The 475,484-nt window shown below is 40.7% G+C and overlaps 4 protein-coding genes and 2 non-coding genes across 7 annotated transcripts; 3 read left to right on the top strand and 3 right to left on the bottom strand.

Moving 5' to 3' along the window:
* The first annotated feature begins 45,955 nt into the window (after nucleotides 1-45,955).
* FOCAD (focadhesin) lies at nucleotides 45,956-357,029 on the top strand. Its single transcript, XM_044265592.1, has 44 exons — nucleotides 45,956-45,997; nucleotides 81,627-81,715; nucleotides 85,055-85,129; nucleotides 87,788-87,942; nucleotides 106,005-106,109; nucleotides 123,834-123,935; nucleotides 131,477-131,681; nucleotides 135,398-135,604; nucleotides 144,223-144,310; nucleotides 147,617-147,819; nucleotides 156,266-156,523; nucleotides 198,988-199,092; nucleotides 199,464-199,565; nucleotides 200,295-200,425; nucleotides 202,336-202,462; nucleotides 242,076-242,210; nucleotides 246,565-246,615; nucleotides 247,401-247,484; nucleotides 254,580-254,718; nucleotides 259,273-259,458; nucleotides 262,563-262,684; nucleotides 276,677-276,769; nucleotides 284,422-284,510; nucleotides 287,765-287,809; nucleotides 292,518-292,626; nucleotides 296,123-296,239; nucleotides 298,767-299,005; nucleotides 302,427-302,516; nucleotides 309,264-309,411; nucleotides 311,347-311,466; nucleotides 313,359-313,481; nucleotides 313,956-314,033; nucleotides 314,702-314,773; nucleotides 315,982-316,084; nucleotides 318,254-318,334; nucleotides 332,935-333,063; nucleotides 335,578-335,693; nucleotides 338,179-338,439; nucleotides 339,193-339,282; nucleotides 343,049-343,226; nucleotides 345,029-345,126; nucleotides 352,163-352,414; nucleotides 354,588-354,663; nucleotides 356,630-357,029. The coding sequence occupies exons 2-44, from the start codon at nucleotides 81,659-81,661 to the stop codon at nucleotides 356,701-356,703; spliced, it is 5,418 nt and encodes a 1,805-aa protein (XP_044121527.1). The 5' UTR covers nucleotides 45,956-45,997; nucleotides 81,627-81,658; the 3' UTR covers nucleotides 356,704-357,029.
* On the top strand, nucleotides 146,345-146,446 carry LOC122917893. The gene has a single exon (XR_006386514.1). It is a non-coding gene; the product is annotated as a U6 spliceosomal RNA (small nuclear RNA).
* LOC122917917 lies at nucleotides 153,073-153,201 on the top strand. The gene has a single exon (XR_006386530.1). It is a non-coding gene; the product is annotated as a small nucleolar RNA SNORA30/SNORA37 family (small nucleolar RNA).
* A 7,290-nt stretch (nucleotides 357,030-364,319) lies between the features above and the next one.
* HACD4 (3-hydroxyacyl-CoA dehydratase 4) lies at nucleotides 364,320-414,570 on the bottom strand. 2 transcript variants are annotated; one of them, XM_044265589.1, is made up of 8 exons: nucleotides 414,288-414,570; nucleotides 401,315-401,467; nucleotides 399,863-399,966; nucleotides 397,491-397,618; nucleotides 384,197-384,309; nucleotides 378,716-378,822; nucleotides 366,446-366,571; nucleotides 364,320-365,588 (listed from the first exon to the last, which is right to left on the bottom strand). In XM_044265589.1, the coding sequence occupies exons 2-8, from the start codon at nucleotides 401,341-401,343 to the stop codon at nucleotides 365,506-365,508; spliced, it is 690 nt and encodes a 229-aa protein (XP_044121524.1). In that variant the 5' UTR covers nucleotides 401,344-401,467; nucleotides 414,288-414,570; the 3' UTR covers nucleotides 364,320-365,505. The 2 variants fall into 2 exon arrangements, with proteins under 2 accessions (XP_044121524.1, XP_044121525.1); XM_044265590.1 differs by lacking the exon at nucleotides 401,315-401,467.
* Nucleotides 414,571-441,110: 26,540 nt separating this feature from the next.
* IFNB1 (interferon beta 1) lies at nucleotides 441,111-441,671 on the bottom strand. Its single transcript, XM_044264325.1, has one exon. It carries the CDS (start codon nucleotides 441,669-441,671, stop codon nucleotides 441,111-441,113), a length of 561 nt encoding a protein of 186 aa, XP_044120260.1.
* A 22,919-nt stretch (nucleotides 441,672-464,590) lies between these two features.
* Nucleotides 464,591-465,148, bottom strand: LOC122916937 (interferon alpha-2-like). Its single transcript, XM_044264324.1, has one exon. The coding sequence runs from the start codon at nucleotides 465,146-465,148 to the stop codon at nucleotides 464,591-464,593; it is 558 nt and encodes a 185-aa protein (XP_044120259.1).
* Between the last annotated feature and the right edge of the window lie 10,336 nt (nucleotides 465,149-475,484).

The raw sequence follows: 475,484 nt of genomic DNA, 5'->3' as shown, positions 1-475,484 counted from the left end.
TACAGCAGCTTTTTTTTTTTTTTTTTAAGATTTTATTTATTTATTTGACAGACAGAGATCCCAAGTAGGCAGAGAGGCAGGCAGAGAGAGAGAGGAGGAAGCAGGCTCCCTGCTGAGCAGAGAGCCCGATGCGGGGCTCAATCCCAGGACTCTGGGATCATGACCTGAGTCGAAGGCAGAGGCTTAACCCACTGAGCCACCCACGCGCCCCAGTATACAGCAGCTATCTTTAACTTCATTTCTTCCCCGTACTCCAGTACTTGATTATATTGGTCACTTTTGAAAAGCTGCTTTGTGTATGGGCAAAAACCTTGAAAAATTAGGTCTGAAGGTAATTGCTGAGGCCTCATTATTTGATTTTACATGTTTGGAGTCAAGAGTTCATTGAACTCATATGAATATATATGAAAAATGCTACAAAGCAGTACTAAATCAATCTCAGCAGACTTTTTTCCTTTTAAAAGTGTTGACCTAAATGTAAATTGGCTAAACCATTCCTTAATGTCAAAGATAAGATGATTTAACTCTTGAGTATAAGCAAGCCCACTTGGCAAAACTGAGGAGCATAAGAAATTGTGAGCCAAGCACATTTCTCAAAAAGGAAGTTCTTTGACATGGAGAAGTTGTCTCCAACTGGCAGAGTTCAGGAACAGCAGACTTTCCCAAAATAACAAATTTGAGACATCTTATTCTATTGTAGCAAGAGAAAAAGTAATCTTTCATTGAGTTAATAGTATATAAAATATATTTAAATTAGGAATAAAGGTGGCCCCAAAGTAACTGTTAAACCAAAGGTGAAAGAAGTATTATTAAAACCCCCAAATCAGTTCACATTTTGTTTTCCAGGGAGTACATGTAGTTTTCCAAGTACTCATTCTCCCTGAAAAAAAAAAAAAAAATCACAGTAAAACGAAAATAAGTCTGGCCTTGTTGAGTCATGATAATTCTCATCCACCAGTTACTTAAAAGCCATTTTCAGGAAATACGTTTTCACAAATAACAAAACCACCAAAAAAATGGGAGAATTATATAAAAACTGGGGAAAAAAGAATTAGTAATTGAAATTTTTTAGAAGATTATTTATTTTAGTGAGAGAGAGCAATCAGTTGAGCATGAGCGAGAGGGACAGTGGGAAAGACTCTCAAGCCGACTCCACACCAAATGCGGAGCCCTTTTGGGGCTCAGGAGATCAGGACCCAAACCCAGACCAAGAGTCAGATCCTCAAATGACTGGGCCACCCAGGAGCCCCAGTAATTAGAATTTTATTAATTTTTTTTAAAGATTTTATTTATTTATTTGACAGAGAGAGATTACAAGTAGGCAGCGAAGCAGGCAGAGAGAGAGAGGAGGAACCAGGCTCCCTGCTGAGCAGAGAGCCCGATGCGGGACTCGATCCCAGGACCCTGAGACCATGACCGGAGCCGAAGGCAGCGGCCCAACCCACTGAGCCACCCAGGCGCCCAAGAATTTTTTTTTAATTTTTTTAATTGGAAATTTTAAAATAAAAATTTGAACTCCCTCTTCTTCTGTTAAAAAAAAAAAAAAAAAAGGTCAGAAGACCTGGGTACACAATGCTCACATACCTGAGTGCCACCTCCGCTGACACAGAATCCAGACTGCTCCGTTAGACTAGGTAACCGTTGTTCAATTACTTATAGTATTGCCCGTGCTTAGAAATAAAGTTTTATTGGAACAGGGCAAAGCTCATTAATTTTGATTTTGGGCGACCAGGGCAGAACGGAGTTACTGTGACAGAGACCATGACTCATGAAGCCTACAATATTTTCCATCTGGCCCTTTACCCGAGACAGTTGCGGACTCCTGATGTGGAACAGGACGGTTTCAGGATGGCTCTTCTCTTAGTGTCCGCGGTTCTTGGTCACGCCCCTTCGAGGAACGAAGAGGTAGACGCACGAAGTGGTGGACGCACTAAGTGGTGGGCAGCAAGGAAAGGCTCGCTGACCACCAGCACGCAAGGACCCCTGAGAGCGTGGGCCTCACAGTTTCTAAGCCACGGGGGTTTTATGAGATCAGCCTGGAGAGCTGGGCTGTTCACTCTGATTAACTCTCCACCAGTCGGTGAGCCAATCAAGTTTTTGTCCACTCGCTCATCTACCTATGAGGTAGCTGTTCACGTGGGACAGGGCGGGAGGGCGCCTTCCAGGGCTCCTTTCCTAGCTTCTGGAAGCTGGAGGGTAGTGGCTGTCATAGCCCTAAGGCACGCTGGAGGCCGCCAGATAAGCTCTTTGTTTAAAATCCCACTGACCCTTGAGCCAGCCCCTTGGGCCTGGGTTGCCCAAGGCCATTCCTTTACTTTCTGTAAAGCCCAGACCTGGGTGGAGTCTTTTCCTTGCAAGGATAATTTCCTCTTAGGTCGGGGGTCCCTTGCCCCCGCCTGCCTTTCTCCTCACTATTTTCCATTAGTACTGTCCAATGGAAAGGTAATGTGAGCCACCTATGTCATTTTAAATGTTCAAATAGCTGCATTTTTTTAAAAAAGACGTATTTATTTTGGTGCGGGATGGGCAGAGAGAGAGAATCTGAAGCTGACTTCCTCCTGGGCATGGAGCCCCTCGCAGAGCCCAATCTCACAACACGGAGATCACGACCTGGGTGGAAATCAAGAGACACTGAACTGAGCCACCAGGGTCCCCGAGACCTTGTTATTCTTAAATATTTAAGAGTGCATTAACTTTTTGCCAAGAGCACTGTTCTAGATTTGAACTCCGAGGGTTAAAGCTTCAAAACCTTAACCAGTATTTTGAAGGAGGGGAGTTTTTAGTCAAAAGACTGAAGGTGACAAGAAAAATCTAGAATCCGGTCCTCCTTTCATTACCGTAGAATACGGGAATGAATACCTCTTGTTCCCCTGTAGTGGAGGAGAAGTGGCCCTTCTCATGGGTGCGAGTCTGACACTCACAGTCCTGTCATTTGTGGTGGAAGGGTACAGGTGTTAGCCACATGGAAGCACCATGTGTAGAAGTAGACCCTACAAAAGCAACCCTGAAATCTGGGCCCACTACAAGATGCTCTTCATGGAAAATTTGCCTTCACTTCATCTAGTCGGCCAGTTAACACTCCAGAGTGAGCTGGGGTTGTTCACATCTGTGGCTTGTGATGGAGAACAGATATGGCAATTGCTGAGTCTCCAGAAAATGAGGCAGGGGGAAGATTGGGAAGCTCGGGAAGCTCTCTGCGGAAATAGCAAAGGAGAAGAGTCTCGTGCTTTGCAAATGAGTTCGATGGAGACCTTGAAAAGTCCGTAAATCCAACTGGGAGCGCCCTGTATTGTTTCCTGCTTTGTCTGACTGTTTTCTTAAGTTTCTGTAGCCCTGGCCATTCAGGAAACTTTCTTTTGTTTGCGTCTGTCGGCCTTTTCCTTTCAATCATCGTAACAGCCTTATTGTGGAAGCACCACACTAAAAAAGAACTTCTGTCGGGGAAGGGGGACCAGAGGACAGAGAAGAGGAGTGGGTTGTCCTGCAGACAGATGGGGAAAGATATGCCCAAAAGCTCCTTCACCTGGGGAAGGATGCTGGTGGAAGATAGGAAGCGCCATCAGCAGAACACGAGTCCAAACTTCAGCCTCCCAATCAATCCCACACTCAGCTGAGTGGGATTCTTTTCTTGTTTCAGAAGAACTTCCAAGCAGTGTCTTTTTCTGCTCTGGCATCCCAAGAGGAATGTCCCCACTCTCTTTTCTGCTCCTTCTTTGGCCAAAACCAAGTACAGAAAGAGTAAAAAAAGGAGTAGGATGCTTTTCTCTTTCCTGGCATCCCTGTACTCCTACACAAAAATACAGGGAGAGGAAGGAATCATAAATGCCAGTTTAAAAAAAAAAAAACTATTGTGTTTGGTTTCTTCCAATGAGATTGTGTATAAAATTGCTTGATATGAAGAAAAGTTTAGGAAAAAATGGGCTTGGGGCACCTGCGTGGCTCAGTTGGTGAGGCATCTATCTGCCTTTGGCTCCAGTCATGATCCCGGGGTCCTGGGATCGAGCCCCACATCAGGCTCCCTGCTCCAAAGGGAGCCTGCTTCTCCCTCTGCCTGCTGCTCCCCATGCTAGTGCTGTCTCTTTCTCTAATACATAAATAAAACCTTTAAAAAAAGAATAGGCATAATCCAGTTTTAGAAATTCAAACCCAAGAAACAAGAGACACACCCAGTCTGTGAAAGGAGCTCAGGGAAGGGGTGAACAAGCAGTTTATGCTTGAGATGAGACGGAAAGATGACAAAGAGTTTGTCAAAGAGACAAGGACAAGGGACATTGGGAGGAAAGATTTAACAGAGAAGTCTTTTCCTCTTTCAGGGCAGACACAAGGCAGGGTGGGGCAGGAGGTACTGGAGAGAGCTCAGTAGCCTGAGGGAAGAGTGAAAAGAGATGAGGAGCCAGTTCCTGAAGGGCCCTGAGTGTCAAGCTAAGAAGTTTCCCTTCCTCAGTGCTGACGATGTGCTGTGCGAGGAAAGGAGTAGCAAAATCAAATTTGCATATTAAAAGGATTGCAGGAGGAGAATATTTGTCCCATAGTCTTAAGGAATGTGCATGAGAAGACAGGACGAATGGTAAACTACTCGTTAAATGGATCAGAAGAAGAAAAAAGAGTGGAAGATCATAATGATGCAAAGATTTAAACTTATCAAAGAAAATAGAAAGATTTTAAGCCACTTGAACCAGCACTGTATTTAAAGATGAAGAAGAGAAAGCTTACCTAATGAAGAAGTTCTTGACCTCATCCCTGATCCAGGCAAGATTAGGGAAGTTGAAGTTGCCACTCAGTCTCCAGAAACAGCAAGTAATGGGCAACACTTGGGCATTGTAAACCAGTTTTTTATAATACATACAAAAATCATGAGAACTGCTTAGTAGCCTTTGAGTACCTCACTGAAGCATGCTTTATCCTTTTTTTTTTTTTTTAAAGATTTTTATTTATTTATCAGAGAGAGAGGGGGAGAGAGCGAGCACAGGCAGACAGAATGGCAGGCAGAGGCAGAGGGAGAAGCAGGCTCCCTGCTGAGCAAGGAGCCCGATGTGGGACTCGATCCCACGACGCTGGGATCATGACCTGAGCCAAAGGCAGCTGCTTAACCAACTGAGCCACCCAGGCGTCCCTGCTTTATCCTTTTTAAGAGATCTTTCTTTCCACATAATAATCACACAGCCATTTATTTGCATATAGGTTTCTTTGTGAATGTGTGTCCATGAATTTCTTTCTCTTTTTTAATACATGATTAAAAAAATTTTTTTAAAGATTTTATTTATTTATTTGACAAAGAGACAGCGAGAGAGGAAACACAAGCAAGGGGAATGGGAGAGGGAGAAGTAGGCCTCCTGCTGAGCGGGGAGCCTGATGAGGGGCTCAATCCCAGGATCTGATCTGAAGACAGACAACAACTGAGTCAACCAGGTGCCTCCCTCACCTTTCTTTCTTTTTTTTTTTTTTTTTTTAAGATTGATTTATTTATTTTAGGGAGAAAGAGCATGAGAGGGAGGAGCAGAGGGAGAAAGAATCCCAAGCAGGTTCTGTGCAATGGGGCTTGAAGTGGAACTCAGTCTCACAACGCTGAGCCAAAACCAAGAGTGGGCTGCTGAACTGGCTGAGCTACCCAGGTGCCCCCTGTGTACATAGATTTCTAATAGAGGAGGTAATATTTTGTTTTGTTTTCAATTTTAAAATGTAGAGGGAGGAAATTTGTTTTAATCCTCAATATATATTTTATTAGACATTTTGTAGGTTATTGACTTTCAAATTTCAATCTTCTCATTCTTTCCTAATGCTTATGTCATGGTTTCTTTTTCTTTTTCTTTTCTTTTTTAGATTTCTTTCTTTCTTTCTTTAAGTAATTTCTCCACCCAATGTGGGGCTTGAACTTACAACTCTGAGATCAAGAGTCACATGCTCCACTGACTGAGCCAGCCAGGCAACGTACCCAACAGTTTCTTCTCCAAAACTTCTCTTTTCTCTTTTCTTTTCTTCTTTTCTCTTCTTCTCTTTTTTTTTTCTTTTCTTTTTAAAATGAGTTCTACACCTAATGTGGGACTCAAACTCATGACCCCAAGATCAAGAGTTGTATGCTCTACCATCCTGAGCCAGCCAGGCATCACTCCCCTCCTCTTTTTTTTTTTTTTTTTTTTAAGTAACTGATATTTTCTATATAGTTTTATTTGGTTTAATAATCATTCATTGACAGGGGCACCTGGCTAGCTCAGTCAGTGGAACATCTAATACTTGATTTCAGGGTCATGAGTTCAAGCCCCATGTTGGGTATGGAGCCTACTCAAAAAAAAAAAAAATCATTCATTGACATTTTTTAAATGCCTTTTTCCCCCCTTAGCCCATGAAGAACCAATGATTGACAAGATGGACAAATCTGGCTGCTGCCCTTGTGGAGATAATTGCTGTCTAGTGGCAAAGCAAAAAAAAAAAAAAAAAAAAAATGTTGATATGTACTAGGAATATGGCAGAAACTCACTTTGCCTACCTAATATCTATTTACCACATCTTTCCTGCTTAGAGAACCCCACTTTTGTTAGGGCCAGGCAATATGCCCAGTTGCAGGTGATTATTATTTCCCCCAAATGGCCACACCAATATCTTGATCCTACATGCTCTTCCCAAACCTTGTCACTGCCACATCAAAAAGTAGAATTGATTTCCCCTCCCTTTTAACCAGGGGTGTGTCTTTGTGTTTGCCACAATGACCAGAGTACAGCTCAAGTCATGATGTATGACTTCTAGGCCTTGGTCATAAAAGACAACATGGTGTCCACCTGGTCTCTCTTGTGACCCTCACCCTTGGGACTCAGCCACTGTGGTGTGGGAAACCAGGCAGCCACATGAAAAGGTCATGTGTAGGTGTCCTAACCACAGTTTTCACCGTGTGAATCTTCTTGGCCGGCAGCCAGCATCAGCTGCTCCTGTATTGATGTCAAGGGCAACACAGACAGGAGGTTCCTGTTGAGGTTTGCCCAAATTGCATATTTGTGAAGAACAAACAACAACAACAACAACAACATGTTTTTATTTTAAGCCACTGAGTTTTGCGTCAGTTTGTTACACGGCAGTGGATACCCCGAGCACCAACATTAAAAACTGTATGCCACAATCTTCCAGGTAGATTAAAGTGGCCTCGTGACATAATCCTTTCCACTAAATTGTAAGCCATGGGATGAGGCTTTGGAGAAAGAGACTCAACAGATGCACGACTTCAGGACCTGGATCTTTAAAGATTTTATTTATTTATTTGACAGACAGAGATTATAAGTAGCAGAGAGGCAGGCAGAGAGAGAGGGGAAAGCAGGCTCCCTGCCTAGCAGAGAGCCCGATGCGGGGCTCGATCCCAGGACCCTGGGATCATGACCTGAGCTGAAGGCAGAGGCCTTAACCCACTGAGCCACCCAGGCGCCCCAGGACCTGGATCTTTAGCTCTTCCTTCTGCCAGGGTGACAGCTAGAGCTCCAGCAGCCATTTTGTAAGAATGAGAATGTGGGCCACACCCTAAGGATTCCAGAATAGAAAACTAGAAATGCTGTTCAGCAATTTTAGGCAATGCAATTTAAAACTACCATGAGATACCATTCCACACTTCTAAATGACAAACATCTGGGGTGTCTGCTCAGTCAGGTAAGCATCTGCTTTCAGGTCAGGTCATGATCCCAGATCCTGGGATAGAGTCCCACATCAGGCTCCCTGCTCAGGAGGGAGTCTGCTTCTCCCTCACCCTCTGCCTTTCTCCACTGCTCATGTGCTCACTCTCTCTCTCTCTCAAATAAATAAAGTCTTTTTAAAAAATAAAATAAAATGATGAACATTGGGGTGCCTGGGTGGTTCCGTGGGTTAAAGCCTCTGCCTTCGGCTCAGGTCATGATCTCAGGGTCCTGGGATCGAGCCCCACATCAGGCTCTCTGCTCTGCAAGGAGCCTGCTTCCTCCTCTCTCTCTCTCTGCCTCTCTGCCTACTTGTGAGCTCTCTCTGCGAAGTAAATAAATAAAATCTTTAAAAGAAAAATGACGAACATTAAAAAGACTGACAAATGCCAGATTTGGGTGTGAACTGGAACAACCAGAGGCATTTCTAGTCGGTGCGTGAAGTGGTTACCAGCACTTTTGAAAACTAATTACAAAACTTAATTACAAAAGTAAAAATACACCTATTCTATGATCCATCTATTCAACTGGATTTTATTAAATTTAGATTTTTATTACATTCAAGATATGAAAGTATACATTTATAAAAAGACATATGTAGGAATGCTCCAAATAGCCAGAAACAGGAAACAATCCATAAGTTCATCAATTAAATTGATAAAATGGATAAACAAGTTACAATATATATGCTATTTGGGAATACTATTTGGCAAAAGAAAAGGAAAAAAAAGTGACTCATATATGCAACAATGTGGGAGAATCTCAAAAACATAGATTGAGGGCGCCTGGGTGGCTCAGTGGCTTAAAGCCTCTGCCTTCCCCTCAGGTCATGATCTCAGGGTCCTGGGATAGAGCCCCACATCGGGCTCTCTGCTCAGCAGGGAGCCTCCTTCCTCCTCTCGTTCTGCCTGCCTCTCTGCCTACCTGTGATCTCTGTCTGTCGAATAAATAAATAAAATCTTTTTTAAAAAGTTTTGAAAACATAGATTGAGCCAAAGAAGCCAAACTTTTATAAGTATATGTATATGATTGTACTTCTATGAATTGTACTTCTATGAACGTGTAGATGAATGGACTGTGATAGAAATCACAACAGTGGCCGCCTCATGGGGAAACTGACTACAGACATAAAGAAATTGACTTGAGAAATCAGAGACATTAAAGAAAGAAAAGGGGCGCCTGGGTGGCTCAGTGGGTTAAGCCGCTGCCTTCGGCTCAGGTCATGATCTCAGGGTCCTGGGATCGAGTCCCGCATTGGGCTCTCTGCTCAGCAGGGAGCCTGCTTCCCTCTCTCTCTCTCTGCCTGCCTCTCCGTCTACTTGTGATTTCTGTCTCTCAAATAAATAAATAAAATCTTTAATAATAATAATAATAATAATAATAAAGAAAGAAAAGTTCTGCATTTCAACTGGGGAATTAGTTACCCAGGTATATTCAGTTATCAAAACTCATCAAACTCACACGTTACTAAGGTGTGTCTATTTACTTTAGGTCATACACTTCAAAATGGTCAAAAATAAATAGGAGCTTGCCTTGCAATTGTTTATTTACTCCTAAGAACCACTCAGAAGAGCTAAGGATTCAATATTTTTTTTGAAGATTTTATTTATTTATTTGACAGAGAGAGATCACAAGTAGGCAGAGAGGCAGGCAGAGAGAGAGGAGGAAGCAGGCTCCCCGCCGAGCAGAGAGCCCGATGCGGGACTCGATCCCAGGACCCCGAGATCATGACCTGAGCCAAAGGCAGCGGCCTAACCCACTGAGCCACCCAGGCGCCCAAGGCTTCAATATTTTTGATTTGCTGCTAGAGCTAATTTACAGTAGCATTGTTTAAACTAATATTAGGAATGAAAATATTTTTGTGACCAGGTCTCATTGACCAGTAAAATACTATCTCTAATTCATTTACCCAAACCAATATATTCCAAATAAAAACATATTCAGCGTGAGTTTTCTTCCTCCTTTTCCCATGCTAAGATAACTCTAACAAACATTTTTAGGCAAATCCCCATAACAGCAACTAAGAGGGTTTCTTGATAAAAAGTGATGGCTCAACTGAGATCAGAATCACAGCAGAAATGGCAAGGAAAAAAAGAGGGGAAAGGGGAGGTGAGGTCCCAGAGGCAAGAAAAAAAAATATACGGTTGTACATATACGTATACATATATACATACATATGTGTATACATATAACATAGAGAGAGAAAAAAATTGAAAAATCATCAGTGAATTTATTGCAACACATGCAACCCTTGAGAAGGCTGATATAATTATCTAAGCAGAAGAAATAATGGTTGACTGGGAAGAGACACAGAATTTTGAAGGATGTCTGAATCTAGATGGTGCTTCAATAGGTCAGTACATATGTAAAATTCATTAAGGTTTAACATGTAGGGCGCCTGGGTGGCTCAGTGGGTTAAGCCGCTGCCTTCGGCTCAGGTCATGATCTCAGGGTCCTGGGATCGAGTCCCGCATCGGGCTCTCTGCTCAGCAGGGAGCCTGCTTCCTCCTCTCTCTCTCTGCCTGCCTCTCTGCCTACTTGTGACCTTTGTCTGTCAAATAAATAAATAAAATCTTTTTAAAAAAATCAAAAAATAAAAGATGTATGTGTCGTATTATACACACACACACACACACATATAATATTTATTCAACTGTTTACTCATCAGTTCTGAATTTCAGAAGAGAAACCTGGGCTAAAGAAATATTTAGTAAACATTGATGTATATAGAAGGTGTGTTAGAGTGTGCTATCTTTCTGTATAATACAGGTCTAGATGGATACATGGCTCCCCAGATAGAAACTCTATGTCTCAGCCTCCTTTCGAGTTAACTGTGGCCATGTGACTGGGTTCTCTTTCTGACATTTAGCGGAAATGATGTTTGCAACTTCTAGCCATGCTCTTTATAGGAAAGAAGCATGTCCCCCATTTCCGTGAACTTGAATGTCAGTATGGTAGTAAAGTAACTGAGACCACATGGATGAGGGCCATATCCAAACAGATGTCATAAGTTAAAAGGATAATGGGTTCTCTAACCACCAGACCACCATATTATTCCTGGAGCACATATGCAAAAAATTACATGAGAAATAATTATCTTGTTTAAGTAATTTTCGTCTCTTGTTACAAGACTCTAGACTTTATTTGAACTAACCCAACTATTATTTAAGCCCAGGGGAGAAGGCAAAAAATAAGAAGTGCCAAGAGAGTGGAATTGTGAAGACTGAGGCAAGAGACAAGAAAGGAATGGTCAGGGCGCCTGCGTGGCTCAGTCCTTAAGCATCTGCCTTCAGTTCAGGTCATGATCCTAGGGTCCTGGAATGGAGCTCCCCATCAGGCTCCCTGTTTGGCAGGAAACAAGCTTCTCCCTCTCCCACTCCCCCTGCTGGTGTTCCCTCTCTCTCTGTGTCTCTCTCTCTGTCAAATAAATAAATACAATCTTTAAAAAAAAATTTTTAATTTTTAATTTTTTAAAATTAAAAAAAATTTTTTTTAAAAGATTGTACTTATTTATTTGACAGACAGATCACAAGCGGGCAGAGAGGCAGGCAGAGATAGAGGGGAGGAAGCAGGCTCCCTGCTGAGCAGAGAGCCCAATGCGGGGCTCGATCCCGGGATCATGACCTGAGCTGAAGGCAGAGACTTTAACCCACTGAGCCACCCAGGTGCCCCTCTTTTAAAATTAAAAAAAAAAAAGAAAGAAAGAAAAAGAAAGGAGAGGTCAATTGTGTCAAAGGCCTTGATACATATGGCAAGGAAAGGATTGTGTTTCAATAAATGTTAATGTAATCACTTAACCACAGCACCCCCATGAACAAGTCTTATCTCTCTAACTGGAACTAAATCCAGTAAATTTCTTCTAATTTTTGCTTCTGTTCTACTTGGTCTAGTAAACATTGCTTTGTCTCTGTTAAAAATCTCACCAACATTTCTCATCCATGAAGGATTTTGTCAGTCTAATATTGTGTTTAGGTAGACACTCTGGAAAGTGCCAATATTGGATCCATTTTAATTTCAAACTAATTAAGCTTGGGCCAGAACCAATTACCATGACTCAAAGAAATCAGTACTCTTACCAAAAATTATATGGAATATTAATCTAGCAGAAAGAAGCTATATCCGCTTCTGCCAAAGTAGTTAAGTTAGTCAATAGTCTTCTTGCAAGGAACAGAAACTAAGGTGGGAGGTGGGGGAGATGGGTCAGGGAAGAATTCAGTGCAAGTTTCCTGAAATGGTTTACAGTTTCTGAAGGGAACAGAGCTGTTCTAGGAGTCTCATCGGGAACCGAAGGGCTCAATGCCACTCCTTTCTTTTCCTCCTTCCTCTATCCCCCCCGCTGTCAGTTTTATGCTTACATCTTCAAAGGCAAAAGCTACATTTTGTGCTTTTATTTGATTTTATTTTTACAGTTTGTGCTTTTAGTAATCATAGTGGGCTAAAGAAAAATGATCATAGTAGGCTAGATCCCTAGAAAGGGAATTTGGAATAAAGAGTATGGACCTTTTATAAACTTCTTGTTGGATGTTGCCAATTACATTTTCTAAATAGATATTGTATATCTATATATCTATATAGATAAATCAATTTAGACTTATAATAGGAGTGTATGATTTGGCTTATTTCTGAAACAACTTCATCAGCCTCAAACTTTATCAATTTTACAGTTTTCATTTTTTGATGGTATACAATGATATGTCCTTGATACCTTGTTTTATAACTGTTAACTGTGAATTGTTTCACTTGATATCTCTGCTTCTGAGATTTGTCTATACATTGTCATTGCACTTTATCCCACTGAAGTTTCAGATTTTCATTATTGATTTAAACTACTACTTGCTTTTTGTTAGATGTTTTTCCTTTATAATTTACTTTTCAATTTCTGACGATTTCTTTTAAATTTCTCATGGAGTTAAGTCTTCGATTCTTTTTTATTTCAATTGATTTTATGCTTAGACAATTTTCCCCTCAACTCAAGAACAAGTAAATAGTTTCCTAAATGCTCTTTGGCTCCATCCCAGGGCTCCGAGATCATGACCTGAGCCAAAGGCGGATGCTTTACCCACTGAGCCACCCAGATGCCCCTCAAGTGTTGTTTTAATATCTTTTGATACATTGTGGTGCAAATCCTTGCATTAGGAGACTTCTGGTTACAACTAACAGAAATCTGGGACTCCTGGGTGGCTGAGTTGGTTAAGCGTCTGCCTTTGGCTCTGGTTGTGATCCCCGGGTCCTGGGATCAAATCCCACATTGGGTTCCTTGCTCAGCGAGGATCCTGCTTCTGCCTCTACTGTTCTCTCTTCTTGTGCTCACTTTCTCTCTCTCTCTCTGACAAATAAATAAAACCTTAAAAAAAAACTAACAAAAATATATTAAAATTACTTTAAGCAGAAGGGAGAGTATCTATGGACCAATCAACTGGGCTCAGAGGTCAGGATTACTTTGAACGGGAAAGGCAGACACTGAGCCACTGTTATTAAATCCTTTCAGCTGGGGAGGACACTCTGTAGGTACTCATTGTTCCCCTCATCCATTTTCTTTTTAAAAAAATGTCTTGGCTCGTCTCTATTTTTTCTAACTAATCAATTTTAGAATCACCGTTTCAAGCTCCAAAAGATATTCCTATTTGGATTTTGATTGGAGTTGCATTAAACCTATAAATTAATTTGAAAAGAACTGACATCTTTATAATAGTCATTGTTACCTAGGAACATGGTAGGACTTCCCATTTATTTAAGTCTTCTTTTATGTTCTTCAGTAAAATTTTGTAGTTTTATTTATATCGTTCCTGTCCATTTCTTATTATGGTTATTCTGAGGTGTTTTATATCATTCGTTTTTAAACCAATTACAATCTGACTTCTACCTATTAATCTTCATTCTTTTGTTACTAAAAAAAAAGAGGGAAGCAGTAGAAATTATTGGAAGGACATTGAGGAAACTTATAGAATTAAGAGAAGAGAATTAAGTTTCAGGAAAAGGAGACAGGGCTGCTATCGGGGATGACAGGATCCCTGGGCTGAAACACCCATATGCTTCTTTCAGGCTCTCTTTCTCACGATTGCTTGTCTCTCATCTCTACACATCTGTGTATTTTGACCTCACAGATTTCCATTTTCTAAAAGAAAAGAGGATGTTTTTGCCCACTTGTTCCAGATAGTAAGATCCTAGGCAAATGACCCATAAACATATAAAATAATGTTTGCTTCATCTTATTCACAAAAACAGAAATGCAATTGAAAACATCACTTCTAAATTATCATATTAGCAAAGATCTAAAGGTGAGTTTAGACAATTTGCTCTCGTATATTTCTAGTTGAGTATAAATTGACAATTTGGCACTATCTCCCTGAATTAACAGTGCAACCCAACAGGTCTTCCTCTGGGAATTTATCCCAGCCTTTATGCACTCATGTATGAAATGATATATGAAATAGATTACTCATTAGAGCATTGTTTGCAAAACCAGATGATGAAATCAATAGATGGTATACCTGATGACTCATCTCTCTGTTGGGATACAGCAGCTATGATGATGCTCTCTATGTGATACGGACTGAGCTCCGTGACCCAGTGTTGTTCAGAGAAATCAGGCTATGGCACGCCTAGCTTGCTATCCTTTGGCAAAAACAGGAGGAAAAAATAAATGCAAATCGTCTTTTCACATAGGAATGATCTCCAGAAAGATACCCAAACGCTCTTTGTACTGCATGCCTCTTAAAAATGAAACAGCATAGCTGGGAAGTAGATGTAGAGAAGAGCTTTCTCTTGTGTACCCCTTCATACTTTCTGTGTCATGTGAATATACCACCAATTCTAAAGTGTCACCACAACTAGATTTCAAAATGTTATTTCCCATTTCTCACTTATATAGTAGTATTTGCTTGCTGTTGAACTGACAAAATAAGTCCAAGACTCAATTATGATTCTTTTCTGAAGGCAAATTTGAACCTCGTGTGGACTCACAAGTTGGCAGTGCAGGTGAAAAGTTCCAGAGAGGGGCGTCTAGGTGGCTGAGCCATTAAGCCACTGCCTTCAGCTCAGGTCATGATCCTGGGGTCTGGGATCAAGCCCCATATCGGGCTCCCCGCTCAGTGGGAGTCTGCTTCTCCCTCTCCCACTCCTTCTGCTTCTGTTCCCTCTCTCACCGTCTCTTTCTGTGTCAAATAAATAAATAAATAAATTAAAGTCTTTAAGAGAAAGAAAGAAAAGGAAGGAAGGAAGGAAGGAAGAAAAAAAAGAAAAGTCTAGTCCTGGAGAGCAGGAGTTGAGGCAACTGGTGGGTAGAACAAAAGGCTTTGGACATTCGTCTCCTGTTTAGAAAGTCTAACACATTACCTAATGTTCCAAATATTAGTTTATCTTCAGAAGTTGTTTAACTGGGGCACCCAGGTGGCTCAGTCGGTTAAGCATCTGACTCTTCATCTCTGCTCTAGGTCTGGATCTCAAGGTTGTGAGTTCAAGCCCCTCAAGGGGCTTCACCCAAAGTATGGTGCCTTCTTGAAAAAAAAAAAAAAAAAGTTCTAAATTAAATTAATGCCTGGCATGACTGTTGTCACATCCCTGAAATAGAAACATGATACAGTTCTATCTTCCCACATCTGCCACCACTGTGCTAAGCTGAATTGCTGTTCGTCACAGCGAATTTCCTCAACAGTATCAGATTTCATAACCATCATTTCCAGTCATTTTCAATTACTAAAACCAGTCCCTTGAGGATGAAAAGTCCTGCTCACTTTATTTATTTTACAGTATCTAGAAGTCTTTTTGTACCACATGACTCGTACCTAAAGACTCTGGAGTAAAGAGACTTCTTTCCACCCCTTACACCCAGGACCTTCCTTCCCTCTTGGTTATGCAGGTTATATACTACACCATTTTAGCCGTCTCTAGTCTCTGTCATTTAACGCATTAGGAAACACCTGGAGGTCTTCCTTAGCCCAAGGTCACCATTCAGGAAGAGCAGGATAGGAACTGAGATTCTGCCTTTCCAATAGGTTCCCAGGTGATGCTGATGCTGCTGGTCTGTGAACCACATTTTGAACAGCATGGTCTTTTTTTTTTTTTTTTTTAATATAGTTTGAGTTTTGTTCTGAACACTTTTTTTTTTTTTTTAAGATTTTATTTATTTATTTGATAGACACGGCAGGCGAGGGAACACAAGCAGGGGGCGTGGGAGAGGGAGAAGCAGGCCTTCCTCAGAGCAGCGAGCCCACCTTGGGGCTCGATCCCAGGACCCTGGGATCATGACCTGAGCCAGAGGCAGACGCTTAATGACTGAGCCACCCAGGCATCTGAACAGCAAGGTCTTATGTGATTGATGCCCCAGATATATAACCTGTGTGGCATCACCTAGAAGCCTTGCATTGTCCATTTCCCCTAAGGTTCCCAATTTTAAAATGTCCTTTCAGATATGCTGTATGTGTATGCAAGCATAAATATAATTTTGGGGGGAAATGATAGTGTTTTACATACATCATTCTATATGTTCCATATGTTGTCTTCCCCCCCAACTTACTATGTCTTGAAGCCTATCGGTACACATAAAACTGCCTTCTTTCTCTCTCTCTCTTTTTTAAAAAAGTTTTATCCATTTATTTGAGAGAGAGTGCATAAGCCAAGGGGAGGGGCAGAGGGAGAGCGAGAAGCAGGCACTCCCCTGAGCAGGGAACCTGATGTGGGACTCTATCCCAGGACCTAAGCCAAAAGGCAGATGCTTAACTGACTGAGCCATTCAGGTGCCCCTGCCTTCTCTCCTTTTTTTTTTTTTTAAAGATTTTATTTATTTATTTGACAGAGAGAAATCACAAGTAGACGGAGAGGCAGGCAGAGAGAGAGAGAGGGAAGCAGGCTCCCCGCTGAGCAGAGAGCCCGATGCAGGACTCGATCCCAGGACCCTGAGATCATGACCTGAGCCGAAGGCAGCGGCTTAACCCACTGAGCCACCCAGGCGCCCCTAGAGTGTGTATCTTGACAACTGGATTAATTGCCTTTTCATATAGTCGGTAGTTAAAATTAGAGAAGAACACTGAAATCCCTTGTAGAGAAGATCTCCATAGAGTTAGAAGTGAAGAGGTAAAGATAAAGTCTGATAAAACACTAACAAGTAGGGCATTAGCAGAGAAAGAAAACCCAGGTCAAGTAGGGCATTAGCAGAGAAAGAAAACCCAGGGGCACCTGGCTGTTTCACCTTGGTTGAGCATCTGCCTTTCGCTCATGTCATGATTCTGGAGTCCTAGGATGGAGTCCCGACTTGGGCTCCCTGCTCAGCGAGGAGTCTGCTTCTCCCTCTAACCCTCCCCCTTCTTGTGTGCACTCTCTCTCTCTGTCATTAAAAAAAAGAAAGAAAGAAAGAAAGAAAGAAATGAAAAAGAAGATCCCAAGCAGACAGTAACAGTTTGTTCAGAATGGGAGAAGGGAGACCAGGGTAAGACCATGTGGTCAATAGTGTCACTGCCACAGGGATGTCAATTAACAGAGACAGAAAAGTGTTTGCTGCATGCAAAAAGCAAGAGGTAACCAACAGCCCCAGCTAAGGTCCTTTCAGTGGAGTTTTGGGGTCAGAAGTCTGTGATTTGAGAAGTAAGCCTGAAGACGAGCATGCAGAGCAAAAAGTGAAGAACCGTGGCTGGGCGGACTATGAAAGGGTTCAGAACAGACTAGAGGGACATGTGAAAAAACGGCGACATAAAGAATGAAGTGGTTGAACGTGTTCATAGATAGACCTTGGGAGATGAATCAGCAGAAGGGGGAAGGTTTAAGACAGTGAGGGAAAATTCCATAGCAGAGATGTGTTTGAAGAGACTAGAGAAGGAAAATTCAGGAACACCTTGGTGGCTCAGCTGGTTAAGCAGCTGTCTTCGGCTCAGGTCATGGTTCTGGGTCCTGCGGTCTTGGGATCGAGCCCCGCATCGGACTTCTTGCTCAGTGGGGAGACTGCTTCTCCCTCTGCCTGCTGCTTCCTTTGCTTGTGCTCTCTCTTTCTCTGTCAATTAAATAAATAAAATATTTTTTTAAAAAGAAGAAGAAGTCCTATTCAGAGCACAGCTGGAGAGTCTGACAATAGCAGCTGGAAGTTGGTGGAGTAAAGCTTGATGCTCTTGGTCTTCTCTAAGAAGTAAGCAGGTAGTTATCTAATAACTGTGATGTGAGGACAGTGAAATCAGAGCCAAGGAGAGCCCTATGAGGAACAGCTCTAAAGGGCAGCTTTGGCTCCTGAGCTCCCGGACAGGCTGGCGGGAGATTTCGTCAGGCTAGCTTTGGGTTCCACTCTTCCCTCTGTTCAATTCCGCTTCCTGCCCTGACTTTTGACCAGAGTTTATCCTTTATAAACCTCTTGCACTGTGAACATCTTCTCAGAGTCAGCCCTTGGAGATCCTAATCTGTGAAGCACATGTATTTGGTAACATCCAAAGATTTTATTTCCAACGGGAAAGATACGTAACAGCAAACCCAAGAAGTTTACACTTAAAGGAATAATTAAAATAGCATCATATTTGTAACCCATCATATTTCAACATAACCTCTCCTCCCTTTCAATTTGACTTAGTATTAGTTTCAGGTGTACAAGATGGTTCAGTATTTATATCTATTGCAAAATGATTAACACGATAATCTAATTAACATCTGACCGCATGTATAGTTATATAATTTTTTTTCTTGTGATAAGGACTTTGCAGCTTCCAAATACGGATTAATACACTTCCAAATATGCAATAAGAGTCACCACCCTCTACATTACATCCTCAACATCCTGAACATAACCTTTTATTGTAACTATTCTTTTTTTTTTAAAGATTTTATTTATTTATTTGACAGAGAGAAATCACAAGTAGGCAGAGAGGCAGGCAGAGAGAGAGAGAGGGAAGCAGGCTCCCTGCTGAGCAGAGAGCCCGATGCGGGACTCGATTCCAGGTCCCTGAGATCATGACCTGAGCCGAAGGCAGCGGCTTAACCCACTGAGCCACCCAGGCACCCCTTTTGTAACTATTCTAATAACAGCACATACAATGTATCTTGTTCTCAGCAAGCAAAATAACCATGTAACAAAAAGTTTTTTGTTGTTGTTTTGTTGTTGGAACAATGGCTGCTTACAAATGAAAGTAAATTAAAAGGAACTCCTTCACTTGATGAAATATTATACCAACTCCTTCACTTGATGAAATATTATACCAACAGTAAAACCTTACTTATCACATGTTCATACGTGTGTATGCACACAGACACAAACACTAAATTGATCCCTTGGTTTGGTTTGAAATCTCTCATCCACCATGGACTTAATCATTCAATAAAAATTGATTAAGGGTGCCTGGGTGGCTCAGTGGGTTAAGCCGCTGCCTTTGGCTCAGGTCATGATCTCAGGGTCCTGGGATCGAGTCCTGCATCGGGCTCTCTGCTCAGCAGGGAAACTGCTTCCCTCTCTCTCTCTCTGCCTGCCTCTCCGTCTACTTGTGATTTCTCTCTGTCAAATAAATAAATAAAATCTTTTTAAAAAAATTGATTAAATGTTTTGTGTCAGAACTGTTTTAAGACACAGGTCCTGTTTTCTAAGAACTCACAGTCTAATCAGCATTTGAATAGTATTACCAGAATGCTTTTAAAATTGTGGTTTGGGGGCGCCTGGGTGGCTCAGTGGGTTAAGCCGCTGCCTTCAGCTCAGGTCATGATCTCAGGGTCCTGGGATCGAGGCCCACATCGGGCTCTCTGCTCAGCAGGGAGCCTGCTTCCTCCTCCTTCTCTCTCTACCTGCCTCTCTGCCTACTTGTAATCTCTCTCTGTCAAATAAATAAATAAAATCTTTAAAAAAAAAATTGTGGTTTGGGGGCATCTCAATTGGTTAGGCATCCCACTCTTGACCTCAGCTCAGGTCAACATCATCTCAGGTTGGTGAGTTCAAGCCCTACGTTGGGCTTTGCTGGACTTAGATCTTACTTAAGGAGAAAAGAAAGAAAAGACCACATGAAATTGTGGTTTTGAAGAGAGCAATGAGTAAACTCAAACCTGAAAATCCCTTAGCTATCAGCATTTACGGAAAAAGTTTTCATTCAGGCTTCCATATTTTCTATTTTTCTAAAACACATTTAATGTTAAAAATCATCTCAAGTATTCTTAACCAAATTTATTTTGTATGATATTTTCCCCTAAGCTTCATACTGGAAAATAAACATATAGGAATTTTATATCTTTCCAATTTTCATTAACATCATAAAGTAAATCAGTTGTGGATTGTATTTTTAAAAAATTTCATAGTTACCTCTTTGTGTTGTTATTTTATCTTGATGAGATCAGATGAGACAATAAATTTCAAAGTACTTCTTAAGCAGTAAAAATATTATCATTGCTTTTATTATTAATTATTAATGAAATAAGATAGGAAACCTTGTTTTTTCCTTTGAGATTCTGAAGAAAATGTAATTTAAATTCCACAGAAGTATGTTTTCTTTTCTTTTTTCTTTTTTTAAAGATTTTATTTATTTATTTGACAGAGAGAGATCGCGAGAAAGGGAACACAGCAGGGGCCATGGGAGAGGGAGAAGCAGGCCTCCCTCTGAGCCTGATGCCGGGCTCGATTCCAGGACCCCGGGATCATGTCCGAGCCAAAGGCAGACCCTAATGACCGAGCCACACAGGCGCCCCTGTTTTCTTTTCTAAAAGTTCTTTTAGGGACACCTGGATGCCTCAGTATGAAAAGCATATGACTCTTGATCTGGGGGTCATAAATTTGAGCCCCATTTTGGGTGTAGAGATTACTAATAAAATAAAATAAATTCTTTTTTATTTATGTATAGGCCTAGGAGAATAAAATGAAACTTTATTTATTTTATCATATTACATTCCACCTATGATGATCATAGAAATATCTACTTTATTAAATGAGGAAAAAATAACAATAGCACAATTAGTACAAATTCTATTTAAAGATTCAGAAGATCAGGCCTCAATAAAAACAGTTATTCTGGGGCGCCTGGGTGGCTCAGTGGATTAAGCCGCTGCCTTCGGCTCAGGTCATGATCTCAGGGTCCTGGGATCGAGTCCCGCATCGGGCTCTCTGCTCGGCAGGGAGCCTGCTTCCTCCTCTCTCTCTCTCTGCCTGCCTCTCTGCCTACTTGTGGTCTCTCTCTGTCAAATAAAATAATAATAATAATAATAATAATAAAAACAGTTATTCTTTTTGAGTGTGTATTATTTATAAAGTACTTTGAACATTCCAAAGACAAGTAAGACTCCCTCTGTCTTTCTAAAGAGTTTATAATATGGGCACTTGGGTGGCTCAGTTGATTAAGTGTCTGCCTTCAGCTCAGGTCATGATCTTGGAGTTTCCGGATCAAGCCCCTCGTAGGGCTCCCTGCTCTGTGGGGAGTCTGCCTCTCTCTCTGTCCCTCACCCTTCTCTTGCTCTCTCACTGTCTGTCTCTTTCAAATAAATAAAATCTTTAAAAAATAGTTTATAATATATTCAAGAAGAATAAGGCAAATAAGCACTAAGAGTCAAATCCCATAAAGATGAGGTCATATAGTACCAAGCTTCAAATGCCAAGATAATATCTGAATTGTGATGATGGATTCAAGAGTGTATATGTATGTCAAAACTTATTGAATTGCACACTTTAAGTATATACTGTTTATTGTATATGACATCTATCCTAATAAAGCTATTTTTATTTACTTTTCATGTATTTACTTCTTTTAAAAAAAAGATTTTTTAAAAAATCTTATTTTAGGGGCGCCTGGGTGGCTCAGTGGTTTAAGCCTCTGCCTTCGGCTCAGGTCATGATCTCAGGGTCCTGGGATCGAGCCCCACGTCGGGCTCTCTGCTCAGCGGGGAGCCTGCTTCCCCCTTCTCTCTCTCTGCCTGCCTCTCTGCCTACTTGTGATCTCTATCAAATAAATAAATAAATAAATCATTAAAAAAGAATTTATAAAAAAAAATCTTATTTTATTTATTTATTTGACAGACAGAGATCACAAGTAGGCAGAGAGAGGAGGAAGCAGGCTCCCTGCTGAGCAGAGAGCCCAATGTGGGGCTCGATCCCAGGACCCTGGGATCATGACCTGAGCCGAAGGCAGAGGCTTAAACCCACTGTGTCACCCAGGTGCCCCTTATTTACTTTTAAGTAAACTTTGCCTTTAATGAGGGGCTCAGACTCATGATCTCAAGATCAAGAGTCACATGCTGTCCTGACTGAGCGAGCCAGACACCCCAGAGCTATTTTTAAAACACCAAAATGAGAAGATTTTACATGATGCTATGCATAATGTAGAATACTGCATTTTTTTTTAAAGCAGAAAAATGATAAAACTGATACTCTGCTTTATGAAGTGTGAACTGGTGACAATGTTAGTTAACTAAATTACAAAAGGAAAGTGATAAAGTCTGGCGGAGTATCCCAATATGAGGTATTCTGCTAGATTGGGTAGGCATATTGATTGCTAAAGGTTCAGTAGACCTTGAGTTACTGGCTTAGGGACTGTTAAAGAAAAAAGAAAACCTTACTTGTAGTTTTATTGAGACTGAGAATGACTCCTAAGAGGTCCAAGGGCCTAGGATAATTGCACAGTTCTCCCAGTAGAAGACTATGATAGTAATGATAGACATAGTAGCAAAAAACACAAACAGCAGGGCGCCTGGGTGGCTCAGTGGGTTAAGCTGCTGCCTTCGGCTCAGGTCATGATCTCAGGGTCCTGGGATCGAGTCCCACATTGGGCTCTCTGCTCAGCAGGGGGCCTGCTTTCCTTCCTCCCTCTCTGCCTGTCTCTCTGCCTACTTGTCCTACTTGTGATTTCTCTCTGTCAAATAAATAAATAAAATCTTAAAAAAAAAAACACAAACAGCAAACTTTTACGTTTCTTTTCTCTGGGAGGTTATAATTAATATTGCACTGACTCACATTGGCTCAAGTCAATAAAGCCCAATTCTTCATCTTCAGTACATGTAGAATCAACTAAGTTATCTCTTCACCTTATTGGAGAATGTAAGGATGGCAGGACAGTCAAGGTACTTCCTCAGAATTGTCGTTTCTGTTGTGCCAGCAGAAGATCAAATACATGTGTATATGCTTATGCTGTGTGTATAAAATTCATTAATTCCACAAACATGAGAGTAAAAGAAAGAAAACGAGTATGTATGCTGGTAAAAGGTGTGGAAAAAAAAAGCTTAAGCAGGAGAAAGGAATAAAAATTATTTTTGAAGCGAAGAAATGTCTATTCCATTTGCTTTTCCCAAGTCCTCATCTGCCATTATCTAGAATAGAATTGAAATATATTTATTTCATTTTCTTTCATTATTTTTTAAGATTTTATTTATTTATTTGTATAGAGTGAGTGCATGCATAAGCAGGGGGAGCAGCAGGCAGAGGGAGAAGCAGCTCCTTTCTGAGCAAGGAGCTGGCTATGGGACTCAATCCCAGAACTTGGGATCATGACCTGAGCCAAAGGAAGATGCTTAACTGACTTAGCCACCCAGGTGTCCCTGAAATATATTTTATTTATTTAATTTTTTAAAGATTTTATTTATTTATTTGACAGACAGAGATCACAAGTAGGCAAGAGGCAGGCAGAGAGAGGAGGAAGCAGGCTCCCCGCTGAGCAGAGAGCCCAATGCGGGGCTCAATCCCAGGACCCTGGGATCATGACCTGAGCTGAAGGCAGAGGCTTTAACCCACTGAGTCACCCAGGCACTCCTGAAATATATTTTAAATAAAATATATGCCCTCAGTAAGATGAAATTCTTTCCCCACAATTCTCTTTTGGATTAGAATGAATTGCTCTATATTTAAGTTTTTATAGTTTCTTGTGTTATATAAAACTTGTCTCAATCATGTCACTTGAATTAAAAAGCACTTTTTAAAAAAGATTTATTTATTTATTTGAGAGAGAGAAAGCACAAGCAGGAGGAGCAGGGAGAGGGAATCTCAAGCAGACTCACCATGGAACATGGAGCCTGACCTGAGCTCAATCTCACAATCCTGAGATCACGACCTGAACTGAAACCAAAGGCACTTAAACGACTGTACCATCCACATGCTCCAGCATCCATTTTTTTTTAAATAAAGGCTTGTTTACTTATTTGAGAGAGAGAGAGAGTGCATGCTCACAAGTGGGGGAGGGAGAGGGAAAGAATCTTTAAGCAGACTCCCCACTGAGTGTGAAGCCCAACATATGGCTCAATCTCACAAACCATGAGATTACAACTGAGCCAAAACTGGGTCAGATACTCAACCAATTGAGCCACCCAAGTGTGCATGTTTTTTGAAGTGCCATTGGCTTATAGTTACTTAAGTAAATGCTAATTTGGGATCCTTAAAGAAGTCAGTACCAGGGTAAGCTTAAAGTTAAAAAAAAAAAAAAAAAAGAGACCAAGAAACTTAACCAGATTTGCCAAAGTCATTATTCCTGGTGTGGGAGTGTATGACCCCAAATTGAAAGCACTGTCATTTAAAACAGACTTTTTAAAATAAGATCTCCTTTAAAAAAAAAAATACAGGTTTCCTGTTCAATTTGAGGGAGCAAAGACATGAATTTTTCTATGCCATTTCCAGAAAACACCAATGGAAATGGCAGTAAAGGAATAAAATGGTATATAAAAACCACAAGGGCAAAACACAGGAGAGGTGAGGACAACAGATCAGAGATAGCAATAACATTTTGAGCACTGAAAAATGGGTGAGTAGTATCTCATACAACAGAACTGAACCGAGAACGCCAACACGTAAGTGGATAAGCCAAAAAAGAAAAAAGAAGAAAACCACCCCAAAGACAGAAAATTCCAGAGTTATTCAGAAGCTGGAGGCAGTTGTACATTGGAACAAACAAACAAAAACAAAAAATAACTGAGAGAACTAAAGATAATTCAGAGAGAATGATAAAAACAATCATGCAATAAGAAACATTTCAGAGAGGGCGCCTGGGTGGCTCAGTGGGTTAAGCCACTGCCTTCGGCTCAGGTCATGATCTCAGGGTCCTGGGATCGAGTCCCGCATCGGGCTCTCTGCTCGGCAGGGAGCCTGCTTCCTCCTCTCTCTCTCTCTGCCTGCCTCTCTGCCTACTTGTGATCTCTCTCTGTCAAATAAATAAATAAAATCTTTAAAAAAAAAAAAAAAAAAGAAACATTTCAGAGAGATAAATTATTGTATTCATAAAATACAAACAGGATATAATAAAAATACTGAGAGAATTAAAAAAAAGACTCAAAAAGTGAAAATACCAAAGCAGAAATTGATTAGCCCTATCTGTAGGCTCCCAAAGTTCTATACCTAGCTAAACTATCAGTCAATATAAGAAAAATAATATGTAATATTTTCAGAATGCAAGATTGCAAAGAATTTACCTCTGAATCTTTCTTTCTTTCCTTTTTTAAAGATTTTATTTATTTATTTGACAGAAAGAGAGAGAGCACAAGTAGGCAGAGTGGCAGGCAGAGGGAGAGGGAGAGGGAGAAGCAGGCTCTCTAAGGAGTGGGGAGCCCAATGCAGGATTCGATCCCAGGACCCTGGGTCATGACCTGAGCCAAAGGCAGCCACTTAACCAAATGAGCCACCCAGGTTCCCCCAATCTTTCTTTCTGAGGAAAGCTGGTGAGAATGGAGACTGAGAGAGAGCATGTGGGAGCAAGAGAAAAGATGACCCCCAGGAAGAAAGAAGTGAGAGGATGATGATGATGATAATGCTAATGATTCAGGATGGCAGCAGTTCCCAGGATGACATTGTACAGCTGGTGTAGAGAGAAATCAGGACAATAAAGAGATTCAGGAGGGATTTGTCCCCATAAAAAATGACACCTATAGATTACCTGACACATTTGGATATACTAAACAAGGATTTACAATTTTCTAAGAAAAGATTTACAGTTTTCTTTGAGAGTTTGAGGATGGATTAGTAATAGATACAAGGAAAAGTGAGCAAATGAAAAGAAATGAGGCAATCATTAGTGCCAGGAAAAATGTAAATATTACACAATAATGAAATTGTTGCTCTAGTGAAAACAGTATATTCTATATAGATTCAGCTGTGAATGATGTTAGTAAAATTGGATTAATATAAAAGCTGAATGTTGATTTACCTGCAAATTGGGATACAAATACATTGTAAAGATGGAAATAAGAGAGAAAGAGCAAAAGAACATTTGAAGGAGGGGACATATATAGGAGAGATTAGTCCTCATTTTTCAAAGTAGGATGTCCATGGATATGATCTAAAACTTTTCTTTTCAAAAATCAAGAAATATTGGTATAACCTATTTAATATTTGGAAGGTAAACAGTAGGAGGAAAAAACCTAACAGACTTGAACATGGTGGTGAATAGAGATCTGGAATCAGAGGTAAGGACGGTTAGGTCATAAGGCTGCTACTTTTTTTTTTTTTAAGATTTTATTTATTTATTTGACAGACAGAGAGAGAGATCACAAGTAGGCAGAGAGGCAGGCAGAGAGAGAGGGAGAAGCAGGCTCCCTGCTCAGCAGAGAGCCCGATATTGGGCTCGATTCCAGGACCCTGGGATCATGACCTGAGCCCAAGGCAGACGCTTTAACCCACTGAGCCACCCAGGCGCCCCAGGCTGCTATTTCTGTTGTTAAAAAACCTGCACTATTTACTTTGTGTTTAAATTGTTTACCTGTATTATTAAGCTTTTAAGTGATTACTTGGTGGCGATCATGAATATTACATATAGCATGAATAAAAATAACAGATTTAATCTTACTTAAATACTTATGGTTTAGAAGAAAATTTCCAGTTAGAGCTCATATAGAGATTCAGTAAATACTTAGTCTTGAGCAACCTAGATGAAAGTAAAGATGGTGTGTTGAAAATTTTATGATTTTAAAAAGTGGTTTTAGGGACGCCTGGGTGGCTCAGTTGGTTAAGCAGTTGCCTTCGGCTCAGGTCATTATCCCAGCATCCTGGGATGGAGTCCCACTTCGGGCTCCTTGCTCAGCAGGGAGCCTGCTTCTCCCTCTGCCTCTGCCTGCCATTCTGTCTGCCTGTGGTCTCTCTCTCTCTCTCTCTTTCTCTGACAAATAAATAAATAAATAAAATCTTTTTTAAAAAGTGGTTTTAGTGATGACAAAAATACTGATGTTGGAGGGGTGCCTGCCTGTCTCAGTTGGTAGAGTGTGCAACTCTTGGTCTCAGGGTTGTGAGTTTGAGCCCCACATTGGGTAGCGATTACTTTGAAAAAACAAATAGGGGTGCTTGTTGGCTTAGTCAGGTAAGCCTCCAACTCTTGATTTCAGCCAAGGTCATGGTCTCAGGGTTGTGAGATGGAGCCCCATGTGGGGCTCTATTCTCAGCGTGGAGCCTGCTTCAGATTCTCTTTCCTTCTGCCCCTCCATCTGCTCGCATGTGTGCTCTCTCCCTTTCTCTAAAAAAAAAAATAAACAAAATCTTAAGAAAAAAAATCGATGTTGCAGATACCCATGAAGACTTTGAATAAAACTGTAATGAATATATGCAAATAGGAAAACATATAAAATAATACTGGATAACATTTTAAATATGTGTGTGTAAAAAGTTGAGTATTTTTAAACTATTTCTTCAATGTTCCTTAAATAATATGCATTCTATTTGGCAAAACAAATAAAGAATATATATATATATATATATATATATATATATATATATATATATATATAAAATTCACTGAAAGAGGACTTCAACTCACCATTTTGACCTCAAACTTTCTAATTGATTAAGTCTTCTTTCCTGTTTATCTCTGAACTCAGGCAAAAGACCCTGTGGGCAAAGCATCCCCTGATGGAACCAAAATTACCCCCTCAGGCAATAAGGACTGCCCTGAGCCAGCAAGACCCCCTTCTGTGGTTAACTCCAAGACAATGATCAACCTGATATGTACCCACTGATCTTTGTACCACATATGTACCCATCCATATGTACCCTGATATGTACCCATATCATCCCATATGTACCCATATGCATCCATATGTACCCTGATATGTACCCATATGTACCCTGATATGTACCCATCCATATGTACCCACTGATCTTTGTACCACATTTTCTTTATGCAAACCTGGAAGTATTTTCTTTTCTTTTCTTTTTTCAGACTTTACTTAGAGAGTGAGCGAGCACAAGCAGGGGGAGTGGCAGAGGGAGAGGGAGAAGCAGGCTCCGCGCTGAGCAGAAAGAACCTTGTGGGACTCCATCCCAAGACCCCGAGATCATAACATGAGCCAAAGGCAGACACTTTATGGACTGGGCCACCTAGGCGCCCCAAACTGGATGTGTTTTCAACACTTTGGAAACAGTCTTTGAGATGCTAGTCCACTGTCTTCCCAGTGTTAGTCTCACTGAAATAAATTCTTTTCTTTTTTCCCCACCAATCGCCTCTGCCCTTGGATTTTGTCAGTGGCAAGTGGCGGAACCTCATCTGTTTGGGACACCCCCCTCCACGCCCACAGGAGGCAGGTGCTCTCGCATTCCTGTGCCTGGCTACACCACTACTTCTGTATCTTCTCATTAGGAAAATAGGATTTTGACTTAAATGTGAGATCACTTTATGTTTAGGCAAATTTGGTAGTTATTTCCTCCGTGGTTCTCTGCAGCTACGATAATTCCATTGAAATCAACATACTCTACAAATAATTAGTTTCTCTTTCTTTGTCCATCCTATACAGTCCCTGAAGACATGTTTATGTGAAATGGACATGTGCCATGTCTAAAAATCATTCACTTGTTCATTTGAGATTGAAATTGTCTTACATAATTCTCATTGATAAGTGCTTAAGGTTAAAGAAAGATCTACATATTTATTGACCCAGAATGGAGAAACTAAATGTGTGCTATATAATTTTATAATTGAGAATTTAAATTGTAAAAGAAAAAGTACCCAATAAATGGCTCATCTCCTGAGTTTTAACCCCATCAAAATTAATCCCACCCTTTTGGCCACTTCCCTGACAATGGAGTCTTTCATTCTAATTCCACAATGCTAGCCTGGGGTCCAGGAACATCCCTGAGAGGACAAAAAGGAATCACCTAGGAAACCACTACAGAAATTCTGAGTATGTTTTAGGTGCTTTACAATGGACTACGGAAGACATTTTGCACATGGTCACTGTTGTGATAGAAAGTACTGCTTCAGAGTCGGGCTAAGGAAAATGTGCATGTGGAAAACCTTGGACTTCCAAAGAGTAAATAAATCAAAAACCCTTTGAACAACAGTAACAATCAAACCAGAATAAAAACCAAACTATGCATCTTCCTAATAAAAAAGGAATTCTTCCTTAATTGCATTCATCAAAATGGCCATTCTGTTGTAGACAGAGGTAATAGGGCTAAATTGTTAATATTTTTCAGTTGTTTATAAATGCCAGTAAGAAGGTTTAAGTGTGTTTAGACAGGGAAAAGGAAGTGTAACTTTTTCTTCTGTATCTCTTCCTGGGAGAGCCAAATCTCTCTAATAACTTCTGACTGAAATATAATTTAATTGTGTATTTTTTGTAAATAAATACATTTCCTTATTCAACATGGTAGGAAATTCATTTTTATTTGCATCTCTTTTTAGTGTTTTTTAGAATTAAACATTAAATCGTAATCACCAAGTTACCTTTGTTTTCTCCCATTTGAGAGTTTGTTACTGAATACTTACAATCTTTAATCATAAGGGGAAAATATGATCCCAGAATTATCTGATCTTTAATGACTTCATTTTAACAACTACATACAAAAAGGGAAGCAAGATGAAGGACGTCCTCTCAACCTATTCAGATGGAAATGTGAATCAAAAGGAAACATTTTATGAATGTTCATTGATACAAACAAAATTGCCTTATGTGCCAGGCAGCATTATTACACTCTGCAAGAAAATACTCTTGGTGATAAGTAATTGTTAACAGCTAACTATTGTTTTCATATTTCTATTTTTTATGTTCTGATATGAAGCAACATCTATAGAACAAAAATACAGGGGAAGGAAAAGGAGAAATATTAGGCTAGGCTGTAAAGGTTGTAAAAATCTTAACTGGTGTGATTACAGGGCATGATGGCCATTGAATAGATCCATTAGTCATAATTGAAGCTGTCAGGAACCAGTTAAATGGCTGTCTCTGAGGAGGTCACCTTCCACACACAAGCTGGCTTACACTGAGCGTTAGGCTTGTCAGGAGGATGAATCCTGACTCATCTGGACAGACCTTAAAAAATGCTTTGTTTTGTTTTGTTTTGTTTTTATTATAGGAATAAAGAAACAAGGCCCAAAAGTAATTTAGCGTTTCTGGACTAGACTTTAGTCATAGTACATAGCAAACATAGTGGCAATCACTAGATAAGTCACTTGTCTGCCTGTCCTGGTCCCAACCTGTGCTAGGTTGTCTCTGTTTGCCTCTCTTAGCCTTCTGGTTGGGTTGACCTCTAGTGGGTGCTTTGGAAGGGGTTCCTTGCTTTCTGATTTCCATTTGGACTCAGTCAGTGAGATGTCCTATTGGTGACTAGAGGATGAAAGAGATTGCATTTTTAATTCCCTACTCTTGTATATTTATTAATTCCCTGGTATCTTCCTTCTTGGGTTTTGTGCTCCATCAAAGACCACAGCAGGGTCAAATAGGTCTAAGATAAGTGAGGCCTTTGGGGTACAAAATTTAGGGAGATACCCACTCTCAGGTTTGTACAAGGCAGAGTGCCCTCCTTAAATTTTGATGAACAATTCCTTACATTAAGCCTTCCTTTAACTGAGCTGGTTTGAGACAATTCTATTCCTTACAGTCAAAGCAACATAGATTAAAATAATAAAGTGAACAGGAGCCTGAGAAGTAGCTGGAGATCACCTAGTTGTTCTAAAAGAATTCTGGGTTGTAGGGCCCTGGGCGGCACTGGCTACATAATTTATAACGCCCAGTGGTAGTGGGCAGAAAGGTAGAATACAAAAGCCAAGAACCAAATGCAGAGCCCTTCTTGAGAAATTACTGCAAATTTCAAGAAAGCAAGAGCAAAGCATTAAACCAAATACAAGTACTTCCCGAGAGTGAGGCCCTGCGTGACTCTGCAGGGCTGGGCTATCTGTCAACGAAATGGTTAGCCTTTATGGAACTGTGAAGACTTGGAAAAATATTAGAAAATAAAGTTAAAAGTCATCTGAAAAATCTTGCAAGCCCTGTGATGGCTTCATGGGTTTCTTGTGCACCTCTCCAGCCTATGGTGTTTGTTAGACACGTAATGAGAACCTAACAGCAACACTAATAACCAATATTTATTGAACTCTTATGATGGACCCAAGGCCTGATGCATAGTAAGTATTTATACTTCTTGGTGCAATGAATGGATACATACAATTTAGAAATTAGCTAAGGGTTTTGTGGGTTTTTAAAAAGATTTTATTTATTTATTTATTTATTATCTTTTATTTTATTTTAGAGAGAGAGAGCATGCGCACATGCACCGCAAGCCCCTAGGGAGGACATAGAAAGGACAAGCAGACTCTAAGCTGAATGCAGAGCCTGGCAAGGGGCTCAATCCTACAACCTTGAGATCATAATCTGAGCCGAAATCAAGAGTTGGATGTTTAACCGACTAAGCCATCCAGGTGACCTTGGGTAAGGGTCCTACATGAATGAGCACTTAATCCTCAAGCAACTGTTAAAAGGTGATATTAGTTTCCCCATTTTGCAGCAAAGGAAATGATACCGAGAGAGTCAGAACAATTTGCCCAAGATCACACAGGTGGTTAGCCTCTGGGATTGGCACCAATAATTTCTCTCATTTCAAAGTCTGAACTACTATGCCCATAGTAGGCACTTTGGAATCACAGATTGGTTTGGGGATTATCTTTGGTATTAATAAAGGCATAACTCTAGCAACTTTATTAACTTCATACCAGAAAATAATGATTATTCAAAACCTTAAAAATTCCAACTAGTGGGGCACCTGGGTGGCTCAGTGGGTTGAAGCCTCTGCCTTCGGCTCAGGTCATGATCCCGGGGTCCTGGGATCGAGCCCCACATTGGGCTCTCTGCTCAGCAGGGAGACTGCTTCCTCCTCTCTCTCTGCCTTCTTGTGATCTCTGTCTCAAATAAATAAATAAAATATTTAAAAAAATTCCAACTAGTATATACTAACTATACAAAGGACTCCGCTTATATACAGGGCTTGCTCAAGTAGCTAGATTTACAAACTTATTTTTCATTAGCCTTGTGATCTTCTGTCAGAGGGCAATGAAATTACTATGTCATGAATATGATATATATGTTACACTGTATCATGGATACTTACAATCTTACAAGTGTGTCAGGCCAATTAGAACTCTACTCTTATCTCAAAATACACGTGAAGATAAATTACATAGATACAAAAAGCCACACATCCCAATTCTTGGTGATAAATTTCAAGGAGTAGACATCTTAAAATAAAGAAGAAGAAGCTCCTAAGAATGAAATACACCGGGACGCCTGAGTGGCTCAGTGGGTTAAAGCCTCTGCCTTCGGCTCAGGTCATGATCCCGGGGTCCTGGGATCGAGCCCCACATTGGGCTCTCTGCTCAGTGGGGAGCCTGCTTTCTCCTCTTTCTCTGCCTGCCTCTCTGCCTACTTGTGATCTCTGTCTGTCAAATAAATAAATAAAATCTTTAAAAATAAAAAAAAGAATGAAATACACCTGGGGCGCCTAGGTGGCTCCGTTGTTAAGCACCTGCCTTCAGCTCAGGTCATCATCCCGGGGTCCTGGGATCGAGCCCTGCATTGGGCTCCCTGCTCCATGGGAGGCCTGCAAATCCCTCTCCCACTCCGCCTGCTTCTGTTCCCTCTCTCACTGTGTCTCTCTCTGTCAAATAAATGAATAAAATCTTTTAAAAAAGAATGAAATACACTTTAATATTGGTGAAAGCAAATCTTTACTTGTCGCGTCATGTTATGGAAAACCTTATCCTCCAGTACCAGTCTTCTAAAATCCACAGGCTATAGGAATGGCTCCAAGTCTCGGAGCAGCAGGACAAGCCTCCTCTTAGGCAGTTGCAACAATCTCTGAGCACCTCCATGTATAAGCAGAAGAGCATATCTTTGAATTCATGGGTATGGTGACTGCTCAGTTTCCCATCTAATGGCCATCCTTGTAAGAGAAGAACCACTCATTCACAGAAGCAGTTCAAGGGAAACAAACCTGGTGGTTTGAAGAGGCACACACACCCCAGTGTTTATAGCAGCAATGTCCACAATAGCCAAACTATGGAAAGAACCTAGATGTCCATTGACAGATGAATGGATAAAGAAGAGGTGCCACCCCCACTAGAATACTACTCATCCATCAGAAAATGAAATCTTGCCATTTGCAACGATGTGGATAGAACTAGAGGGTATTATGCCAAGCCACATATATCAATCGGAGAAAGACAATTATCATATAATCTCACTCATATGCGGAATTTAAGAAACAAGACGGAGGACCATAGGGGAAGGAAGGGGAAAATAAAACAAAATGAAATCAGAGAGGGAGACAAACCATAAGAGACTCTTTCTATAATTTTTTTAAAAGATTTTACTTATTTGAGAGAGTGGCAAGCAGAGGGAGAAGCAGGCTCCCTGCTGACCAGAGAGCCCCATGCAGGACTCCCAGGGCCCTGGGATCATGACCTGAGCCAAGGGCAGATGCTTAACTGACTAAGCCACCCAGACATCCCTATTTTTCATTTTTTAAAGATTTTATTTATTTATTTGAGATAGAGAGCAAGCGAGCATGTGGGGAGGGGCAGAGGGAGAGAGAGAAGCAGACTCTCCACTGGCCAAGGAGCCTGACGCGGGACTTGATTCCAGGCACTGGGATCATGACCAGAGCTGAAGGGAGACCCTGAACCAACTGAGCCACCCAGGTGCACCAGAGACGCTTAATCATAGGAAACAAACTGAGGGGTTCTGGACGGGAGGGAGGTGAGAGGATGGAGTAACTGGGTAATGGACATTAAGGAAGGCACATGATATAATGAGCATTGGGTAGTATATAAGACTGATGAATCATTGACCTCTACCATATAATAATACATTATATGCCAATTAATTGAATTTAAATTTAAATTAAAAAAGAAAAGTAGAAAAAAAGAGAAGATTTTATTTATTTGTTTGTTTAAAAAGAAAGACCATCTCATCTGCAATGATGATTTTACTTCTCTTTTTTTTTTTTTTTTTAAATAGACTCCATGCCCTGATCTTCTATAGCCTAATGTGGGGTTTGAACTTGGGACCCTGAGGTCAAGACCTGAGGACAGATCAAGAGTCAGACACTTAACCAACTGAGGAACCAAGTGGTGGGGAGCAGCAGGGAGAGGGAGAAGCGGGTTCCCTGTTGAGCAAGGAACCCAATGAGGAACTCAGTCCTGGGACCCTGGGGTCACAACGCAAGCCGAAGGCAGACACTTAACTGACTGAGCCACCCAGGCATCCTGCTGTAAAATACTTTTAATGTGCTGTTGAATTTAGTTTGGTAATATTTTGTTGAGAATTTTTGCTTTTATATTCACCAGGGATAGTGGTCTGTAGTTTTCTCATAATGTCTCTATTTGGCTTTGTTGCAGGGTAATGCTGTATTTCTTAGTGTTCCTCCTTTATTAAATTTTGGAAAGAGTTTGAGAAAAATTGACATTAATTTTAGTTTATATGTTTGGTAGAATTCATCAGTGAAACCAGTGCTCCTGGGCTTGTCTTTTGGTGATGTTTTTGATAATTGGTTCAACCTCCTTACTCATTATTACTGGTCTGTTCAGATTTTATATTTCCTCATGATTCATTCTTATAGGTAGTATGTTATAGGAATTTTTCCATTTCTTTATGTTATTCAGTTTGTCAGAATATAATTGTTGATAGTATTTTCTTATAATCTTTTGTATTTCTGTGGTATTGATTGTAATGTCTACTCTTTTATTTCTGATTTTGTTTATTTGAGTCTTCTATTTTTCCCTAATCTACTGGCTAAAGATTTCTCAATTTTATTTCTTTTATTTTTTCTTTTTTAAATCAGTTCTTAATTTCATTAATCTTTTGTATTGCTTTTCTTCTTTTTTTAGATTTCTGCTCTGATCTTTGTTATTTTCTTCCTTCTGCTAATTTCCAGCTTAGTTTATGTTTTTCCAGTTCCTTGAGGTACAAATAGTTTATGTTTTTCCAGTTCCTTGAGGTATCCAGTTCCTTGATGCCAAATTGTTTATTTGGCATCTTTCTTTCTTTCTATTTTTTCAGATTTCGTTTTTAAGTAGTCTCTACACCCAAGGTGGGCCTTGAACTCACAGCGCGGTGATCAAGAGTCACATGTTCTGGGCTCCTGGGTGGCTCAGATGGTTAGGCGGCTGCCGCCTGCTGGGGTCATGAACTCAGGGTTCTGAGATCAAGTCCCACATCAGGCTCTCTGCTTCTTGGGGAGTCTGCTTCTCTGCTGCCTCTCTCTCTCTCTTACTCTCATGAATAAATAAGTAGAATATTTATTTATTTTTTTTTTAATTTGACAGAGAGAGATCACAAGTAGACAGAGAGGCAGGCAGAGAGAGAGGTAGAGGGAAGCAGGCTCCCTGCTGAGCAAAGAGCCCGATGCGGGACTCGATCCGAGGAACCTGAGATCCCGACCCGAGCCGAAGGCAGCGGCTCAACCCACTGAGCCACCCAGGCGCCCCATAAGTAGAATATTTAAAAAAAAAAAAAGTCATATGTTCTACCAACTGAGCCAGCCCAGCACCCCCTTTATATTTTCTTAATGTAGACATTTACTAGAAACTTCCTTCTTGGAAATGCTTTTGCTGTATCCCGTAAATTTTGGTGTATTGTATTCCTACGGACCTGGACAGGCAGTGGTGGTGGCTGGAACCAGTGGTGTGCATACACTCGACCATGAGGGTCAGCTGTAGGTGCCCGTGCGGTGGCAAAGCCTAGTTACAAATGCAACCAGAGATTTCGCGGTGGGGGCCACGGAAGCAGCGAGGGTCGGTGTGAAATCACTGGCCGCTGTGGGGACCCTGTGTGTGGGCATGAACTCCACCGCAGGGTGTGGTACATGGAGGCTGGGGCTTACCATAGACCCACAGCAGTGGAGGCTGGTGCTGCGGGCTGGGCTGGGGCTCACATGTACTTAGATGAACAAAGTGGTGCCTGCCAGTGACTAAAGACGGGGGCTTATGTGGTCCCACAAGCAGCTGTGTGGGTCCTGGCAAGGGGTGCACGCACCACCTCTCCGCACATGCACAGTCTTCCCCTGCAGGTGTGTCCTTCTGTGGAGTCTGGTGACGGCTCGCAGGGCAGTTCCCTGGCTCTGGCGGGTATGCGGGTGAGGGAGGGATCTGGGAGGGACCCAGGTGACTGGCCTCTGTGACCACGAAAACCTGGGGGGTGAAATCAGCGGGAAGTCTGCAGGGCTCTGCCGAGGCAGTGCCGGCTGTTGGTTTCTTCAGTATTGGAACCTGCTCACTTTGCAAAGTAGGTCACTTTGAACTGTAATTGATCCAGCTACGTGGCTGCTAGTGGCAGCCCCTGCTTTTCTACTTTGTCTCTGGCCATCTTGGGGTGCCTCTGCTTTGCTAGTCTGGGTTGAGTGAAAATGAGGTGGAACATTTTTGCCCTGGTCCCAAAAGGCTGAGACAGTTGGGTGCTCATCCTGCTCTTCCTTTCCTGGGGAGAACTCTTCGTAATTGGGAAATGTCCTCTCCAGCAGGGAAAAATGCCAGCCTGGGGGATGGGATGATGCAGGGAAAGTACAGTTAGTCTTCCCTCTTTTCGTGGGTAGTTATTGTTGCTTTTTTGTTCTGTGTTGCCGATGCTTCTTTCTTTTTTTTAAATTTTATTTATTTATATTTGACAGATAGAGATCACAAGTAGGCAGAGAGGCAGGCAGAGAGAGAGGGAGGAGGAAGCAGGCTCCCCGCTGAGCAGAGAGTCCAATGTGGGGCTTGATCCCAGGACCCTGGGATCATGACCTGAGCCGAAGGCAGAGGCTTTAACCCACTGAGCCACCAGGTGCCCCTTGCCAACGTTTCTTAAGTGGACTCCAGAGCTGTCCCAGAACCATTTTTGTTAACCATTTTGTTAATGAACCATTTTTTTAAATTGTTGATTTCTGTCGGGGAGCAGAAGCTGGGCTCGCTTTCCCTGACATTTTGGTGACATTGCTCCCCTTTCACATCACGGTTTTAAGGCGCAATGAAGTGTGGATTACTTTGTTATCCAATTAGATGGCAAAGTATGCATGAATGGTACAGTGACACTCCACCTGTGCTAAAAGGTTATATAACACAATATACGTTAAGGTTCCCAGACTCATCACAATATCCCAAACTCATAGGAAAGCGATGATAAGAAAAATATGATTTAAGATATAATATCTCATCACAGCAGAATTTCTTTACAAAAAATGGAAAAAGCTGTAACCAGGGTAAGTTTCCGAGGAGTTCATTTGTCAAGCAAGGAAAGCTGTTTGCTGTCGGTGAGTTAATTAAATCATGTTTGATTGCAGCCGCTAAAGAAATGTTTCTGCAGAAAACACACTTGTTCAAGACCATTAGCCTTTCAGTGAGAACAGTTGCTTAAAGAGTTGAGGACACTGGGAGCACCATCAATAGTTAATTAAAAAACGAAGTAAATGATTTGGAGTGGTTTTCCTTAGCTCTTGATGATTTGACAGATGTTCCCAGGACTGATCACTTGTATTCAGCGAGTCAGTACTGAGTTTGAAGGGACTGAAGAAGCAACTATGAATTTTTTTGCCCAAAACAACCATAGGTGAGTAGATTTTCAGAGAAATTGAGAAAACTTTCATTCAGTACAACCTGAAGTGGAATCTGCTAAGATCCTTTAGAACTGATGGGGATAAACATATACATGGAGCAGAAAACTCTTATTTGAACACATTTATAGAACTTCTGAAAATGTAGGTATTTACAGCCTGTAATTTATCACTGTGCTGTTTCTCAGCAGGTAATTTGCAGAAAGCATTTGAACTGGTTCTGCTTTTGACCCAATAGTCTCCCCGGTGAACTTCATGTGCTCTCATGGATTTAAGGATCATCAATTCTGTGAACTTTTATCAAAGACAGGAGCTGGATATCCTAACTTGCCTGAACCCAAAGAGGTTTGATCGCTTAGTGGTGGTGAAGTTTAATTGCAGTTTTTGAACTCAGGGTTGAACCTGAATGTTTTGGAATGAGAACTTCTTTCAGTCACATTTATTAAACACTGAATGGCCTTGGAAATTAGCTTTAGCTGCCGACTTGATCATGTGTCCCAATATAAAATTACAAGGCAAACAGTGCTTATATGTAAACGTTACACTCTGGTAAGTCATTTTAACAACAATTAAAGTTGCTTGAAATGCAAGTGATGCCAAGCTGTTTAATATATTTTTTGTGCTATCAAGGCTTTTTTTGAAAAAAGCAAATCTCCGGGGTGCCTGGGTGCCTCAGTCAGTTAAATGGCTGCCTTCTGTTCAGGCCATCAGGGTTCAGGGTTCTGGGATTGGGTCCTGTATCAGGCTCCCTGCTCAGTGGGGAGTCTGTTTCTCTCTCTCCCACTGCCCCTGCACCTGCTTGCTTGATCTTGATCTATCTCTCTTTCTCTCTCTTGAATAAATAAAATTTTTTAAAAAGTTAAAAAAAAGCAAACAAACAAGAAACACATCTCCATTCCTACAAAAATCTGCAGAGGATATACTTTCTAAGCTCAAACTGCAGTTCCAATAGCATTTTTGGATCTCAGGGTAAGTGGAAAGGAATTTTCCATATTTCAAAATGCATTTAACTTTGCAGTTGAGGATCAATTGCAAGTGATTAATCTGCAATTGGAAGTGATTAATCTGCAATATAATGATGTCGTAATTGGCAAATATCAAGAGAAAAATCTAACAGGATTTTGTAAATTACTTCCAAGTGATAAATATGCTCAATTAAAATCATACTCTCATAGGCTGATATACGTATTTGGCCATTTCTGTGTGAAAAGATGCTCTCAAAGATGAAATGCATAAAGTCTCATAGATCAGCCTTCAGAGGTGAACATTTGCAATTGATTTTGGTGATAGAGTACTAATTTTGAACTCCAATTTAATGAACTATTATCCCCTAGCAAAGAATTCTGTTCTTCTCCTTAGTAGATCTATATTGGAAATGATTGTACTCAATTATTATACTTTGGATTTCATCAATAAAAATTCTGTGCAAATTTTTTTTCTTGTTATTCAAGTTTCTGTATATTGTACTCTGTTTTGCCTCTTGACTCCCAAACCTAAAATATTTACTTTCTGGTTCATTATAGAAAAAATGTGTTGACCTCTGCTTCAGATTAATCATGTTCCATCCACTGGGGCTGGGAATATTACAGAATCAAATAAAAATTGGGATTGTTTTAACATGGGAATTCCATTGAAATAATGTGTCTTGATATTAGCAAGGATTTGATAGTGTTACCAGGTGAATTGGGGAGACTCTGGGCCCAGAAGCCTTGATCCAGCCCATCCCAAAGATGTTGCCAAAGGTTCTGGGTCTCATCAAAAGAAAGAATTAAATGACATACAATGCAGTGGACAAGTGACACAGCAGGAAAGTTTATTAAAGTGAAAGTGTTCTCTGGAGATGTGAAACTGGGTGGGGGAGAGAAAGAGAAGAGGGAGAGTGAGTAAGTGCATGTGTACAGTGTGCCCGTGAGTGCACAGAGCCTGAGTGCAGGTGAGCTTCTGCTGTGCCCTGAGGTTTGGGATTTTTTTTTTAAAGATTTTATTTATTTATTTGACAGACAGAGATCACAAGTAGGCAGAGAAGCAGGCAGAGAGAGAGGAGGAAGCAGGCTCCTTGCCGAGCAGAGAGCCCAATGCAGGGCTCGATCCCAGGACCCTGGGATCATGACCTGAGCAAAAGGCAGAGGCTTTAACCCACTGAGCCACCCAGGTGCCCCAAGTTTGGGATTCTTTTATTGATTAGTTGTTAACACGGGGATGGAATAGTAATTACTTGGTGTGGGGAATTCTTTTTTTTTTTTTTTAAAGAATTTATTTATTTATTTGACAGAGAGAGAGAGTAGGCAGAGAGAGAGAGGAGGAAGCAGGCTCCCTGCTGAGCAGAGAGCCCGATGCGGGACTCGATCCCAGGACTCTGTTATCATGACCTGAGCCGAAGGCGGTGGCTTAACCCACTGAGCCACCCAGGTGCCCCAGTGTGGGGAATTCTTGAAAGCAGGGTTTTATGTCTTTTCCTCTTTGGTTGGGTTTCTGGTCAACTTTGTTGACCATCTTGGGCCTGTTGAGTTTGATCTGGCTTCCTCTGACTTTCTCAATAGCTGGCCATGACTTCCTCTTTGTGGGCCTCCAGATACGTGATAGAGCCTTACTAACTGCCTACTCGAATAATAGTGTCTGACAAGGAAGAAAAGTGACTGCTGGCGGTCAGTAGAGATACACTGTCACATCATCCCTATCATCCCACCTGACATGGAGCAAACTCCCAGCCATGTGAATGAGGCCATCCTAGACCAGTCAAGCTGCCAGCTAACTGCAGACATACAAGTAATTTCAGGAGGGACCCGCAAAGCCAGCCTATATCAAAACTGCCTTGGCAACTTACACAATTCTGAGAAGAGATAGACGTCTGTGATTTTAAATTTTTTTTTTAAAGATTTTATTTATTTATTTGACAGAGAGATATCACAAGCAGATGGAGAGGCAGGCAGAGAGAGAGAGAGAGAGAGAGAGAGAGAGAGAAGCAGGCTCCCTGCTGAGCAGAGAGCCCGATACGGGACTCGATCCCAGGACCCTGAGATCATGACCTGAGCCGAAGGCAGCAGCTTAACCCACTGAGCCACCCAGGCGCCCCTAGACATCTGTGATTTTAAAGCCACTAAGTTCTGGGATGGTTTGTTACACAGAAGAAGCTGACTGTATGGCTCACTGAGATAAATGTGCTGGATATCATCTACCCCTTTACTGTTCCCCAGAAGGCTGACCTATATGAATTGTGTGAGGTTCCCTTGCTTCAAAAGATCCAGAAGGAGAAATGAGAATGACAGAGGTTATGGGATAAATTCCTGGTCTCTCTCCCTGTTGGGTCACTGTGGAGTGTCTGTGTTCCTTGACCAATGGTCCCAGTTCCTGGCAGTAAGTCCCACAGCCTTCTACATGTTTGTTAACTCCTCCCCACCCCCCAGCTCTTTGAAGTACAAGGGTGATTTTGGAGTCCCCTTATTACTGAGTCTCCCTTATCACTTCTTTATTTCTTGACCACACCTTTATGTATAGGCCCTTACTGAAGTCTCTTCCAAGGACCTGGGCTGATCGAGTGGGACTTACCCAGAAGGTAACATCTTGGCAGACTTGAGTGATCCAACCAAATGAGTCGGGACAGTATGTAGAAGTGCCGAGATCCTGCAGCAGCAAGGGGGGCAGGGTGATGGGAGTAAAATGAGTGGAGGAGGAATGTGGACGGCAAGGTCAAAGATGGAAATGGTATGCATATGGAAGGACATGGTACAGGAGAGGCAAATCGTGTATGGGCTTGTTGGCTTTTGTAAGGAATTTGGCTTCTGCTCTGAAAGAAATGGGAAGCCATTAGAGCCACATACTCACATCTAATTAAATCTAACAACATTACTTTCTGTTAATGTGTCGACAGAGGAGCCGGGCGACTCCGTTTTCAATTTCTCCTCCCAGTTTCGTGCCTGCTGATGAATGCGTGGGTGTGTTAAGCTAGCCCAGCATGCTTGGGCCTGAGTTCAAGGCTTTGTGCCTCTCCTGATGCTGTGGGTGACATGACCTTCCCTTACAGTACAGGATTCGGACTACAGTGTCTTTCTTTGTTAGCATATTCTTTTCAGTTCAGTTAATGATTTGGGAGTGGACACATTTTTCTTACTCTCTTTCTTTTGTTGTTGTTAAAGTCAATAGGCCCTTCTATACTGACTTCAAAAAGTGTACTTATCTAAAGGTTCTGGTACAATAGAGAACTGCCTAACTACTTCAGGGGAAATAATACACGAAGGTTAACAGAGAAATGCTGTCTGCCTGCTTACCTCTTAAAGACAGTGGTTTGTCTGGGATAGTTAAAAGGCAAAGAGTTCATTTGCATTTACATTTTAAGCCTTTCCAGAAAAATAATGTACAAATTTGAAGCCCGTTTTAATCCTTCAATTGAAAAGTCCATCTGTCCTGGGGCTTTCGTTATTAAATCTAGATCAGCCTCTGTACAGGGTGAATGAAGTTGACCCTCATCCCCTTACTCCTGTGAGTGTCCTGCCTTTCCCTGCCCTTTCTCAAAAAAATCTCTCTCTCAGTGAAACACTTGCATAGGGCTCCAAAAATTCCTATCAGATGTGGGTGCGGCCTACTCAATCAAGCAGACCTTCTTAGGTCTTACCTCAATCAAAATGTAACTGCCAGTAGTAGCTGTATTCCCTCAGGCCCCATCTTTTGCTTTCAACTCAGAAGGAAACCAATCTACTTAGCTAATCTGATTAATTAAGCAGGCAGGAGCCTTTTCCTCCCGGCTAACATCACAGCTGGCCTATCGGAACCAGTTCTAATCTTTGTTGTCTAACCTTGACCTTGATTTCTTTTTCAGTTTGTTAACACTTAAAAAAATTTCTAGCCCTGGACACAAAATGGGCTGTTTCGGGGGGTACCTAGGAGAAAGAGGACTGGGCTTTGTTCCTCTGGAATCTTTGTTTCCCTCTCTGTACATTAACAGGGTTAAAAGAAATCCATAAAAGATCAAAAAATTTTGAGAAACAACATAGGTGCTTTAAGATCATTAAAAAGCCCCCAACAAATATAATGTATTCATTATTTCATACAAGAGAACTTTACCACCACCACCACCACCACAGCAGCATAATCTCAGAAAAAGAACAATTCTTTAAACTGAATCTATTTTTATGAAAATTCAGTACATGTCCTTATTTATCTGTTTTTCATCTCAGCACTTGTTAGTGAAAACTTGGGCATAGGCTAGCAGCTTCTGAGACCTCTTCTAGTTCTAGAAGTCTGTACCTCTAGAACAAAAAACAAATCGATACCTCTAGTCTTGCCCAAGTAAATCTGACTTGGCCTCCAGGATGAGCTGGCTTCCTGAGGCTCTGATTGTGTCTTTCATCCTCACTCATATCTAGCACAGTTCCTGGGATAGATGAAATAATTTAAAGTTTGAAATGATCCCTGCTGAACTACACTCATCTGTGGAAGGAGTATATCCTAGAAGTTGGGTCGAGTATATCCCAGAAGGGGGTGAGGTGTACTTTCCAGCCTAGTCTAAGATTTGTAGCAAGCAGTCAGATTAGTTCTAGGCTTTAGAATTAACAACCTAAACTTTTCATTCCAGCCCCAAATTTGAATCTAAATTTTCTTTCTTTCTTTTTTTGAAGATTTTATTTATCCATTTGACACAGAGAGACAGAGAGAGAGAGAGAGAGAGACAGAAAGCACAAACAGGGAGTGGCAGAAAGGAGAGGGAGAAGCAGGCTCCTACTGAGCAGGTATCCCAAAGCAAGGCTCAGTCCCAGGACCACAGGATCGTGATCTGAGCCGAGGGCAGAGGCTTGACCGAGCCACCTAGGTGCCCTGAATCTGAAGTTTCACAAAAGTGAAAAATCACAGGGGCATCTAGCTGGCTCAGTTGGTAGCGTTTGAGACTCTTCAACTTGGGATTGTGAGTTTAAGTCCCTTGTTGGGCATAGAGCTTATTTAAAAAAAAAAAAAAGGTAAAAAAATCACAGAGTAAACAGCATTCTTCAAAAGGACATTTCCTCACATATTCCTAAAAGCCACCCCTTTTATAACAGAGGCAGTAAAGTTATTTATTGAGAGCCAGGGTGCCTGGATTCAAATTTTGGTTTTGCCACTAACGAGGTACATGTGGTCAAGATGCTTCCCATTCTGTGGCTAAGATTCCTTACTTAGAAAATGTGGGTAAGAACTGTAACAGCTTCATAAGTTGTTTTCTTGATTAAGTGTGTTGATGTACTTATAACAGTGGTATTCATATAGTTAAGTGTACAATTAAAATTTTGACTAATGTGTCTCAAGAAATGGAGATACTAGAGCTTTTAGTTGTATTTATTTATGAGAGAGAATGTGCACAAGTAGGGTAAAGGGCAGGGGAAAGGGGAGAAGGAGAAGCAGACTCCCTGCTAGTGTGGAGCCTGACTTCGCGTTCAAGCACAGAATCCTGAGCTCTTGACCTGAGCCAAAGTCAGGCATTTAACCAACTGAGCCACTCAGATGCCCTTTAAGGTTTTTAAAAGTAATCTCTACACCCAATGTTGGGCTTGAACTCATGACCCTGAGATCAAGAGTTGCAGGCTCTACCTACTGAGTCAGTCAAGTACTCCCAAGGGAATAGAAGATGAATTTTGTTTTTAAACACTTTTTAAAGATTTTATTTATTTATTTGACAGACAGAGATCACAAGCAGGCAGAGCGGCAGGCAGAGGGAGGGGGAAGCAGGCTCCCCGCTGAGCAAGGAGCCCGATGCGGGGCTCGTTCCCAGAACCCTGAGACCCTGACCTGAGCCTAAGGCAGAGGCTCTAACCCACTGAGCCACCCAGGTGCCCCTAGAAGATGAATTTTAAAAAAGAATTAAAATGGTCCTAAAAGAAGTTCTGATGCATTTAGAATTATGAATACCAAAGGGGACTATCATCTGTGAAGATTAATTCAGGAAAACTTTGCTATACTGGACTTGAGATGCTTGAAGGGGAAGCTGGTAGGAAAAGCCATACCCCTTAATAGCAATTACAAACCTAACAGAAAAATCTTCAGCAGGACAGGATCATCAATTACAGGCTCCAATAGGGAAAGATGTATCTTTGCATCTCCTACAAGAAATTGACTACCCCTGAAACTCAGCAAGGAGAAACCAACATCACTCACAACTCTTTGCTTTTCTCCAATGGGTTTTCATTCAAAACAACCCCTCTCAACTTCATTCTTCTTCTCCATAGAAAAATATTCCTCTTCTTTGTTGGACTTGCCTATGGTTTTGCTGTAGCTTGATTGTCCTTGATTGCCATTCTCTGTTATTCCTGTTTAAAGCCACCTTTTGCTGGTAAAATTTAACTGGCAGTTTATTTTTAAGGTTAACACATCAAATTCCAGAAGATCAAGAAGGCCATTATAAACCTTATAATACTACTTTCTCTCAAAGGATAACAGAGAGTGAATATAAAAGTAGGTTCAAAATTAATTTAGATGAATTCCTACAGAAGGAATGCATAATAGGTTATTGAGAGAGCTGAAATGGCCTGTGGCATGTAATTGTTTTTCTAAAGTAGAGTATAGGGAACCAAATCCTTCCTACAAATGAGAAGTAGAACTCGTATCAGCACATTAAAATGACTTTGGAAACTTAAGAGTACCAATGCCAAGGACTCACAGTAGAGCTACTAAATTGAGACTCTCTAGAGACGGAGCCCAGGGACCAGTATTTTTTAAAAAGCTCCCCACTTCTATATATACATACTTCTAAAGATATACCAGAGTTTGGAAAGGGCTGGATAAGTCAATTCTCTAGAGCGACGTGTCTTAACTCTTGTATATAATTTTTACACAACTTGAATTCCATTCCTTTTTTACTTGCTCATTTCTTTTTCTTTCTGCTATCTCCTTTAGCTTCTGTTTTACCGTGACCCGTACTGTACAGCTTTCCTGTGGAAATGAGTGTGCACAGGTGGACACGCAGTAAGTATTAGACCAAAAAAAAAAAGTAACAGTGATGTGTACCTGCTGTCCCCAGATTAACTGAGCAGAAATATCCAGGCTATAACGTCCTGTAGGACTGTCCAACAGGTGGATGTACCAGTGTAGGTAGCATTGAGAGCTGCAGTGTTCTGTGTTGGCCAAAAGTACGAAGCAGCAACTACAAGGGGCAAGGGGAAGAACGAAGTGGCAGGTCGAGTGTCTGCATTACATTTTCTGAATCCTGTGGCATCATGATCCTCCAGTTATCGGGATTATTGTTTTTGGGGCAACAAAATCTCCAAACACTAAGAAGCTGCTTTGCATCGCCAAAAGCTGCATAAGGGCAGGCTGCCAACAGGACTACCCAAGCACGGCGCAGTGGCATTCCTAAACAAGTTCCTTCAATCGGCTGTCTCGTGGGCTAATCCCCACTGCGGTGCAACTCCACAACCCCCACCTGCACGCGCCTCTCTTCCTGCCCCCGGGTCCCTGCAGAGAAGCGCTCAGCAGTGCACGCCACCCTCTAGCCGCAGTGCGCGGCCTTGGCCTTGGCCGTTGCGCGCGCGCGAAAGCAAAGAGGGGCGGGCCGAAGCCGGAGGAGGCGGGACACACGCTTGCAGTCTGCAGTCCATTGGTTCTCTCACCGTAGTCTCCGCCCCCAGGCGTTCGAGACGGCGGGGCGGGCCACGTCAGGCAGCCGGAGCGGGGCTGAGCTTGTGGCAGAAGGGAGGTAAGCGATGCGGGGTGGCAGGCGGCGAGCTGCGGGCCGCTGTCCCCTGCTTTGAGGCCGCTGGATCGCGTTCGCCTGTGGCCTGTCTCAGCTTGGCGTGGAGGGCGGCTGAGGCCCTGCGGCCCTAGGGCTGTGCTGGAAAAGCGGGAAGGGGAGCATGTGGTGGCAGGGCCGCGCTGTGGCGTGGGTGGCCAGGAAGGGGATAGGTCTTGCTCTTTGCCCGCGTCCTGTCCTGTCTGGGCTCTGAACTCCTGCAGGACGAGGCCTTCTGCGTAGGAGCGCTCCGCGATGCCGGGTGGGGCCGGCTCCCGTGCCTGCGGTGGGGCTCAGCGGGAACTTGACTCGGAAACGGATCAGCGCGATCCTTGCATATTAACCGGCAGCAGGTTGCAGTTCCTCCACTCTTCCCTGACCCGTTCCCTAGTTAAAAGGAGTGCAGGAGATTCCGGGCCGGTTTCTGGCTGGCTGGGGAGACCGTCTTATCGCCAGTGACTCACTCAGATCTTGTCCACTTGAATGCAAAGGCTTGTGGGTGAGCAGGGCCTGTTTTCAGACTTCTCGATTCTCTGGCTCTATCCTCCCTTGCGGGAATTACCTGACCAAAATGGCATCTGTGTATGAATGTATGTATGTTTTGAAACACCTGCAACAGCTCTGCGGAGATTTGCAGAGACCTGGTTGTTGTATTTCACATAGGAGTTGTTTGTTGCACCGTGAGTTTTAATTTCGGCGGTGGCATCATGATCCTCCAGTTTAGCTCCTGAAATTAGAGCTTCTAAAATCAGTGAAGTCATCCTATCAGGTATCATGCAATCATTCATTCATCCGTTCAACAAACTTTTTGGATGAATTCCTTGATGGTCAGGGTCTTAGGTCAGAAACTAAAATGGACATTCCCTGCCTTTTCTCTCATTTTATCTGCCAGTTTTATTGTCTAGATTTGAGATGTAATTTTGTTGTTGTTAATGATGGTTCAATTTCAGATTCCAGATTTAGGTACAGAAGCTTATGATTCTATATCATAATATAGAGCTGTTCTGAGACCTCATTCGGTTTTTCTTACTCTCACCTCTAGTAAGCTTCAGACCACGATGACTAGAGGTTTTGTAATTCTGCTAACTGTACAATGACCCCAGGTCTCAGGTGCCTATCTGTAAAGTGAAGGGATAGGATTAGAAGTATTCCGTAACTTTTAGATATTCAAGAAGAGGGAGGGCAATTGGTGTGTTTACTGAACTGGGTTAACAGTTGGGAAGTGACCGTTTTAAAAACACAATGTGTATTATGATTATACGTTTTAATCTTTCTGAATCTGTCCACATGTCTCTTTGACTAGCAAGCAAGTGCAAATTTACAATTTTGATTTATATTCAGTTCCTGCATACAAAGCACTATGACTCATCTAAATTTGGAAGTGTAATAATCGAAACCTTTTTAGTGTTATGTTTAAAGGTATGATGTAAAAACTATTGGGGGCACTTGGGTGGCTCAGTTTGTTAAGCGTCCCACTGTTGACTTGGCTCAGGTCATCGTGCTCTGTGGGGAGCCTGTTTGAGATTCTCTCCCCTTTCCATTGCCCCTCCCCCACATATGCTTATGGTCTCTTGCTCTTTCTACAAGAAATAAATCTTTAAAAAATTGGGTAAGTATACAATTTTCAAAGTATTTTGAGTTGCAGTGGTAGGTTAGTGGTAGCCAAAACCTCTGCCTTGGTTATCATGCTTATACTTTGGTAAAATATTAGGTAGTTACCATCACCTGGCTAATACCTATCAATATCATGTCTATGTTAGCATTTATTTTATCAAGCTAAAATTTACTGGATTTCAGTTGACTGCTATTTCCACTTGAGAAAGTGGAATACTCATGGTTATTGATAACCATAAATAAATCATTAGTTTGAGAATGAAAATGTCCATAGAGATATACTAATAGCTTTTCTTTCCTTTCTTTCTTTTTTTTTTTTAGATTTTATTTATTTATGTGAAAGAGAGAGAGAGAGCCAGCAGGAGCAGGGGGAGGGGCAGTGGTTTTTCCGATAAGGACTCATTGCTGAGCATGGGCTGGATCACAAGACCCTGAGATCAGGGTTTGAGCTGAAGTCAGATGTTTAACCATCTGAGCTACCCAGGCACCCAGTAACAATAGTTTTTCACTTGCTGTTTGGTTGATGGGACTTGCAAATAAATTGTTTGGCCTTCCTGCTGGTGTAAAATAATTTCTAAAATACTTCTGAGGCATAATATTCATAGACTTGTGATAGTTTTTGGATGTTACCCACAAACCATTATGTGAATTGTTTATGTCACAATTAGGGGTTTGGAAAGTTTAAGGAAATACAGCTTTCCAAAATTTTTCTTTTGCTGTACCTTTCTAGTTATAGAGATGGACCAGATTGAGATGGGAAGATTGAAGAGAAATGCAAAAACTAAGGGAAAAAAATCCAAGAGGAGGCTTTTTTTTTTAAATTGGAGGAGAAAAAACAATGAAAAATACAATTATAACTATATTTAGAAGAAAAGTAAGGAACTAATAGTGTCAGGATTATTGGTAGGTCTGTAGCACAACTTGATTTTTTTTTTAATTGAAGTATAATTGGTGTACAGTATCCCTATTAGATTCAGGGGCATATCATAGTGATTTGGTATTTTTATATGAGTCTAGTTATGGAAAATTCTTACAATCTTATTTGCTCTATTCCCTAGGCTGTACTTTACATTCCCTTGACTTACTGATTATGTATCTGGAAGTTTGTACCTCTTAATCCCTTTCACCTATTTTGTGTGCCTTCCAGATACTATCCCCTCTGGTAACTAACTGTTTACTGTATCTGTGACTTTGTTTCTGTTTTGTTTGTTTGTCTTCTTTTTTGGATTCCATCTATATAGGTGAAATCATATAGTGTCTTTCTCTATCTGACTTATTTCACTTAGCAAAATACTCTCTAGGTTCGTCCATGTCGCAGATGGCAACATTTCATTCTTTTTTATGGCTGACTAATATTCCCTATGTGTGTGTGTCTGTGTAAATGTACCACATCCTGTTTATCCATTCATCTATCAATGGACATCTATTAATGGTTCTTAAAAAAAGAAACCCAGTGTGATAATTTAAACTTCGATCACATTACATGTGGGTAATACATTTTTTTTTTAGGAGATAAGAAATCTATATTGTGTGTGTATGTACATGAATATATGTTTTTAACTTGTATTTAAGTAATCTCTATAGCCAACATGGGGCAGGAACTCATGACCCTGAGATCAAGTTGCATGCTTCTCCGACTGAGCTGGCCAGGAACCCCTATATTGTATATTTTTTTTAAGAAGTACTACAGGTCTAGATATGAGTAGTGTAATAAAATATGGTATAGTTATGTAAGTATAAGTCTGTGATTCATAATTCATGATAAATTGGATCGAGGTAGTGTATACTTTTTTTCCATAATATTTTATTTGTTTATTTGAGAGCGAGGGCAGAGAGAGAGTACCAGTGAGCACAAGCAGGGGGAGTGTCAGAGGGAGAGGGAGAAGCAGGCTCTTCATTGAATAAGGAGCCCAACACGGGACTCGATCCCAGGATCCTGAGATCACAACCCAAGCTGAAGGCAGATGCTTAACCAACTGAGCCACCCAGATGCTCCACTCTGTATACTATCTCCACGTGATAGGAAACAAGATTTGCTAAGCTTATAGGACAAAGGATGTTTATTGGTTTTTCTCCCATTTAAATTATTTGAAACAAACTTTGAAGCAATGGGAAAGATCCCATCTATTTTCTTTCTTTCTTTTTTTTTTTTTTTAAAGATTTTATTTGTTTATTTGACAGACAGATCACAAGTAGGCAGAGAGGCAGGCAGAGAGAGAAAGAGGAGGAAGCAGGCTCCCTGCCGGGCAGAGAGCCAAATGTGGGGCTTGATCCCAGGACCCTGGGATCATGACCTGAGCTGAAGGCAGAGGCTTTAACCCACTGAGCCACCCAGGCGCCCCGATCCCATCTATTTTCAAACAACAGATTGAACATTGTTGTTTTTATAGCTTGGGTCCCCAAGGCACTCCTGGCTTCATACTTTTTTATCCTATTTCAAGTCACATTGGAAGTAGTAACATTGCATTTCTGATTTTGAAATTTTGTTAAATTTATATTTGCTTTTGTTCAGTTAGAATTATTTTAGTTTTTATATTTGAAGATGTTTAAAATCTTTGATATTAAATACCATACAGTTTTCCATTGTTCATGAAGAGAAAACTTTAGGCCCAAGGAATTTGAAAATCCAAGCTGCATAGATAGTCAGTTGTTATTATTATTATTTATTTAGAGATTTATCTTTTCATTTGCCTGGGGAACCAATGAAGCAGTCCACCCAGGCTTCTAAACTGGAGATTTCAGTGCATTAAACTGTATTTTTATTTTGTATTTTTGTCAAACAAATGACTTGTATGCTAATTTGGTTGATAAGCATGTTGAACAAATGTTAAAATTGTGGATATTGTAACTGTAGTTTTGTTAAGTTTTCTGGCTGCCAGCATGTACTTTTGTCTCTTTAAAAATCTTTTTCCTTTGACTTAGCTGCCCTCAGAATTAAAAAAAAAAAACAAACCAATTATTTATTTATTTGAGAGAGAGAGTGAGAGACAGCAAGTGCCCACAGGAAGCGGGGAGGGGCAGAAGGAGAGGGAGAAGCAGACTCCCGCTGAGCAGGGAGCCGGCTGCAGGGCTCCATCCCAGGACCCTGTGATCACAACCTGCACCGAAGACAGATGCTTAACTGAGCCACCCAGGTGCCCTAACTTTCAGAATTTACTGTAAATTTTACTCTATTTAACCATCATTGAACAGGTTGGTTTAGGTAATGAAACCATTAGGTTTTAGTATATATTAGGACACGGGGAGGGAGTGGAGGAAACTTTGTATTAAAATTTGAATGCTTGAAATCTGTAAGTAAATTGAATTTTAAGAGTCATAGATATTAAATACTGTATGTATTTTATTTTATTTTTTTCATTCAATAAAGAGTATCTGCTCTGGTCCAGGCCCTAACTTTCCTTTGAGGAACTTACACTATTGAATGGAAGCTCTGGAGAAGGCCAGAATACAAAGAAATAAATTACTATAGTTAGATGCATGCTTGGAGTACTGTGGGGACAGAGGAAAACTGTATGTGTGTCAGATTTCAGGGGATTCAGACGCGGCTTTTTGTTGGAGTGTTTGCTTGAACGGAATTTTGACAGCAAGTAGAAGTTAGCTGGTGAGGATGGAGGATAAGGCATTCTAGGCACAAGAAAGCCATGAGGCTAAATCGAAGGATGCGAGACAAAACAGATTCTTAATGTATTAAGGGGAGGACAGAGAGATGAGGGTGAATATGTAAACAATGAAAGGCCCTCTTTCTTTCTGTGTTAAAGGTTTTGAACTTGACCCTTGAGGCTGTGGTGATCTATGGGTAAGAGATTCAAGTTGAAGATCAGTTTCATGTGGCAAGGTGAGACATGAATTGTGGTGGAGTGCGGCCTGCTTGATAAAGCTCCACATTAGCAGTGGGGCTTGAGAGAATAGGATGGATCCAAGATAATGTCAAGATGATGAAACTGGTGTCCCGTTTGATATGTGGGTTGAGGAAAAGGTGGAGTCAAGATGCTTCCCAACTTTATGACTTCCCACAGTAGGAATCCCATCTGGGTTAGCAGGTGACTAAGATCAGTCTTGGATATGTCTTTGGGTCACACAGTTGGTACTATTCCGTGGGTAACTAGCTGCACTGCTCTGGGGATGAGAACAGGATTTTTTTTTTTTTTAAGTGTTATTTATTTATTTATTTTAGAGAGCATGTGAGATCAGGGGTTGGGAGTTGGGAGAGAGGAAGAGGGGGAGAGAGAATCTTGAGTGGACTCCTCGATGATCCTGGAGCCTGACTTGGGGCTTGATCCCATGCCCTGAGATTGTGACCTGAGCTGAAATCAAGAGTCCCGTGCTTAACCAGCTGAGCAGCTGAAGCACCCGGAGGAGAGGATTTTATGCAGTATAGAGATTAGGATGCTCTTAGCACGTAGGTGATAGTTGAAACAGGGTATATATATGGCTATAGATAACCTAAGAGAGTTTCTAGAATAAGAAAGAATAAAACAGGGATGCCTGGGTGGCTCAGTCAGTTAAGTGACTGCCTTTGGCTCAGGTCCTGGGATGGAGTCCCATGTACGGCCCTCTGCTCAGCAGAGAGCCTGCTTCTCCTTTTCCCTCTGACTGCCTCTCTCTCTCTCTCTTTCTCTGTGTGTGTGTGTCAAATAAATAAATAGATAAAATCTTAAAAGACAAAAAGCTAGAGAAACTCTGGGAAGCACCATCACGTAAGGAAGATGGACCAGTGAAAAAGAATGAGAGGGAACAGCCTAATGGACATTGGAGCTCTAGAAGACAAGGAGGTGGGGAATTTTAGGGGAGAATGGTGAACTGTTGAACACCATGGAGAATTGAAGAGAGAGCTCACTAGAGGTCTTAGGAAGGTCTACCAGATAGGCAAGAATCATTAGTTTAGGGGTGCCTGGGTGGCTCAGTTGGTTAAGCATCTGACTCTTGATTTCCACTCAGGTCATGATCTCAGGGTCCTGGGATAAAGCCCCATTCGGGTTCTGTGCTTAGAAGAAGGGAGTCTGCTGGAGGATTCTCTTGCTTTTCCTCTGCCCCTCCCCCATCCAAGCTCGCTCTCATAAATAAATCTTAACAAAAATTATCATTGGTTTGTAATTTTACTAGCTTGTATAATTGTGTGACTTTCTGTAGCAAAAGTCAGTAGATCCAAAGATTCTGAATAGTTGGAATGATCCAGTATTTGGATTTTGTTAAGTACTTTGAGCTCAAAGGATTAGCAAGACAATGGTTGAAGTGATGGAATGTGAGGTTTGGACTGAATGGAGGTGGGGACCAAGCAGGAGGAGGCTGAAAGAGTGAAAGAAAGTAATTGGTACTGGGGTTCTTGGCTGGCCCAGTCAGAAGAGCATGCGACTCTTTTTTTTTTTTTTTTTTAAAGATTTTATTTATTTATTTGACAGAGAGAGATCACAAGTAGGCAGAGAGGCAGGCAGAGAGAGAGGAGGAAGCAGGCTCCCTGCTGAGCAGAGAGCCCGATGTGGGACTCGATGCCAGGACCTTGAGATCATGACCTGAGCCAAAGGCAGCGGCTTAACCCACTGAGCCACCCAGGTGCCCCGAGCATGCGACTCTTTATCTGAGGGTCATGAGTTCAAGCTCCACGTTGGGTGTAGAGATTACTAAAAAGATAAATGAATTGAAAAAAAAATTGGTTCAAGAGATTAGAAGTCTGGGCAAAGTAAATACATAGGTGTATGTAGGCATAAGGGAGATAGCTGTTAGAATATTCTGGATTCAGAGAAGAATATTAGAATTTAAAGTTTTTTTTTTTTTTTTAAATTTTATTTATTTATTTGAGAGAGAGAGAGACAGTGAGAGAGAGCATGAGCGAGGAGAAGGTCAGAGAGCGAAGCAGACTCCCCATGGAGCTGGGAGCCCGATGTGGGACTCGATCCCGGGACTCCAGGATCACGCCCTGAGCCGAAGGCAGTCGTCCAACCAACTGAGCCACCCAGGCGTCCCTAGAATTTAAAGTTTTAAGGTGCTAATGGAATATAGGGTTTGGCCATGGATGTAGATTGCTAAAATGGAGGTGACACGGAGATATTCAAGAGCAGTGAGACTGGTGTGTTGGATGAATCACTCACCTTGGACGTGGACCTCAGAAGATCTTGGTACCCAGAGCAGAGAGGTAGACAATGGTTTCTGAGGTTTTAGATCATGGATAGTAGTTATCAGTATATATGGGAGATAAAGATACTTGGGTGGCATGCCCTTAGAAGTATGGGGGGGTAAAATGGTAAAGAAATGTTCTTCTGGGCATTGGAGCTTGGAAGGATGATTAGCTTTCACTGAAGTGGCCACCAAAGAAGCAGAGTATAGTTTTCATTAGGTCTAAGAAGTAGGGGGACACCTAATGAAGATGCTGAGCATCTAATAAGAAAGTTTGGTGATCATGGTATCAGAGTGCAAGAGGTGAGGACTGGTTAGTGTTTAATGAAGAGGAAGGCAGATGAGGAAGAGGTTAGACTTGGGTGTGAGCAAGGCTGAAGCATATGAAAATTTTAGAGTTACAAATAGTTTGCATGTTGGGGTGCCTGGGTGGCTCAGTGGGTTAAAGCCTCTGCCTTCGGCTCAGGTCATGATCTCAGGGTCCTGGGATCAGGCTCTGCTCTCTGCTCAGCATCGGGCTCTCTGCTCAGCGGTGAGCCTGCTTCCCCCTCCCTCTTTCTCTCTGTCTGCTTGTAATCTCTGTCTGTCAAATAAATAAATAAAATCTTTAAAAAAAAATAGTTTGCATGTCAAGTTCAGATGAAGCTTGTCAGCTTTCACCCATCAAATTGTACTAGTTTCTGTTTAGTAGGACAGCAGATAGAGTTCTCTTTTATTTTTTTTTTAAAGATTTTATTTATTTATTTTGCAGACAGAGATCACAAGTCAGACAGAGATCACAAGTAGGCAGAGAGGCACAGAGAGAAGAGAGCGGAAGCAGGCTCCCTGCTGAGCAGAGAGCCCAATGGGAGCTTGATCCCAGGACCCTGGGATCATGAACCAAGCAGAAGGCAGAGGCTCAACCCACTGAGCCACCCAGGTGCCCCTAGAGTTCTCTTTTAAATTTTTTTTTTTTTTTTTTAAAGATTTTATTTATTTATTTGAGAGAGAGAGACAGTGAGAGAGAGCATGAGCGAGGAGAAGGTCAGAGAGCGAAGCAGACTCCCCATGGAGCTGGGAGCCTGATGTGGGACTCGATCCCGGGACTCCAGGATCACGCCCTGAGCCGAAGGCAGTCGTCCAACCAACTGAGCCACCCAGGCGTCCCCTCTTTTAAATTTAAGAATAAAAACCTGTCACCATTGAATGTTTGTTATTTGTCAGAGGAGAGGCAATGGCCTTTTTGCTTTTCGGACTTCTTTTTGAACTTTGGACTTCCAAAATACTTTTCATCACATGGACTGGCTCTCATATATTATTAGTGGTAGGTGGGCATACCTGTGTTTTCTGTGGTTTCCCTCCTATTATTTTAGGACTTAGAGTCATATTGAAGAGTCTCTCTCTCTCTCTCTTTTTCTTTTTTTAATACTTTATTTATGGGGTACCTGGGTGGCTCAGTTGATTAAGCGACTGCCTTCGGCTCAGGTCATGATCCCGGAGTCCTGGGATCGAGTCCCACATTGGGCTCCCAGCTCCATGGGGAGTCTGCTTCTCCTTCTGACCTTCTCTCCTCTCATGTGCTCTCTTTCTTTTTCTCTCTCTCAAATAAATAAATACATAAATAAATCTTAAAAAAAAAAAAGACTTTATTTCTTTGACAGAGACACTGTGAGAGAGGGAACACAAACAGGGGGAGTGGGAGAGGGAGAGGGAGAAGCAGGCTTCCCTCTGAGGGAGGCTGATGTGGGATTTGATCCCAAGACCCTGGGATCATGACCTGAGCCATAGGCAGAGGCTTAATGACTGAGCCCCCCACTCCCCACTACTGAGTCTCTTTGTTTCAAGGACAGCTCCTCACTCATGCATAATAAGATCGTATTCCTTTCACCTACTCAAGGCTTTGGCTCCAGTAGCTCTCTCTCCTGCAAGATTGCATTTCCTCATTACTAGATTATTCCCTTCAGTATGTAAACATGTGCTTATTTCTCCTATCTTAAAATAATTACCTTTTGGGGCACTCGGTGGCTCAGTTGTTAAGTGTCTGCCTGTGGCTCAGGCTCAGGATCCTAGCGTCCTGGGATCGATCCCTGTATTGGGTTCCCTGCTCAGGGGGAAGCCTGCTTTTCGCTCTCCCACTTCCTCCTGCTTGTGTTCTCTCTCTCACTGTGTCTGTCTCTGTCAAATAAATAAATAAAATCTTTAAAATTATTTTTTAAATAATTACCTTTTGATAGGGGTGCCTGAGTGGCTAGGTTGGTTAAGTGTATGAGTCTTGACCTCAGCTCAGGTCTTGGTCTCAGGGCCATGAGTTCAAGTCCCACATTGGGCTCCATGCTGGGTGTAGAGCCTATTAATAGTAATGAGGTTTTGAAGCCCCTTGCTGGCTCAGAAGGTAAAGCATACAGCTCTTGATCTTGGGGTTATAAGTTTGAGTCCCACGTTGGATGCAGAGATTATTTAAAAATAAAATCTTTAAAGGTGCCTGGGTGGCTCAGTGGGTTAAGCCTCTGCCTTCAGCTCAGGTCATGATCCCAGGGTCCTGGGATTGAGCCCCACATCGGGCTCTCTGCTCAGCAGGGAGCCTGCTCCTCCCTTTCTCTCTGCCTGCCTCTCTGCCTACTTGTGATCTCTGTCAAATAAATAAAATCTTAAAAAAAAATCTTTAGGGGCACCTGGGTGGCTCAGTGGGTTAAGCCGCTGCCTTCGGCTCAGGTCATGATCTCAGGGTCCTGGGATCGAGTCCCGCATCGGGCTCTCTGCTCAGCGGGGAGCCTGCTTCCTTCTCTCTCTCTCTCTCTGCCTGCCTCTCCATCTACTTGTGATTTCTCTCTGTCAAATAAATAAATAAAATCTTTAAAAAAAAAATCTTTAAAGGTTTGGGAGGCTGACTCAGTTGGAGGAGAATGTGACTTTTTAATTTATTTTTAAAAAATTTTTAAAAATATTTATTTATTTATTTTTCGATTTTATTTATTTATTTGTCAGAGAGATAGAGAGGGTACAGGCAGGCAGAATGGCAGGTAGAGGCAGAGGGAGAAGCAGGTTCCCTGAGGAGCAAGGAGCCCTATGTGGGACTTGATCCCAAGACCCCGAGATCATGGCCTGAGCCGAAGGCAACTTAACTGACTGAGCCACCCAGGAATCCCCCCCACCTTTTTCTTTCTTTCTTTCTTTCTTTCTTTCTTTCTTTTTTTAAGATTTTAGTTACCCGTTTGTTAGAGAGAGAGAGAGAGGGAGCGCACAAGCAGGGGGAAATGGCAGGCTGAGGTAGTAACAAGCTCCTCACTGAGCAGGAAGCCCCGTGTGGAACTTGATCCCAGGACGGTGGAATTCAATCCCAGGACTGGGATTGCGACCCAAGCTGAAGACAGATGCCTAACCCACTGACTCACCCAGGCATCCATGAGCATGTGACTTTTGATCTCAGGGTCGTGAGTTTGAACCTTCGTTGGGTTTAGAGATTACTTAAATAAAAACTTAAAAATATAAAATCTTTAAAAACAAAATTTCCTGTCTTTACCCCGTTTCCTCCTAATGCACTCCACAATTTCTGTTTTCCACTTTGTGGCAAAGCTTATACTCATGTGTCCAGTAATTTTCTTCTTCTTCCTCAGACCCTTTCTACTTGGCTTCCCTCACCGCTCTGAAAAAATGTACTCTTCTTAAAGTGACTAATGACTTTCATCATGCTGAATCCAAAGGTCTGGTTTTCAATCCTCATCTCTTACCTGGCCAATCAGCATTTCCACCCCAATTTTCTTGAGAGATAATTGACCCATGACATTGTGAAAGTTTAAGCTATGCAATGTGTTGATTTCATACATTTGTAAATTGCAGAATCGTTACCACCATGACTAGATGCCCCCTTTAGCCTGTCATATAGTTACCATTTTCTATCAGCATTTTTTTTATTTTTTAAGATTTTATCTATTTATTTGACAGAGAGAGATTACAAGTAGGCAGAGAGGCAGGCAGAGAGAGAGAGGAGGAAGCAGGCTCCCTGCTGAGCAGAGAGCCCGATGCGGGACTCGATCCCAGAACCCTGAGATCATGACCTGAGCCGAAGGCAGCAGCTTAACCCACTGAGCCACCCAGGCGCATTTTTTGAAACTGTTGATCATGTTCTGCTTCTTGAAACCCTTTCTTCCCGTATTTCTCAAAGGTGCCACAATTCCTAGTCTTTCTTTTACCTGACTGCCCCCTTTCAGGTCCCTCCCTGGTTTTTTTCTTACCTCTCTGACCTCTTAACATTAGAGTGCTGCTGGGCTCGGTCATTAGACCTCACAGTCCCTCAATCATATCTTAAATCAGTCTTAAAATACTGGTAATACTCTATTAGCTGCTCAGTTTATATCTTTAGCCTGGGCCTTGTTCTTTGAAATCCAGACTCTGCGTATCCGGATACCTACTCTGCATTTCTATTTGGATGATCAGTAGAAATCTCAAACTTAGCTCCTGAGATCTGCCCTGTACCTGCTTCATCTGTGGACTTTCTCACCTCAGTTCATGGAAACTCCTTCATTTCTTTGACTTTTCCCTTTCACAATCCTCACATAAACTATTAGGAAAGCTTGTTGGCTGTACCTTCAGAATGTCTAGAGTCTGAGTACTTCTCACCCGCTGCCCTCAGTCTCTGTGTGTGATGTTTTAATAGCCTCTATATTGGTTAGCTGTTATGACCCGCCTTCAAAATCTGGTATGGTAAAGTCACCATCATGTTTTAGCTTATGATTCTGGGGTTGGCAATTTGGGTTGGGTTTGAGGTGGGGGAGGGGGCACTTCTTTTGTTAGTCTCACCTGGGGTCGCTCATGTAGCAAATGGGGACTAGGTTTGGAGGCTTTGTCTGGGATGGCGCGTCTCTGTTGCATGGGCTTCCAGCAAGCAGCCCCATGTTGCTTGTGGGACTCGATCCCAGGACCCTGGGATCATGACCTGAGCCGAAGGCAGAGGCTTAACCCACTGAGCCACCCAGGCACCCCTGCCCCATGCTTCTTAACATGGTGGTCTAATGGAAGAAACAAGAAAGCAAGAGGAAGCAGCATGGCATTGGGACTAAAAGCCCACAACGTCACTTCCTCTGCTGCTGATTAAAGCAGTGACACGGAAGCCCAGATTCAAGGGGATGGAGAAGTAGATGACTTGATTATGAGAGGAGCAGTGAAGTTACTTTGTAAAGAAATGTGCACACAGGAATTGGGAAGAATTTGGGGGCATTTTTTGCAATCTACTGTAGTCTTCTAATTGCTCTATTCTCTCTTTGCCCCTGAAATACTGTCAGCAGAATACCCAAAGTGATTATTTTTAAAACATACATAAAGATTTCTCCTCTTGGGATGCTTGGGTGGCTCAGTCAGTTAAGTGTGTGCCTTCGGCTCAGGCGATGATTCCAGGGTCCTGGGATCGAGTCCTGTTTTGGGCTCCTCGCTCTTCAGGGAGCCTGCTTCTCCTTCTCCCTCTGTCTGGCGCCCCCCCTGCTGTGCTCATGCTCTCTCTCTGACTCCCCCACCCCCAAAATCGATTTCTCCTCCTCACTTTTCCAGAACCCTCTAATGGCTTACCAAAGTAAAAGACAAAGTCTTTGCAGTGGTCTTTGAGGGCTTCCGCCATCTGACTCCTTTGTTGCTTCCCTAACTTCATTTCCAGCTACTCTGTGCTCAGTCAGTAAACCTGCTCTATTAGCCTCATTGCTGTTCCCCAGACCTTAAGGATACATTTTCCCATGGTGATTTTTGTACTGCTGCTCCTTCTGCCTGGAATCCTTTTCTTAGAGACGGGACTCCTTTACTTCAGTTAAATCTTTGCTTATGTGTGAGCTTCTCACTGACCATTTTTGTAAAATTAGAACCCCTTTCTATCTGTCCCCCTTTCCTGCTTTACTTTTGTGTATAGACCTTATCTTATAAGATGCTATATCATTACTGTTTTCCTTATTTTTGTTTTGCCTCTGTTAGGAATGTAATCCCTTATAAAAAGGTAGGGACTTTTGTTTTTTATTTTTAATTATTATTATTATTTTTTAATTTTAGAGAGAGGATAAAGAGAGGGAGAGAGAGTGCATGCGGTGGGGGAGGAGAATCAGACTCCCCACTGAGCAGGGATCCCAATGTGGGGCTTGATCCCAGGACCCCAGGATCATGACCTGAGCTGAAGGCAGATGCTTAATCCTCTAAGCCACCTGGGTGCCCCAAGGCAGGGATGTTTGTATCTCCAGTACTTAGGAGAGCATCTGACACAAGGTAGCATCTAGTAAATATTTGTCAAATGAATGAAATGTAGGTTTTTTTTTTTTATTAAAGATTTTATTTATTTATTTGACAGACAGGTATCACAAGCAAGTAGAGAGACAGGCAGAGAGAGAGAGGAGGAAGCAGGCTCCCTGATGAGCAGAGAGCCCGATGTGGGGCATGGGGCTTGATCCCAGGACCCTGGGATCCCAACCTGAGTCGAAGGCAGGGGCTTTAACCCACTGAGCCACCCAGGCCCCCGAAATGTAGGTTTTGTTACTGAACTTTTTTCAGGTATCTGGATATCTCTTCCATGTTTTATGGAAGAGCTCTTGAAACAGATTCTGGCTATTACCCAAGGAAGTTTGTGGCCTCTTCTTGCAAGTATATATGTATGTATGTATGTATGTATTTATTTTTGCAAGTACTTTTGTGATCCTGTTTTTTTAAGAGCCAAATTGTTTTTACACATCCAAGCTCTTTATTCTTTGAAAGAACAGTATCTTGTTCTCGAATCAGCTGCACAGAATACCTGTTCTTTTTTTTTTTTTTTTTAAAGATTTTATTTATTTATTTGACAGACAGAGATCACAAGTGGACAGAGAGGCAGGGGGAGGGGGAAGCAGACTCCTCGCTGAGCAGAGAGCCCGATGTGGGGCGTGGGGCTTGATCCCAGGACTCTGGGATCACGACCTGAACCGAAGGCAGAGGTTTAACCCACTGAGCCATCCAGGTGCCCCCAGAACACCTGTTCTTTAGGTACTTTCTAGCTGCCTCTTCACTTTGAGTTGTAAATCCATAACATGTTTGTTCAAAGTGAAGCTGAAACTTTATATGTGAAAGAGACAGTCTGAGATAGAAAAATTTCAAACCTTTTCTTGAACAGTTGGACCTTTTTCTTTTGATACCTTCAGGAAAAAGAGGTATTTTTTCAGTTGAAACAGAGTTGCATTAAATTCTAATTTATAACATAGTCTTAAATCATTCTGACCTGGGAAGCATGAGCTTAACTTTTTTTTTTTTTTTTTTTTAAAAGATTTTTTATTTATTTATTTGAGAGAGAGAGACAGTGAGAGAGAGCATGAGCGAGGAGAAGGTCAGAGAGCGAAGCAGACTCCCCATGGAGCTGGGAGCCCGATGTGGGACTCGATCCCGGGACTCCAGGATCACGCCCTGAGCCGAAGGCAGTCGTCCAACCAACTGAGCCACCCAGGCGTCCCAACATGAGCTTAACTTTTGAAATTAGTGATTATGAATGAAAATGATAATCTCTTAAGTGCCTCAGCCTCCAGGTTATTTTTATTTTTTTTTATTTTTTTATTTTATTTATTTTTTTTAAGTCCAGGTTATTTTTATATTTTGGTTTTGTTGCATATTGTCAAGGAAATCTTCATTCATATTGATTGGCCGTTGCAAGCAATAATAATCTTTTTTCTCTTCAGTTCATTGTAATCTTACAGTCTCTGGTTACCTTGTTTTCCTGTGGAAAATTTTGAACACACACATAAATAGGGACTATAATAAATGAACTTAAATGAAATTAATATTTTGTTGATCTTGTTTTGTTTCTCTAACATTTATTTTTCCTCCTTCAGCATTTTCTGCAAAAGTGATTATTTTTAATTAATATCTTAAGTTAATTAAAAATTACTATTAACTATAACAATTTAATTTTACTCTTTTATTTTAAACATAATTTCTGTGTCATTATCATACCCCAATTTCTCAAGATTATCTTATACTCAGTCCCTCCCTATTTCAGAATTTCTTGGTTATGCCAAGAATGTCTTATTACAGTTGTTTTGTTGGAATCAAAATCCAAATAATGCCCCCAGATTGTATTTGGTGATTAAGTCTCTTAATCACTTAACCTGTAATAGTCCCTCCAGCCTTTCTTTTTCGTATGTCATTGAGTTGTTGGAGAATCCGTCACTTGTCCAATTAAATGTCCCAAATTCTGAGCTTATTGTCAAAATTCCCTGGTTTTTGTTTACTTTGTTCCTCTATGTCTTGAGTTTTCTATAAGTTGGTGGTTAAAAATGGAAAGCTGTATGGGGTGATTTTTGAAATGCTTTAGGCGGGAATATTCTTAGAGGGTTCCATGTATGTCTTCTTATCCTGTCACAACAGGAGGACGCAGCGTCTGGTTTTCTTACTTTGAGTGATGCTGACATGAATGAATGGATGCCGGTGGGGTCATCCTGATCCCTTTAATAATGAAGTTCCCATCCTCCTGTAACCTAGGAGTTTCAGCAACGATTGATGTTTCGATCACAAATCAATTATCTATTAAATTGACTTCATATCTTTAAAGTTTTTTTTCTTTGAAGAAATGAATACTTCCAAATTTTCTTACATTTCTGTTCACAGTATCACTTTACAACCAAATTTTTCCCTCCCCCGATTCTAAATTTATTCCCATTTGCCATGGTTTTAGAATGTCTAGGACATTTAACATAAAGCTCGGAAAGAGATATAAAGTAGAAGGGACAGGGAAGGCTGGGGGAATGGGGCAGTAAGGGGTCTCTACCCACCTACCTGCTGGATAACCTGTCTTCACTCTCTCCTTTGGGCCTGGTGGGCCACAGAGGCCTAATGGGGTTTGGAGAGTGGGTGGGACTGGGGCAGCGTGGACAGCAGCCTTGATATTGGATATGAGCCGAGTGTAAATAGAAGCTGGAGCTAAGCATACACATTTGTTGTTGTTGTTGCTTATTAATTTTTACTTATTTTTTAAAATTTCTTTTCAGTGTCCCAGAATTCATTACTGATGCACCACACCCAGTGCTCCATGCAGTATGTGCCCTCCATAATACCTGCCACCAGGCTCACCCAAACCCCCATCCTCCCCTCTCCAAAACCCTCAGTTTGTTTTCAGAGTCCACAGTCTCTCATGGTTTATCTCCCCCTCCGATTTCCCCTAACTCACTTCTCTCCATCTCCCCATGTCCTCCGTGTTATTTCTTAAAGCATACACATTTTAACATTTATTGTGTATAGTCAAGATTGGCCTCAGATAAAATTGAGACATATACAAAGCTTCTACTTCGTGTTTTGCACCCTTTATCATGTAGCCTTTCCTTGCTGGGATGGACAGAAATGGTACCCTCAAGGACGCAGGAGACTTGTGCATGGCTGCCTTGTTTTATTTATTTATTTATTTGAAAATATTTTATTTATTTATTTGAGAGAGAGCACATGAGAGGCACGAGTAGGGGGAGAGGCAGACAGGGAGGGAGAAGCAGGCTCCCCGGTGAGCAGAGAACCCCTATTGGGCTCCATTCCAGGATCTCAGGATCCTGGCCTGGCCAAAGGCAGACATTTAACTCACTGAACCACCTGGGTGCTCCTGCTGTATTGTTTTTATTATTTTATTTTTTAAAAAAAATTTTATTTATTTATTTGACAGAGATCACAAGTAGGCTGAGAGGCAGGCAGAGAGAGAGAGGAGGAAGCAGGCTCTCCACTGAGCAGAGAGTCCCATGCAGGGCTCGATCCCAGGACCCTGAGATCATGACCTGAGCCGAAGGCAGAGGCCCCAACCCACTGAGCCACCCAGGCGTCCCTGACTTCTTCTTTCTTGTGGTTGTCTGAACTAAAAACATTGGTGTCATCCTCTGCTCTTCTTGCCTTCCACATTCTATCCATTAGCAAGTGTTGTCAAGAAAGTCTGACCTAGGGGCTCCTGGGTGGCTCAGTGGGTTAAAGCCTCTGCCTTCGGCTCAGGTCATGATCCCAGAGTCCTGGGATCGAGCCCCGCATGGGACTCTCTGCTCAGCGCAGAGCCTGCTTCCCTTCCTCTCTCTCTGCCTGCCTCTCTGTCTACTTGTGATCTCCGTCTGTCAAATAAATAAATAAAATCTTTAAAAAAAAAAAAAAAAGAAGAAAGTCTGACCTAGTCTCACCATTTCTGCTGCTGTTCTTCTTTAAGGCAACCTGGTTTCTCTCTCAGATTGTTGCTGTAACTACCTCACTGGTCTCTGTTTTTCCATCCTTGCCCATTCTTGGTCTGTTCTTCAGAGAAGCCAGAATGATCTTTCAAATGGTAGTCAAGTCGGCCATCCGTCTGTCCCAAACCCTCTTCGCTTCCGGTCTTAACTCAGGAACCCCACAGGCTTATAGTGTCCTACAGAGATTTAAGTGATCTGGGACCCGGTCACTGTCCTCTGTCCCCCGGCACAGCTTGCTGACATGCACCAACCGTGCTGGTGTCCTTGGTCTTCCCTGAAGTTGCTAAGCCTGCTTCTCCCTCAACATTGTTGCCTTGAGTATTTCCTCTGTCTGGAGTGGTCTTTTCCTTCTGGTCTCTGTCTAAAAGCCTATTCTTTTAAAAAGGCTTTTCTTTATTCTTGGGCAGGTGCCGGCGTGGTGGGTTAAGCCGCTGCCTTCGGCTTAGGTCATGATCTCAGGGTCCTGGAATCGAGTCCCACGTCGGGCTCTCTGCTCAGCGGGGGGCCTGCTTCCCTTCCTCTCTCTCTGCCTGCTTCTCTGCCTACTTGTGATCTCTGTCTGTCAAATAAATAAATAAAATCTTTAAAAAAAAAAAGTTTATCTATGGATGATGTCATTTTGGGGGGCGGGTAATATGGTTGTATATGCGTTTGGAAAATTAAAAGAAAATAAACTCTGTACTATAGTCGAAGCAATTAAAAGTACTAACTTTTATAAACTTTCAGTTACACTAGAATGAGTAAGTTCTAGAGATCTACTGTACAATAATATGGTATTGTGCACTTCAGAGTTTGTTTATAGAGTAGATATCATGTAAAGTTTTCTTACCACAAAACCCAAACCAAAAGACACAAGAAGACTCTGGAAGGTGTTGCATATGTATTGCCTTGAGGTTGCTGATGGTATCATGGAGGTGTTACGTATGTCCACCCTCATCACATTGTACACTTTAAATGTATATTTCTTTGTATATCTATTACTATACAATAACTTAAAAAAAATACCTGCTCTCTCAACTGAAGCTAACATACTTGATTGAAATGAGATGGGAGAAAGTTGAACACAGTGGAGGACATGTAATTTTTTTCAGGAACAGATGGATTAATTTGCTGGCAAACAATGTAGAATCAAGGTAATTCTGTTAGCTTACTTATTTGGAACTCTGTAGGACCATTACAGCTTCTAATAACTCAAAGGTGTGACTTTCTCATTAAATAGCTCTTAATAAGCAGTGTAATTGGATCAAGTGAGACTTTTATCTTGGTGTGTGCTGTGGCGAAACCAACTCTTTAGACAGTGATAAAAGACCATGGGTGCAAGTGAATAAGTAGGATCACTGATTTTTTTTATTGCAACCCCAAAATTGACTGTATGGTTTTATTTGAAGAGGATTAATAATTTTTACTTGGTGTAAAAAAAGTAATGGATACCCATTCCGGGGGGGGGCAGAATTAAATGTAGCAGATATAAGGAGGGATGTGATAGGTTGTGATCTCGTGTCATCCTATTCTCTGGAGAGGAACTTTAATATTTTCCCCATTCACTTTTTTTTCTTAATCTTATGTCTTTATATATATGGTTTAAACTTGGTTGTGTTCATGATTGTGTGTAATAATTTCTTTTTCTCTATGGTAAGCATTCCTTTAGTAAAACTCCTTGTAAATGTATTTTTCATAACTGATCGGTATTTTATCTGCATGTTTCTTAGCTTACTTTTTTGATCAGTGAATAATTTTACACAAAAGGTGGTTGCTTTTAAGCCTTTTGTATTCTCCTACTTTTGAAATGGGAAGCGAATAGGACTTGACTACTCTGTGCCACACTTTGGGTTGTAGCTGAGAAATGCAGACAGGATACTCAGCAGGTGGTACCTGGGCTGTCCACTTCCACTTCCAGACTTACATACAGAGTGGGTTAGTTTCCACCCACCTCAGACTTTCAGCTTCACTGTGCTAAGTTCCTCTGGAATTGAGTTTGCTGGGTGGGACTTAGGGAGACTTTTCCGGTCCTGGGCTCTGTGCTGGTTCTCCCGTATTTCTTTGGCTTTGAGGACTTTGGCATCAGTTTGGAGGTAAGCCTGGTTGGGAGCAATTTCATAGTTTTTGCATGTGGGCTGGGAGGCAGAAGTAGTCTTCAAGGTTGAGGGGCACCTGGGAGGCTCAGTGGGTTAAGCATCTGCCTTTGGCTCAAGTATGATCCCAGGATCCTGGGATTGAGCCCCACATCAGGCTCCCTGCCCGGCGGGAAGCCTGCTTTTCCTTCTGCCTGCTATTCCCCTTGCTTGTGCTCTCTCTCGGTATGTCCCTTTCTGTCAAATTAAAAAAAAAAAAAAAAAAAAAAAGAAGTCGTCTTTGAGGTTAAAATGAAGCTCTTTGAACATTGGCTTTCTTGTGAGCTGTGGTCTGTAAGAACGGCTACTGCTGTTCACATAATCCATCATATACGTCCAACACAGTGTTGGAAAGTTCCACTGAAACTACAGAAAAAATTGTAGGTATTGGTTTTAAAACTTGAGAAATTGAAAAAAAAATCTCACAAGGAGCTACATGTTCCCCTTCTTCCTCCTCCACCTGTACAGAAAAAATTGTAGGTATTGGTTTTAAAACTTGAGAAATTGAAAAAAAATCTCACAAGGAGCTACATGTTCCTCTTCCTCCTCCTCCACCTGCTCTCCTCCTCCTCTTCTTTGTTTAAATATGATCTTAAAATTAACTCTCTGAAAGACGTTCCCTGCCCTGTACTCTGCCAGCTGGATATCAGCATTTTCCAGGAGCCTCTTCTAATTCTTGCATATGCTGCTTGGTGTGTCCGTGCTAACATGAAATGATTTACTAATGGGCTTCTGCCCAGGACGGTTGTGAAGGTTAACTAGTCTCTGATTATTAAGCACCCTACAAATAAAAACAGCCATGAATAATGCTGGCTATGTAAGAGAAAATTAGTAAATGTTACTTCGTTGGGTAATTACATGCTTAAAATGCCTTTTGCCCCAGTGGGAAATCCACAGAGGTGATACTGTGGGTTTCTAACGGGTTGTAATACATAGCAGATTATGAGCATAGCTATGATAAATAATAGCTGTCAACCGAAGCGTTCATGTAAAACTTACGATGTATTCAAGTAACAAAGACCCATTTTCTGTCTCTATTAGATTCAGCTGTAAACAGTGAAGAACGAGTCTTCTGAGCTTTTGCATGTGGTCTTTGACCTTCCCCCTCCTTTTTAAAAGAAAATGTACCAAAATGAATAACAGTGTAATAAAAGCTCACTAATCTGGATTCTGCTGATTTAAGGTTTGGACCTGATATATCTTTATACTACCTATACAAAAATTATTTGCTCAGTTAAAAAAAAAAAAGGGGCACCTGGGTGGCTCAGTGGGTTAAGCCGCTGCCTTCGGCTCAGGTCATGATCTCAGAGTCCTGGGATCGAGTCCCGCATCGGGCTCTCTGCTCAGCAGGGAGCCTGCTTCTCTCTCTCTCTGCCTGCCTCTCCATCTACTTGTGATTTCTCTCTGTCAAATAAATAAAATCTTTAAAAAAAAAAAAAAAGCCCAGAGGAAGGGCTGTGTCTAAAAGGAATGAATTATTTTCAAATCCTGAATGTGATGGTAAGTGAATTCAGGTTACTGCGTTAATTTGACAATAAAGTTGTTTACATATTTATTTTTCTCCTTCTGGTTCGTATTAACTTACTTAGGGTCTTTGTTTTGGGAGTCTTCATTAGTGGGAAAGATTGCAGATTCTTTGTTTCTCAGTTTCTGTTTTGGAAAGTTGATTGGAAAGCAAAAGAAACAGCAGAATTCTGATTCTAACATTTTTTGAGTCTGTTGTGTATTCGCTACTGTGCTCAACACAGCAACTCAAAAACACTGACTAACTGCTTATTGCACTCTGGGCCCAGAGGTGGTGAACAAGACCCAGCTGTTTCCCTCAAGAAACCCAAAAGTCCGGGGGGAAAAAAAGGCAGCAGGCTTGGTCAGTGAGGAACCCTTCCTGCCTGACTTCTTCACTAGTGTGTGAGCAGGTCCAGCGGCTGTGGGCGTGGAAGCTAAACCCCTCTGTGATGAGATCTACATCTTGAGGATGGCTGACGATCTTCGCAGGGCTGGAAGGCACATAGAAATTGTCCGAGTCTAGCTCTGCCATGTAGCCCCCACTCTACCTTATCCTCTTCTCCTTGCCTGGAAGGTGATGCCAACTTGTAGTTCAAGCCCTGTTTTGTGAGACAGCTATGGGAACTGAGAAGGAATACACAGTGGTTTCCGTTTGATCTTTTCAGAACATTCCACCATTATTTCAAACTCTGTGTTTTTACAAGTGAACTCATCTGCACAGAACTTTCCATGTCTTGTGGAGCTGTGTTTTGACCCGTCACATGGTGGGGCTACGTGCCAGCCAAGCATTCAGTTGTGGAACGGTGGCCATCTGTGTCTGTGTGGTAGTGTTTGAGCACTCATTTTCACAAATAAGTGCTTTCATCTATTTAAATGAATATTGACTTATTTTTAAAAAATGGAAAAAAAATTTTTTTTTTTTTAAGATTTTATTTATTTATCAGATAGGTAGGGATCACAAGCAGGCAGAGAGAGAGGAGGGGAAGCAGGCTCCCCGATGAGCAGAGAGCCCGATGGGATGGGATAGGATGCGGGGCTTGATCCAGGACCCTGGGATCATGACCCAAGCTGAAGGCAGAGGCTTTAGCCCACTGAGCCACCCAGGCGCCCTGGAGAATGGTTTTTTAACAAATTGTGCATGCTGAAGAAAGTCGGGGGAGAAGTAAATAGGGAAGTGTTGTTATCAGCGGCAGGAAGCATGGACTGAACTAAAGAAGATCTACACTAATTATAGTGACAAAAAAAGCCAACCTTTATTCCTCATTTGTTGCCCATTGTACTTAAACTCAGTGGGTATTGATGAAAATATAAAATCAAGAACACATACAAACGCGGGAGATGGACTGCAGGTGATGGTACCACAGGAGAGGGTAGTCTTAGGTGGATCATTTTTGTGTTTTGTGGTCGGCGTTGGACTCTTCCTCCCCTCTTTTTTAAAAAGAGGGTGGCTCAGTGGGTTGAGCCGCTGCCTTCGGCTCAGGTCATGATCTCGGGGTCCTGGGATCGAGTCCCGCATCGGGCTCTCTGCTCGTCAGGGAGCCTGCTTCCCTCTCTCTCTCTCTCTCTGCCTGCCTCTCCATCTGCTTGTGATTTCTGTCTAATAAATTAAAAAAAAAAAAGTTTTAAAAAGATTTTATTTTTAAGCCATCTCCACACCCAATGTGGGGCTCAAACCCACAACCCTGAGACTGAGAGTTGTGTGCTCCACCGACTGAGCCTGCCAGGCGCCCTGGGACACCCTTTTTTAAAAAAAAAAAAAATTATTTTTAAAAAAGATTTTATTTATTTATTTGACAGAGATATATCACAAGTAGGCAGAGAGGCAGGCAGGGGTGGGGGTGGGGTGGGAAGCAGGCTCCCCGCTGAGCAGAGAGCCCGATGTGGGGCTTGATCCCAGGACCCTGAGATCATGACCTGAGCTGAATAGCTGAAGGGAGAGGCTTAACCCATTGAGCCACGCAGGCGCGACTGGGACATCCCTTTAATATGGAACTTTGTGTGTTAGACTCCCTTACTTGTTTTTAGGCTTGCAGTAGATACAAAGATAAAGATAGGTTTGCATATGCTGATTGGCTACTTTGCAACCCTGATTTAGCAGGTAGATCCATACCCACGTTTTCTTTTCTTTTTTAAAAAAATTTTCTTGCATTAGAGATTTGCTTAGATATACTGTTCTCTCTCTCTCTTTAAAGATTTTATTTATTTATTTGACAGAGAGAGACACAGCGAGAGAGGGAACACGAGAGGGTCAGTGGGAGAGGGAGAAGAAGGCTTCCCACTGAGTAGGGAGCCCGATGCTGGACTCCAGGACGCTGGGATTATGACCTGAACTGAAGGCAGCTGCTCAACGACTGAGCCACCCAGGTGCCCCTAGTTTTTAAAGAGAGGTTTGATTCCCTGGGGTGCAGCAAGATGTAATAGAAAAAGCAAGGTGTTGGATTCAGACTCAGAATAGTAACGGATAACATTTTAAAAGTGTTTGTTGTGTGCCTGGTTATGAGGGAAGCGCTTTAATGGACTCTTAGTTTTACAAACACTCTGTGTCAACGCTCTTTTCTCGAGTAGCAGTTAAGAATGTGAGCTCTGGAGGCAGATTGCACGGTTCATGCTCGTGCTCTGCTTCTTACATAATTAGGCAATTAATTTTGACCTCTCTTTGCCTCCTTTGGTTTTTCACATGAAAATGAGGATAATAATAGTACTCATGTCATGGGGTTGTTTTGAATATTGGGAGCGAGAAGACACGGAAAGAGCTTCGACAGTGCCTGCCTGGCACATGGTAAAGCTCAAGAAATCCCGGCTGTGAATGCAACTGTAGAACCCTGGGCAAGAGGCTCTCTCTCTGAGCTCCTGCTTTCTCCTGTGGGAAGTGGGGGGTAGTAATACCTACCTCAGAGTTACTGGGAAGAGCCAAAGGGATTAGTTATTTTTAAAGTGTTTTGTAGAGTGCTTGACCCCTAGAAACTGTTTGGTCCACCTTGGCCTTCTGAATCCTAGGTCTGGCTGTGGTTAGTCAGTGCATCTGTATCGATCAGGTTCTTAGGTGCTGAGGTTACAGTGGTCCAAAGAGAGACCAGGTCCCTGCCTGCAAAGAGTTGGCCTTTCACTGGGAGGCACGTGGGGCTCTGCACTTAGCATGGAGCCTGCAGAAGATTCTTGCTCCCTCTCCCTTTGCTCCTCCTGTTCATGCTCGCTCGCTCTCTAATAAATGTATCTTAAAAACCGAAACCAAACCAAAACAAAACAGAAATTTAATTCTCATAGTTCTGGAGGCTAGCAGTCTGAGATTAGGGTGTCAGCATGATTGAATGAGGACCCTTTTCCTTGGTTCTTAGACAGTGACTTCTCCCGGTGTCCTTATAGGGTGGAAGGCCTCAAAAACTTTTTTTTTTTTTTTAAGATTTTATTTATTTATTTGACAGAGAGAGATCACAAGTAGGCAGAGAGGCAGGCAGAGAGAGAGGAGGAAGCAGGCTTCCTGCTGAGCAGAGAGCTCGATGTGGGGCTCGATCCCAGGACTCTGGGATCTTGACCTGAGCTGAAAGCAGAGGCTTTAACCCACTGCGCCACCCAGGCGTCCCAGGCCTCAAAAACTTATGGAAATTTTCAAACATACATAAAAGTAGAATAGTATTATGAACTTGAATGTACTTGTCTGTTATCAACCTTTAGACATTCTTGTGCCCTTTTGAGGGTAAGTGAAGTATTTTACAGAAAATCCCTAATATCAGTATTCCTAAATACTTCACTTTGTTCCATGTTGATATTTGTTAAGAAGTAAATTATTTTAGAGAACCAGTGCACAAAATTAAGAGTCATTTTTGAGGGGAGGAGATTCAAGTAAAATACCTGCAAAATACATTCTGTGATGGTGCTTTAATAAATTTTAGTTAACTGAATGATATTTGAAGTAAGATTATGACTATGGAGATTTTAGCTATTTAGATTAGACATTTATTCAGTGAGACTTTATAATGATTGGTCTCTGTTTTATTACAAATGTACCATTAGGATTATTTTGATTATTTTATATCAACATAAAGTATTTATTTTAAAAATGTAGAGAGCAATTCAAGTATTCTTTGGTGGAGAGATATTTAAAAATTGTAATAGAAAAAAATCATCTGGGGGCACCTGGGTGGCTCAGTGGGTTAAGCCTTTGCCTTCAGCTCAAGTCATAATCTCAGGGTCCTGGGATCGAGCCCCTCAGCAGGGAGCCTGATTTCCCCCCACCCCCTCTCTGCCTACTTGTGATCTCTTTATCAAATAAATAAATAAAATCTTTTAAAAAAATAATCTCAAAAAGGAGCTAATTCAAAGACTTTGGAAGACTTAGATTGGATACTATAAAAATTCTAGATAAGTAAATCTTTAGATTTCTAAAAATAGCTTTTCATTTATATTCCCTATTTAACACATATATGCATACACATATATGACACTTAAAAAAGATTATTCGAGAATAATTGGAGAAAAAATTGTAAAAAATTAGGCATTGTTCAAGGAGGTAGTTTTTTTTTTTTCTTTAATGCCTGGTTCTCCTGGACAGCAGTCAGTTCTAACTTGGAATTTCCTGCCTTTGGTCTTATTTTAGACTCCCATTTCAAAATCTGTGAGTAAGTAGCATGTGACATAAGTTCAGAAAGAACTAAACTATAAAGGCAGGAATTTGATTGCAACTGGATATATTTCAGTAAATTGCAACCGGTGAGATCATCAGAACTCACAGTAACCTGAATTTGGTCAGCGCTTGAATTCTAGATCCTAAAACTCCTGGGGCATGGCCAGTATTGGAATGTGCTGGTCACGCCTTATGTTACTACTGGTGGTCCAGGGATACGCTGGCTCTGAAGTGAAAAACCTCCCTTTTCACCTAAACTGCCTGGCTGGTTAGCCTTTGTGGCAAGTTGCTTAACTTCCTTGACATTGAGTTTCTTCATTTCTCTAGTGAAAAAAAGATACGGAAGGGAGATAGTCTCAGGTCTACTGTATTATTAAGGAAGTCTTATCTACTGTAACAAAGAAATCCCAGAATACCCTAGTTTGTACAAAGTAGAAAATTCTTTCTCATATAATAGCTGGAGTTCCAGGTATGTAGTTCTGCTTCTTGTTATTATCTAGGGATCTGGTTCCTGTTTCTTCAACGGTGAACTAGTGGCATTATCTTCATGCAGAAGAGTGGAGGAAGCAGGCGGTAGCCTGAAAGGGCCAAGTCATGTTTGCTAAAACTCTCTGGAGAGAATTTGATCACACACGTGGTCATACCTAAGCGTGCTTGAGGCTAGGAAATGTGATGGAGCTGGTTAGGCTACCATTTTACTGATACAGAAGAAGGAGAACACAGAGAGTGAAGGATAGTTCGCTATCTCTACCACATCTATGCTGTTCCTGCTTTCTCTGATTATAATTTTTTTCTTTTTTAAAGATTTTTATTTGTTTATTTGCAGAACTCGATCCCAGGACTCTGGGATCATGACCTGAGCTGAAAGCAGACGTTTAACTGATTGAGCCACCCAGGCGCCCCTCTGATTATAATGTTGACAACGTGTCTTCATCACACCACCTAGTTGCCCTCTACCTTGGGTTGATTTTGAAACTACTCATTAATCTGAAAGTATTTTCTATTCTTTGCTTAATTTTTTGATGACTTAGTGGTCTCTCTCTTTTTTTTTTTTTATACTTGCTCTGTAGTATTACAGACTTCCATTGTGATTTCCCCATGATCTTGTCATTTTTAAGGATCTTACCTTGAGGAGGGCCCTAACTGTCTTGTCCTGCTAATTTGAGAGTGCAGGTGGCGGTTGGATTTCAGAACTTTTGAAGCAAGAACTGGGACTAAGCTTGATTTTTAGCAGGTATCAGGATTTGGTACAAGGTGAATGAAACAGACTCCAGCTGCCAGATTCTGGAGAGCATGTGGAGAAGCAGTTAGGGTCCAGGAAGTGGTAGGTGAGAAGCTGTGCAGGCAGAAGGACAAGGAAGACATAAGTACTGGATTGCAGAGCAGGGTGGGTGGTTGAAAAGAATAGATGGGTTCTCCCCGCCTTTTTTTAAGGTTTTATTTATTTATTTGATGGAGAGAGACACAGTGAAAGAGAAGGAACACAAACTGGGGTGATTCGGGTCTCAATCCCAGGACCCTGAGATCATGACCTCGAAGGCAGTTGCTTAATGATTGAGCTACCCAGGTGCTCTGTTTCTTTCCCTCCTTTAAGAAGTTGGACAAAGTAACTAGGAGAGACAAGAATATACCCATAAGCCATAGTCTTGATAAACTTACAAGATCGGCTCAAAGTTACTGACGACACCATCAGCTTTTGTGTTTCTGAAACAGAGGTCCCCGTTAGTGAATGAAGTATGTATTTTTATCAGTCTGCTAATGTAAGTTCTTCATAGCTTTGACTTAGCGGCTGTAGATTGCTTCCCCGAGTCCTTCCTATAAAGGGATTTGGTGGTCAAGGGTGCTCCAAGTCCCGCTTTCTCTGTGATTATCAGACACTCCCTCCAACATCCCATCCCCATCTACCCCGCATAATCCTGTGCTGGGGTCACGTAGCGAGTGGGAATGTGAGTAGATGGATCTCTTGTTTTCCAGATCGTGCACTTCGTTGGAAGTTTGGCACCAAATGCTTTTGTGTGATGTATGGTTGTGTATTTCCATATCCCAGAGAAAGCTGAAAAACGGAAGCGTGCTATCTATCTGCTGCTCCTTTATTATCTCTAGAATGCAGGTGATAGGTTTATGTTCTTGGAAATATTCTTAGGGTGCTGGAGCATCTTGGCAGATAAGGTGATAATTGCTCAAGTTAAACAAATGCTTTGATTCCCTTGGAACTTAAAGGCCTCATTAAAAATTCCCTTTCTGATTTAGGTGTAGACAGTCAAAAAAGGCACCGTGACAGGTTGGAAATAAATCTTTAAAAATCAAACACTTTTTTGTAACAAGCGGTTTATGGAGCGTATTGTGAGTGTTCTCATTCTTTTGTAAAAAATGTCATGGGAAGAAGTAATACATAAATTGTTTTCTTTAATGCATGAAATGCCCAAGGGAAGTTGAGATTAGAAATAAAGTAGGACAGAAGCTAGACTGCCAATGCTAAAGCAAGCATTATGGATTCTTTTTTTTTTTTTTTTTGAAATTCCCTAAGAGAATATGATGTTCTGATACCTTGAAAGGCCAAATGGTTGTGATTAACCTTGAAGTTTAAGTCTCCAGCAGATGAAAGACAGTTGCAGTTTATAGCCCAAGGATAGCAAATCAAGGGTGATATCAAATCATAATGCAGCTTGGGGAATGGTTTTTAGAATGCTTTGTGGCCATTTATTTGAAAGGTTGAGTGGTTTTACTTGAAAAAATGTACTTAAAAATGTATTCATTGTCTAAAGTGTCACATGGATCTTGGGGCTGTCTTTTGTAAACTTAGGTGTTTGTCACCTGTACTCAGGTAGTTTTTTTTTTTTTTTTAAAGATTTTTATTTATTTATTTGATAGACAGAGAGATCACAAGTAGGCAGAGAGGCAGGCAGAGAGAGAGGGGGAAGCAGGTTCCCCGCTGAGCAGAGAGCCCGATGCGGGACTCGATCCCAGGACCCTGAGATCATGACCTGAGCTGAAGGCAGAGGCTTAAACCACTGAGCCACCCAGACGCCCCTCAGGTAGTTTTGATGATAATGGTACTCTTACTCCATTGGCCTCCTTCTTCGAGACAAAGTTATTCTTTTTTTCTTTTTCTTTTTTATTAACATTTTAAAAAGATTTTATGTATTTATTTATTTGAGAGAGAGAATGAGAGAGAGAGAGAGCATGAGAGGGAGAAGGTGAGAGGGAAAAACAGAGTCCCTGCTGAGCAGGGAGCCCGATGCAGGACTCGATCCCAGGACTCCAGGATCATGATCTGAGCAGAAGGCAGTCGCTTAACCCACTGAGCCACCCCGGCACCCATAGTCATTCTTTCTGTATGGTTTGGCTTTTTCACTGCACAGTAAGCTATTAGCCTAACCAGCTGCTCCTCTGTCCCCAAAGCATTTTGGAGTTCCACCATTCTGGGCCTGGATCCGAGAGCATAACCTCGCATTTTCTTCTCTTTCTCTCTATCACTGTTGACATTTGAGTGAGTCTCTCCTGTGATATGTTTATAAGCATCTGCTACCCTGGAGAGTCTGAAGTCTCCTTTTTACTGAGTTAGATTAGATCATCAGAAAACTGTCCTTGCACTCCATTCGCTGAGGCTCTTTTGCTGAATTACATGGTATGTTATACCCAGGGCTTTATCCCAGGGTTTGTTTAAAAAAGTTGTATGAAATTCCCTTTAGCTTATGTTATTGAGAATGTTGCTTATTATACACTCTGTATTCCATATGTAAAGGCTAATCTGAGAAATTTCCTTCAGAGGTTAGGGGCACAAAAAGCTTGTTTTCTTTGATGAAAGGTGCTTCTCCCTGCACCCTCCCATTTTTATTAGATAATAAAAGATGTATTATTTACTATATATATATATGCCATGTAATATATGTTATAAATATTATATATTATATAACATATGTTATGAATAATATAACATATAATATATATAATATAATACTATAATAATATGTATATTTATTTATTTACTTTGCTTGGGAGCACAGGGCCAAATTTGGATGTCAGTGTTAGCAAGTATGTCAACACATTTTATAAATTAATTAAAAAAATAGTCACAAATTAAACCAGGAGTCAGCAAACTACTGCCCAGCCTCCTCCTGTGCTTTTCAGAAAAGTTTTATCAGGGCACAGCTATGGTCCATCACTCAGGGCTATGGCTGCTTGTATGCTACGGTAGTAGATTGAGTAGTTTGCTGTCTGACTCTTTGGAAAAAGAAGTAGTTCCATTCCCAATGCAAATAGTCACAGGATGGTATGTGCCAGCCAAAGCACTGAAATAATGTAAAACAAGGTGACTTCTAGAAAATGTGGCTACTTGGAAAAGGCTTAGCAGCAAAGATGGTCTATGAAGGAAATTTCATCTTTAAATAGAGGGAACATAGAAGGGCATTTTATGGGGGCAAAAACAGCGTAAGCAAAATTCCCTAGGAATGAGCACATTTTGAGCAACAGGGGACTAATTTGAAAGCCACTGTAGCCCGGCTGAAATCAGACAGTGGTGACGATGAAGCCGACTGGGAGAGATGCTTGATGGAGGGCTTAAAGGTGAGGAATCAGAATGTGCCTTTAATCTGACAGGCTAGTGAAACCTCTGAAGTCTTCGCAGGGAAACAATGTGCTGGAAATTGTGCTTTAGGACAATTCGTCTGATGGCAGTGTAGGGGATCTGCTCATGCTTGGAGGTCCCCGGGACTAAGCAGTTACTGAAGTGAGCTGAGCAGAGGAGCTGGTCTGAGGAGGGTAGAAATGGGGAGGAGAGGTCGGCTCTCAGGTGTGGGGAGGGATGAAAGTGACTTTGTGACTGAATGGCTGCAGAGGAAGCAAGAAACTCTTGAGAGAACTGGGAGCAGTGGAACCAAAATGCTAAATGTGTTTGTGAGAGAAGATAGGTTCTCCTTTCTTCCCCAACTCCCTTCCTTTCTTCCTATTTAAAGATTTTTTTTAACTTATTTTAATTCAATTAGTTAACATATAGTATATAATTACTTTCAGAAGTTTAGTTTTTTTTAACTTATTTTAATTCAATTAGTTAACATATAGTATATAATTACTTTCAGAAGTTTAGGTCAGTGATTCATCAGTCTTATATAACACCCAGTGTTCTTTCCATCATGTGCCCTCCTTAATGTCCATCACCCAGTTTCCCCATCTACCCCTCTCCAGCAACTTAGTTTGTTTCCTATAGTTAAAAGTGTTTGTCTCCCTCTCTGATCTTGTCTTATTTTTACCCTCCCTTCCCCTAATGATCCTCTGTTTTGTTTCTTAAATTCCACATATGGGTGGTACCATGTGATAATTGTCTTTCTCTGATTGACTTATTTCCCTCATCGTAATACCCTCCAGTTCCATCCACACTGATGTAAATGGTAAGATTTCATCTTTTTTGATGGCTGAGTAATATTCCATTGTACGTACATACCACATCTTCTTTATCCATTCATTGTGGATGGGCATCTGGGCTCTTCCCACAGTTTGGCTGTTGTGGATATTGCTGCTATGAACATTGGGGTGCAGGTGCCCCTTCAGATCACAACGTTTGTATTCTTTTTTTTTTTTAAGATTTTATTTATTTATTTGCCAGAGACAGAGGGAGAGAGAGCGAGCAAGCACAGGCAGACAAAGAGGCAGGCAGAGGCAGAGGGAGAAGCAGGCTCCCCGCCGAGCAAGGAGCCCGATGTGGGACTCGATTCCAGGACCCTGGGATCATGACCTGAGCCGAAGGCAGCTGCTTAACCAACTGAGCCACCCAGGCGTCCCACAACGTTTGTATTCTTTGGGTAAATACCTAGTAGTAGTTTCAGCATTTTGAGGAACCTCGGCACTGTTTTCCAGAGTGGCCGCACCAGCTTGCATTCCCACCAACAGTGTAGGAGGGTTCCCCTTTCTCTGCATCCTCGCCAACACCTGCTGTTTCCTGACTGGTTAATTTTAGCCTTTCTGATTGGTGTGAGGTGGTATCTCATTGTGGTTTTGATTTGTATTTCCCTGGTGCTGAGTGATGTTGAGCACATTTTCATGAAGGTTTTTTTTGTTTGTTTGTTTTGTTTTTTCAAGCACTTTCTGTATCTAACATGGGGCTCCAACTCACAGTCCTGAGATCAGGAGTTGCGTGCTCTTCCGACTGAGCCAGTCAGGTACCCCAATATGCGCTTCCTTTTTGACATCTCCAATCGCTGGCTTTATAAAAGAGAGCAGGGACGGGTTTGGGGGTATGGGCTGGGCTCTGGGAGAGTTTCCATGAGGGGAGAGAGCAAAAAGGGAACTTGGCAGCCGTAAGGAAGATGGGGTGCAGGAAGTGGAATGGACAGAGGAGTTGGAGTTGGTAGAGCAGTTTCCCAGTGTGTGTCCCAGGAAGCGCTGGTTGTATAGACTGTTACCAGATATTTCTAGAAAAAAGGGTGCCATGATCAGATAAATTTGGTAAACTCTGAGTTAAGCAAAGTTAATCAGACTTCTTGCTTTAATACCTCTCAGATTCTATAATTAATGTGCATTATCATTTATATCTTTAGCTAAAATCTGTCTCTTCAGTTGTAGATTCATGTATTCAGCTTTCTACCTGACCTCTCCTTTTGGATATCATTTAAACATCTGAAACCTGCCAGTTTCAGATGAAATTCCCAGCTTACCCCCACAAAACTGGTTTCCCTCTCTCAGTTGATGGCAACTCCGTCTTTTTCTTTTAGTAAAACATCCATGGTAAGTGATATATAAATTGTTTTGTTTAATGTATAAAATGCCCAAAGGAATTGACATTAAAATTAAAGGTGCTCAGATCAAACACTTTGGAGTCATCTCTGACCCTTTCTTCTATACTCTCAACCAGTCATCAGCAACCACATTGACTCTACCTTCAAATGTATCTAGAATCTGAGCACTCTTCATCTCAGGTGATTCTGTTAAAATCTTACCACTCTTTTTCAGTACCAGCTTACCAGGTCACTGGGGACAGATGTATTAGTCCTTCTGGTGACCTGCATGGCGTTTTATAAACTTCTTCTGCTTCTTTTTTTTTTTTTTTTTTTGAGATTTGATTTATTTATATGTGAGTCGGAGAGAGGGCATTAGCCGGAGGAGTGGCAGGCAGAGGGAGATGCAGGCTCCCTGCTGAACAAGGAACCAGATTTGGAGCAACTCAGTGCTGGGACACTGGGATCGTGACCTGAGCTGAAGGCAGATGCTTAATCTCTGAGCCACCCAGGTGTCCCTGTGATCTGACTTCTTACTGACTTTCTGATTTTCCATTTTGTTCTTCCTTCATTCAGTTTTTTTAAAGCTTTTATTCATTTATGAGAGAGAGAGAGAGAGAGAGAGAATGAGTGAAGGGGAAGGAGTAGAGGGAGAGGGAGAAGCAGGCTTCCCGAGGAGCTGGGAGCCCGACATGGGACTCGATCCCAGGACCTCAGGATCATGACCTGAGCCAAAGGCAGACGTTTAACGACTAAGTTGCCCAGGTGCCTCTTTCACTCTTGGCTCCTTTCTTTGTTCTTTTCAAGCCCTGGCCTTAAGCACTTGATGTGCTTTGGGTTTTTCACTCACTGTTCACTATGTCTGTGATATCTTCCCCCAGACATCTGTATGGCGACTCACCAAATGTCATCCTCTGCAGAAGAGACTGACCCTGGTTGCCATATTTAAAACAGAAAGCGTTTCTGTAATACCCTAAGCTCCATGAGTGTAGGGATTTTTGTCTGTTCTATTCCTGGAAGTTGCCTAAGCACACTGAGCAGTGCCTGACACCCAATAGGCAGCTAGTAAGTATTTGAGTGAATGAGTGAATGAACATTAAGGTGCCAATATATATTCCCTACAAAACCTCTTACCCTCGTGGACATGTCTTCATCCTAGGTTTCCTGGGGACACACTTTGGGAAATGGTGTTCTGATATCTTACAGAATTCCAGGGAGCAGAAAATTCCAAGAAGGAGGAGATGGACACATCTGGAAAGTTGAGCAAATTTTGACCTGCATAAACTACCGAGTAGATTTTGCTAGCAGACATAATTTGCAGTCTTTGAAGCTGTTTCAGTGCTGCGAAGTGTCAAATTCAGGGGAGTAAAGTTGGCCCTAGATATTGAAGAAGAAGGCTAGGATGAATGATCCATTCAGAGAGTGTAGTTTTGGAGGAAAGGGAGGAAAGTAGTAGAACCTTGCGTTCAACACAAGTCACCTCCATTTGTGAGAGCAGGAGAGCTATTTTTCACTGTGTATTATTTATATAGGTTAACCTGGACTACCTGGAATTTTTTTTTAATATATATGTAAATTTTTTTAAAAAAAGATTTTATTTATTTATTTGACAGAGAGAGAGATTACAAGTAGACAGAGAGGCAGGCAGAGAGAGAGAGAGAGAGAGAGGAAATCAGGCTCCCTGCTGAGCAAAGAGCCCGATGCGGGACTTGATCCTAGGACCCTGAGATCATGACCTGAGCCGAAGGCAGCGGCTTAACCCACTGAGCCCCCCAGGCACCCTATATGTAAATATTTTTAAGTAGACTCCATGTTCAGTATGAAGCCCAACACAGGGCTTGAACTCCCTGAGATCAAGAGATTAAGAGTGGGATGCTTAACCCACTAATAGCACCTTATTTTTTCAAAGTAGTATAATTTGGTGGGTTCAGGGCTGCATGGACTGGATAAATTGAGGTCCTTAGGAAATCCTTTCAGTATTTCAGAGCCTTCTCTTGACCTTGCCCTCCTCCATCCATTTTGCATACTTGAAAACATTTTTCTTTCTTTCTCTTTTCTTCTCTTGTCTTTTCTCTTGCCTTGCCTTGCCTTTCCCCTTTCCTTTTCTTTTCCTTTTTCCTTTCTTTTTCTTTTCTTTCTTTTCCTTTCCTTTTCTTTCCTTTCTTGACAGCCCAGTAGGAATGAGAGGTGTGATGGAAATATTAAAAGTTGGTGCTAATTGTTTCCTCTTTTAGAAGACAAGCAATCTGTTTCAGTGTGTGAGTTTCTAGGTCATTTCTCTACCCCCTGAAAAAAGCTCACCTAGGCTTCACACTTGTCACCAGCAGTTAGATGAGTGTTTAAATGAAAGCTTGTACCCAGACTGTGGTAGAGTTTAAATAATTTTGCGAAAATGTGATTCTTTCTCTCTTAGAAGTTTTGATCTTTGAAAGAGTTTCTATTTCAAACATGCGGTTGAAGTTTTAAAATCCTGTTATTTAGGCTGGAGCTTTTGGGATTTTTTTGGGTGTTTCCATAGTGTGAATTAATCTGTTCCAGAATTTGCTCTAATGGGAAAAACCAAGAGTGGTTGAGCATTTTAGTTTATTTATCAGTCATGGCATTTGTGGGCCGGAGTGGTTGGTGATCGTACGCCAGCAATTATGGGGCAGAGCCCTATGCTTTATTTCCGTTGTTGTCTTTGGAATGAATTACTTTTATGTTATTTGAGGAATAATTGGTTTGAAAGCCTTTTCCAGACTAACAAATATTCTTTTCTTTTGATTACAGAGTCGTCTTATATACATGTAAGAGGAGCAAAAATGTCAGATGATATCAGGAAAAGGTTTGAATTTCCAAATTCTCTTATCCAATCACAGGTAATTTTTATATATTTAATTATTTTTGCTTCATGGTAACGAATGCAATGCTTTGGTGGATTTTTAGTAGAACTTTACAGTTTTAACATTAAGTATTTTATTTTACATAAAGGATTCTGCATACTTATTGCTTTATTAACTTTTATATTAGTTAATTTGAAAATTTATGTTCGAGGGGCACCTGGCTGGCACCTCATGTGGGTGTGCATGCTAATCTTGATCTTAGGGTTATAAGTTTGAGCCTCACTTTGGGTGCAGAGGTTACTTTATTTTATCTTTTTTTTTTTTTTAGATTTTACTTATTTGTTTGAGAGGGAGAGGGACAGAGAATCTGAAGCAGACTCTGCACTGAACACAGAGCCCGACATGGGGCTCGGTCCCATGATCCAAGTGGAAACCAAGAGTTGTCTGCTTAACCGACTGAGCCACCCAAGTGCCCTCATATCTTGTAAAGATTATATTAAAAAATTAAATAAAAAACGCTGAAAATTTATATGTGACATAGGAAGGTGAATATTTGAAATTGACCAATCTCAGCTTCTTCTTCTTCTTCTTCTTTTTTTTTTTTAGAGATTTTATTTATTTATTTGAGAGAAAGAGAGAGAGAGGGAGAGCATAGAGGGAGAAGCAGTCTTCCGGCTGAGTAGAGAGCCTGATGTGGGGCTTGTTCCAGGACCCAGAGATCATGACCTGAGCTGAAGGCAGACACTTAGCTGACTGAGCCACCTGGGTGCCCCCAGTTTCGGTTTCTGTTTATATCATACTTTTCTTCTTAGACATAATAAAACCTTGATTAATTAGGAGGCCCTTAGATCTGTATTTTTTTTTAACTCTACAGTGAATTTTGGGGAATAGAAATAAATGGTTACACATCTATGGAGTATGAGCAATTGATACTTAAAATGGTCTATTTTACCCCTGTACAACTATAAAGAGTAAGGGATTTTTACTGTAATAACCAACATTCAGTAAGTAAAATAGCCTGGATTTAAAAAAAAAATTGATGTATATAGTAACACAGGCAGGGCTTGGTGATAATTTATTTTGAGAGCTTTTTAGTTATTAGGATTCAACCAAAAGTGGTTTTCTGGTTGGCCTTGCACTAACTAGAAGCATTCTGGTTGGTCAAGGTGCCATAATAGCTTGCTGTCTTTTCTTGTGAGAGTGAAACCAGGTGACCAGCAGAAGCCAGCTCCAAGACCGAACAGCGTATACAGCCTGTTGGATGCTTTCAGCAAGTTTTCTCCGGAGATGCCTGCTGTGGGAATTGACCTAGCTGGGTAGTGGGGAACCCTTCCATGAGGAGTAGAACACTCCTTATGCAAGATTCCCTTCTACCTGACTGGGTTGGAGTCCTGTCCTGTACAGCACAGGTCCTTACCGTGAAGAGGAGGATGAAGAGGATACTGTCCACAGTTTCTATTTTCTGTGCCCGGAGTCCCTTCATTAGCATAGATAACTGAGAAGTGCCTATGTGTGTTACTGTTAAATTAAGTGAGAAGTGTACATGTATGGGTTCATGGATGGAGAATGTCTCTTTCAGCTATTGTATTATGGAAAACTTAAGTAGCAATACAGGGTCACTTATCCTTGGAACTTTGTGCTTTAAAATCAGTTTAGCCTGTATTCTCTGTATTCTCTGATTTGTTAGTAGGATACACAGAAAGGCAAACTGGAGAAGTTGGATCTGGTGGGGGGATGTTTGTCAGTAAGCTGATCTTCTTTTAGTCCTTTTTTTCCTAAATATGAATGGGAGCTTTTTCTTTTTTTTTGGTCCCTGTTGTGTTTCATACTGGTTTTATGTGGTTCTTGCAATTGTGCCCTGTTCTCTCTGAATACTTATTGTTCTTTTGTAACTGTTGCTCAGTGTTAGCACCATATTTCATTGATTCACACACATTTTTTCCACATTTTAGCATCTTTGAAATTGGGTTGCATCTAGTAATTCGTGGCAGCAGTTCTTACACAGCTGGTCTTGCCTGCACCATTGTGAACTTGGCCGTGATTTTTGTTTTTTTTTTGTTTTTTTTTTGGCCGTGATTTTTCTAAAGGAACTCTTGCGCTAATATAAAATCAAAACTCTAAATCATAAGGCACATTATGTAACATAGGTTAATGGGCAGCCTTTCTTCCTTAGTAGTAGAAATAAAATAATGGTGCCTCTCGCTGTTGATGGACAGTTGCATTCAATGAAATACGGTGTATTTTGTAAACAGCCACCAAAGCTGTTCACTGGTCTTCAGTTCTTGTTAATTTCCCTTGAACTAGGATAAGAGACAGCTAATTGATCTAAACGTAATATTCATGTCATTGAGTGATTTATATTACAAAACTGAGATCATCAAGCATCGAGGTCTTAAAGCATTTCCAAGGTGTGAAATACAAAAAGAAATGAAGTGGGGGGAGATGCTTTGTTTTTGTGTGAGCTTTTCTGGAGACTACAAGACTGACAGCAACCCCCAGATGTATCATATGTCGGTCCAAGTGCAGGATCAACACTTGGTGCAGTGGGAGAGTTTTTTCCAGCCCATACGCAGGAGGACTGTCATTGTTGCTGGCCTACGGCTCTAAGGCAGCAGAGCAGTGCTGGGGAGGGGTGAAGAACCAGGGGAATGGAGTTGAAGTTGTAGGAAGGAATGATACTTACGTATTTATGTCATCAACAGTCCCCTAGAAATAGAGTCTTAGAATTAATTTTGGGCTTTTTGACCAAAGCAGGATATGGGAACATTTTAGAAATTTATGAGACTAAAAGCTTATGCAAGGGCTAAAACCTATAAGAAAATAATAAAGAAATTAAATCATAGGCCTAAGCGAGAGAGAAGGGTTGTGGTACTGGCTCAGATCTGTATGGGCTATGGTCATAAAAATGGGGATGAGTTTTCTCCATCTTCATTAAGGGCATGATGAAGCATGATGGATTTCATTTAGATGCAAAAATGATTTTAAAAGCTGTGGAGTTTCTCATTTGTCTCCCGGTTTAATGGATGAAGCAATCTCACATTATCTTCTAATACTAAGTGACAGCAATTTGAACTGAAAATCTGGCAATTTTCTTAACATCTATGAACTGTAGTTTGCTTATTGGGATAAAAATGCCTACCTTGAGAGTTGTTATGAAGCTAAGAAATTATGTATGTAGAATGCCTAATTCAGTGCCTTCCACAGAGCACACTCTCAAATGAATGGGAATTTTATTACCACTTGACTGGTTGGCACACTCATACTCCGATCACCTAGTATTTTTTTTTTTTCCCCATATCAACTTGTATTGACAGGAGTTGCCTTCAAATGCACTAACTGGAGAGATCTGTTGATTTTTTTTTTTTTTTTTTTAAGGCTGTGGGTCATCTTATTGCTGCAGTCCTGAAGGAAAATGGTTTTTCAGAAAAGATCCACCAATCGACAAACCAGGTCTGTATCACCTTTGTGCTTGAGTTCTCTTCAGATAACTGCTCCCAGCTGCACGTAGGCATGCCTTCTGTTTCAGGTCACTGTAGAAATGATCTTGAACTGGTTTTGTTTGTTTGTTGTTTGGTTTGCCAAGTTCTTCTTCTGAATTCTTTATAATTTAAAATTGGTTACAGCAGACTTGGGGAGTGAGATATGGAGGGGGTGAGGAGGGGGAGTATTCTGTTACTTTAGTGAAAAGGAGCATGGGTGGGATGAGGGTAGGCATGCCTTAGACAAGGTTGTTAGGATTACCTCTGAGGGAATCTTTTTGTTTAATGGAGAAAGTGAACATAGCAGCTTTCTGCTATGGAGGAGATTTCTCCTACTTTCCGATGGCCCAAGTATGAGTTCTGAGTTGGAAAGGTCATGCTTTGGAACTTGGAGCTGAAGGAAAATTACCGTGCATAGGGCAGAGAATGCTAGGATTGAAGCAGTACTCCACTTCTGAGATGCAGACCACTTGGGTTTTGGTCAGCCAGTGTTGTAGATTTTGACCTGCTGGTTGGAGACTCCACTTGAGTGGGTGCTCCCACGTAAACTCTGTCGAGAATGTAGATGATGGAAATAAGATTTTTTCTTTCCCAACAGAAATAATTGATTTCCTTTCTCTCACATTGCTTTTTTTTTTTTTTTAACCCCTTCACATTGCTTTTGATTAGTTACTCCCAAGTCACATCTCTTTCCAGCTTCTGCTGCCATGTTGAAATCAGTGTAGAGGCAAATTTCACTAATTGGCATTTATCTGGTATTTGTATGTAGTCATATAAATTAGGTTTTCTGAGAACCCTCATCTTAATCCTGTCTATAATCACATTATGTACTCAGAGGTGATCTAATGGTTTTACTTAAACAGCTGGGATTTACTGAATGTCAAATTCCTATGACTTAACTGTTTTCTCTTCTATTAGTAAATGAATGCACACTTCCACGAGGGCATAGTAATACCTGAGGCAAGGGTTTTTTTATTCATTTATTTTATTTTTCTGGTTTATAATGGAGTAATGACATATGGAACCCTTTGATATTGGCCATACAGGTAAATAAAATTTCCTTCTGAGTAAAAGAACAGAAATATAAATATTTATTTCCTGTACTGACTGTTAACTGTATTGTTCTGTTATAGTGGGATCCTAAGATTGAAAAGGCTCTCAGAGCCAGCTACTGTGGGCAAGTGGGCACAATATGATGTTGATTTTCACTCTTTATTCTGTGGGAGATGAGGAACTTTGTTTTTTTCCCTCAAATTATATATTTTTCTAATAACTTATGTCAGGAAGAGGGAAAAATAGCTTCATGATGTTCTTTAAAAAAACAAAAGAAAGCAAAATAAAACCTAAACCACATGTAAATATAAATGGACTTCACTAACCCACAATACATTCAAATACGGTTCATCATTAGTCATGCTCTTCTGGTGGGGTGGGTTATGGATTCTTGAGGATGTTCTGAAAGGTAGAAGCTCTGCTTTCATAGGATTTTTCAAAATAAAGATCTTACATTTACTTATGTTCCCTTCTGGTACTTCTCTATCAAACATGACAGATTTATGGTCTGAGCGGGCAAAAAGTCAAGTTTCTTTCTTTCTTTTCTTTTTTTTTTTAGATTTTTATTTATTTATTTGACAGAGAGAGACACAGTGAGAGAGGGAACACAAGCAGGGGGAGTGGAAGAGGGAGAAGCAGGCTTCCTGCTGAGCAGGGAGCCTGATGTGGGGCTCGATCCCAGGACCCTGGGATCATGACCTGAGCTGAAGCAGAAGCTTACCTGACTGAGCCACACAGGTGTCCCAAGTCAGTTTCTTTCTTTTAAAGATTTTATTTTTTTAATTTATTTGACAGAGAGAGATCACAAGCAGGCAAAGAGAGAGAGAGGAGGAAGCAGGCTCCCTGCGGAGCAGAGAGCCCGATGCGGGACTCGATCCCAGGACCCTGAGATCATGACCTGAGCCGAAGGCAGCGGTTTAACCCACTGAGCCACCCAGGCGCCCAGTCAGTTTCTTTCTTGACCACAGCAGTTTTCTAGGCATTTGTTGGAAACCATGGAAATAGCAGCTTGCTGTTCCCCCTTTACTATCTTTCCTCTGGACTCACATTAGACTTCAGTAAATTGAGGCAGGGGCATTGTCGGGGACGTGGGGTGCATGTAAGTGGTAAAGATTGCTGGTAGGAGAACAGAAACACTTTCTAGAAATGTTGTTGCATTTTGGGCTTAAACCACAGGCATGATTGGGACGGGGTTCAGCCTAGACTACCTCGTATGCTGATATTGACAGTGTCTGGTTCAAGGGCTTGGTTGGAGCTCTGTGTGAGAGCCGGGCCTTTGTTTTGATCCCCTGTCAGTTTCCTTGGGTTGCTCAGACTCAAGTTATACCCCTGTCTGCAGCCAGCCTTATTCTGCAGCCGGGACACCAGATGGGTGAGAGTGGCTGTATCAGAACACATCCATTATCTCTCCCAGAAAACTGACTCTAGTTTATTCTACAAATGGTGGGACAACAGCATCATCTTTGTATGGGAAAGCTAGCCCACTGTGAACAAATTACGCTTCGATGAATGCCTGGGGCTGTCCATGCCTTTGCTGCTCATCGGTTGTGTCTTTTGATCACTGGTTTGTTTTCAGACTCCAGCTTTGAACTTACTGTGGGAGAAGTGTTGCAGTGATAATGTGGTGGTTCGAACTGGCTGCTGTGAGGGCCTGGTGGCCCTTGTCGCTCAGGATCACGCAGAGTTTGGCTATGTGCTCAATGGGATACTCAACCTGATGCCATCGACCAGGTATTCTTTCCTTCATGTTTAATCAGTAAAACACATTTTTAGGAAAAAAAGTCACTGATTTGCCATTAAATGTCAACATTCACTCTACTTGCCAGTTGTTTTTCTTTCCCTTAAGATGTCATGCAGTTGATATTTTGTATGTGCCAATTTAAACTCTATAGTCTTGGAATTTGTGGTCATTTGCTGTAGTTAATCCTCCAGTGCTTTCTGAGGCACCATTCTTTTTTTTTTCCCCCCCCTTAAGATTTTATTTATTTATTTGACACAGAGAGAGAGAGTTTAAGTGGGCAGATCAGCAGGGAGAGGGAGAAGCAGGCTCCCCAAGGAGCCAAGAGCCCCATGCGAGACTTGATCCCAGGACCCTGAGATCATGACCTGAGCCGAAGGCAGACGCTGAACCAACCAAGCCCCCCAGGTGTCCCTCTCCTTGTGGTTTTTCTTCTTCTTCTTCTTCTTCTTCTTTTTTTTATCATAGTGTCCTCAGAGGTGGACACCTAATCTTTTTTTTCTGCTTTCCATGGAGAAGGAATACAGCTGTCATGGTCCTATCTGTGGAAGATGGCATCCTGGGCTTAGAGTTGGCTAAGTTGAATAACCTCTGGCCTTTTCATCTTTCTTCACAAATCTTACTTTGTTCTTTTAGATTCTCTCTGTGTATCTTTTAGGAACCTTGAGTTTTCTTTGTAGTGTGCTGTCTCTAGTCAGAAACTCAAACCCTTTAGCGTGGTATACTTGCCCTTTCCCAGACTAGCTCCAGCCTTTTGTTCAGCCTGTGTTTTCTGCCGTGAACCCTCTTCTCTAGTCATACGCAGCCCTTCCCTGTTCCTGAGCCTGTGCGTGAGCTCCACTTCTGCATGGAGGGTTTCTTCCTGTTTTCTGACACCATCTCTTTCATTCTTCAAGGTTCAGCTCCATGTCACCTCTCCTGGCCAGATAAGATCTCTCTTCCCAGCGGGGCTACTTGATCTTTCACAGTATTTTTTTTTAAATCTATATTTTCATATTGAGCACATTTTTGGACAGTAATTAGATGACCAAATATTTCTGAATAAGTAAGAATTTGATCATGTCTAAAAACTTAATCATTTTCTGTCTTTTTCTTTGTGTGCAGACCCACACTTGTGCACCTGTTCACGTGTGCACACGTGTGTACACATACTTTTAAAAAAGTAATTTTGAAGAAGCTTTTAAAATGTTAAGTTTTAATGTTCTTCTCTTTTAACTTATTGGTTGATTTTATTTTATTTTATTTTATTTTTTTTTAAAGATTTTATTTATTTATTTGACAGACAGAGATCCCAAGTAGGCAGAGAGGCAGGCAGAGAGAGAGAGGAGGAAGCAGGCTCCCTGCTGAGCAGAGAGCCCGATGCGGGACTCGATCCCAGGACCCTGAGATCATGACCTGAGCCGAAGGCAGCGGCTTAACCCACTGAGCCACCCAGGCGCCCTATTGGTTGATTTTAAACAGGCCATGTAGATTTTGCCTTCTGCCCTTTTTTCAGATGCAGGTGTTAGTATTTGTGTCCCCCTAACTAGTTTTCAGATGCCTTAGAATTCATAAACATAAACATAAAATCTACTTGCACTGTGAAGTTGTATTATTTATATTCAGAAGTAAGTATCAACAGGGTGTTGTCTCTGTCTCTGTAAGGAATAATTAGAGCAGGTTATATTATACCTTTTTTTTTTTTTAAAGATTTTATTTATTTATTAGAGAGAGGGGGAGAGAGAGCAAGCACAGGCAGACAGAATGGCAGGCAAAGGCAGAGGGAGAAGCAGGCTCCCTGCCAAGCAAGGAGCCCGATGTGGGACTCGATCCCAGGATGCTGGGATCATGACCTGAGCCGAAGGCAGCTGCTTAACCAACTGAGCCACCCAGGCGTCCCCCTTTTTTTTTTTTTTTTAAGATTTTATTTTTGGGGGCGCCTGGGTGGCTCAGTGGGTTAAGCCTCTGCCTTTGGCTCAGGTCATGATCCCAGGGTCCTGGGATCGAGCCCCACGTTGGGCTGTCTGTTCCGCAGGGAGCCTGCTTCCTCCTCTCTTTCTGCCTGCCTTTCTGCCTACTTGTGATCTCAGTCTGTCAAATAAATAAATAAAATCTTAAAAAAAAAAGATGTTATTTTTTTGTAATTTTCACACCTGACACGGGGCTTGAACTTAAAATAGCCTTGAGATCAAGAGTTGCATGCTCTACCAGCTGAGCCAGCCAGGTGCCCCAGATTATATCTTTTAATTCCAGAAGGTAGTGTTAGAAAATTTTGCTGTGTAGGATGTCCTTCACACATCAGTATAAGTCTGTCATTACTATTGTAAACTGAAAAACAGGCTGGAGCACCTGGTGGCTCAGTCAGTTAGGCGGCTGCCTTTGGCTGAGGTCATGATCTCTGGGTCCTGGATCCCTGTGTCGGGCTCTTGGCTCAGTGGGGAGCCTGCTTCTCCCTCTGCCACTTCCCTCTGCTACTTCCCTCTGCTTCTATTCTCTCTGTCAGATAAATTAAAAAAACAAAAAAAGAGTGAAAAGCATGAGCCTTGTGGATAGTGAATCAGCATGTCATCTGTATATGTTACAATTTGTCAGTAACCTTAGATTTTTTAAAATTTAAAAGCATATATTTTGGAGGGGTGCCTGGGTGGCTCAGTGGGTTAAAGCCACTGCCTTCGGCTCAGGTCATGATCCCAGGGTCCTGGAATCGAGCCCCGCATCGGGCTCTCTGCTCAGTGCGGAGCCTGCTTCCTCCTCTCTCTCTGCCTGCCTCTTTGCCTACTTGTGATCTCTCTCTGTCAAATAAATAAATAAAATCTTAAAAAAATGCATATATTTTGGAGGTGCCTGGGTGGCTCAGTTGATTAAGTGTCTGACTCTTGATTTCAGCTCAGGTTGTGATCTCAGGGTTGTAAGATTGAGCCCTTCATCAGGCTCTTTGCCCAGCTTAAGATTCTCTCTCTCTCTTTCTGCTCACTGTCTAAAAAATTAAAGTAAAAAAATGTATTTTTCAAATAAGCAACACAATCACATGGAAAAATTCCAAAAGGGTATAGGAGGCAAGGTGTCTGTCTTACTCCTATATTTCAGTTTTTTTCCTCAGAGGCAAAAGTCTTACAAGGTCTTATTTTTCTTATAAATGTGTTTATGTACATATAACTGACAATTTACCTGTTTATTTTTCCTTAAGAAAAGAAATAGCCTATTAGACACACGGTTTATTTTTCATTCTTAAGTGAAAATATGTATCTTGGAGACTGTTCTTTAACAAAAATGAAGTGCTTTCTGATTTTTTGGAGCTGCATAATATTCCATTGTATGAATGTGCCATAATTTACCCAATTCCCTGTTGTTTTCAATTTTTTTTTTTGCAAGTATAGGTAGTGCTTCAGTGAGTAATCTGATACATACAGGTGACTGTTAGTTTTCAGGGGTCATCAGAAACATGGTTACAATATAGAAGAAAGCCTTGTATTTTATAGTAAACCTATATAGGAATTTTAAAAAAAAAGATTTTATTTATTTATTTGTCAGAGAGAGCACAAGCAGGCAGAGGCAGAGAGAAGCAGGCTCCCTGCTGAGCAAGGAGCCTGATGCGGGACTTGATCCCAGGACACTGGGATCATGACCTGAGCCAAAGGCAGCTGCTTAACCCACTGAGCCACCCAGGCATCCCACCTATATAGGAATTTTAATGATTGGAAGATCCTGGGGGAAAATTTTTTTTTCAAGTTTCCTATCTGAGAATGTTCTTGACTAACTTACAAGCCTCGGGGAGATGGAGACAGGGTAGACCTTGAAGCGAACCAGTTTAATTTTTGAATCAATTTGATGATGAAATGTGTTATATAAGTGTGACATTTTCTTTATTATTGCCAGTAGAGATAATAATTATGTGTGAAGAATTTTTTCATTTGCTTGACTTCAAGTAGCAGAGCTTTGTGGTTTGTAAGGATTACCAAGACTCTACTTTGCATTGTTTCTGTCATTAGAAAAAAAACAAAATGAGAATCAAATTTAAGAAATTTAATTTAATTTAATTAAAAACAGGAGGCCCAAACAGCCTTCTCCTTCAGATGCTGTGCAGGGAATTTTCTGACACAGAAAACCATCTTTTCACCATGCAGATGGAAGAAGAAAGAAAACTGGGGCGGCCATCCTTACATGGCACAAAACAGCCTTTGAAACAAAGACTGTAGCAAGACACAGAGAAGAACTCTATACAAAGATAAAGGAGACAATCTAACAGGAGGATATGACAATTTTAAATATTTATGCACCCAGCACGGGAGCACCTAAATATATAAAACAACTATTGATAGACATAAAGGTAGAAAACCGTAATACAATAATAGAAGACTGTAACACCCCACTTATATCAATGGACAGAACACCCAGACAGAAACTCAACAAGGAAACAGGGGTTTTGAATGACGTGTTGGACCAGATGGACCTAACAGGATATATCCAGAACATTCCATCCCCAAATAACGGAATACACATTTCTTTTCAAGTGTACATGGAACGTTGTCCTGAATACCTTACATGTTAGGCCACAAAACAAATCTCAATAAATTTAAAAGAGATTGGAATCACATCTTGCATCTTTTCTGTCCACAAAAGTATAAAACTAGAGATAAAAATCAAGCAAACATTCCCTCCTCCCCCACTCCCCCCATCTTTATCTTTGGGATATAAAAGCAGGAATGACTTGTCATTTCCCTGTGCTTCTTGACTGAGATATTTTGCATCTTCAGTTTCCAGCATTTAAGTTTCTACTTGTCTCTGGATTTCTCTTCAAAGAGAGATTTATCAGGATCTAGAGGCACCCTGGGAACAGAGCCACACAGTAATTGCTCAGCTTTGACGTAGAACAATAATTCTAAAGTGTAATCTTTTCATTTTGCCTACCCACTAGCATAGCATCTTTCAGGAACTGAGGGAGAGATTGAGAGAGGGAGGGAGGGAGCCATAGTGAGAAGCAGCCTTCTGTAGAATGGTAGCTTCGGGTGCTTTCTCAGCATTGCAGGAAATGTTGAAAGGCACAAGGAAAGATGGAAGGAAAGGTCTGTGAGGTCATCTCCCCTAGCCTTACAACCTGCTTCTCAGCTCTTTGTAAATCTAGTCTATAAAATTCTCTTGGAACGCGAATGGGAGCCCTCTCCCCAGCCTGGGCCATTCAACCTGCAATTTGAGAAACAGTGGTCTAGAGCCTGCTACACTGTATAGTCTAACTTTGCAAAAGACTTGACATTTGCAAAGCTCTGGTTGTCTAAACTTCAGGGCGTGGCTGGGAAAGTGTCTGGCTCTGTTTGAGAGACTGTTCCCTTCAAAGGAATAGTTTGATGTCTAAGAGTGTTCTTGGTTCAAAGGCAACATGAAACAATTGTAAACTAGTTTTTATAGCTTCTGTAAACAAAGAAATGGATTTAAGAGGTCTAAAATGTTCTTTTAATCAGTAAGGAAATTTAAAAAAACATTATTCCCTAGGGAGGGTGAAGGAAAGAAGGGGGACCACAAAGGAAGCACAGTAAGGAAATCATTATCACCAGTTAAAATGTGAATTTTGAAATTAAACAAACTGAAATTCAAGTGCATGATACATGGTAGCATGTACTTTTTTCATTTCTTAAGGAACTGCTTGTTTTAAGTTTAGATAATTTTAGATTTTGTTTATTTTTGTTTTTACATTAAATTTATCCTGAGATAATAATTCCCAAAGCAAATTTTTCCATTTTTCTGTTCTTAGATTCCGCACCCCCTCCTTTACTGTGCCTGCTTCTAGGAAGCTCTTGCAGCCATTGTTGTAGTTGCTTAGTAACGGGATTGTGCACAGAAAGTGTACTCTCCTGTGGAACTAGGTATTCCGTTTTCGATACTGAGATGTCATGACAGCCTGTAATTTCAGTTCAACTGCTTCCCCAACCCCTTCCTTATTTTAAAAATGTGTTTGGGAAGATGGTCCTGTGCTAGATAAACCAGACTAGCTCCTGATTTGTGTGCCTTTTTTGCTTTTAAATAGGGGAGAGACCTGTGATTTATATATTTGGAGAAAATAATGTGTGTTAAGGTATGAGAGATTGAAGTCTGTTTTCTGAGATTCCTAAAGGAAAGCCTACCTTTTATTTATTTATTTTTTAAAAAAAGATTTTATTTATTTATCTGACAGAAATCACAAGTAGATGGAGAGGCAGGCAGAGAGAGAGAGAGGGAAGCAGGCTCCCCGCTGAGCAGAGAGCCCGATGCAGGACTCGATCCCAGGACCCTGAGACCATGACCTGAGCCGAAGGCAGCGGCTCAACCCACTAAGCCACCCAGGCCCCCCCTACTTTTTATTTTTATTTTTAAAAGATTTTATTTGTTTGAGAGAGAGAAGGGGTAGGGGGAGGGGCAGAGAGAGAATGCTAAGCAGACTCTACACTGAGCACAGATCCCAGTGCAGATGGGGCTCCATCCCAGGACCCCGAGATCATGACCTGAGCTGAATCCAAGATTCGGATGCTTAACTGACTGAGCCACCCAGGCGCCCTTAAAGCCTGCTTTTTAATGAAATCTTGCATAGACTATTAAAAATGCCCATAGTGGTCCTGACGAAAGCTGATGGATTCAGTGAGTCTTTGATTGTGAATTGATGAAGGTCCAATTTGTTTAAAAATGACTCGAAGAACTATTGGGAGTTGACATTTAGGGTAATTTAATGAGAAAATTTTTTGTATTTCAGGCTCTTCTCTTTTATTGATAACTGTTCCTTGTGGACTTGTTTTGTTCTCTTGTAGGCGATGGCTAGCAACTGAGGAGACAGTGTATTTATATCTTGTATTATTGAAGCTTTTCTGTACTATTTAGTTTCTCCATTTTTGTTTTATTTGGCAGGAGAAGAAGTGTCAAGGAAGGATGGCTTCATGGGTTTTCCCCAAGATTTAAGGGGTCCGGTCATAGCATGCTTTCATCTGTAGTTGGGGTGTCAGTATCTTTTTTTCTTTTTTAAAGAGACATAGCGAGAGAGGAAACACAAGCAGGGGGAGTGGGAGAGGGAGAAATAGGCTTCCCGCTGAGCAGGGAGCCCCACGCAGGGCTGGATCCCAGGACCCTGGGATCATGACCTGAGCCGAAGGCAGACGCTTAACGACTAAACCACCCAGGTGCCCCATGGTGCATCAGTATTTTTCTTGAACTTGAGAGATGGTTTCAGGGTTGTATCTACATGGGTATCATTGCTTATTTCACTCTTCTGAGAGTGACAGAATTGTTAGACCATGCCAGTTTCCCAATCTTCTCTTCTAAATACTCCTGTAAGCTGTTTAGCTTGTTTCCAAATGTTCTCTTTTTCTTTTCTCCAATCCTTTTTCGTTCCCCCCAAATCCCAGAACATCTTTCAGCTTGCAGCTCATAACCAGAAAAGTGATTCCAGGCACTTTTGCCGTCTAGGACATTCTGCCCTATTTCTTTTCAAGTTCCTTGATCTGGTTGAAGGCTTTGTTTGTCTCAAAATCTTCCATTGTAAGAGCCATGTATTTGTACTAAGATGTTTCTAGGTGATTTAGGAAAAGCAATTACTGAAATCCATGTTACTTTTATAGTGGGAAAGGCTTCAGAAGAAATCAGGCTGTTTTCTGGGACTGAGAAGATAAATGAGTATGTAGAACTTCCCCAAGCAAGCAGTCAGTAGTATTATATTTCTTAGATTTTTTTTTTAAAGCTTTTTTTTTTTTTTTTTTTGTCATTTATGTAGGCCTGGGTTTCCCAGAACTGTTTTTGATTTCCTTCCTTTCTTCCTGGTCTTCTTTGTCTCTCTCTCTCTCATAATTTTATAATGAATTTTGAAAATGATTTGATCATTAATCTAGTGTTTTACGTTCCCTTATTTGCTGGTGACTTACTGTTTTTAAGGCTGACCAATTATCCCTTCTGGTGAAAAAAAGACTTGGCCGCATTCATACCATTTGTTCCCATCATACCCAGGGATGCCCCCTCCAGAGATAATTTGTGTCATTCTCTTCAACCCAGACACTTGGTAATTCTCATCCCTGGTCCAAAAAGTAGTATGGGTACTTCCTTGTATCTCATATTTGGAATATTTCAAAAGCAAAGAACCAAGTATTATTTGAGGTCTTTCCAAAAAGAGACTGAGCATACATGAGTTTCATGTTGTAATCCAGTCACCCCCAAACAAAGGAAACCTGACGCGTGCTATTCATACGCACAATAGTAACTGTGCTATATTTACCTAGAGAAAAGCAATTTCGTGGGTGGTTTTAATTACTGGGGTTTGTACAGCTTGACCAAAAATGTTTTCTCTTTGGTCTTACTTATTTATTTCCTTGGAACACTCAGTATCATTCCTGACCTGCAACTCTCTCTCATGTTAAGATCTGGGTCTTGGCTCTTAGGCCCAGGGAAAACTGAGGTTTCTTTTCGCGTTGCCTCTTGCCGCTCTGCTTGTAGCTGAGGCCTGAAGTCTCTGCTGCTCTCACTGAGAGGCTTCTCGAGTCAAGTCCGCTTTTTCTGGATCCTTCCCAAGGAAGAACTTGTTCCAGCTGATCTTCACTGAAGGACTTTTGGCAGCAGGTTACTGAGTGTGTTAGCACTCTCTGGGCTACGAGTTACAGAAACCCACTTGAACTAATTTGAGCCTCAAAGGGTGCTTTTTATTTTTTTGGTAAATGGGTGTCCCCTAGGACCCAAGAACAGAGATGCAGCCAGGCCTCAGAAATGAATTGGATACAGATTGCATGTTTCTCCCCTCTTGCCGCCGACTGAGTCTTTCTGCTACTAATCCACAGGGCACCACCTGCACCTGGGCTAATTGCTCTTCTATCTAAGGGACAGCCAGACTGAGCTTAGCCATGATTACAGATTTCCAAGGACCCGTGTATGTGTGAGATGTTCACTCTGGACCAGTCAGGTCTGCCAGAGGCTATGTGTTAGTCTCCTAAGGCTGTTTCCACAGAATGACCACAAACTTTGTGGCTTAAAATAACAGAAATTTATTATTTCACAATTCTGGGGTCTAGAAATCCCAAACCAAGGAGGCTGCAGGATTGGTTCCTTCTGGAGGCTGGGAGCACGTGTTCCATTTCTCTCTATTAGCTCTTCTCTTAGCTGTTACAATCCTTGGTATTCCTTGGCTTGTGGCTTTGTAACTCTGTCTTTCTAGGCCCTCCTTGTCTGGGTGTCTGTCTATGCTCTCCCTTCCCTTTCTCTTAGAAGCACACCAGTCATTGAATTTAAGGCCCATCCTGGATGAGCTGATCTCAGGATCCTTAACCATATCTGCAGAGACCCTTTCCATATAAAGTCATGTTCATGGGTCCCAGGGGACAGGACTTAGATGTATCCTTCTGGGAGACACAGTGTAGCCCTCTAGAGGCTGTGTCTTCACTGTGTGAACATATGTGTGCTAGGTTACACATGAACCACATGAATGGGGAAAGAATAGCAAGTCCCCACGCAGGAGACGATTTCCAAGGAGTCTTCTGCACTGGGATTGAACTTGGAGGAAAGCCGTGAGTTGGGAAATAGGTATCTTTCAGCCCCTCTGCTCAGCTATAGCTTTGAACTGTAACTATGCCTATGTGACTGATGTCAGACCTGTGTTGGTCCGACAGGGCTAGGCCAATGAGTGGATAGAGAGTTGACTGGATAGAGAGTCATTGTCAAAAGTAATGTAACTATGTTCCTGTGCTGGTGAGATGCTGCCATGTTTTCCATTGTCATCATCTTCTGGAATGTTCTTTTGAAACTTTGTATTACCTCTCCAAACAGTAGCAATGGCAGTAACAATGTCAAAAGCCAGGGCCCCTGGGTTGCTTAGTTGATTAAGTGTCGCCTTCTGCTCAGGTCATGATCTCAGGGTCCTGGGATCGAGTCCCACATGGACCTGGGGTTGAGCCCCATGCTCAGTGGGCAGTCTTTTTGTCCCTCTGCCCCTTTCCCAGCTCCTGCTCTCTCTCTCTCTCTCTCTCTCAAACTAATAACATCTTTACAAAAAAGAGAAAAGAATGTTAAAAACAAAGGGAGAGTGGTTTGAGATGAAGCTGGGAAGGTAGGTAGGGGCGAGAGAAGGCAGTTCACAATGGCTTATCTTGAGCATTTGCATCTTTATCCTGAGTGTCAGGGAATCTACCCAAGTATTTATCTCGTGGGTATCAGGGTTTCAAAAAGGCCTCTCTGGCTTCAATATGCATGTAATATTAAAAGTGTTGGAGGCACCTGGGTGGCCCAGTTGGTTAAGCATCTGCCTCCAGTTCAGGTCATGATTCCTGACTCCCTGGATTGAGCTCTTCTCTGTGGGGAGCCTGTTTCTCCCTCTCCCTCTGTCACTCGCCCTGCTTGGGCTCTCTCACTCTCTCCATCAAGGAAATAAAATCCTAAAAAAAAAAAAAAAGGCTTGTGTTTTGGGTAGGCAGATAGAATGGATATAAGGAGATGAGTTTGGGTGGCACTTGCTGTAGATCAGGAGAAGGAAGATACCTGCTTGCACCAGGGAGGGAAACAAGTGGATTTGGGAGCTATAGAAGGGGTGAAGTTGGGCCACTTGGGTGATGCAGTCAGTCAAGCATCTGACTCTTGGTTTCAGCTTAGGTCATGAGCTCAGGGTCATTAGATCAAGCCCCATATTGGGCTCCACGCTCAGTGTGGTGTCTGCTTAGGAGGACTCTATCCCTCTGCTTCTCCACCTGGTGCACTCTCCCTCTGTCTCACATAAATAAATTAAAAAGAAAAAGAAAAAGAAGGGGTGAAGCATTGAGGTAAGTTACATATGAGGATGACTGAATGGAATATGTCAAAGGTGACACCTTGATTTCTGACTTGCCTAACAGTAGATAAGGAACAAGGAGAGAAAAGGTGTGTGGGAAGAACAAGAGTTAGATTTTAGACGTGTTGACTTTGAGACAGATGTTGACTTTGAAACAGAGTTCCGATGTTGTTGTGGGAATATCTAGTAACACATAGTCATAATATGTAACCAGATCTTTTCTGTCCTGATTAAAGCCTTCACTTGGTCTCGTTAAAGAACTCTTCCGTGTATATATGTACATAGAGAACCTGCTTCTCCAAGGGCTAATTCCAATATCTGAAAATGTTCCTTAGAAGTCTCCTTTTTCATATGAACATGTTTCTGTGTCTGTGCCAAACTGTGACTACCATAGGTTGTAAATAAAAGATACTGTGATTATTTTACTTAAATTTACTTAATTTTACTTAAGTTTACTTTACTTATTATTTTACTTAAATTTACTTAAATTCCTGCTCTTATTACCCATCTAGGGGATCAGATTTCCTCTTCTATTTGTGTTCAGTGAGTCCTTCTTCACCATGAGATTATAAATCTCTTCTACCCCCCCTTTTTTTAAAAAGATTTTATTTATTTATTTGTCAGAGTGAGCACAGGCAGACAGAGTGGCAGGCAGAGGCAGATGGAGAAGCAGGCTCCTGCTGAGCAAGGAGCCAGATGTGGGACTCGATCCCAAGACACTGGGATCATGACCTGAGCTGAAGGCAGTGGCTTAACCAACTGAGCCACCCAGGGGTCCCAACCCTTTTTTTACTATTAGAAAAATAAAAGTGGCACATGCTTTTTTGAAAACCCAAACAATGGCACTTGTAGGTAGTGAAAATAGTAAATGGTATAACTTTTCATTTTTGTCATCTTCTCTTTTCTTCTTTTTTATTTTTTATTTTATTTTTTAAATTTTATTTATTTATTTATTTAATATTTAATTAATTTGTTTGTCACAAGAGAGAGTGAGAGCGAGCGAGCACAAGCAGGGGGAGGGGCCAGCAGACGGAGAAGCAGGCTCCCCGCTGAGCTAAGAGCCCGAGGCCAGACTCCATTCCAGGACCCCGGGATCATGACCTGAGCTGAAGGCATATACTTAGCCAACTGAGCCACCCAGGCGTCCCTTATTTTAATTTTTTAAAAGATTTAATTTATTTGCGAGAGAGAGAGAGAGAGAGAGAGAGAGAGCGCGAGCATGAGAAGGGAGAAGGTCAGAGGGAGAAGCAGACTCCCGGAGGAGCTGGGAGGCTCACGTGGAGTGCGATGCCAGGACTCCGGGATCCTGATCTGAGCCAAAGGCAGTCGCTCAACCAACTGAGCCACCCAGGCCTCCTCTCTTTTTTCTTCTTTTTTAAAAATTCAGTGTCTTTTTGGGCTCTGGTGAAAACTGGAAATTAGAAGACTCAGGGCTCTTAGTGTGTTTCAGGGGCAACTTCAGATCTGCACTTGGTTCCCTCTGCACTACAGAGGGAGCTGGAGTGGTGATCTGTAGTCAGGACCAGGCACTTGGAATCACTTCACTCCAGTGAAGTTGGAGCCCCATGTCTAAACCTATAAAGAAAGTATTTATAATTATGGACACTCCAAGTGTTTTAAAATTGGGTAATCCATTCCTATGTCTTATACATAGTTCTAAAACTTTGTGTTTTTCGCTTAATAGGTATAGGATATTGTTCCATACATCCATTGTCTCTTTGTTAACAGCTGCAGAGTATTCTTTATTATGAATGTATCATAGTTTATTTTATTGTTACTATTAAAGATTGTATCTGTTTGAGAGAGAGAGCGTGCACACACGGGAGGGCATGTGCACACGAGGTACGGTGCAGAGGGGAGAGGGGGACAAGCAGACTTCCTGCCGAGCCAGGAGCCCAAGGTGAGGCTTGATCTTAATTCAGACTGAGACTATGGGGCGCCTGGGTGGCTCAGTGGGTTAAAGCCTCTGCCTTCAGCTCAGGTCATGATCTCAGGGTCCTGGGATCGAGTCCCGCATCGGGCTCTCTGCTCAGCGGGGAGACTGCTTCCTCCTCTCTCTCTCTGCCTGCCTCTCTGCCTACTTGTGATCCCTCTCTCTGTCAAATAAATAAATAAAATCTTTTTAAAAAAAAAAAAGACTGAGACTATGACCTGAGCTGAAACCAAGAGTTGGATGTTTAACTGACAGAGCCACCCAATGTATTTTATGTATGAAGACAGAGCCACCCATATGCCCTAAATGTATCATATTTTAAACACTTGTCTATTTACAAACATGTTTTTCTTCTATTTTTAAGGATAATAAATACAGCATGAGATCTTCTTTTGACTATGTAAGGGTATTTCTGTATGATGGGTTCTTAGAAGTTGAATTTATGGATTTAAACATTTATGAATACGGCCGTTTGCTCTCCATAAAGACTGAACCTGCGGGGGTACCTGGCTGGCTCATTTGGGAGAACATGTTACTCTTGATTTCAGGGTTGTGAGTTCAAGTGCTGTGTTGGGTGTAGAGATCACTTAAAAAAAAAAAGACTGAACCAATGTATACTCAACCTGAAAGTGTTTATTTCCCCATTCACTCATCAACACTGGATATTTTGAACCTTATTCTTCTGTAATTTGCATATCTATGTTCTTCACTCTCGTGCTATTACATGATTAGCCTTATTTTGTGCTTTTCTTGTTTTTTGGATGGTAACGCTTTGTCTGTCTTATGTGTTGTTAAGTATTTCATCTCAGATAGCCGCTTGGTCTTAATGTTTTTTCTGCCCTGAAAAGCCTCCCCACTCACTTTGTTAAAACTATCTGGAATTTTATTTATAGGTCGTGTTTTTCTCTTGTTCTTTTTCACATTCTCCCCTCTCCCTCCAAATCCTCTCTGAACAATTGCTATAAACTTACAGGCACATTTGAAAAATGGTAAAGACTTGAAGATAAGTTCTTCTAGTGTTCATTCTGACCAGTTCTTTGTGGTTTATCTTTTTCTATTTTGTCAGTTCTTTCTTATGCTTTATCTTTTTCTTTCTTCCTTTTTTTAAATAACAGCTTTATTGAAATAATATTCTCAGGGTAGAAAAATCATCACTTGAAAGTAAATAACTCAGTGGTTTGGGATATATTTATAAAATTGTGCAGTTATCATGTATTATCTTTTAACTGGAGTACTTATTTAAGAATTTCGGAGTGTTGGGGCGCCTGGGTGTCTCAGTGGGTTAAAGCCTCTGCCTTCGGCTCAGGTCATGATCTCAGGGTCCTGGATTGTTATCGGATCGGGCCAGATTGGGCTCTGGATCTCAGGGTCCTCATCGGGCTCTCTGCTCAGTGGGGAGCCTGCTTCCTCCTCTCTCTCTCTGCCTGCCTCTCTGCCTACTTGTGATCTCTCTCTCTGTCAAATAAATAAATAAAATTAAAAAAAAGAAAAAGAATTTCGGAGTGTTATGTCTGAAAGTATTTCTTTTGTCTTCATACATTAGTCTTAGTTATTTTGGGGGAGGTTAGACTTATTAAGTTATATAAACCTTTCTATTAACATTTTATTTCCATATATATTTCTTCATTTAGTGTTATAGTTGAGAATTCTTTTTTTTTTTTTTAAAGATTTTATTTATTTATTTGACAGAGAGAAATCACAAGTAGATGGAGAGGCAGGCAGAGAGAGAGAAGCAGGCTTCCTGCTGAGCAGAGAGCCCGATGCGGGTCTCGATCCCAGGACCCTGAGATCATGACCTGAGCCAAAGGCAGCGGCTTAACCCACTGAGCCACCCAGGCGCCCCCTATAGTTGAGAATTCTGATGACAAATTAGAAATGATGTCAGTCTAATGGTCTTTGCTTTTTAATTATTTTTAATGGTCTTTATTTTATAAATTTTATTTTATAAAATCTGAGAGGTCATAGGATTTTCCTTTTATCTTTGGATTTGAGAAATGTCAGCGATTTTTTTCACATCTTGTCTAGCCCTTGATAGCCTTTTGAATTTGAAGACATAGATTCAATGAAAAAATTTTCTATCTTGTCTTGACAAGATAGAAAATTTTCTCTTATATCACCATTTTAATTTTCAGGACTAATCAAACTACTATGTATTTATTTAAAAAAATCTTAAAAAGATTTATTTATTTATTTATTTGAGAGAGAAAGCAAGAGCGAGAGCGAGTGCACAAGCAGGGGGGAGGGGCAGGGGGAGATGGAGAAGCAGATTCCCCGCCAATTTGGGGTTTGATCCCAGGACACCTAACTGACTGAGCTACCTGGGTGCCCCCAATCAAACTATTATTGTAACCTTTTTCTGGAATCATATAGAATTCAATAAAAATTTAGTTATTTTTAATTTTTTTAAAAGATTTTATTTATTTATTGGACAGAGAGAGATCACAAGTAGGCAGAGAGGCAGGCAGAGAGAGAGGAGGAAGCAGGCTCCCTGCCAAGCAGAGAGCCCGATGTGGGACTCGATCTCAGGACCCTGAGATCATGACCTGAGCCGAAGGCAGAGGCTTAACCCGCTGAGCCACCCAGGTGCCCTAGAAATTTAGTTTTTAAAGAGCAGATCTTGGATACTGAGTAACAGTTGCTTAAAAACAAGAAAAAGAAGGTTTTTCAAGGAGAGATGGAAAATACTAGAAATTAGGATAAGTTTGGGTTTGTAGGTAGTTTTAGGGACATTCTAGTTCTGAGCATTTATGAACTCTGATGCTTGTACAAGTTTGCATAGTAGCCTCATCTGTAAAGAGGGAAAAACATTATAATCTTGGTGGTACAGTTACATGTATTAGATTACCAAACTTTATTGAAAAAATAACCAGGTGCTTTACTGACACATTTGTATTTATTCTTTATAACAATACAAGAAGTGGGGCTATTATCATGATTCTAGATTATATAGATGAGGATGTTGTGGCTTCTAGGTGTTAAGGGCCTTGGCCAACATTCCCCAGCTAGTTAGAATTAAAACAGGGGTTTAAATAATAATTAATCTGAAACTGTCCCTCTCAGCCCCCTTGAAATATTTAAATAATCTAAATAATTATTCAATTGAATTTAACTGCTCTCTGAATGGATTTGTTATTTGATTGATGCCATCATTTTTCAAAACTTATAATCTTCTTATGCTGCACTCTCACTTAAAATATAGTACACTTAATTATTTACACATTAAAATCTGGTCTACAAATAAGGCCAAATAAGACCGGCTTTAAAGTTTAGAAAACTGGGAGTTCAGGGGCACCTGGCTGGCTAAGCAGTAGAGCATGCAGCTCTTGATCTTGGGGTTGTGAGTTCAAGCCCCACTTGGGTGCAGAGATTGCTAAGAATAAATAAACTTAAAACAAACAAACAAATAATTCAAAATAAATAAATAATTTAATAATTTGAAATTTTCAAATTTTCAAATAATTTTGAAGTTAAAAGTTAAACAGGTGGTGTTAATTTTAATTATATCCATTATGTGCCCCATGTATTGAAAATAGTATTTCCATATACAATCAATATAAAAAATTACACATAATATTTAATATTCTTTTTTGTGTCCTAAGTCTTTAAAATCCAGTGTGTGTATGGGGCGCCTGGGTGGCTCAGTGGGTTAAGCCGCTGCCTTCGGCTCAGGTCATGATCTCAGGGTCTTGGGATCGAGCCCCGCATCGGGCTCTCTGCTCAGCAGGGAGTCTGCTTCCCTCTCTCTCTGCCTGCCTCTGTCTGCTTGTGATCTCTCTCTCTGTGTCAAATAAATAAATAAATAAATAAATCTTAAAAAAAAAATAAATAAAATCCAGTGTGTTGTACACTTCTAGCACATCTCAGATTAGCCATATTACATGTGCTTAGCGGTCACGTGTGGCTGTTGGCTGTTGTATTGGACAGCGTGGGCAAACCATAATGTCAGTTGGAAAACTTCCAGTATTGTAAAAGATACACTAAATAACACTTCACATAACTGCTCCAAATGATACCACTGAATTAAGTCCAAGTCTTGTCCTAGCCTAAAAATAAACAGTGATTTGTAACTTACTATATTTTGGATAGCAAATGACAATACATGTTAAGCACTTAAGGAAGCACATAGCTTACAATGGATGCTCCTTATGTATTAACAATCATGATTTAAAAAATAATTCCTTTTTTTTCCCCATTTAACATGCAATATATATATTTTTTATTTCTAAGATTTCTTTTTTGTTCCCAGGGAGAACCTTATATAAAAAGGGCAGGCTAATTTGTGACAACATAACCTTATATAAAAAGGGCAGGCTAATTTGTGACAACATGGTTGAGCCCGGAGGGCCTGATGTTAAGTGAAATAACCCAGAGAAAGACAAATATGAGTGATCACACTTATATGTGGAATAAAAAACAACAACAACAACACAAAAACTGAACTCATAAAAACAGAGTGGAATGGTGGTTGCCAGGGGCTGGGGGAGACATGGGGAGAGGTGGATCAGAGGATACAAACTTCCAGTTAGAAGATGAGCAAGTTCTGATGTGGAGCACGTTGACTAGCATTAACAATACTGTGTTATATACTTGAAATTCCTGTGGATAGAACTTTAGCATTTTGACCCCCCCCACCCTCCAAAAAATGAAATAAATTATGTGAGTTGATGGATGTGTTAATTATAAAATGATTGCCTGTAATTAAGTTAATGCATGCATATATCATATTGCACACTAAAATATACTGCAATTGTGTTTGTCACTTTTACTTCAGGAAAAAAATTCCATGTCACAATTTAAAAAAATCAATAATGAAGTCAATCTTTCTTTCTTTTCTTTTTGTCTCTTTCTTTCTTCCTGTATATTATCTTCCTACTTCTTACAGAGAATAAAGAAAAAATTTAAGGTTTTTCTCCCTACTCCCATTAACTTTATTTTATTGGGGGTTATTTGCTCTGAGTGGTCCTCTTGCCCACTTTTTTGAGTGGCGAATCCATTTCATATGTCTGGTTATTATTCATGGTCTACTAATATTTATAAATGAAGGACTTAATTATTCAGTATGGATAACTGATGTGGTCACCACCTGCAATTATGTGGGCTAATGTTTATTTTTTCCTGATTGATACCCCCCGAGTGTAGAGAGGTGATTGATAGGTTGGTGGTTTGATTCCTTGGTTCCACTTCTTCTCTTTTAAATGTGTGGGATGAGAGCTGTCTACCTTCAGGCCTCTTGGCTGCGTGGTAGAATGAGGGGGCTGTATATGGGTGGTTACTGTTCAGTGTGGGTGGCAAGTGTTCAGTTATTTAAAAATGGTAGATGTAAGTACCTGATTAGTATATTCACTTTATATCTATAGCATTTAACATGTTGTTGTATTTCTTTACAGGAATACACATGGCCTGATAACAGCCATTATGAAATTATTACAAATGCAAGCTTTTAAGGAAGGACAAGGAGGGGAGAAGAATATTCGGAATTTGTATACTATTAGGTATGCTGTTTCTCCTTTAAAACAATTGTGTGTGTGTGTGTGAATTATTAACAAAGTTATGAACAGATATGCTAGTCAATGACGAATTATTTAATTCAACAGTGATGGTGAGTGTTGGACCTCTCAGGAAGTTAGTAATTCAAAGACATAGAAGATGGAGATAGAGTTGAAAACATGCTGATATCACCATTATGGATTTCAGGTTTGCTTCCTTGGAATTGGAATCTGTTACCCCACATTCTTTCTGCTCTGGGATATTTATAACCATCTTCCCAATACTATGAAAACTGAAGAGTTAATAGAGCAGATGTCCTGAAAGCAGGAGGGGTTTAGGTTAGGTAGGAGGGTACTATAAATAGTAATAGACTATTTAAGGGTTAATACTCACGACAAGCTTAGTAGGTAGGAGCATTGATTTGTCTTTTCTTTGTCATCTATATAATGTAACATGGTAGAGTTATGTTAAAAAGAAAATACCCATAAAAAAAAAAAAAGAAAATACCCATAGCAACAATTTTATTTTTTTTTAAATACATTGGATTTTATTGAGAAGTTTGGACAAGGGAAGGCATTGTACTTACTTTTGAAGTTGACCCTAACCATTGCCTTGAAGGTTCCAGAAAGCCGTTTGTTAAGAGAAGGGCTCCTACTTAGTGAGCAGAGTGCCCCAGAAATGCCATGTAATTAGTGTATGTGGTAGAATCCTGAGATCAAGCCCTGCTCAGCGGGGAGTCTGCTTTTCCCTCTGCCTGCTGCTCCCCCTGCTTGTGCACTCTAGTGCTCTCTCTCGCAAATAAATAAAATCTTTAAAGAAAAAAAAAGATTTTATTTATTTATTAGAGAGAGGGAGCACATGAACGGGGGAAGGGGGAGAGGGAGAAGTGAATTCCCCACTGAGCAGGGAGTCTGATTCGGGGCTCGCTCCCTCTACCCTGGGATCATGACCTGAGCTGAAGGCAGCTACTTAACCAACTGAGCCACTCAGGTACCCCTATTTATGATCTTTTCTATTGAGTACATTATTGAGAGTTGAAGCTGACTTTTTAATAAGGGAAGATTTTCATTTTATGTATTTTTTTTTAACTTTTTTTGAATATCTTCAAACAAATTTTGGAAGAATGTAGTACAATGAATTAGTTAATTCATTGTTAACTTATTGGTTAATTCAAAAATTAATTTATTTTTGAATTGGGAAGCAAAATGAAAATTATTTTTTTGAAAATACCCTGGAGGGGCACCTGGGTGGCTCAGTGGGTTAAGCCTCTGCCTTCGGCTCAGGTCATGATCTCAGGGTCCTGGGATTGAGCCCCACATTTGGCTCTCTGCTCAGTGGGGAGCCTGCTTCCCCACCCCACTGCCTGCCTCTCTGCCTACTTGTGATCTCTCTGTCTCTTTCTGTTAAATAAATCAATAAAATATTAAAAAAAAGAAAAGAAAAGAAAATACCCTGGAGACTCGGGGTATGTGGAGTAAACTTTTCCAAAATGATAAATATGCTTTTCTTTCCTTTTTTCCCTTACATATTGTGGTGCTCTGTGACATAACAAGGTTTTCATTTCAGCTTTCTCTCTCATCCATTGCCTTAACCAGAACTGAACCTATGAAAAAGATCATGGATATATTTGTGTGCGTGTGCGCGTGTGTGCCTGTGTGTGTGTTTTAAGAATTTCAAACTCTTGGGCCAGAGTTCCAGGATAGAGGATAAATCCAGGGTCGTCTGGGTGACTAAGTCGGTTAAATGTCCGACTCTTGGTGTTGGCTCAGGTCATGATCTCAGGGCCCTGAGATGGAGCTCCCCTTGGAGTTCAGCTCAGCATGGAGTTTACTTAAGATTCTCTCCCCGCACTCTGCCCCTCCCTTTGCTTTTGTTCACTCTCTCTCTCTAAAAATAAATAAATAAAATCTTCAAAAAAAGAGAGGGAAAAGAATTCACTGTATTGTTCAGTGGGAGTTATTTATTTTAAAATAGGAACACCGTTGAGGTTTTAAATTTTATATGTTTTATTGAGATATAATTCACATACCACAGGACTGAGCCATTCAAAGTATACAATTCAGTGGGGTTTTCTTTTTTGTATATTCACAGAATTATGCAACCATTGCCATAATCAATTTTAGGACATTTTCACATCCCCCCAGATTCCTTGTCCCTCCCAGTCACTCCCTATTTCCGTCCTCCCAGTGGGGTATTTTTAATTCAGTGGTTCCAAACATTAGCCACTTATTAGAACCACCTGGGTGTGCTTAAAAACAAACATCAGAACGATCAAATGCACCAGGTCAACTGGATCAGAGTCTCTGCCCTAAGGTCTGGGCTTTTGTAGTTCTTAAAAAGATCGCAAGTGATTCTGATTCAGTGAGTGCAAGACGGTATGTCAGCTGCTCTAACGTGCATGCTAATGGCCGGGGACCTCGTTGAATGGCCGACTCTCTTTCTTTAGGGCTAGGGTGGGCCCAGGATTCTCGTGCAACAAGCTCCCAGGTGATGCTGACCCTTCCTTCCCCCACTACATTATGGGTATCGGAGCTCTGCCTCGGCGTCGGCGGTACCAGGAGCCTGTTAGGAGAGTGGGGTCTCAAGCTCCAGCTCAGACTACCTGTGTCGGCACCCGAGTTCCTTTTAGATTTTGCAGGTAATTCGCAGGCACCTTAACGTTTAAGAAGCTTGGTTTAGATGTCGCTAAAGGGAGATTTTCTGCCAACTGAAGGGTTAGAGTTACCCTCCCTTTCCCAGTGATTGTCCTTACCCTGTGTGAGTACCAGGCCTTCAGTCGGCTGTCACGTTGCACCTGTTTTCCTGGTTTATAATTCATTTTCTCTGCTAGTTCTTTAGAAGACAGTGGGTACAAAGTGTGGAGAGGGAACCCAGTTTGAGGAGCTGAAAATCATACCGGGTACATAAATTGTGTCTTTAGAGTAGCGGCACATCGAGAGGTCCAGAATCAATCACCTGAGTTGGCATAATCCGGTAATGTTTATGGAGAGCCCTTATGTGAATGGCTGTTTGGCACTATAAATCAGGAGAGTGTAATTGAGTGTGTAAGAGCCTTAAGTTCCTCCAAGAGGGGGATCATGGATGCCGGGGACAGAGGAGAGGTGAGCCTGAAGAGCAGACCCCCCTCAAGGAGCTGTGATTACCTGAGTCAGGCATGAAATTGTCATGCTGTTTTCGAATCTTCTTTGCGGCGTGTTGGTTGGCAGTACCCTCCAGCTTTGGAGAAGCAACTGAGGAGCTGTGTGTGAAAGCATAAAAGGATTGTGAGAAGCCCAGAACTCCACGGAGAGGCGTTTTCTGATTATGCTAGAAGGTAAATTTCCAATGGAAGTAGTAGGACAAATAATTGGAAACTTTTTGGGAATGAAACTCCCCTGTGTTTTTTATGGTACTAAGGACCTGGTTTGCATACAATTTTGGAGTTTGCGCATTTTCCACTTCTTCTTGGCCTGATAGCTAATTAATTTGAATTGTAGTACAATAGAATGTGTGGTTATTTTAAATGGATTGGTGCTGAATTTGCTTACGTTATGCCAGAGTGGAAGGGAAGGGAGGGTGCTGTGAGGACCGGAAATGAGAGCCTGAGCCCGTGGCTTCCTCTGGTTCCTGTGAATTTCATGGAAGGAGCTCTAGAGAGGGTATTCTCTTTGTTGAACCTAGAGCTCAGCGGTTTTCAAACGTTCTGTGCCAAAGAAGCGCCTAGGGAGCTTGTTAACAGTACAGATCTTATTCAGTGGGCTTTGCACCAGACTTAGGAATCAGCATGTTTACCCAGCTGCTCAGTGATCTGGATATAGGTCAGTTGTGGTTCACAATTGAGAAATCTTGCTTGGGGCTGTGGGAGCTTAAAGGTACCACATATAAGCCGTAAGAAGCCCCTCGGGGATACACTAGGGGGGATATTGAGGGGCTTAATCCTGTCTCCTTGCCTCTGTTCCCTGTTGCAGGGTGGGGGGCCAAAAAGCCCGTTTCCCACTAAGCACCAAGACACCGAGTTCATCAAACCATGTCTGCCACGGACAATAGAGAGGTCAAGATCAGAACCAAAGAGTATTTTTAAAGGAAAAATAGCCTAGGGAGGGCAAGCCAAGTACAAATGCAAGAGACCATGTAAGAGATTTAAACTTCATCACTCTGTTCAAGGAAATAATTCTGTGGCCCCCGCAAGTGATTATTCTTCATGGTCATATGGTGGATGCTTGTCTGAGGCAGGAAAGGAAGAGAGCCCTCCACAGCTCTCTTAAAAAAGCAACACTGGTTTTCAGTGTTTACCGTGCATCAGGAGCTCATGCTGAGAGTTTATGATGTGTATGTCTGGAACATGACCGGAAACCTGCATTTTTAACGAAATTGAGATGCACAGGTGGTCAATTGTGCTTTGAAATACGTTAGACTAGAGTGTGTATGGCTGATAAAGTTCATATTGCTCAGCTGTACCATTCTTTAGTTTTGTGACTTAAGATTAAATGGGGATGTTTATTTTATTTTTTTTAAAAGATTTTATTTATTTATTTGACACAGAGAGTAAGAGCAGTAGTAGCCGGCAGAGGGCCTCTCTGCGGCTTCAACTCTGATGATTTTTAGGTTGGGGTTAGCTGGAGGAACACCACAGCACATTTATACTTAGCATATGCCATGTGTGAAACTCTAGGTGCACAAGTCTTGACTGTGGCTTCACAGTAGGACCTTTGAGGGGTTTTATTTTATTATTATTATCTTTTTAAGATTTTATTTATTTGAGAGAGAACACAAGCCGGGTGGGGTTGCTGGGGTGGGGGGAGAGGAGGGGCAGAAAGAGAAGCAAACTTCCGCTAATCAGGAACTTCCGTAGTGGTTCGATCCCAGGACCCTGGGATCATGATGCGAGCCGAAGGCAGATGCCCAAGGGCTGAACCACCCAGGTGCCTTGAGGGGCTTTTAAATGTACAGGTGCCTGGGCTTTTCCTAGAAGGACTGGAGGGTTTGCCTGAGGCATTGGTGGTTATTCAAAGCTTCGTAGGTGGTTTCCAGTCTGCTGGTAGGAGGGAGAACTGTTGGCCAGTGGTTGAAATGAGGCAATAGGGGTTCATTGTTGCTAGACCTTCAGATCTTTCAGTATTAATAACATTTGATATGAAATCTCCTGACCACTGAATGCTGGAAAACAATTCAGATTTTTAAAAATACAGGGTAGGCAGACAAAATACATCTGTTCACAGGAGGCAATCCAAAGGGCACCAGCTTTGTGACCTGTTTTAGGCATTTAATCGTTTTCAAAATCTTAGAAGCTCTTTTCTACCTGTGAACAATTTTTATAATAATTGCCCTTTTTAAAGGTTTATTTATTTATTTTTGTAATCTGTACACCCAATGTGGGGCTTGAACTCTTGACCCCAAGATCAAGAGTTGCATGCTCTACCGACTGAGCCAGCCGGTGCCCCTCCCTCTATCCTGCCTTTTAAAGACTGCTGCTAATGTATCCACTAGTTTAGGCTTACCTTTCTTCTCCCCCTTTTGTTTGGTCTGGATTTTCTGTTGATCAGCTTGAACTCCATTTTTCTTCCTCCTTTTCTTTCTATTTCTTTTTTGTTAAAGATTTTATTTATTAGAGAGAGAGAGAGAGAGCGCACATGTGCACGACACGGGGGAGAAGCAGACTTCCTGCAGAGCAGGGAACCCCATGTGGGACTTGATCCCAGGACCCCAGGATCCTGAACTAAGCCAAAGGCAGACGCTTAACCAACTGAGCCACCCAGGAGCCTGAACTCCATTTTCCTGTAACACGGTTATATTTAAGGTACTTAAACATTCTCAAATATTGGGGTGCCTGGGTGGCTCAGTGGGTTAAAGCCTCTGCCTTTGGTTCAGGTCATGATCCCAGGGTCATGGGAGCCTGCTTCCTCCACTCTCTCCCTGCTTGCTTCTCTGTGATCTCCGTCTGTCAAATAAATAAAATCTTAAAAAAAAAAAAAAAAACCCATTCTCGAATATTGACCATAGAGAAAGCACAGCAGAGAATGGATCTGCAGCAAGGATTTCAGTTTTGAGAAAGAATAACTAAACTGAGTTTTTACAATTCATGGAGGCTCATTTTCTTAGCTGTTTTGTAATATGCTGTCCCCCCAATTTTATCATGTGCTTTTCTGCCTTTCGTTTTTCCTCTGCATATTCATATTACGGCAATCTTTTCAAGATCTCTCTTCCTTTTGCTGAAGTGAGGAAAGAGCTGTGAATTCATGAGCAGTGACTGCTTGTTCCGGAATGCGTGCACCATTCCGATGTGCCAGACGGTGGCTGACATGTACACATAGCAAATGTTACGAATCTTATTTGTGGAAAGGTTTGGTCTGATCAACATCAAGCTGTACTTTCTGAAATGAGGGAATATTAAATGCTTTTGGCAGATGGTGTGCTCTGAATGGGTGGAGAGGCCAAGGGTAATGGAGGGTTATACCCTGAGCGGATTAGTGAGGCACACTCTAGCTCTTCAGGCAGTGTTAGGTAGTTTATTTAGATAGTTCATTTTTTTTTTTTTAAGTTTTTTTTTTTTTTTTTTGACAGAGAGAGAGAGATCACAAGTAGGCAGAGGTGGGGGGAAGCAGGCTCCCTGCTGAGCAGAGAGCCCGATGCAGGGCTCAATCCCAGGACCCTGAGATCACGACCTGAGCCTAAGGCAGAGGCTTTAACCCACTGAGCCACCCAGGCGCCCCCATTTTTTATTTTTTTTTTAAGATTTTATTTATTCATTTGACAGGAGAGAGAGAGAGGACAAGCAGGAGGAGCAGCAGGCAGAGGGAGAGGAAGAGGCAGGCTCCCCACTGAGCAGGGAGCCCGATGTGGGACTCCATCCCAGGATGCTGGGATAATGACCTGAGCCGAAGGCAACTGCTTAACCAACTGAGCCACCCAGGTGCCTCTGGAGAGTTAACTTTAAGAACGTAAAGTTGTGTGTCCTGAAAGCTGAAGTACTTTGTAATTCATACTGATCTTTTTCACTCTGTTCTTAAGGCAAACACATTCCTCCCTCGGTCCATAACAAAGAAAAATGAGAGTCCTCAGGGAAGGACTGAGACGCAGTGGGCTAAGACCAGTTTGTAGCTGAGGACATAAAAATGTAGCCTTGGTTTTAATTTTGATAACTAGCTTTTTCTCAGCAAGAAACTCCTTCTGCGTTTTCTCTTCTACCCATTTTGAAGAATGAGATGGAGGCAGCCGTGGGAAGAGCACAGGAAGGGTGTTGCGGATCTGGGTGGGGGTAGGTGCCTCCCTGCTGTCTGCTGTCGTGAGGAGAGCTGATGTGTGGGAGGCCCAGTGGCTGGAGACCAAGCTCACGGGAGGGAGAAGCCAAGATGGAGGCCAGGAGAGGGGGTGTGGCCTAGGATACACAAGATCACATCAAAGACTTGGGGTTTTAGTTAAAGAGTAGTGGGGAGTTTTGAAGGTCTGTCTTTTTAACTTATTTAGAAATAATTTCAAAGTTCCAGAAAGATTGTGCAAATAGTACAAAAGACTCCCATATACCATTTACCCTGATTCATGAGTTTAATACTTTGCTACATTTGCCTTATCATTCTGTCTATTCTGTATAATTCTTAAAAAACATTGGTGAGTAGATTATATGTCTTTAACAGTGTATTTTCTAAGAACAAGGGTATTCTCATATAATCAGAGAATAGTTATCATACCGAAAAAATTTAACATCTATATAGCAATCTATGATCCATATTCCAGTTTTGTCATAGCATCCTTGTATACATTTTACCTTTTTATTTTTAGTGTGTAAGATCTAATTTAGGATCACATGTTGTGGTCTTTTAGTTGTCCTATCTTTTTAGTCTTTTAAATTCTGGAATAATCTCTTCCTTTCTTTTTCATGACATTGACATTTTGGAAATCTATAAAAGTGATGCCGTGTCCATCTCTGAACATCTCTGAACATCTGGAGGCACTGATGTTCATCTCATCCCTAACCGGTGGTTTTAATTAAAAAAAATTATTATTATTATTTTTTAAAAATAAACTCTATGCCCATTTTGGGGCTTGAACTCATGGCCCCAGAATCCAGAGTCACATGCTCTACTGACTGAGCCAGCCAGGCATCCTTCAGTGGTGACTTTAATTTTGGTTACCCGTCGGAGTGATACGGTTTCTCTTCTGTAGAGTTAATCATTTTTCTCTTGTAACTAATATGCAATCTGTGGAGAAGACTCTTGGAACCATGCAAATATACTGCTCCTCATTACGCCCCCAACCTCTCAACTGATTTTCACTGTGATACCTTCAAAATGGTGATTTCAGGGCGCTTGGGTGGCTCAGTGGGTTGGGCCGCTGCCTTCGGCTCGGGTCGTGATCCCAGTGTCCTGGGATTGAGTCCCGCATCGGGCTCTCTGCTCAGTGGGGAGCCTGCTTACCCCTCTCTCTGCCTGCTTGTGATCTCTCTCTCTCCGTCAAATAAATAAATAAAATAAAATAAAATGGTGATTTCAGTGGAGAGGTGGAAATGCTAGGAGTCCCCGGAAATGCACTGGATGTATAGATTCTGATTTAGAAAGCTTGGGTGTCATCCACTGTGCGTACCTAGAATCTCTATATTTTTTAAAAAGTCTCCAGGGATTCAGATGTGGAAATAGGTTGAAGAATCATTGGATGAAAGGCTAAAATAACCAAACATCATCATGGTATTTCATAGTGATTAGAAAAAGATACAACTCTCTTGCCCCCCACATCTGCATTTTTAAGAATGAGTGTAATTGTGGCACCTGGGAGGCTCAGTCAGTTCCGAGTCTACCTTCAGCTCCGGTTATGATTCTGGGGTTCTGGGATCGAGTCCCACATCGGGCTCCTTGTTCGAGGGGAGTCTGCTTCTCTCATTCCCTCTGCTGCTCCCTATGCTTGTTCCCTCTCTCTCTCTCTCTCAAATAAATACAATCTTAAAAAAGAAATGGGTGCAATCAACCAGGTGTATTGAGATAATAAATGAGATTCTGATTTGAACTTTCTTCTTTTGTAAGGGAAATTCAAGTTAGTTTGTTTCTGGTGATGGTGTACTTCACAGGATACACATGAATTTTTTTCTAAAATCAAGAATAGGGTAACTAAATTTATGATAGTATGTGGCTGAATTAAATTTGAAATTTTTTTTAAAAAGATTTTATTTATTTATTTGAGAGAGAGACAGTGAGAGAGAGCATGAGCGAGGAGAAGGTCAGAGAGCGAAGCAGACTCCCCATGGAGCTGGGAGCCTGATGCAGGACTCGATCCCGGGACTCCAGGATCATGACCTGAGCCGAAGGCAGTCGTCCAACCAACTGAGCCACCCAGGCATCCCTAAATTTGAAAAATTTTTAATGTTTTATATATATATATATATTTAATGTTTGTTTTATTTAAGTAATCTCTGTACCCTATGTGGAGTTCGAACTCATGAGCCCCAAATCAGGCATCCCCTGCTCCATTAACTGAGGCAGTCAGGCACTCCTGAAATACTTTTTAATGCATTTTTTTGGAGATATAACTTATACGCCATAAAATTCATCTTTTTAAACCATACAGTTCCATATTATATCCACTAAGTTGTCTAACAATGATCACTATCTAAATCCAGCCCATGTTCATCCCCCCCTAAAGCCTCATTAACAGTCATTTCCTAGTATTCCTCACACCCAATCCCTGGAAAACACTAGTTTTTTAGTATCTGTGGATTTGTCTCTTCTGGACATTTTATATAAATGAAATCCCTACGATATGTGTCCTTTTATGCCTTTCTTTTTCCACCTAGCATAATATTTTCAAGGTTCATCTATATTGAATAGTTGAATATTATTCCATTGCATGGATATACCACATTTTATTTATTCTGTAGTCTTTTTGTATGCTTACCAAGTCAAGTGAATTTTTAGTGGTTTTGCCTTTATTTTAGGAGGTAGGCTATTCTTCGTAAATTATGGATATGAACTCCTTAGTCTTTTTTTTTTTTTTTTTTTAAAGATTTTATTTATTTTATTTGACAGATAGAGATCACAAGTAGGCAGAGAGGCAGGCAGAGAGAGAGGGAGGAGGAAGCAGGCTCCTTGCTGAGCAGAGAGCCCGATGCGGGGCTCGATCCCAGGACCCTGGGATCACGACCTGAGCCGAAGGCAGAGGCTTTAACCCACTGAGCCACCCAGGCGCCCATGAACTCCTTAGTCTTTGAGTAATTCATGTTACATGCAAGTGATGAATTACTAAATTCTACTGCAATGAATATTACACTATATGTTAACTAGAATTTAAATAAAAACTTGAAACAAAAAATTTTTTAAAAAGAGTAGCTGTTTGTTTTTCATTTCTATTCAGGTTTCTATATTACATTACATTTACTTTTCTTTCTTTTTTTTTTACATTTACTTTTTCTTCATGAGGTTGCTTGGAATCCTGTAATTCTTTAAAAACTTGACTGTCTGGAGCTTTTTTTTTTTTTCTTTTTTGGGTCAAAGTGAGCATTTTACTTTTGGGGGAGCTGATTATTTCAGTAATTGAATATATTATCTAAAGGGATTCCCCTGAGATGTAGCTGTTTGGTTTTATTTAGCATAAAATAAGCATGACACCATTATTAAATCATCTGTACTACAAAGTCTAGCTGCCATAAGGGATTGGAACCAGTAGAATACATTAATATATTTAATTTTGCTGAAGTTACAAAGAACTTCAGTACTTGCTGAACTACCATTTTGGGGTATGTCATATATAACCTTTTTTTGGTGGGGGGAGATCGTGTTTTGTAGGTTTTTTTGAAAGCAAAAAAACTCCTGAAAGCAGGAGTTTAACAAGCCTGAATTGCAGTAATCACCTTACCTATACTTTAATTCTCTGGTATTTACTGTTTTTTTTGGGGGGTGGGTATAGGCAAGAACCTTTGAGAATCTCATAAAAGTTTTGATCCATCCTTAGAAAATATACCCCCACACACACCTACATACATGTCCTTGAAATTTTGCGTATCATTTCAGACGACTTCTTGCTTTCATGATAAAGGGACATCTCTATAGAAAAATCATGAAAATGAATATAAGTTAAGAAGGGATTATCAGCATTAGATCTGACTCTGAGAAAGCCCAGCAGAGTTAATGATAAGAAAGAAGCCAGGGCAGTAAGAGGGGAAGCATAGCCATTACTTTCCAAGGGCCATCTGGCTCTTTGCAGTTTAATGCTTTCTGTTGAACTGCTTGTTTTGCTTCTGTTTTCATTTCCTCTTTTCTCTCCTTTTTCCCACCCAGGGAAGTCTTTGTTCACAGTTTATGGTTCTAATCACCTGGGGTTTGCACTTGGGGTTTATAATCACACCTAAAGAATAAGCTACACATATTGTACGGTCTTCCAGTTAAGCGACTGCCCCTAGAAAGTGCTTTTAAGTTCTTCTAAAGGTGAGATGTTTAATTTAAAAATTGCTGTGGTAATTTGGTGATCGTTGTCTTTAAGGGCATAAAATGTCCTTCTGGCCTTCTCAGCCTATTTATCTTGTCTCTAGTTTTAAAATTTAATTCAACTTTATTTTTATACATATATATATATATTTTTTTTTTACATTCATGGCTGCTAACTTAATAACAGAAGTTTTGAAACCCTAAGTATTGGTTTGTTTCCCCACAGTCATTACCTTCTACCTAGAATAATTTTAAACTTTTGACGTTGGCACACACCTTTGTTGTTAAAACCCTGCCTCTCAAAATAGGGATCCTGCAAAAGGTTCAGTATGAGGGCAGAATAAATTGTAATATGAACTATGTTTTTGAAGAAATCTCACACTTTCCCTCTCTGCCTTATGGACCCAAAGAAAATAGATTTGTCAAAATTCATCCACATGTCCACATTAAAATACTTTTTGCTCCAGAAGTTTTCTTTTCCTGGTAGCTTATGTGGAAAGGAAAAATACATGTGTCTTAAAAATGCGACAGGATAATTCCCAGTTACTGTGTAATTTTTCTTTTTTATTCCACATACATTGTGGAATCTTAAATTCTTGTTAGGCTTTTTTTTTTTTAATCTTAAAATCTGTGGGACTTTTTTTTTTTTTTTTTTAATCCCTTTTTGGCTTCTAACCAGCACTTTCAAATCAAAATTCAGAGCAGGTAGAGAAATGCTTTTAAAATGCATATTTGATGTAGTAAGTGCTATGCTATGCTTCTGAAAGGGCCCGGGTCACAGCTGCATACATGAAAATGCATGGTGACTGTAGGCATTGTTTCCTCACACAGAAAAGGCAATCTGTGTCTATCGCTGAATTTATGATGTAAATCAAATCCTCCCGTTCCTGTATTCAGTGACAGCAGAAAGGTTGAGGTGACCTAAAGGTTACAAATAACTTTTGCTTTTTGATTTGCCTACCGCAAGACGACTTTTTTTTTACTCCCTCTTTTCTATTAAGATTGATGTATTTATACTTGGAAAGGTGAATCTAGTTACATACCTTATTCTGTCATTGCCTCGGTGCTAGTCTAGCGGAACCGCGCGTTTATCATTCCTTCCTGCCCCGACTCAGTTCTGTTAGGATGCCTGTACCGTGCTGTGTTGTTGACAATATTATTAAAGGGTGCGGAGGACTCGAGTATTAGGTACCAACTCTGCGTGCTTCCTCTGTGCGTTTTATCCCTGAACAATGTGGACTTGGAAACTGCGTTCTAGAGGCACTGTGAAATGTTGGTTTTTCACGATCCAGGCAAAGAGTTTGAAAAGGTGCTTTGGGGAGAGCCTGTGTGTGTGTGTTACATTTATTGTAGTTGTGCCTCAGCACCAAGAGGGAAACCTAACAAGAGTAAGACAGATCCAGCTTTCAGACAGCTTCTCCTCTGGTTTAAGAAACAGACCTACCTGCCAGAGAATCAGGACAGTACCACGTTGATGGAGTATTCCGTGTGCTCAGTACAATGGAAATGCGTTACTTACAATGGCAGTTAAGACATTTATAAATCGTGAAATGGGAAGGTGCCAAAGAACGGAGGACAAATCGGTTCCTCCATGGCAGAAACAAAAACCACACGGTGAGGGAGAGAGCAGAGGCACTTGAGGCCAATGAAGGGTGACCAGATAGCCTGGTTTGTATTGATTTTAATCTTTAGAAACAGTGGTCTTCTCTTTTAAGAGGAAAGCAGAATCTATTGGAAGTCTCAGGAGTTGGGAAATTCCGACTTAAAAATTTGTGCTCCTTCTGGGCTCCGTACTTCTCTCTGAAATAAATATGGTATGCTTTATCTCTTTGAGATTAGAAATAGCAAATTCCTGGGACGCCTTTGTGGCTCAGTCGGTTAAGCATCTGCCTTCAGTTCAGGTCATGATCCCAGGGTCCTGGGATCGATTCCCTCATTGGGCTCCCTGCTCAGTGGGGAATCTGCTTCTCCTATCCCTCTCTCTCTCTCTCTCAAGCAAATAAATAACATCTTAAAAAATTAAAAATAAAAGTAGACTCCGTTGTGAGTTTTAGATTTTATTAAACATTGGCCTTAGAGCCACCTAAACTTGGCCTAGAATTATTAACAGTTGAGAACCTTCTGTATTGCTTTCTGCCTTTCCAGGGTTTGGCCCTACCTCTAGTCTGGAGCAATATGAAGGTAAGGGCTTTAATGGGTCCCTTGGGTTGTATATCTTTAGCACTGGAAGGTTCTTAGTCTGATGTCTTCATTTTACAGATGAAGAACTTTGCCCAAGAGAGGTTAATTCTCTTGCCTGAGATCACATGGTTTGTTGCAGAATCTCCATGTCAATCTGGAACTCTTGACCCTTTCAGTTCCTTGCTTTCCCTTCATTATTTTCCCTCTACCTCTCTACTGGCAGTTTTTCCTGAGATAGGATTGTGGCAGCCTAACCAGTAAGTGATTCCAGTGATGCTAGGTAGGCACTGCTTATATAAATAATAATGATGACTGTGTCCCACTATTACATTCGTTACTCACAACTTGCATAGCTTATTGTCTGCCATTATTAATTTTACAAGTGATCAGGTTGATTGTATGGTCAACCCATCTATCATTTTGAATAAAATATTATAGTCAACTTTTTAAATAACTTGAGTAGCAGTTATAACTGCTTAACCTTAAAATTTCACTTAATTGAAGTGAAATTTTGCTTGGTGTTCTTTTGTACACATTCTTTTTTTGATCAGCAGTGCTTCTAATGAAGAGCAGAGGTGACTTATTTAAACCAGGGACCCTTCCATTTACCTTGACCTTTCTCAGTTGGATATACTTGAATGAAGTGGAGTGGCTAACGAGCAGTGAATGAGAAGGAGAAGGAAAAGAGAAATCTTGAATAATCCATAAATTTAATAATCCCCACATGTATCAAGAATGAATTCACTTACCCTTATGACGTCTTAAATGTTCCAATGATAATATTTTAAGTAGGAAAATAACTATTTTCTATCATACCCAAATTAGTAGGTATATTATTGGATATTGTTTATTTTGGAACATGATTCTGTATTTTGCAAAGGAATAATTTTCCATGAGTTTTCCCTTTAAAATTCTGGAGTTTCTGCTGTATTGTGTTAGCTTTGTGCACCTAATGTTGATATTTGAGGACTGAATTTCCATAAGAAACTTAGAGTTTTGAGTATGATCGATTGCTTTGGTTCATTGCAAGGAAGGGTGAAGGTGGAATCAAGTCTCTTTTTTTTTTTTTTTTAAAAATAGCTCTGGGATGGTACCATGGTTTAATCAGTTTTGTGCCTCTCCTAAGTGCTTGTCATTTTACAGTAATGCAGTGGTTCTTAACCAGGGGGCAGTTCTGCCCCCCAGGGACATTTGGTAATGTCTGGAGACATTTTCGACTGTCATAACTATATTGAATGCTACTAACATCTTGTGGGTAGAGGGCAAGAATGCCACTAAATATCCTTCAGTGCACTGGACAACCCCCGAAAGAGTTCTCTGACCCCAAATAGTGGGAGTGCAAAGATTGAGAAAACTTCATGCATGGCAGTTGTACCATAAAGTATATTGAATTAGAAAATGCATTCATTCTGTTAAGCTTTCTATATTTGTATTCGCATACCAATTTGATGATTCACATGGGAGAATTTAGCTCTTTGCTTCATTATGCTCAAAGTAGTAAAACAAAATCTTGCCAATTATAATTGATTTTAGGTTAGTTGTATTCAATTGAAATAGTATAATATTATCCAATGTTAATCGCTAATAAGATTCAGTGTTCTTATTTTGGACTTCCCTTCTGCCTCAAGAGAGCTTCTTGGAATCAGTATTTTGTATTCTCTGCAGTATTTGTACTTGGATCTGATGTAATCAATACTTTGGAAAAGTTAGTCTAAACCAGTAATTCATCTGGATAATTCCTATTCTTCTATATTCTACTTTGTCTTGTCTTTAATGTTTACGTCTGAGATACTAAATAGACTTTCTTGAATCCAGTGTCTAGCGAAACAGGTCTTCAGCTTCATGCAACAAAGCTAGAGTGGTTCCCACAATCCCAGTGAAGTAGAAGTGAAATTATATTGGGTGTATGTGCAGCATTTCTGATCCTACTTTAAAATTACTCCCGCAGGGGTGCCTGGATGGCACAGTTGGTTAAGCGACTGCCTTTGGCTCAGGTCATGATCCTGGAGTACCGCATCAGGTTCCCAGCTCCATGGGGAGTCTGCTTCTCCCTTTGACCTTCTCCTCTCTCATGCTCTCTCTCTCTCTCTCTCTCTCAAACACATAAATAAATAAATAAATAAATAAATAAATAAATAAATAAATAAAACCTTAAAAAAAAATGATTACTCCCTCTGGGACACCTGGGTGCTCAGGTGGTTAAGCGTTTGCCTTTAGCACAGGTCATGATCCCAGGGTCCTGGGATCAAGTTCTGTATCGGGCTTCTTGCTCATTGGGGAGCCTGCTTCTCCCTCTGCTTGCCACTCTCCCTGCTTTTTCTCTTTCTCCCTCTCTCTCTCTGACAAATAAAATCTTGAAAAAAAAAATTACTACCTCTTATTTCTGTTGACCCGATTTAATTTGGACAAAAGTTTTTAAACTGTAGATAGAAAACAAAACAAAACAACCCACCAAAACAGTAGATACTTGAGGTTTTTTTGCAGGGAGGGGGGTGGTGAGGAGCGAGTTGGAGGAAGGAATGACTTACAAGGGAAGAGTATTGGAAAGCATGTAAGTGCTTCATGATCACAGTGTGTGATAATACATAATGATGTGATAACTTGTTGGCTTTTCTTCTTAAATAGTCATAAATGCCACCATTAAGTGGAGGATTAACGGATGGGCCTAGGGGATGTTCCTTGTTTCAGTGTGGTGCTTGGCAGGAACCAAACCCATACCGAAAATGATAGCAGGTGCTGTTCTTTTCTTTTTATTCGTGTTTCCTGGAACATGACCTACTGAAGTCTCAACCTTTGAAGTCTGACTGATGTGACATTCCTGGGAGACTGTCAGGATCTGTAACATTTGTTTGTTAATATCTGTGGCAACTAGAGTAGAAGCAATTCTAGGTAGGTTTCAGTGCCACAGAGTTTGGAATTTGGAAATAGGATTTTTTTTTTAATATTTTATTTATTTATTTGACAGAGAGAGAGATCACAAGTAGGAAGAGAGGCAGGCAGAGAGAGAAGGAAGCAGGCTCCCCGCTGAGCAGAGAGCCCGATGCGGGACTCGATCCCAGGACCCTGAGATCATGACCTGAGCCGAAGGCAGTGGCTTAACCCACTGAGCCACCCAGGTGCCCCGGAAATAGGATTTTGATAGGATTTTTGAGTGTTGCTAGAAATCGTTGGAGTGATCCCTTAGCAATGGCAGTCATCCGATCAGTCAGAAATAACCTGTGCTGTGACAAACAGGAGGGTGGCAGGAAGTGACGTTAGTGCCTGGTAGGTCAGGTGAGGTTGAGGAGCATGGGAGGAGGTGGTGGTGTAATACGCGGGAACTGTGGAGTCTTGGCAGAGCCGTGCCTCTCGCGAGAGTTTCCATGTAAAGGACCTGCTATGCTTTTCTGTTTAAGAGAGAGCCAGACATCCGACAACTTCCGGACTCTGCACCTCCCTCTTCTGGTTTTTTTTCCTTGTAGTGGTTCTCAGCCCTGGCAACACATTAGAATTGCTGGAAGAGTTTTTAAAAATGACTAATGACTAAAAATGACTAATAATCCCAGGATCCTGGGATCATAACCAACTGAGTCACACAGGCACCCCCTCTTTAGGTATCTTAATGGATGTAGCCCAAATAAAAATTCTCATTCTTGTTCAATAGAAATTGTAAGAATTTTCAGTTTGGAGAGTTTATTTTGAGATGGGAGAAATGTTTTCTTTTTCCTTAAATATGCTGGGGGAATGGAGCCACACACTGAGAAGAACAGGATAAGTAGGAACCAGGAGGGAGAGAGTGCTTATAAGTTGAGGCAATGTTAAAAGAAATAGAACCTTCCAGACTTGGAAAGAGAGGAACAGGAGGTGGCCCAAGCCTTCCAGGATTGGAGAAACCAAGGAGATGGATAGGACCGAGCTTCTGAGCTTGATCAAAGTCCGAGGGTTACTGGGTGGCAGACTTTGTGCTCTAATTTGGATCCCTGAGACTCAAAGTTGATTCTTTTTTCTGCAAAATAGGTAGAGGAAAAGAATGTTAGTTCTAATCACCCAACTCTGCAACAAATGGTAGTTTTGCATCCTGGGAAAAGGTTTCTAGATGGCATTGGCTCTTGTTGCTGTATTTGGATATTGAGAATTTGTAGTCTGGAAATCACAGCTTCCTATGTAACTTTTTGTGCTTTTCAGAAATCATCCTCAGCCTTTGATCACGATGCTTGAACACAGACCTGATTGCTGGCCGGTACTTTTGCAGCAGCTGACGGCATTTTTCCAGCAATGCCCTGAAAGGTAATGTAGAATAAAATAAATGAGGGATATGGAATGGCATATGCTTATTTTAGAGATTTTTTTTTTTAAAGCTGCTTTGACTATGTTTTCTCTTGAAGAAAAGAAGTGTTTTAGAATAGGAGATAGTTGTGTTTTTTAATAGTAGAAGGCAAAAAAACCCAAACAAAACCCACCAACAAACCAAAAAACCCTCAAAAGCCCTACCAGATCTAATTGATGGTTGAAATATTGAATATGAGAAAAGCTATTATTAAAGAAGTTAAGGCTTCCCTGCTTAGTTGGGAGTCTGCTTCTCCCTCTCCCCTCCTCCCTGCTCATGCCCTCTCTCTCAAATAAATAAATAAAATCTTAAAAAAACACACACAAAACATTAAGCATTGGTTACTTAGGAAAGTTGACTGGAAATATTTGGTAAGCTACTACACAATACATAGGAAAGATAGCTTCTTCCCCCAGAAATTGATTAGTGAGTGATCTCTCTACTGGAAACCTTCCAATTGGAATCAAGTAATACTGTGATACATGGGCTTAGTTCAGCTTCACCAGGGTGTTCTGATGGTCCTCAAAACTAACCCCCCTTCTTCCATTTGTACTGCCATGATGCTGGTTCATATCCTCATCTCTTTCTGTGGCTTTTGCCACCTGTTCCTAACTGGCATCTGTGCCTCCAGTCCTGTCCTGCTCAGAGCGATTCTCTTAACATCCATCAGAGTGTTCTATAAAGAGAATAGATCTTGGGACGTCTGGATGGGTCAGTCCCTTGAGCATCTGCCTTCAGCTCAGGTCCATGATCTCAGGGTCCTAGGAATGAGCTCTGCATCGGGCTCCCTGCTCAGCGGGGAGTCTGCTTCTCTCACTATCTGTACCTCTTTGTGCACGTGCACTCTCTTTCTCAGAGAGAGATTTTATTTATTCGTTTGACATAGACACAGCGAGAGAGGGAACACAAGCAGGGGGAGTGGGAGAGGGAGAAGCAGGCCTCCTGCTGAGCAGGGATCCTGATATGGGGCTCAATCTTGGGAAGGACCCTGGGATCATGACATGAGTCAAAGGCAGATGCTTAATGACTGACCCACCCAGGCACCCCTCAGATAAATAAATCTTAAAAAAAAAAAAAAAAAAAGATGAGAATAAATCTTACTGTATCACTCCCTTACTTAAGTTAACACACTTGTGTTGTGGTTTTCAAAACTGCACTTGCATAATGTGGGCTGAGGATGGGGACTGCCCTTTACCTCGTTAGCTCTTTCTATAGAACCTGCATGTTGATATCTTATGGCAGCTTTCTACTGGCAAACAATAGTGTGGCTTCCGAAATAGTTGGAAAACTCCTGGACTAGATGGTAAAATCGAGTTTGTTATGCTAGGCTCTCTTTCTTACAGAGTTTCAACCTATTTCCCCAGTTTTCTCTTGACTTACTGGTTTATGGATGGTGTATTCAGTGGTACTTGGACTTGCTTTCGATTCCACACAGAGAGCCATGCTGTTCCCTTTCCTCCGTGTCTTTGATTATCAGTACCTACCTATTGTCTCATAGTAACTTCAGCTGTGATTTGTAACATTATTGTACTTATAATTCTTCTCTGGGAAAACTTTCTGAGGTCAGGGACTGTGCCTCATTAGTCTTTGTATTAATAAAGCCTGGCCCATTTCTAGTTGTTCTATAAATATTGAATTTATGTACATGAGGTGCATTGTAGAGGGCTTTATAATATATAATATCACTGCATACTTAGTACCATCATGCAAGGTCATGATAGGACACCATTGTCCCAGGTAATCCAATGTCTGAGTTACATTCACCACACTAGCTCCATTCATTCATATTTTCTTGCCCTTTAAGGTCTTAACCACAATCCTATCCATACAGTTTCTTAGAAAACCATTTCTGAGTCCGTAATTTCAGTGTTAGATGGGATTTCTAGGCACAGTGTACTGCTACAGGAAGTTTTAAGGGACATAGGGAACCTTGGATCATCTGCCAATGAGAAAAATCAGTGTGACATTTGGATGATAGCTCAACAGAAACATCACTAACCTCTATTCCCTCATCTAGATTGCATTTTCATTGGTAAGATATTAACGTTTCCTAAATAAGTTTTTGTTCATCTTTATCAGAAAGTAAAAATAACAAACTTATGCATTTTTAATTTTAATTTTAATTTTTAAATTTTATTTGACAGAGGGAGACCCAGGGAGAGAGGGAGCACAACAGGCAACAAGCAGCTTCCTGGTGATCCGGGAGCCTGATATGGGGCTCGATCCCAGGACCCTGAAATCATGAACTGAGCTGAAGGCAGACGCTTAACAACTGAGCCACCCAGGCACACCCCCCAGGCACACCCCCCAAACTTATACATTTTTTTAAAGAAGATTTTTTGCTCTTATTAAATAGATTAGGATTTTTTATAAAAGATGCTGCTGCTGTTGTGCCAAATTTATTATTAAGCTTTTTTTTTTTTTTTTTAAGATTTTATTTATTTGTAGGCAGAGAGAGGGAGGAGGAAACAGGCTCCCTGCCAATCAGAGAGACCGATGCGGGTCTCGATCCCAGGACTCTGGGATCATGACCTGAGCTGAAGGCAGAGGCTTTAACCCACTGAGCCACCCAGACGCCCCAAGCTTGTTTTTAGGGTAACCCTTAAGAGTATCTTTCTTTTGCAACTCTTGAGTTTGCCATCGTGTAATTAATTACCTTTTGGTTATCTTCATTTCAAAAGAGTATTATATTAGGATTTGGATGTAGTTATTATAATGAAATATGTCCAGATATTCATAAAGTAAAAAAGATTATTAATTGACTTTGGTTTTTTCACTGATAAGCTTCTGTTGACTCTTTTTTTTTTCAAGTTCTTTCATGTTAGATTATGCTATCAATAGCCTTTTGGAAGTTCTTTTTCTTTTTCTTTTCTTTCTTTCTTTTTTTTTTTTGACAGACAGAGATCACAAGTAGGCAGAGAGAGAGGGGGGAGCCCAACGAGGGGCTCTATCCCAGGACCCCGGGATCATGACCTGAGTTGAAGGCTGGGGTTTTAACCTACTGAGCCACCCAGGCGCCCCATCAGAAGTTCTAAATTAAATTTATTTGCTAAGAATAATTTCAGTTACCTCGTGTCCACTTTTACACTATGGGGTTACTCTTTGCAGAATGAAATTGATATTTCTCGTTGCATTTTTCAGCAGACCAACCATTAGTTTCCTGAGATTTAATTTTAGAGCAAGTTAGCTTAGAAACTTAGTAACTTCAGTAGTTTGGAAGGTAATGAAGGAAGGTTGGTGATTTAATTTGCTGAGAATATAAACAGTGATTCATAACTAGGGGAAGAAGGCAAAATGTTGTGAAGAGAGCTTGTATTCTGGTTCTTCCTGTGTTAGGAATTGTTGATTAGCTGGGTTCATTTTTAATATGTAGATGTCCTGACATGACAGTGTATCTTCATGCTAGATTTTTATGAGCATTATTTTCTTTTTAAAGATTTTATTTATTTATTTGACAGAGAGAGATCACAAGTAGGCAGAGAGGCAGGTAGAGAGAGAGACAGGAGGAAGCAGACTCCCTGCTGAGCAGAAAGCCCGATGCAGGACTCGATCCCAGGACCCCAAGATCATGACCCGAGCCGAAGGCAGCGGCTTAACCCACTGAGCCACCCAGGCGCCCCTATGAGCATTATTTTCTAATTAAATTCTGCATTCATTTATAGAAGGCCTGTGATGTTAAGACCTGAGAATTGCATAAATTGTCATAGACCTGAGAATTGCGTAAATGGTCAATGACGTCATTGTCTCTAGGCCTGGTACTTCCAAGTTTATCTGGTCTCACGTATAATTTCTCAGATGAAGGAATGAAGGAGAGCAACATCAAATGACTTTCTCAGGGTCACAGGATTAATTAGTGGTTGAGATGGGCCCAAAGCCTCAGTTTCTTGACTTTCTTTTTTTTTTTTTTTTTTTTAAAGATTTTATTTATTTATTTGACAGAGAGAGATTACAAGTAGGCAGAGAGGCAGGCAGAGAGAGAGGAGGAAGCAGGCTCCCTGCCGAGCAGAGAGCCCGATGCGGGACTCGATCCCAGGACCCTGAGATCACGACCCGAGCCGAAGGCAGTGGCTTAACCCACTGAGCCACCCAGGCGCCCCAGTTTCTTGACTTTCATTCCAAGTTTTTCCCTACCACTTCTCCCTCTGTTACCATAAAGAGACACGTGGGTGTAGATAGATGCGCACACAGTTAATTACATTGTAAACATTCTTAATCACTTTGGGATTTCAAGTTGTCTGTTTCATTATATTTCTTTTCTCCTTCAGACCTGTCAATTTCATACCCCACTGAAATGACAGTCATCAGATACCACAAATACAAAATCTAAAATCAGGACAGATTAAGCCAAAGAGATTTTAATTAAAAATTTTTTTTGTTATTTGGTCAGTTATTTATTTATTTATTTATAAAAAGATTTTATTTATTTGACAGAGATGACAAGGAAGCAGAGAGGCCCGCAGGCGGGGTCGGGGAGCAGGCTCCCTGCTGAGCAGAGAAGCCCGATGTGGGGCTCCATCCCAGGACCCTGAGAGATCATGACCTGAGCCGAAGGCAGAAGCTTAACCCACTGAGCCACCCAAGCAACCCCTAGTCATTTATTTATTTTAAAGGTTTTATTTATTCATTTGATAGAGAGATAAAGCACAAGCAGGGAGAGTGGGAGGCAGAGGGAGAGGGAGAAGCAGGCTCCCCACTGAGCAGGGAGCCCAAAACAGGGTGTGATCCTAGGACTCCCGGAATCCTGCTGTGAGCCGAAGGCAGATGCTTAACTGACTGAGCCACCCAGGCGCCAAGCCAAGGAGATTTTTAAACATTATATTGTCCTTACGAAGTTCAGCATTATGTCCGTGATGTCAAACAATAATAGCCTCTTGGAAATACGTTTCTTTACATGAATCCTGCAGTTTGCCTTTAGCATCTCAGAGTAGGAGAAAGCTGATAAGCTGTTTGTGGGTGTTCTTGACACCTGGATAGTGTTTATTCTTTGGGGAAGGTGTTATTAGAGATGCAGAAACAATGTTTCTTAAATCTTTCTTCTGGAAACGTTTTTGTATTCTAACCTACACATACGTTGTCTGCTTGCTTGATCTATGAAGATTTTTTTAGTTTCCTAAAATGGATGGTTTGATAAAAGGCGTGTTTCAGTAAGAATTACGAACTCAGAAATCCTTAGAAGTTTTTTTATAGATTGTGTGAATATTTGTCTCTTGAGGAAAAAAATCCCTCCAGCTTGTGAGCGCCATCAGATTGAGTATTTTTTGTTTCTTGCTTTGTTTCTAGCACATAGAAGGGTGAATGGGATACTGTAGGTACTCAGTAAATTTTGCCAAGAGAATAAATGAGTAAGTAAATCTTACCAGTTTGGTAACTTGAAAATATGTTAATGGTGTTTTGAAATCACATTGCTGTTTAATGTATAGTTTTATAAAATTATGTGTCAAGCATAATTTAAATAGCATTTCCTCCATGAAGTATTGAAGTATTGTACTCTCTACCTTTCTTTTAGAAGTTTTCACTTTATGTCCTCTAGTCTAGGAACAGAGCTGATTGCCACTGTTAGATTGTGCACCTCTTTTTTTTTGTTTGAGGGAGGCAGAAAATCCCAAGTAGGCTTTGTGCTCGGGCTTGATTCCATGACCCTGAGATCATGACCTGAGCCCACACCAAGACATTTAACTGACTGAGCCACCCAGGTGCCCCTAGGCTGTATGCCTCTTAAGGATAGATAATGCCAGGCACCTGGGTGGCTCAGTTGGTTAAGCGCCTGCCTTCAGCTCAGATCATGATCCCAGGGTCCTGTGATCAGGGTCCTGTGATCATCAGGCTCCCTGCTCCTTGGAAAGTCTGCTTCCTCCTCTGTCTCTCTCTGTGTCTCTTACGAATAAATAAAATCTTAAAAAAAAAAAAAGGTAATGCCTATTCACCTTTATAGCTTATCTAATAATTCCCTATGTATAATAAATATGAAACAGTAAAATAAAATTATGATCTCCATGCTAATCGTAATACTACTCTATGATGTAGTATAACTGAATCGATTAATTTAGTAATTGAATATCTCTTTGGAGGCCTACTATGTCATTATCGGTGATCCAGCAGTAAACAGAAATCCATGCTGTCATTTGGCTTATAGTATGGCCCGAGATAGAGAGAGGTATTTAGTAAATAATGACAATATTTTCATTGTTCTGTGGAAACCCATAATGGGGCTCTGCTTTCACTAGGTTAAGGGAAGACCCTCAGGGAGTCATTTTATTTTATTTTTTTAAAGATTTTATTCATTTATTCGACAGACAGAGACCACAAGTAGGCAGAAGCAGGCAGAGAGAGGAGGAAGCAGGCTCCCTGCGGAGCAGAGAGCCCCATGTGGGGCTTGATCCCAGGACCCTGGGATCATGACCTAAGCCAAAGGCAGCGGCTTTAACCCACTGAACGACCCAGGCGCCCCAAGGGAGTCATTTTAAAGGCAAGAACTGGAAGGTGAGAGGAATTAGCAGAGGCAGGAAAAGGAAAGGAAAAAAAGAGGAGAATGTTCTAAGTAGAGGGAACAGCAGGTGGGAAGAACATTCAGAGAACCTGACTGAACATCTGAAAGACATTTAGTGTAGCTCAGTGGAGAGCAAAGGGGAGTGAGCAAAGAGGCTGAAAAGACAAGCAGAGGCTCGATTATGGAGGGTTTGTGACTTGGGCTAAATACTTTATCTTAAGGGGGTGTTAATACTTTATCTTAAAAGAGCGTTCTTTTAAGCTGGTTAATGACCTAATCAAATGTATATACCTCAAGGGTAATTTTAGCTAAATTTTAGTGACTTCGGATGAGTTATTGAGGTATATTGAAATCTAAATAGATATGAAAGATATGTAAAGCCTTCCTCCTTTGAGTGGGAAGAGCTTAAGAGGAAGGACTTGGCAAATGACCTTTCTCCTCTTTCATTTCTGCATCTGCGCAATGGGATGGTTTTATTTCATAGGATTGTGGTGAGGACATGGATTGAAAGGCATGAAGTGCAATAGCTTCTACACCCCATGTGTTGACCATTTGACAAGTAAATGTTAATGGTTCATGTAGTCTTCTTGGGATGCCTGTATAGTTTCGTTTTCCATAGAACTGCACCTGTGGAGTTTTTCCAAAAATGCGTTGCCAATGTCCTATCCCTGGAGCATGCATCCTGACTTCTGCAATTCCAAAAAGGCTCTAGGGTCATTTTGATGTCCACCAAAGCCTGGTCCTGCAGATGCAGATGATATTTTAGTATGCGAGTAAACATTCTTGTAGTCCTGGGCATCAGGCTTCTGGGCTCCTGGTGTTGTCATATCCCCCAGGGTGCAAAGACCTGGGAGGCATGGATCCCAGTAAGTCATGTTGGAATTGAAGAATCACAAAAACAAGTTACCTTCCGTGGTATCCTAGTGTGTCATGAACTATAAGTTGATGTTTGACAGTTACTGCTTGGTACCCTGTTGAACTTGGTGACTGGCTTATGCATGAAATGATTTGCAGGTCTGAAGTTTCGTGTATCCAAATAATGGCACCATTTCTATGGTATCTCTATTGCGAACCATCCCAGTTACAAGAATACGCTAAACTGCGCCTAACGCTGCTGAAAGTCTTACTTCAACCCCGGGTTCCTGGTGACCCAGAGCAACCATCAGTCTTGGAACAACAGATACTTCAGCTGTGTTGTGACATGGTTCCGTGTTTGCAGGTAAGACCCCTCGTCCTCCTCCACTGATGCAACAGCAGCGTCAATCAGTGTTGGTTGTTCCCATCATGCATAGAGTAGAATGCATGATTTGAAAACTTGGATACAAGCCTGGTTCTAGAAATGCTCGCAGGCTTTTGGAGATGAGGAAGGAACCAAATATAGATTTAACATTTACACATATCCTGTTATAACTAAGTTCATAGACCTGTAAATCAGTATAATCTACTTTAGGATTAGTAAGAAATAAAAGGTTTCTGTTGTTCAGGAAAGACTTCTCAGGGTAAAGAATTTTGAGTTGAGTTCCTCCTTATGCTAGACACAAGAGTTACAAGAAAAAAACAAAACTCTGTACAAATTAGAAAAAGGTGGGCCTCTGGGCAGATATAGCCCTGGAAATGCAGGGCATGACCAGCTGAGCGCTGGCTAGAGTCCAGGTTCCACATATCTCCTGACAACGTACTCGGTGACCCTGCGGTCTCCTGCTTGTGAGAAGCCCACAGTCTAGGAAGGGAGTTAAGACAAGTATGTAAATTCTCATAATTTGAAGTAAATGGATCAAAGATGTTGAACAGGCATGGAGAAAATACTGGGGATGTTCGAGGGAGAAATAATTTTGAGCTAATGTCTCTATAATTGCAGATTAAAAAAAATGCCACTTACCACTGTGTTATGATGTCAGTGTAAGGATTAAGTTATCAGGCTGTTGAGTTTTCCCGTTTGCCTAGAATCTGAGTGCATGCTGCTTAGCTGATGGAGGGAATCTGTGAGGATTTTTCAGAGTGATCAGTTGAGGTCACAGATGACCTGTTTTAAGTTTGTGTTAGCAAAGAGTGACTAGACTGAATCTTTCCTTTGTGACTCATAAATGGGCTTTCCTGTAATCAAGGCAGAGAAAAGTTAATTAAAATGAATTCTCCTGTGGCTTTTCCAAAGCTTTTGTTTTGTGTGGGCAGTAAAGTACTGTATAGCAGAACAACTTGGACTGGGGTACACTTTTTCCAGCTCATGCTTACATCGCCCAGTTCTGTGCTCTCTGCTAGATGTTTGCCTTCATCCCCATGAACCTGGATCTGTGAGCCTAAATAATTTCCACAAGTGACCTCTGAGAGATACTTGGGGGAATCTGTAGCTTATTAATATAATTGAGCTAGGCGAAGAAAAAAAAGGAGTTAGGTACATCATTTGGAACTAATGGAACTAGCAACATAAATACATTTAATCAATTAACAAATTGGCTTTATTAGAGTATGAAGAATCTGAGCGTTTAGTGGAACGTAATCCATTTTCCCACCGATTACAGGTATTTCTTAAACTCTCCGAGATAACCATCCCATGACTAAATTTTTAGGGATAAGAAGTGTGCTGTTTTGCAAGGCAGCCTTTTTGTTTAGTTCTTCTAATTGACCTGCATTTTCCTTTTACCCATTAGTTTCTGTTCCTTATAGAATGAAACAAAATAGGCTTTTAAAAAAACCCATAAAAACATCCTATTTGGTGTTGTTTATTTCTTTCCCTTCTCTTTCTTCCTTTCCATCCTTTCTTCCTTTCTTTCCTTCATCACTTTTTTGTACTAGGGTTTCCAGACTTTACACTGTCTGTTGCCAGGAGTTCTCTAGTTTATTAGCGCTTAGAATGTGTTACTATGAAATGTTCTTTTTAGAGCTGAATACACCCCTGTATTTGTGGTCTGACCCATACTGTGCACATGAATAGACTCTCATCAATTAAAAAAAGTTATTTTAGAAATAACCCTGCTGCCGTGTTGACCCATGATGAAACGATGGTTCATGAAATTTCTAGTTTCTTTTCACGCCAGTTGCTCTTCCATTTAGTATTCGTATTTGTTTGTTTGTCTTTAATTTACCTGCCTTAAACTTCACTGTTGACTTTTGTCCAAATAGTTCCTTCTTTTTCATTGTGACTCTTGTCATGGCACATGTAATCCATTGCACGCAGTCTGTTGCTACATCAAGACAGAACATTACAAGTATTGCTAAAAGTATTGGTAAAGATTACAGAGCCTTTAATGCTAGCTTGCTGAGGTTGTCCAAAATTTTTTTTTATTATGGAACATTTCAAGTATGCACAAAAAATACATTCAAGGAAATATATTGTCCAGTAAACATGAGGCTCTGTCTTGGTGCCAATCCCTTTTCTTGGTGGCCTTTGCCTTTGCCATTGTAGGTTTTTATTTTATTTTTTTAAAAGATTTTATTTATTTATTTGACAGAGATCACAAGTAGGCAGAGAGGCAGGCAGAGAGAGAGAGAGGAGGAAGCAGGCTTCCCGCTGAGCAGAGAGCCCGATGCGGGGCTCGATCCCAGGACCCCGGGATCATGACTTGAGCCAAGGCAGAGGCTTTAACCCTCTGAGCCACCCAGGTGCCCGCCATTGTAGGTTTTTAAAAGAGTAAAATAATTTAGCTACTTGGCTGTTTATCTTTTTATAAATTACCATTTTCTGTCTCTTCTCCCTTGATCTTTTAATATCTTTTTTCCCTCTTATTTGCTAGGAATTAATTTTTCTTTTTGTATAACTTATAATCCTTTTGGGTTATTATAGTGGTAACGATTGGTGAAAGGTACAGCTGGTCAACTGTAGGCTTTCCTCTTGATAAATTTAACAGACACAAGGCTTCTGATTGAAGCAGATGGTTCATTGTTTGTAATCTCTGGTAAATGCCAATGTGTCTGTGAGCAGGACCATATCCTTAATACCAACTCCAGAATTTTGATCGGAACAGCTGGGTTTGAATTGAATTGGGATTTTCAAGAGCACCCAAGTCCTTCCTATCTAATGATTAGCCTGTGGAGAAGACACCCTACCATTTGAATATGGTCTTTCATTGCATCTGCCAAGTGTGGAAATGGTGCTCTCAGTTAAGGTTGTCTGAGCAAATATCTTCCAGATGAAGGGCTTAGTAGTACATTAGAATAACATGCCAACCCTTTTCTTCCAGGTAACTGTGTTGGAATCATTGAAAGGAGAGTTCATTTGGAGAGCTCAAAACCAACTTTGATTAATTTCCTTCAACATGTTGGCACAGTCTTGTCGTTTGTCTTAAAATAGAAAAATCTTCACTCAGAGAAATCAGAAAAATAAACGAAAACAATTTGTGTCAGCCAGCAGTAACAGAAACAGTAGCAAATTGTATTTTGGTTAGTGGCAAAAATAAGGCAGCGTTTTTACCTGGTTTAATTCTCTTTGAGTTATGTAAATGTCTTCATCTCTTTAAGTCTTTATAGGTTTAGAAAAGATTGCCAAAACTTCTTAGATAGTTTAAAATTATCTTTTGTTTTGTATATTATTTTATTTTAAGATTTTTAAAAAAAGATTTTATTTATTTATTTGGCAGAGAGAGAGGTCACAAGTAGGCAGAGAGGCAGGCGGGGGGGCGAGGGAGCATGCTTCCTGCTGAGCAGAGAGCCCTATGCGGGGCTCGATCCCAGGACCCTGAGATCATGACCTGAGCCACCCAGGAGCGCTCCCCCACCTTTTTTTCTTTTCTTTTTTGACAGAGATCACAAGTAGGCAGAGAGAGAGAGAGAGAGGAGGAAGCAGGCTCCCCGCTGAGCAGAGAGCCTGGCTCGGGGCTTGATCCAAGGACCCTGAGATCATGACCTGAGCTGAAGGCAGAGGCTTTAACCCACTGAGCCATCCAGGCGTCCCCCCTTGTATATTATTTTAATATCCTATAATGACTTTTTTTTAAACAGGTAAAAGATTTGATCCAGACAACAGAAGTGATGCTGTTTATTGAGGAAGTATATTTAAGCTTACTGCGTCATCCCATTTTCTGGAAAATTCAGCTTACCCAGCTGACCCTGCAGCTGCTGTGTTTTTGTGAAGTCAGCCTAACGATAACTGGGGAATGCTCATCTTTAATTCACCTTTTAGAGCACAGTGTTGAACTTTTGAAGGAGGTAAGGAGAGTACCAATAAAACCACACTCTTTTTAAAACATTTTATTTTATTTATTTGTCAGGAAGAGATCGAGAGCTCGAGCAAGTACAAGCAGGTTGAGTGGCAGAGGGAGAGGGAGGTTCGATGTGGGGCTGGATCCCGGGACCCTGGGATATGACCTGAGCTGAAGACAGATGCTTAGCCTACGGAGCCACTCAGGTGCCCTGAGAATATGACATTTTAATACATCAGTTCTCTTAATTGGGTCTTTCAGTAGCAGGGTGAGTGTGCTTTTTTAACTTTATTGGTATCAAAGGTGTTGGGTCAAATACCATTAGATCATACTGTTAATGACTACTTTTGTCATCTGTTATAAAAACGATCACTACATTTGGAGCACCAGTTAAGGTGCTCCAATTCTTGAACACCTATTATATGCCAGACCCTATAGAATACATACATAAAAAGACACTTTCTGTGACTTCAAGAGACTTCCAGACATGACCTCATTTAATTTTTTAATTACTTCCATACTCCCAATATAGTCAGCTTGGTAGTTAGGTATTCTTACTTCAGGTAAGGAGTAACTGGGTATGGTTACTTCAACATATGTATTTGTGTGGCAGGGGCACACCTCAGTTTATAGCAAGGGACTAATTAGGGGAAGAGAGTAGGCAAGAGTAGAAGAGGGAGGAAAAGAGAGTGGGAAAAGAGAGAGGGAGGAGATGAAATCAGTAGGGCTTTGTGGCTGTGTAGATGGACAAGGAGAAGTTCCTTGGCTAAGTCTCAGCTGTCTTTTTTGAGCAGCTGGATGGCGCCCTTCACTTTGAGAAATGGTAACTGATGTTACCTCCAACTGAGGTTAGAGGGCAGAGGATAAATTTGGCTTTAGATATGCTTGGTTTGAGGTATGTAAGGATCATGGGTAATTGGATATGTGGTCTGAAAATTTAGGATAGAAGCTTAGGCTAAAGGTACAGATTTGTAGACCTCTTCTTTGGGGTGGGAGTTTCACCCGTGGGATTACATTACGTGGGTTTTTATGGAACTCCAGGGGCTGGAGTGTGCTGAAAACGAGGAGAAAGTGTGGTCAGAAGGATTGTATGATAAGCAGAAGGGACCAAGGACATGAAAATCAAGGGAAGGAATATCTCAAAAAGGGGAATGGTCAACACTTTCATGGAGAGAGTGTTTAAAGTAAGGTATGGAAAGAAGTCTTAGGGTGCAATAAGTACAAGTTTCTTGTTTACATTAGAGGAAGCCATGTCAGTGGAGGGATGGTGGTAGGAACCAAATTAGAGTAAAGGAGTAGAAGGAAACAGAAACTACATATAAATTTTAGTGGGAAGTGGGAGCCAAGGAAGCTCAGGTAAGTCATTTGCCTATTTGTCAGTCTTGTGATCAGTATTGTTTTATATCTGCTGGGACTTTATAGGTAATACTACGTTATATATTATATAATGGTATATTGATGTTATATATCATACTATGCAGTAATATGTATCTGTTAGCTCTATTATATAACATCTGTTAGCTCTAGTATCTAGCATGATAGATAATTATAATAATTATAACAATAATAACATTGATATATAAAATATCAATGCCTATTCTAATGTAAAATTATTATATATAATCATACTCATTAGATACATAATATGTGTTGTATATGATATGTAACATTTTAGAGATAAGATATAGAAAACCTGTAAAAAATATAGTTCTTTTTCCATTTTGGATGTTGACTCCTCATCAGATATGTCACTAGCAAACATCTTCTCCATTCCATAGGTTGCTTTTTCATTTTGTTAATGGTTTCCTTGGCTGTGCAAAAGCTTTTTATTCTGATATAGTCTCATGTGTTTGTCTTTGCTTTTGTTGCCCTTGTCTGAGGAGACATTCAAAAGATCCTGCTAAGATCAGCATCAGGTTGCTTACTGCCCATGTTTCCTTATAGGAATTTTATGGTTTCAGGTCTTATAGTAAGGCCTTAATCCATTTTGAGTTTATCTTTATGTGTGGTCCAGTTTCAGTCTTCTGCATAGCTGTCCAGTTTTCCCAACACCATTTTTTGAGGGGCTATCCTTTCCCCATGGTATATTCTTTCCTTTTTCATCGAAGATTTATTGTCCATATACATGTGGGTTTATTTCTGAGCTCTGTTCTGTTTTGGTCTGTGTGTCTGTCTTTGTGTCAGTACCATACTGTTCTTTGTTTTGTTTTAAGATTTCGCTTATTTTATTTGACAGAGAAAGAGAGAAAAAAGAGTACACAAGCAGGGGAATAGTAGAGGGAGAGGGAGAGGCAGGCTCTCCGCTGAGCAGGGAGCCTGGTGCGGGGCTTGATCCCAGGACTCTGGGCTCATGACCTGAGCTGAAGGCAGACCCTTAATCGACTGAGCCACTCAGGTGCCCCAGCATCATACTGTTTTGAACACTGTAGCTTTGAGTATAATTTGGAATCTGGAAGTGTGCTACTTCCTCCAGCTTTGTTCTACTTTCTCACGATTACCTTGGCTATTTGAGGTCTTTTGTGGTTCCGTAGGATTATTCTAGTTCTGTGAAAAATTCAGTTGGTATTTTGATAGGGATTGCACTGACTCTTTAGGTTGTTCTGGGTGTTAGGGACATTTTAACAGCGATTCTTATAGCCCATGAGCATGGAATATCTTCCCATTTATTTGTATCTTCGTCACTTTCTTTCATCAGTGTCTTATTGTTTTCACAGTGTAGTTCTTCCCCCTCTTTGGTTAAATTTATTCCTGTGCTTGTTTTTCCTTTCTTTTTTTTTTTTGGGGGGGGGATACAATTGTAAATGGGATATTCTTTTTAAATTTTCTCTTTCTGATAGTTTATTAGTGTATAGAAACAACAGATTTCTGTATGTTGATTTTTATATCCTGAAACTTTCATTTATTCTAATAGTGACCCTAATAGTAACCCTAAAGTTTTAGGGTTTTCCATATAATATATGTCATCAGCAAATAGTGACAGTTTTCTCCCTTTCTTTCTAATTTGGATGTGTTTTATCTCTTTTTCTTGCCTAATTGCTGTGGCTAGGATTTCCTCTATCAAGTTGAATAAAAGTAGTGAGAGTGGACATACTTATCTTATTACTGATTTTAGAGGAAAAGCTTTCAGCTTTCACCAATGAATATGATTTTAGGTGTGGGTTTCTCATATATGTTCTTTAGAATGTTGAAGTATGTTCACTTCCTACCCACTTGGTTGACAATTCTTAACATAAATGAGTGTTGAGTTTTATCAAATGCTTTTCTGCATCTATTGAGGGGATCATATGATTTTTTTTCATTCTGTGAAGATGTTGTATCATGTTAATTTGCAGTTGTTGAACCATCCTTGCATTCCTAGAGGAAATCTCACTTGATTATGATACGTGATCCTTTCAATGTGTGATTGAACTTGGTTTGCTAATACTTTGTTGATTTTTGCGTGTGTGTCATTAGGATTATTGGCCTGTGGAATTACACTGTATTTTAATTTAAAACAATAGTGATGCCTGTGAAAATCATTTTTATAGTGTCCTCCTTTTGTTCAATATTTAACAATTTTAGAAGGAAGTAAATATGAATAGAACTGTTAAAATACTTGTGTTTTGTAATTTTCTACCCCCAACTCTGGCCCAGTGTTTCTGAGGTTAAACCAAAAAAAAAAAAGAAAGAAAGAAAAAGTCTAGGAAAACTAATTTGTACACCTATATCCTTTAGGGCTATGTACACTGTAATCTGAAACAAAATAAAGTAGAATAAGACATTCTTATTAATAGGGCACCTAGGTGGCTCAGTTGGTTAAGCATCTGCCTTCGGCTCAGATCATCATGATCCCAGAGTCCCAGATCGAGCCCCAAGTGGGGCTCCCTGCTCAGCAGGGAGTCTGCCCCTCCCCCTGCTCCATTTCTTACCCTCAAATTAAAAAAAAAATTAAAAAAAAAGACATTCATATTACCTAGGCTAAGGCTGTATCGTTCCTATATCACTGAGTTTATTAGCTGGATATGCAGTTCAAGTGTTACATTAACTTTTCCCCTTTGTTATTTTTATGTTCTTCTATCAGAGATGTTTCATTGTGTTCTGAAAATGGATGCATTCCTTATGGTATATTAGTTGCCGTGGATTTAGTCTTGGTTATTTGTAGCACTATTTGAATGATCATAACCTAAGGTCCTTTCCATTACTCTCAAGAGCAAAATTAGGCAAAAATGATATTGATGGTGAGGAGACTGGGTAGCTGTCAGAGTGAAGCAAGAGCTAAACAGCCCAATTTTGAGAAGGCCAGGAACCTGAATTCTAGAACACTTCGCCATCAGCTGACTCAGTTCCACTCACCTTTCTTCATCGTGTGTGTGTGTGTGTGTGTGTGTGTGTGTGTGTGTACTTAGTGCCTTCTTCATTGGTGATGCCCAGTGACAGGATTTCATTTGAATTGAGGACAGAAAGTGTGGACTCTAAGGTCCACTGCTATTAAAAGTCCTGTGACTTCTGTGGCCCAGTGTAAAAACATTTCCTCCTCTTTTGTGTTTTCTTTCCTTGCTCCAGATAGGCTCTGAATTAGCCTGGGTTCCTCCAAAAGTCGTTCCTGAGTTTCCTTAATGTCGAGAGCAGAATCCATATTTCCGTAAAAGCCAAGGTGTATGCAGCAGGAGTTTATTTGCAAGGCTGATGCCAGGAAGCAAGTGGGAAAGGGCCAAGACCCTGAAATACTGGAAATGGGAGAGAGAGAATACAAGTATCTCTATGTTGCCCAGTGCTAGGAACAACCAATTGCTTGATCGCACAGAATCTTCTGAGAAGTGTTATGAAATATGTCCCAGAAGGATCCAGATAAAGGAGGGAAGCATTTATCCATGGGCTTCCCTTGTCATTTTGTCAAGCCTCAGCCTGTGGGGCTTTAACTGTCCTGTCCTGTGGACCTTTCACTAGTCTGGTTCAGAAAGCATGAGTTGTAGTAGCAATATGTATAGGATCTCAAGTGGCATATGAGATGTTTAATACAGTCTTCTGTTAAGAGACCTCATGAAGTTATTTGGTCTCCATTAAAGATCAATCAAACAATAAATTTCTTAGAACTGTAAGCAATTTAAGCTTACCTGGTGTAATCCCCCACTATTCCTTCGTCTTGGTGCCTTGCTCTCCAGCTCATTTCCTTTCACCTTCTACTCTGAAGTCTCCCACTTCTTGGAGAATGCCATTTTTACTTGGGCCTTCCCATCTTTAAGTTCCATCCACGTAAGGGCTCAGTCAGTTAAGCATCTGAATCTTAATTTTGGCTCATTCATTATATTAAGGTCCTGAGATTGAGCCTTGTGTCAGGCTCTGTGTTGAACATGGAGTCTGCTGGTCTCCCTCTGTTGCTGCTTCCAGTTGGTGACGAGAGAAGAATTAGGCACAAACAAGTCAGCGGCAAAAGATTGGGAGCAGGGGACAACAGTCGAAAAGGACTGCTGCCTCCAGCAACTCCACAGTCTCACTTTTATTGGATAGAAACAATAGCCAATAGAAGGATTGATGAAGGTCAAACGTTAATCCTGTCTTGCAGACAAGCAAGAAGGAGGATAAAGTTTATAATTAAATAAGCACATTCAAAGGACTCATCTAACTAACAACGGGCACTTCTGAGAAGAGAAAGGAGCGGACAGCGGATAAGGGAAGCAGGCGGTTTTCTTTCCACCCTGAGCTGACCGGGCGTTCCCCGGTGCTCGGCTTCCCTGAAGCAGGTGGCGTTCCGCCCTCGGCGGCCGGGCATCCCCAGCTGCCCAGCTTCACGGTCGTTTATCGTCCTTCTCCCCAAAGACCTGTTGTCAGTATATGTATTTCTTAAGGCCATATCTAAATGTGCTTGGTAACTAGTAAAATCCTCCAGGGGTTACAGTTTAAGTAACAAATTGTTCCGAGGGGCAGCAGCACTCAGTCCTGCACCCCCCCCCCCACCCGGGCAACTCTCTCTCTTTTAAAAAAGTTCCATCCACTTAGCATGTTTCTAGTCCATGTCAGAGACACAAAGTACTACTTTGTGGCCTTTGCGGTGATAGCTTTTGTGAAAAAAGCTTTCCAGTGTAGCCTTAGTATCAAGTCATCCTTTAATTTGTCTCTCATCTTCTTGGTAGCCAGGAAATTTGAAATTTAAATGATTTTGCTGGTTTTTCTTCTCTTTTTTTAAATGGATATGCAGAATATGAAATGCAATTGAGGAAAAGATCACGACAAAGAATGGTGTGATGGTATATACAATAAGTGTCTTCTTTTTAAAAAATACATTGTCCTCAAATAGATAGCCATTGCTTTGTTCTCAACTATATTTCAAAGCAGTGAGGGGGTATAGGCCCAAAGACACAAATGAAAAAATAATCCATTAAAACAATTTAATCTTCTTCTTCTTCTTTTTTAAGATCTAATTTCTTTATTGGACAGAGAGAGAGAGAGACAGTGAGAGAAGGAACAAGCAGGGGAAGTAGGAGGGTTGAAGCAGCCTCCCCACTGAGCAGGGAGCCCAATGTGGGGCTCTATCCTAGGACCCTGGGATCATGACCTGAGCCGAAGGCAGACGTTTAATGACTGAACCACCCAGGTGCCCCTTAATTTTCTTATTTTGCTGGTTTTTAAAAGTCCATAAACATGCACTTGGGAAGAGTTTGCAGTTTATTTTCACTTTTTTTTTTAAAGATTTTTTTAAATTTGTTTATTTGACAGACAGAGATCACAAGTAGACAGAGAGGCAGGCAGAGAGAGAGAGAGAGAGAGGGACGCAGGCTCCCTGCTGAGCAGAGAGCCGGATGTGGGGCTCTATCCCAGGACCCTGAGATCATGACCTGAGCCGAAGGCAGCGGCTTTAACCCACTGAGCCACCCAGGCGCCCTTATTTTCACTTTTTAAATGGTGAAACTGAGATGAAGATCTATATATATTTATTATATATCTATTTGTGCCAGAGTTAATAGCCCTCCAAGATTATAACTTCTGAGTATGTCAGATTAGTTAGTTTTCTCCAAGTGTTTTCTTAACATGTGGTTCTACCACACATTTATGGTTTTTTTTTCTCCTTGCCCATCCTCTGATTCATATTATTTCCGCTCTGCAATAGCATCTCTAAAATTTCAGAATGAAGTAATTTTAGTGAAGTGTGCTGGACCTTTCTTCTTTACTTACAGAATGTGTTAATATTTTCTTTATTTAGAAGGCTCAAATAACATCTAATAAGTAAATTGCAAGAGATACAAGAACTTAATGTTCACATTCAGTTTGTTCTTTTTAAAAAAGATTTTATTTATTAGAGAGTGGGGGGGAACACAAGCAGGGCAGTGGGAGAGGAAAAAGCAGGCTTTCCACTGAGCAGGGAGCCTGATGTGGGACTCGATCCCAGTGGGCTGAAGGCAGATGCTTAACGACTGAGTCACCCCGGTGCCCTCCATTTTGCTTTCTATGTGATTGATATACTTGGTGAAAAATAATGATTTTCAGTTTTTATGATTATTGATTTCCTACATTTAAATATGTTTAATAGATTACTGTGATTTAAGAATAATCTCTGCCTCCCTCGGTATTACTGTTTCCTTTATTAAAATAACAGAATTTATTTTTTAAAGATTTATTTACTTCAGAGAGAGAGAAGGCACACTTGAGCAGGTTGAGGAGGTGGAGAGTGGCAGAGAGAGAGGGAAAGAAGACTCCCCACTGAGGTGGAGCCCAACATGGGGCTCGATCTCCCTGCCTGGAGATCATAATCTGAGTCTAAACCAAGAGTGGGATGTGTAATTGAGCCACCAAGGCACCCCAAAATAGCATTATTTATTAAGATCGTTAAGTGTAGTTCTTTATGTAAGTTATATAGATGAATCATGCCTGGATTAGGTAATTAAACAGTTGACCTACTTTTAAAAAATGAAGTATTCTTTTAGTATTTCAGGTAGTTTTTCAGTGATTTGAAAGACTGTTTTTGAAGATGTATAGGTCTGTTTGTTGTGTTAAGGCATTGTCTCTTTTTAATTCGTTTTTCAAGATTTTATTTATTTGAGAGAGAGAAGGAAAGAGAGAACGAGTGGGGGGAGGGTTAGGGGGGAAGCAGACTCCCCACAGAGCAGCGAGCCCGATGCGGGGCTCAGTCCCAGGACCCTGGGATCATGACCTGAGTCAAAGACAGACGCTTAACCAACTGAGCCACCCAGGTGCCCAGGCATTTTTCTCTTCAAGTTAATTTGGTGGATAGCCTCTGCTCTTCAACCAGATACGATAATGTTTTGAATTTATGTGTGATTGCTGTGGAGTCCCCATCCTTCCCGTAGTAGAGCTGGCTTACTGTAAATAGCTTTGTACAATAGGTTGATGATCTTTCATGTTAAATATACTCTTCTTGGATACATGCTATTAAAAAGCCATGGCTCGGGACGCCTGGGTGACTCAGTTGGTTAAGCAGCTGCCTTCGGCTCAGGTCATGATACCAGCATCCTGGGATCAAGTCCCACATCGGGCTCGTTGCTCAGCAGGGAGCCTGCTTCTCCCTCTGCCTCTGCCATTCTGTCTGCCTGTGCTCGCTCTCTCCCCCTCTCTCTCTGATAAATAAAATCTTAAACAAAACAAAACATGGCTCTGGGAACTTCTTCAACTCCTTTCTTGTTTTTCTTTTAGGATTTTCCTGTTGAACCGGTCACAGTTGGAATAGCTTTCTTACTGCTGCAGACACCAGCAAGTCAGCAGAAGCCAATCCTAAGTTTAGGTAAATAAAAATATCCTCACAAGAGTAAAATGTACATATAACGTAAGTGTTGGGGGGAGTCCCTCGAGCTATGTGTTATGCTATGCTAGAAAGTCCTGTATACTTTGAGTTTTCATTCTAGAAATTTTCCTGGTTAATTATTCTGAAATAGAACTTTGTTTTTCATATCCCACAAGGTGTTTTATGCAGCGGCTCCACACATACACCATAATTTACCAAGTATCTCAGCTGTCCTACCAGTGAGGAATGGGACTAAAGGAGGGGGGTAAAAATACTCTATTTAAGAATATGGTAAGGGGCGCCTGGGTGGCTCAGTGGGTTAAGCCGCTGCCTTCGGCTCAGGTCATGATCTCAGGGTCCTGGGATCGAGTCCCGCATCGGGCTCTCTGCTCGGCAGGGAGCCTGCTTCCCTCTCTCTCTGCCTGCCTCTCCGTCTACTTGTGATTTCTCTCTGTCAAATAAATAAATAAAATCTTTAAAAAAAAAAAAAAAGAATATGGTAAAAAACCAGGTTGATATGTCTGGCCGATTGGCAGCCAAGTCACACCTTTAAAATGCAGCGTTTATGCTAGTGTTGCGTCTCTTTACTTGGGGTAACATCTATGTAGTAATGGAGAACCTGTCCAAATTATATTGCATGGTGCCATGATCTGTCGATCATCCCCACTCTCATTTTGAAGTGTGTAAAGAGGTAGATACTGATTGTGTAGGTCATTGTGGGCATTTTTTTTTTTTTTAAGATTTTATTTTATTTATTTGACAGATAGAAATCACAAGTAGATGGAGAGGCAGGCAGAGAGAGAGAGGGGAAGCAGGCTCCCTGCTGAGCAGAGAGCCCGATGCGGGACTCGATCCCAGGACCCTGAGATCATGACCTGAGCCGAAGGCAGCGGCTTAACCCACTGAGCCACCCAGGCGCCCCATTGTGGGCATTTTAATTCATCGTGATTTTGAGGTGAATTCCTTTTCCACTTCCAGTCTATCTTGAGAACCGCTGTAGCACATGAAGGGGGCCCTTGGCATCCTGCGCTCTTTTTTGTCTGTTGACCTTGTCTCATTTGTGCCCTCCTCCTGAGGCTCTTTCTGAAGCGCTTTTGCCTTTTTTGTTGATGGTGGTGTTCTGCGAGCGGAGCGCATGGCATCTTCCCAGAGGTATAATTTGCCAGGGCTGGTACTTCGGACAGCCATAGTTGTTGTTGTTGTTGTTTTCCTCTTCCATTTTAAAATTTAAATTAAATTTATTAACCTATAATGTATGATTGGTTTCAGAGGGAGAAGTCAGTAGATTCATCAGTCTTGTATAATACCCAGTGCTCATTGCATCACATGCCCTCCCCAGTGTCCATCCCCCAGCCGCACCATCCACCATCCATCCCACTTCCTCCCCTTGAGCAAACCTCAGTTTGTTTCCCGAGATTAAGAGTCAGTTATGGTTTTCTCTCCCTCTCTGATTTCATCTTGTTTTATTTTTTCCTCCCTTCCTTATGATCCTGTGTTTTGTTTTTTAAATTCCACACATGGGGGAGATCACATGATACTTGTTTTTCTCTGATTGACTTATTTCGCTCAGCATAATATCTTCCAGTTCCATCCACTGACAGCTGTAGTTTTGTTTTCTTTTTTAACAGCTTTATTGAGGTATAGTTTATTTACCACAAAGTTTACCATTTTTAAGTGTACAATATAAAGTGGCTTTTTAAAAAAATGAATTTACAGAGTTGAGCAACCAGCACTATAATCTAGTGACAGAGCATTTCCATTATCCAGTATGTTACGTTGAAGAGGAGGGAAGATGGGCTGTTTAGCATACTGGAAAAGAGTGTTCAAATAGGATAACCAAGAAGATATTGATGATTTCAAACTTGACAAATCCACAGCATTAATACAGTGTTTTGCTTCTTAATTATTAACACTAGCCTTGATTGTAAATAGCAATTTATAAAAATGCCTGGAAGATTTATAATACAGAAGATAGAAATGTATACATGTCCTGTTTTATTAGAGATGATGGATTTTCATAGTCTCTCAGGGACAATTATGGATTAAAATTAATATTTTAATTGGAATGGTACAGAAAAGATTTGCATGCCCCCTGTGCAAAGATACTTGCACATTCGTGAAGCATTCCATATTTTTAAAACTTAATTAAAAAAGACTAATATTTAAGCAGGGAAGGTCAATTAGCAGTGTTAGAATAACAGGTGTTTGTTACCATGTTCAGGTTTGACTGCCAGATGATGAGAAGAAAATATTGGCAAATCACTGACATGACTTAAGGCTTATAGACTAGACTTTTTTTGTTGTTGTGGGGAGATTGATTGATCGATAATCTAGCTTGGAAGCCTATGAATGACATCTTTTGGTAAAGTAGGGCTCATCTAATAATTGTGAAAATTATATTTCTGCTTTATCTCATTTTGTTAATGGTCTAGGGTAGATTATATATGTGACTAAGTCATCACACATTTCTGTGTGTATTTTTTTTTCTGTGTGTATTTCTGATGTATAAGTTGAGTGTCCATGTTAAAAAAAGATCATTTATGAAAATGGGTTTGATTGTTACCAGTTATGGACTCTGAGACTATTCCTGATTCACTTTTTAGCAATTACAGTGAAGGACTTCTCTGTTTTGCCTCCCTTTACCAATGCATCTCAATATAATTCTCACATGGGTTTGTAAGGGAAGCATGCACATTGGTCTTAAAATCCACGGATCAGGAACTCTGGTCTCTTGGCTCTGTTGAGGGCAGTGGAAAGACCTGGCAATAAAAGGACAAAAGTTGAATTGTATTTTTTTATCTTTAAAGATATTGATTGATTGATTGATTTGAGGGGAAGGGAGAGAGCATCCAAGTGTGTGTGGGGGAGGGGAAGAAGGGGAAGAACTGAGGGAGAGGGAGAGAATCTCCAGTGGACTCTGCACTGAGCATGGAGCCTCATGTGGGGCCTGGTCTCGGGACCCTGAAATCATGACCTGGGCCGAAACCGAGAGTCAGATGCTAACTCAGGTGCCCCAGCTGAGCTGTATTTTAAAGAAAGTCACATTTACTTAAAGAGTTGGTTTATACTCTTTGGTATGTATTTTCTCTATGATTATCCTAAAGTTACCAGGAACATACATTAACAGCTTGTTTTAGACAATAATTTTTATGTTCCTTTCTAAAAGGGTAAGACCCATTGTCTCAGTTGTGTGTCTGACCCAGTTGTAAAGGGGTGAGAAAACTTTTTGCATATCTCTCTTGAACAAAATAGCATTTTGTTTGGGGTAGTAATTTTTTAAATGCAAATTGTTGTTTTCATGAATAGCTTTGAAGCTCCTCTCTGTTGCCGAGGGTCAGAAAATCCCAAGGTCAGCCTTGGTGCTAGTGATGCCGCTTCTGCAGATACTGTCTTCTACTGCCTTGGAAGACTGTATGTCCGTGGATGAAGAAGGTCCCTCGAGGCAGCAGTTGGCTCTGAACCTTTTGGAAATGGTACAGCAGGAGTCCTATAGAGATGACCACCAAAAGGTAATGAGTTCAGCCTTGATTCTCATGTTTATTTTTTTAAAAAATGTTATTTATTTATTTGAGAGTGAGAGAACGTGTGGGAGGAGGGGCCAAAGGAGAAGCAGACTCCCTGTGGGGAGCCTGGATGTGGCACTCAATCCCAGGACCCTGGGGTCATGCCCCTAGCTGAAGGCAGATGCTTAATCAACTAAGCCACCGAGGCGCCTTGTTTCTCTTAAATAAAGGTGAAGTTGTAATGTGGGACTTCTGTTTGTGCAGATAATCTCACCTCCTGGTGAATATCTGTTTGGATTTAAACGCCTCTCCTTGAACTTTGCCATTCTGTCACACAGTGGTATAGCTCTTAGTCTATTCTTCTAGACTGTGAGAGGGGAGTGCAAAATAAGTTTTGGAGATGCTGTATAATTTTTTCCTCTTTGAGTATTCTTTAAAAAATTTTTCTTTTTAAAAGATTTTATTGATTTGTCAGAGAATGCGAGCACAAGAGGGGACGGGGATGGCTAGGCAGAGGCAGAGGGAGAGGGAGAGAAGCAGGCCCGCTGAGCAAGAAGCCTGATGTGTTACTCAATCCCAGGGCCCTGAGATTATGACCCGAGCTGACGGCAGATGCTCAACCGACTGAGCCACCCAGGTGCCCCCCTCTTTGAGTTTTCTGACTATATTAGTAGTTCAAGGTCCTGAGAAATCCTGCAGAAAAGGAACTAATTCCTTGTGCTTCTCCAACACATTCGAGCAAGGAATCCTTTTTTATTATCATACTATTTAATTTACATGTTTATGCAGCATGTTGTTACATCTGGGACAATCCAAGGGGGGAAATCTCCTCAAGTGCCTGGAAATTCTATCTGTAAGACCTGAGGCTTCTAGACTTCTTTTCTAATATGTGGCACCTTAGGCCATTTTCCTTGACAAAATGGCTCTTGTTGTCTCCTGTGTCCTGCCCTCCACTGCTGCCTTCCTTGGAAGACTGCAGGTCTCCCACACTGCATCCCCGCTCCCCGCTGCTGACCAACCTCAGTCTGCTTTCTCTGTCTGTTTTTGTTAAGAGACTGTAAAAGTATTGTCAGCCTCTGGTTAGTGGCTGGGTTCTGGGCCCACGTTGGTTAGACGTTTTCTCCTTTGGTATTTGAGTGTTGCCTTCAGTAAAATGTAGTATTACTTTCCCAGCTATGAATTTGATGGGGATTGAATGGGGATTAAAGAAGTGAAACTGGTGAAACATGTTGCCATGGAGAGAGAGATTGTACATAAATGCAGGCCAGTCGCTCCGTCTGCACAAGCAGGGTTGTGCCTCATTGTGTGTTGTTAAATGTCCTCGCAGCCTACATGCAGGCACTGTAATTCCTGGTTTGAGGGTGTGGGCAGAAACCAGTGTATAGGCAAACTGACCTTATTCTACAGCTTCCGAATTCCTAATTGCTCATCTAGAACTTTCCAAACTTGAAGTAGGTAGTTGACTTGCCTGAGAGAAGGAACTTCTTGCCTCCACCCTGATAAGACAGAACGTGGCCCAAATTTTCTAATATCGTTTTACTCCCTGTTGTGGTTTGGTCCTGGAGAGCAGTGGTTGGGTTCTGGATGGACCTGGGGGCAGGGCAAGATGTCCCCGTGTCTGAGACTTCTATTCTTTCAGCTCACAAAAAGCTTTCTCACCCCTTTATGACAGGGTCAGACACATAACTAAGACAATGGATACTTCCTGAGAATCGTCCTGACTCCAGTACGCTTTACTGTTCACTCACGTGTGTGTGAATCTTATTCACTAACTCTGATAGTTAGACTCACTCTTCAGCAGCTGGTGAAGAAGGGCGAGGAAGGGATACTATTAGGGCCATATACATTCTCCTGTGATAACGTGCAGCAGAATAGGAGCTGGGACTGGAGATATGATCCCCATTTTTAAAATTGTAATCCACAGTTTGCTGTTGGCTTTCCTTCCGCGCCCGTTCAGGCCTCTTTATCAGACATACCTGTAAATTTTAACAGGATGCAAACTCTCCAGTTCTCTCCCTGAATCTTTGCTTTTGCTCGTAATGCTCTTTTGTTTCCTTTGCCTGACCTACTCATTCTTCAAGACCCAGCCAGTTGTTCTCAGCCTCCTGGAGTCCAAATTCATGACCCTTTTCTTGGCATCCTCAGCTCTTTTAGTATCACTCAGTCGTGTTGTGTCTTAAGTTCGAGGGCTATGTGTGTGTTCTTCCAGCTGTGCTGCGAGCTCATTGAGGGAAAGGATCTTGGTCTTTCTCACACTTTGCCTGTATTCTCTTAAGCATGTTGAAATTGAAATTGCAACAGTTGTTGAACTTTTTGTATTTTTTTTTCCACTGAAGTGTTTTTGCTTTATCTTTGTGACCCGATCGTAGATGAAATATTTCAAAGTTTTTTAGCCAGTTGTTAATTGAATACTCTACATACTGAAATAAGATAGGATGTCATATACTTAACTTCACATTCTCAACACCTGACACATTGTTTACCACATGATAATCATTCAGTAAGTTTCTATTCACTGAGAGATGTGTGCTTCTCCTAAAGATATGGAAGATCATTTTCCCATCTCCGTATGTTACAGAAAGACCTTTGTATAAAACCACAGGTCTTGTTTTTTATTATTTCTTTTTAGATGGGTGACTCTGACTTAGTGTGTTTGATTTAGAACTAGAGCAGTTTTTAAGAAGCCCAGTTCTACCGGTGAACGGAAACAAGGGTAAATGTTCTGTACCACACAATTCTGTATTCCCTACCCATTTCTGATGTGTTGATAACCATGAAATGAAACACACATTTTAATTTCCAGTTTTTAAGAATTAAAAAAAGTAAGTTATTAAAGCAACCACTCACCTTCTTTTAAGGATTAACATAATCCCAGAAGCTTTTAATATTTTTTAGTGGTCTGTGAAAAACAAGGTTTCTTCTATTAAGTTATTAAATGGGATATTTAAAACCACCTATTTGTCTTCCTAGGCCAAAAAAAAAAAAAAAAAATCAGACAATAGTTGTAAATTCTAATGTGCTTAAAATCTTTGTGCCCCAGCCCCTAGAGAATGTGGTGGGGAGAAAGAAAGCACCAGGGCATGAGTCTGGGTCTAGGCAGGAGAGAGAGATCCTGCTGGTAATTTGAACAAAGATAAACTTAATACAGAGAATTATTAACTAGTAAATGCTCTCCCATGACTTAAAGTTATAAAAGAGGCTCTAAGGAATATTCATTGATAAATGTAAGGAGAAGCTGCTACTTCTAGGGCTGGAGAGATTACCCAAAGGAAGGAATGGAGAGGGTCTCCCTACTCAAGATCAAGATGAGACCTTATAGAGAGGATGTGGCTGTGGCCTGCTAGCTGGTGACATTCTCTCGGGTGCCTCAGGCCAGAGCTGGTCTGTAGGAAACCACCTCTTGGGGTGTGAATGGGGTGGCCTGGGTCCTCCACAGGAAGACATTTTCTGGGTTCTCCTATATGCCCCTGGCAGACACGGTAGGAGAAATCCCAGGACAATATTCCACTGCATAGATACACACCACATTTTACTTTTCCATTCATCTGCTGATGAACTTTTGGGTTGTTTTCACTTTTTGGCTATTATTAGTAGTGCTGTTATGAAGCTTCCTATGTAAGTTTTATGTGGACATGTTTTCATTTCTCTTGGGTAGATAGCTAGGAGTGGAATTGCTAGATCATATGCTAACTCTGTTGGAGGAGCTACCAGACTATTTTCCACAGGAACTATGCCATTTTACATGCCCACCAGCCCACCAGCTAAGCCTGAAGCTTCCAACTTGTCCATATCCTCACCAGCACTTGTCACTACCTATGTTTTTGCCTCTAGCAGGTGTGAAGTGCCTTTTCCTTAGGGTTTTGATTTGCATTTTCCTGATGATTTCTTAGAACACTCCTTTGACAACTGAAGAGCCTGAGGCTAGAGAAGTTGAGTTGCCCAGATTACACAGCTATTGAAGAATAGAATTGAGATTCAGATTTTGACTGTTTAACTATAGAGCCTACATCCTACTGACTCCAGTTTGATTTTTTTTTTTTTTTTTTTTGCCCTTTTGGTAATTTGTCAACTTTGTGCTGAACTTGCAAGTAAATAGAACAGTTGCAGATTTATAGGTTAACATTAAGTCATGGTGGGTGCCTGGGTGGCTCAGTGGGTTAAGCCGCTGCCTTCGGCTCAGGTCATGATCTCAGGGTTCTGGGATCGAGTCCCGCATCGGGCTCTCTGCTCAGCAGGGAGCCTGCTTCCTCCTCTCTCTCTCTGCCTGCCCCTCTGCCTACTTGTGATCTCTCTCTGTCAAGTAAATAAATAAAATCTTAAAAAAAAAAAACATTAAGTCATGGTACATTAAAATAAATTGGCTTCTTAGAAACTTTTCGTTGGAAGTTAAGAGGAATTAGTAAGTCTTAGACCTTGCATATCTTCCATCATCTTCTGAATCACATGAATACTGAGGATGGTGGGGGTTTCCTTGGATGATAAGCAGCCCTCCCAAACCTCTTCACTCTTGGACTAGATTCTTCATGGAGGTATAGGGCAGAAAGAGCCTCTTGAGGCTTTGTCTAGTCCAGTCTTCTGCCTCTCCTCTGGTGCGTGCTAGAAGGGTCTGGCAAAAATTTGTCCTCCTTTCAAGGGGCTCCAGGTTTGAGTTTCCATACCCCTTCTCCTGATCAAATCGTGGCTCCAGTTTAGTTAAGCCTATTTTGGTCACTATTACATTGGAGTGTTAATCTTAAAGATTTATTTGAGTGAGAGAGCACTCATGAGAGGAGAGTGAAACCTCAGAGGGAGTGGCAGAGGGAGACGGAGACGGAGAGAATCCCAAGCAGGCTCCATGCTCAGCAGTGCTTGATCCCAGGACCCTGAGACCATGACCTGAGCTGAAATCAAGAGTCAGTCACTTAACCAATGGAGCCACCCACGGTGTCATAGACGAGTGTTACTCTTTAAAGTTAATGAAAATCTGTATTGTTCACTGAACTCACAGTTTCTTGTTCAGACCCTTTTAGGCAAAGAAGTGCTATCAGATATCTGTCTTATTTTAATACTTAACAGACTCGAACATTTTTATTACAAGCTTTTTCAAATAAAGATTCTCAACTAGTATCTGTAGATGTTTTACAACCATTTAATATTCCTTTAAATGTTACTTTTTTATGGTTCCTTTTTTCTTGTATTTTCTTACTGAGATGTAATTCACCTAAGATAAACGTCCTTTATTTTTGAACACCTGCTTTCTCCTCTAAAACAGAGAGCCTGCCAGCACTTTCACAGGCCCTCCCCCGGGCTGTGGGGCCAGGATTTGGTAGCTGGTGCTTAGAGAAAGCCCTGGGTTGCATCCTTGCCCTGGGACTTTGCCAAGGGCAGCCATCACTCACTGGGACAGCAAGACTGTGCTGGGATGTCTCACTCAACACTGTGCTCTTCTGCCGCTGTTCTAACCCTAGGCAAACAGACAAAAACCAGAGCCTAACCATCAACATAATACTTCAAGTAAAACAGGATTTTCTTTCTGTTTCAGTATGTTTACTCTTACCCGTCTGGGTAATGTTGCTGCTTTTGACTCAATTTATGGTAGATGGTGATTTCCAATTACTTTCTTTTATACTCCTATCCACCAGTTTTATTTTTCTCTCCTAAAGATGACAGAGATCATATTTCTCTGTATTTTGCAACTTTAAAGACTGTGCAGGTTCTTTATTGTGTCATTATGTACCTCAGTAATCTTGGCAGGAAGGTAGTCATTACTTCCATTTTACAAATGAGCAAAGTGAGGCTCAGAGATTTGTGTAATAACCTCTAGCTGGCATGCCTGTGCTAACGTCCTGGTGTTTTAAAGCACAAGTCCAATGCTGTTTGTCCTTTGTCTAAAGAACGTCAGTGAATTTCATCTTTGGGTCTTCAATGAATTTCATCTTTGGGTGAGGGAAGTATTTTTAGAGAGAAAGGGCTGTAATAAATGTGAGTATTTAACTTTTAAAATTTATTATTTAAAAAATTATAACACATGAAAATGGTTCAAAAATTACAAAATGGTATCAATGAGAAATTTTCTTCTCATCCTTGATTCTGGTTGCCCAGTTCCCACCCTCTCAAATGAAAAATGAGTCGTGGATGTTAATTTCTTTTGTATTTGTCCCATAACTTTCTTTGCATGTATAAGCAAATACAAATATATAGTCCCCACCCTGTTTAAAAAAATAATTGGTAGCATTCCAGGCACACTGTGTGCATCTTGTATTTTCATGAGCAGTCTTTTCATGTCAATAAAGATAGGTTCCTCATTTGTTTTTACAGTGGGATTTGCTTTCAAATGGTATCTCTCTACTCTAAAGCATATACTTGAGACAACTGAACACCTGTGTCCTCACAAAAACTTTTATAGGACTCTTCATAGCAGCATTATTCATAATAGCCAAAAAGTGGAAACAACCCAATGTCCGCTAATTGATGAATGTTAAAAAGTGGTATATCCATTCAGTGGAATAATACTGGCCAAGGAAAAGAAATTAAGTGTTTATACAAACCACAGCATGGATCAGCCTTAAAACATGCTGAATGAAAGGAGCTGGTCACCAGAAAACACATCTTGTGTGGTTCCTATTAGTTGAAATAGCCAGAATAGAAACAAAGTAGATTGATTAGTGGTTTCCAGGGGCTGTGAGGCTGGTGTTGGGGGAACGAGGAGTGACTGTTAATGGGTATGGGGTTTCCTTTTGGGGTGATGAAAATTAGCTGTGATGATGCCACAAATTACTAAAGTTCACTGAGTTGTAAACTTTTAAAGGATGGGTTTTATGGTATGTGTATTATATCTCAATAAAGCTATTATTTAAACAAATTTCAGAGCTGCCTGGCTGGCTCAGTTGGTAGAACATGAGACTGATCTCAAGGTCAAGAGTTCAAGCCCTATACCAGGTGTGGGGCCTACTTTAAAAAAATTTTTTTTTTATAAAGCTTAATTTTTTAAAAGATTTTATTTATTTGACACATACAGAGAGGGAGAGAGAGAGAACAAGGAGGGGGTGCGGCAGGCAGAGGGAGAGGGAGAAGCAGTCTCCCCGCCTAGCAGGGAGCCCAATGCTGGGCTTGATCTCAGGACCCTGGGATCATGACCTGAGAGCTGGAGGCAGATGCTTATCTGACTGAGCCACCCAGGTGCCTCTATAAGGCTTAATTTTTACTTCCCATTTTTTCAGTTCTGTATCTGTATAAGTCACTCTCTCATAACAGGACAGTTATAATCTAGAGATTTCTAATTTGTTTCATTATGCTCTGTATGAATTGAATCTTTTTATTAGCAGGCAATATTTAATGCTTCTTTGATGTCTCTGACTTCTCCTGAGCCATGTGGGCACACTGCTCACCTTGGCAAGAGTTCTGTCTATTCTCTGTCCCTGATGGCACTACTTTATTTCCTTGAGGAGTCATTTCTCAGATTGACTTAAGTATAACCTCTTCTCTGGGTATCATTTCAATTTAGAGCTGTCAGGCTGTTTCTTATTGCTGAGGTTATTCACAGTTATTAATTCCCAGGTTCCAGCTGAACCAATGCTGTTCCTGTCAACATTCTGTCTGTTACAAAAATGAATTGTCCTCAGTCCAAGTCTGCCACCTGCCCAGGGTTGTCTCTTACCAGAGCTGGAGCGGGGCGAATACAGTGATTTTTTTTTAGTCTTCCCTCTCACGGGGTGCCTGGGTGGTACAGTTGGTTGAGCTCTTTCTGACTCTTGATTTTGGCTTGGGTCATGATCTCACGGGCTTGGCATTGAGCACCGTGTTGGGCGCCACACTTAGTGCAGAGTCTGTTTGTCCACCCCCTACCCCCCGTGCATGCACTCTCTCTCAAATAAATAAATAAAATCTTTAAAAAAAAGAAATCTTCTATTGGGGCGCCTGGGTGGCTCCGTCGGGCATCTGCCTTTGGCTCAGGTCATGATCTCAGGGTCCTGGGATCGAGCCCCATGTTGTGCTCCCTGCTCGGCCGGCAGCCTGCTTCCCCCCTTGCTTGTGTTCCCCTCTCTTGATGTCTCTCTCTCTGTCAAATAAAATCTTAAAAAAAAAAAAAAAAAATTAAAAAAAATCTTCCCTCTCACCAGTGAATACTTTTTTTTAGTGATAATAGGTTTGTTTTTTGTTTTTTGCTTTTTTCCCCCAATTCTATTGCCTCTGGATCTTGTATATTGATCCTTTCTCCCCTTCTGCCGGAACCAGGAGCACTTGGTAAATAGGAGGAAGAGTTGAAATCAGGTGTTCTAGAGTTCCATCTGTTTTATTTTTGTGTAATCCTATTAGCTCAGATATGTGCAGGGGAGTTTTTGGTAGGAATTGAAAATTCTGTACTTTGTTGGAAGGATTGATTTCTTGCAATGAAGTATAAAAAATAAATGAATATATCTCTGACAAATAGACTTACTTCATTTATTCATGCCTCTTTTTGTTGGTTTTTCAGCTCTCCTACAAGCTTGCTTTCCCCATAACCAGCATGTATGGATCAATATTTACAGCCTGGAGGATCCTTGAAGTAATGAGAGAAGAGTCTGCGGCCAGTGACTGGCTGTTTTCCGTAGAGTCCTTGCTCCCTATTACTACAGTGATCCCTGTGCATGTTTTCCTTCTGTTGGCTCACCTCCTTGTTGAAGATCAAGGACAAAATCTTCGCCAGATACTGAAGGTCACTACATTATTAGCCCAAGCAGATTCTTCTCAGGTAAAGTAAGAAAATAATAGAACAGTAATGGGGGTAAAGCTTAACTCTTGGAATTATGGATTATTCTTGGTTTGCAGATGGTTTTGATCAAAATCTTAAATTATGGGTTGATTCTTTTTTAGGGGGAGTTGGGAGGCTGTTTTTATCTTCTCAGTTGGTTCTTTTTTTTTTTTTTTTTTTTTTTTTAAGGTTTATTTATTTGCCAGAGAGATAGAGCACAAGTAGGCAGAGCAGCAGGTAGAGGGAGAGGAGAAGCAGGCTCTCCACTGAGCAGAGAGCCCGATGTGGGGCTCGATTCCAGGGCTCTGGTATCCTGACCTGAGGAGAAGGCAGAGGCTTAACCCACTGAGCCATCCAGGCGCCCCTCAGTTGGTTCTTTTTTGTCTGTACCCTGAGTTAATGAATACTTGATGCAAATGTTTCTTCAGTGAAGGCACATTTCACTGTGAAAGCTACACATGATGCTATTCTGGTACTACGATTTATTGGTAGATTTGCTCGTTTGTAACACTATGTTAACTCTTGCAGCCTATTCCAAGGTGAATATCCCTTAGTTCTAATATTGATCTTTTACTTAATTTACTTATTAATTAAAGATTTTATGAGAGTGAGTAGGAGCAAGCACAGAAGTCGGGGGAGTGGTTCAGAGGGAGAGGGAGAAGTAGACTCCTTGCTGAGCACAGAGTTTGATGTGGGGCTCCATCTCAGGACCCTGGGATTATGACCTGGGCTGAAGGCAGATGCTTAACTGACTGAGCCGCCCAGGCGCCCCTAATATTGATCTTTTGAAGTGGATGCAGATTAATTAATTTAGGGTAAAGATGCCTATGTAATAGGCATTAATTTCTCTTTGATCCTATCTTCAATCTTTAATTAAACAATACTGGGTCTTTGCTATGTATAGTAAGGATGAATATGCTGAGTTATGATGGTGAATAATCATTGTTCCTGTCTGCACAGAACTTGGAGTGTAATAAGTAGGCAGACGTTATTAAGACTCTCCCTCCCCCCTTTAATCATATATTTGGTAAAGTAATGTAATTTTTTCCCACTGGATAGACTGAAGGAAAGGGTTTCCACACCAAATAGGTATGGTATGTGCTTATGCTTCTTTTCAAATACAGTGAAGAAAAAGTTCATCTCTTTATGGAAAATTTGTGTTCCTTCAGGAAATAATTTAGTTGTAGAGGTGGGAGAAATACGTTCATCTAAGATCAGAAGTTAATATATTTGGATTCTTTTTATCCCCAACTTGCATGCTTTTTTCTTCCAGTCAAGTAAACAACTACTGATCACAAAAAATTTTCCTCCTGACTAGACCTCTTATGGTCTGATTCTCCACATGGATCTGTAATGTTCTCCAAGTACCTGTGTCATATATGGCATAGGCATAATGTGAATCATTTCCACTTTGCTTCCAACTTTGTTTCTCCCTTCACCTTCTGTAATAAATCAGTTTCTAATAAATGTTTTATTAGAGTGCAGACACCTTAGAGGATAGTATCTTTATAATAGTTAATGCATCAATAATGCCCAGAGATTATCTAAAGAAGTGCTATAGCAAGTTACCTGACCTTTGTATGCTGCTGATGTAAAACATATATTACATCAAATTATGTGTTGATACTCAGGAAATGCATTGGTCTTTGAAATTTTAGGGTGATAACTTTGAGTTACAAGTAACAGAGACCCATCTGTCTTAAATAGCTTTTATTAGCTCCAGAATTTAGAACAAGCATGGCCTAGACAGTATATTCGCTGTATAGTTTGTTTCCTCTGTGAATTGGCCGGCAGCCCAAAGCCTTATAACCTTACATTCCATCCAAAAGGAAAGGAGATGGGGAGACCTTGTTGGGTCACGTGCTCACACTGAATCAACTGTTATGGCAGGAGAATGGGACACTTTAATGCACTTTAACTGGCATCGTGGGTAGCATGGAAGTGGATGAAGTGTCAGCCCTGAAATTGTCTGTGCCACCAGGATCCTGTGAATAGAGGGTGGGATGATTCACCAAAGGAAAAATAGTTTCCTGGTGATAAAAGTGGGAATATGCTAAATAGGCAAAAATATGTAGTGGGGGAACTTCTCAGTTAGTGTTCTGGGAAGACTGAAGTGGTGTAAGTGCATTTCAGGTTTGCCAAGACTATCTCCCCTCCAAGCTCTTGGGCACCCAGGTAGCTGTCCAAGCTCTGGGTGCTTGGCTGGTCACCTCTGGCCACCTGGTCTTTCAGCTGTTCTCCCCACTCTTCTTAGAAACTTGATTTTCATGTGTGCCATGAGATGGGAAACGTTGGGAAGTACTAGAGTGACCATCAGGTTTATTCATTTATTCAATAAATGTTCAAGAAGCAGTGGGAGAAGTCAAAGTTGGTATATTACACTTCCTTTGATTATTTCTTGGATAGTTTTGAGAGAAATGAGAGTGTCATTGTGCTGTTAGGATGAATAGTAGGGTGAAATGCTTAAAGAGCTATTCAGATTCGTGCATAAGCAAGGGCAGTATCATTAATAAGAACTTAGAAGTGGAGTTTTTGTGAAAAGGACAAAAGTATCCTTGAACTAGGAGATACTGTGTTTTTGTTTTTCTTTTAAGATTTCTTCATTTATTTGAGAAGGGGGGTGTGGAGAGAGAGAGAGAGGAGCAGGGGAAGGGGCAGAGGGTGAGAATCTCAAGCAGACTCCCTGCTGAGCACAGGGCCTGACACAGGGCTTCATCCCACAATCCCTGAGATCATGACCATAGTTGAAATCAAGAGTCCAGCACTTAGCCGGCTGAGCCACACAGGCGCCCTTAGGTGATACTGTTATTTTCTTCCCTCCTTATGTAGTGAACATGTCATATATTTTCACTGGACTTTAGTTTTAGGTAAAGTAGCCCAAAAGGAAAGGACTGAATGTTTGAAAAAAGCCAATTTTCCAATTGTGAGTAGATACTTGGAATAGACTCCGTTGAAATGCGTTTGGTTATTGGCGGGTTGTTTCTGTTTCTTTAAGTTGACAAGACTGCATGAAATGTATTAATACTTCATTTGTGTTTGTCCTTTCTCACCTTATGGAAAAAAGCTGTATTATGTGTAAGCAGTTTTTGGCTCAGATTCGGGAGCAGTTGATACTAAGATTGACTGATTGATTTGAGAGAGAGACGGAACAGAGGGACAGTGAGATGGAAAAGCAGGCTCCCTGCTGAGCAGAGAGCCCAATGCGGGGCTCGATCAGAGGACCCTGACATCATGGCCTGAGCTGAAGGCAGATACTTAACTAACTGAGCCACTCAGGAGCCACTCGGGTGCCCCTCATGGGCACGTGATACTAAACAGAAGTCCTAGACTACTGATGAGCAGAAGTTAAGTAAACAGGCAGTTAAGAGTAGGAATTTCAAGGCTGTCTTCCACCTCTGTTTTGGTGGTCACTAAACCTCTATGATGGAATTCGTTGGCCTGCCTTATGCTTACTAAGTATTCAGTTTGTGTGTCACCATGATTTATTGAAAGAATCCTACTGGAAGATCTTGTGAGAAAAAGTATTTCAAAACTTTGAAAGAGTTGAAGTATGTTTTGGTATGCTTGTTATTATTCTAAGGTATCAGTTATGTTTAGTGCTGATTAATGGTAGTACGAATCAGTGTTCTATTAGTGTTCATACTGGTAAGAAAATGGGCTTTTTAAAAAGCTGTGATTGTGTTACTTATCTTGCAGTCTGATGGATCCTCTTCCTCCGTGAGTTTTCATCTTTCACCCCTACCTGGTTCCTGCTGGGCATGCATTTTCCATGTGGTTTAGTAGCTTTAGGGCCATGGAAGACTAAATGGAGTTAAGTGGTTTGAAGGGAACTTAGCTTTGTGAGTATCATTTTAGAGTTAACTGGATGCAGATGATGATGTTGAAATAACCAGGTAATTAACCAAAGCCATAGCAGTTAATTGACACCTGAAAAAAATAGGGCCCCTATCCCTGCCCCCATCTAGAAATGCTGTCATTAGTTACTACTAATCCCAATAGTTTTCTTACCCAGACATCACGAGATTCAATTTGCAGAAGATTCAAGCTAGGTCAGGCAGTGCTCAGTAAAAGTTAGGTTCCTTTTACATGCTTGGCAGGAATGTCTTCTAGTGTTCTGGGGAGAGATCCAAGGATGAGCATCCTGTGTAAATTCCCATGGAAGTCTTGAAAATTTTAAACACATTGATTTAGTTTAGATAGAGTTTTTCATATCATAGCCTGTGATTATAATAAATGAGAGTGCCATCTATTTCCTAAATTAGTGTTTTTTCTGGAAATGAAAGTTGATAGATTGGTGTGCTTTTTGGTTATCTTTATGTAATAGTTCCTGCCTTTCTGATACTGAGTAATGTTATTTTCCTTCATTTTGATGGAAGTCATTCGGACTGCCTTCAGAGATGCCTGAATGGCAATGGGAGCACATGGCTTCATGGCTCATGTACAGTAATGTCCAGTTGGCCTTATTCTTGCCTCTTCAGAGAGCTATTTCCTACCTCTGTGAATTGTTCAGGACCAGGTTTCGTCAGGGGTGAGATCAGTGGTAGTGAATTGTGAACATGGACTCTACCGAGTTAATTAAGGGATAATGTGGACTCCATGCCTAAATGAGGACATTTTCTGAAATTTATGGAATTTTATTTTTTTTTTTTTTAAGTAGTCACATTCAGCGTGGAGCCAAGCATGGGGCTTGAATGCATAATCCTGAGATCAAGACCTCAGCTGAGATCTAGTCAGGTACTTAACCGACTGAGCTGCTCAGGCCCCCCTACAGCTTTTTTTGTTTATTTGTTTTTAAAGATTTTATTTATTATTTTTGAGAGGGTGAGAGAGAGTTAGCATGTGTAGAGGGGAAGGGGAGAGGGAGAAGCAGACTTCCCACTAAGCAGGGAGCCCGATGCGGGACTTGATCCCGGGATTCTTGGGATCATGACCTGAGCCGAAGGCAGACACTTAACTGACTGAGCCACCCAGGCGCCCACCCTTACAGCTTTTTAGAAAGACAGATCAAATCTTATTTTGAACTCTGAGCCAATGACTGGCCAGTTTGTGTACAATATGACTGTGGACAGTTGAGAAATGTCTCAGACTGACCATTTCCTTAAGGAGAAGTTATTGACTCTTAACCAACAAGCCAACTTCAGATAAACTCCATATGTTTACCTGGGACTCCCCTAACCAAACCCCCAAGATGTTTTTCAGACTCCTAGGCCCTGTGAGAAGAAAAGGCTGTTACAAAGTTCTTAAAACCTTCCCTATTAGCTTAGCTGTATTATATTAACTAATTATTATAACATAAGTTATTGTATTATGTATTTAACATAATAGATTATATGAGTATATATTAATTACTATAATAATAGTATATATTAATTACTTATAATTATAAGTATTTATTCGAGTATGTATGTTATTAACTATAGCTTCCCTATAGTTGTTGGGAGTGAGATTCTCCGTCTGATCCTGGAGAACAGAGGTGTGGGAGGAAGCTGTTATTCCACATTGCAGTATGTTTATACAGAAGCCTGATTGGAATTATTAGGTGCTTAACAGTAGATCTTCTAACTATATGTTGGGGGAACACCTGACAAAAGATTTTAGTCTTTTTGGAAATCAGGACTCCTGGTCAGTGGCTTTAAAACCTGAGAAATTATGTTTTCTCCCTATCTTTCTATATATAGTAAGAGTTTATGGCAAGATTCCATAGGTATTGGCATTGAATTTTAACCACAAGGGTTAGTAATTTTTAGGTAGGTGTAGGTGGTTGAAAATGAAATCTTAGAACTTAGTATCTCAACTTCAATGGAATAACTCTAAATACTACATGTAACGTACATCAGTTTCTTTTTGACTGACTGATGGAATATGTCTAAAGGGAAAGTTTATGAACTTTGACTTTAGAGAAGTACATATTCCTTCCTTAAAACCTACTGTCATTGAAGAACGTAACAAATTGAGTTTTGTGAAACTCACTGCCCCTCTCAAACCCTTGGTACTTGCTTACTTTTCTCTTGTTTGGAAGTGGGAAGAGAGATGCTGTTTTTTGTTTTTTGTTTTTTTTAATTAATTTTTTTTACTTGGAGTTTACAACTCTCGGGTCTTTTATTTCCCTTTTACGTTTTGGTTGTTAAGTCTAGTTAAAGGTCTTGCTTAATGGGAACAATTGCCTTCTTTGATAATTTAATTTTATCCTCTGTAATGTTTTCAGGGCTTAATTTTTTCCATTTGTAAAAGTGTACACACTTCAGAGCCATTTGAAATCACTTATGTGGCTAGGTTCATGGCCCATGACTTGCTGGTCTTTCAAAAGTTGTATATTATCACATAGTAAAAAAGCTGACTTTCAGGGCAGAATTCTGTGATAGTTCCACTCTGGGTCATAAGCCATATTTTAACATGGAAAATGAATAGGAAATGTGTGAAATTTAATGGTCTGTAAGTTACTGCTGGGAGAAAAGGAGAAAATATATTCTATAAAAGAACTTGCACAAAGAGTCTTTGGACACTTTGCACTCTGTTCTATTGTCACTGAGTTCTATGAATTGCTACCCCCTGAAGTCAGTCTGCTTTCTGTGTTCTTCACACCAGCAAAACCAAGCCAGAATGTACGGTACTTTTAATAAAGAGCTTTACAGATAAGAAGTGCTGTACAACTATTCCCTCCTAGCCATAGCATCGATTATGCCTAGAGCAAAATTGGGCTGAGCCTGTCAACATGAAACAATTAGACAAAGAGAAACACAGACTGAAATTCAAGGTCAGGTATCTATTCCGTTTGGTGTTAGTGTGCTTATTTCTTCTTTTTAAACCCCACATAGATACCTGTAGAATGTTTTCAACTGGCATTTGAACCTTTCACTGTTTTTGTTTTTTCCTTTTATTTCAGAAAGCCTAGAATTTATACCAGCAAGGAGTTCTGTATCAATTTCTTGCCCTCCCTGAGTGTTCCTATTGGGCAGAGTTTCTTTTGAGGAGCCCATAGATTGTAAATAACTTAAAATTGTCGCGGAAATTGTTTGATTGTGATTTTCAGTTCCACCCTATATCACCGTCATAGTCAGTAGTTCTAATACACTGAAACAGAAACATTTGTCTTGTGGTGTCACTGAGTCCTGAATATAGAGAGGGGGTGGGGTAAAGCCCTGAACTGCATTTGGAATAGTGGAGTTTGTTTGCTCCCTGTTAAATACCAGATAGAGTAGCGTTGTCTTCTGGTTGAGACTCTCCAACAGAATTACCTGCCTGAAATGGGCTTCTAGTGTTGGTGAAGAGGGAGATCAGATTTTGTGACAACTTTGAATTTCAAAACTGGTGCGAGGAATTCCCCTCCACGGGAAAACGCATCAAAGTCCACTCTTGCCAGAATAAAAAATGTCGTCTTTTAACGAGTGGACAGGAAAAGAAGGAGGTGTTATTGGTCTCCTGGCTACATGTATCATGGCCAGAAATGGTCCAGCTTCACCCAAGTGAAGCTGCCAGTTGACATCCTTTACCATTCATTCTTCAGCTCTTCCTAGTTAGCCCTTCAGATGAGAGGACAGTCTTTAAGAAAACATTGCTTTACATCTACAGGAGCAACCCTTGCAAGCTCCCTACAGCTGACTTGGCATGATTCATAAATAGAAGTGGATAATGAAGAGTCACCAGACTTGGAGAAAACATAACAAGCATTAGTAACCGAAGAATCTGTTTCCAGAAGAAAGAGAACTCAGGAAGAAGAATATAATGAAAAACAATCTAAGTCCTGAGAGGGATTGGAAAGCTGTTCTATCATTCTGTGTTCTTATATGGTGAACAAAATTACTGCTGTGAGAAAGAAGAAATTCAATAATGAGATTTTAGAAATGGAAAATGTGATTGCCCCAGTATGTAAACAGAGACAGGATTAGTGATTTACAGAACATGCAAGTAAATAGTTCAGAATGCAGAACAACAACAACAAAAAAATTAAAAAGTGAAGACACTGAGCGTCAGTATTGGGAGTTGTAATATCGTTCTGTAGAAATTCCAGTTTGGGGATTGGAGAGAATGAAAGAGAAATTTAACACATGACAGAAAACTATTTCATGAGCTGAAAAAAGACACAAAGATACTGGTTGTTGGGGCCCTTTGAAAGCCAAGTAGCATATGGAAGAATAGATCAGTACCTAAATGTGTCCCCCGAACTTAAAGGATAAAGAGAAAATCATGAGAGATTTTTAGAGAAGAAGGGGGAAAAGAAAAACTTTAAGATTGATCTTCATTTCTATTTTTTTAAAAATATTTTATTTATTTATTTGATAGAGATCACAGGTAGGCAGAGAGGCAGGCAGAGAGAGAGGAGGAAGCAGGCTGAGCAGAGAGCCCGATGCGGGGCTCGATCTCAGGACCCCGGGATCATGACCCGAGCCGAAGGCAGAGGTTTTAACCCACTGAGCCACCCAGGCGCCCCGATCTTCATTTCTTAGCAGCAGCACACTGGGTGGTGGAATACATGGGATTATTGCCTTCTAAGTTCTTGGGGAGAGTCACTTTGTACCCAGATTATTCATCCCCATTATCCTACCTTTTACGACTGGTAATAAAGGCTTTTCAATGGTGTGCAAGAATTCAAGAGCATTTCTTGATTGCTGATTTTTTTAGGGGGTAGGGAGGGGAGGAAACCCCTTAAGGATGTGCTTCAACAAAATGGAAAATGAATCCAAGAAAGCACAGAGAAGAAATGTTGAATGGTGATCAAAATATCCAGTAAACCTTATGGTTAGTTTAAAATAATAATTATTTTTTTTTAAGTTTCTTTTTTTTTTTTTTTTTTAAAGATTTTATTTATTTATTTGACAGAGAGAAATCACAAGTAGATGGAGAGGCAGGCAGAGAGAGAGAGAGGGAAGCAGGCTCCCTGCTGAGCAGAGAGCCCGATGCGGGACTCGATCCCAGGACCCTGAGATCATGACCTGAGCCGAAGGCAGCGGCTTAACCCACTGAGCCACCCAGGCACCCTCTTTTTTTTTTTTTTTTTAAAGATTTTATTTTATTTATTTGTCATAGAGAGAGAAGCGAGAGCAAGCACAGGCAGACAGAATGGCAGGCAGAGGCAGAGGGAGAAGCAGGCTCCCTGCCAAGCAAGGAGCCCGATGCGGGACTCGATCCCAGGACGCTGGGATCATGACCTGAGCCGAAGGCAGCCGCTCAACCAACTGAGCCACCCAGGCGTCCCTAAAATAATTATTTATAGAGTATGAAAATTAATTACCTGGAACAAAGGTCCAAGCTCTAAAACATGGTAGGGGTAGGTAGTGATGGTTTTAAGAGTTGAGAATGTGCTGAGGGTGGAATTGTTTTGGAAAATGAGTAGTTCTTGATGTTAGAAAAAGTTGAAATATGTGCATAAGCCCTTATTAGTAACAATTAGTGATTTATAATTTCTAAATAAAACAAAAGGAAAAAGGAAGAAAGCCTAAAAGGATGGTAAATGTGAACATAAAATATGATGGTAGGAATAATTCCAAGTAGACCAGTTAGGACAGTTACTGTGAGTGAATTAAATTATCAAAAGAAAGGCTCATACACTCTAATGTTTTTAAGAGGCAAACCTTGAAACAAGTGACAAAAATTGAAAATAAATGGTAACAAAAGCTAGGTAGATCATTAAGGTAGAAGATGTGGTAATGTTATCGTCCAGGGTAGGTAATACAGAGTCCAAGATAAAAAGCCTCACAAAGGACAAAAGTTATTTGTTACTGACATAGGTAGATTCCAAGTCAGCTTTCATTTAGAAGCTGTCCCATTGAAGTTAGGAATCAGAAAAATGCGGCTGATGGTCATGGTGCTATTTTTCTGGAGGTTCTGGCCATTGTTCACTCAAGAAAAACAACTAGAACTTACGTAATACGAAGGGAAAAGCCAGAACTCCTTAGAAAATCCAAGAGAGTTTACTTAAAGCTGTTTTTAGAATGGATAAGAGAGTTCATTAGTGGACAGATACAAGATATAAGTGTACAAAACCAGTTGGTTTTCTTTATAAAATAACCTAATAAATTAGATAACATTGGCAGTATATGGGAAAGGTGTAATTTATAAGCAGTGTAGAAGCAGTAACTATTTCAGCAGTATTCTGAAATACTAGAAATGTATAGAAACAGTTTGATGTAATTATAAAATGTCACCAAAATACAGTGGCATCTAATATGACACTTTAGATACGGAATTCACATCATAAATATTTATCGTGGATTGAAATTTAATGATCTTGTGATTGCGAGACATTTCATTTTGTTTTTGCTGTTAACTATCTTTAATTGGTATATGGGTTCTGATTCATTACCATAAATTTGTGGCAGAAAGATATTTGATTAATCAATTTCATGTTATAGTGCCAAGGGGCCAAAAGGAAAGTGTTGGTCATGTTTGCCAGCTTGACTGAATTCTGAGTTCTGTTGAGTAAACCAGTTCTAGGCCTTTTGATAGCCTGGCTTGTGCTTTGGAATAAATTCTTCTATCCTTAATCTTCAGTGCTAAATAGTTTTAAATGTGGTCTACCCATTAGAAACTATAGTTTCTCCTTGAACAAAGTAATAGCAAATAAAAATAGCTAACATTTACATATGCTTATAACATACCAGTCACTATTTTAATCACTTTATTTGCATCTATTAACTAACTCACAAACAGCTCTTTGAAGTTGCTACCACTACTGTTTAGAAACTGAGGCACAGAGTTTGCTTAAATTCCCCAAAGTCACACAGCTAGTAATTGGCAAAGCCAGGATTTGAACCCAGCACAAAAGGTTCCAGAGTCTGTGCTCTTATCCAGTATGTTATACTGTCTCTACAACTTTTAGTTAAACTATTAAAAACATTTTTTTTGAAAGAACAAACAAGATTCCCTAACTTCACATTTTTAAGATTGGTCCAGTCAGTTGTAGAGAGAATTACATGCTAAGAGAAGAATATCAATGTTTGTTTGAAATCTGGGCAGGTCTTCAATCTTGTGTGACTTTTTTTTTGGGGGGGGGGCCTCCATTATGCTAGCTCCCTTTGGGCCTTCTATAAATAGGCAAATCACATTTAGCCAGCTCTTTATACCTAACTAGAAAACCTATATACCATCCTAACTCCTGAAGGCATCCATCAAAGGGAAGATTGAGACAGTCCAAGTGAATCAGCAAATCAGCAAGCATGCTTGCAGTTGGGATTATCGCTTAATGGTCAAAATGATATGATACTTTTTGGTTTGTAATGATCCTAACTGGGAGATTCTGAAATCTAATCGAAGTCAGTTCTATTAGTAAACAAAAAAAGTAGGTTGTTGTAGTCTCTTTGAAAAATAATGTCTGTCAGTGCTGAAGAACATTATATGTTGGTTATTAGGTTTGAAACCTTTAAAATAGAGTTAAGATACAGAGCTGATTCAGGATCTTGAAAGGGCAAGATGGCATCAGTACTTCAGAAAAAAGTCCTGGAGAACCTCTTTGGGATGCATGTTTTAACCGGAACTTGGGATACAAAGACCCTTATTGGGGAATTCACAGTGCTTAGGGAAGATAGCAGTATCCGATCAGAATACCTTTGTGGTGAGTGCGATAACACAGGGAAGTGCAGTGTGTTACTGGAGGGAGGGAGGGAGGCCAGAGGGGTGGAGGAATCATAACAGGAAGACTGCCTGAGGTAGGTGATTCATAAACTAGTCTTGCAGGTCGAATACAAGTTCAAAAAGAATATCTTTGAAATTAACTAGAAGAAGCATACATTGCCTGTTTTTTTTTTTTTTTAATTAATGAAGTTGCTAACACTTGTTTTTTTTTTTAAGATTTTATTTATTTGACAGAGATCACAAGTGGACAGAGAGGCAAGCAGAGAGAGAGAGAGGAGGAAGCAGGCTCTCTGGGGAGCAGAGAGCCCGATGTGGGACTCGATCCCAGGACCCTGGGATCATGACCTGAGCTGAAGGCAGAGGCTTAACCCACTGAGCCACCCAGGTGCCCCTTGCCTGTTTTAACACTATACAAAACACTACTTTTTATATATGGCATTTATATGATCCTCCTTGAGTACCATTGTTGGGCAACCAGTGGAATAAATAAATTTCTGGAGGTGCTGGAGTAGTTTTTTGGTTTTGTTTTTGCATATGAACTATAGGTTTCCTAGCTGTAATATATTTCTCATTTCAGATGTAATTTTTTTGTGTTGGGGAGTAAAAGTCACTGACTGTCACAGTTGCAGCTATTATGTGAAAGCTGTAACTGAAAGAATGCGTCAGGATTTGGTGGATTTGATGGGAAAGGTCTATTCTAGAATTCTGAAGGTAGGACAGCTGGTAAAGTTCCCTTACCCAAAGTCTTGAGACTGATTCTCTCCCTTTGTTTTTCTCACACTGGACTCCTACCGTACCAGTGATAATTTTGAGTTTTCCATGATGGGTAGTGTAATAGACTCTTTGGCAAGTTGTCAGAACAGTTGTGTAATGCAATTGGGCTTCCTGAAGTTCGTTTATTTCAAATGAATAGGCATGGTTGCAAACTCAGTGGAGCCAGGCAAGTAGTTAAGGAGAGACTTGGGTGGATTTCTGTGTGTCAGGCTTCCAGTGTATTATGGGGCTTTCAGAGACCTCATGTCCTATTCTCCTTGTTCAGTAGCATTTTTGTGATAGTGGATCATAGCTGCATTTAAGACAATTTGTGTCCCTCCCCACCACCTAGAGAAAAAGATTATGTAAAAATATATGTAACCTGAGTTATATCATACCACAGAGTTAAACAGTGCTTTAGATGATTGAATGTGAGTAAGTGCAGATTAGCATTTTTAGATGTCCTAGAGTTATTTTGAATGTAATTGGTCTTCAGTGGAAGCTTTCAATAGATTACAAGTGGACTTAGATAAAAGGAGTTCCTTAAAGGAAACAGTTTTATCTCCTTGTTTTATCTCCTAGTGACCTTGGACACTCCTGGTCAGATTAGTTCCTGGACAAATACCTGCTTTGTTCCCGCTTGAATGAACACATAAATATATTAAATGCACGTATCAACCCTACTAGAACCAACCATACCCTATTTTCCAGTATTGTCGTGTGTTGTCCAGACTAATAAAGGGAACAGTGTGGAGTCCAGGGATAGAATTTAGGTTCGGTTAGATTACAGTAAAATCTTATTAAGTGAAATCCTATTAATTTAGGGTTCAGCGTAATTAGATACAGGCTGAGTTAAAACATAAGCTGATTTTGAAGCTATTGTTTTTAGGCAGTTTGGGCTTGCTCATTTGCACAAGCACAATGAATGTGCCAATTTAAAATGATCACATTATCTATTCATTAAGACATATCAGCAGGGACTGGTACTTGGCAACACTTGGCTAATTAGTTTGTTACAGTATGTACATGAAAGTAATCGAATTTTGTTTCTTTAACATTTTTCTCTAATCCAGTCTTACCTACCTTCATTGTTTCCAGTAGTCTGAATTGTTATTAGTGATAATTACACTGGTGGCATTTTACTCTATTTAAGTGTATTTAGTTGTCAAATTGTATTCAGTTTTTAATGGTGCATCTTGATCTATGTAAGTGGAATTATCGTGGAATTATTTTGCTTGAAGTACTGGTAGATACCTTGTTTTTACTAGTCTCATTTTATTAAGCATTTTCAAAACGTTCATTTTGTCACTTATCCTCTCTCTCTCTCTATCTGTCTCTCTGTCTCCCTGTCTCTGTCTCTGTCTCTCTCTCTCTCTCGCAAACTTCCTATATGGCCGGTTCTGGTAATATTAAGAAGAAAGGGTGTAGTCTTTGTTTTCAGAAATCATAGAGCTTAGTGTGTTGACAGAGGTATGAAAATTTACTGTTTAGTGCAGAATGTTGAGTGCCATTGTGGAAGTAAGTAAGTGTCCGTAGAACATACATGAAGGGGGTGAGGGAGCACAGGTTTCCCTGCTGCAGGGGACAGGGAAGGCAGGATGAAGGGCAGGTGCAAAGACAGAAATGTGTGGCAGGTCATGGGGTGGGGAACGAGGCAGCAAGGAGTCCTCTCCAAAACTGAGGTAGACAGGGTATGGGAAACCGTTCCTTCAATAGATACTGGGTAAGTATCTGGAAGCAAGATCTGGAGAACCTTGCAGTCAGGCAGGAGATGAGAATTTCTCTCAGGAGATGAAGTTATATGACAGGATGTTAGAAGTGTTGGTGGTGGCTCAGTGGGTTAGGCCTCTGCCTTTGGTTCAGGTTGTGATCTCAGCATCCTGGGATCAAGCCCTGCATTGGGCTCTCTGCGCAGCAGGGAGCCTGCTTTCCCCTCTTTCTCTGCCTGCCTCTCTGCCTGCTTGTGCTCTCTCTCTCACTGTCAAATAAATAAATAAAATCTTTAAATAAAAAAAAGTGTTGGCGGGAAACTTGTAATACGAAAATGCATTTTTTCTTTTTTAAAGATTAAAAAAAAAGATTTTATTTATTTATTTGTCATAGAGAGAGCACAAGCAGGCAGAGTGGCAGGCAGAGGGAGAGGGGGAAGCAGGTTCCCTGCTGGACAAGGAGCCTGGTGTGGGACTCCATCTCAGGACCCTGGGATCATGACCTGAGCCGAAGGCAGCGGCTTAAACAACTGAGCCACCCAGGCGTCCCTCTTTTTAAAAGATTTTATTTATTTATTTGACAGAGAGACAGCCGCAGAGGGAACACAAGCAGCAGGAGTAGGAGAGGGAGAAGCAGGTTCCCCGCTGAGCAGGGAGCCTGATGCAGGGCTCCGTACCAGACCCTGGGATCAGTGACCTGACCCAAAGGCAGGCACTTAACAACTGGACCACCGAGGATCCCCACAAAATGAATTTTGAGACAGAACATCCAGCAGAACTTGGAGAGTAATAGGAATAAACTTCGATGACTGAGTACTATTGCAGTTTTTAACCCGTCACTCAGCAAAGGTCTAGAATTTAGGAGATGACAGGATAGGTGAAGAGAAGAGGGGGATTTTTGCGGCAAGTTGCTGGCGCGCTGAGTCCTACAGTTGCCAGCCTCTCTCACCTCAAGCCTAGTGACACGGACTTCAGTGGAACCCCATGTCTGTCCGAGCCAACTCTGTGTATCCCTGGCAGCCAGGGTGAGCGGATATTTAGTATGAATATCCCCCAAATCTAGCATCTGAAAGAGAGCGATGGGCTGGCTAGCCCTGGAGCGAGGAGGGCTGAAGCTGGGGCGAGTACTGGCCATGTAGAGATTGGCTTGTGTGCCTAGAAGTTGTCGGAACAGAAGATGTGTGTGTTTCCAGTGGAAAGAGAGCGGGCAGTATGGGCAAGAGAATACAGTGGACTTGTCTTCTCCCATCTTACAGGTTTGCTTAGAGGACTCTACACACTTGGAAGAAATAGGATTCCTACAGACCATGTAGGACAATCAGACTGGAGGAGAGCATCTCACCTGTATCGGGAGTCTAAAGAGAGCTTAATCTTGTAGGATTAGGCTGCTTGCCAGGGAGCCATAGGAGGGTCCCTCGGGGGCAGGTGAGCTGGAAGGACACGCCTAGTCATGTAGCGCAGGAGTGCCTCCTCTCCTCGGAGGGGCTGGCCCACTTCCGGCAAGGGAAGGGGGAAGCCCCGCCTATCAGCATCTATTAAAGGGAGTGAGTGAAGGGAACCCTCTAGAGTGTCTCCAGCTGTCACTGTGAAAGAGGACTTCGTTTGGACTTCAGACTTCTAATTGATTAAGTTCTTCTTTCCATCTTATCTCTGAACTGAGTCAAAAGACACCCCTCCCCCCCAACAGCAGGGCATTCCCTGAAGGGATCCCCAGTTATCCCCTCAAGCAATGGGGACTACCCTGAGCCAGCAAGACCCCAAGTGTTTGACCCCAAGGCAGTGATGGACCTGACCTTTATTGCCCACCTACGTGGATTGCCCATTGACCTTTGTCCTACATTTGCACTATACAAACCTGGAAGTCTTTTTTTAGTACTTTGGAGACAGTCTTTGAGGTTCAAGTGCACTGTCATCCGGAGGTTTGTCTCACTGAAATAAATTCCTTTCTCATTTCCCACCTCTCATCTCTCTGCCTTTGGATTTTATCCGTGGGTGGAGAGTGGTGGAACTGGTCTGTTTGGAGACACCCCGCCCCCCAGCCAGATGCTGTTGAACTCCCGTGCCCCACCGGGTACAACTATAGCCTTTCTGCATTTAACCTTCTTAATCGCATCAGCAAGGCAGTGAAATGTGTAGAAATGTGTAGACATCCTCAGGCTGAGGCTTCTGTGGAAACTGAATGATGCCAAATCATGTATTGTTGGGAGGGATTGTGGTTGGATAATTTCACACCTTTTCCTTTAGTTTCCACTTTTTACATTTTTTGTTCTTTGCTGAGGTTTACCAATGGCAGTCTCCCAGTTCACTTTATCTGAAGCTTTTACAGGCAATGTCCTATGGCCCTTATAATTAATGGTGAGTTGCTGAAATGTTGCGATGCATCAAAGTCATTGCAGTAATCAGTTATGCCCATTCTCTCCCTTTTCTTCTTTCTTCTCCTTGGAAGCATTGGTGGGATTTCATTTAACCCATGTAGAAACCAGGAGCCCTATGCACGTTTCTGTTGCCTGCTGAAAAATCGTTGGTACCTGTTTTAAAGTGCTCAGTGAGCATCTGATGAGTTCTTAGTTATTTTTTGAAGCCAGGGAGGATTCAGGCAATGGTCTGCAAAATTGCTGAAGAAGTCCAGGAATCTCCTTTAAAACGGTGGAAAAATGAAGAATCACGCACGCATATATTAGGTTGTCTTAAATCAAATGCCTGCTAAAGCAGTAGTGACACATGCTGTTCATGAAAGACTTAATACAGTCCTTCTAATCGGATGAATTGTCTTGTTGTGCAAAAACTGTTATTACACTGTGTGTGAAACCAACCATGCTGCAGAGGGAAAAATTAAATCGCCTGACTGAGAGGTCACTTGTGAATAGTAACACAAGATCTATTACCGTTATTAGGGGCTCTGGAGGACATTCACCCTTTTATGGTCTTTCAACTGCTGGAATGAAATATTTTAGTGGTAAATGACACCCTTCTGGGAAATCGTCCCAAGGATTCATTCTTTGCTGTTTGTACATTTTAAAAAGGGGAAGGGGTCTTGGGGGGGTGGAAATCACATTGTTCCTTTCAGATCACTTAAAAAATTTACCGATTTTGACTTGGTGTGATGACGATTGCCTTTGAATGTTCCTCATTTACACCATTCTTAATCTGGGTCTAATAGTATCACACTTTATCTTTCGTAACATGTCATGCACATTCTGCAATCTTTTCCTTAGGGAAATCCGTGATCGCGTGGAAGCTCAGAGACCACGGGTGTATGTGGTTTATGTCAAAATCTGGATTAAGCACTTTAAAATTCATGAAATGAGAAGTCTGCTTATTTTGTTGATTTTCTTCTAAGGCTCTCTGAGTGTATATAAGGACGACGATGTGAATATATTTTTTAGTTCTGCATGGCAACCATGCTGAGTGGTAAATATTTTAAGAAATATTATCAGAAGGGAATGAATAGCTATTGATCTGAGGTGCAGCATTATAACATAGTTATTAAATTGGGAACCACAGTTCCTTTCCTATGGATTACATTCATTATAATCTGTCGATCCACTCTGGAATTACCACTCTTGAATCTTCTGCCTTTTTGCTATTTTTCTATGTGCTTGAGATTAGCTTTTGTGGGGAGAAAAGAAAGAAATAAGAAATCAAGAGCCTTGCAAATAATTGGGGTGTTTTTTTGGTGAATTTTGAAATCCTACCTATTTCCTCTTCCCATTATTTGATTTTAGCATCTTTTTTTTTCTTCTAAAACTTACTTACTTTATTGCCCCAAAGATGTGCAGCTGTTACCGTGATGTGCATAAGCATATAAATTCTGTTGGATTTCTCAATGCCTGCTTTTGTTACAGATATTTTGATGGGTTCATTAAAACCTATCTGTTGAAATAGGGGTTGGTCAGAAGAAGGAAGAGAGGGAAGGGAAAATGTTGTCAGTAGGAATAATACGTAGATATTTGAGCTTCACCTGGAAATAAAAATAATTTTGCAGAATGGGAGATAGAAACCCTTTGTCAGGTTGCTAATGAGAGGCTTGACCTAGCCGCTGCTGCTGTAGCATCTTTGGGGATGATGAGAGATGCAAAATGCACTGTTGCTAGGCAACTCTCTTGGCTGCCTTTGGAGCAGGTTCATATGTGCTAAGAGCTAATGAATCCTCACGTCTGCTCTTTGAAACTGTTCAAAAGCCAATGAAGACATACCCGGACATTTAGCATTTACAAGTACCTGAACTATTCTTGCCGTGTCATTTATCCGTTAAAAATTAAGTTGACCATTTAGTGTGTACTGAATATTGCTTTATTTTTTCAAGGTGGACCAAGATTTGAGCTCTAATAAATATGTTTTCAAAAAGGAGCTCAATAAGAATGCCTTAGTTCCTATTGACACTAGTTAAGTTGTTCCCTATGAAGGCTTATTCTAAACTCGAATGCTTACCCCCCCACCCCGCAAGCCCCCAAAAATGATCAGTTGTTGCAACTTGCCTCTTTAAGCCTCTTAGAAAGTTTTTAATTACACTGTCTTCATGTCTTGCTCAGCCCGAGGCCATTATTTCTGAAGATGATAGGAATCTGGAACCCTAAACCAATTTCCTAGGTGGCCTGTCTAAAACTCCTTCCCTTTCCATCTTCCCTGCCCCCAAATCCTGGACAGTAGCCATCAAACAAGCGCAGAACATGAATTAAAGCTTGATAAGGAACATCCCGGGATCAGATAAGGAATCTAAGTACTTGTAGATTCCAACCAATCTCTAGTAATGACTCCCTCTCAGGGGTGTTGTAAGGATTACAAGATTCTGTGCAGGAGCAATGTTGTGATGTGCCATACGAACATGAGTTTTTACCACAAATTCCAAGGTATTGTCTAAACCTGACAAGAATTTTGTGTGACGGGATTATTAGGTATAAGTCAGGCTTGTTAATATTTTGGTAGGATATGCGATAATTGTAGTGGGATTTATTTGGAACAGGATTTAGCCTATACCTTGTTTATATTTTGATTGTGTTAACCTACGATTCTTCCTAATGTCACAGCACCTAGTATAATACCATGTGATAGGTAGAAGGCATTCAGGCTATATTTATTGCTTAAAGTTGTATAAACCTTCTGCATAGATTATCTAAATTGATTGTTTCATTTCTTATGCTCTTACAAAGTATACTGGAAATTCTGTTGTAATTCTCTGTGTTTTCTCACCTTTAAAATAAGAATAATGGAAGAACCCACCATATTAAATTCATCATGTAGATTAAATGAGATAATCCAGAGTAGAGTACCTGGTCTATAATCAGTAAACAATGAAAGTTATGTATTATTAAAACTGTGGTTGACTTTTATAGCCCTTTTTATTCATTTCACAATTATGTATATACTGATTCTGTTCAAGGAGCACTGCTAGGCTGTTTGGCAAATAGACATGTTCCTTGCCTATATGGGGCTTATTGTTATACTTTATTCCCCAAGTAAATGAAAAGAGAGCCACTATCTGTCTTCTACGTGTGCCTCTGTATGTGTGTGTGTGTGTGTGTGTGTGTGTATGAATGAGAGAGAGAGAGAAAGAAACTCTAGTATATTTAGGTGCATTAAGGAGATAAAGAATGGTGCTGTTCAATAGAAATATAACATGAACCCCATATATAAGTTTAAGTTTTCTGGTAGCCACTTAAAAAAGTAAAAAAGCCACTGGGTGGCTCAGTGGGTGAGCCTCTGACTCTTGATTTTGGCTAAGGTCATGATCTCAGTGTTGTGGGATTGAGCCCTGTGTGGGGCCTGTGCTCTGTGTTCAGTGGGGAGTCTGCTTCTCTCTCTCCCTCTCCCTCTGTCCCTTCAAACCCTCCTTGCATGCGTGGTCTCTCTTTAAAATAAGTAATTTTTTTTTTTTAAAGTGAAAGTAAACAGATGAAATTAATTTAAAAAATTTATTTTACTTAATAGATCTGAAATATTTTCATATGTAATCAACATAAAATTATTAATGAAATATTTCATATATACGTATATATATTACTAAACATTCCAAATTTGGTGTATTTTAGCCTTATAGCACATCTCAGTTTAGACTACCCACATTTTACTACTGTGTTGAATAGTATAGAGGTACTAAAAAAATCCCAATGCTCATTTATTTGATGTAAGGGTAAATATGTACTTCAAAATACTCTTTTTTGGGGCAGCTGGGTAGCTCAGTGGGTTAAGCCTCTGCCTTCAGCTCAGGTCATGATCTCAGGGTCCTGGGATTGATCAGCTGATCAGCCCCACATTGGGCTCGCTGCTCGGCAGGGAGCCTGCTTCCTGCTAGCCCTGTGCCCTGCCCCCCTGCCCGGCCCCCGCCCGGCTTCTCTGCCTACCTCTATCCCTACCTGTGATCTCTCTCTCTCTCTCAAATAAATAAATAAATAAATAAGAAATACTCTTTTTAAATTGGTTTTACTTGGCTAAAAATAGCCTTACAGTGTCTGCAGTGGGATAGAAGCCTTAAATGATTAAGAACGATGATCCTTTTTTTTTTTTTTTAAGATTTTATTTATTTATTTGATAAACATAAAGAGAGGGACCACAAGCAGGGGAAGTGGGGGAGGGAGAAACAGACTCCCTGCTGAACAGGGAGTAATCCCAGGACTCTGGGATCATGACCTAAGCTGAAGGCAGATGCTAAATGACTGAGCCACCCAGGTGCCCCAAGAATAATACTTCTGAAAATGGGGTTTTCAGGGAGGTACTCAGCAGGTGAGGCTATGTCCAGCAGCTGCTGTGTGTGTGTGTGTGTGTGTGTGTGTGTGTGTGAGAGAGAGAGAGAGAGAGAGAGAGAGAGAGTGCGAAGATAGCCAGTCTTAACCAACTGAGCCACCCAGGTGCCTTGAAGGTAGCCAGTCTTAAAAAAATGTTTACTCTGTTAACCTTTTCTTTTTTCTTCAGGTAGTCTTGAGTTTCATCCCACTCCTATTTACTGAGTATTTGCTCTGTGTGTTTTGAGCTAATAGTACAAAGAATAGGAGTAGTGTGGCTGCCTGCAAGGCATTCCCAGGCTAGCGTGGGCAACAATTGTGAGGTGTAACAATGACTCAAAGTGTACTGAAACGAAGGTGTGCACAAAGCTACAGTAACAAACAGTACTTGGAATATTCTTTGGCCAGAAAGAGCCAGTTACTCCGTTAGCCTTGAATGTTTTTTGCGGCAATAAAACAGATTTTTCATGGTTAGTTCATAAGTAGTTGAATTATTGGTTTGAAAACAGAGAAGCACAGACAAGTTTCCTTGAGCAAGAGGAAGGGCTAGATGTGTCTTGACTACTAAGCTGAGCAAGAAGGTGGTCTGAGGAGCATGATCAGACTTTGTTCGCTGACGTTAAGTGTCGTCTTTGGGCAGGAAATCAGCAGTAGTCTCCTTCCTCCTGCAAGCCTTTACTGGGTCCTGTAACCACCTTGTCCATTTCTGCCTTTTCTACTAGTCCTGTGCCTTCTGGTCATTTAGTTTGGTTCCATCACTTACTAAGGCATTGTTGTAAATAATTTTAGTAAAGTACCGTCTTTATTTTACTAGAGTAATATATAGTAGTCATATATAAAAGGACAAATAGTGTACTATATACTGTAGTCATAAGTATACATATTAATGCCTCCTCTTCCCCCAAACATATGCCCACAATGGCATTGTGTTTTATAAATATTCCTTTGCAGGGCACGTGGATAGCTCAGTTGGTAAGTGTCCAACTCTTGATTTCAGCTCAGGTCATGATCTCAGGGTCCTGAGATCGAGCCCTGCTTTGGGCTCCATGCATGGAGTCTGCTTCTCGCTCACCCTTTACTCTTCCCCTGCTTGTGCACGCATGCTCTTTCTCTCAAATAAATTTTTTAAAAAAGATTTTATTTATCTGACAGACAGAGATCACAAGTAGGCAGAGAGGCAGGCAGAGAGAGAGGAGGAAGCAGGCTCCTGCTGAGCAGAGAGCCCAACGTGGAGCTCGATCCCAGAACCCTGGAATCACAACCTGAGCCGAAGGCTGAGGCTTTAACCCACTGAGCCACCCAGGCGCCCCTCTCAAATAAATTTTTAAGATGTTCCTTTGCAGTTTGTGTTTTTCTGTCCTCCATATGTTAGACCCATTTTCTCATGGTAGTTTATACAGATCTATTTTATGATTGTTGAAGGATACCTTTGTTCCACAGTATATCAATAGGTCTGATATGGTAGCCGGTAACCAGAGGTGACTATTGAGTAGTGTGGCTGAGGAAATGGCGTCTTAGTTTTATTTAATTTTCATTAGTTTAAATTCAAATTTAAATAGCCACATGTGGCTCGTGGCTACTGTATTGGGCAGCCCAGCTCTGGGATCTCCCTCTTCCTCTGAAAAAGAAAAAGCAGTCATTGTTACACTAGGTAGTGTTTTACACATTATCAAAGATGGTCTTGAATTCTCTTCTTGTTCTTATGTTTTAATTTCTGTCTTTAGAAACTATTTTCTATATTTCTAATCTTTGGAGCTGAGTTTGGCTGATTCAGTGGTGACTGAGATTCTAATCGTTAGTTCCTTAAGTGGACTATAAACTCCTTCAGAGCAGGGACTGACTTTTCTTGTATCTTTAAAGCCTAACACAGCTCAACCATTAAATATTTTTGTTTGTTCAGTATATAACTCACAGGAAAAGTTTGCTGTTACTCTTGATACTAGAAAGATTCTAGAAGTTAGTCCTTTTAAAAATCTACGTAACAGTTGTTTTATTGCTGTTTTGTGTTTGTGTTTGTGTTTTTTTAAACATTTTATTTTTTAAAGATTTTATTCATTTATTTGACAGAGAGACAGAGATCACAAGCAGGAAGAGAGGCAGGCAGAGAGGTGGGGGAAGCAGGCTCCCCGCCAAGCAGAGAGCCCGATGCGGGGCTCAATCCAGGACCCTGAGATCATGACCTGAGCTTAAGGCAGAGGCTTCACTCACTGAGCCCCCCTAGGAACCCCTGGTTTTGTTTTTAAAGCAAAATATAGGATGATTCTGGTCAGTGGTCTCTAACACGACCCCCAGGTTCAGTGATTTGCTAGAAGGAGCAGCAGGACTTGGAATATAGTTGAAACCATGACTATGATTTATTACCACAAATGGGTAAAAAGCAAAATGAGCAAGGGAGAAGGTTCCTTGGGTAAAGGTCCTGGGGAAAATAGGTGCAAGCTTCTGTGTGTCCTGTCCTAGGGAGTTGCCCCGGCTACACTTCATTCCTCCAGCAGAGAGAGAATTGTGGTAACATGGGTAAAGGGTTGTCTGCTAGGGAAGCACATTCAAGACTCTGTGCTCAAGGTTTTTACTGGGGACTGTGTAGGTACGATGTTCAGTTTACTGTGTTTGTACAAATAGTTTAGGTGTAGTCATATCAGTAAAGAATGGTAGTAGGAATCCACTTTCCAGGATCCCACTCAGAGGCTAACTTTGCAATCAAGTCCTTTAAGGTTGGCAATCTCAGGCCTCCTATGTTAACTCTTTTGTGCACAAATACCTACTTAAATTTTGATTAAGCTGGGTTATGATTTATTTTTTAAGTAGTAGGTCCAGAATCAATCATTATAACTTTCTCTGCTATTCTCCTTTTTGATATTTGAATATATACATTAAACATCTTCTAAGTAAGGCTTTCTCATTGTCTTATCTGATACCTTTAGTTCAAGAAAACTTAGTGCTTCTCAGGGCAGCCCTCTGTATTAAAAAAAAAAATCAAAAAACAAAAAACTCCTTTTCTTAATTAAACTCCAAATATGCCTTTTGATTTGGGCCTCAGGATTGCATAAAACAAATCTGGTTTGTCATTCATGTGTTAGCCCCTTAAATATCTCAAGATACCTATGGTCTGCAATTTTTCTGTGGTGCAGGAACACAGAATATTCTGTTTCTGTTCACCCTTTTTGTTTCGATTGTAACAAAAAATCCTATTTATGTTTTTTTTTCCTGGAACATGTTTTGTACACTGTATTGGTGGTTTTTAATATAGATGTTTTTGTTTTCCTTTTTTAGTTGATTTCGTCTGACAAAAATAATACATGCTGTCATATATGTATTTGTGTATCTCGGGAGATCTAGTGAATTTCATTGAATTTTTGACTTGTTTAAAAATACATTTATGTAGAAAAAATATGAGATTAGGAAATTTTTAACTTTTTGTTAGGAAAAGCTTCATATTCAGAAGTGGAGAGAGTAATATAATAGCCTTTACATACACATCCCTTAAGTTTGGTGGTTATTACATGAGTCCGTATCTTTTTTTTTTTTTTTTTAAGATTTTATTTATTTATTTATTTGATAGAGAGTACAAGTAGTCAGAGAGGCAGGCAGGGAGAGAGGAGGAAGCAGGCTCTCCGCTGAGCAGAGAGCCCAATGCGGGGCTCGATCACAGGACCCCGAGACCACGACCCGAGCCAAAGGCAGAGGCCTTAACCCACTAAGCCACCCAGGCGCCCAAGTCCGTATCTTCTTTACCTTCTACTCCACAGTTGACAACTCTGTAATGTTATTTTGAAACAGATCTCAGATTGGAGCTGAAGTTTCTAAATGAAGTTTGAAATTCTTCATTTTAGGAACATTGTGTCACATTTTAGTCCTCCAGAATTATATGAGAATGTCTGTTATACTGTATCTTTACATACATTTTATAATTTAAAATATTTTAAGCTTCAGTATGTGAGAATATCATTTTTTAGTTTTAAAAATTAATAGATTTAAAGTTCTTATTGATGCTAGATTTGTTTTATTCTCTCTGAGATTTAGATTTATGTATTTTGCCCATATTTTGTGGGAAAGGAATCTGCATCCTAAGAATTTGTTCATTCTTTGTTTAGAATATCAAATAATTGGTTGATAATTCTATGTGTGTGCATGTGTGCATGGGTGTGTGTGTGTGTAATAGCTAAAAACTAGTGCTTTCCTGTGTGGCAGGTATTGGGTTAGTTTGGCTAGATGTGGAATTCTGGGCTAGAAACCATTCCTCCCGCCCCCCATCTGTCTTGTTTTCTTCCATCGCTTCCATAGCTTATAATATTGGTGTAGAGAAATTCAAAGTTATTCTGTTTACTGAATTCCTGGGTATATGTTTATGTGAACCAATTTTTTTTTTTTAAGATTTTATTTATTTATTTTTAAAGATGTTATTTACTTGAGAGAGAGAGCATGAGCAGGGGGGAGAGGGATAAGCAGGCTCCCTGCTCAGGAGCCCAGTGCGATGCTTGATCCCAGGATCCTGAGATCATGACCTGAGCCGAGGGCAGATGCTTAACCAACTGAGCCATTTAGGCACCCCTATGTGAACTAAGTTTTGTTTTTATTTTTCCTCTTAGGAAGCTCTTAGGATCTTCTTTGTCCCTGGTACTTGATAATTTCATGGTGATATGCCTTGATGTGAAAAAAAATAAAAAAATATAAAATGTAATTTTTATATATGATATATATAACTTATATGAAATATATAAAATAAATATATATATTATGTGCATATATGTGTGTGTGTGTGTGTGTGTGTGTGTGTGTGTATTTATTTCAGTTTTTTATTTAAATTCCGGTTAGTTAACATATAGTGTTAACTGTATATAGTTATATATTGAAACTATATATACTTTGAGGTGTAGAATTTAGTTATTCATCACCTGCCTATAGCAACTGGTGCTCCTCACAACAAATGTCCTTAATCCCCATCACCTATTTATCTACCGCCCCACACCCGTGCCCTTCCCCTCAGCAACCCTCAGTTTATTGTCTATAGTTGAGTCTGTTTCCTGGTTTGCCTCTTCTTTCCCCACTCCCACCATGTTCACCTGTTTTGTTTCTTAAATTCCACTTATGAGTGAGATCATATGCTGTTTGCCTTTTCCTGAACTGACTTATTTCGCTTAGCACAATACTTTCTAGCTCCATCCACATCATTTTAAGATTTCGTTCTTTTTTATGGCTGAATAATATTCCACGGTGTGTATACACACACACACACACGCGCGCGCGCGCGCACACTTCTTTATCTGTTCTTCAGTCAGTGGACTTCTGGGCTCTTTCCATTTTCATGTGTTGGGCTGGATAATTGGTGGCTTTTTTAAATTTGGAAATTCAAGTCCTTGAATTCTGGGGAATGTTTTTCATTATATTGTTGTTAATTTCTTTCCCTCTACTGACCGTGTTTTTTTTCTTTCTGGAAATTCTCTTATTTGGATCCTGAATTCCTATACCGATCTCATAATTTTCTTATCTTCTTCCCCTATTGCCCTCGCTCTACTTTTTCACTCCTTGAGAGATTTCCTTATCTTTATCTTTTAACTGTTATTGAATTTATTGTTGTGCTAACATGGATTTAAATTCAGCAGCTCGGGGCGCCTGGGTGGCTCAGTGGGTTGGAGCCTCTGCCTTCGGCTCAGGTCATGATCCCGGGGTCCTGGGATCGAGCCCCACATCGGGCTCTCTGCTCAGCAGGGAGCCTGCTTCCTCCTCTCTCTCTGCCTGCTTCTCTGCCTACTTGTGATCTCTGTCTATCAAATAAATAAATAAAATATTAAAAAAAATAAATTCAGCAGCTCTTTTTAGTTTTGGAATATTCTTCTTAAATTGTATCCACTTTAGTAGTCTTTCATTGTTTTAACTCTTAGTAGTGGCATGTAAATGGTTTCTTAAATGATTATTTCTCTCTGATTTGAATTTTTGAATCCATCTGGAATTTTTTCCAGCATAGTGATGTGTTAGGATCCCTCCTCCCTATTAACCAATTTTTCTATCACCATTCATAGATCAGTCTTTTTTTTCCCTCTTTGTTTGCACTGTCTGCTTCTATCATGAATGGTACCATCATTTTCTTCTAACATTCATTTTATCTTTCTAGTCTAACAATTTTCTTAATGTGGAGATCATGCACGATAGGAGTTTGCTAAGTCTGTTTTCTTTCATTTCTTAATGGTCCACCATCTACTTCCAAGCAGTAGAATCAGTCTTCTTATTCATTGTTGCAAGAAATTTAAATCAATCCTTTTTTATGTTACTGGCCTCTTTCATTAATTTCATTTCATCCTGGGTGTTATTTTTCTTGGCTAATAAAGCATTCTAATAAGGTCATTTGTTTACCATTATTCGTGCAGACCCTATTTCATGGTCAGTCTTTTATTTGAGACTAAGGCCCTTCTATGAAATTCACAGTGATAAGATATTTACCACTTTCTTAATCTACAAAGGATTTTTTGTCATTGAAGAAGAGGGATGATTAGAGTCATACTTTACATTCAGCCAACTTGTGTTGGCCATTTAATCATTTTTTTCTCAAATGTAGTATGGATGGCTCCCCATTTACGTGGTCAGTCCATAGTTTTTCATATCCCAATAAATTGACCTCACTTTCATAGCTTTGAGATCTTTGAGCAATTTACTATTTTACTAAATTCAAAAGCATTGACTCTCTCTATTTTTACTACATAACTGCTCACCTAACTGAGCTATATTTAATTATTGGAGGGCATTCAGACTCGGTCTTCCAATTCTGATGTAAAACACATTGCCAGTGATGGACGCAACAGTAGAAATTAACTGCACCTAATTGAAAGGAAAAATAGACGCATTATACATAAAGGACATTGGCTTTTAACTTCTGTTCTGCTGGTCAGCCCAACAAAGATTTAGGTCTCATCGTGATAGAAATGTAAAACCTACTTTGTTTTGTTTTGCTCAGGAAGGAAATTTTATACTTACAGGAATTCAGTCATTATACTTACCATTTATAGAATTGTCAAAATGTTAGCAATCGAAAAAATTAATGGTGGTTATACTTCTTTTTCCCACCGGTGGTTGCGTGTTAGTTATGTGGCTAACCATTACTTTTTAACTTAAGTTTTCTTTATACCATTTTCTAAAAATATGAATTGTCTCCAACTCTGAGAGATGATGAAGAATCAGGTGGCTAAGAGACTAACCTGGAAATCCAGTTTAGGTAGAGAAAGGTCACAGTTCTTTTCTCCCAGGATTTAAAACTCCTTAAGTGATTTGATACTTTATCTGCTTCTGGTCTAGTGATATTTCTCCTGTTTTTCCATACTTGGAGCTTCTGTGTTGTTGCCCTGATTTTCTATGTACTGGAACTTCTTACTTCAAATTCTGATGGATGTGCTGGTAACATTTTGATATCCTGCTAACATTTACCCAGTAGATATATTTCCTAATTCTATGTTAATTTGGTCAGAGTTACTATCCTTAAATCCTTTACTTTGCAAGTGGTATTTTTAAAATAATTGTTTATAGAATCAAATAACTAACACTATTACAAGATCCATCTTGCTGAATGGAATCAGAGCAGATAAATTGGGAATAGTTTATGCTTTCTGAAATCATTTTATAGTATGCTGTGAATCAGAGATACAAAGGAGAAGAAGATGTTATCCCTGCTTTTTGCAAGGCAGAGTGACATGTACAGGGGCTTTGGAGGTTGTGGCTTTGGTCCAGGCCTAACTCCAGCATGTGCCAGCCCTGTTAGCTTGCACAAATTATCTGGCTTTCACAAGATTCACTTTTGCCATTTGAAACACCATAATAATCATGATTTTCTATAAAATGTTTAGGAGAGTGTTCACAGTAGCTGTTCAGTAGCTGTTAGGTGTAGAAGTAGGGGAGTCCGTGTAGATCAGACGCTCACACTGGACTGGAATAAGGCTAGAGAGAATCACAAATAGAAGAGTGCCCAGTAGGGGCCTTCATTATTCTAGACAGATTTCTTCCCTTGGCCTTGTTTGACTCTCAAATGTTAAATTTCAAGACCTGAGGCCAGTTATTAATTAGGTTATGCTATAAATATAATTTGAATCACAGAAGAATAACATTGTACTGTTTGCATTTCTTTGACGTTGCTCCATGCCTGCAGTTTCCTTATCAGTGAAAGAAATTATTAGCTTTTCAGCATTTCATCAATGGACTGCTTTCCAAGGTATTATTTAAATAAATAAGCCGAAACCATAAGTCGTCATGTCAAGTAAGTAGGGAAAGTGGAATGAACTAATGTTCAAAGGCATAATACACTATTATGTACATTAATTGTAGAATAAATAATTTTTAAAAGTTTCTTTCAGTGTTAAAATATTAAAGAATGCATTTATGTTTCTATTTGTATGTGCCATTCAAGTATATTCATTCTTTGTTGTAGAAAAATGTAGTTCTTCAACTTAATGATACTGTTTTCTTCCCACTGTTTTTATAAGTGGCAAATACACTTGTGTGCACAGAATTTACTTCCTTTTTTCCCACAGGAGAAAGTCTTACACAAAGATGGTTCAGCATTTATCTCATCGAAAGACATAAATAAAATATAAACTGGGAATGTACCTGTGTGCCTCAGATCTAGTGTTGTAAAACCTAAGTCTGAAAAGTTAAAGAAAACTGGATATTACTTTGGATTTTTGCCTAGATGACCACATCTTAAATTATTTCTTTCCACTTAGTATCTTTATTTCCGTGGATATTAATTTATTACTGTATCTTTTATATAGTCGTAAAGTACGAGCTGTCTCATTCCTTTAAAAAAGAGGGATAGTTGTAAACATTAATTATGTATTCTCCCATCTGATGACTAAGGTGACTAGCAAAGCCCTTTTTCTTCCTCATAATTTAGAAGCAGATAGCACTCCTCATGATTTTCATTATAGAACTGTCTGAGGGACCAGGCTGCTTTCTGTGTAATCTCATACAGTGTTCCCAACGTGGATATTTTTCATGGAATCCAGAGTTAAGTTTTTATATTCTGTTCTTTATATGATTGACTCCTGGGCTGCTGGTTTATGTCTCTCCAGCTTGTTTTCCCCTGTATGTTTTGTCTAATTACAGGGAGAAGTCTTACTCCATAGCTCTTTATCTTGTTATAGATAGTCTGGAATCTCTGATTGCTTTCACTCTGCCAAGGAGAGTGGAGGAGTGAGCTGAGACATGGACTCCACCAACTAACTTTGTGAACCGTCTGGGCCTCACTTCCATCGTAACCAAGTGAGCACCCAGGTGACTCTGGCACTATTAGTTTTGATAATGAAACGTGCACAGGGATTTAAAAATTTTTTCTTCTTTTTTTTTAAAAAATTAATTTATTTGACAGAGAGAGAGAGAGAGAGAGAGAGAGAGTACAAGCAGAGGGAGAGGGAGAAGCAGGTTCCCCACTGAATGGGGAGCCCGATATGGGTGGGACTCAATCCCAGGACCATGGGATCATGACCTGAGCTGAAGCCAGACACTTAACTGACTGAGCCACCCAGGTGCCCTTAGAAAAACATTTCCCAAAGAGGGGCACCTGGGTGGCTCAGTTGGTTAAGTGTCTAATTCTTGATTTCAGCTTAGGTCGTGATCTCAGGGTTGTGAGATCTAGCCTCATGTTGGAGTCTGCTTGAGATTCTCTCTCTTCCCCTCCCTTTGCCCCTCCCCTACCCTAAAGAAATAAAGTTGTTTAACCAAAAGAACTTAACATACACTCTTCTGACTGTTAAAAAAACAACCCCTTGATTTTTTAAAAATTATGGTATGAAAAACATATGAAATATACCTTCTAAGCAAAATGTTGGGTATATGGTACAGTGTTGTGTAGAAATTTTCATCATGTAAGACCAAATCTGTGTACCCACAGCAGCTCCCTGTTCTCTCCTATCCCCAGGCCCTCTGGCAATCATTATTTTATTTTCTTCTTCTAAGACTGCCTTCTTTGGATACCTGGTATAAATATGGAATCATGCAGTATCTGTCCATCTATGATTGGTTTGTTTCACATATAATGTCCTCAAGATTCATCCATGCTGTATCATGTGACAGGATTTCCTTTCTTTTAAGGCTGAATAATATTTCATTGTATGTGTAGATCACATTGTCTTTATCTTTTCATCGGTTAATAGTTAGGTTGTTTCCTTCTCCTGGCTATTGTGAATAATGCTGTAATCAACACGGGAGTGCAAATACCTCTTCTCAATCCCGATTTCAATTCTTTTGAAAGACTGCAATTCTTTGAAAAAATTTTTTAATGATTTATTCATTTATTTATTTGAGAGAGACAACATGAACAGGGGGAAGGTCAGAGGGAGAGGGAGAAAGAATCCTCAAGCAGACTCTTTGCTGGACATGGAACCCAATGTGGGGCTCGATCCCAGGACCCTGAGATTATCACCTGAGCCGAAGGCAGAAGTTCAACCACCTGAGTCACCCAGGTGCCCCTCTTTGAAATATTATTTAAAAGTCCCTGGGTGTGCTTCATTATGAGAACTAACAGTGCCAGAGGCACCTGGGTGACTCAGTTGGTTAGGTGCCTGCCTTTGGCTCAGGTATTGATCTCAGGGTTCTGGGATGGAGCCCCCATCAGGCTCCCTGCTCTAGCAGGGAGTCTGCTTCTTCCTCTCCTTCTGTCCCTTTCTCTGCTGGTATTTTCTCTGTCTCTCAAATAAATAAAATCTAACTAACAGTGCCAAATTAAACAAGTTAATCAGTCTCTTTATATTTCTTAAAATATTAGAGAAAGATTTTTTTGTATTTCAATAGAGAGACCATCGTTTTAGAACAGGTACCTAAAAGCAACCGTACAGTTAATGGACTCTTGTCAGTATATTTTAAAAGTCCTTGTTCTGAATTTCCTGGAAGTGGCATTGCCAGATCATATGTTGGTTTTATTTTTAATTTTTTGAGGAGCTTCCATGCTATTTTTCATTGTGGCCGCACCATTTTACATTCCACCAAAAGTGCACAAGGGTTCCAGTTTTCCCACATCCTCACCAACACATGTGAATTTCTATTATTATGGATAATGCCCATCCCCACAGGTGTGAGGTGGTCTAGCTGATTGGGCTTGGATTTGCATTTCCCTGGTGATGAGTGATGCTGAGCATCTTTTCCTGGGCCTGTGGCCATCGGTACGTCTGCTTTGGAAGATGTTTAGCGCCTTCGTTCACTTTTTCATTGGGTTATTTGTTTATTTGTTGTTGTTGAGTTATAAAAGTTCCTCATATATTTTGGATATTAACCCCTTACCAGATATGTGGTTTATAGGTATTTCCTGCCATTCTGTAGTTACCTTTTTCTTTTTTTAAAACTCTGATGATTGTTTGCTTTGCTGCACAGAAGCTGTTCAGGTTGATGTAGTCCCACTTGTCCGTTTTTGCCTTTGTCACCTGTTGTTTTGGTGTCACATCCAAGAAGTCATTGCCAAGACCAATGTTAGGAAGTTTTCCCCCTATGTTTTCTTCTGGGAGTTTTATAGCTTTAGGTTTTGTGTTTAAGTCTTTTATTCATTTTGAGTTGATTTTTATGTATGGTGTAAGACAAGGGTCCATTGTCCTTCTTGTTCTTGCAGATACTCAGTTAACCCAGCATCATTTATTCTAGAGCCCATCCTTTCTCCATTGTATTTTCTTGTCTCTTCTGTAATAAATTAATTGACCACACATATATGGATTTATTTCTAGGCTCTCTATTCCATTCCATTGGTCTCTTTTCCCCTCTGCTAAGATCACACTGTTTTGATTACTGTAGCTTTGTAATAAGTTTTGAGGTTAGGAAATGTGAGGTACCCAGTTTTATTGATTTCTCAATATTGTTTTGGCTTTGTGGTTTCATGCGATTTTTATGATTATTTTTTCTGTTGTGCAAAAAATGTCATCGGGATTGTAAAGTTTCGCAGGCGAGGTAAACATAACACCAGGCAAAGTGGGCGCAAGGCAAGATTTATTAAAGGCACTCTCCGGCGAAGTTTCAGGGCTCAGGAGAAGGGGAGCCAGGAAAGTCCTGCCGGGAGGAGGTGGGCACCCTTGGGCGAGGTTCTTCAACTCCAGAAAGGGGAGTGGGGGAAGTCACAGTGGGAGGGAGTTGGTGGGGGTCTTTTATTGGGCCAAGGCAGGGCATGGGCTCACATCCATATTTGGTGACTGGAAGGTATGGGGTAAGGACTCCTGATATTCCTGGTTCCTGCATAGGTATCTGGTTACCTATGGAGACATGACCTGGGCATACACCCTTTTGGTGGGAAAGTTTAGGGTTAAGGAAGGGGGTGGGAGGGGACTGGGAGATGGCGGCCCCTGCAGTCATTTCTGTTGTTCCTCCTGCATTTCCGGAACCGCCAACCCAACAGGGATTTTGATAGGGATTGATTGCACTGAATCTGTAGATTGCTTCGGGTGTTACGTACATTCTAACAATAGTTTTTCAGTCCATAAATGTAAAATATTTTTCTATTTATTTGTGTCTTTAACTTAAGCAGTCCTTTGTAGTTTTCAGGATACAAGTCTTTCACTTCACTAGTTTATCCCCAAGTATTTTATTGTTTTTGATGCTATTGCAAATGGGGTTGTTTTCTTAATTTCCTTCTTGGATTGTTCATTATTAGTTTATGAAAACACAATCAGTTTTTTTAAATGTTCATTTTGAATCCTGCAACATTTCTAAATTCTCTTATTATGTTTCTCCCCCTCATTGATTAGTTGTAACTAACTTTTTTGGTGGAATCCTTAGGGTTTTCTGCATGTAATATCATGTCATCTGTGAACTTTCCGATTTGAATGATCTTTATTTCTTTCCTTCTTTCCTTTTTTTCCTTCCTCCCTCCATTCCTCTGTCCCTTCCTCTATTCCTTTCTTCCTCTTTTCCTTTCTCTCCCTAATTGCTCTGGCTAGTACTTCTGTAAGGGCCTATGCAGCCGGAGTGGCCCCACCCAGGTTGAATGGTTGAATTGCCATTTTGTTGTAAAACTTAAATTGTCTTTCCCGCCCCACCAGGAGAACTTATTTAAAAGCAAGTCCAGGAAACCAGTCGCACGTAACAAAGTCCAAATACAAGGATGGGTCAGGCCAGGTGGAGGTATTCAATCAGTGGGGGTGCTTACTGTCTCCTAGCTACCAAGGAGTATGGGCCCCCGCTTTGGGCACCTTTTGGGTGCCAATTCTGAACTAGGTGATAGGCTGGTTCAAATGTCTGCTAGGGTAAATTGTAATTCAGTTAGTCACCTAGCATCACTGTGGAGTTTCCTGTGTGTGTTACAATCTCATTGGCCACCTGTGTGTGCCCAGGCCTGACCGCATGGCCTTTGTTCTATAAAAGTTAGTCTGGAGGGCGCCTGGGTGGCTCAGTGGGTTGAGCCACTGCCTTCCGCTCAGGTCATGATCTCAGGGTCCTGGGATCGAGTGCCGAGTCGGGCTCTCTGCTCAGCAGGGAGCCTGCTTCCCTCTCTCTCTCTGCCTGCTTCTCCATCTACTTGTGATTTCTCTCTGTCAAATAAATACATAAAATCTTAGAAAAAAAAAAAAACCAGTTAGTCTGGAAAGCAGGGAGGGGTCCTCCTCTGTGAGGGGTGGCCCTGACCAGTCTGTTTGATGGTCAGCCTGATTCCTGATGCCTGGTGTGAAATAAAGCTTTGTGTGACCTTCGCTTTGTATTAGTCTCGCTCCTTTAATCACGGACCCATTATTGGGGGACCCAGTTTTGGGACACCCAACCCTTCCAGTACTATGTTGAATAGAAATGGCCAAAGTGGGTACTCCTGCTTTGTTCCTGACCTTAGAGGAAAAGTTTTCAGGTTTTTACCATTGAGTATGCTGTTACCAGTAGGCTTTTCATATAGAGCCTTTATTGTGTTGAGGTAATTTCCTTCCATCTCTAGTTTAGTACATGTTTCTATCATGAAAGTGTGTTGGGTTTTGTCAAATGTTTTTTCTATATATATTGAGATGATCATGATTTTTATCCTTCATCCTGCTAATGTAGTTTGTAATATGATTGATTTTTGTATGTTGAACCATTCCTGCATCTCAGGAATAAATCCCACTTGGTCGCAGTATGTGATCCTTTTAAAGGAATTCTCTTGCTTAATAGTTTGAGGATTTTTGTATCCATGTTCATAAGGGATAGTGGCATGTAATGTTCTGTTCTTGTAGTGTCTTTGGTTTTGGTATGATTGTAATGGTAGGGTCTCATGAAATGATTTTGGAAGTATTCCCACCTCTTCAGTTTTTTGGCAGGAGTTTAAGAAAGATTGATGTTAATTCATCTTTTTTTTTTTTTTTAAAGATTTTATTTATTTATTTGACAGACAAAGATCACAAGTGGGCAGAGAGGCAGGCAGAGGGAGGGGGAAGCAGTTTCCCTGCCCAGCAGAGAGCCTGATGCGGGGCTCAATCCCAGGACCCTGGGACCACTACCTGAGCCGAAGGCAGAGGCATTTTTAGCCCACTGAGCCACCCAGGCGCCCCATGTTAATTCATCTTTAAATGTTTGGTAGAAATCACCTGTGAAGCCATCTGCTCCTGAGCTTTTCTATGTTGGGAGGTTTTTGGTTACTGATTAAGTCTTTTTTGTTATCAGTCTGTTCAGATTTTCAGTTAATAATTCATTCTTGGTAAGTTGTATGTTTCTAGGAATTTATCCATTTCTTCTAGGTTATTCAGTTGTAGTATAATTGTATATAGTTGTCTCTTACATCCTTTTGTTTTTTGGGGCACAGGTTGTAATATCTTCACTTTCATTTCTGAATTTATTTGTATCTTCTTTTTTTCTTATTCTAGATGAAGGGTTGTCAATTTTACTGACCTTTTCAAATACCAACTCTTTATTTTTTCCCCCATTTTTTATTTCATTTATTTTTGCTTTTATGTTTATTTCCTTTCTTCTGCTACCATTGGTTTGGTTTATTCTTTTTCTGGTTTCTTGAGGTACAAAGTTAATTTACAATCTCTTTCTTTTTTTTATTTTAATATTTTTATTTATTTATTTGACAGAGAGAGATCACAAGTAGGCAGAGAGGCAGGCAGAGAGAGAGAGAGAGGAGGAAGCAGGCTCCCTGCTGAGCAGAGAGCCCGACGAGGGACTCCATCCCAGGACCCTGAGATCATGACCCGAGCCAAAGTCTCGGCTTAACCCACTGAGCCACCCAGGCGCCCATCTCTTTCTTTTTTAATGTAGATTCTTACTGCTACACACTTCTCTCCTAGTGCTGCTTTTACTGCATCGCATAAGTTTTGGTATCTTCTGTTTTCATTGTTATTTGTCTCAAAATATTTTTTAATTTCCTTTTAGATTTTTTTCTTTCGTTCTTTGATTAATCAAGAGTGTGTTGTTTAGTTCCCATGCATTTGTGAATTTTTCTGTTTTCTTCCTTTTATTGACTCCTAGTCTCATTTAGTTTTGGTGAGAAAAGATACTTGGTATTATTTCAGTCTTAAACTTTTTAAAAAAGATTTTATTTATTTATTTGACACAGAGAGCACAAGCAGGGATAGTGACGGAGAGGGAGAGGGAGAAGCAGACTCCCCAATGAACAGGTAATCGAATGGGGGCACTGGATCCCAGGACTCTGGGATCATGACTTGAGTTGAAGGCAGTCACTTAACCGACTAAGCCATCCAGGTGCCCTGCAATTTTCTTAAATTTGTTAAGGGTTATTTTTGTGACCTAACATGTGATCTGTTCTGGAGAGTATTCTGTGCGTACCTGAAAAGAGTTTGTATTTTGGTGCTGTTGGGTGGAATGTTTTGTGTATGTCTGTTAGGTATATTGGCGATAGTATACATGTCCTCTGTTCCCTTATTCATCTTCTGACAGGATGTTCTGTCCATTATTGAAAGTGGAGTGATGAAATCTCTTATGTTATCTTTCCCGCCTTTAGTTCTATAAATGTTTGCTTTGTATATTTGGGCTTACATATATTGCTCTGATGTTGGATACTTATATATTTATAATTATTTTCCTGGTGAATTGATTCTTTTTTATCATAACATCTTCGTTTCTTATGACAGTTGTTGACTTAAAGTATTTGTCATATGGTATGACTATATGGCTGTCCTTTCTCTCTTTTGGTTACCATTTGCTTAGAATATCTTCTTTTACCCATTCATTTTTAGCCAGTGTGTGTCCTTAAATGTGAAGTAAATCTTTTGTAGTCAGCATATATTTGTACCTTGGTTTTTATCCTGTCAGCCTCTGTATATTTTGATGTGGGAGTTTAACCCATTTACATTTAAGGTGATCACAAATAGAGAAAGCTTTAATATTGCCATTTTGTTCATTATTTTCTGAGTCTTACAGCCTTTGTTTTTTTAAAAAAAAAAAGTACTCATTTATTTTTGAGAAAAAGAGAGAGCAAGTTCGGGGAGAGGGGGAGGGAGAGAATCTTCAAGAAGACTCGCAGTTGAGCAGGGAGCCCAATGCCCAGCTTGATCTCAGAACCCTGAGATCATGACCTGTGCTGAAAGCAAGAGTTGGACACTTAAGTGACAGCCACCCAAGTGCCCTGCTCTTACAGCTTTTTGTTCCTCATTTCCTCTGTTGCTATCTTACTTTGTGGCTCATTGAGTATTATTTTTTTGTTGTGACATGCTTTGACTCCTTACCCATTATCTTTTTTTGTATCTTCTGTGGGTATTTTGTTTGTGTTTACCATGGGGCTTATAGAAAACCTCTTACAGCTATAAGAGTGTATTATAATCTGTTAACAACTTACTTCTGCTACATATAGAAGCTCTTTTTATTCTCCCCCCATTTTGTTATTGTCACAAATCACCTCTTTTTGTATTTTGTATCCATTGACATATTTTTATAGCTTTGTCATTTATACATTTGCCTTTTAACTCCCATATGAGAATTTAAAGTGATTTATGTACTGTCATTACAGTATTATTGTATTCTGTGTTCTTCTCTTTATTTACCTTTATCACTGAGATTTCATACTTTGATAAGCTTTTCTGTTGCTAATAGCCTTTAATTTCAACTTGAAGGGTTTTCTTTCATATTTCTTTCTTTCTTTTTTTTTTTTAAGATTTTATTTATTTATTTGGCAGACAGAGATCACAAGTAGGCAGAGAGGCAGGCAGAGAGAGGAGAAAGCAGGCTCCCTGCTGAGCAGAGACCCCCAATGTGAGGCTTGATCCCGGGACCCTGGAATCATGACCTGAGCCGAAGGTAGAGGCTTCAACCCACTGAGCCACCCAGGCGCCCTCCTTTCACATTTCTTGAAAAGCAGTTCTAATGGGTGAACTCCCTCAGCTTTTGTTTATTTGAAAAAGTATTTCTCTTTCACTTTGAATGAAAGTTTTGCTGGTTACAATATTCCTGGTTTTTTTTTTTTTTTTCTTTCAGCACTTTGAATATCTTACCTAGCATCCCCTTCTGCCTATATGATTTCTGCTGAGGAATCTGCTAATAGTCTTACAGCAGGGGTGGGGGGAGCTCTTTAATAATTCCATCATTCTAAACTAAACTTTTTTTTTTTTTTAAAGAGGGAGAGAGAGTTAGGGGCAGAGGGAGAGAATCTTAAGGAGGCTCCATGCCCACCAGGGAGCCCCACACAGGACTTGATCTCACAGCCCAGAGATATGACCTGAGCCAAAATCAGGATTTGGGGGCTTAACCAACCGAGACACCCAGGCACCAGTCCCATCATTCTAAATCAATTGTTTTTCATTGACTTGAATTCTGAAGGAGGGAAGCAAGAGCATAGAATTTTCTGAAACCAGAAGATCATGAGACTGAATTATAGGACACTTTCCAGCTTATTTTAAAAATTTAAAGTCAGAGAATTCATTCTCTTTTTTCTGCCTCACAGTGGAATGCTCAAGAGCAGAGGAATTGGGTGCTTAGGTGGCTTAGTCAGTTAAGTGTCTGCCTTTGACTCAGGTCATGATCATAGGGTCCTGGGATTGAGTCCTGCATCAGGCTCCCTGTTCAGTGGGGAGTCTGCTTCTGCTTCTACCCCTACCCCCAGTTGTTCTCTCTCTTTCTCTCACTCTCTCTTTCAAATAAATAAAAGCAGAGGAATCAATAGTACATAATTACATCTCAAGTAAGTCAATCAATACATATGTAACTTCATTAGGAAAACAACAGTTCATACTTTATGCAAAAAATATTTTCCATATGTATATATTTGTATCTGTGTTTCCACCTATTTTATTTTTCCCATTGGCTTTTGACAATTTACTTTGGGGTATAATAGCCTTTGAACTGTATTAAGTTTAATATAGGTACAGTAAAATATTCTCACTTAGGTTTTTTCATTTATGAACTCAGTAGGAAACAATAAACACCCAATCATGCTTCTTTAAGTCTGAGGCTTGTAAAAACAACAACAACAACAACAAAACCTGTACTCTTCAACATAAATAGAGTACTTTATTTCTTTTCTGACAATATAATTAAAACAGTTGTTTAAAACCGTACAGCTAAATGCACTATTTTATAAAATGTCAGTAAATGTACTGATTGCCTTCCCAGAACTAAGAATCTGTCAAAGTGTCTTAGTAGAAATCTTACCAGAAGGGGTAATTGAAAGTTGGGCAATGCAATCTAAAATAACCTTTTGTTTTTAATTAAAATGGGGAATAAGAAGCCAGTTCAAAAATTTGTCTCCCTTCATTTGCTCAAGGTAGGGTGATGGAACCTGTGTTCTAATAGAGCCTCAACACTTGTTAAAAACATCAATTTTGCCTGTGTGCTGAGTCCAGCCATTACATACGTAGCTCCAAATGCTGCCATGGTGTATCATGGTCAGGCTCATTAATAAATTAATGTTTAACCATTACTTTTTGGTTAGCAGGTTAGTAGAGGATTTTTCTTCCTTCTTGAAAGTGAATTAAAGTAGATGTCTTCCTCAGCTTAGAAGGAACAGGCTTTCTAAGATTAGAGCAGATAGGGGAAATTTAACAATTTAGACAACAAAAGTGTGAAATGCACTGGAAGGAAAATAAATTTTTTTTTGAAGCTACATTGTGCCATTAATAGGCTTATAGTAAGTATTCACTTGTTGATTTTGAATTGAAGTTTTAAAAATAGCTTTATTAAGATATAATTCAGGGTGCCTGGGTGGCTCAGTGGGTTAAGCCGCTGCCTTCGGCTTAGGTCATGATCTCAGGGTCCTGGGATCGAGGCCCACATCAGGCTCTCTGCTCAGCAGGGAGCCTGCTTCCTCCTCTCTCTCTCTCTGCTTGCCTCTCTGCCTACTTGTGAACTCTCTCTGTCAAATAAATAAATAAAATCTTTAAAAAAAAAGATATAATTCATATGCTTTATGTTCTGTATATGCTGTATAATTCATCCATTCAAAATGTACAGTTCAGTGACTTAGTATATTCACAGAGCTGTGCAAATGTAATTACAAATAATTTGAGAACATTTTCATTATCCCCCCCAAGAAACCTTGTACCCATTAGCAATCACTCCCCATTTCCCTCTACACCTTTCCAGTCTTAAGCAATGACTTTCTGTCTCTTTAGATTTACCTATTCTGGACATTTCATGTAAATGGAATCATATAATATGTAGTCTTTTGTGACAGGCTTCTTACACTTGGCATGATGTTTGTAAGGTTCCTTTGCCTTTTTATGGCTGAACAATATTTCCATTGTATGACTACACTACATTTTCTTTATCAGTTCATCAGTTGGTGGACACTTTGGTTGTTTCTACTGTTCGGCTATTGTGAGTTATGTTGCTCTGAATATTCACGTAGGAGTTTTTTGTGTGGATATGTTTTCATTTCTCTTGGGTAGATAGATATCTAGAAGTAGAATTGCTAGATCATATGGTAATTCTGTTTAAACATTTGACAAACTACCAAACTGTTTTCTGAAGGGGTGCACCATTTTATATTCCTACCAGGAATGTATCATGGTTTCATATTCTCCATATCCTTACCAACATTTGCTATTATCTTTTTTTTAATGATAGATCCTATTGGATATTAAATGGTATGTCATTCTGCTTTTGATTTGCAATTATGTCATGGCTGATGATGGTTGAATATCCCTGTCTTTATTAACATTTATCGTCTTTGGATCCTTTGCTCTTTTAGAATTGGGTTATTTGTCCTTTCATTATTGAGTTACGAGAATTCTTTACGTATTCTGGATATGTATCCCTTATTAGACGATTTGTAAAAAAATTTTCCCCCATTTTGTGGGTTGTCTTTTCATTTTCTTTCTACTGTTCTTCAAAAGACAAATACTTTGAATTTGAATAAATCTATTTTTTTCTTCAGATGCACTTGCTTTTGGTGTCATATCTAGGAAGGCTTTGCCTAAAGTCACAAAGATTTACTATTATATTTTCTTTAAGAGTTTGATAGTGTTAGCCTTTACATTTGGGTCTAAAATTTATTGTGAGTTAATTTTTATGTGTTGTGTGAGAAAAGGGCCCAGATCCATTCTTTTGTATGTGGATATCTAGTTGTTGAAATCCAGCACCATTTTTCAGGGACTCTTCTTTCTCCATTTTTCTTGGCATATTTATAAAAAAATCCATAGAAGATGAATATAAGGATTTACTCCTAGACTCTGAATGCTGTATCATTTTTTTTCATTGCATTTTTTTTTAAGATTTTATTTATTTATTTGTGAGAGAGAGAGAGAGAAAGAGAGAGAGCACACAAGTAGGCAGAGAGGCAGGCAGAGGCAGAGAGAGAAGCAGGCTCCCTACTGAGCAAGAACCCAGGTGTGATCTGAGCAGCGGCTTAACCGACAGCCATCCAGATATTGATTTATATTTTTTGTTGTTACGGCTGCTACCACACTTGTTTGATTACTGTAGCTTTGTAGTGAATTTTGAAATTGAGAAGTTTGAGTCTCAAACTTCTTTGTTCTTTTTCAAGATTGTGTGGGTGTTTGGGATCCCTCACTTTTCCACACGATTTTTAGAATCAATTTTTCAATTCTGGCAAATAAGCCAGCTAGGATTTTGATGGGATTGTGCTGAATCTGTAGATCTATTTGGAAAATATTGCTGTCTTGGCAATATTACGTTTTTTTGATCCACAAATGAATTGCATTTCTCTTTTTATTGTGTTCGCAGAGGGATTGAAACGGACCCCTGGAGATGAATTTTTATTCATTAACCACCCCCTTACAGTACAACTAATTTTACTTATTTCATGTTGGAGTAACAATTTCACTGTACAGTTATTTGTTTTTTATATATCCTGTGTTTTAGCTTCTTATTTGAACTGTAGACTTCTTTGGAGCAAGATATATTTTAACTACTTTTGTATTTCTGAGAGTTAATGTCATGCTTGTTTAAGAAAACCTATTTTGGGGATGCCTGGGTGTCTCAGTCAGTTAAGCCTCTGCCTTCGGCTCAGGTCATGATCTCAGGGTCCTGGGATCCGGTCCTGCATCGGGCTTCTTGCTCATCGAGAAGCCTGCTTCTCTCTCCGCCTCTGCCTGCCATTCTGCCTGCTTGTGCACGCAGTCTTGCTCTCTCTCTCTCTCTGACAAATAAATAAATAAATAAATCTTTAAAAAAAATTATTTTGATTGGTATTGGCAGGTCATTATAAAAGAGAGACTAGTAGTTGTACTATGAAATTACCGCTGACAACAAATGGCTAGCTAACATTTTTTTAAGTCTTCAAAGTTATATGTATTCCCATTATTCTTTTGAAGAAAAACAAAATAATGATTGCATTACAGATCTATTTCCTTTGAAGGCATAACAAATACATTCTTTACATTCATTTTAGGTACCGAATCTGATTCCGGTTTTAATGTTCAAATTGGGAAGACCGCTGGAACCCGTATTATATAATGACATCTTGTATACTTTACCTACACTTGGTGTTCACAAGGTTTGTATATTAAACAGTTTGCCTGGGGACAAAAAAGAGAGTGAGGCATGCCTAATACATTGAATTTTGAACCCTTAATTTTGCCATGACTGCTGTTTCTCTTGTTGGGCCAGAAGTATTTATTATGGTATTTTAAGAATTAATTCTTTGAAATCATATAATAGCCAGTTTTCCCCATTGGCTATTGTCTGAGATAAGGTCTTATGCCCCCAGGTTTGCTAGCTAGCCCCTCCCCAAAACTGTCCCCTCACCTCTGAGAAGATGGGTTGTATTGTAGTTGGCTTCTGTAAGGGATTTTCACGTTGTTGGGGTCACTTTGGGATTACCTACATTCACATTTGAGAAACCAAAGTTTCTTCGACATTTTCTAGGTGTGTATAGGACAAATTCTACGAGTGATCCAACTTCTTGGAACCACTCCACAACTAAGACCTGTCACTCTGCGCTTGTTGACAACTTTGTGGGAAAAGCAGGTAAGCTCAGGTGTACACTTGTGTATTAAACATGTCCCTTTCACCAAAGCAAATCAGTTTTGTCAGTGTGCGTGACAGGACTTGGATGCAGTAGGGCTGTGGAGAGCCATCAGTGATTGCATTCAGAAATTTTGGTTTAGCGTGCTGCTTTTGATCTGTAATGTAGTCGGTGGTGATTGACTCTCAAAGAGAAATTGAGAATAGAAAAAAAGGTATTTCCTTAATTCTGAACTATATTTTTCCATCTGCATGGAAAAAGTAATAGAAATATGATTATACGTGATTAGTGCCTTTGTAATTAGGGTGAGATTCAGCCACCTTTTTCTTGTCTTATGAAATGAACAGTACATGAGTCTGTAAGAAAATCCCCAGCAATCACAAAAGCATTCTTTGCTGCTGATTAGAAGAAATGCATTACAATTAGCGATGCAAATTGTGGGATTTGGAGGTAAAAATGCTGTGTAAAATGATTATTCAATTCCACTTGGGAAATTATCTTTTTTTTTTTTTTTAAGATTTTATTTATTTATTTGAGAGAGACAGTGAGAGAGAGCATGAGCGAGGAGAAGGTCAGAGAGCGAAGCAGACTCCCCATGGAGCTGGGAGCCTGATGTGGGACTCGATCCCGGGACTCCAGGATCACGCCCTGAGCCGAAGGCAGTCGTCCAACCAACCGCGCCACCCAGGCGTCCCGGGAAATTATCTTTTTTTATGAAATTCCCTTCTTAGGATCGTGTCTACCCTGAACTGCAGCGTTTCATGGCCATGTCCGATGTGCCTTCTCTGTCCGTGGGCAAGGAAGTCCAGTGGGAAAAACTCATTGCCAAAGCAGCATCAATCAGAGACATATGTAAGCAAAGGTAAGATGCCCTTAATCTTGGGAGTGGATATCCTGATATGTTCCCTTGCTCTTAATTTTTTTATTGTAAGGAAAAAACTAGGAATGATAGAGGGTATTTGGGTAAGAATAACTTAATTTTCAGTTCCAGTTTTCTGATTGTAGAACTTAGTAGAATTGGATAACAATTTTGAGAAGCAAGGATGTCTTTTTATTTCAGATCTAGCCTTGTATCTAGATTTATAGGAAATTCGTATCCTTTTCTGGATAATAATTCAATATTATGATAAAAAGAGTGATGCTATGTTTTCTGGGTTTTTTTTGGGTATACAAATCCCTGAAACCTAAGCAGTGGACTATAACAAATTCTTCTTCTTCTTCTTTTTAAAAGATTTATTTATTTATTTATTTATTTATTTAATAATAAATAATAATAAAGTGAGAGGTCACAGGCAGAGGGAGAAGCAGGCTCCCTGCTGGATGGGAATCTGATGTGGGACTTGATCCCAGGACCCTGAGATCATGACCTGAACTGACGGCAGACGCTTAACTAACTGAGTCACCCAGGCTTCCCTATAGTCAGCTGTTCTTTTTTATATTTTCCCTGTATTATGCCTAATTGTTAAAAGGACTTTGATAGGGAAGATCTCATTTGTGACTCATTGTCTAGAATTAATTACTAGAATTATTACAAAGAAGGCCTGATCTTTAATCCCCACGTATGCTCTAGAGGTGAGGAAGACATGAAGGTATTGGGGAAGTGACTCCGTCTGCTGTTGTAGATTCGGGATTATCCTGAAGCTGGTAATGTGGACGATTCTTGTTTCAAATCTGGGGTCAGGATGTATCCACTTTTCAGCAGTTCTGCCTCTTTTCTAAGTTCAGCCTTTTGGCAACGTCAACATAGCCTCACTGTACAAGTCACACACACATGAAACCCAAGACCCGGGCGTGTGGATTCTCTTGAGCTACTGGCGTGGACGACATTTTAGAGATGAAGGGTTATTAGCCGACATTTTAATTTTACACCCTTAAAGCTCAGCTTCAGGAGAAGTTAGATATCAGAGCAGGTCAGTCTGTTGATAACTTATTCCACCTCAAGGTCTGCCAAAGTTTTCCAGTTTTGGAAAATGATTACTGTTTTCCAGACAGTGAAATGGTAGAATCCAGCCAGGCAAATTTCTTCAGTTGGGAAACTGAAACTGTTCTGTCACTCAGTGGTTATGAGGAAAGCCGGGGATGGACCTGAGCATTTCTTTGAGAAGTTCCAGTCATTCTGGGGCTAGCACACTGCATACGGAAGAAAGAGGAGAAGAAGGGGAGGAGGAGGAGGAGGAGTGAGTGAATCCAGTGTCGTGCTGCGGGGTTTCGCCAGTTACGATTCATATCCTTACTTTTATCATCATCGTCATCAGCGTCGTTACTGTGATAGGTGTAACCACCTAGTCAGGTGTCCCTGCTGTCACTGTGTCACCACCTGTCACTGCTGTAATAAATTATCTTCTCCTCTCCAATCCCTGCTCTTGTAGTCAGTGGCTGGTACCAGAGCACCCGACAGGCAGGAATAGCTCTATCTTTACTGATAATCTCAATGAGGTAAGTCGTTGAGACTTACCTCAGTCTCACCATTATTACAGACTTGAGTTTTTTCAATCCAGGCAATAGCATTTACAGTTTAGGGAGAAGACAGTTTGTTAGCAAGTGTCCTCTTGCTTGGATAATATTTCTTTGTCAAAAATGAGCCTTACGTTACAGCAGGAACGACGATGACACGAATCTTGGCAGAAAACATATGTTTGTATTTGTGGGTCAACATTTAATGGATGTAAGGGTAAAGAAAGCTCTAAAGCTTTTTGATCAGGCAAAAGTCCTGGGAGGCGGGGAGTGTGCTCTTCAGCTTTAATCTTCTTTCTAAACTATTGTTTCTCGTAGGCCCTACCAGCATGGTGCAGATATGTTGGCAGCCGTTTCCCAGGTGTTGAACGAGTGCACCAAGTCTGATCAAGCCACTCCGGCAGCTTTGGTGCTCCAAGGTCTTCACGCGCTCTGCCAAGCGGAGGTAGGCTTTTTAACCTTATTTTGGATCCTTTTGAAGAAAGTACTAACTGGATGCACCATACTTGTTACAAGGACATAAGTTTAGATTCAGTTAATCGAGTGCTGAATGTTCACTCCCAGAGAATTTGGTTAGGGAGTGAGTTTAGCCAGATTCTTTCTTGAAATATCTGGTTCCTCAGACGTTCTCCAGAGGCTGGAGACAACCACTCTGTTTTCCCTTGTTCTTTATTTTCCCTTGTTCTTTATTTTCCCTTGTTCTTTATTTCCTGTGTTATTTGCAACACAGGATAGTTATGCTTCTAGGAGAACTCGTGAGTAAATCTGCTTCTTAGGTTTGTGATGAGCATGCCGTAGAAGCAGAGGAGGTGAAGAGATTGGCATACACCCTGGCAACTTTATAGCCAGCAGAAGTTACGGTTGGCTTGAAGACTGGCAAAGGATCCTTCTTTCCTAGTCACGAGTTTGGGTAGGATGGATTGATGTTAGACTTGCACCTCTAACCATTTTCTGAATTTGAGCCCATTCCCCAGTTGACGACTCAGCAGACAGAATCTTCAGCATTTTGGAGAAATGTGATAATGATGTCAAAGATCACTGATGACCCTAACCAAATGTTTTGACACAGTGAGACATACTTACACAATGGGAGTCTTTTTGTAAAGGAGACTAAGTGGAATTCTCTTAGTGTTGGCAATTATGGTTGGTACAATAATGAATGTAATGTTATAATAAAACAGGAAGTGACTGTACTTGTGTTTATATGCTCATGTTCTTATGCTAAGTACTTTCCATTTATGCTCCTCATTAATTTGGCAGTATGGGGATTATAACGCCATTTTATAGATGAGGAAAATAGACCTTCGAGGGCCGTTGTTTACTCAGGATCTTGATATGAGACTGAACTTGATATGAGACTGCTCTTTTCTTTTCCTTTTTTTTTTTTTTTTTAAGATTTTATTTATTTGACAGCACAAGTAGGCAGAGAGGCAGGCAGAGAGAGAGGGGGAAGCAGGCTCCCTTCTGAGCAGAGAGCCCGCTGCGGGGCATGATCCCAGGACGGGATCATGACCTGAGCTGAAAGCAGAGGCTTAACCCACTGAGCCACCCAGGTGCCCTGAGACTGCTCTTTTGGGTAGATATTTCCTTTAGCAGAGGTGAGCACCATCACTGTTCAGGAACCGGTATGTGCTGAGGGCTCTACCTCTAGAGCCTGGGCCCAGTGGTGGACAGAGCTGTTAGGGTCTCCTAGCAGAGGGCTGCTGCAGCAGGGGACAACTACACAAAACCAATGACTGTTGTTTGTTATTGCTTCCATTAGTCATCTGGAATTGGCGAGTGTCACTTGAGTAATGATCTTGCTTTCCTAATCAAGAATTCTAAACCTCTTTTGGAAATGAGTTTTTAGTAGAAACTTTGAGAGAAGAGAGAATTCTATACTTTCCCCTCCAAAGGGTGATCAGTGTTACCGTTTTGGAGGATTTCCTGGTCATTATTTTTTCTAAACAGGAATCAAGTCCTTTCCAAAATTAATCTTTTCTCCTCTAACAGATGGTAATTTTGTCTTACCATGTCCTTAATTCCTTTGTGTTCTCCACCCATCCTCCGCTGTTAACACGGCTCTGTTGTCTGTAGATGCTTATTAACTCATAAGAAATGCTCAGTGTGTGGTGCTGATTTTTCTCATTCCATTTTCTCTAAGATATCATTAACTGTAGTTAGTACTGGAGACATGAAAAATCTACCAGATGGCAGGAAGCATCTTTGTTTTGGGGCAGTTATGGAACTGTACCTGAGATATACCAGTTTTTAGCTTCCTGTCCTTTGGTTAGTTTACTTAGCCTCTGAGCGTCTCGTTCTTTAAGTGAATGGAAAAGATTACCCCAAAACAAAAGAAACATGGCATAATGTCTGCTGACATAGGTGCTCTTTAAATGTTGAGTTTGCTCCTGGAAAATTGGATATACTGAGTGCTATCAAGAAGGTTCTAAGTAGTTTTTTGTTTTTAATCTTTTCCCTAAAGTTTACATAATATAGAACAGTGACTTAATGTCTTCCTATAGACGGTATCCTGTCCTTTCAGCACTGAAGCTCTTGTTACTTCTTTCAGTACTTAAAGGAGAGAGTTGAGGATTGTTGAAGTCTAGTCCCCCAGTCCAAACTACTACCCAGAAGACTTTGCTAAATATGATCTAAATCCGTTCAGGCTGCTGTAATACAACACAACATACACTGGGTAGCTTATTAGCAAAACATTTCTTTCTCATGGACTGGAGGTTTGTAAGTTTGAGCTCATGGTGCTGGTATATTCAGCGTCTGGTGAGGGCCTCCTTCTTGGTTCTTAGATGGCCATCTTTGTAGATAGCTTCAACCTCACACAGCTGCAGGGGCAGGAGAGGTCCCTGGAGATTCTTTATAGGGTCACCAATCCCAGTCATGAAGGCTCTGTCCTCTTAACCTAGTCATCCCCTAAAGATCCCAGCTCCTAAAACTCTCATCTTGAGAATTGCAATTTCAATATATGAATTTTGGAGGGGATGCAAGTGTTCCGCCCATGGCAGCCACTTTGCTTCTCACATTCCATTGTCTTGTAGAGGAATTAAGACATCATGTCTCTAGGTATTTTATTTAATGAGGCCTGTGTCTTAACCAACTGAGCCACCCAGGTGTCCGAGGCCTGTGTCTTATTTTGATACCTTAATATTCCTTCCTTTGCTTGGTTGAAGGCATTTCTCTTTTCTATTGTGTTTCTCTCCGTCCTCTTTTGTTTCTTTTTGTGTTATGAAATCCAAATCTTGTATGATTTTTTTTTTAATCAAAAATTCACTTTTAAGGGGTGCCTGGGTAGCTCAGTCAGTTGAGCGTCTGACTCTTGGTTTCGGCTCAGGTCATGATCTCAGAGTCATGAGATCGAATCCCGTGTTGGGCTCTGCCCTCAGTGCAGAGTCTGCTTGACCCTCCCTCTGCTCCTCACCTGCCCCGCTTGTGTGCGCATTCTCTCTCTCTCTCAAATAAATAAGTAAGTAAGTAAATAAATAAATAAAACCTTAAAAAAAAAAATCCCTTGACAGGTTGCAAATGAAATAAATCCATCCTGTCTTTTGAACAAATAGAGGTACCCTTTTCAAATCCTTTTTGTATTAAGATGAGTATTAATAAATCATAAAGCAATACTGGCAGTCACTTAACTTCATTTTTTATAGAGAGTGCTTATTTTCTTGTCACTTATTTTTCATTTTTCTTTTCTAAGAGAATAAACTCACTGTTTTATTGACCCTTAACAGAGGTACTTAGTGTTATTTACCATCTTTTCCTCATAGATAGTACAAGTGTCCTGAGTTGTGGAATTATTTTTTTTTTTCCCCCTGAGTTGTGGAATTTGTTGAAATTGGCTGTATCACCGTTAATTTTGGCAATAGAAATACTCTTTTTTTAAAAATTTTTTGGAATAGCTTTATGTTCATTTAAATAAGTAGGCATAATCTATTTCCCCTTGATGAATCTTGACGGTAGTAATTGATCCTTGTATTTTGTTTAAGCCGTTCCAAGCCTTTTTTGTATGTGTTCATTGTTTGTGAAGTTGCTGCTGTTATGTCCTGTGGTGTGTGTTAAAGTTGCAAAATACAATCAATTTGGTGGCTCTTGCCAGGACACATTTACTAATTTTGGGCTAATCTTTTTTTTTTTTTTTTGCCAGCATGCTATCCATAGAAGCCAGTATGCATTCTTTGAGGCCATTTATTCTGTCTTCTAATTGATATCATGTGTGAAGCAATCGATGGTTGCCGAGAGTTTCAAGAATGAAAATATTCAGCACAGTTATAAATCTATTTCCCAATAGCATTTGGTAGTAATTTGTCTATCCGCAGCTTTTTAGATCCTTGACTGTCAAATATAATTAAGAATATAGAAAGCTGGGGCGCCTGCGTGGCTCAGTCGTTAGGCATCTGCCTTTGGCTCAGGTCGTGATCCTGGGATCCTGGGATCAAGCCCCACATCAGGCTCCCTGCTCAGTGGGAGGCCTGCTTCTCCCTCTCCCACTCCCCCTGCTTGTGTTCCCTCTACTCTCTGTTTTTCTCTCTGTCAAATAAATGAATAAAATCTTTAAAAAAAAGAATATAGAAAGCCAAAAACAATGAAATTTTAAAAACCAATAAGGAAAAGAGTAAAATCGAATAACCCTATCTTTTAGAAAGTGCCTCATTTGGAAAACCATTCCAAATTGAATTTCTCTGGACTTTCCCATCCTTGCCTTTTGTAAGTAAGTAGAGCTCTTTTTCTTAAGGTCTATCCTGGATTCCTCAGTTTTAGAGTCACGATTATGAAATTCATTTTTCTGGAGGGTTAAATTAAGCCTGCAATTCCCCCTCCTTAATCATGTATCATGGCCTCCAATGAGAGATTGAAAGGATGGATTCCATGTCATTGCCAGCTCTATGAAGGTGAAGATTGTGTTTCCTGTGTGGGTTTCTTCGATGCTGCTTTACTAGACAAAAATGTAAGGGGAAATCCTAGGAATCTTGATGAACCTTAAAGACAAGAATGTAGTTTCCATTTTGGAACTGGAAAAGAAACTTACTCTTTTTTTTTTTTTAAGGTTTTATTTATTTATCTGACAGAGATCACAAGTAGGCTTAGAGGCAGGCAGAGAGAGAGAGAGGAGGAAGCAGGCTCCCTGCTGAGCAGAGAGCCCGATGCGGGGCTCTATCCCAGGACCCTGGGATCATGACCCAAGCTGAAGGCAGAGGCTTTAACCCACTGAGCCACCCAGGTGCCCCAAGAAACTTACTCTTAACACTATAGGTATATTGATTCAGGACTTCACACCTTTTTTTCTTTTTTAATTGGATGAACTACTTTTTACAATTTACACCTAATATTTGGACACTTGGCGATATGGGGAATCATTTAATACTGGAGAAACAGTGGCTCTGGCAATTTAAGTAACTTTCCAAGGTCACATGACTCATAGGTGAAAGAGAAGGATAGTAGATCCAGGACCCTCTCCAAGTCTGACTTTCTTTTGTTATTATGAGGCTTCTTTCCTTTGAAAAATATGAGCATGGAATGAAGTACTTTTATCTTCAAGCAGAGGGTTTGCCATTTTCAAAGGAAAATTGATAGTCTTGCATTATCTTTTCCATATTTTTTCCTTTCAGCTTTCTCATCTTATCACTCTTTGCCTTAATTTTCTTCTTCTTAAAAAAGATTTATTTGAGAGCGCAAGGTTGCACACACGAGTCGGGGCGGGGGCCCGAGGGAGAGAGAGAATCTTAAGCAGACTCCCTGCTGAGTGCATAGCCCTACTCAGGGTTTGATCTCACAATCCTGAGATCATGACCTGAACAGAAATCAAGAGTCGGTTGCCTAACTGACTACGGCATCCAGGCGCCCTGTTTCTTTTTCACTTAATATAAAGTTATGTCTCTGAAAAGCAATATTCTCTCTCTTTAAAAAAAAAAAAAAGTTTTATTGGGATGCCTGGGTGGCTCAGTTGGTTAAGGGTCTGCCTTTGGCTCAGCCCGTGGATCCAGGGGCCTGGGTTCAAGCCCCACATCAGCCTCCTTGGTCAGTGGGGAGCTTGCTTCTCTCTTTGTGTGCCACTCCCCCTGCTTGTGCTCTCTCTCTCTGACAGATCAAGTATTTTTAATTTATTAAGCTATAAATCACATAATATTTATTTTTATCCATTTAAATGTTTACAATTTGATGGATTTTAGTACAAAATTCTACAGCCATCACTACAATCCGTTTTAGAACATTTTACCACCTCCACCAAAAAAACCTTGTACCCTTTAGCTGTCCCCCCCCACCAACCCTTCACATTTGCCCTAGCTTTAGACAACCATGAATCTACTTTCTGTCTCTATAGATTTGCCTGTTCCGGACAGTTTACATAAATGGAATCCTACAGGGGCTTCTGGGTGGCTCAGTCATTAAGAGTCTGCCTTTGGCTCAGGTCACCATCCCAGGGTCTGGGGATGGAGACCCCATCAGGCTCCCTGCTCAGTGGGGAGACTGCTTCTCCCTCTCGCACTTCCCCTGCTCTCTCTCTCTGTCAAATAAATAAATAAACAATTTTTTAAAAATGGAATCATACAATACATTGTTTTCTTTGTGACTGGCTTCTTTTACTTAACGTGTTTTCAAGGTTCATCCGTATTGTATCATGTATCAATACCTCATTTCTTTAATGGTTGGATAATATTCTACAGAGTAATTCTATGTTTTGTCCATTTTTTAAAAAAGATTTTATTTGACAGAAGTCGCAAGTAGGCAGAGAGACAGGCGGTGGGGGAGGGGAGCAGGCTCCCTGCTGAGCAGAGAGCCCGATGTGGGGCTCGATCCCAGGACCCTGGGATCATGACCTGAGCCGAAAGCAGAGGCTTAACCCACTGAGCCACCCAGGGACCCCCGTTTTGTCCATTATTAGTTAATGAACGTTCAGGGTTTTTCCCTTCTTTTTGTCTGTTATGAATAATGCTGCTGTGAACATTGGTGTACAGATTTTGGCATAGACCTATGTTTTCATTTTGGGGAAGTATACACCTAGGAATGGAATTGCTAGGTCACATGCTTATTCTGTGTTTAACCATTAAAGAAATGGCCGGACAGTTTTCCAAAGTGGCTGTACCATTTTGCATTCCCATCAGCAGTGTATGAAGATTCTAATTTCTCTTCATCCTTAGCAACACTTCTTCTTAGCTGCCCTTCCTTTTTTTCTAACTGTAACCATCCAAGTGAGTGTGAAGTATATCTCCTAAGGCTTTGATTTGTGTTTCCCTGATGACTGATGGTAGTGAGCATCTTTCCTTATGTTTCTTGGCCACTTGTGTGGAGAAATATCTGCTGTGATCCTTTGAATAGTCTCTTCTTCATAGCTTTTAACTCGCCTTGTCAGCCAAGTTACATTTTGTTCCTGTAGGAATGATTAGTAAAACAGTTTTGTTCTCATACATCAAAGTAAAGGACACTGGGAAATCATGAGCTTTTTTATGGGCCTTTTAGTACAGAGCTTATCAAACCATGTGAAATATCAGATAAAGACTCATAAATTCCATTTTACCATTTGTTTCCTTTTTCCACATATTACATTTTCTTTATTTTTAATGAAGTTAGCTGAATGTTTTCATTTCAGTTTATAAAAAACTATTAGAGATGTTTTAGTAATAGTATTAGTAAGCATCTGTTGTTTTACTGAGTGTTTTCTATATAGTAACCATTATATATTACAGACACTATTATCTCATTTAATCTTACTTAAAGAAGCCCTCTACCTAAAAGGTACTATTGTCTTCTGGGAAGCTAACAGTAGTTAAATTAATTGCCCAAGGTCATATGGCTAACTTGTGGTAGAGTCAGAATTCAAACCCAGGTCTGGTTCAATTCAAAGTCTCTGTCTTAATCACTTTTTTAAAAAAGCCTAGCTTTGGGGGCGCCTGGGTGGCTCAGTGGGTTAAAGCCTCTTCCTTCGGCTCAGGTCATGATCCCAGGGTCCTGGGATCGAGCCCCACGTCGGGCTCTCTGCTCAGCAGGGAGCCTTCTTCCTCCCCTCTCTCTCTCTGCCTGCCTCTCTCCCTGCTTGTGACTTCTCTCTCTGTGTCAAATAAATAAAATCTTTAAAAAAAAAAAAAAGCCTAGCTTTGTTGAGAGATAATTCACAAATGACCACTCTGTGTTTTTGTTAGTCATGTTTGTGTTCAGTTGACCTAGTTATTGTGTGATATTATTGGAGAGATCGTTTTGTGAGCATGACATTTGGACTCATTTCCCACACTTCTCTATTTCCTTTGTGATTGGTTTACTGCAAGAGTTTATATAATTTAGCATTCACATAAAGATCCAAATGAAAGAGATGTTTTGAGCTAAACTAGATTAATTTTTAGTGTTTTTACTGGTGAAAATTTAGATTTTATAATTTAAAGATGTGTTGAATGTTTTTATATCACTTTTAAAGACATTTGGTTTTTTAGTATCACATTTTCTTTGAATATTGAAAATAGTCTCCATTAACTTTTCACAAAAGCGTTTTCATTTTGTTTATTTTCCTTTCTATTGTATTTTTACATATATATATTTTATTTCCATCCTCTCTTTTTACATTTTGCTGGAAACATTTTTGATGTTTCTACATATTTAAAATTTTTTTTAGAAGATTTTATTTATTTGTTTGACAGAGCACAAGCAGGGGGAGGGGAGAAGTGGGCTCCCCACTGAGCGGGGAGCCTGATGTGGGGTTTGATCCCAGGACTCTGGGATCATGACCTGAGCCAAAGGCGGACATTTAACTGACTGAGCCACCCATGTGCCCTGTTGCTACATATTTTAATGACTTAATTGCATTCCACTGAGTAAAATTATCCTAAGTAATCAAATAATGCATTTCCTTTTTTTTTTAAAATTTAATTTATTAATTTGACAGAGATCACGAGTAGGCAGAGAGGCAGGCAGAGAGAGAAGGGGAGCAGGCTCCCGCATTTCCTTTTTTTTACTTAATTTTATTTTTTCAGTGTTCCAAGATTCATTGTTTATGCATCATACCCATTTTGTAAAAATTTTTTTAAAGGATTTTATTTATTTATGCATTTGGGAAAGAGAGAAAGTAAAAGAGATGGGTGGGAAGGAGCAGAGGGAGAGAGGGACAAGCAGACTCTGCTGAGTGCACTGCCCAATGTGGGGCTTGATCTTACAACCCTGAGATCGCGACCTGAGCTAAAACCAAGAGTTGGTTGCTCAATCAACTAAGCCACCCAGGTGCCCTGTAAATATTTCATTTTTGATTGACTTTTAAGTTGCTTCCCCTTTTTTTCCTCCTTATTTATTTTTTTTTAAGATTTATTATTTTAGAGAGAGGGAAAGGGAAAGAGAAAATCCCCACTGAACACGTAGCCTGCTAGGGGTCTCAATCCCTGAGATCATGACCTAAGCCACACAGGTGACCCCCCCCCCCACTTTTCTGTCTGTATATTTAGTAGTCTAAGAAGTAATTACCTTGTAAAGTTTAAGTTCCTTTTGGATTATTTTCTTAGAATAAGTATTTTAGAGTTTTAAGGATATTTTAATGATTTTTTTTTAAGATTTTATATATTTATTTGACAGACAGGGATCACAAGTAGGCAGAGAGGCAGGTAGAGAGGGAGGAAGCAGGCTACCTCAGGCTTTAACCCACTGAGCCCCCCAGGCGCCCCTATTTTAATGATCTTATTAAATAGTTAACTTACTTTTGTAGTAACTTTCCATGTTCACCTGAGCCTGAGAGATGGAATGTAGCTACTTGTACCCAAGTCTCAGCAGTATTGTTTGTTACTGGGGAGAACAGTTCAGTTGTATTGCTGTTTCATTAACTCCTGGTCACATTGCTTGTTATGATCATTGTGCTTGCTACCAGGAGCCCATAATCCCTTATGCCCCAAATTACAAGCTGTCATTAAGGAAAGATCTAAATTGTTGCCTCATAGTGAATTTGCCCATTGTAAGTTTAGCTTTAGGGCTTTGGAGAATTACTAATATAAAGGAGGCAGGGTGGTGATTTAATTCAATACGGGTTTTTAAGTGGAAGTTGTAAAAAGTTAACTGTACTTTAATTTTATTTTTTAAATTTTTATTTTTTGAGCATTTTATTTATTTGAGAGAGAGTATATACAAGCATAAGAGAGGGGAGGGGCATAGGCTAAGGGAGAGGGACAAGCAGGTTGCCCACTGAGCTGAGAGCCCAACCCAGGGCCCCATCCCGGGACCCCGAGATCATGATCTGAGCCGAAGTCAGATGCTTAATCCACTGAGCCACCCAGGTGCCCCTTAATTAGTTTTATTTTTAAATCATTTGTATATTATTATTATGAGCGCCTTTAAAGTTCATCTTGTTTGCTTGAGATGATATTAAACCCCACTGCAGCTTTTTTTGTTTGTTTGCTTTTATTTTATATTTTAAAAATGTCATTGTTTTGCTTTAGAGATTTATGGGTCTAAATGGAAAAGAGATCCTATTGATGTCATCATCTCATACAGTCCCTCGCCTGTTCCTGAAGATGTTCAAGTAGAAAAGGTTGGTAGCCTTTCAGAAGGCTTCTGCCAGGTTGTCATCTGTTCATTCTCTGGTGAGTGGAGGTGAGGAGGAGAGCAAGGGGAGAGGGTGTGGTGCGGCTTCTCCCTCAAAGCCCACGGCCACTGCAACAGCAAACAGTAGGCGAGGATTCCTTGGGCAGGAAACAACATTCACCTTAAAATAAAAATACTGACAATTTAAGCCAGGATATGCAGGGCTCTCTGGATATGAAGATTTATAAGACACTTTAAAAAAAAAAAAAGATTTTATTTATTTATTTGACAGACAGAGATCACAAGTAGGCAGAGAAGCAGGCGGAGAGAGAGGAGGAAGCAGGCTCCCTGCTGAGCAGAGAGCCGGATGCGGGGCTGGATCGCAGGACCCTGGGATCATGACCCGAGCCGAAGGCAGAGGCTTTAACCCACTGAGCCACCCAGGCGCCCCTATAAGACACTTCTGGCCTAGGAATTCATAGTCTAGTAGGGGAGAACACTGCGTTAAGTACACTCAGTGTATTTGAAATTTGGAAATAAGGGAGAGGAGAGATAGAGGGCAGCAAAGGAATCCTTCTCTAAACCTCACGCAGCAGTTCTGGGGCAGAGGGAAAAAACACTGGGTCTAGAAGGGAGAGACTCTATGGCTTACCTGGAGCTCTCAGTTTTTTTCTTACTTTAAAAGAAAGCTGTCTTGTTAAATAGCCCTATTGAGATATAATCCACATAGTCTACATTTCACCCATTTATGGTGTACAGTTCAGTGGCTTTTTGAATATTCACAGACTCATGCATCCATCTCCACAGTCAATTTTAGAACATTTTCATGACCCCAAAAAGAAACGCCATCCCCTCCATGGCCCTCCCCCCAGCCTTAGGAAACCGCTCATCTATTTTCTATCTATAGACATGCCTGTTGTGGACATTTCACGTAAAAGGAGCTATATAGTATGTGGCCTTTTGTGACTGGCTTTTCATTAGTGTAGTGTTTTCCAGCTTCATCTGTGCTGTAGCATGTATCCATACATTATTTTTTATAGCTGAGTAATACTGCTTTGTATGGCTACACCACATTTTATTCATTCATTAGGTGATGGACATTTGGTTTTTTCCACACTTTGGCTGTGATGAATAATGCTGCTATGAACATTCATGTACAAGGTCTTTTTTTAAGATTTTATTTATTTATTTGACAGACAGGTCACAAGTAGGCGGAGAGGCAGGCAGAGAGAGGAAGGGAAGCAGGCTCCCTGCTGAGCAGAGAGCCCAATTCGTGGGGCTTGATCCCAGGACCCTGGGATCGTGACCGGAGCCGAAGGTATATTCTTTAACCCACTGAGCCACCCAGGTGCCCCTACAAGGTCTTCTAAAAAATATTTTATTGATTTGCAAGAGAGCAAGTGAGTGCGCACAAACGGGGGAGGGTTAGAGGGAGAGGGATTAGCAGACTCACCGCTGAGCAGCCCCCCTCCCCGCCCCACTCCCCCCTCCAAGGTCTTGTACATAGATACACACCCAGGAAGAATGGAAACCTAAGAGCGGAAGTGTTGGATTATGTTGCTCTCTGTTTAGCTGTTTGAGTAACAGCCAGACCTTTGTCCAAATGAGCTATATTGTTGTACCAATATACATCTTTTGTTTCCTCTCCCCAGATAATGCAGATACTCCTAGGTAGGCATGGCCACTGAAGCATTATTAGCTGTTCCCTACATTCTTACAAAATGTATATGATGTGGCTAGTCATTTAAGAATAAGAATGTAGTAGCGTATCTTTGGTTATATAGAAGGGTTGCTAAGAAAGGGAGAGCTGCCCTGGACAGTTCTTTCTGACTTTCTTTGGGGCATTGTTGCCTTGCTACTCAAAATGATTTCATCTGCCTTTGGGAAGTTGCCAACCCTTGTCTTACCAGGTGTCCTCTTTGAACAGTAATTAATAACAATCCTGAAAGGTGCATTGTTTACCATACTAAGGATGTCTGTCTTCATAAAAACCAACATATCTATAAATCAGAGTTTGGAAATGTATGGCTTATTTTGTTTGATTATCATAGGATTAATATTTTAAATTCTAATATTAATGAAAAATGAAAATATAGATACCTGCTGTCTCTTCGTGAGGCAGGAGTATCTTGCAGTACCTGGCCTGCTTGTCCACATGGCATTGACCTATTGGTGGTAAGTAGCACTTAGCAGCTTCCTGTAGACAAGCGCATGCTCTAATTTGCTGTGGTCCCTTTGCCTTTTAGATGTACATTACCTGCCTGACCCAGGTAGTCCTTGCAAGTGTGTCTCGTTATTTTAATATTATAAGTGATTTCATAGGAACTTGTGTTTGTAACAACTCTCCCTTCTTCTGTCCAAACCACTCTTCAAAAAGGAAGCTTTTTTTAGGATTGGGTAATAGGCATGAAAAAAGGTCCACATTGTTGTTCATAGAGAAACCTGTATACCTCTGTGCTCGCTAAAATTAAAAAGACTGTCAATACCAAATATTAGAGAAGGTGTGAATATCTCCCATGTTATTGCCAGGAATATAAAGTGATAAAACCATGGTGGGAAAGTATTTAGTAGTGGTGGTGATTGTTGTTTTAAGATTTTATTTATTTAGGGTGCCTGGGTGGCTCAGTGGGTTAAGTCTCTGCTTTCGCCTCAGGTCATGATCTCAGGGTCCTGGGATCGAGCCCCGCATCAGTCTCTCTGCTCAGCAGGGTGTTTGCTTCCTCTTCTCTCTGCCTGCCTGTATGCCTACTTGTGATCTCTATCAGATAAGTAAATAAAATTTTTAAAAAAAGATTTTATTTATTTGAGTGCAAGCAGGGGAAGGGGCAGAGGGACAAGTGACTTCCCACTAACCGTGGAGCCCAACATGGGGCTCCGTGCCAGGACCCTGAGACCATGACCTGAGCTGATGTCAGATGCTTAACCAACTGAGCCGTCCAGATGTCCCAGCGGGTTTTTTTGATAAAGATGAACGGAAACCTACTTAATGATCCAGCATTTCCACTTCTAGGTATTTACCTGAGTAAATGAAGACAGGTTCACAAAAAACTCCACAAGAATTTTCAGTTGTGCTTTATTAATGGTAACATATTTGCAGACAACCCAGCTGTTCGTCAGCTGGTCAGCAGGTGAACAGATAGTGGTGTATTTGTACAGTGCTTTTCAGCAAGATAAAGGAATGCACCACTGATATTGGGGACAGCACAGATGAATCTTAAGAACATGCTCATTGAAAGATTCCAATCACAAAAAGTGCATATGTATCATTTTTATGAAATTCAAAAATTGGCAGAATTAATCTATGGGGACAAATCAGCATAGTGGTTGCCTTAAGGCGGGGAGGAGAAGGATAGGGTAGAAAGGACCTTAGGAAATTCCGGACTGTGGTCTGTATCTGCACTGGTCATAACATAGCTATTAGCTACATGTGACTAGTAAGCACTAGAACTATGGCTAAATAGGGGTGCCTGGGTGGCTCAGTATTGAAGCACCTGCCTTCGGCTCAGGTCATGATCCCAGAGTCCTGGGATTGAGCCCTGCATCAGGCTCCCTGCTTAGCAGAAAGCCTGCTTCTCCCTCTCCCACTCCCCCTTCTTGTGTTCCCTCTCTTGCTGTGTCTCTGTCAAATAAATAAAATCTTGAAAAAAAAAAAAGAAAGGAACTATGGCTAATTCGAAGTATGATATGTTGCAAACATAAAATATACAGCAGATTGAAGCTTTATGAAAAACATGTAAAATACCACATTGATAATATTTTTAAAATCAATTCCAGATTGAAATGGTAGTATTTTGGGGTATAGTAGGTTAAATAAAATATAGTTAAGTTAATTTCATCTGTCTCCTTTAACTTTTTAAAATGAGGTTACTGGAAAATTTTAAATTGAATATGTGGGTCACATTCTATTTCCACGGTCTGTCCATCTTGATCGGGGTGGTGGTTACAAAAGTGTGTACATCTGTCAGAATTCATTGAACTGTAAGATTAAGATCTGTACTTTCAGTAGTATGTTATTCTACTTTGTAAAACAAAACTACAAAAGCTATATTCTTCATGCTAGTTACCATATTTGGCACTCGGCGTCCATTATATCCATATATTCACGATCATCTTATAATGTAGGTGACACTTGCTAATGAGTCTAGGGAGTCTAAATAACATCAGAATTGACGTACAAATACATGGTGACGTGATTTGCGTGCCCTGTGGTTCAACTCTAATCCTTGTGCTTTTCCCATTGCATCATATTGCTTTACCGGTGGTGATCAAATGGGGGTCTACTCTGGGGCCGTCGGTTTTGTGCCTAAAGCCACTGATTCTAAATCTGTGCTCCGGGAGGTGGTGAATGAGTCGTAACAATTTGGAAAGGTAATTCCGTAAGTGCCTGAGTCTGGTAGACTTGCCCCTGAAGTCTCGAGGAGGAAAGTAACTTCCCGGCTAAACAAATTGCCCGCCATTGGAGGGGCAACGGCTCCAGGCTCTAGGGTGTGGAAAAATGAAAATCAATACATTGTCCTGAAAAGCGGGGCTCATTCACTTTTAACATTTTCTCTCTCAAGTCTTGAGATGGGACCGTGAGGCCGGGCTGGCTCTCTGTTTTCTTAATCAGCTGTGAGTCTGTTGTAGCAAAAATTAATAGGCGTTGCAGGATCGTGAAGAAAAGCTCTTTCATCTTGCCAGCTCCAAGAGGGTGTTGTATTTTCAAAGCGGAGTATTGTACAATTGAGCAATAGATAAGGAGGGGAGGGGCCTTTCCTGGGGATTCTTGACCGCTGGAAGAGTTCACTTCAGGCCATTTGTCACAGCAGTGATTTTCCCGGAAATCCCCTATGCCAAGGTTATGTTTTGGCTATTCTATCCTCTTTTATTGATTTATTTTCTGAAATCACGGGGGAAGGTAGTTGTCCTGCCCTCTCTTCATCATCCCAGCTCTTTGTCTAGCTGCTTCTTCGGAGCACCACGGGGTGGGAACCATTTTCAATGGGACGCAGCAGGTTTGAAAGGTTTTAGGGAGTGAGTGTGGTGCAGAAATGGCCAATAGAAATCCTGGATTTTGTTTAAGCATTTTTCAGCGTGATAAATATAATTTAATATGGAAATGTGATCCATTGTCCCACGGCAGGTTTTCTCAGCTGTGTACAGTAAGGATTCTGTCGCCTACTGTGGATTCGGTATTTATTACACTCTGGAACCTCTTTTGTTGTTCTGAGGTTTTGTTTGTGGGGACATTTAAAGGTGGATTGCCTGTTCAACCTTGCAGAGGAGTTGATTAAGTTTAATTTGCTATGCATTAGGGAAGGAATTTGCTGGTCTTTTTGAACTGAGCTCTACGTTATTTGTAGCTGGGGCATTTTTTTTTTTTTTTTTTTTTTTATGCCTTCAGTTCTTTCTGGGCATGAAAACGCTTTTTGTACATTTGTTGAATCTATTTCCATGCTGAGCTTTTTATATACAGCACAATGACCCTTTGCACTTGCACTTGTAGTTTGGCCTTATTTTTAACTTTAAAAGGACAGCAGGAAGTTGCCTTTTATTAAACATTTGCGGGATATTATAACATTTACTTTGTCACCCTGTAAGTAGATGTTTCAATATGGTTTTTCATTTTTAAAATAAAATTTCAACTGTGTTATTTTTGTACGGTTCAGCACACATACGCCATGTGAAATGTGTGGGAAAATAAAAATATTGCTGTTTTTTTTTCTTTAAATAGAAAAGACTTCAGCCTCCCACTATTTAATTATTTGGTTTTATTTATTTTTTTTAAAGAAGTGTTTGGAGAAATCATGTCAAATTGAGCACTGTATAAAAACATAATGGGAAATCTTGAATTTGAGGTGTTGAAATTTTACAATTTCCTGTAGCTTCTCTTTTTCTTTTATTTAATTAAGTTTTTGATTTTCCTTCCAGTATCGTGGACATACAGGGTTATATTAGTTTCAGGTGGACGGTGTCCTCTGCATGCTCAGTGTTCCTCGTAAGTGTGCTCTTGAGTCCCCATCACCTATTTCCGCCATCCCACAAACCCCTTCTTGTTGATGCTTTTATACTTCAGTCCTCTTTGCTCTGCTGTCCGCCCTTCACCGTACTCCGATTTGCTATGATCTTAAGATACTTTGAAAAATTTATAATCTCAACTTCGGAGGTGACAACGTTTGGGAGCTCCTCCTGCCCCCTATGCGTGATCTTAATCCCATTTTCTGTTGGTGTTGTGTTTAAGGTATTTTGGTAAGAAAAGTTTTCTCCCTTGAATTGGCCTCATGGTCTCTGAGGATTATGAACTGATGTGAGTCATCTATGAGTGAACATGAACGCTCTTCAGGGTATCCAGCCGTGAGTTTCCGGCTCTCAGTCACAAGCCCAGGGCATTCTTTAAAAGATCAAACAAGTTGGACACTGGGAGGGTTTCAAGGATGCCAGTTAACATCAGAAGAGCTGGTCTCGGTGGTTGCAAATTGTGCTTATCTGAATCAGTGCCACTGAGCTGGAAATAATGAAATGACTCAAATGATGCTGATTGTGTGCCATTCTGCTATTCCTGTGAATAAAATACATTGGTTTGGTTTGAGATTATACAAGGGGTGGGGTTTTTCTTTGGGGGGATAAATGTGGGTATGGGGTGTAGAGAGAGAATAGCTGAATCAGGGTAGCAGACCAGATGGCATTAATGTTTGAAAGGCCTTATGGATTTTGAGATCTGATTGAAAGCATTATTTGGGTACCTTCCAAGAATTTAAAAGGTTTATTTCTAAAAAGATTTTATTCATAAGTACCCTTAAGTGACCCAGAATTAAACTTTTATCAAAAATGGCATTGTCATCTGTGGTGCTTAAGCTCATCTCTGTTCATATGAATGTATTGATGAAAAACCGAAGGGTCTCACCCACTCATTGCCTCAGATGAAATACTGCCTTTGTCCTATCCCGTAGGTTTTGGACCGAGGTGTTTTTGTTCTCATTGGTTTCCACAAATTGTTTAAGTTCTTTGATTTTCTGGTTGACCCAAACATTTTTTTTTTTAAAGATTTTATTTATGTATTTGACAGACAGAGATCACAAGTAGGCAGAGAGACAGGCAGAGGGAGAGAGGAAGAAGCAGGCTCCCTGCAGAGCAGAGAGCCCAATGCGGGGCTTGATCCCAGGACCCTGGGATCATGACCTGAGCGGAAGGCAGAGGCTTTAACCCACTGACCCACCCAGGCACCCCAGACCCAAACATTCTTGAGCAGGATGGTCTTTAGCTTTCAAGTGTTTGAATTTCTTCTAAACCTTTTCTTGTGATTGAGCTCCAGTTTCAAAGCATTGTGGTCTGAGAATATGCAGGGAATCATCTCAGTCTTTTGGTATGAGTTGAAACCTGATCTGTGACCCAGTATGTGGTCTATTCTGGAGAAAGTTCCATGTGTGTTCGAGAAGAATGAGTATTCTGTTGCTTTAGGGTGGACTGTTCTGTATATATCTCTGAGGTCCATCTGGTCCACTGTGTCATTCAAAGCTCTTGTTTCTTTGTTGATTTTCTGCTTAGGTGATCTAATGCTGGGAGTGGAGTGTTAAGATCCCCTACAATTAACATATTATTATCAATATGTCTCTTTATTTTGATTAACAGTTGGCTTATGTGGTTGGCTGCTCCCATGTTGGGGGCATAGATATTTACAATTACTAGATCTCATTGGATAGACTTTTAAGAATGATAGTGTCCTTCTGTATTTCTGACTACAGTCTTTAGCTTAAAATCTAATTCATCTGATAGAATTGCTACCCCAGCTTTCTTTTGAGTCTGTTGGCATGAAAGATGATTCTCTATCCCTTCACTTTAAGTCTGGATGTATCATTAGGTTTAAAAGGAGTCTCTTATAGACAAGATTAAAAAGCTTCTGCACAGCAAAGGAAATAGTCAACAAAACAGGCAACACATGGAATGGGAGAAGATATTTGCAAATCATAGCACAGACAAAGGGCTGATATCCAAGATCTATAAAGAACTTCTCAAATTCAACACCCAAAAAACAAATAATCAAGTATGAAAAGGGGCAGCAGACATGACCAGACACTTCTCCAAAGAAGACATACAAATGGCTAGCAGGCACATGAAAAAAATGTTCATTATCATTAGCCATCAGGGAAGTTCAAATCAAAACTGCATTGAGATACCACCTTACATCATTTAGAATGGCAAAAATTAACATGGCAAGAAGCAACAAATGTTGGAGAGGATGTGGAGAAAGGGGAACCTCCTCTTACACTGTTGGTGGGAATGCAGGTTGGTGCAGCCACTTTGGAAAACAGTGTGGGGATTCCTGAAAAAAATTAAAAATAGAGCTACTCTTTAACCCAGCAATTGCACTACTGGCCCCAAAGATACAGATGTAGTGGAAAAAAGGGCCATATGCACCCCAATGTTCATAGCAGCAATGGCCACAGTCACCAAACTGTGGAAAGAGTCAAGATGCCCTTCAACAGATGAATGGATAAAGAAGATATGGTCCATATGTACAGTGGAATATAACTCAGCCATCAGAAAGGATAAATACCCAAATTTTGTATCAACTTGGATGGGACTGGAGGAAATTATGCTGAGTGTAGTAAGTCAAACAGAGAAAGTCAGTTATGAGATGGTTTCATTTACTTGTGGAACATAAGGAATAGCATGGAGGATGGGAGGAGATGAACCACAAGAGACTGTGGACCTGAGAAACAGATTGAGGGTTTGAGGGGAAAGGAGTAGGGGGATCAGTTGGCCCGGTGATGGGGATAAGGAGGGCATGTATTGCATGGAGCAGTGGGTGTTAAACAATGAATCTTGGAATATGACATCAAAAACTAATGACGTACTGTATGGTGACTAACATAATATAATAAACAATAATAATAAGAAATGTTGCTAAGAGGCTCATTTCTGGAAATACTGTTTCCAGATTACACTTCACCTTGACTAGATGACAAAAATCACTTCTTAGTGAAAGGTCGTTAACTTGCTTTGGAGGTACTTGGGATTAAGTCAGTAAGAATTTGAGAAGTCTCCATGTAGGTACACAATTACTCAATACATTGGTAACATGCATGCATATCCAGAAATAATATTTAAAGGAGATAATATACTCACTCTTTTAGTTCTTCAGTTTTAAGTTTGGGAGACTTTTATCATTTATAGTAAAGGATTTTGTTAGTCTGTGGAATATAAGTTGGATGTCATTCTAATGCCTTTTTCATGTTTTGAGTATACATTACCTTTATGATTCAGATGGCTTCTTGCTATTGATCCTATGGTCTGGTTTTTGAGCTTTATGAAAAGCTTGGCTGACATTTTCTCACAATAGACAGGTGACTACGCTGCCCTGGGTTCTAATTTAGCATTAATGGGTAGATATTCTCAGGAGAATCATTCTTTTTGCTTCAGAGCCATGCCATACTGCCTCTGCTACTGTCAGCGGTCATTGGAGCAATTAGCTTGCTTAAACAGCCTGACATGGAATGACTTTAGTCTGACGTTGTTTCATTGTGTTATACTTAAAGCTTCAATTGGAGTGTACTTTCTTCTCTTTCTCTTGTTTGGCTTAGCTACTACTATATCTAAGTTATGGACTTCAAAGAAAAATGAAAGATGGTAGTGTTTAGTGTGTAGGGCAGGGTCTTCCAAAATTGGTAGAAAGCTTGTGCTACTAAATCAGAATCTCTTGAGATGAAACCTAGGATATTTTTTTAATGAGTTCTCCAGTGACTTTGATGTACAGTGAAGTTTGGGACCAGTGTCAAAAGCAGTGGTCTCTAAAGTGGGTTGTGTACAAGCCTACCCATGAGGTTGAGAAAGAAGATACTATGATATTTCTTTTTATCTTTTCTCTAAAAGAGAGAAAGTGAACTTTAATAAGATTTAGCATACAGATGTATGGCCTGTTGCATGTCCATCAGATGATCAGGTGTCACCTGGAGTAGCCAGGTATTGTAAAGGAAGAATGAGAGTTCCACAGTGAACACCAATTCTAGAACCATCTCTCCTCTGTTAGAATATGACAGTTCATTAGTTCATACATATCAGTTAAATGAATTTATAGGAAATGTATATGTTTATATATATGTATAAACATATATATGTTTATAACATATGTATATAGTTGTCATTTTGCATGTATTTATGTTTGTATAATGTATATAATATATACTATTCTACATATTTACATGTGCATATATATTTGTGTGTGTGTGTGTGTGTGTGTGTGTGTGTGTATACCACATATAGTGTGTCATTTAATTAGGCATGATGATCTGGGTATGCATTGTTGAAAAGTTCATCTGAAAAAAGAAAGTTTATCTGAAGCACTGTTAACCTTGACTTTATGAATTTCTTGATTCCTTCATGTTACATCTAAGCACAACTACACACAAATTGTTTGCCTTTTTTTTTGAACCACATAATAGCTATGTTTTTCTAACATCAGTGTCATTTAAAGAAAATAACAGCTTTACTGAGATATAACTCCCATATCATAAAGTTCACTGTTAAAAGTGTGTATAATTCAGTGATTTTTAGTATAGTCACAACGTTATGCATCGATCACCATTGTTAAATTCCAGAACATTTTAAAATCATTCCTGTGGCAGGCTGAATAATGGCCTCCAAAGAAATTCAGGTCCTAATCTCTGGAACCTATGACTGTAACCATACATAATCAAAGGGGAGCGTGATTATCTGATTGAGTTAAGGGTCTTGAGATGGTTAGATTGTCCTGTATTATCTGGGTGGTTCCTTAAATGTAATCACTCACATCCCTCTAAGAAGGAGATAGGGAGAGAGAATGTGCTGCCTGAAGCAGGAGGACATAAGGTGATGTGCTAAGAAGAAGGCATCTTGAGCCAAAAAATGCAGGCAGCTTCCAAAAAACTAGACCAGGCCAGGAAATAGCTTCTCCTCTAGGACTCCAGAAGGAACCCTGATTTTTTTAGACTTGGAAGAGTCATCTGAACTCTGGCCTCCAGGACTATAAGAGAATATTTTGTGTTGTTTAGGCCACTACATTTGTGATAATTTGTGAGAGCTGTAGAAATGAATATGATCTTCAAAAGAAACTCTCTGCCCTTTAGCAGCCACTCTCAATTCCTTGGCAGCCACTTTCCGTCTTGATAGATTTGCCTCCTCTGGACTTCTCATGTCATTAGAATCATGCAATGTATAGCCTTCTGTATCTGGCTTCTTTCCACCTAGCATATTTTCAGGGCTCACAAAACTTCACTCCTTCCTATGGGTGAGTAATATTCCATTGTAATGGCTATACCACATTTTATTAAATCCATTCATCAGATGGCCATTTGGATGATTCCCATTTTGTGGCTATTATGAATATTGTTCTGAGCATTCGTACACATGTTTTTGCATGGATTTCTGTTTTCAGTGCTCTTGATACATACTTTGAATTTCTGTGTCATGTGAGAACTCTTTTTAATTTTTTATGGAGTTGCGAAACTCCAAATGTAAATGTTCTGTTGCATTTTATGGAGTTGCGAAACTCCAAGTGATTGTGCCATTTTACATTCTTCTGAGCAATGTGTAAGAGTTTCCCTTTTTCTACCTGCTTACCCACCTTCCTTACTGTCATTTTTATTGTAGTCATCCTATGGGGTCTGAAGCATTTTACTGTGGTTTCAGTTGCATTTTCCTGCCGGATTTATGGTGTTGAGCATCTTTACATGTGCTTATTGGCAGACTGTATTATTTACAGTATTTTGTACTGAGATTGGGAGTGTCTCTGAGAAATGTGTATCGCATAGAGGTTGAAAAGTTATTGAAATTTGGGATGTGTGGGCAGCTCTGTTGGTTACGTGTCTGCCTTTGGCTTGGGTCATAATCCGAGGCTCCAAAATTGAGCCCCGCTTCAGGCTCCCCGCTCAGCCAGGACCCTGGTTCTCCCTCTGCCCCTTCTCCGCTTGTGCTCTGTCTCTCTCTCTCTCAAATAAATAAGTAAAATCTTAAACAACAACAACAACAACAACAAAAGTTATTGAACTTAGAGATCTTTTACTTTTTTATTGAGAATAATTGTTTCAAGTTCCTTACTTTGCCTACTATTTTCCTTCTTATTGTTCATGTATATAACATGTGAATAAATATATGTTGGCACACTTTTTTTTTTTAACCAGTAGAGCTGTACAAACAAGCATGTTTATAGGTCACAGGATAGAGGTTGTGCCTGTGTAACATATGGTAAGGTGTCATTCAAAGGTGTCCTCTCAAGCCATCTTTATGAAGAGGTCTGTTAAGATGATCGTTTTCTTAGATTTTTTTGTTATATGCTGTAGAAATGCTTTGAAGGGGGGCACCTGGCCAGCTCAGTACATGGAGCATGCAGTTCTTGATCATGAGGTTGTGAGTTTGAGCCCCATGTTGGGTGTAGAGATACTTAAAAAAAAAAAACAAAACCAAAAAACCCCCCAAAACTTAAAGAAAAAAGAAAAGATGCTTTGAAGGAATAAGGATTTAACTTTAAAGAAACTAGGCTATAGCATTCACTTGAAGGAATTGTCTTTAAATGACTAATTTAGGAGCAAATAGCATTATGTAATAACCACAAACACAAAGAGAACAGCCATTCCGTTTATTGAGTGAGTGCCCATTGTGGTCAAGGCCCAACACTAAGTATAACATGCATTATCTCGTTTAATTGTTACAACATCTCTGTGAGTTTGGTGGTCTTGTCCCTATTTTATATGGGAATAAGCTAAAATCCATGGAGTGCAATAATTTTCCCAAGGGCACAGAGCTAAGAAGAGGCAGAGTTGGGGTTTGAATACAAGGCTAATAATCCCTTGCCTTTTATTCAGTATCTTATCATATAATGTCATTCTTGTTACTTCTGTTCCCATCCTCCAAGGGGTCCTCCCCTCTTACCCCACAGGTTGGGCAGATGTGGACTGCCGCCACTTGATAAATAAAAGGGCTGAAGAAGAATGGCTTAGAGGTTTTGCGAGCAAGAGCATTTCCATTTAGCCATGGGAAACTCCAGAACCACTTAGAATTGGCTAGGTTTTAGAGTCAGCAGCTGTAGAACGGTATTAGAGAAGGACTTGATTCTGGTTATAAGTGACACCCATCCTTGAGCCGAGCAAGGCAACCTGCTTTCTGAGCCAACCCAATAGAGGAAAGGAGAAACTGACTGTTTTTATTTATATTTATTCATGTTCAGCTAAAATTTGTTTGCCCACTGTGCACAAGGCACTATGAAATGCTGGAGATAGAATGATATAAAGGATTAGTCCCCAGAAAACTCATTCTAAGTTGGGGACCCAGAGCAAACAGACATTTAACCATTCATAGTATGCCTCCCCGTGTGCAGTTGTGATAAATTCTGTGAAGCAGGATTATAAATTGTTTTGGAATAAATTGTGTAATCTATGGTAATATCAGGTAATCTAAGAATGCTAGTAAAACTTCTCTAATGAGTGAGATCTTTCCTAGTTAATAATGTAGTTAAATGATTGTTTTCTGTTTCTCTTTTACGAAATGTCCTTATCCATTAGGTTTGTGTCCTTCTCTGTTTGCCCCAGAGCATCCCTTTCTATTTGAGCATTATAACCAACCGTAAATATTTGCTTCCCATGTTTGTGCTCCTGTGAGCTACTTTGGGGAGGTCATAAGTTCTTTTTATTTGTCTCTGGTCCTAGTTCTTCACAGCGGGCTGGCCTGTTAGGAGATTTGAATGCCGGCTTGTTTATGAGACATTCAGAATTGTCCGGGAAGGTTATGATTTCACATTCTATTCCACGCTGTCAATGAATTTTTATTTTTTGGACTATGTACATTGAGTTTCTAAAGCTTTTTTTTTTTTTTTTTTTTTTGCACGGCATGTTTGTTGCTCAAAAATCAGAAAATACAGATACGCAAAATGTGAAACAAGGAAGTGCCTGCGTCAGTATCCAGGGATACATCTAATATAAACAACTTGCCATATATAATTTTGTGCCTCTTTATATAGAGATGTGGCTATCTATCTAGAGATATTCTAAAAAATGAGAGTGTATTGAGCATATTATTTAGTATAACCTGATTTTTTTTTCTTAATATATTGTGAACATCTCTTTCTGGCAATATGTATACACATATTTTAGTGGGTACACAGTACCTTCTTGTACGCTGCATGTATCTTACTTTTAACCATCTTTTGTTGATGGGTATTTTGTTTGTTTCTGATTTTCTACTCCCATACAGAGCTGTGATGAGCTCCATCCTTGGAGCTAAACCTTAAGATGCATCTTTAATTATTTCCTTAGAATAAGTTTTTAGAAATGGAATTGCTAGCCCAGTGGTATATATTACCATCCATAAAGATTTCTCCCTTTTATTTTATATATATATATTTTTTTTGTTTGTTTTAAGATTTTATTTAATTTATTTGGAAGAGAGAGACACAGCGAGAGAGGGAACACAAGCAGAGGGAGTGGGAGAGGGAGAAGCAGGCCCCTCGCTGAGCAGGGAGCCTGATACAGGGCTCCATCCCAGGACCATGGGATCATGACCTGAGCCGAAGGCAGACGCCTAACAACTGAGCCACCCGGTCGCCCCTTTGTTTTTGTTTTTGATTTCTCTCTTTTAAACTCCTACCTGCATTATATGGGAATATTGCTTTACCTATGCTTTTTTTCTGCATAGGATATGATTGTTTTACATATATCTTTTTTATTTACTTTGGAAAACATGGATGATCATTGTAACTTAAATCTTCATTCTTTTATTTCGCTGCTAAATGTGAGCCTTTTGCAGCTGCTAACAGAAGTAGGCATTACTGATGATTTGGTGACAGCTGAGACTAAAGTATATGATACACTCTAATAAATGAGAGAACACAAGGAAATCTCAAACATTATTATTGCTGCAATAAACATTCTACATTGACACTCACTTTCTTGTAGTGTAGGGTCGGGGGAGTTGTGGGAAGGAATAGTGTAAGGCCTCCAATCCTTCTTTTTTTTTTAAAGATTTTATTTGTTTATTTGACAGACAGAGATTACAAATAGACAGAGAGGCAGGCAGAGAGAGAGAGAGGGAAGCAGGCTCCCTGCTGAGCAGAGAGCCCGATGCGGGACTCGATCCCAGGACCCCGGGATCATGACCTGAGCCGAAGGCAGCGGCTTAACCCACTGAGCCACCCAGGCGCCCAGGCCTCCAATCCTTCTTAAGCTGAGACAGCCATCATCTCCTATCCTTGGATATCAGGGCTCCTGCTTCTGGGGCCTTCGGACTCTCAAACACCACTGGCTCTCTGGTTCTCAGACGTATGGCTTTGGGACTGAATTATACCATCAGCTTTCCTGATTCGTCAGGTTGCTGACAGCAGATTGTGGTAAATCCCCCCTTTCTCTGTCTCTCTCTCGCTCTCGGTCTTTCTATCAATCCACCCATCATCCATCTATCTATCTGTCTGTCTGTCTGTCTGTAATCTATGGGTTCTGTTTCTCTGGAGGATCCTGACCAACACAAACACTGTCCTTCATTTTGCAGCTGAGGAAACTGAAGTTAATACAGCTAATTACTGGCAGGGACAAGGTTTGAACTTAGAGTTGGCAGATACCAAAATATTTGTTCCTATGGTGCAAGTGAGACCACACTAAATCTAAGCTTTTTTTTTTGGTAAAAAGTTCTGAGATTAAATTCATACACAGTACAGTTTACCCATGTAAAGTTCATAATTTGGTGCTGTTTAGTATATTCAGAGATGTGTGCAACCATCAACCACAGTCAAACTTAGAACATTTTCATTAACCCAAATAGAGAGTTTGTACCCTTTAGCTGTCACATTAACCCTGCTCCCCGCCCCTGCCTTCCAGGTCCTATACAACTGATAATCAGTCTACTTCCTGTCTCTATAAGTCGGTCTGTTTTCATATAAGACGTATAAATGGAGTCCTATAGTATCTGGTATTTTGGGACTGGCTTCTTTCACACAGCATAATGTTGTCAAGGTTCATCTGTGTTGTGGCGTGTTAAATCTAAACTCTTATGGTGCCACTGGCTGCTGTTTCCTTTGAGAGCCTTCGGGAAACTCTTCAGTCCATCTCAGAATTGTTCCAGCTTTGTGCAGTATTATTTTCCTGGCATGTGTTTATAGGTTGTATAGTTATCACCAGCCATATATTTATTTGATGTGGCGGGAATAGCTGTTAATTCCTGGCTTAGGCTTTGTGGGAGGAGGAGCAGTCTTCCCCCCGGCAATGAGGGTGTTTAAGGAAACCTTTGGAATTATATTAGGCTTCCCAGGTGTGGTGGAAGATGTTTGGCTCTATTTTGTGGAGTAAGAATGGCTATACTAAACTTTCAGATTTCCCTGTAAAATATTAATTTAGGTGGATGGAAGGAAGAAACATAAATCTCTCTTTTTACCAAAGAGTGATCACTTTGCCAAATGTCATTTTAAAAATACACTAATTTTAGGTGTCATATGAAAATAAATCTTTTTTTAATCTTTATGTAAGCTATAGGGAAGTGGGGGAATCAAATTAATTTTAACTGTACAGAAATGATTGAGACTCAAATGAATAAAATGGATATATATTTCCTTTAAAATATGACTCAAGAATTATATGTATGTAGTAGGAAAGTCGTAAGTTAAAACCGAGGAAAAGATTAAAAATCACCACCAAACCACAGGTATAGAACAAAAAAGAGACGATTTGATGTTAGAGGGCTGTGTTATATATTCTTTTGTAATCTGTTGTCTCAGCGGTTTACCATGAGCACCGAGTTGTGTTAGCAGTCTACTTCTGACATCCAGCTGAGTGAGCACATGGGTCTATTTCCTGTTGTGGGATAATTAAATTATTTACTGATTTGTTTTGATTTTTTTTTCATATTATAAATCATACCGTAATCAGTGTTTTTTTGTGTCTTAATCTTTATTATTTAGCAGGTGTACTCTGATACAATGGATAATTAGGTTTGAGAAGAATTGGGGGGTTAGCATTGCATTTCTATATTCTTAAATATTTTTTAAAAGATTTTTATTTATTTATTTGAGAGTGAGCACGAGCTGGGGGCAGGGGGGAGAAGCGGAGGGTGAGGAAGAAGGAAACTCCCTGCTGAGCAGGGAGCCCACGTGGGGTTTGAGCCACCCAGGCGCCCCTGTGTTCTTAATTTTTTATAATAAACAGGAGATGTAGACAAAAAGTGGTTTAATTTTCCATTTCAGTAGAAAACGTTAAAAAGACTTTATTCTTGGCAAAGCTGAAGGACTCGTCCCATACTTTCTTACCTTCTCTTGAGTGTAAAAAGCCACAGAAAGCTTTTTTTTTTTTTTTTAAACCTTTCGGGGCGCCTGGGTGGCTCAGTGGGTTAAAGCCTCTGCCTTCAGCTCAGGTCATGATCCCAGGGTCCCGGGATCAAGCCCCACATCGCATCGGGCTCTCTGCTCGGCAGGGAACCTGCTTCCATCTCTCTCTCTCTCTCTCTGCCTGCCTCTCTGCCTACTTGTGATCTCTGCCTGTCAAATAAATAAATAAAATCTTAAAAAAAAAAATAAACAAACCTCTCCCTGCTCTCTCGGACTCCATGCCCATATCTATCTTTTCTCAATTCTCCTGTTCTGTTGACATTTCTGTGGTGTCTAAATGGGGTGTTTCTCAATCGGATGGGGGCCCCCAAATGTGCGGTGATGATCTGGTGGAAGCCAGTGGCACAGCAGGTGAAAGAAGTCACCTGAGGCAGAATAAAGGAGCTGGAAGTTGAAAAGTTGAGCACACCGTGGGGGAGCTGCTGGAAGAGCAGCAGAGGAGAGGCTCTCTGCAATGAGGCAGTGGGCAGGGGCTGTTTTTAAAGAGGAAACATGAGTGGGGCGCCTGGGTGACTTAGTCGGTTAAGCGTCCGCCTTCAGCTCAGGTCATGATCTCGGGGTCCTGGGATTGAGCCCCGCGGTGGGCTCCCTGCTCAGGGTGTCTGCTGCTTTCTCTGCCTCTGCTCCATCCCTAGCTCATGCTTTCTTTCTCTCTACCTCTCTCTCTCTCTCAAATAAAATCTTAAAATAAAAAAGAGGGAAGATGACAAGGTATGGTGACATTTGGAATTTTCCCTTTTGTAGCCCTTTGGTCAGTTGGGGGCCCATGGCTTTTTTTGAGGTGGGTCCTCCAGTGGACCCAGCTGTATTCAGCCTGGGGATCACTGTGGCCCTTTCTACATTCCATCACTCAAGCCTATTTGCCTACAAGTAGCCTCTGCACTTTCTTGAGGTGCGCTTTGTTTCTGTGTTGACTTAATATTCTTTCCTGTGGCAGGCAGACTCTTAGGAAAATCGTTCATCTATGTGCTCTCTCCCCCAGCAATATGTAGCTTCTTTTCTCGAAAAGTTCCTTTACCATTGCTGGAGTCCTGATGTTTTCCTGGATTTTCTGGTGTAATTATTCAATTGCAAAGTAGACTGCTGAGAATAATTTAAGAAGACTTTAATAGCTCATTTAGACTTGCGGAGTTCTCACATATAATTTCAATTTTCGAACTCCTTGGTGTTTGGGGAGGAGTGGTTTCCATTTCCTCTCTCTCTCTCTGGAGACTTGGGTCCAGGAAGTAACATCGACAGTTTGCAATGAAGAATTCCTTAAAGCTGCGGTGTGCAGACGGGCACACGTGGAATTGGACGACATCTTAAGGGAGAGGCCAACGTGGTTAGTTGTAAGTGAGGACATTGCCAGATCTTCCGCTTCAGTGTACACTCCTCCCTAGCATTTCTCTGCCCGAAATCATGCCTTGTCTCCTTTTCCAGCTCTCCAGAATGGCCCCCGCTCTGCGGTACAAATGGATGGCGTATTTCTAATTACTCTAAATATCTCTTCCGTCATTTTCTGAGGTGTAAAACCTCAAGGGCTTGAAACAAAGGGACAGTTCCAAATACTGATTTTAAGGAAGCATTTCTTAATTAAGTCACCATCCCTCTCTTCCACACGAGTCGTGCCATTTCTGATGTTTGGGTGGCTCCTGGTTTTCTTTCTTACCTCTCACATGTACCTATGATCCCTATTTGCGGCACGTAAATGTTCTAATCAATGGCAGCTCTCGTGATGCAGCGGCAGAGCGGGGTGGTTAATGACAGGTTGTGTGGCCCTCACAGCCCAAAACATTCCCTCTCTGGTGCTTGACAGAAAGCTCTCCAGCCATGTACTAGCTGATGGTGGGCCAATTCACACCACTCATTTGTTCAACACGGTTTTTTCTCTCTCTTTTTTTTTTTTTTTGAGGGGAGTGCCTTTATATGCCAAGCAGTGTGCTAGCTACTGCATTTTTGGGAAGGAAAAACGGTTTATACTTGTTAAAACCTTGTGAAGGGGAACCTTTTTGTTGTAATTCAGGGGCTTTTTCGCACGAAAGAACAAATAATTCCTAAAGAAAACCTGCCAAAATGCGCGCACTCTCTCTTTCTCTCCCACTTGTAGATCACAGGTTTTGTCTTTAGTTTTCATTAAACAGGAGCTTGTTCATTTCTTTTGTTAACAGAAAGTTGTAGATGCATCTTTTTGAGTCATTCAGGCAAGTAAGACTGATCTGCACCATTGCTGTCCACAAGGAATTCATGAGTTGGGTTATTCTCAAATCTGTGGATACACAGAGGGGGTGGAGGGGGATAGAAGAATCATTTTCCGTGAACGTGGAATCAGGTTACATTTCAGTAATGGCAACACCGGTTATTCAGAAATGTTTTCATGGGACTTCATCATTGTAAAGGGGACTGAACTCAGTAGGCATTTCTAAAAGCTTCATCTGTGCCACTTAGAATTGTTCTGTAAAGTGTTTTTAGAGCCTCTGTAGTGACTGCTTAAGTCATCAATTATTTTTGATGCCTACCATGTTGATTTTTCAGTATGTCATGGCACTAAACTGTTTCTCAAGCTCTTTCTACTATGCACTCATAGTAGTCCCTTTCACCCTTTGTAACATTTATATGGGGGTGGGTATTTTACTTTTGTTGCTGGTAGATACTGAGTTTGCTTGGCTTTCAGTTCTCTATCTGCTGAGCAACTTTTTAGCAATTTTGAAAGCTATTTTGATTGAATTTCTGTTATTTTGCTTTACTATCTTGAAATCAAACCTCCATTTCTCCGAACAGTGGAAGGACAAAAAAAAAAAAAAATTTCCTCTGGTTATTGAGGGGTGGGAGTAAAGTGCTAATCATTTTGTTATCAAAGGATATTTCTGACACATTCTTACTGTCAGTTTGCTAGTTCATGCCAAAAGAATGTCCAACATGAAGTAGATAATTAATCCGGACAGAATGTAGCAAAACTGAAAAGTGAGCATCCCTTCAGGGAGCTCTTTGTGTCATTCTTTCTGTTCCTGCCAAGAAATCAATGGAGTTTGCATTGGAAGATATTGTTCCCTATGGGGAGGTAGCTGGGGAAGCTGCAGCTTCTCACAAGGGGGAATAAAAAAGAAACTTAAAATCCCTGACCACTGACTAGTGAGTCCCTGGGGAGGCTTGATAATCTAGATCAGTCTGTTTAATAAGCGCTTCTCTGTTGTTGCTTGTGTCTGTTGTAGAAGCCCCTTCTATTCAGATACTGGAATTCCCAGTCTGCAGTACAAACTGCCAGTTTTCCAGAAATACAGAGTAGAAAGGTCTCTTTGGAGATGGCATGGAGGATGAGATTGCTACTATGAGGGGAGCCTTAACCACATCAAGTACAAATATTTCTGATTTACTGAGCCACAGTTGGGAATTTAGATACGGGCTTCTATGTTATTTGCCATGAACAGGACAGAAACTGAGCAACTGTAATAGAAAGTCATTGGGATGACTGTCCTTTCAATTTTAAAGGACTCTTAAAAAGGCAACTTAGTATTTCTGTTATTTTTCTCTGACACTGCCTTGATCCTAGTCTCAGACATGAAAGGACTGTAAAATTACTTCAATAAACCTGTGCTAGTCATTTTTTTTAATACTTACAGCCTTTAACCCCATATTATTAGGGTAAGAAAGAGTGTTGTTTTTCTCATTGTTTCTGCCCCATTGATTGTGTCTACTGAAACTCCCTCTTATCCCCCCATTCCTGTATTTTGGTAACAGAAGCATCCTGTTTTTATGAATTGTGTGTGTTGAATTAGCTTAAGAGGACTTCACTGCATGATGATGCCTTGAGTCCTTTAATTGTGAAGGCAGTTTCTTTTACCTTCATTATGAAAAGGGCAAATAAGGCAGTTTTCATTGCCTAAAGGTTTTTTGTTGTTGTTGTTGTATATATATATATATATATTTTTTTTTTTTTTAAATAAAGCTTTCCCTCTGTTGGAGTAAAGCATTAGGACAAAAGGAGTAGGCTGTTCCCATGAATTTCTAGAAATAGCTTTTGGAAGTAAAATTAGAAGATAGCTTTCTGTTGTGCTGTGAAGGAACAAAGTGATTCTTATGGCACAAGAATTAGAAGCAAAGGCTTTGATTATTTGGGGATTCGTGATTTTTCCCCATTGGTTATAACAGCAATAGCCATCTTTTACAGTATACGAAGCATGTTTGCATACAATCATCTCAACATTGCCTTTACTGTTAACCTTGCATTATATAGAGCAGGTGTTGCTACTATTATTTCCGTTTTGCAGCTGGGGAAACAGATTGAAGGAGATTAATGACTTTCCCTGCCTCACTCAGCTACCAAATGGGAGAGTCTTGGATTTTTTTACTTCAATCATGTGCTCTTTCAAGTGTACACTGCCCATGGTCGTCTTAATCTGGGCCATTTAGTGTTGCTGAGATTGTAGGGGAACAGGGACAGGACAAAAGGATCCTTCTCCCTGAGAATCACAAATGGCAATAAAATACATACAATGTAAGCACTTAGAATGGGATGTATTCTCCAAAACTCATAGACAAACAGAGCAACACGTTCTGGGTAATTTGTACATAAATATTCAGCTATAATGTGCTTAATATCTGGGTGTTCCATCTATTTAATTTAATTTAATTCATATATTCTTGTTTCTTTTGCCCTTACTAGTGAATGATGGATTCAGTCTTGTAGGCTGATAGTTTCCTCAGACCTTTAAGACGTTATTGCATGGTCTCTGGTTTTGTTAATTTTGAAGTCTGTTATTATTCTAAATTGTTCCTTTGTAGACAGTCTCTCTTTTTTTATATTTAAAAATATTTTATCTATCTATTTATTTATTTATCAGAGAGAGAGAGAGCGAGAATGCGCAAGCAGGGGAAGGGGCAGGCAGAGAGAGAAGCAGGCCCTCCACTGAGCAAGGAGCCCAATGCAGGACTCAGTCCCAGGATCCCAGGATCATGACCTGAGCTGAAGGCAGACGCTTAACCACCTGAGCCACCCTGGCGTCCCAACAGTCTCTGTTTTTTGATAGTCTCCTTTTTTCCCCACTGAGCTTTGAAGATTATCTCTTTGCCTTTGGTGCTAAACAGCAATCTTATAACGCATAAAGATGTAACCTTATTTTTCTCTTGCTGACAACTTAGAACATTAGTGTCTTTCATTGACTTTGGAAATTCTTAGCCACTATTTCCTTAGGTAGTTCTTTTTTTTTTTTCTGTTCCTTTTTTAAAACCTTTTATTTTGAAATAACTTTAAACCAATAGAAATGTTTCAAAAAACAGTACAGAGTGTCATTACACAGAATGGCATATTATTTAGCAACGAAAAAGCCTACTGACATATATTATGCCATAATGAACCTTAAAAGCAATATGCTTATTGAAAGAGGCCAGTAACAGAAGACCGTATATTGTATGGTTTCCTTTGTAGAAAAGGTCTACAAAAAAGCAAAATTATAGAGACATAAAGTAGATTTATGGTTGTCTTGGATTGGGTAGCCTGGGGAAAATGAGTGATGATCAAATTGATTGTGATGATGGTCATGCTACTTTGTATCATTGAAAACCATTGAATTGTGTACTTTAGGTGAATTGTATGTGAATTATATCTCCAAAAAGCTATTGTAAAAAAAAAAAAAGGAAAGAAAGAAAAAGAAAAGTAGTATAGAGAGTTCTCATGTGCTTTTCACGCTGCTTTCCCTAATGTAACATTTAACTTTCATTACTGTAGCACAGCCATAAAATCTGAGAATTAATGTTAGTATAATGCTATGAGCTAAATTATGGATTTTACTGGGCCTTCATAGTTTTCCCTCTAAAGTCCATTTTCCATTCCAGGATCCAATCCAGGGTCTCATGTTGCAGTGAGTTATCCTGTTACCTAGTTCTTCCCATCTGTGCCACTTCCTCAGTCTCCTCTATTTTCCCGATGCTGACCCTTTGGAAGAGTCCTGGTTAGGTATTTGGTAAAGTGTCCTTCAATTTGGTGTATATGGTTTTTCCTCATGATTAGGTTGAGCTTAGCTTAGATGTTTTTTGACAAGACTACTCCAAAAGTAGTATTTCTCAGTGTATCATATCAGGAGTACATGGTGTTGATATGTTTTATTACTGGTGCTTTTAACCTTCATCACTTGGTTAATGGGTTTCTCCACATCCCATTACTGTTCTTTCTTCTGTAATTATAATTAATCCATTTCTTAGCGGAGTTACCCTGAGACTATCTAGTTGTCCTGTTTGTCCTCATACTTTTGCCCACTAATTTTAACATCCACCAACAGATCTTGCCTATGACAATTATTCCTGTGGTGTTTGTCTAATGGTGGTTTTTTTTTTTCCTTTCATTGCTTCTACATTTATCAATAGGATTTTTTTCTGTAAGAAAGAGCCGTTCCTTCTTTCTTATTTGTTTATGTATTTATCTATCTCTTTTTGCTTCTGAGGACTTAAGGGTTTTTATTTGTTCATTGGGAACACTTTGAGACTGGCTCCTTTGTCCTTTCAGCAAGTCTACATCCTTTTATGAACACTTCCTTACTTCTGGCACCATAAGATGCTCCAGACTTCAGTTACATTTTTCTTAGTCTTAGAATCAATCACTTCTCCAAGGGCCATTCTCAAATGAATCTCCTTTAGGAATTCTTTTTTTTTTTTTTTTTTAAAGATTTTATTTATTTATTTGACAGAGAGAGATCACAAGTAGGCAGAGACGCAGGCAGAGAGAGAGGAGGAAGCAGGCTCCCTGCTGAGCAGAGAGCCCGATGCGGGACTCGATCCCAGGACCCTGAGATCATGACCTGAGCCGAAGGCAGCGGCTTAACCCACTGAGCCACCCAGGCGCCCCAGGAATTCTTGATAAACATAAGAAAGTCCACCTCTTTTGATACTACCTGACTTCGAATTTCTTTTTATATTTTGTAACTCTAATATCTCTGGTCTGTAGTTACGATAACTTCCTAATCTGTTGGGTTAATAATTTCAGTGATTTTTTTTTAAATTGTGTCATGTTAGTCACCATAAAATACATCATTAGTTTTTTTCTTTTTTTTTTAAGATTTTATTTATTTGTCAGAGAGAGAGAGGGAGAGAGAGCAAGCACAGGCAGACAGAATGGCAGGCAGAGACAGAGGGAGAAGCAGACTCCCTGCCGAGCAAGGAGCCCGATGTGGGACTCGATCCCAGGATGCTGGGATCCTGACCTGAACCGAAGGCAGCTGTTCAACCAACTCAGCCACCCAGGCGTTCCTACATCATTTGTTTTTGTTGTAGTGTTCCAAGATTAAAAAAAAAAAAAGAAAACTCAAGTCACAGATTGAGAGGAAAATATTCAAAGTAGATATATCTGACAAAAGACTTGTATCTGAATAAATAAGTATTTCTTTAAAAAAATAATAATTTCAGTGATTATATTCTTCATTTTTGGAGATCTTATTTGTTTTTTTTTTTTTTTTCCAGATTTTGTTCTTCTTTTCCATCATGCCATATTCTTTTACTGGTAATTAAATGCCTTGTCTGAAATCTTTAATTCTGTTTTTTTTTTATTTTTAAATTTTGTTATTAACATATAATGTATTATTATTAGCCCCAGGGGTACAGGTCTGTGAATTGTCAGGCTTACACATTTCACAGCCCTCACCATAGGACATACCCTCTCGTGTCCATAACCCAACCACCCTCTTCCTACTGAAATCTTTAATTCTTACACTTACTTTTGTATTGCTGCTCTGTTATCTAAAGGTCTGAGATGTTTAGTCCTGATGTTTCTTGTTTTTCTTGATTCTTTCATGTTGGACTGTATCATAGTTTTTGAAAAATTTTTTAACATGAGCTCCTTTTTAGAGGAGCTTATTTTATCTCATTTTTCTCTGCAAACCATTTGAGTTACGTGTTAGAGGAATATTCTTTGAGAGTGATCCATATGCCCCCTAGCTAACTGGTGTTTTGTTATTTTAGTGTCTCAGCCCAGTGAGACACTAAATTAGTTCAGCTATTACACTAAGGATTCAGTTCTTTTGAGGGTGCTGTTTTTTGTGTTTGTGTGGGGTTTTTGTTGTTAGTTGTTTTATTTTTATTTTCTTTCTTTCTTTCTTTCTTTATTTTAAATATTTTTATTTGACGGAGAGAGATCACAAGTAGGCAGAGAGGCAGGCAGAGGTGGGGGGAAGCAGGTTCCCCACCGAGCAGATCCCAGGACCCCGGGATCATGACCTGAGCCAAAGGCGGAGACTTTAACCCACCGAGCCACCCAGGCACCCCTGTTGTTGTTGTTTTAAAGATTTTATTTATTTTATTTCAGAGAGAGAAGGAGAGAGAGCACACACAAGTGGGGGGAGCAGAGGGAGAGGGAGAGAGAGTCTTAAGCAGACTCCCCACTGAGCACAGAGCCCTTTGGGGGCTTGATCTCATGACCCTGAGATCTTGACCCTGAGATCACTACCTGAGCTGAAACCAAGAGTTGGGTACTTAACCAGCTGTGCCACCCGGGCACCCCAAGGGTGCTGGTTTTATGTTAGGGTATCAGTTGCAACTCCCTGCCTTCTATAGGGCTACAGGTGGTATCTCGCCTTTCCCTGTGGACACTGAAACACAAACTATTAGGTTATGGAAACTGACAACTTTCTTACAGTCGCTCAGTGTGTCTATTTGCCTCTTTGTTTCTGGCACGGGTAATTAACACCACCACCCTCTCCCCATGTTCCCACCCCTACCTTTTTTCCTTTCCAGCTCAGCTTTATAGAGCAGAATTTCCTTCTTTATCAGTCACTTCAGATATGGTCCATCACATTCCTAGAGCGAGATGTCACCTTGTTTTCTGAAAACAGACAAGTGATTGGGTAATGAAGAGCAGAGGCAGAACAAGCCAGTAAAGGTCAGAACCATGAGCCTGACTAATCTGATATCATTCAATAGATTGTAGGGGTTTCAAGGGTAGTGGATCAGATCCCTAGGGTTCCAGAAGGTAGATGTATCAACTCAAGGAGCCCTCAGGGCTAGGAGGTCTCTGCAATGTAGTATCAAGAATAGCCCATGGTTGGGAAGGTCAGGGAAAGCAGCCAGCCTTCTTTACTAGAGGCTTCCCTGCTTCTGATTATGGGGACAAGCCTGGGTTTACAGGTATTCCCGCCCGTGTACTTTGCGTCAGTGTAAGGCCACACTTCCTGGCTGCGGTTCTGAAATACCATCTCCTAGTCCATATGTACAGTACCATTTTGGGCCTTCGCTTTCAAACTTTCTAGAAAGAAGACTTTTTACAAGAAGTTCTGTGAACCCTTGAATAAACTTAAAGGCTGTAGCTTTCCTGCCCACCCACCCCCCAACCAAAAAGGCAAGGCAAGTCCTTTTTTGTACTTGTGTCGTTGATGGCCAGACATCCCCTTTTTGATCTGCAGAGTACGTCAGAGCATCTGTGAGGCCATACCTTCTCGTGGTATTTTGATTTCAAACAAAGCTATTGTTGACCATCCTCACATCTGAGTTGTAGTACTTTTCTTTTCTTTTTTTTTTGGTGCCCAAACCTGGGAAGTACTTTTCTTTTCCTTGCAGGGTATTACTCTCTGAATGTCTTTTCACTAACTCACATTAGACATATATCAAATGAAACTCATCATCCCTGGTTCCATCTCCTACAAATGTGCTTCTTTGTCCAGTTTTCCCTTTTTTTTTTTAAGATTTTATTTATTTATTTGACGCAGGGGGAGCAGCAGAGGGAGAAGCACACTCCCTGCTGAACAGAGAGCCCGATGTGGGTCTTGATCCCAGAACCCTGAGATTAATACCTGAGCCAAAGGCAGAGGCTTTACTAACTCAGCCACCCAGGTGCCTCTCCCTTCTTTTTAAAATGTTACTTTTTATTCACCTAGGCACTAGTTGCAAAATCTTTCTCTTCCCAATTCGTTCTCCAGGTTCTTTTAATTCTTTCATTCTCCATCTCAGATTTAGCATTCCTCAGGTTCTGTATGAAGAGTAGTTGATATGTACTGATGATCTGTTATATACTTCTTACCATGCTAGGTGAGTGGGGAGGGAGAACTAAGACATGATCATTATCTTCAAAGAACTTAATATCTACTTGAGGAGACAACTTATGTTCAAGAAAATGGTGAATTGTACTAGACAGTATATAATTAAATGCTAAATTGGGTGGTGCAGAGTTTTAAGTGTTAGACGGCTGAGAAAAGAAAGGGATAAAAGGAGGGCTTGAACTGTAAGAGAAAGCTTAATTGTGGAATTGGGGTTTGAACTGGGTCTTGAAACCCCCTCAGCTGGAATCGGATGGGCATTTAAAGTGAAGAAAAAGCACAATTAACACGCTGAGCATGAGAATTGGGAAAATGTTGGAGGCTCTGTATGTGTTGGGGACCTGTGAGAAATAGGAATTAGCAGGGTTGGGTAGCTTCTTTGACTTTGGCTCTAAGACCACCAGAAGATTCTTTCAAAAGTGGCATTTTAATTTTGATGTTCCCCAGCTCAGAAACTGCTAGAAGCTTCCTTTTCTTTTTTGATTCTGATTCAAACTTGTTTTAGGATCCTAGGTTCCTCTCTGATCTGTCAGCCTTCCCTCACTGGTACTTTGCACACCCGTTTTGTGCCTAAAATACACTTTCTTTGTGTTTCGACTTACGCTTTCCGTTCGTTCAGGAAGTGTCTGCTGGATTTGTCTATTCCTTCTTCCAGTCCCCTTGAGGTTTCCTGGCTCTGGATATCCTTTCTGATGACCCCCACCCCCAGAGAGCACTTTATACCCTACTTCCTCCTGAAACTTTTTTCTGTTGACAGCAGTTTTAAATCTAATCATCTCTTTGGTTTCCTGATGATTTAGAATTATGTACATTCTCTTCAGTAGGTGCTAAATTCTTTGAGATGTTAGATTATGTTTTATATTCCATTGTTCCTCTTAGTACTTTATGCTACACTGGGCAGATACTCCATGTTGAATTGAGAGTTTTGAAAGAATTAGTTTATCTTTTGATGGCAAATAGTGATGATTTGTAGTATTAAGGCTGCTTTGTATAAATGTGCGTACTGACATGACTGTCACACAGTATTCTCCCTAGTAAATGTGAATTCACCCCAAATTTGCAGGGGGTCCCAAGCCGAAGAACATTTTTCTGCTGTTTTGCGAAAAGAGAAAATAAGAGCAAAAGCATCAAATCCATGTGCCCTGAGATACTCCTTCTGTGGTCCCTCTTTAAGCTTCTTAATCTGTGTCCTTAGGTATATATTAATTCATTTATCTTTGACATCTTTTCACTTACTACCTTATGTAGTTTTTCCTAAATAATTTATGTTTGTAGATAGAGATAAATTGTGTGTGTTAATTGATGCTTAAGAGAAGAGGTGGGAGTATTTTAGAAAGATTGAGCCTTGTTAAACTCTATCTAATTGATCTATGTTGGCACTCTTCTTGCCTGGAGTTTAAAGTTTTAATAAAATATTTCTAAGTGAAGAAATCGTCTGTTGTAGTTGCAATTGAACTTGAGAAGACACTTGAATCTCCAGAAAACAAGATAGTGAAATGAACTAAGAGCACTTGGTTTAGAAAATTGGATCAAGTTAAAAATAACAATTTTGTTGGGGTATCATTTTCTTTTATTCTTTAACCCCTCTTAAAGAATCTGAAGTGACTTTTAAAGCTAAGTTTTAAAGTATTTTGTTTATTAGGTTAGTTAATTAGTTGGTTAGTAAGATCTTTGCCCAACATGGGGCTTGAACTTACGACCACCGAGATCAAGAGTCGCTTACTCTACCAGCTGGGCAGACCAGGTGCTTAAATTATTATTTTAAATAATAGAGCTATTCTCCTGCCTCCTTTAAATGTTTGTAAGATGATTTGAATATGTTCCATTTATATATTGAGCATCTCAATTTTCTGAGTGCTGATGCAGTTTCAGCAGGGCTGCAAAACGACAAAAGCTGCAGATACCTGCCTTTAGAAACGCTCTAACATTATCTTACCCTTCTTTGTTTCGAATAGTTCTTCAGCAGCACGCATGGCTAACCCCACCCGTGGATGTGTGTGCTGGCATGCATGCCCCGGTCCGCCTGGGAGAGTTTTACTTCCTTCAAAGTTAGCAAAAGAAACTGTCCTGAGAGTCAGGCTGGATCGTCTTCAACCACAGTTTATATTGGTTTAAATCGTTTCTTTTGAGGAGTGATACCTTATCAAGTCTTAACTCCTGGGAATGTTCTTGTTCTTTGCTGGTTTCCTTATAATGAGAGATAGTACTCTGTGCTAATGGCCTCCTATCAATTGGGGTTTTGCGAGGCATTGACTCTTTCCTTTGCTTCACAGGTCGTTTGCATTCGCTCCACTTGGAACGCGCTGTCCCCGAAGCTCAGCTGCGACACAAGACCTCTCATTCTGAAGACCCTCAGTGAACTGTTTTCTCTCGTTCCTTCCTTAACCGTCAACACAGCTGAATATGAGGTACGAGTTTGGAGGCCAATACGTTTTCTCTCTTCACACTGGAAAGACATGGGCTTCATAATAACTTCGGGAAAAAGATATTCATAGTCTTTGTTTGCCAAAAATCCTTTAACACTTTTTGTTCCTTAGAACGTGATATCTTTATGGAGTGCTGGCATGGGAGTCCTTATCAATTCTGTGTTTCTAAGGTTTATTTACATAAAGGAGACCACGTTTTTATTATGAGAAGAGAGCCAAGATGTTAAAAAGTCAGGATATAATAAATAAAATAAAATGAAAAGTCAGTGTGTTAAAAATAGGGTTTCTAAAATAATGGAATTCCTGAGACCAAAAGTTTAAATGCATTTTATTAGTGCTTTAAAAAAAAAAAAAAAGTCACAAAGACTTTAATAAGGCAGGGCAGAATCTCCCATAGTTTAAACATACTGTCATTTGTGTTTTGCTTCTAGGTTTCCCATAAAGATTTGATTTTTACACATTAGTTCACATTTCCTATATACATCTGTACGATGAGGATGATTGTAAAATCAGACTACCTTAGGAGAGGAAAATGACTTTATGAGCTGCTTGGTTTTGTCATTGCGCTGAACTCAAAGATCCACGTGTTCTGTTTAACATGTTCCGTATTCTCTCTACCTGAAATGAGCAAAATGAGACGGTGGTTAATTCATTTACGTCTCCACTTGTGTAGCCACATTCCCACTCATGCTTCCCTTTTCTCTTTTTCCATTAAAGCCCAGCAATTGATTTTCACTTGAAATCTTCGTGAACTTTGATTTAGTGTTTCGCAGACTTTGATAAACTACCTCCCCCAGAAGAATCCAATAATGGTCCCTTCCATGGTTTAGATTATGTGATAAGGCAGGATTATAAGATAATACGTCTTTTAATCATTCTTAATGCTGCACAGCAAATAAAATAAAATTTGTCCTTCCTGAGAATACAGTCCCCTGCAGGGGGCCTGGCACATAACATACAGTCAGTAGGTAGTTACTCAGTGAATGACTGAACCAATAGAGGATGAGTTTATTCTCAGATTTGGGCTTTTGTTTTAGGGTATTAAAAAAAAATCCATATAAGACTCCTATAGGATATAGTTCACCAAAAGACTTTTTTATGGAGACTATTATGATACATACACTCACGTCCGAAAGTGTCCTGGGCTACTGATACAGACCTAAGACTAAAAGCCAAAGGGAGGACATGTTGTGTTTATCTATTTTCTGTTTTCAAGGACTGAACTCTTATACCTTTGCATTGCTTGTACTTTGAGTTACTCAGATTTTATTACAGGTTAATTTATGAACTGGTTTTTGTGTTGCTTTCTAATGTCTGCCTACTAATGGCTGTAAAAATTTGTGTGTGTGTATGTATGTATGTATGTATAAGGGACTCTTGTTTTTTTTTTTCCTTCTTCAAATTTACATTCTTTTTCACCAGTGTCTTATTTTGGTTTCTCTTCATGCTCAATACTAAGGTTCCTTTGTTGTTCATTCAGCTAGATGGCTGTGGAGCTATTCTGGCCATCAGATTCCTCCCAGTAAGGGAGAGCCCTTCAGTAACCATAGTCCACTTGGAAGCAGAAGTCATGGAATGCGGTGACCCTTGTCCATCTGTCTTGCACTGTCTGTCTGGCTCTGTCTCTTCCTGTTCCTGTCTTTTCCCTTCTCTCCTCCTCTCTCACCCCCAGTCCTTTCCTTGTTCCCTCCTTCTTCTCTCCCTCCATGTGTGTATTTAAACAAAGCATTCTCTGTTAACTGCTTAGAGTTTGGATGTAATTTTCCCCCAAAATTTCTAAGGTCATTGTTTTCCCCAGTTACCTCAGTGTCTTATGTTTGCCTAAAATGGAGTCCAGCCTCTCTATACCTAACCAGACAGGCCTTTTAGAATCTGTCCTCACTCTGTGGTTCTGCCTCCTTCCCTCCAGGAAAACTAAATCGCTTAGAATGTGTTTTTTCTACCTCTAAACTTTTCTGTTTCTTTTCCTCTGTGCATTTCTTCTTTCTGCCAGAATTGCTTTTTTTAAAAAAAATCCCTAGTTTTAAAATCTATTTTAGAGAATAAATAATTGGTTTAGTTCATCCCTATTTTTGTAAACTTTTATGCAAGCAGGGGTCTATTGCTATAGGCTTGACTTTTTTTTTTTATATCTGTACTGTCTTAAGAATACTTATTTCTGTTTTATAATACAGGTATATGTATATGTATGTATATTATTTTCCCCTTTAAACTATAGGCTTGTGGCAAATAGATAGCATGTTTCAATTCGGGTATTTTCTGAATGGCTTTGCTAAGTGCTTGTACATCCATTCATTGACTCAGAATATATTTCGTAAAACTGTCCTAGGCTTTAGAAATACTAACACATAATAGATACTCTTAAGAGCCTATTATATGGGGCGCCTGGGTGGCTCAGTGGGTTAAGCCGCTGCCTTCGGCTCAGGTCATGATCTCAGAGTCCTGGAATCGAGTTCCGCATCAGAGCCCGCTTCCCTCTCTCTCTCTGCCTGCCCCTCTGTCTACTTGTGATTTCTCTCTGTCAGATAAATAAATAAAAATCTTAAAAAAAAAAAGAGCCTATTATATTCCAGCACTCTTCTCATTACATTGTACTATTTTGTTCTAGTATCTCATAGGAAGGTATTATTTTCATTTTAGAGCTAAGGAATCTGAGGTTTTAAGAGGTACATCCATTCATTAAATATTTATTGAGTACCTACTACATGCCAGACAAGGAGCCTGAATATCATTGTAGTTTCTAAACAAAGGCTGGTGTCTAAGTCCAGGACATTTAGCTCCATAGCCTCTGTTTTTCCATTACACCGTATTGTCAGTCCTTGCCTTCCAGAAGCTCAAAAGTTGGAAGAAGAGTTGCACATAAGCAATAATAATTTCAATAATATTTTTTTAAAAAGATTTTATTTATTTATTTGACAGACAGAGATCACAAGTAGGCAGAGAGGCAGGCAGAGAGAAAGAGGAGGAAATAGGCTCCCTGCTGAGCAGAGAGCCCAGTTCAGGGCTTGATCCCAGGATCCTGGTATCACGACCTGAGCTGAAGGCAGAGGCTTTAACCCACTGAGCCACCCAGGTGCCCTGTAATTTCAATAGTATTTGATGAGTACACTTAATCAGAGGGGTATGAGAGTACAGTGGTAGAAGTGACAAGGACTCTAAAAGGAGTCGAATGAAACCTTACTTAGTTGGTACTATTAGATTAGGTTCTTTTTTTTTTTTTTTAAAGATTTTATTTATTTATTTGGCAGACAGAGATCACAAGTAGGCAGAGAGGTAGGTGGGGGGTAGGGGGGAGGAAGTAGGCTCCCTGCCGAGCAGAGAACCTGATGTGGGGCTCGATCTCAGGACCCTGGGATCATGACCTGAGCTGAAGGTAGAGGCTTTAACCCACTGAGCCACCCAGGTGCCCCTAGACTAGTTTCTTAAAGAATTTAAAAAAATGTTGCTTCTCACTGAAGTCTAAGAAATAGAGTACACAAATTCAAGTGGGTATAGGAGAGCCTTCTATGACTGAGAAGGGCAAGAAGTTAGATGTGATTGAAATGAAGAGGACATTGAGCCAACGTCGGAAGATAAATGGCTTTTTAAGCTCATTACTTATTAAGTATCTGTCATTTGAGGAACTGGGCTTTATGCCCTTTATTTTTCTGGGCTTTATGGTCCAGGCTTTTGAAATGCAAAAGACAGTCACTGTTCTAAAATGTGTAAATCTAGTAGGGAGTTAACCACATGCACTTGTAATCATACTGGATGCTAGAGTGTGCCATGGACCGTATGGCCGGTTGGTGAAGGGAGAATTCTCTCCTGGGTAGAGGATCAGAAACAGTGGCACAAAAGAGGGGAGTGAAATTTGTACTAGGTAGGACTTGAGAGGTCAGCCAAAAAATGGTTAGGTTTCTTTTTTCTCTCTCTCTTTCTTTCTTTCTAAAAGATATTATTTATTTATTTGACTCACACAGAGATCACAAGTAGGCAGAGAGGCAGGCAGAGAGAGAGGAGGACTCAGGCTCCCTGCTGAGCAGAGAGCCTGATGGTGGGGCTCAATCCCAGGACCCTGGGATCATGACCTGAGCTGAAGGCAGAGGCTTTAACCCACTGAGCCACCCAGGCGCCCAGGTTTCTAAATTTAATAATATTAACATACTGTGTTTAAGATGTCCATGTATTTCCTTGAAGCATCTCTTTCTATTTTTATATCATGAATGATGGCTAAATATAGATTAAGTCAATCACTAGTGGTATAATTTTGAGTTAATTTTCACTGTTTTCTACTTTGGATTGTTCCCAGTTTTGTCTTCATCTTAGCAATTTATTGTGATGTTTATTGATTTTTCAGAATTTTAAAGTTCAAGTCCTCAGCTTCCTCTGGACCCACACTCAAAACAAGGTACTATCACAAGGGTGTCAGTGAAACAGAACTAAGTTGAGAAAAAACTGTGAAATAAGACTCTAGCAGTAAGAAATAGAACTAACTTGAAATGATGGCTTTGTGATCTTTAAAGAATTATGACGTTAATGAGTTTAGGTTTTAGAAATTCTTCTCAGATGATGGTGATTAGCTCATTTTTGTCATGAAGTGCACTTTATTACTTTGTTACTTTGTGAAGCTGACAGGTGTGAAGAGAGACTGCTGTTGTTGTCTCATTTTATTTTTAGAAGGCCCTTCCCCTTTCCTACTTTGCCCCTCCCCTGCCAATGAGCTCATCAAGCAAACAGAAAGTTCAGTACTTTTCTTTAGATATGGCTTCCAATCAGGGAGGACAGAGAAGAGGGTGTCTGTCAGTGATACTAGACTCAAGAGTGTATGAGCTGAGGTTCCCAAGGGCTAATTTTTGGTTAGTAGCTAGAGAATCAGAGCCTAATTCCAACCTATCAGACTCCGTTTCCTCATAGTACTTTCAGTCAACCCTACTATGTCATGGGGACCTGGTGATTTTGAGTTACGTTCTGTTTAACGTCCAAACTAGGATAAAAATTGAGTGCTTCTGATTTCCCCACCCACTGAGGTTTTCTATTTTTAGTTGTGACACAGTAATCAAGGCTTGAGTATCATTTGCAAAGCACTGACTCTAGAACTTTGAGGTTGGTGCAGGATGGATTGTCTTCCTTCTTCCAGAGTTGATGTGTAATGTCTGTTGTTTCTTTTGTTTGTCTTACTGATACCCCATCTAGGACCCAGTTGTAGCCAATGCCGCGTATAAATCTCTGTCACACTTCAGTGCGGGAGAGCACACCATTCTTCATCTGCCTGAAGAGGTAGGCCTTTCTGCTTTCTCACTTGGTTTTGTAACTCCATTCGTATCTCCTCTCTTAGGTTTTTGCCTGATGGATGTAATTCTAAATATGTGGTCTATAAGAGATAAGAACTTATATTTATTGCTTGTTTTTTGTTTTTGTTTTTGTTTTTTAAAGATTTTATTTATTTGAGAGAGAGACAGTGAGAGAGAGCATGAGAGGGGAGTGGGTCAGAGGGAGCAGACTCCCCATGGAGCAAGGAGCCCAATGCGGGACTCGATCCCAGGACTCTGGGATCATGACCTGAGCCGAAGGCAGTCGCTTAACCAACTGAGCCACCCAGGCGCTCTATTTATTGCGTGTTTAGCCTGTAAAAGACCACAGCGGTCTTAGACCTCACAGATAATGAATTTAAATCTCTTTGAGGCCAATGGGAACCACCTGTGTTGCCCCCGAAGTCTCTGCACTGGGTATAGGACTGCATGCCTGGGCCCCCAGCTTATTGTTCCAGAACATCTGTGTCCCCATAGCAACTGTTTTGCCCAGTTGGTGTTCCATCTTGGACTTTAAATCCAAGCATGGCCTGCATCCGCTAAGGTTTGTGCAACCTGGGCAGCCAAAGATCCTTATTTCTGATACAAAATTGAGATGCCACATCAAAACAAAAAACAAGCAAACAAAAAACCCACAAAACTTAGTTTAGTGTGAAAAGCCCCAGGGAACTAGATGAGGAGAGTACCACTCTTTTAGGGGTTAACATGTTATGTGACACTGCCTTGGCTTTTAGACTAAAAACATACAGCCTTTTCTAATATCTCCTGAACATAACCGGCTTTAAATTATTCGGTTATGTTAAGGAGCTAAGTGTATATTTCACATTTCTTATTGCTGTTAATTAAAATGCAGAGAAATGTTTATCAAGTGTCTCTAGAGTTTAAGGCAGGCATTGTGTTAGAGAAGTTATGTGAAATGTTACCCAGAGTCTGTCCTTAGGTCAAATGGCCTAAGAAGTTTTGATATGAATTTCTTGGTTCCCTAAGGCGTTAAAATGGATTGAGTTTTTCTTTGGAATTGAGTTTACGCCGAGGTTAGATGCCAGTAGGAACAAGGCAGACTTGTGTTGATTGGCTTGAATTGGAGGGACCTATAAAAGGCTCTTGTGAAACCAAATCCTAAGGCAGGATTTCCCATGTTGAGGATGCAAACATAGATTGGCCAGCTTGTCTTGTGGTCATCACAAATGGGAAGACTTATGGAGACTTGTTCTGTGGCTCATAAAATTAAAAAAAGATGGGACCTCAGACTGAGCTATGGTGACTAGCAATACTCAAACCATCTTTAAAAAAAAAAAAAAGGAAAAAGAAAATGGAAAAAAAACCTACCTGTAAATTTTGTAGGCAAACTGCCAGTAAATTGGCTACAACATCTGTAAAGATACCTTTTATTATTATTATTTTAATGAGCATTTGCTAAGTTAGATCATGGCATAATAATTACCTTTACTTTTAGCTATTATTCATGAAATATGCCAGCTGGATTACTAGGTTTCATTAAATAACTCCCACATATTCTTGACTGTTTAGTTTCTATCTCTTTACATGTTGGAATGTTGATATCTGTTCCTACTTTGGCATTCTATTCAGTTCCTGGTTGTGCTTTTTAGAGTTTATGCTCAGATAAGTGAGCATAAACTTCTGCTCAGTGAGATATTAGATACTTTCTTAATCTAATTCTTCAATATTCTCTGATCCCTTGAGGATCCATAAATAGCTCTTTTATACCTTCCAATGTAAAGGGTGGTGATAGTGTTGGGTTTCTAGATATGCTTGGGTTTTTACCTTTAGAGTGTGAAGAACTATAAAGGAAATCTCTAAAATTTATCCTTTTTTTTTTTTTTTTTTTTTTTGCGCCACTCTTCTCTGCCTTTATTTTACCCTTACCCCCTTCTGGGATTCGGCTTATTCCCCAGAGTAACAGTGGTTCACTATAGTGGATATTCTTAACTAGGTTTAAGATGAGGAGACATAGTGATTTAAAAGAGTTCATCTTTGACCTCCAGTTTCTGGTGTAGACAGCCTGCCTCCTCATGGAGAATTACTGCTTCTAAGACTGCACAATGCATTCTTCTTCTTTTTACTGATGACTGAGTTTCCCTTTGGCTGTTTGAATACCCAAGAACTAAAAAGTCTAGGAAAATGGTCAGTGTGATCATATCCCGAACAAGCTCCCCAAAGCTAAGGATACAACTGAGTCAGGTCTGCACCTCCGTCTGGTAGTTGATAGTACGGTGAAACTGAGGCTCATCTTCTCTAAAATCATATTTTCAATGATTTGAAGGTCCCTGCCAGGTAGGGTCTTCTACAGTGTAACAACCAACGCTCTTCTTTGTTGTCAGAGATGACTCACTCTGCACCAAGGCTCACTCACAAAACTGAAGGCTTCCTCTGGACCTTTCCCGTGAAAGTACATCCACATTCTCTCAGTTTCTGGAAACTTGTGAGATAATCTTTTAAATGAGAGTGCTGTGAATTTCAAATAGGAAGAAATTACAGAAAGATCCATTGTATCCTGATCAACATAGCTACTTTTGTAGATAACTCAGCTACTTTGTAAGGACTAGATCTCTTTACATTTACTAAAGATAGACTTCTTATTGACTGATGCATCAATTTAAGCTGTGAAACTTGCTGAAAGTTCACAGGTTGATAGAACAAAAGGTATTAGGGGAGTGGCAGACATCAGTTAGGGTTGAATGAAACATTATAGGTAAGGCAGGATGGAAAATGTCAGTGATTAGTAGAGCTGAATAAGACACCATGTGAGTTAGGCAATTTGAATATCAAATTCATTAGCTCATATTTCTTGTCATTGGTTTGTTATTAGGAAGTTTTGTGGGATTATTAATTATAGACCCTTCCTGCTTGAATCGGTTTAGCAATTATTTATTGGACATACACTAAGTAGTAGACCATTTTTTAATCTGGGAATGTTGAATGAATCCATATGTTTTGTTGGGTAAAGTGTCGTTGTTAATCACTTGAAATATGCAAATCTAAAGTTGGTCGAAAAGTTTCCGGGAGCTTTTTTTTTTTTTAAAGATTTTATTTATTTATTTGTCAGAGAGGGAGAGAGAGCAAGCACAGGCAGACAGAGAGGCAGGCAGAGGCAGAGGGAGAAGCAGGCTCCCTGCCGAGCAAGGAGCCTGATGTGGGACTCGATCCCAGGACGCTGGGATCATGACCTGAGCCGAAGGCAGCTGCTTAACCAACTGAGCCACCCAGGCGTCCCCCGGGAGCTTTTTTGAGGACTTGTTGATTCCAATGTTAAGAAATGGACACAGATGATTTTCTCTTTTAGTTTGTATTTTTTTGTTGTGCTCAGCTATTTATCCTTCTCTTCTGTCTTCTTTAATGTGCCCCCAACCGAATAAAACAGAACAAACAAAAACAAACAAAATGCAGAGAATTGTTATTCTGGTAAAACAGTCAGTAATGGATGAACCTTTAGGTGAAGATTGATTCTCATCTCTGACTTGGGTTCATTAAAAATATATTTAGTTGTTTAAAAATTAACTTTTTATTTTAGAAATCTTAAGATAGATTGTGTTATTGATTTCTGGAGTTAATTTTAGATGTGAGTAATATAAAAGAACTCATTATGCATCCTGGATTGGTATTAATATGGTATAACCTGTTTGGCTTTGATTTAACTGAATGTCACTGCATTCATCAGAAGCTGTTTCTCTTTTTAAATAAATTTATGTGGATACTTGACGTGTTCTAAATAAAATCCTGTGTTTATGCACAAACTCCTGGGTTTTAATAGGTTATACTCTAGGAAAGGTGGTTGAAAGGTTACGTGGCTCAGAACCCATAGAGGAGGCATTTTATAGGATAAGCTTTCCAATATTCAATTTGAAGCTGATTCTAAAAGTAATTAATCATTTTATGTTTGGCTCTCCACTTAAGTTTTTTCAACAAAGCTTAGCTATAATTGGAAGGGTGTATTTGTGTGTGTGCCTGTGTGTGAAATATGTACGTGGTTTTCTGGATGTTTTAGCAGCTAATGTAATCTACCAAAATGTTACAATTTTACAGGTATTTTTATGTGACTTTTTTTGATTTTTTTCTTAGTTATATGTATATTCCTCTTAGTCATTACACACAAAACAAGGGAAAAGCCTAGCACAGAGAAGCTGGAACAAGTACTTCTTTAAGAGGTGAGCAGAGAAAGGGAAAGGTAATGAAACCAAAGTCCAACAGTAAGTGCTAATACGTTCAGGAGAATTAACTCGCCTTTGAAGACACAAATCATACTATTATAAGTCGGCAGACTATATCAGCTATTCTGAAATTACAGTACATCTGTAGTTTCTTTGTTAAAATATATGCATATGTGAGATGCAGACATATGCTCTTTACCACATGGCAGATAAATTAATATAGGCATCCAGTTATGTGAATGTAAAATTAGACAACATAAGATAGATGAGTGGATCGTTATTTTTTATTTCCAACCTAGTAGGTCTTTCTTTAGCGTTTCTAAGAAATATTGCTGGCTTGGGTGCTATGACTCATTTTAAGTAATTTAGGTTGACCGAACAGGAAGACTGGTGGGCTAGAATATGTGTAAAAATAATCTTATCCCTTTTACATTAAATAATTCTGGAATCAGAAGCATTTGGTCATTTGCCATAGTTCCTACACCAGTGAAGATCCCTCTGAAGGTGGCGATAGCTTCCGGCTTCTGCCACCCCCTCCTCCCGTTTCCTCTACCACCTCCTCTTTATAACACGCCTCCCTTCCCCCTTCCTTCCAACCTTCCTCCTTCCCTTCTTCTGTTCTGATTCAGCGGCTGTATTGAGCTATAATTCTCATTCCATTTAATTCACCCATTTAAATTGTACAGTTTAGTGAGTTTTTGGTATATTCAAAGAACTGTGCAACTCATCACAGAGCAACCACAATCTAATTGTAAAATTTTATGTAGTCAATCCCCATCACCCCTTTCCCTCCTGCAGCCCTAAGCAACTGTGTCACCTACCTTCTGTCCCTAAATTTACCTAACCCGAACCTTTCCTATAATGAAATCACATAGTATGTGGCCTTTTGTGACTGGCTTCCTTCATTTAGCGTAATGATTTCAAGGTGCGTTCATCTCTGGCGCATATCTGTATGCACACCTTTGACTGAATAATATTCCATTGTGTAGATAAGACCACACGTAGTTTATGTATTTATCAGATCATGGACCTTTGAGTTGCTTCCCTTTGGGGGCTATTATGAATAATGCATTCACACGCATGCAAGTTTCTGTGTGATTGTACCTTTTCATTTCTCTCGGCTGCATACCTAGGAGTGAAATTGCTGGACCATGTGGAAACTTTGTTGAACTTTTTGAGAAACTGCCATGCTGTTTCCCAAAGGGGCTGCACCATTTTATATTCCTACCAGCAGAGTAGGACGGTTCTGATTTCTCTATATCCTCCCCATCCCTCTGAGTTTTCCTGGTAATTTACATGTTTACCTCTATCTTCCAACTCCCCAGATCTCCTGCCATTTGTGCATGGGGTGTACGTCAGAGCTTTCCAGTGCTTTGATACGCTGGGGGGGTAGCTGCGTTACCCATGTAGTCTCGGGCTGTAAACATTGTTGTCTGTTTCCCCCTGTCTGCTGTTCAAATATTATTTTCAGTTTGTACTATGATGTATAAAAAGGAAGTAAGGCAGACAGACCCAGGACCACCTCCTTTTATGAATCTTCATAGGCAGCTGGGACTGGTTAGGATTTCTAAGATCACTCCTGATGGAACAAAACCTGGCCAATTCAAAGTATGGGCACAGACAAGAGGCACTTTGAAAACCCCTGCTTGTGAGAGCTGAAAGGGTTGCAAATGCGCCCAAGTTTCTCCAGGAACCAGTGACACCCACAAATGCTGTCATGCCCTATGCAGAGCACACATCATTGTTATCTCTGTAATTATGGCTGGCTCCGTCCTCTGAGAATTAGGTACTCAATATTGAATCAGAATTAAATTGTGTCTTGGAAAGTGCTAGGGTAGTCAGGTTGCTTTTATTCCTTCACTAGTGAAGAGAACACTAGTTATGGTTGAAAGGCTTCATTGGAGTTGAGGTTATTATACTTAAGAGAAGCATTTCCTCTCTGTTTTCTTTTATCCCCCTGCAAGAATCCTGACTCAGTGCAGTTCCTAAATGGAACAGTGCTTTGGGGACCTATGAAGAAGGCAGTCTGCAGGAATTGTTAATTATTTCTAAAAATAACTCCGGGAGACAGGCTAATGGTAATGACTGGGTTCTGGCACTTTATGGTTATAGCAACCACTTTTATATATTTTGATTTCCTCCCCTAATGCTTAATTATCTCCATGTGGGCATTATGATGGTGTGTCATTGAAAGTATTAAAAATTTAATTAATTGCTTGACAGTTACATCTTGTAGAAACTACAATGGTGGTAATCTTTTTAAATTTTTAAATTTTTGGTTCAAACGAACCTAACTAATCATAGAGCAACCACAAAATCTTCAAATTGCAAATTAGACACCATAAAGTATAGCTACCAATTACAGATTTTAGTGTTTTTATATTCTCTAGCAACAAACTGCCGAGTCTTAGCAAAACTCAGCTAAAGCATTCTGTCCTTTCCTGATCTCTACTATATATGCTACTGGAAGATTTTAAGCTTTGCCATAGAGATATGGCTAGAATGACAAGTTAAAAAGGAAGTATTCCGACAAGGCAAATATTTAATTACAAACCATAGAAGTTCAATATATCGAATGTGTCAGTGTTTGCATTTTATAGTCAAATGGCGTAAAATTTTATTAGTGTTCTATAATAATCATTGCTTATGCTGGCTTACGGTAATTTTCTTAGTATATTATCATTAGTTCCTTACATGGATCTGGGCTTGTAGCTGCTAAGATTGAGTTTACCATTCAGTTAATCTGAAAATGAATAGGTAATTTAAAATTAAATTTTAATGGTCTTTTGACATTACAATGCAATGAGTCTAACTCAGTTTTTAAATCTTGACAGAAAAAGGACAAAGAAAGGATTTTACATAACGTTTTCCTATTACCCCCTCTGTCATTTCAGATAAGACCAGAAATCCCCACTCCCGATGAGCTAGATGAAGACGAAAATGACGAGGGTGACGAAAAAGATGTGGATCTTTCTATTCCTGGCTCTTGCTATCTCAGACTGTTGTCACTTACTGCTCCTTTGGTTTTACCAGGTGACTCCTGTTCAGAGGCATGGGAGCTAGCATTTTTCAGGGATTTTACCTGTCTGATTGTGTTTTTTTTGTGATGTGCACATATGATAGCTCACTTTAATTACAGCCCACTTTCTATCTGAAAGGCACAACATATCCATCTGTTGTGGAGGTACTGCTTGAGTTAGGAATGCTGTTCAGAACACACTGAAAAGCGTTAGAGTCGAAGAAAATTGAACCAGAAAACTAGTTTAAACAACCATTTTCAGTGAGAAATTAAAATTCATTTCCAAAGCTATATTCTACCAGACAAATTTGCAATGGGACTTCAAGTCACTGGCTCCAATAATGGTTCTTTATCCTATAAGCTAAATGAAAGGATGGTTAGAATCTTCAGAGATTTACGGGGTACTTTCATTATGAATTTATTCTTTCTTTAGAATTATTCCAAAGATGGTATCAATATTTGAGAGCTGCAAATTGGTGGTTTAAAAAATGGATTATATTGTATGATCATTCCGTTTTGATAAAAAGCTTACAGGACCTTGACATTTTAAAAAATTATTCTAATTATATCTAATTATTCTAATTCAGTCTTAGCTAACATTTTGCCTAGCATGCGTTTATTACCTTGTTCAACCCCAATCCTACCTTAATTGTAGATGGACGTAGAAAGTCTGTTTCTGAAAATTAAGGTCAGTACACTTAAGAAGTGTCATCTGGTCAATCATAGTGTCAATATCCTACCAGGGGACATTTTTCCCTTGGTTTCACCCCACATGGAGATTTTCTGAGGAATTAAGGCAAATATATATTATCCATTTCTAGACAAAGCTCCTGTCCCAAATTCCTGCCTCCTTTCATTAGAGAAAACTGAAACGAGGCAGCATAGACAAAGAGAGCACCCTTCCGTTTCTCTTGATGTCCAGAACAAGCCTTAATGGTTTGTTCCCTGGTCCTCTCTTCTGTTTTTACCCACTCCCGAAAGGCTCTTCAGAGTCTGGGACCCCTTTGGTGTTTTAATAGTCAGTCCCAGGAAGGAAATAACTTTGTTATCCGAAGTTTCTCCTGTAACCCAAAGTCGCCTTAGAGGTAAAAGTTCTTTTGGGCTTTTAAAATGACATCATTCCTAGTGACATGGGGCCTTCCCTCCAGTCTTCTTGTATTGGAAAAAGGAGAAGGTGTGGCCAAGGTGAGCTGTTGCTTCTCTCAGGATGTGGTGGCCATTAGCCTGTTCTACATCATTTGTTCTTGATGGTTGCAAGTGCTTTTCCGTGAGAAAGAAGGGGAGGATTTGAGTTCAGCAACTGTATCTGTTTGAGAAAATTCAGTCATTAGACTCTGGTAGGGGTGCTTAGGTGCTGGCTGGCAGACTCACCGCAGGCAAAGGTCTTTATTTTTCCGTGCCTCACTTTCCCTGCAGTTACTGGAGTACTCAAAAAAGAACCAGGGGAAGGTACCAGCCCTAGGACTGTGGACCTTAAAAGGTACAGGGTGGCTAGTATAAGATCTCTAGTTGCAGCAGCCAGAAAACCCAACTACACTGTCAGTGAATCCTGGTCCTTTTCTTCTCCTCTTTCCTTTCAAGTAAACACAAAAGCAGCTGCAGTGTGAGTCCAGTAATTTGTGTTATGTTAAATGGGGATGTTCCTGTTATTTATTTATTTATTTATTTTTAAAGATTTTATTTATTTATTTGACAGAGATCACAAGTAGACGGAGAGGCAGGCAGAGAGAAAGAGAGAGAGGGAAGCAGGCTCTCTGCTCGGCAGGGAGCCTGATGTGGGACTCGATCCCAGGACCCTGAGATCATGACCTGAGCCAAAGGCAGCGGTTTAACCCACTGAGCCACCCAGGAGCCCCTGTTATTTAATTTTTGTTTTGACACAATTTTAGGATTCAAAGATGTTGTGAATACACTTTAGAGGGCTCCTGTATACTGTCACCCAGCTGCCCAGCAGCTCACATAGTTCATTACTCAAACCAGGAAATTCACATTGATACAAAGCAGGTAACTGAAGTATAAACCCATGAGGATTTCCCCCGTTGTTGCTTTTTCCATACAGTGTATACACTTTTTGGTTTAACTTTTTTTTTTTTTTTTTTTGCTTGGCATAGTGTCTCTGATATTTATCCCAACACTGGCCTGTCTCGATTCTTCTTAATCGCTGAATAATATCCCACTGTAGTAGGCACCAGTCTGTCCACTCACTTGTTAAAGGACATTGGGGTTGTTTTAAAAATTTGTGTCTAACACTCTGTTCTACAGATTTTCCGCTCTTTCAGGTTCTCACGTGGTCATCTGGAGGGTCGGGGCAAGGCTCCAACAGGGTGGAAAGATTCCTGGTGGCTGGCTTAGTGGGCGCTGTATGATCACTTACACTCATGGTATCCTACCCTCATTTAGACTGTTTTCGGGGCTGGAGTTAATTTGAGAAACCTTAGTTCTCTGAAGAGCTTGACACATAGACACATTACCATTCCTGAGTTAGCGTGTGTACAGTGTGTACTTACCTCCTGACTCGTGCGAGCTTTTGCCAAAATAGGACCCCTTCGGAGAAAGCATGAAATGACCTTCTCTCTCCATAGCTCCTCTGTCCTCACAAACATGATTCTTTGCTACATTCTGGGAAGTTTGTGCTGAAACTCCACGTGAAGCGGTCACCCACGTGCGTCCGTATCGGATACAGTTGGATGTTACTCATTTCTTTCATTTAGACCATGTATTCGTCAGGGTCTTGACAGAAAAGGCACATTGTGACGGAGTCCCTGAGCGTTTACAGCAGGGACTCTTGGCAGTTGTGCGGTCAGGGCCGAAGGACATTCCCAAGCGGTGGTGCTTTAACCCGGAGTGATTAGCGCCCCTCTGCCTGAAGCAGTAAGGAAAGGGAGATAGCGGTTTGGAGACTGAGGGAGAGCATCCTGTCACAGTGCTGCCGAAGGGGAGCCAAGGCCTGCAGAAGAGGGGTGCAGGCAACTTGTAGCCATCCCTCGGGAGGGGGGCTGGGAATTCATGCCCTGACCTCATTCTGTTTCCATCCTCTGACCTCCTGCGAGTGTCTCCCATTGGATAAAAGCCAACCAGAAGCCCAAGGACAAGGGAGCCTGATTATTTTTCCAGGTCATGGAGCAGGGTTGAGAGGGTGGAGGTGGGGGTCAGGAGTGGTAAATAGAAAATGTCCCACATACCTGTTCTCTGGACTTTGAATGGAGTAGTGTGGTCGCATCTGGGAAAGTTCTATACAGGAAAGACAGAACTGGGCGTGTAATAGAGGCTCCAGGGCACACTTGCTGTCTTTAATGTAATCATGGTCATTTAAAGCAGACTTTTCAGTGTATTAAGAATGAAATTCCAGTCTCCGGAGGCAGACCCTTCTTTTTTGCTCCTGTGAGAGGCACATGCAGTGGTTTTCTTTTTTTGTTTTCCACACATTTTTTAAGGTTTCATGTTTCTGTTGTTTTTGTTTCTGCATTGGCAACCTCTAGTGGTCCTTAGAAAAATAACACTTGATAGAACCTCTAGTCTTCTCAAGAATTTTGTTTGGGTATCCTATTGTCTTCTGAGCCCATATTTGTGTTGATAATAAGTAGAAACGTTAAGCAATAAAATTTGGGGCTTAATTAGGATCACAAACAAAGAAATCATGAACTAGTATTTTGGTTTTTTAAATAATTGTCCTGATATTGCTACAAAATGATGGAGAGTCGTAAAGGACCTCTCTGATAATACCTAACTGACAAGAAGGAACTGGTCCCATGGAAATCTGAGACTAACGTGTTCCACTAGTAGGAGGAATAGGACGTACAGTGGCTTGGACTTCGATATGCGCTTTGTGTTATTGCAAAATAGAAACAAAGGCCATGTGGCACTGTGCCCTTAACACTTAGCTGGCAAGGAGGGTGCTTGGCAAAGATGAGGTCAGTGGGAGGGTCAAGGGCTGGGTCATATAAAGCCTTGATCATTGTCAGAAGTGTTAATGCTATTCCACGTATGGTGAAAAAAAAAATCACTGGACGATGTCTGGGAAAGGAAATCAGATTCTGGCTTCTGGGCAGAGGATAGTTTGTAGGGATGGTCATGAAGAGAAGACACCAAGAAGCTAGTTTTATTTAAATTTGTCCAGATGAGGAATAGAGAAGATAATAACTGGCCAAGTAGCAGTGAAAATAAAGAGAAATGCATGGGTCCAGGATATATTTTTAAAGATAGATTTAGAAGGACTCGTTAATGGATTACATGTGAGAAGTATGAGAAAGAGAGGAATTCAGAATATCTAAGTTTTTCAGCTTGAGTAACTGGGTGCCATGTTCTCATTTGGGAAGACTAAGAAAGGGATGATGTCCAAGAGTTCCCTGCTTACTTTGTGAAGTTTCGTTTGAAATAGAGCTCTGTGTGTGTGTGTGTATAAGTGTGTCTATATACACACTTATACTAACACTTTTTATATATAAGTGTATATATATCTATATATAAGTATATATACATACACCCACGCATATGTGAGTTAATAATGGATGATTGTCTCCTAACATACTGCATTTACTCTATTTTTGATCTCCTTTCATCTCTTTCAGCCTTAGAGGAATTTTTTACATCTCTTGTGAAGCAGGAAATGGTAAATATGCCCCGTGGAGTCTATCACTCTGCATTAAAAGGAGGTCCCCGGTCCGACCAAGGAAAAACTGTAGCAGGGATCCCCAATTTTATATTGAAGATGTATGAGACCAATAAGCAGCCAGGTTTGAAACCTGGCATTGCAGGTAAGTACAGCACATGGTATCAAAGTACAAGTTCTGAGCCTAAGGATTGCACTTCCTCTTCCAAGCTGGGTGTGATAGGTCATGGCAGAGCGCACCTGTTGCTAACATTTTGACACACCTGGACAAATGACAAAAATAGACCGTATTTTAAAGGCACCAGAGAAGTGTAGAAGCAAAGACAGGCAGACTAAAACTACAGAATGAGGAGAAAGAATACTTTAGAAGTGTGCCCCTGCTGCCTTATGGGAGACAGTCACTGATTTTGGTTGTATGCTAGGACCGGGGCTTGGCCCAAGAAGAGGTCTGTTGCAGCATATAGAGAAACCAGTGGAGCTTTTATTTATTTATTTTTTAAAGATTTTCTTTATTTATTCCTGAGAGAGAGAGAGGCAGAGGTAGAGGGAGAAGCAGACTCCGCACTGAGCAGGGAGCCCGATACGGGACTCAATCCCAGGACCCTGGAATCATGACCGGAGCCACAGGCAGACATTTAACCATCTGAGCCAGCCAGGTGCCCTAAACAGTGGAGCTTTTAGTGGTTCCATGGGCCTAGAGTGATGTGATGGCTCATTTTCTATGTCAGTTTGACTGGGCTAAGTGATACTCAGGTAGCTGGTGAAAAATTACTTGTGGATGTCATTGAGAGTGTTTCCAGAAGAAGTTAGCATTTGAATGAGTAGACTGAGGAAAGAAAGTTACCCTCACCAGTGTGGATGGGCAACAACATCCAATTCACTGATGGCCTGACCAGAACAGGCGGCTAGAAGAAGAGTGAATTACTCTTTCCTTAGCCAGGACATCCACCTCCTCTGAATTACATCCATCTCGTACTGAATTACACCAGCACTCTTTCTGGATCTCCACCTTGCAGACAGCAAGATCATGGGACTTCTTATCCTCCATAATCATGGGAGCCAATTCCTATAATAAAGCTCCCCATTTACAGAGAGAGAAAGGGCTGGGGAGAGGGAGAGGTTGGGGGAGAGATTGAAATTGAGATTCTGGCTCTCTGAAGACTCTGATGAACAGAGGGGAGAAACCAGAGTTTTCTCAAAAGCTAGCTGATAAATTTTGAGTTTGCCCTGAAAGTTACAGAAGTAGGCTGGAGCTTATGAGAGGCGGTGCAGTCTCCAGCCTCTCTGTGCGCAGGAAACAAAGAGCTAGGACAATGGGCCTGAAAACAAAGCCCAGGAGTAGCCTCGAACTGATAATGAAGAGCTACGCCTCTTTTCACCTGGGAGCACTTACTTATTCTGGCCTCAGCCGGAGACTGAATTTCAGGCTTGACCTTTACTAGAGGCTGGTACAGGAGGCAGAGAAACCCACAGAGATCTTGTCATTCATGGGGTGTCTGATCAGTGGAACCAGGGACTTGTGGAACCTCAGACACATAGCCTATTTCTCCCTATTTGTCAAATTTTGAAGGTTTATGGGATGGGAGGTTAAAGAGATAAACTGAAAACCTCAGAGGACCCATCTGAGTCTCTCTTAAGCTTTCCGTATTGAGGAGACCAATTAGGCTGTCAGATGAAAATCTTGGGGGAGGCATGCCCTAGGAACAGGGTTGAACCAAAGGTAGACTGAGAATTACCAAAGCTATAATCAAGCCTAACCCAGTTCAGTCTCTGATTCAATTTAAATGATCATTCCTTTATTCTATGCATCTGAAAGAAGGCAGCTGAAACTCCTGAGTTTAAAAAAAAAAAAAAAGAAAGAAAAGAAAAAAAAATCATTTAGATTTTCTGTGTTTCCTTTGTATACTGTCTAGGATTCAATGAAAAGGTATTGGATGTGTGAAAAAGGAAAAGCTTTAAAATGAAGGGGACATTTCAAGGAGATAAAGAAGTCATTCCATTAAGAAAATATCACAGTACCAGTACCAGTGTACACAAAATAGCATCATTTTTAAACTATATGAAAACCATTCACAAAACTAAAAAAATGGACAAACCTTCCAGAAGGGAGGTGGGTGGGGGCCTGGGTAAAAAGGTGATGGGGATTAAGGAGTACACCTGTTGTGATGAGTGCCAGGTGTTGTATGGAAGTTTTGAATCACTGTATTGTACACCTGAAACTAATATTATACTCTTTGTTAACTAACTGGAATTTAAATTTTTAAAAATGGGAAAACCTATAATAATAGTGGGAAACTTTAAAATAATTTTTATAAGATTTTATTTATTAATTTTTGAGGGAGATAGAGTGAGTACAAGCAGAAGGAGGAGGAGAGGTAGAGGGAGAAGCAGGCTCCTCTCTGAGTGGGAAGCCGGACACGGGATTCGATCCCAGGATCCTGGGATCATGACCTGATCTGAAGGCAGATGCTTAACTGACTGAGCCACCCAGGCATCTCTAAAAAATGTTTTAAAGTGGGATACCTAGGTGGCTTAGTTGATGAAATCAACATAATCTTGATACTGAGAACAAGAAGGGAATATTATAAAGCAGTCTTTTCTATTACACATAGTTGTAAAAATTCCCCCCAAAAAATACATTAGAAAATTGAATTTAGCGATATAGCTAATAAAAGTGAGGTTAATTTAATGTCTGAAAATCAGTGTAATTAAGTGCTTTAATAGAAAAAGGCATAACAATCTTTAGATAATCTCGGTAGATGCAGAAAAAGCCTTTGAAAAACTTTGTTCATTTACAAATGAATAAGGCTCATAAATAACTGATAATTTGAATACGGTAACTGCTAATTTCTTAAATCTATTTTTTCTTTCCATAGATACCAGTAGTCAAAAATCATAATTTGCTTAGCAAATTAATTTCTAATCTCTACCCAAGGGCACCTGGGTAGTTCAGTTGGTTAAACATCTGTCCTCGGCTCAGGTCGTGATCCCAGAGTCCTGGGATGGAGCGTGAATCAATCTCCTGCTCAGCGGGAAGCCTGCTTCTCTCTCTCCCACGCCCCCTGCTTGTGTTCCCTCTCTCCCTGTTTCTCTCACTCTTTGTCAAGTGGGTAAGTAAAATATTTAAATAAATAAAAAAATAAAATCTCTCTGTCCAGATTGATTGAATATGGATTACTGAGACTCTTGGAATCTAATTAAGTTTTTCCATAAGACATGTTTTTATAAGTTGTTTCCCCCTCCCCTCAGGTGGTATGTTATTTTGTTACGATGTTTCAACCTATCAGAGTAAAGATGGCAAACCTTTGAATCGACTGATGGCCAGTAGGGGGCGAAGTTTCAAACAGACCTCACTCGCTCTGGTACATGAGGTAGGTGCCTCCCTGTACTGTGTAACAGGTTCTTCTTGTTTGTATGTATTTAGGGGTTCCCCTCTTCAGTTTATGGTCATGAAATTTAGTGTGTATTTTTTCAAAGATTTTACTTATTTATTTGAGAACGAGAGAACGATAGCAAGAGATGGCACGAGCGGGGTAAGGGGTTGCAGGGAAAAGCAGAAGCAAGCTCCCCCCAAGGGGCACGCCTGACGCGGGGCTCGATCTTATCACCCCGGGATGATGACCGGAAGGCAGACGCTTAACAGACTGAGCTACCCAGACGCCCCTGTACGTTGCTTTTAAAGGAAACCAAAAAAGTTGACCCAGTTGAATACTAAAATATTTGGATGTATTTCTGAAAGAAAGTGGCACACTTCTTCCATTGCCCAGCCTTATTATTATGGAGTGGTATGTAGTAATTTGGTTTATTTCATCATTGTTTAACTTGTATTGTTCACTATAAGTACCAACTTATTGTTTAAAGAAATAATCTTGCCCGTTCCTTGATTTGAATCCTTTGCAAGTATGTAGGGCACCAGTGTATATATTTTGTGAATGTCGGGAATTAACAGTAAATAAAAGTGTTTAAGGGAAAAAAAAAAACCTTTGGTTTTAGTGTTTATTCTGTTTTTCCTTTAAGCTACCCTTTTCAAATAAAGTTAGGTGATGCCACGAGATGATTTGTATAAAGTCTGATCATACCAGATTATAGCAACACCAGAGGGAAGAGAGAAGCTGGACAGTGTGTGGGAAGTGTGTTCTTTGGTGTTACTGTCAAGCACTTGATGACTTATTGTGGTGAATTTAAACTAAAATAAGTGAATAACAAAGTGTCATAGCAAAGAGATTTATTTTATATAATTTAGACATGAGAGGTTATATACCACTTATAAATGAAGATAGGAATTTTAAAATGTTTAACAATTTGATGTTAACGTAGAGCTAAGACAGTATGTTTGTACTAAATCTCATTTTGGTGTGTAATTTGTAAATCTTGGCATCAGTCATTTGGCTGGACTATATGCTGTATCTTCCCAGTTGCCACCAGTAGCATATCCAGTTTTTAGAGAGCTGTCTTTATTCGGTGCCACTCATGCTCTTTCATGTATTTAATTAGAGTTGAAATTATGCAAATATTTGGTTCAAAGCCTTTTTTGTCTAATTCAGTGTCTTCGCTTAACTAAAGAGGGACTAACGATCTGGGAGGAAGAGCGGTTTAATTTCATGAAAAAGAGCACAGTTTCTAGATCTGTTTTCCTTAACATCTTTATACTTGCTATGGACAAGGGAGAGATTTGGTACCTTTTTGTGTTTTTCAGCTGTGCACCTAGGAGATTGAATGATACTTAATCACATACTTAAAGTGTTAAGTAATAATGGAAAGCTGATTTTAAAAGTTACCATCAGAACAGAAACAAGAAAAAGTGTTAATATGAGGAGTAGCAGAAGGCAGTTTAATAAATTTCAGCAAATGGCATCAGAATTTATGAGGTGTGCCTTGGATATGAACAAAGTATTTGGGTTGAGATACTTGTTGCTTGTGTTGTAGAATGCCTAGAAAATTTCAAAGAGATGAAAGAATGATTCTTTTAGGAGTCATTTAGAAGATATATTGGATAGAATTTTGTCAAATCTATGGTAGGATTTTAGTTTGGATTCATCTTGCTGTAATTCATTTAAAAAAAAAAGAGGCAGAGATAGTGAATGAATCATACAGTTTCTCAAACCAGGTGACAACAAATATTACGAATTTTAAGATCTGGTTAGAATAATAATTGCAATGATAATAGCTAATAACCAGCTCAGGTATTTTAAAACTTATGCGTGCATGCTTGCTCTCTCTATTTATTGAATATTGAATATATATTCAATATAAATTGAATATATATTCAATGAATATATATTGAAATATATATTATTTATTGAAAATTTATTGAATATTGAATACATATATTGAATATTGAAAAAAACATATCTATACTCACTTAATCTCTAACACTGTGAGGCTGGTACTGCTAATGTGTCTGAGATCACAGATTCCTAAGTACAGAAGCCTTGAAACTGAACCCAGGCAGTGTGATTCAGGATGGTCCTTGAATTACTCTACACCATACCAAGTTAAGCAGAGAGCATTTAAAATATATCTTTGAATCTTCCCAAGATGCCTGTAGTATTTCTTTACTCTTCTCCTTGTTTCTAGGTTTTCTTTTGTTGGGATCCTTTTGGTGGTGTTGCAGGTGATGTTTCTTCAAACTTCTTTGGGTTCTTATTATTGCTTCTGAGTCTTTTTATTTTAAAAATGTCTGTAATGAGAGTTTCAGTTGGTTTATTCACCCATCGATGGGCTCTTGGGTTGTTTCCGGTTTTGGGGCAGTTATGATGAAGCTGCCGTAAGTGATTCTCATATAGGTGTATGTGTGGACACGTGTTTTCATTTTTTTGAATAAAGCAAGATGTAGGAGTGGAATTGCTAGGTCATATGATTAGTGAATGTAACAAACTATCAAACTTCTTTTTTTTTTTTTTTTACTACCAAATTTTTCTAGTGACTGTCCCATTTTGAGTGCCTTGCAGCAATGTGAGGGAGTTCCACTTGTTCTGTCTCTTTGTCCATACTCCTCTTTTTTTTTTTTTTAAAGCTAGCCATTCTCATAAATGGAGAGTGGCTTCTCTTTTGTGGTTTTATGTTTCCTTAATGGCTGTTGATGTCGAGCATCTTTTTAGGTTTTTTTGTTTGTTTGTTTTTCCAGTCATAATTTTTCTTTCATGAAGTATTCTGTTGTTTTACCTGTTTTTTTAACCAGATTTTTCTTTTTAAGTGAGAGTTCTTCATATATTCTGATACAAATTCTTTATTAGAAATGTGTTTTTCAATTTGTTTTTTTTTTTTTAAAGATTTTATTTATTTATTTGACAGAGAGATCACAAGTAGGCAGAGAGGCAGGCAGAGAGAGAGAGGAGGAAGCAGGACCCCTGCCGAGCAGGGAGCCCGATGCGGGACTCAATCCCAGGACCCTGAGATCATGACCTGAGCCGAAGGCAGTGGCTTAACCCACTGAGCCACCCAGGCGCCCATTCAATTTGTTTTTTAAACCAAAACTTAACTTGTCTTCTTATTTCCTTGGCAGTGTCTTCTGAAGAGCGAATGGTTAACTTTAAAGAATTCCAATTCATCAAGGTTTTCTGTTAATAGTTCTTGCTTTTTGTTGAAACCAAAGCCTCAAAGATCTTCTGTTTTCTTTTTCTCTCCTGTATTTTCTTCATTTTTTTCAAAAATCGAGGCATAATTAATGTGCTGTGAAACCAACTCATTTAATGTGTGCAATTCTGTGGTTTTAGCATATTCACAGATTTGTGAAACCATTCGCACAATTTTAGAATGTTTTCATCTCACCAAAAAGAAATTCTGTACCTGTGAGCAGAGAGACTCCATTTCCCTCTTGCCCCGGCCTCCAGCAACCACTAATCCACTATTCTGTCTCCATAGTTCGCATATTTTGGACATGACATATAAATAGAATCATGCAATATGTGGTCTTTTTTGTCTGACTTTTTTCACTTAGTATAATGTTTTCAGAGTTTATAGATGCTGTCGCATGTGTCAGGACTTCATTCCTTTTTACGGCTGAATAATATGCCATTATATGAATCTACCATGTATAGTTTATCCGTTAGTCCTTTGATGATCTCCTGTGTTTACGTATGAAAGTTTTATACTTTACAGTTCCATTCTAGCCTAGGATCAGTATGAGTTAACTTTTCATGAGCTATGACTTATATTTAATATACCACCCTTTTTTCACCAAATCACCTCTGTAGAAAATTGTTTGTCCATATGTATGGGTCTACTACTTATTTATTTTTTTTAAGATTTTATTTCTTTATTTGAGATAGCAAGAGAGCATGAGCACGCAGAGAGGGAGAGGCAGAGGGTAAAGCAGACTCCCCACCAAGCGGGGAACCTGACTCATGCCTCCATCCCAGAACTCTGGGGTCATGACCTGAGCCAAAGGCAGAGGGTTAATCAACTGAGCCACCCAGGCGCCCCTGCATGGGTCTACTTCTGCACGCAGTTTTATTCCCTTGATCTTTGTGTGTATACTTTAACTAAAACCACACAGCTTAATTACTGTTGCTTTATAGAAAGTCTTGAAATCAAGTAATACGAGTCCTCCAATTTTGTTGTTTTAAAATTTGGATATCTTAGGCTTTTGGCTTTTCCATGTAAATTTTAAATCAGCTTTGAGAAACCACAGAAAAGCCTGCTGTCATTTTGGTTAGAAATGTATTGAATCTGTAGATCAATCTGGGAGAGAATTGACGTCTCACTAATACTGAGTCTTTCAACTTATGAACAAGGTATTTGTATCTTTCCATTATTTTAGGTCAGTGTTTTGTTTTATTACAAATCTTATGCACATTTTGTTAAATTTAATGAGTATTGCATGTCCCTAAGTATTTTGATGCTACTGCATCTAATTAACTGTTTTTTCCTTTGTGTTAATTTGCATCTGCTCATTGCTAGTATATAAACATATAATGGATACTTTTCTGACTTTACTAAACTCACTTACATGTTCTTGTTGCTTTTTGTAGCTTCTTTTTGTTTTTCATTGTGATGTGTGTGAATAGAGAATATCTTTTAATTTTTTTTCTTTCTGATGTTTGTGCCTTTCATTTTTTTTCTTGCCTGATTACACTGAATAGGGCCTTCTAGTACAGTGTTGAACTGGAGTGGTAAGAGCAGACATTTCTTATCTTATACACAGTCTTGCGGGAAAACATTCAGTGTCTTAACATTAAATATGATGTTATGTTTAGCTTATTTTAGTGTAAAGATTTTATAGATATCCTTTATCAGGTTTGCAAAGTTTCCTGTTATTTCTAAGTTGCTGAGGGCTTTTTATCACAATTTTGTCAAATGTTTTGTTCTGTATCTATTCAGAAGATTGTATGCTTTTTAAACTTGTTGATATGATGAATTATTTTGATTTGTCTCAGTGAACCAGATTTTCATTCAAGGAATAACTCCTTGTAATCCTAATGTATTGTCCTATTTATATATTGCTGAATTTGTTTCGCTGGTAATATTTTGTTAAGGATTTTGGCATCTGTGTTCATGAGGGATATTTTTCTATAGTTTCCTTTTATTGTCTTTGCCTGAAACGTAGCTGTGTAATGCTATCCTAATAATTTTTCCTTAAATGTTTGGTGGAATTTTCCCGTGAAACCATTTGGGGTTGGAGTTTTCTTCAGGAATGTTTATAACTATGAATTCAATGTATTTGTTATAGGAGTCTGTTCACACCAATCTATCCATCTTTTTACTAATCCTGACAGGGGTGTGTGGGTGGCAGCAGACATGACAGTTAGTGTCTGTCTCCTGTAGAGTGTAAAGTTCATCAAATCAGGGAGCTGGTTTTGGTCACATGTAGCTCTAATGCCTGGTAATGCTGGGGCACAGCACATACTTCGTAGACCTTTGTCAAGTTAATGGTTTGAATCCTTTTGAAATATGGATATGCCTCAGACTTTGTACGTGCGTTTAGTGTGATGGTTTCCTTTTTCCAGAAATGTTAATAAATTGATGCTGAATCTAATCATCATTGAGGTCTTACTAAGAGGTGACATTATTATAATTTGAACGGCTTTTACGTACTGTTTCATGTCATTATTCACTTACGTGAATAGATGTAGCCTTTTCCCTTTTCTCCCTGCCCAAGATTACATATACTTACAGGATATGCTATGGCCTTCTTAATGCCTACCAGTAGGTGGGTGAGCGTGTGAATCGGGAAGAGAACTTTGTTTTGAATGTCCTGAAAGCTCTGCTCTTCGTATTCTGACCTATTTGCTTTACATAATCGTTAGTATTTCTCAAGAACTGTGTTCATTAAATCAAGTTAATTTTCATTATGGAGAACTAGCTATTTTATCTGTGATTAATTCTTTTGGAGATTATTATATTCCCTTCTTTCTGAAAACTTTTTTTTTTTACAATTTTTTTTTAAATTGACTTTTCTTTAAGTGAAACTCTCCCATGGGACTTGCAGAAGACTTGAAAATCTAAGTGTCCTTGGACTTTGACCTGAAATACCAGGAGAAGTTCTGTATCATCATTGCCCTGCTTAGATTTTTCTAAACCTGAAGTGTCCCTTCCCTTTCTCTGTTTCTTTGAACAGGGACAAGCAGGGGTCATTTCAGACCTACTAGGGGTTCTCCAAGCTCAGGTGACCGTCCTCTTCTGCTCCGATTTATGACTACACTTTTCCATCCTGAGACTGATTCCTCTTGATGAGGAAGCTGAAGGTGAATGACAGGTTCCTTCCCTGAAATTTGCTGCCTGTCTTGTCATCCTTTGGCATTTCTAACTCTGACGTGACACTCTTACCTAAATTGGATGATTGTGATCTGTCCCTGGATGGGAATGGCAGTCTTGCTTCATTATTCCCTCCATCTTTGGGCGCATGCAAATTTTCCTGATCCTGCTGCTGTCACCCAATATTTCTGCCTCTGCATTAGGTAATGAGCTCTTTTTTCATTCTTGTTTCACCGCAACCTTATCTGGACTTATTGGCAGAACTATTCTGTGAAATCTGTCTCTTCCTTCCTTCTTTCTGTACTTCCTTCCTTCCTTCCTTCCTTCTTTCCTTCCTTCCTTTTGTGTTGATTATCATTTGATTCATTTTGTCCTATAAATTAATTTTGCCTTTCTTCTGCCTTCTGTGGATTTTTTCCCTAGATAGGTGGGCTATAACCCATAATTTGAAATACAAAGAATATATTTGCCTTTTTCTTTCAGTTCCTTCTTTATTTAAAAACCTATTTCTTAGGAAGAACGTGGAGTAGCATTAGCATTCATGCAATATGAAACAATTAGATGGAAATTCTGAATAATAATTGGGAGAAGTGGTATCTATGCTTATTACACATTCCCCTTAGAAAACACTGTGAAAAGTATGGTTTGCTGTATTTTAGAGACTCCATAATTACCATGTGATGTGAGTTGTTATGGTAACTGGGTTTCCCCCCTCCTATTAAATAACAGAGTAAGTAAATGGTTGCTTGAGATGTGATTGAATTGTCAGCTTTCAAGCTAATGTTATCCTGATGGGGGTGGGGGGGCAGAGATAGACTGAGGAAGTGAGAGAGAAGATGAGGGAGAGAGAGGCAGGGAGAGAAATTTTAAAATGTCCAGAAAGCACCACAAAGAGATGAGTATCATTTTACTTTAAAAATGTGTCCTCTACAAGCCCTCCCTTCTTGTCCTTCAGTCACTATTTGTCAGGAGACAGGAATAACAAAATTATTTTTGTGCCAACAAGATTACTATTGACAGAAAATTGAAGGCTATTATATCTCATATATAAACAGTGGGACATTGAGTGGCTTTGGGGGTCTCGAACACTAATGACAAATGGTTTTTCTTCTGGGAATGTGGGAGGAGTGTGTGTATGTCACAGACTGCGTGTAGAGTGACTCAGTGTTTGTGAGTCTATGTAGGAACTGACATTAAATATTTCAATTCTTTTGATAATAAATACATCTGGGGAGCATGTATATGTCTCCTTTTTGAAATCGGGGTTTTAAAGTCAACAGCAAACACTTGGTTTACCTATAAGTTTGCACAGGCTACTCTTATCTTTTTTCATTCTGCCTCAACCTTTTAACAACCTCACCAAAGGTTATTTTACTCAAATTACAGTGTTTAATGAAAGTCTGTTAAAATGGATGTTTTCTTATAAGTGGCAATTGTATTTGTTAAAATTGCATCAGAGACAGAAGACACTACCAGATTTCTGGGCAGTATATTCTGAACAGTAAGTTTACAGGCGGCCGTAAAACACGTATCACTGAGGAAACAAAATCTACTTTTTTATTTTTTCTTTCAACATTTCCCTTCATTTGTGAATTGTGTTTCCAAGCAAGATATTTTCTGTTGAGCTATTATTTCAGATGTCCTTGATTAAATCCTGTATGATTCAAATGAAGTTTAGTGAGGAAACTTCAAAATATAAGACATACTATATCCACTTGAAAATTCTGCCTTGTCACTCACTGTGGTTTTAGCTGGAATTAAACATTTCCTGGCCGGAATATCTTGGACATGCTTTTGTAAAATTTCAGATAACTGTGTCCTCAACAACTTGTGTTTGAGTTGAGCTGTGTCTACTTAAAAAAAGTTTTCTAACGCTGTTTCCTGCATGATTGCAAGTTGAACATCGTAGTTTTCCGATTGCTTGTTTATGCTCGTATAGTTTTCACATGACATTTTGTCTTAAAGCAAATACTGTACATTTGATTTTATTAAACTCAGAAGGTACTTAATTGAATACTTATGTGCAGAATCTTATCATGGGTCCATGGGAGGAATTCTGAGAGGAGTAGGACAGATTCTCTACTTCTAGGATTGTATTAGGTGAAGGTATGTACACAAAGAATCTAAGATGGAATTGGTTGAATGTTACAGGAGAGGTTTGAAGCCTCCTGGAAGTATAGAGATGGAAGAAATTATTTCAGTAAGTAGAGATGAGAGGAAGACAGAGCCTTCCAGGCAGTGGAAGGAGTGAATGCAAAGGTCCTGTAGAGTATAGGACTGACTTGGGCATTGGTTTACAACCTGATTCAGCCAGAATGCAGGTTAAATGAAAGAAAGGACCAGGGAATCATCTGGGGAAATTGGTTGGGGATCTTGGCCAGCAGAGTTCTTACATGAGAACAAATTATTTCTTAAAGTAAATGGTGTGCTTTTGATTCTAAAATGCTTTGAACCTAGACAAAAGAGTTTGGACTTTATTCTTTAATGAACCATCAAAGGTTTTTGAAAAGGAGTTCTGTGTTAATGGAAGAGTAGCAGCATCATTTAGGATGTGTTAGAAGGAAAGATTTTTAGGCTGTTAGGAGATGAGTTAGGGGCCTTAGTACTCTAGGCAGGAATTAGGACTAAGCCAGTGAGGAAGAAAGTATGGAAAATAAAAGAAATATTTCAGAGGTGGAGTTGGCTGTTGAGTTGGGGGCAAGAAAGAAGTCCGGGATAAATCAGAAGCTTTAAACCTGGATGGCTGGGATATTGACATGTGATATTGATAGAAACACGAAGGATGAGGGGAAGGGTGGATTTTCAGTGCTGATGGCAAGTGTACAGGGTATAATAGACAATGGGAAGTGAGGGTTTGAGAAACATTACAATCTGAAAGCAGTGACTTTCAAACTCTGTATTTTTAGTTTTAGTTGTATTGAGGTATAATATACAGGCACTCGATTTCTCCTTAGGACATACTTCTATGAGTTTTTACAAGTGCATACATTCACGTAACCCAAACCCCAGTCAAGATAAGAACAGTTCTGTTGCCCTAAAAATTCCCCCATGCTCCTTTATAGTCAGTCCCTTTCCTCTCTCTTTTGAAACCACTGATCTAGTTTATGTCCTTCTCATTGAAACCACAAGAGTCCTGGGGACCACCACAAATACAGTTGGATGATTAAGAGGCTGACTACCAAGCCCCCAGCCCTCGTCCTCACTTCATCTAGATAAGTTTTGCCTGTTTTCTGTTTTATATGTTGGCGTTCTACTTAACATTTGTGTGGGTAGGAAAATTGCATAGCTTAACACTTAAAACCTCGTCATATTCTGTGGTGTTGCTGTCACAGTGCTAAGCTACAGTTCTCTCTTACCTGGATGGTTGCAGTAGCCTGTGAGTAGGTGTCCCTTCTCTGACCTTTGCCTCCTACAGTCTGTTCGCAACATAGCAGTCATCATGATCTTTTTGTTCTATAGGTTAGATCATGTCTTTCTTCTCAAAATCTTGTAATGGCTCCCCCTTTAATAAGAATAAAGATAAGTCCTGAGAGGCTCCCAGATGGTCCAGTCAGTTAAGCATCTGACTCTTGATTTCAGCCCCAGTCATGATCTCAGGGTTGTGAGATTGAGCCCTGTGTTGGGCTCTGCCCTGGGCGTGGAGCGTTCTTAAGATTTTCTCTCCTACTTCTACCCCTTGCTCTCTGTACCTGCACACATTCTTTCTCTCTCGCTTGCTCTCAAAAAAAGGTAAGTCTTGAAAAATGACCTAGAATTGACTTCCCTGTGTCCTCTGAGTGCCCTGTAAATTTACCAAACTCTCGTGCTCACTCTGTCTTGCTCGTTGGTTATAGTTAGTTACACGGGCCGTTGTGTTCCTCAGACAGGTTAGCCATGTGCTTGCTTTAGAACCTGTTCCCTACCTTGTGTGTGTGTGTTTTTAAACTGAGGCAAAATTCACATAACATAAAATTAACTCTTTTAAAGTTTAAATCATACAATTCAGTGGTATTTAGTATATTCACAGTGTGCAAACCATCACCTTTAGCTAGTTCCAGAACATTTTCATCACTCTTCAGTGACACCATGTGTGTGTTAAATAATCACCTTCCATTTCCCTCTCCCTTCTTCCCTTCCCCCTTTCTTCCCCTCCCCTGGCAACAACATCCACGGATTTACCTATTTGGGATATTTCATATAAATAGAATCATCTAATAGGAACCTTTTTGTCTGGCTTCTTTCTGTTTCACATAAATGTTTTCACAATTCATCTACATCTAGGGCGCATCTGCCCATCATTCCTTTTTATGGTTGAATAATATTCTGTTGTCGATATATTGTTCGTCCGTGCATTGCTCATGTGGGTTATTTCCATCTTTTGGCTATTGTGAAAATGCTGCTTTGAGTGTTCATCTACGGGGTTTGTTTGCATATATGGTCTCGATTCTTTTGGGTATGTGTGTAGAATTGCTGGGTCATAGGGTGATTCTGTATTTGACTTTTTTTTTTTTTTAAGGATTTTTAAAAATTTATTTGACAGAAAGAGAGACCACAAGTAGGCAGAGAGGCAGGCAGAGAGAGAGGAAGGGAAGCAGGCTCCCCGCTGAGCAGAGAGCCAGACGTGGGGCTCGATCCCAGGACCCCGAGATCACAACCTGAGCTGAAGGCAGAGGCTGTAACCCACTGAGCCACCCAGGCACCCCTGTATTTGACTTTTTGAGGAATGACCAAACCGTGTTCCATAGTAGCTGAACTGTTTTCCATTCCCACAAGCCCTTCTCTGGGTTTCTATAACTTTATCACGTTCCAGTCTTGACTCAGGCCTCACCTTCTCAACAAAGTCTGCTCTGAGCTGCCCTATTGAGCCCAGTAAAGTGTTCTGTCGCTGTCCTCCCCTCCTTGTCCTCCCCCCATACCCTCCTCGTGTATATTTCTCTAATATGGTCTCTTCTTTTAGACACATGTGTAATGTTTCATTATACTTACTCCCTCTTACACCTAGAAACATTTCCTTTTCTCCAGACCACAGAACCTGCTCATGGCAGCAGTCTGTCAGACACCCGTCATTGCAAGGGCATGTGCAGATGAAGCCAAACTACATTCCACATCCCTGACAACTTGCCGCACAGTAGTGGAGAACCCTCATCTGCTGAGTAACAGGGTTACAAGTTCATGATTTGCAATTATTTAGTTGATTGGATTCCCTTCAAAGGCTTCTCAGAGTATAGCAAATTATACATAATTTCCATGCTTTAAAAATGCTAATTGTATTCTTCAGCCTAGCAACATTAACCTATATGGGTGGCTATATATTGAACTAGAATAATGTCCTAAAATGTGTTTTTGTTAAAAATGGTCAAGGACGTCTCTTTTGCTGTGTAACACAACGGGAGTGGAAGGGCATGACTGACTTCAAGCTGTCTCCCTGAGTTTCTCTTCAGTAAAGGGAAGAGCAGGAGAGTGCATCTTTAAGGCGATTTATTCGCAGCTGACTCCATAGAACACTGAGACTAGGTATAATCTCATAAACCAAGAGGCGATCAGGCTGGTGCGTAGGCTCGAGAGTTGAACTGGGTCCCCGCACCCACCTTCAGATGTGGTTGGAGCCGCAGCCGGAGGATTAGCTTTAACCTTCAGTTTTTAACCTCCTTTCAGATGGGTTTCCGGGCACAAATGCTTTTGTTCTTAGAAGCTCAACGTTTGATTTGTTCATTTTCCTTTACATTTTTTCCATAATACTCTCTTTTTTTAAGCTCAGGTTGAAATCATCATTGCCACTGTTGTCCTTCCAGAAGCATCCAGTGCTCTTTTTACCAATTCGCTGAGACCATGGATCGTCTCAGTAGTGCAGTGATGTCCATGGGTTATATGGCAGGAGAATACTGAAATGCTTTGAGGTTGTGAAGTAAGACAGGAAAGTTTAGTTGTTGTGCTTAAGTGTTCTTTCTCTTAAATCCAGGTCTCACAATAGGATTTTTTTTAGGGGGGGATGCAGAGGAAGGGGGACAGAGAGAATCATCAGCAGGCTCCTCGCCCAGCACGGAGCGTGACCTGGGACCCCATCTCATGACCCTGAGATTGTGGCCTGAGCCAAAGTCAAGAGTCAGATGCTTAACTGACTGAGCCACCCAGGTGCCCCCAAAATAGGACTTGAGAGTTAATGTATTTTATGAAACATAAATAGAATTGATAGGAAGATGCCCCCCATTTTGGAAAGAGAGAGCAGGGCCAAGGACCAATGAATGCCTCTCCAGCTGGAAAGGGGGCCTCTGTTGGCAACTGTTTCCTGGATAATGAGAGAGGAAGCAGGAATTGGTGGGCCTGTTTCTTTAAGGATTTTTGTTGACCTGTTGACAGTCTCCCTCTAGCCTACTCCATGCAGTGAATACTTAATCAGAAAAAGAAGAAACCTGTCCTTGGAATTTTTTTAAAGTTCATTTCATGGTGCAGGTATCTTTTTCAGACTCAGTATCAATTTTTTTTTTTTTTTTTTTTAAGAAAAGCAGTGCTAAGATGAGAAGTGATAGGTAGCAGACAGAACAATTTTCTTTGTTCTTTTCATTCCCATAGGTTCCTCCTAATTTTGACGGATTATCTGTTTGTGCTCCTTTCTGACTCACCTATTAGAAAGCTCTCTGCAGACACACACTGATAATCCTCATAACCTTTCACAGTACCTTATGTATAGCAGTCCTGCATGAGGACCAGGGTTCCAGAAAATTCCAGAGGCCCTAGGAAGCAGCTGTATTCAGAGCGGCTGTTCTCTTCCCTCTCACAAAGCCCTTGAGAAAATTAATTCCCACGATGCAGTCAGATCTCCTTACACACTCTAGTTATCGTAATTCTGGGGTCATTATATAGAAATTTGTCTTTCTGGCTGTTTGTTATTGTTTTCGTGTGCGAAAGACCCAGACTACAGTTTTGGTTGTTTGGGTTTAGATGAGATGGGTTACAGGAAATGTGAAATGTGATGTGCTGTGACTGTTTTTCTTGAGTGATCTTTCTTTAACAGAAGCAGACCTTGGGAAGATTTGTTGCAAGATAGCCTCCTACTAATAGGTAGAAACAGAAATGACTATGAAAACCAGATGTTTTGTCTGGGCCTCTCTTCAGAAACAGGGCTTCGGCATTGGCATATATCATTTTTCTCTTGTTTACCCACACTGATTAAAGGGCTTTATCTAGTGGTGTGCATGATTGCTTGGTGAAGGACTCATTTGCATCTCTGGCCCTCGTGGTTTCTACCCAACGTGATAGTTCTGTTGGCAATTGAAGTTTATTACTTCAGAAACTGTCATTGTGGAAATCCAGGATGCGAGCGATACTTATTTAAAATGACCAGGGGCATTTGCTAGACAATACCTAGTTTCCTGACATTGGCAAGAGGCTGCACAGAGTTGCCCCCTCATTTTTCAGGGACACATTTGTCTTACACATACATCGTAACTTGTGATTACTGTAGAATTCTATTGGCTTTAATTTAGAAAATTCCAGGCTTATTTTGTCTTGACGTGACTCTAAACCCTTCGCCTTTGAAAATAGCTGAAAGATCTTATTTGTGGTTCAGATCCTAGACTGATTTGGTTTGTTTTAGAATTTGAATCATTTAAAATGAAGGGAAGGGAGGAGTTTTATTCTGTTTTAATACCAGTAGTCTGACTTAACGTTGTGGTCTGTTTTCCCCACAGGTTCAGATCCAGCTTTCCGAGTGGCACCGGGCGATTTTTCTGCCCCAGGCCTGGCTTGCCTTTATGAGTCGAGCTTATCATGCCATTTTACAGGTAACGAAACCATAGGATTGGTGCTGTAGGGAAGTGTCCCCTTTGGATCTCAAATTTTACTGTGCATATGGATTTAATATAAAAGTGCTTGGGGCACCTGGGTGGCTCAGTGGGTTAAAGCCTCTGCCTTCGGCTCAGGTCATGGTCCCAGGGTTCTGGGATTGAGCCCCTCGTTGGGCTCTCTGCTCGGCAGGGAGCCTGCTTCCTCCTCTCTCTGCCTGCCTCTCTGCCTACCTGTGGTCTCTGTCTGTCAAATAAATAAATAAAATATTTAAAAAAAAAAAAAAGCCCTTAGGAAAATAGCACTGTCAAAAATGCGGAGCTTGGGATGCCTGGGTGGCCTAGTTGGTTAAGCATCTGCCTTCGGCTCAGGTCATGATACCAGGGTCCTGGGATCGAGTCCCACATGGGGCTCCTAGCTCAGCGGGGAACCTGCTTCTCCCTGTGCCTACTGCTCCCCCTGCTTGTGCAATCTCTCCTCTCTCTCTCTGACAAATAACTAAATAAAATATTTTTAAAGATGCAGTGCTTACTTTGCTCACAAAAGAATGTGAGTTACACACATAACTGCACTTACATTTTCAGCCTTGATGTTCTCCATCTGTGGCCAGTCCAGAGCCCCGTCTTAGGTGCCCTCTTCTACACCCTGCTGCTTTCTGAGACCTCCTAAACGTCCCTGGTGTCCTCTGTGGCTGTCCCACAGCGCCTTGATGTACACACATCCCAGACTGAGCTTCATGTCTGCCTTTGTACCTCCCGGGCTGTCCTTGTTTACAGCTCCAGCCTTATTATCGCTTATAAAGTTTTTTATTATTTTTTTTATATTTTATTTATTTATTTGACAGAGAGAGACCAAAAGCAGGCAAAGAGGCAGGAAGAAAGAGAGAGAGAGGGAAGCAGGCTCCCCACTGTGCAGAGCCCGATGTGGGGCATGACCTGAGCCGAAGGCAGAGGCTTAACCCACTGAGCCACCCAGGCGCCCATTATCTCTTAACCCTCTCAGGAACTGTATGTTTCAGTCTTGGCTAAACCTCTTTGTTGTCCAAACTCAGCATGTCTTCCCTAACCTCTTGACTTTTACACACCTTTCCTTCTGCTCTAGATGCTACCGTTTGTATTCACCCACCTAATTCCTGCTGGTTTTTAAAATTTTTTTTTTTTTTGGTTTTTAAATTTTATCTGTGAAGGCCCTTACCTGTGGGGCCCACCCCCCGAAACTGAATCATATGCCCCTCTGTTGTGCTTTCTTAGAATACCTCCTTCCCCATTCCCTTTTTTTAATGGTATATTCATCTATCTATCTATTTATTTATTTACTTAGTAATCTTTACACCCAACGTGGGCCTGGAATCCCCAACCCCGAGATCAGGAGTCATGCCCTCTGCTGACCGAGCCTGTTGAGCATCCCCCATGCTCCCCGTTTTGAAGTCCTTATCACCTTAGATATTTCTCTGGGGCCCTTTGGCTGTCTCTGCTCCTTAAAGCCAAGAGCTGTGTTTTCTTCCCTGTTGTTCCTCTAGAACGTGGCATAGTATCTAAAACATAGTAGGTACTCCCTAAATAAATGAATTATATTCCATTTGACTTCATTTAGACCAATAATACTAAAAGTTGTGGTTTGTGGATTTTGAAATTAGAAAATTTGTGATTGGTATGGAAATATACAAACAGTTAACAATATGAGGAAATGACTAACCAACCTTTGTTTGAAGCATAAAATTCATTTTTAAGGATGATAGAAAAAAATCTGATGGTACTTAAGTAATTTATGGCCCAGAATAGGATTTTCATGGAGTCTCAGGAAGTGTGGTATTAGGGTTAAAGGTAATAGCTGTCCTAAAAGATGGGGGGCGGTGCCGTTGGGAGAAATGACTGGGCATCTTAGCATTGGTGTTCTCATCCTGAAACATGGCTGCAGCGTATTTTATTGAGTCTAGGGTTTTTAAGCCATGTTGCATCTTCAGAGTTTCTGGCTCATTAGAACTGAGTCGGGGACCAGGAACTCCCGTGTTTACCAAGCTGTCCAAGGTCATTTTAACATAGTCTGTCAACCACACTAGCGTTTTAGATGGTTCCCCAAATTGCACTGGAATTCACATTTTGAGGTTGTCCTTTTAGAACACTCGTTCCCTTTGGCTTAGCTTCCACACATTTTTGCTCCAGGTGGCATCTGGGCACTTGGTTTTGAGCAGGTCCATGAGTGAAGGAATGTGTATTACACAAACATACCCGTAACCAGTTAAGGTTTTTAATTCAAGAAGAGTGAGATTGAGAATCAGAGTATGCTCTTTTTCTCACATCTGTTTGCCTCGATGTGATTTTCCAGGGCTTTCCTTCAGCAAACACGTATAGACCCCCTTTCACTGGCCAGGTCTGTGCCAGGTGTGTGGGATACGAAGGAGACTGAAACACTCCTTCCTCTCTGGGCGCTTCCAGCCCAGTGTGGGAGACTGACACGGCCACCAGCAATTTTAATGCAACATCTTTGAGGCTTTAGAATAACTCCTGCTGCAGCATGAACTGAGAATTTTATTTAGCTCTTAGCATAAGGAAGGCTAAATCGAACAGGATGGAGGTATAACTCATGCAGATGACTTGCCATTGATTTAAAAAAAAACCACCTCCACAGTTATTTTTTATAATAAGGGATACTGTTTATTGAGCAACTAGTGTGTGCCCAACATTTAGCATGTATTATTTCAACGAATCTTTATAGTAACCCTTTGAAGTGAGATGTTAACCCCACGTATAATGGGATTCCAGACGAAAAAGCAGAGTTAGCTAGGAAAGTAAAACAGTGGTGCAAAACCCAACAGTCACAACTGTCGGGCTCTAGGGAAAGGAGCTGGAACTTCCCCTGCCTGGATTTGTCTGTCCCCAGAGCCTCAGCCTTTTCCACTGCGGCATGCGCTTTCCCTGGCACTGTCATTAGTCGTAACAACAAATCATGCAAATTGGTTTACTTTTTTAAAGGATGGATCTATTTACGAAAAGCCAGCTGAGTATTTTTAGTAATGCAGGTCAATTATCCTGCCTTTCTGCTGTTGTAGGTACTAGTGTGCCTCTTTGCTTATTTATCATTTATAACACTTTTTACTTTGGATCTCTCAGTTCCGCTGAGAATTGTTGACAATAGAAATGAAACACAAATTGTAGACTCTAAGATTTTTGCTATCATTTAAAAGTACAGGAAAGCTTTTAGGGAATCACTGTTATTTGAAAGCACACTGATGCATTTTAATTGTTTTGAGGTTTTTTTTTAAATGAGCCCAGACACTTAAACTGAATTTATGGTATCTTAAGAGAATTAGAGCAACTGCCAGACTCCTTGTCTATATCCAGAATTTCTGGAGGATCCTTCTTCTAGACAAGAGTTACAGTCACTTCCATATGGTGCTAGACATATTTTGTAGCATGAACCAGAGGATCGTTTAGAGGAGGCATGTTTTATTCAGTTAAGCCTAGGAGACATGTTGAAACATACACTTCATATTATTTCCTGGAGGTTGATTATGATGTGAGTAAATCTGAGATCTGAGCAGCACCAGTGGGTTTAGATTGGGCATCTGCTTCCAGCCTTACCTGATTTGCCCACAAGAACATTGGAATTTGAATTTTAAGCGTATCAATGTGGTTGACATGGGGAGGTCTTTGGCCTTCTTCCCATTAAAATTGAAAATGCAATAGATACATTTGATTGATAGTTCAGAGGCTATTTTGATAAGGAGGCCTCTCCAGCCATCTTTGCCTTGGTGCCCGTGTGGGATGCTGACCTGGTTAACGTCTCCAGCCTTTGTGGAAAGGGCTCTTGTGCATATGACCTCAACCTGGAGAGAGGACTTAGAGATCAGGTTGACTGCAGACATTTGCTTCCTGAGTGGGTCATTTGGCTATCAAATAATTTGAAATCAAAACCAGGGTCAGGAATTGCAACCCCCGGTTTATTTCTCTCTGACCCCTGGTAGGAGTTGTTCATTCTTTTTTTTTTTTTTTTTTTAAAAGATTTTATTTATTTATTTGACAGAGAGAGATCACAAGTAGGCAGAGAGGCAGGCAGAGAGAGAGGAGGAAGCAGGCTCCCTGCTGAGCAGAGAGCCCGATGCGGGACTCGATCCCAGGACCCTGAGATCATGACCTGAGCCGAAGGCAGCGGCTTAACCCACTGAGCCACCCAGGCGCCCGGAGTTGTTCATTCTTAACGTCTGCACCCTTAACCCCAGAAGCCGAAGTGACAGAGATGGGGGCCGCCATCACCCAGAGACTCCAGGGGCAAAGTGGGTCTGAATACACAGCATCACACAGACTGGGTGGGAAGGGGAGAGAGATGTTCCAGAAGGGAGGACTGAGAGGAGCGAGAGACTTTGGAAGAAGAAATAAGAAATATACTTAGTTATGTCTGTGGACATACTGGGTTATGGCTCTAGAAGAGAGCAGAAACGTAGGCCTGCTCAATAGGCTGCACATATACTGAGCTCTTTTGTTTTTTTGGTTTATTTCTAAGCAGATTTTGAACATTTTCATGTCCTCCTGCTTATCCTTTTTGGAAAAACATTAGGCAACTAAGTGTTCCTAGGAGTAAAGGGGCTAATTTAAGAAGCGTAAATAACAGGGATAGGCACAAAATACCATTTTCTAGTTATAGTAACCTCCCTCTGGGAGGTCAGTATCAGTATTAATAAGTATTAATATTTATGTTTTTCCTATTTGTTCACCTCTGATACTTGCTCTGGGAGACAGAGGGGAGAATGAAAGGGCCAGGATTCTACCTTTGAAACACGGAGATGAGTAAAGTAAATGGAAATGATAAAGGGTGTGAAGAGGATGCCCATCAGATCTCGAGTGTCTGAGCTGGTCGGCCGCAGGGCACTGAGGGCTGGAAGTTGTGCTAAAGTACAAGGACCCCTTAGACGGATTGACGGTCTTTGCCTTCAGGGGGCTCACAGGCTGGTGCAAGCTGAGAGTTTATATATATATTCATGAGAGATCATTTCCTAAGAAGATAATAAAGGGAGGTGGGATTTTTGTTGTTGTTGTTACCAGTAGACCTGGTATGGTAGCTATGTGTTAGCAGCCACCACACTGAATAGATCTTTTCCCACATGATTTCGTGTGGTGCTCTAATGGCATGAGAGAGCTGTTAGCTACATTTTACAAATGAGGAAATTGATGCGTAGAGAGACGAAGTCACTTGGCTGAATTTACACAGCAAGTAAGTGGAAATGGCCTGAGATGAGGGCATTCTAATTCCAGAGCCCACATCCTTCCCCCCCACAAGCTGTATTGCTTCCCTCTCTACAGTTTATATGGAGATATACTGTTCTTCTGTGGAACATACATTGGGACTTTACTTTTCACTTCATTTTATTATTATTTTTTTAATTTTATTTATTTATTTGTCAGAGACAGAGGGAGAGAGAGCGAGTGAGCACAGGCAGACAGAGAGGCAGGCAGAGGCAGAGGGAGAAGCAGGCTCCCCGCCGAGCAAGGAGCCCGATGTGGGACTCGATCCCAGGACGCTGGGATCATGACCTGAGCCGAAGGCAGCAGCTTAACCCACTGAGCCACCCAGGCGTCCCATTTTATTATTATTTTTTAAGTAAGCTCCACACCCAGCATGGGGCTTGAACTCGCAACCCTGAGATAGAGAGCGCACGCTCTACTGACTGAGCCAGCCAGGTGCCCCCACACCTTAGAACTCTAAAATCAGTAAGAGAAAGACAACCAATAGAAAAATGGACACACGGGGGCGCCTGGGTGGCTCAGTGGGTTAAGCCACTGCCTTCGGCTCAGGTCATGATCTCGGGGTCCTGGGATCGAGTCCCGCATCGGGCTCTCTGCTCAGCGGGGAGCCTGCTTCCCTCTATCTCCCTCTCTGCCTGCCTCTCTGCCTGCCTCTCTGTCTGCTTGTGATCCTTCTCTGTTAAATAAATAAATAAAATCTTTAAAAAAAAAAAATGGACACACGGGGGCACCTGGGTGGCACAGTGGGTTGAGTGTCAGACTCATTTCAGCTGAGGTTGCGATCTCAGGGTATGGGATTGAGCCCTGTGTCAGGCTGTGTGCTCCGCGCAGAGTCTGCATTTCTTTCTTCCTCTCCCTCTGCTCCTCCTCTGGGCACATGTGCTGTCTCTCTCTCTCTCTCTCTCTCAAATAAATAAATCTTTAAAAAAGAAAAAAAAAATGGACACAGTGGAAAATCTAAGTCAATAAACATTTGAAAAGATTTTCAATCTCATCGATAAACAGTGAAATGAAAATTCAAACCATAATAAACACTGTTTCGCACTTGCCAGAATAGTTAAAATTCATAGCCTGACAACTCCAAATGTTGGTGAGAAAGTGGAGTAGCTAGAACTTTTATTTTCACAGTTAGGGAGAACATAAGCTGCACAACCACTTGTGAAAGTGGCGTGGTGTCACTCAGTAGCACAGTGCAGGGTGAGTTCTCGTCTAGTGTAGCGCTCATCAATAAACAAGTATTTTTCTTCCTTCTTTCCTTCCTCCCTCCCTCACTGTCTCTTTCTTTCATGATTTTATTTATCCATTCGAGAAAGAGAGCAAACGAGTGGGATGGGGGTGCAGAGCAAGAGGGAGAAGAAGACTCCCCACTGAGCAGGGAGCCTGATGCGGGATTTGATCCCAGGATTCTGAGATCATGACCTGAGCTGAAATCAACAGTCGGACACTTAACCGAGACACCCAGGCGCCCCCAAACCAGTATTTTAAGTACATTTAAATAATGTAATTTCTGCTAGACTAGAGGGCAAAGGAGCTGATCAAAATAATCCTGAGGGTAAAAAAATAGAGCGGAAAAGAAATATCTGAAGCTCTTCGTCTTAAAGGGGTGATAGTAGTTATAGTTTTATTGTGTGTAGTAGTTGAAAAGTGTGGTACCACTTTAATAAACTCATGAAATAAAAATGTCATGTTGAGATGTTTGAGAATAACTTTGGTTATATATGACCCGAATCTTAAGTGTTATATGAGTATCCTCATTTTCTCCCATTCTGTTACAGTACTGGTCCCCAGACCCCAATCTTGGTTTAGTGTCCGTTAAAATTATCAGCTGCTGACAGAGGCAGATCATTATGATGAAGGTTTTTTGTTTGTTTTTTGTTTATTTGTTTGTTTTTAATGGGACCTATGGAATTCAAATCTTTAAAAAAAATTTTTTTTTAATTTTATTTATTTATTTGATAGGGAGAAAGCACAAGTAGGCAGAGAGGCAGGCAGAGAGAGAGAGAGAGAGGAGGAAGCAGGCTCCCCGCTGTGCAGAGAGCCTGATGTGGGGCTCGATCCCAGGACCCTGAGATCATGACCTGAGCCGAAGGCAGAGGCTTTAACCTACTAAGCCTCCCAGGTGCCCCTCAAATCTGCTTTTAATGCGCTGTCCCATAATGAAGGGCTGTGCACTCAAATCCCCAAATCTGCAGCCGCTCCAGGATAAACTTCTCTGATGAGTGTTGAAATACCTACATGGTGATGTACTTACCTCTCCTCCCATGTTCTTTTTTAATAATCTGACATTTTATTATGAACACTGGAGGCCAGTGGGGAAAGGCTGTTACATCAGTGATCAGTGTTTACAAAGAACTGTTAAGGTCGTTTCCGCCATAGAGTTTGCATGCTGATCTATGCTGTGTGTCCTGCAGGGCAGGAGCGGAGAGTTGGACTTGCAGCTGAAACATGGGAAGGAAGGACCCGAGGAGGTGCAGTACAAAAAAGTCACCGCCTGGCTCTGGTAAAGGGATCCCTGCTCACGTTCCTCATGGGAAACAACCGATGTGGGGTGGGGCTGGGGGGAGTGGCACTGTTTAAAAGCTTGTGTGGGGAATTTTAACTTACATACATGCCGGAAGGTGAAGAAACTGAAGATCTGATAGGTGGACTTTCCAGCTCTAACAAGTAGAGCTTTATTCATAGGTTTTAATTATTTTTGAAATGGCTTTCTAAAGCAGCATGAAAATGGGTTGCTTTTCCCTTTTTTTTTTTATTCCCTGTAACTGATTATTTCATATGCTTTCAAAGGAAAAATTCTGTTTTCCCACTCAATTCATTGTCTTTCTTCCTAACATCTCCCATGTCATCAAGGAATACTCTTCTACTCCCACGCTCCCCCCACTTTCCCCAAGACATTTTCATTATTAGGAGTAACTTTAAGGTGTCAGGGTTTTAATTTCTTTGGCAGACATCCCCAAGTGAATTCCCACTATATTAGCTAGAAATGTGTAAGTGCTGGCACATTAAAAGCAATTTAAATTGTTACATGGGTTAGGAAGAATACCTTGTCAGATTAATGTGGCAGCAACCTAAATCTAGGTAAAGTGCCTAGAATCTAAATTGCTTTACCTGCCTTGGCCAGGTTTCTTGAATCTAAAAATCTATTCAAAGCTTACTGAAGTTTAGGTTTTGGTTTACTGATAATTGGCATTTGTAGAAAAGCAGAAGTTGTATGTGCATGTGTGTATGTTTAAGCAATTCTATTCTAAGTTATATTTTCTAGATGAATTTTCAAAATGGCGACACAGTTTAAAACATTAGGACATCAAATTCAAGATTAGAGGTTAAGGATTTGGATTTCATTTCCTCTTTGTGATTCTCTTTTGCATATAGTTTGAGGTTCATCTTCTAAAATGATCATTTGGTGGGGGTCTTGTATTGGTCGTGTATCTCCAAAATACATAGAGAGAGATGGAATGAAGAAAGTGACAGAAAGATGGGCGTCCAGGATAACTCCGAGATTTTGACTGTGAATAACTTAAAGTATGAACTTCCCATTCACTAAGATGGGGAAGACAGTAGAAAAGCAGGTCTCCATGGGGTAGGAATCAGATTTGGGTCTTGCTAGTTAGACCTCCAATTTGGAGATATCAGGTAGGTCATTGCCCATGTGAGTCTAGGGTTTGGGGATGAGATCAGGGCTAAAAATATAAATTTGGGTATTATCAACATATCTGCTGCATTTAAAACCATGATGCTGGATGAGATTGTCTAAGGCATAAGTAAAGATAGAGAAAAGGCCAGAGGACAGAGCTCCAGAGCAGTTCAACATTTAGATATGGGGCAGATGAAGGGAAAGTAGTGGGTCAGTGATGTGGGAAGAAAACCAAGAGAGAATGGAATCTGAAACCAAGGAAAGAAAGTGTTTCGAGAAAGGAAAAACCAGTTGTGTCCAGGGTTGCTGTGAGGCAGCAAAAGGTATAGACTGAGAACTGGGAAAGACTTGGTCTCCTGAAAGTCCTTGGCGGCCATTATAGGAGCTGTTTTAGTGGAGCTGTGGGGCCAAAAGCCAGATTATAGAAGGGTCTAGAAAGAGTGAAAGGAGATGAACTATCTTAAAGAAGTTCTAATGTATGAGAAGCAGCAAAATGGGGCAGTCACTGGAGAGTGTTTTCTTCCTTGAAGATGGTAGGTATTATAGTATGTTCACCTGCTAAGGAGAGTTATACAAGTAGCGAAGGAACAGTTGGTGCAGCAGACAGAGCAGGCAGTAAGAGGTGGGCACCAGCCCATAAGTAGAAGGTTTGGCCTAGCATAGAACTATAGGCAGGTCATCATTTGTAAAAATTCCCCATTGACCAGTAAAAAAAAACCCCACAGTGAATGCAGCATACTCCATTTAGGAAGACTGAAATAGGACAATATATTCTAATTTAATTTTATTTTATAAAAATATTTATTTATTTGAGAGAGAGAGAGAGAGAGGATATAGAGGGAAAAGGAGAAGCAGACTCCCTGCTGAGCAATGACCCGGACCTGGGGCTTGATCCCAGGAACCTGAGATCATGACCTGAGCTGAAACCAGCCACTTAACTGACTGAGTTACCCAGGTGCTCCCTAGGGCAATATATTTTAGAGAAATTTATTGTCAAATAGTTTTATAGAATGCAGGTTTATAGTCTGTAGGAACAGTGTTTGCAGCTGTTTGAAAAACTTGGCTATGAAGATCAAGTCATTCTCAGAGACTGCAGATAGCTAAGATTTTAAAAATATTTCTAGTGAAAATAATGCAGCTATAACATTTGCAAAATTTTATGTTTATAGAAAGTTTGAATTTAAGAAACTTAAGGTGTATAGTGAAAATACTTATGATTGCTTCTTCAAAATGTAAATATGGCAGTCCATGGTTGTTCTTGATCTAAAGGCTTTTATGGTGAAAAGAGATTATATCTTGTGAATATTTGAATTGAGTACACCATCTTCCAATCCACATGTGTAATTATTTTTTTTCGGCTCCAGAGTGATTTTAGAACCATTTTCATTTTATTTTCTGTAGTGATGATTCCATTAGCTATAATTTGGACATAGTAAATTGCTATTTTAGTGAGCTCTTCTGCCAAAAACGAGAGAATGTCTTAGTTTAGACTTAGTTTAGACTGCTGTACCATAGACTGGATGGATGGCTTAAATAACAGATATTTCTCATGGTTCTGGAGGCTGGAAAATGCAGATCGAGGTACCGGGAGATTTGTGCTGGGGAGGGCCTGCTTCCTGGTTTGGGAGTGGCTGCCTTCTCCCTGTATTTTCACAGGAAAGAGAGCAACCACTGTGTTTCTTCTGAACAAGGGCGCTCATCCCCTCCCGAGCTCCCTACCCTCACGACCTCCCCAAGGCCTCACCTCCAAGCCCTCTACATGGGGTGTGGAGATTTTAACATACGAGTTTGGGGGGAACACAAACTTTCAGCCCATAGCAGAATAAAACATAAGGGACACCTGTACAGCCACCGCTCAGTTTAAGAGGTGACACCATCGTGGCGTTGCCGGCATGTTGCTCCTTGGTTACCGTCACCTTCTTTCCTGCCTCCAGTAAGTGACCTAAGAAACAGGCAGGGGGAAAGTCCTTGAAGGAAAGCCTCCATTGCAGTTTTTTCACCTTACACTAAAGTTACACATATGTCATTTTAGGATTTGGAGTTATTGCCAGAGGTAAGCAAAAAGATTGGGTTCTTACTCCAACATAAACTCCTGCACCCATTTTCAATCTTTATTGCAGGGTCCGAGACATGTTGACGGAGGAGATCACCAAGGCGGCGGCCAAGTAAGATTCTCTTACCAAAAATTTTGTTTAAACTTTTTTTTTTTTTTCTTTCCTGGCAGGTGCATACCATTTCTCCCTTTAGGGTATGTCCTAACTTTAAGAATTTTAAAGGATTTTTTTCTTTTCTTTTTTTTATAAATCAGTTGTTATCCTTTCTTGTGTTAATTCTTAAGTTCATGTCTTTTTTGTGAGAATATGGAGGAATCAATACAAACATGACTTTGACATCAAGAGTCTCTGAGGTCGTGCCCTTGTTGTACACCTAACAGAGTGCCCCGTGCTTTGACTTAGATTTAAACGATTCTCACTTGGTTTGGGGCGGGGGTGGGGCCTGCTGAGGAAAGGAGAAATTCTTGCTAATGTGAATTATGTGGGTTCTGCAAATAGGTTATTAAATCTCAACTGTGAGCCAGGAAATAAATCAGAGTACTACTTCCTTTCATTCCCTTTGTGTTACTGCGTCCAGGGTATCTAAAAATTGAATTTTTAAATACCTAAAACAAGCATGAAGACTCATGAAAATGGCAGTTTCAATCATGACCTTATGGTTATTTTAACAAAAATAACAAGTATTACCACCTTGAGGCTTTTTATTTATCTTAAGCCAACTCTCAACAGAAAATTACACCCTAATGCACTTGCTGGAACAATCTCTTCAGGTTCCTTTCCTAACAAGCTGAGTAATTGTTTCTGGCAGTAAGTTACATGTCAGTTACCACCGCTTCTCCCTTCCACTGTCACCTTTAGCTGCTGCCCTTTCTGTAGGACTTCCTTTATTCTTATCCACCAAATGACGTGGACTGACCTTTGACCTGGAGGATTTCATGTGTCCGCATTATCTAGACATATTTAATTGTAGTATAGTTTATCCCTATCGTGTCCCAGAGCCTTCCGTGGCTAAATAGGTTTTCCTCTAGGGTTAAAACAAAAACAAAGATCATGATCTACCTGAGAGTTCACTTTCTACCAGTAATTTCTTAAGCAGGCACGTAATGGTGAAGTCTGATCGCAGTACGTGATCACTATTCGGCCTCATGTCTTCTGAATAAAGGGAGATAGAAGTGGTAATCCTCCCTTGCACTCAGTTCTGTGGGAGGCACTGGGAAATATCTGTTGACGTATCTGTTGACAAAGTGAAAACTAAAGTACTGAGAGGCTTCGCTAGGGACTCATTTGTGTCTGCTTATCCAGTTTGGTGAATTGCAGACACAGTGGGGGAGCCCTCAGCTGCATATGGAAGGGAGGGGGTGCTGGGTCGGGGGCTGTCTTTGACCTTTACCTTTAGTAGTTTGTTCCGTTATGTAGCCTACTTACATCCTGTTAAAAAGAGTGCTCTGACATTTGCAGCAAAAACCGTAAATGCTGAAGAATCTAGCAGCTTTCTATTAGACTACAATTTTGCCTCTCTAGTAGCTTTTGCATTTTCCATTCTAAAATTTTATTTCAACAAGATTTTAATCTTCAGATTTGCAAAGCATCGTTTCATGACTAATACCTAGGAAGAGTGTGTTCACATTCTCAGTGGTAGGGAATAAAAATAATTCATGTTTTCATGGTACTAAACCTTTTCATCAAAAATTTCAAAGTATTTTATAGACCTTATCTTATTAAAGCAATGCTGACAATAGTAGGTATGACAGCAAGCGAGGTTCTGAGTCTGAGAGATTAATGATAGTGCAGGAGGAAAAAAATTACTCTGTTGCCCTCTCTTTACTTTTTCCCACTGGCTTCCTCCAACCATGGGAGGACCCCCCCACCACCTGCTGCCAGCTTAGCCTTCCCTTTCTTAGATCATGGCTGCCACAGGCTGGTTTGGACCATTGTAAGACTCACTTTGTTCTGGGCTGTAAGTTAAATGCAGTCACAGGATTAGACTGATTTGCTCATTTAAGAGCAGTTTTAAACCATCAAGGATAGGGCTAAGGGAGAATCAGAACACAGATCAACCCCAGTGATTGATGTAAGTTTATTTTCATTATTATTAATGAAATAGATCTGAACCCAAAGATGAAAATCCCCAAAGGACGGGATCACTTTACTAATATATAATGTAATACTTCGTCCCTAAGAAAGCATTCTTGTAGCTCATCCTTCCCTGTGCTTTTTAATTAGGTTAATGGCATCCGTTTGTTCCAAAGGACAGTTTAATTAAAATGCTAGTGGTGTTGCCTAGATAAATACTGTACTGATGCTGACATGTTATTATGCAAATTAGTTACCACTGCCTGACCGGTAGGGGATAGTTATTTGATCCACAAGCTGATGAGTTTTTGCTGAACCCAGTTGTAGATTTTCACCTGGCCGGCTCCTCTGTGAATTTGTTTCACTAAATATGTATCGAGTGTCTCCCCTTCATAAGTCACCGTGCTGGGCACGCAGGGAAGGCCCAGTTGACCAAAGGCTGTGCACAGCACCTTTGTGAAGTGTGTAGCTTGGCCTGAGCATTCACTGCATGGACTGTGATATACTTTTTTCTATTCAAAGATTAATGTCCAAATATGCATTTAATTTAGTCTTCAAGCAAAGGTCTAATCCCTAGTGGCTTTAAATACATTTTTTTCCATTTTACAAGAACAATGCATGTTGGGGATGTCGAGACCAGTGGAACTTCTGAAACAAAATCATTTGAGGGCTCTGTTTTGAAACGGAGGCTAAATGTTCTTCTGGAATTTCAGGGTTACAGAAGGACTTTTCATGTCATCTTGTCTCATATCCTTGGATTTTTTTTTTTAAGTATTTATTTATTTATTTGGCACAGAGAAAGAGAGAGAGAGAGATGGAGGGAAAGAGCAAGCATAAGCAGGGGGAGTGGCAGGCAGAGGGAGAAGCAGGCTCCCCACTGAGCAGGGATCCAGATGTGGGACCTCATCCCAGGACCCTGGGATCATGACCTCAGCCACCCAGGCACCCCTAATATCCTTGTTTTAAATGATTTGACACCCAGTTTCTGGTGACCATCTGAGTTTTTCTCTAGGGTAATAAAAACCAGGGATCGAATTGTGAGATCACTCAGAATTTGAAACTTTTTTTTTCTTTCTTTTTTTTTTTTCCACTATAACTTTAGGGATCAATGGCTGTTTTGTAGCAGGACAGGCTTCAGGATATTCTCAGCTAAAGGAAAGAGATCATATTAGAAATAGAAGATTTAATTTTGGTTTTGTTAAGTGATGTTATGGCTTGGGCACCTTGGAGTGCACAGACCTTATCCAGCTTCCTGGTGGGTTTTTATTATTATTATTATTATTATTATTATTATCCATATCCCGGTGATCCTCATTGCAGAAGTCTAGCAAAACCTAGGTTGAAGGCATCTGCTTAACCTTCAGGTCTTCCTCCTAGTTTCTCTCCTCACCTCATCCCTCAATATAAACATCGTTGTGTTATCAAATTATGACAAGCCTTGTGGAGGAACGAATTACGCAGGAGCAGCCAGAATGAGCAAGTGCGCAAAGGAAGCCTTCACTGAGTTTAACCACCCCAAGGCGGAGAGGGAGAAGGCAGGAGGGATTTTATGGATAGGTAAATGGAGGAACTTGATCATGGCAAGTCCTGAATCCTGTTCTTACCCAGTGGAAACAAAAATGCAAGAACGTGTGTGTGCGTACTCACCTTTGAATACCCATAACTCACAGGTTCTGTGGTCATTGTGGCCTGGGACTGGAGGTCCTCGGCCTGCATGGGGAGCAGAGCTGGAAGTCTCCTCACTCCACAGATCTGTCCTGTTCTTGTACTGGAGTGAGTGGGAGTCATTCTACCATGTACCCACAGGTTCATGTTCAGGTCTCAAATCCAGGTTTTGGGAAACAATCTCTGTAGTTATGGGAACCCCCCAACCAAGACAGAGTGGAATGTCCGAGGGCTTAGGTGCTCGGACGGAGGTGGCCAGCCAAGAGCCTCTCATCAGTGTCCCACTGAAGACTTTTCTTCTATAGAATCATGTTGGAATAATGGAAAAATATTAAGTGTTCATTTTCAGGTGGTAAGTATATTTGAAAAGGTTCAGTTTTCTTGATACTAAATCCAGAAGTCACATTAAAGATTTTGTTGCTGTTCATAAAAAAAAAAAAAACAAAAAAAAACCACTATTTGGATAACAGGAGAGGGCAACTCTCCATCTCTCAATCTTATCTAGGGTCTCTAGGTTATATCACAAACTGCCTTTAAGGTTGCTGGCTTTGGCATCTCGAAGAAAAGGAGGGGAGGATAATGATAATAATTATAGTAACCAGCATGGCAGGTTGCTGGCACAGGGTGCTGTCCACACACCAGTGCCTGAGAAGAGCCAGAGGCCAGTTGCATTCTACTGTACTCATTCACACAACTGTCTCCGCTCGTCTTTTCCACGCAAATCAATACATTTATATTGGCCAAAGATGAAACAGAAAGACACAACTTATGAAATGCCGCATCCAAGGACGGAATAAAAACTTTAGAAAGAACGAACTTGGATACATGAGCTTAGATTTGTAGCGCCCCCCCCCCAAAAAAAGCTGAATGAATGATCATACCCATAGAGGAGAATAAGAAATCCACACCAGTGTCAGAAGAAGGCAGAAACATCAGGGCGCAAGCGGATGTGTGGGGCTACAGCTCTGTGAGGGAATGGAAGTGCTGTTTTGACCTCATCTGCCTTCTGTGTAATAACACCTTCTCTTTTCCCTGTTAATGCCCCCAAATCCTCTCTTGGAATTTTTTTCTTTTTGAACAGGGAGAGCCCAGTGGTCAAGGGCAACGCGCTGTTAGCCTTAAGCAGCCTCGCTGTGGTCGTATCCAAACACGAAGCCAGCCTTTCCTCAGACTCGGAGGGGGTCCCGGAGGTGAGTTAAGGGTGATTTGAACCAGTTGGGCACCGTTTGAAAACTGAGAAGCCTCTTTAAGCCTGGCCCTGAATTTATGAGGTTAGAGCCCATGCCTGCGGCAGCACAGTTAGAGCGCTCCATGGGTCTTTACATAGTGGGCGAGCTTGAGGGGCTCCTCAGACACACTTCCTTGCTGCTTTTCTGTTTTGCTTTCTCCATCACAGTTAAGTGGTCATTTCCATTTGAAGGTACCAATTTTATGCAACAGGGGTTGTCTTTTTGTGATTACATCAGTGGTAACCAATCTTAGGAGGTTAACTAGGCTTACTGAAAGTGAACAATGCTGTCAAAAAATGATAAATAAGCAGTGTTTACTGACTGAAAAAAATTGTACTTTGCATTTTAATTGTAGATGTCAATGACAAAGTGCCTATTCGTTTTTGTAAGGCATTTATTTCTTAATTAAACATGTGGCGAGCTGGCCAATGTTCATTTCCAATGTACTTTTTCAGATAATTCATATCTGTCAAAATAAAAAGGCTTGGATTTATTCTTCTTTTAAGCCCCATTATCTAGTAGCTATCATTATCTGGAGACAATATAGCCAAGTGGTTAAAAAACATAGGCTTTGAAGTAGGAGAGTCCTGTATTTAAATCCCAGTACTTGCACTTGCTAGCTCTGTGGTCTGTTTTTGGTAACTTTCCCTTGCAAAGCCCCTTCCCCCATCTGTAAAAGTGGGGATAGAGGTACTCAACGGACATGCTTGCTCTGAGGATCAAATGAAGGAATATTTGTAGAGCTTGACAGTTGGTGGATACTGGGTGCTCAGTCATAGTAACTATCATAGGACTTCTTGCTGCAAGAACTGGGCTTTTTTCAACGCCATTCAGCCTGTCTCTGTTCCCTCAGCATGTCTTCTGGGCCATCCGTACTCTTTTTTCATGGTGGAGTTTTTTGTTTGCAAGCAAAGGAACCAACTCTCATCTAAATTAGAAAAGCGGAAAAATAGGGCATCCGTAAGTCCATAGAATTGAAGGCAAAGCTTAAAACTGGGTTTGGGGAAGAGCATTAGGCACAGGAAGTGATAGGAGAACCATCACAGCAGACGGACCACTGCCCCTGGGATGGATCCGCTCTGGTCATGTACCGCTTGTGTCATTCAAGATTTAGGGTCCCATGGGTCTCGTGCCCACCCCTTGGGCAGGTCGGATGGGTAGCTTCACTGAGCATTTAACCAAGCTTCAAGTCCTGGAGGAGGGAATTCTCCAAAGGGTGCCATTACCAGTAAACCAGAGAACAGAGGCTGTGTGGCAAAAGCCACGAACATATATAACCTGTGCGGAAGGGAAAGAGACCAGGCAATTATTGCATGAAGGATAAAAGTGTAGTTACCCTAAGAATATTTAACTTTAAATGCACAATCTTACTTTATTTTTTTTTCCCAATTTATTTATTTTCAGAAAAACAGTATTCATTATTTTTTCACCACACCCAGTGCTCCATGCAAGCTGTGCCCTCTATAATACCCACCACCTGGTACCCCAACCTCCCACCCCCCCGCCCCTTCAAACCCCTCAGATTGTTTTTCAGAGTCCATAGTCTCTCATGGTTCACCTCCCCTTCCAATTTACCCAAAAGCACATACCCTCCCCAATGTCCATAACCCTACCCCCCTTCTCCCAACCCCCCTCCCCCCAGCAACCCACAGTTTGTTTCGTGAGATTAAGAGTCACTTATGGTTTGTCCACAATCTTACTTTAATGCTGAGACAGGTGTTTTCTATCCTTGAAAGACGCATAGAGTTCTTAGCAGAGACAACATGCTAAGTAGAATCTATGACCCAAAAAGTTAAAAGTGCCTTTCTAGGATCCCTGATTTGGGGCAGTCGAGCAGATAATTTGCCTCACTGATAACCAGGGGGCTAGCTCTGAGTTTGAGTTCCAGGCAATCTTATTCTTTATTTCCCCACTCTTTGGTTCTGTGCTCAAACACATAGTACACAAAACATGGAGAAGCCACACCACCTGGAGCTCTGCTTTTGTTCTTCATCGCCTTGTCTTTGGTTGTCAGTACAAATTCACTCCTTATTTGATGAATGTTGAGGCTTTCAAACTTTGTTCCAATCTGCATATGACTGAGAGCCAAACAGCCTGGGAAGAAGGCCTTCCTTGAGTCAAGCTATTAATTTCAAGGATGCTTAACAGGGCATTGACCTTTGTCGTTTGCACCACCTGGGGGTGACCATGGGAGTTAATGAATGCTTTTTTTTTTTTTTTTTTTTAAGGCATTATTTATTTGTCAGAGAGAGAGAGCGAGCACAGGCAGACAGAATGGCAGGTAGAGGCAGAGGGAGAAGCAGGCTCCCCGCCAATCAAGGAGCCCAATGTGGGACTTGATCCCAGTATGCTGGGATCATGACCTGAGCCGAAGGCAGCTGCTCAACCAACTGAGCCACCCAGGCGTCCCTGGATGCTTTTGACATCCACAGTCATGAGTGATTTTTAAAACCAAGGTCTCTTTTTAATGAGTTGGGTTTTGTTGTTGTTTTGGATTTTTGCATTCTCTTTCCTTTTCTTTTCCCGACTGAAGATCATTTGTGCTTTCATACCTAATTAGCTAGGCAAATGTTTTGATGATTCAGAATGATAAATCTGTGGTGGTAGTAAGCAGAAATGCTAAAGATGGTGTTGATAATTTTGTAGACTGCTTTTTATTGCCTCCTTTGTGAAATGGCAAGTCAGAAATGAGGCATTTTGAGTTTCTCTCTCGGCTCTAAAAGCCCCACGTCACCCTCACTAAACACAGGTGGGCTGTGGAGAGCTCTGTTTTCTAATCCCCATCCTCTCACTTCTGCTTGTCTTGTATAAAAGGTAAATCTTAGTCCTGTTGGGGCATAAACCGAGGATGTGTATTTGTTAAATATCTATCTGCCTCCTAATGTCCTGGCAGCTGAAGGTACTTTTTTTTTTTTTTTTAAGATTTTATTTATTTGACAGAGAGCACAAGTAGGCAGAGCAGCATGCAGAGCGAGAGGGAGAGGCAGGCTCTCCGCTGAGCACGGAGTTCGATGCGGGACTCGATCCCAGGACTCTGGGATCATGACCCGAGCTGAAGGCAGATGCTTAACTGACAGAGCCACCCAGGTGCCCTGAAGGTTACTTTTTGATAATAGCACTGTACTCTTTAATACAGAAGGGGGTTGTGCCCCAGATCTAGAAATAATATTTAGGTATTCTTTTCTTTTTTTTTTTTTTTTCTGTTATCATTTTATGTTTTCTTTCTTTTTTTTTTTAAAACTTATTTATTTGAGAAAGAGAGAGAAATTGAGCAGGGGAAGGGGCAGAGTGGGAGGGGAGAAAATCCTCAAGCAGACTCTGCTGAGTGCTGAGCACGATGATCTGGAGTAGATCCCAGGATCCTGAGATCATGACCTGAGCCAAAATCCAGAGTCTGGACACTTACCCGACTGAGTCACCCGGTCGCCCCTCACTTCATGTTTTCCTTCCTCTGCAGGTTCAGCCCAATTTCCTTTCAATGAAGGAGTGGGTTTCCATGGTGTCGGATACACTCCTGGTCATTGTGGATAGCCATTACCAACCCAGAGGCCAAGTTTTCTCCTCATTTTATTATGTAAGTCTGAGAAAGAAAATTTTAAAAATGATCGGAAAAGTCAAGGGTCGAGGCTACTCATATTAGTTGTCCATACAAAAGCCATACCGTGGTGTGATCATTCTCAGTCTTAGCTTTATGTTGGAATCACCTGAGGAACGTGTGTGTATTTGAAATCTCTGTATCATAGAAAAAAGAAGTACTGCCCTGCAGACCTCTCCTCTGTTTTAATTGCTTAGGGATGGACCCTGGGCACCATCAGTGTTTTGAAAGGTCTCTAGGTGATTCCCATGTGTGATCAGAGACAAGAGCTATAGTTGTCGTGAAATAAATATTGGCTAAAGAGTGGGAGCCCTGAGTTTCTAGTCCTGGTTTTTTAAAATTCTGGAATATGTGACCATGGGCAGTTCACGTAAGTCTCTTTGGACCTTTGTGTCCTAACTTGGAAAATGAGGCAATTGAACAGTATTATCTGGACTGATTGTAGCCCCAGCTCTGCCCCTTATTGGTTTTGTGACCGTTGGCCCGATACTTAACCCATCATTTTATTTTCCTTACCTGTACAACGAAGGTAAAAATTAATGCCATGCCAACTTTATGAAAGATTTGCGAGGATCACCTCCTATAACTTTTGAAATACTCTAAACATACCAAGGAATATTGTTGCACCTGTCACTTAGTCCCTCTTTTTTTTTTTCATGCTAGTATCCTAAGATTTGAAACAAACTAAAAACACACCTCTTTTCTTTAGGTTTTATTTCCCCTTCATTGGCTGTAGTGCACGTTTTATTTCTGTATCTGCCCAGAATTATTTTGGTTCTGCCTTATCAGTCTCCACTGCTTAGGGAATTACAGTGATCATGGGACAATCAACTGAGTGGCAGAGGATTATAGTCGATTTGAATAAAAATATAGCACAGGTCATGAACTGTTGCTAAGATCATGAATTGTGCCTAAAACTCCATTCCCTTCTCTTCTCCATACAGCGTTCTGCATGCCTCTGGCCTCCTGCTTTTGGGAGGACCTGTTACATATTCATCTGGGCCTTGGGGTCTGGAACTAGGATTTTTAACTATATTTGGGGACAAAGAAATGACTTGTAGATAATATAGAATTAAGTTGGAATTTGGATTTTCCTCAAAGAAATCTTTGCATTTTGATCCTTTGGTTGCTGTTGGAAGTATTCTTACTCCTTTAATGACGGACGGAAATCTAGTTTATGTGGAGGTCTTTGCAGTAGCTCTCTGGTTCAGATATTCACCAGGCCAGGATATTCTATGAGATTTCTAATCATGCTGCTTAGTTCTTGCAAACCAATAAAAATAATCTCCCTAGTAGCCAGCTCAGGGTTGCCTCTTAACATTGTGATTTTTGCATTATTCTACTTCTTCAAAGCACTGATTCGAAAGCCACTTTCTTGACTTCCAGTGTTGGAGCAGCTGGGTCATTTTGAATAGTATTGTCATTACAATAATGCTATGTTAACTTAAAGAATACCTTAGCACATGTTTGATTTTTGTCCTTGAAGTACTGAAGCTTAGAGAGCAAATGGGTACAGAATTAAACACACTTTTTAATGTGCTTTGATTGCAAGGGACAGAACGGCCTTTATGGTGTGTCTGAAAATTTGAAGTGGGTAATAATGCGGAATGATAAACGGGCTTTCTTCCCCACTTGAGACATATTTATAAATGTATATAATGTCTATACCTGGGATTCTTGTAGAATTCTTGTAGAAGCTGTTCATACTCAGCTGCCCTGCCATTTTATTAGGGCTGTTATTCATTTTTTTCCCATAATTACATATAGGAAGGAGCATATAGAGCTCTCCATTTCATTTTGAATAGCTGGTTATTGCTTTGTAACCAAAGGCTTTTAGGATTTCAACTTCCTTTTTAATTAAAAGGAATTAACCCCCTGTAGGAAATAATCCATCTACTGGGAAGCGTTCCCACCAAAAAGTTTGGGAGATCTGCCAATAGATCCCTGTGCTAAACTTACACTTCTTCCTTCGTACTAAACTTTAACCCCCCCACCCCCACCTCCACCGCACACACGCTTCCTCTCTCTCCTGGAAAACTGGCTTTCTGGGCATTTATAAATATGGCTTGGTGGTTTCTCCAGGCTTGGGTAACTTCACTTTGGTTTTTTGTTTCATTTTGTTTTGTTTTTTAGTAAACACACGTGGTCTTTCAAAACACTGACATTTTTTTCAGGCTTTATAGTGAGGGAATTCACACCCTTTCAAAGAAGATGCTTACTTATTTTTTTCCAAATGTAAAAGGATATTACTAATCAGCTGTTTAGGAGCAAATTGTTTCAGTAAGGAAGGGTGAAAAGGGAATCTACTCCCTAGACAAACACAGATACAGATGATTTTAAATGATATTTTTGATTGGCAGGGGGTGGGGGTGTGGGGGGAGAGGGGCAGCTCTGAGAGCCACGGATCTTGTGGTGCGGTGCCTCTGTGACACTCTGTGACAGGTGTGCTTCCTTCATGTTTTAAACAAAAGGCCAACCCCTGTTTTCTTCCTTTGGCATGTCCTAGAAATCCTATTCTGGTGAAAACACAGCAAGCGCGATCGCCCGCTCCGCTGCCGCCACGGCTTTGTCTCTCCTCGTGCCCGTTTTCATTATTTCTTGCAAAGAGAAGGTTGAGGAAATCCTGAACATGCTGACTGCCAGGTTACCTGGGAAACCGAGAGCTGATGAGTCTCAAGCCGTGCAGATCCACATGGGCCTGGCTTTGGGGATGTTTCTCTCTCGCTTGTGTGAGGAGAAGCTCAGGTACAGTCGATGAAAATACTCCTCCTTTTCGTCTTTGTGACGGGACAGGCGGCGCAGGCACATGCGCTCCCGAGCGTGCTGGTGGCAGCCCAGCTTTTTGAAATGGGCGCCTCGGTGCTTTTTTCTCCTCTCTGGGTGCATCCGTCTTCCCAGAATGCCATCCCGAAGGTATTAGTGTGTTTGGGGGGTGGCTTTACGAAGGTGATGGCAACTTGAAAATCATTCCGTGCTTAGCTGAGTGACCTGCATAGATCCGTGTAATAGACACGAGGAAAAGTGGCCTAAAAAGGAAAAAGCTGCTTCTCCCCCTGGTTTCCAAGGGTGAAAATAATTATTGATTATTGATGTCATTATAAAATGGGAGGAAAAGACTGGAGGATCCCTGCTGCCCGAGGGAGGTGAGAATCACCCAGGCTAACTGAGAACTGCATGTACCCAGTTTTAAAGATTGCTTTTATCCCGTGCCCTGGCTACATTTTTATAATCCTTAAAGAGTCTTAATCTGTGCATATTATACCGTGTGCTTTATTCCATTTGCTCGGTGTTGGACGGCTAGCTTTACCCTTGAACGGAGCTAACTGAGTAGCAAAGACCCAGGCGGAAAATTCCACGAGATGGGAAAGTTTTCTTGTGCATGAATCTACTTTGGTTGTGTTGTGCATCCCACTTAGTCTTTATTTTGAAACAAGCCTTAGAATTTTATATATCCAGGTTGATTGCAGTGTGGTACAACGTGAACATTTGAATATCATGAATATTTAGGTGTGCACTGAATTGGAATTTTCCCCCCACCAGAAATAGGATAGTGGGGACAGGCAGCCTGTTGTGACGTTCACTGTCCTTAAACTTCCCTGGTTGGCAGAAATGAACAGTCTGTCCGAAGCCAAGAGACAGTGTCGATGTGGGTAAACTGGGTGGCATTATGCTATATTTAGATTTCAGTTTGAAACCAGTGGTTAAGTTTGCATTTATAATTTACATAGCTTTGTGCAGACACCATTATGTGAAACCTTTATGAGAACTGCTGTTGATCTAGGGAAATACTGTCTTTCAGATGATCATTTTCAGCTCTTGGAAACATCTGTCAGATGATTGGGAAGATTGGCTTCGTCTCTGTGATCATAAATGAAAACGTTTCTAGAATGCTCATTTTGTTCTGTTGACCAGCATTTGTATTTATAGGCCTGGTTCTGGACATGAACACAAGGCTGCCCTTTGCATGTGAATTCAGTGTTCCATACCTCGTGTGTGTGACAGAACGCAGCATGTTTTTTAAAGACTTAAAACTTGAAAGTGATTTTTTTTTTTTTCCCTTTGCCACTATTGCTACAAATGGCATTTTCTTCACCATCTGTGTTCATGCTCTTTCTTCAGTATCTTTCAAGCAACACATTCTACAACTAAAAATGAGCCATGGCAGTTTAATTCCAGGCAACTCATCTCATCCTATCTTGGCTCTGGCTCCCTCGTCATTAGTTTAGGAGGAGAGGCTGCTGGTTTTAGGGCTTGACAAGTTTAGACTTGTAGTTAATTTAATCATGCTACCTGGAGAAACCCGAAGGATTCATGCCAGTTCCTAGATTACCTTCCAGCCCTGTCTCTCTTACTTGACTTTGCACCTGCAGAAGAGCCTGGGGAAGGACACCAGGAAGCTCTTCCCAAGACTGAATGCCCTCAGAATCAGTGCCAATTTTCATTTTGCTCTAATGATCTGTTTGGACAGCATCCTTCCTTTTTTGGCCTGTGTGTGAGCACTGTAGTGACCAGTGTATTAATTCATGGTTCCCACCTTCCTAACTTCTCGGAACAGAGGAACCTGAAATATTTGCCTTTTGGTGCTGATGAGTATTTTACTAGATAATGACAGTGATACTAGATAATGACATTTTTGGAGGAAGTTTCCATTTTTCTAAAATTAAGATCATCATTTGAAGGGCTGTTGACTCTGAATAGTCAGTGACAACCAGTAAGTGGCCCAGCATGACTCCCTCAGGGGTACAGGTTGCCTTACAACCATTGCATTAGTACTACATCATTGTGATATGGCTTCAGATTGATTGTATATAGAGAAAAAAATAACATTGGAATTAAGGCAGTAACCACATGTGCAAACCAAGCACAATACCCTGGCACAGTCCTTAATAAAAAGCTCTTTTGATTAGGTGATGGTCGGTACTGCTGCATGCAGGGCAGTCACGGAAGGAGATGCTTCATTTATTTAAAAAACAAAAACAAAAACAAAAAACCTCCTATTGACCTCCTGTTGGGATACATGGGGACAGTATGTTGGGCTCAAGAATGAAAAAATCACCTTGTAGAAGAGAATTGTGACAATCCTTTTTTGTTTTTTTTGCCATGGCTTATGAAGAAGTCACCTGAATTTTAGTTCTGGTCTAGAATTTATTTAGAAAAGCATATTATTCCCAAGCTTGCTTCTGTCATAACTCCCAGAGGATACTAGTGGATCTCTTCAGCATTGGTTCAGGATAGTTAAGTATATTTTACTCAAGAGAACAACGATAATAGGACTTAGTCAAAGCTATTAAAACTGTGTGTTTGTGTGTGTGTGTGTGTGTGTGTGTGTGTGTGTGTGTACACGCTCACTGCAGAATATAATCCCTCACCTCAGATAAAACCACTGATTCTTGGTTTGGGAAGATATTATGTAAAGTGTCTGTGGCTGGTTGGCATCCTGGGGCTGCATTCCACTAAGCATGGTCCAAGGGAGCAGTGTGACAGTTGATGTGTTAGGAGCCCCTGAACAGTCAAGTGTTGGTGACAGCCCACACCTCTGCCTGAAAACACAGCCACAGAACCACCTTTTAAGTTTTCTTTTAATACAGAAGTCCTAGTTCTCACCAAGACCATTGCAAAACCACATCAATGACTCTGTAAAGACAGAAAAATACGTGGCTGGGTTTCCTCCCCCACCTTCTGAAAAAACAAGTGAAAGAAAAAGGACAAGAACACCCTTCACAAGTGAGACGTGAAATCAGAAGTAACAGTGTCTGCAAGAGAGAGATTTGGAATGATTATTCTTAATTCCAGCTTCACGGGTTGCTAAATATTCCGAAGAAAATCACGTTAGCATTGTTAGAAATGTTTCTGGAATTCTGATTTTGGTTTTTGTTTTTCAGTGGTTTAAAAATCTGAATGGGGTGAGGAAACACAAAAGCAGCAGGTTTTGAGTTTATTGTTTTATAAGTGATTATACTGTTCAGGAACTCAATTATTAAATTCTCAGACTCTGTTTCTCTGCTCTGCAAAATAAGTGTATGTGAATCATCAATATTATTGTTACTTTTATATTTTTTTTAATGAAATGAGTGTTCAGTAAAATATTAAGAGGAAATAGTATATGGTATTTTGGGTATTTGAATGATTTTAAGTAACTGACTTTTTCCTATTGGTCTTTGCCCAGTGATATATCTGGCCAACAGATGAACCTCCTTCTGATGAAGTCTCTGGATGCCCTGGAAAATTGCTGCTTTGATCCTAGTCTTGAATATAAGTATGTTGGTTCCATTTCCTCTCTGATACATGGGGATTGACTCTTTCTCTGCCATAAACTTTACCTTCAGTCATGAAATATTTGTAGGACTGGATCTTGAATTCCTTTGCAAAGACTTTTCACTAATAATTAGAACCTGTAGTTAAAGGTACTTGTTCTAAAAACCATGTTTCAGCAATAGACAGTTTGCTTCAATACAAAGTAACGAATGTCATTTCATGGCTGTCATTAAGTTATTAATATCTTAGTTCTGTCTTCTGCTTATCATATGAGGAGTATCTGGAGACTTATATGCATGACTTAACCTTTTTTAAATAGTTGAAACTATTCTTTGAATTTGGATGAAGAGAACCTTTGACCCATGATTTAGATTTCCCTTGTGAAATCCAATGACTAAAGAATCAAAACAGAAACAAATATAGGTTATGTCCGGAGTTCCCAAACTCCTCCATATTAATCACTTCTCTCTGCCCCACCGCAGACTTCATGCTTTTTAAAGATTTTGCCTATTAAACTAAATATCTTAAAACTTATTATTCCAGTTGTGAAAGATAATCAAAACAAAAAAGAATAATTAGAAAAGAATACCTTGCATTCACTGGCTCATTTGGTAGACCTGCGACTCTTAATCCAGGGGTTCTGAGTTCGAGCCCCATGTTCGGTGTAGATATTACTTAAAAATAAAAATTTTTTTAAAAAGAAAAAAAATACCTCAAAAAACTATTTAAACTTACTGTTAGTTTTCTGAATGTTTTAATTGGTCTGTGACTTATGTGGGAGAATATAGTGTTATTAGGCTTCCTGAAGTACTAAGGCAGTCGAGGACTTACACTGTATCTTTTTGGACTTCCAAGTGTTTTGGAACCTCCAGTTTAGATGTTCTGGTATTCATTGTTACTAAAAATCTCAACACGTTGTAAGCACTAAGCTCCAGTTTATTAACTCATTTAGTTTGTGCTGTTTCGGGCACTGCTCAAATGTGACTATTTACGTTCATGGCCTTTAAGGGAACTTACGACCTAAAGTTACATTCAAGTCATCTAGCCTGCTACATTCAGACAGAGAAGAGAGTCAATAGAAGGAACTGCCTATCTCAGGTATTTCATTATGAGTAGATGAAGTCAAATCTTCACTTGGTAGATGATAGAGGATCTTCTCTGAGATGCAAGCTAAGATGAGATAAGAATCATTGACATCCACCCAGTTTATCATGAAACACTTTAGAAATGAAATGAGATGTTTTAAGAGTGTGGTTTTGAATATGGGAAAAGAGAGTTCAGTGGCATGATTGAAGTCTCTTGAATGTAGAAAATGATGAATGGAAGGGGTAGGGCCATTTAGCTTTTACTGGGTCTGATGAAGAGTTGCTATCTTGGAGCCCAATCCATGTGTTGGTGGTGTTGCCTTTTACAGCCAAGGAGTAAGATAAATCTCCCTCCCTCCACCCCCCCCCCCCGCCCCACTTTCCCCCAGAGGTATTCATCATAGCTATAGAGCATGGTATTACAAAGCCGGGAACAAATTTGTGGATCAACTTACTGCAGGCTTTCAGCCTTGTGACTTACATGTATTATCTCCACTGGTCTGTGGGAAGTTTGTTTGAATGAAGGAGAACCATAGAGATAATGGAATTGTCCATAGTGTGGGTATTTATGCATATAAAAACCTCCTATGTCTAAGGACATTTAACTTTACCATTACCTTTTTTTGTTTGTTTGTTTAAAGATTTTATTTGTTTATTTGACAGAGAGAGATCACAAGTAGGCAGAGAGAGAGAGAAGAGGAAGCAGGCTCCCTGCTGAGTAGAGAGCCAGATGCGGGACTCGATCCCAGGACTCTGGGATCATGACCTGAGCCGAAGGCAGAGGCCTTAACCCACTGAGCCACCCAGGCGCCCCCATTAACTTTTTATATCTTATTTCTTCATTATTCTTCCTTGATTCTTACCTCCGTGATGATCAGCTATGCTTAGGAGAGGAAAGGGTGAGCCCAGATTGGGACTAAACCTGGAGAATTAAGTAGAAGAGGGTCATCAGAAATTTCCTGTCCCTTTAGGAAAGTCTTGCCGGTCTCTCAGAACTCAGTTAAAGCCCAGATCCTTCAAGAAACTCTCCAACTTCTCAAACTCCTGTTCCCTCTACAGTTAATGAAGTTTAGTATTTTGTCGTTCCTAATGCTTTGTAGCTTGAAGCACTTAGGTAACTGTCTCTGGTTTCATTTCAACTAATACCACATGGCTGTGTACTGCACTAGGCATTTTCACATCCGTTTCTCCTGTCATTCAGCCCCAATGACAGTCTAAATATTGATACTAAAACAGGAACAGTCATCGCTTTGGTTTACGATTAAGAAAATGACTCTTACGCAGGAGACTGGTTCAAGGTCACACAAATAGCAGCTGGGGGAGAAGCTAGGTCGTCTGCTGTCAAAGCCATGTTTCTGTCTCTTACATAGTTTGGTGGGGAGAGTGCATTTCAGTAGAAGGAAAGCTATTTGCTGACAATATGGTGTTTACTACATTTTTTTTTTAAAAAAAGATTTTATTTATTTACTTGACAGAGGTCACAAGTAGGTAGAGAGAGAGGAGGAAACAGGCTCCCCGCGGAGCAGAGTGCCTAATGTGGGGCTCTATCCCAGGACCCTGGGACCATGACCCCGAGAGCCGAAGGCAGAGCCACCCAGGCGCCCCTGTTTACTACTTTTTTTGACATGTGAGTGTATCTCACTATTAAAAAGAGAGACAGAAGGACAGACAGACACACACACACACACAGACACACACACACACACACCCCAAACCACACCAGAGACCACCACCCCCCCAACCGGGCATAAAGTATTCCCCTGACTAATAAGATTCAGGAGTCTCCGGCAGTCTACCCTCAAGTGAAATAGTGCAAGCATTACCAGGAGGTAGTTAATAGACCTGGGAGCTTGCTACCTCAAGTGATAGAATTCACCCAGAGTAAATTCACCACGCTTCCGTGATTTAATAGACATGTCCCTGCTGAGAGGACCCAGCACCTGGGCTGGTGTGGGAGGAGGGTGGCCTGATCACTTACAGTCTGCTGCCATCTAGTGGTACCTATTGTGCCATTGCAGTCCCCGCAGCCTTAACTAGTCCTGCCATCCATCAATGACCTGAGCGCTGGTTAATTGCTATTGAGCTTTTACAAATACGATAACATCTGTATAGCACTCTGTAAAGGGCAAAGCGCTATACAAATGTTAACTGTTATTAGAACTAATTATTAGACGGCCTCCTACTTAATCTGCAGGGTTGTCCACAATAAAGTCAGGAATTGAAGATTCATATCTGATTAATTTTAGAAACAATTTATCATTATATCTCAGTTGATATAGCAACCCACAGAGCAGAATTGCACAGCTTTTCTTTTCGCCAGTGATATTTTAATATACTTGGATAAGAGATTCAAAGAAGTAAAGACATAATAGGACATATAATTTTAAAACTCACATTCTCTTTGTCATTTGTTAGTATTCTTAAAGATTCATGTTAGTAATTCCAGAACCCAAAATTTATACCTAATATTATAATTTGGTTTTATTTCATCTCTCTGAGACACCACCATGGAACTCCTTTTTGTTTTCAGTGGAGAGAAAGATGTTGAAGCTACTTCTGCCCAAGTTATTCGTGGTTTAGAGCCGGCAAACATATCAAAAGGGAGCTAAGATGAGGTCAATGTATATCAGTGCTGACCTAAGCACCTAGGGGAATCTTTAAGACTTAGGACCCCCCCCCCAAAATTAAAATATAGACCACTTGGAAATCAGAAGAAGATATAAGGAATAAAGCTTCAGGACTATCTTCTTGGAGCATGCTGGAAAAATGAGATGGAGTAGGAGTTTAGAAGGTCAATAGACACATACATCCTAGCATATTTATATTGGCACATGTATGTCCATAGTTAGATTGTATGTTCACATATGACAACAGTCACTGATCATTGTAGCAATAGAATAGAATCACTAATGAATGGCAACCTTGCCCATGAATAATTATGCTGTGATAATATTAGGTAAATGTGAACTAGGAACCGGGATGTCTTTTTCTAAGCCTTTGTGCCTGCATGCCTTGGGATAGTAAAAGAGGAGTTTTAGTCCAGGAGATAAAGATTTTTGCCTACCCAGGATAGACATTTGGAATGCGAGGCGGGCTGCCCAGGCATCCATCCTTAACACTGCTCAAAAGCCAGATGTAGGATGCCTCACTGAGAAAGATGACCCCCAAAACTTAAGTGAGCTTTAAGAGGTCTCCTTTTCCAGCATGAAATATGACACTCCTCTTTCTTAAATTAGTCTGGCAAGAAATGGAAATTGAGTTTTCTTGATTGAATCTTGGATAATATATTCAGTGTATTTTAGCACTGGTAAATTTTGCCTCAACCTGAATAGAAGAATCCAGTCTTGGTTTTGCTGTTTTATTTGTAGGTCTTCTCTCTACTTTGGACTCTCTTAAAACCCTGTATTGGGTCAGTTCTCCAGCATTCAATATTGACTGAACTGTGTCCCTGTCAAAGCAGCATACAGCAGTAAGGGAAAATCAGAAAACATACCCAGCCTCGTGGAGCTTCCAGACTAGTGGAGCAGAAATCAAATAGTCCTTCAAATAATCCTCACCAGAATTTATAATTAAGGGACGCCTGGGTGGCTCAGTTGGTTAAGCATCCGCCTTCAGCTCAGGTCACAGTCCCAGGGTGCTGGGATGAAGCCCCATCAGGCTCCCTGCTCAGAGGGGAGTCTGCTTCTCCCTCTCTCTCTGCTCCTCCCCACCTCGCTCATTCTCTCTCTCTCTCAACTAGATAAATAAAATCTTTATTTAAAAAATAGAAATTTAAAATAAAATCTTTTTAAAAATTGAAATTTATAATTAAAATTCTCTGAATTAAATTAGTATGGGGCATTATGGGAGAGTCCTGAAGAGTTTCCCTGCTGGGCCAGGGAAGGTGTCCCTGAGGAAGTAACATTTGAAATCTTAATCGAAAGTAGCAGTTAAATAGTCAAGAGGGAGCAAAAGTCAAATTTTTCAAAGTATTAATCACATTTTGTCTAACTATCTTTGGTTCTAATTTTGTCAATTTTTATATGCACCAGGATAGAAAAAGCCAAAAAAAAAAAAAAAAAGACCTTCCCTGTAGATTCTAAATGGAAACAAAGACTTTAAATTCCATACTAAAGAAGAACGTCTTTTCTCTTTCAGAAACGTGATTGGTCTCTAAAGCATGCCTTGTTCAGGTGGTAGGCACTGATTTAACTGGTTGGAAGTGCATTATACTGGTCAAGCTTGTTGTTAAATTCCTGTAAGCTGGAACAGCAGTTCTGCCTGGCTAATGATGGATTATTACTGCAGTAGCTTCTTTACAAAGGATTTCCTAATGCCAGATAGTTACACAATAGAACCGAGAAAAACAGGCTCAAGATACAGTGCCTTCTCACAGGCATTTCATCAGGGCATCCCGACGGGGCCCTGAGAGGGGCCTGGGGCTTGGCAGATGGAGCAGAAGGCTGGGAATGAGAAGCCTCTGTCTCCTGGCCGTGCTCTGCTGGAAGCTCTCCATTTGACCTTGAACAGATCTTGTAGCCTCTCTGTCCTTTTGGGTGTCTCTTATCTGTTGTGGATGCTTCTTTTGCAGGAGGTGTTTGAGGGAAGGAGCTAACATATTCAGGAAACGATGTGAGGGTTGATGCCAGCCAAGGAGACAGATACTATAGACGTGTAAAGTAACATAACTTATGGGCATTGAAATACGTTATTGGAGAAATGCCCTGGAATGGCGTCTTCAGCGCCAGATACCATGCCAGGCAAGCCAAACCAGAGTTGAGATGATTTCTGAAAAACAGTTCAGCATTTTCTCAGTTTAAACACAACAATGATGACAGAAACTTTTTTTTTTAAGTAGAAAATCACCCTACAGCTGCATTATCTAATCATTCTAACTAGAAGTTTTCTGGGAGACCCCTTTTATTTCCTTAAATGGATATGTATTCTTCCCCAAGAACTGGGGCACAAAGCCCAAGATTCCAATTGAATTGTCACATGGGGTAACTTTTGACAAGCCTGTCATTTGTCCATTTTCTCTTCTGACCCAGTGGTACTCTGAGGGATCAGAGGGGAGAAGAGGATTAATGTCATTGTGCGCAGACAAATAACACAGTTTCTTTAAGAAATTCCACTTGTGGAAGTTGACTAGGAAACACGAAGCACTTAGCAGCACCTCATCATCAGGGCTTGCGACGTGTCCCCCCTGTCATTAGTCAGCTGTCCTCAGCTCATATTCTGAAATGGAGTCTTTTCTCTCGTTCAGTTCATCGTAGCGCCGTCTACATGCGGACATGGGGGGATGGGGCCGAGGACCACAGACCTTCTCCCAGTGCGGGGATAGAGCTGGTTTGATGTGACTTTTTATTCATCGTCCTACCTCACCATAGAGTTTAAGTCAAATGTATTTCATATTTTCGTTTGTTCTTCCCCAGTGTGTCCACAGCACTAACATGGGCCAGAGACACCTGTTCTGATAGAAAGTTTTCCATTTAAGGTGGGGAGGGGCAGTGGGTGTGCCTGTGGTGGTTCATGGGACCCACTTATATACCAGGCAGCAGACTGAGAATCCAGCCATCTCATCTCAGGTCCAAGAGCATTATAAACTCCTGTGATGAGTGAAGAGCAGTAACGTGGATTTCTGGTGATTTTTAACAGGTTTTTTTCTTTCTTTTTTTGCATCCAAGCACGGGCTGTATATTGGGAGTTGGACTTGTTCTGTCTCTCATGAGCCACAGCAGCCAGACAGAGTCCCGAGTTCACGTGGCAGCATCGCTTCGGAAGCTCTCAACGTACCTAGATGACAGTGGGAGCCAAAGCAGAACATTTCAGGAGGTAGGAGCGGGAGGTTACGGTTTTCTTCCCTGTGTTGTCTCATGTTTTCCCGTGGCCACTGATTTTCTACTACTCATATTTTGGTAACACTGAAATTAAATTCTTCCTCAGTTTCAGCTGAGATAAGGAGAAGAATTTGAGTGGCAAACAACCTATATTAGATCATAAGGTTTTCAAACTGTGCAGCTGTTTGAATCAATTCAGACTTAAATGTGGCCTTTAAGATAAGAGCCTTTAGTGAATGCAAAAAACGAAGTCAGCAGCGCTAGAAGGCACTTTCTAAGAAGAGCTGCGATTTCCGGAGGAAGGTTCAATGGAGATTTTTAGAATTACACTCAAGCCAAATGTAACTTTAAAAGATGGCCAGGAGTAAGCTTAAGAAACTGTGGATCGAAAAAGGCATTTGATTTCTTTCTTTCTTTCTTTCTTTCTTTCTTTCTTTCTTTCTTTCTTTCTTTTAATGTCAGCTAGCATGGAAAGTCATTGTGGAAATTCCCTTTACCACACTTAATGAAAAGATTTTTCTGTTACGGTGCAAAAATACACGGACTTGTGGATCCTGGGACACAGCTTTTGTGTGTCAACCGCGTTCAGAGTGAATGTCTGAGGTGTGTGCCTCTGCCCAGGTGAAGCTGGGAGGCCTGGGCTCTGTCTTCGGCAGGACCCGGGGATGACCTTTTAGCCTGGCCAGATTCTCTGTCTCATTAGAGCAGATTCTGTTTTCTCCGGGCCTGCCCACGAGCTATTGATGGGCACATAATGGCTGCTGTGTTCCCTTGCTCAGCTCCTCTGCTTTCAGCAATAGGACTTGTTGAATCGGTGAATTTCTTTGGGGCACAGAGGGTTGAAGTTTTGTTCTACTATGTGCACCACATTTCCATTTTTAAAGCAGTTGCAGAGCACAGTTGAAAAGGACGTATCTTTTTAAGCAAAGGGAGAAAATTTTGCCACCAAGAGGCAGTTCGATTAATAAATGAAAGTGGGGTTTTTAGCACTGATGCCTCCGTCTGCCTTGATGTTTTGATTTATGAAGCCTTGAGCAGGCGGTTTGGTTTTTTCCCCTCCCCTCTGATGTTTTATTATCCAATTTCTACCTTAGAAACAGCTTCCTTTTTTCATGCTGTATCGACCAGGGTTGGGAGTTGAACATTTCCACTTTGCCTTAACAGCATCTTTGTGAAGGAGGGCTTCATGAGGAAAGTGTGAGGTAGTAGGGAGGGGATGACTAGCCAGGATTTGCAGAAATTGAGGCTCAAGTCGATTGAGTGACTTGCCCGAAGTTTCTTAGCCTGTCAGTGGTCAGTGTGGGACGTACACCTGTGTGGGCCATCTTGACTCCCAGCATTCTCTTTTATTTATAATTTGCTCATTTATTCATCTCTTCATGTATTAATTAGCACACCGGTACCCTGAGGTAAGGAATATTACCTCTATTTTACACAGTGTATGTAACTCTAAAACCCGCATGCCTGGCCGCAATGCCCCACTCCTAAGAGGGAATCTTAATGCAGCCATGGGTCACATCTTTGAATTTTCTCTCTGGCTTGGCCTTGAATCAGAGCACATGGCTATTAGTAACATTCGCTGGTGATAAAAATCTAGCCTCTGCTCGATAGACCCAGTGTTCTGACATGAGATGGCGAGAGAACTTTCTGATTTTGAGTCTAAAGATCTGGGCTTGAATCTTGCCCCTGTCACTGGCTAGCTGTATGTAGTCGGGCCTCAACATCCCTATGTGTTAAGTGGGAATTCTGACCCACATCTCATACCATCGTGAGGACATGTCAGGCGGCGAAGCAGTGTCTGGTCCGTGGTAAGCATACTGGAATCCAGTCCTTATTCCGGGGAGAAGTTGGACAGAACACTGATGTCCACTAAATCATGTTCTTTTGTTTTCCCTCATGAAGAAGCCTCTCCTGCCGTCTCTTCTTCTAGGTCCTTGCTTATACCCTCAGCTGTGTATGTACCTCAGCGTTCAGTACCGGGATCATTGAGGCTGCGGAGGCTGAAGATATCATGAACAAGCTTCGGATGTTGGTAGAAAACAACCAACAGGTTGGAATGTGTGTCCTGATCACTCCTGTCTTTGGGTCTCATGTTACTGCTGAGTCCTAATCTTGACTGACTGATTAGACTACTCTCTGGATGTTTTCATGCACAGAACTGAGGAACTACTTTTCTTTTTTTAAGATTTCAAAAAAAAATTTTGCTTGAGAGAGTGTTCACAAGTGGTGGGGGGGAGGCAGAGGAAGAGGAAGAGGAAGAGGAAGAAGCAGATTCCTTGCTGAGCAGGGAGCCCCCTGTGGGGCTCGATCCCAGGACTCTGGGATCATGACCTCATTGAAGGCAGATGCTTAACCGACTGAGCCACCAAGGCATCCCCAGAACTGAGAAACTTCCGACTTTTCTCACTACCGTAGCCAACGGTCACAGATGTCTTTTCTCTCTCCTTAAACTTTATCTTTTGTAGGTACTAATTTTTCTTTGTCAGAGGGAGTATGAAAGGCTTTTCTCTCCCTCCACCGGTATTTAGAAAGCCTTGAAACATGTGGCTAGGGAATGTAAGGCTAGTGATAACAATTTGCAAAGATACGAATACTTGATGGACTCTGATGGGTCAAACCTCTGCAAATTCAAAGCAGAGAATGTCTGCTCATGCCTGAATATGCATGGGACAATTTAAATACCTGAAAATTACTTTAAAGACCTTTAAAATGTTTCCTCGGAAATATTATTCAGCCTTAAAAAGGAAGGAAATTCAGACACACGCTACAACATGGATGGATCTTGAGGACATGATGCTAAGTGAAATGGACCAATCACAAAAAGACAAATACTGTATGAGTCTATTGCTAGGAAGTCCTTGCAGTGGTCAGAAGCTTAGAGAGTAGAAAGGTGGTCGCCAAGGGCTTCGGGAGGGAGGATGGGAAGATACTGTTTAAGGGGTATAAGATTTGCGTATGCAAGATGAAAGAGTTTTGGAGATGGGTCGTGGTGATGGTTGCACAGCAGTATGAATGTATTTAATGCCACTGAAAAGTGGGGAAGATGGCAAATTGTACGTTATGTATATTTTATGACAATTTCACTGAAAAATATGTTCCCTCTAATTACACTTGTTGTAAAATTGCCCCATCTGGACTTTTTTTTTTTTTTTTTTAGATTTCTCCACAAAGTCTCAATATTGGCCATGGGGTGGATTATTGCGGGATTCACTGGTTATTAGCTAATATTGTGTTGTGTTGTATTGTTACTAGTTTATGGATGTGTGACTGCTCACTTAAATTCAAAATAGGCTTTGCAACACCAAGATGTGGAAGTTTGCATATGCTCTGCTCATCATGGGGACTTTTTCTCCTTTTGTTTGGGAGTTGACTAAGCTTGCATGATCTACTTCAGTATTTTCACCCTTTCATTCCTTCTGCTGAAAATTTGGATCATTGGAATCAAGTCTTGTAATGGTCCAGTATTATTTTCCTAAAATAAACCATTCAGTGCTGGTGAATTCCGAATAGTTGGTCTGCAGTTTCTGTTGCAAACCAAAGTCTTGATTTTTTTTTTAAAGAAATTTTCAGTTGTTGGGAGATGAGATAGATATGTGTTTGTTTGTTTTTTTAAAGATTTTATTTATTTGTCAGAGAGAGAGCCCAAACAAGGGGAGCCACAGGCAGAGGGAGAAGCAGGCTCCTCACTAACCAAGGAGCCTGATGCTGTCCTCGATCCCAGAACCCTGAGCTGAAGGCAGACACTTAACTTACTGAGCTATCCAGGTGTCCCCAAAGTCTTAATTAAAAAAAAAAAATTCTGCAAATCGCTGATTTTCAGATGGCAAAAGAAACTATCGGTAGCAAAGGGAGTCCCTCGAAGTGCTTAGATGCTGTCTGTAAAATTCTGTGCCATCTGCGCTCTTCTTTTCTTTACCCTTTGTTTTTATTTATTTATAACAGACTTCAGGTTTTGCCCTGGCGTTGGGAAACCTGGTTCATGGTTTGTCTGTATGCGGACATGGAAAAGCTGAGGACTTGGGCCACAGACTGCTCCCTGCTTGGATCAGAACTGTTCTAGCACAGGTAGGAGGGCACGTCCTAGCATGTGATTTTATATTTTTATAATGGAAAAAAAGAGCAACTTTATTGAACCACTTATAGGTGCTGCTAAGATATATAGCCTAACAGTAAAAGAATAGGCAATTTCAAATGAAAGGGACATAGGAACTTCAAATCCCTTGTAAATGATACATCCTGTCGACCATTATAGCTTTTTTTTTTTTTTTTTTTAAACAGGCTACTTTCTTAGTGTTTTAACTTTCAAACAGCATTGTGGTTTTGAAAATATAGAACAAGAAGAAGCCACCTCTGATCAAGTAACTTCAGCCTATTACTGTATTCAAGTCAGCTGCCATTTATGGTTCGGTGATGCAGGTTACGTTGACCCTACAAGTGTAGTATCATTTTGACCAGGGTTTCTCTAGAATATAATAAGTTTCATAGGATCCAAACCCCAGGATTGTTTGCCTCTTGACATACCGGATGCTTTGTTTTCAGGGCACTCCCACAATGCTTTGCTTGGCGGCACTTCATGGCATGGTGGCCTTGGTAGGCTCTGAAGGGGACGTAATGCAGGTAAAAAAACCAAAAAACAAAGCACAAATGGAGAAATCTATATGTGTGCATGGCCACAGCAAGAGGAGAGCACTGAGTGTCTCAGTTTGCCAAGGACAGAATACATGCTTGTAGTAATGGTTATTCTGGGCTTTTCAGTGCCTTGATAAATAGAAAACTGCTCTTGGGGGAGCATTCCCTTTTAGAGATTTGTTCCTTCTTTTATTTGGTTCATAAGAACTAGACGTAAGCAGCCTACATACTTTACACAAAGTTCCCTGCCCAAGAAGTGACTGAATCGTAAGAAATTTCAGAAGTTGTCCATAAGAACCTCCATTTTGTATCTGTCATGTTTAAGTTTATATCTAGGTAGTTGTTTCACTTTTAAATGTTTCCCACCGTGGACATATGTATGTTCCAGTTTGCAAGTAATGCTAAGGAGCGCCTGTGTTCACACAGTGAAGGCTCTTCAGTGAACGCTGCTCACTGCACTGAGCTCGTGTTAGGAAATCGGTGATAAATACGGCACGGGCCCTGCCCTCAAGGAGCCCACAGCTTTTGTTTATGAAATGTAAGCATGTAGTGGTAGATGATACCGTAGGTTAGAAAATGATGGCTTATCCACTGGGAATGCCATTATTTACTTTTTGGCGGGATTGGGGTAGATATATTTCTCCTTTTTCTTTCAGCTGAAGTCAGAAGCCATCCAGTCCTCTCATTTTCAAGCCCGACTCAATGAAGTCATTAAAACTGTAACTCAGGTGAGAAGAGGAATTTAAAAATCTTGGATGGAAAAACAGACAATCTGCCCCCCCCCTTTTTTTGAGGCAGAGAGAGAGAGAGAGAGAGAGCATGCATGTGTGTGTGGGACAGTGGTAGAGGGAGAGAGAGAATCTTGCCCAGTGTGGAGCCTGATGCAGGGCTCGATCTCATGACCTTGAGATCATGACCTGAGTTGAAACCAAGAGTTGGACACTTAACTTACTGAGCCACCCAGGCGCCCCTCAGCTACTTCCTTTTACTGCCTTTCTCTTTCATGGTACCAGCTGTTCTCCTTGGAAAATGAGGAGAACTCTGGTTATTCACGTTCAGTCCAAGCAGCACTTGAGAGTGGCTTATGGCCCAACATTCACCGAAAAGCACGCACTGCCTCTGGGAAAAAAGCTGGCATTTTTGCGTTAACTGAAGTTGGAAGGCGATCAAAGGGCAGGACAGATATCTAAGAATAGTTGAGAAGAGCTAGTTCAGATGTCACAGATAAAAAGTGTTCGTAATAATTGGTCCTATTTCAAGTATTCTTATTTGCTTGGCACAGTTGATACTCTTACTATATATAGAACTTTGTAGATAGTCTTTTAGCATACTTTTTTCTTCCTGTAAATACAGCTGATTATTACATTTACCACATAAACAAGCTTTAGTAATTCATGCTTTGTGAAGGAAACATAAATCTCTGAACAGAAGAAACTCTCTTTTGCATGTAGGAATGTGATTCTCAGAAAAAGAATTATACCAAAACTTAAGTGCTTATAACTTGGGAGAAAAATCTATAAATGAAAACTTATTTAAGAAAATCTATATTATGAATGATAAAGCAATAATAGAACATTACTTAAAGAAGAGAACAAAATAATATCTCCTTGCATTTTTAGAGGTATTTTATTCTTAAATATCTAACACCCTTTTTAAAAAATTACTTTTTGGATTTTTTCCCCTTTTTTTAAAAAAAAAATTCCTTTGAGACCAGTCATGATTGATTGATTCATCCATACATTTCTTCAGCAACAATCCTTGATCACCTGTGTGTCCAGGGTTTAGTATACTAGACACGTGATATTATGTCTTGTCAGAGAACTTGTCATTAGCAGACAAGCCACCACCTCATAAAAGATAAATTATTTCCTGAGTGACCTTATATTAAACAGAGTTGGGCTCTTGCCCAATTGAACTGTTACGCTTTCATCCATAGGTCATCAGTGTGTCTGGGGTGATTGGTCTTCAATCAAATGCTCTCTGGCTTCTAGGACATCTTCATCTGTCTACTCTGTCCTCAAGTCAGAGCAGAACCTCTGGTAAGATCAGAATCTTATAATACTGGGGCTGGCAGGTGGGGTTGCTATGGGGGCTGTGTACTTGGTTAAGAGCATTAACCTTTGTAGCCACTTTAAGTGGTGGGTGTTACCATCCCTCTTTTACGTCAGAAGAAGGAGAGGCTGTGGAGAGCCTTCCTGACTTGCCCAAGTACCATCACTCTTAAATGTCAGAAGAAGAGGGGCTTGGAGATCCTTCCTGACTTGCCCAGGGTCACATGGCAGCAGGTGGTGGACACGCAGTTGAACTCACCTCTGTCAGCCCCCAAAACCCATGCTCTTTTCATCCTTCCTCCCTGCCTCCCTCAGAGAATAGATTATGCCGTCTAACCCCATATTTCACAAATGAAAATACTGAGGCTTAGAAAGGTGACATGACTTACATGTGCAGTTAGTTTAGCGACAAATCCAGAAAGTAGGAAGAGGTCTTTGAAGCGCAGAAGAGAGTTCTTTTTATTTTCCTAGATGGCATTATAGTTTGTGTAATACTCATATTTCATTAAAAGTCTCTTCCTATATGACTGGATTTCTTTGGACCCCTGCTTTTTGTTTTGTTTTGTTTTGTTTTTGACGGAGAGAGATCACAAGCAGGCAGAGAGAGAGAAGAGGAAGCAGGCTCCCCGCCGAGCAGAGAGCCCGATGTGGGGCTCGATCCCAGGACCCAGAGATTATGACCTGAGCTAAAGGCAGAGGTTTAACCTTACCCTGAGCCACCCAGGCATCCCAGCCCTCTGCTTTTAAGAAAAGAATGGAATACATGCATTTAAAGATATGCACATACTTGGCATTGAAATTAAAATTCTAGGTCTTACCATCACAAGGCCTTTTCTGTTTCCACATTTTTAATAAAAAGCAGTAAAAAAGATTTGCAATTCCCACATGCTTAATTTAAGTTTGTACTTAAAGATTTTCTGCGGAAGCCTTCCCTGTAATACATGGGGACCTGGATTTGCTCCTTGCTCTTTACAGAATTTTGACCCACTGGCTCTCTTGGACCTAGGCCAGAGAGGTTAGGTACCAAAGATTTCTCATTAAAACCTACTGTCACATATGCCCTGACAGGTAGTCCAGAGATAGCATCACCCTGAACACGTAGTACTGTAATTACTGTTCCCCTCACTTTCAAACACTCCATAGCTAGAGAAATAGGACATTTTCCACAGCATTCCCAACATAATGAACTTGAGACAGCTGGTAGTTGTCATATTAAAATGGGAAAAAGGAAAAAAAAAAAACAAACCACCAAACTTAGTCATAGAGGAAACCTTAAGTAATGCTAGTTTGGAAGGGCAGTGGGCTCCTAAAGTGAGGTCCTGGTAAATTAGCAAGCTGATGGCAGGCTTTTGCTTTTTTACGTAGATTTTTAATCATTGTGCTCTGGGTTACATGGCCGGCCCCCCATGTACTCAAGGCAGGTGGTCGTGAACTGTCTCACACCAGGTTCGTTGGAACACAGTGATTGTTATGTCTGGAAAAGTACAGCTCCTTGTTTCTGTTGGAATTTTCCAGTTGAGCCATTTGTTGTGGCAAAAAGCATCTCATGACGCAATTCTGGGGGACTGGGGAGGAAAAGAATTTAGGAAACTCCCCAGACTCGCCTCGCCTCCGTGTCACTGCCTCAGTGTTCCAGGTCAGCAGGCAGACCTGGTGATTTGGACATGCTGGTCACTGAGAGGTCCCTGCCTTCTGAAGTAACAGGCCAGCTGCTGTTATTACTGATTGTGGCATTTCCCTGGTTCATCGATCTGGCTCGGGATGTCCTCAAGTCGCCCCTAGAATGGTGGTCTCAGCCTAGAGGCCAGCGGACTCCTTGCAGACACTGAAGGTCGCTGGACTGGGGAGTATTGATGTGACAGCATGGAAAGGACTTTTTTTTTTAACCACTTCAGTGAAGTTTCAGTCCCCTGTGATTTTGCAGAATCTGCTAGGTTTACCACAATTTTTGCTTTGCTTGCATAGCCTAAGTGATTCCTTCACGGCCAGTCACTTAATCTAATAGAATTAGTTGCCACCACGAAGTGTTGTGCTAGATTAATGGCGTAAACATCCCTGCTTTGTCTCTCGGTTGATATGGCAGCAGGAGATCATTATCTTTCCTTCATTAGTCCCGCCAAGTTCACTGGTTAATTTGATCATTTTCTGTCTCCACAGTTCCTACTGACTATAGCTATTTGCCTGAGAGCAGTTTTATTAGAGCGGCCATTGGCTTCTTCGTCACAGGAGGGAAAAAAGGCAAGTGAGCACATTTCTTGAATGTTACCATTCTTCTTACGCGTTAGGTTTGGGTGCGCCAAGCTTGCTTCTGTAGGATTAAACCATAATGAACATGAAGGAGAGAATATTTTCGTCTGCTAGACCAACTTCGCAGTAGAAATGACCACAAGGCCAACACACCATGTCTTCTCTTGGAATCATTGTATCTGACCTTGGGAGTGGCGGGGTGCGGAGGGTGGTCACGGGGATCTATGAAGACCTTAATCTTTTTTCAAAAAGTATGAGCATGCATTTCTTTTCTTCTTAATGTTGAGCGGGTATTGACCATAAAAGAGAAAATGCAGCTGAGACCTGACTTGGAAGTAAGTCTTCTCCCTGGACCTTGAATGATGGCTCTCTGTTGTTGGAATCACTGGCTCTAGTTCTTAATTGTATCTTGTGTTCTTTTTCTCTGCAAACATTTGTCCCTGTGGGATTCTTGGTTGCGGCCACCCCCATTAGAGCACAAGCAACCTGAAGACAGATGGACTCGCCTTTCGTTTTTAACTGGAGTCTGATTAATGCCATAGAAGTTTTAAAATAAATGCTCTCTACTGATACACATCGACTATTCAGCTATGCGAGGGCAAATGTATCCCTCTTGAGACTTTGATAGCTCAGGAAATATTTTCATTCATATAATATTCTTTCATTGATAGTTGCTAGTTTATTTCTTGCCTGGCCTGGTTGGGTCGATCTGGGCAAATCCAGTGCCTGCATTATGATAAGACCATCCCAGTTTTGGGAGGAGTTTTTAAACAAATTAAACTGAAGAAATCTGGAGAACTTAGATTTAATTAATGAAGGTCGTAAAAGAATAAAATCTTACTCTTGGAAGGGACATTAAAGATCATGTCATCTGATTTCCCATTGAATACAGTAATCCCTGCAGCTTCCAGATTATAAACTAGTTTCAGAGTTTGGAGATAAAATCCTTTACTTCCTAGAGTTCTTGAAACTGTAGTATTATTTTAGGGTCATGAGTTAGCATGACTGCTTTTACATACCCTCAGTAAAAATGGGCATATAGTTATGTCATTGTTGTACGTAATATAGTTATATATTAAATGTGTAGTATATTACATGTAATATAGAGTTAATTGTTTATAGTGTCATAAATTAAGTCTATTTACGGTAGTATCATAGAAGAGATGTCTTCATTAGTAAGAAATTGAACTTTTACTGAAGGAGCATCTTAAATTTCCATAGCCAGGATAATTTTAGGAATATATATTTTGTTCCTTTTTTTTTTTAGTATCTTACAAAAATTTTAAATGATGACAACATGAGCTATTTCCATGAGAAATAAAATAAAAATTCTTAAGACAAAAGAAAAGATACTTTTTCTTTCCAGTGAATAAAATGTAATGTGGACTCCCCAGATCCCTATTTCTTGGCAGACATGAATTTTCTCTGAATCCTGTGGGAAATTCAGGATTTCATGTTGGTTAAACATAACATTTTTATGATTACATAGTCATGGCACCACAGGAAATGTTCTGCTCTCGAATTGAAAAATCAGGTGGAGATGGCCTCAGTGACGTTACTTGCAATCTTCCTGAAAGCCGTTTTAAGACAGATAAATGAAGTATTAAAAATGCCATATTACCAATCAGATTTTTGGCATTTTCAGGTTGTGGGATAGGGCTGCCGCCTTGTCAAGTTTGCTGACTAGATTCAGAGGAAAATCTATTCAGCCTTACACATTACTAATGATGACCCCAGAGGAGTGGGGGCCGTGGGAGGCTGACCTCCGCCTCCGAAGCCCATTTACAAAAACAAAACCAGACCCTGCTCTGTGGGTCTAAATGGGATGGTCGAATGTGGAGGTGTGCATGCAAACGAGTGTTTTCTTCTTCAATATGCCCAGCTCATTTGAATTTTAATAACTCCCTTCTGAAGCAGCTTTTGAGTTTAAATGTCTGGATGTCACTCACTAGAGCCCAGTGGGGCTGCCGATAGGAAGGATGACGACGTTGGTGAGCTCTTTTGAGGAAGAAATGGCTTTAGAGAATAAAAATCATGCGTGGCCTAGGCAGGAGAGAGGAAACTTCAGGCGTGGTATGGCTTCACTGCCTCTGTGTGCTGCTTCCTAACTCGTGAGAGGAAGAAAAATGTGATGAGTTATCCTGGATCCACATTTACGCCAGGACAGGCTAGGGCATCATCAGGGTTAGCCAATCAGATTTGAGAAAGTGGATGCGAGGCTCTGGTGTGTAATGCTTAGGGCTTTTCTCCCCCTTGGATCCACATTTTAATATTCGGATGATAGAACACACAAGACGTTCAGAACATCCATTCCTTCACACAGGCCAAATCTGAAAACCCGACAGATGAAAATCTTTCTAGTTTTTAAAGACTACATTTAATAGCTTTGAATATAACTGGTTTTTTGCTCTGCCCCAACATTCTCCTTTCTTCCCTGATAACCATGACCTCTCATGGCAGATGTCATCAACATCATCATTATTTATTCCCATGGACATTTCTTCACAATGCTATTAAGATATTAAAATATGCTCAGAATCTATCTCTGCCTATCGTGGAATTATTATTATTTTTTCCCCTGAAGAGATTCTCAATTTCGACCCTTAGTTTTGCTTCTTTTTTATTAATTTATTCTTATTTTCTGATCTTTGTTTTTCATAGCCATACTCAGATTTCATTGAGATTATATCTGTTTCTTTCATAAAACATTTAAAGGGGATCAAAAACACTAAATAAAAGCAATGGTTCACTTCTGGTGCTAACACCGGGTATTTCTACCTAATGACTGAGGATTATTTTTCTTAACATTCTGTTGCTGGGGAATGTGACTAGCTTTCCAAGCTTGTGTTTTTCAGTTAAGCTTTAAAGTTCACAGAAGTATTATTTGAGGAAAGTATATTTAAATCCTTGCAATAAAATCTCTATGAATAGCATTTCCTTCTTGATCCGAATTCATTGGTCACTGATACATGTGCGTAAGTGCTGGACTCTTGTATAAACTATAGGTAGATATATTTTTCATTGGTCGTTTTGGACTATTAGCATGAGATGTGTTTATTGGTGAGTGTAGTCAAAGGAAGCAGGATTAATGAAGTCTGAGTGTAGAATAAACGATACGGGAAAGCTGTCCTGTTTTTCTGGTAAAATTATGATGTCGGTTGCTGAGATTGTGTTAAAGTATTTTAATTTAGTAATAGTTTACCTATATAAAGCTTTTGACAAGTATTACTAGAAAGGAATACTTGTATATTATACTAAGTTCAAAAATGGTTTCAATCTCCTATAATCTCACCACCCAGAGATAGCCACATAGATATTCCAACACAGGTCCTTCTAGATGTGTGTGTGTTAGATGATATTGAATCATAAAATTTCTTTTATTTTGTTGCCTGGTTTTTAAAAACTTAACTTTTCATGTAAATGGACATAATCACTCATCTCCTCCAAAAGAAGGTTTGGGGGAAAAGTACAAAAAGAATCCTTACATCGTTTCCTAGACATTTGTTAATGGGATACGTTTTGGGAGTATTTGATGGCTATTTTTGGTTATAAATACATGAAAAATACTTGAAAGGAAAAAAAGTCACCAATTATCCCATGACTTTCTAACTGTTATTGTCGCTCTTTTTTTTAAGATTTTATTTATTTCTTTGACAGACAGAAATCACAAGTAGGCAGAGAGGCAGGGAGAGAGAGAAGGGGAAGCAGGCTCTCGACCGAGCAGAGAGCCAAACTCAGGGCTTGATCCCAGGACCTGGGACCATCACCTGAGCCAAAGGCAGAGGCTTTAACCCACTGAGCCACCCAGGTGCCCCTATCGTCATTTAAAAAAATAATTCTCTTTAATTAGTTGCTTTTATGCACATGCAAAGTTTTTACATATTTCCAAATAAACATACACTTTGAATCTTTCATTATCATTTCCCTACTTTTCATTATATCTCCATAGTTACCATTTTTTAATGATGGTAGAATATTCCATCAACTTGATGGATCATAATTTAGCCATTTTTCTATGCGTCATTTAAAAAATTTCCATTATGGGGAACATCTCTATGCATGTAGCTTTTGCTTTTCTACATAGAGGTTTCCTCAAGATACATTCTCAGCAACTTATAATTGGCAAAAGGATTTGGTGATGCTGGGGATGGCTTGGCCTCATTGTTCTTCGAAAGGATTGGACAGGTTTTGGTACCTCAGCCCTGGGTACACGTGAAAAGCAGTATATTTTTGCGGTAAAAGGCGTGAGAGTCAGGCTCCCGTGGCTCACGCCTCATGCCCACCACAGGCAGGCTATGTACTTTGAGTCAAGCTGCTTAAGTCCCAAAGCCCCAGTTGCTTCTGTAAAGTGGAGAAAATAACTGAATCTTCTTTATAGAGTTTTGGTAAAGATTATGAGTCACATTATGTCACAGTGCTTAGAAAACAAAGTAAGAAACCCTTTCTAGCTATCATTTTACAAAGCAAACCAACATACAGATAAACAGATGATTACAATAAAAATCCATCAGGTATAAAATGATACCATAGCACTGCTTTAATTTACATTTCATTGCCAGAAGGAATGAACACTTTTGTGTGTATTTACTATTCAAGAAGTTTATTTTTAAATTAAATTTAGACAACACTTTTTTAAAAAATTCAATTACTTGGTTTTGAAGTAAGCTGTACACCCAAAGTGGGGCTGTGGGGCTTGAACTCACAGCCATGAGATCAAGAGTAGTATACTCTACTGACTGAGCCAGCGAGGCACCTCCAAGATTTGTACATTGTTTTTCTCTTACTTTTTGTTTTGAAATGAATCCAAACTTGTAAAAAAGCGAAAATAGCCAGAGAACCCTATCCAGGTTTCACTGACCATCCAAGTGATGTCTTTAGCAGAGAATAAATTTAATCCAGAATGTCACACTGCACTTACCTGTCCTATCTCTTCAGTCTCCTTCAATCCAGAATAGCTCCTCAGTTGTTCTTTACCTTTCAAGACTTGAACATGCAGGGTGCCTGGTGGGTTAAAGCCTCTGCCTTCAGCTCGGGTCGTGATCCCGGGGTGCTGGGATCGAGCCCCGCATTGGGCTCTCTGCTCAGCAGGGACTCGGCCTCCTCCTCTCTCTCTCTCTCTCTGCCTGCTTCTCTGCCTACTTGTGATCTCCATCTGTCAAATAAGTAAATAAAATCTTAAAAAAAAAAATAAATAAAGGCTGGAACATGCTTTTTGGATTTTTGTTTTTCGTTTTTTTGGGAGTTTTTGGTGGTTTTTTGTTTTTTGGGTTTTTTTTGAAAGAGCATGAGTGGGAGCAGGGAGGAGCAGAGGGAAATAGAGAAATTTTTTTTTTTTAAGATTTATTTTTTATATTTTAGAGAGAGAGAGAATCCTCAAGCAGGCTCTCTGCTGAGCAGGGAGCCGGACATGGGTCTTGATCCCACACAAAAATTTTATTTCATGTAATTATTTGCTATTCTATTATTCATTATTTCAACCATCATACTGTTCCATATTTGATCAGTGAGAACCTCTTTAAATTGGCTTTGTGTCGTTTTGACATGACCCCATCATTCTGTGAGTACATTGTTTCATTGTGGCCCAAGAAGATGTGCTAGGCTCAGCTCGTATTATCCTCAGCTCTGTAACAGCCAGGTAGCTCAGGTTCCTTTTAGTGGGGAGTGATACTTCTAAACAAAGATCTGGGTACAAATTCTCCTTGTTCCTGAGAGGATCACTGCTCCCAAGCGTCCTCAGTGAACAGTTGTTAGGAAATAGACACACACCCCCCACCTCTCTCTCTCACTCTCATATCTATATTCATTTTTTTATCTCACTTTATATACATGGAAAGCCACTAGTTTATAGTAATATCTCCAATTCCCGTTCAACACCACAAGGTTCATTGTACTTTTTTCCTCTTTTCATATTTGTAACTCTCTTCCCTGAGAGTGAGAAACCGGCTCCGTTTTTCTCCTAGAGCTCCTCATTTGTGGAGGCGCCCTGGATGTGAACAGTCTGCTGTCCCCACTGGGCCACAGCCCTGTGGAAGCCACCTTCCCCTCTTGGATCCTGATCCCCAGGGGGCAGCCACGCTGCTTGGCAGCCTTCCTGGTGCAAAGGGGTCTGGGGATGTTATTGTAGTGATGAATTCTGAATGTTGTTGACGTGCTTCTACAGAACATCCTACCAAGTCTGAATATCTCACCTCTCAGAATCTTCAGCTGTTTCTAACTACCGTCTGGATTTAGAGTAGTTTCTGGCAGGGGCGAAGCACCTCTTCGACTCTGCAACTAAGCCATGCTGTCATTATCTCAACCTGTGTGTTCTGTGACTTGGTCTAGGAAAATCCTAGTGACCCCTTCCATGTTGGTTTAAACATCCTTTCCTTATTCAGTGTTTCCAGACTAGTTTGGAAACTAGTTTATGTTACATTTTCCAATGTTTCTCACAGTACTTGACATAGGAGTAGTTATTTTCTTAATTGTTTCTGACTTTTTGTTTAAAATCTCTCTTTCCCATTGGACTGTCGTTTCCTCCTGTTCTTCCTCAAGGACAGGAAGAACATAGGTGTTTTATCCTAAATGCTTTGAGAACAGAGTACTTGACGTTTAATCATTTTCAAATATTGATTGATCTACAGCTCTGTGTGTGTGTGTGTGTGTACACGTATATTAGATAATTCTAAGCTAAGTGCTTCTAAACAACACTGAGGATGGAGAAAATAACGGCATGTCCACACTACGCGAACAGCACGCTGTGATGGGGAATAGACACGCCACCGGCTGTCAGCCAACTGCTTGTTACCAGACTTTTACTGGAGGGGTTACACATGTGTGTTGTGGCATTGAGATGTGATCCTCTGTGTAGCTAAAGTATGTGTGATAATGGGTCCTGTTGTAATGCATTATGTTCGGATATGCCATTTATATCAAGGTTCTTTGAGACTGTCAACTGGATGAGAGATTTAAAGCAACTTTGTATCTGGATTTTAAAACATCTGGATCCTGTTAACAAGGACTATTAGGCCTTCTCAGTTCCAAAGCCATCGTCTCTAAAGCATTCCTGAATTTCTTTTTATCTAAGGCACTTTCTTGAAAGACAAAGCACAGCCAAGAAGGGAGCTAATCATTCCCTTGCTTAGACTTGGATTCCTGTGTCCAGTGCTGAAGATCTCTGGGGAGCGAACCACGTGACTCTGTTCTCCCTTTTGGGGACTCCCCCCACCCCCCACCCCCAACCACCGCGTGCTTGGAACTGCCAAGTATTTTCTCCATTCCTAACAGTTACTATAATTCCTTTCATTCCAGTTAGTGTCAGAATTAGTTCCCTGCAAATACAGCGGAAAATTTTGTGTGATTCTAGTTATGCCTCTCAGTACCAATGCTCTGCCCTTTTTTTAAAAGGGGAAGATTTATTGTGTCATAGCACTTACTTGATTTTCAAGCCTCTGTTCCCTGCTTCAAGGTCTTGTTTCTGACTCTTGCTTGTGCATCAGGTCAGTTCCAAAGAGTGGAGAAGCAAGGTGCAAAGTGTATAGTGAAGTGTGGTTGTGTGTAGTTACATATAGTGCAAGTTGTTGGCACAATAGCTTCTTGTGTAAGCAATAAAATAGGGTGTGGTTTTGTGTGTGCCTGTGTGAAATGGTCATATTTTGCACTGGGTCCTGATGTTAGAGCACGTAGTGTCTGTCTTTCCTGATTCCCTCGATCCTCCAGAAACAACAAAATTTCTGTAGTAAATTCTGTAGAAGGACCTGGAATAAAATGTTATGTAATTTTGAAAACACTTGACCTGAGAAAAAGAATTTAAAGGTATCTACTTATGAATTAATGATTTCCAATATAAAACTGGATTCATGTCCTTAATAGGAGAGAAAAGCAGTTCTATGCACAGATTTTTGTGTCCTGTCTGCCAGTTCATCAGGCCATTTCTGAGAATCACATGCCAAAACGACCCCAAAAATGCGGCTTCATTTTCTGTATGTGATGTCTACTTTGCTGCCCACATTATAGGGACAGTTGCCCCATGTGTGTAACCAGGATGGTGTTCTGGGAATGGCTAACCAGTTAATTCCTAGCACAGCATTTTGATTTTTATCACACCTGATTCTCTCCTTGTCGGTGTGTCTGTCCTCTCATTAGAATATAAGCGCCATTAGTGAAGGTGCCTATTCCGTCTTGTTGAACACTCTTACTCATGTCTGGAACAGTGCGTGGTACCCCCTAGATGCTCAGTGATCAAATGAATGAATTTTTTTTTTTTTTTTTTTTGGTGACTATGTTTACTTTTTTTGGTCAGAAATTCTTCTCTTTGTAAGAGCAGTGGTAAATTCCCTGATAATACTTCCTGCACTCCTGGTATTATATCTTAAGATGGAATAGAAATAAAGCTTCAGTTATTGGTAGCAGAGGCTAGAAACATGGCAGATGTGTTGAGCTTTTAACATTTTCAGAAAGCGAAAAAGCGCTTGTCAGAGGGGAGAAAAACATCACTGGAAGGTACACTACTAGTTTTCCCTTTCTAGGTTGGCAGAGGCAAAGGTAAGGAGGAAGTAGGTTAGTTGGTGACTAGTCTAAGAAAACATACTGATTTTTGAGGTCCTGGGATTGAGCCCCGCTTCGGCTCCCTGCTCAGTAGGGAGTCTGCTTCTCCCTCCCTCTGCCTCTGCCCCTACCCCCACTCATGCTCTCTCTCGCTCTCTCTAACAAATAAAATCTTTTTTTAAAAAAAATGCTGATTTTTGAGGTGGCTCTAGCTGGAAATAAGAATGTAAAACATCAGGAAAGGCCTGGATGAGTACCGTGGATTGACCTGTCATCAATACATGAATGGGGAGTCTGCTTCTCCCTCTGCCCATCTGTCATTTGTGCTCTCCCTCCCTCCCTCTCTCTCTCTCTCTCTGAGAAGAAGAACCGGACTCCCTGCTGAGCAGAGAGCCCAACATAGGGCTCAATCCCAGGACCCTGAGATCATGAGCTGAGCCAAGGGCAGATGTTTAACCCACTGAGCCACCCAGGCACTCTTTGTTCTAACCATTTTAAAATGTTCAGTTCAGTGGCATTTCATGGATTCACAGTGTTGTGCAAGCATCACCACTATGTAGCTCCCGAATATTTTCAGCGCCCCAAAAGGAAACCTTGTACCCATTGAGCAGTTGGCTTCCCATTTCCCCCAGCCCTAGCAACCACTAATCTGCCTCTGTCTCTGTGGATATGCCTGTTCTCTATGCTTTATTTAAGTGAAATGTACACTGTATGGCACTTTGTGACTGGCTTCTTTCTCTTTGCATAATGCTTTCAAGGTTGACCCATGTTCTGGTGAACATCAGAATTGCATTCCTCTTTACAGCTGAGTAATATGCCATTGAGTGAATATACACTTTATTCATTCATTCGTCAGTTGATGGACATTTGGGTTGTTTTCACCTATTTTCACCTATTTTCAATTCTTTTGGACATATGTGAGTGCAATTGCTGGGTCCTATAGTAATCCTGTGTAATTTTTCAAGAAACTGCCAAACTGTTTTTCCATAGTGGTCATACCATTTTATATGCCTGCCAGCAATATATGAGGGTTCTGATTTCTCTACCCCCTTGCCTGGTAAACCATTATACCCTCTGTTCATCTGGCTGTTTCTCCAGTCACCAGGGCAGCAATTTGCCATGTGTTCTGCCCTCTGTTGCAGAACCTAGAATTGTGGATTTTTTAGTCTGTTCAGCTTTTTACTTGTTATCAGGACAGCGTGGCGACTTTCAAGAAGTCATTCCTTTTAACTTTTTTTAATTGTAAAAAAGCACAACGTGAAATTTACCATCTTGACCATTTTTTAAAAGATTTTTTAAAAAAGATTTTATTTATTTATTTGACAGACAGAGATCACACGTAGGCAGAGAGGCAGGCAGAGAGAGAGGAGGAAGCAGGCCCCCCACTGAGCAGAGAGCCCGATGCGGGGCTCCATCCCAGGACCCTGGGATCATGACCTGAGCCGAAGGCAGAGGCTTTAACCCATGAGCCATGAGGCGCCCCTAAAGATTTTATTTATGTATTTGTTAGAGAAGCAGAGAGAGAGAGCATGAACAGGGGGAGGAGCAGCAGGCAGAAGAAGAAGCAGGCTCCCCACCAAGCAAGGAGCCTGATGTGGGACTCCATCCCAGGACCCTGGGATCATGACCTGAGCTGAAGGCAGACACTTAACTGACTGAGCTACCCAGGCGTTCCACCATCTTAACCATTTTTAAGTATATGGTTCAGTAGTGTTACATATGTTCACACTGTTGTAAAAACCAATCTCCAAATGATTTTCATTGTGCAAAACTGAAGCTCTGTACCTATTAAATAATGTCTACCCTTTCTCCTGCCCCATTATCCCTGGCAGCCATCATTCTGTTTTCTGTTTTTCTTAATTTGACCACTTAAATGCCTGATATAAAGAGACTTGTACAGTATTTGTCTTGTTGTGACCGTGTTGTCTCATTCAGCATAGTGTCTTCAAGATTCATTTATGTTGTAGCATATGACAGGATTGCCTTTCTTTCTTTCTTTCTTTCTTTCTTTTTTTAGTAAGTAATATCTTTTTTTTTTTAAGATTTTATTTATTTATTTGACAAACAGAGATCACAAGCAGGCAGAGAGGCAGGCAGAGAGAGAGGAGGAAGCAGGCTCCCCGCTGAGCAGAGAGCCCAATGCAGGGCTCGATCCCAGGACCCTGGGACCATGACCCTAGCCAAAGGCAGAGGCTTTAACCCACTGAGCCACCCAGGCACCCCTGCCTTTCTTTTTAATATTGACTACTGTTTCATGTGTGTATCAATCACATTTTTTTCTCCATTTATCCGCTGACTGATGTTTGGGTTGCTTCTGTTTGTTGGCCATTGTGAATAGTACTGCTGTGAACAGTGGTGTACAAACATCTCTTCAAGATTTCTGCTTGTAATTCGTTTGAATATATGCTCAGAAATGGGATTTCTAGATCATATGGCAGTTCTGTTTTTAGTTTTTTGAGGCGCCATCATACCGTTTTCCATACGGGTTCTACCATTTTATAATACCACTGACAGTCCACAAGGGTTCCAGTTTCTCTAGTTTCTCCACATCTTTACCAACACGTGTTATTTTCTTTTCCTTTCCTTTTTAAAAAATAGTAGTTGTCCTAATGGGTGTTATCTCATTGTGAGATATTATCTCATTGTGGTTTGATTTGCAATTCTCTACTGATTAGGGATGTTGAGCATCTTTCCAAATTATTATTGGTTCTTTGTGTATCATCTCTAGAAAAACTCTACCCCTGCTTCTCCTTTCCCATATGCAGCATCTTCTGATTCTGCTACTTTTCTGCTGATTTAACCTCTGCTTCTCCTCTTTCCCTATGCTTTTTCTTTTTGCAGCAGTTTATCGTTTAGCAGACTTTGCCCCAACTTCTGCTTCCCTTCTTCCCAGGACTGCTGATTCTGCTGGCTTTTCTGCCTCAGCTTCTTCTTCTCCTGTCCTCCTTTCTGCAGCATTTGCCCTTTTGCTGATTGAACCCACCTTAGCTTCCCCTTTGTTCTGTGCCTTCTCATTTTGCTGCCTCTTCTGCCTCAGCTTCTCCCTTTTCTTGTGCTTTTCCTTTCTACAGCTGTTGTTTCCTTTACGGATTCTGTCCCCACCTCAGCTTCCCCTTTGTTCAGTCCCTGCTGATCGTGCTGCCTCGTCTGCCTCAGCGTCTCCCTTTTCTTCTGCTTCTCCTTTCTGCAACTGTTGTTCCTTTTTCAGATTCTGTCCCTACCGCAGCTTCCCGCTCGTTCAGTCCCTGCTGATCGTGCTGCCTCAGCTTCTCCCTTTCCCTGTGCTTCTCCTTTCTGCAGCTGTTGTTCCTTTTTCAGATTCTGTCCCCACCTCAGCTTTCCCCTTATTCAGTCCCTGCTGATCGTGCTGCCTTTTCTGTCTCAGCTTCTCCTTTGGTGCTTCTCCTTTCTGCACCTGTTGTTCCTTTTTCAGATTCAGTCCGCACCTCAGCTTCCTGCTTGTTTAGTCCCTGCTGATCGTGCTGCCTTTTCTGCCTCAGCTTCTCCCTTTCCCTGTGCTTCTCCTTTCTGCAGCTGTTGTTCCTTTTTCAGATTCTGTCCCCACCGCAGCTTCCCGCTCATTCAGTCCCTGCTGATCGTGCTGCCTCAGCTTCTCCCTTTTCTTATGCTTCTCCTTTCTGCAGCTGTTGTTCCTTTTTCAGATTCTGTCCCCACCGCAGCTTCCCGCTCGTTCAGTCCCTGCTGATCGTGCTGCCTCAGCTTCTCCCTTTTCTTGTGCTTCTCCTTTCTGCAGCTGTTGTTCCTTTTTCAGATTCTGTCCCCACCGCAGCTTTCCCCTTATTCAGTCCCTGCTGATCGTGCTGCCTTTTCTGTCTCAGCTTCTCCTTTGGTGCTTCTCCTTTCTGCAGCTGTTGTTCCTTTTTCAGATTCTGCCCCCACCGCAGCTTCCCCCTTATTCAGTCCCTGCTGATCGTGCTGTCTTTTCTGTCTCAGCTTCTCCTTTGGTGCTTCTCCTTTCTGCAGCTGTTGTTCCTTTTTCAGATTCTGTCCCCACCGCAGCTTCCCCCTTGTTCAGTCCCTGCTGATCGTGCTGTCTTTTCTGTCTCAGCTTCTCCTTTGGTGCTTCTCCTTTCTGCAGCTGTTGTTCCTTTTTCAGATTCTGTCCCCACCGCAGCTTCCCCCTTATTCAGTCCCTGCTGATCGTGCTGCCTTTTCTGTCTCAGCTTCTTCTTTGGTGCTTCTCCTTTCTGCAGCTGTTGTTCTTTCATATTCTGTCCCCACCGCAGCTTCCCGCTCGTTCAGTCCCTGCTGATCGTGCTGCCTCAGCTTCTCCCTTTCCCTGTGCTTCTCCTTTCTGCAGCTGTTGTTCCTTTTTCAGATTCTGTCCCCACCGCAGCTTCCCCCTTGTTCAGTCCCTGCTGATCGTGCTGCCTTTTCTGTCTCAGCGTCTTCTTTGGTGCTTCTCCTTTCTGCAGCTGTTGTTCCTTTTTCAGATTCTGTCCCCACCGCAGCTTCCCCCTTGTTCAGTCCCTGCTGATCGTGCTGCCTTTTCTGTCTCAGCGTCTTCTTTGGTGCTTCTCCTTTCTGCAGCTGTTGTTCCTTTTTCAGATTCTGTCCCCACCGCAGCTTCCCCCTTGTTCAGTCCCTGCTGATCGTGCTGCCTTTTCTGTCTCAGCTTCTCCTTTGGTGCTTCTCCTTTCTGCAGCTGTTGTTCCTTTTTCAGATTTTGTCCCCACCGCAGCTTCCCCCTTATTCAGTCCCTGCTGATCGTGCTGCCTTTTCTGTCTCAGCGTCTTCTTTGGTGCTTCTCCTTTCTGCAGCTGTTGTTCTTTCATATTCTGTCCCCACCGCAGCTTCCCACTCGTTCAGTCCCTGCTGATCGTGCTGCCTCAGCTTCTCCCTTTCCCTGTGCTTCTCCTTTCTGCAGCTGTTTTCCTTTTTCAGATTCTGTCCCCACCACAGCTTCCTGCTCATTCAGTCCCTGCTGATCGTGCTGCCTCAGCTTCTCCCTTTTCCTGGGCTTCTCCTTTCTACAGCTGTTGCTCCTTTCACTGACTCTGCCCTCACCTCTGCTTCCTCCTTTTTCAGCCCCTCCTGATCGTGCTGCCTCTTCTGCCCAGCTTCTTCTTCTCTTGCGCTTGTCCTTTCTGCAGTTGTTGCTCCTTTTCTGACTCCACCCCTTTGCTTCATTCTCTTTCAGTGGCTGCTGATTCTGCTGCTTATCTGATGATCCTTACCTGTTTTTCCTTTTCCTACTGATGCTTTTCCTGAGTCTACTGCTCTTTCTGCTGATGCTGATTTCCCTTATGTCACGTGTGTTGATCCAGCCGCTCTTGCTTCTCCTTGCTATTTTAGTTTTTTGCACATCATTTCTGGCTCCCTTCGAACTTCACTTTTATATGGCCCTTAGTGGCTACTCGAACCCTGACTGTGTGTTCTGGCTCCACTCATAATTACTCCACTGTTTCATCGTGTCGTTTTCAAATTAGCTTCCTTCTAAAAAAAAAAAAAACACAAACAATGTGCATAAACAGTGAATTTTGGATCACTGAAAAAAATTAAATTAAATTAAAAAAATTATGGTAAAGCTATGTACTGTCGTAGAGAGCTGATCAACTGGGATATTAGCTGTATCGTAGGTGCTCACCCCTGGAGCTGTCAGCCATGGCCCAGGCTGCAGAGTCAGTCCTGGGGGGAGGGGGCTGCAGGCACCAAGGGACTTCGTGGTCGTTTGAACCGACCGTGCCCGAGTAGGCGATAGTTCTCTCCTTTTCTGGAAGTGAGTGAATGAATAATGAGGCAATAATGGGGATCGGTTACTCTTTTTAGAAAGTTGGATGAAGTACCCACAGTGAGGAGGGAAGACAGTTAAGTAGTAATGTGGGATGTGTCTGTCCGGACGAGAGGGGGCAACTGAAGGCGAATAGGAAGGAGAAGCACGGAAGGAGCAGGCGTCTGTAACAGACAGGGTTGAGATTGAAGGCCCGACCGCAGTTGCAGGTGTGCTACCAAATCGTTTGAAACTGGAAAGAGGGAAAGTTGGCATTTCCCCCGCTCACGGTGCTGTCAAGGTGTCTCACTAATTTGTTTCCTTTCTGTCGCAGGTCCCGAGTCTGTGCCTCCTTCCCTTCTCAAAGTCGTGATGAAACCCATTGCAGCTGTCGGAGAAAGCTACCAGTATCCTCCTGTGAACTGGGCCGCACTCCTCTCTCCACTTATGAGGCTAAACTTCGGTAAATATCAAATGTTTTTAGGCCTTCAGACCCTGCTTTTAGGATGTGACCTGAATAGAAAGAGAGATTCTGGTGGTGACTGGAGAGACCTTTGGGATCTTGAGGTTTGTCTTCTTGGATGGAAGAGCTGGGTTACTTCCACAGAGTCACTTTCTAGATCGGTGAGGCTGAGCAGGAGGAGGTCTGAAGACACAGGCCAGGTACTCATCAAAGCAGTGCTTGGCTGACGTGTGCCTGTTGCTGCGTGTATGGTGCAGGTCCCAGAAAGCCCGGTTTGATGGTCATCACACTGCACGTCTCTGAGAGCTCTAGGATTCAAGGAAGCGCCCTGTGGCATGGAGCATTAGTTTTCTGTTGCTGCTGGAACAAGTTACCACACATTTAGTGGCTTGAAGCACAGCAAATTTATCAGCTTATAGTTCTGTCGATCAGAAGTCCAGCATGGTTCTTGGCCACAGCATCGTTCTTTCCTAGATGCCCTGAGGAGTGCTATGGTCTGTGTTTTTGTCCCCCCAAAATCTGTATGTTGAAATCCTAATCCCTAGTGTGTTGGTATGTGGGGCCTTTAGGAGGTAAGTAGGTCATGAGTGTGGAGCCCTCAGAGGCCCCTGAGAGCTCCTTAGCCCCTCCCGCAGAGTGAGGACACAGCGAGAGTTGGCATTCTACAGCCGGGGACACAGGGTTCCACCAGAACCCGACCATCCTGGCACCCTGATCTTAGACTTCCAGCTGCCAGAACGGTGACAAGCATATTTCTATTGTTTATAAACCAGCTGTTCTGTGACATTTTGTTAGAGCAGCCCAAGGAGATGAAGGCAGGGAGAATCTATTTCTTTCCCTTTCCCAGCTTCTAGAGGCTGCCCACATTCCATGGTTTGTGTCCCCCTGTTTCTTCATCTTCAAAGCCTGCTACGGAGAGCCACAATCTTGTCACACTGTCCTCTTCCTTGTTCCTTACAACCAAGAAAGGTTTTCCACATTAAAGACTCATGTGATTAATGGGTCCATTTGCATAAACCAGGATAATCTCCCCACCTCAGCAATCCTTAACCTCAATCACTTCTCAGAAGCACCTGGGTGGCTCAGTGGGTTAAGCCGCTGCCTTAGGCTCGGGTCATGATCTCCGGGTCCTGGGATCGAGCCCCGTATCGGGCTCTCTGCTCAGCAGGGAGCCTGCTTCCTCCTCTCTCTCTCTGCCTGCCTCTCTGACTACTTCTGATCTGTCAAGTAAAGAAAAATCTTTAAAAAAAAAAAAAAAAAAAAAAAAAGAAAGAAGTTCCTCTGCCAAGCAGGGTAACACAACATAGTCACAACTCCAGGCATTAAGATGGCAGCATCTTTAAGGGCCGAGCTTCTCTTTACCACAGACACTTTGTGAGGAGAGACAGAGGGAGCACACACCTCTCATTCACCTACCACAGCCTCTTTTATGATGTTAGTGTATGCAGATTTAATCCCATGTACTTCCCCCCCACCTGAAGAAAAAGATTGGGGAGAACCACCTTTTAACAGTGCTGTATTACTCTGTGTGTGTGTATTTGCAGTGTTTTCTCTGTTATTTACAGTGGGGTGCTCGCTTACATATGATATGCAGAAAGACTTGTAAACTGTAATTTATGTACAACTGAAAGGATAATCAAAGATGATTTTGACTATACACAGGTTTTGCACTTAAATGCTTTCATTTGAACCTAATACCTCTGTAACTACGATGTCACCGTACCGTGTTTCTGGAGATTTCGTTTGAAAAGTATGTTCTCCGGAGCTTCCCCTGTTTTTATGCGCTGTATTAAAAATGTTCGTGTTTTAGTATAAATCCTTAGAAAAAAGAAGAAAAGGTCTGGTTGAGAAAATATGCTTGCTGATGGGAATCGGGCTAATAAAAGTCTGGATTGCAAGAGAATGTGATGACCAATTTTTTTTTTTTAAAGATTTCTATTTATTTACTTGACACAGAGGGAGAGATCACAAGTAGGCTGAGAGGCAGGCAGAGAGAGAGGGGGAAGCAGGCTCTTCGATGAACAGAGAGCCCGATTCGGGGCTCGATCCTAGGACACTGAGACCATGACCTGAGCCAAAGGCAGAGGCTTACCCCACTGAGCCACCCAGGCACCCCATGTGGCTACATTTTTAAGTCCTTCTGGACATAAACAGATTTCTCTGTCTTCAGAATGAAAGATGGAGAGGAGGGGAAAACAGAGACAGGGAGTTCGTTTATCTAGAATTTTTCTCAAGTTTTTGTTAGCATTAGATTCTTTAGATTTCTTAGGACATGATAAGAGAAATTTCCTGAGCGAGATCATGGCCCTTGCCAGTTCCAAGACTTACCCCTCTGCTGCCAGTGGGTACAATCTTTGCTTCATAGTGGAAAGGTCACTTGGCATATCTTTTGGTTCACTTAAGTACTGTTACTGGGAGAAGTCATACCAGCAGACGCTTTGATTTGAGACATGGAAGCCTGACAGTGAGTCCCAGGAGCAGCTGTATTACCTATATTCTTGTCTTCTCTTGCAGGGGAAGAGATCCAGCAGCTGTGCCTTGAAATTATGGTGACACAGGCGCAGTCCTCCCAGAATGCAGCTGCGCTCTTGGGACTGTGGGTGATGCCACCCCTGATCCACAGTTTGAGCGTAAGTCACATTGAAGGGTGCTGGGCAGCAGGCGGATACGGTTCTTTTGGGGGAGAGGAATGCTCATTTCTGTGTGCAGTCTCAAAGTCAAGAGTGGACAGATGCGATTTTCTAAAACTCAGGGCCTTGGCGGTCGCTAGATTCAGACCTCTTCCCTAGCCGTCGGCGATCGTGCTTTCGGCTCCCGGTGATTATGAAAAAGGAAAAGGATGGTCAGAGATATTAAAGTTCCTTTCTCCAGATCGTGCAGCTAGAAAATTGTGGTGTTATTGAAACCTCAGCTTATCTCTAGGATATGTAGTATGTTGGTTCAATAGGTATTAAGAGAATGGCAAATCCATATAGGATCCCTCCCTTTCACAGAAAAGGCAGCAGTTCAGGTGGGCCCTGAAGGCTTGGTAAGGTTTTGTTAGGCGTCAAGTTAGAGGCACGGGGCGGGGTGCTGGAGGGGGGCGGGGCATGTCGTGAAGGGAGGAGAACATCTCTGCCCGGGATGTTTGGCTTGAGCCAAGTGCTGAGGAAGAAGTAACATAGCCCAGTATCTATGACAGAAGGAGCCAGATTGTTTAAAAATGCAAAATTAACAAATTGTATAAATTTGAATATATTCAAAGCTAGGACCAAACAAAGCAAAAAACCCCACATTCCATGATTCCTTAGAGGTTTACCAATTGATCTAAATTAACTGATCCTGTTACTCTTCAGGAAGCTTTAATTCCTTGAAAATAGTGTAAAGTTCTCATATTTGTTCCTCGGCCTTTTAATTCAGTTCCTGTCCCGTCCTTTTGTCTTCTAAGCTCTGCTATGTATTCTAGTGCTCCTTAATTGAAGGGGGACAGACGGAGGGCTGCGTCCCCGTGTCAGCAATGACCGTGAGGTGTCTGGCCCAAGCACCTCCCATCTGGCTGCCAGTACCCGGTGCTTGCTAGGTACCCACTACTTGTAAGCGCTCAGTGAGCGGTTTTGGACAGCAGACTGAATCTCTCTTCAATTCTGGCAGATTCTTTTTTCAACCTTGAGTTATAATTTATAGTCCATAAAGTATGGCTGTGTTGAGCGTACAATTTGATGAGCTCCAGGACATTTATACATTTTCGTCCATCCCCAGTAATATTTCTGTGACCCCCCCCAAAACTGTATTGTCTCCACCTGGAGATGATCCCCACTCCCAGTCTCAGACCCAGGCTACCTCTGATCTGCTTTTGGTCTCTATAGTGTTTCTCTTTTTAGAGAACTTTCCTAATAAATTTAAATTTCGTATAAGCTTTAGAAATTCTTTAGAAAGGCATCATACAATATGAAGTCTTTCATGCCTGGCTTATTTCATTTCTGAGAAGTTGAGTTTTTTTGTTTCCATTTTACAAGTTGATAAACTGCGGCAGGTTGCAATTAAACAAAATTTATATTGCCAATAAACAGGAGTGAGTCCGGCTGACTCCAAAGTCTGTGTTTAAGACACTGTTCTGTGAACCTCTCCTTCCTTTTGAGTCAGGTGTACCTCAAACAGCCTGTCTTGTTTACCTCAAAAATCTTTCTAGAATTTAGTTCTTCTCCCACTTCCCTGTTACTGTTTTGGCATTTGTCCGTGATTGTGGACTCTCTTATTATCTATGTTAATGAACAAATGAAGTTTTTGAATTCATTTTCTTAATTATGTATCTTCTCATTTACAAAAAAGATCAGGAATGGCATGTTCTTTCCAGTGAACTGTTTGGCTAACTCATGCAGCCACGCTGATACTTTTTTTGAAATTTACTGGGCTGTGTCAGGTTTTCTTTCCTTTTTTTTTTAAAAAGACCACTTCTTTCTGACTCACTGCTCCTTCGGTAGCATACCTGTGTTCCTAAGAACTTCTCGGCCTCCTCTCTTAACATGTCTGGCACACAGCTATTTTCAAACCGTGCCCCCTTTATAGCTCTCATGACCTCCAGGAAGCCAAGGTCATGTCCCCATTTGTGTGGTCAGCTGACTGACATGCCAGTCCCTTTGATTTCCTTATGTTTCTTGGAAGAAGAAATTAATAATATCAGGTATTCCGATGAGTCCATTTCCTGCAGAAGAGCCTTTCATCTTCAGGATTTTGGTTCTTGCCAGAGAATGTGACCTTTTAAGACTGAAAGGTGCTGGGGCACCTGGGTGGCTCAGTGGGTTCAGACTGAACAGCAGCTGTCATGTACATCGAGAAGTAGCACAGTATTTTCCTCCCTGTAAAAAGACCCATGGCTTAAGCGGAGTGGTTCATGGGTGGATTGGCAGATGCTGTCTATACCCATGAGTCACTGTGGGTCACAGGTCCTGGCAGCAGCAACCAAAATTGCATGCCTCGGTGGCCCATTGGATCATCAGGCTGGGGGCCCTGTGGGGCCAAGAAGTAACACGAACCTTTCTTCTCTCATCCTATCCTCAAACACATGGACAGCCTCAAGGTTTTGAGCACCACGAACCTAGATGTGCCTGTTTCTGACCTCTTTTCTTTTGCTTCCAGGTGAATATCAAGAAGTACCTCCTGGTGTCCACGCCTCTGTGGGTAAAACATGTCTCTGACGAACAGATCCAGGGCTTCGTTGAAAATGTGATGGTGCCCATTTTTAGAGCAGCTTCCCCGCCTGCCCAGGCTGAGTTGCGCGCGAGTGCCCTGCAGGGGCTGGGTCAGGCCATGAAGCTGCCCAGCCCTACCCACCACCTCTGGAGTCTGCTCTCTGAAGCTACGGGAAACATTTTCGACCTTCTGCCAAATAAGATTCGGGTGAGAAACAAAAATATTTGCACTCCAACAATTTATGTTTGGGATTTTTGAAAGCCCTTTTGGCAAAGCAGGGAGGTGTATGTTTTAAGAATGTGGCAGGAAGGCTAGGAAGAAATAACCGCATTTTTCACAAGGAATGTGTTCGCTTCCAAGATCTAAATTGAGGTTGAATATTTAGAACCAAAGTTGGGAGCAAGCTGAGCTGCTGGGTTAATGAGTGCTACACCAGGAAATACGCCGTTGGGCCTTTTACCAAATGCAGAAGATGAGCGGGCTCAGAAGTGCTTCCACATTGCGCCTGGAGACTCTTTGGGCACAATGTCCCATATTTTACTTATATCAAGTGACATAATCCTAGCCTTTCAGCTCCCCCAACAGATTCCTGAATTGTAGTTTTACAAAAAGTCTCTTTGTAACGATGGATTCTGATAAGAGGAAAAAAGTACAGCCACACAAATAAAATAATAGGAAAGGTGGTTTTTGTTCTGTTTTTCAGTAAACTCTCTGCCCAGTGTGGGGCTTGAACTCATGACTCTGTGATCAAGCATCACCTGCTCTAACAAGTGAGCCAGCCAGGCCACCCCAGAAAGATGTTTTTTTAAATGATAAAAATTGGCCATATATTTGGTTTGATTAATGTCTCATAAGCTGCTGTTCATGGAAATAATTAAATCTAATAATTTGTCAGAACATGGAGACTATATCTGTTATGTTACCTTGTGTTTTGACATGCTTGTGATTTTTCTTTGCCAGAGAAATGATCTAGAGCTGTATGTCAGTGTAGCAAAATGCCTCTCAGAAATGACAGATGATGAAGCCAATCGGGTTGTCCAGATTACGGAGGTAAGAATGTATTTATACATTTATTTCCATTACTGAAGTGGGGATTACAATTGAAGAGGTGACTACAGTATCCTTTTGACGGAAGCTAGTTTTGCTTCATTATCTCTTAGTGGTTGATTTGAGGAAGCTCTCTGTGTTCACTGTGGGATCTCATGTTCAGGCTAGTGGTATGGATGGATAGATGGATGAACAACATTTTAACCTAATTCCACTTTGTCAAGATCATGTTCGTGTCACCTATGGGCAAACAAAAGTACAGGACAACATCTTCAATAAAAATCCCTAAGAATGGGAATATTCTGGCTGAAGAACTTTCTGGTGCATGGAAGGCATAAATAAGTAGTTCTTAAATTTGATTTTCTTTCACCTGGTACTTATTATCCTTTTGTAATGAAGAAAGGTGTCTATTTGAAAAACAAACACTATTAGCCCAGACACAAGATAATTAACAGATACTCCTTTTTTCTTTTCTTTTTTTTTTTTTTTAAGATTTTATTTATTTATTTGTCAGGGAGCACAAGCAGGGTGATCAGCCGGCAGAGAAAGAGGGAGAAGCAGCCTCCCCACTGAGAAAGGAGCCCGATGTGGGACCCGATCCCAGGCCTCTAGGATCGTGACCTGAGCCAAAGGCAAATGCTTAACCAACTGAGCCTCCAGGCATCCCAACAAGTATTCCCATACTCACACCCAAAGGATGAATGAATAAGATACCAGTAAAGTTGCACATTTAGCTAGTATAATACATGTCTTGTTAGATTTGAATTGCCTATAAATAGTGATTTTTTTTTTTTTAGTATAAGTATATCCCAGTGGACATACAAATGCCATTACACAAATGCCAACTCTACATACCAGATGGTAGCAGAGATCTAGAGAACTGTGAGCCCTCACCCAGCTGGTAGACCTCTTACCATTTATTTCACCTGATGACAGGTGTGCCTGTCCAGTTGAATCCTTGAATTGCTGCATTGTATAGCCGTGGTTCTCAAAATGTGTTCCTTGGGCCAGCAGCGTAAGCATGGTGACTGATTAGAAATGAAAGTTCTGGATTCCCACTTCAGCCAGGTCTGCTGAATCAGAGGTGGGTCCAGGAGTCTGTGTTTTAATAGTCCCTCCAGGTGATAGTACTGCATCCTGAGGTATGAGAACTCCTGTTAGAGTGTTTGGAATATCAGCATTTTGGAGATTAGTTTGTTTTAAGGAAAGACAAGCAGTCTAAGGAAATGCTTAAGAGAGTGGACTATGCTGGGGATTGAAATCCAGCTCTGTGATTTACTAGCAATGTGACCTTGGTTACATTTCATAATCTCTCTCTGCCTCGGTTTCCTTATCTATAGAAGGGAGATATTAACACCTACCTCCCAGAGTTGTTTTGAGAGCTACAGTGACTTAATCCATGGTAGGTTCTTAGAAAAATATCTGACATAAGGCTAGTACTCAGTGATTATTTGTTATCCTTATGATCACATTCATGTAATTTATTATATCCTGTTATTATTATATTCATGTAATATAGTTGGTAGCAATGCATATAATTTCCTTCATGGTACCTGGAGCTGAAGGTTGCTGGGTTACTCACCCGGGTTTTTTTTTGTTTTCGTTTTTGTTTTAAGATTTTATTTTTATTCATTTGACAGAGATTGCAAGTAGGCAGAGCAGCAGGTGGGGGATGGGGTTGTGGGGGTGGAAAGCAGGCTCCCTGCTGAGCAGAGAGCCCGATTTGGGACTTGATCCCAGGACCCTGAGATCATGACCTGAGCCGAAGGCAGAGGCTTAACCCACTGAGCCCCCCAGGCGCCCCCTCACCCGGGTTCCTAAAGTACCACTTAGAACATTTTTGCTAGAACTTAACTGAATAGTGTTCTTATGCTCCCAAAAGAGTTAGTGCATTTTACTGAGGTCAATGTCTTCTCTTCTTTTCTGGAAGGAATAAAGTAGTGAAGGGCTCAGACTCCCTGAATTTCAGTTCTTACTCTGCCTCGAGCCATGTGACCTTAAGCAAGTTACTTAACGTCTGTGCTTACTACTATCCTCTACAAAGGAAGGATGTTGGTTGTCATCTGCATAAGGTGGTGTGAAAATTCAGTGGTTCGTACAGGACTTCTCACACTTTCTGGTCTCAGGACTACTTTAGTGTCTCTGTTGAGGGTTCCAAAAGACTTTAATTTAAATAATCATATCTTTCAATATTTACCATATTAGAAATTAAAACTGGGAAATTAAAAAAAATATTTACTTAAAAGTAATAATAAACCCATTGCATCTTAACACAAATAAGAAAAAAGTTTGAAAACAAATAAAAAATGGTATTGTTTTCCATTTTTGCAAACCTCTTTAATGTCTGGCTTAATGGAAATCTCTTTAATGTTGAACTCTCATAGCTGCTGCTTCATTCAGTCTGTGCTGTTATTTTGGTGAAGTATGTGGGGAAGATCCAGCCTCATACAAATATGTCAGTAGAAAAGGGAAGAGTGTGTTGATAGTTTCAAATAATTATGGATATCTTTTTTTGTTTGTTTTGATGTTGCAACAGAACTCAACAAACGGTGTTTCCTTCAGGGTAGTTGGCACTATGTGGAGTCTCAGTCCCTATCAGTGAACTTCACATAGTCTGTTGTATTAAAACCCATTGGTCCGACTTCTGCTCTGGGTATGGTATCACAAAATCATTTGGAAAATACTGAGTCACTGAGCTTTGAAAATCTTCCAAAGGTTGATGCATTTCATTATACACTACCAAACATCACATTTGTTAAAATCATCAGGAAAGTCTTTTATGTATTGGGAAACTGCCAACTCATAGTAGCAAATACAAATTTTTTCTGAAAGTCTAATTGTCACTTGAAAGCTCAGATTTTGTCACTGCTAACTAATACTGTGAAGTATTTCCTTGAAGTGACAGTCTCACTTTCTTCTACTTAAAAAAAAAAAGTCCGTCAAATACTCAGTTTGAATAGCCATCATTGGTCCATCAGTGATCCTTCCAAGTAGATGTGTCCCGCAAAACATGGCTGTTTCAGTTCACAGCCCAGACTTAGTGTTTTCCCTTGAGACAACCGTAATACTTGGCTAGGCACCAGAAGTCCCTTATGCATGCTTGCCATTTTATCATCCCTTTTGTTAAAAAGATGTATACTCCACGGTGAAGTTTTAATGAAACTAATAATTTTTATTGTTTATAAGGGTATTTTAGGTAAAAGTTATTTTAAACAAAAATTGCAAGTGGTTGTGAAAAATGCAGTGACTCTTACTGTGACCTCAGTGCTGTTGTAAATATACTTTGACCTCACAGAGCCTCTAAAAGGGTCTTGGGGTCCCTCGGAGGTCTGTGCACTGCACTTTGCGAACTGCCAAATTAATCCATGTTAAGTGCTTGGAGTAGTGCCTGGCACACGAGTACTGCATTTTGCAGTCATCTTCATCATCATCATCATCATTATTTTGTACAAATACACACATTATTTTGTACAAATACGCAAATCATAATGATTATTTGCGTATTTGTACAAAATATCATCACCAATTAACCCCCAAATCACTGACGGTTTTTAGGAGAAAACAGGAGGTGACATTATAACGCTCTTTCTGTACATTCATTTTAAAATACAGCACACAGCAGGAAGGTCACGTGCTGCAGGGAATGAGTGGTTTTAGCATTTGGAATAATAATCAACTTTCAACTCACCCTTTCTGTTTTGCCCTTGCCCCGAGGTTTTATATGACTTCAGCTAATTTAATAGTAACCGAACAATTTGCTTTTTTGCAGAGCAGCCTAGAAAAGGCTGCCTTTGTCAGACTGTACTTGGTGTCTCAAGGACGATTCCCCTTGATGGGCTTGATGGAGATCCTCAGCGCGGCCGTCCAGCACCAGGAGAAAGACACTCTGGCGTGGATGGTACTGCAGAGCCTCTACCAGGCTCGAATCACAAGCCACGCCAACACAGGTGAGGCCGGCCTGGGGAACCAGCAGGACCAGAAGGATCTGCCATCCCTTTTAACCTGTAACTGTTTCCTCCACTAAAAAGGGAGTTTAGTGCTTCGTGACCCAGGAGAGCTCTTGTTACTCCAAAGGAAGAGCACCTTAAATGAAAAGACCAGTGAGAACTCAACGACCTCCACCCTGAGGATGGGAATGCGTTCTCTTGGTGATTTTTATTATTGTCTTTAGCTGTCCAGGCCCTCGAGTCCATAAACGAGTGGATCAGGTCGATTCTGCCTGCTTCCATTTCCCAACCAGGATGTCCATCGATTGTGCCTGATGTTTTCAGGAAAATGACTTTGAGGTGGTTACCTAACAAACAAAAAGAGGAAAACAGCCACAACAAAATTAAATCGCTATTCTGTAGGAGAACTTCTCAGGGGTGAGGGGAATAAAATTGGGGATCCCTCACTACATCCTCAAGCCAGAAGCTCTAGGCCTGCAGCTCTGCTAATGAATCATACGGTGGAACTTTTGTTTTTTTTATTTTTATTTTTTTTAAGATTTTACTTGAGAGATCACATGTAGGCAGAGAGGCAGGCAGAGAGAGAGAGGAGGAAGCAGACTCCCCGCTGAGCAGAAAGCCTGATGCAGGGCTCGATTCCAGGACCCTGGGATCGTGACCTGAGCCAAAGACAGAGGCTTTAACCCACTGAGTCACCCAGGTGTCCCCATATGGTGGAATTTTTAGATCATCATAGACCTTTACTCTTGAATAATAATGAGCTCTGCCATTTCTCCTCCTGAGCCTTTGGTCACATTGCTTATGGCCTATAGTCAGGTCTGAACGGTACCTGCTTCAGTAGATCAGGTGTGGTGAGGAACTCCTAGTGACTGCAGGCGGGTTAGTTACATTTCTGGATTTTTTGTATGTTCCTCAGTTCTTGATGAGGAAAACTGGCAGACATAATTGTAATATCCTTTTTGGGACTAGATAGGAAATTTTGATTTATTCTTCTCTTTGGCAATTGAGATGGTTGTCTCATCTCTGCATCAGTGCCTACTGATGAAAAATGAACCTGTGATGAAAAACTATTTTTTTTTTCACTCTAAATCAAAAGTGTATTTATCAGGGAGAAGTCTACTAGGTACTTCCAAGGAAGCGTGACGATAACATGAAGTAAACTGAAATAAATTGATATTGTCTTTGGTTTTAACTAGTTGGCCTTCCACTTTAGTTCCCGTTTTCCTCTGACTCACTGAAATTTGACAGCCTTCCCAAGTAAGCTTTATTTTGCTGGGAACCCTCATTTTTAAAAAATAAAAACAGAAGAATCAGTATTTATGCCAATGTTTGTTCTCCAGTTACTATATAATAGCTGGTTTTTATTTTTCTTCTGATGTCTTTGGGTAGGTTTTCTCTTTGATTTTGGCATAAAATGGGAATATGTAAGTAAAGAAGACCATAAAAACAACTAACTAGCCAAGCGTCAACATTCTGGCTAGCTGGCATGCCAGATTTCTCCTAGTGTGTTTAACCTTGAGAGAGAGAGAAACTCCAACAAATGCATTTTATCATTAGCAGATGTGTACTTTTGAAAAATAAATTATTTTTTGAAAATAAAGGCAAAACTACAGTTATCTGATGTGAATAGTGTCAGAGAACTCCTACCAAATCCCAAGTCTCAGGTATGGCAAGAGGATTTGCTACTGTTTCATGGAATCCTCCTCAGCTGTTCTGCTTTCATCATGGTGGCTAGTACTGACCTATTGGACATTTCATAGGAAAACTGTGGTCTGGTAAGAAAATACCTCTTTTTGTTTCAGGTGTGTTGAAGAGAATGGAATGGCTCTTGGAGCTGATGGGTTATATCAGAAATGTTGCGTACCAGTCAACATCTGTTCAGAACGTGGCTCTTGATGAGGTACAGTCTAGAGGAGTCATTTGTGGCTCCCTTAAAATGTGGAACTTATGTTTGCTCTCCCAAAAGACAAAGAAGTTGCTGCTTGCCTTTGTTTTACCCCCTCCTTCCTTTTACTTTGGGTAAAGCTGGTGATAGATAATTCTCTGACGTCATAAGGAAATGGATGTGCTTGCCTGTCTCTTGGAGACACCCAGGGCTGCCCTTGGGAAAATATTTTCAGCAGAATAAGTTTCTTGAAAGGAGCACACACAGACACTAGCTGATAAGGGAACCCAGCGTTTTGTGTACTTGTGCTTGACCCCACAGAGAGGAGGTACAGGGCTCTGGCCTTTGCACTGGCCCAGAGAATGTCTTCAAACGTTTGAAGAGGACCCTGAAGTGTATGTAAATGATCTGTGTTTGCACAGTACTTATGTGCATGAGAGGGGTAAAATGATCTATGACCCCCAGAAGGTTAACAGCTGATAAGGGGTAAATGAAAATAGGAAAAGGTTAATAAATGAAGATAGCACGTTCCCACTCTTCTTATTTTCTTGACTTTGCTAACCACTGGGCATTTTTCAGTAGAATTTTTTCTGTAGGCATGTTTCACAGGTATCCTGTTTACTGTGTGAGTGGAATTTGCATAACCTGGGATGTCATTTGAAGTTCTGACCAGCTTTTCTGAAGAGTTGCATATATTTTTGAAATTTTAATTCGTGAGATTATGACATTTAAGAAATTAAAGAGTACTTTTAAACTTTTTTTTTTAACTAGCAGAATCTGTCTTCTTTTTCTTCTGATCTAAGTTTTTATTAATTTTCTGTTTTCTTACAAAAAATCTTTTGAAACTTAGAAAATACAGATAAGCAGAAAGAAGTATAATTTGAATCACAGTAATCCAACAACTCAGAGGGGCCCCTTGTTACCACCATTTTATAAGCGTGTAGTCTAAACTCTGAATGGATGGATCCTAGAAAGAGTATTTAAAATGCATGAGGAGTGCGCCTGGATGGTTCATTTGGTTGGGTGACTACTTTCCACTCAGGTCATGATCCTGGAGTCCCAGGATCGAGTCCCGCATTGGGCTCCCTCCCTCCTCAGTGGGGAGTCTGCTTCTCCCTCTGGCCCTTCCCCCCTCTTGCTCTCTCTCTCCCTCTCATTCTCTCCTTCAAATAAATAAAATCTTTAAAAAAAATGCATGTGGAAATATGTAGGCTGAGAAGATGGCAGCATAGGAAGACCCTAAGCTCACCTCATCTCACAGGTACAACTAGATGTCAGTGTGAATAACCCAGGAAATGACCCAAAGGCTGGCAGAACAAACTCCTCAACTAAATGTAGAGAAGATGCCACATTGAAGAGGGTAGGAAGGGCGGAGATGTGCTGGGGAGCTAAATGGACCATGGGTGTGGAAAAGGGGAAGAAGAAGTCTATCGTACTGGGAGCCCACAGGGGGAAGATGAATCCCCATAATATTTGGCTTCAAAAACTAGAGGGGGTGAAGTTTAGTGACTTACTACAACCAGCAGGACTTAAGCCTGGAACTTTAAAAATCAGCAAGTTGGGTTCTGGGAGAACCTGGCCACTGAGAGGAAGCTGAGTCCCTGCCCTTAAAGAGACAGCACAAGAAACAGCCTGTGGAGATACAACATAGGAGCAGTGAATTTTGGAACACTGAAAAAAATAAAAGAAAAAAAGGCGGGGCACAGGGAGGAAGAGTTATTTACTCATCTCAGAGCCTGTCCTGGAGGGGTAATGTTCACAGGGAGTGTCCTCCAGGAATAGAGATACTAATAGGTGTCATTTCCCTCTCCTGCCTCCCAGCATAAACACGTGGCCACCTGCAGCCACCTGTAGGAACCAGTTTAGTGCCCACATTTGCTACCTAACTTGCTTACACTACTCCCTGCCTCCCCACTCCTCCCCAGCTCTGGGGATTTGCCCACTCCAGCTGGGCTTGCCTCAGTCCCAGTGCTGTGGATCCCCTCCCTGAGAAGACCTGCTCACATTTTGCAAACCACGCACCATGTGAGGCCTCGGCAGTGATGGTGGCAGCCATTACCCTCTCATGGAAGATGGGCAAATGCCTTGTTAAGCTGTGTGCCCACCCGCCCACTCTTTGTGGATCCACACGGGCTGGCCCTATGGTGGTATAGGTCTCCTTTCACAGCAAACCCAAGTGCACCTTGGTAAAAATACATGCCCTACCCCTGTATGCTTTATGGATTGGCCCAGCCACTGTGGTCTCAGAGGTAGCGTCATGTCCCCTCTCCCTGGTGCACAAACCTGTGTGCTCTGCATTCCTCCCTCCTGAGTATATGGCAGATCAGCCTCCTCCAATATGCTCTTGGCCAAAGCCCATTCAAACTGAAGCCACAAGCCACAAGAAAAGTGTGCTAGCAGCCTGGACAGGGACCAGCACCATGCCAAAGTGATTCCTGTCCTGGGGAGAGAGAAAGATAAGCACCACATTGGTCAGGTTTTGGCCTCCACCATGGGTTGGGGACAGACAATTCGTCTGATCGTGGGCCCTGCCTACCAATGAAGGCTTCTCAGGGGACAATGCAGGGAAGGTGCTCTGTGGTTTGGTGCTATTGCATCTCTGCCAAACACCTGGTCTGGCTCAACTCAAGCACAAGGCAGCACCAGCCTGGCCCACTAACAACATAGGAGACCTCCCTGAAGCGCCAGGTTCTGGTAAACAGGGGAAAGTGCCCTGAAGGGCACCACAGGCCCTCTTCATAAAGCCACTACTTTCAAGAGCAGGAGACATAGCTGACTTTCCTAACACACAGAAACAGATGCAGAGAGTTAGACAAAATGAGGAGATAGGGGAATATGTCTCAGATGAAAGAACATGACAAAACTACAGTAAGGTTCCTAAACACAATGGAGATAAATAATATGCCTAATAGAGAATTTAATGATTATAAACTTTTTAAAAGATTTTATTTATTTATTTGACAGAGAAATCACAAGTAGGCAGAGAGGCAGGCGGGGGGGGTGCGCGGTACAGGGCAGCAGCCTCCCTGCTGAGCAGAGAGCCCGATGCAGAGCTTAATCCCAGGACTCTGAGATCACGACCTGAGCCAAAGGTAGAGACTTAACCCACTGAGCCACCCAGGTGTCACTAAAGTAATGATTATAAAGATACTCACTGGACTTGAGAAAAGAGGGGAGGACATCGGTGATACCCTTAACAAAGAGATAAAGAAGAATCAAAAACAGTGAAATACAAATGGAAAACAAATGAAATAAAAAATATACTATATGAAATAAATAGCAGATTATAGGAAGCAGAAGAATGAATCAGCAACCTGGAGGAGGATAGAGTAATGGAAAGTAATCAAGCTGAGCAGGAAAGAGAAAAGTGACAAAGAATGACACTATATAATCATAAAGCATACAATCCAACAAGAAGATATAACAATTGTAACTATACACCCAAAATGGGAGCACTCAAATACATAAAACAGTTAATAATAAACATAAAGGAAGTAATGGATAGTAATACAATAATATTAGGGGACTTTAAGGTCACCCCACTTAACATCGATGGGCAGATCATCCAAATAGAAAATCAACAAGGAAACCAAGGCTTTGAATGACACACTGGGCCAGATGGATTCAACAGACTTATTCAGAACATTATACCCTAAAATAGCAGAATACACATTCTTTTCAAGTGCACATGGAACATTCTCCAGGACAGATCTCAAAAGAAGGCCACAAAACGACTCTCAATAAATGCAAAAAAAATTGAAGTCCTACCAGACTGATTACCAGCAATGAAATTGGTTTGTAAAAAACCCACAGCTAACATCATACTCAGTGGGGGGAAAAACAGAACTTTTCTGCTAAGGTCAGAAACAAGACAAGGATGTCCGCTCTTACCACTTTTATTCAACACAGTACTAGAAGTCCTAGCCACAGCAGACAGACAAAAAGAAAGAAAAGGCATCCAAATTGGTAAGGAAGAAGTAAAAATTACCCTCTTTGCAGATGACATAATACTGTGTATAGAAAAGACTCTGCCAGAAAACTGCTGGAACTGATCCGTGAGTTCAGTAAGGTTGCAGGATACAAAATCAGTGTATAGAAATCTGTTGCATTTCTATACACCAATAATGAAGCAACAGAAAGCTAAATTAAGAAACAATCCTGTTTGGGTGCCTGGGTGGCTCAGTGGGTTAAAGCCTCTGCCTACAGCTCAGGTCATGATCCCAGGGTTCTGGGATCAAGTCCCACATCGGGCTCTCCACTCAGCGGGGAACCTGCTTCCTCCTTTCTCTCTCTGCCTGCCTCTCTGCCTATTTGTGATCTCTGTCTGTCAAATAAATAAATAAAATCTTAAAAAAAAGAAAGAAAGAAACAATCTTGTTTGCAGTTGCGCCAAAGATAATAAAATACCTAGAAATAAACTTAACCAAGGAGGTGAGAGACTTGTACGCAAAAAACTATAAAGCATTGATAAAAGACAATGAGGATGACACAGAGAAATGGAAAGACAGACCCTGCTCACGGACTTTAACAAATATTGTTAAAAGGTCTGTACTATCCAAAGTAATATACAGATTTAATGCAATCCATATCATAATACCGACAGCAGTTTCTACAGAACTAGAACAAACAATCCTAAAATTTGTATGGAACCACAAAAGACCCTGCATAGCCAAAGCAGTCTTGAAAAGAAAAATAAAACTGGAAGCATCACAATTTCAGACTTCAAGTTATATTACAAAGCTGTAATTACAAAACAATATAGTACTAACATGAAAATAGACACATAGATCAATGGAACAGAATCGAAAGCCCAGAAATAAACTCACAATTATATGGTCAATTAATCTGCAGCAAAGGGGGCAAGAATATGCAATGGGAAAAAGACAGTCTCTTCAACAAATGGTGTTGGGAAAACTGGACAGCCACATGCAAAAGAATGAAAATGGTCCACTTTCTTACACCGAACACAAAAGTAAGCTTAAAAATCAGATTAAGGACCTAAATGTAAGACCAGAAACCATTAAAATCCTGGAAGAGAGCACCGGCAGTAATTTCTCTGATATCAGCCACAGCATCATCTTTCTAGATATATCTCCTGAGCCAAGGGAAACAAAAGCGAAAATAAACTATTGGGATTGTATCAAAATAAGAAGCGTCTGGACAGCAAAGGAAACAATCAACAAAACTAATGGACAACCTACTGAATGGGAGAACATATTTGCAAATGACATACCTGATAAAAGGTTGGTGTCCAAAATATATAAAGAACTTCTACAACTCAACACCAGAAAACCCCCAAACAACCCAACTAAAAAACGGGCAGAAAACATGAACCAGCATTTCTCCAAAGAAGACATACGGATGGCCAACAGACATATGAAAAGATTCTCAACATCCCTCTGCATCAGGGAAATGCAGACCAAACCCACAACGGGATATCACCTCACACCTGTGAGAATGGCTAAAACCAAAAACTCAAGAAAACAACAAACGTTGGTGAGGATGTGAAGAAAAAGGAACCCTTGCGCACTGTTGGTGGGAATGCAAACTGGTGTAGTTACCGTAAGGATAGTATGGAATATCCTCAAAAAATGAAGAATAGAAGTACTCTGTGATCCAGCAATCGCATCACTGGGTATTTACCCAAAGATTTACAAAAACACTAATTCAAAGGGGGTATATGCACTCCTGTGTTTATAGTAGCATTATCAACAATAGCCAAAGTATGGAAGCAACACAGGTGTCCAGTGATAGGTGAATGAAAAAGAAGAGATCACACACACACACACACACACACACACTATGCAGCCATAAAAAAGAATGAAATCTTGCCGTTTTCAGCAACATGGATGGAGCTAGAGAAGAAGTGCTAAGTAAAATAAGCCTGTCAGAAAAAGACAAATACCATATGATTTCACTCATTTGTGGAATTTAAGAAACAAAACAAAGTAGGGGGAAGGAGACAAACCAAACCAAAACAAAAAGCAGACTCTTGACTATAGACAACAAACAGATGGTTACCAGAGTGGGGGTGGGGGATGGGTGAAATAGGTGAAGGGAATTAAGACGACACTTGAAGAGCAGCTGAGTAAGACATGGAATTGTTGAATCACTGTGTCCTACACCTGAACTAATGCCACACTGCAATTAAAATGTAAACAAATCCTTGGAATTATAGCTATGGGTCAGGAGCCAGACCCTGGTGAGTGTCTTTCAATTCATGGCGGAACATACTGAAAAAATTGTTTTAAAAAAATGCCTAATGATTTGTTGTGACTGACTCCCTTATTCTAAGAATGCTTGTTGGTGGTTTGTCTTCATGCTTACGTTTCAGCATTAATGGAATAAAAATCAAGTATTCGCCTCCCAAATGTGTTGATTAGGTAATGAGAACAGAAAAAGAAAATGCCTGGGGAGAGTCATTTGTTATTGTTCAAAAGTAGAATCAGACTGTACCTCTTTTTAAAAACCCATTTTGGGGGCGCCTGGGTGGCTCAGTGGGTTAAGCCGCTGCCTTCGGCTCGGGTCATGATCTCAGGGTCCTGGGATCGAGTCCCGCATCGGGCTCTCTGCTCGGCAGGGAGCCTGCTTCCTCCTCTCTCTCTCTGCTTGCCTCTCTGCCTACTTGTGATCTCTCTCTGTCCAAAAAAAAAAAAAAAAAAAAAAAAAAATCCATTTTGGCCACATAACAATAACTCTAAATATCCCTCTCCCTATCACTCCTAACAAATTCTTTAATCTCATTGGAAACACCAGAACAGAGGAGGATCTGGATCTCAGTATGCATAGGAATGAAATAAGGTTTCTCCTGCATTATTGGAGTAATAATGTTGTGGCTTCTGTCTTACCAAAGAGGATCCCTAAAACCTTCTGGAGCCCTGAAATGTCTCTTCATTAGGCATGGAAGTGGAGTTTCTGTTCAGTCCGGTTCCTTTCTGGGGTGAAGGGGAAGATAACGTTGCATCATCCTGAGAGGGGCTGTGTGTGTGAACATGTGTTACTCTGAATTGTTAAAACCTGTGACCTAACTTTGTTTCCATTTCCTTTGTAGGCTGTGGACTTCTTGTTGCTGCTCTTCGCCGCCGCAGTGGTGACATGGGCAGACCATGCGGCCCCGCTCCTCCTCGGCCTCAGTGCCAGCTGGTTGCCATGGCATCGGGGAAATGGCCCAGCTGGGTCAGCCTCGAGCTTCCTTGGCCGGAGTCCAGTGCACAGGGTCACTCTGCAGGAGGCCCTCACTCTCCTTCCCAGTAGCATGCCTCTCCTGCTGCAGAAAGAACCATGGAAGGAACAGACCCAGAAGGTAAGGTTGGCAGCCTCTTGCATGTCAGGGCAGGCCGCCTTCTTCTCTTGCGTGATTTCTGCGGTAGAATTGAGGTTGGAAGTTAAGTGAAACTGGAATCACCCCCACGGGCTCTCATCCTCAGCCCCAAATCGCAGCCAGATGCAGAGCCTCAGAGAATGAGGCTGACTGCTGGCCAAAAACAGCAATGACAACAGCAGCAACTTGCTTACAGCTGGAGGTGAGGCGGAAAGAAGAGCTTAAACGTGCCCTGGGATCCTGAAGGCACTTGTGTTCTTGGTCCTGGGGGTGAAGGGATGAGTGAGGCTCCAAGTGCTCAGAATGTCAGAGTGAGGACAGATAGGAAGGCAAGTTCAAAGCTGGAAGGTTGGGAACGATCCATCATGCACAGGGGTAGGTCAGGGAAACGGGCATCTGGAGCAGCCACATTCCTGTGGCCCAGTTAGGGTTCCTCAAGCTCACTCGGTCCTATAGCCACATTCCAGGGGCCCACCCTGCTCCCAGCCTGTGCTCGACGACATGGGGAAAGTTGTAGAGGTCATCACCCTAGCCCTCCAGAAAATCCAGACTGTAGGAAGCACCTTTTGGTTTTTAATGTTGAGTTTCCCCAGACAGCTAGCAGTTGCGCAGAGCATATGGAAATATGCTTCCTCTGCTTCTCATTCTATGGCTCTGAACAGCCTTTAAGACAGTTGATTAAAAGATTCTCCTTTGAATCCCATTTAATGAAAACTGGATTTTGATGAGGTTGAAAGCTTAATGCCAGCTTTTTGTAGCTTATTGTTAAAATCCGAACATTAGTCTTTAAAATATTTCTAAACTATGGACCCACAGGTTAGCCCTGTACAACTCCACTAAGCAACTCAATTAAAAGGCCTTTGCTTTCTTAAGCATTCATATTGTCCCAGGTTTTGTTTTTTCCGTCTCATTTTAAATCAAAATCGATTCAAATGTGTTATCCCCTTGTCTTTTTTTCTGGCCTGGGACACCGTGATCACTGTGGATGACAGTACAGATGACTGGGTCTGTTAGGTGTGTGTAGTGCTTGATTTATTTACTTACCAGTCAGATATTATAAAACAAAATGGAGAAAAAAAGGTTTTAATTTAATTAGAACAGAGAATTCGGAATATTTTTTATCCGACTCTTTCTTGCAAGCCAGTCTCCATATCCCAAGTTAAAATACCAGTACCTATGACTAATGTATGTGTTTTTTAGTGAGTCGAGAGTGGACCATTCAGTCATTAATGAAATTACCCTCCATCTAATTCAAAACCAATTTTGGCTGTACCCTGGGAGATCAGTCAAACTCCTGAGTAGTCTGAGTTTCTACCTCATTTGTAGGATTTATTTGCAGTTAACACACTCGGCTCTACCTAGTAAATTACTTTATGCCTTTCTCTTGCATTTTAACTTCCTGTTTCAATTCCATTTGAGCACAAATTGTTCTCAGCTACAGAATATCAGATTTTAGAAACGGGGGCTCATGCCTGATGTGTTTCCTTCTTTATCACCCACCCTGTGAGCCTGGGCCTAGATGCCTGCAGTGTCAGGCAGCAGGAAGCAAGGAAGACTCACCAGGCTCTGAAGTCAGATGTACCCGGGCTGAAATCTGGATTCTGCCATTCACTGGGGGTGGACTTGGGCAAGGTTCTTAACCTCTCTGTGCTCTCGGAGTGATGAGAGAGGAAGTTCATGGCACACCAGAAGCCCACTGGGCCCATGCCTGCCTCACTGTTAAAATCCACAGCAGGGGGGGCGTCTGGGTGGCTCAGTGCGTTAAAGCCTCTGCCTTTGGCTCAGGTCATGATCCCAAAGTCCTGGGATCGAGCCCCATATCAGGCTCTCTGCTCGGTAGGGAGCCTGCTTCCCTTCCTCTCTCTCTGCCTGCCTCTCTGCTTGTGATCTCTGTCAAATAAATAAATAAAAATCTTTAAAAAAAAAAAATCCACAGCAGGCTCGGGGTATGTAGCTGAGAAAGGGGTTTTGACTTGGCTGGGTCGTAGGCTGAATGGGAGCTGTGTCCAGCTTCCCCGTCTCTTAGGCCTGGTCTTCCCGTCGCCAGTCTGCCGGCTCTGCACAGAGGTGCATGGACACCGACCCAAGGGCCCGATCGCTCTGGTACTGATAGTGTGACTGTCTTCACTGACACTGCTCTTCTTTTTCACCCTAGTTCATTGACTGGCTCTTCAGCATCATGGAAAGCCCTAAAGAAGGCCTCTCAGCAAAATCCAGGGATCTTTTAAAAGGTATGACTTCTGTGCTGCCCGCCCAACAGAGGCGAAAGCCCCTGTGCTTGCCTTTGCTGTGGAAATAGCATTCTCATGTATATTGGCTCCTGAAAGGGTTCGTCTGAATTCAGGGTACGGAAGTAATCTGGAGCTGCCATTATGTGGCATTTTGAAGCAGAAAGTGGGTTTAAAAACAGTTCCGTGCCTTTAAATTTAACTTTTATTTAAATAGCTTTTAAATGTGCTACTATGATGGCAAACTATCACTTTAATTTAAATTTAGAAAATTCAGGAAAGAACAGAGAGGAATCCAGAGTCCCATTGCCCAGTGGCGATTTTGATAATTTTTTCCTAAGAAGTTTTTGCCCCTCCGCTTATGAGTGTTGTTCTAACATATTAATAAATCATTAAGCAACTGAAAAAATAGACATAGATACTTTAAGCACTGCCTTTTTAATTTAAAAGTTATTTTTAAAGCCTTTTAACCTGTTCCTATATTGGCTTCTTTAATAGTATTTGTAACCGCTGCATGGTATTTTGCCAAGGGAATTGGACATTTCTCATGCTTTCAGGCGTTTGAATAGTCTTTGTGCTTTTTTTACTTCTCTGTTGATTTGTTGAACTCTGACTATAGGAACCACAAACATAGAATACCTTACTCTGAAAATTACGTACATTATTTTCCTCAAATCGGAGAAGTCTGTTGGGCGTTGGTTCTGTGGCCTGAGACTGCATGTACTGTCATCTGTGTCTTAGGGCTCAGAGGTCTGGTCCAACCAGTGGCTGTTGGTGAGATGACCCCCGGTATACTGTAAGATAATGCACTGGAAAGTCTCAGCTTGGGAGAATCACCTCCTGGCCTACACGTGTGGTAATTTATCTGGCCAACCTGGAGTCTTAGGATGACCATATTTTACTCTAAGTATGATATGATTTGTTGGTTGCCAAACAAGTAAGAATTCCCTAACCAGTTGGTTCTGATCCTTCTCCCTACCCCCCACATATTGAAGGGCATATGTAGGAAGTGGATTGTGATCAAGCGCAGTGGCAGTGGTCAGACATACCTTTACTTGATCCGTCCCTGGAGACTTGCTAGGATTTTCTTTTTTTGTTTGCCTCAGGAAGACTGAACTCATTCTTAATGGCCATACGTCTATAATACCATTGGTTGCTCCAAATATACAGTGTTTTAGGTCACGAAGATAGCAAACAACTTGATACTGATGAGGAGAATAGTTATTTGGGTCAAGGAAGTACATGTTCACTTGATTAGATAGTCAAGGGCTTATTAGAGTCACACACAAGAATTGTGTAACTGACTTCCCTACATCTCCTCCCTATTTTAAATGACATCTCAATATATTTATATTAATATCCTAAAATAAGATCTATAATGAGAGACCTAGAGGAATTACACAGAGCTGGCCTACCTTAAATTGATCCCTGAGGGACCCGTGATGAATAAGAAAAGGTGCAGACTTGAAAGCACATAGTTGAATACAGATTAGCACAGTCATGCCCGCTCAGCTGAGCCGCAAGGACCTACCTTAATTGCAGGATCAGTTTTTTATTTTTGTTTTTTACCTTTTAACCAACTCCTAATGGAAAAATCACATTCATGTAGAAAAAAATACACAGATTAAGTAGCTTTTTTTTTACAAAGGGAACACACCTATGTAATCATCACCCAGATAAAGAAAAGTACCAGCATCCCAGAAGTCAGTTTTTGTTAAACTCTGCAGAATTTCCTATTAACTGGTTGCAGAATAATTTAACAACAAAGAAACCCTTTCCCCCAGATTTTATTAATCGTGTTCTACTATTCAAATTCTGCCTAAGGCTTGATGGGAGTTCTCAGTCTTTAAGATGAGCCAAGTAAGAAAAAGCCAAGTTCTGTTCTGACACGTTTTCCATCTAAATGACCTTTTCAAGTGCAGTTTCACCAAATGCAACAGTTCACTTTACTTTTTTTTGGTCCCCTTAGCCACCCTGCTGTCCTTGAGAGTTCTCCCAGAGTTTAAGAAGAAAGCTGTGTGGACCAGAGCCTATGGTTGGTGAAGTTTTCGTGGGTAGCCAGCAGCCTCCTCAGCTGGGTGAGGAAAACCATAGAAATGGAAGAAGGTTTTAAGAATTCATGCCTGGGATCGCCGAGTCATGATGCAGAGGGTCAAGGGGCACGAAAAGGTGGACACAAAACTGACCCTTTGACAGGTACATGCCAAGAAAAGGGGGCATTGCTTCAATGCCCAGGCCGGCTGGGAACGAAACCAGAACTTGAATTTTCTTTTATTTGGCTGGAGTTCAACCTGAAGATTTTCTTTGTGAAAACTTGACTACATTATCTACTCCCCCTAAATTCTAGTAAAATAATCTTGTGAATTTCATGCATGTTTCTTTGTCTTAAGGCATGGGGAAGGTTTTGCTGGCAAAGCGAAACTATAGTGGTGACAGTGGCATCATGATTGATTTCCCGTGAAGTTTCTAGAGGACATTCTCTGACCCCGTGTTTTCTTACTTTTATGGATAGAGCACTGTCTTGGAACTGCCGCCCACATTTAAACAATAAGTATGCTATGTGTTGAACATTAGCCAAATCCGATTCATTAGTGGTGGCTGTAATTTGCTTATGCTTGGGCCTCTTGAACGCAATTGAAAGTTCCCCAATTCAAAATAGCTCCAACCAAGGAAGAGAATATTGGGCCATAAGCCAAAAAGTTCAAGAGTAGATCTGAACAGGTCAGGCAGCTGCATCCAGTGAGTCGCTGCCATTAGGGGCATAGACAGGATCACTCCTCGTAGTTGGTAGGATGGCGACCAGCCACCTCCGAGGGAAGGAATGGCGTCTTTGCTTATGGGTATGGCAGAAGCAACCTGGAGAGGACTCCGGTCCAGTATGGATTGTGTGAGAGTCCCTGCACAACTATGTGGGCCTTGGGAGTTGGGGTAATCTAATTGACCGGTCCTCCGTCCTACCTGAACTGGCTTTCCTCCAGGAGGAAGATGATGGAAAGCTGGGCGGATCCCTCCTTAAAAGAACAATGTGTTTTATTGTAAGCACACATCTCGGTCTCAAACAGGGTGACTGCTGGCCTAATGACAAGTAAATGAAGTCTGTGACGGTGTCCTCGGGGATAGCATTTTACTCAAAGGTGGAGCATCAGCCAGCGTTCGATCTGTTTGCTGCTTGTTTTTCCTTCTCGCAGGTATTCATCAGGGCGGGCTTTAAAAACCAGGCATAGGAACATACTGCCAGGGCTCTGTGACAGGGTCTCTGGGAAGAAAGGTTGTGCCACTGGAATAATATACCTTTGTGTCTTCCAGGCCATAGCAGTGCCTGGTCCTTAAAAGCGCCATAGAACCTTCAGTATTATTCCCGTGTGACACATACATTCATGTTGTCACTAAGTGAACCCGCCGGTGACTTAGGTTAAAAATAGCTCTCCTCGATTTATTTTCCAAATATATGGATTTATGATTCCAGGTTTCAGATATTTGTGGTTCACACTCCGTTTTTTCTTTTGCTGAACTTCAATACGACGCCGAGATGCTCACAGGAAAGGGAAGGGAGGGCGAGCTCTCGGAGTCACCTGCGGGGCCAACATTTCATTTTTATTACCTCCTCAGAGGCCGGGCTAGAGGGAAATGAATTTGAGGGAAGCAGCCGAACATGTTCTGGGAGCAGCCAGCTTCTCGTTCCTTCCCACTGCATGTGCTTTGTTTTACTTCCCACCAAACAGTGATTGAAATTCATCTCACATTTATCGTTAGGTGCCAGACGGTAAGTTCACCAGAACTTTCACTTGTATTATCTTATTTCACTCCTACAACAAGACTGCGAAGAAGCATTTCTATTTTAAAGTGGAGAAAATACATGTAATAAGAGGCAGAGCTACATAGAATGCCAAAGCCTTAAAGCCCCAGGTCCAGTGCCCTTTCTGCTGTATCCAGGCATTTAGTGCCCATTTTCAGATGAAAACTCCTATTAAGGAGGAAGCCTCACACATGCGTCACATAGATTGCTGTCATCAAACAAAACAAAGAACCCTGAAGCACAGGGAATAGAGTCAATAATATCGAAATAATGGTGGTAACGGATGGTGGCTACACTTAACCATGGTGCCCATTGCATAATGTATAGGATTGTCAAACGCCTGTATTGACCCCCTGAAAGTAATAGAATGTCGTATGTCAACTACAAAACCCCAAATCAGAAAAGGACACTGCCTCATGTTAATAAGCTGCTGGAACTGGGAAGTTGAGGAGTTGTAGTGTTAAGGAACAGGTCTTTGCCAGTTGAAGGACTTAAATCCCTGGGCCAGCAGACATGTGTGGTAGAGAAGAGCAGCAAAGGGGAAGTGGGCACTGAGGAGCCTGTCTGCGCTTCCGCCCTGGGTCTGTGGGCAGAGCTTGCCAGTGCTGGAGGAAGGGATGAAGGATCAGGCCCCACTTCTAAACCCAGCCTGCCTTTTTCTCCTGAGCCTGGTTTCTTCTCAAACTTTGTCCCTGCTCCTGCGCTTGACAAGAAAACAGAAGAGTACAAAATGGAGGAAATAAAATCCATCTGTATCCCTTCTTCCCTAGCTACACAACCCCCCCGCCCCGTTTTTGTTTTCGGGGATCTTGAGCTTGAGATTTGTAGGATTTTCCTCTTCGTGGTCATGTCTGAAGAGTCAAAAATACAAGGTGCTAGGGGTGCCTGGTGGCTCAGTTGGTTAAGTGACTGACTCTGGATTTTGACTCAGGTCATGATCTCAGGGTCGTGAGATCAAACCCCAAGCAGGGCTTTCAGCTACTTGAGATTTTTTTTTTCCCCTCTCCCTCTGTCCCTCTCCTGCTCACTCGAACTCTCTTAAAAAAAAATAATAATTAAAAAAATTAAATTTCAAAACCTGAAGTTTCTAAAATCTAAAATCTGGAATAATAACACTCTTTCTCTGGTTCCCTATATGACTTCAGGTCAGAATTAAGTTATTTCCTCAGAAGTCTCTGCCTTTTTAGACCAGATGTTCCAAACTATGTATGGAAACACTTCCTTTTCACAAGTCATCTTCCATTGGATTTTAAAATCACAAGTTGCCAAGACAAGAGCATGCTGGGATATACTAACAAATGAACATGTGGGGTTAAAGCCTTATTATGTGTCTCAGAACACTCTGACTCTTGATTTGCAAAGTGTGCATTCGGAGCAGATGTTGGGATGGGATCCGTGCAAGGGCCTAAAATTATCTTTGTGTTTTGTCATGTAATGACTCCATGGTAACTAACTACAAGGCTGCTAATGACCTTTTTTGAAGGTAACTGTCAGAAGTTCACTCGAAATGATTTTAACCAAAGATAGTGATACTGTAATTATAAAAGGAGTAAGACTTTGTTAGGGACGCAACTACTATCTCAGAATAACTTAAGTCATTTTGAAAATAAGCAGTTTTAAACTTTTGGTAAACATTTTCATAAATTGCTGTTTTCGAAGGGAGATCAGATCTTGGGCTTAGGAGGATGGGGCCTTCACTAAAGCCAGAGCTGTAGGCGAGGCCTCTGGGTGAGTCTGAGTGAGATGCCCAACACGCCTGTTCCCAGTGGCAGGCATTTTGGATGAAACCAGGGGAGCGAATGTGGCCAGAACAATTCTCATCCTCCATCCTACCATCGTAGAAAAACATCTCATGCTGTCGTCTTTATGTATAAATGTGTATCATCATCACTCCTGTCCTAGATGATGTAATATGCTTTTATCTTTCCTGGAAGGAAATGCTTTATACTGATGCTAAACTCTTGAGCCTCATTTTTAAAAAATGTATGATCTATATAGTAATTATGAAGTTGTGAGTGTGCATGGAATGTGTTAATCTTCATAAACTGTATGGAATTCTTTAAAATTGCCACTTAGATCGTCTGGTTCTTGTCAAACATAAGGAACTTGTGAAATAATTTCTAGCTAAATTATTGGATGTGAAACCAAGTAAAAATGACAGGGATGACTCCCTGACTTTGGTTTTGTTTCTTGGATACAAAGAATAAGTTAACTCACAAGGATAAAAGAGAAAGGATACAGGATACAGAAATATGGTTTATAAATTCTAAAATGTAATAGAAATGTTATCACCTTTGTATGTTTCGCTGAAAATAGTTCTAAAGCTTGGCAATCTGTATGTTAGGACTTGGGAAGATAATGGAAATTTAACCAGTTCTTAAAACATTCTAAAGCAAGTAGCACATTAGGAAAGGATACTTAGAGAAGCTAAAAAACAAAACAAGACAAAAAAGTCCTTTTGTGTCTTATAAATATGAACTGCCCTTTGAGAGTTATCAAATACAATGGAGATATCACCTAGTCAATCTGATATATTTTTTAAATGTTTTATTTATTTATTTGACAGATCACAAGTAGGCAGAGAGGCAGACAGAGAGAGAAGGGAGGAAGCAGGCTCTCCACTGAGCAGAGAGCCCGACGTGGGGCTCGATCCCAGGACCCTGGGATCATGACTTGAGCGGAAGGCGGAGGCCCAACCGAGCCACCCAGGCACTACTATCTGATAGATTTCTTAAAACGGGACTTTTTGTGGAGGTACTGGTAGTAATCTATAAAGTCAGAGCTGCACAATTATGAGTGTGTACCATGTGCCCGGAGTGAACAAGGCATGATATTCCTGTCCTCACAGAATTTATATTCAGAAAATATAAATTAGTAAACCATCAGATAATTTTAATGCATCCAGGAAACGTGTTACAAATTTCCTGCTTCTGTGTAGCTGTTTATCATTTAGAGAGGTTTAGTTTACTGCACTGCATTTATTCTTTACAACAGCGTGGGGACAGTGAAGGGCTCATTCATTTAGTAAACATTGGAGCTGGATTTCATATCAAACCCACTGCTCTTACTTCCACCCAGGCCCACGTTCTCGCTCACAGGACCCCGTGGCTCAGCGGAGTACCACAAAGTAAGTACGCAGTGGACGCCTACGTTTATTTGGTGAATTAAGGCATGTTCTCACTAGTTGATTTGCAATATGAAATTGATGGTTACCTTTACTTGAGGTTTTAAACTCTAGCTACCCTTAGCAAAGATAGATCCCTCTTTAACATCTTTAAAAACCAAACATAAATGCCATCATCTCAGTTCTGAAAACAGAGAAAACTACATTGTATGGGGGCTTTTATATAAGTTATTAGCAGATTTCTGTCCAAAGCTGAGATACTTAAACTGTAGTATGTAGGAGGGGCATTTGAGGAGCCTGACAACATGTAGGTTCCTGGGTCCCAGTGGAGCCCAAGAGTCTGGGTCCTAGGTGGCACCCTGTCCTAGGACTGCTGTTCCCTGGAATATACTTGGCAAGAGCGCCATATGGAAAGGTAACATAGCAATTAGACCTGGAAGTAGAAAGTAAAAATTAACAAGGGGGCAAAAATGTTTACAAAGGAAAAATAAGCCAATGAGAGGAAGATGTGGGGGAAAGGAGAAATCATTTGTAGCATATTTTCATTTTAAATCATTGATACTTTAGCACAATAAAATGTTAACTGTTTTCTTTGTACATCAATAAATGTAAGATTCTCTGTGGAAATATTTCGGATACTGATGTTACAGCTACATTATCTCTTGAAAGAAACGCAAAGACTTATAGGTGACAACTTGCTCAAGGTAAGCAGAATAAGGTATCCTAAAACAAAATGGTTTTTGTTGGGGGCGGGGGAGGGGGCTTCAGTTGCGATGTGGTACATTCTTTGGTTAACAAGTTTGTTTGCAGGAGGCTTAGTCAAGTTTGGTAATTTTGTGCCTTCAGTGCATCAGTCGTCCCACAAGGTGTTTCTTGAACAAAGGTAGACACTTAGGCAGCAACTAAGAATCAACTCATTCTAACGTTAACCTGTTTATTGAACAAAAACATAAGACCAAGATAACTGTGTGATTCTTTGTTTTTTTAAAAAGATTTTATTTACTTATTTGACACAGAGAGAGAGAGAGATCCCAAGTAGGCAGAGAGGCAGGCAGAGAGAGAGGGGGAAGCAGGCTCCCTGCTGAGCAGAGAGCCCAATGTGGGGCTTGATCCCAGGACCCTGGAATCATAACCTGAGCCGAAGGCAGAGGCTTTAACCCACTGAGCCACCCAGGTACCCCAACTGTGTGATTCTTGAAGAGCATACTGGAGGGAAAGAAAACATTAATACTGAATGGATACTTTTGGCAGAAGTGTTACTGCTTTTCATTCAACTATTTTGGTAACATAAAAGCCCAGGGACTTTAATGATACTACAGTGTCTGTGTGTTGAATTTTTTAGGCAGAGTAGGCTGAGTAAGGAAATTCTTCAAAGTCGTTTTCATTCAGAGCAGTTTTACCCCCCACTACCCTACCCTTTTAAGTCCCAGAGGCACTGCTGATGTTGATTACTACACCTTAGCTTGGGTTACTAGGAAATTGAGGCAATGGAACTTGGCATTGAAAGGTCCCAAGAAAGTTGGTGTTGTTTGTTTGCTTGTTTGTTTGTTTATTTTATAGAGAGGGAGAGAGAAAAGGGCTTGGGGGAGGAGAAAGAATCTTAAGTAGCTCCACACCCAGCACAGGACCCAATCTCAAGACCCTGAGCTGAAATCAAGTCAGTTAACTGACCAAGCCATCAAGGTGCCCTAAGAAAGATCATTTTAAAAGTTACGTGTTATGCTTCTACAATATCTAACAGTTTGCTATTTCATCTATATTTATTATATTTGAGAAACCAAGCCTTTGACAACACTGAACAAAATGGAATAGAGATTTGATGGACATACAGTATAAGAATCAGCCAAAAAAATCAACTTTGCAATCTGGGTAATATCCAGTTAACTAGGTAGATGTTTACTTGTCTAAGTTTCTTAACCTGGGGAACATGAGCTTGAGTGGAAGAGAAACGACATCCTTATGTCCACTAACCTCTAGTGAAATTTTTCTTTCAATTATGAATACAGGTAGCCACCCCCAATAATAAGTTGTGACTGTGTTTTACCAAAGGAATCACAGAGCTTTGTTACAATTGTTGCAGAGACCTGATTTTCAATCAATAATTATAAACTGTGCTTTTTAGTCTAGTTTGAGAACTAGGCTGGCTCTTAAGGTAATGTGGTTTAAAAATTAAATAACAAGATTTTAATTTCTTATAATAGTCCAGTGCGATATAGTTTCTCTAATTCTTACTCTGCAACTTTAGTGGTGCACGTAATGCTTCATCAATCTACATAGCCGTATTGACTGAGAGGAAGCTTGACTGAGTCACCTAAAGTTTGCAAATGGATTTTGTTCTCTTTGTACACCAAAACTTTCAGTATTTTTTAATTTTGAAAAATAAGCTTTTTAAAAAGCTTTTTTTTTGGTTAAAGATTTTATTTATTTATTTGACAGAGATCACAGGTAGGCAGAGAGAGGAGGAAGCAGGCTCCCTGATGAGCAGAGAGCCCGATGCGGGGCTCGATCCCAGCATCCTGGGATCACGACCTGAGCTGAAGGCAGAGGCTTAACCCACTGAGCCACCCAGGTGCCCCTACATTTTGTTTTTAAAAATCTATTTGAAAGGGGGAGAGGTAGAGGGAGAGGAACTAGTAGACTTCCTACTGAGCAGGGAGCCCAATACGGGGCTCGATCCCAGGACGCTGAGATCAGGACCTGAGCCAAAGACGCTTAACCAACTGAGCTACCCAGGCACCCCTATTTATATTTTTTAGAGGGGGGGTGGAGAGAGAGAAAAGCAGACTCCCCACCGAGCATGGAGCCCCATGTGCAGATTGACCGCAAAACTTTGAAACCACAACCTGAGCCATCGGATGCTTAACTGAACCACCCAGGTACCTCAAAATGTAGCTTTTTAGAAGGGTAATTTTAAGTATTTTAAAATCCCAAAGAGGAAACTAAATTTACAAAGGTATCTATTATCTTTACCTAGTTACCAATTTTTTTTGTAACTATATTTTACTGCCTGGTTTTTATGTCATAAAATATTTAGTAACCTTTTTATGTAATTATTGGATAATAAGATTCTAGACTCCTTTCAAGAAAAGTGAATGTATACTGAGGATACAGAAGTGATATTAGTCAGTTTTCAAAACTCTGTGACTTATGTGACATAGTAATTAGCAACGATTATTCAATAGTAATCTGAAACATGACTAGTTAACTGCCTTATCTCCTTTAAAATAATTTACTCTAGATTTTTACCTTTTTGTCTCCCTGTAAGGTAAGTAACATGGCCTGATTTCAACCCCCGCCCCAGAAAAGGAGTATAGATCAAATAAATATTCGTATATTTACCAAAGATCCATTTCTGTTTTCATCAGTCTCCTCTTTTAAGGCATCAAAGTCCAAATATTAATGAATACTTTCTCAGGGGTTGGAGAATGTAGAATTTTCTCAGCATGTCTAATGTGTAAAATGGGGGTGAGCCCTGGCAAGGGTGACATCTGTCTATAAAATGTTATTCTAGACAACTGTGGAACATATTTCACATTGTTGCCCTCCCGTGGAGTTACTATTTGCAAACTCCAAAGTGAAAAGAAAAAGATGTAAACAGATAAAATCCCGGCTAACAACTTTGGTTTCTCAATTTCACTGAATCCATTCCAGTGAATCTATTTCTCATTTGCCTTACAGGAAGAGAATCCATGTAAAGTTACTTGTATAAAATCCACAGCTTTGGTAAAGTAGGTTGCGTGGAACATGCGTTTTGAAAACATACGAGGATGAGTGCAGCGATCTGCCTCCAGCTCAAGGAGAAGGCGGTCGTCGTGGAGCCGTGTCCAGTAGCAGGTATTTTCCAGCAGGCCACTTCCTGTGTTCGTTGCAGCTGAGTCCACAAGCCTGTCCTTCCTTCTCTCGCATCGCATCGGAATGCGGTGCTTCACATTTTCTTTTTCTTAAAGGGAAAGACTCCGAGGACGTCTCGTCTTTCTGAGTAAAGATGACTGTAGGTATAATACATGCCTAACACGGGGAAGGAAGTGGCAAGAGTAAGTCAGGTTGATTAACCATTTCTCTGGAAAGAACCATGGTTTTAAAATTAGTCAGAGTGCTGCTTGGAGTCTAAGGACAAGACACTTACATGGGAGACTCAAAGAAGGACCATGTAAACAAGAGGCCAGGAAAGGGAAGTAAAGCGAACTCCTCTACGCTCCTATTTTGTTTAAGGCAAGGAATTAATGTTTCCCTTTCTGGAGGGTAGCGCTCTCTACCAGCCCTGAAGTTTCACATCTGTCTTCTTCCTGATGCATTGTTCCTATCTGTCTGACGATGACTCTAAACCAACTACCGTGGGGATTTGTGAAGGTCAGAGCTGCAGAAAGTGAGATGTAATCAGAGAAGTCCTTTGCCAATTAAATTTTCTTGACTCTTTAAGTTTTTGTTCCACACATTTTTCTTGTGTTTTTAGCACCTACTCCCACGTGCCTGCCGGGAAATGCTAGCACAAAAACCAAACAAACAGGAAACAAATAGATATAAATGGGAAAACCAGAATGGCCCAGCCTGCTTAGTTTATCTAGGTTTTCTCTGTAGATCCCTATATCCAGAGTCAAATTTCTAAATTTCCTACACAATACAGGTAACTTACCTGCTTGTAAACCTATTCTTTATACAGTGAAACAGTGACATACTTGATCTTGTGATACCCTGTGAAAAGCATTATAACTTCTAGGTGCTTTACTAACAAGGTCTAATTCACCGTGCTGGGTGTCCTCCTCTGTTTCTCCCATGTTCAGACCTTTCTGTTAAAGTAGATAGTAGCATAAACCAGAAAGCACAGGAAGAATGCAGAAACAAAACAAAACAGAAAAGCCACTTACCTATAAAGAGCATCATGAGATATATTTTCAGCACGTATGGGAAATAGATTGATAAATCAAAGGGCAGCTTTGTGGAGTAAGTGCCAAATGATTCAAAATAAGGCAGCGACTGATAGATGGCAAATGCTGTTTAAAGAACAGAGAAGGAATTGTGAAAGTTTCCCCTCATACTGCTACGGGGATGTGTATATATAAATGTCTACAGAGCTCAAGGATATTTTGAATTTTATAATAACGGTTTTGACAGATGCTGAATCCTTTAGCTAAAGCTAGAGCTGAGTCAACTGGCAAGGCCGTTAGGCAGTGTGACTGGAACTTATATCCATTTTATACTTCGTTATAACTACAGAGAAATAATTTGTTTCTTAGAATGGTATCCCCCAATACATATCCCCTTCTCACAAAGAGACAAATGAATTTGAAAAATGCTGCACAGTTCCTTCTTAGAGTTTCAAAACACATAGTACAGTAGAGATTCCGAAAAGTTCTGCAGGAAAGCAACTGGTTTTCCTCTACAGTTTCTCAGTGTAACTGGCCTGAGGGCTCCCTCTCCCTCCTTACCCACTAGGAAAATTTAAAGAATGCTGAGGAACTGTGGGAGAAATGTTAGCCAAAACATTTTGAGGGGGGAGGCTGATGTCAGAGAAAAAGATACGGAGGTTCAGAGAGTCAGGGGAAGATGGGAGGAGGAGGAGGAGGATCCTGAGCTCACCTCATCCCATGGACACCCCAAGATAACAGATATACAGGTACATCTATACAACTCTGAAAACCACCTGAAGACACACCAGATCTTCCACAGCTAGCTGCAGAGAGACTGTCACATGGAAAAGGGTAGGAGGTGTGGAGTTGTGGTTGGTGCCCTGGTCAGACTAACCACAAAAGGGAGGGACACCACAAGCCTGAAGAAGCCAGGGAATCACACCCCACACCAGAGACGCCTGGCATTGGGGAATCTGCACTGGGAACAGGAGTCCCTATAACATCTGGCTTTGAAAACCAGTAGGGCTTATCTTTGGGAGCCTTAGAAATCAGCAGGATACAAGGTTAATAGAAGGAGGGAAATAGAGACTAAGAAAAAAAGAAAAGACCAGTGAAACCAAGAGCTGGTTCTTTGAAAAGATAAAATTAATGAAACTCTAGCCACGTTCATCAACAAAAAAAGGAGAGGACCAAAATCAGAATCAAAGCAGCAGAAATAAGAACTGCTATATATAAATACAAAAGATTGCAAGACTTATGAAAATTGATATGCCGACAAATTGGGCAACTTAAAAAATATGAATAGACTAATACTTAGTAACAAAGTTGAACTGATAATTGAAAAAATCCCAACAAAAGTCCAGGACCAGATGGATTTATAGGTGAATTCTAACAAACAATGAAGTTTATACCTATTCATGGCAGTTTATTCCAATAAATAGAGGAGGAAGGGAAGCTTCCAAATATATTCTATAAGGCCAGTGTTACCCTGATAATCAAAACCAGTCAAAGACACTACCCCCACCCCCCAAAATGGCTATCATCCATAATGAACATAGATGCAAAAATCTTCAACAAATTAGCAAACACTTATTCAATAATCTTTCCCATGATTAAGTGGGATTGATTATGGGGATGCAAGGGTGAGTCAATATTTGCAAGTCAGTGTGATATACCATCATCAACAAAACAAAGGATAAAATCCATGATCAGTAAATGAAGAAAAAGCATTTGACAAAATTTAGTATCTACTCATGATAAAAACTCAACCAAGTGGGTTTAGAGGGACCATTCTTCAACATAATAAAGGGTATATATAAAAAGCCTAAGCTAACACCATACTCATTGCTAAAAAGTTCTAGCTCCAGCAATCAGATAAGAAAGTAAGAGGCATCCAGATTGGCAAGGAAGAAGTTAAACTTACTGCACATGACATTATATGTAAAAGATCCTAAAGATGTCACCAAAAAAAAAAAAAAAAAAACACCTCTTAGTACAAATGCAGTAAAGTTGCAGGATACAAAACTAACATCTAGAAATCAGCTGCATTCCTATACACTAATAACAAAGCAGTGGAGAAATTAAGAAAACAACAATCCTATTAACAATTGCACCAAAAAGAATAAAATAAACTTAACCTAGATGGTGAAAGACCTATACTCTGAAAACTCTAAGACACTGATGAAAGAAACTGAAGACGACACAAATGGAAAGATATGCCATGCCCATGAATTGGAAGAACATCACTAAAATGTCCATATTACCCAAAGCAATCTATAGATTCAGTGCAATCCCTATCAAAATACCAACAGCATTTTCCATAAAATTAGAACAAATAATCCTAAAGTTGGTACAGAATCACAAAAGACCTGGGGGCGCCTGGGTGGCTCAGTTGGTTAAGCATACAAATCTTGATCTCCACTTGGGATGTGAGTTCAAGCCCCGCCCTGGGCTCCACAATGGACATGGAGCCTACTTAAAAAAAAAAAAAAAGACATATAGATTAATGGAATGGGATAGAGAGCCAAAAAATAAACCCATACCTATATATCTTGTCATAACAAAGAAGGTAAGAATATACAATGGGGGAAAGATAGTCTCTTCAATAAATGATGCTGGGAAAACTGAATAGCCACATTCAAAAGAAAAACTAGACTCCTTATGTCATACACAAAAATAAGCTCAATGGATTAAAGACCTAAACCTGAAACCATAAAATGCCTAGAAGAAAACAGGCAGCACACTCTTGAATATTTCCCCTAACAACATAATTATGGACAGCTCTCCTCAGGAAAGGGAAATGGAAGCAATATTAAACTATAGGGACTACACCAAAATAAAATTTTGCACAATGAAGGAAACCAACACAACAAAAATGCAACCTACTGAGTTGGAGAAGATACTTGCAAATTATTTATCTTATAAAGCATTAATATTCAAAATATATGAAGAACTTATATAATACCAAAACCACAATTTAATTGGAAAATGTACAGATGACATGAACATATATTTCTCTGAAGAAGGCATAAGATGTTCAACACCACTAATAATCTCAGAAATGCAAATCAAAATCACAATGAGATACCACCTCACACTTCTCAAACAAGTGTTGGCAAGGATATGGAGAAAAGGAAACCCTCTAGCTTCTAGTGTTGATAGGAATGTAAATGGGTGCAGTCACTGTGGAGAACATTAAGGAGAGGGTGGGAGGTTGGGGGAACCAGGTGGTAGGTATTAGGGAGGTCACGTATTGCATGGAGCACTGGGTGTGGTGCAAAAAAAACAGTGAATACTGTTAGGCTGAAAAGAAATTAAAAAAAAATGTATCCTACTCAAAAGTAAGTAAATAAATAAATACACACACACACACAAGAAATTTAAAAAAAAATGTATCCTACTCAAAAATAAATAAATAATTACACACACACACACACACACACACACACACATATCTGTCCCATATGATCCAGTAATTCCAAAACAGTTTTTACCTAAAGAAAACAAAACCATTAATTCAAGAAGTACATGATTTACAATAGCCAAGATATGGAAGCAACCCAAGTGTCCATCAATAGTTGAGTGGATTAGATGTTGTATGTACACATGCACCACACACACACATAAATATATATAACGGAATATTACTTAGCCATAAAAAAGGAGATGTTATCATTTGCAAGAACATGGTGGGACCTAGAGGATATTATGCTAAGTGAAATAAGATACAGAAAGACAAATGCCATATGGTTTCATTTATATATGGAATCTAAAAAACAAAAGAAAAAAAAGGAGAAACAGACCCATAAATACAGAGAACTAATGGTTGCTACAGAGGAGGGGGTGGGGGGCTTGGGCAAAATGGGTGAAGGGGAGTGAGAGATAAAAGCTTCCAATTATGGAATCAGTGAGTCACAAGGCTAAAAGGTACAAGATAGGGAATCTAATCAATAGCATTGTCAGTGTTGTATGGTAAGAGATGGTAGCTGCATTTGTGGTGAGCATTCTGTAACAGAGTTGTTGAAGTGCTATGTTGTACACGTGAAACTAATGTAACATTGTGTGTCACTATAGTTCAAAAAAAAAAAAAAAATCAGTGGGGCTTAACTCCAGGAATGTTAAGAATCAGTAGGCTTAATGCCAGGAGAGCCAGAGGGCAATAGGAAACTGAGTCCCCTCACTTAAGAACCCAACATAATAAGTAGTTTGGAGGAGACACGGTGCAGAAGCAGCAGTTTGCAAAGTGCCTGGGGTATATGTAAAGAAAATTTATTGACTAGTCTTGGGTTGTGTGCTGGAAAGGCAAGGATCTTTAGGAGATTTCTCTGGGAACAAAAGTGCTGACAGGTGCCATTTCTCTTCCCCTCTCCCAGCCTAGATGGCTAGTCACTTAGGAGAGCCAGTGCTACCACTATCTTGCTAGCACCATGTGACTGACCTGACCCATTCAACCCGCCCCCTTCAGCAGGCAACCCTCAAAGGGGCTCGGGCCTCCCACACCCTGCAGAAAGCCCTGGAAGGGACAAAGCTACTCCAAAATAACTCCTTCCCTGGGGAGGGAAGAAATAAGCCCCACAAATCAGTGCACCCACAGTTTCAGCAGCCTAGGCTCTTAGCTGGCTGTGTAGGGAATAAGACCTCTGCTTTGGTGGAAGAGAAGATGTGGCAGCGAGGCTAACTGCAGACACCTAGGCTGACTGATGGTCTTCCCACCGACTAGTCACAGAGGCCTCAAACAGCCCTCTCAACAGTGTAAGGACCGAACCCTGCCCAATGTGCCTAGAGCAGGCAAAGTGGGTCATGGAAGCTGGCTGAACTGAAAGCAACTGTGGTTCAGCCACAAGAGTGAGGCGTGTTTAGCCCACATAGTGGATATTCCCAAAGTGCCTGATTTTGAAGACCAAGAGGAAGGTATGTTACAGGGCTCCACAGGGCGCCTTCAACATAAGGCCATTACTTTCAAGACCAGGAGACATAGCTAACTCACCTACTATACAAAAACAAACACAAAGTTAGACAAAATGAGGAGACAGAGGAATATGGCCCAAATGAAAGAAGAGAATCACAGCAGAAGAGCTAAATGAAATAAACAACCAATGTGCCTGATAAAGAGTTCCAAGTAATGGTCATAAAGATACTCATGAATGTGAAAAAGAGTGGATGATTTCAGTCAGAACTTCAACAAAGAAAAAATACAGAGCTGAAGAAGTCAAAAAATGAAATAAATACACCAGAAGGAATCAAGAGCAGATCAGAGCATGCAGAAGAACAGATCAATAATCTGGAAGACAGGGTAATGGAAAGTAATCAAGGTGAACAGTAAAAACAAAAAAAATTAAGAAAAGAGTTCAGTAAAGGGAACTCAACAACTTTGTGACGAGTAACAACATTCACATTATAGGGATCCCAGAAGAGAAAGAGAGAGAAGGGAGTAGATAACTTATTTGAAGAAATAACTGAAAACTTCCCTACTCTGGGAAAGAGAAGATCTATCCATCACATTTCAGGAAGCACAAAGAGCTCCTAACAAGATAAATCTAAGGAGGTCCATAACAAGACACATAATAAATAAAATGGCAAGAAGAAGTGATATAGAGGGAGTTTTCAAAGCAGCAAGAGAAAAAGGCATTACCCACAGGGAAATCCCCTATGGCTATCAGCTGATTTTTTCAGCAGAAACTTTGCAGGCCAGAAGGGAGTGCCATAATTAGACCAGAGGGCCCTAACAGATATATACAGAACATTCCATTAAAAAAAAAAAACCCAACCAAAAAACCTCAATATGCATTCTTTTAAAATGCACACATATCATTCTCCAGGATATATCAAACATTAGGCCATAACACAAGTCTCAAAAATTTTTTTAAAGAGACTGAAGTCCTATCAAGTATTTTTTCAACCATGACAATATAAAACTAGAAATCAATTATAAGAAAAACTCTGGAAAGGATACAAATACATTAAGGCTAAACAACATGCTATTAAACAATGAATGCATCAACAAAGAAATCAAAGAAAATTTAAAAAAATACACAGAGACAAATGAAAATGGAAACATTGCAGTGAGAATCTTTGGGATGTGGCAAAAGCAATCCTAAGAAGGAAGTTTATAGCAATACAGGCCTATCTCAACAAACAATATGACTCTCAAACAATCTAAACTTATACCTCAAGGAGTTGGAAAAAGAACAAAGCCCAAAGGTCGCAGAAAGTAGAAGGAAGGAAATAATAAAGACTATAGTAGAATTAATTGAAAAACTAAAAAAATAAAAACAAAAAACCCAGATCAATGAAACCAAGAACTGGTCCTTTGAAATAACCAAAATTGATAATTCTTTAGCCAGACTCATCAGAAAAAAGAGAACTAAAATAAAATTAAAAATGAAGAAATGATAGCAGAGAAATACAAAAGATTATAAGAGAATATGATGAAAAATTATATGCCGACAAATTGGGCAACCTAGAAGAAACAGATAATCCTAATATACATCTCCCAAAAGTGATTCAGGGATGCCTGGGTGGCTAAGTCATTAAGCATCTGCCTTTGGCTCAGGTGATCCTGGGGTCCTGGGATCGAGCCCCGCATCAGGCTCCCTGCTAAGCAGGAAGCCTCCCTCTCCCACTCCTCCTGTGTGTGTTCCCTCTCTGTGTCTCTCTCTGTCAAATAAAATCTTTAAAAAAAAAAAAAAAAAGTGATTCAGGAAGAAATAGAAAATTTGACCAGACCAGTCACTAGTAAAGAAATTGAATCTGTAGGGCGCCTGGGTGGCTCAGTGGGTTAAGCCGCTGCCTTCGGCTCAGGTCATGATCCCAGGGTCCTGGGATCAAGTCCCGCATCGGGCTCTCTGCTGAGCGGAGAGCCTGCTTTCCTCTCTCTCTCTCTCTCTCTCTCTGCCTGCCTCTCTGCCTGCTTGTGATCTCTGTCAAATAAATAAATAAAATCTTAAAAAAAAAAAAAAAAAGAAATTGAATCTGTAATCTAAAACTCCCAACAAACAACAGTCTGGGACCATAATAGCCTCACAGGTGAATTCTACCAAACATTTAAAGAATTATTCCAAAAAACAGAATAGGAAGGGAAACTTCCAAATTCATTCTATAAGGCCATTATTTCCCTGATTTCAAAACCAAAGACACTGTTAAACTAAAACAAAAACAAAACCCTACACCCCAGTATGATGAACATAGTGCAAAAACCCTCAACAAAATATTAGCAAACTGTATACAACAATACATTAAAAAGATCATTCACCACAAACAAGTGAGATTTATTCCAGTGATGCAAGGGTGATTAAATATTTGCAAATGAGTCAATGTGATATATCACACAGACAAAAGGAAACATAAAACCTATAGGACCATTTCAATAGATGTAGAAAAAGCATTTGACAAAATACAGCATCCATTCATGATTAAAAACTTTACTAATGAAATTGGTTCAAAGGGAACATACCTCAACATAATAAAGGCCATATATGAAAAACCCACAGCTAACATACTCAGTGCTTAAGAAACACGGGTTTTTCTCTAAGATCTGGAACAAGACAAGGATGTCCACTCTCACCACTTTAACTCGACAGAGTACTAGAAGTCCTAGCTGCAGCAATCACACAAGAAAGAGCAGTTTCCAGGGTGCCTGGGTGGCTCAGTGGGTTAAGCCTCTGCCTTCGGCTCAGGTCATGATTTCGGGGTCCTGGGACCGAGTCCCACAACGAGCTCTCTGCTCTGCAGGGAGCCTGCTTCCTCCCCCCCCTCTCTCTCTACCTGCCTCTCTGCCTACTTGTGATCTCTGTCAAATAAATAAATAAAATCTTAAAAAAAAAAAAAAGAGCAGTTTCCAAATTGGCAAGGAAGAAGTTAAGCTAACAATATTTGCAGATGACATGCTACACCACATACAGAAAACCCTATAGACTCCACCAAAATACTATTAGAACTGATAAATAAGTTCAGTAAATTTGCAGGACACAAAATTAACAGAATTTTGTTACGTTTCTTCTATATGCTTCTAACCATTTATACATGCACCAAAAAGAATAAAATACCTAGGAATAAACTTAACTAAGGAGATGAAAGACCTATACTCTGAAAGCTGTAAGACTCTGAAGAAAGAAACTGAAGATGACACAAATAGGAAGATGTACCATGCTCACAAATGGGAAGACTATCATTAAAATGTCCATACTACCCAAAGCAAACTGGATTCAGTGCAATCCCCACAAAAATGCCAATAGCACTTTTCATAGAACAAGAATAAATAATCCTAAAATTTGTTTAGAACCACAAAAGACCTTGAATAGATAAATCTTGAGAAAGAAGAACATAGCCAGAGATATCACGATTCCAGTTTCAAGATACGTGACAAAGCCACAGTACTCCAAGAACGGTAAAATGGATACACAGATTGATGAAACAGGATAGGGAACCCAGAAATAAACCATGCCCATACAGTCAGTTTATCACAAAGGCAAGAATTTAGAGTGGGGAAAAGACAGCCTTTTTAATAAATGGTGCAAAAACCAAAAACCAAAAAAACCTGGGAAGCTGCTTGCAAAAGAATGAAATTGGACCCCTTTTTTACAACCCACACAAAATTAAATGCAAAAAGGATTAGAGACCTAAATGTGAACCCCAAAACCATAAAACTCCTGCAAGAAAACATAAGCAGTCATCTGGACATCACCCTTAGCAACATATTATAGATGTCTCCTCAGACAAGGGAAATAAAAGCAAACTTATTTGGGAGTACAACAAAATAAAAAGCTTTTGCACAGCAAAGGGAACTATCAACAAAATGAAAGGCAACCTACAGAATGGGAGATGATATTTGAAAACAAAATATCTGACAAAGGGTTAAAGTCCAAAATATATGGAGAACTTATACAACTCAATACAGGACAGTTGCTTAACTCTCTTATTAAAAAATGGGCAGAAGACCTGCACAGCCATTTTTCCAAAGACATACAGGTGGCATACAGACACATGGAAAGATGCTCAACCTCACTTATCATCAGGGAAATGCAAATCAAAATCATAATGAAATATAACCTCACACCTGTCAGAATAGCTGGTATCCAAAAAAAAACAAAACAAAAAACAAACAAACAAAAAAACCCAACCCCCAAAAACACATGCTGGTAAGGATGGGAAGCAAAAGAAACCCCATACACTGGGGTGGGCAGGTAAAGGTACAGCCCCTGTGGAAAACAGTATGGAAGTTCATCCAAAAAATTAAAAATAGAACTACCATACCAGTGAACTCAAAGTTACTAGGAAAGTTCCCATTTAAATACTAATTGGGAATGGGTTGAGCAGTCTTAATAGAGACCCTCAGGTTGAATAGACACGAGTGTACTGTATGTGTGAATGCTTCAAACATACCTAAGATTTTGTCTTAGATCTTTTCTTCTGAGAAATTACTGCTTAATAAGATGGGTAATTACAGTGTTAGCTTAAAAAAAAATAAAAGCAGTATCATATCCTCCAGTAATTCCACGACTGCTTATTTATCCAAAGAAAACAAAAACACTAATTGGAAAAGATAAATGCACCCCTATGTTTACTGCAGCATGAGTTACAATAACCAAGATAAGGAAGCAACCCCAGTATCATCAATAGATGAATGAATGGGTAAAGTAGATGTGTTTATGTGTTCAAGATACGCACACAGTGGAATGTTACTTGGGCATAAAAAAAAAAGAGAGAGAGAGAGAGATTTTGCCACTTACAAGAACATGGATGGACCTAGAGGGTATTATACCAAGTGGAATAAGTCAGATAGAGAAGACAAATGCCATACGATTTCATTTATATATGGAATATAAAAAATAAAAGACTTAACTACAGAGCACCAACTTATGGTTGCCAATGGGGAGGTATTTGGGGGACACACTAAATAGATAAAAGGGATTAAGAGGTAAAAACTTCCAGTTATAAAATGAGTAAGGCATGGAGAGGGAAAGTACCGCACAGGGAGTAGAGTCAGTAATACTCTGAGAATGTTGTACAGTGACAGACGGCGGCTCCGCTTACTGTGGCCAGCAATGAGTAATGTATGGAACTGCTGAATCAAACTATGTTGTACACCTGAAACTAATGTAACACTGGATGTTAATTATACTTCAGTGAAAATAAAGAGGAGGTTCTATGAAGTTATATCTCACATACGGATTTTTATGACATTTTATGAAATGATAATGAACTATGGTTATGTAAGAGGCTGTTAGCATAAGCTGGGTGAAGGGCACACGTGAACCATACACCGTTTTTGTAACTTCTTGTAAGTCTAAAATTATTTGTAAATTAAAAAAAAAAAATGAGAGACAGAAGAAATGTTGGGCAACCAAGGCCGCGACGGCTAGCCTGGCAGGATGAGTGGCTCGGCCACAAGGTCCGCAACTGACCTAACGTCTAAGACTTCCAGATGCTGCGCCCAAGTTTCTAGCAGTTAATCGGTATAAACTGATGATCTGGCTGTCTACACACCTTGCTTTTGTCTTTGATGTTATTGGATGGGAAACTATAGTTCTTTAAAAATATTAGAGTCCTCAAAAGTCAGCCAGGCTTTCTGAACCACGTCTTTTTATACTTTAGGGCATTTAAAATATAAAGAAACATGTGAAGGTTAAACTTTAGTGACCCATTTTCTGCTACCCAGAATTATTAACATTTTGTCACATATACCTCCGGACTCCTTTTCTACACATACACTTTGCTTTTTAATTGCAAGAATAAGTTAATGAATCTAATTTCAAAAAAAGAAATGGGTTTTATGGCAAACATACTGGAACATGGCTTTCCCAGAAAGGTGAAGGCTTAACGTTATCAAATAATGAGAATGTACAAGTTTTCTATACTTATTCATCCTTTATTTTTAGGAAAAGACTACTCCTGTCTCTACCTTAGTCCTTTATAATATATTCTTTATGGTATTTTTCATGCAATATAATAAAGCAATTTACTTAATAAATGTTTCAATTAGTGAAGAATTTCATTCTCAAAGAAATGAGCAATCCAGTTTTTTTAGTTTTTAGGAATATTCTCTAGATTCTTTTGGCTTAGTCTGTTCTAAAAATTAGTAATTCTTTTGAAAGCAAAACAAATTTTAAAGTTCTACCTAATATGATTTACTATAAATTTTTCTCTGGTCATAAGTACAAAACATGTGGGTAGACTATATACACTTTATGATTATCGCCAATGTCACTATTTTATTTTAAATTTCTTTTTCTATGTTTTCCCTTAGTTACTTTCTTAATTTCTTTATGCCTTCTGTTTTCAAAAATTTTAATGTTTCCGAAAGTTCCTTACCAGTCTGCCAAATCCATTATGGAAGGAAGCATATATTCCCCTAATATCCTCAAGCTTTTTGCAAACTGATGCATTTTATTTAAGTTTTAGGTTTACATTTAGGCTAAGTAACTAGCTGAGTTCATACTGTATTCAATAATTTATTCAGTGTTTATTGGCATATATATTGGGTGCATGAGAAAAAGGGAAGCAAGGAAACAACAAACCCATATCCCCAAGTTGCTTAGAGGCTAGACAGGAAACCGAGATTATTCAAAGAATCACACAAACGTCTAATCACACCTGAGACAGGTCTTATGAAAGAGAGATTCATGGTGCTGTACTGAGGGCAGGGGGCAGGGAACAGACTTACTTGAGAAAGTTGAGGAATGCTTCCCTGAGAAATTGATGACGATCTAAAGGTAGAGTTAACTGTTCCTGGCAGGCAGTGTGATGCATGGTAGATAGTTGAGTAGGAAAGATAATCCAGTCAGGGGGAACTGAATTTCTATGCACTAAAAATAATCACTGGGGCGCCTGAGTAGCTCAGTTGGTTAAGTATCCAACTCCTGATCTCAACCCAGGTCTTGATCTCAAGGTCATGAATTCAAGCCTCACCCTGGGTGTGGAGCATACTTTAAAAAAAAAAAAAAAAATCACTGAGTCACTAATGTTAAACTCCTTTTGGATGAGTAAACTGAGAGAGGTTAAATGATTTGCCCAAAACTCATACAGTGAGTTAATGAAGTTGAAGGCCTGTACTCAGATGTCTTCATTCCTCATCTAATATTCTGTCTACTGTGCAAAGCTGCTTCCCCCTCTAACTTTGTTTCTTAATGTTTTGCTTTTTTGCATCAAGGGAAGTGTGCCAGGAATGACCCATTGAGTCAGCTGTCCGCTAGCAGTAGCAAAAATAGTAATTTAATCATCAAAAAGTTAAGTGAACCATTATAAGTAGATTGCTTTTGTCAGGAAACAATAATGCAAAGTCACTCTTACCTTCAGCAAGAACACACAGAGGATAAACGGGCATCCACAGTGTCTGACTGAGCCAGGTCAAGACGGCGTAGGATATCCCTACGACTGACAACATGCTGTAAGTGTACCTAAAACAAGACAAGGAGCTCAGAAACATCATTTCCCACTGATATCTGGGAGAAGAAGAGAAGAAAATACCTTACACTGTAATTAAACACAGAGATACAAGTGGAAAGTTTAAATTCCAAACCTTATTTTCTACCATTTAAGTGGGAGGTAAAAAAAGAAAAAAAGTGGGGGGAGAACTGTGTCAGTCTGGCTTGTCCCAGGGGTTGGACCATGGATAATTATGGAGGTAAACAAAGAAAATGAAACCCTTACCCCTCAGCAAATTACACCTTTCCCTGATGAGTGAATTTAGGTTCACTCAGAAGCTAAGCCCATTTTATCCAGTATGCAGCTGGGTTTTTAAAAACAGACAGACTTGTAAATATTTAGGTAATGAATTTTTAAAACACAAGTGTGACTTCCAAGTCCTTACTGGTCGTCCTTCTGCTCGTGCAGTTGGGCTGCGCTGTGTGATCAGTTAGAGAGCCAGCCTTAGAAGCTTGTTTTGAGTGCAATAGGTGGTTTTAAAGCTGCCTTTGTGATGTAATGGAGGAAGCAGTCTGCATCTTTTTGTTTCTCTGACTAGGCAGTGGTTCTCAAGCTTAAGCGGACATCAGAATCACCCAGAGGTCTTGCTAAAGCACACACTGCTAGGCCATATGCCCAGAGGGTCTCATTCCGTGGGTCTCAGGTAGAGCCTGAGAATTTCTATTATAAACAAATTCCAGGTGATGCAGATGCCACACAGGGCTAGGGTCTGTACTTTGAGAACTCCTGGAATAGGCAGTACGTAATACGGCAAAACAAAATCCAAAACCTTGAGAACATGAATGGAGAAAACTAAACCTTTCTTCCATTCTAGGACCTCGATTCCATTCCTCGGAGACAAGGACCAATGCCAGTTTCTTATATATCCTCTCAAATACTCTTGTAATTGCTTATCTGTGTATATAAAAACCATATACCAACAGTGCAAGCCTTCACTAAACATGGCATATTATCAAACTTGATCTGTACCAATCTCAAAAACGGCATCTATTTTTTTTTAAAGATTTTATTTTATTTATTTGACAGACAGAGATCACAAGTAGGCAGAGAGGCAGAAGGGGGGGGGGGAGCAGGCTCCCTGTTGAGCGGAGAGCCCGATGTGGGGCTTGATCCCAGGACCCTGAGATCACGACCTAAGCCGAAGGCAGAGGCTTTAACCCACTGAGCCACCCAGGTGTCCCTGGCATCTATTTTTTATTACAAGAGTAGATAAGCACCTTATATGTGTAAAACCACTTTTGGTGAAGTCCAGTGTATCTTCTTTCTTCTGTTGCTTTGTTTTTGGTGTCTGAGAATCCTCTGCCAAATCCAAAATCACAAAGGTTTACCTCCATGCATTCTTGGAGTTTTATAGGTTTAGCTCTTACATTTAGGTTTGTGGATCCATTTTAATTTTTGTATATGGTGTGAGGTAAGTATCCACGCAGATGGACATGTCATTATCCCAGCACCATCTGTTGAAAAAACTATTCCCCCAACCCCATTTAATGGTCTTGGTCCCTTGTCAAAAATCAATCAACTATAAATGTGAGAATTTATCCCCCGACTATCAATTCTATTCTGTGCTATATCCTTATGCCAGTATCACATTCTTTATTATTATTGCTTTGTAGTGGGTTCTGAAATTGAGAAGTGTGAGTCTTCCGACTATGTTCTTCTTCAAGATTGCTTGGGCTAGTAAGTTCCTTAAATTTCCATATGAGTTTTGATATCAGCTTTGCAATTTCTGCAAAGCAGCCAGCTGGGATTCTGATAAGGATGGCACTGAATATGTAGATCAATTTGGAGAGTGTTGCAGTCTTATTAAGTTTTCAACCCATAAGCATGGGTTATCTCTTAATTTAGGTATATTTAAATTTCTCCCAAAAGTATTTTAAAGTTTTCAATGTGTAAGTTCTGCACATCTCTTGTTAAATTTATTCCTAAGTACTTTCTTTTTTGGATGCTATTATAAATGAAATTTTTCCTTAATTTTATCTTAAAATAGGTCATTGCAAGTGTATAAAACACAATATACAGAAATAATTTTGTAAATAATTTTGTATATTCAACAACCTTTCTTTACTGGTTTACTAGTTCTAGTACTTTTAGTGGATTCCTTATGATTTTATGTACAAAATCATATAACCTGCCAACAGACTTTACTCCTTCCTGCCTTTCACAACATTTTCTTGCCTAACTGCCATGACAAGTATTTCCAGTACAATGCTGAATAGACATGGCAAGGGTTGTACACCCACCCTAGTTTCACTCATCTTAGGAAGAAACTAGTTTTTTAACATTAACAATCATCTGGATGTGGGTTTTTTTTAATAGATGCCCTTCTCTAGTCCTTGCATTTATTTATTTAAGATTTTATTTATTTGAAAGAGAGAGAGTGCACACAATTAGAGGGGGTAGCAAAGGCAAAGGGAACAGCAGACTCCCCACTGAGCAGAGAGCCCTATGTGGGACTCAGTCCCAGGACCCTGAGATCATGACCTGAGCTGAAGGCAGATGCTTAACCGACTGAGCCATCCAGGTGTCTCTCTAGTCCTTGCCTTAAAAAAAAAGAAATTTTAGGGTAAGTTCAGAAGATAATTCTACCCCAACATCACAGAGGGGAAAAAACTGAGTTTCGAAAAGGCTACATGCTTAGAAATTTTACTTCCAAGTTATAAGAAAAGAAAGCCTATTCATATACAAAAACTTGTACATGACTATTCAAAGCGATATTCCTTATAACCAGAAAGTATGTCCATCAGCTGAAGAATGGATAAATAAAAGTGGTATATTGCTATAATGGAATGTTATCCATAAAAGGAATAAAATACTGATAAAAAGGAATGAAATACTGACACATGTTATACCATAGATAAACCTTGAAAACATTAAGCTAAGTGAAGGAAATCAGTCACAAAGGGCCATATACAGTATGGTTCCATTTATATGAAATGTCCACAATAGGTGAATTCATAGAGATAGTATGTTAGTAGTTGCCAGGGGCTGAGAGGAGAAAATGGGGATTTTACTGCTAAGAGGTTTGTGGTTTCTTTATAGAGTGCAGTGAAAATGTCCTCAAATTAGTGATGATAGTTACACATCTTTAAATACACTAAAACCCACAAATTGTCTATTTTATATGTGAATGTTGGGTGCCTGGGGGACTCAGTCGGTTAAGTGTCTGACTCCTGATTTCAGGTCCGGTCATGATCTTAGGCTCCTGAGATCGAGCCTTGTATCTGGCTATACCTGAGTGTGGAGTGCGCCTGCTTAAAAATCTCTCCCTCTCCCTCCACTTCTGCCCCTCCCTACCCTGACACTTGATCTAATTAATTAACTAATTAATTAAGAAATAAATAAAAGGTGAATGTTAAAGTACATGAATTATCACAATTCTTTTGTTTTTGAAGGTTCACTTGGATGTCCAAGATTATACAGCAAGTAGTGGCAGTGGGATGCATCCTAAGATCTCCTCTGTTAAAAAGCCCTTCCATGACATCATGATAACTACTCTCAATGTTAAAATCGTTTTGTTCTCTAATGGGTTTAACTGTGCTCATTAGAGACTGAATTGACACCGAAAGAGTCAGGCATACCAGAGAACAGTATGTCAGAAGGTCCCAATCCCAGATGGGGCTCCTTGTCTCATGAACACAAAGTCATGGGCTACAAAAGTCCATGAAATTCACCCCAAGTCTACAAAACTATCAGTTAAAAATGAGGAATAACTTACTAAATTATATATACAAAGAATGCTACTCCTTTTCATTCAATAAAACATTTCATTCTAACTCACTCTAGGCTCAACCTATTACTCAGAAATACTTTAATTCAGCTAAGTTACTGACAACATAGTAAATGAATAGTTTATGTAACTCAGCTAAAATGCTAGGGCGCTTTTGTTACCTATCCACACCCAGATCTTGCAAGTAGAAGGGGCAGTTCTCATTTGTGAAAGCCAAAGAAGCAGTTAGGACACCTCCCCAAGGTGAGCCTCTGAGCAAAGGGGACTGTTTACCCCACTGCTGGTAGAGACAAGACTAGACCCATCTGTTTGCAAAGTTTCAGAAGTAGAAGGAAACAAGGTGATCTAGAGCAGAAGTTCTTTTTTTTTTTTTTTTTTAAAGATTTTATTTATTTATTTGACAGAGAGAAATCACAAGTAGGCAGAGAGGCAGGCAGAGAGAGAGAGAGGGAAGCAGGCTCCCCGCTGAGCAGAGAGCCTGATGCGGGACTCGATCCCAGGACCCTGAGATCATGACCCGAGCCGAAGGCAGCGGCCCAACCCACTGAGCCACCCAGGCGCCCTAGAGCAGAAGTTTTTAATCTGAGGTTCAAGGATTCCTAGGGTATCCACAAAATAACTTCAATAAGTCATTTGGACCCACTGGAATTGTATATAAAACGTATCACAGAGATAAAAGTAAAAGCCTAGGGAATATAGTCAAAAATATTGTCATAACGTATGGTGACAGATGGTGACCGCACTTAACATGGTCGGTGCTGATTAATGTCTAGAACTGTCCGATCAGGGGCACTTGGGTGGCTCAGTTGGTTAAGCATCTGCCTTCTGCTCAGGTCATGATCCCAGGGTCCTGGGATCCAGCTCCATGTCAGGCTTCCTGATCAATGAGGAGCCTGCTTCTCTCTCTCCCTCTGCTACTCCCCCCGCTTGTGCTTGCTCCGTCAAATAAAATCTTAAAGGGTGCCTGGGTCGCTTAGTGGGTTAAGCCTCTGCCTTCGGCTCAGGTCATGATCTCAGGGTCCTGGGATCGAGCCCCACGTCTGGCTCTCTGCTCAGCAGGGAGTCTACTCCCCCTGTCCCACCTACCTGTGATCACTGTCTCTCTCTCTTTGTGTCAAATAAATAAACAAATATTTTCTTAAAAATTATACTTCGAAGAAAAACAACACAAAGTAAATGTATGTGGAGGTGCATTCTTCCCTAGAGTGATGAGGCCCTGTACTTAAGTATTCTGGAACTCACAGAAACCAACTTTGTAAATCCTAAGACATAACAGAAGTCTTGCTTTGCTTGTTACAGTTACATGTACCAGAGCAATTTCAAGGAATGCCTTTCATTAGCAAGCAGCTGTGAGGTTTATCCCAAATTGGTGCTATGCTAAGTCTTCTGCTGGAAACCTGAATGCACTGATTTGCTCTTGTAATACCATGGGAGGTTTGCATTACCTCTGACATGCCCATTATGGAAAGCGCTAAGAATACATTTCGATATCAAGATAAAATAATTTGGAAAGGGGTTATGTTTTCCTCTCTCATTCAGGGTAACCAAATGTGGGCAGCTATTACTGGTTTCACTGTAGAAAAGCAACTTGGCTTTAAGATATTATTTTGCCTCCTTACCTAACCATATCCAATAGATTCCAAAAGATGAATAAAACACACACCACATATTTCTCTTGGACTTCCTCTTGACTGGTGATCACCACAAAGAGGATGATTATTCTCTCTGTGAGCTAAGAAAGAAACAGCAAAGTCAAGAATTAGGATCATCTGTTAAGCATGTAGGTCATTTTCTAATTTCAAAACCCAGAGCTCCTCTTCGAAGTAAGTATGCTTTAACTGGAAATAGGTATGCTGAACTGTTAACATGATCTCTGAGGGAGTAGGGTTATAGGTCAATTTCATTTTCTCCTTGCTGTTTTTTGTATTCTCCAAATTATATATAATGAATAAAAACATATTTTATGTAATCAGGGTATTTCTCCTCCTGCAATATATGCACACATGTTTTTATTCACTTTGGTAAGCTTTTATTATATGTCCACTATGTATTAGATGCCAAGGTTTTTACACACACACACACACACACACACACACAGAAAGCAAGGTCCTTGCTCCAGAAGGTAGCAGTGGTAGGAGAATGTGGCGGTAAAGTTATGACATAGTGTGAATAACGCTGTCATTTAAAGTGCTCTGAATGGAAGCAAAGGTGAGGGACATAACTGCCTGGGGAAAGGATGCACAGATTTATGAAGACAGGCAACACCTCAGTTGGATCTGAGAGAAGAGGCAAGAGTTTCTTAGGTAGACTGATTAGGAAAAAGGACATCCTAGGTTAGGGGAACAGGAAAAGCAAAGAGGCAGAGGTGTGAAAATGCAAGTGTATTAGAGAGTAAGGAGAACCCCTGGAGGCTAGAGTTGGGGGAAAGGCTCAGAAAGGGAATGAATAGGAGATAAAATTGAAAACATGGTGGGTGCTGGGTTATAAAGGGTTTTGAATGACAGGCCAAGAAATTTCGATTTCATCTAACAGGGAAGCTATTGTAGCTTTTTTTTAAGGGGGTGGATGGAGGGGGAAGAAAAGTAATATAATCCTAACCTTTATAAGCCAGTGGAAAATGAAAAGAATTCAACATCCACATTTTTTTCCAAGTCAGTAAGTGCAAATCATTGAGAATTCACACACAATGGCTTAGCTCCAATTACTCAAAAAATAAGTTCTTCTTTCCCAATATAAATATAATGAACCACCTTATATCATACTAATGCCCCCTGTACAATCCATATTTTTTGTTGTTTTTTTAAACAAAACATTCTTCCTTGCTCTCAATGGTCAAAGGAAAATGTACTTGAGATTGAGGGAGCATATTAGTGATAGGGGAGAACTGCTTTATGTTTTTCAGTAGTTATCCTTATTTTTAAGGCAGATCAAAGAGAAAAGAACAGAACCATCTGTGACTTAGAATCATAGGCTGTTAATCCTGGAAAATCACCTCGTGCAGAGAAATCCGAGATTTGCCAACACTGGGTCACATGATCAGCTATGCTCTATCAGCATAGAGTGTACACGCTCTATCAGCAAGTGTGACCACAGCAGTGAGTCAAGAGGGTCTTTGCTTGTCTAAGGGAATTAGATATGATTCAAACCTTAGTCAATCTATAGAAGCCATTTACATAGCTGTACTGATTGTCACTATTTCTTTAAAATGCCCTAGTTTCTTGATTTAGTTATATTTATAATAATGAAGAATACTTAACTGCAATTATAATTATCAAATGATCCAAGCTTGCAGTCAATGACAACTGGCAGACTTTGGATAAAAGATCTTAGCAGCAAACAAGTACTTAGGAACCACCTAATCTTATGTTTGGTCTGTGCCTGCTAATTAGGAAAACGATCTCCTTTTTTGATAAAAATCTCAAGATACAGATACATGAGTGCATACACGTAACATATATTTCTAATTATATGGCTGACTACAGAAAGCAAAAACCTAGATAACTCTTGGTAAGATGGATCTCTAGGGTCCATTCTAGATTAGCCCAACCCACCTTCTTACAAATAAAAAATTAAGGAACCAAAGAAATGACTTGCCCTAGTGGCAGACCGGGAAACATATATCCCAAGTTTTGTGGTTTCCAGAGTTATAAGCTATGTGTGATGTCAGACTACCCATTAACTGATGAGTACAGAGAGGGAAATCTAAAACAGAAATGGTGCTGTACAATAGAATTCATCCTGTTGAAAATCATGACTTAACAGGGGGTCAACCTGGGTGGCTCAGTCAGTTAAGTGTCTGCGTTCAACTCAGGTCATGATCCCAGTGTCCTGGGAGGGAGTCCCACATCAGGCTCCCTGCTCAGTGGGAGCCTCCTTCTCCTTCTCCCTCTACCACTTCCCCTGCTTGTGCTCTGTCAAATAAATAAATAAAATCTTAAAAAAAAAGTCATCACTTCAGAGTGTGACATGTTACTGATGCAATCCCAACTACACAGAAATTAGCACCAACATGCCCCAAACCCCACCATCACGTACACACATGTGGGTATGTGAAGACCCCTGCCACAATGTCAATTTAATTAACCAAGTATCTGATGGTTAACTCTGACTTGACCATTCCATGGCAATACAATGGGAGAATTTAGGTGGAGCTATTCTCAAAGTGGTAACAGCCATTATTTATTGGTTACTTTGTACAAGTTTCTGAAGATATATCATATCTCATTTAATCTCCATGACCCTAACAAATGAATGTTATTATTTTTTGCTGCCTTTTATAAAGGGCACTTCATTTTAAAAGTGAAAATGATGGGCACCTGGGTGGCTCAGCTAGTTAAGCATCTGCTTTCAGCTCAGATCACGATCTCAGGGTACTGGGATCAAGCCCCACATTAGGCTCCTTGCCCAGCAGGAAGTCTGTTTCTCCCTTTACCCCTCCCCACTCTAGTGCATATGCTCTCTCAAATAAGTAAATAAATAAATAATTTTTTAAAAACAACAAAGTGAAAGTGCCTTGCCTACAGATCTGCAAATAAAAATCTGGACAATGTGATTCTAAATCCCTTGTTCTGAAACACTAACACATTTTCCCCTTTGTTATTTTATGTGCTATCCTTATGCCTAATATCCAGGTTATAGTCTATTGTTTCAAAAAGCCTCTCTTCAAAAGTTAAACCTTAAAATAAGAACCTCCTTCATATTCTAAATCAACACCAAACACTTCTGAAGAACAGACTTTTTAAATTTATTCCCTTTTTATGTATAATAATATGACCAGTTATTTGGGGCTTTGCACTTGTGAGAACTTAGCACTTCGTCATTTTGAACAAATCCTAAGAGAACATGACGAATTACTAATGGTCTCTTAGGGTTTAGTGTAGCTCAAACTAGGTAGAATACAAGTACAGTAAAAAAGAAGAAAAACCCTACTAGGCCAAATTAAAACACTGTCTTAATGTGGTCTCCTGAGAAGTATGGTAACTATAAAACAAAAATACTTTGCATTTTTAGGTTCTACTTGGGAATCCTAAATTTCAAATTAAGCAGTGACTAAACCTAAGTTGTTATTTAATAAATGGCAGATGGCACTTCGGTTATCAATTATGTAGTTATAAACTACTCCCTCTATGGAGAGAATTTCTAGAATTAAGTAGCAGAAAAAAGAAATTAAGAGAACAATCACATTTACAATTACATAGAAAAAATAACAAAATGCCCAGAAATAAATTTAGCCAAGGAGAAGAAAGCTCTGTACTCCAAAAACTATAAAACCCTGATGAAAGAAATTGAAGATGACATGTAAATGGAAAGATATTCCACACTTCTGGATTAGAAAAACAAATACTGTTTAAAAATGTCCACACCACCCAAAGCAATCTACCGATATAACACAATTCCTATCAAAAAGCCAACAGCATTTTTCACAGAACTAGAATAATTCTAAAATTTGTGTGGAACTACAAAAGACCTCAAATAGACAAAGCAATCTTGAGAAAGAACAACAAAGCTGGAGTTCCTACAATCCCAGATTTTAGGATATATGACAAAGCTGTGTTAATCAAAAGACAAAGATGTATTAATCAAAACAGTATGGTACTGGCACAAAAACAGATACATAAATCAAGGGAACAGGATAGAGAGCCTAGAAATGAATCCATGCTCATATGGCTAATTAATCTATAACAAAGGAGGCAAGACAACAATGGGGGAAAGAGAGTCTCTTCAACAGATGGTGCTGGGAAAACGAGACAGCCACATTCAAAAGTATGAAACTGGGGGCGCCTGGGTGGCTCAATGGGTTAGGCCTCTGCCTTCGGCTTGGGTCGTGATCTCAGGGTCCTGGGATCGATCCCCGCGTAGGGCTCTCTGCTCAGTGGGGAGCCTGCTTCCTCCTCTCTCTCTGCCTGCCTCTCTGCCTACTTGTAATCTCTGTCAAATAAATAAACAACAAAACAAAACAACAACAACAACAACAAAAAGAATGAAACTGGATCGCTTTCTTACACTACACACCAAACTCACAATGGGTCAAAGACCTAAACATGAGACCTGAAGCCGTAATAGTCCTAGAAGAGAATGTAGGCAATAATTTCTTTGACATCAACTATAGGAACATTTTTCTAGATAGGTCTTCTGGGTCAAGAGAATTAAAAGTGAAGTTGAACTAATGAGACCCAAATAAACTTCTGCACTGTGAAGGAAACCATCAGTAAAATGGCAACCTGCTGAGTAGGAGAAGATATCTGCCAATGATATATATCCTAGAAGGCACTAATTTCCAAAATATAGAAAGAACTTCTACAACACCAAATACACCAAATAAATTGATTAAAAATAGGCAGGGGACCTCAACAGACATTTTTCCAAGGAAGACATACAAATGGCCAACAGACACATAAGAAGATGCTCCACATCACTCATCATCAGGAAAATGCAAATCAAAACCAGAAAGAGATACCACCTCATATCAGTTAGAATGGCTAAAATAAAAAACACAGGAAATAAGTATTAATGAAGACATGGAAAAACGGAACCTTTGTGCACTATTGGTGAAAATGCCTGTGGTGTAGTCACTGTGGAAGACAGTATGAAGGTTCCTTAAAAATTAAAAATAGAACTACCATATGACCCAGTAATTCCACTACTAGATATTTACCCAAAGAAAATGAAAACACTAATTTAAAAAGATATACACACCCCTATGTTTATTGCAGCATTATTTACAATAGCTAAGGTAAAGAAGCAACCCAAGTGTCCATCCATAGAAAATGGCAAAAGATGTAGTATAATTATATATAATGAAATATTTTTTAAATTATTTATTTAAATTCAATTTAGTTAATATAGTGTAGTATTAGTTTCAGAGGTAGAGTTTAGTGATTCATCATTTGCATAAATACCCAATGCTCATTCCATCAAGTGACCTCCTCACCCAGCTACCCCATCCCCCCCAACTCTCAGTTTGTTTCCTATACCTAAGGGTCTCTTAAGGTTTGCCTCCCTTTTAAAAAATTTTTATTTTTAAATATTTAAAATATTTTAAGTATTTAAAGCAGGGGGAGCCTGCTTCCCCCTCTCTCTCTACCTGCCTCTCTGCCTGCTTGTGGTCTCTGTCAAATAAAATCTTTAAAAATAATAATAATCACAGTGAAGAATTCCATGGATCAAATAAAAAAAAAATCTTTAAAAAAATCTAAAATCTTACCTACAGAGCGAATTGAGCGAATTACATCATTCATTCCCAAGAGGCTTCAACACTGAGAACGTCAGCTTGACACAATCCCCAGTACAGTTTTTATTTAACAGGACAAACCTGTTCTCAACTCAAAACTGGAGAGAAAACCCATATGACTATATGGAAAACAAGATTATTTAATCTAGCAATGCAAAGAGGCACCTGTTTCACAGCTAAAAAGAAATCAGGGTGAAACTTGGCTGTTTTCCTTGAAGGGTTTATGTTAAGACACCCTTGGTATTTGATTTTCTTCGTATTTGTTCTAAGAATCTAGGACTGTGAAAAAATCTTTGGAGTGATTTTGGGCAAGCAGACCCTTGCCTGCCCTTAGCAGAAATAGGTGATATTCATAAATATAAAAGCGGTTTTTGCAATTTGGGTTCACAAATGAAGTTTTTGTAGGCACAGTAATCTGGGGATAGTAATTCCTAGTGTTTTGATTTATGGATTTTTCATGTTTTGTAAAATTAACACATGTGCGACAGTGTTTCCTACAACGCAAAGGACAAATGTAGACTTTAGTCATTTTAATTCAGTTTTATATGAAGTCTTTGAATTTCAAGCATTTCTCAAAAGGTAAAGGAGTAAACGGGATTACTCGGAGGGTTTCCTAAATGTACATGGGTCGAAAGTCCCCATCCAAAGGCTAGTTTTGTGGATATTTTCCCACCTCCTGGAGTTGAGAACAACCCAAGGCTATGTCAGTAAAAACCTCTTTCTCAGGCTTCTGCACAATGTTAGAACAAAGTCCTTCAAAATCAGTATTTCAGGGTTGGCAGTGTTTTCACACTATAAAAACCAAGTTGTTTTATAAAAAATAACATAAAATAGAAAATAAAAGCCTAGTTGATTTGATTACATCTACTGAAATATATAAATTTCCCAATCCAACCTTATTTTCTTTTTTTTACCAAGCTAAGTATATGAGCCTTTTGGAAGGAAGGGGTTGGAGAGGAAAATGTCTACTTTTCACCTACATTATCGTGTCTTAAAATAGTTATGCGTTTGGGACCTAAATTACTTTCCCATTTTATAAATTAAAACATAGAAAATTTGTTATATTTCTTTATATGATTTTAGTGGACATGTAATTATTTCCAAAAAATTTTTTTCCAAAAAAAAGGATGTCTCTAAGCAACTATTTATGTTATCATCTTGCCTTTCCCCCCTAAAGTGTATTTTTAAAAAAATACAAAAAATGTATTACTGTTTATTGTATCTTATTGTGCATTGTATATTTTGAATATACATAAAAATTTTTTATTATTACATTATTTTAGTCTTACTGTCAATTGTGTGTAATTTTAGGAGTTCATAATGACTTTTCTCTGTCAAAATAAAGATGTGTGTACAAAAAAACTAAAAAGGCACAGAACGAGACACAGAAAACAAACAGACCTCCTGTGCACATACCACCACCATCTGATACATGGCTCAATTAGCTCAATTTTCCTACTGCTTTTTGGAATTACTTATCTTGACATTTTATAAGGCCAGTTTCCAAAATGAAAATTCAGTCATGCCTCAGTCTCACAACAGTAATGACAAAATAACATCACAAATACATGGACGTGTTTTTTGGTCCACTGAATGCAGCTGGGCACCATGCATTTTTCAAGAAACTGTATGCACTCAGCTAGGATTACTGAGTAGCTTAGCCACATTCTTAACTATGCTTTCTTCACTTAAAAATGGGGAAACAGGAAAACCAAGAAAGGTTACACAATCTTAGAGTTTTGTTTGGTTATTTTAAAACAGAGGCCTCGGAGTCACCTCATAATTCTTCTGTTGGCAGAACTCAAAGGAAGGGGGTAGAAAATCAAACTTTGAACATGAGGATATGGGTTTTCAAAGCTCTTTCCAGCACTGGCTCCTTTTGGAAAACTACACAGAAGATAGGAAATGAATAATCCAAATAGAGTACAGATAAAAATCGCAAAGAGATTTTTAAAAAAAAAAAAGGAAGCCAAACGATCACAACAAAAATTAATAGTAGCCCATGATGAAAATGGTAGCCATCTTCCCTGATGTGGTGAATCCCTTTCCTGTTATCCCTGACAACAAAAAAGACTTAAAAATCACTTGAGCCCCATTAACAGTAGGCACTACAAACTCACTTTGAATAAAGAAGATTCAATGTGGGCTGCCTGGGTGGCTCAGTCCTTAAGCATCTGCCTTGGGCTCGGGTCCTAATCCTGGGTCCTGGGATCAAGTCCCACATTGGGCTCCCTGCTGGGTGGGAAGCCTACTTCTCCCTCTCCCACTTCCCCCGATTGTGTTCCCTCTCTTGCTGTGTCTCTGTCAAATAAACAAAATCTTTAAAAAATTAAAGAAGATTCAACATATATTTGCCATTATTATTTGAAATTACCAAACCAGGATATGGTTTGATTACAGTGATCATAGTTCTATAAAGCACTACATTAATATGATTAAAATCACATTTAAATACTCCAGAACTTCTGGAACTCCAAGAAATCAGATTTCTAAGTTGTATAATAATTTCTATTACTGGACAAGCCTACATAATTTTGGAAATAAAAAAGATGCACATTTTCTAGGCATCATTAAAGTGTTCTATTTTCTCTCCTCAAAGTCTACCTGTCCCATTTCTCACTTGCATTCCTCACACTGTCAATAACTAAAATAACACTACTCTTAATTTTGAAAATGCTGTTTTACTATGAAACCATTATTCACCAAGGTAGCCTAAAGAAGTAAAAAGTCCAGGGGTGTCTGAGTGACTCAGTGGGTTAAGCTTCTGACTGCAGCTCAGGTCATGATCTCAGGGTCCTGGGATCAAGCAGCCTATCAGGATCCTCACACTCAGTGGGGAGGCTACTTGTCCCTCTGTCCCTCCCCACTTGTGTTTTCTCTCTCAAATAAATATCTTTCACACTCTCTCAAATAGTGAAAATCTTAAAAAAAAAAAAAAAAAAAAGCAAAAAAGTCCAAAAAGGTATTAGTGAAAGAAAACATGCTTAGACTTTCAATGAATTTGGTCATATTCCAGGCAAAATAATTCCATATGATGGACTACAGCTTTCATTTAACCTGGGTAGTTCATTCTGTTCTCTAGAATTAGCATGAAGTTGTTAACAAGGAATAAATATCAATAAATCTTATTCCCAAGTAATATGCTTCTTTAAGGACAGATATGCACCCCTTTTTAATTTTTTAACGAAGTACGCTTAAGGGAAGTCCATCTAAGTCTTGGCTACCTGGCTACTCTGTTATTAGGAGTCCAGGCTAAATATTACCTTGATTTTTATTTGACATTTGATATTTCAAGACTTAAATGTCTTCATCCTAATGTATACTATTTCTCTATTTTTATTTAATATGTAAAATTTAAAATCTCCCATAAACTTATAATGCTAAGTTCTTTTTTTTTTTTCTTTAAAGATTTTATTTTTTATTTATTTGGCAGAGAGAGATCACAAGTAGGTAGAGAGGCAGGCAGAGAGAGAGAGGAGGAAGCAGGCTCCCTGCTGAGCAGAGAGCCCGATGCGGGACCCGATCCCAGGACCCCGAGATCATGACCTGAGCCGAAGGCAGCAGCTTAACCCACTGAGCCACCCAGGCGCCCCTAATGCTAAGTTCTTAATAGGCTCCTTAGGATTATATTCCTATTTCCATCTTTAAACTTTCATTGTATTTTAAACAGATTTTAGTATAAGAATCTGTGTCACTCTAATCAACAAAAATTTAAGGCATATGTTTATCCTAAATACTTTGCTAGATGCTAGCAGTAAATGCAGATTCTGACAAATTATTTTCACAATACCAATTTGTCAAATTTAGTTATTTCCATTTTTCTGATTTATTTTGCAAATAGTTAAAGTTATCCTCACAGAAATCCCTTTTCTGCAGATCTTAAACACATGTTCACATAGTCACCTAACTTATCTCTTTTCATATGGAAAATAGCACTTTTTTCTCTTGCCTTACCAGCAATGATTTCTTGTATTGAATCTCCACCAGTGAATTTCTCATCTTCCTTCAACCTGTCTTTATTTATTTATTTAGATTTATTTATTTGTTTGACAGAGAGAGGAAGAGACAGCACAAGTAGAGGGAGCTGGAGAGGAAGAAGCAGGCTCCCCACTGATCAGGAAGCCTGATGCGGGGCTTGATCCCAGGATCCTGAGATCATGAACTGAGCCAAAGGCAGTTGCCTAACCAACTGAGCTACTCAGGCACTCTTCAACCTGGCTTTAAAAAGGAATATGGTGGGTGTGCCTGGATGGCACACTAGGTTAAGTATCCTTTGCCTTGGGTCATGATCTCTGGGTCCTGGGATTACCCAGGCTCCTGGGATCAAGCCCTGTATCAGGCTTCCTGCTTAGTGGGGAGTCTGCTTCTCCCTCTCCCTGTCTCTGTGCCCTTCTCCCCCCACCCCCAAATTAGTGTGGGCTCTCACTCTCTCTCTCAAATAAAATCTTAAAATAAAAAAAAAAAGAAAAAGGAACATGGTCATCTAGGGCTAAAGACCTGGTACAGGAAACAAATAATAGCTAAAATAATAGCAATAGCTTCCAGATACTGTATTCTAACTAAGCACTAGGAACTTATCCCACCCATTTTTTCAGTTACTCCACGAGGTAAGTGTTATTTTCACATCACATGAGAAAATGAGGTTCAGAACAATTTCCATGTTTAAATTCATGCAATTAGTTTCTACTCCTGAAACTATTACTATCACTATCTGTTAACTAACCAGAATTTAACTAAAAATTTGAAATAAAAAAATAAATTCATACAACTAATAAGAGCTAGAACTGGGATTTGAATCCAGGTCTGTAGGAGTCCCAAGTCTATGATTAGATGTATATTAGATATACTAGATAAACATGAATGGTCTCTCCTTTGCATTTGTATTCAGTAAAAATTGGCAAAAAGAACAAGAAATGGCTGAATATTTTATCTTTGGATATTGGTGAAGGAAACTTTTTTGGAGGGATTACTTACTTTTTTTTTTCTTTTAAGATTTTATATATTTGAGAGAGGACACAGGGTCGGGGGAGAAGCAGGCTTCCTGCCAAGCAAGAAGACCAATGCAAGGCTCCATCCCAGGACAGGACACTGGGATCGTGATCTGAGCTGTAAAGGCATATGCTTAACTGACTGAGCCACCCAGTGCCCCTGGGCCATTTACTATTGACCAGATATTTTGTGTGGTGTCTTTTCCCTGAAACAGCTCAATGGCAATGGATCTGACCCCACGGTGATAGCTAGAGGAGCCAGGAGTCAAAACGAAGTCTGAATGACTCCAATCCTATGACTCTCCTCTATCCTCCATTGCCCAGGACAGTGGCACAGGTAGAGTGGCAAGTGGCTGTGAAATCCAACTCTTAAGAGAAGATCATCTCCATGCTTCCCAAAGCAACGGCATCATTGCCCTGAATGTTTCCAACTGCCTAGTCTAATGTTGCAATGTCTTGGAATAAGATCATTTTTTAATAGAATTCTTATCAGTGACTTGAGTTGCAATTTTTCAGGGGTTTGCTTTTCAACTGCTCACTTTAAGTCAAGAGATCCTGAAATAGTATAAAGAATAAAACAGATTCTATAGGGGCACCTGAGTGGCTCAGTACGTTAAGCCTCTGCCTTCAGCTCAGGTCATGATCTCAGGTCCTGGGATCGAGCCCCACATCAGGCTCTCTGCTCAGCAGGGAGCCTGCTTCCCCCTCTCTCTCTGCCTGCCTCCCTCTGTCAAATAAATAAATAAATAAAATTTAATTAAAAAACAGATTCTATAATACTGGTAATGTGATTAAAATCTTCCGGCAGAACCAAGCTCATGAAGAATTATCATTAAAATTTCCATACTATCCAAAGCAGACTACAGACTCAAAGAAAACCTTATAAAAATACCATAAGCATTTTCACAGAACTAGAACAAATAATCCTAAAATTTGTACAGAACCACAAAAGACCTTGAATAGACAAAGAAGTCTTGAGAGAAAACCACACAGTGAAGGAATTGCAATCCCAGATTTCAAGATAATATGACAAAGTTGAAGTAATCAAAACAGCATGGTACTGGCACAAAAAAAGACACACAGATCAAAGGAACAGAACAGAGAGCCCAGAAATAAACCCATGATTATATGGTTAATTAATCTTCAACAAAGGAGGCAATAATGTCCAATGGGGAAAAGACAGTCTCTTCAACAAATGGTATTGAGAAAAATGGGACAGCTACACATGAAAGAAAGAAACTGGACCATTTTCTTACAACATACACAAAAACAGATTCAAAATGGATTAAAGACCTAAATGTGAGACCTAAAACCATTAAACTCCTAAAAGAAAACATGGGCAGTAATCTCTTGGACATCAGCCTTATCAACATATTTATGCATATGTCTCCGCAGGCAAGAGAAACAAAAGCAAAATTAACCCACTGGGACTACACCAAAATTAAAAGCCTTTGCACAGCAAATGAAACCACCAGCAAAACAAAAAGGCTACCTACTGAGTGGGAGAATGTATCTGAATGAGAAATATCTGGTAAGGGGTTACTATCCAAATATACATGAAGCACTTACACAACACCAGAAAAACAAACAATCCAATTAAAAAATGGGCAGAAGAACTGAACGGACATTTTTTCAGAGAAAACATACAGATGGCCTACAGGCTCATAAAAAGATGCTCTAATCATCAGGGAAATGCAAATCAAAACTACAATGAGATACCTCCTCATACTTGGCAGTGGCTAGAATCAAAGAGACAAGAAACAAGAAGTGTTGGCAAGGATGAAGAGAAAAGGCAACTAGTGGGAATGTAAATTAGTGCAGCCACTGGAGAAAACAGTATGGAATATCCTTAAAAAATTAAAAATAGAAATACCATATAATCCAGTAACTCCACTACTGGGTATTTATCCACAGAAAACAAAAACACGAATTGGAAAACATATGCACCCCTGTGTTTACTGCAATATTGCTATTGTTCATAGGCATTATTTCTAACAGCCAAGTTATAGAAGCAACCCCAAGTGTCCATCCATAGATGAATGGATAAAGATGTGGTGCATGTACACACACACACACACACACACACACACACACGAATATTACTGAGCCATGAGAAAGAATGAGATCTTGCCATTGATAAGAACATGGATGGATCTAGAAGGTATTATGCTAAGTGAAATAAGTTAGAAAGAGAAAGACAAAGACCACATAATTTGACTTATTTGTAGCACCTAAAAAAACAAATGAATGAACAACCAAAAAATAAATAAACAAATAAGTAAAGGGCCCAAACAGATTCCTTAATACAGGGAACTGATAGTTGCCAGAGGAGGGCTGTTTGGGGGGATGGGCAAAACAGATAAAGGAGATTAAGAGGTACAAATGTCCCGTGTTAAAATAAGTCACGGGAATGAAAAGCACAGCATAGAGAATATAGTCAATAATATCATGTGTGTTTTTTTTCAAGATTTACTTATTTGACAGAGAGAGCACACACACAGGTGGGCGGGGAAGAGGGGGAGAGAGAGGGAATGTGAAGCAGACTCTGTGTGGAGTGAGGAGCCTGACATAGGGCTCCATCTCACAACCCTAAGATCACAGCCTGAGCTGAAACCAAGAGTTGGCTGCTTAACTGGCTGTATCAACCCAAGAGCCCCCCGTGATAAACTGTTAACAAAACAAAACAAAACCTACCTGCAGAAACCTAGGAAAGAGATGGCTTGGTTCAATGCCAACATATATGTGCAGCAACTCCAGGAGGGAAATGGACTGGCAAAGGCGCATCACAAGACCAATAGCATAGAAAGTGTCAACCATGGAATCTGTGTCCAGGAATTAGAAATAGATACAATAAAGTAAAAGCTAGGTCACAACCCAAATCTATGCAGCACTTTGAAATAAAAATTGTGATTATTTACTTCTTTTCTCATTGTACATGTGAGAAATTTCCTACCAGCTACTAAACGACTAATACCATGCAACCAAAGAAAGTACCTCATATTGCAGTTTATCTTAATTGCTCCTCTGCTAAAAAAACAGCAAAAATTTGAAAAAGAAGGCCTATGGCCATGCTGTAGTATTTACTCTCCATATATATAATTCCCCATATATGTTATAAAGCAATTCCCAAATGAAAGTAACCCAGTAGAATCTAAACCATCAATTGTAAACAGGTTGGAGGTGAACTGACTGAAGAAGCTAGCGTGCTCACACCTTTTTCATTGACAAGAAAATGACAAAGATAAGAAAAATATGATACTAGAAAAGCTTTATGGAAAGGACATTCATAATGATGTTATGCTTAGTAACATCTTATTTGTGTCCTGTATGTGTTTGGTTTGGGCTTTCTAAAACTTTATTAGAACCTGGGCCTCTGGTGGGGACTTTTGAAGTCTGCACTGCAGAGAGCCCACACTGCATTTGGAAAAAAATGAAATAGGATAAACAACCATTCCTCTAAATAGGATATATTTGTTGGCTTAACATGGTGGGATTTCCTTTTAAAACTTAAGAACCATCTAGGGAAGAGTTGGCTGTCTTTATTGCCCAGTGGTCATTCACATGATGGTAACTTATGGAGCACTAAGGGTTTCTCTTCTCAACAGCTCTATAAGGTGAGCACTATTATCATCATTCCCATTTCACAGATGGTCCCTGAGGGACGGAAGTCCATGCTCTCATCCACTGCCCCACACTTGCTGCAAAAGAGCATTTCCCATTACACAGCTCTGGGATGGAGAAGGTAGCAGGTGTTACTCTTCAGGTGATTAGACTGCTACTAAGCTACTTAATTTATACATTGACTCGGGAATTATACTGAACTCGCACTTAGCCGTTTTCAGTCCACTTTCCATATGAATGGTTGTGTTACTTTAATAAGAGGCCTCTCTAATTTTAACAGTAGGATAATAATTAAGAAATAAACACACTGCCAACTAAAGCAATTTTTCCCACTCGAAAGACCAAGCAGGATAAGAAAGAGTTCATTGCTTGTAACTCTTGGCGTGAATGACTTGTAATAATCCCACAATGCCCCAGCTAATTTTCAAGGCCTAGAAGCGCTGACTTTTTTCCCTATAAACATACAGGAAGTTTTCCCAGTGCTCATGTTTTCCCCTGATTGAAGATTCCCAACATTCATAGCTGAAATTCAAGCCTTCAGTTGTATCTTTGGAGGTTGCTGAAGGCAAGAATTTAACTGCAGATTCACAGTAAGAAAAGGCAACCAAAGATAGTTATGGCACCTCAGAATTAGATTAATTTCCTTATGATACAGAAGTCTGAATTGGTGAGCACAGCATGGTTTTTCTCGGGTACATTCTATGTGTTTGTTTCTAGCTGAAACCAGCAGTTGCTCAAACTGTCAAGCCACCCAACAGTTGTAAACTGTGATGACACTTCCCCATGTGGGGATGGAACATGAAAAGAATGTTATTTTGACAGTCACTTAGTGATTCATTTCTTAAAAATTGAAATGCTGGTTAAAATCTTTGCTTTTTAGAAAACTGGAGGAAACATGACTTTACCAACTCCCATATGGATGGTGAGTCATCTAGAAGGTGTGTCATTTACTTAGAGACACATTACTTCTTAAGGGGACCATACAGTTTGTCTTTCACTTATTAGTAGTCTCTAGTTATGTTAAGCCTGGGAAATAAAAAGACAAGGAAAGAATCTGGTTAATTCCTGAGTTCTCTGGGCAAAAGGTTATACTGGCATTTACAGATTTCCTCAAAACCCAGCAAATATGAGAAGGTTTGCTGCAGAACCGAAAAGGAAGAATCAGATGGCACCACCCCAATGCCATGTTTGTGTTTTCAGAGCAAACTGCCTAGTCAGAGGGAAGCCAAGTCCCTCCCCCCTCAACTCACCTGCCCCCTTCTCCAAAAAGGTTTTGGTTTTTGCAATGAGCAAGAAGAATGGTTACTGAAAAATATGGCTACTAAATCTTAGAGCAGTGAAGGATATTCGGTGAATTTCGCAGAAGTTGAAAAATTAACATAAGCAGGACTAGGTGAAAACACGTATTGAATGTTAAAAATCCAAAATGATTTCTGGAGTTTTACCTTCTCCAAATGAAAAGAACCGGACTGTCATATTGGTAAATATCCATGAGTGGCCACAGAACTGGATTAAGTAGTAGATGAAAAGATAGGTGTTCTTCCTATACCTGTAAATAAAGGAAAATACCAGTAAGTTCTTCCTTTATAATAATCTTTCCAGCATTACACACAAATCTTTTAACTAACCTGCTGGCCCACCTAAGCAAGCAAGAGAAAACCATTCCGTATCAGAGTCTTTTATTCAGATTTTGAAAGGACCTACAGCACACATTATCTGCTAAAAGGAGCATCCTGAGTTTGCTTCAAGTCAAAGATGGCTCTATTTCAAAATTCACTTTCAGCTTTGAGAAAGTGCTAACCTTGTTCTCACAAAGGGCTAAAAACATTGCAAAGATGGCTTTGAATATTAAAAAAAAAAAAAAAAGATGGTGAGGGCTCTCTTGACATGCTCAATGTGTTCCTGCAACTCAGTCTGCGAAGTGCAAAACTTGAGTTGAGGGTTACAAGAGGGGAGTAGTGGGGGTGGCATTTCCCAGTGGTGGGTGATTCAGTAGCTGGCCATACCCGAGTTGTGAATGCATTCTCTGATGGGGGGGGTGTTGGGGAGGGGGCAGTTGCCACTGCCCATTGTATTTACAAGGGCAGACGTTTCCTTCCCCAGACACACACAGAAAGCAGTTTAGTGGCTCAGGCCAGAAAAGGGAAGTCAAGCCGGGTTTAAAACTGGGTTGCTGGGGAGATGACTCAGGGATGATTGACAGATACACAATTTGAGGTAGTTAGGGAAAGCACTGTTTGAAATGTGCCTTGGGGGTTCAGAAGGGTGGTGGGAGGGGCCCTGCCAGTATAGACAAGGATTTCTTCTAGTTGGAGACGGGAAACCTTTGAGAAGTAAGGCAAATAAGCAGGAAGCAGATCCAGTGTAGCTTGATGACAGGCACCCTACAGATCACGCGAACCACTAAGAGGAGCTGGGTAAGGAGGCCTTCCTTAAACCCGCACCAGAACAACCTGGCGTTGGTTAAACACACAGCCCCAAGGCCCCTGAACTGAGCTCTGGAATCTACACATGCAACAGTTGTTTCTGCACCTGGCAGGTCTGAAACCCACCCTGGGCCAGCGGGTCCGACAAAGTCAATCGAAGGACTCCTGGTGGCCAGAGGGGGAAGGAAAGCAGGACTGACTGGTAGAGGGCGCACGAAAGGGGTGGCAGGGTAGCCTGTCCTTCCCATTTCCCAGCCTGTAGATGGGGGTAATAACAGAGCCTTCCTCCTAGGATTGCAGAGAGAACTGAAAACTAGCTAATGCCTGTCGAGAGTTCAAGAGCGCACTGGGCTCACGGTTGCGCCGCGCTGTGCTGCCCACGCAGCCGCCCGCGGGCGTAGGGGGGGCACCCCGCCCCTGGCGCCCCACCCCACTCACCCCCCGCCTCCCGCCGCGGGCCTGGCGCCCTACCTGGGCTGCAGCCAGGCGGGTAGCGCCATTGGGTGTCGTGGGCCGCTGCAGGGCCCTCCAGCGCCGTCAGGGAAGGAGCAGCTGCTCGGGAGCGCGGGAGGGGCGGCCCCCGAGGCCAACCCCCGGCCCGGAAAGGCGGGGCCTCTCCCCACTCTGCAATTTAAGAAAAAAAAAAAAACAAAAAAAACCTAAGGTCGTGCTGTGGGAACTAGATGAAAGCCAAGTTCCTGAAGTTCCCGGTGGGGCGAGAGCGCGCTGCACCACGAATGCCGGTCCCGGGCGCGGCACGCGCGCGAGACTGGGTTGGGCTGCACGCCCGTGGGTTCACGAAGCTCCTGCCAGGACTTCCTAATCTTTGCGTTGACACTCCGTTGCAGCTGCGTGGAAACTAATAGACCCTCCCCATTAATCTTTAAAAGCTGGCTTGCAGTCACATCATCCCTAAGGATGCTTGGGCTCCACGTGCGTGCCTGCTTCTCTTATTACCCTCACCTGTAAGAGGCGGTCAGGGAGGTAGCCCGTGGTCACACCTTCCCTAACCCCCTCTCTCCAGCTATAGGGTCTGATTCCTCCAGGATCAGGCATCCTTGCCCTCTAACCCTACCCCTGGGTCTTTACACATGCTTCCAAAACCTTTTATTCACGTTGTGTTTTTCTTCTTATCCTATGCCCACCCCTCAGAAAAACTGATCATTGAGGCCTACAGCATTGTCTCCTGCATGCTAAGAGGACCCCACTCCCATTTTGCTTCTCCACCCTCTTATGGAAACATCCCCCAAAGAAACTAAAAATAAACAAAAAGCCAAGAAAGCACTTGCAAGTAAGTGGGTCAACAACACCTGATTTTGGGAGCTGGAAGGTAATTAACGCCCATTTTACCTACAGGGAAATTGAGGCATTTGAAAAAACGTTATCACTTGCTACAGTTCATGCCACTGATGAAGGGCAGTATGAAAACTCCAAGGCTGCCGTGTTTTCATTAGGCCACAGGGTCCTCCCTCACAGTCCATTACTACCTCCCACCGCAGGGCCCACCTTTCAGGTTCACATTTCTCAGTGCTTTCCCCCACCACTGCCAGAGCTTCATTCCTTCCCCTGCATCCACCAGTCCCTTTCAGATTCACTCCATGCGTCATTACCACTGCCCCCCCTCCCACCTTCAACCTCTCCTTTCCACGGGTCTGCACCACAGCATAGGAACATGTTCAAATCTCACCACCCTAGAATTAGACATTTTATTCTCTCCTCTTCTTTCCTGGTGATCTCTCTCCCTCCTCTTTTTCTCATAACTGCCTGCTTCTTTCATTTCTTACCATCATCCTATTTCATCACAACCTACACTTTGGCTTTCCTTTTCAACACCTCCCTGAAACTGCTCTCTCATGGAATGTCCTTAATTTCCTGATTCCTCATCCTATACTCACCATGTAGACAACTCTACACAGTCGTTGCTCTTTGCAGGCATTTGATCTAATGGACACACAAACAAACGCTGGTGACTAACCAGTCAACGATGCCAAGCCATAAGAGGAAGACAGTCTGGGATAGCCTGGAGTGGGAAGACTGCCCAGAGAAGGGATCCTTTATCACCAAACACAGCCCCTGCGACTATATCCGCCTCCCCGCCCCTGCACCAGCCTGCTGCATTTACCTACATCACATCTCCTCCCTTTTCCTCTCCAGCTCTGCATGCTCTACCCGCATGTCCTTCCCCCTTCTCCTGCTCCATTTTCTGGAATTTTAACACACACCCCCATCTTGTCTATTTGCCACGTTATCCTCCGCACAGGCATCCACCACACAAGGCTTTATCTCCGTGCAGACAACAGTGGACTCTACTTTCTCTAGCTCCTACTTTTTTTTTTTTTTTTTATGAATACCAGCTCTGGCCTTTCAACAGCTTCTGGATATTTCTGCATGAAAGGACTATTGTAACTTCCAACTGATCCCATTTGGCATACCTTCTTCTCAAATCATGGTCTTATTTCTCACATGGAAACCACTCTCTTCCTAGTCATTCAGGTTTAAAACTTGGGAGTCTTCATTACATTTCCTCATCCAATCAAATTCTATTGACTCCATACTTTCCAGATCGCTTACTGATCCTAGCACTCCACTTCTGTTCGTTAGGACTCAGAACCTGAGTAAAAAGGACACAAAAAGAGCTCCCTTTTACTTGACAGATAAATAACAAACTACAAACAAAAAGCTTTTCCAAGTCAAGCAGTCAGGGAATTCTACTTGTTTTCCAAGAAATACATGCAGGGGGCACCTGGGTGGCTCAGTGGGTTAAAGGCCTCTGCCTTCAGCTCGGGTCATGATCCCAGCCAAGGTCCTGGGATCGAGCCCCACATGGGGCTCTCTGCTCAGCAGGGAGCCTGCTTCACTTCCCCTCTCTCTGCCTGCCTCTCTGCCTACTTGTGATCTCTGCCTGTCAGGTGAATAAATAAAATCTTTAAAAAAAAAAAAAAAAGAAATACGTGCAGGAGAGCTTCCTAGAGAACCATTTGGGGTAAGAAGCAGAGTTCTCCCTTTCCTCTGGGACGGCCCAGGGCAGATCCTTTTTGGGTTCTGCCAGCATTACCCAAACAACCTCCACTGGCCTTCCTGCCTCCTCCTTCTACCCAGACTGGCATACATTAGTGGAAGACTGCTGGAAGAATTCTTAAAACACAGTCCTGTTCTAGCTATTCCCCTGGTCAAAACCCTTTGCCACTTCCTTGCTGCCTGTTAGTTATATTGTTAGAGTGGGCAGTTAGTTAGGCCTTAACAGGTTGCCTGAAGGCCAGCAAAGGGGGACCCAAGCCCTGTTATCAGGAAAGTTAGGAACCTGTCCCTGCAGCATTTCACAAACCCAACAGAAACCCAATCACACCAGACAGGCCTAAGATGAAGAAGGCCAGAAGCCCTGACCAAGTAAGGAGAAAGGCACAAAATCCTGCTCTCAAAGAAATCCCCTCCCTAATAAATATTCCACCGCTAAGTTAACAACTGTCAATACAAGATAGAGACCCAAAATCCAGGGCACAGCTCTCCCTTGAGCTGGCCCACCCTCACATCTCGAGAGTGTGCTCTAAGAAACCTTGCATTTGCATCACTCACACATGGGCTCATCCGTCCCTGAATTCTGGTGATGAGACCAAAAGCCTCTGGTGATGTCGGGGGGACAGGCTGGGTGAGAGCTGCAGGGCCCAAGGTCTCTAGTTCATCTGGCAACAGCCTCTCATCTTGTCTCCAAGTCTGTCGCAGGTGCTGACATCCTGAACCATCCTATCTCCCCACCAATTAGAGCATCTCTTACTGTTTCCTGGCCACACCAGGTATTTTGCTCATCATGCCTCTGTGAAACTTTTCTCCTCTATCTCTTTTGCTTCTTCCCCATCTCACAGCCCAGCAGTTACCTGTCAGAGTTCTAGACATCTTTTAAAGCCCTTCCCAAGGCTTCTTCAAGGAGCCACTTAGGACTAATAAAGGTCTATGATGGGAGTTGTTTGAGGTTTGGTTTCTGCCTGCTCCACTAGATTACAGATTCCCAGAGGACTAGCCCTCTTATGAACAGTAAGAATTGAACAAATTTTGGGGTGCCTGGGTGGCTCAGTCATTAAGCGTCTGCCTTCGGCTCAGGTCACGATCCCAGCATCCTGGGATCGAGCCCCACACTGGGGTCCCTGCTCCAAGAGAAGCCTGCTTCTCCTTCTCCCATTTCCCCTGCTTGTATTCCCTCTCTCTCTGTCAAATAAATAAATTAATTTAAAAAAAAAAGAACTGGACAAATTTTAACTTCTCTAAATAAGGTTTCTTTCCCCCAACTATACAACTGTTGGGATTAAATAAGATAATGTATAAAACATGTAAAATATATGTTATGATTTTCCTCTCCCAAACTTATAAACAAAATAAAACAAACTTTCAGCAATACTTGCATTTTTGGAATATGTACACTGGACTCTTAATTAGCTCCCTGTACGGATGTCAGAGGCCAAGATAGTTCAAATAACTTAAAATTAATATCTTGTCTTTTGAAGCAATTTTACATCATTTGAACATGTCAGTTTTGTTTTTCTTGGGCATATGTTTAAATGTGTTTTCTTCTCTATGAACACTAATGGGGAGACTAAAGTCACAAAATATATTTTGTAGCAATAACAGACTGACTCGAGATATTTTTGTTTTTAAAGATTTTAATTATTTATTTGACATACAGAGATCACAAGTAGACAGAGAGGCAGGCAGAGAGAGAGAGAGGAGGAAGCAGGCTTCCTGCCAAACAGAGAGCCCGATGTGGGGCTCGATCCCAGGACTCTGAGATCATGACCGAGGTAGAGGCTTTAAATCACTGAGCCACCCAGGTGCTCCTGACTTGGATACTCTTTCACAATGATCTTCAGAAAAATTAAGTCCAGGTTGCATATCCTGACTTTGGACACTTAGCATCCATTCATTTGTGGTTTTTTCCCTCCCATTCCCTGGTAAGCTCATTTTTAAATGCCAATACTTCATGCAATATTCACTGAGAGCAGAGATTCTGGGAAAGTGGCCCATTGCTCACTTTTGCTTCTATTAGCCACAAATAGCTATATAAGGAACCAGTTATAGGCTGACAACTTTCAACTCTAGATTTTTTTCTTTCAACTACCTAGAATTGTCCGGGATCACAACCTCCCCCTTTTCTCCACTCCCAGGTCCATAGAACAGATTGGAAATTTCACAGGCTGCTGGACTCAAATAAAACCATAGAGATTATGTGGCCCAATCTCCTTATTTCACAGGTACCAAAAAGCTAGTGAAGGCTGGGTTGAGAGCGCCTTCCCTCCCACTGTGCAAAATTCCAGCCACTTTTGTCCCATTACTTAATCGTACTCAGGCATTAGTCACAGTTATCTCTTGTAATCTTTGTTGTACACACTCTCAGCCCTCATTATCACTCTTTTTCAGCTGTTCCAAGGCATTGCTTGCACTTCTGTGTTACAACTTTAACTGTCCTTCCTTTAAATAGCTTTGACCCTTACTACTACATTCAAAAGATCAAACCTTGGGGTGCCTGGGTAGCTCAGTTGGTTAAGTGTCTGACTCTTGATATTGGCTCAGGTCATGATCTCAGGTTCTTGAGATCAAGTCCCACATCAGGCTCCACGAAGCCTGCTTAAGAGTCTCTCTCTCTCTCTACCCCCCTTCCTCTGCTCATCCTCACCTTCTTAACATTGTCTAAAACAAACAAATAAGATCAAACCCTCGGCTTGGATACCTGCCTTGTTGCATCATCATCCCCCGATCTATCCCCTGTCCTATTCCAAGACAAACAGGTTCAAGTGTGTTAACTGCTTCATTCAATTACACAGGAGACATTTTTAGATTGGTTTTTCTATGCCATAGACCCTCTTCTCCTCCACATATCTGACTCAGAGAAATCCTAGGAGATGGTAACTATTCTCAGCCAATTTTACAGATGAGGAAAAAAGGTCAGAGCAGTTAAATTATCTTGTCTAAGATCAACACAACTAGTAAATGTTGGAATTGAGATTAGAACTTTAGTCTGTCTCCAGATAATGAATTATTAACCACTGTGCTATATTAACTTGTTTCATACGATTGTTCAGTATTTGTTCACAAATACTCCATTATATATAATAGAGTCAAAATCTAAGTCTACATAAAATCTGAAACTCAATATAAAACTCAAAAGATCTGAGCACACCGTTCACCAAAAGATACCCAAATGGCCAGAACAAAGAAAAGATGCCCAACGTCATTAGGGAAATGCAAATTAAAAACACAATGAGGTATCACTACATACCTACAAAAATGAATAAAATGAAAAAAGATTCACCGTACTAAGTGTTGGTGAATGTGGGGTACAACTAGAACTCTCACACAGTTTTTGTTTGTAATAACCAAAAATTGAAAACAACCCAAAAAGCCATCAGAAGATCAGTGGTTAAACAAAGAGTTTTCCCTGCTGGCTCCCAATTCTATTCTAAATGAGATTTCCTTTTATTAATTTTCACATTTGGCTTTTGATCAAGATCTTTCTTTGGAAGCATTGCTGATTGAAAGTCACATTTTCCACTACTTAGTAATTGTGTCCCTCACTGCCAGGAGGGATCTTTCCTGGGTGTCATGTCCTACACTAGAGGAAAGGGCATAGCAGTTAGAAACCACCTAAGGCCACATCAGAGTTACTGAGGAAGGTTAGGAGGGAAAATCTCTCAGGTACTCCCTAAAGTCCTTATCTCCTCCGGGTCATGTTAATTGGAGATCATCTCAAAGGATTGAGCCAGCATCACCTTATTGGGTACATAATTTTTTTTTAAATATTTTATTCATTTATTTGACAGACAGAGATCACAAGAAGGTAGAGAGGCAGGCAGAGAGAGAGAGAGAGAATGGAGAGAAAGCAGGCTCCCCGCTGAGCAGAGAGCCTGATACCCCAAGACCCTGAGATCATGACCTGAGCCTAAGGCAGAGGCTTTAACCCACTGAGCCACCCAGGTGCCCCTTGGGTACATAATTTTTAAGTTTTATAGGCAACAAAACACAAAACTTAAACTAATTACATGAAACAGAAGTGACAGTGATTTCAAATTGTATCATGGTTCTAAACCAGGCCTCTAGGCCTACAAGTAGCCAAATGAAATATTTATTGGCATTTATTCTAACTTAAGAGGAGAGAGCTTTACCCTACTGAGGGCAAACCCGAAGTCATGTGTGCCTTCTGGAACTCTCCACTTAAAGTGACCATGAAAGCAAAACAGTGGACACTACAAGAGCACAATGGAAAGAATTACACAAGTGCATTTGAGAAGACACAGTGCAAGTATAAACATGAAACTATAGCTGATGAACTTTTTGCAAAAAAGCAAAACTTCAAAGGTATTTTAATACAGTACTGTTATCTCAAAAGAACTGTTTGGAACGAAATGTGTTATTGATAATATAGCCTGTAAGTTTGTAAATTCAGAGAACATCAGTCTGGGTAAGAATCCAAAGACAGTTAACAGTTTAAAGACTTCAGTGATTGTGAACCTTCTAACCCTTCAGAAAAAAGCAAATGAAAAATTTAATTGTCCTGGGATTGTGATGAATCTGTTTCCAAAAGGCCATAAACAAAAGAGGAGTTTCCTTCCTCTCACAATGGCTTGGGAAATGCAGACAGGGGCACTGTCTTTGTTCAAAAGAGAAACACAACACTGAGAAAAAGGTACACAGGCCTGGCCTGGACATCTGGGGACCAAGTGTCTCATCAGATGTCATCTGCTTCAGTTCCAGAAAATCTTTACTTTCAGGTCCAGCCAGGGTTTGGTGCTTTCTTTAGGTGTGTCACATGAATCTAATAGTCTTTTCCCTGGAGTTTGGTGGCACAATGGTTGCTTAGCAGTTCCTGGTAAGAGCCTCTCCAGTGAGGCAGAAGACTCTGGAGGGCTCTTTCTCGACAGAGGAAACCTCTAGGTAGCAAGATGTGATCCTTAAGGTTATAGTCTCCCAGCGACTGCTCTGCCAAAGCATGGTTATTTTTAATAGAAGTAATTAGGCCTTTACACTATTGAATTATATTTCCTTTTATCAACTATGGGCCAAAGGAGGTAGGGGCCAAGTGTCTTGGATATCCTCTGACTATCTCCAAAACTGTCTATGAGCTCCCAAGAGATAGAGCTGTGATTTAGAAGACGAATGGCAATGCTTTAGGCCAAGGTCTTTGGAAGATCTCTACACATTTTGCCATCTCAATAGTGCCCTTAGTGCATGTGACTAAGGGTGGTATATATACAACGGAAGTGTTCAAAGCTGGCCACATAGCACAGACTTCTCACATCACCTGACTAGTAAAATGGGCTCCCAGGTAGAGATAATCTAACAGAAGCAGCAGTGGCTTGTCTATAAGAGGAAGTTTGGGTCCGGTGAGAAAACCTATAAACCAAGACTAAAACATTTATCCACGAGAGGGAACTGAATGATCCATTTGTAGGAGGAGGTTTTCTAAGGATGTACTTGTGACAGGTGGGACAAGTGAGGCAGCAATTTTTGCAGCCTAATTAACTTTTTGCCACCCCTACTGGTTCATGAATGCCACGATTTTGTCAACAGTCCAAGAGTTTAATGCAGATACAGTGGTAAGCGCTGAGAAATTTAGAATTACTGGCAAGGACATATTGTTACTTGGCTCAAGCCAGAGTTCTTTTTTTTTTTTTTAATTAAACTTAATTTTATTTATCAGGAAAATGTTAATTAAAATAATATTAAAAATGGGAAAAAATAAACAGACATTGATCCTGACAATAGCTACTACCTATTTAAGATTCCAGTCCTAACACACAAACTATGCCAGCACACAAACCATACATATATATATATACACAATAATTATACATACTTATAAATATACAATAATTGTAATGTATATCTGTGTCCCTTATTAAATTCTTTCATATGCTTCAAGTCTGCCAGAGTTCTTTTTATTGAGCCAACTATTAGATTTCCATATTGTTTTGCCCTCTCTGGGGCCAATTTCTGGGTGTCTCTTGTCAATTTTTCCAAATGATCATTTGGGAGAACATCCCTTTGGACCATGACAGATTTGGCTATTGGTTTCCTTGGAAGTAGCATTTTTGGCAGAAACATTGGTGAGGTGGGTTACTTCGGCCTCCAGGGAGTTGAATCTGGAATGCCCAGGAACCTTAATAGCCAAAGCAGTGGACAAAAGCACTGCATGTAGTAAATTCTGGACATAGAAGCCATTTTAAATTTTATTCCCATCAGAGGGAAGGACACCTCACTGTTTCTATAATATTCCGAAGTCACGAGCTACCCCATTACTATCAGTATAAATATCTGTGGTTTTACCCTTGGCTAAAGTACAAGTCAAGGAACAGTATAGAATTCAGTCTCTTTCGCTCAAGTGGCCAAACATAAAGGTGCTTTTTCAATGACTTCAAAAGGAGTTTCGATTGCCATACCCAGCATGGTATTTTCCATTTTTATCTTTCAAATAAGAACCACCAGTAAACCATGAAAAATCTGCATATGCTTAAGGAGTTTCCTGTAAATTGTCATGGGGACTCAAAAGGTAACCTGTGAGCATTAAGCAGTGATGACAGGTTTCATCTGGATCCAAATACACTTCTTGATTGGAGATCAGATGCCCCAAGTATTAAACGTGAGTTTGAGGAAATTGTAATTTTCTTTGGAAACTTTATGTCCCTTTAAAGCCAAAAGTTTTAACAGGTGGATGCTATCTTCCTGTGAAGAGGTCTGAGAAGGGGGTCGGGGGCAGGGAATCCAATCATCTGTGCACTGTTAACTCAGAGCCTGCAGAAAACCGTGTATCATCCAAGTCAGCTTTCAAGGTTTGTGAAAATAAGAGGGACTCTCTGTGAAACCCTGGGGCATTACTATCCAGGTGTATTTCCTTTCCTCCCAAATGAAAGCAAAGACATATTGACTATCCTGATTAACTGGAATACTAAAAATGGCAAGGCGTAGGTCAATTACAGTGAAACATTTACTTTCAATACAATGGATGTCTGCAGGGTATGGGGGGTTGCAAACAAAAGGGTGCAAAGAAATAACAGTGTTATTTTTTGCTCAGAGGTCCTGGGCAAACCTCCATGTTCAGCCACTGAGTTTTCTCATAGGTACACTGGGATAACACAGGGAATAATGCAGGAGATAACGAGGCCCTAATACTTGGAATCTTCTATTAGGAGCTTGATGTTTTGAAGGACTTTTTTTTTTTTTTTTTTTTTTACTAATAGGGTGTTAATTATGGGAAGAGGTTTTGAGGGATCTACATCAGTCTTGATGAGAAGTGTCCTTTGGAATCTGCCAACATCAGTTGAGGATTCTGCCCATAAAGACGATGGTAGCTGATCCAATACAAATTAATAAAAGATGTCAACGTGTCTTTTAATTCCCCTGGCTGCCTATTTTGATTACTACTGTCAAAATCTTGAATTATTTCCTCCTTTTGGGAAAAAGAAATTCAGGCATGATACTTTAAGAAACCTCAGCCCAATAAATAAATAGGGTCAGAGGAACTAAGGAGACAGGAGTGCCTCTCTCAAAGGGCCTAGACAAAGGGAGCAGGTTCAAAGGCAGGAATCCATGGGGGGGGGTAACTAGCGCTCCCCTCCCGCAATCTGAACTGTTCTGGTACTTGAAGCAGGGGCTGCTACACAGCAACGGGGCGCCAAGAGTGTAACTCTGCTGTCAATATGGACAGAGATTCACTCTGAAATCTGAAGAGTGGATTCTCTGAACAGATTAAGAGCAGGGATTGTAAAGAGCACCTGTAGTTCCCTAGAGCCTCATTACTGGGAATTAGGAGGACACTGTAAACACTTACTAGAGGGCTGAAGGTGCCTGGAGCACTTAAACTTGTAACAATCTTTTCTCCCCCACCACCCCATGCCCTGGTCTTTTCAATAACAGCAGAAACAAAGAGATTTTGGCTCTGTTTAAGGGCCATTTGGTGGAGTTGAAAATTGAGAATTTCAGTTTTCTGTTTTGTGTTGTAGTGGTGGTGGTGGGTGTTGGAGCAGAGGGGAAGAGGGAAAGCCAGGATCTTAAACAGGCTCCAAGCCCAGCACTGAGCTGGATGTGGGGCTCGGTGTGACAATTCCAAGATCACGACCTGAGCCAAAATCAAGTCAATGCTTAACAGACTGAGCCCCCCAGGTGTCCTAGCAGTCTTTTAGATGACTCTTTTAGGTGACTCAAGGGAGTCCCTCTCTTAGGTGACTCAAGGGAGATGGTTTGTCAAATTAACTAAATCTTGAGTGGTAGTTTCCCATTCCAACCTGGTCCTAGTTAAAAGAGGAACATCCATGTTCAACCTGTTAATAAACACTTAAATGCTACCTGGATGGACTCAACATCTAAAGATCAGAAGATTCTTAAGACAATTTAGAGTTGACAGTCATGAACCCCAATTCATGAGGCTTTTGTGTGAATTTGGTTCCAATCACCAGGCATGGGGACAGCTACTGTAATTGCTCTGCTGTGCAATTACAGCCAGTGCTACAGCATCTTGTCAAAAGTTAGGGTTTGCTGAGGCACCTGGGTAACTCAGTCTGTAAAGTGTTGACTCTCAATAAAAATAATTTATTTAGGGGCGCCTGGGTGGCTCAGTGGGTTAAGCCGCTGCCTTCGGCTCAGGTCATGATCTCAGGGTCCTGGGATCGGGTCCCGCATCGGGCTCTCTGCTCAGCGGGGAGCCTGCTTCCTTCTCTCTCTGCCTGCCTCTCCATCTACTTGTGATTGCTCTCTGTCAAATAAATAAATAAAATCTTTAAAAAAAATTTTATTTAAAAAAAATCCTTCACTTTTTAAAAATTTTAAAAAGATTTTATTTATTTGAGAGAGAGTGAGTGAGAGAGAGAGCATGAGAAAGGAGAAGGTCAGAGGGAGAAGCAGACTCCCTGCAGAACTGGGAGCCCAATGCGGGACTCAATCCTGGGACTCCAAGATCACGACCTGAGCCCAAGGCAGTCGCTCAACCAACTGAGTCACCCAGGTGCCCCCCAAAATAAAAAATCTTTTTAAAAAAGTTAGGGGTTTGGAGGCATCTGATCTGGCTGGCTCAGTCAGTAGAGCATACAAAGACTCCTGATCTCAGGGTCATGAGTTTCAACCCCACATTGGGAATAGAGATTACTTACAAAAGAGAGGAGAGAGAGAAAATGTTAGTAGTTTGTTTCTCTAAATTTCCTCCAGAATGTTCCCCTCTGGCTAGTTTCATCCAATGTTTAGTCTGCTCCTCACCAACAATCATGTGGACTAATTGATAAAAATCTGAGAAACCAGGTTGGTAAGTTTAAATAACTAGATTAAATTCTTCAGCAAACTTATGGGCATTATCAGTCATTTTAGGAAACTCAATAACTACGGATCACAATTCAGTCTTAGGCCAGGTAACATAAGAAACTGAGTTTTGTTTAGATCCTCAGCGACTTGGGGCACCTGAGTGGCTCAGTGGGTTAGGGCCTCTGCCTTCCGCTCAGGTCATGATCCCAGGTCCTGGGATCGAGCCCCACATTGGGCTCTCTGCTCAGCCGGAGGCCTGCTTCCTCCTCTCTCTCTGCCTGCCTCTCTGCCTATTTGTGATCTCTGTCAAATAAACAAATAAAATCTTTAAAAAAAAAATAGATCTTCAGCGACTTAATTTCAAAGAGGCAGGTTTCATAGGCTCAGGAGAGGAGCAAGTGGAGGAACAGGAAATGCGAAGTTTGGCAAAGACAGGAAAATGTCCTGGGGTGGGGGGGGGCAAACCTGAGTACAAGGTTGCTGCCACCTGTCTGCAAAGAAAATGGGAGAGGGTAATAAGTCATCAGAAACCACTTGACTCCTTTCGATTGTTTGCCTCAGTGAATTTAGAAACAGTATTTTGCAGAAGCAAACTTAGAACCCTCAAAACAGCTGGAAGCCTCAAGGTACCATTTGAAATAGGCATCTCATTCAGGTTTTGAGTTGTTTTGGAGTCATAGCTAATTTAATCTTGAGTAAAACAAGTTTGGGAAAATAAACATGCCCCTGAATTCCTAAATTACTGGTTAAATCAGTCCACTTGGTTATACATACGCACACTAAGGAGCCATAGTTTTTAAACATAAAACTGGCCAGAGTTCCAGTTGGGGGAGTGGCGGGGGGGCACCCTCAAAGTATTTTGATAACTGGAATCCCATTTTAGAGGTTTTTCTCTAAGCAAAGAGAAAAGCTCCCAAACGGGGGAATTGCAGCAGGAACAGCCTGGTTCCAGAAAGAATCAGACCAAAGACTAACCCAGTTCCCATAGGATCAATCTTGTCCCAAACAAGCTGGACCAAAGGCCAGTAGCTGCAACAGAAATGGTCTGGTTCCGAAAAGGAGGCAAACTAAAGGCCAAATGAGGATCCTCAGAGAAAGAAAACCCGAGCCCTTAAAATACGTCCCAAATAAGGCCTGAAGGGCGAGCAGCCCAAAATCCAGGAGAAAGACTTACCCTCAGACGCCAGGGTGAGAGAGGAAGCAGTGAGGCCAGAGGGCTGTGCGGGTACCCACACCTGTTTGCTCACCAGCCTCACAGTTGGTGGGGGGCTTCTCCGGATCCCACTTCCGATTACTGAGTAATGTTAACCTTAGAAAATAAAACTGCCAGTAATTTTACCCACAAAAGTGAGGGGGTTTTTTTGGGTGGGGGGAGGATGGCAGAGAACTGCAACAGGTAAAGAACGAGCTGTAGGAAAACCATAGGCAAGTGCCCCAAACAAAGAAAGGGAAGGCTCTTTTAATAGAGGGAAGAGGGACCTTGGGAAGGCTGCTATAAACAAAAAGCCCATTGGGGTAAACTGGGAGTTCGAACGGTAGTGGCTTTTCATTGGCTGAGTTGTGACGCTCTCTCATTGGCTGGGCCGTTGCCAGGGCGGAGGACAGCCCTTCTTCCTCGCCCTGGGATAGTAAAGCTATACCCCCCTGGAAGATTTATCTCTTCCTTTGAGTTTGCAAGTGGTAGGGCATGAGAACCCCCGTGCAAGCCTCCCAACTCCATCCTAATTGAGATTTCCTCTTATTAATTTTCACAGGAGTCATGTGTGAATTTCGGGAGGAAGCTGTGAGCAATCAGCCACGTTATTTCAGGCTGTCTCTGCAGGCGTCTCTGTCTTTCCCACATCGTACGGAACAGGAAGCTACTTTCAGAGCCCACAGGTCGGCCAGCATCTGCCTGAGAACGTAGGAAACTAAGCTTATGGCTCTCATTCTTCCAAGTCACTCAGGATGTTTCTACAACCATCTTTGTAGCAGGGCTGGGACTGGAGGAGGCTAGCAAGCACTTAGGGTGCATAATTTAAGCCGGTTTGCCCTCAGCATTGCCTGCCTGAAAAGAAGCGCTTCCTTAAATTTTGCGACTCAGACATTTCTTGCCCTTCCCAAGTCCCTGCCCTGCTTGGTGGTTTGGTTTCCAGGTGGGTGAGGGAAGAGAGAAATGGACTTTGGCTACAGATATTTTCATATAGCTTGCTTTTTAAAGAATCTCTAATTCCTCCCACCCTAGAAATCTCCCCCAGTAATTCCCTAGGCAGGTGTGTCTTCACTTACTGTCATATACTAAGTTCCTCCCCTCCCCCACCCCGTGGCTTATTGTAAAACTCAATCCATACCTCTCCAAGTTTTGCTATGATGAAAGGAGTCTTTGGGGAATTTAGAAATGCTTTTTCCTCCTGACAAAGCATGACTCTCAAAACCATTGCCTCACTAGGACCTGGGAAGGCCACTTTGATGGATAAAGGCTGAGACTCCTTCTATCCCTTGGCAGTCTTACTAAACCAACCCAAATCTCCGGAGGCAAAAGTATGCCTCTGGCAGGCTAGAAGGAAGGTCACAGACAAAGAAATGCAAAGGAGAAAATCGTATTAGTATATTTCAAAACTATTATCCCTGTTATTTACAGTTAAGGCTCTATTTAAATTCACACACAGTTTTCATTTCTGTAAATTCTTGCTCCATGCCATTGTCTATGATTACTGAAAACTGCTTTTCTTAGATCAATTCACTTTATGAACTAGAGGAGTCACCCACAGCAAACTAACTTAATATGATAATTTTGGAGATAAGGTTTAATTTTGCAATGATGAAAGCATTATTTGGGTTGCAGATAGAAATAGTTTCAAAAAGATAACTTTTATATCGATCTCATTAAATAAAATTATAATCATTAGCATTTAAATCACTTTTAAAGGCTTTCGCTTTTTGGTGTTCTAAGGTAAGAGATTTTAACAATTTAAGACTGTATGATAAATAGAGAGTCAAGAAGCAAAACCTGCAATGTCTTCTGTAATCACTTTTGACCAAGGAAAGTAAAAAAGGATAACGTTAAACAATCTAAACACAAACATGAACTTATCTAAAAGCTATTGAATTTTACTGGCTGTTTAAATAGATGAAGGTAGCTCAGATTATGCATTTATATAGCTGAACAGTGGTAGGTAATGCTGGTCCCAACAGAAAAATGATGGAAAGATTCCTTCTTTGCATAATTGGTTTCTGACAAAGAAAAGGGACTTATACTTCAGCTTGCTTTACTTCCTGTTGCCTTCTCAATGTTGACTATTCTGTCATTTGAAGGGAATTAGATGAAAAGATCATAAAGATCTTTATGATCTGATTCTAATATTCGATAACCCCATGATTTATACCATATCTCAAATATGAGTTCTCTGTAAAAGCTGTTTCTAGAAAAGCCATCAGCTGTAAGTGATGTTAATGTTCCTACTTCCTCATTTATGCATTGGTTTTATATTTTCTTTCTGTTGTTTGTGTATACTTTCCACAGAATTATTGTTTATCAAAAATATTGTGCATGACCTTGTGCCTAGTGGGCCCTCAGTAGATGTTTGGGAGACAGAATGAATTTAAAGACAAAAAGAACTGGTCTGTAACCTCAAGGTGTTTTAAAATGGCCATTTTTATTTTAACTATGCTCAGAAACAGAAAGGAGGAGTTTCCAGAAGGAAGGAATGTTCAGTCAGAAGACCAGTGTTCAAGTCTAGATTTTACTTCTGTGTGATTGTGGGCAAGTAATAATGCCTCTCTGAACCTCAGCAACTTTGTTTCTCAAATAAAAGTCATATGACAGACCCTAGGCTACTTCCCATGTGAGGACCAAATAAGATCTCTGTCAAGCTTCAGGGAAGAAAGAGACCAGAGTCTACAGGCCCAGCAGATGACTTGTTCCAGCATTTTAAAGGTAGAACCTTGGGGCGCCTGGGTGGCTCAGTGGGTTAAAGCTTCTGCCTTCGGCTCGGGTCATGATCCCAGGGTCCTGGAATTGAATTGGGCTCTCTGCTCAGCGGGGAGCCTGCTTCCACTTCTCTCTCTCTCTGCTTACTTGTGATCTCTGCCTGTCAAATAAATAATAAATAAAATCTTAAAAAAAAAATAAAGGTAGAACCCTGGGTATTGCCTGTCAAATTTGGTAGAAGCCTGTGGAAGATGGAACACGTACGTGTGTGTGTGTGTGTGTGTGTCCCTGGTAGGGGGACACACACACAAAAAAAACCTCTAAAGAGGAACCCAAGTCAGAGAGTAACTAGGTAAAGGAGCCACGAGGAGACAGATTTACAACAAAATTTGGAACTGGTCCTGATTCATCCTGATGATTTTGTGAGCTCAGGCTTGCCTTCATAGGGCTGGGTGATCTCATCCCACATTTCCAAAAGGCCAGATATGAGCCTTAATTTTAAATTGATTTTCTAAATCCTTTCTTTATAAAAGCAATAATTGGTTAAAAAGAAGACAGAATTATAAACCCATTCACAAGAGTAACAGAACCAAAGATACCTAGAAATAAGAAGAAAGATACAGATTCTTTAAGAAGGAAGTTATAAAACCTTCTTGTAGGATATTTTAAAATGATACAAATGGAGAAATAGACCATGTTCTTAGGTAGAATCCTTACTAGACCCCAAATTTAAATTTTCCCAAATTGATCCATAAATGAAAGGTAATTCCAATTAGAAACATAAACAGAGTTTTTTTATTGAATAAAATACTCCTAAGTCCATACAGAGAAATAAACGAGAATAGCCAAGAAAGTGATTAAAAAGAGGAACAGTGAGAAGGATTTGCACTACCAGGCAATAAAATACATCACCAGACATTGTATTAGGAGAGGAACAAACAAATGGAATAATGGAAAGCAATCAAGATCCCAGATTTGGGTTTCAACATATAGAGGAACTAAATGTTGGACAATGTCAAAATTTCAATTCCATGGGAAAAAGATTACGTATTTAACAAATGGCTGGCATACCTGGTTAATCTATCTGGAAGAAAATAAAGTTGGAATGCTATCACATACCACATGTAAAAGCAAATTCCTAATGGATTAAAAATTATGTGTAAAGAAAGTGTAAAAAAAAAATTTAGATGATTATTTGGACTACCTTGGTGTTAGGAAAGGCTGTTCAGCCAAGACAGGATTATAGAAAATGTGTTTGTATGGCAAAAGATATCAAAACAACACCAATAGATTGAAATTATATTTGTTAATGTGACAAACTCACCTTGTATTACTGGGATGAACCCCACACCAACCTGTGATGTATCATCCTTATTAGTGGATTCATTTGCTAATATTTTGTTAAATATGAAGTCTACTTTGGTAATAATAGAATTACATGAGCTTACTCTGCATGGTATGTATCCTCTTCTGTCCTTTTCGTTTTAGCTTATCTTTTTCTTTATATTTAAAGTGTGTCTTTTGTATATGGGATGATAGAGCCATTGCCATAAACGGTCAGTGCTGACATATAAGTCTACAAATTGTAGTGGAAGAATACTTCTTTCCACAAAACCAGATGCTCAGTATGCAAACCACACATTGTGAAGACCAAACATCCCAGAATAATGTCTGTATTTAAATAATATTCAGCGAAAAAAATGAATAAAGTATGTCTTTTGTAAACAGCATATAGTCGGGTCTTTACTGAGTCTGACAATCTCTGCCTTTTAATTATTTAGTGCAATTATTGCTATAGTTGAGTTAATAATATCTGCCACCTTTTGTCTTCTCTAATTGCCCAGCTTAAACTTTTTTCTCTCCTTGCCTGGCATTTTTGGAATTACCAAGTATTTGGGGGGATTTCTTTTTTTTTTTTAAAGATTTTATTTATTTATTTGACAGAGAGAGATCACAAGTAGGCAGAGAGGCAGGCAGAGAGAGAGAGGAAGGGAAGCAGGCTCCCTGCTGAGCAGAGAGCCCAAAGCGGGACTCAATCCCAGGACCCTGAGATCATGACCTGAGCCGAAGGCAGCGGCTTAACACACTGAGCCACCCAGGCGCCCTGGGGGGATTTCATTTCATCTCCTGTATTGGCTTTTTGGCTCTATTTTTCTTTATATTGTAGTGGTTGCTTAAGAATTATCATGTGCATCCTTAACTTATTATAATCCACATTGGATTCATTATTATACCACATATATCACATGCATTATAAGAAACTTAAAACAGAATTCTTCCATTTTCCCCCTCCCATTATTTCTGCTATTTCTGTTCTTTCATACATTTTACTCCTACATATGTGATAAATCCTACAATAAGTTCTATGTGTGTGTATGTGTTAGAGAGTCAATTCTCTTCTAAATAAATTCTAAATGAGGAAAGGTCTTTGCATTTACTATATATTTATCATTTCTGCAATTCTTTATTCCCTCACAGAGATTCTTATTGTTATCTGATATCATTTCTCTTTATCTTAAGAACATAAAAAATATTTCCTGTAGTATAAGGCTTACAGCAGTGAATTGTTTTTGTCTTTATTTCACTTTATTTTTTAAAGATTTATTTATTTATTAGAGAAAGAGAGCACATGTGCAGAAGGAGAAGCAGAGGGAGAGGGAGAGGGAGAGAGAAAGAGAAGCTCAAGCTGACTTCCCTGCTGAGTGTGGAGCCTGACATGAGGCTTGATCCTATGACCCTGAGATCATGACCTGAGCTGAAACCAAGAGTTGGATGCTTAACCAACTGCACAAGCCAGTCTCTCCTCACCTTATTTTTAAAAGATATTTTTACTATGTATAGAATCCTTGTTTAATAGATTGATTTTGCTATTTGTTTTCTTTTGGTACTTTAAAAATATCCTTCCAGCCTTCTGGTTGACATTGTTTTGGTAAGATGCTATCAGCAATTCTTATTGTTCCCTGTATGTTATGCATCTTTTCTCTAGGATTGCTTTAAAGACTTTATTTTTTAGAGCACCTGGGTGGCTCAGTGGGTCAAGCTTCTGCCTTTGGCTCAGGTCTTGATTCCAGGGTCCTGGGATCGAATCTCACATTGGGCTCCCCACTCGGCAGGGAGACTGCCTCTCCCTCTACCCCCTGCTCATGCTCTCCCTCTCTCTCAAATAAATCAACAAAATCTTAAAAAAAAAAAAAAAAGGCTTTATCTTTTGTCTCAAGGTCTAAAGTAGTCATGGCTGAAGGGTTAGAATAGCCCTTCTGGGGTATGACTTATCTTGAGTGTCAAGTAAATAACCATGGTATTTAGTGAAGTCTTTCTACTCTGGGTGGTTGGAACTCCCATATCTTTCTCTGCTGGAGAAGCTCTGGGATTTCTGTTCAGCATACAGCACTCAGTAGCTGTTGACAGCCAGGTAGCACAGAGCACTGCCCTGGGCAAAGACACAAGGAGATGCCTTGGCAAACATCTGGAACTGTCACTACTCATAGCTCTCTCCCTTCTGATTGATTGATTGATTGATTCCTTGATTTTATGTATTTATTTATTTATTTGAGAGATAAAGCATGAACGGGGGAAGGGGTAGAGGGAGAGAAAGAAGCAGGCTCCCCATTGAGCAGGGAGCCTGATGAGGGGCTCCATCCCAGGACCCTGAGATCACAACCTGAGCTGAAGGCAGGTGCTCAATCAACTGAGCCACCCAGGTGCCCCTCTCCAATTTCTTACAGCACAGTTTCTAGCAACTTCATTAGCCTCAAACTCTGATCTCTGTTTTCTCTGCCCAGAAAGAGTACTGCTCTCTGGGATTTACTTCTGGGTGCCACAATTTAGGAAGTGCCCTCAGACAGAAAGCAGGTGTGAATGTGTACCTTGCTTTGCCTATTCTTTTTGTTTGTTTGTTTTTTAAGATTTTATTTATTTGTTTGACAGAGAGAGCACAGCATGGAGGGGGGTAGGGTGCAGCAGGCAGAGAAAGAAAGAGAGAGAGAGAGAGAGAGAGAGAGAAAAGCAAGCTCCCCGCTGAGCAGAGAGCCCCATGTGGGTTCTCGATGCCAGGACCCTGGGCTGGGATCATGACCTGAGCCGAAGGCAGACGCTTAATTGACTGAGACACCCAGGCATCCCATACCACTTCCTAAACATTATTCGATATGAGACAATATATAAATATATAAATGTCCAGTACTGAAAACAGTTGATTGATGTCTTTTGTCGAGTTTCTGATTAGTCATGGTGGGGATACTAAGGATTCCATCATGGGCAGAATCAGAATCACTTATACAGGCTAGTTTTCTACATTACTAACAATTTAATATTCCATCACAAGAATCTAAAAAAAAGTAGATGTTTGACATTAATTGTTGTAAAATATAATATCTACTTTCCTGACTTTTAAAATCAAACTTTAAATACAACATGACCTTTTACCAAAAGCTTAGCTACAGCTATAGATAAAATTTGTTATCTCTTGCTGTCTGCACTGACGCCTTTAAGAGCTCTGGGAATGAGGGAGAGCTGGCAGGAATGAATGAATGAACGAACCCCTACCATATTTTGTGTAGTCCCTACCTGCATGTGAGTGTTGTTCCTTTCCCTCTTCGTTCTCCCTTCCTTTTGCTTTCCAGCTGGCCTTGGGAAGCTAAAGTTATTTCTGTTTTTAGTTTACATGTAGCATGAAAGAAAAATCTACTCCCCAAATTGTGATTATTTGGTGTCTTCCAATACTTAATAAAACTGATTTTTGTTTTTCTTTCTTGTTTAGAATTACCTCCTCAATTGCTACAGATTCTGAATCTGCTGAATGTTTCCACTTGCTTTCCGAATAATACTCCTGCGTACTTTCAAAGGGACATTTAGATTACTTTCCACTCTTCAACTTAACTTTCCATTCATTCAACAAACTGACGTCCATCACAGGCCAACTTTGTGCCACACAAGAGGCTGAGGGTAGGCCTTTCAAGGACAGATAAGCATGTTCTGGCTTTTTTTTTTTTTGAAGATTTTATTTATTTATTTAACAGAGAGAGATCACAAGTAGGCCGAGAGGCAGGCAGAGAGAGAGAGAGAGAGGAGGAAACAGGCTCCTCGCCAAGCGGGGTCCAATCCCAGGACCCTGGGACCATGACCTGAGCCAAAGGCAGAGGCTTTAACCCACTGAGCCACCCAGGCGCCCCGTGACTCCTTTATAAATGGAAAATCAGGACAGTGGCTTCACTGGTGTGTTTCTTGCATAAAACCTGGGTGTTGTTTTGCGGTTTTGTTCATACTCTTATCCTAGTTCTCTCAAGGCCCATAGAGTGTAGGGCTGACCATGAAATACATCAGTTTGGATGTTTCACTACATTTCAGTATGTCTTCCTTTTAATTTCTTTTATTGTTATTATTTTTTGCTATAATATAATTAGATTTTATCTAACTATTGTGGACCTCGTGATCCCAGTGCAGGTGTGAGATATAGATAACTTGAGCCTATGTGCGTGCAAACACACACACCCGTTTACTACTTCAGATCTTATGTATAAAATAATTTCAGACTGTCTTGCAGTTGCGATGCCCTTGGTGTAAAGATCTCTTCATATTAAACAAAGACTAAAGTGTGTATGAGTGAAGGTTTGGGAGCTTTGGTCTAATTCTGGCTGAGTACGGCTCAAAGCAAATCATTTACTCACATGCGGTAATTTTTGCTTCATATGTAAAATAAAGAAAATAAACTGCCTTCTGTTTATGAGACCTATGACCAAAACAAGACCAAATCATGATATTAGTGAGCGTAATAATCATGAGGATAATTACATATGTCGAGAGTTGAATTGCTAGTCTCTATTCTGAACACATAATGTGAATTAACTCACTTGGTTCTCTGGCAAGGGTATGATGGGTATAATATTAATATCTCCATTTTACAGATGGGGAAACTGAAATACAGATAATTTAGGTGACTTACCCAGGATTAACATGGCCAGCATGCCGTAAACCTAAGATTTCAACTCAGGCCAACTCAAGGGATCGAACACTGCCTTTACACAAAAAATTGCTTTTTATTTATTTTTATTTATTTATTTTTAATTTTTAAAAAAGATTTTATTTATTTATTTGACAGAGAGAGATGACAAGCAGGCAGAGAGGCAGGCAGAGAGAGAGGAGGAAGCAGGCTCCCTGCTGAGCAGAGAGCCCGATGCGGGGCTCGATCCCAGGACCCTGATATCATGACCTGAGCCGAAGGCAGCGGCTTAACCCACTGAGCCACCCAGGTGCCCCCAAAAAATTGCTTTTTAGATGCTGAATTTTAAAAATGTGCTTCAGAATTCTAGAAGGTGTGTATTTACTAAACAGAATACTGGCTAGTCTTTACACTAATCTAAAATCTCAGCCTGCATTTCAGAGGATGTGTTTTCCCCTCCAACTTAATTTAATTACATCTGGAGCTGTTCAGATAGCCATCCATCACCATCACATTTTCCGGGGCAGCTGTCATATTAAAGAAATTGAATCTATCACCCTCAAGGCACATAAAGACACAGCTAATAGACTCCTCTCCCTTGACTGTGCTTTTGCTCCAGCTGTTGCCTTATCTCCCCCCTTCCATTCACAGCCAACTTGGCCTGTCTTTCAGACCCTATCTTCCTGGGCTTTCTCCTTCCCTTGACGTTGTTAACCACTTCCTGCTCTTTAAGCCCTCTGTGGCCCACTGATGGCCTCTGACTCTGTCCTATCTCTTTCCGCCTCTTTGGGTCTTCTTTCTCATTTCAGGCTTTATGCTTACCATAATCTAGAGTGATTTTGGGGTCTGCCTCTTTTGCACACTTGGAGCTTTCTGAACCCAGGAATCTTTGCACTGGCTCCCCACCCTACCCCCAACCTGGCTCGATGCCAGGAGAGGAGAAGCTACTCATGAAATGGTGTACAACATTACTTGAAATAGCTCGCATTAAGAATATTGGCAGGTAATCCCCTAATGCTCCTTGGAGATGGTAAAGAATCCTATTCCAGGAAAATCGTGGATATTACTATCAAGGGAAGGTTTTCTCCACATTTGGGAGGCTGTGCACATTTAAAGACCCAGAGTAAGAGTGCTGTGGAGAATAAGTGATTAAATTTATTGAAGAAATGGAGATAGGATGCCATATTGAGAGAAGAGGGTCCGCAGAGTCTCATCTCTACTCTTCCTGAACTAAGGTTCCTTCTCTCTCAGAGAGCAAATGTGTTCAAAAATTCCTTTGAGCATCTGAAATATTCTGACAAGCAAACTGTTAGCTCTTCTTCCCAAAACATACTGTGGTGAAGATCTTTGGTATTAGACATTTAACATATTTGACTTTGGTGACTGGACAGCTACACCCAAATGTGACTGAGTTCATCTTCAAGACGTCTGTGATCTCAGTAAAGCACAACCTTGAATTGTCCCCATCTGCCCCGCGACAGGAGAGCAGGCAGGGCTGCATAAAGCTTGGCTCCTGGAAGTGCATCAGCTTCCAAGAGGGTTTATCCTGCTGGTTGGACCTTCTCTTTCTGTGTCTATGGGAAAATATACACAATAGTGCTGTTTGGATATTGCTGAAGTTCTGGTGGATACAATCCTCACAGTGTCAGAGTGCATTTTAAAAGATGATAATATTTTTAAAAGATGTTGTCTGTTGAGAGACAGCACACACAACCTGGGGGAGGAGCAGAGGGAGACGGAGAGAGAGAATCTCAAGCAGACTCTCTACCCAGCACAGAGTCCCACACAGGGCTCAATTTCATGACCCTGAGATCACCACCTGAGGGAAAATCAAGAGTTGGATACTCAAGCACCCAGATGCCACAAGAATAATCTTATCAATCCAGAAAACTGACTGACAGTCTTACCCTAAGTCACAAAAAGAATTAAACTAAGAGTTGCTTAGAAATATGACAGTAGTTTGCGGCGACATCTAAAACAATACTAGCAATCAGCTCCATATTAGTTACTCATGTAAGTGACCTATTTCTTGGTCCTGAAGTCTTGTGGTAAGCTGCTCTACGAACAGAAATGATGACCTCCCAGGCACAGTTGCCACACTTGTGGTCTTGCAAATAGTCCTGGATCCCTCAGAAATAATTCTTTATTCCAAGTCTGATTCGGTACCCCATTGGCATCTCTCCACTGTTCCCCACTCCCATTTACAGCCTTTTTGACTCAGACTGAATGACATCACCAGCTTTCCTGGTTCTCTGGCTTGCAGATGGCAGATCATGGGACTTGTTAGTTTCCATAATTGCGTGAGCTGATCCTATAATAAATCTCATCTCTATCTACATATCTCTTTCCTACTGGTTCTGTTTCTCTGGAGAACACTAATACATCAACTTAACAGTTACATGATCTTGGAAAGTTGTTAAACCTCTCTGTGACAATTTCCTGATATCTAAAGTGAAGATGATAATATTATCACGTGATTGCCATAAAGATTAATGATCGATGACTGGCACATAGGAAATGTGTTTGTCGCCATTGCTACCAGAACAAAAGCACGGTGATCATCCTCTTGGGGAGGGGAAGGCCTGGATGGCCCTGCCACCAACATACTTCTTTCCCAAGTTTTCCCTCTCTGGGAAAGAATGCTGCAGACTAGTGTAACCAGTCAAGATATTGTTTTTAAATCCTCTGGGACAGTATGCTTTGCAATTTATTGAACTGGGGCAGATGATGGTGTGAAAACACTGTGAACACTCATAGTTGATGAATGACTAGGAGTGAGTCAGGAACAGGCAGTGGGGCTCGGGAAGAGCGGCTAATGCTTATGGAGAACCAACCATGAGCAGGCACTGTGCTAGGTGAGGCACTACTTTGTGTAAGGTCAGAATTTTCTGAGGGAGAAAGCTAATTATGAGGGGAACAATTAAAATGAGTGGAGTAAAACAAACCACTGTACAACGTAAAGGTAATAACAGTTGTTCATAGTGTTTTTATATACATTATCTTATTATAGACTCAATGTGGGATAATGGTATGATACTCATTTCATGGGTGAGGAAAGTGAATTTCAGAAGGATTAAATGTACCAAGGACCACATAAGTAGCAGAGGCAATGTTATTCCGTGAAGAAGCTGTGCTTCTAAATTGAGGACTGTGCTCTAAATTGGAGACGACAAAGAGGTCTCATCCCAAATCAATTGTTGTTAGTGTTCCAGAGTGAGGAGGAGTCTGAGGCTTCATCTGGTGTGTGTGTGTGTGAAGAGTCCTGTCATCGGCTAGTGATATCTGCCTTGGCATGGGGGGATGATGAGTTGTCATCCTCATATAAATATTAAAATATCTTAGGTCTGTGTCTTGTTTGCTCGAGTGTAGATAGAGCAGGATCTAAGATTAAACATGACAGGTGACCACAAGCTATAAAAGAGACTAGAAGAATGATGTAGTGATTTCTACAGGTTAATACTGCTTTTACAACCTGGTATTATAAATATATTTTTGAAACAAAAACACCACTTTTCCTTCTTTCCTTCCTTCCTTCCTCCACTCCCCCCTCCCTCCATCTTCTTAGACATAGAGAGAATAATTTGTAAGACTAATTCAGAGATAGTGATATCCAGTTGAATTTCTAACTCTGGTCTCGGGGAAGTCCCACAACCTACTAAGTTTTATCTTTATGGAAGGGAAGCCAGATTGAGTAAGATACTCTATCAGTTCAGAGAAGTTGTGAAAGGCCACCAATATAAATAGAATAACTTCACCTCGAATTTAAAATGACATCAAGATCCTCAACTAAGCAGCCCTAACTGCAGGGCAAGTCCACACCTGCTTCCCCATGAAAGAAAAAGGCGAACCACCAACTTTGCGTATTTTTACTGTCTGCTCTCCACATGAATGTGGTCCATGGGCTAGCCTTTGCTTAGCTAGCCCTGGAAAACCACTTCACCCCCTCTGTGGCCTGGAAAATGACAACCACATGTTGTTCCAGTCTTTCCTCTCAGTTTTATTTTCCAGGTCTTAATTCATGATTACCCTCTGGGTTTCTGTAATGGTAAGGGAATGTTTTCAATTGAAACAGGAGTTCCTGCCAAAATGAAGGGACATGAAAACATGATTCTTCATCACATTTTTGGTAAATCCTCTGCTCTCCATTTGAGATTCAGAATTTGGGAGTTCAATTACAAGAGCACTTTCAAGGGCTGCTTATAAAAACAAAAATGTTTATCTTAAGTCGCAGGCCATCTTTGTATAAGCCCAAGTGTTAAAATTGTGTAGATACAATTTTTTAAGAAAGACTTGTGAATGGAAATGGATGAGGAATCTAGAAAAAGAAATGCTTTTCTCAAATCATTGTTTAACTACTATTATGAAATGAGCCGATTTCAGTAGAACATTCTAAGTTGTGGTTGCTGGTAAACACTTGAGACAAATTGTCTTTACTAACGATAAGAAAAGAGGATTCTCAAGTTCTTACAAATTAAGAATCTTTTGACAGTCCCCCGGAAATTTTGATGTAGAATCATTTCTCTTTTTTTCCCTCAACTCCTTCATTGCTGAGTATCATTAACATGAAAGCCCATTTGTGCTTAACAAAATGGACATGGAGATGTACGCTGATCAAAATGTACGCTAAGCGAAACTTCAGTTTTTTCTTGGATTTAATCTGTATTTGAGTAGAGGTCTGTAACCAATAAAATGAATGACGACAAGAGCTAACCTTTGTCTAGCACTTCCTATGTACCAGGAATTGTGCTGGAGATTTAGATATAATATCTCATGTCTTACATCTTAAAGAGACAGATCATTTTATTTGCTCATTTTTAAAGCAATGAAGCTGAACCCCTGAAAGGTGAAGGAATTTGTTGGTCACACAATTTATAGGTATTACCTTATAAAATATAAGACTTCAAATATAGATTCAAAAATAGATAGAATCCAATCCAGACTTTTTGCTTCAGGTCTAGTAAAACTGCCAGGAAAAGTTCTTTCTATTTGATTATAATCTTAAAAGAGATGGATAACAGATAAAACTAAAGATCTTTGAGAGAGAGAACTAAATTCATGTTGGCTCAAGCTTCTGAAATCTCCACGGGGCCCTATGAAGTCCTGAAGAGAGATCTTTCCGCTAGCTAGTAGCTGAAGAGAGAAAAGTAGTCAAGTTTCCTAAATCCCAGACTAGTGAATTTTCTTTTAATGATAAGAGTTTATTACTGGGTAATTATGTTTTAAAATTACATCAAGGTAAAAATAATATCATTATGTGATTCTCAGAAACTAAACTGGGGGCTTATAACTGTATCCAGCTGAGCTTATTTTCATGTTCCCAGTCACATCTTCTCAGGGACACAGTGTAGCCCATGGAATGTCAAGGTACGGCTAAGGCAAATGACTCATCAGGATTGAGATAAGACTGAATACAATGTATTTCAGTTTTCAAAATTATTATTATTATATTATTAAATGATCAAGAAAAGCCATTACCTACTCCTGAATGTGCTAAACATTCAGGAAAAGTACGAAGAAAAAAAACCCATCCACAAATCTGTCACTTAGAGATGCTCACTTCACTATTTCATTTAGAACTTATGATTGACATAATTCTAGGCTTTACTGTATGCATGTGTAGTATATATTTTTTTTTCACAAAAATGGGATTATAGGGTGCCTGGGTGGCTCAGTGGGTTAAGCCTCTGTCTTCGGCTCAGGTCATGATCTCAGGGTCCTGGGATCGAGCCCCACATCGGGCTCTCTGCTCGGCGGGGAGCCTGCTTCCCCCTTTCTCTCTCTGCCTGCCTCTCTGCCTACTTGTGATCTCTGTCTGTCAAATAAATAAGTTAAATCTTTTTAAAAATGGGATTATAGTTTGTATGTTGTTTTAAAATGTATCTTTGTCACTTAACAGTGTGTTGGCTATGGAGTAATTGTAAGTTAGGGCATACAGATGTAGCATAATCCTTTTTTTTGGCTATTGCATTTTATTTAAATTCACCTCTTAATATATTTAATGATTCTAAATATGTTAACACGTGACACTTGTGAATTTATAGCCAGGTGAGTCATTACGGAACATGTAAGTTAGTCTGCCTAGCATGTCTGGAGGATGGAAGTTATTCAGTGCACTAGGATCATTCAGACTCTTAACTTGATTTAATATCCCTCAGTGTGTATTCAAATGGCTTTAAAATTAATTTCATTAAAAAAAAAAATCTTTCCCCGATATTGAGCCTCTTCTTATCAGCTAATATATATATATATATATGTATATATATATATATATATATATATATTTTTTTTTTTTTTGGTGAGATGAAATGCTCCTATCCAGCACATATAAAATAAACTGGAAATCATGTTTAAATGCTCTTAGATGTTAAAAAGGAAACATTTCAGTAATACATTTGAAGTGCTTCTTTCATTTTTTAAAAAGGCATCACATGAAAACACTTCTCTCTGGGAACCGGTATTTTGCCTACATAAATACAACCACATGAGCTGTTTGCTTATTGACTGAGGGTTATTTGCTGGTCTAGCATGATCGTTTTTAATGGCTTTATAGTATTTCCTTTTGAGGCTGTAGCATGATTTATTTAATTACTCTTCTATGGTTAGACATTTATATTTTTATAGACCTCCTGAAGCCAACAGAGCCTAAGGGAAATCAAGGGTTTAGGATGAATCAGTTTAAGAATGAAAACTTGGTTGATCATCACGGAAAGTATTATAATGTGGCCCAGAAAATCTGGGTACTGTTGGCTTAATAAATCCAATGTTATTAGGCCCTAAGAAACAAGAACAAAGCTAAATAAATAGGAAGCGATTCTGTCATGCAGACCACATTTACTGTTTCAGGGGTGGGGTACAGAGTAGAAAATTAATCCTTGGGATTCAGCTACAGTGGATTTTAGGAGAGCTCAAGCTGCAGCCTGGAGGTGAAGAAGCTAGTGTTAAGTTTTTCTCCCTCCCTATACTTGGTTCCCCTTCCTCAACAGCAGCATGGATACACACACACCCAACAGAGACCTTGGTCTAAAGCTAATTCACCAGATATCTTCCTGTCCTCCAAACTATGAAGTCTACAGCAAGTAAAATGAAAGGAATGATTTCAACAGCCTGTGAAAATGTCAATGGCATTTTAGCTGACTGGTTTTCACTTTGACTTCATAGGAACATTTCAAGGAAAGAAGGAATCTGTGCCCCAGCACCGGGACTGCCACAGCTGAAGAAGCTGAGTAGAAAATGACGATGCTCTTTTAGGGCAAAAGACAGAAGAGCTGATCAGCTTTTCCTTACCCTGCACAAAGTCGAACCGAGGAGAAAATAGAAAGGGATATTTCATCTTCCCCTCTGTTATGTATTAGGTTGTGTCCCCCTCAAATTTATATGTTGAAGTCCTAAGCCCCTGGTGCCTCAGAATGCGACCTTATTTGGAAAAAGGCTTGCTGTGGATGTAATGAGTTAAGATGAGCTCCCTAATTCAGTCTGACCGGTGTCCTTATAAAAAGTGGAAATTTGGACACAGACATGCACACAGGGAGAGCACCGGGTGTGGAAGAAGGCAAAGATCAGGGTGATGCAGCAGAAGCCAAGGAATGCCCAAGATTCCTGGAAACCACAAGAAGCTAGGAGAGAGACAGTGGACAGACTCTGCCTCACAGCTGTCTGAAGGAACCAACCTTGCCGACACCTGGATTTCAGATTCCAAGCCTTCGGAGTGTGACACAGCAAATTCCTGTTTTTCTCAGCCTCCCAGTTTGTGGTACTCTGTTGTGGCAGCCCTCATGGGCCACCACGTCCTGCTCCCAAGTCCGAGAGTCACCAGGATTAAGAGACTGCCGTTTTCGGGTGAGAGAGGGGACACTGAGTAGAGAGCTGTCATGGGCTTGCTGGATGTGCCAGAGAGCAGGGCGCACGCCCTACCCTGTCAGCTGAAAGCTTGGCCATACCCATCACCGAACAGGAAAGCCTTCTAAGTATGCCCAGGAAAAGCAGCTGATACGCAAGCAGGCCAGAGCAGTATTCTGTCCTGTACAGAAATAGATTTCTACTTTGCACACACATAGAGGATGTTAATTTCGTCAAGTGATTTCTTGTATCCGGCCAGTTGTGCGTGGTCCCTGCTTTTAAAGACCCTTCATGAGCCTACTTTCCAGATGCCGGCGATGCTCTCAAGAGAGAGCACCTAAGCATCTGAGAACAGCTTCTGAGGCTAGAGGGGTGGTTCGTTAATGAGACTAAGGTTGCTTCTCAGTCTGATTGCACATTGTTCATTTCAGTCCTTTCAAAGAGTGTCTCTGTAGCAATGGCAACATTGGAGGTAAGCTGTGACTATGAAGAGAAAAGAGCGCCTTAAGGCTGAGAGATTTCTACAGAACTGAATCCGCACGACATGTGTCTATAAACTGGCCTGTGCTCCGTCGGTTCAGCCCGCCTTCCCCCTGATGCTCAGACCCTCAGAGCCTCTGGAGCTCTGGTCTCCTCCTGCTCTAATCCATCCTTCCTGGCTCCGATCAGTCTCCTGCCTCAGGGTCATCTGCCCAGGCCACTCCTCTCCTCAAAGACCCAGCTCTCCAGGCCCTCGGCATCCATCCCAACTTAAACCCCAGCCTCTTTTCCTTCCCACTCTCTTCTCCAGTCCCTGCCATCTCCTTGCACTGTACTCCATGACATCCCCTGAAAGAGGCTATGTGTCCTCAGGACTAATTCTTTTGTTCAGATCGCTCTTTTTAGGAAATGTCCTCTCTCCCATTCTTTTCATTGTGAAATGCTGCTATCTCTTCACATTCAAGTGCAGAGATCTTCTCTGTGAGGGCTGCTCAAATCCTGTCAGGCAGGACAGACTGTACATTCATCTGGGCTTTTGTTTGGCACTGTCTGTTTTGTTAGAGTGACATATTTCATCGTGTTATCATTTTTAGCCATTTGCTTATCTGTTTGTTTCCCCCTGAAAATGAGTTTCCTGAGTATAATGTGGGGTCTTGTTTGTCCATGTAAACTCAGGGCTTAGCATAGGGTCTGGTATGCCTGCACATCTAGGAAATGTTTGTTGAATTGCATGAAAGGACCAGCAAAGCTATGTGCCTCCAAGATGAGGGAACTTTTCACTAGAAACAAGAAGACAGTTTGACTCTGAAGACCTGGCTCTCTTTCTACAGAGATTTTGCTGAACCTCAATTTAAAGCATTCAGTGGTGAGGTTGTAGGAGGCTTCATGTATCACACATCAGCTTACACTGGAAGAGCAAAGAAAGGGCCAGTCCGGCAAGGCCTTCAGGGGCCTTTCCATGCTTCTGAGGATGGGCAGCTCTATCCGGAGTAGGCTTCCTAAAACTTAGGCTGAAGGAACATACAGACCAGTAGCCTCCAAAGGCAAGAGAGGTTACTGAGTGGTTGGCTGGGTTTCTGGCTCATTTTCCAGTCCCCTCTAATTCTATTCACAGCTCAGATAGCTTAAACATTTTAGGACATAAACCTTCAGGCATGGCTCAAACAATATTTTAAGATACGTGTCTTCATCTGTCTTTCCCTTCTGCTCATCCTTTGAGTTGGCTTTATTTTTAAGCATTTCTTCCCGTGTGGGTGTCAGGATCACCAGAGAAGAGCACCACCTACAGGTGTGCCGAGCACATGTTGTGTGGCTGGACCTGGACGCTGACTCCCATAGCCGTAGGTGGCGGCCCTCTATGCCAGGCAGACAACAGATGTCCAACGTAGTATGTGCAGGGCTGAGCACAGTTCAGACAGACCAGGGCAGATCAGCAAAAGGCGACTATTCTTTCTGTTCACCCTTCCCCACAGTTTGTTTTCCCCATCTTTTTTTCTTGACATTTCAAAGGTCTGTGAACAACTGGTTTTGCTTTTTTTTTTTTTTAGAGTATTCACATAAATATTTTTAAAGATTTTATTTATTTATTCAGGAGAGACAGAGAGAGTCAGAGGCAGAGAGAGAAGCAGGCTCCCTGTTCCCGGCCTGATGTGGGACTCAATCCCAGGACCCTGGGATCATGACCTGAGCCGAAGGCAGCTGCTTAACCAACTGAGCCAGCCAGGTACCCAACTGGTTTTGCTTCTTAAATAAGTTACTAGAGGCCACTTACACAAATGCTGAAATTGGAATTTTAGAGAAGTCTTATTTATACTTGGTAATCATAGATGCTGAATACTGTCCAAATATCCATAAATATGACTTGTAAAAATGACATTAGATCCTATTATAAGAGCAATAGGGCTACCAACTATCACTTTATTAAGAACTTGCTTTTTGTGTAAGATTTTGGAAAGTGTACTCCAGGAGCCCACCTAATTCTGTGTGTGAGAATTTTTACAATTTTTATTCACTTTTAATTAAGTAAAGCATTGGGCATTTAAAAATTTTTTTTAAAGATATTTTATTTATTCATTTGAGAGAAAGAACGTGGAAGAGCACGAGCCAGGGGGAGGAGCAGAGGGAGAAGGAGAAGCAGACTCCTCGCTGAGTGGGGAGCCTTACTCGGGGCTCCATCTCAGCACCCCAGGATCATGACCTGAGCCAAAGGCAGACATTTAACCAAATGAGCTACCCAGGTACTACAACACTGGGCATTTTCATAGACAAGGTCCAGTGCTGAATCAAGGCATACATCGTATTATTCCATTTATTCCTCAAGAGTTCGAGGTATTCCAATTCACGTATCTTGTTCAAGATCATACAGTTAGAAAGTGGCAGAACTGGGGTGCCTGGGTGGCTCAGTGGGTTAAGCCACTGCCTTCGGCTCAGGTCATGATCTCAGGGTCATGGGATCGAGTCCCACATTGGGCTCTCTGCTCAGCAGGGAGCCTGCTTCCCTCTCTCTCTCTCTCTGCCTGCCTCTCTGTCTACTTGTGATCTCTCTGTCAAATAAATAAATAAAATTAAAAAAAAAAAAAGTGGCAGAACCCACGTTAGCTCTCAGGTTTGTATGATTCTATGTCATGCCTTTTCCTCTTGGGTATAAGAACCTTTAAAAAAATATTTGGACTTTTGGGGCACCTGTGTGGCTCAGTCCGTTAAGCATCTGATTCGATCTCAGCTCAGGTCTTGATCTCAGGGTGGTGAGTTGAAGCTCTGTGTTGGGCTCCATGCTGGGCATGGAGCCTACTAAAAAGAAAAAAGAAAAAAAAAGGAAAAAATATATATGTGGACTTTCAACTTCACAGACTTCCCACTCACACATTTCTAGATTAGTCAGTCACTTTCTGCTTTGAAAACTATTTACTCTACCTCTAGGTTTTCACTGGGAAAAAAAAAGAGAGAGAGAGAGAGAGCGTGCCAAGAAATTGAAAAGTGAAAGGAAAGAGAAATTTGTTGGGCGTTTCATTAAATAACACAGGTTCTTAAGTGTTCCTATGAGATAAGGAAAGCAAGCCGGTGCCAGACTTGAAAAGGAAACTGCACACAGCGCTGTGTTGCCAGCCTGGGAAGGACCGCGGTGGTGGAGAGCAGGAAATGCAGCCTGCCAGGGAAAACTGTGACTCAGGGCGCAGACAATTGCCTCCTTAAAACCCAAGTGAAGATATTCTCTGTAGAGTCTGGCGAGAGAACAAGTGGGAATTTCCTACGAATCCCTCTAGAGAGAGAGAGGGAGCGAGTCCTTCTCTGCATGGGGGTGGCAGGGAGACAAACTGCTGGAGTGAAGGGAGCAGCCACTTGGATGTACAGAAGGTCCTCAGAGCACTTGCAGCAAAGCCAGGAGCTGGGGCCACTGGAGGGCTTCTTGTTCCCTCTCTAAATCACTGTATCAGTGCTGGGTACTTGGATGAAAAATAACATTTGGAGAAGATGACAATTAAGAGTATGGTCTCTGGGTGGCCCAGTCAGTTAAGCGTCTGCCTTTGGCTCAGGTCATGATCCCAGCCAGAGTCCTGGGATCGAGCCCTGCATCCAGCTCCCTACTCAGTGGGGAGACTGCTTCTTTCTCGCCCTCTGCCTGCAGCGTCCCCTGCTTGTGCACATACTTTCTCTGTGTCAGATAAAGAAATAGAATCTTAAAAAAATATTTTTATGGTTTCTGGTTCCAAATATGTCTGTCTGTCTTTCTTTCTTTTCTTTCTAAACAAATGTGGACTTGGTAAGTTACTTAACCTTACTGAGCCTTAGTTTTCTAATACGTCCCTCCTAGGGGTCTCAGGAGAATTAAATAAGATGGTGTGTATTTATAACACACTTCGCAGAGTCCCTTGTAGAACATATATCTTTAAGAAATGTGGCTGTTATTGTTGTGTTTGGATTCTGTTATTGTTGCAAATATTTGCACTATAAAGACAGAACTTAAAAATAATTGCTTTGGTGATTCCTTAAAAAATTCTGTATAGAATTATCATATGATCCTACAATTCCACTTGCGGATATATACCTAAAAGAACTGAACTGAAAGCTGGGGATGCCTAGGTGGCTCAGTTGGTTAAGCCTCTGTCTTCGGCTCAGGTCATGATCCCAGGGTCCTGGGATTGAGGTCCCCCTTGGGGTCCTTGCTCAGTGCGGAGCCTGCTTCTCTCTCTGCCTCTGCCTGTCTGTCTGCTCTGCCTGACTCTCTGCCTGCTTGTGCTCTCTCTCTCTCTGGCAAATAAATAAATACAATATTATTTAAAAAAAAAAAAAAAGAACTGAAAGTTGGACTCCGGGAGGTATTTACAGCATCGCTGCTCACGGTTGCCAAAAGATAGAAATAACTCAAGGGTCCATCGCTGGATTCAGTGGGTGAGCAGGCAACTAAAATGTGATATAGACACACAAGGGAATATTATTCAGCCTTAACAAGGAAGGAAATTCTCACACATTACAACATGGATGGAACTTGGAGACACCATGCAAAATGAAACAAGCCAATCGCAAAAGGACACCTATTATATGATTCCACTTAATGAAGCACCTGGAGGCAGAAAGTAGAATGGTGATTGCCAGGGGCTGCTGAGAGGGGGAAACAGGGCACAGTGTTCAATGAGTAAAGAGGTTCCAGGTGAGGAAGATAACAACAGTTCTGCACATGGACAGGGGTGAAGGTTGCACAAATACGTGAATGTACTTAATGCCATAGAACTGTACACTTAAAAATGGTTTAAATGGTAAATTTTATGTCTTGTATTTTTTACCACAATAAAAAGAGAGAGAGAGAGAGAGATAGATGAAATCGTTTCTGTGGACTTGGTATTCTGCAACTTGCAATGCACGCGGTGGGGTTTGCAACATATAGAGGGCCCTGGGCTCTTTTCAGAGTTTTAGATGCAAAGCTATTGATCCATTTCTGGGCAACCTTTCAAATTATGAAAGACTAGGGACACCTGGGTGGCTCAGTACCATTAAGCATCTGACTGTGGCTCAGGTCAAGATCTCAGGGCCCTGGGATCGAGCTCTGTGCTTGGTGGGGAGTCTGCCTCCCCTGCCTCTCTCCCTCTGCCCCTGCCCCTGCTCATGCTTGCACGCTCTCTCTCTCAAATTAATAAAGTCTTTTAAAAAATAAATAAATAAAAATAAAGTCTGTCTTCTTATATTCAGTATAATTATTCAAGATTCATCCATGTTGTTAAGTATATTGGGCATTCATTCCTTTTAACTGCTGAATAGTAGTCCACTATATGGAAATACTACAATTTCTTTTTTTTCTAAGATTGTTTTTGTTTGTTTGTTAATTTGAGAGCGCTTGAGTGGGGGGAGGTGCAGAGTGAACCCCATTTCGAAGTGGGCTCCATTTCTCTCTTATTTCTAGGATAACTGTCAGGAGATAAAATTTAAATAATGTGCTTCAGGTTTCCTAAAGAACAGGTGGCATGGAATTATAAAGCAAAGCAGGAATTTTGAAATGGAATGTCAGTTGAAGCCAGATTACCACTGATTTGGTGGTAATGGATAGTGAACATGTCTCTGGGGTACGCATCAAGTTAATTCACAAGTCAAGTGACTAACTTGATCCCACTTAAATTAAAGAGTGTATGTCCATGCTGGCAGTTCTAGTCCAATCTCGGGAGTTTATTATTTTAAACCAACTATGCTAGAGGATTTTAGACAATTAAACTGATGTTTGAGAAGCAACAACACTGAGAACGAAAAAATAAATTCATAAAACAGTTTTTGAGGTTCTATTCCCATTAGTACAACAGATGTTGAGAAAAGGTCTGCAATTGGCAAGGTCCGGTCCTGGGTGCACGTCACCTTCTGACTTGACTACCAACAGCTGGCTCTCTCTGTATGTCTCACAGCCGGACTAATCAAGACAGAAGTGGGTATTGATCACGGCCCTGCCTTCTCTGCTGGGCAGACCTCACGTGTATCACATATACGAGCCGACCACAATGGCTGGTGGACCTTTCTCAGAAAGGGCAGTGGCTAGGGTAGGTCCTCCCAGTGGAATGGGCTCCTATGTAACCCAAAAACCATTTCACATTCATTATCTGGCCTAAGCCACACACACACACACAAATTCATGAAGGCTTCAGTCGCTCCATATACCTATTTGCTACTCATGTATCTCTTGGGGTAGTATCCACTCATATACCACCCGTTTTTTATTGGGTGGGTTCTTTTCTTATTGGTGAGTTTTGAGAGTATTTTTTATTTAAAAAAAATAATTCTGGATATAACTCCTTTATCAGATACGTGATGTGTAAACATTTTTGCCCAATCTGTGGCTTATTCTTTCCTTTTTTTTTTTTTTTTGGTAGATTTATTTACTTATTTGAGGGGGGCGGTGTAGAATGCAGGGGACGGGGAGGGGCAGAGGGAGAGGGACCATGACCTGAGCCAAAATCAAGAGTTGGACCCTTCACTAACTGAGCCACCCAGGCACCCCTCTTCTCATTTTTTAAAGACTATTTTATGAACAAGTCCCTTTATCAGATGTATCCGAGTACCTAAATGTGCCTACTGACACCCAAAGTGCCTAAACATCCGCTTTGTTAACTGCAAAAAGTTCCATACGAATATACGTAGGGACCCTGTGTCTACAGGCCCATAGGATGGGGCAGGATTCATGTACTTCTATGTAACCCAAATGCTTGCCAATGCCTTCGAGAAAAAACTTCCCACCTCCTAACCCCTGTCTGTGGAAACGCAGAGTCCTCAGAATTCCTTGGATTCCTCAGGTGGGTGGTAGGCGGGGGCAAAATGACTTCATGTCCTGGCTCTGCCTTGTGTCCCCACTCATCTGGTTCCTGAGTGGGTATCTGGCCCCCTGATCCCCTTCCCCACGTTATTTCAAACTCAGACCTAGATGCCCTCTATGAGTCCTACACACATTTTGTGCTGGTGGCCACCTTCACTGAGGTGCGGGGGAGACGTTTTCATCAAAACATGGGATCTAATTTTTAAGTTGCATGTGAGCCATCCTCGTCCTTAAAAGCCCTTTCTTTGCCCTCACCGGAAAATCTTCACTGCCATCTTGTTCCAGGACCACCACAGAGCTGCTGATAGGCTTTTCTCTGTCTTTTTTCCTCCTTAGACACAGACCCACACAAAAGCACACCATGGGTGGTGCATGACCTCTTGGGTTAGCATACCCACAACCTCAAGAGGCTCATCGATATTTCCCTGAATGAGTGCTCTCCTCTGAGGTATTCCGGTGCCTGCTGAAATAGTAACTTTACTCCTGATACGTTGCTATCTGTTTAGACAGGCACCTACTCGCACTTGTGCTTTCAAGCAAGACTTCCTCATCCTTATTGGAATTAAATAATTTTGTAGCAACATGGACAGGACTGGAAGAGATTATGCTGAGTGAAATAAGTCAAGCAGAGAGAGTCAATTATCATATGGTTTCACTTATTTGTGGAGCATAAAAAATAGAATGGAGGACAAGGGGTGTTAGAGAGGAGAAGGGAGTTGGGGTAAATTGGAAGGGGAGGTGAACCACGAGAGACTATGGACTCTGAAAAACAATCTGAGGGGTTTGAAGTGGCGGGGGGGTGGGATGTTGGGGTACCAGGTGGTGGGTATTATAGAGGGCACGGATTGCATGGAGCACTGGGTGTGGTGAAAAAATAATGAATACTGTTTTTCTGAAAATAAATAAATTGAAAAAAAAATACTAATTATCATTTAAGCTCTCCTGGTGACAGACGTACTTTTGGTATTGTAGATGGGGTGACATACTCAGCGGTGACATGGGTGTTTATAATTCTCCAGAAGGAGTCTTTCCTCTGGCATTCTGGCCCCCGAGACACATGCTGAGCAGAACTTTCCAGCCCCTCAGTATCTGGGCCGATTTAGTGGTGAGCAGAGGAGAGCCTCTTGCTGGGCCGGCTGTAGTATCCTCAGGTTAGGGAAGACGACGGGCAGCTGGGATCCATTGCCGAGAGAGACTGCTTGGCAGTTCTAACCATGAACCATTAGTCTGCATTTCTCCCTGCCCATCTTGTCTTTGAATCCCTGGCAAAAGGAAGCACATCTGTGGAAGGCTTTTGGCAGAGCTGGGGTGTGGCGTAGTGGAGGGTGAGGAGTTTTGGGGAGAGGGAAGCTTTCTTGCTTCACCAGGACCTCAACTGTCTTAAGACAAACACAGCAGATCCACGAGGGAATATAGTACTTCTTGGTCCCACAGTCCGTGTGTTACTGGCCTTGAGTCAGAAGAGGGAGCCCCAAGTTCACCGTCTGCCCTGTACTGTAGTGTCTTCTCGGAAACCCCTGATCGATACTGATTTCTTCTCCTCAAGGCTGACGTCCTCAAAGGGAACTCGGACTTCTGTACTGCTCTGGCAGAAGATGCTTAGATCTGAACAAAGTCTTACATGATTTGGCCCTTTGTACTTTTTTAAACCTCCATGTATTTAGCTATGGTGACCTTGGGGCAGTTACTAAATCTGAGACTTAGTTTCTGGAACTGTCAAACAGCAATAATGTACTGTGCCCACCCGAGGGATGCTTGTGAGGAGGACTTATTTCCAATTACATACACACGGGGGTGCGGTGTCTGGATGGCAGCTAATGACAGGAGCAGCCATAATAATGTAAATTCCCAAGGGGTTCAGTACAAAGACAGAAACCCAGCCAATTGGTACAGGCTGGCCAGGTGCCTGGAGAAGCTCCTAGGAAAGTTGTATTTTCTCAGTGTAAGCCCTGAGAAAAGTCAGTGAGCTCACTATCTCATCCGAATTTCCCTTTCCCTCATGCTTCCTGGTTTTCCACTTGATGGAAATGACTCTATCTGCCCCACCTGTTTCGGATTTGGCTTCAGGGGATGTGCGGTTCAGAGATGCAGAACATCAAGAAAAGCAGATGATGGAATTCTGTATTAACAGGGAAGCAGGGGCCAGGGGAAAACCTACTTTTCTGACAAAATGGGGAGAAAACCCAGCTGGAGAGCAGAGATCTAAAGCAGAGTTCTTTCTCCCCATGGTGTTCGTACCCAGGAAGCAGACAGACCCCCAACTCCATGGACACAGGCATACATTTTAGCTGTCCAGGAAGAGTCAGAAGGGAAGGACTGCTCCTTAACACTGTCAACAGGCGTTCCGGGACTTCTCACCCTTAGCTTACGGGGGCATATAAATATTTTAAAATCCCGCAGGGTTGCGGAAGGGGGCAAGCAGAGGATCCTACAAGGAACTGGAATGAGTTCAGGGCAAACGCAAGAGCTGAAATATTCCCCTAGTTGCCCTGATAGTCAGTCAAATTCTAACTGTAGGGTCAGAGAGTCTGAGGGCACAGAGTAGGTGCATAGAAGCAGTAGAACCCTTTGTCCTAATTCCAGAGCCAACTGCCTGCCTCTTCCATTTTAATTCTGAAGAGTCTGTTCCATTTATTCTCCTGAAAGGTTTGCCTCCCCTTATCATCTACCATCTCACATATTCTACATGGCTTTTTGGATTTTAAGTTCCTTGAAGGCAGAGGCCAGAACCTATACGATTTTGCAGGCACATTTTACAAAGAACATCAAGTAAGGGCTCTGTAATTTTTAATACAGGCCTAATGAAATCAACTTGAAATTAAAACTGCTATGTTGACTTCTGTTTCATTAAAAAAATTTATTTTCCAGGGTGAAAGTTCAAGTAGAAAAATAACTTAATGCATAAATTAATTTTAAAAGTTAAAATCTTTGTCCTTTCAAAAAGAGTATCTTGCTTGTCAGTCACTTACAGAGCCTCTGCGAGTTGAAGAATGCCCAAAGTCCTTGTCAACATCATTCATTCCCAGAGGCACAGGCTGAGAGATCTTCAGTTAGGGAGAGAATCTATAAGTTTATCAAGGAAGAAAAAGCTCTTGAGGATTTCTGCTTGCACTATTGTCCAGGCACAGACGCTGAACTCCTTGGCTTTCAGGTACCGCACGATCCTTAGATAATATCTCTTCAGGTGCAGAAGGGTCCTGTGGTCCCAAGTGAAGTTTTCCTCCTGCATGATGTCCTCCAGGATTTCCTCCAGATGTTCCTTCTGCCAGTGGAGTGTGGCAAGGAGGTTCTCGACAATGCTCTCATTCCATCCCATGCTTGAGAGATTTCTCCTGAAAATATCAGAGGTCTTCTGGAACATCTCAAGGGTGACCAATACGATGTCCTCCTTCTGGAACTTCTGGGATTTCTGGATCTCCTCAGGGATCTTGAAGTTCATCCTGTCCTTGAGGCAATCTTTAGAAGTTCCATTCAGCTGTAGAAGGAGCTCCTGGCACTCCACACTGCTGCTGCTTAGTTGGAATCGAAGTAAGTTATAGTTCATGGCAAGAACCGTGGTGGAGAAATATACCAGGAGAGCAGTTTGGAGGATATACCTGCTGGTCATGATGAAAAGAGGAAGAGTCTTGCCTGCTACCGTCTAGGCGCTGAAGACAAGGCTTCAAGAGTCTGCAGTGTGAATGCCCTTCTTCCATGAGTGTGGCCTTATATACACAGAGGTCCTCTCTCTTTCAGAGGAATTTCCCACTTTCAGTTCTCCCTTTCAGTTTTCCTATGTCATTTAAATCAGCAGTAGATCGTAGTAAATCGTTCTAACTAGGGAACTATGTAGTTCCAAAAACATACCATCATATTTCGTTCTAACATAGCTAAACATCTGATTTTCCATTGTCATGTATACAACAACTCTAGAAAGAGATCTAGAAGGAAAATGTGAGGAAAAGTCAAGCAATCAGAGGATTAACTGATTTTCATAGTTCTAACTATGGAACTATTTTAGCATAGTTACATAGTACATAGTTCTAATTATGGAACTATGTAGTTCCAACTACATACCATCGTACATAGTTCTAACAAATCTAAACATTTGATTTTCTATTCTCATGCAGACCACGCTAGAAAGAGGTCTAGAAGGAAAATGGGAGGAAAAAGTCAAGCAATCGGAGGATGTTACTGTTGAAACACACGATTCTATCTCAATATTTCTAAAGCTGTTTTTTTTTTTAACCAGACTATAAAACATTTTAAGAGAAGAATCAGTAAAAATCAAGTTATGATTTTTATATCCTGCTTATATAGACAGAAACACACGGTTCTTTCTCAATATTTCTAAGGCTGTTTTTTGGGTTTTTTTTTTTTTTTGCTGGAGTATAAAACTGATTTTAAAAGAAGAATCAGTAAAAATCAAACTATGATTTTTACATCCTGCTTATGTAAACAGAAAGGTATAGATATATTTCTAAAGGTTTTAATACAAAATAAATTTATAATAATTATGATATTTAAAGTTGTAACTTTTTTTTTTAAAGATTTTATTTATTTAAAGATCACAAGTAGGCAGAGAGGCAGTCAGAGAGAGAGGAGGAAGCAGGCTCCCTGCTGAGCAGAGAGCCCAATGCGGGACTCGATCCCAGGACCCTGAGATCATGACCTGAGCCAAAGGCAGTGGCTTAACCCACTGAGCCACCCAGGCGCCCTAAAGTTGTAACTTTTAAGTTTTTAGAAAACCTTGCATTATCTTTCAACCTGAATTTACCAAAACCCCACCGAGTGCAAAGAATTCAGCTGAGCTGCTACAGATTATAATCCTCACTCTCATGGATTGTATAATGAATTAGGAGAGTTACACAGAAAATTACACAGAAGTAAAATGCAAGGGTGACAATGTTACAGAGGAGAGGTTCATAGTACCATGACTTCCTATGCTATATGGGGATATATGTAGTAGGAGAGGTCAGAGAAGATTGCCCTGAGGTAGTGACAGTGGAGCTGAAATCAAAAGGAAGATCAGTTGGAACTGTATATGCAAAGGCCCTGTGGTGCTAAGATATATGGTAAGGGCAAAGATCTTGACCAAAAGCCAATGTGACCTTCCAATCAGAGACTGGTCAGGCAATGGTCTGAGATGAGGCCAGAGGGCTCGTGTGAGCCAGATAGCACAGGGTTTAGCCAAGAAGTTTTGTGGATTATTGTTGTTGTTGTTTTTAATCCTAAGAGCAACAGAAGCCATGGAAAGGTTTTAGGCAATGTGGAATAAGTTGATTAGATTCTGGGGGAAAAAATACTCCTTATACAGTTAAGTCAGTAAGTAATGGAAGGAGTACATTATGGATGGAGACAGAACAGATAGGGGATTTATGAAAGTTTTAGACTAGGGAACTAGTGGTGGAGAATGAATTCATTTGTGTGAAATAACTCATTTACTGACAGCAGTGGATTCAAATGCCTAAGAAATTCTCCATCATTTTACAGAAAGCTCCATCAGTTCTGTGGGTTATGGTGATTTCTATATGTGCTTAATGTACAGGGACATTACATCTATTGTAACAAACTGAAGTAGAGGCCAGAAGTATCTGGGTACATGTGTATTTATAAACTAGGAGCAACTGGGCGCCTGGGTAGCTCAGTGGGTTGAAGCCTCTGCCTTCAGCTCAGGGTCCTGGGATCTAGCCCCACATCTGGCTCTCTGCTTGGCAGGGAGGCTGCTTACCCCCACTCTCTGCCTGCCTCTCTGCCTACTTGTGATCTCTGTCTGTCAAATAAATAAATAAAATCTTAAAAGAAAAAAAAAAACTAGAAGCAACTGTGAGCTCCAGGTTTCCCCTCACCAATAAGTTTCTTGTCTCCTGATCTTTGCAGTATGCTCAATGTAGCTCCCAAATATTCCTCCATTCCTATTCTTTATTCTTTGTTGGCTGTATATATACAGCTCTCCCCAGGAGAGAGTATCTATTGGTCATGTCTGAGGTGTTCCTAAACAAAACTACCTGTGCTTGAACTGTGCTGATGCAATGTCTTCCAAATGGAGTGGAAAGGAAGCAGTTTATCTTTCCTCCTAAACTGGGGGAGTGGGAAAGATACCAGTGGTGTTCATTCAAACGAATTAAGAGGATGGAGGGTTGAAAAGAAGTAGCAAACAATCCAAAATTAGGCAGACGGGATTCCAGAAAGATGGCAGAGTTGGTAGTATAATTTGAATATCCCTTAGTTCCCATGCAAAAACATACCTTGCTACCAGTAGAAACCAAAACCCCATTTGACATAAGACTGGTTGACATGAACCTCAGAATGCAAGCAGATGAGGACAAACTACAAAATGTCACAGGACCTGTCTGGTAGCCCCGTCTATGTGGGAGAAAGCAGGGGAAAACAATCGAGAGCCCTAATATAACAAGACGTATTGACTGGAAAGCAACCTGGGGCTGATTTGAGAACAAGAGTTGAAACTGGAAGGGATTTTGCTCAAATCAACAGCTGGTGAGTATGAGGGGGGCAGTCCTCAGTAGATTCTGAAAGGCACTGGAATAGTCTAAGATACAAATAATTTTCAAACCAACTGGGTACAGCTTCCCTTTGGGAAAGGGCCTTCCACTGAGGAGAAACTGCTAGAAGTGGAATCAAATTTGAACACGATGTGGGGTGGGGGTGGAGATTTGAGCAGGAAAGAAACAACAGAGGCAAGGAAAGAGAAAGATCCGACCAGTCTGGGAATGGGTCACTCAGAAAGCAAGCTGTCATGTTTTTGAGCACTTTGACAAAAGCAACAGAAGAGGGAGCTCTGTGAAGTTAGAAAAACTACCAAACCACATCTAAGAGTTTAGGAAAAATAATTGCCTATAAAATCCAGCAACAGAACAGCATTATGATTGAGGTCAGACAAAGTTATTATTAGAAAGAAGTGAATGAGGAGTAAATCATATCTGTATAGATAATGAAAATATACCAGGAATGCATGCACACAAAACAGATCAAAGTTTTAACATTGTTACCAAAGGAGTTTAAAATATTAAGAAATGATACAAAACACTATAAATCAGAATTAGACAAACCAAGAAATAAATTAATATATGTAGGGAATAATTAGAATTAAGAAAAAAAACTCTAAATTTTACAGAAAAAAACAGAGTCTCAGGAAATGAGAAGTTTGGGGGAAATCTGGCACTGGTGAAAAACTTTAATCTGGGGAAAAATATTAGCAACTAGAGTCCAACAGTACATAAAAAAATAGTGTCTATCAGCCAAAGGGAGTTATTTTCAGGAAACCAAGGATGATACAATTTATATAGTCCATATAACATTATATGGAACAGATTAGAAGCTAGAATGACCAAAATCTAGAAGAAAACTTAGTCTTTTTTTTTTTTTTTTAAAACATTGGAGTAAGGAACACTTTTCTCAGGAAGATATAAAACCCAGGAACTCTAATGGAAAATATTGATAAATATGACCAGAAAGAAGTTATAAATTTGAATGGCAAAAAAAAAAAAAAAAAGTCAAAGAGGAAGAGCATAAAAAAAGAAAAAAAAAAAAGGAAGAGCAGTATCAAAAACATTGTTACGATGTACAGTGAGAAAGGGATCATTTTTTTCACAGGCAAGCAGCCCTTGAATAGAAAGCTGTCATACAGAAGTTCATATATAAGAGAAGAAATATAAATGGCCAATAAAAGACATGAAAATCTGTTCAAATGTTCACATTTCTTAGTAAAAATGTAAAGAGGCAAACTAGTAAAGAGGCAATCATTTTTCACCAATAAGATTTGCAAAGAGCATGGGGAAATAGGTATTCTAATATATAGTCAATAGAAGTATAAATTTATGCAATGGGGAAGGTTGTTTTTTCAAAAGTTGCTAGAGCATTATCTTCCAACCCATGTGAAAATCTACAGTGTGACTTTGACTCTACCTGTCAAGAGGTAGGGTCTGTGTGCCTCCTCTGGAATCTGGGGAGAATTCTGGGGTAGAAACGATGTTGTATAATTTTTGAAGCTGAGTCAGGAAAGACAATACAATGCCTACCTTGTCCTTGCCACTATATAAGTGATCCTACCGCCCTGAGTCTGCCATGCTGTGAGGAAGCCCAAGCTAGCTCATAAGGACATACCACATGGCAACTGGCAATATATTTCAAAATGTAAAATTTCAAGCTATGGAATTGTCCCTTTAACTTGCAATGCCACTGCTAGGAATTTACCTATGGATATTCCTGCAGAAGTATATGTGTATATACATATATGTTTGCATATGTGTGTAAATATAATATATATTATATATGAACATTTATGAATGTTCATTGCAGTACTGCCATATATGAAAGACAAATTAAATATCCATCACTGGGGAATTAAGTAATCCATGGTAGACACAAATGGAATACCACAGAGCCATTAAAAAGGAAGACCTGCTGGTATGGACCTATATTCCAGATATATTTAATGAAAGGGTATTATCATTTGTTTTATAAATTAATAGATAGATACAAAAAGTATGTTGATACACACATACAATTTTTTTTGGTGGGCACATTTACTCATCTTTTAGTAGTGGTTACCACAAGGGAGAATGCTAACATGAGGATTAGAAAGAAGAAAAATTCTGGGGCACCTGGGTACCTCAGTTTGTTAAGCCTCTACCTTCAGCTCGGGTCATGGTCTTGGAGCCCTGGGATCAAGCCCCCATCGGGCTCTCTGCTCAATGGGGAGCCTGCTTCCCCCTCTCTCTCTGCCTGCCTCTCTGCCTACTTGTGATCTCTCTGTCAAATAAATAAACAGAAGAAGAAGAAAAATTCTTCCCCTTTTCTCTTTTTACTTTGGAACCATTTGTATGTATGTTTTTTCCCTTGATCAGAAGATATCTGGGGAATAGAATTGTTAGACATTCTCATACTTTGGTGCATTTTATTTGTTTAAAGGAATTTAATAAAAATGTTACTAAATTTTTAACTTTAATTTTATTCACATTAAAACATTAAAAAAATTTTTTTAAAAGATTTTATTTATTTATTTGACAGAGATCACAAGCAGGCAGAGAGACAGGCAGAGAGAAAGGTGGGGAAGCAGGCTCCCCGCTGAGCAGAGAGACCGATTTAGGGCTCGATCCCAGGACCCTGAGATCATGACTTGAGCCAAAGGCAGAGGCTTTAACCCACTGAGACAGCCAGGCGTCCCTTCACATTAAAATTTTTCTATAATGAACATACATTACTGTGTCATTAGAAAATAAAAAGCAATCATTATGTTAAAAGGGGAATATAAAAGTGTACATACAGCACAGCTATGTAAAAGTATGTAGAGGAAAAAAGTAATAACAGAAATAGACTCACATTTGGATAATGGTTATGTTTGACTTGTATAACAAAAGGGTGGTAGCTTTTCTTTTTTATTTTGTGTGGCTTTCTAGTTTTTCACTAGTGAGTGTGTTCTTTCATTCGAGAATAATCTACACTAAGGAAGAGTCAGTAAGCCCCAGCTTTTCTGGTTGTTCTGCCCCAATGTCACTCACCCCAGCCTCTTGACTTTCACATGCCAGGTCTGAACAGAACCTCTGCCATCTCCTACATTCTTTGCAATGAGTTTTGGTAAACGCAAAATAATCCCACAGGTGTTCCACTTTCAAATGCCCAGTAATGTCTGTTATTAAGTCATTCTTCAGGGTTTCTGCTTTTTGAAAACTGTCTCTGAATTAGACGGGAATCATCATGGCTCACACCACAAAGGCCAATGCAAGGAGTCACAGGGATCAGTCAACCTAGAGATGGTCCACTGCACTCAGGGGATGAAAGTCATCCAAAGTGTCTGTTCACTTGGGTCTGCTCTTCCAGGATGACTTGCACTCTTAGGTAAAGCTGAACTCCTCAGGTGTGGCAGAGGGCCTTCTCATCCTGCCCATATCCAAGAGCCTCTGATCCTCTGTGATCAGAGAGAGCATAATCTAGAATAATAGTGGTGGCGGTAAGTGGCAGTAGTATTAGTTACCACAAATTGAGCAGTTCCTCTGTGTCATTCTCTGTGCAATCCTCACAGTAAACATTGGAGATGGGTTACCATTACTCGCATTTTACAGAGGAGAAGACTGAGGCGCAAAGAGGGCTAAACAGTGTGAGATACACACAGTTAATCAAATGAGTGGACTGCATTCAAACCTGTGCTCTTTCCATATAGACAGTTAAAATACAGTGGAGAAGGCAACAGCTAGCGCCTTCAGACAGATACAGGGTGCCAACCATGGTGGCGGTGGTGGCACTCAAAGGACAAAGGAATTACAGCTGATGGGGAGGATAATGAGGCAAGCATGAGCCTGAAGAAGTGATGATCATGGGGAAGGTGATAGGGTAGAGGGCATTCTACATCAATGCTATCCAACAGAAGTATAATGCGAGCCACATCTGCAAATTGAAATTTCCTAGGGCGCCTGGGTGGCTCAGTCCATTAAATGCCTGCTTTCCACTCAGGTCCTGATCTCAGGGTTCTGGGATGGAGACCCACATGGGGCTCCCTGCTCAGTGGGGAGCCTGCTTCTCCCTCTCCCTCCCTCTTTCTCTGTCTCTCATGAATAAAAGAATAAAATCTTCAAAAAAATAAAATAAAATACATTCTGCATAGAATCCTGACAAAGGTAATTTGCGAAATAAAAATCTTTGACAGTTAAAAAATAAAAAATTTTTCTAGTAGCCACCTTAAAAGAGTAAAAAGAAACATTTAGAAAAGGTGAAGTTAATTTTAATAGTATATTTATTTAACATAATATAGGCAAATAGTAGCATTTTAATGCGGAATCTATATAAAATTGTAATGAGGTAGTTACATTCTTCGTTAAATACTGCCCTCAAAATCTGAAGCTCAGGGGCGCCTGGGTGGCTCAGTGGGTTAAGCCGCTGCCTTCGGCTCAGGTCATGATCTCAGGGTCCTGTGATCGAGTCCCGCATCGGGCTCTCTGCTCAGCAGGGAGCCTGCTTCCTCCTCTCTCTCTCTGCCTGCCTCTCTGCCTACTTGTAATCTTTCTCTGTCAAATAAATAAATAAAATCTTTAAAAAAAAAAAAATCTGAAGCTCATTTTTACATTCATAGTACAGCTCAGTCTGGTCTCGTGGGGTTCCTAGTAGGCTCGCCGTGGTCAGTGCCTACCACGGTGACCAGTGTCACTCTCGATGGAGGGGCCAAGCGAGCAGGGCCGGGAGCCCCTACAAGTGTGGAAGGAACTGGAGATGGAGCTCCAAGTTCTGGACAAGGCTATGTGTTAGGTATCAGGGGAACTAAGGTGGAAAATGAGGTCAGGATGTATTGTGGAGGCTCCTGAATGCAGGAGTGGCGCATGCATACTTAAGAGATCTGTGGGCAGGGATGAGACCGGAGTTTTGTCCTGGGCAGAATGGGCAGCAATACTGGAGGTGGCCCTGGGTGGGAGAGGCAGGAAGAGGCCGTGCCCGGAGGCTCTCATGGCTGTGGAGGTGGGAAATGAAGGCATATGAGGAACTGAAGAAAAGGGATGGATGCCGAATCATAAAAAGGGATTTTTTTTTCTTCCTTTTGTCCTCTTCCCAGTTCTTGCTGTTGTGTTCAGGTGCTTCTGGTCTAGCCCTGTCTTCCCATCGCCTTCATGAAGCTTCTCTCAAGCCCTGCTCCGTGGTGGCAGGCGGATACCCATGAATGGGTAAAGTCTCTTCCTTTGTAAGACACAGTCTTTTGTTTTTGTCTCATTTCCGCTAATATATATAGCTTTATCACAAGAACCAGATACCCTTGTCTCACTGAGGGATATCTACATCTTAGAGTGGCCTAACGCATACCTCCGTTGCAAGGATTAATGTGCAGCCTTTTCCAACAGCTTTTCCTCTCTGATCTGAAGCCATTTTTCATGTCAGCCCTGTGTGGAGGTCGGTTTTTTGTTTGTTTTCTGCACACATTTTCTCCCACCGGCTTTCTGTGGTGCAGACAACCTCTTCCTGTCCCTGTACCGGTTTCTTCTGGTTAGTGAAGTTTTCTAGAGAGGCAGGCTGACATTCAGAAAGCAAAACTTACATGCAGGTCTATACCATTTGAAATCATCATTTAAATTTGGAGCGGCTTTTCTTTTTTTTTTTTCTTTCTTTTTTTTTTTTTTTTTAAGATTTATCTATTTATTTGAGAGAGAAAGAGTGGGCACATGTGCAGGGAGAGAGGCAAGGGGGGAGGGTGAAGCGCACTCCCCATGAACAGGGAGCCTGTCCCACGCAGGGCTGGATCTCACAACCCTGAGATCATGACCTCAGCGGAAATCAGGAGCTGCACCCAAATGAGCCACCCAGCTGCCCCTAGAGCTTTTCTATAAACCTCACAAACAGGAAGAAGTCCTTCCTCTTTTTGATTCAATAAATTACCTATGCAGAACAAATACGTATCTAGAAATCAAAATTACAGCTGTCTTATCATCTCTTCAACTCTTTTTTCAAGGAAAAGGGCCATATAAAAAAATGATAACTTAGATAGGATGGAAAGTTAACAGTAAGTGCCTGAACAGTGGCAAAACAGAAATTAAGCACCCCAAAACACTTTCAGTGATAACCTGGAAAGGGCAGTAAAGTTGACAGTAAGAGAGTATTTTGATGGATAAAAGGGAAAATTCCCCATTCCTCTTTCTGAAAAAAAAATTATATAATATACATAGAAAATCATGCACAAATCTTAAGTATACAGCTCAACAAATTAATATAAAATAAAATCTGCACGCCTTTGTAACCCCAAACTAAGTGAAGGCGGAAGCAGGACAAACCCCCTGCTTGTCCCCTTGCAATCATTATTCTACTCTCCCCCAACAGAGTCCCTACTGCATTTGAGCTCCCTTATCGTTTTGGGTTTTCAACTTTCTATAAATGGCTGCTTTCAGTCAACAGGATGTCAGTGAGATTCATCGATGTTTCTGTGTGCAGTTAGAGTTCATTAATTCACACGAATATGTCATATCTACTCAGAAATGCCAAGTGTTTTATTCTTTCCACTACTGATGAATGTTTTGGTATTTTTCTTCCTGAGTTTTTTGTCATTATAATTAACTCAGCTATGAAAACCATTGTATGCCTCTTTCGAAGCTCACTGGTATGAACTTCTTTGGATATATGAACAGGATGAAGTAACCAGGTCATAGAATATGCATATGTTCAGATTTAACATAATATCAAATATATTTCCCAAATATTTGCACCCACTTACATTCTCCCTGTATATGGAAAGTACATTTGGATCACACTCTTGCCAACACCCAATGTTGGCAGTCTTCTTAATTTTAGCCGTGCTAGTGGTGTCTAGTGATATCTCATTATGTTTTTAATTTGTATTCCCTGTTTATTAATAAGGTTCAGCACATTTTCATGTTTATTGGCCACTTGAATATTTTCTTTGTGAAGAGCCTGTTCAAATCTCTTGCTGTTTCAAATATTTTACTTCATTATCTATAACAAAATACAAAAGAATCTACAGATAAACAATGATAATTAAAAAACAAAATTAGTAAGATCACTGAGCACAAGCTCAGTATGACAAAGCAATCACCTCCTTTTATACTAGCAACAACAACAAAAAAAAAGGGAAATGAAACTTAAAAAATAATACCACTGACAATATCATATAAAGTCTACTACTGAGAAATTGTCATTGCCAGCTAGGAGGAACCCAAGATAACATGATGATTAAATGTAGTGGCATTCTGAATGAGATCCCAGAACAAAAAAAGGACATTAGGTAAAAAATAAGGAAATCTGAATAAAGTTTGAACTTCAATTAAAAAATAAAACAGCATTGACAGGGAAAGTTACCTTTATCTTTTTCTTGGCTTCTAAATATGAGCCTACAATTACATTTTTTTTAAAAGATTTTATTTGGCAGAGAGAGAGAGCACAAGTAGGCAGTAGGCAGAGAGGCAGGCAGAGAGAGAGAGAGGAGGAAACAGGCTTCCCACTGAGCAGAGAGCCCGATGCGGGGCTCGATCCCAGGGCCCTGGGATCATGACCTGAGCTGAAGGCAGAGGCTTAACCCACTGAGCCACCCAGGTGCCCCTAAAGTACATTTTTGATTCAAGTAAGATGGCCAGCAACCAATGAAAAACACTACATAGTCTTTTCTCTCTCTCTCTTTTAAAGATTTTATTTATTTATTTGACAGATAGAAATCACAAGTAGGCAGAGAGGCAGGCAGAGAGAGAGAGGGAAGCAGGCTCCCTGCTGAGCAGAGAGCCCAATGGGGGGCTTGATTCCACGACCCTCAGATCATGACCTGAGCCAAAGGCAGAGGCTTTAACCCACTGAGCCACCCAGGCACCCCCATAGTCTTTTCTCTTAGATTGAGACTGATTTTTTTCACCTTGACCAGCAATGAGGATTAAGCAACTTCTCTTACTTGATCTTTTCATAGGTGAGCAAAGAACACTTAAGCATGTGGTAGGGTGAGCATTAAGCTCACTAAGTATCATTAAGAAGGGAAATCAGACTCTGCAAGGCCACCAATGCTAGCCTCCTTTTGAGAAACACACATTCATTTATTGAATAAATTTTGAGTAAATAAATATTGAGTAAATATTTATTAATCAGTTCATAAAGAAGACCAGTCTATCTTGGCATTTTATTGGGCTATTTTCAAAATGTCTTTCAATAAGGTTTTTCCTGTTGGCTTGATTCTATGTCTTACACATTCTTTCTTACTCCAACATATTTAATCTTTATTTCTTATGAACAAAATTTTTTTCACTATACTTTCTAATTTTGAATGGGACTAACTCATTACTTTTTCATATATATACATATATATGTGCACCCACATATATATGTGAAAGTTATTAATTTTGATTTTGTATCTGGACAATTTTGTAAATACTATGCCCAAAAGTTTTTTTTATTGATTTTTCGATAAAAGAATACATTGGATGCATGTAAAAAAAGTTAAAGGACTGGAAATACCAAGTATGATAATGATATAAACCAACAAAGAAACAAAGACTCTTATCTGCTGCTGCTGAGTGTGTAAATTTGTCCAACTACTTTGGAAAACATTATGACATTATCTGGCAAAGCTGAAAATATGCATGGCCTATGACCCAGTAAGTCTACTTTCAGGAATTACCCTGGGGAACAAATCCTACAGATATGCATCAGAATATATGCACAAGAATGTTCATTACAGCACTATACATAATAGTCCCAAACTAGAAACATCTGAAATATCCCTTAAAAGTCGTATGGATAAATATATTATAGTCTATGCATATGACAGGATCATAAATAACAAAAATGAAGAGCCACAATTATATGTTAAAAACAAGGCTAAATCTCACAAACATAATGGTGAATGAAAAAATTAAACTCGGAAGAATATATACTCACTTTATGTAAGTTCAAGAATAAGCAAGGGGCTCCTGGGTGGCTCAGTCGGTTAAGCTTAAGACTCTAGGTTTCAGCTCCGGTCATGATCTCATGGGTTCTGAGATAGAGCCCCAAGCTCTGTGCTCAGTGGGAGTCTGCTTGAGATTCTCTCTCTCCCTCTGCCCCCCACTACCCCACCCCTGACTCTCTCCTCAAATAAATATATAAGATTTTTTTTTCAAAGATTTTATTTATGTCATTGACAGAGAGAGACAGTAAGAGAGGTAACACAAGCAGGGAGAGTGGGAGAGGGAGAAGCAGGCTCCCTGCTGAGCAGGGAGCCCAATAAGGAGCTCAATCCCAGGACCCCAGGATCATGACCTGAGCTGAAGGCAGATGCTTAATGACTGAGCCTCCCAGGCACCCCATAAATAAATCTTTTTTTAAAAAACGGGCAAAACTAGACTGGATGATTCAAGGTAGAATTATAAAGAAAAGTAAGCCTGTGATCACCATAAAATTCAGGATAGCCGTTGCCTTTAGTGCAGAGAGATGGAGTTATATCCAAGAGGGGCAAACTGGCTGGGAATGGTGGTGAGGCTTCTAGAATGTAGTGAAATTTGATTATTTTTATTGGCTGGTGGTTACGTGAATATTTGCTTTAATTATTAACATATTTACTCTTCTGTGAGTTTTCGTGAACGACTGCTAACATTTCACAATGAAAGAAGGTTAGTAAACAAGAATCAAAGCTGTAAATGAACACTTACTCTTACCTAAAACTTTTAGCTGAGAATCCTGAACAATATCAACCACAAGAGTACAGTGTTTTCCCAAACTGCTCGATTTTCTGGACTATAATGAGAATAAGCTGAATTGGAAAACAGGCAGAAAAGAATAGTAATTCAAACTCACTGTGGTCAGTAAGTATCCATTCAACCTTGTGTGATGATAATGTGTGTAAGTGGCTCTCAGCGAGTGGTCTGAGCACCTCTGGGGTTCCCAGACAGTTTTTTAGCAGTCTTTAAGTTTCCTCATTTTCTGTTCTGGATTTCCATTCAAAGATTTGAAACAGACAACATATCACACCAGGCTGAATTCAGAGCAGATATGAGAACCCAGTTGTCTCCTATTAAGCCAGACATTAAAGAGATATGCAAAACTTCAAAATATTTTCCTTTTTTTTTTTTTGCTTTGGAAAATGTAATTATTTTTCATAAAAATATAGATTTTATGTTAAGATGTAATCGGCTTATTTTCGCTGCTTAAACAGAATGAGTATTTAGAACTCTTCCAGTTTTAATTTTTAACATGGTAAATATCAATAAATGTAACCCACATAAGTACAATCTCTCTAGGGAGTCTCAATAATTATTTTTAAGAATGTCAGTGGGTCTTGAGGCCAAAACATTTAAAAACAGCTGATGTTGGTAATATTTACAAGGACCCATTGGGTGCCTAACTGAATAAGTATTATGGGTTTATAAAAATATGAGTCCAGAGGCAGGCAGAGAGAGAAGAGGAAGCAGGCTCCCTGCTGAGCAGAGAGCGCCCCATTTGGGGCTCGATCCCAGAACTCTGGGATCATGACCCAAGCTGCAGGCAGAGGCTTTAACCCACTGAGCCACCCAGGTGCCCACTTGTGCTTTTTGAATCACAGGAAAACAAATGTGATTTTTTTTTCCTGGACTTGGGTAGGAACTGTGGTGTGAGGTTCTACTTGGAGTGAAGTCCATTGAAAAAGGAGGTAATGAGGACACAGAAAATGAGGAAGAACTTGGTTCAAAAAGAATATTCTCTGTGACAATAAAAATACATGGTCATTTCATCAAAAGTTTTCATTTCACTGAAGACATTTTACTCGGGAACTGGTAGAATTCCTATTTTACCTTTAGAACAACAAAAGCCTGCTTTTGGGGTGAGGGGAAAATCTGTCACTTGCTTCCTTCTTCTTGCCCACACTCGGTGCCCCAGGCTGGAGTTGGGGTTTCCCTGTGACCACAAGCCAGCAGCTGCTGAGGGGCCAACTACCTTCAGGCCACCGAACTGGTGTGAGCAGGCAGAACATGCCGCCGAGATCTAAGTGCCCCTTTTCAGATTCCTCTCTCTTCCTTTCCCTTTCCCACATCCTGAATGTCTTGTCACAGGCCTTTGACTAGACTCATTCCTCAGTTTCCTTCCTGGTCACCTGGGATCCCTCAGGGACAAGGCCACGTTGCTAGGTCCTCCCTAGCTCTTGCTAACTGCATCCCTGCTCCAATATGCACGCACAACCAGAGGGTCCCACACTGTGTGCCCCCCTGCCACACTCGGGATGGTCCCATCAAGATGCTGGTGGCCCAGGGACACATGGGGGCTGCCCACCCAGTGTCTCCCCTGTTTGCAGTGACTCCCACTGCTTCTGATTGACTGCCAGTCTACCTTAAGCCTGGATTTACATTTCACTTTAGATACCCTGCAATGCTCTGAGCCTGAATTCTTTAACTTTCATGACCACTCAGGGGTGGATGATGCCAGACCTTCTTGGTGTTGAGAAGAGAACTAAATGGGCAGCACATTTACAATAACAGCTGAGTAAGCTCCCGTCCCTCCCTCCGCTAACACCTGGGAGTGTCTTACGGTCTGGACTCCATCTGAGTTTCCTGTCTCTCAAGTTCCTGGGTCTTTTTTAAAGTGAAACAGCCCAAAGCAAAATCCTCTACGTAATTAAAACCTACAGCTAAATTTAGTTTTATTTCATCATCTGCCATTGCATAACGAGCAGGGAATGCAAAAATAATGAGTCTGCTGCAACAAGTGAAAAGGAAACTAAAATGCAACTTGCCAAATTGAATTTGAAAAAGAAGGCTAGATTTCCCTCTGGCCCTGGGGGCTTGGCTGAGTCCCGTGCATGGAATCTTAGCAGAGGATTCTTCTGGTGGAAACTTCTAGATCCTGAATACAAGGCAGAACCACAGTGAGGAAAGCAGTGGAGGAAAGTCATGTGCTAGTAGACAGCCGGTGTGTGTGTGAGTAGGAACGGGTCCTGAGATACACTTGGCACAGTCATCCCCGAGAATGGCTATTCCCCCCCGCCTCCTTGTGCAGTGGTTGAGCTGGCCCTACAAATACTCCTGGGCAGCTCTCTTGGAACTGCCTCTTCTTCCTGCCCAACCTGGAACATCAGGGAATAATCATACTAAGTGCCAGGTATCATTCTGAACACATTATCTAAATGAAAGCAACCAATCCTCACCCCAGTTATAAGAGTGGTACTTTTATTACCTTCATTTTACAGATAAGAAAACTGGGCACAGAGAGGTCTCTTTTCCTGGCCTGTGTTAAGGGATTTAACAACATTCCTGGTCTCTGAGTTGTAGCCGGGACATTCAAGGTCTAGTGTAACTTTCCCATCTCTCATTTCTAGACCTCTTGTAAACAGGGAAACTTGACTTTGTTCCTAGTTTTTACTTATTTTCATAAAATGTCCAATTTTGACAACTCTTTGCTAGCTCTTGCTTCCAAATCCCTGCATGTCTCTGGCCCTTAACCCATTGTCCAATTCTTTCAATGTCTTTCCATATCCATCGATCGTCTTATCTCTCTCCGTTTCACAACCCACCCCCCATGCCTATGGCTCTGTGCAAATACAGCATTTCCGTTAGAACGCTTATCATTGTTCTCTAACTGATGGTTTATTTTTTTCTGTCTCTTCGAGAAGATTAGACTTTTTGAGTCTGAGCTTTGTAACCTCAGTCATTAGCACGGTTTCTAGCCCACGGTAGGAATTTAAGTATTGTTCATTGAATAAGTACTGTGCTAGAAATATGAGCTTTGACGAGCTTCCTCTCGTCTTCCAGCTGTCAAGCTGCAAGAGGTTCTCCCAGTGCTATTTGCTGTGTTCACGGAATAAGCTTTCTAGACAAGAATTCAAGCCCCTGTCATATCCATGAGCCCACTGCTCGGCAAGGTGAACAAAGGAAGAAAAATAACATTCAAAATAAAATTCATTTTGATAAAACTAAAATACTGCTTTAGACAAGTTCAGCCCCACTGCATGAGGGTCTTCTTGTTATCTCTTAGACTCTTTTCAGCAGGGTACTGCATCCAAAAGAAATAACAATCCATAATCAAAAGTCTTTAAAAAGCAATACGGGTCTTCAGTCAAGTGGCCTGAAGAAATAGCAAAGCTGGGGTGCCTGGGTTGCTCCGTGGGTTAAGCCTTTGCCTTCGGCTCAGGTCGTGATCCCAGGATCCTGGGATCAAGCCCCGCATCGGGCTCTTTGCTCGGCAGGGAGACTGCTTCCCTTCCTCTCTCTCTGCCTGCCTCTCTGCTTACTTGTGATCCCTGTCTGTCAAATATATAAATAAAACCTTAAAAAAAGCAAAGAAAGAAATAGCAAAGCAGGAAACCATATCATGAAACTATTCCGTAAATCATGTTCCTGTTGTAAGAGGGCATAGAAAAAGACAGAAAGCTCATCAAGTCGTTTTATAAGGCTGTTAAAACCCAGATATCAAAATCAGAAGAGAAAATCACAGGACATTCTTTCTCATAAACATGAGGATAAAAATACCATGTTAAATATGGGTAAATCAGACCAGAGGTGTATTATAAACAACAGCAGTTCATCCAGCACGTTAATGAAAGTTCAAAATAAGAAAACCTGTTTATGTAATTCACAACATCAGTACACAACAAGGAGAAAAACCAAACACTAATCTTAATAGGTGCCCCAGAACCCCTGCATCGATTAACAAGTTATTCCTTAGCCTACCAGGGCTTGAAGAAAGAGCTGAAATCTGATCAATATTATTGTATCGATTAGGAATGCTTTTTGCTGTGAGTTAACAGATAACCAGTTATCGGAGGTTAAAATAGTGAAGGTGGGGGGTGTGGATCTCAATTTAAAGTCTGCAGGGTGATGGCTGATGGGTTAGAGCAGCAGCTCAAAGCCGTGAGTTTGCTAAATGACGTGTCTGTGACTTTCTTGGTCTCTTGCTCACAGTCGAAGGACGGGTATGACAGCTCCAGGTATCAAACCCTTGCAAGAGCATCCGTAGCAGAAAGAGAGGAATAAAAGCTGAAATTCTCTCTAGAATTGCCCAGCAGGCTTCTCCCAAATCTTCTATTGTTTAGTGTTGTGTCACATGACTATATCTAGCTTGTATGTGACTCTCCCTCCCCACCTTATTTCATACTTAGGCCGAAAGCAGCAAGGAGAACCTGGAAGAATGTGACAGAGGGATAACGCTATTTTTCAAATGACTTAGCTAATTGCCCCTGACACCCACTTTTCCCACTTGTTTCAAATGCCACTTTTATTATATGCGAAGATCCACTAAATTCAATTGCCTTTTCTTTTTTTAAAGATTTTATTTATTTATTCGACATAGAGAGAGACAGCGAGAGAGGAAACACAAGCAGGGGGAGTGAGAGAGGGAGAAGCAGGCTTCCCACCGAGCAGGGAGCAGTGATGTGGGGCTGGATCCCAGGACGCTGGTATCATGCCCTGAGCCCAAGGCAGGCCCTTAAGGATGGAGCCACCCAGGCGCCCCTAAATTCAATTGTCTTATCCTCAACTTCTAATCTGTTTTCTTGATCAAATTTGTCTTTTCTTACAATAACACCACCTGGTTTCACTTTCTTTTTTTTTCTAGATTTTATTTATTTATTTGACAGAGAGAGATCACAAGTAGGTAGAGGCAGGCAAAAAGAGTGGAGGGGAAGCAGGCTCCCTGCTGAACAGAAAGCCCGAAGCGGGGCTCCATCCCAAGACTCTGGGATCATGACCCCAGCTAAAGGCAGAGGCTAAACCCACTGAGCAACCCAGGCGCCCCCTGGTTTCACTTTCTATAGCCTTAGAGGACCATCTCATTTTGGATAAGTGAAGCTCATCTGTGTGTTTCGCTCTTTCTCAGATTTTCTTGTAAATGATTTCTTCTTGATATATTTTACAGTCAACTTGTAAGGCTCCATCTAAAAATCTTGTTGAAGGGGCTCCTGGGCGGCTCAGTGGGTTAACATCTGCCCTCGGCTCAGGTCATGAACCTAGAGTCCCAGGATCATGGAGCCCTGCATCCGGCTTCCTGCTCAGCGGGGGTCTGCTCCTCCCTCTCGCTCTGCCTCTCCCCCCACTAGTGCGTGTGCTCTCTCTCTCTCTCTCTAACAAATAAACAGAATATTCATTTTAAAAAATCTTACTGAGGGGCGCCGGGGTTGCTCAGTAGGTTAAAGCCTCTGCCTTCCGCTCAGGTCATGATCCCAGGGTCTTGGGATCGAGCCCCACATCTGGCTCTCTGCTCTGCGGGGAGCTTGCTTCCCCCTCTCTGCCTGCCTCTGCCTACTTGTGATCTCTCTCTCTGTCAAATAAATAAATAAAATCTTTAAAAAAATTAAAATTAAAAAAAATCTTGCTGAAATATGGGTTAGGAATGAACTGAATTTGGTGGAGGGGGCTAAGTAGGTGGCGGAGTAGGAGGACCCTAGGCTGGTCGTGTCCCAAACACAACGCGAGAATTAATTAAATCCTCCTCAATACCCCAGAAATCGGCTTGAAGATTGACTGAACAAACTCCAAAACGAAAGGGGGAGAAAAGAAGCCTCACCCAAGAGACTGGGAAGGGCGGAGACATAATTTGGGGCAGAAAGCCACCAGGACCGCTGTGGAGGAGAGGGAGCCGGGGCTGCGGCAGCGAGACAGAAACAGACTGGAGCACCCAAGGGAACCCACAGGAGAGCACATCCCAAGGCCATTTACTGGGGGGAAATAGAGGGGCTGAGTTCTGTGAGTTCTGGCAGCCAGAGGGGCTTCAAGCCTGGAGTTTGAAAGGTCGGTGGGCTTGGCCGGCGCAGAGCCCCGAGGACACTGCCCTGCTCCGGGAGAGAAAGCAGGCAAACACCCCGCGGGGCAGACAGCTTGGGAACAGCCATCTGAACAGTACCTGTGGCACGCGGCGAGGAGACGGCTTGCCCTTCTTGGAGGAGTCGCAGTAAGGTAGTATCCCTGGAGGGGCCTTGCTGGGCATAGGAGACCGCTGGCGCCATTTCTCTCCCGATCCCTCCGCAGGTGCACAGGGGCACCGGCAGGCGGCAGCACTGGGCCTGCGCAGATGCTTCCCCCGCGGGAGCCCCTCCCCCAAGAAGACCAGCGCAGGTCCCTGCCCCCATCGCGTCCCTAGAGCCCCGAGTTTGGAAATTCAGCAAGTCTGGCTGGGATAGGAGCCCCAGGGGACCTTGAGATGCTCTGTTCTTCTCAGAGCGCTCTCTTGAGAGGCAGCGAGGTATAATTATTCCCGTTTTATAGAGAAGAAAACTGAGGCTGCCCAAAAGGGTTCAGCGTATTTCCCAAGGGCATACAGTTCCGCAGTGGGAACTCAGAATTTAAACATTGGTTCAAACTGGAATAAATCCCATGCCTTTACCCACACTGATACTATGTTTGTGTGTCGATGCGAGGCTTAAGGTTTTTGTTTTTGTTTAATTTAATGGTGGTAAAATGCAAAGGGATAAAATTTATCATTTTAGCCATTTTGAAGCGCATAGTTCAATAGCGCTAATTATATTCACATGGTTGTACAACCAATCTCCATAACTCCTTTCGTTTTGCCAAACTGAAACTGTATACTAATTAAAAACAACTTCCCCGTTCTCCCCTCCCTTAAGCCCATGGCAACCTCTGTTCCACTTCTGTACCTGTGAATGTGACGGCTGTAGGTACTATATATAAATTGAAATTATACAGTATTTGTCTTTCCGTGACTGGCTTCTTTAATATAGTATAACGTCCTCCAGGTTCATCCGTCTTGCAGCCTGTGTCAGATTTCTTTCCTTTTTAAAGCCAAATAATATTCCATCGTACAGATAGACTGCATTTTATTTATTTACCTGTCAGTAAACACTTCGGTTGTTTCTACCTTTTAGCTGCTGTGAATGTGAGTGTACAAGTATCTTTAAGAACCTGATTTCACTTCTTCTGAGGCTATACCCAGAAGTAAAATTGCTGGATTTGCTGAGTCATCTGGTAATTCTATTTTTAATTTTTTAAGCAACCACCATACTTTTTCCCATAGCAACCGAGTAAGAGTTCCAGTTTCTCTAGATCCTGATCAACACTTTTTTTTTTTTTTTTTTGGTAATAACTTCTAATAAGTGTGTGGTAGCATCTCACTGTGGTTTTGATTTTCATTTCCCTAATGATTAGTGATGTTGAGCATTTGTACATCTTCTTTGGAGAAATGTCTGTTCAGGTCATTTGCCTATTTTTTAATTAGGTTTGGATTTTATGGCTGCAAGTCTTGGACAAGTTGCCTATCTATGCAAGACTTTTAACACCCTTTAATCCCCCAAAGTTTTTGTTCTTTGGTTTTTGAGGTAAGTTGCCTGCCAGCTTCTCTGCGTGTTCACCAGTTCTTTCTTCCCAGCTCCTGAAATGTAGAGACATTAACCAAAGGTCAAGAGGCACCCAAATTTCTTTAAATAATTACCATAAGAAACTCGGAAGTGAATAATTACTTACTGAGTAACTACTATATGCACAGTTAATAAAAATGAAAGTAACAAATATCTCACTTCTGAGTGATTCCTTTGTGCTAGAAATTTTGTGCCCATTACTCATTTAATCTCGTAAATCTCTGTAGTAGGCATTATTATGAACCCCATAAAACAACTGTGAAAATTAGGCCACAGAAGGGTTAGGCAACTTGCCCAAGACTTGCAGTAAACCATGGGAGTTGCTAAGAAGAGTCCCTCTGCAAGATTACCATGTCCGAAGGAGAAGATAAGACTAGCACACTAGAGAAAATTTGGAATAATGCAGCATTTGTAAAAACTCTGATTACTATGTCAACACAACTCCTATATATATGGATTTAATTTTTTTACTTTTATTAACTGTCTTTAGGCCCTCCCTACACTGCCCTGCAAACAGGAGAAGACACTATGAAAGGGGAAGGCGGGATCACTACTCTAAAGGACCAGTTTCTCAGCAGTCATATAAATATGCCTCTGTTCAAAGTTCTGGACTAGCTGAGTTCAGTTAAAGGATCCAGTATTTCCTCGTCTTTAAGGAACTTGCAGTCTTCCGGGAAGACGAACATGGGAAATGATCAGAGGAAAAACGGTTATCTATATCAGCTAACCATTTTAAAGTGTACAATTCAGTAGTATTTAGTACATTCATCATATTGTGCAACCGTCACCATAATCTAGTTCCAGAACTTTTTTTTTTGAGGGGGAGGGGGTGGGGAGGAGCAGAAGGAAGGGGAGAGAGAAAATCTTAAGCAGATACCGAAGCCCCGTTTGGGGCTCCATCTCACAATCCTGAGATCATGACCCGAGCCCAAATCAAGAGTTGGATGTTTAACTGACCGAGCCACCTAGAACTTTTTCATCACCCCAAATAGAAATGGTGCCTGGCGACCAAGATCTGCTTTCTGTCTCTCTGATTTTATTTATTCTAGATATTTCATATAAATGGAATCATACAATTAGCGATTTTTTGTGTCTGGCTTCTATCTCTCTGCATAATGTTTCCAAGGTTCATTCCTATTGCAGCGTGTATCAATACTTTGTTCCTTTTTATGGCCGAACAGTATTCCATGGCATGAATACACAACAGTTCATCCATTCATCCATCCATGGGTTGATTCCACTTTTTGCTATCATGAATAGTGCTGTTGAGAACATATGTGAACAAGTATTTGTTTGAATATCCAGTTTCAATTCTTTTGTGGTATATATCTAGAAGTGAAATTACTGGACCATATGGTAATTTTATGTTTAACTTTTTGAAGAACCCCCAAACTGTTTGCCACAGAATTTGAAACATTTTGCATTCCCACCAACAATGTGTAGGGATTCCAATGTCTCCACATTCACCAACACTATTTTCCATTACTGGGTTATACCTATCTTAGTGAGTACGAAGTGTTATGTCATTGTGGTTTTGGTTTGCATTTCCCTAATGACTAATGATAATGAACATTGTTTTATGTTAATGTCACTTTGTGTAATCTTCCTTACAAAAAATTTCTATTCAATCCTTTGCCCCTCTTTATTTAGGTTTTTTTTTTTGCCTTTTTATTATTGAGTTATAAGAGTTCTTTATATATTCTGCATACTAAACCCTTATTAGATATATGATTTGCAAATATTTTCTTCTATTCTGTGATTGCTTTTCACTTTCTGGATGGTGTCCTTTAGTGCACAAAAGTTTTAGTTTTGATGAAGTTCAGTTTATCTTTTTTTTTCTTCTGTTACTTATGCTTTTAGTGTTTTACCCAAGGAATCATTGGCAAACCTAATGTCATTCAAGATTTATTTTTCTCTAAGAGTTTTTCTCTAAGAGTTTTCTAGATTTAGCTCTTATATTTGGACCTTCGATCCATTTTGGATTTTTTTCTATATGATGTGAGGTTGAGATCCAAATTCTTTCTTTTGCTGTGTGAATATCCCATTTTCCCAGCATCATTTTGTTGAAGATGCTGTTCTTTCCTCATTAAATGGTCTTAATACTCCTGTCAAAAATCAAGTGTCTATAGATATATAGGCTTATTTCTGGGTTCTCAATTCTATTCCATTGGTCTATAAGTCTACCTTTATGCCAGTACCCCACAGTTTTGGTAAGTGTAGTTTGTAGTATGTTTTGAAATCAGGAATGGGAACCTTCCAGCTTTGCTCTTATTTTTCAAGGTTCTTTTGGCAATTTGAAGTCACTTGCAATTCCATATGAATGTTAGCATTGGCTTTTCCACTAGCCAAGTTGGGCTATCCTTGTCCTGTTTCATTCAGGAATCTTCTGTTGGTTTATTTTCTGAGATCAGGCTTAGGGTTAAATTTTCACTCAAAAAGTGTGTGCAAGCAAAATTGATTTTTAAGAGTTGCTTTTATTTCCCATAACTTAAAAATGAACTGTAGTCTTATACAAAACATAATACCAAACAAGTAGTTTGTGAACAATAAATATTTAAATAGTATAAACAGCAAAAATATTTCAAATAATTTAAATAAATAGAAAGTACAAAAGATCTTAAGCTATTGCAGATGAATTGTGCATATCTTTGCTCTAAACAACTTGCAACATTTAACATAACTTTGTAATAACCCCATACCTTTGTTACTATTTATTTTTCTTCTGGCATAAAGATAGAGATGAAAATGACACCTTGAGTCCTAGAAAATGGGCATTTAGTTGACCAGATGAGTTTTCAGACTCGACATCTTTATTTCCTGAGTTTCCTTGTGAGCTCACTGACGAAGAACAAGCACCTTCTGATTTCCACCCGGACAACCTCCCAAGCACAGCGGCTGTATTCTTTCTTTTCAAGATAGAGACTCATTCCATGGAAGTATCTCTTCATAGCCAGTCTGGAGTTCTCACTTCCCTGGGGTAACTGTTCCATGTTCTTTTCTTCCTCCAAACATGTCTCCAGGTCATCCAGCTGCTGATGAAGTCCAGCGAGGAATTTGTCCAGTAGGGTCTCATCCCAAGCCACCAGGGAGCCCCTTTGGCTGAAAAGGCTGAAGATCTGCTGGAGCATCTCATGCACGACAGCTGTGGCTTCTGTCTTCTCAAACTTGTTCCCATCCACAAGCATCTGAGGAAAGCTGAAGTCAGTCCTATCCTTCAGACAGGACAGAATGGAGATTCTCTCCATCTGGCTCAACAGCATGAAGGTTTCCAGATTGCCATGGCTTGGATGCAGGGCACAGTCCAGAGAGTGGGCTGGGCTGGAGCCCAGCATCACCAGGGCCAGCAGCACAGAGATTGAGAGGGCCATTAGGCAGCTGGGGGGTGATTCTGCTGGACTGCCTGAAGAGGAAGTCTCAGTAGGCTCTGAGAACTTTGGTTGATGAGTGCCGTTTAAATAGCGAATATAGAAACTTCCATTTTCTGGGTTTTTCCATTGTCGTGTTTTTCTTTCCCTTTCTACTTTTCTTTCTTTCTTTCTTTTTTTTAACGAAGTCAATTAAAAATGTACATTTATTAACATGAGCACCTAGATGGGAGACTCCAACCATGTGTGCCCATGCAGTACGTACACAGCATTGGAACATATTTTTTCATATTTTTCACGTGCCAGGTTGTTCTTAGGAAGAAAAGCATGGGCAAAGTCAGAAAAGGGAGAATTATGTAGGCAAGAAATGATTGTCTTTCCAGGTCAGCAGGAAATATAAAAAAGCTTATAAAACAGGAGATTTCAATTTTTCTTATTTTTTTCCTTATTTATACTTTCCTCCTTTAAAAAGTTTTAGTTGTATATGTGCCTCGAAGGTATCGCTTGAGTTGATTAGTGAAGATATTGTTAGGGAATCAATTTTGCAGATATCATTTGTCAAAAATAAATTATGGTCTGCCAAGCCCTTTGCTAGGTGCGGGTTTCCCTAAAAGATTCAGGTGCATGTGTGCCATGTGTACAAAGCGCAAAGTGCATGTGTGTGATTCTTCTGGCTCTCTACCAAGTATAACCCTTCACAGTAAAAACTTTGCCTTAGTCATTGTATGGTAATCCAGATGATCTCTTATCCTTAGGTATTCCACTGACAAATGATATCCCACCACACACTCTGGGCTAATGGGGCTGCAATTATATTCCAGGCTTACCATGATATGTCTTCATTGAATCTTTAACATACAGATATTTTAATAATATTAATGGCAGCAATCTTCAATTAGAGGTAGGCTCTTAGCAAAGTGTTTTACAAACAGAATTTCATTTAAACTTCACAACTTCCCTATGAGGTAATTACTGTAATTACATTTTGCAGATAAGGAAACCAAAAACTCAGAGAGGCTGCTTAACTTCCTAAAAAACACAATTTAGGGGCACCTGGGTGGCTCCATGGGTTAAGCCTCTGCCTTTGGCTCAGGTCATGATCTCAGAGTCCTGGGATGGAACCCTGAATTGGGCTCTCTGCTCAGCGGGGAGCCTGCTTCGCCCCTCTTCTCTTTGCCTGCCTCTCTGCCTACTTGTGATCTCTCTCTCTCCCTGTCAAATAAATAAAATCTTTTATAAAAAGCCCCAATTTATTGTACAAGTGGTACTTCACTGCTAAAGTGTTCTGCCTCCATATTACTTCTTAATCTTAAGCATTCTCCTTTGGCTATATTCCATTTGCTTGTAATTAATTTAATCTAATCAATTTAATTTAATTTGATTGATTTTAATCAATTTAATGATTTGTTTAATATCTGATTGTCTTGATAAACTGTAAGTTCCCTGAGGGCAGTAATGTGTATCTTGAGTGTCTGTCATAGTGAAGGCACACAGAGAGCTTTCTGTCCCATAGCAAGTACAAAAAGGACCATATTTTCCAAAAAGTGAGTAGGTCTAAAATTTGGGCACTGTGTCTGAAAATGATAGTCTTCTGAAAGCAAGGATAGTCAGAATAACTTTTATTCTACAGTATTGTTTTCCAAATAATATCTTCAGTGAGTTTAAGACCAACTCAAGTGATACCCATTAAAATGGATGCTTTAACCTCCATGATAATTTCTGAAAATATTTCAGATGGGAATAGGGGAGTCCAAAGATCCAGTAGAGATCAACAAAACATGTCATTTGGAAGATAGGACTGGAACTTACTTAGCAAGTGAAAAGGGAGCAGTAGCCTTTAAGTATATTGTGAAGTCTCTGAGATAATTGAATAGTGTTCTTTAAAATCGATTTATTTATTTTTAGAGAGTGAGAAAGAGCGTGAGCAGTAGGGAGGGACAGAGGGAGAGGGAGAGAGAAACTCAAGCAGACCCTGCTCTGAGCAGAGACCCTGATGCGGGGCAGGATCCCACAACTGGGAGGTTGTGACATGAGCCAAAACCAGGAGTCCAATGCTTAGATGACTGCGTCACCTGGGCACCTCCAGATGGTGCTTTTTGGTCACTAAGAATGACAACAGGAGGGTAAGAACTTGCTAAGTGTCCATCTTAGATAGAAGGAAGGATCATTAGAGGAGAAATCCCCATCTGGTGGCTAGGCCAGGTGACTCTGGGACCACACTGCTGGGGTTCATGTCATAGCTCCAGCCTCTGCTCTGGTGTGTGACCTTGGGCTCCTCGTTTTTCTCCTCTGTCCTACAGAAATGATAACCACATCCCTTCCACTGGGTTGTTGTGAAGACAGGATGATGTCATGTACCTGTAACAATGCCCAGGCAAAACAGGCACTCAACATCTGTTAGCCATTGCCACACGGAGAAAATGAACCCATCCGACTGGGAACCGGATAGAGGTTTCCCTGCTGTGATCTGCTTTCCCTCCCTTCCCTTCCGTCTCAGCTCGCTAATATACATTTTCATTTCTAATCTCATCTCTTGTGTGAACATGAGCATGGGTTAATGTGACAGGTAGTGTTCCCTCCAAATAACTGACATCTATTAGCTTCCGCGCAGTAGCCAACCTCTCACATGTTAATAACGTGGCCTTCGCATCTATAACCCAGTCTCTTTTGAGTGTGAGTTGGTATGACTAAGTCTTCGGAATCTGATCTTCTCTGTGGAAAAAAAAGTAAACAGACAAATAGCTAGAGAGATGGGTTCTCCAATTCAGCAAAGCTGGAAACTAGCCAGCACTTTCGGTAACAGTCTGCCTTAAAGGGCCAGCTGCCCTCCCTGGGGACTTGTCTCACACAGGCTGGTTTGAGTCTGTCACTCTAGAGCGCTCGGGATCCCTTGTGTAGTTTAAGTAACATTTCGTCATTTGGACAGAGGAGATGCCACTTTTTTTTCCTTTCGTTTTCAGCATCTACTTTCCATTTGCCTTTTGTGCATTATGTTTTTATTATCGCTTCCTTTTACTCTCTAGGATTGTGAAAAAGAGAGAGGCAAGTTCTGATGTCTTGAAAATCATACAGGAAGTGTTTTCTCTTCGCTTACGTTTTCCCTTCCTTGCTTTTGCATCAAACCTCAAAGTGGAAATAGAAAAAATTGTGGGGAGCGTTAGGACCACTTTATAAAGAGAAAAGGCAAATAAAAAAGAAAAGGCAACAATTTTATAATTCCATAAAAATAGCAAAGAAAAGCAAGAGTGGTTTAACCATTACTTTGCCAGACTAATACGATGGTTTGGGCTAATACAAAGAGACTGCCACAAAGCAGCAAACACACATTCTAACAACTTGAACACCCCCCATGGTAGTAGAGGTTGCATTTTACTCTTCTTGTGGGCAAGATTAGAGGCTTAATCATCTGGGTATAGCCTGAGCTCAGTGTAATAATTGGCACACAGTAAATGTTCAGTAATTGTCTTAATTAAGCAGAGTAAATAAAATCAAATTTGACAAATTAAATGTTTTTCAGCAGAGAATAAGGTGAGATCCGCGTATACACAAATCAGGTTATGTTTCACACCTGACCAACACTTCCAAGAGAGTCATCTAGAAGGGGAATAAAGAAGATTTTTAAAAGGAAGCCTGATAAATCTTCCTTAAAAGTTGTTCTTAACATGAGGAAAAAAGACTTGGATAGCTCTATCATTAGTTTGAGTTGGATTTTGTTAAGATGGTAAGCATTCCATTGAATTAATTTTCTAATTTCTAATTAATTTTCTGATTTTTTAGTGGATAAATTTTACTTCAATTGTAGTACAGAAAGATTTGAAACTGATGACAACTTTCCAAACCCTTGATGAGAAAGTAAAGCCCAAAATGGGGAAGTGCAAAGTTCTAAAGGAAATTCAGAAAATGACAACTTTTCACTCAATACCTAAGAGACCCATAGACAGAAGATTTTCAGAGAAGCTGGACAATATCTCACCATCTCCACCACAAGGACTTCTTGGAACTTTCCAATGGCTTGCTTTCTTTACTGATAATGACTTTCTTTCTTTCTTTTTTTTTTTTAAACTTATTTGACAGACAGAGATCACAAGTAGGCAGAGAGGCAGGCAGAGAGAGAGGAAGGAAAGCAGGCTCCCTGCTGAGCAGAGAGCCCACGTGGGGCTCGATCCTAGGATCCTGGGATCATGACCTGAGCCAAAAGCAGAGGCTTTAACCCACTGAGCCACCCAAGCGCCCCTGATGATGACTTTCTAACCCAAGAGCTCCATTAGCTGTGACCTGTTTCAGAGCTATAATAAAAAGTGTTGGGTTTTGACTTATTAAACTTAAGAAACTTCTCTTATTTTTTATAGACTTTCTCCAAAGCCCTAATTCTGCAAACTAAGTATAAAATTATGTGGTACCCTTCATTCATTCATTCATTGGCCTTGGGGATAGAGTCTTGAGTATGAGATGCATAGTTTCACTGGAGTACGTTGGAACAAAAGACATAGCCATTAAAGCAGTGGTTATGATATAATGAGGTATTTACATTTTGGATCTGGGCTACACAGAAATGAAAGATGGTATGGCAGTGAGTTTCCTGGGTAGCTCATTTAGAGTACTTTCAGTTTTCCCCAGGGAAGTGCTATGAAGTAGGAGACTGGAAAAATGAGTAGGAGTTTGTTAAGCATCACATGGAGGGCAAAATTTCCCAGGGTAAAAAGCAACTGCATGGGGAGGAGGTAGCCCTGTAGCAGGAAAGGGCCTGGTACCTTTGAAAGAGTGAAAAAGACTAGAGTAGTTGCACTGTGTTGGCAGATGAAAAGTATGGCCTGTAATGATGCTGGAGAAACAGAAAGAGGTCCAACAGTAGACTATGTCAAAGATGTTAGACTTTATCTTAGGAGCCAAGGAAAGCTCCTTTAGGATTTAAAACAAGAGAGTAGCCCGACCAGAGCAGGTGCAGGGAAATCCATCAGACTAGTGGTTCTCAAAGTGTGGTTTGTGGGCCCCTAGGAGTCCCCAGGATGCTTTTAAGGGGCTCCATGATGTCATAATTGCTTTTATAAAAATACCAAGACATTATTTGCTTTTTTTCACCACATTAACAACTTGCACTGATGAAGCAAAAACAATGGTGGGTAAAACTCCTGGTGCCCATGTCAGTCAAGGCAGTGGCACCAAAATGTACCAGGAATTATTATATTTTTTACTGTAAAATTCTTGAAGTAAAAGGAAAGCCAGTTTAACTTAATAATGCCCTTGATGAAATAGAAAGAGTATTAGTTTTATTAAGTCTTCTGAGTACACATATTTTGAATTTTCTCTGTGATAGTCTTTTAAGAGTCTGTGTGACAAGAACTTCTGTCATATGCATGATGGTTGTTTTGAGGAAAAGTACGGTTACAATTGTTTGAGTTGTCAGCTAAACTAGCCACTCTTCACAGAATCCGTTTTTACTTGAAAGAATAACAGACAAGCTAGGGTAACTCAGACTCAAGCATGTGACAAACATTTTCTCAAGATACTTACAAAGTGAACTTGTAACTCAAGAAAAATGTTAGTTGCCAATGATACCCTATAAACTTTCAATAGAGAATTAAAATTTTTGAAAACCTACTACTATGAACTTGACAACTTCTCAATAATTAAAAGACTTCTGTGGGGTGCTTGGGTGGCTCAGTTAGTTAAGCAGCTGCCTTCAGCTCAGGTCATGATCCCAGGGTCCTGGGATTGAGCTCCACATCGGGCTCCCTGCTCAGTGGAGAGCCTGTTTCTCCCTCTCCTTCTCCCTCTGCCTGCTGCTCTGCCTACTTGTGCTCTCTATCTCTCTGTCAAATAAGTAAATAAAATCTTTTAAAAAAAAGACTTTTGTGATGACAACAATGGTGATATTAACAAATAAAGCCCTTGGTTATAGTAACTGAAATATATATAGATTTGTAATGTCAGAATAGCTCAGTGAAGCAATATTTTCTGAATAACTGATGCATATATTACAAAATTATGCATGGGTGAAGGAGATCTGTTCAAAGAGTAAGTCAGATTGGTAGGTTCTTTTTGTAATAGAATTTCAAAAGTTTATTGTTTTAGTTTTAGACTCCACATTGCAACTAAGCCTTAAGAAACCACAACTTAAGTTCTGGTGTGATAAATAATGCATTACATAAATATACTTTCTAGTATAAAATCATCTTTATAGTTCTATGATAGTCTCTTAATCATGATGTACTAGGTTATTCACATGATTTTGAATTCTGTCACAGTGGAAAGCATATGGAATTGGGAAAATACTGACTGAGTTTGAATCATAGTTCTGCTACATAATAACTTCTATCATCTGCTGCTCTTGCAAACAGTAGGTGCTCAATAAATAGTATGATCTATGGATATGCAATGGAGAATAAGATATTGTTTAAGGGCATGGTGGGATTGTTGAGAAGATAAAAATACTTTCTGTAAAGAATCTAGCACAGTCCCTGCTGCGGAGTGAAAAATCAATAAACATTAGCTTTTATTATTTATACAGTGTATTAATATTATTTAAAATTCTTTTATTGACTTTAATAAGTGAGGTCAGTTTATTTTCCATTCATATGTTGGATAAAGCTGTGAATTTATCTCAGTGTGTAACTGTGACTGCTTCTGTAAATTTTAATAGTGCCATTCCTAAATTTCTCATTTTTTTCTCACTGACTTGACTATAATTTGTCAGTGTGATCTTAACTGTCTAGTTGATTGTTTAAAAATTATTTTAAAATTGATTTCAGACATTGTGATCTGAGTGTACAACTTACAGTATTTTTGCTCTGAAGGAATTTTTGATATTTTCTTTGTAGTTTAATATAGGCTGATTTTTGTGAATGATTTATAAATGTTTGAAAGAAATTATAGTGCCGTGGAGTGTTAGCCACCAATTTACTCTTTTAAATCATATTTTCTAATTCTACCCATCCTTATTATTTTTCTATAACTATTTTATAGACATTGTGCTTTATAAAATTGCAATGCTAACATTATGTTTCTGTTCACATTTCTATATATTGCTAAAAATTTTTGCTTAGTGATTTATATTATTTGAATTTTAGTTCCATGCCTTTTATAATTTAATCACAGATTCTATTTGTGTCCTATGTATGTTGACCCTTCTTCTCAAATTCAACTCATTCAATTCTCATGGGTATCAGTATTATTAATCATTGTCAATAACTTATTCATATTAATATTGCCACCTCTAAACACTTTTCTTCATTGTGTTTTCTTGCTCTGCCTTCACCCATCTTTTCTTGCACTATTTTAGTATTATTTGATTTTACGCTTATCTCCCTATGCAAATAGTGAAATTTGTGCTTTAAACCAAACAAGAGTTTTTTTTTCTTTTAATAAGGACATTTAAGCAGTTTATACTTATAATCTTAATCATATGTGTTTGTTTTCAAATGTATTGATTTATGCTTTACTTTCTGTATTACTTTTACCTTTTTGACACTTTTCATACTCCCTCCAGCACCCCAATTATTATCGAAGACAGTATATTTTTTAAAACAATTTAAATTTTCTCTTCATTTTTGAGTGAAAAATTGTACAATACTTTAGAAATAAATTTTTAAGTTTTAATTGAAAATTAATTTTAACTGATTTTATTATTTACTCCCAGTTCTTACTAGCACCGTTGCTTGTAGTCAGTGTAATAAGTGTAAGAGACATCACATACATCGATATGCGTGTGAATTTATGTGCACATATAAACAGATGAGAAGGTCTAAAAAGTTAGTGAATAGGAATTGACTTCGGGATTTTATTTGATTTTAAAGAATTTATTTATTTGAGAGAGAAAGCAAGGAAGAGGAGGAGCAGAGGAAGAGGGACAAACAGACTAGAAGATGCTGAGCACAGAGTCCAAGGCGGGGCTCCATCTCACAGTGCTGAGATCAAGACCTGAACCAAAATCAAGGGTTGGCTGCTTAACCAACTGAGCCATCCAGGTGCCCCGACTTCTTATTTTAGAAAACAAAGATATTTAATTTTGAATGCTCTTAGAATGGCAGTAAGTTGGATCCAATACGCGAAATAAGTGTCAGTATTCCAAATGTAATCATTGGATGTTCTCAGGGGTCCTTTGGTCGTCAGGTGGTAAACTTGCCTTAAAAAATTTTAAGATGAGGGGCGCCTGGGTGGCTCAGTTGTTAAGCATCTGCCTTTGGCTTGGGTCATGGTCCCAGGGTCCTGGGATCTGCTCCCTGGTCAGTGGGGAGTCTGCTTCTATTCTCTCTCTCTCTCTCTCTCTCTCTCTCGTCAAATAAATAAATAAATAAAAACGTAAAAAAAAAACCCCAAACAATTTTAAGATGAAGCATATGACTGTAAAACAATGACTTTGATATTCTTATTACTTACTAAACTGGCTCTGAAGAAAGCTCTCATCCTGGAATGCAACATCTTTGAATGAGAATATTATTGCCATTAATAGACATTATATTTCTGACATGTTTTTCAAGATCCATATTGAAATTGCAGTAAGGTACACTTACAGCGAAGGAAACAAATGAAAGCTCTATGTGTGTACCCTGTGGCCTACCCGTTTTCAGTGGCTCCCTCAACCTTTAACCAAAACGGCAGATGAATCGCGTTATTCTGAGAGTAGGGTCTAAGCCGCAGGGCTTCCTTCCCTCCACGCTCTCCTTCTGTTACTGTCGGCCTTCAGTGGCCTCTCTCTGGTGATTTACTACCCCATGCTGGACTGGGGATCAAGCTAGAACAGAGAGAATAAAGATTTTAGGCAACATTGCTTCTCTGTTCTCCAGGCCCTCAGCTTCCTTCCGAGTCTTGTTTGGAGTCCGGAGCGCTGCGTGTCTTAATTAGAGGTATGGAAATCTGGTGTTACAGTGCCATCTGCTGCACGTAGGTCAATTTCTGGCTAGAGACCGGAGCTCCCTTTCAAGACCTCCAGCAGGGAAGAAGTCAGGAAATTAGAAATAAAAGAACAGTTTTTCCACTGGATATTTTTTCCTGTTTTGTCGAAGATTATTTGACCATAGAGTTGAGGGTCCATATCTGGGCTCTCTACTCTGTTCCACTGGTCTGTGTGTCTGTTTTTATGCCAGTACCATGCTGTCTTGGTGATCACAGCTTTGTTGTAAAGCTTGAAATCAGGTAACGTGATGCCCCCAGTTTTATTTTGGTTTTTCAACATTTCCTTAGCGATTCGGGGTCTCTTCTGATTCCATAAAAATCTTAGGATTATTTGCTCCAGCTCTTTGAAAAATACCAGTGGAATTTTGATCGGAATGGCATTAAAAGTATAGATTGCTCTAGGCAGTATGAGTTAGACAGGAGAAGGGAGTTGAGGGAAATTGGAAGGGGAGGTGAACCATGAGAGACTATGGACTCTGAAAAACAATCTGAGGATTTTGAAGAGGCGGGGGGTGAGAGGTTGGGGGTACCAGGTAGTGGGTATTGGAGAGGGCACAGATTGCATGGAGCACTGGGTTTGGTGCAAAAACAATGAACACTGTTACGCTGAAAATAAATTAAAAAATAAATAAAATAAAATAAAATAAAATTTAAAAAGAACAGTTTCGATTCTGCCCATTTAAAAACAGAGACAAGTGTATAAGAGAAACAAAATAAATTCTAATTTATAATAAGTGACACGAGTAACGTGAAATATATGTTTTTAGACCCACATAGTCATCTTCTTCCAAAGTAAGTTTATATATAGACTTGGTGTAGTGTGTTAACAGTCAATTTAAACCAAAAAGAGACATTTATATTTCATTAGCACTTTTGTTTGTAAGTATTTCTGATATCCTTGGGCTGGCTTGTGTGGTATCAAGCACCACACCAAGACAATAACCAAGTTTTAATAACTGAATCTTGGGACAAATGGGGTTGGGCTTTGGGTTTCTGTTTTCTCTAAGAATCCTTGAGTTGTTATGCAAATTTGCTCACCCACCTCCCCCAGCAATAACCTTCAGGTGCTGCACATCAGATATCAGATGCGGGGCTCGATCCCAGAACCCTGGGATCATGACCTGAGCTGAAGGCAGGCACTTAATTGACTGAGCCTTCCAGGCACCCAAGACCCCAAGAATTCTGAGGCTCCGTGCCGTGTTGCATCTAAACATTCAGTACAGAGACAAGGCAAGTCTAGAATTTCTTCCATCTTTAACAGCAAACACAAGCAACATGCTTAGCAGGGCTTACTCAAGGTAGGGAACCATTGTACATTTAATCCTGGCCTCTATTTACTACTGTCTTCTGTGAAATGGGTAAGAAAATAATAGGCCCTATTGGCCCTGAGATCACATCTGACTCCTTCTTACCAGTTCTGGTTCTTGGACAAAATCCTGGCCATCTC

The sequence above is a fragment of the Neovison vison genome, chromosome 9 (genome assembly GCF_020171115.1).
Source record: "Neovison vison isolate M4711 chromosome 9, ASM_NN_V1, whole genome shotgun sequence".
Lineage (NCBI taxonomy): Eukaryota > Metazoa > Chordata > Mammalia > Carnivora > Mustelidae > Neogale > Neogale vison.
Note: the sequence above shows the minus strand (reverse complement) of the source record. Positions and strands in the feature narration are given on the sequence as shown.

What these genes read in the sequence shown, in the direction of transcription:
- FOCAD (XM_044265592.1), top strand. Translation starts at nt 81,659, where the DNA reads ATGTCAGATGATATCAGGAAAAGGTTTGAATTTCCAAATTCTCTTATC. An exon ending in TTCTGCCAAATAAGATTCGG is followed by an intron (nt 338,440 to 339,192) that starts GTGAGAAACAAA and finishes TTTCTTTGCCAG; the next exon opens with AGAAATGATCTAGAGCTGTA. An exon ending in GGAAGGAACAGACCCAGAAG is followed by an intron (nt 352,415 to 354,587) that starts GTAAGGTTGGCA and finishes TTTTCACCCTAG; the next exon opens with TTCATTGACTGGCTCTTCAG.
- HACD4 (XM_044265589.1), bottom strand. Translation starts at nt 401,343, where the DNA reads ATGGCGCTACCCGCCTGGCTGCAGCCCAG. An exon ending in CCCGCCTGGCTGCAGCCCAG is followed by an intron (nt 399,967 to 401,314) that starts GTAGGGCGCCAG and finishes CTTTATTTACAG; the next exon opens with GTATAGGAAGAACACCTATC. An exon ending in GTTCTTTTCATTTGGAGAAG is followed by an intron (nt 397,619 to 399,862) that starts GTAAAACTCCAG and finishes TCCTGGACACAG; the next exon opens with ATTCCATGGTTGACACTTTC.
- IFNB1 (XM_044264325.1), bottom strand. Translation starts at nt 441,671, where the DNA reads ATGACCAGCAGGTATATCCTCCAAACTGCTCTCCTGGTATATTTCTCC.
- LOC122916937 (XM_044264324.1), bottom strand. Translation starts at nt 465,148, where the DNA reads ATGGCCCTCTCAATCTCTGTGCTGCTGGCCCTGGTGATGCTGGGCTCC.